Source organism: Bos mutus, chromosome 10 (genome assembly GCF_027580195.1).
Source record: "Bos mutus isolate GX-2022 chromosome 10, NWIPB_WYAK_1.1, whole genome shotgun sequence".
Taxonomy (NCBI): Eukaryota; Metazoa; Chordata; class Mammalia; order Artiodactyla; family Bovidae; genus Bos; species Bos mutus.
The window spans coordinates 66,008,724-66,585,439 of record NC_091626.1 but is presented as its reverse complement, the minus strand read 5'-3'; the positions used below and the strand labels follow the sequence as shown (position 1 = coordinate 66,585,439).

At 37.8% G+C, this 576,716-nt stretch overlaps 1 long non-coding RNA gene across 1 annotated transcript; it reads right to left on the bottom strand.

The window, feature by feature from the left end:
* Positions 1-178,242: 178,242 nt before the first annotated feature.
* LOC138989530 (uncharacterized) lies at positions 178,243-529,137 on the bottom strand. The gene is made up of 4 exons (XR_011465821.1): positions 528,965-529,137; positions 527,226-527,400; positions 225,515-225,707; positions 178,243-178,728 (listed from the first exon to the last, which is right to left on the bottom strand). It is a non-coding gene; the product is annotated as an uncharacterized lncRNA (long non-coding RNA).
* Positions 529,138-576,716: the final 47,579 nt, after the last annotated feature.

Here is a 576,716-nt window from a genome sequence, read left to right as displayed (position 1 = left end):
AGTTTATCATGCTACTTACCCCTTTGAGAACCTACAGACTAATCTCACTGGAGAACGCTGAGAGCCAGTGTAAAACACAATTGGTCCTCCATATTCATGGGTTCTCTACATCCATGGATTCAACCAACTGTGGGCTGAAAACATTTTTAAAAATTCTCAGTATGTTCCAAGAAGCAAAATTTGGATTTTCCTTGTATTAGTTGTTCAGTAATGTCCAACTCTTTGCGATCCCATGAACTGTAGCCCCCCAGGCTCCTCTGTCCATGAGATTCTCCAGGCAAGAATACTGGAGTGGGTAATCAATCCCTCTTCCAGGGGATCATCCTGACCCAGGGATCGAACCCAGGTCTTCTGCATTACAGGCCGATTCTTTGCCATCTGAGCCACCAGGGAAGCCCAGCAAATAGTCACATAGCATTGACTTTGTATTTACAACTATTTGAATGGCATTTATATTGTTTTAGGTTTTATGAGTAAGCTAAAGATGATTTAATGTGTTTGGAAGGATGTGCATAGGTTTTATGTAAATACCATGCCATTTTATGTAATAAACTTCAGCATCACAGATTTTGGTATCTGCAGGGGGTCCTGGAACCAATTCAATTCCCCTGTATACCAAAGGATGACTGCATGCATTTAAGAATTCTTCCAACCAGAGGATACAAAATTATGGCTTCCTGAACAGATAACAAAGTGGGCTCTTCTGGCCAGAAAAACAAAACCCAGAGCAATTACATGTGAGCACTGGAAGGTAGATGGATATCACTGAGGTGGTAAGGAGCAAAAGGCCTGCCCTTACCCACTAAATGTCATCCACTAAAGGGAGTATTCTGAGGATTCATTGACATGGAAAAAAATACTGCTTATATTTTTACAAATCCATCACGACAACTAGAAAACAATTTTTAACTCTGTTATGTATGAGAGGGTTATTAGCTTTGAATTTCATGCTGCTCTACATACTCCACTACACTGCTGAGCTCATACTATATTCAAGGATTTTTCACTAGTTTTAATTTTATTTGATTCTCCTATGACCTCTGGACTTGTATAAAGCTGATAGAATCAGTCTCCTATTACAAATAAAGAAAGCAAGTTCAGAGGAATTAAAACACTTTGTCATATGGCTATAGGAAAAACCAGATCTTCTGCTTTATACTGTTTTTTTTCCTTTTTTCCATTTGACTACAGTAAAAAGAACATTTAGTTTGTTCGTATCTTTCTCAAGATATGAGAAAGATATGAAAGATATGAACAAACTAAATGTTCTTATAGTGATTCATTTAAAAATTAAAATTATTTTCATTTTTATTTTGGAAACAATTCAAATATTTTTCATTTCCCAATTATTTTTCTATTAAGATGATACCACGCAGGGAATTTGTATCTATATCTGTATCTTGTATCCAATTTCTGACTGGATAAAAGCTGGTTTTAGAAAAGGCAGAGGAACCAGAGATCAAATTGCCAGCATCCACTGGATCATTGCAAAAGCAAGAGAGTTCCAGACAAACATATATTTCTGCTTTATTGACTATGCCAAATCCTTTGACTGTGTGGATCACAATAAACTGTGGAAAATTCTGAAAGATACAGGAATACCAGACCACCTGACCTGCCTCTTGAGAAACCTGTCTGCAGGTTAGGAAGCAACAGTTAGAACTGGACATGGAACAACAGACTGGTTCCAAATAGGAAAAGGAATACATCAAGGCTGTATATTGTCACCCTGCTTATTGAACTTATATGCAGAGTACACCATGAGAAACACTGGGCTGGAGGAACCACAAGCTGGAATCAAGATTGCTGAGAGAAATATCAATAACCTCATATATGCAGATGACACGACCCTTATTTCAGAAAGTGAAGAAGAACTAAAGAGCCTCTTGATGAAAGTGAAAGAGGAGAGTGAAAATGTTGGCTTAAAGCTCAACATTCAGAAAACTAAGATCATGGCATCCGGTCCCATCACTTCATGGGAAATAGATGGGGAAACAGTGGAAACAGTGGCTGACTTTTTTTCTGGGCTCCAAAATCACTGCAGATGGTGATTACAGCCATGAAATTAAAATATGCTTACTCCTTAGAAGGAAAGTTATGACCAACCTAGACAGCATATTAAAAAGCAGAAACATTACTTTGTCAACAAAGGTCCATCTAGTCAAGGATATGGTTTATTCAGTGGTAATGAATGGATGGGAGAGTTGGACTATAAAGAAAGCTAAGCAGTGAAGAATTGATGCTTTTGAATTGTGGTGTTGGAGAAGACTCTTGAGAGTCCCTTGGACTGCAAGGAGATCCAACCAGTCCATCCTGAAGGAGATCAGTCCTGGGTGTTCATTGAAAGGACTGATGTTGAAGCTGAAACTCCAATCCTTTGGCCACCTGATGCAGAGAGCTGACTAATTGGAAAAGACCCTGATGCTGGGAAAGATTGAGGGCATGAGGACAAAGGGACAACAGAGGATGAGATGGTTGGATGGCATCACCAACTCAGTGGACATGGGTTTAGGTGGACTCCAGAAGTTGGTGATGAACAGGGAGGCCCGGCATGCTGCAGTTCATGGGGTTGCAAAGAGTCGGACAAGACTGAGAGACTGAACTGACTGACTGACTGAACAACATGTGGGCCATAGATATTGGACAGAGAATACACTTGAAGATTAGAGTTGGAAAATTTGGATATTGGGCAGGGTCACTAACTTAAGAGAGGAATCATGCCATAGGAGAGAAAGGTGATACAATGGAGACCAGAGTTGGATATCACTTGGTACTCTGTGTGCTAAAGTGTTATTGAGTGGATCAGGGTAGAATGTAGCCAGTCAGAAACATTGGAGAGATGAGTTAAATAATCAGTGGGTCAGAAACTAAGTAGACAAATGAGCAAAAGAGAAAAATTGCGAAGACAAGATAGGTAATCAAAGGTTTTGTAACATGAGAAGTAAATAAAATATATCAAAATGTCTGACAAACTAGAAAGTCAGTCATTTAGATATTTGGTCTGAAGTGTTAGTTGCTCAGTCATGTCCAACTCTTTGCAGCTCCATGGACTGTACTTCGGGTAAGAATACTGGGATGCATGAAATTCTCCAGGCAAGAATACTGGAGTGAGTAGCCATTCCCTTTTCCAGGGGATCTTCCCAAGTCAGGGATCGAACCCATGTCTCCCACATAGGGAACCTACAGGCAGATTCATTACCATCTGAGCCACCAGGGAAACACATAGATACATGGTCTGAGCATCAGTAAATAGGATTTCATTGTAGGAAAGATGGAACTTGGACAGGTCATTGGCTGTTAAACATGATTTAAGTTCCTGATAACCTTTGGGAAACTTCTTAAAAATCTTCCTGTTCTAGAGGATCTTGGGAAAAACTTATTTTAATCATCTAAATTATATATTTTTTTCATTAAAAATTAGGTCACATATAAAGGGTCATATAAAAATAAATAGATTTAAAATAATTTCTGTCAAATGCAAACATGCACTGCACTTTTAATAAGGAGAGGATATTGGCAATGTTTTTCAAAGCCATTATGAGCAAAGACACTCAGGGCAGACCTGAGCTCTAATAAGTGGCCTTTATCTGTGATTCTCACAGACAGTTGAAGGTCTTGCTAGGTAAGCATTCTAAGCCAGGTATTACTAACTTGGTCCATCCCTTCTGAACACTCTGAAACAGTTATTGGCTGCTACATCCTTTGAATCACTTCAGCTCAACTTTTTTTTAATACTGGAAGGAATGAATCTTGAATTTAGGAGTTGAAAATGGCAACAAAAGGATTACTCAAAAATTATTTCACCCAACTTTAAAATGAATTACTCATAGTTCATCTAACAGCTGAAGCATGAATAAGCAGTGAATTATAAAGAATATGTAATTTGATTGTGATGCCAGTCTGAAATCTGTCTCCATCAAAGAACTGGTGTAAGCCTTAGGAAATTTGTAGCAAATGTTGTCTCTTTCTTGGTCTAGTTTGACTGTCAACACTTGCTTTCTTTGGTCTGATTGGCTCCACACCAATTCTTTATGCTCCATATAGTCTGTCATCCAAGTTAGAATACTCATGTCATTTTGAAATTGAGTTTTCAAATAAACTGCCGAGAGTTCTTTGACCCTGTCTGCACAGTTTTCAAAGATCAGCATCAGATATCTTTCCATCTCTATGTTTGACTTTGCTTTTCTCTCTTTGCTTCTTTCAGTTTAGTTTCACTGCTCCCCTCCCTTCTTCTTCTTGCCTTATACCCACCTCTGCTTCTGATACTGGTAGAGATGTGAGACCTAAGAGGTTCACAGAAGAAAAGTTTCACCTACTGTATTTTTAAGCTACTAGTATCTTTCTTCTGATCGTATAACTTTTAGGATTATTTCTCTCTCATAATATTACCTACTTTTTAAAAATGTTTTTGCTATGTAAATATAAGACATATTCTTCAATGTACATTGCAGAAATCTCTCTCTCTGACTTGCATAGCAGTGTTGGAAAAGAAAGTTAGTGCTTTATTTTTGGTTCATAAATAACATTCTCTAATTAAATATGATCTTATAATTTCCCTCCATTGCTCATAAAGCATGGCAATTTCTAAGGAATAATAAAAAAGATCTTTCAGTTAACTCATGATTCTATTCTTTGTCCTAATTTGTATATCTCTAAAGTTTTCATGGTTTGAACGTAAATTGGTACACAATGTGGAGTATGACTCCATCCTCATTTGATTTTCAAATTCTTTTGGTTACAGGAGATGGCTCATGTTAAAAAAAAAAAAAAGTACCATTTTAGGGAAAAATTCAAGCTGAGTTTATTTGAAACCAACAAAACAGTTCATCTTCACTTAGGCCATTACTTGAAAAGACAAACCTAAATTTATAGCTAAGCAAAGGATTTTGTCTTCATGTGGCAGCTTTTAGGTTGAGCCTTGATGGTATAGATCTACTGAAATTGACACAAGGGTCACTGAATAGGATCAATGTTTTCAGAAGATATATGCTTTGATTAAGAGGTTATAGTGTAGCGGTTCTCTCACACTATTCCTGAGAAAATCGTATGCTGGTTTTCAGTCAGAGCACTTATGTGTTAGCTATGAAATGAACAGATTGTTATACTGACTTTGAATCCTATTTGAGGTTATCGTACTAAAGAGTAGGTGTTTCTGGATTTTAAGTTACTGTTTTTCTCTTCACAGACCTGGAATCAGGCCTAATGAAGTTGAGTACGTTTATTCTTAGTAATTTCTTTCTAAGATTATCTCTGGCTTCCAGATTTATCCTAGATGTAGATCTCATCTTTCCTACTTGCAGGCCAAACTCGGTATAAACCCTTCTGTGAGGTTTCCCTGTGATGGACATGACACAAAAATAAATGACCTGTTCACTTTTATTTCCTTTCTCGGCTTTGTTCATCTTAACTCCATTATCTCACTCTTCTGTGTATTAGTGGTGGCAGAGTTAGATGTGAAAGAAAGGGCTTTGGCTATTGAAAGGCTCTCTTTCATGTGTCCAGAAATGCATTTGAGCTTGACAATTCAAGTTCTGTAATGTTTTGACACTGAATAACACATTAGGAAAAAGTTATAACATAAAAAAATTTCTAGTGCAAATATGCGTGTATTTTGGAGGTATAAAACTCTGAGCGCATGCACAAGTCAAGGCTGAAGCTGAAGCTGCTGATATGAATGAGAACCGAATTTTTCTTTTGAATACAGCTAAAGGAACAACTGACAATAAAGACTAAAGAAAACCTATAATGAAGAGATACACTTGAACTAGTTGATCAAAAATCCAGCAAGCAGCTCGGATGCCTTCCAGAGGTCTCAAAAAAAATAGTCTATAATAGGAAAATTTTCTGGCCTAGTATCTTTATAAAAATGTCTTTTTAATATTTTTAATACTTTAAATAAATTTCTATTTAAATATATTGTTATTTATTTTATTCATATTTTATATTTAGATATATTTAATATTTTATTTATATCAAGATATTTTGATACTTAAAAATAACATAAAATAACACTGAGGTAAAAGATAAAAGAACGCCATTATGTTGTATTTTATTAAATAGTGTCTGAACATTTAATGTGCTGTTGAATTCAATATGCTAGCATTTTGTGGGGAATTTTTGCATGCATATTCATCAGGGATATTGACCTATAGTTTTTCTTTGTTTTTTCTTATTGTATCTTTTATTTGGCTTTGGTATTAGAGCAATGCCTGTGCTGAGTTGGTGGCTTGCCATTGGCTGGACTCTGTGGTAATTCATGTGGGCCTGCCAGCAGGCTCTATGTTAGATGGGACCACTAGATGGACTCTGATGTCCCCTCTCATTGAGTGGGGTTGTAGGCTATGTTGCCACTCTAGAGTCTGGTTGGGCAGGGCTGCTCCCTGATTGGATGGTGCTCCTAATTCAATTCTTTGCTCAGGTAGGGCTACAGGCAGGGCTTGGCAGTCCCATAGAGCCTTAGGGTGTGTGCTCTGTAGATCAGGTGGAACCACAGGCCATGTCCAAAAATAATTAGGGTGATCAAGTTGTCTTGTGACTGTACTCATTTTTGGAAAGGTTGCTGGCCATGCTCTCTCACTGGGCAGGGTCTCTACCTGGATCTCACAGATCAGGGAACCTGGAGACCATCCTTTGCAGCTGGGCAGAACTACTGCCTAGGCTTTCTCATCAAGTGGTGGCCACAAGTTGTGCTGGATCAGGTCACACTGGCTGTCTTTAGCAGTCAGGTAGGGCTGTTGACTGGACTCTACAGCTGAGTAGTACAATAGGCAGGACTCTGAGGCTTCCCAGGATCACTGTTCAAGCTCTCTGGTTATGCAATGCCATTGGCCATGCTCACAGATGGAGTTGGATGCTGGTTTGTCTCCCTGTCAGAGGAAGACTGTAGGAGGGCCTTGGTGATATCTGGGATCTCTGGCCAGCTCTTGGTCAGGTTAGACTGACAGCTAAACTCAGCAGTTGGGTATGGTTGTGAATTTTCTTCTCTGCTTGGACACACTAGGATATGCTACAAGGCTGCTGAGCATGGTTACATGCTTCTCAGCAGGGGCAGGATTGTAGATTATGCTCAGCCATTGGGCAGGGCTTTGAACTATCTTCCTTGCCTATGCAGGTCCATAGAACATACTTCATGGCAAATAGGGCCTGTTGGCTGGGAACTCATTTCAGGCCAGACTGCCAAAACCAAGGTCCCTGAACAGAATGGGATACCAGCTTGCTTTCAGATGGTGCAGAGCAGCTGGTGGGGGTCTCTGCTAGAACACTGCACCTTGCTACAGGCAGCCACCTGGGCTTCCATAAACTGAGCACTGGTGGCTATAAGCTCCGCCCACTTCTCCATCTCTATGTGATTCCCAGTGGTTCAGCCCTGAAGCTTCTCCCAGTGACCCCTGACCTCAGTGTGCCTCAGTGTGCCTCAGTGTGAGGTGACACCTGAGTGTGCCTCCCTAGCTGTGTCCCATAATAGAGGGGAATCTGGATGTCCATCTTGGATTCTCTTTTCCCACTGGAAAAACTGAGACGCCAGGAGATCCTCTTGGCACAACACTGTGCCCACTTTATGGAGGGGCCAATGCAGTCAAGATGAATTGCTCCTCTTACCCATATAATACTTCTTGATTTCTATGATTTCAAGGGTGCTTCAGCCTTCCTCTCAGGTTCTGGGACTTTTCACAATGGTTTCTTGTCTATGAATTGGTGCTAATTCTTGTGAGGAGGACTGAAGTCAAGAACTACCTATGTTGCCATCTTGATGATGCCATCATAGTAAATATATTCTATAAGGCTGATTACTAGGTTGTGCTAATTAGTTTACATATACCATTCTCATAATTAATTTAAGCAGATTAAATGTGATTTTAATTGTTATTTTTATGTTCAACACCTTTATTATTATCTCATTCTTATATGGTCAAGTCCAACCCCATGAAGCTTTATACTGCTTACACCTAAAGGATATGTTCAAAATGCAGCCAGTAAAAGCCCAACCATAAATCATTCCCAGTGAGTACATGCATCCAGAAGTTTAAAGGCAATTAAACAAGAGCAGGTAAATAAGTACATTTTTGTAGAAGGGATGGTGTAGTGGAAAAGGTCAGATTCTGACTACCTCCATACTAATTGCTCATAAAATTTAAATGTTGAAGATATGTTTGTTAGTAGAATCTTGAAAGCAGCAATGAATATTCATAGAAATCAATAAATTAATAAACCAATGGAGGGAAATACCCAGGTATCTTCTGTTGCCCCTCCACATCCTCTTTCTGCCCTTCTCTTCTCTGCTATTCATAGAGGCTGACTGCTTAGCCTCATTAAATTTCCTGTATGGCTGCTCTTTTGTGGCCAGATTAACTGTGGAACATTGGGAGGAGCTCAGTGGGACGAAGGAGAGGGAATCAGCGTTCTTAGTCCACAGCCCCCTTTCAGGAGAGTGGACACTGGTTGGCTGTTTTTCATAACAGAAGGTTTCAATTCCTGCCAGCCTGTCTATATGGACATAGTGGGGAAAGGACAGTTTCTTCAATAAGTGGTAGTGGGAAAACTGGGCATCAATGTATAAAAACATCAAATTATAACCTTACTTTACACTGTACACAAAAATAATATCAAAGTGGATTAAAGACTTAAGTGTGAGATCTAAAACTATAAAACTCCTTGGAGAAAACATAGAGGAGATATTTATGACACAGGTCTTGGCAATGATTTCTTCAATGTGATACAAAAAGCACAGTCCACAAAAGAAAAAATAGACAAGGAGGACTATATCAAACTCCAAAGCATCTGCACAGCAAAGGAAACAACAGAATTAAAAGGTATCTATGGAGTTAGAGAAAATCTTTGCAAAGTCTATATCTGATTTATAAGGAACTACTATATTTCAGTAGCAAAAAATAATAATTCAATTAAAAAATGGGCAAAGGACTTGAGCAGATATTTCTCTAAAGAAGATACACAAATGGTTAACAGGGTATGAAAAGATGCTCAACATCCTTAATTATCAGGGAAATCTAAATCTAAACCACAACGTACTATCTCCTTACACCCATCGTATGCTATGCTAAGTCACTTCAGTCGTGTCCGACTCTGTGTGACCCCATAGACGGCAGCCCACCAGGCTCCCCCGTCCCTGGGATTCTCCAGGCAAGAGCACTGGAGTGGGTTGCCATTTCCTTCTCCAATGCATGAAAGTGAAAAGTGAAAGTGAAGTCGCTCAGTCATGTCTGACTCTTAGCAACCCCATGGACTGCAGCCTACCAGGCTCCTCCGTCCATGGGATTTTCCAGGCAAGAGTACTGGAGTCAGGTGCCATTGCCTTCTCCATTAGGATGACAATTATTTTTAAAAAAAGATAGCAAAGGTTGTACAGAAGTTGGACCTTTGCATATTGTTGTGGAAACATAAACTATAAAATGGTGCAATTGCTATGGGAAATATTAGTATTTTAGTAGTGTTTACTAATATTAGAAAATAATAGTATGAAGATTCCTCAAAGCATTGAAAACATAGATTTCATATGATCTGGCAACCTCATTTCTGGATATATATTCAAAATAATTGAAATCAGGATATTTAAGATATATCTGCACTCCCATTTCATTGCATAGACAATTTACAATAGTCTATCTATGGAAACAACCTAAGTGCCCATCCACAGATAATGGATTAAGAAAATATGAGATGTGTATCTATAAAATTATTTATGTGTGTACATGTAATTCAGCCTTAAAAAAGGAAGAAATGTGTGACAACATGGGTGAACCTGGAAAACGTTATTCTAAGTTAAATAAAATAATCCTTTAATTTAAAAAATTATAAAATAAATAAATAAAAATAATTCTTTAATTAAACTCTCCTTAAATCACACAGTTTGAATATGCCATTTCTTTCCTGCCAAAATTCTGAAGGATACAGAAAATAATGGGCAAAATGAGTAGGAACAATCCCAATATTTCAATTTATCAGCTGTGTAAAGTTAGGCAAGTGGTTCAGCTTCTTTAAATCTCACTTATCTTATGTGTTAATGAGGATGTGTATACATGCTCAGTCACTTCAGTCATGTCCAACTCTGTGACCCTATGGACTATAGCCCGCCATGCTCCTCTGTCCATAGGATTCTCCAGGCAAGAACACCGGAGTGTTCTCCAGGGGAGATTCCCTTCTCTCGGGGATCTTCTCAACCAGGGGATTGACTCCACATCTCATGTCTCCTGCATAGGCAGGTGGGCTCTTTACCACTAGCATCATCTGGGAAGCCTACTAATGAGGATAATCATCCCTATTTTTGGTGGGCAAAATAACTGACCCTGAAAAATATCCATTTTCTAATCCCCACAAACTATGAACTCATGGGCAGGGTGAATTAAGGTTTCAATTGGGAGTAAAGCTGCTGATCAGGTGTAATTAAGTAAGGAGATTAGCTTGACTCATCCAGGTGGACCCAATGTAATTACAAGGATACTTAAATGTAGAAGATGGAGGCAGAAGGGTTAGTATCAAAGTGAGGTGCTTCCTGAGAGATTTGAGTTGCCGTTTCTGGCTTTCAGGTTGGGAGAAGAAGCCACAAGACAAAAACAATGGGTAGCAAGGAAGCAGATTCTCCTCAGAACCTCCAAAAGAAGTGCCTTAATACTTCTGACTTCAGAAAGGTAAGATAATGGATTTTTCTTGTTTTGAACTGTAATGTCTTAAGCTGTTATAATTTGTGCTCATTCGTTAGAGCATCAATAGAAAACTCCTCCTATATGGGTTTGTTTTGAGAACTGGATGAAACAATGTAAAACCTAGTGTTTTTATATATGAGTGCTGGAGTTAGTTAAAACTGTGTTTTGAGCCTCTTTTTCAAACTAGTAACCATCACCTTGATTGGATTACTTAACAACTCTGTTTTTTCATCTATATTTAAGAAGATAATGTTTAGAAATGCAAAACTTTTGTCAGTTCCTTCTTTATACTTTCTTAAACTTGATAAGTTTCTTAGTTGGACAGAACTAGATACACTGTTTTGAGCATTAGTAAGGAAATTTGTAAAAGAAAAAAAAACTTTATAATTGATTAGGAAGGATTAATGGAAGCAAGGAAGAGAATTCATGCTAAAAGAATAATGTTGATACAGCTAAACAACATTGCCTCCAGTCCTAAAGAGTTTAGAAGAGGACCACTGGGAGGAGATGGTAGAGGGACAGGGGAACAGGTAAGCATAAATGCTACAGGGAGTTGTGGGGAAACTATCATCTCTAGCAGCTCTTTCTTCACCATTCTGTGTAGGACTGTGGCTCAACAGAGCAGAAAAAATGAGTCGACTGTTGTTTTTTCTTCTGTGAGATAAAAGTCTCCCATTGAAAACTAACTGTACATGGTTGTCTAGCTGAATAGCCCTTTTAGTGACCATGGTCTTCACAGATTCTTATGTAGATTGTGTGGACAATTGTTCCTCACCTCTGATTTCATTGGCTCAAAATAAGCGTCTTGTTATCCCCAAATAGAGTGAAGTATCAATGACAGCTGAAGGAATGGAAGCTAATAGGAAAACACTGGTTCCTATCTTATTGTTGAACAGCAATGGTTGAGCACAACCTATGCTTGATAACCCCCTCACCATGTAAATAGAGGGTGTAATAATCCAAATGTTTTAGGATTGAATGAGGCAATGCATACCAGGTTCTTCTCTAAGACCCTGGTGATAACAACCAGTGAAACTAAATTTCCTAAAGTTCATAGCATTCACAAGTCAAATTTATTGTTTCTTTTTGCTTTTTTTTTTTTATTTTTTTTCCATAAAGTTATTTAATGAGAAAGCGTTGAGAATATTTCTTCTAAAGTTGAACATGAAAAAGGTGACCTGAATCAAAATTATTCTTAAGATTATTCTGGAGCACTTGGATTATATAAATCAATGAAAGGAATGAAAATCAAAAAGGAGGAGTAAAACTTATTATTTGAAGATTACATTTTTTTCTGGACATCCAGGTAAATTAATAATAAGCTAATTCTAAAACTTTTGCAATAGCAAAAAACCTAGAATAACCCCCCCAAAAAAAAAACTTTAAAATAAAGAGACATAGAACATACATTATCTGATTTCAAGACTAATTGATTTCAACACTAATGGTTTAGTAAATAAACCATTAAATTTTGAAATTTTGCTTTTCTAAAAACATCAAGAAATGAAAAGATATACCACAAACTAGGAAAAATTATATATATGACAAAACTATACATATCATATAAATGATAAAATTATATGCATATATCATATATATATATACGACAAAATCTTGCTTTTATAGAGAAAACATAAAGGATGAAATTCAACAAGTTCCAAAGAATGGAGCATAAAGAAGTCTCCCTCCTCCCTCTGCTCTCAGTTAGGTAATTTCACTTTCAAGGGGCAACTATTTTATAGATTCTTGTACCATATCAAAAATATTTTACATATTTATAACTACTTCCTATCGTTTCCTTGTCAATGACAGTACATCAGTTTTTGCCCTTGCCTTTGCCACATCAGTAAATAGAGTCCTACTTAACTACAGTTATGAAAGTGATTTGGCAACTGTGAAGTGTTTATAGTAGGAATTTTTATGAAGTCAATAGTGATTTTGGGGGAGGTAAACTGGACTCTAAAAATGATTTTTATTTCCAGTAGAGTTGTCTAATATCCCAGAATAACATTAAGATTTATTTTACTTTTGGGCTGATGAAGGTATACTCCAAAAGATAGTTTGTATATTTTGATAAGAAATACCTTGTGCAGTTTTGACCAGTTCTCTGTGCTGTTTTTAGACTCAGAAATATCCCCTTCACTGTAGAGTTGGCAACAAGTAAAAGCAGACAAAGCCTGTTGAATGTGCACACTTGTGATAATTGCCACACTTCAAATTATTTACATAAGACCATGTTCATTCAAATGGACTCTAATTGCCAAGCAATGAATGTAGGCTAGAGGACCCATTTTAACCAATGGCCGTAGATAGATGTTCACTCCAGGACTGGGTTGATGAGTGCTCATTTCTTCCACAGTAAGCAGATGAGCAGACATGTAGGAGGTCTAAACAGCTGTCATAAATGTGGTCCCTCAGGGCCTGATTACAGAAGCTGGATGGACTTGCCTACTGCATGCAGGTCCAACTCCTGCTTGGCTTCCCTCATTGAAATCACTATCTTTTAGGCTGGCATCCACATTTGACATCATTTATCTACATGAACAGGTGCTCCCATAAAATGAACTGCAGAAAAAGCAAATGCTATGGCAGGGCTCAGTGATTTCCGACTTGATGTTTCTGTAGAGGGTATGTTAGGAGATAGGCAAGGTTTCTCTACAGTCTCAAGAAGCTGAACAGAGAAAACACAGAGAACAATGTTTTCCACTGCAGAATAGCTTTTTAAAAATCTAGAAGGTTTTATTTTATATCACTTATTTAAAAACATACCAATTCCCCCAAATTCCTTTAATACCCTATATTTCATGGTGTCTGAATTTGTGTCAGCATGATATTTGTTATAGCATTAAAACAAACAATTGGTGGACTGTATTTCAATAAGATTATGGTGTGGCAAAGAGGATGAAGGCGAGAGTGGAGCAGGGATAAAATGAGATTTTTCCCAATGAAAAGCAACATATTTAATTCAGATCAAATGTTTTTGGAGCTCACACTATTGCCAAAGTACTGGGGTGACTACTGAAGACAAAAATCTTTGGAAAAGTCCAGGAAGTTGGGACATAAGTTTAAAAAAGAATTGTAGAATTTACCTAATAATACAGAATGGCAATAATTTAAATGTCTGACCATCAGGACTTCAGACTAGTCCAACTCTCACTTGGTTTTCAATCCAGGAAGACTTCTATATTTTAATTTTTACACAGGTGAAATCACTTTAAACTTTTTGTTCAAAACTTCATGAATTTGAGGACTGAATAACCTGTGTAGAGGTGAAGACTTGTCCAATCCAAGGCAAATCCTGTTCATCTCATCAACTTAAAAGCCCATATCACATCAAACTCTTATGAAAATAAGACAACGCCATACTTTAGGGGTAAGGGCACTTAGAAAGTCAGTGTGATAATTTTGTATCAGCACATCCTCACTGTCAGTTATCACAAAATTGAAATATCATCTCTCAGCAGGGGGAAAATAAAAAAGAATTAACAGATTCTTTACAAACAAATCCCACATTTAAAATTTATAGTTTTTAGATTAAAGAAAATAAAAATCATAAAATGAAACTTTTAAAAATTGGGAAAAAATATATATCTCTATATTATCCAGATAAATAGTCATCATGTAAGTAAATCCTGTACCATAAAGGTTGGCTTTATTTTAAATTTTATATTTGAGGTTGGATGTTTTAATGAATGTATATTCTTAGCTACTTGAGGCACCAAGTGGTTGAATTCTACTTTATTTTTACTAAAGAAACTGATTTTTAAAAAATACTTTGTATAATTCAAATATATAGATATAACCACCCCCTCCCAACATTTTTCAAAGGCAATTGGCATGATAAGTTACATAATACAAATCTTCGTTTGTTTCAGAATTTTTATCTTGTGGTATGGTTATACATTCCTTAAATTCATCCTTTCTCCTAAAGAAGTATTCACTAAATCTCTCTTTACAATACCTGTCCCTACTTAGAGATTAAACTTGTTGTATACAGCACAGTTATGTTATTTTACAATAAAAGAATTTTTGATGAAAAGCAAAATAATTTCATAGCGTTAATATCTGATCTTAGTATGTAAATACCCTTAGAATGAGAGTAAGTAAATGGACACCCGGAAGCATGGAGTCACAAGAATGGAACTACTTCTTCAGTTATCTACTAATGATAATATTTCGGTCTTAAAAATCACATACTGTCCTGTTGAATCAGCCTCAACTGGGACAGTATATTTTATACTCATGCATTTATGGGGGGAGAGAGATGATGAAAAAGGTGAGATACAGTTTAATGTCTGCTCTCTGGAAGGTGAAAATAGAATCTGCTTTAAAGATTTATCCCAGAGTGCAGCCTGTTCCCATTTTCTCTGTGAATTCTTCCTGATAATATATATCCTCTTTTGATTCGGAGAAGAACTGACAAGCTTGTATTTATTTTCATGTCTCTGAGCAAGCTCAGTTAGTGGCCTCTTATGGGTACAAACTAAAAGCAATTTAGTATGTTTAGGTGACTTGTTATATAGTTGATCAGGAGAAGTCATCACTAGGAAAGGAAAAGCTGTATATTCAGTGAACATCTTTTCATCATAGTCACTCTTTTTATGGACTAAAATAACAATGGGATTGCTTTACACTGGAGATCTGTCTCTGGTATATTATGATCTTAATGTCATCACAGACCTGAAACTTTATATATCTAACTATATTTTCTTCTTCTTCCAACTCTGTAGTATTTTCATGGGAACAAAAAATGATTAAAATTCTGATTATTAATATGAACAAAACAAAAAAGTACATCTTCAAAATTAAAATTCAGAGAGAAATTGAATCCCATAACAGAGTATTCATTTATATTCAAAGAATGCTAATAATCTTCAGTCTTTGTGCGTGAGATCTAAAATTCAATCAGTATATCACCTTAACAGCAGAATTGAAAACTGAAGAGGCAAAATAGATTTGTTTCCCCAAGATAACCACTTGCTGCTATTGATCAAAGCTTGATCTAGGTTGATATACTATTGACAAGCTGCAGATGGGATTTTATAGATTTATCAATGTAAATGTAATTTGCCAAATGTTTTGGTAATGTTTTCTGTTAGCTATCACTCTTGCTTATAACATGATCAAGCACAGCAACTGTTCTTTCTTCTGCTGTGATAATCACCCTCCAAAGAATGAGCAGCTTTAGGCAAGGAGGTGATTCACTTCTTTATTTGCCAGACAAATGCAACTCATTTGCTAGTATGAAGTATATAGGTACTTCCCACCCTGCTGCTTACCTAAATTCAGCTTCATGGCCATCCATGTTTAATATTATTAGTTTCAGGTTTGGGATTTTAAGACATTTCAGATACAAAAGTATCAAAACTATAGTGATGCCAGAAAATATTACTTTTATTTGTGCTGTGGACATAAAAAAACTGTATGAAAAACTTGATTTATAGTTCTTTACTTCTGAATTTAGGACCTCTGTGTTGAGGAAGTCAGTGACCTTAGGGGCCAAATCAGAGTCACAGAAATGCAAGGGGTGTTTGAGGCCAGGGTGAGAAAACCTTCCACATGATATAAGATGTCCTGCAAAACAGAAAGAGAGGCCGGGGCAATGTTCTCTTACTGAGTAATTAAACCTTGCCATTGTTCCTCTGGAGTAAGCTGGAGAAATCTTTTCAGTGAGGTACACAGCACATTAAAAACCACATCCCATCATTTGTGAGCCTGTCCTCATATCTGATGCCCAGCCACATTGCTGTTTTCCTGCTGGCCCTGGCTCTTGTGGTGTGTCTTTGCAGGAAAGCCTTCACACAGACCTCTCCCTTAGACCTTTCTGCTGATTGCCCTGGGAGATAACTGCTGATCTCTTTAGTTCTAAAGTCTCCCCAAAGTGTATCCTGAATACATACATCACCCACATTTTAAGACTTATCATGCCAGACATAAAAGTCCCACATTTGTTTAAAATCCATCCATGGTTTTCTCATGATAGATGATACAATAGATTCATATACATGATTACATTTATCATGTAAAAATTTGAACTTCTTTTTTTAAAAGATCTCAGTATGCATGTGTGTGTGCTCAGTCATGTCCAACTCTTTGCAACCCCATGGATTGTAGCCTGCCAGGCTTCTCTGTCCATGGGATTCTTCAGGCAAGAATACTGGAGTGGTTTGCCATTTCCTCCTCCAGGGGATCTTCCCTATCCAGAGATTGAACCTATATCTCCTGCATTAGCAGGTGGATTCTTTACCACTGCCACCAGGGAAGCCCTGAAAGAGCTCAATATATGTATGTGTATGTATGTATATATATACATACACACACACACACATATAATACATGAACCTACTTACATTCTTTGGTGTGTTGCAGAGGCCATGAGTTCAGGGATGAGAAAGTAAATGAGATTAGGGCTTGGTTTGTGTTTGGAAGAGATGGTTAATGAAGTCTAGGATTGTCAAGAGGCACATGGATGGGTTTAGTCATATTGATTGAATTGTTTGTTCTTTCTTCCCATATAACCAGAAGTCCCTATTGGTGTTGGAGGTTTAGTTTTATCTCTGATATCTAGTATCAAATGTTATGATTTATATTTGAACAATGGCCCCATAAATACTTGCTAGAAGAATGATGATGTCCTTAAGTTGCCATACTTCTTTTCATTTTAAATTTATCCCTGAAAATCATATGGTAAAAGAATGTTAGTGTTAGATTTCTCACATTTCATACCTACAAGTGGGGCTTTCCTGGTGACTCAAATGGCAGAAAATCCACCTGCGAGACAGAAGACCTGGGTTTGATCCCTAGGTTGGGTAAATCCCCTAAGAAGGTAATGAAAACCCACTCCACTATGCTTGCCTGGAGAACTCCATGGACAGAGGAGCCCGGTGAGCTATAGTCCATCAGGTCCCAAAGAGTCAGACACAACTGGGTGACTGACACTTTCATACCTATAAAGTAGCAGATGAAAGAAAAATTTTGGCTTAAGTAGCATTAAATTTACCTTTTTGCCTCTTATATAGGAAACCATGAGTAAGATACATTCTGCCTAAGCAATCTTAAGCTTTACTTAGGTCTCAGTTCCAAATTATATCAATTTGGACCAAAAACCTAAGCAAAACTTTTCAAACAAAGAGAACCTACTTTAATATTTAGGGTCACTTATAAAGTTTGAGATATAGTCAAGTAATAGTGAATTTGTGAATGAGGATATAGAATGTCTCAGTATTGTTGTTTGTTCAGCTGCTAAGTCATGTCCAACTCTTTGAGACCCCATGGTCTATAGCATGCCAGGCTTCCCTATCCATCACCAACTTCCAGAGCTTGCTCAAACTCATATCCGTTGAGTCAGTGAGGTCAGCCAACCATCTCATCCTCTGTTATCCCCTTCTCCTTCTGCCTTCAATCTTACCCAGGATTAGGATCTTTTTCCAATGAGTCAGGTCTTTGTATCAGGTGGCCAAAGTAATAGAGCTTCAGCTTTAGTATCAGTCCTTCCAATGAATATTGAGGGTTAATTCCCCTTAGGATGGACTGGTTTGATATCCTTGCAGTCCTAGGGATTCTCAAGAGTCTTCTCTATTCTCTAGCACCACAATTTGAAATCATCAGTTCTTGGGTACTCAGCCTTCTTAATGATCAAACTCTCACATTTGTACCTGACTACTGGAAAACCATAGCTTTGACTATACAGACCTAAATTTAATGAAATATATTATCTTTATTATCAAAAGTAGCTATATTAGAAGCAGTCTAGGAAGGACATAATTTTTTACATGTAGGTTTTATAGTTAATAATTGTTCTCTAATCATTACAGATAAATGCAAGCTAAAACCATCCCCACCCCCAAGGAAACATTAGATGGTTTTAATTAATATAGAAAATATGAAAAGTAAGATGTTATGTGCTATAACTCATGACCTGTAAATGTAGATTCATAGGGATGAATGACATCTGCCTTTGAGACAAATTACTGAGAACATGGATCTGAGCTTGGAAAATATGAAACTTGATATATTAGTAATCAAATCATTTAAAATTATTTAATATTAATGAGAAAATTTTTCCTTTTTCCAATTTAGCAAGAAATTTTAATACAGGACGCAATTATGATAGTTAATATAACATTCCCTTCTAGCTGGAATGGAATCAGTTGGAAAAACTTTATGATTCTTATCAACCTAATTTATTAGCTTATTTCATATGGCACAATTTTGAAATGATTCTTAAAAGGTTAAGTGCTTATATATGTGATTTTTAATGATTAAGATTGCTATAGCCATATGAAGGAGACTGTAGTTGAGGGAGATTCTTTCTCTGCCACTACACTAGAAGAAAAGAGCATTTTATGAGAAATTGTATCAGGTTTCCAGTCCATTAATTAATGTAATCCTCAGTTTCAATATTAGACATTGTTGCATTGTTGTGTATTGCTCTAGTATTCCATAGAAGGGTTTGGGGTTTACCACGAAAGTTCCAGGGCAGGATCAATCAAGCATCTACCTTTTGGGTAGTAAACTTTTAAGTAAACTAAGACTATATATATGTACATATATATATATATATATACACACACACATACATATATATTCCCATCCTATCGAGAATCTCAAAGTCTGGCATTACTACAGTGTCTTCAGAATTTTTGTGAAACACCACGAGCAGATTTCATACTGATAAAGCATGGCAACTGTGGGTAATTGATCAAATCCCATGGTGTGATAGTTTCCTTATAAAATTCCTTCACTAACTAAACTGATTATAAAGGTAGATTTTATTTTCTGCTTTTGAGTGATTTAATTATTTAAAACATTTAAAGAAGGTGCAATATTGATAAGTCAGTTTCAAACAAACAAACAAAAAAAAAAAAACCCAGAAACTAAAAAACTAAGTACATTCTCTTTGAGTACTGGTCATTTTCAGTGTTAAATGCCAGTTCAACCTTGGGTATTCTAAATTCTGAGAATTTACATAGAGAATGAGAACAAAAATCTCATTTCTCTTATCAAATATGTGTAACTTGATTTTCCAGTCAATTAGTATTAATTTTTAAGGGCATTTAAAAACAGACCTGGAAATAATAAAGTCATGTTTGACAGTACAACTCATTACAAAGAAACTGAGAAAGTATGCCTTAAGCATCTTTATCATGAGCATAAGCAACATATCTTGGTAATTTCATTTGAATATAGTTTATAAAAGCAAGCCAGTATTCAAAAGTTTGAAAAATAAAGTTGGAATTTTGAATAGTTCTTGCTGAGTTGCCTTTAAAGTTCAGTATTTAACATATGTTTTTTTCTTGATCTTATGTTATCATCTAGGAAACACATTTTCCCAAAGGGTGGAGGATAGAAGACCCTCCCCAGCATCCCCATTGTTGCAGCACCCCTCACTGGAGTGTGCACATGTTGATTTCTAGAACACAGTTGTATGATTTCTATATGAATGTTGTTTCTCACTTTTCTGCAGGCAGCATACAGAAGTATCATATATGCCCAGGCACTTGGTAACTACCATCTAGATGCATAGGTTGTATCTTTTATAGTAAATAACAGAAACAGAAGCCATGAAGTTGCTTCCCGTGCTTTGACACCTGGAATAAATATTATTTATAATTTTGAGAGAAGAAATGCATCTTAGTGTAGAAATACAAATAGCAGAGGGCCACACATACTGTTTGGACAGTGATCCAAGCGTTTAGGGTGTGAACTAAAAAGTCGTGTTTAATCTGGGTCTGACCCTTCATCCTGCAGTTGCACAATCCTACTAAGGGCCTCTTAGGAGGAAAAATGTGGAATCATCTCATCTCATTTCTTCAAGGATAGAACAGTTAGAAGCAAAAGGGATTTTGCTGATTGCTCTAAGGGTGTGGGTTTCATCTAGTCGAGGGGCTTACTCAGCTTGAGTCCAAACACACGTATGATCCACGAGGTAAATGTTCATGTTTACAAAGCAAAGTTAAATACACCCAGTCCGAAATTTGAGCAGTTAGGTATTTAGGAACTGTAATCCCAAGTAAGTAAACTTCAAATAGGATTGGATAACAGATCTGAGGTCATCCCAGACTGCAGATTGTAATATGGGTCAGTGAATCAGAACCTTTTTGAGGCTAAAAGTGTCCAATTGCCACCTGTTTAAGTTCACTTCACGAAGCCATGAAAGGGGCTGCCTATCCGTGAAGGACTGGATATGCTCATAGGGAACCATAGTTGCAAGCTTTTTGTTAGATTCTGCCTAATTCCTTATCTTGGCAAACGTTTTTCACTGATAGGTAGAGATACTTTGCTCCCATTAGCAGGTTCAGACCAGTTTTGTCTCTGAAAAGAATCCTGAATTTTGACAGTAAACAGGAAAGCTACCTAAGACTTAAAATTAAGTTATCCATACCCCAAGTCAATCTTCCGTATTTAAAACTATATTGGACTTGTGATTTATGTAGCAGATCTCCTTTTCATGTTGTCTCCAGCTTTCAGAGGGCTGTGTTTTTCCTAGTGACAAAATTTGTCTTGACTTTTGACCAATATTTCATCCTCTATAGGACCAAGCCCTTGTCTAAATTAGAAATCAAGACCCATATCTTTAAACTTCAGTGCAGTGGTGAGAAGATTTTAACAGAGCTTAAAGATGCAGGTATTGTTAAATATCATCAGTTGGCATCAAACTTTCCATATGAGGAATGTTGGTCAGTGCATTACCTTGGTGTGTGTTTGGATGTTGTATATGGTCTATCAGTGTGGAGCTTCTCTTGGTTTCTGTACCACCCTCAGCAACAATGTTCCATTTCATGGCTTGTCCCATTGGCTACAGACCATTGTGATGAACCAGGCATTTAATCATAATATTATGTGATATTATTTCCTTTTTATATAAAGCTGAGGATGGTCCTCTCTGAAATAACAAGAGACCAATATTTGTATGGCCTAATGAAAAATGGAATTTTGTTCTATTCATAAAATATTCTCTTGTTTAGTCAACAAATGCATATTGAAAACCAATTGTATTATAGATGAAAGGGATTGAAAAGTGAGTTTGGACACATTACTATTTGTAAGCAATTTACGTTATTGTGGAAGAAGCTTGGAAATAATTATGTTATAATATGACAAGTGTTTATAAAATTTGTAAATACATGCTATGTAGTGGCAAAGGAGGTTACCAGTTTATGCTGGAGGGGCTGGTGCTAACAAATGTTAATTATTTTGCCACTTCTGCTCAGTGTGGCTTGCTATTCAGGATAACAAATGAATTAAAGAACTCCTCCATGACAGGACACATTTCTTTCTATATCTAAAACCTATTATCTTGCCACATTCTAAAAGGCATTTCAAATTTTCTAAAATTACATGCAAGGTTCTTGCTATGCTTGTGATATTCTAATAATCCTCTCAATTTTAAATATACCTTTATCAAATGTAATTTCCATGCTGTCTGATATTTTTGAGACTATAGTCAACTCTAGTAAGATATTTATAGAAAACAACCTGATGAACTTTTGCATATTTTAGTCACTCTGTTCAACTTTAAACAATATTTCCATGACACCCTGAAGACATTTATCAGCACAGTATATTCTGAATCAAGTTGATACAGCAGTTTTCTCCTAACCTTTTCAAAATTGCCTTATTTCTTTAAAAAAGTTTTCTTGCACTTCAAGAGATAGCCAACTATGTGAAGTCATCTTGGAAGCAGACCGAAAGCCCCATTCTAAGCAAGGAGCCAGGTAACCTGAGTTAATTGGATGCCCATTCTGAGAACTCTGTATAGTGAGATGTGTTAATTGCCTTGCCTTATCACAGTATAATGATGCAATTAACTTGTATCGCCACTATGGGCTGTTTGTTAGCACATATTTTATTTCAAACATATCAATACCGACAAAGACCAGCACGCATTCTGTCTAGAAAGTATTGACATATAATTGTGCTGAAATATGCTTTTTAGTGGATATTCAACCTCTACTGACCATGATCTTTTAAAAATAAAATGTTCTCAGCATGAAGAGAAAGAAAGGAAAATGACTCTCTTGAAAAATTTAACTCATTTTACTTTTTCCTTGCTCAGCAAATTTACATTTATGATCCTAGTTCAGCAAGCATTTTTCCCCCCTCTTTTGGCATGCTTGTCTTCAAGCTCCTGCACAACTTTCCTTCTTTACAAGTTAGTGGTATCCAGGTAATTAGTTAGGGAGCTTATAATTTTTTTTAGTAGAAACTGTAGAGAAAATTAACAGCAGTATCTTGCATTTATGTGGGTAGTAAATTTGTTATAATCCCAGTGTCCTGAATATCACATCTCTGAAAAAAACACAGAGAAAATAAGTCTACCCTGTACTTGTTCCTTCATATGGGGAGAAAATGTCTGTATATTCACTACAACCAATGAAATCTGCCATAATTGTCATGGAAGCAAGAAGGATAAGGGCCAAAAGGATTGTTACCATAATGTTCTTTTTGTTTTGAAAAATGTGGGGTTGATAGCAGCGCTAAGGATAGTAACAGCATATTTGAAGTTAGCGTTTTCTTGATGCTCCAGATGTGAAGGGAGACTCTGCATGCATACATGCACACTCTTGTATCTTCATGGTTCTGCAAAAAGCAATTAAATTTAAGCAAGTGCATTATGCACTTCCTTCTCCTGGCAAAATCACTATGATTTAATATAATTATGTTGCTATCCACAAGTGAGCACCTCCATCTGTTTTCCACAATGGATTCAGCAAATAGTCTTGGATGGGTAAAGCATCTCAAGAACTGCTCCACAGATAAGCCTTTCCTGATGTCTGCAAACATCCAGGTGTAAGGCACTTGCTATCTCCTTTCATCAGCAATAAATTCACAAATCCTTAACTTTCAGGCAATTTAAATTCAACTTTTAGGGACCCATAATTTTTTGAAGTTATTTGGTCAACTTTTCTTGGTTTACAAAGAAATGTTAAATTGTGCTTTTTCTGTGATTTCCTGGCTGCTCTTCCCAGTGTAAGTTTTGTCTTCTGTGTTGTACTGGAAAGGCATGTGTTAGATTAATTCTTCCATTTCATCCTTATCTGTGCTACATTCCATAACATGGAGCCCTGAGAAGTGCGTTGCTTTATGGATGATGGTAGAATAAAAGACTTCCTTCGAAAGTAGATAAGTTCATTAAATATGAATTCTGAAAGCCAGCATGTAATTTTATCCTGATATAAATAAATGTAAGGAAGAGAAATAATTTCCCCACTATCATACTTACTCACAAAGAGTACATAATTTCATGCTGAGTTGTATTTGTATTTGCCCATAAGTACTTGTGCCAGTAAAATACTCCATTTTTCAGTAACAACCTCACTACCAATCAGAACTGTAATGGTGTGTGTAATTAATGAACTTGAGATGATATTAGGTGGTTTTGGAATAAAATGAATTAATTATGGTGAATAATTCATTTTTCCCAATACAACAGTGGTATCTTTTGTGCAAGAAATTCACAAAAGATATGCCTATTTCTATGTTAAAGGATTCCTGTTAGGAAATAAAATTTTCCTCTCAAGAGTAAGTGGCTTCTGCCAACTCTTTCCTTGGTTTTTCCAGGAGGCAGAGAAACAAGCCAATGAGAGGTGAAGAAAATTACTGAGCTTTTGATCTGTAAAATGTGGACACTGTCCATATTTATTAATGCCACACACTACATCTGTTTTTGTCTTTTTCAATAATGGTTGACAATTAGAGGATTTTGATTTCTTGGAATCTCTAACACTAAGGTCAAGAGATTTAAGATGGATGTAGATAACGTTTTATAATTTATAATAAAATATTATATGTTACATAATATATACATTATATACATATAGCCTGTAATATATTTATATACATATGTATTTATATGGTCTCATGGCTGAGAAATGTTAAATGACTGAATAGCATCTTGATCTATCAAACATGTTGGACTGAATATATGGTACACAGTATATTTGTATGGTCTCAGAAGTGGGCTGAAAAGCCGAATATTTATTTCCCTTTCACTGATGTACAAGCCTTCTGCAGTCAGTTTCCTACTTGTAGCACAAATTGCATTGAGTATGCTTAAGAAGCAGCTTCCTCAGATGCATGCCCACTTATGATAAAATATTCTGTGGGAGAAAAGAGATGTTACATAGAAAATTTGTGTATATTAATGTCCTACCTTAGTCAATACAAGTTAATAGATGTCAGCCTACTAAGTAAACCCCTGGAGGAAGGAATGGCAACCCACGCCAGGATTCTTGCCTGGAGAATTCTATGGACGGAGGAACCTGGCAGGCTATAGCCCATGGGGTTACACATGCTTAATATACAGGCAGTTTATTTTTGATAATTTTTAACATTGTCTCCTTTGATTTTTCTTTTCAATTCACATTATTTTGCTTTGCAATTGAACATCTCTTTGTTAGATTCGCAACCCCTGCCTTTTTTTTCATTTTACCCTAGTAAAAAACATTAATCTTTCCAAAATAATTAATAATGTACTACAATACCAGAATCATATGTATTAAATTCACAGAGATTCTTTAAAAGTATGTTGTTGTTTGCCATTAAACAAAAAGACAAGAAATAAACAGAAATAGCATAAAGGATAATCAGAATTTTAGCATGTAATACTCATTTGGCTCATGAGATAATTGTTTATACATGCTTTTGGTGCATAGACCTGTGTTTACTTTAGAATGTGTAGCTGCATAGTTTTGTTATCCAAATTAATATCTTTTCAATATATTCAACGTGTAATTAAATAAAAAACCGACACCCAAGTTACCATCTTTTAACGTTTTCTTGGCCTAAGATGGAGTTCTTTGCTATAGTATTTGATTCCTTTAAATTTCCTTTTAATGCATTCAACTCTTTATCTTTTTTATTCTAAAATATTTCTTTTAAAACTTACTTTTTTGCCTCCTTCTAAAGAAAATATCCTCTTTAGTATATAATTTTTCTTAACTTGTTTGAAAGATATTGGCAAAGGAATTCTCTATATATTTTTTTCTCCCTGGAAACCCTGATCATCTACTTTTCTTCATTAAGGCAAAGTCTATTTTTCATCTCCGCTGTGGGTCCTTGAAAAAGGTGGAGTGTTTGCTGAAGGTTGATGCCTACATGTTCTATTGATTCCGCTCTGTAATATCTCTCATCTGTCTCCTACTTTCCATTTCCAAAGCTTGTTCTCTAAACTATCACACAAATTAAGATGTCAGCTTTCCAGACTCTTATCTCCCACTTCCATATCATTACATTCTGACATACAAATAATCTTTTGAAAATACATATAGTTTTCATCAATTTTTTTAAAATTGCATTTTCAGAATAAAATCAAAACTCTTAATGTCACATGTAGTAATCTTTATTATTTTGCACTTGGTTTATTTTTTCAAAATTAATTAGAATTATTCATTTCTTCTATCAGTTTTAACTCTGCACTCATTCCTGTGGATTCTTTGCACTTTCCTGCAGCGATTTCAGCAGCCATCTTTTGTGTGGTGTGGTCTCATTTCGACATCCTCCTGCCCTTCACGTGCACCCCCAGCACATGGGGAGCCTTTAACCATGAGTCTCTTAACTGCGTATGGCTTTCCCAGGTGTATTATAATTATATATACTTGAATTATTCTTCTTCTTAAGCAGCAAGCCTTATAGAGACAGAATCTGCACATGAATCATCTTTGTATATTGCTGGTATGGTGCTTTGCACTTAATGAGCCCTTAATAATGACTCAATGAATAAAAATGAAATGGTTAATTAGGTGATACATAATGTTCTGGAGTGATCTATACCTAGAGTGGCCAATAGGTCAGAAGCAAAATACCTTATATTGGGCTTCCTGCGGTAACTTTTTCAGAAAAATTTACCATAGGAAGGATTGCTAATAAGTTTCCTCAAGGAGATTAGTCTCATTGAGAAGACTAGGTAAAGTGTGATTTAGGAACAAATAATAAAATGCAATATAGTAGGGTTCAGTAAAGATGTAGAACATAAATGACACACACATATGGAGGAAGAGGGAATATTCTGAGGAAGAGTTAAGGCCACACACAGTTGAATGTTGAATCATGTAGAACTGATAGAATTTGAATAGGCAGAGGAGAAATGAGAATGACCTTTTGAATTGAGTTCTGTTTAGTAATGTCTTCAGTGAAGGAAAAAAAAGAGGCCAAACCAAAAATGCATAATGTGTAGTAGGCTGAATGTGCTCTTCCATAGATTTCTAGATTTTTATCCCAGAAATAGAAATTATTCAAGGGTGTTGCTGGATTTGAATAAATATCAAAGCAACTCTGTATACTTCCATCTGCTAAAGCTGCTTTCAAGACTCTAGAAGTTCCACGTAGGGGAGATGTTCACTCTTTTTGATAGTAAAATCAAAATTCTAGAATTAGCATTTTTATGTCACTTCGTTTTACAAACAATTCAAACTAGGCGTTGACTAATCTTTGTAGAAGAGTCAATAGAAACAACCACCTTTAGCAAAAATAGACTATTGTTCTTTTACCCAACAAGCTTAGGAATTATTCTAGCAATTCGTTACCTTTGTGACTGGCCCATACTTTTAAAACATTAGTGCTGTATAATTTCTAAATGGTATTAATAACACAGCACAGGAATAATTGGTTACATTTACTATATTTACTGCTGTCTGTGGGGTCACACAGAGTCGGACATGACTGAAGCGACTTAGCAGCAGTAGCAGCAGCACTTAATATTTTAAGCAAATATTCATGATCCTCAAGGAGACTACATACTGAAAGAGCTAAAGAAAATAAGTGAAGTTTCTGTGATTTGATTAACTGACACCTCTAAGGACCTGACCTGTTCACCTGATGAAATGCTAACTATGCAGAGGTGAAAACATGTAAGAGAATAATTATAATTACCTGGAATTAGTCCAAGAAAAAGTTCACTATATAATTTAAAGGTAAATTCAACAGTTTGCCAAAGGATCCAAGTTAAAGGTTTTCTTTTAATTCCCTGATGGCTCAGAAGGTAAAGAATCCACCTGCAGTGTAGGAGACCTGGGTTCTATCCCTGAGTCAGGAAGATCCCCTGGAGAAGAGAAAGGCTACCTACTTCAGTACTCTTGCCTGAAGAATTCCATGGACAGAGGAGCCTGGCAGACAACAGTCCATGGGGTCACAAAGAGTCTGACACGACTGAGTAACAAACACTTTAATTATTAATTTTAATATATTCCAGTTAATAATTGTAGTTCCTCTAATGACATAACAGCAAAATTATTACATCGAGAAGTCATTGAAAGAGACTAGAGAAATCTTGTCTGTTTACAAATTTTCATAGGGTGCATACTTCCACAGCTTTATTTACTCTTAAATTTTGCCTTTTATATTGTTCTTTTATTATTACTTTTTTTTTTTTTAATTTAAGGAATGTTCCTTTGCTCCACTGTTTATGTCCAGATCTAGAAACCTTCCAGGTCCCAGCGGAAGTTTCACTCAGCCCTAAACACTTTAGTATTCTTCTTGGTTGGAAGTAATCTCTCTCCTTCCAAAGTCTTCATACTTGACGTTTCCTCTTAGGTTCTCTATACTTATCATTTGCCATCATTTTTGACTATACTAATTGCATTTTTTAATTATAAAAATTATAATATCTAATGTGAAAATTACTCTTTGCTTTTGATGAATGTCCTATGATTATGTAACAAATATAAGAAAAAGCTGGGTGAAGAGTACATAGGAACTTTCTATTCTATTTTTGCAACTCTTCTTTGAGTTCAGCTTTTAAAAACCTTTTTAATAGAACACATGGTTAGTTATACTTGAGCAGAATGTTGGAGGTCAACCAAGTGATGGTGTTATGTAATTATAGGTCTGTGAAAATGCAGAAACAAGATAAATAATAGATCTCAGACCAGAGCCTTTGTCAGCTTTCCCTGAACCTGTAAAATAAAGGTGGAGCTGATAAAAACTTCTAAAACTTTACAAAAGATAGAGATCCCTCATTTCAATATTTTTGTCAATCCACAACATTTTTGAGGTCGCTTACTGACCAACAGTCCTTTCCCAAGTATATTTTTTTCTTTCAGACCAAATTTAGGCTACTGAAATATTTGAGAGAAGATGAATATATATGAATAAATTGTTACGGAGAGCAAAAAAGAATTTTGTTTTAATGAAACTCCATATCTTTGCCTTAACTTTTCTTTGTAATAAATGTCTATATAAAGGGAAAAGATAGTTTTTTAAATGATTAACTAATTCAGAGCCTAAAAAATAAAGAAATTTACTACTTCCACATACAGTGACCAAAAAAAATCTGACATCTGTGGTTGATCCATTCATTAAAAGAAGACAATCTGTGCAGCCCATTTCTGTAACTCTTTTGCAGACTGGCTAAACTTTTCATTCTCATAAAATTGGAGATGGGCTGTTTGGTTTATTGGTAATTGCTCCACAAGCAGCATGGTCCTATGTTTGCCAGTCCACAAACTCCATAGATGTTTATCCACTCACTGCAGTGCCAGCCTGCTGCATTATTTCAGCAAGAAACATTTCCTTGATGAAAAAAGAGCAGCTGCTCACTCAAAATAAACTTGCTTCTGTTTATGCTGTCAGCAGAAAGCTGTTTTAAAAAATCATTAGATGTGTCATGCTGTTGCAGTATGTTAAATTGTGAAACTAAAGAAACATTCCTGAAAGATAAGCACCACGTTACCTCCATGCCTTCATCAGAGTGTTTCTATCTTCCTTCTGAATTATTCAAATACAGAGAAGATGGGTGATATCAGGCATTAAGACACAATGTTAATGATGCCAAGATGATGGCTTGAAGCTTCTTCAAGGTTAGTGAGCTATAGACAAAGGACAATATGTAGAAAATACTACAATAAAATCAGGTGGCCTTACTGATGCTGGCTCTGCCAACGATAATCTCTATGACCTGGGATATGTCTCTGGATTCATCTGAGCTGCATTTTTAATGTAATCTAGATGGTCTCTTAAGGACATCACATGTTATCATGTGATGTTGCTTGTTAACATTTTTATCAGTTTTGAAAATATGCATGACTGATATAAATTTTTTCTGACCTTTTTTAAATTACCAAAAGCTCTGTTTTACTAGAACAGCCAATAAAGATATCTTTAAGAGTGACGCATTTACTTTGTCAAGCTAAAACATCTAGAAGAAGACTTTGAATTTTTTCTACCAGTTATCATTGGTAAAATATGGTGATGTTTGTTGTTGTTTAGTTGCCAAGTCACGGCCCACTCTTTGCGACCCTATGTACGGTAACCCACCAGGCTCATCTGTCCATGGGATTACTCAGGCAAGAATACTGGAGTAGCTTGCCATTTCCTTCACCAGAGGATCTTCCCAACCCAGTGATTGAACCCATGTCTTCTGCTTGACAGGTGGATTCTTCACCACTAAGCCATCACCAAACTGGGCTTCCCAGTTGGCACTAGTGGTAAACAATCCACCTTCAATGCAAGAGATGAAGGAGATGCAAGAGATGCAGTTTCAATCCCTGGATTGGGAAGATCCCCTGGAGGAGGGCATGGCAACCCACTCCAGTATTCTTGCCAGGAAATCCCATGAACAAAAGAGCCTGGCAGGCTACAGTCCATAGGGTTGCAAAGAGTTGGACACAACTGGAGCAACTGAGCACACACACATCACCATACTGCTAGTGTGGTATTCATTAGAATATTGGATTTTTTTCATTAGGATGCTATATGACATAATAGCATCAAAAATAATCATCTACAACAAAACAAGTAGAAAAGTGGCTTATGTGTTTCTTTCCCAACTTTTGTGAAATAAAAATATGTTTATTATATATATAAACATATATACATACATGCACAAAAATGTAGAGTAAGATATTACCAAACTATATGCTACGCTAAGTCACTTCAGTCGTGTCCGACTCTGTGAGACCCCGTAGACGGCAGCGCAACAGGCTCCCCCATCCCTGGGATTCTCCAGGCAAGAACACCGGAATGGGCTGCCATTGCCTTCTCCAATGCATGAAAGTGAAAAGTGGAAGTGAAGTCGCTCAGTCGTGTCCGACCCTCAGCGACCCCATGGACTGCAGCCCTCCAGGCTCCTCCATCCATGGGATTCTCCAGGCAAGAGTACTGGAGTGGGGTGCCATTGCCTTCTCCAACCAAACTATATAAAAGCTGTTTTACTTTGGAAGAGATAATTATATGGGAGATCTCCATTTTATGTTTTATACTTTCATAATATTTGAAGATTTACAGTTCTTTTTCATAGCCTTTACTTTATTAAGACCTCTTAATAGCCCCAAGAACTTAAAACACTACACTAAGGACAAAAAGATCTTAAGGTGAAGCCAATGTAGGCTGTTAATCCAAATATAGTATTGGGTTAGGATTCTGGAGATGAGGTACTGAATATGTTGCCTATACAAACCATGAACAAGCATTCTGGAGATAATTCCTCATTTGTCCCCATGAACACCTGAGCAACACATCGATCAGGACCTCCTGGTGGTTGTACTTCAAGACATTCCATGGTAAAGCTGTGACATCTCATCATTGGATCACCACCACCATCTGTGTTTTCAGAGTCATTGAAATTCCACTTAAACTTGACTCTCAAAAAGGACTCCTTCTCCTGTAATTTCTCCAACTCTGCTCTCACTATAGAGGATAAGTCTTTTTCTTTTTTTTTTTTAATTAATTTTATTTTATTTTTAAACCTTACATAATTGTATTAGTTTTGCCAAATATCAAAATGAATCCACCACAGGTATACATGTGTTCCCCATCCTGAACCCTCCTCCCTCCTCCCTCCCCATACCATCCCTCTGGGTCATCCCAGTGCACCAGATAAGTCTTTCTAAGCCAAGTTTCCATAGTTTGCACACCGATTTTTTTCAAGGATGCCTACATTGTGTTGACTCCATCCAGCCCCAGGTCATTTCCTAAAAGGTTCAGATTAACCAGGCTTTAACTGCTTCTGTGAACTGAAATGGTATGCTGGCAGCAATCAGGCATCAAATCGCATTTCTCCAACCTACGTGTCTCCACACAATGTGGACATTTTTGAACCCTGCACTGCTCTTCCAGTATCCTGAACATCATTTTCCCCATGATCCAGAATTTTCACATGATTGCACTTGAGGGAACGAGCAAACTCCTGACAGCACTTTGTTGTGAAAGAACAGTCTGGCAAGTCCGGGTTCTGCAGGTTGTGATCTGGATGGCTCAGTGTCTCTCACAGAAACTTAACTCCCTCATATCCCAGGTTATTCTTCCACAGATTCAGTTTTATAAAGCTCTTGTTCTGGAGGAGAACATCTGACAAAAACCTACACCTAGGATGCACCAAGCTGGCAGAACCAGTGTAGCAGTCTCTCTAAGACACACTTGGGGTGAGTCACAGCAGCTTTACATCATCATCTGGGAGCTGAGGAAATTCCAAGTATACTTGAGTCATTCCCTGGGTGCTGGTGAGAAGCACAGCCAGTCCTGATTGCTGGCTGCCAACAAGTTGCATTTCTCTAGCGGCAGCTGTTTCGGGGGACACTTGGACATCTTAATGGGCCCCCAAAGTCTTTTAAGCTCAACATTAGAGAGATCATTGGCCCCCAGCCTGAGGAAACTCAGGCTTGAGTTCTTGCTGAGTTCTATAAAGAGCTGATGACAAACCAAGAGGTGAGGCCACACAATTCCAACCACTGACACTTGAAGTTGCAGGTTGAGTGCCTCAGAGTTCTAAAAAAATCATCATAGACACAGTAATCCCTAAGTTGTTAGGGCTCAGGTCCAGCTGGGTCAGCTTGTGGTTACCATGGAGCATGGGACAGGCTCTTTCAGAATCCTCACAGAAGACATGAGCTTGCACACCAGTGTTTGAGAAATGTGTGCCATCATCTCCCTAAAGAAAGCATGTTAGAATCTTCATAATCTATCTTCCCATCCTTGCAAACCTTGGCCCCAGAAAAACAATGATCGTATTTTTCAACTTATTTATTTTTAGCTGTAAATGGAATCATGTAGTATCCTCTTCATCTTTCTCTTCATTCAATCAATATATTGATTTTTAGATTCAACCATGCTATAGTGTATTCACATAGAAGTTAGCTCCTTGGCATTGCTGATGGCATTACACAAATATGCCACAATTTGGTTTTCATTTCTCTCTAGATGAATATCTACATTATTTTCAGGTTTTTCCTATTATCAATAATTTGATAAACATTCATGTACAAGTATTTTATAGGCAAATGCTGTATTTTTCTTGGGTACATTCCCAACACTAACACTGTTGGATCATAGGATAGAAATATGTTTAACCTTACAAGAAACTCCTGAAGAGTTTTCCAGTATGATTGTACAGAAAGAGCTGTAGTTTCTTACAGGAATGTATGAGAGTTTCAGTGGTTCCTTATACTTGTCAACACTTGATGTCATTAGCTGTTTAAATGTTAGCTATTCTTATGGGTACCCACTGGTATTTCTTTATAGTTTACATTTTATTTCCCTGGTAATAAAAAAAATACTGGCCATCTTTTCCCATGCTGATTTATATATCTTCTTTTTTGAACTGTCTGTTCAAAGATTTTGCCCATTTAAAAAATGTTGCACTGCTTGTCCTTTTATTATTGAGTTCTAAGAGCTCTTGGAAACACATTGTCAGCTGCATGTGTTACATTTTCTCCTAAGATGTAGCTCATCTTTTTATTTTCTTAAGAGTAAGTTGAAAAGTTGAAAATGTTTGATGTTTGATAAACTTCAGCTGATCATTTTTTAAGACATTTTGTGTTCTGGAAATCTTTGCCAACCTAAAAGTTGCCAAGATTATCTCCTACATTTTCTTCTAGAGGTTTTATCATTTTACCCTTTGTGTTAGGTCTTTTTATTTTTTTACTTATAATCAGAAAATATATGACAACATTTTTAGTGAAAATATGGTAATTTTAACATAAATGTAGGCTTTTAGAAACCAATTTCAAATTATTCTCTCAATAGTATTTATATTAATAAAAGGTCTGATTTATAAAAATATCTTTCACCTTAGGGAAGAAAGCTACATTGTAAATCATATCCTCAGTCTACCTGTGGAGGAGAGAATTTTTCTTCTCACTCCATCTTATATTTTTATACAAAAACATCCTTCAGTGTAAGAAGTTTCCTATAGTGCTTGACACAATCCATCTAGTTAACATTAATAGAAATGTTTTCTGAATTGTCACCATCTGTCCCACAATTTGCTAGCTGTTAAAAAATAATACATTACTTCTGTATGATTTAGTCTGTGTCATGAAAAAGTGGGGTCAAACATAAATAAACGTGTAATTATAATAAACGTTATAAAAGAAAGGTCAGAAAAATAAAAAGAGGGTGTTATTGGCACTCATAGGGTTTGTAACCAGAGTAAGGCTGTGGCTGGGAGCTTCCTGGGACAGGCTGTAGCACCCAAACAGTAACTGGTATTGGATATACCACGTACTCCTGGACAGACCATATTATTTGGGAAAAAAGTATGAGAAAATGATTTTTCTTAGGATGGTCTCAACTTTTTTTTCCTCCAGCTTTGGTTGAGAGAGAGATCACTGCGGGTACACTAAATCAGTCTCTCTCTACCCCAGTACTTGTGATACTATTTTCTTTCTGAGTCTTGAACAGACAGATCTGTTATAGACTGTTAGCAAAAAGGCAAGGCTTCTCTTTGAATGGTTCTTTTCCCCTTGGGGTTGTATTTACCCACCTTCTCTCCACTTTTATTTTATCTTAAGTCTTGGGGTCCAGGTAAGGAATGCTGTTCATATTCAGTGAACTGGTGTCTGGCTGCTGCCATTTCTTTATGTGACTGGTCTTCTTAACAGAATCAGGATATGGTTGGAAATTTTGTTCTTCTCATATGTGGAGCCTAGAAGTAAATACAACATCTGCAGGAATAAAATTTCAGAAGTCTTTTTATTGACTTATGACTTTCATTGTAATTTATTTTTACATACGTTTATGTAGCATGTACTGTATGCCAAGAACTAGGCTCAGTCCTGGGATATAAATGAAATAAGACAGACATACCTGCTTTCTTCCAAAGCTGAAATGAAATGGGAATGAGTAACACTGAACAGAGATGTGATGAGTAGTGTAAGGATATATAGCACATGTAACACAGGACTGAGGAAGTGACATTTCAGCTGAGGCTTGAGTAGGCGATAGAGCAGGAACAGGAGAATTCCAGGAAAAAAGACAAGACATGAAACAACTTTGAGGTGGAGCATGGCACATTTCAATGTATTGGCCGAAATAGAGCCAATATAGTTGTCACCTAGAGACGAGTGAGGACACCAGGAGCCACGGAGGCTAAAGAGTATTTAGGGCCAGATCTCCATGGGTCTTTGAGCATACCCAGCATTTTATCATTCAGTTAGGATACTATGGATTTGGGAGCAGACATCAGAAAATCTTAACAGCGACTGGCTTCAAAACTGGGGATTTTTTTTTTTTTTTGCCTATATTAAAATAAGTCATAAGCTAAGAAAACTTTGGTTAATTCAGTAAGTTATGTTATCAATTTATTTCTGTTTTTTGAATGACAATCTCAGGTTGTTAGTAGTTCCCTCTCATGTTTGCAAGATGCCTGCATTGGTTTCATGTATTACATTCTCACATGCCAATATCCAGAGCTATAAACATATTTACTTTGTATTCCTTTTTCAAAATGAATGATTCCCATAAGTACCCTGAAAACTTCTCTTTTATCTCATTGGACAGAATGGGTCACAGGACCGTTAGCTTTCTACACCAGTCACTGGTAATGTGGAATGTGACGACCATAACTGCAGTCACTCACAGAATGCATGGGGGATGAGAAAATGGAGGCACTGAATACATACAACTCTTTACACTAATAGTCTGTGTGTAGGGAGAAGGTTGGGAGATAAAATGGCAGATGAAGTTTAATCTCAACTAGCCATAATGTTCGGAGAAGGCAATGGCACCCCACTCCAGTACTCTTGCCTGGAAAATCCCAAAGATGGAGGAGCCTGGTAGGCTGCAGTCCATGGGGTCGCTGAGGGTCGGACACAACTGAGCGACTTCACTTTCACTTTTCACTTTCATGCATTGGAGAAGGAAATGGCAACCCACTCCAGTGTTCTTGCCTGGAGAATCCCAGGGATGGGGGAGCCTGGTGGGCTACCATCTATGGGGTCACACAGAGTCAGACACGACTGAAGTGACTTAGCATAGCATAGCATAGCCATAATGTTGGAGAAGGCAATGGCACCCCACTCCAGTACTCTTGCCTGGAAAATCCCATGGACAGAGGAGCCTGGTAAGCTGCAGTCCATGGGGTCGAGAAGAGTCGGACATGACTGAAGCCACTTAGCAGCAGCAGCAGCAGCAGCAGCCATAATGTCTCTAACTCTTTGGCAACTTGTCAAACTGAAGTGTTTCCATCTTGGTCAGAGGGCGAAAACGGCTGTTGGTTGGGCCACCAGTTGTGGTGTTTTCCTAAGAAAGATTTAAACTGTATCAAAACTGAGATGAGACCAATTGAAAGGATTTAAGCATGGAAAAAATGTAATACCATTTTTGTTAAAATTGAGATTTTTCCCAATATGAAAAAAAAAAATAGAACTTTTAGTTAGTAGTATAATCATTCAACATGGAAAAAAAAGAGTAAGAGATAACACAGGAAAAACATCTAGGTTATAACAACAATGCACAGGAGATGTGACAGCAGCCTGTCTAATTAGAGAAGAGAAAAATGGTTATTTTATAACGTAAATACACTTAGTAACTAACATCAATAAGAACTGGCAGTGTAGTGGCAGACAAAGGAAGGGGAAAGGTCAGTCTTGAAACTCAGGATTCACTGTGTTGGAAACACTGAAGAGATAGCAGAGGAGTGGGTTTGGGGTATGTTACATTTGAGTTGTTAATAAGATGTTTAAATAGAGATATCTGGTGGTCAGTATAGCTCAGGGGAGAGGCTTAACTCTAAATATAATTTTTCTGGTATTCAGTATAAAATTGAAATCAGACATGAGTAGATGAGATGAGCTAAAAGAATATAGATCAAGAACAGAATGATTAATATGGTACTGAAAGATGCCAAGCTTTAGAAATTGGGAGAGGAAGAGTCTCTGACAGTGAAGTTAAAGTCACTCTGTTGTGACTGACTCTTTGCAACCCCATGGACTATACAGTCCATGGAATCCTCCAGGCCAGAATACTGGAGTGGGTTCCCTTCTCCAGCAGATGTTCCCAACCCAGAAATCGAGCCGGGGTATCCTGCATTGCAGACAGAATTTTTACCAACTGAGCTATCAGAGAAGCCCTGGAATTGGCTCTGAGAAGTTTGAGAAAAACTAGTGGAATATTATGTCATGAAAATAAAGTTTTTCCATAAAGAGGAAATATACACCTCTATCAAATATTTCTGATAATTCCAGTAACATAAACAAAGAATTATAACATTGGATTTGGTGATTAAAAAGTGGTACTCTTAACAAGAGTAACTTGGGTAGAATGACATCACAATTCAGGCTGGAGTGAATTGAATAGTCAATGGATAAGTAGGAAAAGGAATTTCCAGTAAGAAAAAGTACTGGGCATGAATATTGGTTACTTTGTTTATAATAAGGAAAAGTTTTCTTTACCATTAAATTTTCATACTTGGTACAGCACATATTTTATACCAGGAAAAATCTTTCTTTGTTCTTAAATTTTCATGCTTGAAATGGCAAGGTGTTAATCAATCCCCAAAAGAGTAGAGCATGCAAAAATTGAGATGAAAATATGGCATCTATTGTGGATAACACTCAATAACTTACAGCTTTTCTTCCATACATTATTTATTTATGCCATGAAATCATAATCTAAAAAGTTGTTTGATAAAACCTAACTATGAGAATAATCTGCCACAGAGTTTGGGAACAAATGATACCACATAGCAAAGAAAGCTAGAACATTTTACCATTACTGTACTGCTTTAGAATCTTTAGCCTTCTTGGATTTCTAAATTGATATTTTAACAGAAGATGATTAAGGAGACTCCTTCAACCATCAGAAAGTACATCTGATAGCACCACACAATAGGTTCTGACATCAGACTAGATCACTGGAGTATGGACTATGAATGGAAGAGAACAGAGGTGAAAGCATCATCATTAATCCAGGTGCTCCATAGATGACTGGTTATTGGACACACAATCCATATGCTCCTTCATTCAGTTTCATATGAGAAAATATCTGTCACTTGATAAGGTAGATTAGCTTACTAGAAATGAGAATAATTGTTCCCTATATTGAGAACTAATTCCAATAAAACTATTTGTGAATTTATGGATGATTGAAAATATCATTTTTAAAATAATGTATGTTAGCTTCCCTGGTGGCTCGGCTCAGCTGGTAAAGAATCTGCCTGCAATGTGGGAGACCTGAGTTTGATTCCTGGGTTGGGAAGATCTCCTGGAGAAGGGAAAGGCTACCCCCTCCAGTATTCTGGCCTGGAGAATTCCATGGACTCGCAAAGAGTCAGACACGATTGAGCGACTTACACTTTCATGTTAGCTTAGGAAAGTATTATGTTTTTCTATTCTTTACTAAAATAATTTTACTAAATTGAAAATATGTTGGATTAGGCCTTATTTTGTAATGAAGGCTTCTAAATGGAATATATATAATCATCTATATTAGGTGGATTGACCTTGATTAAGAAACTGAGTCAATTCTAAATATTCCAATGACTTCAACTGAACAATAGTATATTATTTTTTACTGTTGTACTCTGCTTTATTTCCTAATTTACCAGATTGATGAATGGTTTACCTTGCATCTACAAATTAGCCCTAATGAGTCAGGCCTATAAAAATTTATCTAAAATTCTCACATTTTAAAATATCATCTGGAAAAAGATTACCCTAATGGTTTGTCTTAGATGAGTTTCATCCTTGTTCTTTCTTTGGAGAGTGCTAATTGAATCTTTAACTTATTATCTGTGGTAATTTCTATGCTTTGAACATCTGCATATATGCCCAGGAATGTATTCTGTGTTGTCCCAAGTGAGAACTGTAATGCATTTATGAAACACTCCAGTCAGAATCTATCCCAATAATAAATGCAAGATCTAGTCAGCAGTTCTATCTTTGATGGATTGTGTTGTCAAGGCTTTCAATGAATTGGTAATTTCTACTTTTAAGCAGTTTTCTAAGAAAGATGAAAGTATTGAATATGAATAAGGACTTGAAGTGAAGTGAAAGTTGTTCAGTCGTGTCCGACTCTTTGTGACCCCATGGACTATGCAGTCCATGGAATTCTCCAGGCCAGAATAATGGAGAGGGTAGCCTTTCCCTTTTCCAGGGTATCTTTCCAACCCAGGGATCAAACCCAGGTCTCCCACGTTGCAGGCATATTCTTTACCAGCTGAGCCTTAAATAAGTACCTAATCATCAAATTATGTTGTATTCACTATCTTGATTTGATTAGAATAAAGCCACACAATTTAAAGTACAAGTGTCAGGTTATAATCTATTTCAATATAATTGAAAAAATATCACTTAGATGATTTCATGTTTGTATTTATCATTTCCATAAATGTTCCTAAATGCTCCTAAAGAGTGGTTGCAATGATCCTCAGGCTTTTTTCAAGGAATAAATACAGAAACTCTGATTTCATGATTATATTTTTCTATGTAGATAGTCATTGAATTTTAAGTAGCTGTTTCATGCTGGACATTGTGCTGTGTCCTATTATATTTTATAATACAAAACTCCATGGTTCTCAACCTACCCCTTTTTTTTTTAATCCTATTTCACTTTGCCTTTCAGGCATCCCTTCATCTCTCTGTCTTCCTTACGTGTTGATTTTCTTTATATAATGTCTAGGTTTCTCTCTTTCAACTCACCCAACTCTCCAGAGGTGATTGTAACTCTCACTTTCTTTTTGGGGAGGAGGCAACATGACACAGTAGATAAGCCTTAAGATTTGGCATGACTTGCACCTAGAAAAATAGGCTATAACTAGGAATTCAAACTTAAGAGCCACAAAAACATCTTTAGCACTGAAATAAGATGAGGAAAATGTTACAGTCAGTGTAGAGGTGATGGCAAGAGAATCCTTATGCCTAACCACAATGTCCAGTCTTAGATGGATGCTTATTCTACTTCAAGAGTGAGATCCAGTCTTCAGTAGAGAATTAATTAAGGAAAGACAGATAAGTGATCTTAACTTTTTAACTTAGGTGAATTAGAAAAGAGCTTTTCCCGACCTCACATTAAAATCAGTTTCACTGATGGAAGCTCTGGGGTTCATAAGCTCCAACCTTAATTACCTAGGAAAGGATTTATCTTGTCAGAAAGCATAATATGTAGCAGGCTGGAAGGTAAGAAACAGGGGAGGTTGAATAAACTCAGTGATGCATAATGACTGTACTTGTAGCTATCTTGTGAATGAATGAACTTTGCCCTCCTCCCCCTTTCCTCTTCTGAGGGCAGTTTTTCATCAATATATAAAAATTCATAAAATTTTCAAAATAATTACATTGCTTCATTTCAATAGCTCTAGTTATTTATTGGGCAGCTCTTAGTTTTGCTTGCTTTCCTTATCCTTTTTTGTAGCAGTACCTTGATTTTCTTTGCAGAACTCTCTACTCTTATTTAAAATGGTCCTGGTGAAATTATCAAGGTGCCAAGCCTCTTATGGGCATGGGACCTAAGTTCAGCCAATCAAAATTCAGCCAATCAGACTCTTCTTATAATTTGGATATTGGTGAAGTGTTAGAAGAAGAAGAAATTATCCAATCATGGGGCCCTGAAAAGTCCCTTGTGTTCCTGCTCCCTTTATTGAACCAACTGCTTTGATACCTGAACTTCCCAAGGTTTGTTCTTTCTGGTCTCCTTTCAGTTTTGTGAGTTATTTCATCTACATGCTTTTCTAAAGTTATCTATATTATAACCAAGAATGGTTTTTCTTGAATAGCAAACACATACCACTAATTGGTTTTTGCTAGAGATTGTTCAAAACTCTAAACAAAACAAAGCAATATATCTCAAATCTTGCTTTTAACAAAGCATCAAATGATTTTATTTTCAAAATACTTCTTTTCTAATAAGTACATATGATATTCATATGAATACATAGATTGCTAAGTGACAGAGACTCAGGGAGGTTTTGAGCTTTCAGCAGTTAGTGGTTACAACTACAGCCACTCCAATTATATTGTTGCAAGTAAATTCCTAGCTCCACCATTAGCAGCAATATAATCTTGGGTAATTTTCTTAGCTTCTAAATTCCTCCATTTCTTCAACTATAAAATGGGGAGAATATAACCCACAGATATGCTTAGAAAAGCACCTAGCACATAGTAAGAATTCAATAAACATTAGGTCCATGCTCAAGCTATCCTGCTATTAAATGTTGAGCTCCTTTTAAGCAGAGGCCTTGTTTAAGCCATCTTTGTATTCCTATTTCTAAGCCTAGATTGTGGTTTTTTTTTTTTTTTCCAGTGGCTATGCTATGGTGATAAAACTGTGGTTTGTTTTTATGTGGGTTGTAGTATTATTCATAATCACACAGAAACATGATATCAACTATAACTTTATTGAGAACTTAAATAAATCCCCAGCCTACTATCCTTCTCCCATGAGGTACCCTGGCTTTAAATGGTTATATACATGTGTAATAATTTCCATTGTTTATTTCCTTCCTACTTAATTGTATTAGAATACTTCTGTTGAACAACTAAGACACCACCAACGGTTCAACCTTGGCTACATATTAGAAGCACCTGGAGAGTTTTTGAAAATACTAATTCCAGGCCAGTACCCCCAGATTAACAAAACCACTCTCTGGGGTGGTAACCTGGATATAAGAATTTTTCTCAGGTCTCTAGGTGATCCTAATGTGCATCCAGAACAAAACCACTGCTTCTTGAACTCTGTGAGACCATCCTAGTAAGACACCAGTAGGCCTGAAAACTACAGAGAGCTGTTTTTTCCTATTAATTGTATACAATTTTAGAACTCAGGAATTTTGAATTTTGCTTAAGTTGCCTGAATGTGGTTAGCTTGTAACACTAAAGAACAGGGTAACAAAGTTCAAGAAAAGGTTGTTTATTTGTTTTTTTCTATTTCTCCTTCCTAGTCTTTCATCATCAGACTATAAGAATTTACATTATTTCATTGAGGGAAGATGATATTAGGGGAAAGATACTTGAATATATGTATTTTTGGAGGTCACATGTCTATGTGAACAACTCTGTCTCTTAAGAGGCCATATCTGTACATTATCTGACTCCATTTTTTAACTATTTACTCTGTAAAAGTACAGATTAAATCCCACCATCCAAATAACTTTTGTCCAAATTTATATTGCCTCAAGACCCTTGGGGGCATCACTTTTGGTTGGAATCAGAGATATGATTAGTGTGTGTGTGTTTAGATTTATATATACATATATATATTTTTTTTCATATATAGTATATATATATATATATATATATATATATATATGGGCTTCCCAGGTGGCTGAGCAGCAGTAAAGAATTGTAGTGATAAAGAATCCACTGCAATGCAGGAGATGTTTGTTCAATCCCTGGGCTGGAAAGATCCCCTGGAGGGGGAAATGGGAACTCACCCCAGTATTCTTGCCTGTAAAATTCCATAGTGAGAGGAGCCTGGAGGGCTACACTTCAAAGGGTCACAGAGAGTCAGACATGACTTAGCACACAACATAGCATAGTATTTATATAAAACATGTGCCTGTTGGCATTATTTTTCTTCTCTCATACATATACAGTAGTCTTCTTATCCATAGGGGTATGTTTCTAGATCCCCAGTGGATGCCTAAAACTGCAGATAGTTCTGATGCCTACGTATATTATTTTTATATATACACACCTATGACATCACAAAGAGACACGATTGAAGTGACTGAGCATTCACGTCCATGATAAAGTTTAATCTATCAATTAGACACAGTAATAGATTAACAGAAACTAAGGATAAAGTAGAACCATTATAACAATACACTGTAAGAAAACTTTATGTGGCCCCTCTTTCTCTAATCTTATTGTACAAATTTAATGCCTTTTCCATTTTGTATGTTAGTCGCTCAGTCATGTCCAACTGTTTGCAACCCTATGGACTGTAGCCCACCAGATTTCTCTGTCCATGGGATTCTCCAGGCAAGAATACTGGGGAGGGTAGCCATTCCCTTCTCTAGGGAATCTTTTTGACCCAGGGATTGAACCCGAGTCTCCTGCATTGCAGGAGACTGCATTGCAGGAGACTCAGATTCTTTACCATCGGAGCCACCAGGGAAGCCACTTTTCCATTTTAACTATGCACTTATCTCTCACTGTGGCTGTATCTTTTGCAGTTTGAGTGCAACAGCAAGGCTAGCATGATTATATTTCTCCTTCACAGTTTCAGGGATAGACTATTTGTTCTTCACTGTAGATCTTAGCAACATCAGTGTGAGATTTTTTTTTTTCTTATTAAATCAAGAACTTTCACCTTTTCAGTTAAAGGAAGCACTTTATGACTTCTTTCTTTGGCATATTAGAATTACCAGTATCCATTCTTTTGCACTTCAGGGCCATTATTAAGTAAAATTATGAGTACTGAACACAAGCACTGTGATACCACAGTACTCATCTAGTGATGGAAATACTTATTCAGTGACTTAAGGTGGGATTTGCTGGACAAAAGGATGATCCACATCCCTGGGCACGATAGACTGGGACTGTGTAAGATTTCGTTAAGCTACTTAGAACAGAGTGAAAATCAAATGGTATTAACTGTTTGTTTCTGGAATTTTCCATTTAATATTTTCTGAAACTGCAGAAATCAAAACTGCAGATGACCAGGGGCCACTATGTTAAGTTTAAAGTCTTAACCATTCAACAATACCTCGGCCATTGTGGCTCAGCTGGTGAAGAATCCACCTGCAATGCAGAAGACCTGGGTTCAATTCCTGCGTAAGGAAGATCCCCTGGAGAAGGGAAAGACTACCCACTCCAGTATTCTGGCCTAGAGAATTCCATGGACTGTATAGTCCATGGGGTCACAAAGAGTCGGATAGGACTGAGTGACTTTCACTTTCAGCCATTTAAGGACAACTAACACCTCACCTTCAAAGTTTTCTCGAGTATAAACATGGGTAGTTTCATATATGCCATGTTTTCATGAACATTCAGTATGCCCACTGTCTATCCTGTTTAATCATAGTAGTTGACACTAACCAGACATCTGCTAGGTGTCAGGTACTAAGTGCTTATTGTGTATTAAATCATTTAGTTCTCACAGCAACCCTATGGGAGAGTAGCTAAATTTTTCTTTTTAGCAGTTGAGGAAACAGACATGTAAGGCATGTTTAGAAATCTTCCCTATGTTGCAATTACAATTCTGGCAATTCTGTGTCTACAGTATAAGTCACTACATTATAATTATTTATATTCTATGAGGTAATATATAATTGATTAAAGATACAACAAAGCTACAATTCATTGGAAAGTGTAGGTGAGGAAAGGGAAATTTTTCTTAAATTAGTTTAAAAAGAACTTTTCAGTTTTGGGTCTACTTCATAAAGCAAGAATTTGTATAGATCTTTTTTCTCCTGAACAATTCATGGAACTCTTTGCTACTGTTATGCATTGATTATAATGCCTATAGCTATTAAATAAATAAAAAGTCTACAAACTCTACTTGGTTTATGGTATGATGTCATATTCACACAAATTTTAATCCTCTAGAAAATGGTTAACAACTTATGGAGCACAAATTCCATTTTGATCTGGCTTGTGTATGCACCATCTTTGAAAGTTAATGCTTTAAGAAGTGACATCTAATATAAGAGTCCCCAGTGTTCATCATACCTGCAGGTTAATCTTTTCTTTAATGCTTTCGGTTCCCACAGGCAATGAGGCAGAATAAATATATCAATCATAGCACATTTGAAGGAACAGGCAGAGGAAGTCTGTGCTCAGTGGTGTGATGTGTCAGGAAAGAAGCTAAGCCTACCAGAATGTGCACCACTGAATTTGGGCAGCTAGCCAATGTTTAACAGCACCAGAGAAGTGCAGTTTTATTTTAATCATCTATTCTTATGTCAAGGCCAAGAGCAGCATTTCCACCAGCTTCTACTTCCCCACCAGTTACAATAAGATGTATTCCAGGACTCTCAATGCAGGAAGCATGAATTTGCATATTAGTAGAGCAGCAAAATATATGTATTCCTTTCATCTCTGTGAGGTGGGACACAGATAATCATGGAAGCAACGACTAGCTGCTTCTAAGCTTTTCAGTTCTAAAATATATATATTCAAATATATATAGCATTTGAATCATGATGTCAAAATACACAAAACAATGCAGTATTTTAGAATTAGCAGCATAGAGGAGTAGAAAAATTATCCAACAGCTTTTTTTTTTGCATGATGTTAATACTTGGATACATCCTACACTATTAAGACTGGAACATATAGATTTACCACAAACCCAAATGAAATAATTAACAATAGAAGCGTCTTAAGTAAAAACAGAACCTGAAACTACCAAATCTACTGCTTTGATGGAAGTAATCTATCTTGTCTGTTCACAACCTTTTGAAATCTTTTTTTTTCTTTCAATGAATTGTCTAGATTAAATGTTACTTGCACTTTGCGTATCAGTTCAGTCACTCACTCATGTCTGACTCATTGAAACCCCATGGACTGCAACATGCCAGGCTTTTCTGTACGTCACCAACTCCCTGAGCTTGCTCAAACTCATGTCCATCAAGTCAATGATGCCATCCATCTCATCCTCTGTTGTCCTCTTCTCTTCCTGCCTTCAATCTTTTCCAGGATCAGGGTCTTTTCCAATGAGTCGGGTCTTTGCTTTAGGTGGCCAAAGTAATGGAGCTTCAGCTTTAGCATCAGTCCTTCCAATAAATATTCAGGATTGATTTCCTTTAGGATGGACTGGTTTGATCTCCTTGCAGTCCAAGGGACTCTCAAGAGTCTTCAACACCACAGTTCAAAAGCATCAGTTCTTCTGCGCTCAACTTTCTTTATGGTCCAACTTTCACATTGATACATAATTACTGGAAAAACCATGGCTTTGACTATATGGTCTTTTGTCAGCATATGCAGCCATAATTAGGGGTGACAAAGAATAACTTCATCTACAACTTATAAAATCATGAGGGGAATGAGGGCAAATAAAAACAGACATTTTCTTTTGATTCCATCACATTTTTTGCATGATTCTCTCTTCTCCCCACTGATATTCTACAATATATCCCATGCATAGTTCATATCTTCATCTGAAGTCAGCTTGACTTTCCTGCTCTGCATTCTCCAGTTCTGATAGAACTTCACAGATGCTTAGCCAGCAATGCTGTCTCTCCTTTAATCTCTTCTGAAATTCAGAAACCTTACTGTAATTTTGGGATGTATATCTTTTTACTGTGCTTCCCAGGTGACTCAGTGGTAAAAGAATCCACCTATCAAGCAGGAGACATGGGTTTAATCCCTGGGTCAGGAATATCCCCTGGAGAAGAGAATGGTAACCCACTCCAGTATTCTTGCCTGGGAAATCCCATGGACAGAGGAGCCAGGCAGGCTATACTTGTCCTCACCAATGTACATGACACATAATCTATTTACATTTTCATTTTAAAGTTTCTTGACCAGTGGAACCTAAAAATTAGTGACTATTAGACCTGATATTAGCCATGATGTCAGTAGCCTGGTCTTCTCTCTGTTGTTTAAATCTTCTCTGTAGTATTCCACGGAAGTGGTTACCAAGGTTTGCCTGGATGCCTTCAAGTGGGGAGACTACCACCTCACAATTGTAACCTATCTAATAATAACATTGTTCACTATATTGTGGTTATATATATGCCTTCATAAGTTGGTCCTACTTTTCTTCAATGATAAGTAACATTTATAACCTCACCTATCTTCCAACTTTTCAAATATTTAAAAACACTCTAATGTTTTTCCTCTCCAGGATAGACATGAAGAATTCAATATATAACAGCTTCATGAATATTTGACATAATCACTATCCTAGTTACTCACTTCTGAATATGCTCCAATTTTTTCATACGTGTTATAGACATGAAAATCTTCTACTCAGATCCCTCTTCAACCTTTTTCTCTGGGAAGGAGAATGAGGTCAGAAAACAGCCATTCATTCCTTCAGGATCAGAGTCAGGTGCAGAGAAGAGCCTTAACAAAAGCTATGAACTTCCCAGAGCAGCTCACATCCTTTTAATGAGGGAGGCAAAGGTATAAAGACCCAACATTTCTGTCCAAAGAAGGATGCCTGGGCAATACTTGTTTCACAACTCCCCAGTGGATTGGCCAAGGCTTTATCTCACTTTTTCCTCTGCCCATTACTTCTTCATCCCCTCCCAACCCTGTCTTTTCTCATAAATTGATCCTTAATAAGCATCTTGTATATCAAACTTAGTCTAATTTTCTGCTTCCAGAGAACCTAATCTGAGACTGTTTATTTCTGCCTGTACTGCTCTTTGTCCAGAGTAGTTTAAAATATATGTTGAACCAAGTGCAGACCCTCTGTTTATATTAAATGTAATTTTAGAAATTAACTGTGCAGTATTAAATCTGTCAGGATTATTTCAGGCGTAATTTTAGCCTCCTACAAATTTATTTCACCCAAGTTTGTCATCTTAACAATGACTACCACCATTTCTTAAATGTGTTGATAAAATGTTAACCAAGTCATTTTGTAGATTCACAAGCCTAGATTAACACACATCAGTTAATTAGTGTGTATTGGTTATGGAATCTGCTTTATTCTATTTTTGTATAGCTAGAAAAACATTAAAGAACTTATCTTCTAATTTTTAATTACTGTATATAACACATATTGAAAAGTACACAGAACTTAAGTCTAAAATTATGTATAGGCAAACTGCTGCCAACCATGATATAGAATATTGCCAACAGCTCAAAACCCTTCAAGTCACTAGCTCTACCCTCTTCTCTAAGGGTAACTGTTTTCCTAACTTTAATGTCAGAGGTTAATTTTTATTTCATTCGAGTACTTTTATATAAAGTGAGTGTTATACTTCATATTCATTTGTGTGTCTGGCATCACTCATGGATTGTTATGTTTGTGAGATTAATAAATGTTATTGTACATAGTAGAACTATAGAGAATTTTATTGCTATGTAGAATCCCATTTTATGGACATAGCTGAATTTGTTAATCCATTCTATTGTAGATGAACAATTTTCCAATTTTTGATTATTTGAAAAATGTTGGATATTTTTATACTTTTGGTGTCCACAGTATGGGTTTCTGTTGGTTGTATACCTAAGGATACAACTGGTAGGTAGTAGGATATATCCATGACAGATATCAACAGTTTTCTGAAGAAGTTGTACCATTTGTACTTCTACCTGTAGTGTATGAGAGTTTCAGTTGTTCCATGTTCTAACACTTGTTACTCTCAGTTTTTTTCACTTTAGCCATTCTAGCAATGGGAATATAGGTGCATGTCATAATTTATTTCATCTGCCTTTCATTGCCACCTAGTAGAAAAGAGCACTTGGGTGTTGACTATTTGGATTTCTTCTTCTGTGACGTTCTTATAAATATCTTTTATGATCCTTTTAAACTGAATTTTCTACCTCTCCCTATTGATTTTACATGGCTTGGATACAAGTAAGTTGGTTATATGTATTAAAAATATATTCTTCTACTATGTGGCTTGCTTTGTAACTTTTCTTAAAGTTGTCTAAAGACAGAGACTTTAAAAAATACTTTAGTCCAAAAGCCATCATTTTCCTTTACAGTTAGTGTTGCTTGTACCCTGATAAGAAATCTTAGCCTACCCCAAAGTCTTAAAAATGTCTTTATTATTTTCTAGAAACTTTATTGTTTTACCTGTCACATTTAGATAAATAATCCTCCTGAAACTGATTTGGTATATGGTTTAAGGTAAGGGATCGATGTTCTTTTTATTGTAGAGATATGCAATCTTCTGAAAAGAGTTTGTTTGCTACCTATTTGAAGTGCCAACTTCTATTTTTCTGAGGATTTTATTTTCCTAATGGTAGTTATCTAATTTTATCAAATGCCTTCTCTGTTTTAATGAAATAATCATACAGCTTTTCTCCTTTATTTTGTAAAAGTGGTGAATTCCATTGATTTATTTTAATGTCAAGCCCACTTTGGATTACTGGTATTAACTCCATTTATTTAATATTATCCTTTTTTATATCACTAGATTTGATTGTTACCTTTTTCTTTCCACTTGGTGTCCAGAGTTATGAGAAACTTTTCTATCGTGTATGGAAATCCAAGCCATACACTGATGCTTTGTGTCTCTGTTTAATCTCTTATTACAGTATATTTACTGGAGAAGGAAATGGCAACCCACTCCAGTATTCTTGCCTGGAGAATCCTGTGGACAGAGGAGCCTGACAGTCTAGAGTCCATGGGGTCACAAGAGTCAGACATGACTTAGCATCTAAACCACAGTATATTTACATCAAGTAATCATCCCCCTGGATTCTGAGGAAAGACTTCACCTTACATATTTGGATATTTCCAATGAATATAAACACAATAAAGCCTGGTGTTTATTTTTAAAAAAAAACTGAGTTTTTAAGAAACATTTTGAAAAACCTTTATTTTTGCCTGAAAACTTATAAATATCCCACAGAACACTAATACTCTAAGGAACACATTTTGAGAAGCTTGACAGAGGGTACTATCTACCTCCTAGTCTACTGTCATTTCTTTTTTCTTTCATGCACTTTTCCTGTCATTTCTTAATATTTGGTTTTAACACTCTGGAAGCGTTGTGTTTAAAGTGCATAAAAACGTCTGAATCCCTTTGACTTACTGAAAATTCCCATAGTGGTTTGTATTATATTTAGATATAAACTCTGTTGTCATGATGAAGGAAGGAGAAGTTTAGACAACTGTATTAGTTCCTCTTGGCTACTGAAATAAATTACCACACACAAAGTGGCTTAAACAACACAAATTCATATCTTACAGTTGTGGTTATTGGAAGTCTGACTATTCTAAAGACTGAGGTAAAATCATGGTGTTTAAATGGCTGCATTTCATTCTGGAGGCTCTGAAAGAGTGTGATAGGTAGAATAATGGACCCTCAAATATATCAACATTCTAATCTCTGGAATTTGTATGTTTTATTATGTGGCAAAAGGTAACTGAAATTGAAGATATAATTCAAGGAGCTAATTGGCTAGCCTTGAAATATAGAGTTTATTCTGGCTTATTTTGGTGGTCCCGATGCTCCATAAAGTGGAAGCAGGAGGCAGAAGAAGAGTCAATGTCTAGTAAATGCAGCATGAGAAAGACGACCAGCCATTGGTTGGCTCTGGGGATGGAAGAGGGCCACAAACCAAAAAATGTGGGCAGCCTGGAAAAGGCAAGAATGCAGATTCTCCTCGAGAGCCTTCAGAAGAAATGCAGCACTTTGGCACCTTGCGAGACCAAGGTCAGATTTCAGACCTCCGAAACATACAATCATTGTGACGGCAAATTTTATGTCTCTGCTTGACTAGGCCATGGGGTTTAGATATTTGGTCACATGCCAATCTAGATGTTACTGTGAAGGTGTTTTCTAGGTGAGACTAACACTTAGATCAGTAAAATTTTAGTAAAGGCAATGATCTACCTCAAGGTGGGTGAGTCTCATCCAATCAGCTGAAGACCTTAAGATAAAGACTGACACCACCAAGGGAAATGGAATTCTGCCAGTGGACCGTCTTCCACTCCAGCTGCAACCCTTTCCTATATCTCCTGCCTCCTGGCTGCCTTGCAGGTTTCAGACTTGCCAGTCCCCTCAATAGTATGAGCAAATCCTAAAAAACAGTCTCTTTATGTATACACACATATACATGTATGCACACAAGTGCTGTTGTTTCTCTGGAGAACACTGATTAAAACAGTAATAAGTTTGTGTTGTTTTAAGCCAAGTTTACAGTAGTTTGTTACAGCAACAATAAGAAACAAACACAAGAACAATCCATTTCTTTGCCTTTATAAATAATCCAAGATAATCTTTAAGGTCAATTGATTAGTAACTTTACTTCTATTAATATCTGTAATCTTAATTCCTCTTTGGGGCTTCCCTGGTGGCTCAGACAGCAAAGAATCTGCCTGTAAAGCTGGAGACCCCAGTACTATCCCTGGTTGGGAAGATCCCCTGAAGATAAGTGTTGCAAACTACTTCAGTATTCTTGTCAGAAGAATCCCATGGACAGAGGAGTCTGGTGGGCTACAGTCCATGGGGTTGCAAAGTGTAGGACACAACTAGGTGACTAACACTTTCACAATTCCTCTTTACCTTGTATCATAATATATTCATTATGATATATGGACATCTATGGGGGTAGGAGAGGACATTGTTCCACCTACTGCCACAACCAGTATATCTATATATGAAATTAGTAACTTTGGTATTTGAAAGAAAATGGATTACATGTTGATTTTGATGATTTGCTTAATCCATGGAATTCTTGTTCTTAAATTATTCTTGATTTTCAAACACTGAATATTTCCTCAGTGATTCCTATCTCTAGTATTTTGAAATTCTGATTCAAAATGAATGAGAGAAGGGCTATATTGCTTCATATTTTCCAAGGCTAAATTCATTGAAGTCATTATAAAGAGAAAACGCTGGATCCAAGGCTCTGATCACAATCAGCTAAATTAATTAAGCTCATTTTTTTATCCACTCACATTGCCTCTATATAAAATGTTATGCAACTATTCTTTTAGTAAATCTTAGAATCCATTGTGTTTTTAAATGTAAATATGTTAATTCACACATTATATAAGAATAGCATTTTAATAGTAAACCTATTGTAAGGACATTTGTTGTTAAGAGAAGAAATAACAAATATAACGTTTTGTTTTTAAATAAACATGTCCTTAGCATCATCTTAGTTTGTTCTTTGTCACTAATCCAAGAAACATAATATTTTAATATTCAAGACATTTAGTATGCACTTTGGCTTTGGAATGCACAAAAAATGTTTTAATTCAGCTTACTGTTTAATTTGAATAGTTTTTAAAAACTAATTTACAAGGACAATACAGCATATTTTTCTTTCCCAAGGCCAAAGTAGTGAAGTGTTGACTGTCCCTCTGTAGCTTCAGGCTTTAACAGAGAAAGTTTTGGCTACATCAAAACCAAAGTGAGTTTGTGCTCAAGAGCAGAACAGTGTTGAAGTCATGGAGATTGCTGGAAGATATGTTTCTGAACAAACATTAGTCAGTCCTCAGCCTTTTAAGAACAACTAGGCAAATGGATTTCACTTGCCACCAGTTTTCTCAACCAATAAATCCCAGGAAAACAAGTATTATATTGATATATGATTTACTCTGGAATATTGAACAAAAAGCTATACAAGTATTGAACCAATGTAGGCTTTATGCTTATACTAGCAGGAAATACTTGAATTGCCATTCTAATATATAAGAATAAAAATAATTTTGGTTAATTAATTTTAATTTTGATTAAAAAGTAGAAGCAGTGACAGATTTCATTTTCTTGGGCTCCAATGTCACTGTGGATGGTGACTGCAGCCATGAAATTAAAAGACGCTTGCTCCTTGGAAGGAAAGCTATGACAAAGCTACACAACATATTAAAAAACAGAGAACTTTGCCAACAAATGTCCATAGAGTCAAAGCTATGGTTTTTCCTGTTGTCATGTATGGATGTGAGAGCTGGACCATAAAAAAGGCTGAGCATCAAAGAATTTATGTTTTTGAATTGTGGTGCTGAAGAAGACCCTTGAGAGGAGTCCCTTGGATTGCAAGGAGATCAAACCAGTCAATCCTAAGGAAACAACCCTGAATATTCATCGGAAGGACTGTTGCTGAAACTCAATACTTTGGTCACCTAATAGGAAGCACTGACTCATTGGGAAAGACCCTGATGCTGAGAAAGATTAGAAGCAAAAGGAAAAGAGGGCAGCAGAGGATGAGATGGTTAGGTAACCTCACCAACTCAATGCACAGGAATTTGAGCAAACTTTGGGAGATAGAGAAGGACAGAGGAGCCTGGCATGCTGCAGTCCATGGGGTTGCAAAGAGTCAGACATGACCTAGCTACTGAACAGCAAGAATAACAGTGCTATATTAGAAACAGCCATCATGTAGGAGTCAATACAGATATTTAGATCTACTATGGCACTCAATTGAGTCATTTAGCAAATCACTTAATATTCTTTTCTGCCTTGGCAAAATGATGGGCCTTGAATAGATAATTCCTATGGTTTCTGCAGCTCTCTCATCCCATAAGTCTAAGAAATTTCTCTAATTCCTAAAAATTAAACCTACCTCTGTCTTAACTTGATGGAAAATGGACTGTTTTGTATTTTAATTTAATCTTTCCTAAATGTTAGTCCCATGTCACTGGCTAACATATAAACTTTTTAGTACAGGATCTATGTCTCACATATGCTTGTATTCACTATGACAATTTAAAAAGTACTTGGAAGAATAGTTATTTAATACTCATTAAATTGAAATAAACTAATTTCCTAATATCTCTCTTGCATGACTATTTTTATATTTGAGTTGCTTTAAGATATGTTTTGATATTTTAGATTATAACTTTTAATTGTCTATGCGGCGTGCTTTAGAGACCTAGAAATATTCATCATTTTGATTGCCTATAATTAGCTAATAAAGCCATAGCAATCTATAATGCTCCTAGCAACTAATAGGAACCATAAGCTCTACAACAATTTCTCAATGTTTACCTTTTACTGTAAATGCTATTGGACCTGGGGACCATTTGAGATGTGAGGACAATCTCAAGGGGCTGGGCAAGTAGGTCATTAGACTGTTAACACCAGTGATGTGTACTCAGCCTGAAAGATCAGTGATCACTATAGCCCGAAGGAGGGGAGACCAAAGAAGAAAGGAAAGAATGGTCATGCTGTGGCAGAAGAGTTGCAAGTGAGCAAATCATATTGATGGGTCAGGATGGACACACAGATGTTTGTCAGCTTTTTGTAAAATGAACTGATCATGGAAAATTATTTTGCAGTTGATATATTGTGGTGCCATTTCTACCCAAAAGCAGCCTCGCTTCTATGTTCCTGGCTAATTTAATTAACAGGAAAAAAGTATGGAAAAAAGAGTATGGTCAGCTTACAGACCATAAATTTCTTGAAGAAACAGGAATCTAAAACTGAATAAAACTTAGTAGCAAAAGAGAAAAGAAATTGATCTGTGCTAATTTTTTCCTCAGTAGAGGAAGACTGTTATCAGAATATATCCACATTACTCTTTCAATAAACTAGAAAACAGAATCTAGACCAAAAGAATAGCTAGGATGAAATGTTCTACTTAAGTAATATTCAGAGAAAATAGAAAAATGCTGAATGCAGACATTTTCCATCAGAAGGTGACATGGAACATTTTAAAAAGAATTAAAATGCTACACTGCAGCTAAAATCAAGGAAGGCTTCCCCATATTCTATTTTTGGTTGTTGAGAGGCTATTAATAGGAGAAAATCTTCTGATGAAATGAGAATGGCTCTTGAAATATTTCAAAGGGAAACAAAACACCAGAAAAACATCTACATGCATCATGCAAATTTGTGAAAGGTCAAGGATTTTTAAGAAGGAACATTAGTGAGGAAAATGTCTTATGTTTAAAAAAAAAAATCATTCCCCTCACCTCATTGCTAACAAATCCACAGAATGCTGCATATATTTCCACCATATTTTCTGAACTTAGATAAAGGGACAAAGGAAAGTGAAAATTTTAATTCCCTGTTAGCAGTGAAAAACAAGACTTCAAGTACGTAGGGTCTTTTATACTTACTAAATAATCTGTCATTTTATTGTCTAGTTGCATTTTAAACCTGATATACCTGGGCTGTCTGCTATCAAATAAGACACATACTTATCAAGCAACAATAGACTGAATAGGCCATATTAAGATAAAAATAAACATAAAAGAAAATTAAAAGCTAGATCAAAGCTAGCAGTTAATACTGTATTTTCCTTGTGCCTTTTTCAATTCATTGTTTTAGATAAATAATTTTAATATGTTGTCATTAACATTAAAAAGTGCTGATACTTACATGAAAATAGTTTTTTACAGTGCATTTTTAATAATACAGAGTCACTAATTTTGTTTTACATTTATGCTGATAACTGCTGTGTGACCATTTTCTTTTGTATTTTTATTTTATGAAAGTAAATGAGTTTATACCTTTTTCAGCATTTAAACAGACAACATAAATATATGTATTCAAGTAAATATTCTCATAATTTGAACAGTTTAAATATCTAATAAATTAGAATTTAAAGTTTTTTTAATTTTTTTTCTCTGATTCTGGAGATAAAAGGAATTCTAAATCTATCACTGTGGATACAGAAAGTAAAATATTAAATGTAGACCTAAAATAGCACTTTCTTGGGAATTATTTTCAAAGATTATACCATGACATATCATATAAATTAAAGTCAGACTCTTTTCTCTTAATATATGCTTAAATTGGATGAATTAATACATTAGTGAACAGATAGGTCTATTTTCAAAAGAACCCACAGGTACATTCATGGACAATCATTCATTGACTGCCTAAAACAGGATACTTAATTATTGCTTGTTGTTTAGTTTTTTGTGTGTGTGTGTGACCACATTCTTTTGCAACCCCATGGACTATAGCCCATCAGGTCCTCTGTCCATGGGAATTTTTAGTTATTGCCTGTGAAGTGAAAGTCGCTCTGTCATGTCCAACTCTTTGCAACCCCATGGACTATACAGTCCATGGAACGCTCCAGGCCAGACCGCATTGTGGGCAGATTCTTTACCAACTGAGCTATTAGGGAAGCCTTTGTTATTGTTTAGTGGAGTTAATGAAGTCTTACCAATGAAGACAATTTTTTATAATCACTTATATAGAAGTTTGCAGGGGTTTTTTTGTTTTGTTTTGTTTTGTTTTTAGTGCTTGTCATCCTTAAATTCCTAAATATGGGTGACAAATTAGAAAATATGATTTTGGTAGAAAAATATCATCATACTAATGGTGAACTAATCATTAGTTATTTCAATATTAATTGTACTAATATTGAAGTAGTAAAATCCTATGCTTATAAATCTGCCCTACTGAAGGACATTTTAAAAAGACAATCGATCAGTTGAGAGTAACCTGATTGTTTTCCCTCCCCTTTTCAATTACCTTTTTCATTTTTGTATTGCTCATGCTTTCATACTATTTCATTTTCAAGAATAAAAGATGCCACCTAATCCAGAAAGGGTAGATGCTAAACAGATTGTTGCAGGCTAACATTTGGGGTTAATTGACATGTGAACACTGTGGAATTATTGGCCCTATGAGAAATATTAATAAATTGACTGTGAAGTCTGCACTAATCCATTTGTCTCATCACAGTTCTATGAGGGTGGACTAGATTCTCCATTAGACTGTCAGTTAAAATTATGAGGAACATTTTGTATGATATCTGTGTCATATTCAATTCTTTTTAGGCTCAACTATAAAGTAGGACAAAATTGAGAGAGTGTGAGAGCAAGAGCACTATTAGAATCCAAGGATAAGGAAAAATGAAGTCTGAGGCAGATAAAGATGATGTTTGCAATTAGTACTTACAATGAATTTTATTTGGATAAAAAATCATTTTTCTAGTCATTTCAGCACTCTGAAGTGGGGTGGTTACATTTTTAGGTATTTACAGCAAAATCAGTTTGTTGAGAAACATGGGGTCATATAACTAGAAATATTTAAATTATCTTCTTTATACAGTATCTGTACACTTTAATGGATATTTTTAAATTCATTTTTTAATTTTAACTTTATTTATTTTTAAATTGGGGCTTCCCTTGTGGCTCAGCTGGTAAAGAATCCAACTGCAACACTGGAGACCTGGGTTCGATCCCTGGGTTGGGAAGATCCACTGGAGAAGGGGATACTCCAGTATCCTGAAAGAAAATACTCCATTATTCTGGCCTGGATAATTCCATGGACTGTATAGTCCATGAGGTTACAAAGAGTTGGACACGACTGAATGACTTTCACTCATTTTTTTTAATTAAAGGATAATTGCTTTAGAGAATTATGTTAGTTTCTGCCAAACATCACCATGAATCAGCCATAGGAATACATATATCCCCTCCCTCTTAAACCTGCCTTCCATCTCCCTTCCCATCCCACCCCTCTAAGTTGTTACAGAGCCCAATTTTGAGTTCCTGAGTCATACAGCAAATTCCCACTGGCTATCTATTTTACTGGTAATGTAAGTTTCCAGGTTATTCTCTCCATACATCCCACCCTCTCCTTCCTCTCCCTCCATGTCCATAAGTCTGTTCTCTATGTCTCTGTCTCCATTGCTCCCCTGCAAATAATTTCATCAGTACCATCTTTCTAGATTCCATATATATGCATTAGTATACAATATTTGTTTTTCTCTTTCTGATTTACTTCACTCTGTATAATAGACTCTAGGTTCATCCACCTATTAGAACTGACTCAAATGCATTCCTAAATTCACTGTTTTTCAATGGACTCATATTTACCATTAGCTTATATTAGAATTTAATGGACATTTTCATTTATCATCTATTATTCAGTAAACTTCAGCTTCTTCAGCGTTACTGGTTGGGGCATAGACTTGGATTACTGTGATATTGAATGGTTTGCCTTGGAAACGAACAGAGATCATTCTGTCGTTTTTGAGATTGCATCCAAGTACTGCATTTCGGACTCTTGTTGACCATGATGGCTACTCCATTTCTTCTGAGGGATTCTTGCCCACAGTAGTAGATATAATGGTCATCTAAATTAAATTCACCCATTCCAGTCCATTTCAGTTTGCTGATTCCTAGAATGTCGACATTCACTCTTGCCATCTCTTGTTTGACCACTTCCAATTTTCCTTGATTCATGGACCTGACATTCCAGGTTCCTATGCAATATTGCTCTTTACAGCATCAGACCTTGCTTCTATCACCAGTCACATCCACAGCTGGGTATTCTTTTTCTTTGGCTCCATCCCTTCATTCTTGAGTTATTTCTCCACTGATCTCCAGTAGCATATAGGGCACCTACTGACCTGGGGAGTTCCTCTTTCAGTATCCTATCATTTTGCCTTTTCATACTGTTCATGGGGTTCTCAAGGCAAGAATACTGAAGTGGTTTGCCATTGCTTTCTCCAGTGGACCACATTCTGTCAGATCTCTCCACCATGACCCGCCCATCTTGGGTTGCCCCATGGGCATGGCTTAGTTTCATTGAGTTAGACAAGGCTGTGGTCCTAGTGTGATTAGATTGACTAGTTTTCTGTGAGTATGGTTTCAGTGTGTCTGCCCTCTGATGCCCTCTTGCAACACCTACTGTCTGTCTTGGATTTCTCTTACTTTGGGCGTGGGGTATCTCTTCACGTCTGTTCCAGCAAAGCGCAGCCATTGCTCCTTACCTTGGATGAGGGGTATCTCCTCACTGCCATCCTTCCTGACCTTCAACATGGGATAGCTCCTCTAGGCCCTCCTGTGCCCGCACAGCCACGGCTCCTTGGACATGGGGTTGGTCCTCCCGGCCACCGCCCCTGGCCTCGGGCGTGGGGTTGCTCCTCCCAGCCGCCGCCCTTGGCCTCGGGCATGGGTGCGAGGGTTAGCTCCTCCTGCCCACCGCCCCTGGCCTTGGGCTTGGGGCATGGGGTATCTCCTCCCGGCCACCGCCCCTGACCTCGGATGCCAGGTAACTTCTGTCCTCACTGCCCCCGACCTCGGACGTGGGGCAACCCCTTTCGTCGCCCCCCCCCTCCCCCGACCTCAGACGTGGGGTAGCTCCTCTTGGCTGTTCCTGCGCCATCCTAGTCTGGTACTCTCAGCCGCTGCCCCTGACCTCAGACATAGGGTAACTCCTCTTGGCCACTGCCCTTCGGGCATAGGGTCCTCCTAGCTTCTGCCCCCGACCTCGGACGTGGGGTAGCTCCTCTCAGCCGCGCTTTAGCACACCCGTTGCAGCCGCCTGCGCTTTAGCGTGCCCGAGGCAGCCGCCTGTGCTTTAGCGTGAAATGTAAAAGTAGGAAGTCAAGAAATACCTGGAGTAACAGGCAAATTTGGCCTTGGAATATGGAATGAAGCAGGGCAAAGACTAATAGAGTTTTGCCAAGAAAATGCACTGGTCATAACAAACACCCTCTTCCAACAACACAAGAGAAGACTCTACACATGGACATCACCAGATGGTCAACACCAAAATCAGATTGATTATATTCTTTGCAGCCAAAGATGGAGAAGCTCTATACAGTCAGGAAAAACAAGACCAGGAGCTGACTGTGGCTCAGACCATGAACTCCTTATTGCCAAATTCAGACTTAAATTGAAGAAAGTAGGGAAAACCACTAGACCATTCAGGTATGATCTAAATCAAATCCCTTATGATTATACAGTGGAAGTGAGAAATAGATTTAAGGGCCTAGATCTGATAGATAGAGTGCCTGATGAACTATAGAATGAGGTTCATGACATTGTACAGGAGACACGGATCAAGACCATTCCCATGGAAAAGAAATGCAAAAAAGCAAAATGGCTGTCTGGGGAGCCCTTACAAATAGCTGTGAAAAGAAGAGAAGCGAAAAGCAAAGGAGAAAAGGAAAGATATAAGCATCTGAATGCAGAGTTCCAAAGAATAGCAAGAAGAGATAAGACAGCCTTCTTAAGCAATCAATGCAAAGAAATAGAGGAAAACAACAGAATGGGAAAGACTAGGGATCGCTTCAAGAAAATCAGAGATATCAAAGGAACATTTCATGCAAAGATGGGCTCAATAAAGGACAGAAATGGTATGGACTTAACAGAAGCAGAAGATATTAAGAAGAGATGGCAAAAATACACAGAAGAACTGTACAAAAAAGATCTTCACGACCCAGATAATCACGATGGTGAGATCACTGACCTAGAGCCAGACATCCTGGAATGTGAAGTCAAGTGGGCCTTAGAAAGCATCACTATGAACAAAGCTAGTGGAGGTGATGGAATTCCAGTTGAGCTATTCCAAATCCTGAAAGATGATGCTGTGAAAGTCCTGCACTCAATATGCCAGCAAATTTGGAAAACTCAGCCGTGGCCACAGGACTGGAAAAGGTCAGTTTTCATTCCAATCCCAAAGAAAGGCAATGCCAAAGAATGCTCAAACTACCGCACAATTGCACTCATCTCACACGCTAGTAAAGTAATGTTCAAAATTCTCCAAGCCAGGTTTCAGCAATATGTGAACCGTGAACTTCCTGATGTTCAAGCTGGTTTTAGAAAAGGCAGAAGAACCAGAGATCAAATTGCCAACATCCACTGGATCATGGAAAAAGCAAGAGAGTTCCAGAAAAACATCTATTTCTGCTTTATTGACTATGCCAAAGCCTTTGACTATGTAGATCACAATAAACTGTGGAAAATTCTGAAAGATACAGGAATACCAGACCACCTGATCTGCGTCTTGGGAAATTTGTATGCAGGTCAGGAAGCAACAGTTAGAACTGGACATGGAACAACAGACTGGTTCCAAATAGGAAAAGGAGTTCGTCAAGGCTGTATATTGTCACCCTGCTTGTTTAACTTATATGCAGAGTACATCATGAGAAATGCTTGGCTGGAAGAAGAACAAGCTGGAATCAAGATTGCTGGGAGAAATATCAATAACCTCAGATATGCAGATGACACCACCTTTATGGCAGAAAGTGAAGAGGAACTAAAAAGCCTCTTGATGAAAGTAAAAGAGGAGAGTGAGAAAGTTGGCTTAAAGCTCAACATTCAGAAAACGAAGACCATGGCATCCGGTCCCATCACTTCCTGGTAAATAGATGGAGAAACAGTGGAAACACTGTCAGACTTTATTTTTCTGGGCTCCAAAATCACTGCAGATGGTGACTGCAGCCATGAAATTAAAAGACACTTACTCCTTGGAACGAAAGTTATGACCAACCTAGATAGCATATTCAAAAGCAGAGACATTACTTTGCCAACAAAGGTTCATCTAGTCAAGGCTATACTTTTTCCTGTGGTCATGTATGGATGTGAGAGTTGGACTGTGAAGAAGGCTGAGTGCCAAAGAATTGATGCTTTTGAACTGTGGTGTTAGAGAAGACTCTTGAGAGTCCCTTGGACTGCAAGGAGATCCAACCAGTCCATTCTGAAGGAGATCAGCCCTGGGATTTCTTTGGAAGGAATGATGCTAAAGCTGAAAGTCCAGTACTTTGGCCACCTCATGCGAAGAGTTGACTCATTGGAAAAGACTCTGATGCTGGGAGGGATTGGGGGCAAGAGGAGAAGGGGAAGACAGAGGATGAGATGGCTGGATGGCATCACTGACTCGATGGACATGAGTCTGAGTGAATTTCGGGAGTTGGTGATGGGCAGGGAGGCCTGGCGTGCTGCAATTCATGGGATCGCAAACAGTCGGACAGGACTGAGTGACTGATTTGATCTGATCTGATTCAGTCAACAATACTGATTAAATTGTCTTTAATCTCTAACTCTGAAAGTGCTATTTCTCCAGACCTTCTGACAAGTACTCAGTGACTTTTCAATCAAATACTTTATTACACAGCTTTCTACAAAAATGAATATTTTTGTAAACAATTAAATGAATGTTAACTACCTAAATTTATCTTGTTATTCTGGAATTATGCATATCATCTCTTCCTTTGGCAAAACTATGCATTTGTAACTAAGCACAAGAGATTAATGAAAGTTCTTCCTTATGACTAGTTAAATATGTCCTGAAAATATAAGGACACTTTAGTGTGATAAATACAAAAGATTGGCAACTGTTATGAAATTATAAAACAATTTATTGGAGCATATAAAAGCCATCCTAGCAATACAAATGCACTCTTGATACTAAAGAGTATGGTTAACTATAATTTTACCTTATGGTATTATTTTCCGAGCATAAGCTATGTATATTCAGTGTTCCACCAATACTTAAACTAGTACAATATAGAAATGCACTCTGGAGTCTGTACAGTATTAACTGTGTAGTGTGGTTAAAAACCTTCAATCAGTAGCAAATTTTAAGATACCAAGATTATTGGAAGTCATCAAATTAGACATTGAACATGAAAGTATTGGACACGACTGAACAACAATAATTTATTGATTCACTGAGAATCTATACTCATTTCCTGTTGCTTCTGTAACAAGTCTGTGATTACAAACTTAGTGGCTTTAAGCAACGCTTAATTGTTATTTTACAGATTTGGAAGTCAGAAGTCCAAAGTAGGTCTAATGTGCTTAAATTAAGTTACTGACAGAACTGTGTTCCTCCTGGATTCCCTAGGGAGAAATCTGTCCCTATTTTTTTCCAGCTTCTAGAGGAAACTGCATTCCTGCTTTCTTAACCGTTTCCTACATTTTCAAAGAACATCACTTAAACCTTTGTTTCTGTTATCACATCTCTAACTCTGACCCTCCTACCTTCTGCTTATATTACTGAGTATCTGTGAATGCCAGAATTTATACTAACTGCTGAGTATATAATGTTGATGAAGAAGACTTAGTTCATACCAGTGGTGCCTAGGTTTTGGTTAGAAAGCTAGAATAAAAAGTGTGGGGATGAACACATTTATACCACTGCACATGGATACCATTGTCTCTGATTTATCTAAACTTCACGAATTCATCTTCATGAGCTGTGGTGAAGGTAAAGTGGCAAATTTATCTCTGCAAAATTTCAGTAGTTTATTTCCAAATTTCTTCCTCCTCTCTCTCTTCTTAAGAAGGTGACTGGGGTAGAGGATGGGAATTCTTGATCTCCCAGAAGTAGACAAGGGAGCCTTGGATCAGAAATCCACTGCCTCTTCACTAGTCCTGTTGTGATGACCTGATGTGGTAGGATTCCTACACCCATTGAATTGATTTCTGGGGAGTGAACTTGGGTTCTCTGTTGTTATTCAGCCACCCGGTTGTGTTCCACTATTTTGCGACCCACAGACTGCATCATGTCAGGCTCCTCTGTCCTTCACCATCTCCTGGAGTTTGCCCAAACTTATGTTCATTGAGTTAGTGATGCCATCCAACCATCTCATCCTCTGTCATTTCCTTCTCCTTCTGCCTTCAATCCTTCCCAACATCAGGGTCTTTTCCAATGAGTCAGTTCTTCGCATCAGGTGGCCAAAGTATTGGAGCTTCAGCTTCAACATCAGTCCTTCCAATGAATGTTCAAGGTTGATTTTCTTTAGGGTTGATTGGTTCGATCTCCTTGCTGCCCAAGGGCCTCTTAAGAGTCTTCTCCAGCACCACAGTTTGAAGGAACATCGATTCTTCAGCACTCAGCATTTTTTATTGTACATCTCTCACATACATACAAGACTACTGGAAAAATCATAGCTTTGACTATACTGACTTATGTAGGCCAAGTAATGTCTCTGCTTTTCAATACACTGTCTAGGGGTTCTTTGAGAGAATTTCAAAGCTTAATGGTTCTCTTTGGCTGATTCAATTAACAATATTTTGGTTCTTAAGATGCTGTTAGTATATACTCTTCAGCCTCATATTGTACCCCAGACATCCTTACCTCTTTCCCAATGTGGATTAGATGGAATCCTTTTGACTTCTAATATTATCATGTTACCATATCCACAAGGGCTGGCTCTTGATATGTTTCAGGATTGAAACAGTAAGCATCTTTTCCTCTGGTTACTTTAATGACTATTTTTTTCTTATGAATTTAAAAACAAATTATCTTTGAAGTTTAAAGTTGAGATATGAATGCTGTGTTCTCAGTAGCATCAGCTCTTCGCTTGATTCCCATCCATTGATTTGAAAATGTCAAACTGTATGGAGAAAAGATTTTCAGGACTTGCAAATACCTTGGAATCATCACAGATTGTCCCTAATTGTTATGTATAATATTTTCAGATTGTTATGAGTTAATGAGGAAATGATATCAGTTCAGTTCAGTCGACTCAGTCATATCCGACTCTTTATGACCCCATGAATCGCAGCACACCAGGCCTCCCTGTCCATCACCAACTCCAGGAGTTCACTCAAACTCACATCCATCGAGTCGGTGATGCCATCCAGCCATCTCATCCTCTGTCGTCCCCTTTTCCTCCTGCCCCCAATCCCTCCCAGCATAGAAGGAATCATAAAAGATTATTTATGTTGAGCAGCCAAAGGATACTTTTCCAAAATGTAACAGTGAGCTGAGACTAAAAAGAAGGAAATAAGCTGCCACTTGATCATGAGGGAAAGTGTATTTTTTGTTGGCTTTTTAAATACTTTTATCTATTTATTTTTGGCTGTGCTAAGTTTTCATTGCTGCGTGTGCTTTTCTTTAGTTGTGGAGAGCGGGAGCTGCTCTCTAGTTGTGGTCCATTGGCTTCTTTTTTAATATAAATTTATTTATTTTAATTGGAGGCTAATTACTTTACAATCTTATATTGGTTATTCCACACATCAACATGAATCCGCCACAGGTGTACACGTGTTCCCCCATCCTGAACACCCCCTCCTACCTCCCTCCCCATCCCATCCCTCTGAGTCATCCCAGTGCACCAGCCCCAAGCATACTATTTCATGCATTGAACCTGGACTGGCAATTTGTTTCACATATGATAATATACATGTTTCAATGCCATTCTCCCAAATCATCCCACCCTCTCCCTCTCCCACAGAGTCCAAAAGACTGTTCTATATATCTGTGTCTCTTTTGCTCTCTCACATACAGGGTTATCATTACCATCTTTCTAAATTCCATATATATGTATTATTATACTGTATTGGTGTTTTTCTTTATGGCTTACTTCACTCTGTATAATAGGCTCCAGTTTCATCCACCTCATTAGAACTGATTCAAATGTATTCTTTTAATGGCTGAGTAATACTCCATTGTGTATATGTACCACCACTTTCTTAGCCATTCGTCTGCTGATGGACATCTAGGTTGCTTCCATGTCCTGGCTATTATAAACAGTGCTGCGATGAACACTGGGGTACACGTGTCTTTTTCAATTCTGGTTTCCTCGGTGTGTATGCCCAGCAGTGGGATTGCTGGGTCGTATGGCAGTTCTATTTCCAGTTTTTTAAGGAATCTCCACACTGTTCTCCATAGTGGCTGTACTAGTCTGCATTCCCACCAACAGTGTAAGAAGTTCCCTTTTATCCACACTCTCTCCAGCATTTATTACTTGTAGACTTTTGGATAGCAGCCATTCTGACTGGCATGAAATGGTACCTCATGGTGGTTTTGATTTGCATTTCTCTGATAATGAGTGATGTTGAGCATCTTTTCATGTGTTTGTTAGCCATCTGTATGTCTTCTTTGGAGAAATGTCTATTTAGTTCTTTGGCCCATTTTTTGATTGGGTCATTTATTTTTCTGGAATTGAGCTGCAGGAATTGGTTGTATATTTTTGAGATTAGTTGTCTGTCAGTTGCTTCATTTGCTATTATTTTCTCCCATTCTGAAGGCTATCTTTTCACCTTGCTTATAGCTTCCTTTGTTGTGCAGAAGCTTTTAATTTTAATTAGGTCCCATTTGTTTATTTTTGCTTTTATTTCCAATATTCTGGGAGGTGGGTCATAGAGGATCCTGCTGTGATATATGTCAGAGAGTGTTTTGCCTCTGTTCTCCTCTAGGAGTTTTATAGTTTCTGGTCTTACGTTTAAATCTTTAATCCATTTTGAGTTTATTTTTGTGTATGGTGTTAGAAAGTGTTCTAGTTTCATTCTTTTACAAGTGGTTGACCAGTTTTCCCAGCACCACTTGTTAAAGAGATTGTCTTTAATCCATTGTATATTCTTGCCTCCTTTGTCAAAGATAAGGTGTCCGTAGGTGTGTGGATTTATATCTGGGCTTTCTATTTTGTTCCATTGATCTATATTTCTGTCTTTGTGCCAGTACCACACTGTCTTGATGACTGTGGCTTTGTAGTAGAGCCTGAAGTCAGGGAGGTTGACTCCTCCAGTTCCATTCTTCTTTCTCAAGATTGCTTTGGGTATTCGAGGTTTTTTGTATTTCCATACAAATTGTGAAATTATTTGTTCTAGCTCTGTGAAAAATACCGTTGGTAGCTTGATAAGGATTGCACTGAATCTATAGATTGCTTTGGGTAGTATACTCGTTTTCACTATATCGATTCTTCTGACCCATTAACACGGTATATTTCTCCATCTATTAGTGTCTTCTTTGATTTCTTTCACCAGTGTTTTATAGTTTTCTATATATTGGTCTTTAGTTTCTTTAGGTAGATATATTCCTAAGTATTTTATTCGTTTCGTTGCAATGGTGAATGGAATTGTTTCCTTAATTTCTCTATTTTCTCATTATTAGTGTATAGGAATGCAAGGGATTTCTGTGTGTTGATTTTATATCCTGCAACTTTACTATATTCATTGATTAGCTCTATTAATTTTCTGGTGGAGCCTTTGGGGTTTCCTATGTAGAGGATCATGTCATCTGCAAACAGTGAGAGTTTTACTTCTTCTTTCCCAATTTGGATTCCTTTTATTTCTTTTTCTGCTCTGATTGCTGTGGCCAAAACTTCTAAAACTATGTTGACTAGTAATGGTGAAAGTGGGCACCCTTGTCTTGTTCCTGACTTTCAGGGAAATGCTTTCAATTTTTCTCCATTGAGGATAATGTTTGCTGTGGGTTTGTCATATATAGCTTTTATTATGTTGAGGTATTTTCCTTCCATTCCTGCTTTCTGGAGGGTTTTTTTTATCATAAATGGATGTTGAATCTTGTCAAAGGCTTTCTCTAAATCTATTGAGATAATCATATGGCTTTTATTTTTCAATTTGTCAATGTGGTATATTACGTTGATTGATTTGTGGATATTGAGGAATCCTTGCATCCCTGGGATAAAGCCCACTTGGTCATGATGTATGATCTTTTTAATGTGTTGGGTTCTGTTTGCTAGAATTTTGTTAAGAATTTTTGCATCTATGTCCATCAGTGATATTGGCCTGTAGTTTTCTTTTTTTGTGGCATCTTTTTCAGGTTTTGGTATTAGGGTGATGGTGGCCCATAGAATGAGTTTGGAAGTTTACCTTCCTCTGCAATATTCTGGAAGACTTTGAATAGGATAGGTTTTAGCTCTTCTCTAAATTTTTAGTAGAATTCAGCTGTGAAGCCATCTGTACCTGGGCTTTTGTTTGCTGGAAGATTTCTGATTACAATTTCAATTTCTGTGCTTGTGATGTTTCTGTTAAGATGTTCTATTTCTTCCTAGTTCAGTTTTGGAAAGTTGTATTTTTCTAAGAATTTGTCCATTTCTTCCAAGTTGTCCATTTTATTGGCATATAATTGCTGATAGTAGTCTCTTATGATCCTTTGTATTTCTGTGTTGTCTGTTGTGATCTTTCCATTTTCATTTCTAATTTTATTGATTTGATTTTTCTCCCTTTGTTTCTTGATGAGTCTGGCTAATGGTTTGTCAATTTTATTTATCCTCTCATAGAACCCGCTTTTGGCTTTGTTGATTTTTGCTATGGTCTCTTTTGTTTCTTTAGCATTTATTTCTGCCCTAATTTTTAAGATTTCTTTCCTTCTACTAACCCTGGGGTTCTTCATTTCTTCCTTTTCTAGTTGCTTTAGGTGTAGAGTTAGGTTATTTATTTGACTTTTTTCTTGTTTCTTGAGGTATGCCTGTATTGCTATGAACCTTCCCCTTAGCACTGCTTTTACAGTGTCCCACTGTAAAAGGTTTTGGGTTGTTGTGTTTTCATTTTCATTCGTTTCTATGCATATTTTGATTTCTTTTTTGATTTCTTCTGTGATTTGTTGGTTATTCAGCAGTGTGTTGTTCAGCTTCCATATGTAGGAATTTTGAATAGTTTTTCTCCTGTAATTGAGATCTAATCTTACTGCATTGTGCTTAGAAAAGATGCTTGGATTGATTTCAATTTTTTTGAATTTACCAAGGGTATATTTATGGCCCAGGATGTGATCTATCCTGGAGAAGGTTCCATGTGTGCTTGAGAAAAAGGTGAAATTCATTGTTTTGGGGTGAACTGTCCTATAGATATCAGTTAGGTCTAACTGGTCTATTGTATCATTTAAAGTTTGTGTTTTCTTGTTAATTTTCTGTTTAGTGGATCTATCCATAGGTGTGAGTGGGGTATTAAAGTCTCCCACTATTATTGTGTTATTGTTAATTTCCCCTTTCATACTTGTTAGCATTTGTCTTACATATTGCAGTGCTCCCCTGTTGGGTGCATATATATTTATAATTGTTATATCTTCTTCTTGGATTGATCCTTTGATCATTATATAGTGCCCTTCTTTGTCTCTTTTCACAGCCTTTGTTTTAAAGTCTATTTTATCTGATATGAGTATTGCTACTCCTGCTTTCTTTTGGTCTCTCTTTGCATGGAATGTCTTTTTCCAGCCCTTCACTTTCAGTCTGTATGTGTCCATTGTTTCGAAGTGGATCTCTTGTAGACAACATGTGTAGGGGTCTTGTTCTTGTATCCATTCAGCCAGTCTTTGTCTTTTGTTTGGGGCATTCAACCCATTTACATTTAAGGTAATTATTAATAAGTATGATCCTGTTGCCATTTGCTTTATTGTTTTGGGTTTGAGTTTATACACCCTTTCTGTGTTTCCTGTCTAGAGAAGATCCTTTAGCATTTGTTGGAGAGCTGGTTTGGTGGTGCTGAATTCTCTCAGCTTTTGCTTGTCTGTAAAGCTTTTGATTTCTCCTTCATATTTGAATGAGATCCTTGCTGGGTACAGTAATCTGGGCTGTAGGTTATTTTCTTTCATCACTTTAAGTATGTCTTGCCATTCCCTCCTGGCCTGAAGAGTTTCTATTGAAAGATCAGCTGGTATCCTTATGGGAATCCCCTTGTGTGTTATTTGTTGTTTCTCCTTTGCTGCTTTTAATATTTGTTCTTTGTTAATTTGATTAATATGTGTCTTGGGATATTTTGCCTTGGGTTTATCCTGTTTGGGACTGTCTGGGTTTCTTGGACTTGGGTGATTATTTCCTTCCCCATTTTAGGGAAGTTTTCAACTATTATCTCCTCAAGTATTTTCTCATGGTCTTTCCTTTTGTCTTCTGGGACTCCTATGATTCGAATGTTGGGGCATTCTCAACATTGTCCCAGAGGTCTCTGAGATTATCCTCATTTCTTTTAATTCGTTTTTATTTTTTCCCCTCTGTTTCATTTATTTCTACCGTGCTACCTTCTACCTCACTTATCCTATCTTCTGCCTCCGTTATATCACTGTTGGTTTCCTCCAGAGTGTTTTTGATCTCATTTATTGCATTATTCATTATATGTTGACTCTCTTTTTATTTCTTCTAGGTCCTTGTTAAAACTTTCTTGCATCTTGTCTCCAGGCTATTTATCTGTAACTCCATTTTGTTTTCAAGATTATGGATCATTTTCACTATCATTATTTGGAATTCTTTATCAGGTAAATTCCCTATTTCTTCCTCTTTTGTTTGGTTTGGTGAGCATTTATCCTGTTCCTTTACCTGCTGGGTATTTCTCTGCCTCTTCAACTTGTTTATATTGCTGTGTTTATGGTTGCCTTTCCATATTCTGGCAATTTGTGGAGTTCTCTTTATTGTGGAGTTTTCTTGCTGTGGGTGGGGTTGGACAGGTGGCTTGTCAAGGTTTCCTGGTTAGGGAAGTTTGTGTCCGTGTTCTTGTGGGTGGAGCTGGATTTCTTCTCTCTGGAGTGCAATGAAGTATCCAGTAATGAGTTATGAGATGTCAGTGGGCTTGGTGTGACTTTGGGCAGCCTGTATATTGAAGCTCAGGGCTATGTTCCTGTGTTGCTGGAGAATTTTCATGGTATGTCTTGCTCTGGAACTTGTTGGCCCTTGGGTGGTGCCTGGTTTCAGTGTAGGTATGGAGGCATTTGATGAGCTCCTATCGATTAATGTTCCCTGGAGTCAGGAGTTCTCTGGTGTTCTCAGGATTTGGACTTAAGCCTCCTGCCTCTGGTTTTCAGTCTTATTCTTACAGTAGCCTCAAGACTTCTCCATCTATACAGCACCAATGGTAAAACATCTAGGTTAAAGATGAAAAGTTTCTCCACAGTGAGGGACACCCAGAGAGGTTCACAGACTTACATGGAGAAGAGAAAAGGGAGGAAGGAGATAGAGGTGACACAAGTGAGATGAGGTGGAACCAAAAGAAGAGAGAGCAAGCCAGCCAGTAATAACTTCCTTATGTGCTCTCCACAGTCTGGACCACTCAGAGATGTTCACGGAGTTATACAGAGAAGAGAAGAGGAAGGAAGGAGACAGAGGTGGCCAGGAGGATAAAGGGGGGAATCAAAAGGAGAGAGACAGATCCAGCCAGTAATCAGTAGTTCCTTAAGTGTTCTCCACAGTCCGGAACACACAAAGAGATTCACAGGGTTGGGTAGAGAAGAGAAGTGGGATGGAGGAGATAGAGGCAACCTGGTGGAGAAAAAGGAGAGTCCAAAGTAGAAGAGAGCAGTAAAGCCAGTAATCTCGCTCCCAAGTAAAAATGGGTACTGAAGATTGGGTTCTTAAAGGTACAAAATTGATAACAAATACCAAAAAGCAAATATTAAAAATCTAGAGTAGAGGTTGGATTCTCAAAAATACAATATTAAAGAAAAAAAAAACAAAGTCACAAAGATTACAAAATATATATATATATGAAGCTTGCTTTTAAAAAAATAGGGTCTTTTTTTCTTTGCAAAGTAATAGTAGGTTATAAAAATGAAAATTAAAGGAGTAATACAGGACTTAAAAATAAAAAACAAATTTTTTTTTTTTTTAATTTAAAGAATGATAATAGTAAAAATATATCTAGGACTTTCTCTGATGTTGTTGTGGACAGTGTGGGGTCAGTTCATTTTCAGATAGTTCCTTGATCCGGCTTATACTTCTCAAGATCTATAGGCCCCTTCCTATGTAGTTGGTGCTAACTACAGGGTTTTAATCTATTGCACCTGTCACTTCCAAGGAGGTTCCCTCTGTTTTAGCTTCTTCTGTGTGCTGGTCTCCTCAGTGTCTAATTTCCTCCCTGACACAAGGGGGCAGTGGTGGACACATTTTTAGGCTCACTTGTGCTGTGGGGAGGGAGGAACACTGCAAACAAATAGCACTGGCGTGTGCTCGCAGTGTCTTGGCCACACTAGTTTGCCCCCTCTCACAGCATGTGTGCTTTCCCTGTCTACACTGCTTAGGCTCTAGGTTGCTCTGCCGGGAACTGTCTGAGGCCAGCCCTGGGTTGTATGCACTTTCCAGGTCTAAGCCGCTCAGGTTCAGGTACTTGGGTACTCCACAAAGGTGCAGACTTGGTTGGGCCTGCGTTTTGTGCCCTTCCCAGGTCGGAGCAGCTCAGGTGACCAGGTGCTTGGCAAGCGCAGTCGCTGCGACTTGTCATCTCGCCGTCCCTGCCGCGGTTTTCTGGGTATACAACCAGTGCACCTTCTCAGGTGTGCCATGTGTCTCTTCTGGGGAGCTAATCTCTGGCTGTGACCCTCCCGGTGGATGTCGACTGTCCAGAATACCAAGAAGTCTTAGTTAGCAATGAAGCCTGCTTCCAGTTTGGTAGAGGATGCCTCTCTGGGGCCGCCATTGCCCCTTCCGGCTCTGGCTGCCCTCCCCTGCCTGTCTTAGGCAGGGGATGGGCCGGTTCACAGTCCACTAGCTCTGCTTAGTCCTTTGTTCTGTGAGCGGGCCTGGCAGTGTCTTAGATTAGGGATTTTCACAGGATAGCTATCCCACAGTCTGGTTCGCTATCTCAAGTTACTTTCCTCAGATTGCCCTTGGGGCATTCAGGCCTGGTCCTTACTCCAAGCAATGCAGCCCGTGCCTCCCTGACCAGCCCCTGCTTGCTAGTGGAGGATGCAGGCATCTGCGCTGCTTCTCTGCTGGGAGTTATCTTTGGGCACGTAATCTGTGGGTTTTAATTATTGATTTGTTTTTCCTCCCAATTATGTTGCCCTCTGAGGTTCCGAGGCTCACCACAGACTCACCAGTGAGAGTGTTTTCTGGTGTTTGGAAACTAATTTTGGATTCCCTACCTCTTTTTTTTTTTTTAATTTTATTTTAAACTTTACAATATTGTATTAGTTTTGCCAAATATCGAAATGAATCCGTCACAGGTATACCTGTGTTCCCCATCCTGAACCCTCCTCCCTCCTCCCTCCCCCTACCCTCCCTCTGGGTCATCCCAGTGCACCAGCTCCAAGCATCCAGTATCGTGCATCGACATACAGATGGCTAACAAACACATGAAAAGATGCTCAACATCACTCATTATCAGAGAAATGCAAATCAAAACCACCATGAGGTACCATTTCACACCAGTCAGAATGGCTGCGATCCATAAGTCTACAAGCAATAAATGCTGGAAAGGGTGTGGAGAAAAGGGAACTCTCTTACACTGTTGGTGGGAATGCAAACTAGTGCAGCCACTATGGAGAACAGTGTGGAGATTCCTTAAAAAACTGGAAATAGAACTGCCTTATGATCCAGAAATCCCACTGCTGGGCATACACACTGAGGAAACCAGAAGGGAAAGAGACACGTGTACCCCAATGTTCATCGCAGCACTGTTTATAATAGCCAGGACATGGAAGCAGCCTAGATGCCCATCAGCAGATGAATGGATAAGAAAGCTGTGGTACATCCCTACCTCTTTTGTCTCTCTCTTTATCATTTATATTTTTTCCTACCTCCTTTCGAAGACAATGGGCTTCTTTTCTGGGTGCCTGATGTCCTCTGCCAGCATTCAGAAGTTGTTTTGTGGAATTTACTCAGCATTCAAATGTGCTTTTGATGAATTTGTGGGGGAGAAAGTGGTCTCCCCATCCTATTCCTCCGCCATCTTCTCCACGGGCTTTTAATTGCAGCAGCTTCTCTTGTTGCAGAGCGTGGGAACTAGGGCTTGTGAGTTTCAGTAGTTGTAGTTCCTGGCCTCTAGAGAACAGGCTCAATTGTTGTGACACATGGGCTTAGTTGCTGTATGGCATGGCACATGAGATCTTCCTGTATCAGGGACAGAACCTGTGTCTCTGCATGGGCAGGTGGATTCTTTATTACTTACCCACCAGGGAAGCCCAGGAAATGTGGTTTAATAAGAAAGAAAAGCATATGCCAAGTCCTGAGATAACAAAGGATTTTGTGTGTTCAAAAAATGAAATGAAGACTAACATGACAAAAGTTACAAATGGGAAGGTACTTGGGTCAAGGTAGAATTAGACAGACAGGCAGAGATAAAGTAATGAAATATATTCTAAGTAATGATCAGAAGTTTAGATTAGATTTCAAGTATAAAAGTCTTCTGAGAGTTTTAGTTTCCTTTGTGACATGCTCTTACATTTCAACGAGGTTATTTTTGTTACTGTATTAAGCACTGGTATTCAATAAAGTATATCATGAGCCAAAATAACCATATATGTTGTTTAAAAAGTAGCTCCATTTAAAAAAAAAAGTAAAAATTAATTTTTATAAACCTTAATATAGCTAACATGTTATCATTTCAATATATAATCAATATAAAGTTTTTTATTATTTTATATATTTTATACTAAATATTCAAAATCACATGTGATTTTGTGCAGATAAGCTATGTTTCCAGTGGTCTTATAGCCACCTGTGGCTATTGTCTATTACTGTGGGAAGAAGAAAGGTAGAAAGTAGTTTGGGCAAAAGTGAGAGCTGGAGCAGGGAAACTTGTTATGGTGTGGTTAGTATGATCAGGGTAAGACATGTCTGTGGATGGGGCAAGATGCTGGCAGCAGAAATTGAGGTGATATGGGAAGACCTGAGAGAAATGAAATTAGAAAAGGAGAAAATCATAGACACTTAAGAAAAGTAGATTGGATATACACATTGGTGTCCTTGAAGGGAAGAAAGATACTTAAAGAAGTAATAAACAATTGAAGAAGTAATAAACAATTTTGAAGAAGTTTATACATTGAAGAAGTAATAAACAATTCTGTATTTGAAAGGCCACAATATGTTCCACAATATGTTTTTAATTAGATTAAAAAGTTAAAAAGTATATATCTCCCATAACCTTAAATTCTTTAGGGCTTCCCTGGTGGTCCAGACAGTAATCCACAATGGCTAAAATGCTAGGAAAAATTATATTCAAATCATTAATAAAATAGAGATGTCCATTATCACTGTTATGTTAACATTGTTAATATCATGTTTAACAATATGACATATCTTACTAAAACTTGCAAATTTCAAAATTAACACACAAAACTTCATTAGGCAAGCAAAAAGATTGCTACAATTGAGTATAAAAAACATCAATTTTTTTCTTATAGTCCTCTATCACTATGTTTAGTATTAGAAGTTTTTGAACAATGCTTAGGGAGTCTTGAAGAAAAATTGTATCTTCAACTGGAAAGTTGTTCAAAGGCAAAGGCATAAAACAAAAATGTTTTGAACATGCAAGAACACATGAACATTTGAAAAAAAAAAAAATATATAGTACAAATATTAGACCAGAAGCGTTAAAGAGAACCTATATCCAAAGAAATAACAATGAACATAATTTTTATTTAACTGAAGGACTGGAATATAATTAAATGTGGAAAATTCCAAAGACACATATACATCTTTCAAATCTTCATAATGAATGATTTAAGTAGCAAAAGTTGGAAGAAAATCTTCTAAATAAGGTGAGAAGTGATGAAGTATGCTTATTTCCTCATCTTTTAATGTTAGTTGTTAAAAAAATTATTCAAATCTAATAAAGAGAATAATGGAGGTATAAAAGTAGTAAAAGATAAAGTACTAAGAAAAATGACATAATCAACAAAAACTGGATTGTAGATGGGTCAAGGAAAAGAAAGAAGAAATATAAACATGCTAATTTAGATGAAAATTATAGGCCAATCTCACTTACAAACAGGTTGCCAATATGTTAAATATAACACTAGCTAACCAAATCAAGCAACATATTAAAATTTCCTAAATGGGGCATATTCACTTAATGTTAAAATGGTTCAATATCTATGAAGATAATAATATAATTCATCATCTTAAGAAACCAAAAAAGTAAAATCACATTTGCAACTCCAAAGTGATCCAAAGGTACTCAATAAAATTAAATATCCATTCTTAATAAAAACTTATTAATGTGTGAATTAGATTAAAAAGTTAAAAAGTATATATCTATCATAACCTTAAATTCTTTAGGGCTTCCCTGGTGGTCCAGACAGTAATCCACAATGGATAAAATGCTAGGAAAAATTGTATTCAAATTATTAACGAAATAGAGATGTCCATTATCACCATTATTATTTAGCACAAATATGGAAGTGCCAGCCAATACTATTACAGAGAAGGAAAAAAGAAAATGGACATATATCTACCTTTATGTTATTATAGCATATAATTATTTGTTTTTACTGTGCATACACACACACATATATGCTAACCAAAATATTACAAAAAATAAGTCTGACAATTCACAATTTCAGTAGGATTTCTAGACACTTCTAAGGTGTTTCATAAGAACACATCCATACAATCTGTTGTTTGCACAACAGTTTGTTTAATCACGGGGAGGACAAAAGATTATAGCCAAAATGTAGGAAGATAATATGTAAAATTGTCATGTAGTTTTAAAATATAACAATGTGTTACATAAAGTTTGGTGTCATATAATGAAAATTACTTATATGTTTAAAATTCTTAGTTTAAATGGAGTAAACATTTTTATAGTTGGTATCCTCCTGTCTTAACATGGGAAATAAAAATGCATTTCTTAATGTAGATTGGAATATGACTAACTATACGTCTGAGTCATTGAGAGTTTCGAATAAATGTCCCTTCAAGTATAAACATTTATACAAAATATTTAGAGAACATAGTTGGCTCAAATACTAAGAAAATATATTATTATTCTTGTATGCAACTTTGACCTCAAACTCTAAGAAATGTTTCCAGTTTTTAAGTGTGAAGAAAGTAATTCCTTTATTTGAAAGTCTACTGAATATGGATTCTCACCTTTCTTGTGGCAATGCTAATGCCTATTCATGATATTTAGATTATAATTGTCAGGAATTGGCTAATACTCATTATTAATCTTAGAGGTTGTCATGCACATCAAAACATCAGGAAATATTCACCTCTGGTATGTACAGTTTGAAAGGTAAGGTTTACAAGGAAAAAAGGCACATTTGTGATGCTGAAATTGCACCTTTCATTCTAATAACCTTGAAAACTAAACTTTTCACACCTCAGGTAGGAACTTTCTAGTGATTGAATATTCATGTACTATTCAATAGACCATCAAACAAATGTAGCAGTTTTCTGATTTCAACAGTTTGAATAGTAATGGTAAAATGTGGAATAAAATGTAATCATATCCTTTCCTTATTCTTAGAACATGAATTTTATAATTTTCTCATTATATCAGTAACTGTAAATACCAACAAATATATTATCAAAATCAAATTATAAAATGGCTACATTCAAGATTTTTAAATAATACTTCCAACTTCCCCTCCCTTGCTTTAACTTACCTTTGATAATCCACATGCCTGAATCTTTTTTAAAAAAATTACAAAACCCTCAAACGCTAATTCATCAGTTTATAACTTCCAGTCTCAACTAGTGCTTTAGTATAATGATTTGACTTTTTTTAAACTTACTCAACTCTCTCTCTTAGCCAGTTATTTCAGGAAATTTATCACTACCCCATTCCCACTCCATTTATTTTCAGCAGACAGAAGGTCTTTAATTGAGTGGGGAGAATCTATCAATACTTCTCATTCTCTCCATGGCAGTCTGTAATGTGTGGTCAGTGGACAGAGTGGTCACTGAGGTCAAAGTTATTTCCATAATAGTAAGAGATCCTCTGTCTTTTCACTGTGTTGATATTTGCAGTCATGATGGAAAAGCTGCGGCAGGTGACACTTATGTACATTAGTACAAGTCATGGCATAGGTGTAGGACTATTAACACTAGTCTTTCTACTTTTCATTGCCCTGCACTTGGAGAAAACAAAATGCCAGCTTAATGTAGGAATGTCCTTGATAAAGCAGTAAAACATTTTGAGTATATTAAATCTCAACTCTTGACTATATGTATTTTTTTTAATATCTTGAATGATGACAGTGGCAAATATACATAGAACACTTCTGCTGCATACAAAGATATGGTATTTTTCCTTGAGGAAAAGAATTTATCTGAATGTGTGGTTTAGGAATTGAACTGGTCACTTTTTTCATGAAATACCATTTTTACAATACTTGAAAGAAAAACTCATAAAGTAAAGTTATTTTGATTGGGTATTTGACAGATATTGTCACAAAATTAAATATAGTAGGCTTTTTATTTCAGGGAAAGAGCTGACATTTGTTATCAATGAAAAAATTGTGAACTTTTAAGTGAAAATTAGGTGTAGGCAACTTATCTACTTTGGGCTGACAACTTCCCAATACCTAAATATTTTTTGATAAATTGATAATGATATTCAGTTCAGTTCAGTCACTCAGTTGTGTCCGACTCTTTGCGACCCCATGAATCACAGCATGCCAGGCCTCCCTGCCCATCACCAACTCCCAGAGATCACTCAAGCTCACATCCATCGAGTCGGTGATGCCATCCAGCCATCTCATCCTCTGTCATCCCCTTCTCCTCCTGCCCTCAATCCCTCCCAGCATCAGGGTCTTTTCCAATAAGTCAATTCTTCACATGAGGTGGCCAAAATATTGGAGTTTCAGCTTCAGCATCAGTCCTTCCAATGAGCACCCAGGGCTGATCTCCTTTAGGATGGACTGGTTGGATCTCCTTGCAGTCCAAGGGACTCTCAAGAGTCACAGTTGCACTCATCTCACGCACTAGTAAAGTAATGCTCAAAATTCTCCAAGCCAGGCTTCAGCAATACGTGAAGGTGATAATGATATTAGAGAATACATATATTTTACATTGTATAGTTAACCAATATTCTTCAAATGATCAAACATAACATGCCACAGTCCATGAAGTTGCAGAGGCGGATATGACTTAGCAACTGAAAAACAACAACCATGTTACAAAATCATACATAGATAAAATGTTCCACTCAAAGTACAGATACACTGAATGAATTTATTATTTAAAAAGTATTAAAGATTCATTGATATAGTTTCAGATTTCACACTGTGGTGAACCTCTTAAAAAAACTACCACTTGATGAGTTTTAATGTAATATTAAGGAAGACCACTCACAAATATCTGAAAAAGTCTATTAAAATACTCTTCTGTGTGAGATGTGTTTGCCTTATATACTTAAAATACAGCAGCATATCACACCAGGGAGACTATGATCTCCTAGATATTTGCTTACATTTTAGAATACAACACTGAACCAGACTGATAAGATACTTGCTCTCATTAAGCACATATAATTGCTCCTTGCTACATCTCTGGAGCCTGGGACAAATAGGTATATAATGATTACTGATTAAATTTTGTAATTAGTCCTGTCCTTTGACCTCATCTACTCAGCTACTTCAGTTGGTGTCTCTGACTATTTTATACATTTTCCTTTCAAAAGTACATATTCTTCAGGATACTGCTTTTATTGTCTGTATACTTTCTTTTTTAGATACTTGTTCATTAAATATATTTACCTGGCACCTATATCTATTGACTCTTAAATATATATTGGTTATTTGGCCACTATTGTAAATTTCACAAACTTCAATGAATTTCCAGTTACCTGCATTACTCGTTTACATAAAAATATCAAAAACCATTCAAACCAACACTTCTCAAAACAAAACCACCCCTCTATTTCCACTCCTTCATGACAAAGACTTCTCTTCTACTAGAAAGAACATCTGAGTAGATTAGCCAATTGTTTCACAGCAACATATCATGACCATATTTTTTCATGTTAAACCTGAGTAACACAATCTAATTTGTGTGTCTGTGTGTTATTTATTTCATTAATGTCCTACTTTTATGTAGTGTTTCATTTATTCTGTTTTAATCTCTAACATGCTTTTATTTTTAAATACTTTTTATTGAGATGAAATTCATAATAAAGAGAGACACACTTAAAGTGAAAAATTCTGTGGAATGTACTACATTAACAATATTGTGCAATTATGACCTCCAATTCAAAATATTTCCATCACCTCAAAATAAAACCTTGTACCTATCAAACAGTTTTTTCCCATTCCTTCCTTTCCCAGCCCCTGGCAACTACTCCAGCACTACTCTGCTTCCTATCTACATAGATTTATTCTGGATATTTCATATGAATATGAAACAGCTTCTTTCACTTAGCATAGTATTTCTGAGGCTTATGCATGTATTAATAGTATATATACCATTATTTTATATTTTATTTCTATTTTTCAGAATGAGCTTTTCTGATAAAAGCCAAGAAGCATGATAGAACTTCAGAAGCTTCAATCAGTATGTAGAATCATAAACTAGCATTAGGGTTTGGAGATAAGGTTATATATACACTTAGAATAAAAGTAGTAAAAAGCAACCACATTGTTGTTCAGCTGCTAAGTCATGCTCAACTCTTTGTGACCCCATGCACTGTAGCATGCCAGGCTTCCCTGTCCTTCACCATCTCCCAGAGTTTGCTCAAATTCATGTGCATTGAGTCAGTGATGCCATCCAACTATTTCATCCTCTGTCATCCACTTCTCCTCCTGCCTTCAGTCTTTTCCAGCATCAGGGTCTTTTCCAGTGAGTCAACTCTTAAGTGGCCAACGTATTGGAACTTCAGCATCAGTCCTTCCAAAGAATGTTCAGGATTGATTTCCTTTAGGGTTGACTAGTTTGAGCTCCTTGCAGTAAGTGACTCTCAGGAGTGTCCTCCAGCACCACAATTGGAAAACATCAATTTTCCCGCATTCAGTTTTCTTTATGGTCCAACTCTCACATTCGAACATGACTACTAGAAAAACCATAGCTTGACTATACGGACCTTTGTTACCAAAATGATGGCTCTGCTTTTTAGTACACTCTCTAGGTTTGTCACAGTTTTCCTACCAGGGAGCAAGTGTCTTTTAATTTCTTGGCTGCAGTCACCATCTGCAGTTGTTTTGGAGTTCAAGAAAATAAAATCATTCACTGCTTGCACTTTTCCCTCTTCTATTCGCCTTGAAGTGATGGGACCAAATGTCATGATCTTAGTTTTGTTAATGTTGAGTTTCAAATCAGCTTTTTCACTTTCCTCTTTCACCCTCATCAAGCCATTATAAAATGGACAACTTAGGGTTGTCAGGTATACATTTAGAGAAGATGTCTTGATAAGTGCTGACGTTGGAGACTTGAGTGATATCATGTCTGATCTGAAGGATCTGAATGTATCTCCAGATTAAGGAAAGATGGAACTCATGTAGTTCTGCTATAATCTTGCTTTCAGAAATAATGATGTGGTCAACATTCCTAGATAATAGAAAAGTAGATTAAAAATTTGTAAGCATTTAGCAAACACATTCTAAGGGAAAGGGAAAATGTATCTGGCAGACACAGTTATTTAATTCACAAGGGAAATCTATTCTGTTGTGAGGCAGAAATATGTCATCAGGCTTCATGGTAGACAGGATGAAATATTCAAAACATTCAAATTCTTTGCTGTGATTCTATGCACATCAAGAGACACTGAGGTTATTTGTTTAGAAATTTTATACTTATAAGAACAGCCAAGGATAATAGACATGAGTTTTCCCTTTTGTAAATAAATACACTGGATTTCTGGTATACAAGGAGTCTGTTTTGCATTAATCACTCTACTAGCACAGTACTTGACACAAGCCACACTCAGTAAACAGGAGCTGGATGAACTAGTAAGTGAACATAGCATCTATAATACTTCGTTGTGCTTAACCTTGATGTGGATATAATACAGTGAAGAAAAATATACTTGGTTAGTCATTTTGCCATTTTCTGTGTAGCAGAAATAATTTGGAAAGTTGAGCTATTGAATGTTTAGTCATGCATTACATACTGAGTAAAAAAGAAAAAAATAATTAACAATCAGCCCAGGATAATTAAGGAAATAATTTTATTGGAAAAATTAAAATAATTAATATAGATATTAAAATGGTAAACATCTAGTAGAAATCAGGATGATATTTTGTCAAATATTATTATTCAGAAATAGGATACACAGGGATATTGTTCAGCAGATAAACTGGTTTCTTAAGAATCATTCAGATTCTCAGGATATACAAGAGCTCTCAAGATTCCACTCTGGAAAATACTTTCCAGTTGGAGAAATTGCTGATACTATTAAGTCTGGAAAACATAAGATCCCCATGGACTTCCTCTGTGGTAAGAAATTCCAGGGATAATTACTGAGCTATTTTGAATAAGACAGAGTTAGATTGCAGATTGTTTTTTTCAAGTTACAATTTTGTAATTTTTTTATCTGAACACATTTCTACTGTATTTCATCAATGTTGTAACTTGTCCAAGATTCAACAGGTTTTGTTCTCCAAAGATCCTAGCTGTCTTAGTATATCATTCCTATTATTAAATCTGCCATTTGTGGTAAATCTATTCTAAATGATTATACATTTACTGAAAGTCTTTTTTTCCTTTTTACCTTGTAATGATTTTTCAATAAAGACTATGATTTTCAAGTCAAGAGTTTATAAAAATATTTTTCTAACCATATTGCCTAGTGAGGGTTATGGTAGCTTGCAGAAGCATTTTATGTGAATGTCTTAGTCAATCACAATGAATGCTGCTTGCAGTGAACCCAAGGGGGTTGGGGAGGAAAAAATGGGTAAGCATGGCATTGTCTACTTGCACAAAGTACTTGATTGCATTCTCCAAACTCCAATAAGTATTCCAAAGTTTTCTAACTTTATGATCTTATATTTTGTGGTTATCTACAACTTTAGCAGAACTTTCCCCAAAGTAAGTAAAAAAAAAAAATCACTATCTCAAAATGTTAGGTTAGAGCTAGTCAAAAACTAAGAAATCATTATTACCTATATTTATGTGAGTTTTTTTTCAAAAGTATGAAAATTTTAGGGCTATTATATATTTTCTTAGAAGAGAAAGATGATTGACTTCAAAATTATATATGCAATCTCTCACTGAATTTAGGTGGTTACTTATTCCGCATATAACTAGATAAATAGCTCCTGTGTTCACATGGTAGAGTGAAGTGGGAAGATTTCCTCTTGTCAGAGAAAGTGGCATCAATTGATGTATTACAGAGGGCTAGGTTACTTTCTAAAATGTAGACATGTTAAGTCTTAACACTAAAATTTTAATAACTTTGGAGTGATTGGATGAATTGAGAAATTCTTGAAGACTTGAGGACTGTTGTGGACATTTAATACATTTCCTGGGTGTTCTCTATTTATTTATTGGACATTTTTACAAATTTGGTGTATATGTTTATACATTGGAACACATAATTTGGTCTTACTATTTTTCAAACTCAGCAAAGTGTCTTTGCTCTCCATGGCTAGATAACTTCATCAAGTTTTCCTTATGCTTATATTAGAGTCACTGATAACGTGTAACCAAAATAGGCCTGTAGCAAATGGAAACTGTTTATTAAGGACAATTCCATTTGTGGAGTCAGCAAATTTATATAGATCATCTACCATTAGCTAGAACATGGAAATACACAAATACATCTTTCCTGCTCTTAGTCTTACAATGAAAGATACATAAGAAGTTGATGTCAGAGAGGGATAGATCTGGGAGGGTCTGGGAAATTCTCAGACAGGAGGAAATGCTTGAGGAGGTATTTAAGAGAGAGTAGATACCATAAAGAGCAGGGAATGTGAATTATTTTGGGGTTGGAGTGTGCGCATGTGTGTTAGGGAGAGGCAGAAGAGTCTACGGAAGCTTGAAAAAACACAGATGGGAACTCAGGAAGGTGAAGAAGAGAATAGCTCGCATTTTAGAGTGAGAGAGAAACAAGAGAAACAGGGAGAAAGGGTATATATTTGAGGGATTTATAGGCTGTGTAAAGGACTTGGGGCTTTATCTTTCAGAAGATGAGCAAGCATCACAAGGTTTTAAGTAGGCAATTTATGTGTTTAAATTGACATTCCCTAGGCATATAAAGGATGGGTTAGTATAGCAATCCAGGAAGCATAGAGATTAGTTTGGAAACTTATGATATTGTCCAGACAAGAGATGAATCAGGAATGAAAGTGGCATGGATAGAAGGGCAAGATGCACTCAGGGTGATGTGTCCAGCTCAAAGCTAAATGTATAATGAATACAGAGTGAATTCCTGAGCTGGGTTTTCACTATCTTCCATAACTTGAAATAGGTCCCTCATGCTTGGTCAACCTTAGTGCCACACACCAATTCTCTGCTTCAATTAAATCATTATCCTCCCTGGCCTCTTCCACACACCATATCAGTTCCTACCACTATACATGTTTGCCTCCTAGTAAAAACCTGTTTAACTTTCCCTTTAAGCCACTTCCATCCTTTAATATTCATTTCCTTCTCCTAAGCGATTACCTTATCTGGAAAATAATGATTTTTATTTCTATTGTAGGAAGACATTGAAGAAAATTCAGACCAAAGGGGAGGCTGGAAAAATCTAGAAATACATTTTGTAGGCACTTAGCCATATCTTCAACATACAGATTTATTAATTACTGAGGTATTAAAATTACCAAGAAGTATAGATACATCTTTCATCAAACCATGGGGCTTCCCCGGTGGCTCAGATGGTAAAGAATCTACCTGCCATGCTGGAGACCCAGGTTCAATCCTGCCGATAATGATCTGTATGGTCAAGGTCTTCCCAGTGGTCACATGTGGCTGTGAGACCTGGACATTCAGTATGCTTGAACACAATTATATATATAAAGGTTATATAATTATATAATATACTAGTTATTTTTGAGCTGGGCATCAGAGGATGAGAACATGAACTTGGGCAAACTTCAGGAGATGGTGAGGGATAGAGAGGCCTGGCATGCTGCAGTCCATGGAGTTGCAAAGAGTTGGACATGACTATGTGACTGAACAACAACATAATGTAGGAAGTCAATAAACAACTTCACTGAAATGAATGAATGGCCACAGCATAATGACGTATCAGTTCAGTTCAGTCACTCAGTCGTGTCCGACTCTTTGCAACCCCCTGAATAGCAGCATGCCAGGCCTCCCTGTCCATCACCAACTCCCGGAGTTCACCCAGACTCACGTCCATCAAGTCAGTGATGCCATCCAGCCATCTCATCCTCTGTCGTCCCCTTCTCCTCCTGACCCCAACCCCTCCCAGCATGAGTCTTTTCCAATGAGTCAACTCTTCACATGAAGTGGCCAAAGTACTGGAGTTTCAGCTTTAGCATCATTCCTTCCAAAGAAATCCCAGAGCTGATCTCCTTCACAATGGACTGGTTGGATCTCCTTGCAGTCCAAGGGACTCTCAAGAGTCTTCTCCAAGACCACAGTTCAAAAGCATCAATTCTTGGGCGCTCAGCCTTCTTCACAGTCCAACTCTCAAGTCTAGGTAATTATGGCATCCATGGGTAAAGAGAATTTTACTTCTTCCTTTCTAATATGAATATCTTTATCTTGCTTTACTGCTTAGACTAAATAATACTACCTGTACAATGTTAATAGAACTGGTAAGAATAAATATTCTTACTGCATTATTATTATTGAAACATAGTCTTTAACTGTGATGTTACTTGTAAATTTTCCATAGCTGAAATTTATCAAACTGAGAAAGTATCATTTTATTTTAGCTCAGTGAAATACTTATGTATTATTACCTTGGTACTTTCTCTTTGTCCTAAGCCTGGAAATTTGCCTTCCAAACTGGAAGGCAAAGTAATTATATTGCTCATTTTCTTTGTTTCTATCTCTCAGGAATAATTGATGTCCAAAATTTTGAAAACAATTTTATATATTTTTCCAATTTTTGAAAATTGTTTCTAGGAAGAAGAAAAAATATGGTCCCTGTTTTTACCTCTTGGCTGAAAGCAGAACAAAGTGTAAAGTTTTACACTGCTTTTTATAAATGCATAGCAGATTAATTTAAACATATTAAAGTGAGGGATATATTTTAGGATCAGAGATCAAGGATGAGTGTCTCTAAGTTTGCTTCAGATTCTTTTGCTTTCATTTTATATTCCTAAATCTTCCTTCCTCTTTCCTTCCTTTCACTGCTGCTGCTAAGTCGCTTCAGTCGTGTCCGACTCTGTGCGACCTCATAGACGGCAGCCCACCGGGCTCCCCCGTCCCTGGGATTCTCTCCAGGCAAGAACACTGGAGTGGGTTGTCATTTCCTTCTCCAATGCATGAAAGTGAAAAGTGAAAGTGAAGTTGCTCAGTTGTGTCCGACCCTCAGCGACCCCATGGGCTGCAGCCTACCATGCTCCTCCGTCCATGGGATTTTCCAGGCAAGAGTATTGGAATGGGGTGTCATTGCCTTCTCCTTTCCTTTCACTAGTATATGGCAAATGTATGAGAAACATTGTATGCATGGCAAAGAGACAGAGATTCTAAGAAGAATCCAGTGAATCAAGTCAGTATTAACAAACACTTACTTTGTTTAATCAAGAATTTTATTTAATTATTTTCATCTAGCTATATTTCTCAGGAAACTGATGATTACTAAATTACAATCGTGCCAAACTTGAAAACCCCGGTAAACCTGTACATTTTTGATTAATGGCTCGATCATTCACTCTGAGCCAGGATTCTTAAGGCATTAATTTCAGCAGGAACAGCTGGTTTTAGAATATAGGTGCAGGCTGTTCCTGCCACATAATTTACCTGTGAAATATTAATTAAAGAATGAAGGCTTAACTCTTTTTAATATTGTAAAAAATTGAATGTTTTCTTGAAATAGAATAAATAAGTCATAATTTTGTTTGTGTTTATTATTTTTTACCTCAGAATCCTCATACTATCAACACACCATTATTTCATTTGGTGACTGGAAAAATAGAGACAGGTAAATTGACTTTAGTGGAAAAAATCATATTTTCAAATAAAGGAGACAAAGTAGTAATTATTTAGGTCTAGGAGTAAAAATTTCCATCTGAGTAAAGTGCAAATAATGTTTCAGTAGTTCTTAATAGAAAAGTGAAAGTGTTTGTCTTTCAGTGGTGTCCAACTCTTTGCAGCCCCGTGGACTGAAGCCCACTAGTCTCCTCTGTGCATTGAATTCTCCAGATAAGAATACTGGGTAGCCATTCCCTTCTCCAGGGGATCTTCCGACCCAGGGATTGAACTTGGGTGTTCTGCATTGCAGGCAGATTCTTTACCATCTGAGTCACTAGGGAAGCCCATCACTTTATATTTTCAAATCAAGAACTTGCTTTTTTCCCTTTGTAATTCAAAAGTCATTAATGATGTGTATCTTTATTTTTCATCATTTGCTTAGAAAATTTACTCAATATCACAATATGGGAATGAAACTGGAGAAATCAAATATTAATAAACATTTCCAGTCTTAAAATTATTAATAAGACATCAAATGTAGAACTGAAAAGTAAGAAAAATGCAAATTTGAAAATGAAAATTGGACAGGAGTTTTGCATTCATTATATTTATGAAGAAATTATGGTGATGGTCAGAAATGTTTGGCAGAAAATTTAAGGTAGAGGAAACTTTACGCTTCAGGCAGCAGGCGATAGGAGAAAGCACAAAGCCATTGGAGTTCAGTAGACTGGAGTTCAATGCCCAGATCTACTATTTACCACATAGTAGGATAGTAATTATTTAGCACTGAAAATCCTTATAATTTTTATCTTACATTGACTTGATATTGACTCTGATTTATAGGGTTGTTTTGATGAATAATGAGAGAATATGTGTACAGTACTTTTTTTTAATTTAAATTTATTTTAATTAGAGGCTAATTACTTTACAAAGTACAGTGCTTCTTAAATAGCTTTTATCTAAAAAATATTACCTTCTTTCACTACAGAGTATATGACTGAAAATGCCTTGCTTTCCATTATCATATAGACAAGCATCCTTACAATGGATTTTTTTCTTTTCTTTTTTTAAAATTGATGTAGTTCATGCACTGGAGAAGGAAATGGCAACCCACTCCAGTGTTCTTGCCTGGAAAATCCCAGGGACAGGGGAGCCTGGTGGGCTGCCGTCTATGGGGTCGCACAGAGGTGGACACGACTGAAGCGACTTAGCAGCAGCAGAGTTGATTTACAATTCTGCATTAGTTTCAATCTTACAGCAAAGTGATCTAGTTATATCTATGTATTACATGCTTTCTTTTTCATATTCTTTTCCATTATAGGTTATTATAGAGAAAGTGGAAGTCCTCAGTCGTGTCCGACTATTTGTGACCCCATGGACTATACAGTCTATGGAATTCTCCAGGCCAGAATACTGGAGTGGGTAGCCTTTCCCTTCTCTAGGTGATCTTCCCAACCCAGGGATCAAACCCAGGTAAAGAATTGCAGGCAGATTCTTTACCAGCTGAGCCACACGGGAAGCCCAGGGTATTATAAAATATTGAGAATATTTCCTTGGGCTTTACTATAGGTCTTTTTTTGTTTATCTATTTTATATACAGATGTGTGTACATGTTCATCCTAAACTCCTAACTTAACCCTCCATCTCTTCCCCTTTTAATAAGTGTTTTCTATGTCCGTGAATCTATTTGTCTTGTGAATAAGATCATTGTATTAGTTTTTCAGATTTGTCTTTTATTATGTGATTTATTTCACTTAATACGATAATCTCTAGGTCCATCCATATTGCCTCAAATGTCATTATTTCATTATTGTTATGGCTGGGTAATATTCCATTATATGTATGTATATATACATGCATATATATATATATATGTATATAGTTCAGCTGGTAAAGAATCCATCTGCATTGTGGGAGCCCTGGATTCAATCCCTGGTTGGAAAGATCCCCTGAAAAAGGGAAAAGCTACCCATTCCAGTATTCTGGTCTAGAGAATTCCATGGACTGTATAGTCCATGGGGTCGCCAAGAGTTGGACATGACTAAGCAACTTCCACTCTCACTTCACTTTCCACTTTCTTTTAAATAGTGCTGCTATGAACATTGGGATGTGGTTATCTTTTCAAATTAGTGTTTCTTCCAGACAATATGTCCAGGAGTGGAATTGTGGGATCATATAGTAATTCTATATTTAGTTTTTTAAGGAAACTCCATGCTGTTCTCCATAGTGGTTGTACTAGTTTAAGTTCCCACCAAGAGGGTAGGAAGCTTTTTCTCCACACCTTCTCCAGCATTTATTGTTGTTGTTCAGTCGCTAAGTCATGTCTGACACTTTGCAACCCCATGGACTGTAGCACGCTAGGTTCCTCTGTCCTTCACTATCTCCCAGAGTGTGCTCAGATTTATGTCCATTGAGTCGGTGATGCTATCTAACTGTCTCATCCTTTGCTGCCCTCTTTTCGTTTCACCTTCAACCTTTCCCTGTATCAGGGTCTTTTCCAATGAGTCATCTCTTCCCGTTAGGTGGCCAAAGTATTCTTCAGCTTCAGCTGAAGGAACTTCAACATCAGTCCTTTCAATGAATAGTCAGGGTTGATTTCTTTAAGATTTACTGTTTTGATCTCCTTGCTGTCCAAGGGACTCTCAAGAGTCCTCTCTAGCACCACAATTTGAAAGCATCAATTTGCCTTCCTTATGGTTCAACTGTCACATCTGTACATGATTACTGGAAAAACCATAGCATTGACTATACTGAATGGAAATGAGTTTGAGCAGACTCCAGGAGATACAGGGAAGGACAGGGAAGCCTGCGCCCATGGGGTCACAAAGAGTCAGACATGACTCAGTGACTAAACAACAATAATTAACATATTAATTTACAGTTTGCGGAAAATGTTAAATGTTGTATATATTTCTGCTATAAAATACTTTCTCTAAGTTTTTAGTTATAGCACACTAGGTAGTGCCTGTCTGTCTGTATGTATATACTACCTCATCAACAGTGTTTTGCTTTATGAAGTTTACTAGTTATTTTCACATGGGCTAGAGAAGTTGTTTCCATAACTTCTAGCAAAAATGTCCAATTCATAAAAATTTATTCTAAGCATGAACAACTGTTCCTTTGCCTTGAAAAAACTTGTTGGTATGTAAATAAGATGACTCTAGAAACATACGAGTTGAAATGGCAATAGCAATTAGAATAGGTATAACTCTTGAGAGGTTTTTTCCTTCCCCCTCTCTCCTTACTTGCAGATAGAGCTTTGCTGTTACTTTAAACCTTTTTCTTCATAGGAAGAGCTAAACTTAATTGCTATATTAGATCCAGAATGAGAGGAGGGGAGCTTTCCAACAGACTTCTGCTAGCAAGTAGCACTTAGGCTAATTTATCTTTCCATGGCAATTACTCTGAAATCCCTGACTCTTCATGCCTTGCCATGCTGAAGATACCTGCCGGCCTACACCTGTAGACACCTGCTGGCTGAAGCAGGAATAATTTGAAGTCAGCCTGTGGAAATGAGCCTATAAATTCTATTAGTCGTTTAACTTGTTTTTATTCCATTCCAGTTTCTATGTCTTGACCTATTTCTTATGCTGCATTTTCTATCTACTGAGAAAATGTAAACAAAGCAAACATTAAGGGATCAGTAAGAAGCACCCTGTAGCATCTCATCCCAAGTTAGAGGATTTTTTTTAGTAGTGCTGGAAATTGGCAGTGTTAACAGGATCACTTGCCTTCCCAGATGATGTGTAGCTGAGCAAAAAATAAAGCTTTACTTGTAGGTTACATGATTAAGTGGAAATGGTAAACATGCTGATGAGAAGCCATAGGTATGGGCCACTTGCTAGAGTTCTTAACTAATGATAGAAAACACTGCTATTCTTTGGAAATGGAAGTGGTTCATACCAATGGTTTATAAGTACAATTTCAAGTATAACTTGAGTTCAGTGACTTATAAACTTTGTCCACTTGAAATTCACTGTTTAATCTATTTCATAGATCAAGAGAGAAAAATCAGAATTTAAGGGTCTTTAAGTGGAATGGTGCTATGATTTAACTTCATTGGAACCTGAACACTATTTTAAATCTGATAAGAGTATGGTTAATTCCAGCAATCAATAAAAGGACGTAATGCAAAAACATTTGCTTCTATTTAACTTTTGTCTCTCTTTGCCTCAACTTTAATCACTTGCTCCACCAGATTATGAGTGAATAAATTACTTTAATGAGAAGAGGAGCATTACAATGGAAAATTTTCTACCTCTCCAAAAACAATGAAATGGTTCTTTAAATATAATAATAGGGTTTTATTTCTTGAAATCACATTATGAAAACAAAACAAAAAGAAAAGAAACTTTCCATTTTATTTGTCTCTAAAAAAATCCCCAGCAATCGCATCTTGCTTTTTGAGGAGTTAATATTCCATATAACTTCAAAAGAGGAATGTGGCACATGTAATTCAATGCCAGAACTGACAAGAACTAGTCAAGTCTAACATCTTAGGCGTGAAACATGACATGAGGGGCTGAGAAAACTGCTTCCTTTTCTATTTTTCTGCTGAAATTGTGTAATGCTAAAATCCAAGACTTTGTCTTAGCCTATTTGGATTGAAATTCCATCTCAGCCACATGTTAGGACTATCATCTTGAACAAGTTACTAAAACTGTGCCTCAGTGTTTTCATCTGTAAAATGGGGAAGTTGAAAGAGTTAAATCAGTTAATAAGCAAAAAGTCTTAGAACAGGGCTTGTCGCACGCTACCCATTAGTATAACTCCTACCACTGCTATTTTCTTGAAACAATGAATTCCAAGGTATAGTCAGAGGCCAGTGAGCAGGGTGACCCTGGGGGCTGCTTCAGAGGCCATATATATTCATGAAAAAACAAAACTCAAAATTAAGACTAGTGATGAAAATATTTTTGTTCCTTTTAAAAATTAAGGCATGAGGGAAAAAAGAATAAGTTGAAACTATAAAAATATCTTTGCTTGAATTTACACTGGGCTTGGCGTGGGGAAGTGAGGAAGAGCATCTGAGATTGGCATGAATTCAGTTTAAAATCTGATCCATGGATTATGAGTTCTGCTTAACAGGGCTCTCTCTGACACACCAGGCTAGCTCAGAAACTGGGAATATCTCTAAGGTAGAAATGCCTTTACTTGTAATAGTTAGTATTGCTGCATTTAGCTGGGATATGGCAGCCAAGGTCTATTCTATAAAACTTTCATCTATTTTGATATTCTCTACTACTCTTCTTGGAGAAGGAAATGGCAACCCACTCCAGTACTCTTCCCTGGAAAATCCCATGGACAGAGGAGCCTGGTAGGCTGCAGTCTATGGGGTCGCTAAAAGTCGGACACGACCGAGCGACTTCACTTTCGCTTTTCACTTTCATGCATTGGAGAAGGAAATGGCAACCCACTCCAGTGTTCTTGCCTGGAGAGTCCCAGAGATGGAAGAGCCTGGTGGGCTGCCATCTATGGGGTTGCACAGAGTTGGACACAACTGAAGCGACTTAGCAGCAGCAGCTACTCTTCTAGGACGCATCACTATCCTTCTTACTGACACATTTCTACAAATTTCTATCAATATATTTTTACTTATTCCACAGAACAAAGGTAGTATCCTTTGGGAGATAAATCCTTAGTCTTTGCTGGAATACATGGAATTCAGTATAGTGTGGTTAGGTAGCCATCAAGATCTTGAGCTTCTAGTTTGCTTTTGAGTAACAAACTGTGTAGGTGAAACATTGTCTTTTACCCCTCTTTTTTCAGTGTTGAATAAATAAAATTTTACTAAGTAAATATACAATGAAGACTGAGTGTGGTACTGTTAGTAACCAGGTCAGAATGATATTTCTTTTCATTGTTAGTTCTCGGAGAGTCTGATAAAAGCTTTTTCATCAACTCAAAATACTTGGTTCTTTACAAGAAAAATCTCCTTTAGCACAATGAACTTGATACTCTGTTTCAAAAAAAGGGCCCATGTGTATATAGATTCCTAATGGAGAATAGAGTGATTTAATCCTATCTGTTGCCATTATGTATATTCCTTCAAATTATTTAACATTCATATTTTACATTTGATATGTCCTAAAAGTGTACAGAAAGCACTTATTTGATAGAAGTCGAAATTCTGCACATGCCCTTGGTTTAAGTAGTGAGAAACAACCAACTTGAGGAGAAAAGAAAGGCACATAAAATTACAATTAACATTTTTAAAAATGACCTATTTTGCCTTATGGATCGTATTATCTTTTTGGTTTAAAGGAGTGTAGTCATCTGATGTTAAATTAGGTTTCATTTAAATTTTTTTATCATTTATGCTACAAACAATGTAACTTTTTTAATAGAATGGAATACCAAAAAGGAAGGGCATGTGATACTTTAAAGTAGTCCAAGTTGGTTGGATTGTGGGTAAAGCATCACAGGTGAAAATAATTCATAAGGATAAAGATTCTTGGGTTTGTTGTCGCTGCTAAATATGGTGGATTTCAATTCAGCTCCATTTTTACCAGTGTGCCTCTGTTGTGCAGACTAGAAAGCTCGCAGTGAGACTATCTTGCTACATGATATTGATTCTCCTTTGCTTCCTTATGAGATTGGTCTTAATGTTCTATAAGGCCCGGTAATTATCTTACCTGAGGTATGCTTTGCAAGGTGATGTGATGGTATATCCCTTGCTTTCTTTATTACCATATTACTTATAACTAGACATACAATCCTGGGAAAACATGGACCAAGCATCATCTAGAGAATAAAAGATTGCAAGACTTGTTATTGTAAATACTTGAGAATATATGTAGGAATGGATCCTTAGTGTGATACAACACAGTGTAAGGGACATATTTTTAAGTTGAGTGAAATTCATTGCCGGGGCTAGACCAAAGGAAGGCTTGGACTTCATTTTCAGCTCAAGAAAATGAGAATAGCCCCAATTGTTTGCTTGGTTAGTTGCTTGAAGTATGAACTCAGAACTAGGATGCTAAACGAAGTTGAAATGGCAGACATTTCCAGGTAACCTGCAAAGTAAGGAATCAAAATACTTAGGAGGTAATATAATTGTAAGTTTTTCATGTAAGTTTCTTATATGAAACTTGTTTCCCAAGATAATATGTAGGAAGTGGGCAATAAGAAGGGTCAGGAATATACTTTCTTTAATAAAATATTTTAAAATGCAGTATTATCTGGATCATGCATTCAGTTAAAAATTGGGATATAAAAATTTGTTCTTGGAACCTGTATTATTTTTTAAAAACTAAAAATGAGATTCATTAAAAAGGGAACTTAGTTAGTTTGTATGTTTGACCTGTGGACCTTCCTTTACTTAAAAAATAAGATTGAAAAAAATTTTAATTCATTCTCCTGTTAGTGGAAGATAAGGGATCCTTTTAAAAGATGAATATGAACCACTTTTGAACATGATTAATATTTTGCATTTTTGTTTTTATCATTATTGAAACTGTTTCACTGTATCTGCAGGGCATTTGGGGGCTGATGGATATTTTGTCATTATAGTAAGAAAAAAGCTTGAGTTGGCACATTTATTTGGCACAAATAAACTGCAGTATAGAAAAGATAAAGTTTTAGAATCAGCCAATAAATAAAAATCTTAACTCTGCTTCTGTAAAGCACTTCTTTTAATGGTTTCAACTAAACATAGTCCAAAGTTACTAAGTATTAAAATTGTAGAAGACTATAATACAGAAAAAGCAAACTCTAGGTTGGCTGACTTTTTATTGAGGTTTAATTCATGCACAATACAATTGACCGATTTTAAGTGTACAATTTGATGTAATTGGACAAATTTGCAGACAAATAACTATCACCAAATGACATACAAATGCTCACCCTAAAAAGCTGCCTCATGTCACTTTTGTGTTTGATCTACTTCCCCTTTGTCTGGACCCTGGCAACTATATAGCAGCTTTCTATTACCATAATTTTTCTAGAATTTTACATCAAAGTATTATAATTATTTAATGTTTGTGTCTGGATTCTTACACTTTATATATTCTTACACTTTATTTTTACATAAAGTTATGTAAATAACTTTATAATTCATAATAACACCTGTTTTAGTTTTTGTTCAAGCAAGTATATGTGCCTACTTTTCTGAGGATGTTTTGTGAATGTCAGTGGGTGGTTTTTTTTTTTTTTTTTTTTTTTAAAAATTATTGGTATCTCTCTCCTTTAGATAGTCTTTAATTCCTTTTAGTAATAGATTATAGTTTCAGTGTAAATATCTTGTATTTTTAAAATTTATCCCTAAAGTTTTCATATTTCTTGATGCTAATGTAAATTTTATGTTTTAATTTAATTGTTTATTGTCTGTTGGTAATACACAGACATGGAATTGGATTTTGCATATTGTCCTTGTATTCTGTGATTCTACTAAATTAATTTACTAGTTATCATTGCTTGTGCATGCATGCTCAGCCGTGTCTGACTCTTTGTGACCCCTTGAACTGATGTCTGCCAGGCTCCTCTGTCCATGGGATTTTTCAGGCAAGAATAATGCAGTGGGTTGCCATTTCCTTCTCCAGGGGACCTTCTCACCCAAGGATGGAACCTGCGTCTCCTGTGTCTCCTATATTGCAGACAGATTCTTTACCCACTAAGCCATTGGGGAAGCCCCAGTTTTGGGTATATTTGATAGTTTTATTTATATAGGAAATCATATCAGCTGATGATAATAGATACAGTTTTGTTTCTTCCTTTCAAATTGTTGTTTGTTTTCCTATCCTCTTGCTTTATTCCTTTTCTTCGCATTTTATATTTATGTCTTTGACACTAACCAACAACCTCTAATAATATGTGATGAAGCAGGCACTCTTGTCCTGTTCTCTACTATTGTGGAAAATATTCAATTTTCATTTTAGCCATAGGGTTTTTAAGATGTTATTTGTCAAGATTTTATTTATTTTCCTAGTTTGCCGAGAGTTTTGTTTTCACATGTGATTCTTGAAATTTATCAAAATATTTTTCTGAATTTATTGGATGATCACCGGCTTTTCTTTTTAGTTCACTGGTATGGCAATTTATATTTGGCTTTTGAATATGAATCCAATCTTTTGCTTGTACCCCTGATATAAACCACATATGATCCTGAAATATTAATCTTTTTGTGAATGGCTTAATTAATTTTGCTAATTTTTGTTAAAGGCTCTTGTATCTATATTCATGAGAAACATTAGAATCTATTTTAAAGTCTCTGATTTTGGTATCATGGTAATGCTGGCCTCTCCTTGTATGGAGAAGTGGACTCTCCTTTTCTATTGTCTGAAAGAGTTTGTGGCAGATGGTCCAGTGAAGCCATCTGGGTGCAGATGTTCTCAGTAGCTATGTTTTTTAACTACAAATTATATTTGTTTAACCCATGCAGGTTACTTATGATATTTATTTCTTCTTAATCAGGATTTAGTGGCATATATCATTCAAGGAGTCTGTTCATTTCATCTAAGATGTGTCTATTGGTATAAAATTCCTAACAATATTTGCCAAGAATATGAAAATATGTTTGGGCGATAGTGATGGACAGAGAAACCCAGCATGCTGAAGTTCATGGGGTCACAAAGATTTGGACATAACGACTGAACAACAGCAACATGCATCCATAGGATCTGTAGTAATGCCCTCTCTTCTCATTTCTTATATTTATCATTTTTGTCTTCAGCGATATTTTTTCCCCAGTCTGAATAGAGGTTTATTGTTAATAATTTCATTGTCTTTATAAAAAACAGATTTGTGTCTATTAATTTTTCTATTATTATATTTTCTATTTTATTACTTTCTTTTTACTTTATTTTATCCTTTCTTTAGCTTATCTGGAATTAATTTGATCTCCTTTTTCCAGTTTGTTTTCTTAAACTTCAGGAGCTTAATTATTAAATTGAAACTTTTCTTCTTTCTTAAAATATGTGTTTAGTTCTACCAAGTTTCCTCTTTTGCTTTGGATATATCCCATAATCTTTGAAATGTTTTGTTTTCACTTTAATTGGTCAAAAATATTTATCATTTTTTAATTTTTTTCTATTACCCATGGATTATTTAGAAGATTGTCATTTAATTTCCACATACTTAGAACTTTTTGAATTGCATAAATATTTTTTTAATATTGTTAGTGATTCCTGGTTTAATTTAGTTGTCATTAGAGAACATGTTTTTTATTTCAATGCTTTTCAATTTATTTTTCTATTGTACAATCTATTTTCATCAGTGGGCACTTGAAAAGAATGTGTGTTCCTGTATTTTTAGGTGGAGTGTTCTATTGGTCAATTTGGTCAATTTGGTTGATAGTGTTTTTCTTCTGGGGCTTCCCAGGTGGCGCTAGTGGTACAGAACAGATGAGACTTCCATCCCTGGATGGGGAACATCCCCTGGAGAAGATCATGGCAATCCACTCCAGTATTCTTGCCTAGAGAATCCCATGGACAGAGGAGCTTAGGGGGCTACAGTCCATAGGGTCACAAAGAGTTGGAAATGACTAAAGTGACAGCATGTGTGCCTGCAAACACAGGTTTTTCTTCTATGCTCTTATTGATTTTTGTTCACATATCCTGTCAGTGTTTGAAATAGAGAGATATCAATATAATCACTAAAACTGACTACAGCTGTGGGCATTTTGCCTTCAGCAATTCAAAGAAAATATTAATATAATTAGTAATTTATGGATAATAACAATAGAAATTCACTTTATTATCAAACCTATTAACTTTAAATTATACTACTGATAATTCACAGATTTTCCAGTAGTACTTTATGATGCCCTCAAATCAAAAAGTGATTTATAGTTATTTAAATTCTGAGAAACTCAAATAGAATATTGTAAATAAACATTGTAAAAAATCTTGAAATTTGCTATTGGTCCATTAGAACACCCATATATTCCTGCATTTTAGAATAGTATAACATCAAATAATTTTTATAGTATATTTACAGAATCATATGCATGATGAATTTAAACTATCCTTTCATTATCTTAGGAGTAACTCTGCCAAATAAAAACATGAAAAGATACCATATTATGTAGGGCCATGGGCTTCCCTGGTGGCTCAGACAGTAAAGAATCTGCCTGCAATTCAGGAGACCTGGGTTCAATCCCTGGTTGGGAAGATCCCCTGGAGGAGGGCATGGTAACCCACTCAAGTATACTTGTCTGGAGAATCCCCATGGACAGAGGAGCCTGGTGGGCTATAGTCCATGCAGCTGCAAAGAGTTGGACATGACTAGTGACTGAGCACACATATAGGCTGTAGTAAAGATCTGGAGTTCTATTCTAAATATGACAGGAAACCATATTGTGTTGGGAATAGGGCAGTAATGTTATTTACATTTAAGAAGAAACATTCAAGCTGCTGTGTGAAGAAAAGGCTAAAGGTGAAAATGTTTCCTTGTTATAGTAGTAGAGACACAGCGTAGGGAGTGTGAAGTGGTTGTATGAACCATATGATTTCAAAGGCATTTTTAAGAAATTCTGCTGCCGTACTGAAGAGAATTCAAGAGAAAGAAGTGAACAGTGTCTTTCTTAGTAAACATTAAAGATATCAATTTGGACAATGTATTTGTGAGATTTTTGTTTAGGCTAGACATATATTTTGTAATAACGTATGTATAAATAATTTTTGGAGACATGGTAGGGCAATAAGAGTTCCTAGAGATTAAGAGTAGATAGGTCTGAGATGATGATGTTGTTGCTGTTGTTCAGTAGCTCCGTCATGTCTAGCTCTATGACCTCATGGACGGCAGCACACCAGGTTTCCCTGCTGCTGCTGCTGCTAACTCACTTCAGTCGTGTCCAACTCTGTGCAACCCCATAGATGGCAGCCCACAAGGCTCCCCCATCCCTGGGATTCTCCAGGCAAGAATACTGGCGTGGGTTGCCATTTCCTTCTCCAATGCATGAAAGTGAAAAGTGAAAGTGAAGTCGCTCAGTCGACTCCCAGCGACCCCATGGACTGCAGGCTACCAGGCTCCTCTGTCCATGGGACTTACCAGGCAAGAGTACTGGAGTGGATTGCCATTGCCATCACCAACTCCTGGAGCTTGCTCAAAATCACATCCATGTCAGTGATTCCATCCAACCGTCTCATCCTCTGTCATCCCCTTCTCCTCCCACCTTCGATCTTTCCCAGCATCAGGGTCTTTTCTAATGAGTTGGCTCTTTGCATCAGGTGGCCAAAGAATTAGAGCTTCAGCTTCAGCATCAGCCCTTCCAATGAATATTCAGGATTGATTTCCTGTAGGATTGACTGGTTTGATCTCCTTGCAGTCCTTGGGACTCTCAAGAGTTTTCTCCAACACAACAGTACAAAAGCATCAATTCTTCAGCCTTCTTTATGGTCCAACTCTCACATCCATACATAACTACTGGAAAAACCATAACTTTGACTAGACAGACTGTTGTTGGCAAAGTAATATCTCTGATTTTTAATATGCTATCTAGGTTTGTCACAGCTTTTCTTCCAAGGAGCAAGCATCTGTTGATTTCATGGCTGCAGTCACCATCTGCAGTGATTTTGGAGCCCCCCAAAATAAAGTCTGTCACTGTTTCCATTTTTCCCAATATTTGCCTTGAAGTGATGGGACCAAATGCCATGATCTTCAGTTTTTGAATGTTGAGTTCAGCCAGTTTTTTCACTCTCCTCTTTCACCTTCATCAAGAGGCTCCTTTGGTTCCTCTTCCTGCCATAAGGATGGTGTCATCTGCATCAGTGAATCAGTGAAAGTCACTCAGTGTGCCCAACTCTTTGCAACCCCGTGGACTATACAGTCCATGGAATTCTCCAGGCCAGAATACTGGAGTGAGTAGCCTTTTCCTCCTCCAGGGGATCTTCCCAATCCAGGGATCAAACCCAGGTCTCCCACATTGCTGGAGGATTCTTTACCAGCTGAGCAACAAGGTAAGTCATCTGCATATCTGAAGTTATTGATATTTCTCATGGCAATCTTGATTCTAGTTTGAGCTTCATCCAGCCCAGCATTTCCCATGATGCACTCTGCATGTAAGTTAAGTAAGCAGGGTGACAACATACAGTCTTGACGTATTCCTTTTCCAATTTGGAATCAGTCTGTTCTATGGCTGGTTCTAACAGTTTCTTCTTGACCTGCATACGGGTTTCTCAGGAGGCAGGTAAGGTGGTATGCTATTCCCATCTCTTTAAGATTTTTCCATAGTTTTTTTGTGATCCACACAGTCAAAGGCTTTAGCATAGTCAATGAAGCAGAAGTAGGGGTTTTTTGGAATTCCCTTGCTTTTTCTATGATCCAATGAATGATGGAGGGCTCTAAAATTAGACTTTGGTGAAGAGGAAGATTTATTTTAAAAGCTAAGAAGAAAAAGTCAACGAAACATGATGAAAAGGAAGATAATGTCCCAGAAGCAAGTGAAAAATATTTTTTAAGAAAAGAGATATCTTTTGTTTTAAATGATGCTAGTGTGTTTTATTGGAGAAGGCAATGGCAACCCACTCCAGTACTCTTGCCTGGAAAACCCTATGGACGGAGGAGCCTGGTAGGCTGCAGTCCATGAAGTCGCTAAGAGTCGGACACGACTGAGTGACTTCACTTTCACTTTTCACTTTCATGCATTGGAGAAGGAAATGGCAGCCCACTCCAGTGTTCTTGCCTGGAGAACCCTAGGGATGAGGGAGCCTGGTGGGCTGCCATCCATGGGGTCACACAGAGTCGGACACGACTGAAGTGACTTAGCAGCAGCAGCAGGGTGTTTTTTATGATGAGTGCTGAGAATTAACCCATGTTTCTATGGACAAGTCTTTGGTAACCTTTGCAAAAGTGGGCTCAAAAGAAAGTATATTCAAAGTGAGATTAAGGTGGAAAAGTAGAGAAGAATTATAAACAGGTCTTTAAAAATTCTCTAAAGTGTGGCACTTATTAAATATAACTGTAGCTGAAGAAAATTGTCTAAATATCTTTGTTTGGATTGCACATCTGGGTTGATAACCCTTATCTTTGTAAATACTCTTGTTAGTAGAGAGCAACAAAGCTATGTTGAGATAAGGGTTTTGTAAAGTCCAATAGTCCCACCTGTCTGGTAGTTCCCATGTCACTTCATAGCAGTTTTTTGTGCACAAGATTCAACCATTTGCCTCAGCAAAAGTATAAGTTTTTATATGCCATGGACATTTGCATCTGTTTATGAATGGCTAGAAACTTCACTTTTAAAATCAAAAGACTACTGGAAATCTCTCTTAATTAGTAGCACCAGTGAAATTCTGGGAGTTGAAAACATCATGATTAACATGATGTCTATCTTCAGTCCCTCAAGGACTTTTTAATTTTGCTTTGAGTCACCATGAGAAAAAGGCACACACAAATCACCTAAAGTTTAGTTTTGAGATGTGCTTGAATCAAATATCGAGCAGAGGTATACCTTGGTGTTTTATGTAGTAAATGTATTCTGCTCTCTATTGACTCCTCATTTTTAGTAAATACATTCAACTTAAAATATTTATCGGGGTGGAGTGTAGAATCAACTATAAGGTAACAAACAATAGATGACCAGGGCATCTTTTTTCATCCCAAACTTTCCTTTACAGGAAACTAATAAAGGCATACTCTATTTCCTCTAAACATTTAGGAAATTTAATAACAATTGATACTTTAAAAAAAATTCTAGACACTCCTCATTTAGAGTTTCTGCATGCATGTGTACGTGCATATGTCAGCATGAGTGACATATTTTGTTCTAAAGACAAGACTCTCCAAGAGGACTAGGAAGCATGAGTGTACATCAAGCAACAACATGTGCATAAAGAGATAAGCCAGGGAAGCATGATAGCACAGCAGTGAAAACAAAAGGAACAAGAAACAAAACTGATACTGTTGACGATAATTATTAATATATACCACTCAGGGGGTTAAGAAATCTAACAGGGTCTGTGTTACAGATTCGACTCATTGACTGCATTGCTTTTAGGGTATTGTTCTCCTACATTAGAGATTAATTGGTGGAAATAATGATAAGGATAAAAAGTAAATTGGTGTGAATTCCACTCAAGGAGCATACATTCTCAGGGAAAAAATAAGACCAATACTTTGTTTTGTTATGTATGTGTATATGCATGTGTGTGTCTGTACATGTGTGTGTGATATATCAGTCTGGCACAGCAGCAAACGAAAGTGGTGACCAGACCTCTCTAGACAACTGTTAGCAGTGTTATTTTGCTAAAAGCAGAAAATTCACTAAATGCATTCTCAATGTCTCTCCCTGAGAATTTTCTTCCGATTGAAATATAGAAAGGGTGACGGGAGAGAGCTTCCCTGGTCCTTATCCTGAGCAGCAAATGTGTGCTTAGTTGCTCAGTCGTGTCCGACTCTTTGCGACCCCAGGGGCTGTAGCCCACCAAGCTCCTCTGTCCTTGGGGATTCTCCAGGCAAGAGCATTTCTAAAAATGCAACATACTTATCGAACACTGTATTCTAGGCACTAGTCTCAGTCATGTCCACACAGAACTGTGCTTGAGAAGTGCATGACAGGAGGATGACAGGTGAGGCACCCTTGGAGTGGCACATAGCATTTGAGGAAGCCTTTCTGGATGTGAAGATGCTCAAAGTCTTAGATCATTAAGTTGGTCACATGAATAGAGAATGATTTTAACAGCTTTATTAAGATGTGAAAATCAAGGCTATTAAAACGGATGATTTTAACCTTTAAGAAATGAAAATCTATTAAGGATGTTTAAGTAAGGTAGTCATATGATCAGTACAGTATCTTAGCTATGTCATATTGGCTACCTTATATATGATAGATACAAGGGGGCAAGACTAAATTTAAAAAAAAAAAAAAAGTGTAAGGAGAAGGGGCTTTTTCCTGGTTATGTAGCACTATTAAGAGAGTAAGCACCTGCAACAGAAGCCTGCCGATAGCCTTCCTTCACATCTCATTGAACAGGATGTAATTGTATGCTTGTAATCAGACCTATCATTGTGAAAAGAAATTGGGTGCCAATGATTGATATAGAGAGTTTGGAACTCAACCTCAAACCTGGAAAAAGAGCCACTTCTCCTCCTTGAGTCCCTGAGGGAAATGGTTGAGCCTTGAGCAAAGCTGTGGAGAAGGAAATGGCAACCCACTCCAGTATTCTTGCCCAGAGAATCCCGTGGACAGAGGAGCCTGGTGGGCTGCTGTCCATAGGGTTGCACAGAGCTGGACACGACTGAAGCGACTTAGCATGCATGAGCAAAGCTGGGTTTCTACCAGTAAGAAAGTATAGTGAAATGTCTAGTTGTATGGTCCGCCTTTATCCATCCATTCATCCATATATCCTTCTGTCTTAAACAGTCTTATATCTCTTCTGTATAGTGAATGTAATTATGCCCATTTAATAGAGAGCGATGGAAAGTCAGATATTTTTGGATGGCTCACGGAAATCAATAGTGAGCAAAGCTGCAGTCCATAATTTTTACTCTGTCTAGCATATGGCAACCTGGGTTTGATCCCGGGGTCAGGAAGATCCCGTGGAGAAGGGAATGGCAACCCACTCCAGTATTCTTGCCTGGAGAATTTCATGGACAATGGAGCCTGGTGGACTACATAACAGTCCATGGGATTGCAAAGAGTCAGACATGACTGAGTGACAGTTTATTACTTAATTACTTACAACAAAGTTCTACAGCATATGGCAAGTAGCAATAAAAAATCAGGCAAAACCTTTAGGAAATTTGACACAAGTAAAAATTGTTACATGGAAAGAGATTTCAGAAGAAAGTGCAAAAGAGACTGAAGCCTTTCAAAGATTCTGACAGTAAAACTGCAAATGGCAAAGATAAAGATGGAAGGTACCCAAATGATGATGGTAAATACAAAGAACATTACTGAATGGGCTCTGGATTAAAAGTATCTGAATAAAATGTAAAAAATGAAGAATGACAGGAGTATAGAGGCAGGAGAATTCTGGGAACTAAGGAACTTGCAGGCAGATTCTTACCATTCCTCTTTTAGTAACAATCTCTTTGCTGAGACCTAAGAGGAATAAGGGGCTTCCCAATAGGCAACGGTAAAGAATTTGCCTGCCAACGCAGGAGAAACAAGAGAAGTGGGTTTGATCCCTGGATCAGGAAGATCCCCTGGAGCAGGAAATGGCAACCCACTCCAATGTTCTTGCCTGGAAAATCCAAAGGACAGAGGGGCCTGGTGGGCTACAAGCCATGGCGTTGCAAAGAGTTGGACCCCACTGAGCATGCCGCGTGCATGTGTGCATACACACACACACACACACACACACGGAATATAAAGGACAGTTGAGGGCTCGGGGTCTATAGGAGTCCTGCTGAAAGCTGGTATGGGGACCTGCCTTTCATAGGTTGAATGAATTCACCTTTTTTTCCCCTTAATATGTATTGGAACTATTATGATCTGAAGTCTCTCATCACCTACTTCTGCTCACGTTCTTATTTCCTTCATAGGCGTTTTCCCCCAATAAATATCTTGCAGTTCTGAATTGTCTTTGGGACTGCTTCTTAGAGAATCAGAAATGAAACAACCTCCCTTTATATCAGATGTAAAAACATCCTGAAGTGACATGAGGTAAAAATAAGAATTTTTGGCAAGAAAATTTGAATTCTTTGTGTACAACGTGGGGCAGGAAGCAGCCCATTAATCAAGACTGAAAATACTGGAGAAACAGAAATGTGAAAAGAGGGATTTAACTGTCTACATTATTAACTACTATAGTAAAATATACACATCAAAACAAATTTTATAGACTTTGAGACATTATAAAGCACATGAAAATCAAAAGGCTTTACTTTTCTTTCATTGGAATTGCTTTGTATTAGAAGCAACTTATTATAAAACTAGAAATATTATACACAAATACACACATACAAGCATACAGAAAGAGGAGAGACAGAGAATGAATATATTCACAGAAACATCTAGACTGGTGTTTGAACATACAACTGGACATCATAGCTTAGCCAAATTGATAAATAAAATGAATTATCATATGCCCTTATAAATTAAGCAGACAACAATATATAGCAGTTTATAAAAGATATAAATTTGCAAATCCAAGTGCCAAATAATTGTTTGTCCATATATTTTATATATATATATATATATCACATACACACACTATATAGATATAGTCCATCTATCCATCTGTCTGTCTGTTCATCTGCCTGTCTATCTGCATATCTAACTATATACTTTTTCATCCATCTTGCCAAATATAAAATTAGGAACACCTACTGACAGCTACAATGCATGAGGAGACTACAGTTAATTATTTTGTTTCCCAGTTTTATTGAGATATAATTGATACAATTAAAATACATTTTAAGATGTACGTGATGATTTGATATATGGATACATTTTGAAATGTTTACCAAAATCAAATTAATAAACACATCCATTACTGATAGCTCAGCAGGTAAAGAATCCAGCTGCAGTGCAGGAGCCGTAGGAGACATAGGTTCAGTCCCTGGGTAAGAAAGATTGCCGGGAGGAGGAAATGACAAGCCACTCCAGTATTGTCTGGAGAATCCCATGGACAGAAAAGCCTGGTGGGCTACAGTCCATGGGGTCACAAAGAATCAGACACAACTGAGCAACTAACATTTTTCATCACCTCACAACTGTCTTTTCTCTTTTCATTTAGTTATCTATTTTTGATGAGAAAGTTTAAGATCTACTCAGCAAACTTCAAGTACACAATGCTTCCTTGCACTTGTGCTCAGTCGTGTCTGCCTCTGTAATCCCATGGACTATAGCCTTCCAAGTTCCTCTGTCCATGGAATTCTCCAGGCTAGAATACTAGAGTGGGTTGCAATTTCCTACTTCAGGGGATCTTCTTGACCCAGGAATCAAACCCATGTTTCTTGTGTCTCCTGCATTGGCAGCAGATTTTTTTTTAACCACTGAGCCACCTGGGAAGCCCCAAGTATACAATACATTGTTGTTAAGTCATGTCCAACTCTTTGCAACCCCACGAACTGCAGCGTATCAGGCTTTCCTGACCTTCACTATCTCCCAGACTATTAACTATATCATCATGCTGTATATTAGATCCTTGGACCTATTTATCTTGTAACTTAAATCTTGTACTCTTTGACCAACATCACCCCATCCCCCAGATTCTGGCAACTACCATTCTATTTACTCTTTCTGAGTCTGATTTTTCTTTTTTTTTAAGAGTCCACATTTAGGTGACACAAATAGTATCTTTCTGTCTTATTTTAGTTATGATAATGTTCTCTAGGTACATCCATGTTATAACAGATGGCAAAATTTCCTTCTTATTATGGCCAAATAATATTCCTCCAAGTGTGTGTGTTGTATTTTTTAATCCATTTATCCTTCAGTAAACACATAGGTTGTTTCCATATCATAGCTATTGTGAATAACGCTGCAATAAAATCAGAAGTACAGATATCTCTAAGACATTGATTTCATTTCTCACTCCAATGATCCAGGAGTGTGATTGCTGGATCATATGGTAGTTCTATATATAATTTTTTAAGGAACACCCATACTGTTCCATGTGACTATAACAATTTACATTCTGACCAAGAGTGTGTGAGGATTTCATTTTCTCTACATCTTCATTACCACTTGATGTTATCTTTTTGATAATAGAAATGCTAAGAAATTAGAGGTGATATCTCATTGTAATCTTTATTTGCTTTGCTCTGATGGTTTGTGATGTTGAGTTTCTTTTCATCTGTCTGTTGGTCATTTGTCAGCCTTCTTTGGAGTTTCTGTTTAGGTCCTTTATCCCCTTTGTTGCATCAGTTTATTTGGTTATTTTGCTACTGAGTTGTAAGAATTCCTTACATGCCTTTGATACTAACCTATCATTAGATATATGATTAGCAAGTATTTTCTCCCATTTCATAGGTTACCTTTTCATTTTGTTGATTGATTTTTCCTATGAAAAAAAGTTTTCAATTTGATGCAGTCCCACTTATTTTTGCTTTTGTTGCCTGTACATTTGTCAATAAACCCCAAAAATCATCACCAAGACCAGTGTCAAGGAAACTTACCCCGTTTTCTTATATGAGTTTTATGATTTTAGTTCTTAAAATTTAAGACATCAATCCATTTGGGGAAGTTTTTGTATATAATATAGGATAAAGGGCCAATTTCATTCTTTTGTATGTGGATATTCACTGTTCCCATCACCATTTATTGAAAAGACTATCCATTCCTAGTTGTGTATTCTCAGCACTTTCATGGAAAATTAGTTGACCATAAATGCATGGGTTGATTTCTGGGCTCTCTTTTCTGTTCATTGATCTTTCTGTCTGTTTTTATGGCAATTTTGTTTTGATTACCTTTGAAATGTGATCCCTCCAGCGTTGGTCTTTTTGCTCAAGATTACTTTAAGCTATAAAGGGTCTTTTGAGGTTCCATATGAATTTTAGGATTGCTTTTTCTATCTTTGTGAAAAATGCCATCAGAATTTTGATAGGTATTGCACTGAATCTGTAGATAGATTTGGATAATATGGACATTTTAACAATATTAATTAATTTTAATACTGGTTTTAACAATATTAATTTTTCTGATTCATGAACACAGGATATCTTTCCATTATGTTATATATCTTCTTCAATTATTTTCATTAATGTTTATAGCTTTCAATGTACTGATCTTTTACCTCATAGGTTAAATTTATCCCTAATTATTTTATTCTTTTGATGCTATTGTAAATGGGATCTATTTTGTGTAATTTCTTTTTTGGATGTTCATTGTTACTATATAGGAATACAACTGATTTTTGCATGTTGATATTATATCCTCCTGATTTACCAATTTTGTTTATTAACTCTAGCAGTTCTTGGATAGAGTCTTTAGGATTTGCTATATATAATATTGAGTCATATCCAAACAGAGACAACTTTAGTTTTTCCTTTCTGATTTGAATGCTTTTTCTTTATTTTCCTTGCCTAATTACTCTAATTAGAATCTTCAGTGCTGTGTTGAATTGAAAAGGCAAGAATGTGCATTCATGACTTGTATGTGATCTTAGAGGAAATGCTTTAAGTTTAACACTGATGAGTATGATTTTTGGCTGTGGGCCTGTCATACATGGCCTTTATTCTGCTGAGATACAATCATTTTGTACCTAATTTTTTAGATTTCTATTATGAAATTATGTTGAACTTTGTCAAATATTTTATCTACAAATACTGATGATTTTCATCCTTCTTTATTTTAATGTAGCATATCACAGTTATTAAATCATGTATGTTGAAACATTTTTTTATCCCAAGGATAAATCCCACATTTTCATGATGTGTGTTCCTTTTAATGTGTTGGTGAATTTACTTTACTAGCATTTTGTTGAGGGTTTTTGCATCTATGTTTATCAAGAATATTGGCCTGTATTTTTATTTTATTATGATGTCTTTGTCTGGCTTTGGTATCAAGTTAATAATGGCCTAATAAATACTTTGAAAGTGTTTCTCCTCTGAAATATTGAAGAGAATTAGTTTTAATTCTTTCTTACATATTTGGTAAAATTCGCCGGTGAAGCCATTCTGGTTCTGGACTTCACTAGGTTGGCCAAGAAGTTCATTCAATTTTACCACACCAGCTAGGGAAAAATCCAAATGAAGACTTGACCAACCCAATTCTAAGAATCTTTGGGTAAAAGAATTTTTGATGAACCTCACGATATTTCAGGGCTAGTTTGCTGAAAAGTATACTGCTGAAATTATCTGTGAAACTGGTTAAACCTAAGAACCTATAAACAAAAATTTTACTTAAAAACCAACAATTTGTAGATAAAATATAGTTTTCAAATTCCATATTTAATTTTAATTTTTCTTCTTTAATCTTTTATTATTTTTCAGAAGATTTAAATTTTATTTTATTTTAAATTAAAGGAAATTCAGAATTCCTAAACTGTATCCGTTCTCTACAGTATGAGAAAACAGGTAGGACTTGGCTCTCCATTCTAGCAGACTTATTCATTTTTAAAATAAATATATTCACATAGTCTAAGTGTGTGCCTCAAAGACACACACATATGTGTGTGTGTGTGTGTATATATATATATATAGTAACATTAATATCAGAGAAGGCAATGGCAGCCCACTCCAGTAGTCTTGCCTGGAAAATCCCATGGACAGAGGAACCTGGTGTGCTGCAGTCCATGGGGTCGCTAAGAGTCAGACACGATTGAGCGACTTCACTTTCACTTTTGACTTTCATGCATTGGAGAAGGAAATGGCAACCCACTCCAGTGTTCTTGCCTGGAGAATCCCAGGGATGGGGGAGCCTGCTGGGCTGCTGTCTATGGGGTCACACAGAGTCGGACACGACTGAAGCGACTAGGCAGCAGCAGCAGCATTAATATAATCCTTATATATCACAATAGTTCATTTCAGTCTCTCCGTGACCTGCATGGACTGCAGCATGCCAGGCCTTTCTGTATCACCAACTCCTAGAGTTTACTCAAACTCACGTCCATTGAGTTGGTGATGCCATCCAACCATCTCATCCTCTGTCATCCCCTTCTCCTCCCACCTTCAATCTTTCCCAGCATCAGAGTCTTTTCCAATGAGTCTGTTCTTCTCATCAGGTGGCCAAAGTATTGGAGTTTCAGCTTCAGCATCAGTCCTTCCAGTGAATATTCAGGACTGATTTCCTTAAGGATGGACTGGTTGGATCTCCTTGCAGTCCAAGGGACTCTCAAGGGTCATCTTCAACACTACAGTTCAAAAATATCAACTCTTTGGCACTCAGCTTTCTTTATAGTCCGACTCTCACATCCATTCATGACTATTGGAGAAACCAAAGCTTTGACTAGTTGGACCTTCATTGACAAAGTAATGTCTCTGCTTTCTAATATGCTGTCTAGATTGGTCATAACTTTCCTTCCAAGGAGCAAGCGTGTTTTAATTTCATACCTGAATACCAATTTCAACTTGCATTGTTACAGTCCATTTTATTAGGTAGTATACTATTTAACTGTTTTGTTGAATTTAAAAATCTAATGACTTTCTTGTAAGTCAAGTTTTTCACTTAATATATAGTCATTAAATCTATGATTTTTACTTGATAGAATTTTAGTTTTCTACTCAAATACTTTATAAAATAATATGTTTAAGCTTCAATTTCTGAAATTATATATGATTTAGTTGTGGATCAAATACTACAGTGATTTTTTTTCTGACAGTGGATAAATAGAGTGTTACACATGGATATAAGTTGATATATATAAAAGCTATTTACAAGCTGCAAATAGTGTAGGAAATTGATATGTGCAGATCTATAATCTTTTAAAATTACATCTATAAGAAACAGAAATGAAAATTAAGAGGGAACAAATTCTAGCATTTCCCTCAAAGTCATTACTTCAAAAGAATATCCATCACCACACTATTATTCATCATTGTACAAAATGTGTGCATTCAAACACATAGAAAAAAGAAAATGAGGTAAACATACTAGAATGGAAGGAACAATATTATGCTTTTCTCTGGGCGATAGAAATCTCTTTCTATAAAACAAGTCCAAAAATATAAGCCAGAAAAATAGTAAAATATTAGAATGAAAAGGTGAATAAACTCAATTAAGTTGCTGAATACTATTGAACATTTTTAAGATGGCCAATTAGGAAAATGAGTCCATCTAAAAGTAACAATAAGGACTTTTACTCACGTAATGTAACAGTGCACACAAGAGACAAAAAGAGGCAGGCTCCTCAGTGTTCCATTTTCCTTCACAGAATGGCACTGGGTGAGAGTCAGGAAGATACAACTCACTAGGGAGAACTGTCTCCCTGCCAAGGAGCCTGAATGAAAGACTGCTACCTATTATGGACTCATGAACCCAGGCAGAAGGGAGAGAAGAAAGGGCTAAAAGTGGAAAGGGACTGAGTCAAGGTGGAGAAAAATGCCTCATAAGTGACATTATCCATGCCAGCTACTACATAACAAAAAACACTGTTTCAAAAAAATATTGTATCATTTAATGAATTCATATTTTCATTATGAAATAGTTAAAATACAATGAAAAGAAGGTGAATGCTAAAATGAATTCATGAACTTAATGTTAGGAATTATCAACATGCTTTATTTCTTGATTCACATTTTAAAGTAATATAACCTTTATTACATAAACATGTGGACATAGATACTGTAGAAAGAAAATATATATAAATGAAAATAACAGAATGAAAAATCATGGTTATATTATTCTAAGATAATTTGATGTTGTTCAGTTGTTCAGCTGTATCTGACTCTGAGACCCTGTGGACTGCAGCATGGCCAGGCTTCCCTATCCTTCACCATCTCCTGGAGTTTGCTTAAACTCATGTCCATTGAGTCAGTGATGCATCCAGCCATCCCATCCTCTGTCATCCCCTTCTCCTCCCACCTTCAATCTTTCCCAGAATCAGAGTCTTTTCTAATGAGTCAGCTCTTATCAGGTGGCCAAAGTACTGGAGCTTCAGCTTCAGTATCAGTCCTTCAAATGAATATTCAGGACTGATTTTCTTGAGGATTGACTGGTTTGATCTCCTTGCAGTCCAAGGGACTCTCAAGAGTCTTCTCCAACAACACAGCTCGAAAGCATCAGTTCTTTGGTGCTCAGCCTTCTTTATGGTCCAACTCTCACATCCATACATGACTAATGGAAAAACCATAGCATTGACTAGACAGAGCTTTGTTGGCAAAGTAATGCCTCTGCTTCGTAATACACTGTCTAGTTTGTCATAGCTCTTCTTCCAAGGAGCAAACGTCTTTTAACTTCACAGCTGAGATCACCATCTGCAGTGATTTTGGAGCCTCAAAGAATGAAGTCTCTCACTGTTTCCATTCTTTCCCCATCTATTTGCCATGAAGTGATGGGAACAGATGCCTTGGGCTTCATTTTTTTTTTTAATATTGAGTTTTAAGACAGTATTTTCACTCTTCTCTTTAACTTTCATCAAGATGATCTTTAGTTCCTCTTCGATTTCTGCCATAAGTGTGGTTTCATCTAAATACTGAGATTATTGATATTTCTCCTAGCAATCTTGATTCCAGCTTGTGCTTCATTCAGCCCAGCATTTTGCATGGTGTTCTCTGCATGTTAAATAAGCAGGGTGAAAATATACCGCTTTGATGTACTCCTTTCCTAATTTTGAATGAGTTCGTTGTTTCATGTCTGGTTCTAACTGTTGCTCTTGGCCTGCATACAGGTTTCTCAGGAGTCAGGTAAGGTGGTCTGGTATTCCCATCTCTTGAAGAATTTTCAGTTTGTTTGATCCACACAATCAAAGCTTTAGTGTAGTCAATGAAGTAGATGTTTTTCTGGAACTCTCTTGGTTTTTCTATGATCCAAAAATTGTTGGCAATTTGCCATTCTGAGAACCTTATTGTAGATGTTTACTTTTCCTTTAGTTTGTGTGTTTATGTATATATATTTTTTATTTTTACTAAAATGTGATCATATAGTATATGCTCTTTTGTACCCTATTTTTCCTAGTAATGATTTCCATTTGTTCTTGAACTCAAGTTTGTCTTAATAATAGTTTGCTTAAACCAGTATGCAATGACAACCATTACTTTCATGCCATTGAAATCACCTCTAATCTAGCACAGATCCTTTTTTATTATTTATACAAAAGTGATCAATGCAAAGAAATAGAGGAAAACAATAGAATGGGAAATACTAGAGATCTCTTCAAGAAAATTAGAGGTACCAAGGGAATATTTCATGCAAAGATGGGCTCGATAAAGTACAGAAATGGTATGGACCTAACAGAAGCAGAAGATATTAAGAAGAGGTGGCAAGAATACACAGAAGAACTGTAGAAAAAGATCTTCACAACCCAGATAATCACGATGGTGTGATCACTCAACTAGAGCCAGACAACCTGGAATATGAAGTCAAGTGTGCCTTAGGAAGCATTAGCATGAACAAAGTTAGTGGAAGTGATGGAATTCCAGTTGAGCTATTTCAAATCCTGAAAGATGATGCTGTGAAAGTGCTGCACTCAATATGTCAGCAAATTTGGAAAACTCAGCAGTGGCCACAGGACTGGGAAAGGTCAGTTTTCATTCCAATCCCAAAGAAAGGCAATGCCAAAGAATGCTTCAACTACTGCACAATTGTACTCATCTCACATGCTAGTAATGTTCAAAATTCTCCAAGCCAGGTTTCAGCAATACGTGAATTATGAACTTCCAGATGTTCAAGCTGGTTTTAGAAAAGGCAGAGGAACCAGAGATCAAGTTGCAAACATCCGTTGGATCATAGAAAAAGCAAGAGAGTTCCAGAAAAGCATCTATTTCTACTTTATTGACTATGCCAAAGCCTTTGAGTGGATCACAGCAAACTCTGGAAAATTCTGCAAGAGATGGGAACACCAAACCACCTGACCTGCCTCTTGAGAAATCTATATGCAGGTCAGGAAGCAACAGTTCGAACTGGACAAGGAACAGACTGGTTCCAAATAGGAAAAGGAGTACGTCAAGGCTGTATATTGTCACCCTGCTTATTTAACTTATATGCAGAGTACATCATGAGAAACCCTGGACTGGAAGAAGCACAAGCTGGAATCAAGATTGCCGGGAAAAATATCAATAACCTCAGATATGCAGATGACACAACCCTTATGGCAGAAAGTGAAGAAGAACTAAAGAACCTCTTGATGAAAGTAAAAGAGGAGAGAGAAAAAGTTGGCTTAAAGCTCAACATTCAGAAAATGAAGATCATGGCATCTGGTCCCCTCACTTCATGGCAAATAGGTGGGGAAACAGTGAAAACCATGACAGAGTTTATTTGGGGGGGCTCCAAAATCACTGCAGATGGTGACTGCAGCCATGAAGACACTTACTCTTTGGAAGGAAAGTTATGACCAACCTAGACAGCATATTAAAAAGCAGAGACATTACTTTGTCAATAAAAGTCCATGTAGTCAAGGCTATGGTTTTTCCAGTAGTCATGTATGGATGTAAGAGTTGGACTATAAAGAAAGCTAAGCACCAAAGAATTGATGCCTTTGAACTGTGGTGTTGGGTAAGACTCTTGAGAATCCCTTAGACTGCAAGGAGATCCAACCAGTCCATCCTAAAGGATATCAGTCCTGGGTGTTCATTGGAAGGACTGATGTTGAAGCTGAAACTCCAATAATTTGGCCACCTGATGCGAAGAGCTGACTCATTGGAAAATACCCTGATGCTGGGAAAGATTGAGGGCAGGAGGAGAAGGGGATGACAGAGGATGAGATGGTTGGATGGCATCACCAATTCAATGGACATGAGTTTGGGTAAACTCTGGGAGTTGGTGATGGACAGGAAGGCCTGGAGTGCTGTGGTTCATGGGGTCGCAAAGGTCGGACTTGACTGAATAACTGAACTGAATTAATGGGTAAGTTAATTAAATAAGTATAAAATTAATGTACCAATTGAAGGAATAAGCACAGTGAAGAAAAACAATGCACAATCTGGAGAGTGTGGTGTGGTGCACTATTAAGATATGATCATCGCCCTCCTTTCTAAAGAGATAGCACTTCAGCAGACATTTCAATTATGTGAACGCCATGTATATTGAACTTAAATATTTGAGACTTCATAGTTATAGGTTATTCATATTCTGTTATCTTCCAACCTTGTCCTTTAGAGGACTTAAAAATGCGGTATTTAATCTAATGTCTTAATAATAATAATTAAGGTTATAAGATGGACTTCCCTGGTGGCTCAATGGTAAAGAATCTGCCTGCCAATTTGGGATTCAAGGGTTTAATTCGTGGGTCAAGAAGATCCCCTGGAGAAGGAAATGGCAACCCACTCCAATATTCTTGCCTGGGAAATCCCATAGACAGAAAAATCTGAAAGTCTACAATCCATAGGTTTGCAAAGAGTCAGACATGACTTGGTGATTAAATACAAAAATGTCATGAGACACTATTTCTAAAAGCAGATATTAACACTTACAAGAGAAAGGATAAATATTAGCCTCTGAGGACTTACCTATAGGAACAGAGATTAGATTTTTCCTTGATTTTTCTTTTATAAGAGCTCACTTTATTATTTTAAACATGTTATTTGTATAATTTTGTGATTAAAGAATGAAAAGATACTACATGAGAAATTTTTTTTTATTTTAAGGACACTAAAATGTGAATTTCAAAGAGTATTTTAAACATAAAGAAAGCTAAAGACTTTAAATTGTAATGCCTCACTGTTCTAGGTGCCAAAAACCAAATGCTCTTTTGCTTTATATAACAGTTCATTCATAGAATTAGCCCAATTCCTTGGAGTTAAAATGAACTGGTAGTTGTATTCTCAATATCTGATTGCCTTTACCATCTTGTCCTGAAGAAACTGGAACAACTGAAATAACATATATTTTTTTTCTAAGAAGCATTGCAAGACCTTTCCTTGGTCCTAACCATTTTGACATCTATTTTCATCAGGAAAAGAAATGGAAGTGAGCTATCAGCCACTAGCATTTGAGACTGGGTTAACATACCCTGCAGGCATAGAGTCCTGTTTCCATAGAAATAAAGTTTGGATTGTTGAAAATAGAAGATTTTAAAACCAGTGTGTGTTCTTCTACTAGTGAAAAATCGTGCAGATGTGTTTTCACATTTGTAAGACAGGGGTGGTAGAATAATTCTATCTGAGCTTTCCAATGTGATCTGAAAGTCTATGGGGGAGAAATGAAACTTCCATAAATTTTGAGTTGAGAAGTACAGGCATATTAGTTTATTAACAATGACATAAGAGCACCATAATGCTTCCTAAGAGATCAAAAACATCAAAGCTTTCTGTTTATTGTAGTCTGAAAGCTTTAATGTACTTAGTCTGCATTCGTGATTTAGTCACTTGAGAGAACACAGAAAGCTGGCATTTTAAAGCTTGAATTTAATAATTGGAAATAAGAGTAGAAATACTTTTATCCCTTCTAAGATGAAGCCAAACACTGAATGTGTATCTTCATTATTTGATTGCTGATGTGGACATATTGAAATCAAAGAATACAACTGCAAATAATTTCTATCAAGGTGGTTTGGGATATTTAACATCATCTTCTCTTTTACATGTACCTGTATTTTTGAAATGGAATCTTATCAAAGTTTGTTATTAGAGGATCAGTGTAGGAATTTTTAATAGCCTAGGAATATTGGATAATGGGAGAAGTAAATTATAGGTATCAAATTTTCAGATGACTACTCATTGGACAAGACCCTGACACTGGGAAAGATTGAAGGCAGGAAGAGAGGGGATGACAGATGATGAAATGTTTGGATGGCGTCACTGACACAATGGACATGAGTTTGAGCAAACTCTGGGAATTGGTGATGGACAGGGAACCCTCAGTTCAGTTCAGTTCAGACACTCAGCTGTGTCCAACTCTTTGCGACCCCGTGAATCGCAGCACACCAGGCTTCCCTGTCCATCACCAACTCCTGGAGTTCACTCAGACTCACGTCCATCGAGTCAGTGATGCCATCCAGCCATCTCATCCCCTGTCGTCCCCTTCTCCTCCTGCCCTCAATCCCTCCCAGCATCAGAGTCTTTTCCAATGAGTCGACTCTTCGCATGAGGTGGTCAAAGTACTGGAGTTTCAGCTTTAGCGTCAATCCTTCCAAAGAAATCCCAGGGCTGATCTCCTTCAGAATGGACTGGTTGGATCTCCTTGCAGTCCAAGGGACTCTCAAGAGTCTTCTCCAACACCACAGTTCAAAAGTGTCAATTCTTTGGCACTCAGCCTTCTTCACAGTCCAACTCTCACATCCATACATGACCACAGGAAAAACCATAGCCTTGACTAGATGGACCTTTGTTGGCAAAGTAATGTCTTTGCTTTTGACTGTGCTATCTAGGTTGGTCATAACTTTCCTTCCAAGGAGTAAGCGTCTTTTAATTTCATGGCTGCAGTCACACCCCACTCCAGTACTCTTGCCTGGAGAATCCCATGGATGGAGGAGCCTGGTAGGCTGCAGTCCATGGGTTTGCTAAGAGTCAGACATGACTGAGCAACTTCACTTTCACTTTTTACTTTCATGCATTGGAGAAGGAAATGGCAACCCACTCCAGTGTTCTTGCCTGGAGAATCCCAGGGATGGGAGAGCCTGGTAGGCTGCTGTCCATGGGGTCACACAGAGTCGGACATGACTGAAGTGACTTAGCAGCAGCAGCAGTCACCATCTGCAGTGATTTTGGAGCCCCAAAAAATAAAGTGTGACACTGTTTCCACTGTTTTCCCATCTATTTCCCAGGAGGTGATAGGACTGGATGCCATGATCTTTGTTTTCTGAATGTCGAGCTTTAAGCCAATTTTTTCACTCTCCACTTTCACTTTCATCAAGAGGCTTTTTAGTTCCTCTTCACTTTCTGCCATAAGGGTGGTGTCATCTGCATATCTGAGGTTATTTATATTTCTCCCAGCAATCTTGATTCCAGCTTGTGCTTCATCCAGCCCAGCATTTCTCATGATGTCCTCTGCATATAAGTTAAATAAGCAGGGTGACAATATACAGCCTTGACGTACTCCTTTTCCTATTTGGAACCAGTCTGTTGTTCCATGTCCAGTTCTAACTGTTGCTTCCTCACCTGCATACAGATTTCTCAAGAGGCAGATCAGGTGGTCTGGTATTCCCATCTCTTTCAGAATTTTCCACAGTTTATTGTGATCCACACAGTCAAAGGCTTTGGCATAGTCAATAAAGCAGAAATAGATGTTTTTCTGGAACACTCTTGCTTTTTCCATGATCCAGTGAATGTTGGCAATTTGATCTCTGGTTCCTCTGCCTTTCCTAAAATCAGCTTGTTCATGGGGTTGCAAAGACATGACTGAGCAACTGAACTGAACTGAGCCTGATAAAGTGAGAGCAATAGAGATAATATGTTAAGACTTGGATTTTTTTTTATACATATCCTGCTTTAAATTATTTCTTTGATATCTAAAATTATCGATTTATCCATGGTTCTCCTTTGCCTCATTTCACACAACTAGGGGAATTACTGGTTTGATGCTTCCCAGAAGTTTTAATGAAGAAAAAACATTTCCATGATAACGCTGGATTTATCTTGCACTAATTTCTCTTAAAAAATAGTAGCCCAACTACTGTACTATATTTACTGCAAACCTATATTTCATATACTCTGAAAACATAGAAATCGATCAGTCATGAATATGTGACATTTTCTTTGACAGGAGACCAAGGAAAGCAGATCAGAGTAGAGTCAGATTAAAGTAAAATTATAACATAAGCATTAGCCAGTTAAATTGTCTATCCACAGTTGGAACCATTCTGAACTTGATTTAAAGTAATTATGACTCCTATTACATGTTGGCTCAGAACAAGCCAGCACTAGCTGATTATTGAGGTTCCAACTCTTGGACCTGAAAAATTCTTAGTAATTCTAATTTCCCAAGAGGATATCTTGAACAGTAGATTCAGCTGATGTTAATAGGGAGAAAATCTGTAGCCATAAAGTTTTAGGAACCTCGATGTTTAGGATTCTTTGACCATAGGGATTTGATGATGATATGACCTCCCATTATATTTCACACTGCTAACCCAACCCCAAATTATTAGGCTTTGAGGAAGGTTGAGGAACATACTGTAAGCCTATAGTTCTAGGATTTAGAAGTTACAGAGAAGCATGGAAGAGTGGTTTATGGTTGAAGTCTGTGTAACACTTCTGCATCTACAACTGGAGCTATTACAAAGAAATATCTCTTATACTCATAGGGAAAATACTGAAAGGAAGGTTCCACCCCCTTTTCTACACTGAAATGTTTCTGGATCTTTTCCAAATAGTGCTTATCAACCTCATACAATCTGCTAAAATTTAGGTGATTAACAATGCCAAATGAAAGAGATAGCCATGATCAAGGAGGAGAAATGGAAATAGATCTAGAAGTAATATTCTCCTCATTACACTTTATTGGATGAGTCTTAGTGTTTGATTCAAAGCCCTAAATGAACTAATTTCTGCCTAGCTCATGGAAATTGTCTTCTGTTAATAATCCTTAGATATGTTAAATTTTCCCATTTAGTCACTTATTCTCAGTGTCTACAAAAACATGCAGTGTTCAATATTGAACAAAGCAAAGTCCTTGTCCTAGGCATTTACTTTCTAGTCTGGGGAGTAGGATGGGTCAAGATAAAAGATAAAATATAAATGATTGAATAAGATAATTTCAGATAGTGATGAATGCTAATCAGAAAATAAGTAAAGGATAATTAATGAGTTACTGAATTGAAGAATGGTCCCCAGGATTTGGGTCTTTCAAGGAGATGACCTTTGAATAAAACCTGAATAATGAAAAAGAGGCAATCTCAGGGTGTTTGAGGAGACTCTGAGGAAAGAGAATGAAAGAAAAACATCCTGAGATTGAAATGATGTTGCTACCTTCAAGATAGAAAAAATAAGCTCATATGGCCAAAGTATAGTTGGGTCTGGAGAGTTTGGAAAGACACATTTCATGTAGATACTGTATATAGTCAATGGATATTATCAGCAGCATTGTCTGAGAGCTTATTCTTGGTCCCCATTCCAGACCTACCAAATTAGAATCGGTAGGGCTGGTTCTTGGTAATCTGTACGCATCGTGAAATTTGAATTAGCACTAGTATATGTACAATTCTAGTAGTGTTGTTTAGGTAGTGGTATTAGTCTTGATGAAGGTAAAAGAGGAGAGTGAAAAATTCAACATTCAGTAAACTAAGATCATGGCATCTCATCCCATCACTTCATGGCAAATAGATGGGAAACAATGGAAACAGTGACAGACTTTATTTTCTTGGGCTCCAAAATCACTGCAGATGGTGACTGCTCCTTGGAAGAAAAGCTATGACAACCTAACAGCATACTAAAAAGCAGAGAGATTACTTTGCCAACAAAGGTCCATATAGTCAAAGCTACAATTTTTATAGTAGTCATGTATGGACGTGAGAGTTGGGCCATAAAGAAAGCTGAGCACTGAAGAAAAGATGCTTTTGAACTGTGGTGTTGGAGAAGACTTTTGAGAGTCCCTTGGACTGCAAGGAGATCCAACCAGTCTATCCTAAAAGAAAACAGCCTTGAACATTCATTCAAAGGACTGATGCTGAACCTGAAGCTCCAATACTTTTGGCCACCTGATGTGAAGAGCCAACTCATTAGAAAAGGCCCTGATGCTCAGAAAGATTGAAAACAGGAGGAGAAGGGGATGACAGAGGATGAGAGGGTTGGACAGCATCACCGACTCAATGGACATGAGTTTGGGCAAGCTCCGGGAGACGGTGAAGGACAGGGAAGTGTGGCATTGCTACAGTCCATGGGGTCGCAAGGAGTTAGACATGACTGAGTGACTGAACAACAACAAATTAATGTTGAAATTTAGGTTAATTTAAATTTGATATCTTTAAATAAGAGTTACTTCAAAAACATTGTGTGACTTCAAAAAACACACAAAACACTGGTTTCTTTAGAGACGGAAAACTGGAAGAGGAGAGACTACTTCAGAGGAAATTACAGTATGGTAATTGAGAAATGGACAGGAAATTGAGAGATGGACAGGGAAGCCTGGCGTGCTGCAGTCCATGGGGTCACAAAGAGTCAGACACAACGGATGAACTGAACTGAATTGAATTGAGAAATAATTTTGACTTGGAGTAGGTTGGATTCAGTGATCATATCAAAAACATTTTTCCCCAAAAGGTTGTAGGACAAATTGGATGTTGGGTTAAAAAAATAATAATAGTAACAAGAAATGTTTAAGCAGTTGTGGCTAATTGGATTCTTTTCTGAAATGGAAATAATTAAAGTCAAAAAGGTTTGGTAGGGGAAAAAATGCATATAATGAAGAGTTCAATTATGGAACTGTTGGGTTTGAGAGGACCAGTATAGTATGTGAAAAATGCTTACCATTCAATAACAAGAACCCAGAAACCAACCTGATATTTAAAAGAGCAAAAGATCTGAATAGACATCTTACCAAAAACATATATGCATGGCATAAATACATAGGAAAAGATGTTTTAAATCATTAGTCATTAGGTAAGTTTAAGTATAAACCAAAATTATATGTTACTGCTGCTGCTGCTGCTAAGTCACTTCAGTCGTATTCGACTCTGTGTGACCCCATAGACCGCAGCCCACCAGGCTCCCCCATCCCTGGGATTCTCCAGGCAAGAACACTGGAGTGGGTTGCCATTTCCTTCTCCAATGCATGAAAGTGAAAAGTGAAAGTGAAGCCGCTCAGTCGTGTCCGACTCTTAGCGACCCCATGGACTGCAGCCCACCAGGCTCCTCTGTCCATGGGATTTTCCAGGCAAGAGTACTGGAGTGGGGTGCCTTTGCCTTCTCCCTACTACCTACTCACTAAAAAAGAATAAGAATTCTTAGAGTGGCAGTGCTTATATTTGGTGAAAATATGAAGCAACAGGAACCCATGAATTTTTGATATGAATACAAAACTTCTGAAAAGAAAGATGCAATTACCTTCAAAGAGGAAAAAAGAATGTCATTAGACTGCTGACAAAACAAAAAAAAATACTAGAATAATTTGAAAAAAGCCTTTCAAGATTGAGTCAAAATTATTTAAACATAAAACTTTATTATATTTAATGAAATTGCCAATTAAAAATTATAACCATCACTAAAAGATACTTTTTAAATATACAGGATTCAAAAAACCTAATGTGCACAGTCCTCTGGAAAAGAAAAGTATTCATAGTTGAGTAAAACAACAAGAAAAGGGACTGCAAAAAAGAGGAGGGTAGAACATCTAAGAATACATAGGAAAGACTAAGAATGACTCAGATCAGCAGTAAGATCAAATCCTATGGTGACAGACATGCTGTAGGCTAGAATAAAATTAGTCCAAATTATGTAAACAAGTCAGAAGGGCTCCATAAAAATGTCCTTAAGAAGAAGACCAGTATCCTCAGAAGCCTGCATTATATTAGCACAGAGATTCTGTACAAAGTGAGGTGAGGTAAAACAAGTACTTTCCATTGTGATTAAGAGAAAATGAACAAGTTGGGAACTTAAAAACCAGAAAAATCAGTTTTGTGGCATTATCAGTGCATGGAAATTTTCCCCTTGACAGTCATTGGTAAATTAATATAATAAATTACAAAATAATTATGTTGTCCTTCCTAACATTTTCTCCTTACATTTTCTAGTAATGGTCTCTTTGAGCAACATATATTTAATGCCATAAAATAACATCTTACTCTTTTGGTGTCAAATCCCAGTAGTAATTTCACAAGAGATCGTATGTAATAGCAATGTTTTTAATTTTTGAGTGAATTTATACAGAAAACTAGGAAGTCAGTTATTATAGAATAAAATGCTATAGTAACATGAGGATAAAGATGATGTTAGTCAAGACTCAGCCAGAGAAGCAATAGGAGACATACACACACATGAATGTGGGTATATGAATATGTTATGTAAGTATTTTATAAAATATTTTAAGGAACTAGCTAGGCGAATCAGAAGTTCATGGGGTAAGGGAGGCAGAGAGGGAAGACTTTATGCGCATGTGCTGAAGTTTGGAGTCTTTTTACTGCATGTTGATTACAGCCTTATATATACCTATCATAATGTAACCACTGCAGTATCATTGCATCGTTTTGTCAATGTATTGATTAAAAAAGAAGCATGATTGCGAGACAGTTTTTGAAAGTGAAACAGTCAGTTGAATATAAAGTCATTTAAAAATATTCTTTTTACTCCATAAAGAGATTTCTCTATTTTGGAAACCCTGAACTGTATCTCTTTGGTTTAAAGCAAAGAAAGAGGTGGTTAAGTGATGGAAACTACCAGGACAATTACTGATAATGAAAAATAACACCATAAAAATGTAGAAATTTAATTTGGCTATCAGAACAGCTCCTTAGCAGCTATTCACTCCTAATCAGCCTCAAGTTGTAATGAATAGAATAATAAGCACCATTAGAATAATTCACTATTCATCAAGAATAATAAACCACTTAGAATAACAAGGCTAAAATAATAAGCCAGTGCTTAAATCATGGGGAAAGATTAGGAGGAAGAAAAGGAGATTCTCAGAGGAGTTGAGATTATTGTTGTTGTGAATTACTGAGCTCCCCTAATGTATTGAATTCAGTATTGACCTTCTCCATCCCCTACTTCTGCATCCTACTCAGTATCACTCAGTGTGCTCCATAGACCACCTACATCGGACTCACCTAGAGACAGAAAGAGATGGGGGAGCAGGGAGAGGAGGAGATTGATTTCTAAGACTCCACTCTAACTGAGATCGTTCTTATTTATAAACCTATCTGCTATTTTCCCTCAATGCATTTGCTTCTGCCATCCCTTCTACCTAGAATGAGCTTGATTTCTAAATTTAGCTGTTAAAAATCTACCCATCATTTAAGGTCAGATCAATAGCTATTTCCTTCTTTATCCTTTTTGAATCCAATACCCCACCCACTTACCCAGCCTATGCAAAGTGGAAGTAGAATTCAGATAACCTCAGGAACAAGAAAAACTAAAAATTACTTAAATCCCTTGCATATGAGAAATATAGAAGAGAAAATCTTAAGATGTTCACTTGAAAATAGTTTCATTTCTTAGTAATACTAAGTTTCTCTTAACAAAGAAACTTAATAGATCTATGTAAAACAGTGATTAAATTACTGTTACAAAGATAGAATAAAGTAGATTTTTTAAAGTTGATAGAATATCAGTTCAGTTCAGTCACTCAGTCATGTCCGACTCTTTGCGACCCCATGAATCACAGCACACCAGGCCTCCCTGTCCATCACCAACTCCCAGAGTTCACTCAGACTCATGTCCATCGAGTTGGCAATAAAGGCAAATACTGATCTCTTTTTATATACAGAATGTAAAACAAACAAGTTCATAGGTACAAAAATACAGAAAACAGGTTTGTGGTTGTCAGAGAATGAGGGGTGGGAGAATGGGTTGCTTTTTTTTTTTAATAAATTGAATTTTTAAAAATAGATGTGACTTTCAGTAAGAGACATACAGATATAAAATATAATTATATTTGGTTTATAATAATTATATTTACCTTTATTTCTATGTTTTAAGAAAAATGAACACTTGAAAGTGCTAGAAATAGAGGAGGGAATTTTAGGTCTTTTCCAACGCTGATACTCTCTAGATCAATATTTTTCAGTTTTAGGACTGTCTTCCTTTTCAGCAACTATGTCAGTCAATTGACTGCTCTGTGATTCTCTAAGTTTAATACTAAATACACACACACACACACTACATATATATGTTTGTGATGCCTGAATGAGAAATTGCATACATTAATGAGGTGATTTCAGCAAAGCGCTTTGAATAATGTAGTCTGAAGGAATATGTACACATATGAAATAGTAGTAAAATTAGCCCTACTTCTCTTTCTCCAATATTTGACTTTCTGCAAGCATAACACCTGTAGTGAAAACACCAATATTGATTTGGTCAAGAATTTTTAGCTCTTTTTAACTATACTGTGTTTGTATTCCTGAAGAGAGAAATGATTTAGAATTCATTTAAATATTTATATGATATTTGATAACTCTATTTTATAATACATGATAACTGATGATATCTTCCTTTAGAGGGAACATGTAGATAATTGTATTCAATGAAAAGCCTGACACTCTGAGAAGCAGGAAGCTCTTTCAGTACTTTTCATATGGTTCATTATGTGGTGAAGAAGTGCATTTACCAAACTGTCTGTCCTTTGGCTGCGGCTTTGATAGGAAAAGCAAACAAGTTCTTTGATATGCATGTTTAATTTTGCATGTGCTCAGTTGCTCAGTTGTTTCTGACTCTGAAACCCCATGGACTATAGCCCACCAGGCTCCTCTCCTCATGGATTTCTCCAGGCAAAAATACTGGAGTGGGGTGCCATTTCCTACTCCAGAGGATCTTCCCAAACCAGGGACTGAGCCTATGTCTCCTGCATTGGCAGGCAGATTCCTTATCACTAGTGCCAGCAGGGTAGCTGGACTTAATGAATTAAGCTGGACTTAATAAATCCATACAATCAGTGTATAAATCAGAAATCAGTACTAAAGTCTGCACAGTTTAACACAACATGGACTACATAAAAATGCTGGCAAAGGATGAACTCCTTTTTTAGTGGTTTAAATTAGGAAAATATTTCCTATGCTTGAAACTGTTTTAACTACCAGTCTTATTGCAAATTCTTATCTGTTCCTTTTCTCTGTTCTTAGCACACTCATGTAGGAGAGAATTAGAAAGAAAACATATGTTGCCAATAATTGTAGTGAATGCATGGGTTCCACAAAGCTGTGAAAAGCCCTTGGTAATGAAAACTTTTTTTCAAATGATGCCATTAGATAGCAACTAACAAATAATGTTATCATTAGAGGTTAATATCTGATATGACCTAAAAAAGAGAAGCAAATATACTTTTATGGAAAATAGACTGAGCTTTAAGTTTATTCTCAACAAAAGTATGTTTTATTTTTTAAGTTCATTGGCTAAAGCCCTAAGAAATATTCCTGTGAAGTTCTGCTCATAGCCAATGTAAAAAATTATGTCTACCCCCCAGCTTCTTATTGTTTGAATCCATGTTTAGCTAACCAAGTCATTGTCAGGATGAAAACTGCACACTGGGTGCTTTATCAAGGTGCTCAGTTGCTCGGTCATGTCCAAATCTTTGTGCCCCATGGACTGTAGCCCACCAGGCTCCTCTGCCTATGGAATTTTCCAGGCAAGAACACTGTAGTGGGGTGTCATTTCCTACTCCACGGAAGCTTCCCGACCCAGGGATTGAACTCATGTGTCTTAGGTCTCCTACACTGGCAGGTGGATTCTTTACCACTAGCACTACAGCAGACTCCTGCAAAGTGCCTTTCATCACTATTGACTTGTATGGAAAATTTATAAGATGATGATTCTGGAAATTAAAACACCCAAAGTATTTGGCCATATCTACAAATAGAGACAAACAAAAATAGGTGCTCATCCTTTTTTCCTTCCTTCCCTCCCTTCCTCCCGCCCCCCCGCTCCCCCCACCTCACTTTTAGAAAATTAGATGCTATTGGAGGAAACCATTTTCCTCTGCCCTTCTAGGTTCTTCTGGCTGGTCTAATAATTAAACTGATATGGGAGAGACTAACAGGAGAAAATCAAACAAAAGTTTAATAACATACATGCATGGGAAAGACTGAGGAAAACTGAGGAATTCACCAAATGGTTGAAACCTTCACTTTAAATGCTGTCTTCAGCTTAAAACAAAAGAGAATGTTAGGATAGTGCCTTGGGACTTGAAAGAAGAGGAAGGCAATTGACATGGAGATGGGAGAGAAAATGGTAAAGAAATATTTGCTGAGCTGTGCAAAGACAGTGGGACACAGAGAGGAATTTTAACACATTTGGCTCGTTACCCCCATCTACATACCTAGTTCACACTATAGTCATCTATAGTGATAGCTCCCTTCCTGGAACAGGTCCTCTAACTTCATTCTTTAGACATTTAGGTGGAGGTCATAGCTTCTTCCTGAGTCTTTTGAACCTTTATTGCCAGCAGCTTGAGATATTCTGTGTGCCAAAGAGATAGTCAAGGGTGCAAATTTTGCTCCCTTGACAGTCTATTCTAAATACAGTCAGAAGGGAAGGGTAGAGCTCCAAGGAATAGGAGCAGGACATCTAGCTAACCAGTACCTTGGGAATAAAAAATAGTTTGAAGGCCACTGACTATGAAACAGTGCCTTCTAGATTGTCTGCTAATCTAATAGGCTCAACTTCTTTGAGAACTGTTTTGCCCATTCAAAGACAAAACAAGGTGGATAAATAAGCTAACTGCAATGAGTTCCCTGGGAAAGGAATTTGAGCTAGATCCAGGGATCAGTAGGAATTTGATAAAAAGGAAAAGGTAGGCAATCTTATATAAAAGAAACATATTTGCAAATACAAGGAAAAACAGAACATTCTATGTAAATTCCAGTGTGGTTAAACTCTTGAATGTGTGGTGCTGAGGGTGGAAAGTGAGATGGCATTCAATCAAGAAAGGTGTATTTGGGATTAGCAAAGAATTGCAATTCAGGTTTAGCAACAATGGCAAGCTATATGCAAGTCCTTGCACAGGAAGGGAAAGAGAACTCTTATGGAGAGGAAAAGGAAGTTGGGAGGGCTATAGTACATTGAGACTATGGCTTTTATTGGCTGAGTTGTTTCCAGGAAAGAAGAGGTCTTTATTTTGGTGGGGCTCTTTTGGGCTTCCCAGGTGGCATAGCAGAAAAGAATCTGCCTATCTATCCAAAAGATGCAGGTTCTATCCCTGGCCCAGAAAGAATCCCTGGAGGAAGAAACAACAGCCCACTCCAGTATTCTTGCCTGGAGAATTCCATGGACAGAGGATCCTGGCGCCTCAGTCCATGGGTCACAAAAGAGTCAGACATAAAGCAAGGAAACAACACACACTATTATTGCAGGGCATGAGAGCTCCCCTTACTGGTTCCTTGACTTTAATTGGGGTTGCTGTTTATTAATTTTTCCCCCCTTTGATAAATATCTTTCTCTGAAAGCATTGCTGATCAAGACTCAGATTTTCTGATTTCATTGGCTTTTTCCACTTGATACCTGGAAGGAATTTCCCTGGATGCAGTGTTTCAAGTTGTAGGGAAAGTGTACAGACTGAAGACTTATTGAGGCCACATGACAGGTAGGAAGGAGAACTCTGAGGCCCTTTGAATCTCAAGTCTGTATGTTACTAAGATCATAGACACTGGAGATCAGCTGAAAGTTTATGTTACCATCAAAGTTTTGGAAGCAAACTTCCAAGAGGCCTGGTCTGGATATCTTGGGAAATCTGCCCCATTAGATGTTGTCTACTTCAATTCTGGAAAATCTTTTTCAGTTGATGTGCAGTTTCAGTCAGTGTCCAGTGCTATCTGTAGGTGTGTCTTGTGAATTCAAAAACTGTTCCCCGGAGTCTGGCAGCACAAGGATTTATTACAGGGGCCTCTCCAACTACGATGGAGAGAGACCTTCTGGGGGTGTCTTTTCTAATAGGTGAAACCTCTAGGTTGCAAGGTGTGATGCTTAAAGTCTTTGTTTCCTGAGAGCACAGTGTGAACAGATTGCTCTACCAAGCATCTTTTAGCAACTAGGCCTTTGCAATATAGGAGTATCTCTCCTTTTACCAGTTGTGAGTCAAAAGAGGAAGGAGCCAGGTGCAATGAGTGTCTAATGGCTGTCTCCAAGAGTGTGAGTTGAGTTCCAAAAAGGTAGATCTGAGATTTAGAAGGACCAACAGCAATGCTTTTGGCCAAGGTATTAGGGAGGTCTCCATATTTTGCCTATTGAGTCTTAATAATGCCACTAAATGCAGTCATCTAACCCAGAGAATTGAAGGTGGTAATTGGAGTGAAACTTGTAAATCCAGCCAAACAGCACACACTTGTCAAATAACCTGACCAGTAAAATGGGTTCCTGAATTACTGAAGCTCAAGGGAGTTTCCCAAGTAGGGATAGTCTTTTCTAAAAGGACTTTAGTCACATAAGAAGCAGTGACCTGACTGCAGGGCAGGCTTCAGTCCAGTGTGAATGTACAGACAATGAATAAAACATATTTATACCCATGAAACATAGGAAGTTGCATGAAATCCATTTGCCAGACCATGAATGGTCCATTAGGCAGTTGAAAATGTTCAGAAACAGTATGAACAGGCTTCCCTGGGTTGTATTTCAGATAAATGGGACAAGGGAAGTAGGCACTTTTTGTGACCTCCTTCATGTTTCCCCACCAATATTGATTCATGAAGACTATCATTTTGTCGGTAGACCGATAGTTTACTGCATGTACAGTAATAAAGGGGGAAATCTTAGAGTCTCTAGGAGGACTGTGTTGTTATTTGTTCAGAATCAGAGCTCTCTCTTTTTTATCCAACCAATAATTGTTGAATTTCCAATTTTGTTTTCCTTTTCTAAGGCCAATTGTTGGGCTTCTTTAGCTAGTTTTTCTAAGATTTGACTGATTTTGATTCCTTTAAGAGCAGCATTCTTTACGGAAATGTCAGCAAGGTGACACCTCTTAGTTTTCAGAGTCAAGTTTAGAATGCCCCAGAATCTTAATAATACCTGAAGCAGCAGGTAGTAAAAGCATTGGATCTAATCATTCCTAAGCACAGCGGCCATTTCTACTGTATTTCCACTGGAAGTAAGAGGCCACATTGCCTCCACAGCACTCCAAAGTCTTGAGTTACTCTGAAAGCATATCTATTCTCAGTATAAATATTGATAATTTTGTCCTTGGCTAAAATACAAACCTGAGTTAGAGCTCAGACACAAACCTGTTGCACTGGAGTAACTATAGGAAAAGGTGCTGCCTCAATAACATCAGAGGAGTAGTTGTAACGTATTCAGCACAATGTTGAACATCACCACGTTTTAAATAAGAACCCTCAGTAAACCATGAGAAGTCAGTGTTACTCAAAGAATTTCCTGTAGAGCATCGTGAGTCAGGATCTTATCTGTCAGTGCTAAGCAGTTGTGAGGGACTTTGTCAGTGATAGGAGGGATATAGCAGGGTTAGGGTTATTACAACGTAAAATAGTTATGTGAGGAGCAGTTAATAAAAGGTCTTCATAGGAGTTGAGACAGCTGACTAAGAAATGTTGAGTGTGACAAGAATTCAGGAAAGCTTCTGTGCATGAGGTACAAAAATGGTTAAAGGAGATTCCACAACAATTTTTCCAGTGGCTTTAACCAAAAGGCCAGTGGTTAAAATGATTCTAAGGCAAAGAGAGAATAATACTGTATGTGTCAATAACAGTTTCCATGTTTTTGGTTGAGTACCCCAAGGGCATCCCCTTCCTTTTCATATACAGAAAGGGAAAAGGATATCTGATCTTTGGGAGGCCCAAGGGCAAGTGGATTCATCAACTCTCATTTAAGGCCTTAAAGTCTATGTCACTTGGGTCTCTCACATAGAACTGGGTTGGAGTTGTTACTGTTTAGTAAAACATACAGAGGTTTGCCATAAGAGAGATACTTGGAATCCAGTTTTAGTAACAATTGGGCTTCCCTGGTGACTCAGACGGTAAAGGATCTGCCTGCAATGCAGGAGACTCAGGGGTTCAATCCCTCGGTCAGGAAGATCCCCTGGAGAAGGAAATGACAATCCACTCTAGTATTCTTGCCTGGAGAATCCCATGGACAGAGGAGCCTGGTGAGCTATACAGTCCATGGAATTGCAAAGAGTTGGACACGACTCAGTGACTAACACTTGACTAAACCAAGATAATCTCTCAGTTGGCTCTTAGTCTGGGGCTTTGGGGGAATTTAGGGCACCATAAAACCTACCTTGGTCTAGACATAGACCTTGTTCTGATGCCTGAAATATTGAAACTGGGTTTGGGCAAACTACAGTTTTTCTTTGGTGACCTAATGTTTCTTTAAGGCTAAAAGCTTTAATACTGGATACTGTCTGTGAGGAAACCTGAGAAAGAGAACAAAGAAGGAATTCATCTACATATTGCAACAAAATAGAAGCCCTAGGAAACTTCCTGTCATCTGGATCAGCTTTCAGTATTTGTGAGAAATAAGAAGGACTCTCAATAAAACCCTGAGGCATTGCTGTCCAGGTGAAATTTTTTTCTCCCCAAATGATAGCAAACTGAAATACTAAAAATTCACAACATAAATCAATTATAGTAAAGAATTTGCTTCCAGTGGGAATGAAGGTTAGTAATATATAAGGGTCTGAAACAACAATGTCTGAGAACAGTGATAATAATAAATGAATAATAATAACAGGGCATCAGAAGTACTGAATAAACCTCCACCCTCAGCCCTCAGGATTTCTCACCAGGAAAATGGGAGATTTACAGAGACTAGTACAAGAGATAGTGAGGCCTTGAGCTCAATAATCTTCTATTACCGGGTTGATGCCCTGAAAGGCTTCTTAACTAATAGGATATTGATTGATTCTGGAAAGGGATTTTAAGGGATCTATTTGAATCCTGATATGAAGTGCTCTGTGAATTTTGCCAATATCAGTTAAGAGAATTTGCCCGTATATAGTGTGGTAGCTGACTCAAAAAGAACTACGTTTCTAGAATCAGCTCTAGCACAGCCAGAGATGGAGCCAATAAAAGATGTTAAAGGGTCATTTAATTAATCTTGCTGGTTACTTTGATTACTATCAAATTCTAGAATTATTTCTCCCTTTTGCGAAAAAGAAATCCCAGCATGATACTTCTCTAAGAAATCTTGGACTAATAAATGGATAGAGGCAGTGGAACTAAGGAGAAAAGGGTGTTTATTTCTCAAAGGGCATTCAGAAACAGGAACATTTTGAGGTTCATTAGAGAGCCCCACTATTTGAACTGCTTTAGTACTCCAAAGTGGGAACTGCTTTATATAATAGTAGTGGAATTGAGCACACAGAGTGCCAGTGTCAATTAGGACTGGAAGCAATTCATCCCCAATCTGCAGAAATGTTTCTCTATGGCAGTCAAGAGGGAGAATTGGGAAGAGCCCCTGTTGTTTCTTAGAGCCCCACCACTGATAATTGGGAAGGTATCAGAAAGGCTGCTTAGAGAGCTAAAAGTTCCCAAAGCACTTAAATTTATAACAATCTATTTTCCAATGTCCTGGCTCTTTGCAATAATAGCAGAAATGAGGAGGGCTTTGGTTTCATTGCTAGAGTTGAAGATCAAGAATTTTAGTGGTTTTCCTTAAGGTGACTCATCTAGAGTGCAAGAAAGATAGTTTACCAGATGGACTAAATCTGAGGTGGGCATAGTTTCTCATTCCTTCCTGATTCTTTTTGCTAGAAGGGAAAATCCTGGTTCAGCCCATTAATAAACATAGAGTTAAAATCTCTACATTAATGAAGTACACTGAAAGTCATTCAGTCATGTCTGACTCTGCGACCCCCATGGATAGTAGCCTGCCAGGCTCTTCTGTCCATGGAATTCTCCAGGCAAGAATACTGGAGTGGGTAGCCATTCCCTTCTGCAGGAGATCTTCCCAACCCAGGGTTCAAACCTGTTCTCCTGCATTGTAGGCAAATTCTTTACCATCTGAGCCACTGTATACCCAAGTGAAATTGACATCTGAAGGAAGACCCGAATTTTCTTTGAAAGTAATATGAAGTCAATTCTAATAGTTATGAATAGAGTTATCAGATTTTTCTGTTCAAGCCTAAACACAAACTAGACAAGCCCTAGAAACTGCCCAATGAAATCACTTAATAATTACTCAAATCTGATCATATAGTAAGTTAGCAGGCTAGTCTTCCAGATGCAATTCTGGAGGTCTTTTAGGATTTTCCCTATTAGTGGTTTTAATCTATTTCTGGGCCTGGCCTTCCCTAACAAGCATATGAACTAGCTGATTCATATGAGAAAGAGAAAGAGAAATCAGGCTGATCTATGAGGATCTTTGGTTACTTTGGGGAAAAGTTTGACTATGGCTCACAGTTCAGCTTTAGTCCAGGGAATATAAGAAATTAAGAATTTAGCCTCTGGACCCTGGAAGACTTAATTTTAAAGGAATAGGTTCCGATAAGTTCAGCGGAAAGGAAAGTTCACCAGAGAATTGATATGAAGGAACTGAGAGTTTAGAGGGAGTACAGAAGTGAAGAAGGAAGATGGTGCCACAGCCAGGGTGAGAGCAGGAGGAACCAAGGGAAACAGACAAGACGGCATGAGAAGTATGGCCTGAGAAAAAGTAGCCAAGGAAGAGGAGCAGGATGACTTAGAAGCTACTGTGTCTTTTTAAAATTGTTTTCCTTAGTTAACTTTAAAAAGAGGTAATTTTAGGAGCTTCCCTGGTGGCTCAGTGGTAAAGAATCCTGCCAATGCAGGAGACACAGGTTCTATTCCTGATCCAAGAGGATCCCACATGCCGTGGGGCAGCTAAGTCCATGTCCTACAAGTACTGAAGCCTGCATGCCCTAGAGCCCATGCTCCACAACAGGAGAAGCCACCATAGTGAGAAGCCTACGCATTGCAACTAGAGAGGAGCCCCTGCTCGCACAACTGGAGACAAGCCCACACATCAGCAAAGACCCGGTACAGCCAAAATTACATAAACAATCTTTTAAGAGGCAATTTTAGACTCCTAATAACATTTGGAATCCTTTAAATACCATTCAAAATAGATATTCCATTTAGTTCCTGAAATTTTAGAGCTGTGATAGTCCAATTCATTTTTTAAAATTTATTTTTAATTGAAGTATAATTGCTTTACAGTATTGTGTTGGTTTCTACCAAGCATCAACATGAATCAGCCATAGGGCTACCCATGTCCCCTCCCACTTGAACATCCCTCCCACCTCCCCCCTCCATCCTACCCCTCTAGGTTGTCATCTAGCCCCAGCTTGAATTCCCTGGGTCATACAGCAAACTCCCATTGGCTTGTGATAGTCATGTTAAGAAACTTAAGTCTGGGAATTTCAAAACTTCCGTAACAGTCATTGATATTCTAAATTGCCTTTGGTCAGGTTGGTCCATTTAGTTAGAAACACACATAAGGAAGGACCATGGATTTTTAAACATAAAATCAACCAGAGTGCCGGTGGAGGTAAGGAGAGCACCATCAAAATATTGACAACTGTGATCCTATTTCTCAAAAGTTATTGTCTAAAGTAAAAGAATAATTTTCAGATAGTCTAAACAGCTTACGTCCACAACAATTTGAACACTTCAGATAGCTCAAGCAACTTGCAATTCACACACATCAAGTAGCTCAACCAACCTACAGGCTTAATACTAACCAGTTCTAAGGGAGCAGCTTGGTCCCAGAGGAGCTAAGTTGAAGACTTCTCAGCTCCATCTCCATAGAACAGCCTCTATTCTACAGTGATGGGCCAAAGGCTGCACTGGCTAAGTACCAATAAAACAGGCCCTGTTCCCAAAGGAATAGACCAAAGGCACGGACAGTCTAGTTGGAAGAGGCTCATTTCAAGTCAGACCAAAGTGCCAAATGTGTACTTGCATACAGAACAAGGCCTTAAGTAGGAAAGATAAAACCATAGTATAGATTCTGTATAAAGCCTAGAGTTTCAAAATGCAAAAAAATAAAATAAAATTTAAGCTTGGACCCAGGATAAAGCTGTACCTACACACTCCAGGGTTAGCAAGAGAAGCAGTAACACAGTAACTCAGTGTGGGTAACACATCTGCTTCCTCACTAGTCCCTGATTTGTAGGGGGTCTTCTCTGTATCTGTGTACTACTACTACTACTACTAAGTCGCTTTAGTCGTGTCCGACTCTGTGCGACCCCATAGACAACAGCTCACCAGGCTCCGCCATCCCTGGGATTCTCCAGGCAAGAACACTGGAGTGGGTTGCCATTTCCTTCTCCAATGCATGAAAGTGAAAAGTGAGAGTGAAGTGACTTAGTCGTGTCCGACTCTTCGCAACCCCATGGACTGCAGCCTACCAGGCTCCCCCATCCATGGGATTTTCCAGACAAGAGTACTGGAGTGGGGTGCCATTGCCTTCTTTGGTATCTGTGTACAGGTCACTATAATGTTAACCTAAAATAGACTGCCAATAATATCTCCAGCAAAGAGATATTAAGAATTAAGGTTTATTAAGAATTAAGGTTTATTAAGAATTGACACACAATTGCAGTTCAGGGTCAGCAAGCACAATGAGTCACAGACCATGATAAGTCATGCGCAAGTCCCCACTACAGCACAGGAAGGAGAACTTCTTTACAGAGGGGGAAAGGAAATTGGGGTGAGGGGCTATAGTAAAAAAAGTGTCCATAGATTTTCATTGACCGAGTTGTTGCCAGGAAGAAGAGAAGTCTTCTTCCTCTTGGGCTCTGCTGTCATTGGTGGGCATGAGAGCTCCCCCTTTGGTCCCTGTATTCTATTTAATTGAAGTTTCTATTTATTAATTTTTTTGCAAAAGAAATACCCAGGATTTTCTCTCTTACAACCCTCACATCTCTTGTGGAAGTGGCTCTTTTTGCTGAGTCCATCAGGAACCCAGCCCACCAAAGAGCCCAGAGGGCACAATTTGCATTGTCACTCTCCCAACAATCTGGATGGTGCTTCCCTGGTGGCTCAGACAGTAAAGCCTCTGCCTGCAATGCGGGAGACCCAGGTTTGATCTCTGGGTCAGGAAAATCCCCTAGAGAAGGAAATGGCAACCCACTCCAGTACCCTTGCCTGGAAAATCCCATGGATGGAGGAGCCTGGTGGGCTACAATTCTTGGGGTCACAAAGAGTCGGACACGACTGAGTGACTTCACTTTCTTTGGGTTTTCCAAGAAGTTGCTGTGTATGCTTCAGCTTCTGGGCCATTTCTACAAATGATTTAGTACAGATCTCCAGATAAGTCTTCTTTGAACTACACACCTGTACACAGTAGAAGGGCTTCCCTGGTGGCTCAGATGGTAAAGAATACACCTGCAATGCAGGAAACGTGGGTTCAATCCCTGGGTTGGGAAGATCCCCTGGAGTAAGGCATGGCAACCCACTCCAGCATTCTTGCCTGGAGAATCCCTATGGGCAGAAGAGCCTGGCAGGCTACAGTCCATGGGGTCACAGAGTCTGATACAACTGAGCAACTAAACTCAGCTAGTACTTAGCAACGGAGAAAGGACAAATATTCAGGCTGCAAGTATAGAACTCCTGAAAGAATTGAGTATCAGCTACAGTTAGCTAATAAGGTGGCTCTTCAGGGCATTATGCCTGAGAAGTATAGAATGAGCTCAGTTATGGGAAGAATAGAATAGGACATAAAATGAAAGAAGAAGTGAGATAAAGATATATCCAAAATATGCTTTTATGATTGATAATAAAGGTGCTAGAACAGTAATTTACCTTGCAAATTAATTTGCTTTACCTTGTATAATGAAATAGTTCACCAGGTTACATCTAGAGCTTTCTTTTCTCTCTAGGTTTTTTTTCTTTCTTTTCATGCAATCATATTTTTTTTAAGTATATGGTAGTATATCCGAAAAACCAGAAATATATCAAAAGTTCTAAAATGAGAATTAAGAAATTAAATAATTGTTTTAAAATATTTTTACATACTATTTTGATTTTTAGTCTTTGTAGCTCTCATAAAATTGAGCCACTACATGCAACGACAATAGCGTTCTTCAACTACAGAGAGATAAATCTGGGATTGGATTAATATACTGCACCAGAGTTTATTTATTTGGCAGTAATGAAAACAGTAGGCATGAGGTTGTTGAGTTATACCACATAGTGATTAAAGAGACACTGGTACCCATAAAAAAAGAAAACAAGCATATTTTCTACTTCCTATAGGTAAAACCCAATAGCAGATGATTTACTGCTAACGGACCTCTTTCCCTAAGCCTTGTTAGATACTCAGTAATTCACAACTGTATATTTTGAGTAACAGGGAACAGGACTAACACAGCAAGTGTTTCATTTGTTTCTTAGCCTGAGTCAAAACTAAACAGCTCCATGCTGGCACAGCTTTGTGAAGAAACCTATAACTTGTGTTGCTTTCCAAAGCGTTTGAAACTCCCTACAGATTACTGAGGTTTTGCCATATAAAGAGAAAGACCTCATCATCTAAGCTGGAGAGTCAGGCCTCCATTTTATAAATCAAATAAACATTTGAGAGTTTTCTTGGAATATACATAAAATGCTTGACATTTTCAAAATATACTATGATTTTATTTCGATAACTATGATGTTTTCTGTAATAGTCCACATTATTCTTTGCAGGCAGTCTTACAGGATGTGTGTGTGCATAGGTGTGTAATAGTTATAAATAAACATTAAATACGTGTGGGTGGTGGGCGAATGGATAGATGGATGATAGGAAGGCTCACACAAGCTTTGGGGTTTGAGTCCATGTGGTGATGGTGGGTGTTAACAGCCCACATGGGGTCTTTGATACCTGTGCCCATGTTGTTGGATCTCAGATTCCCAGTGCCATTTGAGCTGCCCAGGGGCACAGGTCTATATTGGAGCAGGCAATTCAGGAGATGAGGCTCCACGGAATCATGAAAAAATATTTCAAACGTGGTAGATATAGATTTCCTTTGAGCTTCATCCTATCTGTGTGATCTTGGGCAAGATGCATAACCTTATTCGCTTCTGTTTCTTCAGCCTCCAGGTTAAATGCATATGCCCCTGGGAGAGAGACAATAATGTGACTACACAAAAGACTTTGGTGGTGGCTGACAGCAAATATTTCCTGTGGAATACTCATTCCAAAGTTTTCAGAGAGACCAGAGTCTCAAAACTGCCAGACACTACACCTTTTTATGTATAGTTGGAATTCTAAAACCAAATAGAGAGTAATTAAATTTTTCATTCTAGAAAATCCTGAGATAGCATTTTCTGAACACCTCCCATCATTCTGCCCAAGATTCTTGCAGCCAGGTCTAAAGTGACCATAGGGATGAAGCAATTAACACATTTCCCATGAGGCTAAGGGCTGACATCTTATTTCCTTTCTGAGAATGTACTTTTTAGTATCAGGTCTATTTATTACTGTCCTTTCCTCCAAATAAGACTCAGAATTAGCCTCTGTTCAAATAGATGAAGTCTCAATAATGCAATAAAAGTTACTTATTGCCTCATTCTCCAATTCTTTTATTAAATTCTTTTCTCTCTTGACCTTTGGCTACTTCCTTGTGACCACCTCACTGATAGCCAGGTTGCCATGCAGAGTTGTAGCAGTTTGTGCTCTGCTCAAAGAGACCTGACCAATAAAATAGCTGAATACTGAAATCCAGCCTGCCTTCTGCTTACCAAGCAATGTTCCCAGAAGGATGCATGCTTTTCTAAATTACACAGTTGAGTAGAAATGGGTCAATCTAAATATCTTTTTATTAATATATCATGGTGGGAAAGGATGACCAACAAAATTTCAAAATGAAAATTTAAAAGAAATCCTAAAGTTCCAGAGGATAAAAAGGCCTAATTTGTGTATGTTTGTGTGTGCAAGAGTATGTATATCATATATTATTCCATTTTCTTTTTCATAAAGAATGAAGTGAAGTCCAGGGAAAGACCAAAACTCACAGGCTCATTTTAGCTAAAACCCACTCTCCTGTGGCCTCTACAAAATGTTACATCTTATGCATGTCTGGAGTTTGCACACCAGCAATGCTTTTGCAAAGCTTCCTGGCAGACCTATGTATATGCTATAATCAAAGTAAAATATTTAAACCTTTAGCTGTATGGTGAACTCTCTTCTTGAATTAAGTGGTAGGAATCCATAACGATATTTCACATATCCATAAAAAGATGAAAATTAGATTTGAGCTATTAGGTATTCTGAACTGTGCTGTTTTGCTTGCAGATAAGATCCTTTTAATTCAAGCCATGAAAACTCTTGCATAGAATCAAAGACTAATACCTGAAATTTCTTATCTTTGGCTGCATTTTCAGATTTCTGTAGCAGCACTGGGAAAAGCATTTCAAGACTAATAGCTCTAGCAAACAGGATTCATCATTTCTCCATCACCTCTTGGTTTACAAGGCACTTTCTTCCAGCTGCAAGTAGAAAAGCGAAATTTAACCATAAAACACTGAAGGTCAGACTCAAATGCTTAGATTCTTGACAATTCAATAAAGACTTTTCATGCATTGTTGCCACCTCCATGGTTTTGACGCAGTTTCAGAAAGAATGGGTTACACAGATGGGGGAAACACACGGGCCGAATTCCACGGGTCCCTTTCCTCTTTATTTCATAATTACTGATTAATTTGTAATGTATTCAAAGCAGAAACTGGCCTTTGGCTCCAAAGCTTTCTTTTTTGTGCTTTGTGATATAAGTATGACAGAAATGGGTTTTGGCATTGTTATCTGCCATTTAATGTAGCATTGTAAGACCTAAAAATATCAGAGACTTAGACACTGATTAGAGCATAATGCTAGACTCTTCATATCTGAATGATGTGCACTTATCCACATACCTTCAAAAATTGAGACAACTAAATAGGTAATGCAACAAAATATCCTTTTGAATAAAAGTTGTCTTGTTTTTGAAAGATGGGAGGAAGTAATTCATTAATCATCTGCATCAAACTTTGTATTGTTATTGTGTAAAACCTTATATCCATTTACATTTGTACTATTAATCACAAATTTTCCTGCTAGTTGAGCATCCATATGTAGACCATGGATGCAAACAGGAATGTTTTCACTTTTTCCTGATATATTCCTAAAATTTGAAAAGTCTAGAATGGCTTTGATTTTTTTTCATTTATGTTCCAAAGGAAGATAATGGATGCTTTTGAAGAAGCATTTACATGTATACTATTTCATAACGTGCACATATTTTTTTTTTTTTTTTTTGAAGAATGATCCTGCTTTCTTTCAGTTGGAATTTTACATTTCTTAAGGAAACTCAAAAGGCAATTGAACTTGTCAAATAATCGATGTAGGGTTTGACCCAAAATTATTTCATGAGAGAAATAAATGCTTTATATTTTTACAAAACATGTCAATATTAGTATTTATATTGATTTAAAACCATTGCAGCATTAATAGAAACTGTGGACCAAGTGACCATGTTTAGCTATAAACATGGTATAACAGAGTAGCTATAACAGAGTAGCTCCTTTAGTAGTGTCTGTTCAGCAGTTCATTTTTCCCCAGAAATCTGCTCTCATCCAAGATAAAAAATATCTTGAATTGTGAGCAAATTTGGAAGAGTTGATAAAGATACATGGTACAGAATAAAAAGGGGAATAAAGCCATCAGAGTAGCCAAGGTCCATAGAACTATATAAAATATATTGAACTTATTTTATTGCTATCAATTATGTACATAGCTCTCTTATTAAAAGACGCTCTGTAAAACTTCCTCTTCTCTCTATAAATTGTAAAAAATCAATGAGTCTGTACTAAATTTTCAAAATTTTATGCAAGATACCTTTTTCCAGTTATTAGATGAGTAAATTTCAAACACAGCTTCTGAGAAGTAAGCAATTCAACTGTACAAAGAACAGTGCCTAATAAACCCTATCATGCCCTGAAATCAGAACATGGAATGTGTAACTTGTGAACTTCCTTCTAAACAAAATTGAAACCATCACATAATTTTGACTTAAGTATATAACATTCTTTGCTTCTGGGGCTTCCCTAGTGGCTCAAATTGTAAAGAATCTGCCTGCAATGCAGGAGACCCAGGTTCAATTCCTGAGTTGGGAAGATTCCCCTGAAGAAGTGAATGGCAACCCACTCGAGTATCCTTACCTGGAGAATTTCAAGGACAGAGGAGCCTGGCAGACTATGGTCCAAGGAGTTGCAAAAAGTTGGACATGACTGATGAACTAACACTTCACTCTTCATAACACTCTTTACATGGAAGTGTTACATATTCCTTATCTTTTTTTATTGGAGTATAGTTGCTTTATAATGCTGTGTTAGTTTCTGCTGTACAGCAAAATGAATCAGTTATACATGTACATATATCCCTTCTTTTTTGGATTTCTTTCCCATTTAGGTCACCACAGAGCACTGAGTAGAGTTCCCTGTGCTATAAACTAGTTACCTATTTTATACATCAGTTCAGTTCAGTCACTCAGTCATGTCCGACTCTTTGCGACCCCATGAACTGCAGCACGCCAGGCCTCCCTGACCATCACCAATTCCCAGAGTTCACCCAAACTCACATCCATTGGGTCGGTGATGCCATCCAGCCATCTCATCCTCTGTCATCCCCTTCTCCTCCTGCCCCCAATCCCTCTCAGCATCAGAGTCTTTTCCAGTGAGTCAACTCTTCGCATCAGGTGGCCCAAGTATTGGAGTTTCAGCTTTAGCATCAGTCCTTCCAAAGAACACCCAGGACAGATCTCCTTTAGAATGGACTGGTTGGATCTCCTTGCAGTCCAAGGGACTCTCAAGAGTCTTCTCCAACACCACAGTTCAAAAGCATCAATTCTTCAGTGCTCAGCTTTCTTCACAGTCCAACTCTCACATCCATGCATGACCACTGGAAAAACCATAGCCTTGACTAGCCGGACCGTTGTTGGCAAAGTAATGTCTCTGCTTTTGAATATGCTATCTAGGTTGGTCATAACTTTCCTTCCAAGGAGTAAGCGTCCTTTAATTTCATGGCTGCAGTCACCATCTGCAGTGATTTTGGAGCCCCAAAAAATAAAGTCTGACACTGTTTCCACTGTTTCCCCATATATTTGCCATGAAGTGATGGAATCAGATGCCATGATCTTCGTTTTCTGAATGTTGAGCTTTAAGCCAACTTTTTCACTCTCCACTTTCACTTTCATCAAGAGGCTTTTTAGTTCCTCTTCACTTTCTGCCATAAGGGTGGTGTTATCTGCATATCTGAGGTTATTTCTCCCAGCAATCTTGATTCCAGCTTGTGCTTCCTCCAGCCCAGAATTTCACATGATGTACTCTGCATAAAAGTTAAATAAGCAGCGTGACCATATACAGCCTTGACGCACTCCCTTTCCTATTTGGAACCAGTCTGTTGTTCCATGTCCTGTTCTAACTGTTGCTTCCTGAACTGCATATAGGTTTCTCAAGAGGCAGGTCAGGTGGTCGGTCTGGTATGCCCATGTCTTTCAGTGTTTTCCACAGTTTATTGTGATCCACACAGTCAAAGGCTTTGGCATAGTCAATAAAGCAGAAATACATGTTTTTTCTGGAACTGTCTTGCTTTTTCCATGATCCAGCAGATGTTAACAATTTGATCTCTGGTTCCTCTGCCTTTTCTAAAACCAGCTTGAACATCTGGAAGTTCACGGTTCACATACTGCTGAAGCCTGGCTTGGAGAATTTTGAGCATTACTTTACTAGCGTGTGAGATCAGTGCAATTGTGCAGTAGTTTGAGTATTCTTTGGCACTGCCTTTCTTTGGGATTGGAATGAAAACTGACCTTTTCCAGTCCTGTGGCCACTGCTGAGTTAGTAATGTATATATGTCAATCCCAATCTCCCAGTTCATCCCACCCCCTCTCCCTTGGTATCTATGTTTATTCTCTATTTCTGCTATGCAAACAGATTAATCTGTACCATTTTCTAGATTCCACTTATATACATTAACATATGATATGTTTTTTTTTTCCTTTCTGACTTATTTCACTTGGTTTGACAGTCTCTAGGTACATCCATGTTTCTGCAAATAACACAATTTCATTCTTCTTTATTGCTGAGTAATATTCCATTGTATATATGTACCATTTAGCCATTCTTTATGCATTCTTCTGTTGATGGACATTTAGGTTGCTTCCATGTCCTGGCTATTGTAAACAGTACTGCAATAAACATTGGGGTGTATGTAATTTTTGAATTACGGTTTTCTCAGGGTCTATGCCCAGGAGTGATATTGGTTGATCATATGGTAGTTCTATTTTTAATTTTTTAAGGAACTTCAATAGTATCTATAGTGACTGTATACATCCCCCCCCACCCACCCCCAGAGAAGGCCCTGGCACCCCAGTCCAGTACTCTTGCCTGGAAACTCCCATGGACGGAGGAGCCTGGTAGGCTGCAGTCCATGGGGTCACAAAGAGTCGGACACGACTAAGTGAGTTCACTTTCACTTTTCACTTTCATGCATTGGAGAAGGAAACAGCAACCCACTCCAGTGTTCTTGCCTGGAGAATCCCAGGGACGGGGGAGCCTGGTGGGCTGCCATCTATGGGGTTGCGCAGAGTCGGACATGACTGAAGTGACTTAGCAGCAGCAGTAGCAGCAGCAGCATACATTCCCCCCAACAGTATAAGAGAATTCCCTTTTCTCCACAGAAACTCTCCAGTGTTTATTATTTGTAGATTTTGTGATGATGGCCATTCTTTCTGGTGTGAGGTTATAACTCATTATAGTTTTGATTTGCATTTCTCTAATAATTAGTGATGCTGAGCAACTTTTCATGTTCCTCTTGGTCATCTGTATGTTTTCTTTGGAGAAATATCTTTTAGGTCTTAGCCCATTTTTTCCTTGGGTTGTCTGGTTTTTGTTTTTTGGGTTTTTTTTTTTTTTTATTGGGCTGCATGAGTTTTTATATATTTTGGAGATTAATTCTTTGTTGCTTCACTTGCAAATATTGTCTCCCATTATGGTTGTATTTTTGTCTTGGTTATGATTTCCTTTACTGTACAAAAGCTTTTAAGTTTACTTAGGTCTCATTTGTTTATTTTTGTTTTCATTTTTATTACCCTAGGAGGTGGGTCAAAAAAGATCTTGCTGTGATTTATGTCAAAGAGCATTTTGCCTGTGTTTTCCTCTGAGTTTTATAATGTCTGGCCTTATATTTAGGTCTTTAACCAATTTTGATTTTATGTTTGTGTGTGGTATTAGGATGACAATCAACAAATGAGAAAATCTTTGTGTTAATGCCTTGAAAACGGGCAAGTACCATACTCTTATTCAGTATAATTAATTTGTTGTGATTATTCCTTTGTAGCATAGGTTGTATTTATGATGTATAAAATACATTTCAAGTTGATATTTAAAACAATGAATACTCATTATATTATAGTCATTTGCTGCGCTTAACAGTCTCCTCTAGGATGACTTCCTTTATTAGTTTCCTAGGAAACTAATTTATCACTGCATTCAGTAATCACTGGTAACTAGCAAATAGTAATCACTTGCATTAAGATATGAAAATAGAGTTGCTACAGTTTGATTCAGAATTTGATGGATATATGCTACCTAGAGCACTGGGGCAGCTGCCTATGTAAGAAACAATACCTAAGGTTCAGTTCAGTCGCTCAGTTGTGTCCAACTCCGCAACCCCATGGACTGCAGCACACCAAGCCTCCCTGTCCATCACCAACTCCCAGAGCCTACTCAAACCCATGTCCATCGTGTTGGTGATGCCATTCAATCATCTCATCCTCTGCCATCCCCTTCTCCTCCTGCCTTCAATCTTTCTCAGTATCAGGGTATTTTCCAAAGAGTCAGCTCTTCGCATCAGGTGGTCAAAGTATTGGAGTTTCAGCTTCAGCATCGGTCCTTCCAATGAATATTCAGGACTGATTTCCTTTAAGATGGACTGGCTGGATCTCCTTGCAGTACAGGGGACTCTCAAGAGTCTTCTCCAACACCACAGTTCAAAAGCATCAATTCTTCAGCACTCAGCTTTCTTTATAGTCCAACTCTCACATCCATACATGACTACTGGAAAAACCAGAGCTTTGACTAGACAAAACTTTGTTGGCAAAGTAATGTCTCTGCTTTTTAATATACTATCTAGGTTACTCATAGCTTTTCTTCCAAAGAGCAAGCGTCTTTTAATTTCATGGCTGCAGCCACCATCTGCAGTGATTTTGTAGCCCCCCAAAATAAAGTCTCTCTGTAAAAATAACCTAGGAACTTAAGTGCTATAAATGATATACAGACTGCAAAGGCTTGTTAATAACTATGTGGTGATTTAAATAACTGGGAACTCTTCCTGCTTAAACAGAACTTTTGCTGGTTCAGGAATACTTGAGTCTTCTGTCTCTGAAATAGCAAAATTCTCTGAGAGAGTACCATATATAGACTGAGATTTGCTTCTTGGCTTTGCTGTAGATTCAAAGGGTCAGATCTGGGTTTGAACCTGTATTCTTCAAATCAAAACAAAGAATAGTTATGTAAACATTGACAACTAAGTCATTAAACATGGGGACTATTTCCAGATGTGATGGACCACAGCAAGTATTATTTTAAGAAATATTTTAAAAATTGAAACCTTTAAAAGCAAATCCATTATTACTAGAGAAATTTATAGGAAGCACATGCTGCAGTCAGTCCTCCTTGTAGAAGGACTACACTTGTAGTCCTTGTAGAAGGCAGTGTACTTTAACTCATCCTCCTGATCTAAGAGGAGCTAATTTTTCAGGAATTTCATGAGTCAGCAGTAAAATAGTTTGTAGCCTGAAATTTGCCATGAAGGCTATAATTACACCATAGAATCTGGAAAACTACCAATCAGAGCTTCTCTCTCTCGCCCTCTCCCTCTCTCTCTAGCTATCTCTATCTGTTTCTGTTGTGGGGGTAAGAGAGTTGTTTCTTCTTGCTTTCTTTGTGTCTAGAAATTTGCTCTTTAAACATTTACCAGTATACTACTGGGCTTCAGTCACCTCTTCAGTAATACTTTCTTGAAGAGTAAAATCAATTTCTACCCAAAACAAATATTCATTGGTTGTCTTCTAAATGTTTGACATGACCAATTGCCCTTGATCTCATTCTACTGCTGTATCTGTATTCATATAAATAAAAATAAACATGACTTGTTTTATAAAAAGAGTGAAAGAAAAAGATCAGCTTTCAGGGGCCTGGGCAAGGTAGGATGGACATTTATAGGTAATAGCTACTTTAAGAGTTGTATGTCTGTGCTGCTCAATGAGAATAGCACTCGCTTACTGGAAATCATATGGTTATATCCCTCAATTTTCTCTTTTCAAGGACACTTTGTTATCCTTACTTTTTATTGTTCCTGAATTTTTCAGTATAATTTATTGTGCTTCTAAGCACTATATTGTATTAAAATATGACATAATCCCTGCCCCAAATAAACTCATAATCTAGTGGAGACAACAAGTGCAATCACAATTATTTACATGTTAGTGTGTATGCTTTATGCAAATATATATATATATATATATATTCATGACTTTACTTCACCATGTACTAAAGACTGAGTTGGTTGTTTAAGGGGACTGTACAAACAGGTGAGAGATATTCAGAGGTACAAACTTACAGTTGCAAAATGAATGTGTCAAAGGAATGAAATGTACAATGTGGAGAGTACAGTCAATACCTATGTAATACCTTTGTATGGTGACATAGCAACACTAGGCTCATTGTGGTGATCATTTTGAAGTGTATGGAAATACCAAATCACTATGTTATATAACAGAAACTAATATAGTGTTGTAGGTCAATTATACTTTGAAAACAAACACATTTGTAAAAAAAAGAGATCAAATTTGTGGTTACCAGAGGCTGAGGGATCAGGGAAGGGAGAATTGAATAAAAGGCAGCCAAAAGGTATAAACTTCCAGTTTTGTAAGATACTTAAGTAAGATGGATGTAAGGTGTGTGTGTGTGCATGCGTGCATGCTAATCCTTTGGTCATATCTGACTCTGTGTGACGCTAAGAGCTGTAGCCTACCAAGCTCCTCTGTCCATGGGATTCTCCAAGCAAGAATGACATAATAAATAAATACTGCCATATGTTACATGAAAGTTGGTTAGAGAGTAAATCCTGAGTCGTCTTCACAAGAAAAAACTTTTTCTATTTAATTTTTATCTATATAAAATGATAAATGTTCATTAAATTCATTTTGATAATCATTTTATGATATATATAAGTCAAATCATCATGCTGTCCACCTTAAGATAATGGTGTATGTGAATTATATTGGGTTGACCAGGAAGGTCATTCAGGTTTTTCTGTAACATCTTTTGGAAAAACCCTAAGGAACTTTGGGGCCAACCCAATATCTTAAAAAAAAAAAAAAACTGGAACAAAAAGAGGGTTAACTATACATATTCACCATTATAATACAGAGAGGCTACTATAAGGCATTTAATTTTGTTATTGGTGGTGGTAGGATGATAAGAGTCATTCTAATAATTTTTTTAAAGGGCATAAACAACTGTTTCTGGTCTAGGTCCCTATCACAGCTAAAGGTCCACTTTCCTCAGATATTTTCATTTTTAAAGGCTTAAGATGATTGGTTGCTTAAACTCTACACTTCATGTCTTCATTCTGCTCCATATGAAGGAGGGTGGGGACGAAAGTATATGTGTCCTCTCCATTATAGGGAGACTTCTCCCACATTCTTCTGCATATATCTCATTGATAAGAACGGAATCACATGGTCATGCTTAGAAGGAAGTCAGAGAAGGATAGTATTCTAACTGGTGGCAATGTATACAGTGATTTAAAAGTAGCTTTTTGTTATGAAAGGAGGAGAGAATGACTACATAGTGGTTTTAGGGGGTCGGCTTTATGTGGGGATCCTGCACGTGGACATTTAGGCATGGAGCATCCTACACTAAAAGGAATACTGAAGAAAGGAAAGTTTTCTGCCAGGTCCTGAGGAAACACAGTTCTCTGAAACAGTTCACCAGAGCCTGAACTGGTGGTTGTACAAACAATGGTTTTGGGAATAGCTAGAGGAAGTGGCACAATAAAGGCTGCATTTCAGCAGATTCTTGGGCTTCAGCCAGAGCAACACAGAGCCTCCTGGAGGCAGTAAGTGGGTCACAGGATCAAGAAAAGTAGTCTAAATAATTGCAAATGCAACTAGAGAAAGCAGTGAACAGTGGTCCTCTTCCAGAATGGTCCATCCTGAAAAGAGCACTCGAGAACTCTTGGGTGAGAGGAACAGATCCAGACCTGGTTCACCTGCAGACGGGCAGTACAGGCAGATCAGAATCTGAGGCAGGTGTCTGGAGGCTGCACACGCTGCATGCACAGGGAGGCCTGTTAGGGCTAAGTGATCCTTTCTTTATTTGGCAGATAAGAGCTCAGAGTAAGATAACTTGCTTTATCAAAGTTAAGTGTGGCTTTACTTGTGCCTTTAATTGTAGTAGACCAGAAACTCCAAACTCTTGACTTACTGGAGAGTATCAAAGGAAAATGGTCTTTTTTTTTTTTTCCCCTCCTACCCTCTCTTATAAATGGAAAGCATTGTCAGTTGAAATTGAGAGATGAATCAGGTCCCTGTTTAAACATCAATAGAAATATAAGGATTCCAGATTATATCATTTATCTTCTCATTTAATAAGATGTTAATCAAATACTATGAACTTCAGAAAAAGATTTAATTAAAAATTCCTGTTTTTTTTTCCTCAAATGAAAAATTTTGTGCAATAATCATTTGCCTGGTCTGAGTGTAAAATCAGTCTTCCATATACTGCTGCACTGATATTCAAAACACAGTAAAAATACACCATGATATTTTATATAGATATACAGGTATAACCTAGTGGTTAGCTTTGAGGGAAGGCAGCCCTAATTTTGAATTCTAACCTTCACATTCACTGGCAGTGTGATTAGAGACAAGTTAGCATGTGTTCTGTTTCTCGGCTTATAAAATCAGTTATATTAGTAGTAGTCTGGTAATTTTTCACATGGATTCATTCATTTGCTTATTTAGAAATACTTATTGAGACCCTACTATATTCAAGACACTGTTCTGGGTGTTAGAGATGCAAACAGGAGAGCAGCAAAAGCCTGCCCTTGTGGAGCCTACTATCTGGGTGGAGATTAGCTGAGCACTTTGCAAGTATGTGGTATAGTTTCTGGAATAGGATAAACATCCTCTCAGAAGAGAAACTGCCATTATTTCTGTCACTTGTGAAATAACTGGATGACCAAGAGAGTTACTTCCCCAGAATCATGAAGTAATCATAACTCTTCATTTGCTTTGGAGCAACTGCTGCTCTCCAACTAGCTCCAGCCATAACTTAATTCACTCAAAGTTCATTACTTTTTGTTCCCTATTTTTTTAATAAATGCAAATATGCGGTAGGATGGGATGTTTTAACTTTTCAGCCAAAGGTACTATTGAAAGACTGAGTAGCATGTATGTTTCCCCCATCAGAACAACTTTGTTCTAAACACTTAAAGCTCAAATGCCACACTTTTAATGATTTTGACTGAGGAGAGATTATGTTTCTAGTAGCAGAAGTTATTACTTCTACACAACTTTTAGATTGTATTTTGTCAAAACAAGTAATTTTATATTAACTTAATGACCTAAATATAGAGTATATTATAAAATTGTAAATACTGTATCACCCAATCTACCCTGATTTCCCTGTTTAATGATTAAATACTGCCAATGTTTATCTTTTGACATTTAGGAAGTAATATTTATTTTCCATGGATGTGATTCCTAATTTTATTTCACATATTAAAAATGATAAATCTAGTTTATAACAAATCTATGTAACAAATCCTGGTAAAGTTCTTGGGAGAAAACAAAAATAGACATATTTGTACATGCTTTATTACCTGTTGTTTAGAATAATGTTTCATCAGAAAACAATTGACAATACCCTTGTAATACAGTGATCGCACAAAGTTATCATGGTGTATAGCTCTCATCTTGAGTGTGGAAAAATATAGATGAAATAATTATTATCATTTGTGGAATTCTTTATAATTATGATAGCTCTACTTTAAATGGAAGATAGGGATAACAATTATATTTTTTACTAAAATTTCTGAAATATCTGATTGGAAAAAGTGAAATGAAACTGTCTTTTTCCTCTTTATGTAGCAGTATGAGTAATCTGTAGCTAAGTCTCCAGTGTCTAGCATAGAGCCATTAATGCTAGAAAGAGCCACCACATTCAGGAGCATTGTAGGTTGGCACTTTTCATTCTGGACTTTAAAGCAAAGAATTATTTGAAAATATCTGAGTACAATATGAATAAAATTTAATCACATATCACATAAAATACTGTTTGTTTCATTTACCCACCATTAATCTTAACTACAGAAATGTTCATGGCTTGTGAGCTGTTGAAAGTGAGTCATTCAGTCATTCAGTCGTGTCTGACTCTTTGTGACACTATGGACTATACAGTCCATGGAATTCTCCAGGCCAGAATACTGGAGTTGGCAGCATTTCCTTTCTCCAGGGGATCTTCCCAGCCCATGGATCAAACCCAGGTTTCCCGCATTGCAGGCAGATTCCTTACCAGCTGAGCCACCAGGGAAACCCAAGAATACTGGAGTGGGTAGCTGTTAAAAACGTAACTTAAATGTGTCACTTTTTGGTAATTCTCACAATATGCTCAACATTTTAATTATTATATTTATTTTGGAGATCTGTGATCTTTGATGTTACTATTGTAATTGTTTTGCTATACCATGAACCACATACATCCAAGATGACAAATGTAATTGATAAATGTTGTGCGTGTTCTGACTATTCCACCAATAAGCCATTACCTCCACCTCACTCCCTCTCTTTAGGCCTTCCCTGTTCCCTGATACACAACTCTACTGAAGTAGACCAATTAATGATCCTAAGCCTCTAAGTGTTTAAGTGAAAGGAAGAGTTGCAATTCTCTCACTTTAAATGAAAAGCTAGAAATGATTAAGCTTAGTGAGGAAGAATTGTTGAAAGTTGAGATAGACCGAAAACTAGACCTTTTACCAAACAGCCAAGTTTTGAATGCAAGTGAAAACTTCTTGTAGGAAATTAAAAGCACTACTCTAGTGAACATAGGAGTGATGTGAAAGTAAAACAGTCTTATTGCTGATAAGGAGAAAGTCTGAGTGATCTGATTTAAAGATCAGACCAGCCACACCATTACCTTAAACCCTAGCCTTATTGTGAGCAAGACCCTAACTCTCAAGTCAATGAGGGCTGAAAGAAATGAAGAAGCTGCAGAAGAAAAGTAGGAGGTTAACAGAGGTTCTCTCATGAGCTATAAGGAAAGAAGCTGTCTCTTTAACACAAAAGTGCAAGGTGAAGCAGGAAGTCTTGCTTGTATTAATAGAAACTGTAATAAGTCATACAGAAAACCTCGCTAAGATCATTAATGAAGGTGGCTACACTAAGCAATCGATTTTCAGTGTAGACAGAAAAGCCTTATATGGGAAGAAGATGTCATCTATGATTTTAATAGCTAGACAGGAAAAGTCAGTGACTGGCTGCAAATCTTCAAAAGATCTACTGGCTCTCTTGTTAAGGACTAATGCAGTTGGTGACTTTAAAGTTGAAGCCAGTGATTATTTACCACTCAAAAAATCTAGAGCCTTTAAGAACTATGCTAAACTACTCTGTTTGTGTTCTATAAATGCAACAACAAAGCCTGGATGACGGCACTCCTGTCTGTAACATGGTTCACTGAATATATTAAGTCAACTATTGAGACTTACTGTTCAAGGAAAAAGAAAAATACCTTTCAAAATATTAGCAATCATTGACAAGTCACCTAATCTGTTAATTGCCATAAGCAAAAGCTCTGATGGAGATAGATGTACAATGAGATTCATGTTGTTTTCATGCCTGCAACACAGTATCCTCCTTCAGCCCATGGAGCAAAGGGTAATTTCAAGTCCTATTATTTAAAAAATATATTTTCAAAGCTATAGCTTCCACAGACAGTCATTCCTCTGATGGATCTGGGCAAAATAAATTGAAAACCCCTGGAAAAGATTCACCATTCTATATGCCATTAAGAATATTTATTATTCATGGTTATAGGTCAGAAGATCATCAGGATTTGGAAGAAGTTGATTCCAACCCTGATGGGTGACTTGGAGGGGTTCAAGACTTCAGTGGGGGTAGTAACTACAGATATGGTGGAAATGGCATGAAAACTAGAATTTTAAGTAGAGTCTGAAGATGTGACTGAATTGCTTCAATTTCATGATAAAATTTTAACAGATGATGAGTTGCTTCTTACGAATGGGTAAAGAAAGCGGTTTCTTGAGACGGAACCTAGTTCTGGTGAAGATGCTGTGAAGAATGCTGAAATGACAACAAAAGATTTAGGATAATACATAAACTCAGTTGATAAAGGAGTGGCAGAGTTTGAGAAAATTGACTCCAATTTTCAAAGAAATTCTACTGTAGGTAAACGATTGTCAAACATCACCGCATGCTAAGAGGAATCATTTGTGAAAGGAAGAGTCAATTGATGCGGTAAACTTCGTTTTTGTCATATTTTAAGAAATTGCCACAGCCACCTGAATCTTCAGCAACCACCACCCTGATCAGTCAGCAGCCATCAATATCCATGCAACACCCTCTACCAGCAAAAAGATTATCATTTGTCGAAGGCTCAGATGGTTAGCATTTTTTAGCAATAAAATAAATTTTTTTAAATAAGGTACACACATTTTTTTTAGGTGTAACACTATTGCACATTTAATAGACTACACTGGAATGTAAACATAAACTTTATAGGCACTGAGAGACTAAAAATGTGTGTGACTCACTTTATTATGATATTTGGTTTATTCTTGTGGTCTGAAACTGAACATGCAATATCTCCACGGTATGACTGTAATGTTTTGGAGAATCTTTAATTGACACCCAAGCAGCAGTTGCTATTTCACTTTAGGTGATTTCAAAGTAACACCTGAATGGAATTCTTTTATTACAAAAGTAGAAACAAAGGAACTGAATGAAAAAAAATAGGTATAATATTTATAGTACTTACTGATGTGTTGAACTATTTGGTAGATGTAAAACTAATTATAATGTTTGTAATTATATGAAGCCTTTGTTTAATAACCAATATTCCCTTATTAAAGGACCAGAAAACTCATTAGAGCCATGAGCAAATGAAAAGATTAATCAGAAACCTAACCTTGGTCACAAATAGCTCTTCTTTCTTATAGTCTTCTGAGTTTCACCTTTGTCCTTTGCTATGCAGTTATCTTCTTTCTAGTGAATTAAATTTCTATACTAGATACAAAAATTCTCTCAGAGACTAGCTGCATTTACTTAAGTAATTTGATAGTACAGATGATTTTCTGGATATACTGCTCTAAAATTGTATTTCTATTACTCTCATCCATTAATGTCTTTGGAAGCAAACTTTTCTTTGCCTGTGACATTTATTCTAACTACTTTTAGACATGATAACATCAGTGACCCATAGATAATCCAAGTTCAAAGGTCACATTTAAATAGGTTTTTTTTTTTTTAATAAGATTTTAAATCTACTTGTCTTTTTAAAATATAGCATTAGTAACAAGAAAATCAATTGTAACATATTGGAACCAAAGCACATTTTATTGTGCAAGTGAGAATAAAAGTTCAAGATTTAAGAAGAACTTTAATGACAGTTGAGGATACATTTTTTTTTTTTTGTCATAAATAGAGGTCAAGAGTCACTAGGCTTGTTACAGGAAATATTTAGTTTACATCAACTAATTAAACACTAGAGCCATAGACATAGCTATGCCTAACTTACTTGAAAATATCCAGTGGTGTACAGTAGAAGATTCCAATGGATTTGCAAGAACCTATTCAAGTTTCTTGTGGAATTCACTTGAATTCCACATTCAGTGACCTTACCTTAGTTGCTTGAAATCAACCATGGTGGGAATATTTGCACCTCAGAAATCAGCAGATACCTCAAATAAGAGCTTTCTCTCCCCTGGAGAGCTTGAAGTAAAGATTGAAATGTCTGACTTTTAAAGGCACAATTTAAAGTAAGTGCATTGTGCTTGGTGAGAGTCCAAAGTCTACTTTTTTTCTGTGTTTAAAAATTGTGGATGATGACATTTCTGAGTCCTACTTCCAATCTGCCATCACTTTAACATTTCCATTTTTCCTCACCTGATGCCAAGATGCTCTGGAAGCCAGGATACCTAAGTTTGAGGAGCTAGTATCCACTCAGGCCTACAAGGATCAAAACTTAGTAGTAGAAGTCCATTTCTGCCTGAAATTGCCTCAAATCCTTTTTAGATGGTTGGGTGAGAATCTTAAGAAAATTAAAGATCCACTAAACCATCAAAACCAAGAGTGCCTTGACCCTTGTGAATGCTGTCTCTTAATACCAACAATTCTGAAAGAGATGGGAACACCAGACCACCTGACCTGCCTCCTGAGAAACCTGTATGCAGGTCAGGAAGCAACAGTTAGAACTGGACATGGAACAACAGACTGGTTCCAAATAGGAAAAGGAGTATGTCAAGGCTGTATATTGTCACCTGCTTATTTAACTTATGTGTAGAGTACATCATGAGAAATGCTGGACTGGAAGAAACACAAGCTGGAATCAAGATTGCCGGGAGAAATATCAATAACCTCAGATATGCAGATGACACCACCCTTATAGCAGACAGTGAAAAGGAACTAAAAAGCCTCTTGATGAAAGTGAAAGTGGAGAGTGAAAAAGTTGGCTTAAAGCTCAACATTCAGAAAATGAAGATCATGGCATCCGTCCCATCACTTCATGTGAAATAGATGGGGAAACAGTGGAAACAGTGTCAGACTTTATTTTTCTGGGCTCCAAAATCACTGTAGATGGTGACTGCAGCCAGGAAATTAAAAGACGCTTACTCCTTGGAAGAAAAGTTATGACCAAACTAGATAGCATATTCAAAAGCAGAGACATTACTTTGCCAACAAAGGTCCGTCTAGGCAAGGCTATGGTTTTTCCTGTGGTCATGTATGGATGTGAGAGCTGGACTGTGAAAAAGGCTGAGCGCTGAAGAATTGATGCTTTTGAACTGTGGTGTTGGAGAAGACTCTTGAGAGTCCCTTGGACTGCAAGGAGATCCAACCAGTCCATTCTGAAGGAGATCAGCCCTGGGATTTCTTTGGAGGGAATGATGCTGAAGCTGAAACTCCAGTACTTTGGCCACCTCATGCGAAGAGTTGACTCATTGGAAAAGACTCTGATGCTGGGAGGGATTGGGGGCAGGAGGAGAAGGGGATGGCAGAGGATGAGATGGCTGGGTGGCATCACTGACTTGATGGACGTGAGTCTGGGTGAACTCCGGGAGTTGGTGATGGACAGGGAGGCCTGGCGTGCTGTGATTCATGGGGTCGCAAAGAGTCGGACACGACTGAGTGACTGAAATGAACTGAACTGAATACCAACAATATAGTTAGGAGGTATGAAAGAAAGAATTAACTCAGAAGGGTTTGGGTGCACACTATGTAGTAAAGGATTAACTCAGTGGAATTAGGTAGCTTAAACTTTGAATATTCTAAGTGAAGTGAAGTGAAGTCACTCAGTCGTGTCCAACTCTTTGCGACCCCATGGACTGTAGCCTATCAGGCTCCTCTGTCCATGGGATTTTCCAGGCAAGAGTGCTGGAGTGGATTGCCATTGAAAGGATTAACTCTTGACCAGGTCCTGAGAGATTATCTCAAAATCCTTGGAATATTCTGCATGATGAGAGTACATTTGTATAGCAGAGCCATGATCCATGCCTGAGAGTTTATATTAACATCAAGCTTTATGATGGGGGCCTTGGGCTGTATTACTTTGATCTTGGAGGGGTTATAGATTGAGTAACTCAGATGAGTCATGCTGGTGCTCCATGCCGGTAGTCCTTCATGACTAACCCTCCCAATCCCTGTGAAAAATCTCTGTCACAGCTCAAGTGAGCTTTCCTTCTTGGCAGGACTTCACATATGTTGTCATAGGTCATTGTTGGGAGAATTAAACATTGTCCATGTTACTCCACTGGGTGAGGACAACTGTACGCTTATGGCTGGTTTCTCCTGAGCTGTGTCCTATTTACCTTTTGCCTTTGTTGACTTTAACCTCTATCCTTTCACTGTAATAAATGGGAACTGTGAACTTCTGAGTTTTACAGGTCCAAATCTGAAGAATCAAATCTGAGCGGGAGTCTTGGGAAATCTTAATACAAGTGATCTTCAAGGGAAAGCGCTGACCCAGAAGCCAGGAGTCCTTAAGTCTATTTCAGCCCTGTTAAAAATATAACTCTATGATTGGAGGTCATCTGCTCCCTTTGATAGATTCCAGTTTATCTACATATTTTTAACCTTTGTGACTTCTAAGTTAAGTTCTATATCTGATATTCTGTGATTCTAAATATGCAATTTACCTATTATTTCTGTCTAGGACTTCAAAGTCAGTAACACATTCAAGTCCTGGGTCTTAAAAAAGATCCAGTAAAAAAGCATGTAAGAATACTTTATTGCTAATAGTAAATCTAGTTTATCTTTGATTTTTTTTTTTTGGGGGGTGGTCTCCCTCTGACCATCTACTATAAAGGTGGCACTACTTAAGAAATCAACAAAACCACAAAAAATAAACTCATATACATATCCCTGGACTCCCCCAGCAGCTCAGTGGTAAAGAATCTGCTCTGCCAATGCAGATGTGAGTTTGATTCCTGGGTTAGGAAGATCCTCTGGCGAAGGAAATGGCAGCCCACTCTGGTATTCTTGCCTGGGAAATCCCATGGACAGAGGAGCCTGGCAGGCTATAGTCCGTGGGGTTAAGAAAGAGTCAGACATGCCTTAGTGACTAAAAATGACAGCAATATATGTTTTGGGCACTGTGGACAATAGATCCTTTTACATGAAATTATATTCTTCATTGTAATTACTGGGAACCATAAATTTAAAAATATTATGTTATTTGTCTAAACAGGAAGTATATAAAGTTGTCAATGGATTGGAAAATGGCTTCCAGCAAAACTTCAAAAATCTCAAAACACATTTATTAACATCAGAAGCTAAACCATGTGAAATTAATTCTACTCATTGTTCTTATGATAAAATCATACATTTCAAGTTAGGATTTCTTGGAGCTTCACTGATTTAACTATATTTTTGAGTAATTTAAGAAAGATAGCAGTCTAGTTTGGACTTTTTTTTATTTTCCTCCTAAATTAATAATTCTAGGGATAGTCCTAATCATAATTAACAATTTGAATTTTAAGTCAAGGAGGAGTATGGAATGAGTTGAAGCCTAGTGTAGACTATATTATTCAGCCTTTAAATGTATCTCACCCATCTTGTGAGGGACTTCTGATAGGGATCAAGAAAGATATCCAGGTGCCCTTCTCTTTTTTTAAGATAAATAGCGAAATGCATCTTTGCTTTACAGATACCAGAAGAAGAAACAGGGAGTTTCCCATATTATTTTATTTGGAAAAAATATAACATGAAACCTATCCTCTTAAAATATTTGAGTGTGCGTGCATGCACGCTCAGTCACTTCAGTTGTGTCTGACTCTGTGCAATGCTATGCTCTGTAGCCTGCCAGGCTCCTCTGTCCATGGGATTCTCTAAGGCAAGAACACTGGAATGGGTTGCCATGCCCTCCTCCAGGGGATCTTCCGGACCCAGGGAATGAACCCACAGTGTCTCCTGCATCTTCTGCATCACAGACAGATTCTTTACCACTGCACCACTTGTGAAGCCCATATTTAAGTATACAATATGTCATTGCAGACTTATAGGTACAATGTTTTACAACAGATCCCTAGAGCTTGTTCATCTTGCTTGACTAAACTGCATATACCTTGGTTAGGAACTGTTTCTCCTCAACCTCCAGCCACTGGCAGCCACCATCCCACTATACGATTCTATAAATATGACTCTTTTAGATATCTCATAAAAATGGGATCATGCAGTATTTATTTTTCTACAATTGGCTTATTTCTCTTAGCATAATGCCTTCAGTTTTCATGCATGCAGTTGAATTTTGTAGAATTCTCTTTTTTTAAAGACCAAATATTATTTCATTGTTTGTACAGATGAAACTTGAGCAACTTAGGGGTTGGGGCACTAACCACCTGTGCAATTGAAAACCTGAGTATAACTTTACAGTTAGTTACAGTTAGTATACTGTTTACAGTTAGTATACTGTTTACAGTTAGTATAACTTCCCCGCATCTGCAATGCGGTTCTGTAGCTAAGGATTCAACCAATCACCGACAATTTAGTACTGCAGTAAGTATCTACTGAAAAAAAAAAATTCTTGTTTAAGTGGACCTGTATAGTTTAAACAAGTGTATATACAGCAATTTCTTTATCCATCATCCTTCAATGGACGTTTAAGTTGTCTTCATATGTTGGCTAGTGTAAACTGCTGCAATGAACATGGGAGTATGGCTATCTTTTTGAGATCCTGATTTCAATTCTTTTGGGTAAATATCCCAAAGTGGGATTGCTGGATCATGTGGTAGTTCTTGAGATGATCTGAGATCATATGGTAGTTCTTGTAATTTCTTGAGAAGCTGCCATACTGTTTTCCATAGTGGCTATACCATTTACATTCCCACCAACAGTGTAAAAGGGTTCCAATTTCTTCTTACTCAAATATTTGTGGTGTTTGGGGATTTTTTCACTTTTATTGATATACAATTTACATATATTACTGTAAGTTTAAGGTGTATATTGTAATGATTTGACTTATATACATTGTGAAATAACTGTAGACAACATCCATCATCTCATAAATACAACAAAAAGAAAAAGGAAATCTCCTTGTGATAAGAACTCTTAGGATTTACCCTTAACTTGCATGCATATTATACAGCAGTGTTAACTATAGTCATCATGTTGTACATTACATACCTAGTATTTATATACCTTAAACCTAGAAGGCTGTACCTTTTTATATTGAAGTATAATTGCTTTGTGATGTTGTGTTAGTTTCTGGTACACAACAGTGAATCAGTTAATATGTATACATGTATCCTCTCCCTCTTGAGCCGCCCTCACACCCCCACCTCCTATCCCACTGCTCATCACAGAGTCCCAAACTGAGCTTCCCATGCTATACAGCAGCTTCACACTAGCTATCTGTTTTACACATGGTAGTGTATGTATGTCAATCTTGCTCCCCCAGTTCATCCCACCCTCCACTTCCCCTTCACCCCACCATGTCCACATGTCCATTCTTTACATCTGTGTCTCTATTCCTACCCTGCAAATAGGTTCTATATGTACCATTTTTCTACATTCCATATATATGCATTACCATATGATATTTGTTTTTCTCTTCCTGACCTACTTCACTCTGTATAACAGACTCTAGTGCATCCACATCACTCCAAACGACCAATTTCACTTCATTTTAGCCTGAGTAATTGTCCATTGAATATATGTATCACATCTTTATCCATTCATCTGTTGATGGACATTTGGGTTGCTTCCATGTCCTGGCTATTGTAAATAATCTGCAATGAACATCTGTCATTTTGAATTATGGTTTTCTCAGGGTATATATTCCAGTAGTGGGATTGCTGGATCATATAGCAGTTCTATCTTTACTTTTTTAAGGAATCGCCATACTGTTCTCCATAGTGGCTGTAACAATTTACATTCCCACCAACAGTGAAGAGGTTTCTGTTTTCTCCACACCCTGTCCAGTATTCATTGTTTGAAGATTTTGTGATGATGGCCATTCTCACAGATGTGAGGTGGAGGTGGTACCTCATTGTGTGGAAGGTTGTGGTGGCTCAGTGGTAAAGAATCCACCTGCTAATGCAAGAGAAACAGATTTGATCCCTGGGTCAGGAAGAGCCCCTGGAGAAGCAAATGGCAACCCACTCAAGTATTCTTGCCTAGAGGATCACATGAACAGAGGAGTCTGGCAGGCTAGTATCCATGGGGTTTCAAAGAGCCAGACATGACTGAATGACTGAGCATGCACGTTCATGGAAGACTGTAACTTTTGATTACCTTCTTCCATTCCCATCCCCATCCTCTGGTAAGCCCAAGTCTAATCTTTTTTTTTTTTTCCCCCTAAAGACTCCACATATAACTGAGATCATACTGTGTGTGTCTTTCTCTGTATGACTTGTTTCACTTAGTATAATGGTTTTTAGGTTGATATATATTGTCACAAATGGTAGGATTTCCTCATTTTTAAGGTTAAATAATAGTCTTGTGTCTGTGTGTGCATGTCTGTGTATCTTAATTCATTCATCTGTTGCTGGGCACAGGTTGCTTCCATATCTTGGCTATGGAAATTATGCTGCAATGAACAAAGGAGTGCCTATATCTCATTGAATCTGTGTTTTCATTTCTTCTGATATACATCCAGGAGGGGAATATATGATCCATATGCTGGATCATATGGTGGTTCTATTTTTAATTTTTTGATATTTTTTCCATAGTGACTGTACCAATGAATAATCTCATCAACAATGCAAAATATGTCCTTTTATCCACATCCATACCAGCATTTGGTATCTTTTGTCTTTTTGATCGTGGCCACTGTAACAGGTGTAAAATTATATCTCATTTTGGCTTTGATTTGCATTTCTGTAATGACTAGTGCAAAATTCAGACTTAAATTGAACAAAGGAGGGAAAACCACTAGATCATTCAGGTATGGCCTAAATCAAATCCCTTATGATTATACAGTGGAAGTGACAAATAGATTCAATGGATTATCTTATACAGTGCCTGAAGAACTATGGACAGAGGTTCATGATACTGTATAGGAGGCAGTGATCAAGACCATCCCCAAGAAAAAGCAATGCAAAAAGGCAAAATGCTTGCCTGACAAAGCCTTACAAATAGCTGAGAAAAGAGAGGTGAAAAGCAAAGGAAAAAAGGAAAGATATATCTATTTGAATGCACAGTTTCAAAGAATAGCAATGAGACGTAAGAAAACCTTCCTCAATGATCAATGCAAAGAAATAGAGGAAAACAATATAACAGGAAAGACTAGAGATCACTTCAAGAAAATTAGAGATACCAAGGGAACATTTCATGCAAACATGGGCACAATAAAGGGCAGAAATGGTATGGACCTAACAGAAGCAGAAGATATTAAGAAGAGGTGACAATAATACACAGAAGAACTATACAAAAAAGATCTTCATGACCCAGATAATAATGATTGTGTGATCCCTCACCTAAAGCCAGACATCCTGGAATGTGAAGTCAAGTGGGCCTTAGAAAGCAGCACTACAAACAAAGTTAGTGGAGGTGGTGGAATTCCAGTTGAGCTATTTCAGATCCTAAAAGATGATGCTGTGAAAGTGCTGCACTCAATATGCCAGCAAATTTGGAAAACTCAGCAGTGGCCACAGGACTGGAAAAGGTCAGTTTTTATTTCCAGTCCCAAAGAAAGGCAATGCCAAAGAATGCAAATTACCACACAATTGCACTTATCTCACACTAGCATAATAATACTCAAAATTCTCGAAGCCAGGCTTCAACAGTGTGTGAACCATGAACTTCCAGATGTTCAAGCTGGATTTAGAAAAGGCAGAGGAACCAGGGATCAAATCGCCAACATCCGCTTGATCATCAAAAAAGCAAGAGAGTTCCAGAAAAACATCTACTTCTGCTTTATTGACAACACCAAAGCCTTTGACTGTGTGGATCACAACAAACTGTGGAAAATTCTGAAAGAGATGGGAATACCATACCACCTGATCTGCCTCTTGAGAAATTTGCATGCAGGTCAGGAAGCAACAGTTAGAACTGGACATGGAACAACAGACTGGTTCCAAATAGGAAAAGGAGTACGTCAAGGCTGTATATTGTCACCCTGCTTATTTAACTTATATGCAGAATGAAGGAAAGCTACAGGGCTCAAAACAGCCTAGAGTTAAAACTCCCCCCCAGGTCCTCCCTACCATTCTATACAGAAAAAAATAACCTTTCCCCCCCCCCCAAAAAAGGGATGAACATTAAGATTGATTACGTTCAGCTCCCAGCCAGTCCTAGTCTCTGGCTGGTCTCAAGAATTCCTTGCCCCAGTTGTTAGAAGCTAACTAATCAAAATGATCTTGAGGAAAAACAGACCCCTTCAAAACAATGTATCTCCACATATATATGTTTTCTATATATACCTACTTTTTTCTTGACTTAGGGCAGCAGCTCACTGGTCTGACTGCTACCCCTTCTCACCTCAATAAAGGTGATCTGTTCATGTAGAGTATCAGTCTCATTATTTCTCCAAACTGAACCTTCTCTAGTTCCTTTACCTTACACAGAGTACACCATGCGAAATGTAAGGCTGGATGAAGCACATGCTGGAAATAAGATTGCTGGGAGAAATATCAATAACCTCAGATACACAGATGACACCACCCTTATGGCACAAAGTGAAGAAGAACTAAAGAGCCTCTTGATGAAAGTGAAAGAGGAGAGTGAAAAGTTGGCTTAAAACTCAACATTCAGAAAACTAAGATCATGGCATCTGGTCCCATCACTTCATGGCAAATAGATGGAGAAACAATGGAAAGAGCTATAGACTTTTTTTTTTTGAGGCTCCAAAATCACTGCAGATGGTGACTGCAGCCATGCAATTGAAAGACGCTTGCTCCTTGGAAGAAAAGCTATAACAAACCTAGACGGTGTATTAAAAAGCAGAGACATTACTCTGCAACTAAGGTCCGTCTAGTCAAGGCTATGGTTTTTCCATTAGTCATGTATGAATGTGAGAGTTGGACTATAAAGAAAACTGAGCACCGAAGAATTGATGCTTTTAAACTGTGGTGTTGGAGAAGACTCTTTTGAGAGTCCCTTGGACAGCAAGGAGATCCAACCAGTCCATCGTAAAGGAAATCAGTCCTGAATGTTCATTGGAAGGACTGATTCTGAAGCTGAAACTCCAATACTTTAGCTACCTGATTCGAAGAACTGATTCATTGGAAAAGACCCTGATGCTGGGAAAGATTGAAGGCAGGAGAAGAAGGGGACAACAGAGGAAGAGATGGTTGGATGGCATCACTGACTTCATGGACATGAGTTTGAGCAAGCTCTGGGAGTTGGTAATGGACAGGGAGGCCTGGCATGCTGCAGCCCATGAGGTTGCAAAGAGTTGGACATGACTGAGTAACTGAACTGAACAGAATGACTAGTGAGGCTGAGCCTCTTTCAAGTACCAACTGATCGTTTATTTCCTTTTTTAGGAAAACAGTTTGGATACTCTGAGTAGAAAAATGTTATTCAGGTCCATTGTTCATTTTCACCAAATATCTAGGTAAAATTCCATGAGTTCTTGCTGGTTTATATATTTGAGGAGGATTGGCATTAATTCCTCTTTAAATGTTTGGTAAAATTCACCAATGAAGCATTTTGGTTCTAGATAATCTTTGCTGGGAAATATTTGATTACTGAATCAATCTCTCTTCTAGTAACTGGTCTATTCAGATTTTCTATTTATTCCTTATTTAGTCTTGGTAATTCATATGTTTCTAAGAGATTTTCCATTTTCTAGCTTTCCCAGAGAACAAACTTAGTTCATTTAAACTTTTCTGTTGTTTTCCTGATTTCTATTTCATTTATTCTGTCCTAATTTTTATTATTTCCTTCCTTCTGTTGACTTTGGTTTCAGCTTGTTCTTTGGTCTTTTAATTTTTGATAATAACTATATTGATAGGTAAGGTGATAGCTCATTATAGATGTGATTTGTATTTTCCTGATGATTAGTGACATTGAGCATTTTTTATATAGGTTTGCCATTTTTAACTTTTCTTTGCAGAAAATTTATATTTGTCCTTATGCTGTTTTTAAATTGGGTTATCAGGGATTTTTAAAACTATTCAGTTATAGGAATTCCTTATATATTTTAGACCTTAACCCCTCATAAGATATATGGTTTGCAGTAGTTTTTCCCATTCTGCAGGTTGCCTTTGTGCTAATTTCCTTTTCTGTGCAGGGGCTCTAATTTGATGTAGTCCCACTTTTCTTTTTATTGCCTGAGTTTTTTGTGCTACATCCATCCAATCTTTTCAAGACCTGTATCATTAAACTTTTTTTTTCCTATGCATTCTTCTATGAGGTTTAAAGTTCTAGGTCTTATATTTTAAATCTTAAATCAACTTTGATTTGATTTTTGTGTAAAATGTTAAGACAAGGGTCCAATTTCTCTATCTTTCTTTATTTGCATATTGTTATCCATTTTTCCAGCACCATTTGCTGAAGATTGCCCTTTCCCCGTTGTGTTCCTGGGAAAGATCAGTTGATTTTATATGCACTGGATATATGTGTTTATTTCTGAATTCTCTAATCTGTTCTATTGGTCTATACGTTTGATTTTATGGCAGTTCCATACTCTTCTGGTTATTGTAACCTCTCTTTTTGATTTTAATATTTTTTTCAACTTCTATAAAACTGTCACTGGGTTTTTGATAGGGATTGCACTGAATCTGTAAATTGCTTTGGATAGTATGGACATCATAAGAACATCAGGTTTTAGGGACTTCTCAGGTGGTCCGGTGGTTAAGACTCCATGCTTCCACTGCAGGAGGCATGGGTTTGATCTCTGGTCAGGGAAGTTCTACATGCCAAAAAAAGAATATCAGGTCTTCCAATCCATGAATATGAGAAATCTTTACATTTGTGTCTAGTTAATTTCTTTCACCAGTAATTTGTAGTGTTCAGTAAGTCTTTTCACCTCCTTAGTTGAGTTTATTCCTAAGTATTTTATTCATTTTAGTGTTATTGTAGATGAAATTGTCTGCTAATTTCTTTTTGCATAGTTTATTTTTAGTGTGTAGAAATGCAACTGATTTTTGTATGTTGATTTTTTTTATCCTGAAATGTCACTGAATTTATTTATTTATTCTAGTAGCTTTACAGAGCCTTTGCTGCTGCTGCTGCTGCTAAGTCGCTTCAGTCGTGTCCGACTCTGTGCGACCCCAGAGACAGCAGCCCACCAGGCTCCCCCGTTCCTGGATTCTCCAGGCAAGAACACCGGAGTGGGTTGCCATTTCTTTCTCCTTTAGGGTTTCCTCTATATAAGATCATATCATTTAAAAACAGTAGCAATTTACTACTACCTTTATGATTTGTGTGCCCTTTATTCTTTGGACATGCTCAGTGACTCGGTGATATCTGACTCTGCAACCCTATGAAGTGTACTCTGCCAAGCTCCTCTGTCCATGGAATTTTCACAGCAAGAATACTGGAGTGGGTTGCCATTTCCTACTCCAGGGGATCTTCCTGACCCAGGGATCAAACCCACATCTGCTGCATCTCCTACATTGGCAAGTGGATTCTTTACCACCGGCCCTCCTTATCTTGCCTAATTGCTCTGAAGAGGGCTTCCAGTACTACTTGAATAAAAGTGGTGACACTGTACATCATTTCCTTGTTCCTAGTTTTACAGGAAAAGATTTCAGTTATTCCCTGCTGAATATGATGTTACCTGTGGGTTTTTTAAATTTGGTCTTTATCAAATTGGGAAAATAGTCTTCTATTTCTGGTTGTTGAGTTTTTATAATGAAAGGGGGTTGACTTTTGCTAAATAGGGTGGTTTTTTTTGCGTTTACTAAGACAATCATGTGATTTTTACTCATCAGTCTATTAATGTAGTGTATCACATTACTGCTGCTAAGTCACTTCAGTCGTGTCCAACTCTGTGTGACCCCATAGACGGCAGCCCACCAGGCTCCCCCATTCCTGAGTTTCTCCAGGCAAGAATACTGGAGTGGGTTGCCGTTTCCTTCTCCAATGCATGAAAGTGAAAAGTAAAGTGAAGTCGCTCAGTCGTGTTCGACTCTTAGCGACCCCATGGACTGCAGCCCACCAGGCTCCTCCGTCCATGGGATTTTCCAGGCAAGAGTACTGGAGTGGGTGGCCATTGCCTTCTCCATCACATTACTAGATATTCCTATATTCAACTATTCTTGTCTCCCAGCTATAAGTCCCACTTGGTTAAGGTGTATGATCCTTTTAACATGCTATTGGATTCTGGTTCCTGAATTTTTTGAACATTTTTTTCATCTATATTCATCAGGAATAGGGTATCACTTTTCTTTTTTTGTGGTGTTTTTTCTGGCTTCAGTATCAGGATTATGTAAGTCACATAAGTTTATCAGTGTTCTCTTCTCTTTAATTCCTTCAGAGTAGTTTTGAAGGACTTATGTTCATTATTCTTTAAATGTTTTATACAATTCACCAATTAATTCATCCAGTTCTCAGCTTTACTTTGAGTGGTTTTGGTAACTTATTTAATCTCCATACTACCTATGAGTTTTTCAGACTTTCTATTTCTCCCCAGGTTAGACTTAGTAGTTTTTATGTTTTTAGGAATGTATCCATTTCATCTAGGCTTTGTTTTGTTGGTATATAATTGTTCACAGCAGTCTTTTATGACTTTTATTTTCATAGCATCACTGTATTTTTATTTCTGACTTAAGTCTCCTTTGTATTTTTTGCCTAAGTGTTGGCCAGTTTTGTTTATCTTTGAAAAAAACTTTTTTTAGATTATTTTTATTTCTGCTCTAATATTATTTTCTTCTTTCTGCTAATTTTGCATTTAGTTTTTCTTTTCCTCTAGTTCCTGAGATATAATGTTAGGTTGTTGCTTTGAGATGTTTCTTCTTTTTTTAGTGTAGATGTTTATCACTATGAACTTTCTTCTTAGTTCTGCTTTTGCTACATACTCTAAGTTTTGGTGTATTTTTTGTCATTGTTTTGTATATCTTAAGGTATTTTCTAGTTTTTTTCTTTTTTTTTTTTTTTAATTTTTTAATCTCTTCTTTGGCCCAGTGGCTGTTTTAAGAGTGTATTATTTAAGTTCCACACCTATGTGAATTCCACACATTTTCACTTCTGCTTTGATTTCTAAATTTCATTCCATTATGATCAGAAAAAGTGTTATAATTTCAATTTTCTTAAATGTTTAAAACTTGTTTTATGATCTAACTTGTGATCTGTTCTAGAGAAAGATATGTGTGCTTAAGTAGAGTTGTGAACTCTCATGCTATTGAATGGAACTTTCTATAAATATCTTATAGGTACATTTGGTCTATAATGTTATCAAGTCCTTTGTTTCTTTATTGATAATCTGTCTGGATCTTCTCTTCATTATTGAAAGGAGTACTGAAGTCTACTGTTATTTTATTGCTATATATCTCTTCCTTCGTATCTATTTTTGCCTGACATATATTTACGTGCTAATTATATTGGTTGCATATAAATTATAATTGCTTTATCTTCCTGGAGAATTGACTCCTTTATTTCTATATAATGTCCTACTTTTTCTCTTGTTTCAGTTTTGAACTCTAAACTCTATTTTGTATGGTATACATACAGCCATCGCTTCATTCTTTAGGGTACCGTTTGCATGGGAAATCTTTTCCATTTCTTCACTTTCAGTTATTTGTGTTCTTTAATGTAAGTTTCTTGCAGAAAGCATAGTTGGGTCTCATTTTCCTTGTTTGATTGATTTCTTTAATCCATTAATCCACTCTCTGTCTTCATAGACCAACCTTATATAAAGTTCCTTACCAGTCATTCCAGCCTGAGATTCTGAGGGCCTCTGCTTACTCTTTCACACACTATAGAGAAGTAGGCAACTGTTGTATGGTCCACTTATTGTGTGCTGAGGCAGGGGACAGGATCAATGGCATCTGCTAGCCTAAGCTGCTGCCTTTCCCCTGGGCAGCTAGAATGTGCTGGATATGTCAGAACTCCAAGACTGGCAATTCAGATGCCAGACCTCTGAAGAGCCCCCTCAGAAATGTTTGGGGGCACTGAACATGTGAGCCAATCCTTCCGTCCCTTAGGTGATGCTGGGAGCTACGAAGGGTCTCTCCTTGATCATATGGCACTGTGTCAGAGCAAGTGTCACCAATAGGGTGTCTCAAATCTCCCTACCAGATTCAGCAAGTCTAGTTTTGCAGTCTTCCAGGATTTGGAGCCTTTCAATTATTTTTCTTATATATCAGGAAAGGAATTTGTTCACGAATAATTGCTATATCAGTATGATTATGGGGGGAAAAAATGGTGCTTCCTACTCCATCATCTTGCTGACATTACTCCTGATGATATTTCAAAATATGGTAAAATATTGATAACATTCCACAGCAGGACAGACCTCCTCAAAATTTACATTTTAAAGTGGCTATCAACAAAGCATATTTATAATTATTTAGTAGAGTCAACTTCTTTAAAAAAGATGAAATAGGAGACTAGAATTTGTTATGGTAGGGATTTAATTGATTTTAAGTAAGTAATTTTACAAGGATATTTAAAGTTAAGCCATAATCTAAAAGATGAAAAACAGTAAAGAAAGCAAAAAATATGGTATATTATTGTCTGCCAGGTTTGAGCATTGACTCTTGGGGTTTCCTATGTAAGTAGAACCACTTGTATGAAGGGCGATGTCATTCTTGCTATCTTGCTTCATTCTTGCTATCTCTCCAAGGAAAACAAAAACACCTCTGTGTTGTTTCTGTAGAAAAAAACGCCTCAAAAGGACCTTATGTCATGACCTGATGTGACCTACCCTATTTCACACAAGTCTTGTGTCCTTTAGACAGAAAATACAAAAAATGCTTGGCAGATCAAGACAGTAATTTATTTCTGACAGACGAAAATTAAATATTTCTACAAATTGTTATTGCTAATCTAATGAGTCCTCACTCATGATGTATAAGAAGTCAGGTGGGTGATGTACTCACCCAAAATGTCTGGGGCTTTGTGAAGTTCATTGGAACAGGTCAGTAATCTGTGCTTGTGTTTCTACATTAGAACTGAGAGGCCATCAGGGAATTTAGAACAAGGATAAAATGTGGAAACTACACTGCTTCACTATTCACTTCTCAGTAAGATCTCAAGAGGTTTTCTTTTCTTTATCACTCTGATAGGTATGATTTCCAATCTAGTCAGGCTTATGTGCAAAGTTGTGGTTGCTGGCCTAGAGAGCAGATGGCTTGCTGACCACTTTCTCATGACTTCTCCTAGGTTGTAACATATAGTTGGCTCATAGAAGCCACCCAAAAAATAATTTCAGCACCTCTCTGCTTCAAATAATATTTCTACTACTTGAATTAAATCATTTGAAAATAGCTTACCACTGATAACTAAGTCACCATCCCAAGGATTCATCTTACGTTACAGTAATGGAAACACACACTTAAATTACTTCATCAACTGTGATTTTGCTTTTGTAACAATTGGAGTTTTTAATCCCCCCCAATTTTTAAAATATTCAATCTCTGTATATACTTACAAATCCATTTATGCCACGGAACAAAAGAATAAAAATCATTAACCTCACCTCCTATTGTACTGGGATATGAGAGTAGTAGAGAGAATTAATCTTTCAATGAGTAAGTATTAGAGCAAGCCCAGGAAAAATATACTTCTAATACCTTGATAATATAGGAAAAGGTAACCTAGTTACATGTGAATTTTGCAAAGATAGGAAATTAGGAAAGAATGCAAGGAATGAAATGAAAATTCTGATTATAAACAATAGGTATGCTTGGAGTAGTATCTGAGATTCTACATGTCTTTTTTTTTTTTTTTTTTTTTTGAGATTCTACATTTCTAATGAGCTCTCAAATCAGTCTGATGCTGCTAATCCTCAAACACACACACACACACACACACACCGATGCCTGTTTCCTACTTCCAGAGATTCCGATTTAATTGGCATGAAGTGGGGTCTCAATATTTGGACTTTTAATCCCCCAGGACAAAGTTTGAGGAGTACTGCTTTAGAGGAAGACATTTCAAAACTTTCTGATCAAAAGACTTGTTAAAATGCCAATTCTCAGGCCCCATCCCATACTACTTAGATCTGAAACTCCAGGAGAAAAGCCTGGAAAGCAGTATCTTTAACAGGTGACTTCTTAGAATCAGCAAAGTTTGGTAAACACTGTTCTAGAGCAATCACAGAGGCCACAATATGATGTATGTTACTGGTCCAGTGGGCCATTAATCCACTTCAAGACCAATCACTGTACTTGAGAAAAAGAATCATGCAACAGATTCCTTTAGATGTCCTTGAGGAAGGTCAATAGAAAGGAAAACTGGTTCTTCAAAAGGATGGAGGAGTGTGAATCATCAACACGGGAATTATCAGGAGTGAGAGAGTCTGCCTCTTAATTTGTACTTATTAGAGTTACCTCCCAAAGCAGGATTTTTAATGTCTACACATCACATTTTTAGTTAGTTGTGTAAGCATACGCTATCTGTGATACTGATTTTTGTTTTCTCTCTCTTCTTTGGCCCGTAAATTGTCTATAGCAGGGTTTAATATCAAGTTATTTTTCAAGACACTAGTGACGGCTATATGTAACCTACAAATGTTATTTCTTAACAAATTTGTTGTTGTTGTCCAGTCACTCAAACATGTCTGACACTTTGTGACACCATGGACTGCAGCACACCAGGCTTCCCTGTCCTTCACCATCTCCCAGAACTTACTCAATCTCATGTCTATTGAGTTGGTGATGCCATCCAATCATCTCATCCTCTGTCGTCACCTTCTCCTCCTGCTTTCAGTCTTTCCCAGCATCAGGGTCTTTTCTAATGAGTTGGTTCTTCGCATCAGGTGGTCAAAGTATTGGAGCTCCAGCTTCAACATCAGTCCTTCCAATGAATATTCAGGACTGATCTCCTTTAGGATGGACTGGTTGATCTCCTTGCAGTCCTAGGGACTCTCAAGAGTCTTCTCCAACACCACAGTTCAAAAGCATCAATCCTTCAGCGTTCAACCTTCTTTAAGGTCCAGCTTTCACATCCATACATGACTACTGGAAAACTCTAGATTTGACTATATGGACCTTTGTTGGCAAAATAATGTCTCTGCTTTTTAATGTTATCTAGGTTTGTCATAGCTTTTCTTCCAAGGAATGTCTTTTAATTGCATGGGCTGCAGTCACCACCTGCAGCAATTGCAGAGCCCAAGGAAATAGTCTGTCACTGTTTCATTTGTTTCCCCACCTATTTGCCATGAAGTGATGGGACCAAATGCCATGATCTTCATTTTTGAATGTTGAGTTTTTCGCCAGTTTTTTCACTCTCCTCTTACACTTTCATCAAGAGGCTCTTTAGTTCTTCTTCACTTTCTGCCACAAGGGTTGTGTCATCTGCATGTCTGAGGTCATTGATACTTCTCCTGGCAACCTTGATTCCAGCTTTTGCTTCATCCAGTATTTCACATGATGTACTCTGCATGCAATTTAAATAAGCAGGGTGACAATATACAGCCTAAACATATGCCTTTCCCAAATGGAGCCAGTTCATTGTTCCATGTCTGGTTCTAACTGTTGCTTCTTGACCTGCATACAGGTTTCTCAGGGGACAGGTAAAGTGGTCTGGTATGCCTATCTCTTAGAGAAATTCCCAGTTTGTTGTAATCCACACAGTTAAAGGCTTTAGCATAGTATGAAGCAGATGTTTTTCTGGAATTGTTTTGCTTTTTCAATGATCTAACAGATGTTGGCAATTTGATCTCTGGTTCCTCTGCTTTGGTAAATCCAGCTTGAAAATCTGGAAGTTCTCAGTTCATGTACTATTGAAGCCTGTCTCAGAGAATTTTCAGCATTACTTTGCTGGAGTGTGAGATGAGTGCAATTGTGCAGTAGTTTGAACATTCTTTGGTATTGCCTTTCTTTGGGATTGGAAGGAAGACTAACTTTTGCCAGTTCTGTGGTCACTGCTAAGTTTTCCAAATTTGCTGGCATATGGAGTGCAGCACTTTCACGGCATCATCTTTAGGATTTGAAATAGCTCAACTGGAATTCCATCCCCTCCACTAGCTTTGTTCGTGGTGATGCTTCCTAAGGCCCACCTGACTTCACATTCCAGAAAGTCTGGCTCTAGGTGAGTGATCACACCATCATGGTTTTATGGGTCATGAAGATCTTTTTTGTATAGTTCTGTGTATTCTTCGGAGAAGGCAATGGCACCCCACTCCAGTACTCTTGCCTGGAAAATCCCATAGACAGAGGAGCCTGGTAGGCTGCAGTCCATGGGGTCACTAAGAGTCAGACACGACTGAGCGACTTCACTTTCACCTTTCACTTTCATGCATTGGAGAAGGAAATGGCAACCCACTCCGGTGTTCTTGCCTGGAGAATCCCAGGGACGGGGGAGCCTGGTGGGCTGCCATCTATGGGGTCGCACAGAGTCAGACACGACTGAAGCGACTTAGCAGCAGCAGCAGCAGTGTATTCTTCCCACCTCTTCTTAATATCTTCTGCTTCTGTTAGGTCCATACCATTTCTGTCCTTTGTTGTGCCTATCTTTGCATGAAATGTTCCCTTGGTATGTCTAATTTTCTTGAAGTGATCTCTAGTCTTTCCTGTTCTGTTGTTTTCCTCTATTTCTTTATACTGTTCACTTAGAAAGGCTTTCTTATCTCTTCTTGCTATTCTTTGAAACTCTGCATTCAAATGGGTATATCTTTCCTTTGCTCCTTTGCCTTTCTTAACAAATATCCTGGGACATTTTCAGTTAGAATAATAAAAATATTCTGGACTGCTGGAACTAGAATGACTTTTTGTGTTTACATGTTTTAACATGAGTAGATATGTTTTAACTCATACAAAATGCCAGGCAATGTTCTAAGGCTCAAAATGTTTCTAAACCACCAAAATAAATGAACTTGTCCCAAAGGTACTTGATACATCGTGTAGATTGTATAGCACCCATAATTTTCCCTTTCAAGTGATATAGATTCTTTTTAAAAATTTTTTTAATTTATTAGAATATTGTTAATTTACAGCATTGTTTTAGATTCTGCTGTATAACAAACTGATCAATAATATATATATTTAACATATCTTTTTTTCCATATTGTTATTGTTGTTCGGTCACTCAGTCATGTCCAACTCTTTGTGATGCCATAGACTGCAGCATACCAAGCTTCCCTGTCCTTCACCATCTCCCAGAGCTTGCTCAAAATCATGTCCATCGCGTTGTTGATACCATCCAACCATCTTGTCCTCTGTCATCCCTTTCTCCTCCTGCCCTCCATCTTTCCCAGCATCAGGGTCTTTTCAACAAGTCAGCTCTCCGCAGCAGGTGGCCAAAGTATTGGAGCTTCAGCTTCAGCACCTGTCCTTCCAATGAGTATTCAGTGTTGATTTCCTTTAGGACAACTGGTTTGGTCTCCCTGCTGTCCGAAGGACTCTCAAGAGTCTTCTCCAGCACCACAGCTTAAAAGCATCAAATTTTTGGTGCTCAGCTTTCTTTGTGGTCCAACTCTCACATCCATACATGACTACTGCAAAAACCATAGCTTTGACTAGATGGATCTTTGTCAGCAAAGTGATGTCTCTGCTTTTTAACACACTGTCTAGGTTTGTCATAGCTTTTTCCCCAAGGAGCAAGTGTCTTTTAATTCCATGGTTGTAGTCACTGTCCACAGTGATTTTGGAGCCAAGAAGACAAAGTCTGTCACTGTTTCATTTGTTTATCCATATATTTGCCATGAAGTGGTAAGACTGAATGCCATGATCTTAGTTTTTTGAATATTGAGTTTTAAGCCAGCTTTTTCACTCCGCTCTTTCACTTTCATCAAGAAGTTCTTTAGTTCCTCTTCATTTTCTGCCATTAAAGTGGGGGCATCTCCATATCTGAGGTTATTGATATTTCTCCAAGCAATCTTGATTCCAGCTTGTGCTTCATCCAGTCTGGCATTTCCCATGATGTATTCTGCATATAAATTAAATAAGCATGGAGAAGATATACAGCCTTTCCGTACTCCTTTCCCAATTTGAACTTTAAAGGTCATTACACAGTATTGAGCAGAGTTCCCTGTGCTGTACAGTGGTCCTTATTATTTATCTGTGTATAGTAGTGTGTATATGTTAATCCTAATCTCCCAACTTATCCCTCCCCCATAATGCTAAATATGTATTTTACGTATGTGACTCAATTTCTGTTTTATAAATAAGTTCTTTTGTACCATTGTTTTAGCTTCCACATATGAGCAATATCATATGATATTTGTCTTTCTCTGTCTGACTTATTTAACTTGGTATAATGCCCTCAAGGTCCATACACGTTGTCACAATAGGCAAGAGTTTCTCCTTTAGTGGCTAAATAATATTCCATTTACACACACACACAGACTGTGCCACAGCTTCCCAGGTGGCACTAGTGGTAAAGAACCCACCTGTCAATGCAGGAGACATAAGATACGTGGGTTTGATTTCTGGGTTGGGAGGATCCCCTTGAGGAGGACATGGCAACCCACCCCAGCATTCTTGCCTGGAGAATCCCATGGACAGTAGAGCCCAACAGAGTACATCCCATAGGATTGCGAACAGTGGGACACAACTGAAGCACTTAGCGGCAGTATCAGCATACCATGTCACATTTTTTTTTAAATCTATTCATCTCCTTAGGTTGTTTCTGTGTCTGGCTATTGTAAATAATGCTGTAATGAATATGGGTATACAGCTATTTTTTCAAGTTAGTATTTTCATTTTCTCTGGATATTACAGCAGGGACACTCATCTTCCTGAGAAAGACTAGTGACCGTGGTGTGGAAGAGTTGACATCCTCTCCCACCTCTGTGATATTGGACTTAGCCTGGCCATCATGGTGTCCCTGACTCTGGCTACCATTGTCCTCGTCTCCCCAGAAGGTGTTGGGTTACTTCCACACTGTGTGCCCTCTATCTGTTACCAATGTAAGAAAAAAGTTGAAAAAAAAAAAAAAAAAAAAAAACAGGTGGAATTACTAGATCATATGGTACTTAGATTTTTAATTTTTGAGGACTGTCTATACTGTTTTCAATAGCAGCTGTACCAATTTACATCCCCAGTCAAAGTATGAAAATGTTCCCTTTTCTCTACATCTTGTTTTTTCTCCAACACTTGTTATTCCTTGTTTTTTCTTATAACAGCTGTTCTAACAGGCGTGAGGTGGTATCTTATTCTAGTTTTGATTTGCATTTCCCTGATGATGAGGGATTCCCAACAACAATGTAGGAGGGTTCTCTTTTCTCCACACACTCTCAAGCATTTATTATTGTGATCACAATATTTTTTAACACAAGCACATTGTTAATCAGTTATAACTCTTTTTTGAGACTTGAATCTATGAGGCAACAAGCTCAGATCGGGGCATATAAAGTCAATGTTTTACTCAGTTAATGTTTTAAAAGAACATATAAAACAAGTAACTCTTATTTTGTAAAACAAGTAACTCTTATTTTGTAAAACAAGTAACTCTTATTGATGTGTGTATTAGGGTTCTCTAGGGAAACAGAATGGTTTATGTATTATAGGGCTTCCCTGGTGATTCAGACAGTAAAGAATCTGCCTGCAATGTATCAGTTCAGTTCAGTTCAGTCACTCAGTCATGTCCGACTCTGCGACCCCATGAATCACAGCACGCCAGGCCTCCCTGTCCATCACCAACTCCTGGAGTTCACTCAAACTCACGTCCATTGAGTCGGTGATGCCATCCAGCCATCTCATCCTCTGTCGTCCCCTTCTCCTCCTGCCCCCAATCCCTCCCAGCATCAGAGTCTTTTCCAATGAGTCAACTCTTTGCATGAGGTGGCCAAAGTACTGGAGTTTCAGCTTTAGCATCATTCCCTCCAAAGAACACCCAGGACCGATCTCCTTTAGAACAGACTGGTTGGATCTCCACACACACATAAACACACACACAAGAAAGAGAGAGGGAGGGAGGGAGGAAGAGAGAGACTGATTTTATAGAATAAGTTCATACAATTATGGAGGCAGACAAGCCCAAACTCTGCAGGCTGGGCCAGCAGGCTGGACACTAAGGGAAGAGCCATTGTTCTTGGACTCTAGCATCAAACTCTTGGGCTTAAAGAGTTCAAGTCCAAAGACCATCAGGCTGAAGACCCAGGGAAGGACTTATGTTGCAGTTCCATTTTCAAGGTTTTCTGCTGGCAAAGTTCCCTCTCACTTAGAGGGAGGTCAGTCTGTTGTTCTATTCAACCCTTCAATTTACTTGATCAGGCCTACTCACATTATGAAAGATAACATGCTTTGCTCAGAGCCTACTGATTTAAATGTTAATCTCATACAGATATACTTCACAGAAACATCCAGACTGATGTTTGAGCACACATTTGGGCATTTGGTGACCTAGTCAAGTTGCCTTAACCATCACAATGCGTCACAAATTTTATGATTCACTCTCGTACATCCTGTTGAAATGGAAATTTCAATTAGCTTTAGTTAGGATTAATTTTAATATATCTATATCCATCTCCTATTTACAAATTTCAATTTATCAAATTTGGAGTGTGAAAAAGGCAATCATCATAGTTAAAATTACTACATTTAGAAGGAAGGTTGACTTTATCTTGTCTCAAGTACTTACTGATAATATATAAATAAAAGTGGCAAAATAAGAATATCATTAGAATTTACATTAGAACATAGATAGAAAACATTGGCTAAATTTCTCTACATTAGCTCACACTCTTTCTGACATACTTCTATAATGAAACAAAACATTTTAAATCTATACAGGTGTATCATAGGGGAGATAAATTTCTAGATAATATCCAAAAAGGAACAGATATTAATTACAAATACTCCTCAACATTCAGAAAGTGAAGATCATGGCATCTGGTCCCATTGCTTCTTGGGAAATAGATGGGGAAACAGTGGAAACAGTGTCAGACTTTATTTTTCTGCGCTCCAAAATCACTGCAGATGGTGACTACAGCCAGGAAATTAAAAGACGCTTACTCCTTGGAAGGAAAGTTATGGCCAACCTAGATAGCATATTCAAAAGCAGAGACATTACTTTGCCAACAAAGGTTCGTCTAGTCAAGACTATGGTTTTTCCAGTGGTCATGGATGGATGTGAGAGTTGGACTGTGAAGAAGGCTGAGTGCCGAAGAATTGATGCTTTTGAAGTGTGGTGTTGGAGAAGACTCTTGAGCGTCCCTTGGACTACAAGGAGATCCAACCAGTCCATTCTGAAGGAGACCAGCCCTGGGATTTCTTTGGAAGGAATGATGCTAAAGCTGAAACTCTAGTACTTTGGCCACCTCATGAGAAGAGTTGACTCATTGGAAAAGACTCTGATGCTGGGAGGGATTGGGGGCAGGAGGAAAAGGGGGACGACAGAGGATGAGATGGCTGGATGACATCACTGACTCGATGGATGTGAGTCTGGGTGAACTCCGGGAGTTGGTGATGGACAGGGAGGCCTGGCGTGCTGTGATTCATGGGGTCGCAAAGAGTCGGACACGACTGAGGGATTGATCTGATCTGATCTGATTCCTTATATCTATATCCTCAGTATCTGAGTCTGTTCAGTCAAATCAACACAAATTAAATGTACATTGTAATATAAATTAGCTGGTTTACATATATACAGCTGACCCTTGAAAAAGTATTAATTAGGGCATATTTTAAAATGTTTTCTTAAAATAGTTGTGTATTACTATAATTCAGAAATATGGATTTTTAATGATCTACAAAGTAAGACATTTGTCAGGTGTGAGAACAGTAAAAGGTTGGTCTCTACTGACTTCACTTACATCAGAGTTGACTGGGAATTTGAGATTTCTCAGTTATAAAATACTCTTTTAACATCTTGATATAGAATGAGAGAAACATGTTTGTTTTTAAATACATTTTTTAATGTGAAAAAAATCATTGCAATGGACCTAATTCTTTAATAGTTATTGTTTCTTTTACACTAACCATGTATTACAATCATTCCAGAAACCCATTATATTCTCCCAAAATATCACATGTACAAAGAAAATAATAAAAGAAAACTTTGTGGAATTCTAAAGGATCAAGAGGAAAAATGTATATTTAGAATTTAAAAATTAATATAGCATATTTTTATCTCTTAGAATTGATCATATGGAATGCCACTTTACAAATCTTTTACATATATTTGACTTTTCATATAGAGAGCAAGATACTGATTGTCTCAGGTTTTCTTTCCTTTACTTTTTTTTTTAATGTAGGAATTTTATGTGGAAAGAATATACCTTTTTACAAGTATTAGCCAATGGAAGATTAGAACCCTAGTCACTTAATGAGGCATAAAAGATCAAGAAATTACATACTTGATTTTTACCTTTCAATAAAATCTCTGTCAAATATGAAAAGCATAGAAGAGTCAATTTACGGCTATGATTATCTATATACATATGCAATTGACAGGCCTCATATAGAATAAATTTTAGAGTGCAATTAGATTGAAATACTCCTTCACCATGCTTGTATTCTAAGCATATAATTATGAGATTGAGGCAAATTGACATATGGATAACAGTCCCTCAGTGAAGTGAGAAATTGCAAATGTCAGAAATTCAGTATGTTAATGTTAATTTCAATGAGTATGTCTAGTATTCATACTATATTTAGTATAAATATACTGTAGTATTTATACTCTATTAAGTATAGTATTTATAATACATTTAGCCATCTCCCTTTCTTTACTACCCACTCTCTTTTTTAAAATAAACTGTAAAGAAACGAAACATTTTCTTCCAAATAATGGGACTCAAATTATAGCTTTAATGGTTTGCTATACAAGTCAGATGAGTTAATAACAAAGGTATGCATTTTTTAGTGACATGGAACAGATAAATATGGTTAGAACCAAGGTGTTTTTCAGACTGTGAATACCCAATCTGCCAAGTAATATTTCCAATGACATATTAGATAACTCTTGAGAGAAAAAAATCAGAACAGTAACAAGACAACAGTAATTTTACACTTTGTAAAAATTGTATGTGACTTACTAAGTGTAAAGTATAGGACAACCATAGCTTTAAGTTTTCTATGAATGATGGTCTCTGCAATAAAGTAACTTGGATCTTAGGGAAGAAAATAATTAAAACAGAAAAAATGTAGTATGTTAGAGGTAATTTTCCTTAGTTAAATTTCACACATTAAATAGAAGAACCTGCCATTAGAGGTCAGTAGCTGGAATATGTTACTTTTTGTTATTGTTATTTTGAATATTGATGTTGTCTATTTGTTTTGCATCCCTGTAGCTACTTTTACTCTACTACCTGAATGATACAATCAAAAACACTCATCTGTATGTTTCTTAAATAGATTATGCCAGTTGCATTTTGAACTCTAGTTATGGAATTTAATAACTCATATAAGAATTGTAAAAATTTATCTTAAGAAAAGCTACTTGAGTGTTATGTGATAAAAAACCTGATATGGGTAATTGTCTTAGTTCAGTTGACTCCATAGACTGCAGCATGTCAGGCCTCCCTGTCCACCAGCTCCCAGAGTTTACCCAAACTCATATCCATTGAGTCAGTGATGACATCCAACCATCTAATCCTCTGTTTTCCCCTTCTCCTCCTGCCTTCAATCTTTCCCAGCATCAGGGTCTTTTCAAATGAGTCAGTTCTTTCTATCAGGTGGCCAAAGTTTAGAGTTTCAGCTTCAGCATCAGTCCTTCTAATGAATATTCTGGGCTGATTTCCTTTAGAAAGGACTAGTTGGATCTCCTTCAAGTCCTAGGGACTCTTAAGAGTCTTCTCCAACACCACAGTTCAAAAGCATCACTTCTTTGTCACTCAGCTTTCTTTATAGTCCAACTCTCACATCCATACATGACTACTGGAAAAAACCATAGCTTTGACTAGATGGACCTTTGTTGGCAAAGTAATGTCTCTGCTGTTTAATATGCTGTCTAGGTTTGTCATAACTTTTCTTCTAAGAAGCAAGTGTCTTTTAATTTCCTGGCTGCAGTCACCATCTGCAGTAATTTTGGAGCCCAAGAAAATAAAGTCTCTCACTGTTTCCATTGTTTCCCCATCTGTTGCCATTAAGTGATGGGACCAGATGCCATGATCTTAGTTTTCTTAATGTTAAGTTTTCAGTCAACTTTTTCACTCTCTTTCACTTTCATCAAGAGGCTCTTTAGTTCTTCTTCACTTTCTGCCATAAGGGTGGTGTCATCTGCGTATCTGAGGTTATTTCCCGGCAATCTTGATTCCAGCTTGTGCTTCATCCAGTCCAGCATTTCTCATGCTATAATTACTATAAGCTGGATGACTTAATAGAAATTTGGGTCTCACCATTCTGTAGGCTAGGAAGTTGAAGATTAAGGCTCTGACAGATCTGATATCTAGTCAGTACACTCTTCCAGGTCAGCAGCCAGCCAATTTCTCCATGTACCTTCACATGAGAATGGGCAAGGTTGGGGGGAACATGGATAGCAAGATAGACATAGGGAACTAGCCAGTGCTCTATCCCATTCATGAGAGCTCCACTCTAATAAACTAAATATCTCCCAAAGGCCCCACCTGCTAAAACAATCACTGAAAATTAGGATTTGAACATATGAAATTTGGGGGACATAAACATTTATTCCACAGCAGAAAATTTTACTAATGAGTGGCTGAGACTAGTTATCAATATGTGGCATTCTTGGTTGCTCAGTCATGTCCAACTCTCTGTGACCTCATGGACTGTCCCCTCTGTCCATGGGATTTTCTAGGCAAGAATATACTGGAGTGGGTTGCTATTTCCTACTCCAGAGAATCTTCCCAAGCCAAGGATCGGACTCCTGTCTCTAGCAGGCTGATTCTTTACCACCTGGGAAACTTAATTATCAATATAACTGTCTGCAAATACTTGTTAATCTCTACAAGGATTCTGCCCACCATTTTCATAGTAAATATATTTTCTATATTTATAAAAGAAAATAAAATATAATTAATGCCAACCAAATTTTATATATTACTTGTATAAGATACATATGATACATTAATATACATTAGGTTTTACATTAAAATGTTTAGATTATGTAGCTATACATTTTTTATGATTCTCTACTTTACCTGGGTTTTAAATGGATTGACCAACAGAATTTCTGTTCTCTATATATTTTCATTTCATGACTAAAAATGCCCTTGTGTGTGGAGAAGATACTTATTGAAGATAGCTAGAAATGTATGTTTAAGATGATATATTCTTGTCATTTTTACTTTCTAAACTAAAAAACTATCATAATGTTGTGGAAATCCTGGCCTCTGTTCTCTGGTGCTGAATACAAAAACAGACAGCGTTTTGGGTGAAGTAGAAAAGAGTAGCTTTAATTGCTTTGCCAGGAAAAGGGGGCCACAGTGGGCTCATGTCCTGAAGACTATGTGACGCACCCTGAAAGGGGGGTAGTAAGGAGTTTTTTCATGTCCAAGGAGAAGGGTGCAATCAGCTCACGGACAGCTCTTGGATTGAGTGTTGTCAAGGTGAAGTTTCAAGTATCATCAACCTTCTGCTTTCAACTAGTTTAGGGTCTATGTTCCTGTGGTCAGCAGTTTTCACCTGGAGAGGGGGTCCACTTCCTGTAAAAACAACATAGGAAAGTGTGTCAGGCCTTTATATCTTTCAAGAAACTGGGAGTTTGATTTTGTTACATTGCAGAATTATAGTCTAAATTGTTACCAGTTCTTTAGCCCAACGGCTATTCTCTTTTTCTACATCTTCATGTTTCCCAATCATTAACTTTTGAGTCAGCATTTTACTTCAAAAGACAAGGACACAGAGGCTTGTACATGGTTTCAATAGGTGTAATTAATTTTTTAGTCCCTCATCAAATGTGTGTTAGAATGACAAATCGTTTCTTGACCACAGAAGTATATTCTGGCCTTATTAACTAACTAAAAATCATTTCTCATTTTTCACTGTCATTTCAAAGGCTGATAATAATAATAATAATAAACCAATTTTAGTTGGTCCATTTATCTACAAATGTATTTGTAAGTTTCCCAAATAGCATATGCAGGAGACCATCTTAAATATAAGAAGTTAAATTTAGTTCTAGGTACAGGACCTTTGGCAAGTACAATGAAAGCTCTGTCTACGTTATACCTGAAGGCAACAGAGGAAATACTTCACCATGAGAGGAGCCAGCCTCTAAGGCTGGTGTCCTGATAAAGGTACTAGACTAACAAGATGAGTGTTGCAGAACCATAGTCCTGGTTCAGTATTCTTGCCTTGAGAACCCCATGAACAGTATAGAAAAGGCAAAAAGATAGGACACTGAAAGATGAGCTTCCCAGGTTGGTAGGTGCCTAATACGCTACTGGAGAAGAGTAGAGAAACAACTCCAGAAAGAATGGAGACAGAGCCAAAGCAAAAACAACACTCAGTTGTGGATGTGACGGGTGATGGGAAGTACAGTCTGATGCTGTAAAGAACAATATTGCATAGGAACCTGGAATGTTAAGTCCATGAATCAAGGCAAACTGAAAGTGGTCAAACAGGAGATGGCAAGAGAGAACATCAACATTTTAGGAATTAGTGAACTAAAATGGACTAGAATGAGTGAATTTAACTCAGATGACCATTATATCTACTACTGTGGGCAACAATCCCTTAGAAGAAATGGAGTAGCCATCATAGTCAACAAAAGAGTCCAAAATGCAGTCTCATTATTTTTGATCAATCTAATTTTTTGCATGCAATCTCAAAAAGGACAGAATGATCTTTTCATTTCCAAGGCAAACCATTCAATATCACAGTAATCCAAGTCTATGCCCTGACTAGTAATGCTGAAGAAGCTGAAGTTTAATAGTTCTACGAAGACCTAAAAGAAAGTCTAGAACTAATACCCAAAGAAGATGTCCTTTTCATTATAGGGGACTGGAATGCAAAACTAGGAAGTCAAGAGAGACCTGGAGTAACAGGCAAATTTGGCCTTGGAGTACAAATGAAGCAGGTCGAAGGCTAACATAGTTTTGCCAAGAGAAAGCACTGGTCATGGCAAACACCCACTTCCAACAACACAAGAGAAGACTCTACACATGGACATCACCAGATAGTCAATTCTGAAGTCAAATTGATTATATTCTGTGCAGCCAAAGATGGAGAAGCTCTGTACAATCAGCAAAAACAAGACTGGGAGCAGACTGTGGCTCAGATCATGAACTCCTTATTGCCAAATTCAGACTTAAATTGAAGAAAGTAGGGAAAAGTACTAGACCATTCAGGTATGACCTAAATCAAATCCCTTACAATTACACAATGGAAGTGACAAATAGATTCAGGGATTAGATCTGATAGAGTGCCTGAAGAACTATGGATGGAGGTTTGTGACATTGTACAGGAGACAGGGATCAAGACCATCCCTTAGAAAAAGAAATGCAAAAGGGCAATATGGTTGTCTGATGAGGCCTTACAAATAGCTGAGAAAAGACGAGAAACTAAAGGCAAAGAAGAAAAGGAAAGATATACCCATTTGAATGCAGAGTTCCAAATAATGGGACAGAAAAGAAAGCCTTCCTCAGCAATCAGCAAAGAAATAGAGGAAAACAATTGAATGGGAAAGACTAGAGATCACTTCAAGAAAATTAAAGACACCAAGGGAACATTTAATGTGAAGTTGGGTACAATAAAGGACAGAAATGGTATGGACCTAACAGAAGCAGAAGATATTAAGAGGTGGCAGGAATACACAGAACTATACAAAAAAAGATTTTCATGACCCAGATAACCACAATGGTGTCACCTAGAGCCAGATATCCTGGAATGCGCAGTCAAGTGGGCCTTTAAGAAGCATCACTCTGAACAAAGCTAGTGGAGGTGATGGAATACCAGTTGAGCTATTTCAAATCCTAAAAGATGATACTGTGAAAGTGCTGCACTCAATATGCCAGCAAATCTGGAAAATGCAGCAGTAGCCACAGGACTGGAAAAGGTCAGTTTTCATTCCAATCCCAAAGAAAGGCAATGCCAAAGAATGCTCAAACTCTGCACAATTGCACTCATCTCACACGCTAGCAAAAAACATTCAAAATTCTCAAGCCAGGCTTCAACAGTATGTGAACCATGAAATTCCAGATGTTCAAGCTGGATTTAGAAAAGGCAGAGGAACCAGAGATAAAATTGCCAACATCCACTGGATCATTGAAAAAGCAAGAGAGTTCCAGAAAAACATCTACTTTTGCTTTATTGACTACGACACAGCCATTGACTGTGTGAGTCACAACAAACTGTGGAAAATTGTTAAAGGGATGGGAATATCAGACCACCTGACCTGCCTCCTGATAAATCTATATGCAGGTCAAGAAGCAACAAGTTAGAACTGGACATGGAACAAGAGACTTATTCCAAATAGGGAAAGGAGTATGTCAAGGCTGTATATTGTCACCCTGCTTACTTAACTTATATGCAGAGTACATCATGTGAAATGCCAGGCTGGATGAAGCACAAGCTGGTATCAAGATTGCCAGGAGAAATATCAATAACCTTAGATACGCAAATGACACCACTCTTATGGCAGAAAGTGAAGTTCTAAAGAGCCTCTTGAAGAAAGTGATGAGAGTGAAAAAGTTGACTTAAAACTTAACATTAAGAAAACTAAGATCATGGCATCTGGTCCCATCACTTCATGGCAAACAGATGGGGAAATAATGGAAAGAGTGAGAGACTTTATTTTGGGGGGCTCCAGAATCATTGCAGATGGTGACTGCAGCCATGAAATTAAAAGGTGCTTGCTCCTTGGAAGAAAAGTTATGATCAACCTAGACAGCATATTAAACAGCAGAGGCATTACTTTGTCAACAAAGATCCAAGCAGTCAAAGCTATGGTTTTTTCCAGTAGTCATGTATGGATGTGAGAGCTGGACCTTAAAGAAGGTTGAACACTGAAGGAGTGATGGTTTTGAACTATGGTGTTGGAGAAGACTCCTAAGAGTCCCTTGGACTGCAAGGAGATCCAACCAGTCCTTTCTAAAGGAAATCAGTCCTGAATATTCATTGGAAGGACTTATGCTGAAGCTGAAACTCCAATACTTTGGCCACCTGATACAAAGAACCAACTCCTTGGAAAGACCCTGATGCTGGGAAAGATTGAAGGCAGGAGAAGTTGACAAGAGGATGAGATGGTTGGATGGCATCACCAACACAATGGACATGAGTTTGAGTAGGCTCCGGGAGTTGTTGATGGACAGGGAAGCCTGGCTTGCTGCAGTCCATCAAGTCGCAAAGAGTCGGACACAACTGAGTGACAATTGACTCATTGACTCCTTGTTCCTGTGCTTAATCTACCCAAAGGAAGGAAATTATTTTTCCTCATAATTCTCACAGAGGAAATTGATGAGTTAGCATTGTCCCTGTAGAAGGCAACGATTCCAGTATTTCTTGGAAACTGGAATCTTGTGTGGACTAATTACAGTATTCTAAGTAATATGATCATTTGACAGTGAAACAGGTGTGTTTTGTTCTTCAGCCATGTGCCTACGACTACTACTATTGCTCATGTGCCCTGGTAATAACAATATCATTTAAAAGTTGTATTAATTACTGATAAATTCCAGGAGAGTAGGTGTAGAAGTTTATTTTTCATTGTATTTATTTTCTATGCTTTTATACCAAAGTACTCTTAGAACTGGCTTATTGGTTTGAAAATAGAACTGCTCCTCAGCATCTGCCCTCATAACACTTACTTGTATAGAGAAATACTTTTTAAGTACACCTGTATTTAACTCTCAGATAGTTGCAATATCTAATCCTCAATTTTTCCTGAACTGGGAATAGATCAGATGAGCAGATTACTTTAGCCATCTTAGCTTTTCCAAACTTATATTCTTTGGCTCTTATTTATTGTTTTACTGTGTATAAGTTTGATCATTACTTGAAAGTCTTAGCTCTGAACTGCCTACTTTTTAATGTAGTCAAACAGAAAAATAACAATCATGCTAGAGTGGCAAAATTTCTGCAAGGATCATAAAAGAGAATATATATTTTTAACATATCAATATTCAAGTAGAAATATATGTGCTAATGATCTTTGTTCTGATGATTTGTTCTGCCAGGACCTGGCTTAATTGTCCCTTAGAAGGTCATTTTTTTCCTTAATCTTTTAGCTTTCTGGTTTTCATTTTTAGTCTTGTCCTTTAAAGTTTCTAAAATTTGTGCTTGACAGCTCTTAATCTCCTGATATTCCAACCTGACCAATCACTGAAGAAAGATTAAAAACCACACACACACTGAAATGCAAACAGATCCATTGAGAAGGTTTACACCTTTATAGTCCGTCTTCACTTCCAGAAGGCTCTTTCTCAGAGCCCAGCTGCTTCATGCCACCCCTGAAACCTCAGCATCTCAATATTCTTCCCAAATCAGTACAAATCTAAGCTTAGAAGCTAACTTAGCAAGTCTGTCAAGTTATTATTACCCTTGCTAAAATCTTTGAAATTTAATTATCTCTGTCACGGGGACTATTGAGGCCTATCACAAACCAGTTAGGGGTAATAGCTTTTTATTTTGACTCTTTACACCTTTCATTACCATTGAGTTTTTAACTAACTGTATATTGTGGAGGACTGTCCATTCTAAGGGAGAAGGCAATGGCACCCCACTCCAGTACTCTTGCCTGGAGAATCACATGACAGAGGAGCCTGGTAGGCTGCAGTCCATGGGGTCGCTAAGTGTCAGACCCAAGTGGGCAACTTCACTTTCACTTTTCACTTTCACGCATTGGAGAAGGAAATGGCAACCCACTCCAGTGTTCTTGCCTGGAGAATCCCAGGGATGGGGGAGCCTAGTGGGCTGCCATCTATGGGGTCGCACAGAGTCGGACACGACTGAAGCGACTTAGCAGCAGCAGTCCATTCTAAATCACTCTTTGACTGAGGTTTTTATTGAGAACACTGATGGTTTTCTGAATGGTTTCTTTAAAGATTTTTGTGCACCTGCCTTTCTGTATGTACAGCGTGAAAACAATTTGGAGTTCTGGTTCTAGAGAAATGTTGATTAGAAAACAATGAACAGAGAGACCTCTCATTTTCAGGAATTTTATGTCAATAGTAATTCTACTGAAGATGGTGCTTTTTTTTAATCCCTTCAGAGTTACATAGACACCAACTGGAGATTCAGTATTCTTTAGGAGAGACATCTCATTCTATGAAATAATTAAATTTATTTATCCAGCAAATGTTTACTGAGCATCTACTTTGTATTATTTTCTGTGGAAACACTGGAAAGATAATGGGGAGAAAACTTTGAGTTGCTGCCTTTTCTGAGATGACAATAGTTCATTGCAATGTCTGATCAATGTTTCAAAGAACTCAACGATTTCTGTCGAGGAGGGTATGCTGACAGACTGTGGTCAGGAAAGACTTCCTAAGGAATTAGGGGGAGAAGGAATTTACAGTTAGTGGGGTGAGATAACCATTCTAGGACCAGCAAAGAGCATATGCAAAGGTTCTGAAAGGAAGAAAGTGGCCCCTTATGAGACACACATGCACAAAAGAAAAACAATGATAAAATTCAAAAGTAGCCCAAACTGTTTTTTTCTGACTTAAATACCATTTTTAATAGAAAAAAAAATCATGCAAGGAAGAAACCTGTTTATTTTCATAAACTTTCAGTTATAGGATCAGATATTCATTCTTGAAAGCCTTGTAAATTCTTATTTAGTTAAAATGCTGAATCAGCTTGATTTAGTAAACTCTTTCTTATTTCAACATACTTTGTTGCTTTGACTTACCTTGTTGTTAAAAGTGTATTTCAACTTCCACACTCAGCAGTCTGAAGTTGTTACTCTTAACAGCTTGTCATATAGTTCAATCTATGGCAAACTAAAAGCTAAATCAATTTTACCTCTTTGTCCAAGAATCTGCCATCAAAATAAGGTGGGAAAATTCCAACTCCATATCCTCTCCTGTTCTATTTTCTTCTCTTTCATTATTTCCCACTAACAGTTTTGTCTGCCAGCATTGTTTTTAGTTTTCACATGATGTTTCTGCTATTGACTCTTTAGTTGCCTAGTTTGCTACTTATGATTATGCTCTAATCAGTTCAGTTCAGCCGCTCAGTCGTGTCCAGCTCTTTGTGACCCCAAGAATCACAGCACACCAGGCCTCCCTGTCCATCACCAACTCCTGGAGTTCACTTAGACACATGTCCTTCGAGTCGGTGATGCCATCCAGCCATCTCATCCTCTGTCGTCCCCTTCTTCTCCTGCGCCCAATTCCCTCCCAGCATCAGAGTCTTTTCCAATGGGTCAACCCTTTGCATGAGGTGGCCAAAGTACTGGAGCTTCAGCTTTAATATCATTCCTTCCAAAGAAATCCCAGGGCTGATCTCCTTTAGAATGGACTGGTTGGATCTCCTTGCAGTCCAAGGGATGCTCAAGAGTCTTCTCCAACACCACAGTTCAAAAACATCAATTCTTCGGTGCTCAGCCTTCTTCACAGTCCAACTCTCACATCCATACATGACCACAGGAAAAACCATAGCCTTGACTAGCCGGACCTTTGTTGGCAAAGTAATGTCTCTGCTTTTGAATATGCTATCTAGGTTGGTCATAACTTTCCTTCCAAGGAGTAAGCGTCTTTTAATTTCATGGCTGCAGTCACCATCTGCAGTGATTTTGGAGCCCAGAAAAATAAAGTCGGGCACTGTTTCCACTGTTTCCCCATCTATTTCCCATGAAGTGATGGGACTGGATGCCATGATCTTCATTTTCTGAATGTTGAGCTTTAAGCCAACTTTTTCACTCTCCTCTTTCACTTTTTTCAAGAGGCTTTTGAGTTCCTCTTCACTTTCTGCCATAAGGGTGGTGTCATCTGCATATTTGAGATTATTGATATTTCTCCTGGCAATCTTGATTCCATCTTGTGTTTCTTTCAGTCCAACATTTCTCATGATGTACTCTGCATATAAGTTAAATAAGCAGGATGACAATATACAGCCTTGACGAACTCCATTTCCTATTTGGAACCAGTCTGTTATTCCATGTCCAGTTCTAACCGTTACTTCCTGACCTGAATACAGATTTCTCAAGAGGCAGGTCAGGTGGTCTGGTATTCCCATCTCTTTCAGAATTTTCCACAGTTTATTGTGATCCACACAGTCAAAGGCTTTGGCATGGTCAATAAAGCAGAAATAGATGTTTTTCTGGAACTCTCTTGCTTTTTCCATGATCCAGTGGATGTTGGCAATTTGATCTCTGGTTCCTCTGCCTTTTCTAAAACCAGCTTGAACATCAGGAAGTTCATGGTTCACATATTGCTGAAGTCTGGCTTGGAGAATTTTGAGCATTACTTTACTAGCATGTGAGATGAGTGCAATTGTGCGGTAGTTTGAGCATTCTTTGCATTGCCTTTCTTTGGGATTGGAATGAAAACTGACCTTTTCCAGTCCTGTGGCCACTGCTGAGTTTTCCAAATTTGCTGGCATATTGAGTGCAGGACTTTCACAGCATCATCTTTCAGGATTTGAAATAGCTCAACTAGAATTCCATCACCTCCACTAGCTTTGTTCGTAGTGATGCTTTCTAAGGCCCACTTGACTTCACATTCCAGGATGTTTGGCTCTAGGTCAGTGATCACACCGTCATGATTATCTGGGTCGTGAAGATCTTTTTTGTAGAGTTCTTCTATGTATTCTTGCCACCTCTTCTTAATATCTTCTGCTTCTGTTAGGTCCATACCATTTCTGTCCTTTATCAAGCCCATCTTTGCATGAAATATTCCCTTGGTATCTCTAATTTTCTTGAAGAGATCTCCAGTCTTTCCCATTCTGTTGTTTTCTCTATTTCTTTGCATTGATCGCTGAGGAAGGCTTTCTTATCTCTTCTTGCTATTCTTTGGAACTCTGCATTCAGATGCTTATCTTTCCTTTTCTCCTTTGCTTTTCACTTCTCTTCTTTTCACAGCTATTTGTAAGGGCTCCCCAGACAGCCATTTTGCTTTTTTGCATTTCTTTTCCATGAGGATGGTCTTGATCCCTCTTGTACAATGTCTCTACCTATCAGATCTAGGCCCTTAAATCTATTTCTCACTTCCACTGTATAATCATAAGGGATTTGATTTAGGCCATACCTGAATGTTCTAGTGGTTTTCCCTAGCTTCTCATAATATTCTGGAGGGAAGGAATGTCTCCAATTTCTTTTGTTTTCCCTGCTACTTGGCACAGTGCCTAGAACATGTTGGATATTTAATAGATACACTCATACTTGTTTTTCAGAAATGTCAATTAGAACTCTTCCTTCTTCCCATTTTCTTTTGGGAGGGTTATTTAAAGGAGGCTCTGTGAAAGTAGGGATTTTTGTTTAATCTCTGCTTCATACCTACTCCTCAGAATAGTATCTGGCATATAAAATAGGCATTAAATAAATATTCAGTGGATTAACATAATGTTCATATTTTCTAAAAAACTGTATATGAATTCAGAAAACTTGGATATTGACTGTAGGGCAGTAAAATTTAATCCCAAATTTAAGGGCAAAGCTAGAATGACATGTAGTTTACTCTCAGATACTACTTTCCTGTTGTTTAGTTAACTCCATGTACAGTATAGTTTTTCAGACTTACTGTACATACCTTATATAGTCAAGATTACTTTTGAAAAATGAAAATATACCTTAATAAATAATATTTTAATTCAAGATCAGAATGCTATGTGATCCTTAAGTAAATACTACGTTTACTGATGATGTTGGCTGTGGTCCAAATGCAAAATATCATGGTTATTAAATATACTTGTTGGCATTTGATCTGCTAATTATTGTTTAAAGAAAAAGTCCTTGACATTTCAAGAGTTATTTCCAATCATTGCTGTTACAGTGTGTTATATTTCTTTTCATTGCAGAAAAAAAAATCACATAAGGCTATGGTAGCAGAAAATGAATAAATATTAACATCTAAATATAATAACTTCCTATTGAAAAACAATCCTGCTGATAAAAAGGCAGCCCACGAATCTCTATGACATGAGAATCACACCCTTTTTTACACTGGGGCGGGGGCTATGAATGCTTAGAGTAACACAAGGAGGATGACCATTACAGTACATGACAGAGTGATCGATTAGCAAGAAGTTCGAGGCTGCTTAGCTCAAGCTCTCATCCTCAAGTCAGTGAAGCAGGAATAATTTCTTACAGAAGTCACATTCCGATATCTCAATTTTCTTCCTAGTTTTATAGTTGATATCAAATATGTTCTCCAGGCTAAGCTTAGACAAAAAATTTTTACAATTAAAAGGAATAAATTTCTAGTTTTAGAGCCTTAACATGAGTCAATAAAAAATACTTCTGAGGGAGATATTAATCAATTGCAAATATAAAGAACTTTTTAATATTTTGATTCAAGCAAAATATACTATCAAAAATAAGACAACTGGACAATACGGATACTCAGTAAATCTTGATGATTTTAAGAAATTGTTGTTTCTGTTATACAAGTGTTATAATAACACTGTTGCTATGTTTTGAAACAGTCCATTTGTTTTGGGATTCACACTGACATATTTACAGATAAAATGATGTGGTATTTGGAGTTGGCTACACAATGGTAAAGGAAGGAGATGGGAGGAGTTAAATACAGATATGAATGAAACAAGATTGGTGTTGAGGCAATAATTATTGGAACTAAGTGATGGGTCCCTTATGGTTCACTATAGTATTTTTTCTTTTTTGTAAATGTTTTTAATTCTCTGTAATAATAATTTAATATAAAAAAATGGAAGGAAAATTCTCTTGTGTATGAAAGAGAAGACGGAGTAAGGAGAAGAGTACAACCTTTACTGCAAAGGTAAAGAGAAGTTAAATCAACCTACACCAAGCTTTCTCTTTTCAACCTGTGTTGCATATAACAACAGAACTACCATTCTGAAGTATATGTTCTTGCATTTCTTCTGTAATTTTTTTTCTGCCCAACTAGATATTTAGTTTATTGAAGAAAGCTACTTTTTCTTAAAATGCTTTTGTATCTTCTACAGTATATATAAACAACAACCATATACTTAGCATTGAAAATGTGCTGTTTAATATTTTTAACTAGGAAAAGTAAAATGAAAATTTCTCTGTGCAGTACCCACAATATTCATATTAAAATGCAAGACAGTATCAGTAGATGAATCCATAAAGCAGATGAAAACTCAGGAAGGATTGTAGCAAATTACCCCAAGCCAGAAAGTGGTAAACAAAACAGAACAAATTTAAGCAGAGAAAGAGAATATTAAGTGCAGGCCACCTAGAGATGATGACAAAATACAACTGGGGAAATGGAAAAATGAATACTAATTTCTACCATGTGCTGGGCACTATTACCAAAAGTAGGTCTTAAGCAGCAAATAAAACAATTCCTGTTTTCATAGAACCTTTTTTCCAGCTTTATCAAGGTATAATTCACAAAGTTGTAATGTATTTAAAGAATAAAAAGTGACAATCTGATATACGTACACACTGTGGAAGGATTCTCCCCATCATGTTAACACATCCATCACCTCACATATATATATCTCCTCCCATGGGGTGAGAGCCCTTATGTTTTACTTTCTTAGCAAATTTCAATGCTACAACCTAGTGTTATCACCTATAGTCACCACATTATACATTAGATCCTCATACCTTACTCAACCTATAACATAGCTTGTACCCATTTGATAACTTCCTATTTTCCCTACCTCTCCCCAGTCCCTGGCAATCACTTTTCGACTTTCAACTTCTATAAATTTGACTTCTAAAAAATATTCCACACGTAAGTGATGCCATGTTTATCATTCTTTAATTTATTGCACTTATCATAATGCCCTTCAGGTTTACCATGTTACCACAAATGACAGGATTTTCTTCTATTTTAAGACTGAATAATATTCTGTGTGTGTGTGTGTGCATGGAATATCACAGTTTCTTGATCCTTTCATCCTAAGTGAAAACATTTAGGTAGTTTTCAGATGTTGGCTATTGTGAATAAATGCTTCAAGGAACATTGGAGTGCAAATACCTCTTTGAGATAATTGCCTTGCTTTGATATATACCCAGAATGGGACTGCTGGATAATATTTTAGTTCTGTTTTTAATTTCTTGAGGAACCTATATACTGTTTTTCATAGTAGCTGCACCAAATTACATTCCTTTCTTTATATCTTCATATCTTCAGCAGCATTTATCTCTTGTCTTTTTGATAAACACTATCCTAATAGGTATAAGGTACTATCTGATTGTGATTTTTGACTTGCATTGCCCTGGTGATTAGTGATGGTGAGCAATTTTCATGTACCTATTGACCATTTGTATGTCTTCTTGGGAAAAAATGTCTACCCAGATCCTAGCTCATTTTTCAATTACGTTATTTTGGTTTTTTATTGTTGTATGCGTTCTTCATATATTTCAGATAGTAACATCTTATCAGATATGTGGTTTGAAAATATTTCTTCTCTTTCCATAGTTTGCCTCCTCATTTTTAATTTCCCTGGCTGAGCATAAGATTTTTAGTTTGATGGTGTCCTACTTCTTTATTTTTGCTTTTTCTACCAAATTTAAAAACTCATTGCAAAAATTGATGTTAAGGAACTTATTGCCTATGTTTCCTTCTAGGAGTTTTACAATTTCAGGTCATACATTCAAGCCTTTAATCCACTGTGAGTTGATTTTTGTCTATTGTGTAAGATAGGGGTCGATTTCTTTCTTTTGTATGTGGCTGCCCAGCTTTCCCAACACCATTTATTGGAGAGACTATCCTTTTCACACTCTATATTCTTAGATCCTTTACAGAAACCACTGACCATTTAGGCGTGGGTTGTTTCTGGACAGTCTGTTCGGCTCTATTGATTGATGTGTTTTTATACCAATGCCACGTTGTGTTGATCACTGTAGCTTTGTGGTTTAGTTTCAATCAGGAAGTATTTTACCTCTAGCTTTGTTCTTGCTCAAGACTGATTATCGTCAAGTGTCACATAACTAATAAGTACAGGAGTAAGAATCAGTGGGGTACTCATGATACCAATGACTTTCTCATTTCTGCTTTTCAGTTATTTCTCTTTGAGGGTGGCTTATTTGTCCATCTGCTTTCTTCTATATGAGCCTTGGGTGAGAGGGGCAAGAGGAGCAAGGCTGAAAAAGTAGATCCAACCATAGAGGGGTCACACAAGCAAAAACTTTTTTTTTTTTTTTTCTATAACGGTGGTGCCGTATTACTAGTGGAAGTATTTTTATTCATTTATGTAGCCGCCCATTCACTGCACGTTTTTTTTTTTTTAACTTATCTGTGAGATTAGTTAGCTTTCAGTTTCTGATTCTTTGATTCCGCACTATTTTCCACAATCCCCCATGTCAGGTCTTCTCACATAATTCCAATTCTGTGCTTGGTCTGTCTCTTACCTCTCAGATTTTGCAAAGCACAGATTAGCTTTCTGTTTATAAAGTGGTGATAATGATCAATCCAGCAAATTCCTGGAAAACGTACATTACCACAATGAAATTTCCTTCAGCAGACGGACCTCCTGATGGGGACCAGGTAGTATATGAAGAGTATATAGTTTTCTGTGGTAACAGTTTATACTTTTCTAAAACAGCTTGGCTGTTTTAGAGATAGCATCATGCAAAATCAATGAGATGTATCAGGTAATCTCTCTCCCTCTCTTTGAAATACAGCCTAATAAGTCTCTGCATTACCTAAGGCAGTTGGTCAGTTTATTGCAGAGGGAAATGATGATAAAGAAAGAGGAGATGGAGGACAAGGAGGGGATAGAATAAGGGCCAATTTTTGAAACTGTAAAACTTGACTGTACCTTAGAGTCATCTGAGAAGCTTTCAAAAATCTTGATGCCCTGGAATTACCCCAGCTCAATTATATTATAATTTCTTAGGGGGGAACTCAGGCAGCTTGTACAGTCAAGTTAAGAACAAATGATGTAGTAAATAGCCCATTCATTAACTGGAGTTTCACTTTTCAGTTAAGTTCTGAGTAGTGTATCAGAATCAACTGAAATAACATGCTTGTCATTTGTTCTCTTATCACCACTTACTGTGTGTATGAACTCGGTCAATTCAGTCCCCATTTTGAGTACCGGGTTCCCAGCACGGAAACTTGAGATGATGCCATTTCCCCTCAGGTGGCTTTGAGTAGTAAATGAACCAACACACAGTGCATGGTACACTATGCAGAACACACCAATCACTAATGAGGAGGAGCTAATGAATGAACTTCTCTTGGGAAAATTGAGAAAGTGGCCACTCAATTTTTTCCTTATATTCTGTGGTTGATAATGAACCCAGGTTCAGAAATACTGTTGTTACAGATGATTTTTACAGGCTTTTGAAATCAGACAGTCCTAAATTTATTCTGATCCACTCATTTACTAGCTTTGTGCCCTTAGAAAAGTTATTTAATCTTTCTGAGCTTCAGTTAGTTCATTTATAAGCTGGAGATAATAAGACTTTTAAAATTGTAAGAAATAAATGTCTAAGTGCATAATATAGCACATGATATATATTAAGTGTTTATGACATGTTAGCTATTACTATTTTTAACTATCATTATTTGTATACTTTTAGACTTTTTTTGGCCAATGAAATTAATGAAGCTAGTATTGCAGTTCTGAAGAAAATTTGACAAATGGATTACAAGAAATGAAAGATAGTACACATTTTAGCTTTTGTCTTTCTTTGACACCCATTATTTTGCTTTTCCTATAATTTTAGTAAGTAGAGACAGTCTGAATTACAAGATAAACTAGACAAAAAGAAATATCCAGCATTATAGGGGTGAGGAATACACAACATATAAGAGATTCTGTTCAGTTCAGTTCATTTGCTCAGTCATGTCTGACTCTTTGAAACCCCATGGACTGCAGCATGCCAGGCCTCCCTGTCCATCACCAACTCCCGGAGTTTACTCAAACTCATGCCTATTGATTCAGTGATGCCATTCAACCATCTCATCCTCTGTCATCCCCTTCTCCTCCTGTCTTCAATCTTTTCCAGCATCAGGGTCTTTTCAAATGAGTCAGTTCTTCACATCAGGTAGTGAAAGTATTGGAGTTTCAGCTTCAGCATCAGTCCTTCCAATGAATATTCAGGACTGATTTCCTTTAGGATGGACTGGTCGGATCTCCTTGCAGTCCAAGGGACTCTCAAGAGTTTTCTCCAACACCACAGTTCAAAAGCATCAATTCTTCAGCACTCAGCTTTCTTTATAGTCCAACTCTCACATCCATACATGACTACTGGAAAAACCATAGCCTTGACTAGACAGACCTTTGTTGGCAAAGAAATGTCTCTGCTTTTTAATAAACTGTCTAGGTTGCTCATAACTTTTCTTCCAAAGACTAAGTGTCTTTTAATTTCATGGCTGCAGTCACCATCTGCAGTGATTTTGGAGCTCAAGAAAATAAAGTCTCTCACTGTTTCCATTGTTTCCTCATCTATTTCCCATGAAGTGATGGGACCAGATGCTATGATCTTCGTTTTCTGAATGTTGAGCTTTATGCCAACTTTTTGACTCTTCTCTTTCACTTTCTTCAAGAGTCTCTTTAGATCTTCTTCACTTTCTGCCATAAGGGTGGTGTCATCTGCATATTTGAGGTTATTGATATTTCTCCTGGCAATCTTGATTCCAGCTTGTGCTTCTTCCAACCCAGAATTTCTCATGTTGTACTCTGCATAATAAGTTAAATAAGCAGGGTGACAATATACAGCCTTGACGTACTCCTTTCCCTATTTGGAACCAGTCAGTTGGTCCATGTCCAGTTCTAACTGTTGCTTCCTGACTTGTATACAGATTTCTCAAGGGGCAGGTCAGGTGGTCTGGTATTCCCATCTCTTTCAGAATTTCCCACAGTTTATTGTGATCCACACAGCCAAAGGCTTTGGCATAGTCAATAAAGCAGAAATAGATGTTTTACTGGAACTCTCTTGCTTTTTCAGTGATCCAACAGATATTGGCTATTTGATCTCTGGTTCCTCTGCCTTTTCTAAAACCAGCTTATCTATCTCATAATACCGTGGGCACATAAACTTGAAACAGAGAATTTATAACTGACATAGAGAAAGATATGGAAATAAATGTTTCTAGTAGACACAGATATGAGCAGTTGCTTTTTAACTTTTTTATGATTTACTGAGGCATTTTCTTTTTTGATAGTTCAACACTACAGCTTCTCCTATTGAAGCTCACAGTCTTTTTTTTCTTGATAGCAAAAGGCTAATTATAAGCTATCAAGAGCTTCTCTAATTTTATGGCACAGTTGATTTCTCCTCGTATATATTATAATTTTGTTGTTTACTAAAGTGACTGACAAATATGTTTTGCCTTCAGAAATAACAGATTTGCTGATTTTGCTAAATATTCACTGCATAATACATTTCCAAATTTGCAAATCAAATATAACTTCTCAGTCATATTTGGAAATTTAATTGCATATTGAATTGTCACAAACTTGAGAAAATGTTTCCTATTATAGTGCTAGGAGCTCAGAGTTACATAGTTCTGAAAAGTTCCTAAGTGATAAGCTGATGAGGTGGGTAAATTTGTTGTAAGTCAGGCTTGAGATATCATTAGTGGTGACTAGTGGGACAAAACTCTGAAAGAGGTACCAAAAGCTCTGGATTTCCTGAATAAAACTAACCCAAGTTGGTGAGTTTAATGGTCAGCATTTTTTTCTGTATCCTCACACTATTTACTCTGTTTTATTCTTTCCTTTTACCTTTTTATTTTCACTTAATTTCAGACTGATTGAAGAGGAGAAAGAACAGTACAAAGAATTCCTTGTAATCTGTATCCAAATTCCCCAAATGTTAATACTATCACATTTACTTTTCTTTCCCTCTCCCTCTGTCTTAGGAGGTTGCCTAGACAGAAAGAAAAAAAAATCACCCTTTTATATATCCTAGATATATAATACAATAGATACAATTGTATTATATATCTATAGATACAATCCATTTGCCACCTGGAATGAGGGACTAATTCAAATCAGGCTCCTAGCCTCCTACAGAGAACTGGAGCCCTGGCACTGTCTTCCTACAAGATCATAGTGTAAAGAACTGGGTCCTAGGTCTTAAAGCTAACAAGTGGCTTATTTAGCATCTAAAAGGTCTGTCCCTGCCTTCCACATAGAGGAGACTGTTTGCAACTTCACCCTGGAAGCTCCTGGGGTTGTGAACCAACAAAAAGTCAGAACTGCACAAAAGGTATTAGAGAAGTGTCTTCACACCTTGTAACATTGTTCATACTCCATATGTAACTGTGTGTTTCTTTTTAGAAAAATGAGCACATAATCTGTATATTTTCCTATCTCCTTTTATTTTTCACAAAAAGAGAGCATACTAAAAATACACTTTATTCCTTTGCTTTTTCACCTAATACTTATATCCTAAACATCAGTTTATACTGGTTTATAGAATCTTTCTCATTCTGTTTTTTTTTAAGACAGATATGTAATACTCTATTGTGTCTGTACCACTGTCTTCAACCTCTCTCCAATATAAGGTAATACAGGAGATTGCAAACAATTACATATAGTGCTGTAATGTATTTTTATATTGTTGGGCATATCCTTAAGGTAAATTCCTAGAAATGGGGTTGCTATATAAAGGAGTAAATACATATGTATTAATAGTTCATTGAAGGTGAAGTTGTTATGTTGTTATGGACTCAGTCATGTCCATCTTTTTGCGATCCCATGGACTATATCCTGTCAGGCTCCTCTGTCCATGGGATTCTCCAGGCAAGAATACTGGAGTGGGTTGTCATTCCCTTCTCCAGGGGATCTTCCAGACCCAGGGATCAAACCCAGGTCTCCACTGCAGGGAGATTCTTTACTGGCTGAGCCAGCAGGGAAGTCCAACAGTTAGATATTGCCAAATTTCCCTCCATAGAGATTGTACAAATCTGAATCTTTTCCAGCAATATAAGAAAGTGCGTGCTTCCTTATTTTGTTGTTGTCCAGTCACTCAGTTGTGTCTGACTCTTTGAGACCCCATGGACTGCAGCACGCCAGGCTTCGCCATCCTTCACCACCTCCTGGAGTTTGCTCAAACTCATGTCCGTTGAATCAGTGATGCCAACCAACCATCTCATCCTCTGTCATCCCCTTCTCCCCCTGCCTTCAATCTTTCCCAGCATCAGGGTCTTTTCTAATGAATCAGCTCTTCGCATCAGGTGGCCAAAGCCAGGCGTCAACAATATGTGTTTCCCTATATTCTCTCCAAAATGTGTACTTTCAAAGGTTGAGCTGATTTAAAATTTTGCCAACCTAATTAGTGAAAATAAAGGGAAAATTTTTATTAGGGTAGTTTCAATTTTTATTTCTCTGGTATCGGGTTACAGGAATTCAAAGTACTTTCAAGCATTAGGTGTCTAAAGTATAATTTGATGAATGAAATAGTTAAAAGTAACCTTATCAGCAATTATGTATTATTTTCTACACTAAAAAGCAAAACACATGCTATTGTTTTGTCCTACAAACCTTTATCTGGATAGTATCTCATTCCCTGTATACTGTGTCTTCTTTGAGTTTGCTAATGGTTTTTTTCTTCCTTTGTGAACATTATGTTAGGGAATTTCCCAGGTTGCTCAGTGGTAAAGAATCCACTTGCCAACACAGGGGACACACGAGATGCGCATCCGATCCCTGGGTAGGGAAGATCCTCTGGACTAGGAACTAGCAACCCACTCCAGTACTTTTGCCTGGAAAATTCCATGGACAGAGGAACCTGGCAGGGGCTACAGTCCATGGGGGTCACAAAGAGTTGGACACGACTGAGCATGCACTGGCTGTTATTTTTCTCTTCATTTATGAACATTTTACTCTATGTTAAAAGTGTTTCTGGTTTCCTCAGTGTGTATGCCCAGCAGTGGGATTGCTGGATCATAAGGCAGTTCTATTTCCAGTTTTTTAAGGTATCTCCACACTGTTCTCCATAGTGGCTGTACTAGTTTGCATTCCCACCAACAGTGTAAGAGGGTTCCCTTTTCTCCACACCCTCTCCAGCATTTATTATTTGTAGACTTTGGGATCGCAGCCATTCTGACTGGTGTGAAATGGTACCTCATAGTGGTTTTGATTTGCATTTCTCTGATAATGAGTGATGTTGAGCATCTTTTCATGTGTTTGTTAGCCATCTGTATGTCTTCTTTGGAGAAATGTCTATTTAGTTCTTTGGCCCATTTTTTGATTGGGTCATTTATTTTTCTGGAATTGAGCTGTAGGAGTTGCTTGTATATTTTTGAGATTAGTTGTTTGTCAGTTGCTTCATTTGCTATTATTTTCTCCCATTCTGAAGGCTGTCTTTTCACCTTGCTAATAGGTTCCTTTGATGTGCAGAAGCTTTTAAGGTTAATTAGGTCCCATTTGTTTATTTTTGCTTTTATTTCCAATATTCTGGGAGGTGGGTCATAGAGGATCCTGCTGTGATGTATGTCAGAGAGTGTTTTGCCTATGTTCTCCTCTAGGAGTTTTTTAGTTTCTGGTCTTACATTTAGATCTTTAATCCATTTTGAGTTTACCAGAAGGGAAAGAGACACGTGTACCCCAATGTTCATCGCAGCACTGTTTATAATAGCCAGGACATGGAAGCAACCCAGATGCCCATCAGCAGATGAATGGATAAGAAAGCTATGGTACATATACACAATGGAGTATTACTCAGCCATTCAAAAGAATACATTTGAATCAGTTCTAATGAGGTGGATGAAACTGGAGCCTATTATACAGAGTGAAGTAAGCCAGAAAGAAAAACACCAATACAGTATACTAATGCATATATATGGAATTTAGAAAGATGGTAACAATAACCCTGTGTACAAGACAGCAAAAGAGACAGTGTTGTATAGAACAGTCTTATGGACTCTGTGGGAGAGGGAGAGGGTGGGAAGATTTGAGAGAATGGCATTGAAACATGTAAAATATCATGTATGAAACGAGATTCCAGTCCAGGTTCGATGCACGATACTGGATGCTTGGGGCTAGTGCACTGGGACGACCCAGAGGGATGGTATGGGGAGGGAGGAGGGTTCAGGATGGGGAACACATGTATACCTGTGGTGGATTCATTTTGATATTTGGCAAAACTAATACAATTATGTAAAGTTTAAAAATTAAATAAAATAAAATTTAAAAAAAGTGTTTCTGGCAATCCATTCTTAGTTCCATAGAACACTTTTAGGACCACATTGAGAAAAGCCACCACTTGTGGTTTTGATGTGTTATTTGAATCATAACTATAATATTGTCCTAGCCCTTTTCCAGGTTGAGGAGTTAATGGGAGAACCAGAATTTTTCCTGTTTGTTACCTGTTCTTTTGTCTAAAATTTTTAAACTACATTTAGAAAAAACAATTTCAATAGTTAACTTTTAATACTTCACTGCTAGGCATCTTGTTAAATACTTTATATTTATGATCTTATATAAATCCTCACCATACCTCTCTAGTTTACTTTTAACATAGTATATTTATTTATCAGGGATAAGGAAAGTTAAAATAACCATACACAGCCTTTGAGAATCAAAGCTGAGATACCAGCAGAATGTTTCCAACCTGGAAATGAAGGATTAACCACTGACTATAACATTAAGCCGTCTTATAAACCTATAGTATTTGATTGAGAGTAGTTTATCTATTTTTTTTTCTGTTTTTTTTCTGTTTTTTTTTTTCTTTAATAGAAAATTATTTAATTAGTATACATGTGTTCCCCATCCTGAACCCTTCTCCCTCCTCCCTCCCCACACCATCCCTCTGGGTCGTCCCAGTGCACCAGCCCCAAGCATCCAGCATCGTGCATTGAACCTGGACTGGCATCTCGTTTCATACATGACGTTTCACATGTTTCAATGCCATTCTCCCAAATCTTCCCACCCTCTACCTCTCCCACAGAGTCCATAAGACTGTTCTATACATCAGTGTCTCTTTTGCTGTCTCGTATACAGGGTTATCGTTACCATCTTTCTAAATTCCATATATATGCGTTAGTATACTGTATTGGTGTTTTTCCTTCTGGCTTACTTCACTCTGTATAATAGGCTCCAGTTTCATCCACCTCATTAGAACTGATTCAAATGTATTCTTTTGAATGGCTGAGTAATACTCCATTGTGTATATGTACCACTGCTTTCTTATCCATTCATCTGCTGATGGACATCGACGTTGCTTCCATGTCCTGGCTATTATAAACAGTGCTGCGATGAACATTGGGGTACACGTGTCTCTTTCCCTTCTGGTTTCCTCAGTGTGTATGCCCAGCAGTGGGATTGCTGGATCATAAGGCAGTTCTATTTCCAGTTTTTTAAGGAATCTCCACACTGTTCTCCATGGTGGATGTACTAGTTTGTTTATCTATTTAAAAAAGCAATAAACTCTAAGTTAGCTGAAAGTAAACCTTTGTTTAAAAATCACATCAACAGCAGTAAGCTCTTAGGATGAGAAGTCAGTAAACTCTAATCTTGCATGGTTGAGTGACAGAGGTAAACTTATAGGAAGTAAAAACTAAACCAAGAAAAGCTCAAAAGAATTCTCTAGTACAAACCTTCTCACCAAAGCACATGGGGAACCCAACACACAGAACTCTTCACCTATATTAGACTTCATATTTATAGACAGATCATAAAAAAGCATAATGCAAATATTACAGGAGTTAACTTATAAACTTTAGGAATAATTTTATTAGCAAATAAATGGCACATGGGTGGTGATAATATTTAGTAAAATAAATGGATCTCTGAATGCATCTCCACGACTGCTTCTGCTACTTTTCAGTGGATCAGAAACCAGAGCGGGCTATTTTAATCTTTCACATGGTTGCTTTCCAAGGCATGTCAAGTACTCACAAATTTTAAATTCATCAGTCCAAATCTCTTTTGCAGTAGTTGTTCATTTTAGGCCGTATAAGCTAACAGAGATATACCTGCCACAAGTATGAACAGCTGCACCTTTTTCTTTCTATCTCTCATTGCAGCTATAATTTCTAGAACCTTGGTATATTCAGAATAGATATTGCCTCCTACTTAAGCTGGTTTCATGTATGAAAAAGCAAAAGTCTTTAAAATATTGTAAATGGGTTGAACTTACTGTAAGTGCTAAATGTTTTCATTATAGATAAAGTATATATACCTGTCTTGAATCTCAAAAAAAAGATTCCTAATCTTCTCTTTTTGTCTTTAAACAATGTGAATTGCTCATGAAACACGAAAGATAGGAGAAAAATGCAATCTCACTTCACAAAACAAAATTAAATAGATAATATTTTTATAGTGGATTTTACACCCACACAGATCACCAAAAGCCATCTCTTTGGGGTGTTTAATTTAAATTTTCATTGTCATTGTTTTTAAGCCTCTGTATGTAGAAAATGATAACCTTGCAAATCCTATAATAAGAGAAAGATTACTAACATTGATGTAAGGAAATTCAGTGACTATTACTCTCAAGTACAGCCAGAATTCTGTGTTATCTAAACATTTAATACTACAAAATTTATGTGACTGTGAATCAACTAACTGAATTTGTATAATATCAACAAAGATTTATTGAAGATATAACCTAGTATAAGAAACTGTAGCATAATGATTTGTATATTTACACACTTGTTTTATATAAACATTATTTTAGAAACAAAGTCTTCTTAAAGAGATACTTCATCTTGTCCTAGATAAGCAAGAAGATACAGATTTCTGATTTTCCCCCCATGGTTGAAATGTCAGTGGGAAGATTTCCCTGAATGTATGGCTTGGTTGGTGAGTAAAATGTTGATATGGGAAGGCACCGTGGATAGGGCATCTCCTGGATTGAAGCACGCCAAAGGTCACATGTTCTCACCCCCGCCCCCATACTAATCTGGGTATTTCCAAAGTGTCCCTACCAACTTGAGGTTCAGATCCTAGAGAGATCGGTGCCTTACCTGTTTGATCTCCTTCCTCTTTTCTATCCTGTTTACTTTTTCCTACAAACCCCTAGAGATGGAAGGGTCAAGCTTTAGGTTTTTATATCCTCAGCATTATTCCTTTCTTTTATCTAATACAACAAATTTAGTTTTAACAAACAAAAAGATATCCTCTCAACATTCTGAAGAATTCAAATTACAGTTTCATTTTTTTAATTTATTTATTTTAATTGGAGGCTAATTACTTTACAATATTGTAGTGGTTTTTGCCATACATTTACATGAATCAGTCATGAGTGTACGTGTGTTCCCCATCCTGAACCCCCCTCCCACCTCCCTCCCCATCCCATCCCTGAGCACCCTCATGCATTGAACCTGGACTGGCGATCTGTTTCACATATGATAATATACATGTTTCAATGCTATTCTCTCAAATCATCCCACCCTCTACTTAAGATTTGTGAGATAGTAAAAGAAATCTAAGAGAATTCAGGAAAGCCTATTTTGTTTTGTTTTGTTTTGTTTTTTCATTTTGGGCTTCAAGATGTGTTTCTTACTGCAAAATTCTGCTTTAAATAACAAAACTGGATATCTTTCTCTTTATTTTTGCATTTACCCATAATGACTGTTTTCTCAACCTTTAACATCCAGCCAATTCCAAGGCAGATAAAAATTCTAGGTGAAATAAAGAAAAGGATTATCACATAAAATGCCAAAAGAGAAAAGCCCTTGGGTGTAGTTTAGAACATTATCACTATTACAAGTGGATGAGATCATATTCACTTTTAATAATTATGTATCATAGCTTCTTAGAGAAGCCTCTTGTCAAATTCAGAAATGGGATTTTATAAAACTATTATGGAGCAATTAGTCAGTAACAGAATAAATATGCAAAGTCTTCATCCTAGGGAAAGATATCAGAAGCTGTAAACTACCAACCTTTGGGATTCAGCAGTGCAATGAAAATTTAAAGCAGGAGTTTGATGTTATTTTCTCTGGTCATGACCATCAAACAGTTCCAGTGAAGACAGAGTGTAGTACCATACCCTAGATATAGTAACTGCTCAAAAACATTTTTTAAATGAGAGAACTATAAAATGTCTTTAACCCTAAGAGAACTATTGTTGGAAACACTTGAACATTTAATGGAACAAAATGTTCATGTTACACCATCCTGGTGAGCTCCAGTCATTGTTCTGGTTTTAACAGCAAGTGCTGCTCAGAGTGACACTGAGACATTGATTTTGATGAATGAATTATTTCTTTATGGATGAAAGTTCCTCACAAAACTTGAATTTGATCAAATTCATCACCACTGGTAATTAGCACTGGTCATTCTCAAATCATCTCATCTAAGGTGATCAAAAATAGTTTTAATTGAAAATTGCTGTTGTTCTTTTTTTTTTGTATGGAGACCCATTATGAGAATTCCAGAGGTGACACATTACTGAATTATCTGTGCATAAATGGTGCATTTTCATTGAAAATAGATTTCTATTCCTGGAGACAGTGCTTGGAGTACACATAGGAAATTAACTGTTCCTGGAAGATATTAGCTAAAACTATGATTGATTGTTATATATAAAACGTAACAAAAACTGTACTTAGGAATGATTAATGTCTTTACCATATTAAAGTCGTCAACCTTTTAATGAGTAAGTAACCTTACTCAAAGTATTAAAATTGCAAAACTGTTTTAAAACCTTTTAATGAGTAAGTAACCTCACTCAAAGTATTAAAATTGCAAAACTCTTCTTAACATGTTGGTAGGCTTTTCAAAATATTTTTAAGATGCTTCTACTTCAACTGCATTCAATCTTAAACTATTCTATACCAGTTATGTTTCCACAAGAAAGCTTCAGATGAATGTGTTTAACTCAATGTGCAGAATTTTCACCATACTGAAGCAAATATTTATATTGAAAGGTTTGTGCAGATTATTAAGGATATCTTGCAATCAAATATCAGGGAATAACCAATAGGGCTTTTGCGTTTGCCTACTGTTCAACCTGCCACATGTTATATAATAGTAATGTTGAATTTTTTCAGAAGGATGTGTCTATTCAAACTTAACTGAAGACTTAAATAAACAAGAATTCATTATATATTGTTATATTTTACATCTTCATGTTATTTTTCTCCTAAAATGTTAACTATTTCCTGGGTTCTGTGCAACAAGATACCTAGATTATAAAAGTACAAAAAGGTTCAAACGGAAAATAACCTAGCATGGTCTCACTACATTTATTTATGAGGAGAAATATTTCTTTGAAACATCTAGTATCAAATTAACAGAATAAATTTTCATTTACACCTTTTTGAGGACTAAAAGAACCATAATAGCATTGTTGTTAAAGATATAGCTGATATGTTGTACCGATTACAAAAAAAAAAAAAAAACCCAGCCTCACAGTCTTTTTTATCTCCAGATATCTGTAGGATCACACAGATGAAGAGTGGCTGACCTAGAAACTGAATCAGGATTTCTAGCTCCAAATTTGGCAAACCATCACACTCTTCTACCTCTCCTCCTAAGTTCCATTGTTTCCATTCCCCTGAAGGAAATAAATAAACTTGTATACAATTTTGTCAGGACATTCCTAATATATGCTGGTATATTATCATATTCCATCTATTTTAATTGCTACTTATACATAAAAATGATCTCTCCTAGCAAACAGTCATACTTTATGTAAAGTCTTTTTCCCTCTGTATCACTCCTAATACCTGCTGTATGCTTTATATGTATATAAAATACAAAAACATATTTGATGAATAGATCATTTACTGAATATCTTGACATATTAACTCTAAGTGTGTTATAACACAACCATGGTTACTTTCTGACACATGCTACTACTATACACACAAGTATTTCTTTGGTATAATTTTGGGCAGTGGTCACATATTAAGCCTATGCACTGGTGAGGCTTATTTACTTTCATGAAAAGATACAAGCACTCTTCTCTGTTGAGTTACACATTCAGTACCTTACTTGGCAATGTAGCATAACTGCACTGCATTTTCTTGATACAAAATATAACTCTGATCTCTCAGATGACCATTTCTCCAAAAATCTTGACTGCAATAAATGATATATATGACAGACACCGCTGGTTGCCAACAAATATCCGTTCTTTCCATCTCCCTTATGAATAGAAATCCACTTTTTCTTTTGAACAGCAACATTTCTTTAAAATGTACAGCGTCTCAGTCTCTTTTTGCTTCTAGCAGTAGTCAGTGAATGACTAGTTCACTTAGTTCAAATGAATGAGATGGAAAAGGAATTATGACAATATAACAAGGTAAGACTTCTTGGAAAAATTTTTTTCAAAAGGACAGAAAAAGTCTGCATCTTCCTTTACTCCTTTGCATTTCTCATTTTTGCTGCTTGAATCTGACACATCGAAGGTAACAGGGAAATTTTTGTGATCAAGAGGGCAAAAGCTACATGCTAAAGCTTGCAAAGCAAGAAGACAGAATGGCTTAGGCCCTTGGTGACATGGACGAAGAGTGTCTTCCCTCTTAACGTGTTTGTTACTAGAGTGACACTCCTTGCTTAAATCTGTGATGTTAGGTTTTTCACACTTTCAGCTGAATATACTCTGAACTCATAGAATACATATTAAAGTTTGCCTTAAGTCATGTTTGAGGTGATCTGTGGTTCACAGAACATATTTAATGTCCTGGGATCTGCAAGTTAACAAGTACTTATGTGACTGAAGGACAGATAACCCTGAGCTAAGGGACTGCTGCTAAGTCACTTCAGTCGTGTCCGACTCTCTGCGACCCCATAGATGGCAGCCCACCAGGCTCCCCCATCCCTGGGATTCTCCAGGCAAGAATACTGGAGTGGGTTGCCATTTCCTTCTCCAATGCATGAAAGTGAAAAGTGAAAGTAAAGTCGCTCAGTCGTGTCCGACCCTCAGGGACCCTATGGACTACAGCCCACCAGGCTCCTCCGTCCATGGGGTTTTCCGGGCAAGAGTACTGGAGTGGGGTGCCATTGCCTTCTCTGGAGCTAAGGGACAGGCTTTTATTATTATTATTATTATTTTATCCTTAGATCAGCCCAGATAATCAGAAAGTTGCTTAGATAGGTAACATTGTTTTCTTGCCTTTTAAATTTTATTTACTGATTTACCTGGCATATGGCTTGCATTTCAGGTCAATGTAAGAATCACTCAGTTGAAACTTGATACCACCTTTATTAGAGACCTATTAATGACATCCTTCATTGGCTGCTTACTCTCAGTTTCCAATTTCAATAGCAGTGATGCTTATTCTGATGAACGGTGTGGTTTTTACTCCTTGGACACTGTAATTTTCTTTCCTTTTTTCACCACTAAGAAGTACAGCACCAATCTATTACTCACCTCTAGCAACTATGAACTCTAGGGCTTGATAAGGTATATTTGTGTACTAATCCTACCTCTGGCTTTATAGTATTAAGTTTATTTTTGGTCATATTTTCTCAGCTTTTATATAGGTATATTGTTACATAGTTTTATATATGGGTTCGTTTTTAAAGTTGGTTATTCAAAACAAAGTCCCCTCCCTACCACAGGCCATCATGAATATGTGAGCAGAGGGCTGGTCCCTGGATGGTAAAACTAGTCTCTTGCGCTATTCACACAAATTCCACATATCTTCCATGTTCTCTCTCTGGTCTCTTAATTTTCTCCACAAATATTTTTTCTATTGATAAAAAACAAGGGTTTATTCTTTTCCCCTTTCCCATCCTCCTTAAAATTGGCTATAAATTCCTTCAATTGCACAAAGTGACCTTTATTATAATTTGGGATATTAAAGTTATTTCTGCTTTATTGACTATACCAAAGCCTTTGACTGTGTGGATCACAATAAACTGTGGAAAATTCTGAAAGAGATGGGAATACCAGACCACCTGACCTGCCTCTTGAGAAACCTGTATGCAGGTCAGGAAGCAACAGTTAGAACTGGACATGGAACAGCGGACTGGTTCCAAATAAGAAAAGGAGTACGTCAAGGCTGTATATTGTCACCCTGCTTATTTAACTTATATGCAGAGTATGTCATGAAAAATGCTGGGCTGGAAGAAGCACAAGCTGGAATCAAGATTGCTGGGAGAAATATTAATAACTTCAGATATGCAGATGACACCACCCTTATGGCAGAAAGTGAAGAGGAACTTAAAAGCCTCTTGATGAAAGTGAAAGAGGAGCGTGAAAAAGTTGGCTTGAAGCTCAATATTCAGAAAACTAAGATCATGGCATTTGGTCCCAACACTTCATGGGAAATAGATGGGGAAACAGTGGAAACAGTGTCAGACTTATTTTTTTAGACTCCAAAATCACTGTAGTTGGTGATTGCAGCCATGAAATTCAAAGTCGCTTACTCCTTGGAAGGAAAGTTATGACCAACCTAGATAGCATATTCAAAAGCAGAGACATTACTTTGCCAACAAAGGTCCATTTAGTCAAGGCTATGGTTTTTCCAGTAGTTATGTATGGATGTGAGAGTTGGACTGTGAAGAAAGCTGAGTGCCGAAGAATGGATGCTTTTGAACTGTGGTGTTGGAGAAGACTCTTGAGAGTCCCTTGGACTGCAAGGAGATCCTACCAGTCCTTTCTAAAGGAGATCAGTCCTGGGTGTTCTTTGGAAGGACTGATGCTAAAGCTGAAACTCCAATACTTTGGCCACCTCATGTGAAGAATCGACTCATTGGAAAAGACTCTGATGCTGGGAGGGATGGGGGGCAGGAGGAGAAGGGGACGACAGAGGATGACATGGCTGGATGGCATCACTGACTCGATAGACATGAGTTTGGGTGAACTCCGGGAGATGGTGATGGATAGGGAAGCCTGGCATGCTGCGATTCATGGGGTCGCAAAGAGTCGGACACGACTGAGCTACTGAACAGAACTGAAAGTTATTTTCAGACAAGCTGCTATTGATCAAAGAGACTCTTGCCATGTACCTCTGTCTAGATCATTTTTCTAACTAGCTTTCAGTAAACCTGTAGGAGAAACCGAACAATAACAAACAAACACTGAAGCACACATTGTCCAATGATTAGCTAAAGAAACGGTGTTTGGTTTTGAGAACTCCCTCACCCATGTTAAAGACCATAATACTATCTCAGAAAAGTATTCATTTCCCTCCCCATTCAGTGTCCTAATAATTGTCCAGGCATCTTAAGGAGCCCCGATTAACACTTCCTTTTACTCTTAAGCCACCTTCTGAATTGCCTAGACAACACTCTCCCGCAGTTTCAGGCATAATTCCATGGCTGAACTAAAAATAACCAAACCAAGGCCTTCCCTATTGGCTCAGTGGTAAAGAATCTGCTGGCCAGTGCGGGAGACATGAGTTCAATCACTGGTCCGGTAAGACCCCACGTTGTTGTCTAGTCACTGAGTCGTGTCCGACCCTTTCACAACCCCATGGCCTGCCATCTGCCAGGCTCCTCTGTCCATGGGATTTCCCAGGCACGAATACTGGAGTGGGTTATTTCCTTCTCTGGGGATCTTCCCAACCTAGGGATCAAGCTGGTTGAGCCACCAGGGAAGCCCCACATGCCATGAAGCAGCTAATCCCGTGCACCACCACTATTGAGCCAGTGCTCCATGACAAGAGAAGCCACCATAATGAGAAGCCTGTACTGCAACTCCAGAGCAGCCCCTGCCCACAGCAGCTAGAGAAAAGCCCTTAAGCAATGAAGACCCAGCACAGCCAAATAAATAAATAAATAAAATTACATATATACAAAATAACCAAGCCATCAAGATATAGTACTGAAAAGGATAGGCCACACATGATCCATGAGTTACTTGAAAATATTATAGTAATAGGATTCTTAACACCCTTGAATTACTTCAAACTTTTCCAGAATATACTGGTTTATAGTCTACATATGAAATAGACTTTGTGAAAAAATGCTCATCTACTTTTTTCTTCAAAATGCAAATATTATAATAAAAGATATTTCATTATTAAAATGTTCCATTAGAGTCAAAACAATAAATTTGCATTTTAAAGTACCCAAATATGTGAATTTATTTTTTCAAGAAATATTCAGAAACAAGTATATTAGCTTTTAACATTTTTAAAAGTAATATTTCAAAATAAAATCAATTAAAGTGTCTGAATAATTATGAACATGTAGGTAGTTACTTTTCTTCTAAGTAAATGCTATAAAAATTATCATAAATTTATAGTTCATTATCAGTTTCTAGAATACTTCCTTTTTGGAAAATGACATAAAATACCAGCTAAATGTAAATATCTAGAGGGAATATCCAATGAAAATGTCTGTGGCAAATCCTAATAGTTGTGAGATTTCAAAGGTTTATCATTTATTTCACCTCATGATAGACTAGTTAGGCCTTCTAACAAGTAATTTTTTGTTCTCCAGTTATTTTATTAATTTTAGTGCCACTTTCATAAGTTAATAAAAAATACATATATAGCCCCAGCTTTTCTATTCTCAGCATAGGAATGATGTTAGCTTTAGAAACAGTGTTTATTTTCCTATAATCTTTTCAGGACATCTGAACTCAGCAGCTGAGGAGGAACCCGTAGAGTAATGAATAAAGGAGTCACTCCCAGCCACAGAAGTGGTTCTCTTGGAGCAGTTAACTGAGTTCCCCATGGTAAGCACGGTGCTGTGAGGCTGCTCGCGCCCAGTTCTACGTGGTGGCAGCCACATGTCACTTGCCTTGCTTTCACATACTTCGTCTCTCATGACCTCTCTGTTTCCTAGCATTCTGAACTCACCTAGGTCATTCTGGGGCATCTAATTCAAATCCAGTTTCTGGGAGACGGAAGAAGATGGCAGAAGAATAAGACAGGGAGATCACCAGCCTCCCCACAAATACATCAAAAACTCATCCACTTTCTGATCATTTAAGGCAAGGGATGTTTTAGAGAAGGGTTTTACTGGCACATAGTTTTCCATCAAGTGTCAGAAAACTTGAGAGAGGTTCATTTATATTATAGAGCAGAAATGTCACCTGCTGCCTTTAACCTTTGAAGTCCTTTGTTGTGTGAGGGCTCAGTCGTGTCCAGCTGTTTGTGACCCCCTGGATGGTAGCCTGACAGGCTCCTCTGTTCATGGGATTTCCTGGGCAAGAATACTGGAGTGAGTTGCCATTTTCTTCTCCATGGGATCTTCCTGAGCTGCATCTATTTTGTCTCCTTCCTGCATTGGCAAGTAGGTTCTTTACCACTGGGCCACCTGGGAAGCCCCTTGAAGCCCTTTTGTTTAATATAATAGAAAAATTAATTAGGTTTATTTCTCATGTTTTTCCATTATACAAAGTGAAGAAAACAGTGTTTCATAAAATTCAAAGACTAGTCATTTTTGTCCACAGCATGATGGCACCCTGCATCATTTGCCTTTCTTCCTCTCTCTTTAGATTTGTAACTAATTGGACATCCATAACCAAACCTAAGTCCTCTGCTTGTTTTAACAGAACAGCCGGGGTGTTCTACCCACCTGTGCTTCCAAAGCTGGGCAGATAAGACCTCAGTGGGGTGATAGATCCTGCGAAACAGTGAGCCTGCCCTATCTCCACTCTTGTCCATCAAGAAAAAAAAGAGAACAGGGAGAGAGCAAAACTGTGTGGATAGCCACAGATGAGAGAAAATTGGTCTCAGGCCCAGCCTGCCAGACAGGGGGATGTGGCCTGCCATTTGAGAGGAATAAAGACAAGTTTTCAAGCAGAGGACAGAGGAACTCAGCAAGTCAGCACCTCTACATCAGAGGCCACCTCCTTGGCAGAGTAGGTGGAAAGTCAGTGTTGAGTAACCACCTAGCTCTCCCAGTTGTTCCGGATACAGATGGAGGGATCCTTTTCCCTCCACGAGGGGGCGCTCAGTGACTGCGGGGAGGGAGAAGAAAAGGAAGGAATCCGAGACGACCTTTAATTAAGGCACTAAAGGAATATTCTCTCTCCCTTGAGATTTCAGCAGGGGATCTGCCCATGGACCTCTAGGCATGTCCTGCTGGAAGATCTCTCTACTAGTGAGAGTCACTCAGTTGTGCCTGACTCTTTGCCACCCCGTGAACCGCAGCCTGCCAGGCTCCTCTGTCCATGGAATTCTCCAGGCAAGAACACTGGATTGGATAGCCGTTCCCTTCTCCAGGAGATCTTCCCTACCGGGAATGGAACCTAGGTCTCCACTGCAGGGCCCTCTACTAAATTTGTGGGCAATCCTCAAAGCCTCAGGTGCCAAGCCCATACCTCCATTCACTCTGCTGCCAGTTCTGTGTGCCCCTTCCACCCAGGAACACCCAGGACTGATCTTTAGGATGGACTGGTTGGATCTCCTTGCAGTCCAAGGGAATCTCAAGAGTCTTCTCCAACACCACAGTTCAAAAGCATCAATTCTTTGGCGCTCAGGTTTCTTCACAGTCCAGCTCTCACATCCATACATGACCACTGGAAAAACCATAGCCTTGACTAGATGGACCTTTGTGGGATCACAAACACAGAATACTGTAATCTAATAAAAAAAGTCAAAATCGCTGTTATGAAGAAATTTACTGAACTATAAGAAAACTCGGGAATAAGATTAATGAACAGAAGGAGTTCTTTACCAAAGAGATTAAAATTATAAAAAAAAAAAAATTCTGGAGCTAAAGAATTCAATAAATGAAGAGTGCATGAAGAGCATAAGTAACAAGGCAGGCAGATAGAGGAAAGAAGAATGACTTGAAGGATAGAAATACAGAAATAATGCAGTTCCAAAGGTGAACTTTACACTTTTAAAAAGTGAACAAATCCCATAAGAGCTATCAGATTTGACCAAGAAGGCAAATATAAGAATAAGTGGTGTACCAGAAGAAAAAAAAAAAAAAAAAGGAAAGGGGGCAGAGAGTTTATTTAAAGAAATAATAGCTGAGAACTTCCCTAACCGTGGACAGAATTGGAATATACAAGTTCACGAAGCTAATAGAACTGGTATTTCAATGCAAAAAGATCATTTCCTGGACACATTATAATGAAATTGTCAAAAACCAATGATAAAGAATTTTAAAAGCAGGTAGGGAAAAAACAGACCTCTACAAAGGAACCCCCATTAGGCTCATATCAGACTTCCAAGCAGAAACTCTACAGAAAAAGAGAGAATGGAATGACATATTCAAAGTGTGGAAATATAAAAATTGCCATAAAAAATACTTTATTTGGCAGTGTTATTCTTATAATATTAGGGAGAAATAGAGGTTGAGAGAATTCCCTACCTCTCAACATTTCTTGCCAGAGAAGGCAATGGCAAACCACTCCAGTACTCTTGACTGGACAATCCCATAGACAGAGGAGTCTGGTAGGCTGCAGTCCATGGGGTTGCTAGGAGTCGGACATGACTGAAGGACTTCACTTTCACTTTTCACTTTCATGCATTGGAGAAGGAAATGGCAACCCACTCCAGTGTTCTTGCCTGGAGAATCCCAGGGACGGAGGAGCCTGGTGGGCTGCAATCTATGGGGTCGCACAGAGTTGGACACGACTGAAATGACTTAACAGCAGCAGCAACATTTCTTGGAAGAAATTCTAAAAGGAGTTCTTCAAGCTGAACTGAAAAGAAGCTAATCAGAGACATAAAAACATATGAAAGTACACACTGCTGGTGAAGATGAAAAATAAACACTTAGAATGGTGTATTAACCCATTTACTACACTATAAAGCTTAAGGAGAAGAGCATTAAAAATAACTATACTACTATAATTTTTTAATGAATTCACAACATTAAAAAAATCATGACACTGAAAATATAAAAAAGGAGAAGTAAGGGGCTGGAATCTTTATTGAAGAATGAAAGTAAGTTGCTACCAGCATAAGATGGACTTTTATCTATGTGAGGTTTTAAGCCTTTTATCATGTAAGCCTCATAATAACCAGAAGGCAATAGAAAGTGCTTATTGCTGTTGGTTGTTGTTTGGTGGTTAAGTCGTCTCCAACTCTTTGCGACCCCATGGACTGCAGCGTGCCAAGCCTCCCTGTACCATGGATTAAGTTCACCAATCTAAAGGTGTGCCTGGATGAATAACAAAAATAAAACCCAACTATGTTGTCTACAAAGCATTGATTTCATCCATATAGACAGACATAAGTTCAAAGTTGAGAGGGAAGAAGATAGTCCATCTAAGTGGAAACCAAAAGAACGTGTAAGACAAAACAGACTTCAAGCCAAAAATGGTAACAAGAGACAGAGAATGTAATTATATAATTATAAAGAGGTCAATACATCAAGAAGATAGTATAATCATAAATATATAAACATCCATATTAGAGTACCTAAGTATATTAAGCAATTGTTAACATACCTAATCTATTTCTGCTTTATTGACTATACCAAAGCCTTTGACTGTGTGGATCACAATAAACTGTGGGAAATTCTGAAAGAGATGGGAATACCAGACCACCTGACCTGCCTCTTGAGAAACCTGTATGCAGGTCAGGAAGCAACAGTTAGAACTGGACATGGAACAACAGACTGGTTCCAAATAGGAAAAGAAGTATGTCAATGCGGTATATTGTCACGCTGCTTATTTAACTTATATGCAGAGTACATCATGAGAAATGCTGGGCTGGAAGAAGCACAAGCTGGAATCAAGATTGCTGGGAGAAATGTCAATAACCTGAGATATGCAGATGACACCACCCTTATGGCAGAAAGTGAAGAAGAACTAAAGAGCCTCTGGATGAAAGTGAAAGAGGAGAGTGAAAAAGTTGGCTTAAAGCTCAACATTCAGAAAACTAAGATCATAGCATATGGTCTCATCACTTCATGGCAAATAGATGGGGAAACAGTGGCTGACTTTATTTTTCTGGGCTCCAAAATCACTGCAGATGGTGATTGCAGCCATGAAATTAAAAGACACTTACTTCTTGGAAGGAAAGTTATGACCAACCTAGACAGCATATTAAAAAGCAGAGACATTACTTTGCCAACAAAGGTCCATCTAGTCAAGGCTATGGTTTTTCCAGTGGTCATGTATGGATGTGAGAGTTGGACTATAAAGAAAGCTGAGAGCCAAAGAATTGATGCTTTTGAAGTGTGGTGTTGGAGAAGACCCTTTAGAGTCCTTGGACTGCAAGGAGATCCAACCAGTCCATCCTAAAGATCAGTCCTGGGTGTTCATTGGAAGGACTGATGTTGAAGCTGAAACTCCAATACTTTGGCCACCTGATGCGAAGAGTTGACTCATTCGAAAAGACCCTGATGCTGGGAGGGATTGGGGGCAGGAGGAGAAGGGGACAACAGAGGATGAGATGGTTTGATGGCATCACTGACTCGATGGACATGGGTTTGGGGGGACTCCGGGAGTTGGTGATGGACAGGAAGTCCTGGCATGCTGCAGTTCATGGGGTCGCAAAGAGTCAGACATGACTGAGCGACTGAACTGAACTGAACTGAACATACCTAAGGGGCTTCCCAGGTATCTGGTATTAGTGGTAAAGAATTTGCCTGCCAGTGCAGGAGACACAAGAGATATGGGTTCAATCTCTTAGTCTGGAAGATCCTCTGGAGTAGGAAATGGCAACCCACTCTAGTACTCTTGCCTGGAAAATCCTATGGATAGAGGAGTCTGATGGGTTACAGTTCGTAGGTTGCAAAGAGTTGGACAAAACTGAGCACACACACACACACACACACACACACACACATACACAACTTACCTAAAGGGAAAAACAGAAAACAATACAATAAGGGTAGAGAACTTCTATACCCCACTGTTAGCAATGGATGGATCATCCAGATAGAAAATCAGTAGATTTCCTAGAGAAAAGATCAAGATGGCAGAGTGGGGACTCAGAGCTCACCTTCCCCCATGCACACATCAAAACTACATCTACCTGTGGGGTAATTCTCATTGAAAACAAACTGGAGACTAACAGAAAGACTTACACAACCAGGACTGTAAGAAAGTTCCACATGGAGTCAGGAAGAAAGGGAAGAGAGGTGATCAGGTCAAGACCTATATCCCCAGGACAGGGCACAAAAGAGAAGGGAAATTACACAGGTCAGTGTTCTTCCCTGGGGGTGAGTGGTTTGAGCCACATAACTCGGCACTGCAGCCCTACAGTCTGGCACAAGGAAGTTGAGTCCCCTTAGCTGGTCTGAGAAATCAATGAGACTAACAGCTATAAGAAACCTTGACTCTGCTTGAGAAGAACACACATATGCTTGCTTATTTCCAAAACAAGGCAGAGAAGCAGAATTGAAGGATTCTGACCAGGTTGTGTGGGTTCCTATGACTGCCCTTGTGCATGTCCCAGCCCAGGCTAAGCACCTGCCCTGGCCTCTCTTGCTCTGCAGTGCAGCCACAGTAGGACAAGGCTTTTGCCAAGGAGGTATATAGCTGTGAGGATTGGAGCCAGCTTGGACCCTTCATTGACATCTGAATAGGGTGAAAGCAGCCATGACTGGTGATCATGGGAGTGGCAGACTGGCAGTGGTTTGGAACTCTGCTGTGCTGGGACTGCCCCAGTGTGTGGCCCAGACCACACCTGGAACCAACTATGGCTCCTCTTGCTCCAGCTCTTCTTCCTTCTGGGACCAAGATGCCAGTGCTAGGAGGAAGGAGAGCACACACTTAGAGGGAATGGAGTGAGCTTAGACGAGACCCTCAGGGCTTCTGCTCCAGCAACTTAGGACTTGCCCCTGCCCCTTAGAAGATGGTGCTGGCCTTTGAGAAGAGAGGAAGCAACAGTTCACTTCTGACTCTGACTCTAGTCCTTCTACCTCAGGCCACACCTCCCACTAATTTGATAGCAGCCAGCACACCCTGGGAGAATAACATGACTTGTGCTCACTTTAAATCTCTCCCACTAAAGCCTCTGGGGAAACGACAACTGTATAGGGAGGCTCCCACATAACGACACACCTTCAAGACTTGGATAGGCAACTGTTTCATCTAATTTCACAGAGACAGAGGCTTACACAAAACGTCCCATAGATAAAAATCCATTTTATTCTGATCGCAACAAAGAGCCAAGAACACCGATGAAGAAAGAATAGTTTCACCTCTTCACCAAATGGTAATGGGAAAACTGGATAAATACATGCAGAAGAATGAAACTTGCCCCTATATTCCACCACAAACAGAAACTAATTTAAATGGATTAAAGACTTAAACATAAGACCTGATACCATAAGTCCTAAAAGAAAATATAAGAAAGCATTACCTTGACGCTGGTCTTGGCAGTGTTTTTCTGAGTGCAATGCCAAAAGCACAAATAACAAAAGAAAAAAGAAACAAATAAGCTGACATCAAACTTGAAGCTCCTGCACAAGAAAACAAACACTACACAAAATAAAACGTCAACCTACAGAACAGGAGAAATTTTTGCAAACCACATATCAGATAAGGAGCTAATATATAGAATACTTATGAATTTATACAGCTCAATAAAAACCACAAACAATCCAATTTAAAAATAGGCAGAGAAACTAAATAGACATTATCCCAAAGAAACATCACTAATTCATCAGGAAAATGCAAATCAAAACCACAATAAGATATAGCCCCACAACTACTAGAATAGCTATCATCAAGAAGACAAGAGATAATGGTGAAAATATGGATAATAGAGCAGCCTTCTACACTGTTAGTGGGAATGTAAATTGGTTCAACAAATATGGAAAACAATATGGAGATACTTTAAAAAATTAAAAATAAAGCTTCCATATGATCCAGAAATTCCATTTCAAGGTATATATCCAAATGATATGAAAACAGGACATTGAAAAGACATATGCATGCATGTGTTTACTGAAGCTTTATTCCAAATTGCCAAGTTCTGGAAAAGAAAAGATGTCCTTTTCATCATAGGAGACTGGAATGCAAAAGAAGGAAGTCAAGAGATACCTGGAGTAATAGGCAAGTTTGGCCTTGGAGTACAAAATGAAGCAGGGCAAAGGCTAATAGAGTTTTGCCAAGAGAACGCACTGGTCATAGTAAACACCCTCTTTCAACAATACAAGAGATGATTCTACACATGGACATCACCAGATGGCCAATACCAAAATCAGATTGATTATATTCTGTGCAGCCAAAGATGGAGAATCTCTATACAGTCAGGAAAAACAAACTGAGAGCTAACTGTGGCTCAGGTCATGAACACCTTATTGCAAAATTCAGACTTAAATTTAAGAAAGTAGGGAAAACTACTAGGCCATTCATGTATGACCTAAATCAAATCCCTTGATTATCCAGAGGAAGTGACAAATAGATTCAAGGAATTAGGTCTGCTAGAGTGCCTGAAGAACTACGGACAGAGGTCCATGAAATTGTACGGGAGACAGCAATCAAAACCATCCTTAAGAAAAAGAAAGGCAAAAAGGCAAAATAGTTATCTGAGGAAGACTTACAAATAGTTGAGAAAAGAAGAGAAGTGAAAGGCAAAGGAGAAAAGGAAAGCTATACCCATCTGAATGCAGAGTTCCAAAGAAGATCAAGGAGAGATAAGAAAACAGCCTTCTTAAGTGAATAATGCAAAGAAATAGAGGGGAAAAATAGAATGGGAAAGACTAGAGAATACTTCAAGAAAACTAGAGACACCAAGGGAACATTTCATGCAAAAATAGGCACAATACAGGACAGAAATGGTATGGACTTAACAGAAGCAGAAGATATTAAGAAATGGCAAGAATACACAGAAGAACTGTACAGAAAATATCTTAATGACCTGGATAACCATGATGGTGTGATCACTCACCTAGAGCCAGACATCCTGGGGTGTGAAGACAAATGGGCCTTAGGAAGCATCACTATGAATATGAACAAAGCTAGTGGAGGTGATGGAATTCCATCTAGGCTATTTCAAATCTTAAAAGATGATGCTGTGAAAGTGCTGCACTCAAAATGTCAGTAAATGTGGAAAACTCAGCGGTGGCCACAGGACTGGAAAAGGTCAATTTTCATTCAAGTCCCAAAGAAGGCCAATACCAAAGAATGTTAAAACTACTGCATAGCTGCATTCATTTCATATGAGAGCAGAGTCATGCTCCAAATCCTCCAAGCTAGGCTTCAGCAGTACGTGAACTGAGAACTTCCAGATGTAAAAGCTCAAGATGTAAAATTCTCAAGAGAATTCCAGAAAAACGTCTGCTTCATTCACTATTCTAAAGCCTTTCTCTGTGTGGATCACAACTAACTGTGGAAAATTCTTAATGTGATGGGAATACCAGGCCACTTTACCTGCCTCCTGAGAAACCAGTATGCAGGTCAAGAAGCAATAGTTAGAACTGGACATAGAAAAAGAGGCTGGTTCAAAATTGGGAAAGGAGTATGTCAAGGCTGTATATTATCACCCTGTTTATTTAACTTCTATGCAGAGAACATCATGCAAAATGCCAGGCTGGATGAATCACATACTGGAATCAAGATTGCCAGGAGAAATATAAATAACCTTAGATACACAGATGACACCACCCTTATGGCAGAAAGTGAAGAACTAAAGAGCCTCTTTGGAAAGTGAAAGAGGAGATTGAAAAAGTTGGCTTAAAACTCAACACTCAGAAAACTAAGATCATGGCATCTGGTCCCATCACTTCATGCCAAATAGATGGGGAAACAATGGAAACAGTGACAGACTTTATTTTCTTGGGCTCCAAAATCACTACAGATGGTGACAGCAGCCATGAAATTAATAGACACTTGCTCCTTCTATGAAAAGCTATGACAAACCTAAACAGCATATAAAAAGCAGAGACTTACTTTTGTGAACCAAGGTCTGTACAGTCAAAGCAATGGGTTTTCCAGTAATCATGTATGGGTGTGAGAATTGGACCATAAAGAAGGCTGAGTGCCAAAGAATTGATGCTTTTGAACTGTGGTATTGGAGAAGACTCTTGAGAGTCCCTTGAACTGCAAGGAGATCAAACCAATCAGTCCTAAAGGTAATCAACCCTGAATATTCATGAAAGGCCTGATGCTAAAGCTCTGATACTTTGACTACTTGATGCAAAGAGCCAAATTATTGGAAAAGACCCTGATGCTAGGAAAGATTGAAGGCAGGAGGAGAAGGGGATGACAGAGGATGAGATGGTTGTATGGCATCGTTGAGTCAATGGACATGATTTTGAGCAAGTTCTGGGAGATGGTGAAGGACAGAGAAGCCTGGTATCCTGCTGCTCATGGTGTCATGAAGAGTCGGACATGACTGACTGACTGAACAACAACAAGAAAAGTTCTTGAAACATCCTAAGTGCCCATCAATGGATGAGTGGATAAAGAAGATGTGGTAGAATTATGCAATGGAATATTTTTCAGTCATGAAAAAGAAGGACATCCTTCCACTTGTGATAACACTGATGGATCTTGAGCATTGTATGCTGAGAGAGATAGAAAGGGGCAAGTGCTATATGACTTCACCTATATGTGGACTATAAAAAAGCCAAACTCTTAAAAACAGAAAGTAAAATGATTGCTATGAGGAATAAGAGTGGGAGGATAGCGCACACATTTAAGTTACAAACTTGCATTGAGTCAAAAATAAGTCCTACAGATCTAATGCAGAGTATAATGAATATAGTCAACAATACTGTATTTAGTCATCAAGCTTGCTAAGAGACTAGATCTTAATGATTCTAACCACCAAATGAAACAATACTTATGTAAAGTGATAGAGGTGTCAATGCTCTCTATAATGACAGTCATATTGCAATATATAAATGTATCAAATTAACGCTGTACATCTTAAGTTTACACAATGTTATATGTCAAATATATTTCAAAAATAAAGTACTTACGTCTTATGTGACGTTTCTTTAAAAAGTTTTAGTTCTGAATTTGCATGTGTAAATGTAACTATTTTTAATTTTTAACAAAGTCTGAATGGATAAAAACTTTTCACACAACATTATTGTATCCAACAGATTTTGTAGTAGAATATACAGGGTGCATGATTAGAATAATATTTATTCATAATGTAGCCAAGTCTTTATAGTAAAATTTATGGCCTTAGAATTTTTAATTTTAGAGAGTAAAACAATTTCAGGCTAATCTTTTACTTTACATACAAGAACTTTAAGGATAATTAAAATCATTTTTCCTCCTTTAAGGAAGGACTGAAAATAACATTGCAATATCTTGTTGTCCTTCAACACACTGAAATACCTCAGTACTACACTGGATAAATATATCATAACTTATGATTCAAAGCCATTATTTAAATTCAATGATTAACTATTAATTTTGGAGGTAATAAGTGATTGCAAATTACTTGTGTAAGTCATTACTAATATAACCAGGTTAAAGTTCATCATTTTGTTATTTGTTTTCTATTTGTGCCCTCTGTTTATTTTTACTTGCTTTTCCTCTATTCTCCCTTTCTCTAGTATAGTATATTATCCATTCTATCTTTTCTATTATTTCACTTTATCTTTTCTATTGACTTTCTAGTTATACTTTTTAAATAATTATTAACTGGTTAATCTATGAGATTTGGTTAATCTGTGAGATTTCTGGTTAATATATGAGATTTCATCATATATCCTTTATTTAATGTAGTACAACTTGTTAATATTTAACCAATTAATAATTTCATATAGCCAACATAAAATTGTATACTTCTAATTTTTCACCCACTGCTCTTTGTATGGTTATTGTCAGCCATTTTGCTTCTCCAGGTTATAAATTTCATAATATTATTGTCATCAATTTCAGCAAAATGGAAACGCTACCTATAGATATAGCATGGTGCACAAGTACCAGATTTTTGAGTTGGATGTATATCACATCCCTAAAAGATCAGGTCTTTGTGCAACTAGAGATGAGGACCGCATTACTGCAAGAGAACAAAGAGGCCATAGCTTCCTCACCTCCATTCACTGCAATTCCTGAGCCAAGGCACACAGCACCTGGAATTTCCCAGGCAAGAATACTGGAGAGGGTTGCCATTTTCTCCTCCAGGAGAGCCTCCCGACCCAGGAATAGAAACCCATGTCTCATGTCTCCTGCATTGGCAGGCGGGTTCTATACAACTAGCTCTACTGGGGAAGCCCATGAACCACAATATATGGTGCCAAATGCTACTTGGGGTCAGTGGCAAACTCAACAGCACCAACCACTGGTTCCACAAGAAGCTGCAGTTCATTTTGGCAGTTTTCTTGGGCTTACTTATAACCATGCAGCAGTGGAGAGCTCCCCCATTTATTGCTTTTGCGGACCACATCATCGAGTTCACAGAGAAGCCTGAGTCGATGAGGTCTCCCAGGGTTCCCTTGACCATGCCCAAAAGCTGTAATTTAACATCACCCCCCGATAAAGAGTGACACTGAGATGACCAAACAGAATCTCATCATGACAGAATCATGACCTGGATATCACAGTGATGGTGATAACAAAACATTGTTATATAAAAGCAGAAGTCTTTCAAACATTTAAAAATCAGTCTATTTATGTCTTACACTTTTCAGTACTACTCACTTATTCCTGCAGTTCACAGTGCCTATTTAGGGGTCTTTGCCTTTCTTTAGTATTTTGTAGTGTGAATCTCCTCATGACAAATTGCTTTTTATTTTTTTTATTTTTTGCCTGAAAATAGCTTTATTTGTCTGTGTTTTGGGAACATACCTTTGCAGGATACAGAATTCTACTTTTGTTATTGTTTTTCTTCAGGGATGTTGTTTTATTGTTTTCTGGTTTCATTTTTATTCAAGGTCAGCCATTACTCTTACTGTTAAATGTAACATGTACTTTTTATCTGGATACTTTTTTGATTTTCTCAGTTTGCTTACTCTTGTCCTTTTTATTCAACATTATATTGAAAGTCCTATCCAGAGAATTTAGGCAAGAAAAAGAAATAAAAGGCATCCGAATCAGAGAAGAAGTAGTACAACAGTAGCCATTTGCAGATTACATGATATTACATAGGAAAAAAAAAAAATCGCTGAAGACTCTTAAAAATGTGGCAGAACCAATAAACAAAATCCATAAAGTTGCAGGATATAAAACCTATATACAAAAACCAGTCACAATTCTATATACTATTTAATAATATACTATCAGAAAAAGAAATTAAGAAAACAATCCCATTTTTATTTGTATCAAAAATAATAAAATATCTAGGCATAAATTTAACCAATTAAGTGAAAGACACCAAAAACTGTAAGGCACTAATGAAAGAAACTGAAGAAAAAACAAATATATGGAAAGATATTCCATTATAATTGATTGGAATAATTAGTATTATTAAAGTGCCCATGCTGCCCAAAGGAATCTACAGATTCAATGTAATCCCTATCAACATTCAAATGGCATTTTTCACAGAAAGAGAACAAAATAATCCTAGAATTTGTTGAGACCACAAACTACCCTCAACAGCCAAAGCGATCTTGAGAGAGAAGAACAAAGCTGGAGGCATCACACTCCCTGATTTCAAACTATACTATTAAGCCATAGTAATCAAAACAATATGATAATATTACCATAAAAACATACATGAATCAATGGAACAGAACAAAAACTCATACATATATGGTGAATTAATTTATGACAAAGAAGTCAAGAATATACAATGGGGAAAGGACAGTCTGTTCAATAATTTGTATTGGGAAAAATGGACAACCACACGCAAAATAATAAGACTAAACCCCTATCTTAAACCATACAGAGAGTAATTCAAAATGGATCAAAGACTTCAAAGACAGACCTCTAACCATAAAACTCCTTAAAGAAAACATAGGTTGCAAGCCCTTTGACATTGGTTTTGATGATGATTTTTTTGAATTTGACACCAAAAACAAAGGCAAGAAAATGCAAAATAAACAAGTGGGATTACTTCAAACTAAAAAGCTTCTTCACAGCAAAGGAAACTATCAGCAAAAATTAAAAGGCAACATACTAGATGGGAGAAATTATTTACAAACCATATATCTGATAAGGGTTTGATATCAAAATATATAAAGAACAAATTCAACTCAACAGCAAAAAATAAATAACAATCCAATTAAAGCAGGACAGAGGATATGAATGGATATGTTTCCAAAGAAGACATACAGATAGCCAACAGCAATATCAAAAGGCACACGCCATCACTAATCATCAGGGAAACATAAACCAAAACTACACAGAAATCACTTCACGCCTGTTGGAAGGGGTATAAGCAAAGGCGAGAAATGACAAGTGTTGGTGAGGATGCAGAAGAAACTCTTGCACTGTTGGTAGCAATATGAACTGGTACAGCCACTATGAAAAATAGTGTGGGGTTTTCCCAAAAAATTAAAAACAGAACTAGCATAAAATCCAAATTCCACTTCTGGGTGTTTATCTGAACAAAACAAAATCAGTAACTTGAAAAGCTATCTGCACCCCCACGTTCACTGCAGCAGTGTTTACACTAGCCAGGACTGAAAGTAACCTAAGTGTCCATTGATGCATGGATGGATAAGTAATAGGATACATATACACAATGGAACATTGTTCAGCCATAAATAAGCTGGAAATCTTACCATTTGTGACAATGTGGATGAACCTTGAGGGCATTAAGTGAAAGAAATCAGACAGTAAAAGACAAATATTGAATGATCTCACTTATAGGTGGAATTTTTTAAAATACTTATTGAATTTACATTCTCTGAATAGGTACAGAGAACAGATTGGTAATTGCCAAAAGGAAGGGTAGGAGGCGGAGAAAATGAATGAGGCTGTCAAAAGATCCAAATCTCACATTGTAAAATAAATAAGTTATGTAAATGTAATATACAGATGGCATGGTGACTATAATTAATAATACTGTATCATATATTTATTGTATACTTGAAAGTTGCTAAAACAGAGCATCCTAAAATTCTTATCACCAGAAAAAAATATAGCAACCTTATATATCAATAGATGTTAACTAGACTTATTGAGGTAATCATTTCCTAATATACAAATATCAAATCATTATGTTGAATACCTAAAACTAATATAATATTATATGTCAATTGTACCTCAGTAAAAAATTGGAAGTTTTTGGGTAACTTTCCCAATTGACTTTAATGTTTATCTGAAATAACAAAACATGCCTTGACACAAATATATGAAGAAATAATAAAGAAAACATGTTGAGGATATTAAATGTCACAAACTAGATACTGTTAACTGCACTGAAGATAAGTAGGAAACCTGTACACACACATTCAACTATCAAAGTAGTGAATATATGCAAATTGAGAAGAAGGGAATTCAGAAAGATGAACCTGGTCCACAGAGCAGCTATTTCTCTAGAGATCACTGTAAATTTTGGAAAAGGTCACTTAGTCTGAGAAGCTGTGCCCTCATGATAATGTAATGTCAGGGTCAGACTTCATGACAAGTGTCATGTTACTAGAGGAGAGAAAGTTGCAGTTCAGAGCTGCTAACAAGCCAAGTCCTGATAAACCCTTCATGCTTTAGGGACCACATTCAAGGAGTAAGTGTGCATAGGGGATATTCTCATTCTCAATACTATTAATTCCTTAGAATTGTTTAAAGCGATTCCAAGATTGCTCATGTCCTAGCTGTCTGCTAGAAGTTTATGCACATCCTCTCTGAATGAACATAATATTATCCTAGGTACCATATTATTAAAATATTATAAGCAGCCTGTATCAACCAATAAAAAATCATCAGGACAATGAGGAAAGTAAGGAAAGTAAATACAACAAAGGGAAAAATATACAATAGAAATAGATGCACAAAGGAACTGGATAATAGAGTTATCAGATACAGGCTTTAAAAATAACTGTTAAATAAGTTAACGAGTAATGAGACAAAATCTAGAATTTTAATATAAAGCAGAAAATATAAATGAATAGAGAAAAAATAACCAAATTAAGATGTCTGAAGATGGGTTTAATAGCGTATTAGGCAATGCTAATCAGCGAACTGGTAACCAGGATATACGCCAAAAAAATAAAATAAAATAAACAGAAGGAAATGTAGTGTTTTAAAAAGAATGGAAATTTTAAAAACTAATAAAGGTGACATGGTGACAAGACTAATTTACATGTAATTAGTGTTCCAGAAAAGAGGAGAGAAAGGATACTTTGACCTTGCCACTCATTGTGATTTTTGTCCATGCAGCTTCTGATAATTAATAATCTTTCTGACTAACCCAGTTGCTATCAGTGAACCCATTTCTGCAATGTCATCTCCTATCATAAGTCTTCCTATAAAAGAGATACCCCCACTGAATTTCTTAGTGATCCTAACATCCTTTACACTAATTCATTCATTTTTGCCTTAGTAAACTATGTATCCTCTGGGTTGTATGTAAAACATAATCATTGAGTGGAGTTTTTGCCTTACACTGTATATTCATTCCAGCATTCCTACTTATCCAAGCCTTTTAATCCCTTCCTGCACTATCTGTCATGGCAATTTTACCACACTAAATGTTAGTGATTGCTTTTATCATACTCCTAGAAGTCATCTCTGGAGAAGGCAATGGAACCCCACTCCAGTACTCTTGCCTGGAAGCTCCCATGGACAGGGGAGCCTGGTGGGATGCTGTCCATGGGGTCGCTAAGAGTTGGACATGACTAAGCGACTTCACTTTCACTTTTTACTTTCATGCATTGGAGAAGACTGGCAACCCACTCCAGTGTTCTTGCCTGGAGAATCCCAGGGATGATGGAGCCTAGTGGGCTGCCGTCTATGGGGTCGCACAGAGTCGGACACGACTGAGCGACTTAGCAGCAGCAGCGGAAGTCATCTCACTAGCATGTTTGTATTATCTCTGGGGGTCCTTGTCCAGATGTTGAATCCTATGTCCCATAATGGTCCTCCTAAATGAATAATCCCTCCCTTATCCAATTTTGTTTCTCAGCCCCTTGATCAAGAATCATTAGAATCTAATCCCGTGCTTAATCTCTCAGCTCCTGCCAGAACACACAGGCTAAGTTTTGCTGCCCCCTGTTTTGAGCATAGGCTCTTTCCTCTTTTATCAGATGCAGGCGTCCCCAGCTGAGTTATAATTTAACCCTAGTTACTCTCCTAGTAACCCAGAGGGGTAGTACAGGCAGATCCTGAGTGGACCTGCCTCTGAGCTTTCTACTTGTGAAGACTCAGAAATTTCAGGGTAATCCAAGGATTCACAATTTGAGGGTTCCTATTCTTCCCCAATCAGGTTCCCAATCTTGACATAGACGACTTATCTTGACCGTAAATTTAATACGCAGATCTTGGCTACTTTTACAATGACTTCCTGAGCCTGGTCCTCAGCTTTCTCTGCTCTCCACACTGCAGGAGAGGAGAGCTGTTGGTACACAACCAAGGAGTTCTCTTTGCTTGCTCGATTTAGCTTTTAACTGATGAATTACTCCCTAAAAAAATTACTTTGTAAAAACAATTTTTTTTTCTAAATATCAACTGAGTCCAATAGTGACTTCCCAATTTCATTGCCCTTGTAAATTTTTTTCCATCTTTCTCAGAGGTCTGATCTATGTTGTCAGTGAAGGCATTCCTTTCTATAAGGTTACCATTGCAGTCCAATCCAATGCTTGTAGAAGTCTAATAATTGGACACCTACCTTGTATAGGTATCTGGTCTTCACCTACCTTCTACACCAAGGATGGCAGTCCTCACTGTTAGCTGTGTGGCAAATGATCCACCTCAAAAATTCCACCTTCGTATATACTTTCTTGGGCCATTCCTGGCATCAACTGCTACAAGTTGGGTTCCCCAGAAGAAGATACTTAGCTGCAGATTATCATGTTATAGATGTGTTGAGGATGTTCCTGGGATCAGCAGCTATAAAAGAAAGAGGAAAGAGACAAAACTGGTCAGAAGGAAAAGTTGAGATCTAATGCTGTCTCTGCAAAAGTCTTAGCCTACCCTAAGGGGAGTTCTGAAGATGAGAGGATTCTTTGAATTTTTCCAAACTGGATACATCCCTATACTGATCAGTTATTGGGTGTAGAAAACTCCACAAAGGTCTCTGAAGGGTGTTGTCTGGTAAAAGCTGTCTACTTTAGCCCTCTCAACAGACATGGTACTAAATCTTCATTTCTGAGTGGCATATTAGAGCCACTACCAAAATGGAATATTATAACAAATATATTTAAAAGACTGATGAAACAAGCAAAAACCAAAATCAATAGGATATAAATGATTGAAACAACATGATTAAACACTATTGACTTCTTTTTAAATTGGAGTATAGTTGATCTACAAAGCTGTGTTAGTTTCCAGTATACAGCACAGTGATTCAGTTATTATAGTACCCTTATTGTTTATCTATTTTATATTTAGTAAAAACACCATTGACTTGAAGTGGTATCAGTAGATCACTGTACCTAACAACTGCAAAACACTTTTTTTTTCAAATGCTATCTGAACATTTACCCATATTGACTTAACTATATCATTTAAATACTAGCACATGATTAAGCACATTTCTACGAAGTTCAAAGGACTGAAATTATAGATTGTGTTCTATAACCATAGAGGAATAAGCTAGAAATTAAAAACAAAACTATAACCACAAAAAATCCCCATATGTTAGGCTATTAAGTGTATACATCTGAATAACTCAAGTCAAAGAATGAGTTAGATAAAAAATGGAAATTTATCATGCTTTTAATTGAATATAATGAAAATATGACATTTTCCAACTAGTAGGATGCAGATAATACCATTCTTGTTGGCAGTCTTAAATGTAAATATCAGAAGTCTGATAAAACTCACCTCAAGAAGTTAGAAAAAGAAGAGCAAATTAAACTCATTTTTAGATATGAGAACATTGTGCTTATATTAAAAGTAGCATTGGTCTATTTTATTTAAAATTTTTTCATAATGTAAAGGTTTGAAAATAGTACAAATTCAGTTCCTAAATTCCATAAAGGAAAATATATACATACATAAATAGAAAAATTGAAAAAGGGCATAAGTGTGTAGTTTAATTACATGAAAGAGTAATGGGCAATAAAAATCAGATTTAAAGTGAAATATTTTTAAATTGGTCAGGTTATAAATGAAAAGAATTTGTCAGAAACTAGCCATGACTTAATTTTACCAGACCTTACTGAACAGGGACTTTAGTAAGTAGTTGACAGTACACTGCATTTTTGCTTTGAAAAATACAAGCTCATGGCCCCTAAAAGTACTAATGCCAGTGCTTTTTTATGGAAATACATTCTGAAGCTGATCACATTGCTCCTGCTTGTGAGCATGTGTGAGAATCCATGTGGCCTGACTCAAGTGCATGCAGATTTGAAACAGTGTAGACCACCCATGACAATAGCACCTGTCCAGCTTCTTTTAATCCTACACTAGAATTCCTGTCCAGAACAACACATGGGAAAAGCTGAAGAAAGTTCCAGGGAAGAACTAAATAAATCATTATTCACAAATGACATGTTGGTGTTCATAGAAAATCCAAAATATCTACAACTTACTACTATTTAACAAGCTCCATAGACACATGATCAACATATAAAAATCAACTGTATTTAAATATAAAAACCCTGAAAGTTAGATGAACAAAATTCATTCACAACTTTTATGATATATCAAAGTAACATTAAGTATTCAGGTAAAAATCTAATACAAGATTTATAAGTCCTCTTCACAGAAACTACAAAATATTGAAAGAAATCAAAGGGCAAAATAAATAGAAGAAATAACATTCAAGAACTTGAAGTTTCAGTACCATAAAATGGAAAATTCCTCCCAAAATTGTTCTAGATTCAGTACAATACAATCCCAATCTAAAGCCCAGCAAGTATTTGGAGACGGGGGTTGGGCATGAAGTTCTGGGGAGAGAAACTGATAAACTGTGCCAAAAATGTCAAAGAAAAGACAATCCTGAGGAGAAATAACAGAGAATATATACCATGTATAAAGACTTACATTAGCCTTACAAGAAATTAAGACAGAATTCTATTGATGCAAAGGAAGACAAATAGCCAATGGAAGCCATGGAAATTTCAGACAGAGCCATACATGTATAAACCTTTAATTCATGACAGAGATGGTACTGATATTATATTTTAGGAAGTACTAATATGGAAAAACCTTGTATCCTTCCTGTACCTCCCACCCTAACATACACACACACACACACACACACACACACACACCCCCACACACATACACACACATCAATTCCAGATAGGCTCCAAATGGAAATGTGAACCTTTCTTGCATCTTCTCAATCCTTGTCTCCAGGCTATTTATCTGCATATATATGGAATTTAGAAAGATGGTAACAATAACCCGGTGTATGAGACAGCAAAAGAGACACTGATGTATAGAACAGTCTTATGGACTCTGTGGGAGAGGGAGAGGGTGGGAAGATTTGGGAGAATGGCAATGAAACATGTAAAATATCGTGTGGGAAACGAGTTGCCAGTCCAGGTTCGATGCACGATGCTGGATGCTTGGGGCTGGTGCACTGGGACGGCCCAGGGGATGGTATGGGGAGGGAGGAGGGAGGAGGGTTCGGGATGGGGAACACATGTATACCTGTGGCGGATTCATTTTGATATTTGGCAAAACTAATACAATTATGTAAAGTTTAAAAATAAAATAAAATTAGAAAAAAAAAAAAGAAATGTGAACCATGAAGGGTCTGGATAATATAATAGGAGAAGATCTTGATTAGCTTGGTATAGTAGGCTAAATTAATGGCCTCCTAATCTCTGAATAAAGATGTCCCTTTCATTATAGGGGACTGGAATGCAAAAGTAGGAAGTCAAGAAACACCTGGAGAAACAGGCAAATTTGGCCTTGGAATACGGAATGAAGCAGGGCAAAGGCTAATAGAGTTTTGCCAAGAGAATGCACTGGTCATAGCAAACACCCTCTTCCAACAACACAAGAGAAGACTCTACACATGGACATCACCAGATGGTCAACACCGAAATCAGATTGATTATATTCTTTGCAGCCAAAGATGGAGAAGCGCTATGCAGTCAGCAAAAACATGACCGGGAGATGACTGTGGCTCAGATCATGAACTCCTGATTGCCAAACTCAGACTTAAATTGAAGAAAGTAGGGAAAACCACTAGATCACTCAGGTATGACGTATATCAAATCCCTTATGATTATACAGTGGAAGTGAGAAATAGATTGAAGGGCCTAGATCTGATAGATAGAGTGCCTGATGAACTATGGACTGAGGTTCGTGACATTGTACAGGAGACAGGGATCAAGACCATCCTCATGGAAAAGAAATGCAAAAAAGCAAAATGGCTGTCTGGGGAGCCCTTACAAATAGCTGTGAAAAGAAGAGAAGCAAAAACCAAAGGAGAAAAGGGAAGATATAAGCATCTGAAAGCAGAGTTCCAAAGAATAGCAAGAAGAGGTAAGAAAGCCTTCTTAAGCAATCAATGCAAAGAAATAGAGGAAAACAACAGAATGGGAAAGACTAGAGATCTCTTCAAGAAACTTAGAGATACCAAGGGAACATTTCATACAAAGATGGGCTCTATAAAGGACAGAAATTTTATGGACCTAACAGAAGCAGAAGATATTAAGAAGAGTTGACAGGAATACACAAAAGAACTGTACCAAAAGATCTTCACGACCCAGATAATCACAATGGTGTGATCACTCACCCAGAGCCAGACATTCTGGAATGTGAAGTCAAGTGGCCCTTAGAAAGCATCACTACAAACAAATCTAGTGGAGGTGATAGAATTCCAGTTGAGCTATTTCAAATCCTGAAAGATGATACTGTGAAAGTGCTGTACTCAATATGCCAGCAAATATGGAAAACTCAGCAGTGGCCACAGGACTGGAAAAGGTCAGTTTTCATTCCAATCCCAAAGAAAGGCAATGCCAAAGACTGCTCAAACTACCGCACAATTGCACTCATCTCACACGCTAGTAAAGTAATGCTCAAAATTCTCCAAGCCAGGCTTCAGCAATACATGAACCGTGAACTTTCAGATGTTCAAGCTGGTTTTGGAAAAGGCAGAGGAACCAGAGATCAAATTGTCAACATCTGCTGGATCATCGAAAAAGCAAGAGAGTTCCAGAAAAACATCTATTTCTGCTTTATTGACTATGCCAAAGCCTTTGACTGCATGGATCACAATAAACTGTGGAAAATTCTAAAAGAGATGTGAATACCAGACCACCTGACCTGCCTCTTGAGAAATCTATATGCAAGTCAGGAAGCAACAGTTAGAACTGGACATGGAACAACAGACTGGTTCCAAATAGGAAAAAGAGTACGTCAAGGCTGTATATTGTCACCCTGCTTATTTAACTTCTATGCAGAGTAAATCATGAGAAATGCTGGGCTGGAAGAGGCACAAGCTGGAATCAGGATTGCTAGGAAAAATATCAATAACCTCAGATATGCAGATGACACCACCCTTATGGCAGAAAGTGAAGAGGAACTCAAAAGCCTCTTGATGAAAGTGAAAGTGGAGAGTGAAAAAGTTGGCTGAAAGCTCAACTTTCAGAAAACGAAGATCATGGCATCCGGTCCCATCACTTCATGGGAAATAGATGGGGAAACAGTGGAAACAGTGTCAGACTTGATATTTTTGGGCTCCAAAATCACTGCAGATGGTGACTGCAGCCATGAAATTAAAAGACGCTTACTCTTTAGAAGGAAAGTTATGACCAACCTAGATAGCATATTGAAAAGCAAGAGGCATTACTTTGTCAACAAAGGTCCATCTAGTCAAGGCTATGATTTTTCCAGAGGTCATGTATGGATGTGAGAGTTGGACTGTGAAGAAAGCTGAGCACCGAAGAATTGATGCTTTTGAACTGTGGTGTTGGAGAAGACTCTTGAGAGTCCCTTGGACTGCAAGGAGATCCAACCAGTCCATCCTGAAGGAGATCAGCCCTGGGTGTTCTTTGGAAGGAATGATGCTAAAGCTGAAACTCCAGTACTTTGGCCACCTCATGCGAAGAGTTGACTCATTGGAAAAGACTCTGATGCTGGGAGGGACTGGGGGCAGGAGGAGAAGGGGATGACAGAGGATGAGATGGCTGGATGGCATCACTGACTCAATGGACGTGAGTTTGAGTGAACTCCAGGAGTTGGTGATGGACAGGGAGGCCTGGCGTGCTGCAACTCATGGGGTCGCAAAGAGTCGGACACGACTGAGCGACTGAACTGAACTGAAAGATATGCAAATCAGAAAGATACAAAAACAGGCAACCTGAAAGAAAATAAACAAAAAGATTTGGAGAGGCACTCAATAAAACAGCCTATCAATATAGTTAATAAATAAAAAGTTAGCAACTCTACTATTCATCAAAAAATACAAAGTAAACCTTAATGATCTACAATTACAGCTCCTCCAGAACACCTTTGGTTAAAGGGACTGACATATCAAGTGCTGGGATGATTGTGAACAATGGAAACGCTGCAGCTGGGAATATAATTTGGTAACTACCTTGGCTATATTTTGGCAGTACCTACTGAAGCTGAACGTACAACATCTTATGACCCTAAAATCCCATCATATCCTTGGATATGTTCACAAAACATGCATGTGCACACCAAAGACAAGCACTAAATCATTTACAGTATTATTATTTGTAATAACCCCAAACAGGAAACAACACACATACCTTAGCAGTAAAATAGGTAAATTGTGGTATACTAACAAAAAGTAAATAGAATAAAAACAAAAAATAAATAAAAGGAAACTATACACTATATAGCATTGAAAATAAACAAAGTATTATACCTAAAGAAATGGGTGAATTTTACAGACACAATGTTGAGGAAAGAAGCCAAATATATAATAATACATTGTTTACTATGCCATTTAAATAGTTCAAAAAAAGGCAGTCAAAACTAAAATGTGATATTAGAAGTTAGAAAGTGGTTACCTCTGGGAGATGTTACTCACAGAGTAGGAGAATGTGAAGGTGGTTAATGATGTGCAAATAATGTTTCATCTGTTAATCTGTGTAGTAATTTCATGAGGTAGTGCATTTAGTGGGATTGCATCAAACTTTAATAATTTGTACATATTAGTATATTTTATTTTGATTTTAAGTCTATTTAAAAATTTCAGTTTGGCTCTTTTAAACCATTTTAGTCTTCCAATTATAAATTACCAGAAATGACTCTGTTGGAATTTTTAATGAAATTGCTTTGGACATTTTAACACAAATTGAATATGTGTTACTATGAGAAAAATGGACGTTTTTAAATATTACATCCCCTATATACACAAGGACGAGATATGTTTTCACTTATTTTGTATTTCTTTATGTCCTTCAGTGATTATATACACTTTTTTTTTGTCCTATACAAACCTTACACTTTGTATACAGCTTTATGGGATTAGTTGCTACTGTGAAAAGTATTTTTAACTAGCTGTTGGTACATAGAAAATTGTCCTTTCTACTATTAATGTTGATGCTTATAAATTTTTTCACATCAGCAATTATTTCATCAGCAAACAATGAAGTTTTATTTTTCCTTTGCTAGAATTTTATATCTTCTTTTTAAAAAAACGTACTTTATTGAACCCCTTGAGTGAAATATTAGGTAGAAGCCATTACAGCTGGATTCCCTGCTTGTTCTTGACTTTAAATTGAAAGCGTCTAGTATTTATACCTTAATTATCATTTGTTTGGGGATTTGAGAAATTAAAATATTTTTTCAACTAGTCGACAAGTCTTACATTTGGGGGTTAAATTCTGTTTTACTCTGATGTATTTTAACTGTGTATTACTTTATATATTTTGCTAATTATTTTTAGAATTCTGCCTCTATGTTTCTAGATATTGATCTTTTCCTTTTCTTGCTGTTCTTATCTGGTTTGGTGGTAGCTCTTCAGAGAGTGATTTGGAAGACCTATTGCTCTGAGTCTTTAGAGTAATATATTAGATTAACATTATCTTTTTTTAAGATTTTGTGAAATGTCCTTGTAAGTGCTTATAAATTTAGGATTTTGAGAAAGTGTCTGAAAGTGAAAGCCACTCAGTCATGTCTGACTCTTTGCTACTCTCTGGACTGTAGCCTGCCAGGCTCCTCTCTCCATACTAGAATAGGTAGCATTCCCTTCAGGGGATTTTCCCAACCCAAGGATTGAACCCAGGTCTCCCACATTGAAGGCAGATTCTTTACTGTCTGAGCCACTAGGGAAGCAGGACTTTGAGAAGTGGGGGGGTGGGTGGGGGGGCAAAAGAACAGAACACCAATTCAATTTCTTTAGTAATTATAGGTCTCTTCAGATTTTTACTTCTTGAGACCATTTTAATACTTTAAGTGTTTTTCAATAAATTATCTATTTCATTTAACTTTTCAAATTCATTGACATTCATTTTTGTTGCTTTTTAAGATCTACTGGGGAGAAGGCAATGGCACCCCACTCCAGTACTCTTGCCTGGAAAATCCCATGGGTGGAGGAGCCTGGTAGGCTGCAGTCCATGGGGTCGCATAGAGTCGGATACGACTGAGCGACTTCACTTTCACTTTTCACTTTCATGCATTGGAGAAGGCAATGGCAACCCACTCCAGTGTTCTTGCCTGGAGAATCCCAGGGACGGGGGAGCCTGGTGGGCTGCCGTCTATGGGGTCGCACAGAGTCGGACACAAGGGAAGCGACTTAGCAGGAGCAGGAAGATCTATTGAGCTCTACTGATATCCAAAAAAAAAAATTGCACAGATTTAATACTGTGATAAGATTGGCATATGCACATCACTGCAATCAAGATGCTAAATATATCCATCGTCCAAAAATTTCCTTGTGTGATTTTGTGTCTTAAACTTAAAATGAGATCTATCTTTTAACAAACTTTAAAGTGACAATAATGTGTTATTAACTATATATAGCGGAGAAGGCCATGGCAACCCACTCCAGTACTCTTGCCTGGAAAATCCCATGGATGGAGGAGCCTGGTAGGCTGCAGTCCATGGGGTCGATGAGGGTCGGACACAACTGAGCGACTTCACTTTCACTTTTCACTTTCATGCATTGGAGAAGGCAATGGCAACCCACTCCAGTGTTCTTGCCTGGAGAATCCCAGGGACGGGGGAGCCTGGTGGGCTGCCGTCTATGGGGTCGCACAGAGTCGGACACGACTGATGTGACTTAGCAGCAGCACCAGCACTATCCTGAACTTGCCAACACAATGGTACACAATTCAAGGAAGAATCTGATCACAGAGCTTCCATTCATCTGTGAGGAAACTCAAAAAATAGACAAGTAAACAAAGACAATATTAAAAAGTGATCAGGAATTTTTTTCTTAAATTCCACTGTGATAGAATTAAGTGTAATTAAACAGGTACAGGGAGGAGGCACACACTATACAAAATGAAATGATCAACAAATTCTCCTTGAAAAGTATTTACAAGACCATAACTATGAAAACGAACCAGCCATGAAAAACTTATTGTGAATTCAATGAAGGAAAAGGGTGTAACAAATGCAAAGACCACAAGAGAAGAAAGACTTTGGCATGCTTGAGTAAGAGAAAGAAAACTCTTGTAGCTGGAACCTAGAAAAAGAAGTGATAAGTAGAAAACAAAATAGGTGAAACGCAGATCATGTGATATCTTGTAGGCCAAAGGAAGCATTTGGTTTTGATTCTAAATACAACAATAAGTCATTAAAGACTTATTGTTGTTTTATTTTTGGTTTAAGTTTTAACAGAGAGCCATGACCTGATTTCAGTTTTTAAAAGAGCTTAATTACAACCTACAAAGAATGGCTTGTAAGCAACAAGAGTAAGAGTAGAAATAAAGTTATTACAGTTTAAAGATGACATGGATTTGGACCATCACGATAAGAGTGGAGATGGAAAGAAGTGAACCAATTCAAGACACAAATTAAAGACAAATCAGTCAGGATCCATTGATGAATTAAATATGAGGGATGGGCATGAAGGAAAGGGAGAAATAAAGGAAAATCCAGGGTTGGTGGCTTGAGAAGATGAGCACTAGTATAATGGTATATTACAGTACAGTTGTCAGGATGCCAAATTTTTTTCCACTAATTATATTGCAAAGATATTTTTCTAATAGTATAGAAACAGTAAAATACAATGTGAGGAGAAATTAATTATGGGGTCAGAGGACTTTGATATGTTACTTGCTGTACAAGGCTTTCTCGAAAACCAAACTATAAATATAACTACCAAATGATTGTGCACATTAAATGAGATAGCACAGGCAAAAGTAATCAGCACAATGTCTAACACACAGTATTTACTCGGTATGTATTGGTTAAATGTAAATATAGATACATTTTGATCACCTTGATGACTGATGGAAGACATACTGGTACCAATGGATTTGTTTGTTTGTTTTTTTACCTTTTTTTTTAAATCTCATAGAGATTAATAAACACCCTATTCTAAAATGTCATACATATATCTATCATTTCTTCAAGAAGGTGATTTCTTTAGATGTTAATCTTGTCAAGTTTATTATAGATTTAGCTTTACTTAAAAAAGTTAATTTGTAGATGCTATCAGTATATTTTCTAAAATATGTCAAACAATAAACTTTCAAAACAGGAATAAAAGGAAGGCATTAAATAATTTGACATTAGGTTGTTTAGGGGTAAATTCCATCTCAGTTCTTTCTTATAGTCTGTGCAAATCAATTAAATCTCTCTAAAAAGAGGTTTTAATTATGGTAGCAGAGGAGTAGAATAGATGATCTTTTAAACCATATTTATGTCAGGCCTCTAGGATGGGAGGAAATATACTGCATTCCTTGCTGATAATAGTTAATCAGATAATGAGTTTATATACATAAAAAATCCTCTGTCAGTTCTAAAGTATAATTAATTCTTTCTGCAAATGTTTACTGAGTATATTCTATGTCCCTGACCAAGCACATATATTCTTAGAGCTAACAGTCCAGTTGCAGGAAAATAAGGAATAATTAAATGAATAAATTGATCACTCCATAAAAAACGTAAGATAATTATTAAGGCCAAGAAATAAACAGGAAGATGTAGGAAACGGAAAGTAACTTAACGGGGTGGGTTTCTTTACTCAATGTAGGCCCTATGCAGGAACTATCATTTCAACTGGAGGTTGAAAGATGAAAGTAATCCAGCCTCATGATCCAATGAAAACAAAGTTCTTGAGATAAAAACAAATATAAATGTCTAAGCTGGGAATAAGTTTTACTGTTGAAGCAAAATGAGAAAACTAAATGGACAAAGAAGAAGAAACAGGAGAGAGCACAGTATGAGAAGAGGTGTGAGAGTAGGCAGAGGCCAGATTACTGATGAGTACATAGGCCACGGAAAGTAATTTGAATTTCTTTTAGCATAATGGAAAATATATATAATATTTAAACAGAGCTACATACTTCAAAATAACCAATTGACAAGATTAGAGACAAATAGATCATTTAGCAGGCTAATAATCATGGAGGCAGTAATTATGGAAAAGATGAAAAGTGATAAGGTTTGGGAAATATATTTAACATAGGGTTAAATTGCTGGTGGATTGGATGTACAGAACAGGGAAGACAATAGTGACTCCTATATATACTTTTTATATATAGGCAGCATCACTTACTGAGATGTAGAAGGCTAGAACAGGAGCAGGATGATGGAAACTGAGGAGTGGAACCAAAAGTGAGGGTTTTCTTGGAAACAAATGAAGTTTAGAATACCAACTACACATCTATATGAAGCTTTTGTAAAGGTAAGAGAAGTGTATCATTCTTAAGGTCAGAGATTGGGGCTGAATAGGTAAACGTAATAGTCATGAACATAAGATGCTATTAGAAGTCACAGGACTACATTAGATCATATAAGGACAGAGTGTGGACCTGAAAATAATTCTGAGATTTCTAAGTTGAGAAACAAGGATTGACCACTGGACTTATCAAGACGGAAGGCACTGGTGACTTTGACAAAAGCAGTTTCAGTAGATCATGGGAAAAATGTTTAACTGAAGTAGACTGAAAAGTAGAGGTGGGGAGAGAATAGTAGAAATAGTGTGTCTAGAATACATGTGTGAAAAAGAGCAAATAAGGTAGGCACTAGAGGAATATTGTGAAGACTAGAATTTATTAAGAATAAGAATTTATTGAGGAAGATACTGTAATTTTTTTAAATTTTTCATGGCAATTTTCAGATAGAAGAAATTAAATTGATTGTGAAAAGAAATAAGCTACACCTGCAGAAGCAAAATCCTTGAGTAGATCACAAGCAAAGAATCTACCAACCAAGTTGACCAAGTGGAAAAAAACTGGCTTTCCATTGGCATGGAGAGGTTTCACTAATTTCAACAGGAAAGCAGCGAAGGTCCATGGGTACAATAGTAAATCAGTCCATCTCCACTGCAATCTCTTCCCTCCACAAGAATTAGTTCCATATAGTGTAAAAGTGTAGGATGTGGAGTCCAATTGTGGTTTAGTCTCTCAGTCGTGTCCAACTCTTTGTGACCCCATAGACTATATCCCATCAGGTTCCTCTGTCTGTGGGATTTCCCAGGCAAGAATACTTGAGTGCATTGCCATTTCCTAATCCAGGGGAGTCCCGTTGACTTGGTTCAAATATCAGCTCACTGTGACCATGAAAAAATCTGCTTGTGTCTCAGTCTTTCATCTGTAAGATGGGGGTAATAATAGTATCTACCTCAGAGGTACTTTTGAGATAAGGCAAATGAAACTTTAAGACCCACAGTAGACAAGGAGTACCAAACAAATGTGGTTGCTGTTGTTGCCATTACTATTATTATAGCACTGTTATGTTACCATGTGCTGAGCTGTGCTTAGTTGTTCGGTCATGTCCCACTCTTTGAGATCCCATGCACTATAGCCCTCCTGGATGCTCTATCCATGGAATTCTCCAGGCAAGAGTACTAGAGTGGGTACCCATTCCCTTCTCCAGGAGATCTTCCCTACCCAGGGACGGAACCTGCATCCCCAGTGTCTCCTGCATTGCAGGCAGACTCTGTACCACTGAGCCACCAGGGAAATACATAATAACCCTTATCAGCAATTAATAACTTGGAACCAAAATGGACATATAAAAGAATCAAACCTTGTAATGAAATGCTCCTTGGGGAGAATACTAGGAAAATGTTCCTGGAGCTTATTAGAGTCAGTATTTAATTGGGTAGTTTCTGTTGCACATAAATTTATATTCTTTCAAAAAACTGCTAGAGAAGTAGTTTCCCTGTATTTGTCTCCCTCTTTTAGTAAAAAAAAAAAAAGAAAGAAAATAGCAAATAGAATCAAATGGTTTGTGCACAATAAATATGCTCGGCCTTGAACTGTGTATTACATAGAATCCCAAAACAAAGGTTTCACTAATGTTTATTACTGAGTATTATACTGAATCTTGGAAACAGAAGGTGCTCCAAATATATTCAACCCAGAATATTTTCATATATTCAGAGCACTAAAAGATAGCAGAAATTCGCTCTCTCCCTGTATCATTGATATAAACTCTTCTTTATATAATAAACTTTTCTGGAAATGAAGCAAAAAAATTTTTAAATTCTCATAAGGATACTGATGAAACATACTGTCTAATACCCTTTGTACTGTCAGGAAGGACATATGTTTCACAAAACAAGATGAGAGAGTAGAAACAAATATACTAGGTTGAACCATATGCAACTCCCAAAATTTGTTGGCAAAAATATTTTCATGATTCAGCTTAATAGATGAGAACAAGAGTAGAAAATTACATTAACCAGTCATATGCTTGAGATACCTATAAGCAGACAGTTTCCCAAGTGAGATTAAATAATAGATAGAATCTAAATTTTGTAAATAATTCAAACTTTAAACAGATGAAAGCTATATATGTCCTGAACTTTTAACTTAATTAACTTTTAGGAAATCATGTGGAAAAAATAATAAATTTTTATACTAAGATGAAGAATATGAGCATTCAATTTTGTTCTATTATATAAGAAATGACAGTCTATAGCTATTTAAAGTTTTCATGCCTATTTTAAAGGGCATTTTTCCCCTACTTTCATTTTACCACATCCTCAGAACTTTCCAAGATCCAAGAGCCACCCCAGAAGCTTCACATTAAATGTCAGATCATCTGTTGTCTACTACATTGGCTTTTTAATACAAGCTTGATATTATCTAATTAGGGAGAACTTTAACTTTTGGGGAATGAAATTATGTGAAAGCTCAATTCTTTATTTCAGAGCTTCTGCCAAAGCTGTCCTCAGCCTCAAGGAACTGGTTAAGGAGTCCACTATCCCACTGCTTGATCATACCATCTAGCATCACCCAGTGTCCCCTCGATAGTCACAGGAAGCCAGAAAATGCTCTGGCGAGACCAGCAATTGTGGTTCAATAAGAATCAGTAAAAGGTCAGCAGCTTCAGTTTGATCTTTCTCCTTCTAGATTCACATACATTAAATACAAAAGTCTCCAAAGAGTCAATGCTTAAGGCTAAGCAGTAAAAAAGAACGGGGGATGTATTTAACAATGGTACTTCCACAAATTTTATATATATGTGTGTATGTGTGTGTGTATATATATATATATATGTGTGTGTGTGTGTGTGTGTGTGTGTGCATACTTCAATAGCTTAGGGCAGGTCTCACCTGTTTTATCACATACAGGTGGAACACTTTTGACCCAAAATTTATAAGAAACATGCCAATTCACAAGTGGCAGGTTGTTTTTTTGTTCACTAAAATTAAATCAGAAAAAAATTTTGAGAGTATAATTTGATAACTAATGTATGCCTGAGTTAGCTCATCTTATTATGAAAGCAAAACAGGACCTCTTCAGCAGAAGATAATGCTTTTCTGTTTATAAAAGGCTGTTACAAATGATTTCACTTAATCATTAGTAGGTAACATTGAAGGTATATAAAATCCCACTTGACTGTTGAGGAAAAGGAAGTCTAAATTGAGCAGATTTGCACAAGTTGATATAGCAAGTAGTGAAATAACTAAAATTCTTATTACCTGACTACATACACACCTCTCTTTCTTAGGACATACTAAATATATCATGGCGTATATGAAGAGATGCTCAGTAAGCCTTAAACATTATGCTGTCCTTTATTCCCTATTCCTTTTAGAGACTTGGCCATCATCAGTTCTTGTCATTATGTGGTTTTATTGCTTATCGTCATGGTCAGTGAAAAATCAATGACTTCCCTGAACTCACAATATCAGTCTAGGTACTCTTAGTTGTATTTAAGTCCTAAAAGAGGCCCTGAGAGAGGACTCTGAGTCAAGCAAAACAAAATAGTCCAAAGAACGAACAAACAAAACAGAAATAACCAAAATAAAACAAAAAAAAGAGACAAACAACAAAATACAAATAAGCAAAACAAAACTGCTCAAGAAACCCAGTTTTTGCAGTAACTATTCTAAACTCTATTTAAAATATATATATTTTTTTCTGCATTCTTTTGTGTATCATGCTATTCCAATGAACAGAGTACTGACTTGTAGAAAAAAGATAACATTAAGATAATTTTTTTCTTTATGTGGTTCTCTTACTATTGTAAGAATGAATAGTTCTTTAGCTTTCAAGGTTATTATAAATTCTGGTGATAATTTTAGGAAAGAATATAAAAGTTAAAAATCTTGAGTATTTTGTATTTCCACATACTATTGTATTGCCTTCTTATATATGATACATGGGCTTCCCTGGTGGCTCAGATGATAAAGAATCTGCCTGCAATTCAGGAGACCCGGGTTCAATCCTTGGGTCTGGAAGATCCCCTGGAGGAGGGAATGGCTACCCACTCCAGTATTCTTGCCTAGAGAATTCCATGAACAGATGAGGCCTGGAGGGCTACAGTCCATGGGGTCTCGAAGAGTCAGACAAAACTGAGTGACTCACACTTTTACTTTCACATATGATAATTAGAAAACTAAGCTCTTGGAACATATTTTTTGATGATTTCTTTACAGCTTTATCAATACTTACTATGCTGTCTAAGCATGATTTGAGAAAACTATTACCATTGATATCTTAACTAATTTTGCTGTTTTTTTATTCTTTATAGCAACAATAGTGTTAATATTAGGAATTCAAATCATTTGAGGGTAGAGAAAAACAGACGTAAATTGCAATCAAACAAATTCTTGTTGCTGTTGTATGTGTGGAACAATATTACAAATAAAGATGTTAGTCCATGCATGGAATAAATAGAAAAATTGCTCAGCCATAAGGTGTAGGATCAATTAACTTAGTCTTCCTAACTGTGAATACATTTGTAGGCAATTCCAAGAATGTTAAAACTTTAGATCTTGAGGGAAAAATGTTATGCTAAAGTCGTAAAATTTGATACTCCTGAAACAATATACCGTTTAGCCTTCATTGGGAAGATAAGAATATTGTGCAGTGGGCTGCAGGGAACTTGAATTAGCTCAGTCAATTAAGTCATGATTAATTTATGTTAGATGCTGCTCTCCTGAGTCTGTAAAAGACAAGATTTTAGTTAACCAGCAGTATTTAGTTTAAAAAGTAAAGTCTTTAAAAATGAATTCTAGAGAGAGAAAAATTGACTATTGACACAATCAATGGGCAGCAAGAGTCCTGTTTTAATTTGTGTCAATGGAAGTTAAAATAAATTTAGAAACTAATAAGAACAGGGTTGCTCCCTTCAAATGGATGACCAAATTTCCCAGATAGTTATTAGCATTAGCATGGCTTATACAGCAGTGCTGCCTGGACGTGTGACAAATCATAAGTATGCACAAGAGCAAAGCCTTTCTTTCTTTGCAGCAATTGCTGCCGCTAGTGATAAGTTCATGTTCTCTCTGGGTCTAACAAGAAACATTCAATTTTCTAGCGCCTTCGGTCAAAAATGATTCTGCAGAGGCTGTGAGTAGATTTTGATTACTCTAATTATCCATCTGAACATAATACATGAGCCTAATGGGCCTTTGTGTATTTAGGGTACATTGAGGGACCATGTGGTTGTAGACCTAGCTGGGTTCCTAAACCTCAGAGTAAATAATAGAGGGCTCATGCAATCTGTTCAAGGGAAAAAGCAAAAATGAATCTTAAAGAAAATGCTGCAGCCGCATTCATACAGTAGCTCACGTAAGCTAAATATTGTGGAAAACATTTCATTGAAGACAAGAGTAGCACTTAGGATTGATCTTTCTTTAAAAGAAACCAATGAGGGCAGTATGCACTTTTAGAAATATCTTTTTGGCTGATAAAGAGAAGTTATGTGGCTGATTTGATTCATCTCATTTGTCTGAAAACATTTGAATTAACACTCACTGCCTGTGTAACTTGAGTTCTAGAAAAGTTATGAATAATGTCATCATATAGGATTAACTTTGATAGGGCAATTACTCTCTATGAGGCAATGAATAGATACTACTACAAGTTCAAATATTATGCTTCCAAGAATACCGTGTGTGAATTTTGCTAGGCCTAATAAAATGTTTGAGAACATAGGATCTGTAGTTCAGATTGCAGACTGCCTGGGTTTAAATTCGGAATGTATCAAATAGTTGTGCAATCTTGAACAATTTATTTGACTTCAATTTTCTTCATATGTACCACAAGGATGATAAAATAATAGTCTATACTATAAAGGTTATCATTAGGAATGATGTGTATGTACATACACACACACACACACACACACACACTATACCTGTAGCACTTTGACATTTAGTCAAAGCTCAGGAAATACTAGCTCTAATTATTGTTTTTAGCATTTCTATCACTTGTCCCCTTACTTGAATGGTATGGGAGGTAGTATTGGGCTGGGGGGTCATTATCGGTTTCTAGATTAAAACACACAGTTCCATGATTCTAAGACCTTTGCCTTGTAGTCAAAAAGAAGAAAGAGCAGAAAGGGATGAATTAGAGCCTGTTTACCTAACCAAGAGCCATCTGAGGCTCATCTCTCTTCTGAGGCATAGTCTAGGGCAAAGTAGAACATCTCATGTAAAATAATGGTAGTTAAATACAGAAGGCTTTCTAAATATGTTCTTATATTCCTTCTAAATTAAACTTTAGCTTCTATCATTATTTTTTAAATATATCAACATAATGCCATTACACCTAATTAAAATCACAGCTAGTGTGTTACATAAAATATCTGAGATTGTAACAATTAATTTCCTATTTATTTATTTCTTACACTTTTGATTTTGAAACATATGCTTACAAAGGAAAGGAGGCAAGGACTCTATTTGAATTTTGTTTGTTTGTTTTTGCATATACTGAATATTTTTTATGTGTTACTAAGAATTCTGGCTAAGGTCATCAGTGTCAGATATGAAGTAACTGTTCACAAAAATATGACAGAGACAGACACATTCTCCATGATTGCAAATGCCTAAGTGCTCACATTATTCTTCATGAACCACATGCTTCAAGTAGTGATCAAGCCTAGCCATCGTCCTTCTCACAGGCAATGTGGCATGAAGAAGAGGCCCATCTTTGTGACATGCCATGTTTCACTGCCAGCATGAGAGGATCTGGGTTTTTTTTTTTCTCTTTTTTGGCCAGTCATTTGGTAAGTAATGATATGGTAGCTCAAATATGTCATTTTTCAGCAGTAACTATCATAATTTCTATTGGTGCAGAAAATCAACAATGGTTGTTCACACTGACTGAAGACTCACTGCACAATGAAAGACAGGTGTTTTCACAACAGTGGCACTTGTACTAGGGCCTCGAAAACCAAACAAGGGTATGAAAAGTGTTGCGTGTGTGTGCATTTTTTGTTTGTTTGTTTGTTTTTAGTGAATGTGAAGGTGCCCTTGTGTAATGATAGACTGGTGTCTCCAAAAAGGAAAATTAAAAACTGAACTGTTTATGAGGTCTGACAAAGGATTGACCACTAGAAATAATTTTAGAGAATTGGTTTAAAAAAAAAAAAAACAGAGAAACATGGAGATGTTACGTGTCTGTATAAAATTTAAGCCCTTTTGAAGACTCGGGGAAATGGTAAATACAATAACAATCTCATGTGCTTAATTGTTACCCAAATCCTTTGTTTAAAATACTGCTGCTGCTAAGTCAATTCAGTCGTGTCTGACCCTGTGCAACCCCATAGACGGCAGCCCACCAGGCTCCCCCATCCCTGGGATTCTCCAGGCAAGAACACTGGAGTAGGTTGCCATTTCCTTCTCCAAGGCATGAAAGTGGAAAGTGGAAAGTGAAAGTGAAGCCGCTCAGTCATGTCCGACTCTCAATGACCCCATGGACTGCAGCCTACCAGGCTCCTCCATCCATGGGATTTTCCAGGCAAGAGTACTGGAGTGGGGTGCCATTGCCTTCTCCAGTTTAAAATACTAGCAAGTTTATTTTCTTATTAAGGAATACAGTCCATCATAAGCAACTTGGAAAATACAGCTAGACAGAGTATCATTTAAATAATCCATTATCCCACTAACTACCTTTGCATGAGTTCATTTTACACAAAGCAACTGCTGTGATTTTTGTAAATTGTTCATCTGCTCAGAACCCTCTAATGGATCCCTGGCACACCTCAAAGTCTAAATGACTTTCCCTGCCTACACAGCCCCAAATGACCCGGCCCCAGGCTTTCTCTGTTTCTCCCTAATTTGCCATCACTTTTGCCTTACCTCATTCTGCTCCAGTCCAGAATATTGAGCTAGGATTTCTCAAACATTCCAAGCTCATTCCTACTACAGGGCATTTCCAGCTGTTCCTTGACTAGAACTTTCTTTATCCAGGTACTCATGACATTGGCTGTGGATTCATTCAGGTCTCTACTCAGCGTCAGCCCTCAAATAGGCCCTCCTGAACACCCCATCTGAAGGAACACCCTTCCCATAACCCCCTCTTCTGAATCCTACCACTTCTTAACCTCCTTTTGGCACATTATATAACTTTGGATTGCATATTAATTTTTTTAATCTCTATGTCATGTATATTCACTAAAATGTAAGCTTCCTGAGGATGTTTTTGTTCATCGGTGCATCCCCAGTGCTGATCAAAACTCTTCACCTACAACATGCTCTCAAAAAATATCTGTTGAATAAATGAATATCCACTGTTAACATTCTGATTATAAAAATTAAAAGCAATGTCTTGGGCTGCTAATTCAGGGCATTCTTCTAAATGCTTTACATGTGCAAACATATTGAATCCTCCTAACAATCAGATAAGAAAGGTGTCATTATTTTTCCCAATATTATGAGTGAGGAAACTGAGACAACAGAAATACTTGCCCAAGATAGAGTTAGTAACTGCCAGAATCAGAATATGAAACCAGGCAGGCTGGCCTCATACCAAACTCAATCACTAGTCAACCGTGTCCTTTCTTTCTCACTGTTATACAAACACACATACACACTTACATGCACAAATGTGCACAGAAGGGCAGAGCTAACAGTATTTGGAGAATATTTTCCACATAATTAAATATGCTCTGGCAAGATTACTTTATGCCTGTACCATATTTCATTCTATGAGTTTGTCAGAAGGATTTTTAAACCATTCTCATATGATGAACATTTATAGATATTATTCTCTTACTATTGTTATTAATGTAATTAATATTATTTTCTATAAATTAAATTAGTAGGTAAACAAGTGCATTTTTTCTCAGGGTTTTAAATTTTATATTACCAAATTGTTCTCCAGAAAAAAATAACATAATATCCATTTCTTCATACCTTTACAAACCTGCTGCTAAGTCACATCAGTCGTGTCCGACTCTGTGTGACCCCATAGACGGCAGCCCACCAGGCTCCCCCCGCCCTAGGATTCTCCAGGCAAGAACACTGGAGTGGGTTGCCATTGCCTTCTCCAATGCTTGAAAGTGAAAAGTGAAAGTGAAATCACTCAGTCCTGTCCAACTCTTAGCAACCCCATGGACTGCAGCCTACCAGGCTCCTCCGTCCATGGGATTTTCCAGGCAAGAGTACTGGAGTGGGGTGTCATTGCCTTTTCCGTACAAACCTGAGTATATATATTTAAAATTTTATTCATTTTGATAAGAAAATTTTATTAAATATGTGCCTGCTTTTTAAGAGGGGTTGAACCAAGAAAATTAGAAATATCAAGGGAACATTTCATGCAAAGATGAGCAAAATAAAGGACAGAAATGGTATGGACCTAACATAAGCAGATAGTAAGACGAGGTGGCAAGAATACACACAAGAACTATACAAAAAAGATCTTCATGACCCAGATAATCACAATGGTGTGATCACTGACCTAGAGCCAGACATCCTGGAATGTGAAGTCAAGTGGGCCTTAGAAAGCATCACTATGAACAAAGCTAGTGGAGGTGATGGAATTCCAGTTGAGCTATTTCAAATCCTGTAAGATGATGCTGTGAAAGTGCTTCACTCAATATTCCAACAAATTTGGAAAACTCAGAAGTGGCCACAGGACTAGAAAAGGTCAGTTGTCATTCCAATCCCAAAGAAAGGTACTGCCAAAGAATGCTCAAACTACCACACAATTGCCCTCATCTCACACGCTAGTAAAGTAATGCTCAAAATTCTCCAAGCCAGTCTTCAAGAATATGTGAACCGTGAACATCCAGATGTTCAAGCTGGTTTTAGAATAGGCAGAGGAACCAGAGATAAAATTGCCAACATCCACTGGATCATCGAAAAAGCAAGAGAGTTTCAGAAAAAATCTACTTCTGCTTTATCGACTATACCAAAGCCTTTGACTGTGTAGATCACCACAAACTGTGGAAAATTCTGAAAGAGATGGGAATACCAGACCACCTGACCTGCCTCTTAAGAAATCTGTATGCAGGTCAGGAAGCAACAGTTAGAACTGGACATGGAACAACAGACTGGTTCCAAATAGGGAAAGGAATACGTCAAGACTATATTGTCACCCTGCTTATTTAACTTATATGCAGAGCACATCATGAGAAACGCTGGACTGGATGAAGCGCAAGCTGGAATCCAGATTGCCAGGAGAAATATCAATAACCTCAGATATGCAGATGACAGCACTCTTATGGTTATGGCAGAATATGAAGAAGAACTAAAGAGCCTCTGATGAAAGTGAAAGAGGAGAGGGAAAAAGTTGGCTTAAAACTTAACATTCAGAAAACTAAGATCATGGCATCCAGTCCCATCATTTCATGGCAAATAGATGGAGAAACAGTGGAAACAGTGGTGACTTTATTTTGGGGGGCTCCAAAATCACTGCAGATAGTGACTGCAGCCATGAAATTAAAAGACATTTGCTCCTTGGAAGAAAAGCTATGACCAACCTAGACAGCATATTAAAAAGCAAAGATATTACTTTGCCAACAAAGGTCCGTCTAGTCAAGGCTATGGTTTTTCCAGTAGTCATTTATGGATGTGAGAGTTGAACTATAAAGAAAGCTGAGTGCAAAAAAATTGATGCTTTTGAACTGTGGTGTTGGAGAAAACTCTTGAGAGTCCCTTGGACTGCAAGGAGATCCAACCAGTCCATCGTAAAGGAAATAAGTCCGGAATATTCATTGGAAGGACTGATGTTGAAGCTGAAACTCCAGTACTTGGCCACCTGATGCAAAGAACTGACTCATTTGAAAAGACCCTGATGCTGGGAAAGATTGAAGGCAGGAGGAGAAGGGGATGACAGAGGATGAGATGGTTGGATGGCATCACCGACTCAATGGACATGGGTTTGAGTAAACTCTGGGAGTTGGTGATGGACAGGGAGGCTGGAGTGCTGCAGTCCATGGTGTCTCAAAGAGTCTGACATGACTATGCAACTGAACTGAACTGAACATTCTTTATAAATTTATTTCTTCATTTTTGGACTTACCCTTTTTAACTGAGTAAAATTTTAAAATTTTGTTTTATAGAATTATTCATATATTAAGTTTAGTAATACTTAGTCATATGTTTTTGAAATATTTTTCAAGTTTATAACTGCCTTAAAATTTTTCTTATGTTGTTTTATGCATAAAAGAAATTTTGGTTATATAATTATGTGTGTGTGTCTTTTATCCTGTGATTACCAACACTAGTTATATATATTATTAAGCAAATGCCATAATGCTTACTATATTTAAGCTATTTCCAAGTCCTAGGTTTTATTCACATGCTGCCGCTACTGCTGCTAACTCGCTCCAGTCGTGTACAACTCTGTGCGACCCCATAGATGGCAGCCCACCAGGCTCCCCCATCCCTGGGATTCTCCAGGCAAGAACACTGGAGTGGGTTGCCATTTCCTTCTCCAATGCATGAAAGTGAAAAGTGAAAGTGAAGTCACTCAGTCGTGTCTGACTTCTAGTGACCCCATGGACTGCAGCCCACCAGGCCCTTCCGTCCATGGGATTTTCCAGGCAAGAGTACTGGAGTGGGGTGCCATTGCCTTCTCCATTTATTCACATGCTTTTATTCTAAAACTGAAACCACATTTGCAAGGCGCTGTGTTCTGACATTCATCTTTTATACCAGATGAGTCATTGGGCACACCTGGTATTTCCTCTAAAACTGAAGTGCTAGCTAAAAGGCAGCAAATAAAAAGAAGCTAATACTCTCATCTGCATTTTATCTGCCTGTTGACTGGGTCTCCTGTCTATTTGAGCCTATCAAATGGAAACAAAGATGCAGATGAAGGCATGTGCATAAAAAGGGAAAGGTGCAGAGTTATTTCATAAAATTATGTTTGAGCTTTACCTGTCAGGCTACTGAGTAATTTATTGCAAAACCCCATCAGGCCAAAAAAGAGGAGGCATTTACTTTTTCACAGAGGGATGGTGAATTCAGTTGGTTAACTTTTTATCAAGCCCTATGCCAAGTTATTACATACACTTACATTTGTACAAATACACTTACACACATATATCATATATAAATTATATATCTGCCTACCTATTATGCATTTATGTTTATACACATACATATTATGCATATTACCTTTATACACATATATACATATACAATAAAAATATAATGACAGATACATAGTTCAATCAGTCAATCTCAAAGTTATTCTTTCTCATCTAAATTTGTGGAGATCTTTGTATAACCCTCCCGCCTCTGGCAGATATTTTGATAAGAAGAATGCACAGACAATGTTTTTGTGCATTTCACAAGTGCCCAACAGTAAGTAAGAAATGACTTAGGAACAGATATTTTATTGAATATTTGAAGGACTGAACCCTGAATAATTTGTAAGAGATGTAGACCTCTTGGCATCTACAGCAACATAGAGAATTCAGCAAGGCATGAACCAATGCATCACGGACTATCATGGGTCAATGAATCAGTCTAGTGAAAGACACAGAATCAGATGACAGAAGGAGAGGATGCCTAGACCAGCCCAAGGATAGAGTCTTTCAAGAGCTCCTCCTGAAGAAAGGGATCCCCAGTTTCCTAGAGAAAAGAGATATAGAGCCTTAACTTTACAAAATAGGCAATTATACTGTACTGTGGATAAGCATCTTTTAAATAACCTTTTGTTGAAATATGAGCAATTTGTTCCAAGCAGTTCTTTAACTCTTTTCAATAAATAATGATATTTTATTAAATCTTAAGGTAAAAGAACCACTTTAGAAGCTGAAACTACCAAGCTCAGTTGACACTAGAATAAATCCCATTGCTTCCAGGTTGACTAGTACGGCTAAGTTCCAACCCTTCTAGAATGTCACTAGTACTGAAGCCTGAGTCACCATCGTCTCTGACTTGGAACACTCTACTGGCCTCCTAATGAGCTTCCCTAAGTTCACACTTAATGCCCTCCCCACCCCAGTCCCATACACTTTACTGTCCACACAATAGCCACAGTTTAAGTAGGGCTTCTATCTATCAAAAAGTTACTGTTACTATCAAAAAGTGCTGTTACTATTTATGCTAATGCGTTTATAATGAATGATTCCCTCAGAGGAAAGAATTTATTGTTTTCAATGCAAAACAAAGAAATAAACACCATCCCTTCTCCACGTCTCTCCATGAACCCGGAACACAATGTCCAGAAGCACAAAGTGTATCTTTTGCTTTTGTGAGCAAAGTACCTTTCCCTGTGCCTCAGAAAGAGATTAGGAAGAGGGTATTACTCCAACCAGTAGTCATCATTTCATATCAAGTTAAAAAGTACTAAACTTTATTTTCCTTATCACGCTGGCCGGTCCCAAATTTCCACTGAGGATTTCTACTCTGTTTCCCAATTTTGGAGTGGTTCTGTTTACCATCCTTTTCTCTGCTGTTCTGAAATTATATTTGCTGAAGTCACCCATTCCCATAGCTTTGTATAGCACTGTACACTGCTGAACTGGAAATGTTCATTTCACCTTGGTCTCTTCTTGAGTGATCATTTTATAGTTGTAGCCACATTCAACATCTCTTTTTCGATGTCTAATGGATAATTCAAACTTAAGTCCGAAACAGAACTCTTGAATCATTCCTCTGAGCCCTGACATGTCCCCATTTCAGAAACCCTGGAACAAAACCCATTGTATTGTTCTGCTTTAAACTAGGGAACAATTCTTAACTCTTGCTTTTTCCCTAATCTACTCACCCACTGCCATAGCTATTAGCAAATTCTATCATCCCCACTATCAAAGCACCTCAAAATAGAATTAAGAACCCATCTAGAAAAATGGTACTGAAGAATTTATTTATAGGGTAACAGTGGAGAAACAGACATAGAGAATAGACTTATGGACATGGGGAGAGGTGAGGAGAGGGTAAGATATATGGAAAGAGTAACATGGAAACTTACATTACCATATATAAAATAGACAGCCAATGGGAATTTGCTGTATGGCTCAGGAAACTCAAACAGGGGCTCTGTATCAACCTAGAGGGGTGGGATGGGGAGGGAGATGGGAGAGAGTTTCAAAAGGGAGGGGATATATGCATACCTATGGCTGATTCATGTTGAGGTTTGATAGAAAACAGCAAAATTTTGTAAAGCAATTATCCTTCAATAAAAAAATACATTAATTTTAAAAAATAATTAAGAACCCAATCATTTCTCACCACTGCTACCACACTGGACCAAATACCAGCTACTCTTCTTAAGACTACTGCTACCATCTCCCATCTTGTCTTGCTGTTTCCATCTTTGCTCCACATACCCTGTGTTTGTCACACTGCACCTAGTGTGGTGTGTTTAAAATGCAAATCTGATCACTTCATTCTCCTGCTCTGTCAAATGTATTTAGAATAAAATCGATTTTCCTTTTTCTTGCTTGTCCATGCCCTGACCCCATGCTCTGATCCCTGACCTTAATCTCATCACTCTTCATTTGTTCTGTTCTAGCCTTTCTATCTTCTTTGTAACCTCTCCAATAAGCCAGGAACATTCTCAACTCACGGCCTTTGCCCTTTATCACTATGACTCAAAGCCTCCTCCTCACTCCCTCCACCTTCCCCAGCACACACACAAACTCAGCACATTCACCCAACTTTCACACAGCTCAGTACATTCAGACTCTGCTCAACCATTGACCTCTCAAAGAGGAGGGTCCACACCACTGTTCTCACCCATCTCCCATTATTCCAGGTCCTCTTGTGCTGTTTCATCTTTCTAGTCTTTTGTATGTGTTCATTTGCATATTGCCTATCTTCCTCCCTAGAACGTAAACTCCATGATGTCAGGAATTCTGTTGCTTTCATTCACAACTATATTCCCAGAGTCTAGGATGGTCCTCAGCACATAGTGTTTCTGGAAGTATTTCAGATGAATTATTATATTAGCTAGCATTCAAAATTGTGATCAAACTTGGCTTTGCTTTACAATGAACCTGGAACTGATTAAAACATATAGCAGTACTAATGCAAACATTATCAAAGTGATTCTTTGAAGAGAAATTGATACATATGAGATCTTACACCTGTATTTCACTAAAAAAAAAGAGAGTGTCATAAACCAAAATTTTAAACAGATAACACCATTGTTAATACACTCCCACCACGCCACCAATATTTTCTAGCTATGAAATTTTTCATTTACTCTGCAGATTACCATTATGTTCATTTTATCTGCAAACATGAAGATAGACTACTTACTCCCAATATGCCATTGCTTAAATTATATTTTAAATTCTATCTGTCCTGTGTTTATTTTGTATCCCCTCTATTTACTAAATAGTAGACTATATTGATTAATGACATATGTATATCTTGGGAATATGCCTGGAAATCTCTAGATCCTCACTAGCTTATCATACAGATTTGATTTTGAGGACTCTCCTTCGTCTGCAACAACTCCATAACCAAGGGAATTTTTTAAAATGTACAAAATTTAAAAAATCTCCTAAATATAAATAACTCATTGTAAAGCAACTATACTCCAATAAATTTTTAAAAAGTAATGTCTAAAATTTCATTTAAACTCTCAATATTAAAATGTCTTAAATTATTCTTTTATTAAGTTTTTGAGGATGCTCAAGGATTTAAAAAATAACAATTAAAATGACTTAACTTCATTTAACATTTCAGATTGTTTATCCTCCATACTTGCATGTATTTATTGTCTTTTTTAATATCTACTAAGATAAAGTCACCTGTTTAAAAGATCATGTTTATAATTGGTCACATATATTTTCCAGGATTCTTTTTTTCAGTGTCAAGTTGCCTTAATGTTCCAGAAAGATAAGCCTACTCTTTATCAGGACAATATTATTTTTAATTTAAAATATTTTCTGAGGATTATTTATTGGGGAATTTATCTCTAAAATTTACCTGAATTTGCTTTTTCTGTGAATTTCTAAGATGTACTGCTGCTACTGCTAAGTCACTTCATACATATGGCTAAAGACCAAAGGTATAGTAACCACACTCCCCCTTGACCCAAGCTAGAAGTTCTATAATAACATAGAGTCATTCTAAATTAGATGTAAAAGTTGATGCCCAAGGGAAATGTTTGCTATTAACTAGCAATGTATACAATTAAACTTAAAGCACGGTCATAGTGTTTTAATGAGGGAAGCTAAGAGTCATTTCTGTCCTGTGGGGTAATAAATGAAGGCAAAAGCAATTGAACATGCTTTCTGATGTGCTAAGTGATATATGGGCTCTCTGGAGTCACCAAATTGGAAGGGCCACATGCTTAGTTAATCAACACTGCACAGTCATATTGGGGGAGAGGTGATAAATTTAACAGATGTTATACTCGCAGGGGTCAGGGTAAAATGGACTTGATCCACCACCTCTGTAATTAAAGGGATGTCTTTAAATGCCTATTATCAAATGCCTGACTATAAAAGAGAATGAATTTTTTATTCTCAGTCATTCACTCTGAGTGGATTTAGTAATACTATCAACCACAGTGGTCAAAGCTGGCCACTGACTAATATGTTGACAGGAAGAAAATCAGATCCTGGGAGAGGAGTTAATGTACTTCCTTCCAGAATTTTCAAAGCTGATTACAACAAAACCACATCCAGAAAAAACCATTAAGACAACACTCAGGTGATAAATTGCTATTTCTGCAGACTGTCCTCCTTCAAGAATAAGCCATGTATTCTCTGCTGACAAACACTATTTCTTGCACACAATCTAAGTACAAAAGGACAAAAGGAATTCTCAGCTCAGTCACCTTCCGTTTCAAGTTATGCATACCACAACTTCTTGTCTTTGCAAATGTGTTTGAATGGGCAAATGGTATTTCTGGGATTATAAATTTGATGCCTATTTTCTGACGATGGCGTATTTTCTGTTCTGAAACTTCAGTTATTGCTTAAAATTCTTAAAGGATAGAAGTTGACTTAAATGGCATATATTGATTTTTCCTATTTGTTGTTATTAAGTCTATAAGTTGTGTCTGATTCTTTGTGACTCCATGGATTGCAGTATGCCAGGCTTCCTTGTCCTTCACTATATCCAAGCGTTTGCTCAGATTCATGTCCATTGAGTCAGTGATACTATCTAATCATCTCATCCTCTGCGCCCCCTTCTCCTTTTACCTTCAATCTTTCCCAGCATCACAGTCTTTTCCTTTATACTGGGTGGCCAAAGTATTGCAGCTTCAGCATCAGTCCTTCCAATGAATATTCAGGGTTGATTTCCTTTAGGATTGACTGGTTTGATCTCCTTGCAGTTTAAGGGACTCTCAAGAATCTTCTCCAGCACCACAATTCAAAAGCATGTTTTCAGTCCTTAGTCATGTCTGTGGTTTAACTGTCACATCCATACATGACTACTGGAAAAATCATAGCTTTAACTATATAGACCTTTGTCAGCAAAGTGATGTATCTGCTGTTTAGTATGCTGCCTGGATTTGTCATAGCTTCCCTTCCAGGGAGCAAATATCTTTTAATTTCATGTATGCAGTCACTGTCTACAGTGATTTTGGAGGCCAAGAAAATAAAATCTGTCACTGCTTCCACTTTTCCCCCTTCTATTTGCCATGAAATGATAGGACTGGATGCCATGATCTTAGTTGTTTTAATGTTGAGTTTTAAGCCAGTTTTTTCACTCTCCTCTTTCACCCTCATAAAGAGGTTCTTTAGTTCCTCTTCACTTTCTACCATTAGAGTGGCATCATCTGCCTATCTGAGGTTGTTGATATTTCTTCCAGCAATCTTGACTTCAGCATGTGATTCGTCTTGCCCAGCATTTCACATGATGTACTCTGCACAAAAGTTAAATAAACAAGATAACAATATACAGCCTTGACATACTCCTTTTCCAATTTTGAACCAGTCCGTTGTTTCATGTCCAGTTCAAACTGTTGCTTCTTGACCTGCACACAGGTTTCTCAGGAGACAAGTAAGGTGGTCTGGTATTCCCATCTCTTTAAGAATTTTCCATAGTTTTTTCTTGAGAGATCTTTACAGTTCAACAAATTTGAATTCTTTTTCAATTTCCATCATCCCTGTCTACTACCTTCAGGTCTATGAGATGTAATGCTGCTATTTGATTAGTTGATTGTAGTTTAGCCATGAAAGAACAGTGTCTTGGAAAATGACCATTTCCCTTTCTTTCATAACTCTTTAGGACTACAGAAGAGAGCCCACCATCTTTCCTCTCCCTTCTGCGTCCTCAGTATTGGCTGGAAAAATATACTCTTAAGTAAGCCTAAGGAGAGGAAAGAAGGAAACATCTCCTTTCTCATCTAATGCTATGTCCTGGGTACTCTTTCCAATTGTAAAGCTGCATATGACCAACAACCTTTGGGCTGAACTTCAAGAGTGATTGGAATTAAAAATTGGGGCTCCACTGTACTGACAACAAGGTTCACAAAGTAAATTATTCCTGCCACAAATCAGTTTGAAAATATTATTTTTAATATCCCCATCCACTCATCTTACCTGACCTCTTTTCTGTCACTATCTCACATAGGTCAGCCTAATCCTTTGAGACTGTTTACTCAACAGTAAAACAAAGATTAAAATTATTCCCAGTCTATATCTTTTCATGTGTTCTTCTTAATTTAATAATAATCAATGTCCCATATCAAAAAAAAACTGAGCATGTATAAAGTGTTAAAACCTTGTCTTTACCCTAAACATTCTCTCTCAGAAACCCAATTCCTCTGAGTTTATCTTCTGTAAACTGATATCTGTCCTAAAAAAGAAGCAAACCATGACTGAGTCATAACGGTGGAAAAGAATAAAGCATAGGAAATCTTGGAGTAATAGTCCATGTTGGTGAAAATGGAAAGAAACATGTGCTATAGTGTCAATGCACCATTCTACACTGTAGTCCTTGCTTTTTTATTTAGTTCTATATCTATGGTATGCTGCTGCTGCTGCTAAGTCGCTTCAGTCGTGTCTGACTCTGTGCGACCCCACAGATGGCAGCCCACCAGGTGCTGCCATACAACAGTCTTATTTCAGTATCTCACTATATGACATACCTGCCAGAAACTCCATTGTATGAATGTATCAAAATTTATTTAACTTCCTATTGATGGACATCAGGGTAGTTTTACAATTTGATAGATAGTATTAAAAACCTCCCATAACCTTCCATAAAGATGTTAATCTATACTTTTACTCAAGACCACCTTAGAGGTGGAGTCCTAGGCAACCAGGACTCCTGTGCTAAGCCATATTTTACAGGGTTCCTTTGGTCTTGCTCTAAGCATGGCTCTGCCAGAAATGAGAGGAAATCCTGGAACTATGAGGACATGCCCACCAAGAACCTATATTCTCTATTTCAGATCACAATCTGAGAGCATGGGGCTGGAAAATTTCCTGTCCAAACATACCAGGGTCTGTTTCCAGGGACTGGAAGGGTCTCTTCTCTGGATCTGTTCCTCTTGGGATGGATTGTAAATGACATGCTGAGGTTTGACAGGTCAGCAAGGATTTGGAACATGGATGTGGGTTATGGAGCTTGATGGCCCCATACATGTTGTCGGGCCCCTTCTGATGAATGATTGCATGAAGCTGGGACATGAACAAGGACAGACTGAAAGCTGACAGCTTATATTCCATTCTTAAATAAATTTAAGAACTCATCTGCTTTCACTAACAGGACCTAACAGTTTTTGTTTCCACAACACTTCCTGTCATTTAGTATTATAATTTTTGTTTCATTTTTGCCAGTCCGAGAGTTTTTAAAAATCATGTTTTATTGTCTTTAAACTGTACTTATTTAGTTCATATTTTCACATACTAATAGCCAATTTCAACTTTTTTCCAATATACTGTTTATTTTACTGTTTCCTCATTTTAAAAATCAAAATCAAATTATTAGGCTGTGGTTCAAGATGGCAATGTACAAAAAAGATCCTGAACTCATCTTCTCTTATAGACACATCAAATCCACAGATTTTTTTTTTTTTTACAGATTTTTATAAAAGAATCCAGCACCCCACCCCCAGAAAAAAAAAAACTCGATAAGCAACTCCTACACATCAGTCAAATAAGAAAAATCCCACATCCATGTTGAAGTGGGTGGGAGAAGTTGAGATACAATCTCACCATAAACCCCACCCTCAGCTCAGCAACCCACAATTGGGAGGAAGCACGACTCACACTTCTCCCTGCAGAGCAAAGGGTTTGAACCCCACATTTGGCACTCCACTTTTTAAGACTTGCACTTCAGAGATGAACTTCCCACACACACAGCTTTGAAAGTCAGTAAGACTTGCACCCATGAGTTCCACAGTTTGTAGCAAACTGAGAGACAGTTCATAAAAGGTTCCTACAGGCAGACTTACCTATCCCAGGGCCTGCCAATGCTAAGCAGCCAGAAGTTCTGTGAAAAAAGCTTATTAGATTATTTGAAACACGTGGCCCAAGGGACAAACATCTAACTTAGCACACATCTAGAGGTCTGTGGAAATACTGTCCAAAGGTGGAGGCCAGTGGGCACCATCTTTGCTCTCTCACTCCAGCTAGCATGGATCTCCTGGACAGAGCTTGCACCACTGTTTGGTGCTCCACCTTATGTGGCTGCCACCCAGGCGATCCCTCTAGGACTCCTTGATCTGGTGGTCAGCAGGACTTACACTCTTGTGTCCCCCAGGACTGTAACAAACAGAAAATGTTCTTAACAGGCTACCACCCCAAGGGCACAGCAGAGAGGAAACAACTAAGGAGCCAGTTTTTCTGTGAGATCTGTTAGCTTATCTTCATAGCTGCAGCCTAGGGGCAGCCTTCTAACTACACACATCTAAGGGTCAGCTGAAATCCTCTCCAGAGACCTTGGAGGGTAGACAATATCTTCATGCTTTCCCTCTGCCATGCTCCAGAGTGCAAGTTTCTCCACAAAAAAGGCCTTATACACATTTGATGTGCCAGTTTTTATGGATGCTTTCCAGGGTGTGACCCTTGACTGACTAGCTCTTGTGGCCAGTAAGGCTAGGGTTTCTGGGTCCCCTGTCACTGTAAGAGATGGAGAGACAGTTTCTGATCAGGTGCCATCTCCAGGAAACAGTCAGACTGCTGACTGAAACACATTACCACTCTTTCTGTGAAAGAAGACTATTCAATTGTCCTGGAACTGTAGCCTGAAGGCCAGACTTCTAGTTTGGCACAATTTAGGGACTTGCAGAGCTGCTCTTAGGGGATGGAGGCCAGTGGACACCATCTTTATTTTTCCCTTCTTCCTTGCTCCAGGTTACTGGTATCTCTTAGAAAGAAGCGTGTCCCACTAATCCGGCACCATGAATTTTGAGGGTGCCACCCAGGGGATGCCCCAGGATCACCTGGCTCTCATATCCAGTTGGGCTTATGCTCCCGATCCCACAGGATCATATACATTTGCATACTTTAGAAGCTGCTGCCTGAGGGTCTGGCTTCCAATGAGCTTAAATCTAGACGCTGTCTGAGATCCTCCCCTTTGGGACTGACAGGTCTTGGCACAACTGTAACTAAAAACAAGGGGCACTAAAAACAAATAAAGCCACTTGGAAAATGACAGAGGTTTGAGGGACAACCAAAAGCTAGAGCAGGGTTGAATGATAACATTCATCTCCTACCCAGAGCAATTACTTCTAGATTGAAATCATATCAAGCATATTTTCTGACCACAATAGTATGAAGCTAGATATAAATTACAAGAAGAAAACTAGAAAATTCACAAATATGTGGAGATTAAACACATGCTGTTAAACAATCAAAGGGCCAAAGAAAATACCTGTGACTAAAGAAGATAGAAGATAAATCAAAACTTATAGGATTCAGTAAAAGCAGTACTGAGAGGTAAATCTGTAGCAATAAAGGCCAATATCAAGAAACAAGAAAAACCTCAAACAAATTTATACAAGTAACTAGAAAAAGAAGAACAAATAGAGTCCAAAGTTAGTAAAAGAAAAGAAAGATCAGAGGAGAAATAAATAAAAATCTAAAAAGAGATGAGAAAAGACTAATGAAATTAAGAGTTGCTTTTCTGACAAAACTGACATACTTTTAGCTAGACTCACCAAGAAAAAGAGATAACTCAAACAAAACCAGAGGGTGGAAACATTAGAAATGATACCAAAAAATAAATAAAAATAAAAATTAAATACTATAAGTCACTAGTATGATTGCTTTTAGCTAAGATAAAGGAAATTATGCTAACATTAGACAGCTTTGAATATATGGATCAATTTCTAGAAGTATACAACCTATTAAGAATGAATCTTTTTTTTAATTTTATTTTATTTTTAAACTTTACAATATTGTAAGAATGAATCTTAAAGAAACAGAAAACCTGAACAAATTGATTATCAGTGATGTGACTTAATCAGGAATAAATCAAACTTTTCAACAAACAAAAGTCCAGAACCACATGGCTTCACTGGTAAATTTGACCAAATATTTAAAGAGGATTGAATATCAATTCTTCTCAAATGTTTCCAAAAAGAAAAAAGAACAGGAGGGAATACTTCAGAATTTAATTTATGGGGCCAGCATCACCCTTATTCAAAACCATTGAGGGATACCCCAAGAAAAGAAAATTACAGGCCAATATCCCTGGTAAACATAGATGAAAAATTCCTCAACAAAATATTAGCAAACCAAATTCAACAAAAGATTAAAATGATCATATATCATGATCAAGTGAGATTTATTCCAGGATGCAGGGATGGTTCAATATCCACAAGATAAATCAATCAACATGATTACATCACATTAATTAAATGAAGGATAAAAATCATGTGATCATCTCAATAGACAGAAAAGCATTTGACAAAATTCAATGTCCATTTATGATAAAAACTCACAACAAAGTGGGTAGAGAGGGCAGGTAATCGACATAATCAAGCTGTATATGACAAACCCACAACTAGCATCATACTCAATGGTGAAAACCTGAAAGGTTTTCTTTTAAGATCAGGAACAAGACCACGATGCTCATTCTTGCCACTTTTATTCAACATAGTATTTTAAGTCCTAGCCAAAACAATTATGAAAGAAAAATAAATAAATGGCATCAATATTGAAAATAAAGAAGTAAAACTGTCACTTTTTAGAGTTGATATACATTGAAAATTCTAAAGACTCCATTTATAAACTGTTAGGACTAATAAACAAAATTAGCAAAGTTAATACAAAGACACAAAGTCCATATACAAAAATCAGTTTCATTTTTATATATTTGCAACAAATATTCAGAAAATGAAATTAAGAAAACAATCTCTTTTACAATTGTGTCAAAAAGAATAAATATAATCATGTAGTGAAAGACCTTTACACTGAAAACTGTAAGACATTGAAAAAAGTTAAAGAAGACATAAATTAATGGAAAGATTTGCCATGCTCATGGATTTGAAGAATTAATATTGTTAAAATGTCTATTCAACCCAAAGCCATCTACAGATGCAATGCAATTTCTATCAAAATTGTAATGGTGTTCTCTCAGCCATAGAAGAAAGAATCCTAAAATTTGTATGAAACTACAAAAGATCCTGATTAGCCAAAGCAATTTTGAGAAAGAATAACAAAGCCAAAGGCATCATACGTCCTAATTTCAAGTTGTATTACAAAGCTAGTATAAGCCAAACACTGTGGCATTTGCATAAAAACACATAGATCAATGAAACAGAATAGAAAGCCCAGAAATAAACTCACACACACAGTATCAATTAATTTGACAAAGGAGCCAAAAACGTAAAATGGGAAAAGGACAGTCTCTTAAATAAATAGTGTTGGGAAAACTGGACAGCAACCTGTAAAAGATATGAAACTGGACCACTGTCTTACACCAAATACAAAAGTTAACTCCAAATGGATTAAAGACTTGAATGTAAGATCCAAAGCCAAAAAACTCCTAAAGGAAAATATAAGCTCTTTGACTTTGGTTGATAATGATTTTTTTGTTTGCTTGTTTTGTTTTGATACCAAAAACAAAGGCTACAAGAGCAAAATGAACAAGTGGCATTTTATCAAACTAAAAACTTCTACATAGCAAAGGAAACTAACAACAAAATGAGAAGGCAACCTACTGAGTGGGAGAAAATAATTTCAAATTGTATATCTAAAAGGGGTTAATTTCCAATACATAAAGAACTCAAACACCAAAAAAAAAAAAAGATTAAAAAGTTGGCAGAGGATTTGGATAGACATTTTTCTAAAGAAGACATAGAAATGGCTGGTAGGTACAAGAAAAGGTATTTAACATCACTAATCATCAGGGTGATGCAAATAATGAACCACAATGAGGTATCACCTCACATCTGTTAGAACGGCTAGACTCAGAAAGACAAGCAATAACAAATTGGAAAGATGTGGAGAAAGGGAACCCTGATACACTGGGAATCTGAATTGTTTTTTTCACTGTGGAAAACAGGATGGAGGTTCTTCAAAAAAAATTAAAAATAAAACTGCCATGTGATCCAGCTCTTTCGCTACTGAGTATTTAACCAAAGAAAATTAAAACACCAACTCAAAAAGATGTTTGCACCCCCATGTTCATTGCAATATTGTTTATTATAGCCAAGACATGAAACAACCCAAGTGTCCATCAACAGATGAATGAATAAACAAGTGGTATATGTATGTATACATATATACAATGGAATATTATTCAGCCAAAAGTAAGAAAGAAATCTTACCATTTGCAAAAACGTGGATGGATTTTGATGGGATTATGTGAAGCAAAATAATTCAGAAAGAGAAAGACAAATAAATAGTTTCACTTATGTGTGGAATCTGAACCAAAACAAAACACCAAACTCATAAATACACAGAACGGATTGGTGGTTGCCAGAGATGAGGGGTTTGGCAGGGGTAAAATGAATGAAGGTACAAAATAAATATTTACAAAATAATAGATCATAGAGATATAATGTACAGCACAATGAATATAGTTATTAATATTATATTGTATACTTGAATGTTGCTCAGAGAGTAAATCTTAAAAATTCTCATCACAAGAAAAAAATGTGTGTAACTATGTGTGGTAATGGATGGTAACTAGACTTATTGTGGTGACATTTTACAATATATACAGATACTGAATCACTATTTTGTGATCCCAAAACTATTATAATGTTACATGTCAACTACATAGCAATACAAGATCAAAGTGATAGCTATTCATCTGTTATCTTATATAATTTATTTCTGCTATATAATTTATTCATTTTGAGAATGTTATAAATGTTTGATTCTTTTATGTAGGATATAACTGAGTTTTCATTACTTTATTAAATCCCATAGCCTTTCACCTTTTAATCAGTGTCTTTATCTCATTTATATGTATGTGACAATGAAAATATTTGACCTGAAGTCTACATACTTTGTTTTCTTTTCAGATTTTTAATCACTCACTTGTTTTATTGTTATCCCATCTTGCAGTGATATGTGTATATTCTTTCTCTTCTCCTAGTAATTGTAGTGATATTAAAATCTATTTTTAATTTTCAACTGCTTTTCCTTCTTTATTTTATTTGATCTTTTGTTTTTTTCAGTTGTGCTGCATGGCTTGCAGGATCTTAGTTCCCCAACCCAGAACTGAACCCTGGCTACAGCAGTGAAAGCGTGGAGTTCTAACCACTGTACCTCCAGGGAATTCCACATAATTTTAAATCATATGCTTAAAATGCAGGTCTCTACGTTATAAAGTTTAGAAAGCATCTATTATTTCCACACTATGAAAGTTTAGATATACTTCCTTTAATGATATATCACTTACTTTATTTTAGTACTTTTATATTTTGATCTGGGTTTATATTCTAATTTCTAAATGTAATATGCCTACAAATCGTTGTCCTTACTTTTACATTTATATGAGTTCAGAATGCATAGATAGTTTTTGATACTATTCCTTCCCCATTTCCAAGGGTTGTTTTGTTTTAAATTTTAACTTTTCAGTTGTATGACAGATGTCAAAACTGACCTTAACACTTTTCAATTTCTCCTAAAAGAGATGGATCTATGTCTTTATTCCTTGCAAAATGCTTTGGCCAGTGGAATACTACAGAGCAATACCATGTGGATTCTGACCCAAGATTGCAAGAGGCATTGCAATTCCCACTCTTGTGGTACTTTTGCTTTTAGGATCTCTGCCACCTCCACCTGCTAATAAATCTAGGGCAGTCTTGTGTGTGATGAGAGACGCAACCCAACTACCCTCATTGGCTCAGCCAACAGATTGCCAACCATGGACATCTGAGAGAGGCTATCCTGGATCGTTCAACTGCCAGGAGATATGTAGCTAAAAGCAGATGCATGAGAGCCCAGAGACACTGACCAAGTTGCCCAGATCAGAAAGACTGCTCAGCCTATACACAGAACCATAAGCAAAGTGAGAGCTCTGGTTTAAAGTGACAACATTTGGGGTGATGGCTTTCTTAGAAAAGCAATCTGATACAGGTTGGTTAACAGAATTCATAACTAAGATGCTTTCCTTCACAGTATCTCATGGGTACTATACTCTCTGAATCCTTTTTTATTTAAGAAAGGACTGTTGCCTTTATGAATGGATTAAAATAGCTGGTTATTAAATTTTAGAATCATAAGTTTTAACTTCAGAATTCTGCATACATGCTCTGCCATCTCTTGACATGGCATCCTGCTGTGAAGAATCTGAGTTCAGCCTAGTCTTCCCTTTTGAAGGTAACTACTTTTTCTGATGGATGACTATAGTATTCGTTATTTAATCTTGAACATTAATATTTATGCCATATGACCCTTCAGGGTTGATAATTCTACTTTTTTTGGAACATAGTGTTCCAAGTTTAGATTTGTAAATTCAGTTCTTTCCATATATGGAAAGTTTTATTGCTATTTTGATATTCACTTCAGCCTCTAATTCATTGACAACTATGCAAAAGTTTCATCTCTATTCTCTCATCTTTATAGCTAATTGCTTTCATTGTTTTGTCTACAGAATTGCCTCAAATGTGTTCTTGCTTCCACATTATCTAGCAGTAATGATACAAAGCTGAAAAGACTTTGCACGTATGTGTAATTTAATTTTATACAGCCTGGACTCTGTCTCGTATACAGGGTTATTGTTACCATCTTTCTAAATTCCATATATATGCGTTAGTATACTGTGTTGGTGTTTTTCTTTCTGGCTTACTTCACTCTGTATAATAGGCCCCAGTTTCATCCACCTCATTAGAACTGATTCAAATGTATTCTTTTTAATGGCTGAGTAATACTCCATTGTGTATATGTATCACAGCTTTCTTATCCATTCATCTGCTGATGGACATCTAGGTTGCTTCCATGTCCTGGCTATTATAAACAGTGCTGCGATGAACATTGGGGTACACGTGTCTCTTTCAATTCTGGTTTCCTCAGTGTGTATGCCCAGCAGTGGGATTGCTGGATCATAAGGCAGTTCTATTTCCAGTTTTTTAAGGAATCTCCATACTGTTCTCCATAGTGGCTGTACTAGTTTGCATTCCCACCAGCAGTGTAAGAGGGTTCCCTTTTCTCCATACCCTCTCCAGCATTTATTACTTGTAGACTTTTGGATCACAGCCATTCTGACTAGCGTGAAATGGTACCTCATAATGGTTTTGATTTGCATTTCTCTGATAATGAGTGATGTTGAGCATCTTTTCATGTGTTTGTTAGCCATCTGTATGTCTTCTTTAGTATATGTGCTGCCGTAGCAAGCACCATCCTTCTGCATTTAGTCTCAACTCCTTTTTAGATGTGTTAAGAGCCTATTCATCTCTTGCAAGTGCTGTTTGGAAGAATAGGGCAGGAGGACCCTTGAATCCACCTTTAAGCAGTAAGAGACAGGACCCCGTAGACAAACATTCTGCCTCCTCCAACTGGAAAATTCTGAGATATGCTGTACACTTCTCCATGGTCTCAGTAGAATCCAATGTGCATCACTCACCATAGCATCTTTGATAACATCCTGATGTGCTGACTTTCCCTCCATCCTTATCTCTCCCTCCCCAATCCTAACTCCAGTATCAGGAATCACTCTCTAATCAATCTCTGCACCAAAATCCTGGCCTCAGGCTCTGCTCTGAAGAAACCCAAACTAAGACATATATCTACAAAATCTCTCTTTAAGACCTCCCCGCCATTTCTCTGCAATATGGAACTTTACCCAAGTAATATCCCCAGACTTTCTATAGCCTATTTCTATCCCAAGTTCTTGTGATTTACACTGAGGTATTGTTCCTTTGGCAACTCAGAATCAAATCAATTGCAAACAGTCAAGTAAATATGCATCCTGATTGAGATTTACAGATGAACTTGTCTCATACAAACAGAGGACTTTCTCCTTGTCAAAATTTTCATGGTTTCCATTCAACTGGGAGGATTTTTGTTGAGCAGATTTAAATAAATTCTATATCCCTAAAGATAAGAGATTATTTTATCTATTATCATAGAGCTTCCAAACATAATATATGATTCTTCTGCAAAATAAAGGGGTTGTACTCAGCATTAACTTCTCTTTGAAATATATAATTTGTGCTTGGTGCTAAGCCACAGTTCCATGGTATCATTTAGAAAATTCAAAAAGCTTCCTTTGTCTGAAAAGTTTAGAAAACTTTAGTAATTGAAGCAGAAAACGTAGATGGTCCAAATGTAAGATAACCAAATGCAAAGGGGATTTAACCTTTGTTTCTCATTACCTGAACTGTATAATCAGGGAGAAGGGTTGTATGAATAGCAACTACTACAAATAGGAAAAAAACCCATTTTAATAATTAGTTTTAAACTTCATTTCCATTCAATTTAAACTAGAATTATAAACAAATACAACCAGCTGCAAATTTATCTACTTTCCTTTCCTTTGAAAATGCTTTTATTATTAATATTTGCATACTTCATAAAAAGTGTGCTAGGAAGAAACATTACAATAACAATTTTGCAATATGCTAATTAGAGATAGTGACTTAGAGAGCAAAGTATTCTGACAAAACATCTGTTTTGAGTATTAGTATCACATAATGTTGAAAATGTTTCATTCCCTGACCACAAAAAAAAGATCTTAAAAAATTATAGTTGGTTTACCTACTAAGATTAGATTTAGTTGTATAATGTTTAAACAAGTAAGATCACTAAAATTCTAAATGACTTACTGATTTAATACCCTTCATAGAAACGAGTTACTAAAAACAAGATTTAAAACAGCATGTCTTAAAGTAACTCATTTCATAGTAGCATTTTTGGAATGTCTTCTGTCTTCCACACAGTGCTAAGGAACAGAAAGGAGATGAGACTCTTGACTGCACAGAGCTGACAGTCCAGAGATCATCAACATGTATACAGGCAATCCCAACACAGAATGAGCAATGTCATGATCAGCAAAAAACAGAGACCTGTGGGAGCACCCAGAACTGTCTAATCCAGATGTATAAGAGTGATTTCTCAAAAGCAATCCTTATCTAATTGCCTAATAACTGAAATAAAAGGTTTTTTCTATTACAAAGTTGGTTCCCAAAATGAGATTAAAAGAAACTATTTACCTGATAAATTCCATGCAAGTTAGGATTATTTCACATTTGCAGATTTTTAAATAGACAGAGAAAGAGAATGCTTTCAGTATAAATCTGTCTTTGAACAGATTTCTTCTGAAAGTGATTTATTGGCTATGATTAGTTCTCTGTAAACATCCTAAAAGAACAAAGTTTTAATACTTGAAATATTAAGAAGAAAATAATCCAAACACCTTTATTAAATGCACTTTGATAAAAACAAAATACTGTTGTTAATCCTATTTACAGTTCTCTGTTGCTGCTGCTGCTAAGTCGCTTCAGTCGTGTCCGACTCTGTGCGACCCCATAGACGGCAGCCCACCAGGCTCCCCCGTCCCTGGGATTCTCCAGGCAAGAACACTGGAGTGGGTTGCCATTTCCTTCTCCAATGCGTGAAAGTGAAAAGTGAAAGTGAAGTGTCCGACCCAGGCTCCTCCATCCATGGGACCCTCCAGGCAAGAGTATTGGAATGGGGTTCCATTGCCTTCTCTGTTACAGTTCTCTGTAATATTACAAATGACAAAGAACAGATGATAATGACCTAAAAGAGGGACACTCATTACTTCAAAGCATCATTCCGTTTCTTTAGAAGACAAATGTTATATGAAGGTAAATCAATATTTAGAAGAAGAGTTTTATCCCATCTAACTGTACTAATATTTAATATTTACTGAGCATTAACAATATATAGGGGATTGTTTAAAATTTCAAGTTAGTCATGGTCTCTGGCAAGAATTGGTTATTTTATTTCTAACTGCATTTTGGTCCCAGCCATAACTCTTATAATACTATGCACTCTCTGATGGAGATCTAAATGTTAATTGTTATGGCATGTAGCATGTTAGTCGCTCGGTCATGTCTGATTCTCCGCAACCCCACACTGTAACCTTCCAGACTATGGTGTCCAAGGAATTCTCCAGGCAAGAGTGCTATAGTGAGCAGCCATTCCCTTTTTCAGGGGATCTTCCAGACCCAGAAATAGAACCCAGGTCTCTCACATTGTAGGCAGATTATTTACCATCTGAACTACCACGGAAACCCAATTGTTATAGAACTGTTAAATTCTTCATGGGTGACTTAAAACAAACCAACTACTACGTGTTCACAGCCCCTAAACATCAAACACAGTGACATATAAAACAACTAGTATAAAATTATTTAAATATATATAAAACTTAATATAATCTATTTTTAAAAAACTAATAGCAAGTGTGCAGGATAAAAATCAACATGCAAAAATCAATTTTGTTTCTATATAACAGTAAAAAGCAATCGCAAATGAAAATTTTATAAAAAACACAATACTATATGCAAATAATTAGGTGTATAGCTGACAAAATACTATGTGATCTAAACACTACAAAACAATGCCAAGAGAAATGAAAGAATAAATAAATGGAGAGTTATTCCATACTCATTAGTCAGAGGATGGGATACTGTTAAGATGTTGATTCTTTCAAATTGATCTATAGATTTAAATACAATCTCAATTTAAATCCTATTAGACATTTTGGTAGAAATTGATTCTAAAATCTTTAAGGAAATGCAAAGGATGTAGAATAGCCAAAACAACCTAGCAAAGGACAAAGTTGGGGAACTAGTATCACATGGTTTCAAAGCTTTTTGTAAATCTAGAGCAATCAAGACAGTGGGCACTGTTGTAAAGATAGAAAAATAACCCAATGGAACAGAATAGACTCAAGAAATATACCCATACACATAGAAAAACTAATTTTCAACTAAGTTGCAAAGACAGTTCAGTAGGAAAAGGACAGTCTTTTCAACAAGTAGTGCTGGAAAAACTGGATGTCAATATACAAAAAAATCAGCTGCAATATATACCTCACATCTTATACAAAAATTAACTGATCATGGACAAAAAAGTTAAAAGTAAGTATAGGAGAAACATCTTTGTGACCTTGGGACAAGCAAAAGTTTCTTAGAGACAGCACCAAAAGGGTAATCCATAGAAGAAAAACTGATACACTGGAATTCATAAAAATTAAAATGAGTTATCGCTGAAGTATACACTGTTAAGAAAAGATAAAAAAACATAAATGGAAGAAAACATTTGCAAATCATGTATCTGATAAAGTAATTGTAGCTAAAAATACATGTATATTGTCTTGAAATTGTATCCTTTAAACATGTACAATCTATTATGTGTCAGTTATACCTCAGTAAAACTGTTTTGAACGTTTACTGAAATATTATTTTTCCTTAGCTAAAGTGCATTCTGTAATGTCACCTTCTGTTTTTTTGGCATGAACTCTTCCCATTATTTCTCAGAATAAAATAAAAAGCAGCTTGTAAAATTCATTCTGAGCAGTTTTCAGGCCATTTTCTGGAGTCTGAGAAATTTTTGCAAAGAGGAATGAAAAAGTGTGCTGCTGCCTTTTCATAAGTCTCTTTAAAGGAGTACTTATCCTCAAATGGGTATTAACCTGGGAAAGTACAATAATCAGACCTAGTTTTTAACAAACTTTCAGAACAGCTTTCCTCCACTCGTTTTCTCATCTCAGTGTGACCCACTATGCCTTTAGGTGGAAATAGTTTCCACCTATTCAGCCTTTCTCGTATCAATACTACATTTTAAAGACTAGCTTTTCCTAGACTATTTGGCCAATGAACAGAGAATTTCATTACTAAGTGTGTGAACTTCCCTTGTGTCAGCAAGGACATCCTGCAATATAAATAAAGACTATACTTCTGATCCATCACTTTATCTGAACTCCAGCATCAGCAAAAATGAAACAACATAATTGTGTACTAAAAACTTTCCTTTAGCCAATCATGAGGAATAGTAATGTGTCCACTGAGTACCAGGGAATTACAGAGCAGATATATGTGCATGTAAATCATGGATACACTTATAAATTTAACTAAACCAAGCAACAAATCATACGATGAAACTGGGAGTCATACCAGGTGGGAAATGACTTTAAGTGTCTAAGGACAGAAAGAATTATTGAGAGAAAAAGTTCTAATGCGAGTGTAGAGTATACTGACCATCTGAGGACAAATATTTATTAAACCTATTCTTATATGAGAGAGATAGAGACAGACAGGCAGAGAGACAGAGAGACAGAGAGAGAGAGAAGAAGGAGAGAACATGAAAGTTAGCTTCCTTTCAAGATAAATATGATTGAACCATTCCACTTGCCAAGCATGGCACAAACTCTGAATGTGTTTACCCAGTATGACTTGCAATACACTTGTAATATTAGTATTGTCACTTAACTTCTGTATCCAGAAATAACAGTAGTCAAGGAAAAAGGATCAAGACAGGGAAATTTATTGAGTTTGGTTATCTAAATGTAGCTAAACTTTCATTCAAAATAAAAACCCATAAAATCTACACTGTATATCTTGAAAAGCAGATAAAAACACAAAAGACTTGTGTTTTTCCTTTTTCAAAGCATATAAGTTTTTACTTTCATGCAATTTAGGGATCCTGTAGGACCCATCTTCTTTCAATGAATCAAGACATCTTCTAATCTATTTAAACTAGCAAGGCATTTTCAGCACCAGGCCAGAGGGTTAACGTCATGGTAGGAAAAGCCATAATAACTCAAGTACAATTTTTATGTGATACAGTCAAAGAAATTATCATAATGAATGAGATACTTCTGTAGTACCAGGGGGCAATTTCAAATGAAAAATGGTTGAACATGAAAACATAATTAAATTTCAGATAAAATGGGTCAAAAATAATTTAGCAGCATTATTAATATATAGTTAGTTGATTTCATTCCATTTATCACAGTCCACATGGTAAAATAAATAAATAAGTCTAAGGCAATGGCAGCCTTATGATAAGCACAGCTATTCTGATTACCCCAAGCTTAGAGCATTTTTTCCCATGGAGAAAATGACCCCAAGACATTCAAATTGTACTAGTTATTGATTAATACAAAAACAAGGTCTTTTGTATGAAAAAAGCATTAACTTGAAAAACCCAGTCATAGATACAACCACAGTTAAGTCAGAGCTTTCTGAATTTGTTTTTCTTTACATAAAACGGAGATCAGGTAAAAACATAAAATCTAAAATTCTGCATTTGCACGTTCCTCAGGAAATACCAACCAAGAAAACAAATGGCACGGGGGAGAAAGAAAGAACATGTTAACTCTTATATGAAAAACATAGAATTTAAAAATTACATGTAATAAATCCTATATTTTTCTACACACTATTTCACGATCCTCTGTTTTACTACCTGATCAAATGTACAACTGCAGTGACACCAGGTAAAACATTATCATCTAAAGGACCACAGGTGATATCTTTAAACCAAAATATGATTCTTCAAAGTTTTGTTCTAACCCTCCATAGTATCTCTGAAAGGGGCTTCCTACTGCCTACAAATAAAGTCCAATGTCCTTTGTTCAAAGCCCTCACACATTTGTAGTCAACTCCCCTCCTACTTGCACTTCTAGGTTTCCCCAGCAGCCCCTGACTGGACTTTGCAGGAGTTGAGTTTATCCTTAAATAAACCATATGTGTTCATGCTTTTTCTTCTTTTCCACTTGGCAAGTTTTTATCTTTCCACTCAGCTGTACTGTCACCTCTGCTGTGAAGAGTTTCCCGAACCTTTCCTGAAGAGGTAGTTGCCCCCTCTCTGCTTGTGGTGCAGTGCCAAGAACAGAGTATTCAGAGTCCAGCATGAATCCAAAATTGCCAGCAGCCACTATGATCATCTGATCCTGAGGAATTTACCAAATCCCTCTAATCTTGGTTTTCTCATCTTTTTTTTTTTTTTTTTTTTTGAGAAATATATTTTTATTATGAGGCAGTATATAAATGTAGGTTTATATTAGGGAGATGCACTTTTCCAGACCAAACATAAGTAATTTTGAAATTGACAGATTGTAATTGTAAAAAAATCACTCAGTAAATCTACAAAATAGTAATAGTTAAAAGTCAGTTCAGTTCAGTTGCTCAGTCATGTCTGACTCTCATCTTTAAAGTACTTTAGTCCAGCAATTGCTTTATTATGTAATATGAGGGCCAAATATTGTAATGCATATAAATCAGGTAAACCAGAACCTAGCATAGAATAGATTCCTAACAAAGAACAGCTATCTCTACTTGTATGCCACATTACCCTATATGAGTTCACTGTCATTATTTCGTTTGTGTCTGTCCCCCACTCTAGACCACCAGTGGAAGGGGTCATATTTAATCTTTGGATTCTTAACAACTAGCACAATACTGGCAAGAGGTGGTCAATAACTGAAGAATGAACAGATGGATGAGTAAGTCATAGAGCACAACACCTTGTTTTATAGTGGAAGAAACCAAAGTCCAGCCTATTTACGAGACTTGCCATAGACTACACTTCTAGTTAGTGAAAGAAAGAATGGGATAGAATGCAAGCAGAGATAATTTAGTTATCGGTATCTTTCTAATTATGAACTGCTCTTCCTCTACTCAATGCTTTTTGGATATTATATATTAGGTAGGCCTCCTTTTCTCCAATATCCAGGTCATGTGACCAAGGCTGACCAATCAAACCACCCTTCCTCCCCTCTGAGCTACTGTGATTAGTTCAGGGCAGAATTATGGCTCAAACAAGGTCATGAGAGTTCTTTAAAAGTCACTACTATCCTTAGACTGATGCTGCTCTGAGACCAAAACTTAGCTAATGATACTGTGAAAGGGGAATAGGGTAAATATTGGTATCATTGGAAACTGTCTCAGACTGCAGCTGAAGCTCCTTGAACTTCCACTGTGTGTTTAACCAGTACACGTTGAGTTTCTAGCATTTGCAATGGTAAGGATCCCAATACAATTTGTTCCTATCTTCTCCCTATATATCTTCAGTTCAGTTCAGTTCAGTCACTCAGTCGTGTCCGACTCTTTGCGACCCCATGAATCGCAGCACGCCAGGCCTCCCTGTCCATCACCAACTCCCAGAGTTCACTCAGACTCACGTCCATCGAGTCGGTGATGCCATCCAGCCATCTCATCCTCTGTTGTCCCCTTTTCCTCCTGCCCCCAATCCCTCTCATCATCAGAGTCTTTTCCAATGAGTCAACTCTTTGCATGAGGTGGCCAAAGTATCTTACTATCTGCTAAATAACTAACACATAATGTAAAATACCAACAAAGACAATAGCAGTACACTAAGCCAAGTGTTTCATTTCTAATGACAAATCTGATGGATTTAACCTCAGCTTACCCAGAACTGTACTGTGTGGGGAATCACTTCTGTATTGTCAAGGGCTTTGTAGTTAATAGATATTGTTTAATGATCATTAGGACCAAGTTTCCTCTATGCTGTTAGTTCCCAAACAATGATGAGGACCTTCCCTGATGTGTTCCTGGCACCTATGAGACTAGTTATCCATTCATAAATCTTGACTTAGGAGCACACTTCATTTTCCCAAACACCTAACCCCATACCCAAAGCTAACCATGATCTTGTTCCAGTGACCCTTTGGCAGTACACAGTACAGCTGTAAATGCTTCCAGATCATTGTCTGCCCAATCCCACCCTGTAATTTAGTGCTCAGACGCTCAGCAGTATCTGACTCTTTGCAACCCCATGGACTGTAGCTTGCCAGGCTCCTCTCTCCATGGGATTCCCCCAGAAAGAATACTGGAGTGGGTTGCCATTATCTCTTCCAGGGGATCTTCCCAACCCAGGGATCAAACCCACATCTATTATGTCTCCTGCCTTGGCAGGCAGGCTCTATTACCACTAGCACCACCTTAGAATCCCCATGCTGTAATAAACTGATCCACTGATTATATGGAGCTGCCTGCCTCTTTTGGATCTCAAGATACCTTCTCAGTTCAACCATCACTTTTTGTTCCTTCTGCCCTCCTCCAAGAACAGACCAGTCTCAGCTCTTAGAGCCTGCCTGCATTCCTTGCCCCATCTTTCATGCCATCAATCTTAGAATTCTGCTTTCACATAGGGGAAAAGAGAATTTACCTAGGAAATCTGGAATTGACTTAAAAACCTCTAATTGCATGTGTTTATGTTGAACTGACTAGGATAAAGTTTCTCATTTCTAGTGAAATATAGGTCAGGAAAGAAATTAATGAATCTTGGAAAATTTCTTTGAAAGGGTCTTCTAATTTCTTTAAAAATGGTTCTATACACCAGAGTCTGTAACCCATGTTATGTGTACCTACTTATATTACACCTTGTTTTACTATATTTCACTTTACTGCATTTTACTGATACTGTGTTTTTCCCAAATTGAAGATTTGTAGCAACTCTGCATTAAGCCAATTTATCAGCACCATTTTCCCAACAGTATTTGCTCATTTGTATCTTTGTGTCAGCTTTTGGTAATTCCCATAATATTTCAATTTTACTATTATTATATTTGTTATTATGATCTATGTTCAGTGATCTTTGATATTACTACACTGACATGCTGTAGGCTCAGATCACAATTTTATTAAATAAAGTATTTTAAATTATGTAGATTTCTTTAGCCATAATGCTACTTTAATAGACAACAGTAATAGTGTAAAAATAACTTATATACACTGGGAAACAAAAAGTCCATGCAACTTGCTTTGTTAAAGTGGTCCTGCAACTGAAACCCACCTGTCTCCTAGGTGTTCCTATAAAATTTAAGCTGGTATGTAAACTTGGTAACATGATGGGAAATTGTGTCAGATCGTTTGAAAATTTTATGTGCATCCCCATATTACCAGAGTGAACATAGGTACTTGAAATTATAATCCTTGGCCACCAGTCTGGCACCATTTTCTATCGTTAGCTGAGTCTACTCTAAGCCTTTCCGACGTTGTTTATATCCTACAAGTCCTTTCACCTAAATCTGTAGCTATCCAATTTTATCTTTTTTTTTTTTTTAGGTCATGTCTAAGATCATTGAGGAACAGGCTGGAATATCAGAAAATGTCCCTGTACATAAATCAGAGTCAAAGAAGGGCTAGGATATTGGGGTTTTCTCCCTGACTAATTTCTTTACCCTCTGGGTGACAGAATCCAGGTGAGACCCAAGTCTCCACGTCAGAAGTGTACCTGGGGAAAATTAAAAGAAACAGCAGGATTCTTAGCATACTTCAAAAGCTAAGAATGGATAAGGAAAGACCAGAAGGTGCTTTGAAGAGTACTCTTGAATTCCACTTCCTGTGAGAGTACTCTGATCCTTATAGCCCAAAAGGGTTTCACTGGGAAATTGCTGCTTGAAAAAACCCTCCATTTTGACAGGCAGCTGAGAGCCAGAGTTTCCTGAGAATTAGTCCTCCCTGTGAAAATAAAGCAGAAAAACACTGATGCCCTCTGCACTGAGATCCTTTCCTCAGCACCACAAACACACAGTTAATTTACACTAGAGTTGGATTCTTAAGTGTTAACGTTGTAAGGTACAATTTGTCTGGTATACGGGTGTTGTTTTTACCTCATGAAACAGAGTAAATCAGATTTTCAGTAATGCCTTGACTCAGCTATAGTTTCTGTCCAACTATTACTCGTAATTATTCTGGCCCTAACGTTGATGCTAAGAGCTCTCTCCATGAAGCAAAATAAATAACCAGTCTCCTTCGGAAATAAAGGGAAACAGAATAAATTGAAGAAAGACACTCTTCCATCAGCATCAGGAGCGCCAAGCAGCCTCTAAATTTATTCAATTCGCACTTTGTTTTTAAAGAAGACTGAGCTATTTATTTCTGTCCTGTGGGCAAACTCAGAATATAACGGACACAATGTCAGAGAGAATGAAGAAAAATGATGATATTCCCCAGCAGGATAAATACATCTTTTGCAAAAATAAAGTTACCACAGTCACTCTAGCCCCAAGTGATCAGCTGCTAGGAGACACAGAAGTGAACTGAGATTATTGCACAGAAAACTTGAGTAAATGAGGATTTATATTTATAATGAAACAGCATCCATAAAGACTGATAACATTTTAAGACTGGAGGCTCTGTTTCTCAAATTCATAGATGCAATCTGGATCTTCCTAAAAGGAATTTGTATCTTTGTGCCACGTTTCACTCTTGGGATCTCAGACAGCCCCTTAGTGATGGTGCATGTTTTGAGCTCTAAGACAGGGAGACAAATGGCCTTTTTCATATGCATCAGTTTCAGTTCAGTCGCTCAGACGTGTCCAACTCTTTATGACCCCATGGACTGCAGCATGCCAGGCCTCCCTGTCCATCACCAACTCCCAGAGTTTACTCAAACTCATGTCCATCTCATAGGTAATGCCATCCAACCATCTCATCCTCTGTTGTCCCCTTCTTCTCCTGCCCTCAATCTTTCCCAGCATCAGGGTCTTTTCAAATGAGTCGGTTCTTTGCATCAGGTGGCCAAAGTATTGGAGTTTCAGCTTCAGCATCAGTCCTCCCAATGAATACTCAGGACTGATCTCCTTTAGGATGGACTGGTTGGATCTCCTTGCAGTCCAAGGCACTCTCAAGAGTCTTCTCCAACACTACAGTTCAAAAGCATCAATTCTTCGGCACTCAGCTTTCTTTATACTCCAACTCTCATCTCCATACATGACTACTGGAAAAACTATAGCTTTGACTAGATGGATCTTTGCTGGTAAAGTAATGTCTCTGCTTTTTAATAAGCTGTCTAGGTTTGTCATAGCTTTTCTTCCAAGGAGCAAGCATCTTTTAATTTCATGGCTGCAGTCACCATCTGCAGTGATTTTGGAGCCCAGAAAAATAAAGTCAGCCACTGTTTCCATTGTTTTCCCATCTATTTGCCATGAAGTGATGGGGCCAGATGCCATGGTCTTAGTTTTCTGAATGTTGAGTTTTAAGCAAAGTTTTTCACTCTCCTCTTTCACTTTCATCAAGGGTTTCTGTAGTTCTTTTTCGCTTTCTTCCATAAGGGTAGTGTTATCTGCATATCTGAGCTTATTGATATTTTTCCTGGCAATCTTGATTCCAGCTTGTGCTTCATCCAGCCAAGCGTGTCTGATGTACTCTGCATATAAGTTAAATAAGCAGGATGACAATATACAGCCTTGACATACTCCTTTCCTAATTTTGAACCCGGCAATTTTCCACGTCCAGTTCTAACTGTTGCTTTCTGACCTGCATACAGATTTCTCAGAAGGCTGGTCAGGTGGTCTGGTATTTCCATCTCTTTAAGGATTTTCCACAGTTTGTTGTGATCCCCATGTGCATATGGAAGCCCATTTGGGATTTTTGAGGTGCTACTTTAACATCTGTCAGAGCATGGAATTTTATTGGAGAATGTTGCCTCCCACTTAGCAAGGCATGCATGGCCAGTTTTTTTTTTTTTTAATAATTCTGTGATATTAATCACTTAACAACATTGCCTCTGCTGAGTAATATTTACCAGATTCTCCTCATCACCTCAAAAATTCACCTTATAAATTCCCAGCTGCAGGTCTCTGCTTATTCCTTCACTGCAAAACTCTTAATAGTCTTCCTAATACAAGCTCAGATCGTACTTTCCTAAAGGCTCTCCCAAAATCTGAGTCCAAATGACTCCCCTCTTTTCAATTCTTTTAACAATTTTTATTGGCACTAATTGGATTAATGTGTTCTTGCTTCTCCCCTCAAAGCCTGTACCTCTGTAGCTCCCTCTTGAGAAATCCCTGTAATAATCTGAATAATGGCCACTCAAAGATATCAAGTCCAAATCCCTGGAACTTCTATTTTTACCTTCTTTGGGTAAAGGGTCTTTGAAGATGCAATGCAGCTAAGGATTTTGAGATGAGACTGCCCTGGATTATCCAGAAGGTCTAAATGCCATCACAAGTGCTCTTATAAAAGAGAAGCAAAGGAGAGAGCACATACACACAGACAAGAAGGCCATGTGAAGACACAGGCAGAGTTTGGAGAGAGATAGCTACAAACCAAGGAATGCCAATAGCTATCAGACACTGGATGAAGCGAGGAATCAATTCTCCCCTAGAGTCTTGGGAGGGAACACAGCCCTGCTCATTATGATTTTAGACTTCTGACCTTCAGAACTATGGGAGAATGTGCTTCTGTTGCTTAGGTCACTAGTACGTGGTGACTGATTACAACAGTCACAGGAAACTAACACGGTCCACCAAATTAATTTGTTGACTGACCCACTGCTTCTCACAGAGGGAGTATAAGGCAGCAAGTAGCTAATCTTATGCTGTCTTGATCAGACACATGGACTTCTATAGCTCCACATTTACATCTGCTTGGACAGGTTAAAAATTTATTATCCCCCAATCATAAGAAAAATTTAATCCTTTCTTTGCAAGGTTATTCAGGTTCTATTATTTCCAGGTAAGATAGGTGTTTGGTTCATGAATTTTTAAAATAAGACCTATTGGTTACAATCTTAGCCCTGAAACTTGCTAAATTTGTAGGTTAGGCAATTAATTGAACCCCAAGTTTCCATTTTCTCATTTATAAAATGATGATACCTTTATAGGATTTCTGAGTGGATAAAATAATTCATGTAAAGCACCGTGGCTAGCACACTGTAAATGCTTAATAAATGGCAGCTATTTTTATCACTGGGTTTCCTATAGTTTATTTGTTCAACAAATATTCACCAAAGGTCGCTTTATGAGCTAGGTCTCTACTAAGGGCTGAGATTACAAATCTAAAGAAACACATCACCTCAAAAAATTAAGAATAGAACTACTACTACATGATGCAGCAATTTCACTCTTGGGAAGATGTGCAAAGAGAAAAAAATAACTCAAAAATATTTCTGCACCCCATATTCTTAGCTGCATTATTTACAATAGCAAAAACATGGGGACGATCTAAGTGTCTATCAACAAAAGGATGAATAAGGAAATTGTGGTGTATATATATATATATATACACATGGGCTTCCCTGATAGCTCAGTTGGTAAAGAATCCACCTGCAATGTAGGTGACCCCAGGTTAGGCTACCCACTCCAGTATTCTTGGGCTTCCCTGGTGACTCAGCTGGTAAAGAATCTGCCTGCAATGTAGGAAACCTAGGTTCAATCTCTGGGTTGGGAAGATCCCCTGGAGAAGGAAAAGGCTCCCCACTCCAGTATTCTGGCCTAGAGAATTCCATGTACTATATAGTCTATGGGGTCACAAAGTCAGACTGAGTGGCTTTCACTTTCACTTTTCATTTTCATACGTATTCATATACATGTACATATGTGTATGTGTATATATATATATAAAGAAATATTATTCAGCTATTAAAAAACAAGGGAAATCCTGCCATTTGTGACAATATGGATAGCCCATGAGGGCATTATGCTAAGTGAAAGTAGTCAGACAGAGAAAGGCAAATTCTGTATAATCTCATTTATATGTGGTATCTTAAAAAATCAAACTCACAGAAAAAGATATCAGATTTGTGGTTACCAGAGGTGGGAGAGTGGGGGCGGGGAGGAGGAATTTCAGGAAGGTGGTCAAAAGTTATAAACTTCTAGTTATGAAATTAACAAGTACTAAGAATGTATGACTATAGTGAAAACTGTTGTATGACATATAAGAAAGTTAAGACAGTAAATTGCAAGAGTTCCTGCCACCAGGAAATTTTTTGCTTTTTTTTTTTCTTTTTCTTTTTTATCTATATGATACTGTGTACCTCAATAACTAAACTTATTGCATGTAATCTTTTCACAATATGTGTAAGTTAAACCATTATGTTTTACACCTAAAACTTACACAGTGATGTATGTCAATGATATTTTAATAAAACTTTGTCGGAGGGAAAAACAGACTAAATCCCATAGCCATGGAACTTATAAGATTTATATTCCTAGCCAGTGAACTTTTAAAAATTCTTAAGATGAGCACTTGATTTCTCTCATTTATTGTCTCTCCTCTTTAATAAGAGAATATTTAAGGCTATAAAATATCCCTTAACTTTAGCTTTTTATACATTCTATACATATGAAGTATTCTCCTTTCCACTGTGTTTTGCATGGTTGATTTCTTAAATTTCTTCACTGATACAAGAGTTTTATAGGTATGTGTTTTCTAAATTTAAGTAGCTAAAATATTTTTTCAATTTCTTTTTATGTTTTGTTTTTTAATTTTTACAAAGTTGTACTGGTTTCTGCCTTACAATAATGCAAATCAACCACAATTATACATATATCCGCTCCCTCTTTTTTTTTTAATTTAATTTTATTTAACTTTACAATATTGTATTGGTTTTGCCATATATCAAAATGAATCTGTCACAGGTATACATGTGTTCCCCATCCTGAACCCTCCTCCCTCCTCCCTCCCCATACCATCCCTCTGGATGGTAACAATAACCCTGTATACGAGACAGCAAAAGAGACACTGATGTATAGAACAGTCTTTTGGACTCTGTGGGAGAGGGAGAGGGTGGAATGATTTGGGAGAATGGCATTGAAATATGTATAATATCATATATGAAACAAGTCGCCAGTCCAGGTTCGATGCACGATTCTGGATACTTGGGGCTGGTGCACTGGGATATCCCTCCCTCTTTAGCCTCCCTTCCCTTTCCCATCCCACCCCTCTAGGTCATCACAGACTGTGCTCCCTGTGTTACACAGCAGCTTCTTACCAGTTATCCATTTTACACGATAGTATATATATATATATATATAAGCTACTTTCTCCATTCATCTCACTCTCCCTCAATTGTATTGACTTATGAGCAGATAGTAATACAGTTGACATTTTTTTAATTGCAAGTTTTCTTTGTTATCATATGCATTTCATGTAGTTTTATTACTAATGTAACATCTTTAAAAATATGCATTTTATATTATACACTGTCCTTTTTTATCTTGTTCGGTGCTCTAAATTTTTTAAATGACCTTATTATTAACATTGCCACCTCTTTCTCTAGGCTTATATTTACCTAGAACTATTTATCTTTGCCAGGATCTCTTAGACTGTCAGTCTGTCTGCATCATTTTTGTAGCTTATTTCTTATAAATTACATACAGCTGGGTTTGGTTTTCTAACTCTATCCAATAGTTTGCCTTTTAGTGGAAATCAGTCTGTTCATACTTAGAATATATTTATTATATCTACTTTATGCTGATTTCTTATTTAACATCATTTTTGCTCTAAATATTATTCCTTAATATTTTCATTATTTTTAGTTACTCTTTTATTCTTCCTCTGTTCACTTTTAAATTTAGCTTCACTTTCTCGTACTGTTAATTATCACCTCCTATATTCATTAGGGTACTACTTGCTGCTGTAATAGATAAACTCTAACATTTTAGTAGCTTAATATACAAGAATTTATTCCTAACATTCCAAAGTAGTTCCAGGCAAGTAGGGTTCTGGTCTACTCAATTATTCTGGAACTCATGATGACAGAAACTCTGCAGTGAAGTCTATACCATCGACTAGATGTTTTAACAGCATCAAGCTAAAAGGGAAAAAAACATGGAGAGTCATTCCTATCCCTGGGACCCATTTGTGCTCACAATCCAGTCACACGCAGGGGAAACTGGAAAATGCATTCTATCATGTCCTAGCATCATTAGACACATAGGACTCTATTACTTAACAAGCTAACTACATACACTGCCAAATTTCCCATGTTTCTATCATAAAGCCACCCATCAGTCATATATATTTTTTAACATTCTAAAGTATCAATACATGCAGAAGAAAAAATAAAATGAAAATCTGTAAATATACTTATACAGTTATAACATGTATAATTTTATTCTCTTAAAGTAATCTAAAGTATAATGTTATATGTTCACCAATTTGGTTCTCCAGAATGCACATGTCCCTCAGAGACTAGCCACTTCCTCTAATTAGTTTTGGCTCCTTCCTCAAGCACTATTCACTCCATGAAGTACGATATGGTTAAGAAGGCTTAACTGGTTACAATGATACTGTTGAACATGCATTCATACAGTATTAATCTGTGTGATCTTAAAATGCCTTCCAAATACTCTATTTAATCCTTTCTGAAAATTTTTTCATCAAAATAATGATAAAGTTACTGAGTTTTCTGGTAGATATTCACCCAAAAATGTGCACTATTTTATCTGGGGAAAGGGAAGTATTTCAGGAAGAGAAGTTGAAATGTACAGCACATCAGGATCACCAAATTTCTTCATGATTCATTTCACTCCACAGTGGCAGAATGAAGAAAAGGCCTGGAATTTGTAAACTTGCTTCATTCAATTCAGTGACCCAATGCTGAATAGGATCATAATTCTGTAACAGTTTAGCTATTATTGAGGATTAAGCTGAGGACTGGGTTACTAAGGTTAATTAAAGTACCCAAAGAAGGATCCAGAAGACAATTAGAAAGCATCACAAAGCATCAGCATTCCCTTGGGTTTTATGAGATATTTATTGTAGCTAGTTTTTGCTAAATAGGCAGCTATTTTTATGTCACTCTAAATTTCATTTAAGTTTTTGTTGCATCATTTACTATATCCTTGTCTCCTTAAGATTTCTGATTTACCCCTACATTTGAAAACATGTTTCCTTTCACTAGCCATTCCTTTTCCCACTGCAGTCCTACTTTATCTAGGTAGTGGGAATTTTCTTGTTTGTCCATACTTCTGTGATCCTCTCTGAGTCAACTTCATCTTGCACCTATCTTACTTCTAAACCTAAGTTTGTCCATGTGATAGTCAACATATCCTACTTTAAGGCAACTCACAGACAGCTAAAATAAGTCCTTATCTGGGAAAACCTACTATTAGTTTAAAATACTTCATGGCCTTACTTTAGTAAAGCTCCATTTTGCGTGAAATAGAGTTCAAGACAAGTTTATCCTGAACACCATCTATAAATTTAATTATTAAAAGTGCTGGAAGAAACTCATGAAAGCAGCTTTATCTTAACAGTTTCATGACATGAATCAAGAGCCCCAGTGTCGCCGTTAGCACCAGAGGAAATTAAACTTTATCAGAATGCCACACAGATACAAATTGTATCTAATGTTAAACAGGCAATCTCATAAGTAGGTTTTAAGATTTTTAAATAACCTGAATGAGATTAAAATAATATAACCTATATAGGGAAATCAAAAACAAGACCAAGCGCTGACTGTGGCTCAGATCATGAAATCCTTCCTGCAAAATTCAGACTTAAATTGAATAAAGTAGGGAAAACCACTGGACCATTCAGGTATGACCCAAATCAAATCCCTTATGATACAGTGGAAGTCAAAAATAATTCAAGGGATTAGATCTGACAGACAGAGTGCCTGAAGAACTATGGACAGAGGTTCATAACATCAGACAGGAGGCTGTAATCAAAACCATCCCCAAGAAAAAGAAATACAAAAGGCAAAATGGTTGTCTGACAAGGCCTTATGAATTGTTGAGAACAAAACAGAAGCAAAAGGCAAAGGAGAAAAGGAAAGATACACCCATCTGAATGCAGAGTTCCAACAAAAAGCAAAGAGAGGTAAGAAGCCTTCCTAAGTGATCAACGCAAAGAAATAGAGGAAAACAACAGGATGGGAAAGACTAGAGCTTGCTTCAAGAAAATTAGAGATGCCAAGGAAATATTTCATGCAAAGATGGACATGATAAAGGACAGAAATGGTACGAACCTAACAGAACCAGAAGACATTAAGAAGAGGGGGCAAGAATACACAGAAGAACTATACAGAGAAAGATCTTAGAGACTCAGATAACCACAATGGTGTGATCACCCACCTAGAGCCAGACATCCTGCACTGCGAAGGAAAGTGGGCCTTAGGAAGCATCACTATAAACAAAACTAGTGGAAGTGATGGAATTCTAGCTAAGCCAATTCAAATCCTAAAAGATGATGCTGTGAAAGTGCTGCACTCAATATGCCAGGAAATTTGGAAAATTCAGTAGTGTCCATAGGACTGGAAAAGGTCAGCTTTCATTCCCATTCCAAAGAAAGGAATGTCAAAGAATGTTCAAACTACCACAAAATTGCACTCATCTCACACGCTAGTAAAAGTAGTGCTCAAAATTCTCCAAGTTAGGCTTCAACAGTACATAAACCATGAACTTCCAGATGTTCAAGCTGGATTTAGAAAAAGAGGAACAAGGGATCAAATTGCCAACATCCGCTGGATCATAGAAAAAGCAAGAGAATTCCAGAAAAACATCTACTTCTGCTTCATTTACTATGTTAAAGCCTTTGTGTAGATCACAACAAACTGTGGAAAATTCCTCAAGACATGGGAATACCAGATCACCTTACCTGCCTCTGAGAGAAATTTGTATGCAGGTCAAGAAGCAAGAGTTAGAACTGGACATGGAACAACGGACTGGTTCCAAATTGGGAAAGGAGTATATCAAGGCTGTATATTGTCACCCTGCTTATTTAACTTATATGTAGAGTACATCATACGAAATGCTGGGCTGGATGAAGCACAAGCTGGAATCAAGATTGCCAGGAGAAAAATCAATAATCTCAAATATGCAGATGACAGAAAGCATCTGCCTTATGGCAGAAAGCAAAGAACTAAAGAGTCTCTTGATGAAGGTGAAAGAGGAGAGTGAAAAAGCCGGCTTAAAACTCAACATTCTAAAAACTAAAATCGTGGCATCCAGTCTTATCACTTCATGGCAAATAGATGGGAAAAAATGGAGACAGTGACAGAATATATTTTTTGAGGCTCCAAAATCACTGCAGATGGTAACTACAGCCATGAAATTAAAAGATGCTTGCTCCTTGGAAGAAAAGCTATGACAAACCTAGGCAGCATATTAAAAAGCAGAGACATTACTTTGCTGAAAAATGTCCTTCTAGTCAAAGCTATGGTTTTTCCAGTAGTCATGTATGGATATGAGAGTTCGACCCTAAAAAAAGCTGAGCACCATAGAATTGATTCTTTTGTACTGTGGTGTTGGAGAAGACTCTTGAGAGTCTCTTGGACTGCAAGATCAAACCAGTCAATCCTAAAGGAAATCAGTCCTGAATGTTCATTGGAAGGACTGATGTTGAAGCTGAAGCTCCAATACTTTGGCCACCTGATGCAAAGAGCTGACTCAGAAAAGACCCTGATGCTGGAAAAGACTGAAGGCAGGAGGAGAAGGGAACAACAGAGGATGAGATGGTTGAATGGCATCACCGACTCGATGGACATAAGTTTGATAAGCTCCAGGAGTTGGTTTTGAACAGGGAAGCCTCACATGCTGCAGTCCATGTGTCGCAAAGAGTGGGACATGACTGAGTAACTGAACTGAACTCAACTATAGGGAAATCAAATACATAAATAAAACACATTTAAGTAACTTCTTCTTATGAGAATTGTCTAAATTAAGCCATAGGTTTCTTGGTCATGCTTTTATTTATAATGAAGGAACAGCAGGGGATCAAAATGCCAGTCTGATCTCCCTTGAATGCCCTGGCCTTTAGGCAAAATGCAGCCCATATTAGAAATTTTAGCAAAAGTATAATTGAAAATATTTTTGTTCTATTAGAGAACTATAGAGTGCTCTTCACACAACTGAACATATACATCACTAAGTAAAGGACTGATAGAAAAATACAGTTAAAGGAAATCAACATTTTAAAAACATTTTTGTTGAAATAATTTAAGACTTATAGAAATTTATAACAATAGAAGAATTCTCATACACTTGCCAAAGTCACCAAATGTTAATAATTTAACATACTGACTTCCCCTTCCTCTCTCTCCCTTCCCTGTTTTCCTACCTGCTCTGACTCTTGCACATATATATTTATAAACATGTTTATATACATATTATTTGGTAAATAATTTGCCTGCATTGCAAGAGATCTGGCTTTGATATTTGGGTCAGGAGTATTCCCTGGAGAATGGAATAGCCACCCACTCCAGGATTCTTGCCTAGAGAATTCCATGGACTGAGCAGACTGGCAGGCTACAGTCCACTGGGTTGCAAAGAGTGAAACACAACTGAGTGACTAACACTACTACTATACATATTATTTACCTTTTTCTGAACCATTGGAGAGCAAGCAATATCCCTTATCATTAAAGGATTTAAGATATACTTCCTAAAAAATATAAGGGCAGTCTCTTACATTGTATGTTGTAACTGAATGTGCAATGTAAGAGAATTATACATTTGGTTTCAACTGTCAATCAGAAAATGACCTGCAATCTAAGGTAGAAGCTCTATTCAAATTTTTCCAGTATCCCACCTGGGTCCTTTATAGCAAAAGAAAGATAATTCTTTCTTTCTGATCTAGGATCTAATTCAAGATCAAATATTGCATTTAGTTTCATGTCTCTTCAAGTGAAGTCTAAATGACACAACAACAGATGGTTTCTTCAGACTTTGTATGTCTCAGGACTTGACATTTTTCAAGAGTGCATGCCAATTAATATCTACAGTGTCTCACAGTTTGGATTTGTGTGATGTTTCCTTGTGGTTGGACGCAATTTGCATCTTTAGAGAAGGATTATCACCAAGTGTGTGTATGCTTTTCAGTGCATTATATCAAGAGATACAGGAATGTATTTGTCTTACTACTTGTAATTTTAATTTTAATGATTAACCTAATAGTTTAGATAGAGGCATCAGGTTTATCCACTTTAAAATATCTCATTTTCCCTTTTTAATTGTAAGTATTTTGTGGGAGATACTGTGAGTCTATGTCAGCATTCTGTGTCCCATCACTTTCCAGTGTGATGTTACCAGTTTAACATTCATTCATGATTCTGCCTAAAGCAATCATTACTAACAATTGCCAAATGGCAGTTTTTCAATTTCCTTCACTCTTCTACATCTTACTCTGTCAGAAAGCAAAACTGTGCTGAAAAAATGAGACCAAATATCAGTATAATACAAATAAAGTGAAGTCGCTCAGTTGTGTCCGACTCTTTGCAACCCCATGGACTGTAGCCTACCAGGCTCCTCCCTCCATGGGATTCTCCAGGCAAGAGTACTGGAGTGGGTTGCCATTTCCTTCTCCAGGGGATCTTCCCGACCCAGGGATCACCAGCATTAAAAGAACCTCACTGGTCAATCGAGGACAATTTAATCACAGCAAATGATTATAGCACATAGGAAAATGTAAGATTCCATGAGTTCAGACTGATATAGATAAACAGATAATAGACAGATGTATAGATAAACGGGTCGATGAAAGAAAAACTCTTTCTTACAATAGAAGGCAGGTTTCCCCCACGGTTCAGCAGTAAAGAATCTGCCAGCAAGGCAGGAGATCCGGGTTCAATCCCTGGGTCAGGAAGATCCCCTGGAGGAGGAAATGGCAATCCTCTCCAGTATTCTTGCTGGGAAAATCACATAAACAGAAGAGCCTGGTAGGCTACAGGACACACAGTTGCAGAGTTGGACATGACTGAAGCGACTGAGCACAGCACAGAGAACTAAGGCAATGCACTTTTGCAGATATTTAATAAATGAATATTAAAAATCTAAAATATGATGAAAAAAGCTTCATTTATGACAAAAGAAATACAAAGTGAAAAAATAACATGCCTCCCTACCAATAGTTTATCAAACAGCTTTCATGAATCTTTTGTTTTTTTTTTTTTTTTAGTGCAATTTGTAATACCAAGTGTTGATAAAAGAGTGGGGGAAATGAGGGCTCCTATACATAATTGATTTGGGTGTACCTTGCTAAAATCTTGTAGAAGTGGTCAAACAGGAGATGACAAGAGTGAACATCGACATTCTAGGAATCAGTGAACTAAGATGGCCTGGAATGGGTGAATTTAACCCAGATGACCATTATATCTACTACTGTGCACAGGAATCCCTTAGGAGAAATGGAGTAGCCATCATAGTCAGCAAGAGAGTCTGAAATGCAGTACTTGGAGGCAATCTCAAAAATGACAGAATGATCTCTGTTCGTTTCCAAGGCAAACCATTCAATAACATGGTAATCCAAGTCTATGCCCTGACCAGTAACACTGAAAAGCTGAAGTTGAACAGTTCCATAAAGACCTACAAGAACTTCTAGAACAAACACCCAAAAAAGATGTCCTTTTCATTATAGGGGACTGGAATGCAAAAGTAGGAAGTCAAGAAACACCTGGAGTAACAGGCAAATTTAGCCTTGGAGTACAGAATGAAGCAGGGCAAAAGCTAATAGAGTTCTGCCAAGACAATGCACTGGTCATAGCAAACACCCTCTTCCAAAAACACAAGAGAAGACTCTACACATGGACATCACCAGATGGTCGACACCGAAAACAGATTGATTATATTCTTTACAGCCAAAGATGGAGAAGTTCTATACAGTCAGCAAAAACAAGACCAGGGAACTGACTGTGGCTGGGATCATAAACTCCTTATTCCCAAATTAAGACAGAAATTGAAGAAAATGGAGAAAAGCAGTAGACCATTCAGGTATGACCTAAATCAAATCCCTTATGACTATACAGTGGAACTGAGAAATAGATTGAAGGGACTAGACCTGATAGAGTGCCTGATGAACTATGGACGGGGGTTCATGACACTGTACAGGAGACAGGAATTAAGACCATCCCCAAGAAAAAGAAATGCAAAAAAGCAAAATGGCTGTCTGGGGAGGCCTTACAAATAGCTGTGAAAAGAAGGGAAGCAAAAAGCAAAGGAGAAAAGGAAAGATATACCCATTCGAAGCAGAGTTTCAAAGAATAGCCAGGAGAGATAAGAAAGCCTTCCTCAGTGATCAATCAAAGAAAGAGGAAAACAACAGAATGGGAAAGGCTGGAGAGCTCTTCAAGAAATTTAGAGATATGAAGGGAATATTTCATGCAAAGATGGGCTCGATAAAGGACAGAAATGGTAGGGACCTAACAGAAGCAGAAGATATTAAGAAGAGATGGCAAGAATACATAGAAGAACTATACAAAAAAGATCTTCACGACCCAGATAATCATGATGATGTGATCACTGACCTAGAGCCAAACATCCTGGAATGTGAAGTCAAGTGGGCCTTAGGAAGCATTACTATGAACAAAGCTAGTGGAGGTGATGGAATTCCAGTTGAACTATTTCAAATCATAAAAGATGACACTGTGAAAGTGCTGCACTCATGTCAGCAAATTTGGAAAACTCAGCAGTGGCCACAAGACTGGAAAAAGTTAGTTTTCATTCCAATCCCAAAGAAAGGCAATGCCAAAGAATGCTCAAACTACCACACAATTGCACTCATCTCACACACTAGTAAAGTAATGCTCAAAATTCTCCAAGCCAGGATTCAGCAATATGTGAACTGTGAACTTCCAGATGTTCAAGCTGGATTTAGAAAAGGCAGAGGAACCAGAGATCATTTGCCAACATCTGCTGGATCATCAAAAAAGCAAGAGAGTTCAAGAACAACATCTATTTCTGCTTTATTGACTATGCCAAAGCCTTTGACTGTGTGGATCACAATTTATGGTAAATTCTGAAAGAGGTGGGAATAACAGTCCACCTGACCTGCCCCTTGAGAAATTTGTATGCAGGTCAGGAAGCAACAGTTAGAACTGGACATGGAACAACAGACTGGTTCCAAATTGGGAAAGGAGTACATCAAGGCTGTATATTGTCACCCTGCTTATTTCACTTATACACAGAGTACGTCATGAGAAACGCTGGGCTGGAAGAAGCACGAGCTGGAATCAAGATTGCCGGGAGAAACACCAATGACCTCAGATAAGCAGATGACACCACCCTTATGGCAGAAAGTGAAGAAGAACTAAAGGACCTCTTGATGAAAGTGAAAGAGGAGAGTGAAAAGGTTGGCTTAAGGCTCAATATTCAGAAAACTAAGATCATGGCATCTGGTCCCATCATTTCATGGCAAATAGATGGGGAAACAGTGGAAACAGTGGCTGACTTTATTTTTCTGGGCTACAAAATCACTGCAGATGGTGATTGCAGCCATGAAATTAAAAGACACTTACTCCTTGGAAGGAAAGTTATGACCAACCTAGACAGCATATCAAAAAGCAGAGACATTACTTTGCCAACAAAGGTCCATCTAGTCAAGGCTATGGTTTTTCCAGTGGTCATGTATGGATGTGAGGTTTGGACTATAAAGAAAGCTGAGCACAAAAGAATTGATGCTTTTGAACTGTGATGTTGGATAAGACTCTTGAGAGTCCCTTGGACTGCAAGAAGATCCAACCAGTCCATCCTAAAGGAGATCAGTCCTGAGTGTTCATTGGAAGGACTGATTTGAAGCTGAAATTCCAATACTTTGGCCACCTGATCCAAACAGCTGACTCATTTGAAAAGACCCTGATTCTGGGAAAGATTGAGGGCAGGAGGAGAAGGGGACGCCAGAGGATTAGACAGTTGGATGGCATCACCGACTCGATGGACATGGGTTTGGGTGAACTCATGAGTTGGTGATAGACAGGGAGGCCTGGCATGATGCGGTTCACGGGGTCGCAAAAAGCTGGACACGACTGAGCGGATAAACTGAACTGGTAAAATCTTTCTGCACAGTGTTATATTCAGTTCAGTTCAGTTCAGTCAGTCAGTCAGTCATGTCTGACTCTTTGCGACCCCATGAATTGCAGCACGCCAGGCCTCCCTGTCCATCACCAACTCCAGGAGTTCACTCAGACTCACGTCCATTGAGTCAGTGATGCCATCCAGCCATCTCATCCTCTGTCGTCCCCTTCTCCTCCTGCCCCAATCCCTCCCAGCATCAAAGTCTTTTCCAGTGAGTCAACTGTTCGCATGAAGTGGCCAAAGTACTGGACTTTCAGCTTTAGCATCATTCCTTCGAAGGAAATCCCAGGGCTGATTTCCTTCAGAATGGACTGGTTGGATCTCCTGGCAGTCCAAGGGACTCTCAAGAGTCTTCTCCAACACCACACTTCAAAAGCATCAACTCTTTGGCAATCAGCTTTCTTCACAGTCCAACTCTCACATCCATACATGACTACATGAAAAACCATAGCCTTGACTAGACAGACCTTTGTTGGCAAAGTAATGTCCCTGCTTTTGAATATGCTATCTAGGTTGGTCATAACTTTCCATCCAAGGAATAAGCGTCTTTTAATTTCCTGGCTGCAGTCACCATCTGCAGTGATTTTGGAGCCCCCAAAAATAAAGTCTGACACTATTTCCACTATTTCCCCATCTATTTCCCATGAAGTGATGGGACCAGATGCCATGATATTCGTTTTCTGTATCACAATATTTATTTACATAACATTTATTACATAAATGTTTTTTATTTATTTTATTTTTTTATTTTTTTATTTTTAAACTTTACAATATTGTATTAGTTTTGCCCAACATCGAAATGAATCCGCCACAGGTATACCCGTGCTCCCCATCCTGAACCCTCCTCCCTCCTCCCTCCCCATACCCTCCCTCTGGGCCATCCCAGTACACCAGCCCCAAGCATCCAGCATCGTGCATCGAACCTGGACTGGTGACTCGTCTCATACATGATATTACACATGTTTCAATGCCATTCTCCCAAATCTCCCCACCCTCTCCCTCTCCTACAGAGTCCACAAGACTGATCTATACATCAGTGTCTCTTTTGCTGTCTCGTACACAGGGTTATTGTTACCATCTTTCTAAATTCCATATATATGCATTAGTATACTGTATTGGTGTTTTTCTTTCTGGCTTACTTCACTCTGTATAATAGGTTCCAGTTTCATCCACCTCATTAGAACTGATTCAAATGTATTCTTTTTAATGGCTGAGTAATACTCCATCGTGTATATGTACCACAGCCCTCTTATCCATTAATCTGCTGATGGACATCTAGGTTGCTTCCATGTCCTGGCTATTATAAACAGTGCTGTGATGAACAATGGGGTACACGTGTCTCTTTCAATTCTGGTTTCCTCAGTGTGTATGCCCAGCAGTGGGATTGCTGGATCATAAGGCAGTTCTATTTCCAGTTTTTTAAGGTATCTCCACACTGTTCTCCATAGTGGCTGTACTAGTTTGTATTCCCACCAACAGTGTAAGAGGGTTCCCTTTTCTCCACACCCTCTCCAGCATTTATGGCTTGTAGACTTTTGGATCGCAGCCATTCTGACTGGCGTGAAATGGTACCTCATAGTGGTTTTGATTTGCATTTCTCTGATAATGAGTGATGTTGAGCATCTTTTCATGTGTTTGTTAGCCATCTGTATGTCTTCTTTGGAGAAATGTCTGTTTAGTTCTTTGGGCCATTTTTTGATTGGGTCATTTATTTTTCTGGAGTTTAGCTGTAGGAGTTGCTTGTATATTTTTGAGATTAGTTGTTTGTCCGTTGCTTCATTTGCTATTATTTTCTCCCATTCTGAAGGCTGCCTTTTCACCTTGCTAATAGTTTCCTTTGTTGTGCAGAAGCTTTTAAGTTTAATTAGGTCTCATTTGTTTATTTTTGCTTTTATTTCCAATATTCTGGGAGGTGGGTCATAGAGGATCCTGCTGTGATGTATGTCGGAGAGTATTTTGCTTGTGTTCTCCTCTAGGAGTTTTATAGTTTCTGGTCTTACGTTGAGATCTTTAATCCATTCTGAGTTTATTTTTGTGTATGGTGTTAGAAAGTGTTCTAGTTTCATTCTTTTACAAGTGGTTGACCAGTTTTCCCAGCACCACTTGTTAAAGAGATTGTCTTTAATCCATTGTATATTCTTGCCTCCTTTGTCAAAGATAAGGTGTCCATATGTGCGTGGATTTATCTCTGGGCTTTCTATTTTGTTCCATTGATCTATATTTCTGTCTTTGTGCCACTACCATACTGTCTTGATAACTGTGGCTTTGTAGTAGAGCCTGAAGTCAGGTAGGTTGATTCCTCCAGTTCCATTCTTCTTTCTCAAGATACCTTTGGTTATTCGAGGTTTTTTGTATTTCCATACAAATTGTGAAGTTATTTGTTCTAGCTCTGTGAAGAATACCGTTGGTAGCTTGATAGGGATTACATTGAATCTATAAATTGCTTTGGGTAGTATACTCATTTTCACTATATTGATTCTTCCAATCCATGAACATGGTATATTTCTCCATCTATTAGTGTCCTCTTTGATTTCTTTCACCAGTTTTATAGTTTTCTATATATAGGTCTTTAGTTTCTTTAGGTAGATATATTCCTAAGTATTTTATTCTTTCCGTTGCAATGGTGAATGGAATTGTTTCCTTAATTTCTCTTTCTCTTTTCTCATAATTAGTGTATAGGAATGCAAGGGATTTCTGTGTGTTGATTTTATATCCTGCAACTTTACTATATTCATTGATTAGCTCTAGTAATTTTCTGGTGGAGTCTTTAGGGTTTTCTATGTAGAGGATCATGTCATCTGCAAACAGTGAGAGTTTTACTTCTTCTTTTCCAATTTGGATTCCTTTTATTTCTTTTTCTGCTCTGATTGTTGTGGCCAAAACTTCCAAAACTATGCTGAATAGTAATGGTGAAAGTGGGCACCTTTGTATTGTTCCTGACTTTAGAGGAAATGCTTTCAATTTTTCACCATTGAGGATAATGTTTGCTGTGGGTTTGTCATATATAGCTTTTATTATGTTGAGGTATGTTCCTTCTATTCCTGCTTTCTGGAGAGTTTTTATCATAAATGGATGTTGAATTTTGTCAAAGGCTTTCTCTGCATCTATTGAGATAATCATATGGTTTTTATTTTTCAATTTGTTAATGTGGTGTATTACATTGATTGATTTGCGGATATTGAAGAATCCTTGCATCCCTGGGATAAAGCCCACTTGGTCATGGTGTATGATCTTTTGAATGTGTTGTTGGATTCTGATTGCTAGAATTTTGTTAAGGATTTTTGCATCTATGTTCATCAGTGATATTGGCCTGTAATTTTCTTTTTTTGCGGGATCTTTGTCAGGTTTTGGTATTAGGGTGATGGTGGCCTCATAGAATGAGTTTGGAAGTTTACCTTCCTCTGCAATTTTCTGGGAGAGTTTGAGTAGCATAGGTGTTAGCTCTTCTCTAAATTTTTGGTAGAATTCAGCTGTGAAGCCGTCTGGACCGGGGCTTTTGTGTTCTGGAAGATTTTTGATTACAGTTTCAATTTCCGTGCTTGTGATGGGTCTGTTAAGATTTTCTATTTCTTCCTGGTCCAGTTTTGGAAAGTTGTACTTTTCTAAGAATTTGTCCATTTCTTCCACGTTGTCCATTTTATTGGCATATAATTGTTGATAGTAGTCTCTTATGATCCTTTGTATTTCTGTGTTGTCTGTTGTGATCTCTACAGTTTCATTTCTAATTTCATTGATTTGATTTTTCTCCCTTTGTTTCTTGATGAGTCTGGCTAATGGTTTGTCGATTTTATTTATCCTGTCATAGAACCAGCTTCTGGCTTTGTTGATTTTTGCTATGGTCTCTTTTGTTTCTTTTGCATTTATTTCTGCCCTAATTTTTAAGATTTCTTTCCTTCTACTAACCCTGGGGTTCTTCATTTCTTTCTTTTCTAGTTGCTTCAGGTGTAGGGTTAGGTTATTTATTTGACTTTTTTCTTGTTTCTTGAGGTATGCCTGTATTGCTATGAACTTTCCCCTTAGGACTGCTTTTACAGTGTCCCATAGGTTTTGGGTTGTTGTGTTTTCATTTTCATTAGTTTCTATGCAAATTTTGATTTCTTTTTTGATTTCTTCTGTGATTTGTTGGTTATTCAGCAGCGTATTGTTCAGCCTCCATATGTTGGAATTTTTAATAGTTTTTCTCCTATGATTGAGATCTAATCTTTACTGCATTGTGGTCAGAAAAGATGCTTGGAATGATTTCTATTTTTTTGAATTTACCAAGGCTAGATTTATGGCCCAGGATGTGATCTATCCTGGAGAAGGTTCCATGTGCGCTTGAGAAAAAGGTGAAATTCATTGTTTTGGGATGAAATGTCCTATAGATATCAATTAGGTCTAACTGTTCTATTGTATCATTTAAAGTTTGTGTTTCCTTGTTAATTTTCTGTTTAGTTGATCTATCCATAGGTGTGAGTGGGGTATTAAAGTCTCCCACTATTATTGTGTTATTGTTAATTTCTCCTTTCATATTTGTTAGCATTTGTCCTACATATTGTGGCACTCCCATGTTGGGTGCATATATATTTATAATTGTTATATCTTCTTCTTGGATTGATCCTTTGATCATTATGTAGTGACCATCTTTGTCTCTTTTCACAGCCTTTGTTTTAAAGTCTATTTTATCTGATATAAGTATTGCTACTCCTGCTTTATTTTGGTCCCTATTTGCTTGGAAAATCTTTTTCCAGCCCTTCACTTTCAGTCTGTATGTGTCCCCTATTTTGAGGTGGGTCTCTTGTAGACAACACACAGCCCTGAGCTCCAAGATACAGGCAGCCCAAGTCACCCCAAAACCATAGACATCCCATAACTCATTACTGGACATTTCATTGTACTCCAGAGAGAAGAAATACAGCTCCACCTACCAGAACACTGACACAAGCTTCCCTAACCAAGAAACCTTGACAAGCCACCTGTACAAACCCACACAGAGTGAGGAAATGCCACAATAAAGAGAACTCCACAAACTGACAGAATACAGAAAGGACACCCCAAACTCAGCAACTTAAACAAGATGAAGAGACAGAGGAATACCCAGCAGATAAAGGAACAGGATAAATGCCCACCAAACCAAACAAAAGAGGAAGAGATAGGGAATCTACCTGATAAAGAATTCCAAATAATGATAGTGAAATTGATCCAAAATCTTGAAATCAAAATGGAATCACAGATAAATAGCCTGGAGACAAAGATTGAGAAGATGCAAGAAAGGTTTAACAAGGACCTAGAAGAAATAAAAGAGAGTCAATATAAAATGAATAATGCAATAAATGAAATTAAAAACACTCTGGAGGCAACAAATAGTAGAATAACAGAGGCAGAAGATAGGATTAGTGAATTAGAAGATAGAATGGTAGAAATAAATGAATCAGAGAGGATAAAAGAAAAACGAATTAAAAGAAATGAGGACAATCTCAGAGACCCCCAGGACAATATTAAACGCTACAATGTTCAAATAATAGGGGTCCCAGAAGAAGACAAAAAGAAAGACCATGAGAAAATACTTGAGGAGATAATAGTTGAAAACTTCCCTAAAATGGGGAAGGAAATAATCACCCAAGTCCAAGAAACCCAGAGAGTCCCCAACAGGATAAACCCAAGGCGAAATACCCCAAGACACATATTAATCAAATTAACAAAAATCAAACACAAAGAACAAATATTAAAAGCAGCAAGGGAAAAACAACAAATAACACACAAGGGAATTCCCATAAGGATAACAGCTGATCTTTCAATAGAAACTCTTCAAGCCAGGAGGGAATGGCAAGACATACTTAAAGTGATGAAAGAAAATAACCTACAGCCCAGATTATTGTACCCAGCAAGGATCTCATTCAAATATGAGGGAGAAATCAAAAGCTTTTCAGACAAGCAAAAGCTGAGAGAATTCAGCACCATCAAACCAGCTCTCCAACAAATACTAAAGGATATTCTCTAGACAGGAAACACAAAAATGGTGTATAAAATCGAACCCAAAACAATAAAGTAAATGGCAACGGGATCATACTTATCAGTAATTACCTTAAACGTAAATGGGTTGAATGCCCCAACCAAAAGACAAAGACTGGCTGAATGGATACAAAAACAAGACCCCTACATATGTTGTCTACAAGAGACCCATCTCAAAACAGGGAACACATACAGACTGAAAGTGAAGGGCTGGAAAAAGATTTTCCATGCAAATAGGGACCATAAAAAAGCAGGTGTATCACAATATTTAAATGAATGGAACTCTCTGTCCTAGTGATTCCACTTCAAATAACATAAAGATAGTAACCCTGAATATTCACTGGAAGGACCAATGCTAAAACTAAACTCCAATACTTTGGCCACCTGATGTGAAAAGCCCACTCATTGGAAAAGACCCTGATGCTGGGAAAGACTGAATACAAAAGGAGAAGGGGACAGCAGAATATAAAATGGTTAGATAACATCACTGAGTCAATGGACATGAATTTGAGCAAACTCCAGGAGATAGTGAAAGACAGGGAAGCTTGACATGCTACAGTCCATGGGGTAACAAAGAATTGGATGTGACTTAGCAACAGAACAATAACAAAATGTGTATAAGTATTTTTATTTGAGCATCGTCAATGATAGAAAAAATTTTAGCAATCTAAATATCTGCTAATAAAATCAGAATGTTAGGCAGCCATAAATGTAATGATTTAACTCTACTAATTTGGAGTGATTTGCCTAACATACTTCTAGATGAATAGTTTAGATTGTAAAATATATGTGTGATTATTCCTTCGTGTGCCTGTGTATACATATACAGCCTTCCCTGGTAGCTCAGCTGGTAAACAATCCACCTGCAAAGCAGGAGACCCAAGTTCAATTCCTGGGTCAGGAAGATCACCTGGAGAAGGGATAGGCTACCCACTCCAATATTATTGGACTTCCCTGATGGCTCAGAGAGTAAAGAATCCACCTGCATGTGGGAGACCTGGGTTCAGTCTCCCATATGATTTGGGAAGATCCTCTGGAGGAGGGCATGGCAACCCACTCTAGTATTCTTGCCTGGAGAAACCCCATTGACAGAGGAGCCTGGCGGGCTACAGTCCATGAGGTCTAAAAGAGTCAGACACAACCGAGCAACTAAACACAGTACAGCACACATATACATATACATTTGAATGCATACACTCATAAATACACACACTATCCTGATCTCATGATGTACAAAATAGGAATAAGAACAGTAACTACCTCACAGAGCTGTTAAGAGGATAAATGAAGATTTCAGTCTGAGCACAGTGTCTGACATATGTGCTTAGCAAAAAATAACTACTATTTTTAACAATATTATTAACAATTTTGTATTATGATTGTTTTTCTAAACTAGAAGATGGTTTGGAGTATTACATTATAACCTATCTCCTTCTCTTAAAAAGGAACCCCCTTTTAGCCCTCTATACCAAACGTATAATTGATTTAAAAAAATTTTTTTTTTGATTGATAGATTCAGGGATAGAAATTAAATTCTCATCTATGCTTTGAAAAACATCCTCAGTACTGAGCAGCTATCTTTTCCAAAGAATAAGTAGAACAGAAATCAAGTGGAACAGCACAGAGATGCAGAGAAGAGTAATCAGAAATGTCGCTTAATGAACACTTTGATAATCTGGCCCAAGAACAAATATATTTAATATTTATATATATCAAAGTTTCCAAAAAGAACTACTTATGGATGATTTCATTAATAACACATGCACATAAAAGCTGCATCAAATTATACTAATTATACTATTATCTTTTTCTGTTTGACTTGTTTTAATGTCCTCATGATTGCCACAGATCAACTGTGATCATATGAGCCAAATTCTTTAGACAAGTGTAAATCAAAGAATATATTTGATTCATCCCAAAATTTGATTAGAAAAGTGTATTTTATGACCTTACTGTTAGTTTGAGTTGAATGTTTTTCTTAACAAATGTCCCCAGGCAAGAAATAATTACCATAAAAATGTAAGAATAATACACTAAGGTACATAGCAATGAGATTATTTATCAGCTAATAGGGTATTTCACTGTTTGATATCATGCAAAATTTATCATTATGGAAATTTAATTTGCACCTTTGATTTTTTTTGTGTGCTTTCCTTTAACCCAGTTAGGCTGTTAAGAGTTACCTTTTATCATAATAATTGTAACTCTGATTTATTCCTCTTTTTTAAACAGACAAAATAGTCATGGAGATATCCCATTAAGTGATTTGGAGAACACAGAGTAGTTCAAGATTCCTTTAGTACTCAAAGGCAATTTAATTGTGCTTAACAACTGTGGTCAGAATAATTCGTGGGCACTTGGCTTGATACTCAGCATAGGAACTTTCTGAGAAGTGGTACAGCTGCTAAAACATTCCAATTGCTCATTCTGATCGTCTAAGCAATCTTTCAGTTGAATAGTACATGTGAATTATAACATCCTATGGCCAAACCATAAAATCAAGAACCAGTGGCTCTGTTAATCAGTTTAATTTAGGATATGAGCCAGATATATATTAGAGTGATTGCCTGGACTGGCCAATAGCCTCAGATCAGATCAGATCAGAATAGTCGCTCAGTTGTGTCCGACTCTTTGCGACCCCATGAATCACAGCACAGGCCTCCCTGTCCATCACCAACTCCTGGAGTTCACTGAGACTCACGTCCATCGAATCAGTGATGCCATCCAGCCATCTCATCCTCTGTTGTCCCCTTCTCCTCTTGCCCCCAATCCCTCCCAGCATCAGAGACTTTTCCAATGAGTCAACTCTTCGCATGAGGTGGCCAAAGTACTGGAGTTTCAGCTTTAGCATCATTCCTTCCAAAGAAATCCTGGGCTGATCTCCTTCAGAATGGACTGGTTGGATCTCCTTGCAGTCCAAGGGACTCTCAAGAGTCTTCTCCAACACCACACTTCAAAAGCATCAATTCTTCGGCGCTCAGCCTTCTTCACAGTCCAACTCTCACATCCATACGTGACTACATGAAAAACCATAGCCTTGACTAGATGGACCTTTGTTGGCAAAGTAATGTCTCTGCTTTTCAATATGCTATCTAGGTTGGTCATAACTTTCCTTTCAAGGAGTAAGCGTCTTTTAATTTCCTGGCTGCAGTCACCATCTGCAGTGATTTTGGAGCCCAGAAAAAAAGTCTGACACTGTTTCCACTGTTTCCCCATCTATTTCCCATGAAGTGATGGGACCAGATGCCATGATCTTTGTTTTCTGAATGTTGAGCTTTACGCCAACTTTTTCACTCTCCACTTTCACTTTCATCAAGAGGCTTTTTAGTTCCTCTTTACTTTCTGCCATAAGGGTGGTGTCATCTGCATATCTGAGGTTATTGATATTTCAGTAACAAATTTCACTTTCATTCATTTTCTATCATTAACTATTGAACAACATTACTTTTGCACCCTCACTTACCTCCTTACTGAGATACCTAATTTCTTAAAATCATTCTGACTTACTTCACTCTGTATAAGAGGCTCTACGTTCATCCACCTCACTACAATTAACTCAAATCTGTTCCTTTTTATGGCTTAATAATATTTAATTGTATAAGTGCACAATAACGTTTTATCCATTCATCTGATGATGGACATCTAGGTTGCTTCCTTGTCCTGGCTATTGTAAATATTACCGCAGTGAACATTAGGGTACATGTGTCTTTTAGAATTATGGTTTTCTCAGGATAAATGACAAGTAGTGGAATTGCTGGGTCATAGTTGAATGAACCTTGAGCCTCTTATACAGAGTGAAGTAATTCAAAAAGAAAAAAACAAGTATCATATATTAACACATATATAATATACGGAATCTAGAAAAATGGTACTGATGACCCTAGTAGGGAACAGATTTATGGACACAGCATGGAAAGGTGATGGTGGGACAAACTGATAAAGCAGCATTGACATGTACACACTTCTGTTGTTGTTTAGTCACTAAGTCGTGTCCAGTTCTTTTGAGACCCCATGGACCCGCCAGGCTCCTCTTTTTCCCAGGCAGGAAGACTGGAGTATGTTGCCATTTTCTTCTCCAGGGGATCTTCCCAATCCAGGGATCAAACCTGCAGCTCTTGCTGCATCTCTGCATTGCAGGAGGATTCTTTACTGCTGAGCCATTGGGCTATCAAGTATAAAACAGATAGTTGTAGGAAGTTGCTAAATAAAACAGGGAGGCCAGCCTGGCACTCTGTGATGGCCTAAAGTGATGGGTGGCCCAGGAAGGAAGGGATACACACACATATACACACACACATAATTATGACTATTTCAAGTTGCTGTATGGCAGAAACCAACACAAAATTGTAAAGCACTTTTCTACCAATTAAAAAGTAAATAAAATTTTTTAAAAATCATGCTACACTAAACTGCCAAACTTTGATGACCTAGAAAAGAATAGTAAAAGTGCTGGATAGTATAGTATAAGGAAAAACACAGTAGAAAAGTTGTAGATAGTATTTTATCAAAAGGAAAACACTGTGGATAAGATGAACCTTGAAAATCCATGGTGTTGATGAGTCAGATTAAGGTGGTAGAATATGAGTATGCAGAGCACACCTCCCCTTATGAATACATCAAAAATACAACTATATGTGGAATAATTCTCACTGAAAACTAACTGGAGACTGGGACTGGCAGGAAGACTCTTGTATAACCAAGTCTACAAGAAAATTTCACATGCAGCTGGGGAGGCAGGGAAGAGAAGCGATCAGATCAGGACCTGTGACCCTGGGAGGAGACACAGAAGATGGAGATTATACCACTGGAGATCCTCCATGGGGAGTGAGCAGTTTAAGCCAAACATTGGGTGCTTGGCCCTGGGGTACAACATTGTGAAGACGAGTCCCCTTAGCTTCAGAGAACTAGTGAGACTAACAGGAGGGCTATAAACCTAGACTTTGCTCATGAAGAACCTGCAAACATTTCCTTACTGTTGAAACCAGGTGGAGAAAGCAGATTGAGACTGCACAGGATTTTGTCTGGTTTCCCTCAACTGCCCTAGCCAAACCCAAGCACTTGCTCCAGCCCCACTTGCCTTGCAACACAGCTCCGCGTGAGGACAAGAGCTGCAGCAGCCAAAAGGCATGCTTAGTTGTGAGGAACAGAACCAGCTCAGACCCAGAGTGGCATCACAAAGGGTGGGAACAGTCAATACAGGTGCTTAAGGAGGTGGCACATCAGAAGCAGTATGTGACTTTGACCTGTGTCAGGACTGCCACAGCCACACCCTGGCTGACACTGAAGATGCACGACAGAACCTCTTACCCTAGCGCTGCTCTCTTGGGGCTGAGGGTGGTGGTGAGGGGAAAAGGTGAGCACACACTTAAGAGGGAATAGAACAAGCTCAGACCCGACCCCCAGGACTTCTGCTTCAGCAACTTGGGACCTGCTCCCACTGTGGAAAGTGAGGTGTTGGCCACTGATCAGAGGAGAAGCAATGGCTCACATCCGGCTCTGATCCTAGCTCCCCTCCCTGACTCCATCTTCAGCCCCACCTCTTCCCAAGGCGAGAGCAGACTGTATAGGGACTCTACCACACAAAGATAACTACTTCAAGACGACAACAGGTACCTTTTACCTAATTTCATAGAGACAGAGAAAGCTAAGCAAAACCTTTAGACAGAGGAATTTGTTTCAATTGAAAGAACAAGATAAAACTCCTGATAAAAACTAATTAAATAGAAATAACTTTAAAAAAAAAGAGTTAAAAAAATTTTTTAAAGTCAACCTTAATGAGCTCTTACTGCATACCTGTCAGAATGTCTATAAATCAAAAAGTCTACAAACAATAAATGTTTATGAGGGTAAGCAGAAAAAGGAACCCTTGAACACTGTTGGTAGGTGTAAAATGGTGCAGTCACTATGAAAAATAGTATGTAGGTTTCACAAAATACTAAAAATAAAACTATCATGTAATCCAAAAATTCCACTGCTGGGCATATATCCATGCAAGGAAAACAAAAACACTAAACTGAAAACATACATGCAGCCTAATGTTCATGGCAGCGTTATTTACAATAGCCAAGATACAGAAGCAACATAAGTGTCCTTCACCAAATAACTAGATAAAGAAACTATGGTATACACACACAACAGGAATGTTACTCAGTCACAAAAAAATACTAAAATTCTGCCATTTGCAGCAACATGGATAGACTTAGCAAATATCATGCTTAGTGAAATAAGTTGGAAAGAGAAAGTTGAATACTCTGTTATCATTTACATACTGAACCTAAAGAATAAAGCAAATGGATAAATACAACAAGACAAATACAGTCACAGATACAGAGAATAAACTAGCAGTTTCCAGTGGAGAGAGAGAAAGTTGAAGGGGCAAGATAGGAGTAGGGAATTAACAGATACACACTACTGCATATAAAATAAATATATGACAAGAACATATTGAACAGCCACTATTTTATAATAATTTTAAATGGACGTATAATATTTAAAATATTCAATCATTATGTTCTACACTTGAAACTAATATTTTATTGTAAATCAACTATACTTCAATAAAAAAAAAAAAAAAGAATTAGAGGTTAAAATAAAAGCCTTGTTATTGGCAAGTCTTAGGGTGATAGGTATGATCATGTCTCAACTGAAACTTTATAATGGAGGGCAGTCATAAACCATTCTAGTCATCCCAACCACCTGTGCATATTCAAAGTCATGAATCAGTAACCTATTAGAAGACTTATAGAGGCTTAGTTTAACTGTCTTCACTTCTTAATAGTAATGGTAAACAAATAACAGGTAGGTGATCATTTCATTACTTTCTACTTCATTCACAGAAACACACACCACTCAAAAGAATGCAGGTATTAGATAATTTTAGAATGAAAGAGAGGGGTTCTTAGTTTAAGTTTCCTAATTTACAAAAAGAGGGAAATAGTTACTCATAGAGTTTAAGTGACTCATTGTCACAAGCTAAAGTGGGCAGAGCTAATAATTGACTTTTTTGGTATCTATACACTACGACTTTTGTCTTTTGCTGATCATTGTTTCTAATCATTCAATACCCATTTTGCCTCAAATCAAGTCCAGTTAGTAGTGATTTAAGAATGCATCTTTGTGTACTTTAATATTTTAGGTTGAGAACATGTAGAATATATTTTAGTTTAGAGCTCTTAAAGGTTTGTGGTTCCAGCTAAAAAAAAAATTCATTGTGCAGGATCACTTAGTTTAGTTTGAAATTTTAGTTTCCAAGACTTAAAGACATAAACTGTGATTGTCCACTCCTTTTAAATACCAAAGGAGAAACATAACAGGGGAATGTGGGTCTATTATATAGCTGACCATCCGGTATGAATTTTATCATCTTCAACAACCCAGGCAACACAGAGTAGAAAAAGTAGATGATCATGTCTACAAATTGCCACACTACAAAAGGCATTCTTCATGAGAACAATCCCAGAAATCAAGAGCATTTGCAAAAGCTCTAAAGACAAAATTGTCAAAAGAATTGCTACATGTCTCCAAATTCAAAACTGACATAAGCATACAGTAGAGAACCATCTGTTATGCTTTATGATAGTGTGTTGAGAAAAAAATAATATTACAATAGGCTTTTCCCAATATTCCTCTCAGCAATATTTTAACAACAATAAGCAAAAAAGACTATATAGTGTGTATTGAGGGATCGAAGAGCAGGAAAAGATTGTATAGGGTGACTCTCTGATTCTTTAGAAAATGTGAAGAATTTGAATGGGTAGCAACACAAATTGAAGAATATCTCAGGCAGGAAAAATATCATCAGCAAAGGCCTGTACACCCTCCTAAATTAAAGCACTTTGTAGTGTCATTCTTAGGAATTTAATCATATACTTCTTTTCAAACCAGTGTCTAAAATATAGCTCATCTATCCCAGTAGGTTGGTTAATATTTCATACTGGAAGTTATTCTTTATGTCTTTTGTCACATAATGATACCCTGTTGCAGATGTACAATAAATATTATATTAAGGATAACTATTTCATCTTTGCACATAAACTTTCTGACCATCTCTTGGGCATATTACCCAATGAAAAAATCCTACATTACATACAGAGGTGACTAAATTTATTAGTAATATGAAGGAAAACAATGTTGGAAGAAAGCCTAATCTGCAGACAAAAATATAATTATGTTAAGCCTTAACCCAGGAGTTTCAATTTACACAATGCAGTACAATGTGCTGTGAGACTAATATCTAAAGTACCAGATAAAATATGAAGTTGCAAAATCACATTATCAATCTGTTTCTAAAGTATGCTTTGATTAACTTTTTTTAAAAAAATCACAGTTATTAAACTATGTGAGTTAAATTAAACTGGACAATATTTAATTCTATAAAATAGCAAGGAATCATTTCCAGGGAAATTTTGACAATTATCAACAACCTGTCCCCATTCATCAGAGAGCAGACAGAATGAAAACCACAATCACAGAAAACTAACCAAAATGATTACATGGATTACAGCTTGGTGTAACTTAATGAAACTATGAGCCATGCCATGTAGGGCCACCCGAAATGGACGGGTCATGGTGGAGAGTTCTGACAAAACGTGGTCCACTGGAGAAGGGAATGGCAAACCACTTCAGCATTCTAGACATGAGAACCTGAATGGTATGAAAAGGCAAAAAGATATGATACTGAAAGACAAACCCCCAGGTCAGTAGGTGTCCAATATACTAGTAGAGAAGAGTGGAGAAATAATTTCACAAGGAATGAAGACACTGAGCCAAAGCAGAAATGACACACAATTGTGAATGTGTCTGGTGGTGACAGTAAAGTCCAATGCTGTAAAGAACGATACCTCATAAGAATTTGGAATGTTAGGTGCATGAATCAAGGTAAATTAGACCTGGTCAAACAGGAGATGGCAAGAGTGAACACTGACATTTTAGGAATCGGTGAACTAAAACACATAGGAATAGGTAAATTTAATTCAGACTAGAGTGAAAAAGTTGGCTTAAAGCTCAACATTCAGAAAACAAAGATCATGGCATCCAGTCCCACCACTTCATGGGAAATAGATGGGAAAACAGTGGAAACAGTGTCAGACTTTATTTTGGGGGGCTCCAAAATCACTGCAGATGGTGACTGCAGCCATGAAATTAAAAGATGCTTACTCCTTGGAAGGAAAGTTATGACCAACCTAGACAGTATATTGAAAAGCAGAGACATTACTTTGCCAACAAAGGTCTGTCTAGTCAAGGCTATGGTTTTTCCAGTGGTCATGTATGGATGTGAGAGTTGTACTGTGAAGAAAGCTGATCACCGAAGAATTGATGCTTTTGAACTGTGGTGTTGGAGAAGACTCGAGAGTCCCTTGGACTACAAGGAGATCCAACCTGTCCATTCTAAAGGAGATCAGCCCTGGGATTTCTTTGGAAGGAATGATATTAAAGCTGAAGCTCCAGTACTTTGGCCACCTCATGTGAAGAGTTGACTCATTGGAAAAGACTCTGATGCTGGGAGGGATTGGGGGCAGGAGGAGAAGGGGACGACAGAGGGTGAGATGGCTGGATGGCATCACCGACTCGATGGACGTGAGTTTGAGTGAACTCTGGGAGATGGTGATGGACAGGGAGGCCTGGCATGCTGCGATTCATGGGGTTGCAAAGAGTCAGACATGACTGAGCGACTGAACTGAACTGACCTGACCATTATATCTACTACTATGGGCAAAAATACCTTAGAAGAAATGGAGTAGCCCTCATAGTCAAAATTCAGTACTTGGGGACAATCTCAAAAATGACAGAATGATCTCTGTTCATTTCCAAGGAAACCCATTCAATACCATAATAATCTAAGTCTACACCCAACTGCTGATGCCGAAGAAGCTGAAGTAGAATCGTTCTATGAAGACCTACAAGATCTTCTACAACTAATACCAAAAAAAAAAAGTTCTTTCATCACAGGGGACTGAAATACAGAAGAAGGAAGTCATGAAATACCTAGAGTAACAGGCAAGTTTGATCCTGGAGTAAAAAATGAAACAGGGCAAAGGCTAACAGAGTTTTGCCAAGAAATAGCAAACACCCTCTTCCAACAACACAAAAGACGACTTGGACATGGTCATCTCCAGATGGTCAATACTGAAATCAGATTGATTATATTCTTTGTAGCTAAAGATGGAGAAGCTCTATACAGTAAGCAAAAACAAGACTCGTAGTTGACTGTGGGTTAGATCATGAACTCCTTATGGCAAAATTCAGCATAAAATTAAAGAAAGTAGGGAAAACCAATAGGCTGTTCAGGTATGACCTAAATTAAACCCCTTAAAATTAATGGGGGAAGTGACAAATAGATTCAAGGGATTATATCTGATATACAGAATGCCTGAAGAACTATGGACAGAGTTCATAAAATTGTACAAGAGATCAAAACCATGCACAAGAACAAGAAATGCAGGAAGGCAAAATGATTGTCTGAGGAGGCATTGCAAATATCTGAGAAAAGAAGAGAAGCAAAAGGCAAAGGAGAAAAGGAAAGATATATCCATCTCAGTGCAGAGTTCCAAAGAATGGGAAGGAGAGATATGAAAGTCTCCTTGGTGAACAAGGCAAAGATATAAAGGAAAAAAATAGAATGGGAAATACTAGAGATCTCTTCAAGAAAATTATAGATACCAAGGGAACATTTCATACAAATAGGCACAATAAAGGACAGAAACAGTATGGACCTAACAGAAACAGAAGATATTAAGAAGAAATGATAAGAATACACAGAAGAACTATACAAAAAAGGTCTTAATGACCCGGATAACCACAACAATGTGATCACTCACCTAGAACCAGATATCCTGGAATGTGACGTCAAGCGGGCCTTAAGCACTGTGGTTTTGTTGACTCACTCTGTCCTGTCTGACGCTTTGCAACCCCATAGACTGTAGCATGCCAGGCTTCCCTGTCCTTCACCATCTCCCAGGGTTTGTTAAAACTTATGTCCACTGAGTCAGTGATTCCATCCGAGCATCTCATCCTCTGTTGTCCCTTATCCTCCTGCCTTCAAACTTTCCTTCCACCTGCTTTTGATCTTCAATGTAGAAAGCATTACTACAAACAAAGCTAGTGGAGGTGATGGAATTCCAGCTGAGCTATTTCAAAGCCTAAAAGATGATGCTGTGAAAGTGCTGCACTCAATATGTCAGCAAATTTGGAAAACTCAGCAGTGGCCACAGGACTGGAAAAGGTGTTTTCATTCCAATCCCAAAGAAGGGCAAGGCTAAACAATGTTTAAACTACCACCCAATTATGCTCATTTCACATGCTAGCAAGGTAAGGCTCAAAATCCTTCAAGCTAGGCTTCAACTGTATAAGAACTGAGAACTTCCAGATGTTCAAGGTGGATTTAGAAAAGGCAGAGGAACCAGATATCAAATTGCTAATAGCTGGATCATAGAAAAAACAAGAGAATTTCAGAAAAAAAGCATCATTGAAGAATGACTATGCTAAAGCCTTTGACTGTGTATATCACAACAAACTGTGGAAAATTCTTCAAGAGATAGGAATACCAGACCACCTTATCTGTCTGCTGAAAAACCTGTATGCAGGTCAAGAAGAAACAGTTAGAACAAGATGTCAAACAACAGACTGGTTCCAACTTGGGAAAGGAGTACATCAAGGCTCTGTATTGTCACCCTGTTTATTTAACTTTTATGCAGAGTAAGTCATGAAAAATGCCAGGCTGGATGAAGCACAAGCTGGAATCAAGATTGCCAGGAAAAATATCAGTAACCTCAGATATGCAGATGGCACCACCCTAATGGCAGAAAGTGAAGAAGAACTAAGGAGATTCTTGATGAAGGTGAAAGAGGAGAAAGAAAAAGCTGGCTTAAAACTCAACATTCTTAAAACTAAGATCATGAAAAATAAATTTAAAAAAAACAAAAACTAAGATCATGGCATCTGGTCCCATCACTTCATGGCAAATAGATGGGAAACAATGGAAACAGTGAGATACTTTATTTTGGGGGGCTCCAAAATCACTGCAGATGGTGACCACAGCCATGAAATTAAAAGACACTTGCCCCTTGGAAGAAAAACTATGACAAACCTAGGCAGCATATTTAAAAGCAGAGACATTACTTTACCAACAAAGGTCCATCTAGTCAAAGCTATGGTTTTTCCAGTAGTCATGTATGGATGTGAGAGTTGGACTATAAAGAAAGCTGAGCACCGAAGAATTGATGCTTTTGAACTGTGGTGCTGGAGAAGACTCTTGAGAGTACCTTGGACTGCATGGAGTTCAAACCAGTCAATCCTAAAGGAAATCAACTGTGAATATTCACTGGAAGGACTGATGCTAAAACTGAAGCTCCAATTCTTTGGTCACCTGATGCAAAGGGCTGACTCATTGGAAAATACCATGATGCTGGGAAAGATTGAAGGCAGGAGGAGAAGGGGACGACAGAGGATGAGATGGTTGGATAGTATCATTGACTCAATGGACAGGAGTTTAAGCAAATTCAGGGAGATAGCAAAGGACAGGGAAGCCTGGTGTGCTGCAGTCCATCTGGTCGCAAAGAATTGGACACAACTGAGCAACTGAACAACAACAAATCAACAACCTGAGAGTGGGGAGGGAATATATTCTTAGGTTGGGGGGTGAGAAGGGGTCAGAACCTCTGAACAAATAAATTGAAAACAAATGCCAAGATTATTAATTATTTCTGGAGCACACACAAATAATAATTCATATCTCTAAGCAGTGTCACCAGAGATTCTATGATGCTTAGAATAAGCAGAATTAGAAAAGCCACAAATTGAATTTTATAATATTTCTCACATCCAGGTTTACACTAAATTCACTAGGAATTACCTTAGTCTAAATATAACACCATTTAAAATATAAAGACCCCAACATGAAAAAGCAAATTCTAACTGCCATTTTATCTTTAAGGATGTATTTTCACACTGCAGCCCAAGTTTCAACAATAATCCCCACTAGAGTTCAGGAAACTAGATATGTAATGAATTATTCTTTTTGAAATGCTGAGTAAACCAATACATGTACAAAACTTCATTCATTACTTACCTATCAAAGAATATAAACATAGGTCATTTTTCAACTAATTTTTACATAGTCATTAAGAGATTTGACTATGTAGCAGTCAAATATTTGATAAAAATCTACAATTAAAATTAGTTCTATAAATAAGGTGGTATCATCTGGGAAAAATACTAACAGTGTGAATCACTACCCAAAAAAGTTCTTACTTTCTATACAACTTTAATGAACTCCTGCCTTTATAAGATAATATTAACTAGATAGACATTTTTCAAGCCTTAGAAGAGAAGCAGAATAATGCAAAGAAACAAGATGAGGCATTGAGTAAACAATGTTTTCATATGTACAAAATCATTTAAATCAGATTCTTTATTTTAATTCATAAAAGCAGACATTGAAGCATAATTCATAGTTGAATAAAAATAAACCAAAGCATTTTGAAAATGTAGATGTTTTCTCAGGTAATGCACCTTGTGTGATAAATAAGTAGTTACAGTTGACCCTTAAATAATGTGGGTTTGAACTATGTTGGTCTGCTTATACGATTTTTTTTTCAATAATTATGTGAGAAAAATCTTTACAATTTTGCAACAATTTAAAAACTTGCAGATGAACCATGTAACCTAGAAATATGTAAAAAAAAAATTAAGAAAATAGGTAAGTTGTGAATGCACAAAATATATGTGGATAGACATATAGCATACAAATATGTGTTAATCAGTTGTCTATGTTATCCATAAAGCTTCCTGTCAACAACAGGCTATTAGTCAAGTTTCGGAGAAGTCAAAGTTTACATGTGGATTTTCAAGTGATCTAGGGGTTGATGACCCTGACCTCTGTGTGGTTCAAGGGTCAACTGTACTCTCTCTTGTCACAAAAATGCATTGCAATTCACTCATCTTGTAAGTTTGAACCAAAATTTCTAATAGATATATTGAGTTAGTGATGTTACATGATACGAATTAAATTTAACTATTTTTAGATTTAATCTTTTTTTTTATCACTGATAGGTAGCCTATGTCGTTGATATGATAAAATTTTTCAGTTGAAAGTAAATAATTATGGAAGCTCTTTAGGGCAGTAATTGTGTCTCTTTATTAGCAGCATCTTCCCTACTCCTCACACAGTGTCTGGTGTGTGGAAGGCAGTAGGTAAATATTTGCTAAATTAAGCAATTCATTTAAAAGTTGGATCATAGTAAGAAAAGTACATAAAAAGCAATGAAGATAACTGTGTAAAGCAGACGAAAAGGAGAATCTAGGTAATAGAAAACAAACTTCCCTCTGCTAGCTGAACAAATATATGGTTTGCAAATATTAAAGAAATTTAAAAAGCCTTCATAGTCATTAATACAGATTTTGTATTCCTTACATGAATATTTATAATACTACCTTGGCTTCTCTATCAAAGCAAAATTTGCTTTGCATTATATTTTAAATGATACTTCATAAATGTTAAATGGTGGTTTTTGTTGTGGCTAAGGTAGAATATCGTGACGACACAGTAAGACACAATGATCAACAGATTCCAGGACACATACTTTGGAGAACATAACAGCCTCTTGCTCTGAGGGAAGAGCTTAATGCATTTCTATAGCATATACCACAGTGATTCTAGAAAGTAAACTTTTTCAAAGCTACATCTTATTGAAAAATTCCTCATTATTTCCCCAAATGACCAAAGAAGGACATGCGGGCAAATATACATGTCCATCATTAGCCATCCTATAACTGCTGCACAGATGTCCTGACCATATTACTATCCAAATAGCTTCGATATTGCCACAGCATCCTAATAAGGCATAAAATGTCCCTTTTTATAATACAGACATGTACATATCTTAATAATGATACAACAGAATGATATCTTAAATATGGTATCTGCCAGCCTTCTATTAAATCTCTTGTCCAATTCTCCTTATTTTAAGAAAAACTATCTTCACATATGCATTAAATATAGGATTTAACTCAATGCTATGGGGATAGCATTGTACCAATGGCAATGGAGAGCCCAAAAGAAGTTTACGCCATGATTCTTGCCTCTAAAAATCTTAAATTCTAACCAGAGAAATAAGATTAATACACATAAAATGTCCATCTTGTCAAATGTACAGAAATAATAACATGCATAAAAACATGACAATGTATTGAGTTTTTAATGGGAAATGCTTTACCAAGCATTTTTCTTGCCTTTTCTCATTTAATTCTCACAAAAATCCAGTAATTCTTTTTTTATTATCTCCACTGTACCAATGAAGAAAACCTAAGCCCCAGAAAGCTAAATATATTATCCAAGTTCACACCTCTGGAGGAGACAATATTCTATCACAGTTCCAATCTTGAAAGATGGTGCTGGGAAACACTATATCTCCTAAGACTTTGTGGATTGAAGCAGGCAGCAGGAGGTGCCTACTAGGGGGCTCAAGACAAGACTTAGATAGGTATGGATGATGCATTAATGAAAGACCTTGATCACTGCCCTGATGAATTTGATTGACTAACATGGGAAATGGAGGCATACAAGTTCTAGAGAAGAAATAGAAATATAAAAATATATCTAAAATATTAAAATTATCACTAAGTGATAATTTCAAAATGTTGAGATTTATGGAAATCAAAAGACATGAAGAGAAGGAAGTGACTTATATGAGTAATCGTAGTGGACACAGACCAAAGAAAGAGATAAAAATCCAAGAAATATTAGACATAAGTCAAAAGGCTTTACTGCCTGGTAAAATCTGGACACTTTATTGACTGTGAGTTCCTGGAAGGCAAATAGTAACAACATTAAGACAATAATTTATACGGTATTCATGCGAAAAAAAAAATGTAATATGCCAACTGGATCACTCCAAAGCATAGAATTAACTTCTTGGCAGGCAAGAAGACAATCTTACCCTTTAGAATTCACTACTGAAAAGAAATTCAGAGGAGCTTTTAAAATGGGAAATAGGTACAGAATCACAGTTTTGCAAGATGAAAAAAAAAAGTTCTTGCAAACTTCTTTGAAATTGATTCTAAAACAGTATTATATACTTAACACTACTGTACAGTTTAAATTAGTTAAGATAGTAGATAGTAGATTTTATATATTTATTAATCACAGTTTTAAAATAGGAAGAAAAATAATTTTAAATGGAATGTACGACTCTGTATAGGTAGTGATTGCTCATTTTTGTAAGTACTTTTCTAGGAAACATTATATAGTTTACATTAAGAAGCACTGCACTAAACAGAAGGTTGAATCAGAGACCTTGCAAGGTCCTTTCCAAATTCAAGGCTTTAAGATTTAATCACTAAATTCTTCTTCTAGATTGTTTACAAATCAATTCTCATAGGAGTAAATGACCAAAGGAGACAGAGAAGCAATTTCTCCAAAGAGGTAATAATTTAATAAAAATATCAAATCCCTATTTTATGAGTTTCCCAAAGCTGCCATACAAAGTAACACAAACTGGGTGGCTCACACACTAGACATTTATTATCTCACATTTCTGAATGCTATCAGTCTGACATCAAGGTGTCCGTGGAGCCATGGTCCCTCTGACACCTATAGGGAGCCCTTCCTTGCCTCTTCGCAGCTTCTGATGGTTTGCTAGCCGTCTTTAGTGTTCCTTGGCTTGAAGTTACATAACGCAGCTACAAACTCCAATCTCTGCCTTCGTCATCATGCTGTCCCCCATATATCTGTGACTTCATATGGTCTTTTTTTTAATATAAGAACAACAGTCATACTGGTTTGGGGGCCCACCCTAATCCAATAAGATCTCATCTTAATATTTTTCAAGGACCCTATGTCCAAATAAGGTTATATTCAGATATACTGGGAGTTAAGACTTCAATATTGTGAGGACTGCAATTCAACTCATTTTCAAGATCTTTAGCACTATCTTGATGTCACTTTCTATGGAAAGATAAGATGAGCTGTAACGAGTTTCTAGAAACTCATACCCCAGTCCAGCAACAAAGAGTTCAGGCAATACTATACAACTACTCCAAGATGTGATCAAGAATTTCAAAGAAAAACAGGATAGTCTAACAGTTGTGTAAGCAAACCAAGTGAGATCATCACAAAAAAGGGAGACTGAAGACAGGTCTTCAATGAGCCACTGATTAACATTTTCAAGCAACTTGATATAATTGTGTAAAACTGACAGACAAATTAAAATGATACCCAGCTATACAGGAAATTCTTTAGCCACAGCTCACAATAAACTGTAACACAATATTCAAATTGCTGCTACCAAAATAAAGCAAATACTAAATGCTAGGTGTACACAGTAGAGAAGTGATAGGTAGTTCTATATTGTCTTTTCAGCCTCATCCACACAGAGAAATACTATCGTTACCATAGTAGATTGTCTACAAAAGAATAATAACATGCTCAGAAAAGTATTCCTCAGACATGTCTACACTGTGCAAATCTTAAAGAAGTGTTAGGCACTTCTACATGTGCCTAACAAATTGTGGGAACTCACTCAACTTAACAGAATTTGATAGCCCAGTTTCTTAAAATAAAATTCATACTACATTTAAGTTTCAGGCAACATTTGATACAAATAAAATTAAAATGACAGGGAAAATAACAGTTTCCTCAGCCATCAGGGAAGAGTGGAATATTCCACTTTTTTTTTTTTTCAAAAAAAAGCAAGAGAGTTCCAGAAAAACATCTACTTTTGCTTTATTGACTATGCTGAAGCCTTTGACTGTGTGGATCACAATAAACTCTGAAAGATTATAAAAGAGATGGGAATAGCAGACCACCTGACCTGCCTCCTGAGAAATCTGTATGCAGGTCAAGAAGCAACAGTTAGAACTGGACATGGAACAACAGACTGCTTCCAAATAGGGAAAAGAAAATGTTACCCTGCTTATTTAACTTATATGCAGAGTACATCATGAGAAATGCTGGGCTGGATGAAGCACAAGCTGGAATAAAGGTGCCAGGAGAAATATCAATAACCTCAGATACACAGATGACACCACCCTTAAGACAGAAAACAAATAAGAACTAAAGAGCCTCTTGATGAAAAAGTTGGCTTAAAGCTCAACATTTAGAAAACTAAGATCATGGCATCTGGTCCCATCACTTAATGGAAAATAGATGGGGAAACAATGGAAGCAGTGAGAAACTTTGGGCTCCAAAATCACTGCAGATGATGACTGCAGACATGAAATTAAAAGACCCTTGCTCCTTGAAAGAAAATGAGACAGACCAACCTAGACAGCATATTAAAAAGCAGAGACATTACTTTACCAACAAAGTTCCATCTAGTCAAAGCTATGGTTTTTCCAGTAGTCATATATGAATGTGAGAGTTGGACCATAAAGAAAGCTGAGAACTGAAGAATTGATGCTAAATGTGTTAGTCACTGAGTGACTAACACACAGTCCATCCTAAAGGAAATCAGTCCTGAATATTCATTGGAAGGACTTATGCTGAAGCTGAAACTCCAATATTTTGGCTATATGATGCAAAGAAACAACTCATTGGAAAAGACTGATTCTGGGAAAGACTGAAGGCTGGGGGAGAAGGGGATGACAGAGGAAGAGATGGTTGGATGGCATTACCTATGAGATGGACATGAGTTTGAGTAAACTCTGGGAGTTGGTGATGGACAGGGAAGCCTGGCATGCTGTAGTCCATGGGGTCACAAAGAGTCAGACTTGACTGAGCGACTGAACTGAACTGAAGCTGGTATCTCAAGAAGAGTCCAGAGATGCCCATCTTAACAATGCCCCAGATGCCTGACCTGGAACAGAGGGTTGAGAGTTTCAGTCCTAAATGAGGGACAATAGCAAGCTAATCAGTGTCTCATCCTGGTTATGTGCAGAATCAAAATTCCTGTGCTAGATTTGTCAGTTTATAAACACCTCTGATGTTGTTGTTCTTCAGTCTCTAAGCCCTGCCTGACTTTTTGCAACCCGTGGACTGCAGCATGCCAGGCTTTCTGTCCTTCACCATCTCCCGGAGTTTACTCAAACTCATGTCCATTGAGTGAGTGATGCCATCCAACCATCTCATCCTTTGTTGCCCCTTTTTCCTGATGCCCTCATGAGAAATACTCTATTCTTTTCTGGGTATTGTGGACAACAAATATTCTTCATATTTTGCCAACCAGGAACCTGAATATAATTTTCCCTCTCCCACATGGTACATAAGGCCTGGAGAAATCCATGGTATACATGGTCCACACAGCCTGGAGAATTCCATGGACAGAGGAGCCTGGGGTCCCAAAGAGTTGCACAGGATTGAGTGACTAACACACAGATGATACATATTCACCAAGCACAAAAACATCCCAGGAATAACTATAACTCATGCATAATATTAATGACTTGCAAATACTTGTCTAGGATGTGTTCACATTTAAAACATTTTTAAATTAAAATAAAGAAATGTCAATTTAAAGTACAAATAGCAATTTATTTCTATTTGTTATTACACATCTGAAAGATGGATGTGTCCTCACATCACTTTATCCATTATATCAGATTGCAAACTAAGTCTTCAAAATTGCTTGCTTTATAGATGAGTTTAGTGTTACTTGTTATAAAATGATTCCTTACATAATTAGACACAACATAAGATCACATACAAGTGATAATTACTGACTAGTAATTAAAATAAATCCCCAGAGGAAATACTCAATAAAAATTAAGGAATATAACTCTTTTTTAGCATTTTGTATACTACCACACAATTGCACTCATTTCACATGCTAGCAAAGTAATGCTCAAAATTCTGCAAGCCAGGCTTCAACAGTACGTGAACCGAGAACTTCCAGATGCTCAACCTGGATTTAGAAAAGGCAGAGGAATCAGAGATCAAATTACCAACATTCACTGCATCATAGAAAAAGCAAAGGAATTGCAGAAAACATCTACTCCTGCTTTACTGACTACTCTAAAGCCTTTGACTGCGTGTATCACTACAAACTATGGAAAAATCTTAAAGAAATGGGAGCACCAGATCACCTTACCTGCCTCCTGAGAAACCTGTATGCATGTCAAGAAGCAACAGTTAAAACTGGATATGGAATAACCAACTGGTTCAAAATTGGGAAAAGAGTACATCAAGTCTGTTTATTGTTACCCAGGTTATTTAACTTATATGCAAGAGTAGATCACGCACAATGCCAGGCTGGATGAAGTACAAGCTGGAATCAAGATTGCCAGGAGAAATATCAATAACCTCAGATATGCAGATGGCACCATCCTTATGGCAGAAAGCAAAGAGGAACTAGAGAGCCTCTTGATGAAAGTGAAAGGAGAGCAAAAAAGCCGGCTTAAAATTCAACACTCTAAAAACTAAGATCAAAAAATAAAAATAAAAACTAAGATCATGGCATCCGGTCCCATAATTCATGGGAAATAGATGGGGAAACAATGGAAACAGTGACAGACTTTATTTTCTTTGGCTCCAAAATCACTGCAGATGGTCACTGCAGCCACAAAATTAAAAGATCCTTGCTCCTTGAAAGAAAAAATAAAACAAACCTAGACAGCATATTAAAAAGCAGAGACATTGCCAACAAAGGTCCATATAGTCAAAGCTATGGTTTATCCAGTAGTCATGTGTGGATGTGAGAATTGGACCATAAAGAAGGCTGAGCACCGAAAAACTGATGCTTTTGAACTGCAGTGCTGGAGAGGACTCTCGAGAGTCCCTTGGACAGCAAGGAGATCAAACCAGTCAATCCTAAAGGAAATCAACCCTGAATATTCACTGGAAGGACTAATGCTGAAGTTGAAGCTCCAATACTTTGGTCACCTGATGCGAAGAGCCGATTCATTAGAAAAGACCCTAATGCTGAGAAAGACTGAGCCAAGAGGAGAAGGGGATGACAGAGGGTGAGATGGTTGGGCAAGCTCCGGGAGATGGTGAAGAACAGGGAAGCCTAGCATGCTGCAGTCCAAGGGGTCACAAAGAGTTAGACACACTGAACAACTAAACAACAAATTGAAGTATAATCAACATGTTGACAAAAATCAGCACATATTTAAAGTGTAACAAAAGTTTTGACATATTGTATATTCATAAAACCACCACTGCTTTTGTTTCATCACTAAGTCATGTCTGACTCTTTGCCACACCATGGACTGTAGCCTGCCAGGCTACTCTGTCCATGGAATTCTCCAGGCAAGAACACTGGAATGGGTTGCCATTTCCTTCTCCAGGGGATCTTCCCCATCCAGGGATGGAACCAGAGTCTCCTGCATTGGTATGCAAATTTTTTTTTTTTTTTTTTCACCACTGAGCCACCTCGGAAGCTCAAAACCATCCCTGTAATCAAGATAATGAACATATCCTTCACCCTCAAGACTTTCTTCCTGCTCCTTTGTAATCCTTCCTCTATTCCTGCCTCCTCCCTTCCCCAGGCAAACACTGATTTGCTTTTCACAATAAATTAGTTTGCATTTTCTCAAATTGTATATGAATGAAACTATACAGTATGTACTTTTTTTCTGGCCTTTCTCTCAACATAATTACTTTGATGATCATCTGTTTTGTTGATATAAGCATATACATTATCTGTATTCACTAGTATACAGTGAACAGTCTATATAATGATTTCATTTTTTAAAATATATATAGTAATGAAAGCTCTGAAACACATATGGCAATAAAAGAAACAAAGTAGATGTATTAACACATTAAAAGTGGTAATCTTAATATTTGAATTGTGGATCCTTTTTGTTTGTCATTATATTGTATCATCACTCTCAAATTTTAATATAATGAATATGTATTTATTTTATAAACAGATAAGAAGTATCATTCATAAAAAAAATCTAAGACTTTCATTTTTATTGATTGTTTTATCAAACATTTATCGGTAAATGACTTGATGTGCATCATTCATTCTATGGCAGTGTGAGATATGGCTTCTGCCTTCAAGATACTATCCTAACAGATTGTGGTTCAGGAAAAATGAACTGACATTTAAAACAAACTAAAATAGTAAAAACTGAAATTAAAGTCCCTTTCTGATTATTTCACATGAGACTGCACCCAGCTGCTTTCAAAATATCAAAGCTAGTTCACCCATTAGCAAACCTTATACATCAAACTATGCCTTTTAGAATTTTGCATGTTTTTTTTTGCCAAGTGATATATTAAACAAGATTATTGCAGTAGCTGTCATCATTCTGGTTTTCCCATAGGCAGTCCATTGAAATGTTACAGCCTATATGATCTTAAAGTCTGAAAAGCAAACATATAGACGTGACGTATCACCAATCCTGGATGGGATACATATATATAATGGAGTTATGCATATTTATCTAGTCCTTTAATTGGCAAAAGTAATTGTCTCTGATTTTTTAATAGTTATGCATATATGTAGGTTATTCCCCCAAAATAAAAGTCATATGTTTTCACCTTTCACACACACACTTTTCACTCTATATATATGTATACATATCTTATATATATTAGAGAGAGAGAGAAAGGGAAGCAGAAGGAGTCAGGGAGGAGCCAGAAGAGGAAGGGAGAGTGGCGGTAGAGGAGGAGGAGAAGTTGTTTGATACTTTGATTAAGGATTTGTGTGAACCACTGCTAGCTGTTGCTGGAATTACAAATATGAGTCAGAAAATGACTAAATTGCCAATGAATTTTGAATCTTGGGATAACGATAAAGCTTTTCATAGTATGAATTACAAGTCACATACTGCAGGCTACATACACAGTTATAAGTAATGAGTTTCCAAATTTGAGATTCAGAAGCAGATAGAGTACTACATGTATTCCTTGATGGCTGGAAAACTCCAGTACTTTGGCCACCTCATGTCAGAAAAGTTGACTCATTGGAAAACTCTGATGCTGGGAGGGACTGAACTTACATCACTGAGTGTGTGAGATGACAGTGGAGTGCTGCAATTCATAGGGTTGCATTCTGAAGGAGTCAGCCCTGGGATTTCTTTGGAAGGAATGATGTTAAAGCTGACTGAACTGAACTGAACACTAGTGTTGAGACATTCAATTTGCGGCAGTTTGAACATTCTTTGGCATTGCCTTTCTTTGGATTGGAATGAAAACTGACCTTTTCCAGTCCTGTGGTCACTGCTGTGTTTTCCAGATTTGCTGACATATTGAGTGCAGAACTTTCACAGCATCATCTTTCAGGATTTGAAATAGCTCATTTGGAATTCCATCACTTCCACTAGCTTTGTTCGTAGTGATGCTTCCTAAGGCCCACTTGCCTTCACATTCCATGATGTCTTGCTCTAGGTGAGTATTGAGTATTCACACAATTGTGGTTATCTGGGTTGTGAAGATCTTTTTTGTATCATTCTTCTTGTATTCTTGCCACCTCTTCTTAATATCATCTGCTTCTGTTAGCTCCATACCATTTCTGTCCTTTATTGTGCTCATCTTTGCATGAAATGTTCCTTTGGTATCTCTAATTGTCTTAAAGAGATCTCTAGTCTTTCCCATTCTACTGTTTTCCTCTATTTCTTTGCACTGATCTCTGAGGAAAGCCTTCTTATCTCTCCTTGCTATTCTTTGGAACTCTGCATCCAAATGGGTATATCTTTCCTTTTCTCCTTTACCTTTAGCTTCTCTTCTTTTCTTAGCTATTTGTAAGACCTTGTCAGACAACCATTTTCCTTTTAGCATTTCTTTTTCTTGGGGATGGTCGTGTTCACTGCCTTGTGTACAATGTCACGAACATAGTTGCGTATGTTCACGAACATAGTTCCGTCCATAGTTCTTCAGGCACTCTGTCTATCAGATTGAATCCCTTGAATCTATTTGTCACTTTCACTTATAATCATAAGGGATTTGATTTAGATCATATCTGAATGGCCTAGTGGTTTTCCCTACTTTCTTCAATTTAAGTTTGAATTTGGCAATAAGAAGTTCATGATCTAGTTTATAGAGTGAAAGTTTATAGAACATAGTATCTTTGCCAAGAAGCCTCAGGAGCATGAACCATGAGCAAAGTTTATATGGTCTCCCTTCTAAAATGCATAAACTTTCAAATGCCCTGGAACATGTTGTTAGGGCTTAGATATTTAACAAGAAGCCAGTACCACTCTGGAAGTGGAAATATAATTTTGAAGTGGGATAAATATGAAGCAAAGTGTAGGATGTTCCTAATTACAAGAGACTCTAGTGGATTCAAACTCTGAATAGTTTTTAGAATCCTAAGAATCCCTAAATGTTTGGAGAGGTCTCAGGGCATAAATCTGGAGAAGGAAATGGGAACCCACTCCAGTGTTCTTGCCTGGAGAATCCCATAGACAGAGGAGGCTGGAGGGCTACAGTCCACGGGACCGCAAAGAGTCAGACACCACTAAAGTGACTTAGAACAGCACAGTACAGCACAGCGGATCCAAACTGTGAACAGTTTTGAGAATCCTAAGAATCCCTAAATGTTTGGAGAGGTCACAGGGCATAATCCTGGAGAAGGAAATGGTAACCCACTCCAGTATTTTTGCCTGGCATATCCCATGGACAATGGAGCCTGGCGGGCTACATTCCATGGGGTCACCAAGAGTTGGACACAGCTGAGTGACTAACACACAGGGCATATTACATAAGAGTCTGTGCTCTGAAGGCAGACAGCCCTGGGCTTGACTTTCAACTTGTTCTGCCATTTACTGTGGGATGTTGGAAAGTGACTTATTTCTTAGGCTGCTTTTTTTCCAATTCAAAATGGACATGATAATGCCTTCTACATAGTGCTCTGAAAGGATTTATTAAAATAATGCAAAAAGCACCCATTGCAGCATTTCACAAATGTTAGCTGTTATCATAATGATAATGACAGCTATGGGACAATGTTGTTTTATGGCCAACTTGGAGTCCAGGCAACCAAAGGCCTTATTTAGAGGACATTAAAACAAGAAACCTGGTATTTGGGTTTCATATGGCACCCCACCCCAGTACTCTTGCCTGGAAAATCCCATGGATGGAGAAGCCTGGTGGGCTGCAGTCCATGGGGTTGCTAAGAGTCGGACACGACTGAGCAACTTCCCTTTCACTTTTCACTTTCATGCATTGGAGAAGGAAATGGCAACCCACTCCGGTGTTCTTGCCTAGAGAATCCCAGGGACAGAGGAGCCTAGTGGGCTGCCATCACACAGAGTTGGACACGACTGAAGCGACAGCAGCAGCAGCATGTCATAAAAATGACATATGAAATTTATTCATTATTTAATTACAACTTTATTTTTCACTGAATTTAGTCAAAATAGGCTCTATGTGAAAATGCATCCCAAGTCAGATTTCTTGAATTATTTTTACATGTCAGTTACCTGAAACCAAGGTTTATGTGGTCATTAATAAGGACTCAAACTTTCAGTTTACTCTAAGGAAAACTTAGAGAATTTCACAAAGAAATATATTAAAGAATAGTCACACTCATACTTTTCAGTATTTTAAAACAATGAAAATATACACAATATAGGATCTACTAAGTTTTGGACTATACAAATATATGGACACATATTTGAAGTTATTAGCCTCATAGTCTTAAAAAATTATATTCATGTTCAGCATATAAAAGTTTTTTAAAATTATATATAGACAGACTGAGCTATGTTTATTTATTTTTAACCATATATATGCATATATACATGTTATATATATGTTATGTATAACATACATACACATATATGGATATACATCAAGAATTTAGTGCTTGTTTCTTATCTATGGCTATTGTGAATAGTGGTTTTTATTTTCTTCTTTAAACTTCCTAAATTTGGAAATGAGAAAGCATTACCTTGAGTTAAGTGTTGTCCCACTGTATTTTTTGCATATACAAAGTAAAATGTCCTGGGACAGAAAGAAAAATACCTTATGAGTGGAACTTTCTAGGCTGGAAATGTTTGATTTGGTGAACACACTCTTCAGTCTGGGTCAGCACTGTATTATATTGTAAATAAATTAACATATTTATTTAACAGTTAAATCACTTTACTTACAAAGCTATAAATTCCATCCATCCATAAATTGCCTGGGAAGTTTCATAATGATACATCCATAACCCTCTTCTAGCCATCAACTCAAACAAGTTGCCAGGTTCTCATATACTAGTATAATGGAGAATAAAAGCAAAAATAAAATCAGTTTTGCTCTCTTTCTGTAGAGGAATCACTGTAGACTTAACACTAACTGATGGATAATAATAAGTACAAACAAGAGTTTTCATTTACTGAGTGCTTCCATAGTACCAAACACTGTTTTAAGGTGTTTTCTGTTTTCAGATATTATCTCTTTGTACCGGAACTGGGCTTCCCAGGCGGCTCTAGCAGTAAGAACCTACCTGCCAATGCAGAGACATAAGAGATGTGGGTTCGATCTCTGGGTCAAGAAGATCCCCTAGAGAAGGACATGGCAACCCACTCTAGTAGTCTTGCCTGGATAAATGAGGGACAGAGGAGCCTGACGGATTACAGTCCATAGGGTTGCAAAGAGTCAGACACAACTGAAGCGACTTAGCACGCACACAGGCACTTACCTCAACTATATAAGATATACATTTACTACCATTACCGCTCAACAGATGAGAATACAAAGGCTAAGAAAAATTAATGTACTGTAGGTGACATAAATAATAAGCAGTGGACCTAAATTTAGGATCCAGATCTTTCTAGAGCTAAAGTTCATTTTGGCTTCCCAGGTGGTAAAGAATCTGCCTGCAGTGCAAGAGACCTGGGTTTGATCCATGGGTTCGAAAGATCCCCTGGAGAAATGGCTACCCACTCTAGTACTCTTGCCTGGAGAATTCCACGGACAGAGGAACCTGGTGGATTACAGTCCATGGGGTCACAAAGAATAGGACACAACTGAGCAACTAACACTTTCTTTCACTTTTATTGTTTTTTTAACCATTAACTTACTTCCCAATTATCCTTTCACTTTTAGAATAGTTCTAGGCAACTATATCTTAATGTATCTGTAAGTTACTTACATGCAATAATAATCTAGAGGCCTAATCAAGTATTTTGGAAAAAATTATCTTCCTTCCCCACTGTATTAGTTTGCTAAGGCTGCCATAACACAGTGTAACACACTGAGTTGCTTAAATAATAGAAATTTGTCGTCTCACTCTTTTCAAAACGAGAAGTCTGAGATCAAGGTGTCAGCAGAGCTATGCTCTATCTGAAAGTGCTAAGGAAAAATCTGTTGCAGGCCTACTAAGTAGTTCTTTAGTTTGTGGCAGCATAACTCAGTCTTCAATGGTGTTCTACCTGTGTGTATGTCCTTTACTAAAAGGATTCCAGTCATGATGGACAGGAATCCGCTTTGCTTCAGAGTGACTTTATCTTAACTACAGTTGGCCCTTCAACAACATGGGTTGAACTGTGTGTATGTGTGTAGTTGCTAAGTTGTGCCCAACTCTTTCATGACCCCATGGACTGTAGACCACCAGGCCCAGTCCACTTATATGCACATTTTTTTAAATGGTAAATACTACAACACTATATGATCCTCCGTTGGCTGAAACCACAGAGAACCATGAATACAAAGGAGCTGAGGATACAGAGGAACCACAATACAGAGGGCCAACTATAAGCCATATGCAGATTTTCTACAGTACAGATCAGAGCCTCTAACTCCCATGCTGTTCAAGGGTCAACTGTAATAACATTGAAAGCATCCCTAGTCCTAAATAAGGTCACTTATTAGCAGTGGGAGTTAGGGCTTCAAAATATGACTTTTGAGGAAAAACACACTTCAACTCAAAACACTCACCATACTGTGTTCCACTTCTGCTCCTAATATTTAATGAGCATACATCTGTATAGGCTTTGTAAACTGCCAAAGGATATATGCCATCACAAAAAATTAAGGACATACAACAAATATAATGTATAATGTGACATACAATAAAATATAAAAGTTCAAGATTAATGTCTGCATAGTTCTCAAAATGTAGTGAGCCTAAGAATCATCTGGGAAGCTGTATACAACTCCAGCAAGTACTTTATGAAGGTGTGATTACTCTGTGTTGTATATTTTGGGGCCTATGAAACCATCTTATCTATATTATCAGTATGATTATCCCAACCTTAAAGCAAAATTTCAGTAATACCCTAAAGCACTTACATTTGTTCATACTTAAAATGTCATTTTTAAATAGGGGTCATGGGGAAAGGAGTCATATTTTATATTTTGTATTTTTCATAGTCTTTAGCATTGTAACTTACAGATATTATGTGATAAAGCATTTCATGAATACTTACTAAGTTAATAGATTGATGGATGAATGGATGTGTATTCAAAGTTGCTCCATTTGATACCATCTTTAACCTCTACCAGGTTTCACTTGTAGGTATCCCCCTTGAAAGGATACGCTTGGAAAGCAATGGAATCTATGGTTGTTGATACTGTTTGCCACATTCTACTTCATATGTTAGTTTACCACACTCAGATTATTCGTTCCATCTCAAACTGAAAACTTCTCATTAGCCTAATAATGGAAATATTTATATTTAACTTCATAACATCAAAAGCATAGTGGTTAAGTGCTCACACTTTTAAGCCAGTCCACATAGGCACAAGTGGCAAATCTATTACCTACTAGTTATGTTAACCTGATATAAATTAAATGATCCCCCTGGAACTTATATGCTTACTTCATAAGGTTTCTGTGAGAACTGTATGAGTTAATTCATGAAACACACTTAAGACAGTATCTTATAGTACATGAAAGATTTTTTATGATTTGCAATTCTTTATAATTAAAAAAATATTTGTAGTGAGAATATATCTACCATATGAAAGCAATTCTAAATACCTGAATTACCTCTCTTCATCCAAATGATGTAGAAAATATTAACTGAATTTTAAAGAGTATAATTGAAATATATTTTTATAAAAAAAAGATGTTAAGGTTTCAACAATTTTAAGCCTATTTTTTAAAAAATTTATATGAAGAAACTTAACAATGCTTGTGTGAGTTATTTCCTTATAGAATAATACACTGTTGGGTGTATATGCCAATACATATGTTTGATGGTATAACAGCCATTTTTCATACAAGAGGAGGCATTTTCTAACAGTAACAAATATACTACTGTTTTGAAGCCATCTGGATTTCTTCAGGAAAAAATGTATCTGGAACATATGAAGAATTAATTAAGACCTTCTATTTTTAAAAAGGTAATTCCTATTAATTCCTTAAGAGCAAGTATTCTTATAACAATGCAATAGCACTGCTAAGGGAGCATGGTATGCTCACCCCACAGGTTCAAAGCCAAGCAAGACAAACACTGTCTGGGGCAGCGGAAGTTGAGAATGAAAACACGCAAAACTGACAAGTCCTAAAGCTTCTATAATTGATCCACCCAGAATTAAAGTTTATACCTTAAATTTATTTTTGTTCTGATCTGACCAATTATTTTTGTGAATACAGAAGATCTGAGTACTGGCAACTTTTTAATTCAACAAACCAATTCAGCATATACTTCCTAGAGGGGCTCATTATAGACTAAGTACTGGGCGTATGCATGCGTGTGCTCATATGTGCGCACATGGAGTGTGCTTCTTCCTTATAACTGTCTATTGCGTGCTCTAGGCAAAGTGAATAGAGCAGTTAGTTCCCCTAGTGTAAGGAATGTCCCTTACTCATCATCCCAACTTAAGACTCCCATGCTGTAGACTGAGGTCCACTCTGTCGTCACAACCTGGATGACAACTCAAGCCCTCATTCTGAGGACTGTCAGAGCTCTGGACCTTCACTAGCTCTGAGCTCTAGGTGCACCCTGAATCTAGAGTGTGACTGAGTCACCCCAAGTCATCATGTCAGCACTATTCTGACAACACAAACTCACATTATCTCCCCAAATAAACATGACACAGGCCAGAAAGAGAGAACAGCTCAAGGAGCTGCCCTCCTAGAACTTGGGCCCAGGTGCAGAGCTCCTGGACAGCTCTCAAGGCACAATCCTCAGGTCTGCTGCTCAACCGTGGGTCTAGTACAGAGGATCAGAGAAGCGGATCTGCGGGTCTAAGATTCAGTCCAGCCTGAGGCATCCTGTCCAGATGGCATCACTGCTGCTGCTGCTGCTAAGTCACTTCTTAGCATCACTAGCCCTAGCCAATACCAGGCACACAAAAAAGAGGTCTTTGGAATGATTTCTTGGAATTTTCTAGTACAATAACACTCTGAGACATGGGGCTCTGAGCAGCCTACTAGTCCAGGTCAAAGGGCCCAAGGCCAAAAAGGGAAACTTCTAAAAAGGGGCAAGCAGGAAGCAGGGTTCCAAGAGTCCACGGCAAAAGCTGTCACACTCCTTCTGACCCAGCAGAGAAACCCTGCAGCATGACTTCAGAATCACTTTACTGGAAACAAGAATATCACTATGGCCAGACCAGAATCAGGAGAAGGGGAATTAGACTCCACCTCTTGATGGTGGAGGTCAAGGTCACATTGAAGAGCATGGAGTGTGGATGCTGGTCTTGCAACCATATTCGGAAAATACCACCTGCCACAACCATCTTAACTGTAATTCTTCTCTGTAGCACTTAGTGTTACTAGAGTTGTTTGTTCACTTTTTTATATTCTTCACCACATTGTCAAAAAATCAAATGACTGATTACCAAAACTTGAGCCCTTCACTTCCCTGGAGTCTGTTGATAGAGGCAGTTAATATGGGAAAATGAAAACAGACGTCTGAAAACTAAGAAGGGAGAGCAATAAACAAGTTCTCTGGATTGACATACAACTAATCACATATTTATTTGATGACTAAAAAGTGACATAGCACATCTTTTTATACTCTGTCATGGGAAAAGTCAACTTCTGTGAAGAACAGTACCAAATTCATCAAATAACTATTCAGTCCTTTGCCATAAAGATTTTACTAATATGTAAAAACTCTTCTATGCTTAGTTCAATGCAACATGATAAGGAAAACACAGAAGATAAGCCTTTGAGCAGGGCCATTTATATGCCATAGATGGTATTGCTTCCCAAAGACCATGGAACAGATGTGAAGGCATCCTGAGAGTAAAGGATTGAGCTGCTTCAATAACAAAGATGAAATTAATAGCTTTAGTCTGTTTATCTATTCTCATTCCAGTCTGCTCCAGCTTACAATGTCTCGAAGTTTTCATCCTCAGAAAAAGTATGGCACTTTATGAGTCTGTCGTCTTTTGCTAATCTTCAGATGCTGAAACTCATTTTAAATCCATTCCTGTCATTTTGGATTTGCATAAGTGTCTTTCAAGAAAAATCTAAAAAGCAAAGGCTGATTTAGTGTGAATGAACATGCCATAAAACATTTCAAACCTTACGTCATTCATGTAAATCTTTCATGATTTAAAAATTTTCAACTTGCCTATAACAAGTATTCCCAGTGTTGGGCTAGATGCAATAGCTAAGGCTGAGATGGTGATTTCATTAAAACCTTTCTCTTGGGACACTTAAAGTTTGGAGGAGTGGGAGGAAAAAAAAGAATCCACTTTGTCCTATAATTTGCAATCTTAGTCATGTGTTTACATGAAACACTAGGTAAGGGAGGAGAAAAATTCTTCAGAGCTTCCTTAAGATAACAAGGCCAAATATATTATTCCCCAAAGAGATGAGACATATTTTTGGTATTCAAATATTGTCTATATTCAAATCAGTTTGGTTAAAAATATTTAATTTAGTCAAATAATTGAAGAATCACTTACATATATGGAACTTGGTTTTAATAAATCAGCCTTATTGTATTTCAAATTGGGCACTTTTGTACACTATCACTCAGAAAGTAGCTTTCACTCACGAAAAGGAGATCTGACAAATCCTTGCCTTAAAAAAACATTGCACAAAAAATGCACCTGTGCTGAGCATCAATTTTTCTCAAACACAAGTCAGGTGTTTATGAATTAATATAATTCAGTTCAGTTCAGTCACTCACTTGTGTCCGACTCTTTGCGACCCCATGAACCACATCACGCCAGGCCTCCCTGTCCATCACCAACTCCTGGAGTCCACCCAAACCCATGTCCATTGAGTTGGTAATGCCATCCAACCATCTCATCCTCTGTCATCCCCCTCTCCTGCCCTCAATCTTTCCCAGAATCAGGGTCTTTTCAAATGAGTCAGCTCTTCACATCAGGTGGCCAAAGGATTAGAGTTTCAGCTTCAGCATCAGTCCTTCCAATGAATATTTAAGACTGATTTCCTTTAGGATGGACTGGTTGGATCTCCTTGCAGTCCAAGTGACTCTCAAGAGTATTCTCCAACACCACAGTTCAAAAGCATCAATTTTTCAGCACTCAGCTTTCTTCACAGTCCAACTTTCACATCCATACATGACCACTGGAAAAACCATAGCCTTGACTAGACAGACCTTTGTGAACAAAGTAATGTTTTTGCTTTTCAGTGTGCTGTCTAGGTTGGTCATAACTTTCCTTCCAAGGAGTAAGTGTCTTTTAATTTCATGGCTGCAATCACCATCTGCAGTGATTTTGGAGCCCAGAAAAATAAAGTCAGCCACTGTTTCCACTGTTTCCCCATCTATTTGCCATGAAGTGATGGGACCGGATGCCATGATCTAAGTTTTCTGAATGTTGACCCTTTCAAAATCCTCACTTTAATTTCCACCATAAAAAACAGCCATTAGAATTTCAACTGCATTTTTGAAAATCCCAAACTTGGCAATGACTTAAAGGCATCACTCTGTGACTTTTCTGACTATATTGATCCAACCCATCTGTTGTTCCAACTTTAAAAAGAGAAATTCCATGAAAAGAAATAACTAAAAAGAATACTCAAAGAAATTTGGCAAATACTAAGAAGCAAATAATCCTTAAATACATATATGTAAATAACATTCTTAGACTTCTATTATAAATAAAAACTAATATTATTGAGGGTCAAGGGGGAGAATTTCACTTTTAATGCTTGTGACTTAAAACATTATGCTTTTGCTTTCAGAGTTCTTATTAATGAAAGTTTTTCAGCTTTATTTGGTGAAGAGGCCATTAGCTAGTATCATACACCTGACTACAGGGAAAGTGGATAGCACTTGAGAGGCTGAGCCTAATAAGGCCCATTCTCACCTGTGACGATGTGAACAGCTGTCTTCTACACAGTTTGTATTAAGGGTTGGAAGAAGGGAAGTGTCCAAAGCAGCTCTTCAGCCTGAGAGTCACAGGGACTTACCATCAGATGTACTGTTTTACATGGACCATTCTTTTATGTTTTACTATATAAATGCCACAAACATATACTACATAAATACTACATGGAGTAAGGACTCACCTTTTCAATTTGGAACAATACTTATCCTCACCCCCACCCCCAGCGCCACCATGCACTATTTCTGCAGAGATACTTTAAATGTTACTATTGAAAGTGATGAAACCACACAATATCTAATGTAAGCATCTGTAACACTTAACAATACATCTAAATCTTTTAATACATTTCTGTTTGACTCTCCCACATAACTGAATTCTCCACAGTACTTGCCTCCAACCTCTTCCAGATAATATTGATAGTCATAAAACCTTCTGAGTATGCTAAAAAACCACTGAATTACAAACTCTAAAAAGGTTAGCGTTATTGTTTGTAAATTGTATCTTTAAAAAAAAAAAAAAGAGGAACGAATCCAAGATATAGACAAAGAGCCATCACAATAGGTCAGTGATTACTTAGAAAGTTTAAAATGTTTCAGTGTATATTTCACAATATTGCCCTAGGATTCTCTGTTACAATAAGCCTGATAAATGCTCTAGTAGTTTGCATTTTAGCAGGCACCCGAGGTCATTCCTGATGTAGGTGACTTCCAGGGCATCCTTGGAAAATAATAATATTTTTGCAGGAGTGAAAAAGAATGTTCAAGTATAAACATTGGTGTGGAAAGAAAGAAGGACCAAAGATGGAATTCTATGGGGCATCATTCTCATTTTTAAGCTTATCTATTATTATGAGTTCATCCATGCTTGTTGATTAATAAGATTTCACCATCAGGGCTTGAATGTTTATATTAAAACAGAGTCTATTGAAAGAGGTTATTTTAATTCAAAATAAGTGAAATTGATGAGAAATCTTAGACATCAGCTTAGATTAATGGGGAAGATAAGTGGTGACAGATAAAGTGGTAAAATTTTATTTTTTCCCTGAAAACATACCAAATAAGTGGCTTCCTAATTGTCCATGTATACAACCAGCTTTATTCTCATGCCTTTTGACATCTAAAAGATACAATCTGACAATCAGAGTGATGTAAAATACTGACTCTAAAATCTTCATCAAGTAACCAAGAAAGTCATCACATGCATACTAGACTTTGGTGTGGTCTTCAGTCCTGGAAGAAAGAGTAAAATAATCTATACAGATTAAAGTAAACCAGATCTGGAAGATTTGAAGCCATTAACAAGACTTTCACTGAAGACATGGTTTGAATAAATGGGGTTACCTGAATTTGTCTTAAGAGACATTTAAACAAGTTATATACTGCTTTCTTCATATTCTTTTGCCATGTAGGTGAATTTCCACTTACTCTTTTAATATAATTAAAAAACAATGGAGAACAATACATATTCCTGCTAATATTGTGAGCACCATTATTAATTACATACCTAGAGTATATTTAAATGGTTGCTGGCTTGCTTATGTAAAGATATAATTCTATCTAAAATAGCCAGTGATACTTTAAATTTGAAATATAATTTATAAACACCCTGAATACACTATCATTATAAAACACAGTCCATCATGATCATTTGTCCTTTGATGTCTTAATTATGAAAAACAAAAGTAGGAACCAATTTCAGGAAGAAGACAAAGCTTGTGCCTTTTGAAAAGCACTAGAACCTAACTCTGAATCAGGAAGACCAGTATCTAAAAACAAACTTTTGTTCATTGTAAAATAGTTTTTCACTGTTTTTAAAAACTGTATATAGTTATTTATTGGAATTAATTTGGGATGGAAATCTTTAATATTGTTGTCAACTTAAACTCCTTGCAGTGTCTTTTCCCTTAACTGCCCCACTGAATATCCACAGTTTGCACCCACACAGTTAACCTGACCTACTTCCTTAGCTTTACTGTAGCACTGAGTTGTGTTAATTATCACCTTTTCAGAATAAGTGCAAAATCTATAAAATTCCTAATATCATCACTGTGGACCAGAATTTAAGGTCTTGGCAATCACAGTAAAAAGACACACTCCTATCAAGACAAAAATACAAACTCCTAAAATGCATATGGTACATGATAGTTTTCAGAGTTATTCGTTCAACAATTAATCATCAAGTGGCCACTAAGAAGTCAGCAATGTAGCTGGTGTTACAAATACCAAGACAAATAAGACATAAGCCTTCTCCTCAAGGGCAGAGTCTAATAAAGATTACTGATACTTTACCTAACAAGATGCAATAAAGTATTGTAAGCGATGTGATAGATACATATAAGAAACAAGAAAACAACAAAGGTAAGAGTAGTTATTCTTACTCAGATGTGGAAAGAAGTGTTCCTAAAAATCATACCAAAAAAACCACTTAATATGAAAAATAATAAGCAATCTTTTGTTTGATGAACAAAGATGATGTATCAGTCAGGATTCAAAAAGGAAACTGATGGCATACTTCAAGTAAATTATCTTGTGGAGGATTTCTTTAGAAAGATTATTTATTTCTGAATAACTTAATATCTGTACTAGAATAAAAACTTGACAACTTTCACAGGCAAATACTACTTGTATACTTAATAAGAAAAAACGCCATCATTTAAGCATCTACCCAGAGTCAAGTGCTTCACTTATTCAGTTCAGATGCTCAGTCATGTCAGACTCTGTGAACCCATGGACTGCAGCATGCCAGGCCTCCCTGTCCATCACCAACTCCCAGACTTTACTCAAACTCATGTCCATCACGTCAGTGATGCCATCCAACCATCTCTTCCTCTGTCACCCCCTTCTCCTCCCACCTTCAATCTTTCCCAGCATCAGGGTCTTTTCAAATGAGTCAGCTCTTTGCATCAGGTGGTCAAAATATTGGAGTTTCAGCTTCAACATCAGTCCTCCCAATGAATATTCAGGACTGATTTCCTTTAAGATGGACTAATTGGATCTCCTTGCAGTCCAAGGGACTCTCAAGAGTCTTCTTCAACACCACAGTTCAAAAGCATCAATTCTTTGGCACTCAGCTTTCTTTATACTCCAACTCTCACATCCATACATGACCACAGGAAAAACCACAGCTTTGACTAGACGGACCTTTGTTGGCAAAGTAATGTTTCTGCTTTTTAATATGCTGTCTAGCTTGGTCATAACTTTCCTTCCAAGGAGTAAGTGTCTTTTAATTTCATGGCTGCAGTCACCATCTGCAATGATTTTGGAGATCAAAAAAATAAAGTCAGCCACTGTTTCCACTGTTTCCCCATCTATTTGCCATGAAGTGATGGGACCGGATGCCAAGATCTTAGTTTTCTGAATGTTGAGCTTTAAGTCAACTTTTTCACTCTCCTCTTTCACTTCATCAAGAGGCTCTTTAGTTCTTCTTCACTTTCTGCCATAAGGGTGGTGTCATCTGCATATCTGAGGTTATTATTGATATTTCTCCCAGCAATCATGATTCCAGCTTGTGCTTCATCTAGCCTAGCTTTTCTCATGATGTACTCTGCATATAAGCTAAATAAGCAGGGTGATAATATACAGCCTTGACATACTCCTTTTCCTATTTGGAAGCAGTTTGTTGTTCCATGTCCAGTTCTAACTGTTGCTTCTTGACCTGCATACAGATTTATCAGGAGGCAGGTCAAGTGGTCTGCTATCCCATCTCTTGAAGAATTTTCCACAGTTTGTTGTTATCTACACAGTTAAAGGCTTTAACACAGTCAATAAAGCAGAAATAGATGTTTTTCTGGAATTCTCTTGCTTTTTCAATGATCCAGCAGATGTTGGAAATTTGTTTTCTGGTTCCTCTGCCTTTTCCAAAACCAGCTTGAAAATCTGGAAATTCATGGTTTGCGTATTATTGAAGCCTAGCTTGGAGAATTTTGAGCATTACTTTACTAATGTGTAAGATGAGTGCAATTGAGTGGTATTTTGAGCATTCTTTGGCATTGCCTTTCTTTGGGATTGAAATGAAAACTAACATTTTCCAGTCCTATGGCCACTGCTGAGTTTTCCAAATTTGCTGGTGTATTGAATGCAGCACTTTCACAGCATCATGTTTTAGGATTTGAAATAGCTCAACTAGAATCCCATCACCTCCACTAGCTGTGTTTGTAGTGATGCTTCCTAAGGCCCACTTGACTTCACATTCCAGGATGTCTGGCTCTAGGTGAGTGATCACACCATCATGATTATCTGAGTCATGAAGATCTTTTTGTGCAGTTCTTCTGTGTATTCTTGCCACCTCTTCTTAATATCTTCTGCTTCTGTTAGGTCCATACCATTTCTGTTCCCATCTTTGTATGAAATGTCCCCTTGGTATCTCTAATTTTCTTGAAGAGATCTCTAGTCTTTCCCATTCTATTGTTTTCCTCTATCTTTGCACTTCACTTTTAATATCCCTGTAAAAACCAATATATATTCATTCATTCATTCAGTAAACATTCAGTGTGCCCCTACCATTTGTCAGGTGTTGGTTGAGCATTGGAGACAAAGCTGTAAAGAAAGCAATGAAGGTCCTTCCCTTCATGGAAAATTTCATGGGAAGAAGAAGACAAGACACAAGTTAAAGAGATAATTTTGGCTAGTGATGAGTATTATAAAGAAAAAAAGCAGACTTAAGGTGTGGAGGATGTGAGAGGCTAATTTAGAAAAAAATCTCTCTTAAAAGAAACTATTTGAGATCAGATATAAGTGATGAGAAAGAACCCAGCTTGGAGGACCCAAAAGGAAGGTTTTGGACAGAGGGAGGGTCAAAAGCAAAGCCAGCTGAATTAACTTGACATGTTCAAGAAACAGGCTTCAGTGAGGTACATGGAATAAGCAAGGGAGTTCTGGGGGTGGGGGTACCATCAGACAAGGTGTGAGAAGCCAGTAAAAGCCAGGTTATGTAGGACCATACAAGCTATGGGTTTGTTTTGTCTCCTTTAGAGTACAGAGTTCAGTAAAGTTTTCACATACTCTTTTCACAAGTTGGTAAGTGGCAAAATCCACATTCAAACCATGCCTGTCTCATTCAACCTATTTCACCAGATCAAAATAAAAAGATTCTGTCATTTTATTGACTGTCACTCCCACAAAGTAGGTTAGAGGGGGTAGGCCAAAAATTTTTAAGAAGGTGGTAAAAGTGAAAAATCACCTAGTCTAGTGATTTTTGTACTGGCATATATAATGGTTGTATCATACCCTTGATGCTCAAATTCGACAAATGGAAAAGACATTTCCTGCTTTTATGAAATAGTAAGAGATTATGCCCAAGGAAGTTCAAATCATATTCCAAAGTAAATAAGGAAGTTTTCAAATATGATATATGAACATCTGGTTCACAACAGAGCTCAGTTAAATTTTCTGTGACCAAAACATTAAAACCCTAAAGTATCACTCCAGTTATGAGAATTTCCTCTGGTTAACCCATTCGAAGCTGAAGTTTCTAAAATGTACTCATCTGCTTGCTGAATGTCAACACTCTATCTGAATCCAGTGATTGCTTTGAGAAAAACTGTGATTGCTACATTTTTAAGCTAAGAAACATGTTGGAGGATGGATTGGAACAGGATAGACATGGAATGAAAAGATGTGAAAGGTAGGAAATTAGGGTGTATTAAGCAACTGAAACTCATCTGAGTAAAAGCAGAAGCAGTTTTAGTGCCATGTGAATCGTTAAGTCAGCCCTGAATGTCACTGGTTACTATAGGAACCTGGGTAATGGAAAATGAAAACAGCTGGATTTATGACGCCCATAAATGTGTTGAACAGCTGCCTATTCACTGCCAATGAATACTGTTGAGTGGTAAATGGTGAGACCTTTACATATAAGTATGTGGGAAGGAAAATGAATAAGTTGCTAAATCTTCAAACTTGAAGATATAAATTAAATATTTTTAAATATCTGGGTCATTCCCTTATAAACCACTGGTTTATCCCAAGAGTTAAAAATCATAAAGCTTCTACATATAATTTTTAAAAATTGTTGTATTGAGTTGAATTTGGTCTTCCACAAAAGAAGCCTGTAAAGTTTACTGTCAGCTATTTCAAAATTGTCTCTAATAGTTATAAGAATTCAAAAGTGATGGTTGTATGTAACATTAATTATAATTTAGGAAAGCAAAAGTATTCATTCTAAATCACAGTAAACTGCATACATTAGTGTAATATTACAGCAAACAGAGTGTTTATCTCGAGTTTGTTTTTTCTGATTTCCTCTTTTCTATCCCCAGGATCACTTTATTTCAGGATCTAATTTACTGATATATACACAATTACAATAACCACCTAAACTATTTTTTTTCAAGCTTTCTCCTCCACTGCATTCTCCACATTGCCAGCAGAGCCACCTTTCTAATACAACTTCCTACTGACACCCAGGATTCCCAAAACCTGTGGGCAACAGGTCAAATCACTTACCTAGGGATACATGGGTTTTGGTAACCTGGATCCAGATAATATTTTTAGTCTCAGTCTTTAAGAGTAGGATGACCTAATGACTGTGTCATGCATATCAGGGTACTTTTGATTGTGAAAGAGGGAGCTATTAATATTCACCCTGGGAAAGGAATCATAAATGACGAACAACAGGCAAATCAGAAAATACAAGTACCTTATGTAAGAGCTTCCCAGGTGGTGCTAGTGGTAAAGAATCCACCTTTCAATGCAGGAGGCATTAGAGACACAGGTTTGACCCCTGGTTTGGGAAGATCCCCTGGAGGAGAAAATGGCAACCCACTCCAGTATTCTTGCCTGGGAAAGCCCATTGACAGAGAAGCCTGGCAGGCTACAGTCCATAGAGTCACAAAGAGTTGGACACGACTGAGTGACTGAGCACACACACCTATTTGAGAGCCAATAGAGAAGACTGTAATAATTCCTTTGTTTTCCAAGATAAATCAGTTGCTCCCTCCTCTGTACTACCTTTACTACCAGAAATGTACCTTTATTTAGCAATTTCACATTGTAGTGTGGGTATTCTTATCTTTGGACTTCCCAGGTGGCTCAGTGGTAAAGAATCTGCCTGCCAAGCAGGGTACCTGGGCTGGATCCCTGGGTTGGGAAGATCCCCTGAGGAAGGGAATAGCTGGCTACCCACTCCAATACTCTTGCCTGGGATAATGCCTTGGACAGAGAAGCCGTCACAAAAGAGTCAGGCATGACTTGGTGATTAAATAACAACAACAATTTTTATATTATTTCCCTTTCTAGGTTTGTATGTCTAAGAAATAAAAGATGTATCTTTGCATCCTGAGAACCAAGTTCTGGGTTGGCCAAAAAGTTCATTTGGGTTTTTCTGTACCATCTTATTGGCCAACCCAATACAAACCATGTGTTTAAAAGATGTTTAATACATGCTTTTTGATCGTGCACTGGGATGACCCAGAAGGATGGTATGGGGATGGAGGTGGGAGGGGGGTTCAGGATGGGGAACACGTGTACACCCATGGCAGATGCATGTTGATGTATGGCAAAACCAATACAATATTGTAAAGTAAAAAAATAATAATAATAATAATAAAATTTAAAAAAAAATAATGAAGCAGAAGACTAATAGACTTAGTTGGAATAAATATCCAAGAAATAGGACAAAGGTAGATAGAGATCTGATCACTCAGGACAATCAATAAAATTATGTTGCATAGGAATTACATGTGAGTATTCACCCCAAAGGAGAAGGATTTCATATATAAATACTCTACATTGCCTATCCAAAAATATTACATAGTATTTGACCTGTGCATTTATTCTTTCAGATGAAAATATATCCTTGCATTCTTCCCTTAGCTAATGATATACAAGATAAAATACAAAGTTTTTAAATCCTGGTTTTAAAATACTTTGCAACATGTTAAATAGTATTCGAGCATTCATTATGGTTCCAAAGGCATCTCTTTCCAACCACTCAGGATGTTAGCATTCCTTTTCAAATTCTCAGTATGTTATGATCCAGCAATTATTCTGCTTAACTTATTAGATCATTCTCACTTTACGTCTTACAAATGTTCCTCACTTGAGTGATGTTTCACACACAGGAACATCACAGCTAAATCTGCGTAGTCACCACAGCAGAAGTAAGTGAACCAATGATGTAACTCTCATCAAAAAAATCTATGACCCCAAATAATACATCATCACAGATCCTGATTTTTAAAAATACTCAGATTTTTAAGTCTATTTTCTTATTTTGCAGAAGCAAACATTTGATTTTGAAAACATCTGATTGAGAATGATATAAAATAAAATTTTAAAATGGGAATGTATGTATACGGGCAAGGCTTTGTTTTATTAGTTTTAGTTGACTTCAACAATCTTCATGAGACAAATAATCTTTATTAGTAAAGTATAAGAAGGCCCTCCTCCAAAATCCTGCAAGTCCTCACCCTAAGCAAACCCCAGGTCACTTTTTAGGAATCCCAATACAGTTTCATCAGCCCCCAAACCCAATCACCTGGGATCCTCAATCCAGTATTCACAAACAAATTTTATCAAACATACTTGATGCTGATTATTTCTAATACATCTTCACCCCCCAACCTTCTTTTCCTTCTCTGCACTTTCTCCTATACTCTCCCACTAATTTTCTTTTGATAAAATTTTATTAGAAAAAATAATATGCTTTTATTTCATATGATTTAGAAAAGATTTTAAATGCAAAATAATAAGTTATTCATAGGAATACCAACATCCAGATACACACTGATTACGTATACAGGATGTTCATTGCCTGCATCATTTGGAATCATACCTTCTAGAAACTTCCCCTGCCCACAGCCCCAGGCCATGGGACAGAATCAGAGGCCTTGCTTTACCACATGACCTCATACTCCTGGCCACAGCAGAGTAAGAAGCCAGTTCCTGACTAGCTAGAAGTCAATTTCATTCACAATTTGTCTCAAAAATTTGAGTTAACATTCAAGGAGACTGATGGTGATCGTGGTAGTTATCACTGACATTTATGTGCCATATAAGCAGATTAAGAGGGGTGGTGGAAATAGGAAGAAGCACAGAAACCAGAAATAAGAGAGACCATGCAATCCTTGAGAGGCAGAGAGATTGGGACATCAATTCTCAATGGTTCTTTGGAGCTGGTTCCCAGAGGTACAGCAACAATTCAGTGCCTGCATCTGTAAAACTTCATTTTATCTTTACAATAATTCCCCACCACCTTTATTCTGCCATTTTTACTGTGTTATATGCACAGTTACACATATAAATTTCTTTATTATGAAATGATGCCATGGCACGCTCTAAGGTTAGATACTAACATGAGAAATTAATTGGACCATAAAGAAAGCTGAGCACCACAGAACTAATGCTTTTGGGTTTTTTTGTTTTTTTTGTTTTTTTAAATTTTATTTTATTTTTAAATTTTACATAATTGTATTAGTTTTGCCAAATACCAAAATGAACCCACCACAGGCATACATGTGTTCCCCATCCTGAACCCCCCTCCCTCCTCCCTCCCCATACCATCCCTCTGGGTCATCCCAGTGCACTAGCCCCAAGCATCCAGTATCGTGCATCGAACCTGGACTGGCAACTCGTTTCTTACATGATATTTTACATGTTTCAATGTCATTCTCCCAAATCTTCCCACCCTCTCCCTCTCCCACAGAGTCCATAAGACTGTTCTATATATCAGTGTCTCTTTTGCTGTCTCGTACACAGGGTTATTGTTACCATCTTTCTAAATTCCATATATATGCGTTAGTATACTGTATTTATGTTTTTCCTTCTGGCTTACTTCACTCTGTATAATAGGCTCCAGTTTCATCCACCTCATTAGAACTGATTCAAATGTATTCTTTTTAATGGCTGAGTAATACTCCATTGTGTATATGTACCACAGCTTTCTTATCCATTCATCTGCTGATGGACATCTAGGTTGCTTCCATGTCCTGGCTATTATAAACAGTGCTGCGATAAGTTATCAAGACAGTATGGTACTGGCACAAAGACAGAAATATTGATCAATGGAATAAAATAGAAAGCCCAGAGATTAATCCATGCACATATGGACACCTTATCTTTGACAAAGGAGGCAAGAATATACAATGGATTAAAGACAATCTCTTTAACAAGTGGTGCTGGGAAATTTGGTCAACCACTTGTAAAAGAATGAAACTAGAACACTTTCTAACACCATACACAAAAATAAACTCAAAATGGATTAAAGATCTAAACGTAAGACCAGAAACTATAAAACTCCTAGAGGAGAACACAGGCAAAACACTCTCTGACATACATCACAGCAGGATCCTCTATGACCCACCTCCCAGAATATTGGAAATAAAAGCAAAAATAAACAAATGGGACCTAATTAACCTTAAAAGCTTCTGCACATCAAAGGAACCTATTAGCAAGGTGAAAAGACAGCCTTCAGAATGGGAGAAAATAATAGCAAATGAAGCAACTGACAAACAGCTAATCTCAAAAATATACAAGCAACTCCTACAGCTCAATTCCAGAAAAATAAACGACCCAATCAAAAAATGGGCCAAAGAACTAAATAGACATTTCTCCAAAGAAGACATACAGATGGCTAACAAACACATGAAAAGATGCTCAACATCACTCATTATCAGAGAAATGCAAATCAAAACCACTATGAGGTACCATTTCACACCAGTCAGAATGGCTGTGATCCAAAAGTCTACAAATAATAAATGCTGGAGAGGGTGTGGAGAAAAGGGAACCCTCTTACACTGTTGGTGGGAATGCAAACTAGTACAGCCACTATGGAGAACAGTGTGGAGATTCCTTAAAAAAATGGAAATAGAATTGCCTTATGATCCAGCAATCCCACTGCTGGGCATACACACTGAGGAAACCAGAAGGGAAAGAGACACGTGTACCCCAATGTTCATCACAGAACTAATGTTTTTGAACAGTGGTATTAGAGAAAGCCTCCTAAGAATCCCTTGGACTGCAAGGGGATCCAGCCAGTCATTCCTAAAGGAAATCAATTCTAAATTTTCACTGGAAGGACTGATGCTGAAGCTGAAACTCCAATACTTTGGCCACCTGTTGCGAAGAACTGACTCATTGGAAAAGACCCTGATGCTGGGAAAGATTGAAGGCAGGAGGAGAAGGGGACGACAGGGGATGAGATGGTTGGAAGGCATCACCAACTCAGTGGACATAGGTTTGGGTGGACTCCGGGAGTTGGTGATGGACAGGGAGGACTGGCATGCTGCAGTGCATGGGGTCTCAAATAGTCAGACAGGACTTAGTGACCAAACTGAACTAAACTCATTATCCTCAACAACTCTTCTCATTCCTTCACCATGAATTTTATTTTTTAAACACATCTCAAATCCATCCCCTCCTATTAATCCCTGCTATAATCTCTTGCCTCTATCATTACAACAGCTTCTTAAATCAGTGTCTATGAGTCTCCCTTCACACAGCTGTCAAATATCTAACTAAAATCAATTTAATTGTCCCTCCACAGCTTAAAGCCCTTCAAATGCTCCAGACAGTTCAGAGATAAGGGCAGGCTGCTTACAAGCACATGTTCACAACCAGGTCCTGATCCATCTCTACAGCCTGATATATGCCCTGTGCATACCATGCTGTCCTCCTCTCCAATCCTTAGCTCATGTTTTGTTTTGTTTTTTTTCCACCTATTTTATTCCCATTCCCCTAACAAACCAAATCCAACTGCTCCAGTATGATCAACCTAACTGTCACTTTCTCCAGAAGTCCCTGAGCCCTTTGAGTACCATGCCTGCTATAATGCTGCATAGATAACACCCAGTGCTTATTCATAAATATCCATGTGTTTGTGTATTCTGAGTAATCAAAAACTCTTCATGAGGGCTTCATCTTTTCCATGCTTATATCCCCTAGAAAAAGTACAATGTCTGGTACATAGTAGATGTCTAATGTTTGTTGTTTGTTGAAGTATTAAATGAATATTGAGAACTGGAATATTTATCTCTATCTATAAATAGGGATGTCATAGCCACCTGTGACTCCACCCCTCACAATATGAATTTCTGAGCCTGGAGGGCATCCAGAAAGAACAATGCCTGTTATTCAGCAGCCATGAGCCCTCACCTTGGTGAGCACTGAGGAGCTGGGGATCCGGGTGAGTAGAGTAGGGGTGGGGGGGCTGTGCATGTGTGCTTGCCCAATCCTGTCTGACTCTTTGCAACCCCATGGACTATAGCCCACCTTGCTCCTCTGTCCATGGGATTTTCCAGGCAAGAATACTGAGGTGGGTTGCCATTTCCTACTCCAGGGGATCTTCCCAACCCAGGGATCAAACTCAAGTCTCCTGTGCCTCCTGCATTGCAGGCAGATTCTTTACTGTTTGAGTTATCAGGGAAGTCAGGGAGGGATTTTAAAAATGCAGGAGGATACTGGCCCCAGATAACTGAGATGCATATGAAAGGAATGATTTCAGTAAGTCCAAACTCTTGCACCTTCCCATACATAGAAAAGCCCTAAATTCCTCACTGGATCTATCTGGTTTTCCTTAATTAGCAATAATCTTTCGGTATTCACACTACCTGCTCCTTGTTGCAAACTTCTATATAACCTGGCTCCTCCTTCCATCTCCTCATAACAATTTTCTCAGGGTTACTTGAGATGCTGTCTATGGGGCTTGAAGTCCTAAAACTTCCCACCAAATAAAACATAACTCTCAACTTCTGGGTTGTGACTATTTTTGAAGTCAACAATATATGTGTGAACAGGTAAATTTGCAAGTGGAACAATGGGGGACTGAGACATCTCTCTTATGCTCACAACCAGATCATAAAGAAAGCAAATATTTTCATAGAGTGGCGTACACTTATCATGATCTTAAAACTGATACTGTAAGTTTAATAAAATTGCAGCTCTCTGATTTTGTAAGTACTTTAACCATACATTGTACAAAAACTTCTCTTGGATGGAGGGGGCAGGAACATATTCTAGAGGCAGAATTCAGTTAACCTGATGATGAGACTCAGGCAGTCAGAACCCTCCAAAGCCACAACAGCACACCGGACCATTTAGGCAGTAAGACTCAGGTGCCTTCCTTAAAGATGAAGAACAGACAGATCACTACAATATTATATCCTACTGAGGCAATGTGAGAAATGCTTCTAAAATATTTAAGCCAATCTATTACTTTAAACTATTATTTCACCCCCATAATTTATATCAACCATTATGCTAATTATCAAGCTATTAATTCTGCCAATGAAAACCCATTGCTAATGTGCTAATTGACTAATCTTCAGTGCTAGGGATAAAGAAAGCTAAAGCACTTGTAATAATGCCTCTGGAATGTGGCCTTGCTAATTAAATGTTAGTGGACCACCCCTGGAGTGTGAATACTGAATTAAGGCAACTGACTGCCCCTCTGGTGGAGATTAAAGCTAACTAATGCACATTTACATCATACTGTTTACTGAAGTATTATAAAGTAGACTACAGACATCTTAATGGCGATCAACAACATGAATATAAACCCCAACTAGGAATAAAAGAACTCCCACACTCTGGTCTAGCTCTTCCACAGGGTGAGAAAACTGATTTATTTTCTAAGTGATTCTGCATGCACTTAACAAATGTCGTCTCTGCAATCAATATTTAAGACAAGAGAAAAGGAAATGTATCAGATGTACCTGTCTAAATGTTTAGCACTACACCTCAGAGGAAAATGTTTCCTCATGTTTTTATTATGTCATCAGTGTATGACCTGAGGTATAAATATATATTTCCCCAAGGTGCTTTTTATGAACAAGAGAGAAAATAAATAAGAACTTTCAGCATTCTAAGATACAATGCTTTCTTCTTTAATATTTTCATACTAATCTTTACCTCTGTAATGGTGATGAAATACCTCTGGTATTATTGTTGTTCAGTTTTGAATAAGACATATTAGCAAAGTTAATCCAAGGGAGATGCATTGTAGCATGCCCCTGAAACCTGCAGTATGAATATAGTTCTTAAACCTGCAGAAAAAAGATATAATTTTCTTTTGGAAGTCAAAACATCATAGATCAACACATGGTGCAGCTTATGGAAATACATTTTGATATATTTCCTTTCATTTATCTAAGATATGAATAGTAGTCAATTTCATATCTCAAATATGGTTTTCTGTGTCATATGCTTGAAATACTATAGGTGACAAGGAAAGACTCCTGAATGTTAAATAGTAAATCTTTGCTCAATTCTTATAAAGAATGACAAGAATTGGCTCAAGAACAAGGGTAAGTGTTGATATACTGAGGCAATTCTAATTCTCCATGTCAGCATATTGGTGAAGCAATGCACACACACACACAGCACAGATGTTGTAATATTTCCTCTTTTACAAAATAGATGGATTATATGTATTATGTTTTATAAATTAGTTAGTTCATCTCAACTCTGAATAACTTAAATAGAGTTTTGTCAAAAACACTGAGTTCTGTTTTCATGTTACCTAAGATCCACTCTACTCTGTGGAATCCATTCGATCTGGAACAAAATATTTATGTCACTCTGTAAGTTCATCAAGCTGATAAGTAGGGTCTTTCTATTTTGTGTTATCATTAATCTCTGTTCAAAAGAACAATGCCAAAAAAGCAGCTAATCTATTCAGAAGAAAACTATGATGAGAGAAATTCTTTTATGTAGGATTTACCCTAAGCAAACTTCTGGGGAAAAACAAGGTTTTTTGTGTTTTTCTTTGTTGTTGTTTTTTTGCAGATTCTAGAAATCCTACTTTTAGTACTGTTAGGTAGGTAGAACAGGAAACAGGAATCTAGAATGGCAGTGGCTAAAAGACAAGGAAGGGAAAAGCCCGCGAAAATAGAAGGAAGGTCCGAGGACTAGAGTGAGGCCCTTAGGTAGAACAACAGCACTTCTGGCTAGCCCAACTTACATAGGGCAGCCCCGGGGGAGGAAAAAACATACAAAAAAGAGGAGCCAAAGGGCCAGGAGTCTCTCTCTCTTATGCATGCTCTTTCTCTGTCTCTCTTCTCTTCGCATCTTTTGGGTTGGCATGCCCTCACTCCTTAAGGATGTATTTTCCTTTATTTTCTAAATAAAACTGAGGGAGCTATAACACTGTCTGAGAGCTGTGATGCACCAAGGGCTTTAACGCCCTTGCTTCAAAGCTCTGTTGTGACGAGACAGAACCGAGGAGACTACACTGCCCTGACAGTACCACCTTTTCTTCCTACTTCCCCACTGCCATATTTTGCAACTATCCATGGTCCACTCAAGGATTGCCATAGGAGCACCCTTTCCTGGGCTGATCCCTTCCCAACACAAGACTATATCCAAACCTGCCTTTTTCTCATTCCATTGAAATGTACTGCCCTTATCTCATTTCCTCTGGTCCTAGATGTCTACTGGAAAAGCAAATGAACTAATTTACACTATGATATTTGCTCTAATCCGGATGTTTGTGTCCTTGAGAAATTCCTATGTTGAAATCCTAAACCCCAAAGGTGACAGGAGGTGAGGTTTAGGGGAGATGGTTAGATATGGGGCAAAGTCCTCATGAATGATATAAATGCTCTTATAAAAGAGACCCTGAAGAGCTGCCTGACCTCCTTCCACCATGTGAGAACACAGTGAAAAGAACGACCTAGAAAGTGAGCCCTCACCAAATACCAAATTGACTTGATCTGCAAATTTGAACTTCCCAGCCTCCAGGACTGTGAGAAAGAAATTTCTGTTGTTTAAAAGCCACCAATCTATGACTATGATATCAGCCTGAGAAGACTAAGACATTATTAATATAAGACAGTGGCTTAATAGGAAATCCCTTGAGGAATATATTTGAATATTAATACATTCATTAGTCAACAAATATTCATGGAGTGTCTCCAATGCACTAACCACTGTTCTATTCAATGCTGTTAGGTATACATCAATGAAAAATACCAATGGAGAAAGCAAACAACCATCCCTAGTGAAGTTACATTCTAGCAAGAAGAGAGACAGAAGTATATTCTTATTGTTATTCATTGTTCACTCACTAAGTCATGTCTAACTCTTTGCAACCTCATGGACTATAGTCTACCAGGCTCCCCTGTTCTCCACTATCTCCTAGAATTTGCTCAGATTCATGTCCATTGAACAGGTGATGCTATCTAACCATCTTATCCTCTGCTACCCCCTTCTCCTTTTGCCTTCAATGCCAGGATTAAGAAGCTTCCCCATGGCTCAGAGGGTAAAGAATCTGCCCCAATGTAGGAGACACAGGAAATATGGGTTCAATCCCTGGGTTGGGAATATCCCCTGGAGGAGAAAATGGCAACCCACTCCAGTATTCTTGCCTGAAAAAATCCCATGGACAGAGGAGTCTGGAAGGCCACAGTCCATAGGGTCACTAAAGAGTTGGACATGAATTGAGCAATTAAGCACACATGTGGGATTAAAAGACAATTCATTCCATGGAGAGAATAATAAAACATAACAGGGCAAGAGGGTTACAGTGCAGGGAGGGGAAGGGGACTGCCATCAATGAGAAGGTGACACATGTCCAGAGACCTGAAGGAAGTGGCAAACAAGCTATTGAGATATCTGAGCAAAGTGCCTTCCTGGCAGAGAACAGCCTTCACAAAGGCCTAAAGGCAGGAGCATGTCTGGTTTGTTAGAGGAAGAGCAAAGACAACAGTGAGCAGAGTGAGTCAGGAGCAGAGTAGTGAGAGGAGATCAGAAAGGAGGTGGGGACAGGGACAGACAAGAAACACCAGCTTATCTAGGGTCCTGTTAATAAAAGCCTTATGAACTTAACCTTCATTGGTCCAGGGTGATATAGAAATTCCAGTTACAACTGCATATTTATTTCCTTTATTCATTCAATAATTCTTGAGTGGCCAATGAATGTCAAACATTCCCTGAAGTGCTGAGGGTTCAAAAATGGAAAGACTACCTCTGAAGAGTTGATAATTGAGCAGGAATACAAAGCAGGCAATTACAGTTAAAGTGAAAAGTTCTATAATGGGAATATCCATAAGGCACACTCAGAATATAGGAGAAATAGCTCAATATGGGGCAACAGATAAGACAAAAAGTGGAGAGTCAGGAAGGAGTAGGCTCAACTTGAGCTGAGCTGAGCAGAACTGTAGGTGTCTCTCCTATATGGGAAGGGCAGTCTAGGCAAATGAAATAGATAAGCAAACTCAGAAAGTAATTTTTTTAAAAGCAATATATTTTCTGGGTATTATAAATAGCTCAGTAGCTTCACAGCAAGAAAATGTGTTGTCTTGTAAGCATCAGAGTAGAATGAGCTGTGCACCCTGTCACAGTGCCCTTCTTGATGGATAGATTGGTTTAGGGTCCTTAATTGGGAAAATGGCAGAACTAGCCACTCATGACCTTTTCCATTCCAGTTCAAGATCAGAAATCTACATGGTCATTTATAAAAGTGAAAGTGAGTGTTTCTCAGTTGTGTCTGATTCTTTGCAACCCCATGAACTATACAGTCCATGGAATTCTCCAGGCCAGAATACTGGAGTGAGTAGCCTTTCCCTTCTCCAGGGGATCTTCCCAACCCAGGGATCGACCCCAGGACTCCCACATTGCAGGCAGATTCTTTACCGGCTGAGTCACGACGGAAGGGGTGCTTGCAACTACAAAGGCATCTCTATTGAAGAAGACAACTGCACAAGGCATGTCAGAGCCTCCTCTGAATCCACAATCCCAGAATGTGCAATTCCAGAGCTGGCAGAAATAGCAGCTCCACTTTAAATCCCATCCTCCTCCTCAAGTTACTGTTACATAACTTTCAATCCTCACAACAATTCTTCTAGATAGGCATTATCTGTTTCTTCTTTATGTAATATTAGTGGGAAAATGCTTTTAAAATGACTGAAATGGCTTGCTTCTTTGATTTAGGTGATCTCTGAATTCATCTCTGCAGTAGATAGAGATCTAGTTTAAGTAATTTCAATAATGGGTCATTTTTAGTATTCATCAGAGGCAGCTGACAGAGGCTAGTCTAGAATGGGGGCCATTGAGATGAGAACCACCTGAAAATGTTAGCAGGTGGAGCCTCAGGGGAAGGACATCAGCAAGGGAGCCCTCATGACTAAACCAAAGACCTCTAAGAACTGTGATGTCTAATATCCAACTTTAAGTGGTTTTCTTAAAATTACAGTGATCCTTTCCCTTCCCACTTCTATCATGCCCCAGATAAAGAAAAGAGTAGTATTGATACCCATTTACAGGGCAAAGTTGTGAGGAGAGAGAAAAATTGACAGAAGAGGTAAAATAGCAAATAGAGTTTCAAGAATAGAGAAGAAAGAATTTCCTGAATATGTCTGCCATCATTTTGGTTCCAGAAATGGTCATCCTTGGCCTAACCTCTGGACGAAACCTTCCCCAAATTTTGAGACTTACTCCTTCCCCAGCATCCATCCTCAATCCACCCAGCCATCTTCTTAAGATGTTGACCATCTCCTCTCTTCAGTCATCTGCACTAAGATGTCTGCACTCAGACTGAAATCAACCACCCCCCGCCCATGGCCTCCACTGCTGGCCCTGATTGGACACCTGTTGATATCTCCAATTCCATCTCCCACCTCTCTTAAGAGGCTTTGCACCTTTTAACTAAACAGAAGGCTGTGGGTTTTGTATCTGCTGTTCTTTCTTCTGGGAGGGCAAAGACCACTATTCTACCTAGTACCTACTCACTATTCATATATCAGTTGAAGTTCTACCTTTCAGAACAGTTTTAAGTCCACTCCTCACCCACAACATTACCTCCATCAGAAATTTATCACAATTTGCAATTGTGTTTTTCTGTTGTTGTTTGTATCCTGTTCTCCTAACCCACTAGATGTAAATTCTGTAGTTTCCAACTGCATCAAGAGCTTAGCAGAAGGCCTGTTACACAGTAAGTGTTCTGTTGTTTAGTTGCTAAATCATATCCAACTCTGTGATCCCATGGACTATAGCCCACCAGACTCCTCTATTCATGGGATTCCCCAGGCAAAAATACTGGAGGGAGTTGCTGTGCCCTCCTCCAGGGGATCTTCCCAACGCAGGGATCAAACCTGTGTCTCCTGCACTGGCAGGAAGATTCTTTACCACTAAGTCGCCAGAGACGCTCCATACACAAGATTTTAAATCCATTATTATCAACAAGAAACTTGAAGTCAGGGGAACTAGAGCCAAGTGGGCATCTAGGAAGGCTTCTAGAAGAGATATGGTCTCCACACTAATTTTAGTGAGGTAGACAAACTCTGTCTGAGAAGCAGAAAACAAAGAAGTATTCCTAAGGATGGAAAATAGTGAGATGGCTAAAAAGCAAAAGAGCCAGGAGACAGAGCAGATTTGTTAGGCTAATAAAGAGAAGCATGAAGGTATATTATAGAAGAAAGAGCTATATTTTACATTACCCATTTCCACTTTCTACAAAGTGCCCAAGGACAGAGAACTTGACTTACTACCTCCAAAAATAAATTATTACTTCCAAAGATTTGATAGATTTTCTTGCCATGGCCAGTCATGCCAGTGCACTTTCCTTCCTTTATGTGACTCATGATGCTTTCTGTGTTCTTTCCAAGGTAAGAAATCAGAAAGTGTCTGTTTGACAATATATCTTTTCCACTGCTTTCCAATTTTACAATCATAACTGGAAATAGATTCTTCCATAGTTTATAGCCCTTTTGCCGAAGATAGTAGAAATTCACACTCTGATCACCTCTGCTTCTTTCCCATTAAAGGGCAGAAGTGCTGCTGCCTGTGTATGAAAGAAGAATAAGTAGGATGGTAAGACGAAAGTTTAGAGTTTAAACAGAAAAAGAAATCCCAGGCTTCAGGTCTGCTTTATAGACAGTGTTCACAATATCCTTTAGAAAACATACTATGGGTAAATACTATGCTGCTCAAAATCATTGGCAACTGCCCTGGGCATTCTCCATACACCGAAGAGCATTTATTAAATAATTAACAGGCAGACCCTGAAGAACAAGTAGGTAAGGACCCAACACCGCATGGGTTAGTGTTTTCAATAGGGACTAATTGTTTACAGTCTACAACCAAATACAAACATACAATCAAGATTATTTGCTTCACAATATTTATAATTAAATTAAAAACAATCTTCAACTTCTGATTCCAATTATAATGGTATACAAGGGATGGTATTGACAACCACACAACTAGACAACAGGCAGTGAAAGTCTCTGATTCCTAAAGAATAAAAGGGGAAAGTTTCAGGAGCCCCAGCACTCCAGTCAACTGCCTGGAGTCAGTTTCTAGGCCGTAGTGCAAGGAAGAAGAACCCAACTAGAGTTCAGAGTTCCACTAAGTATAAGAAAGAAAGACTGGAGTTTGAGGCCAAGACGGCTAGAATGTGCCATCTGTGGAATGTGCCACTGTGCTGGGAAAAGGGACGTGCCCTGGGAGAACTCTGGAACATCTTTGGCTAACTACTGATCTGCTCATGTATGAGAGGAAACTACCCAAGACCTAGGGAAATAACCACTGAGAAGTGATAGGCAGAGTTGACCCAGGGCTAGAAATGGATCATATTTTATCAGAGTGGAAATGCCTTGTAGTACAAAGAGCTTTAAATAAAGTTCTAAGATACCTCCTTAGTATTGGGGCTAAATTAGCTCTAGATTAAAAGCTGCTCTGGACCCATCCTAAAAAAGTTGAAAGTAAAGCTTCAAATAATCCAATTGATTTCAAGTAATATAACTTTATGCTAGAATAAAGTCTAACACAATTTAAAAGAATATAACAGAATATAGGAACTAAGAGCATACAATTTATAATGACCATTATCCAATAAAAACATTACTAGGTATGTGGAGAAAAAGGAACACATGACTCATGACCTAAGAGAAATATCAATAGAACCAGAACCAGAAATAACAGAGATGGTACAATTAGCAGTAAAGTTCATTTAAATGGCTATTATAAGTATTTCCCATAGTTCACCAAAGTAGAGAAAAATCTGAACATGATGAAGAGAGAAGTAGATGATATGATATAAAAGATGCATATTGAACTTCTAGAGATAAGGTAACAATCTCATCTAGGAAATGACATTAGAATAAATCATTCAAATAAAATAGTTGAGTGAACTTGAAAGAAGCAATAGTAGCTATTCAAAATAAAGAAAAGAGAGAAAAAATATGGAGGAAAAAGTGATCAGGCCATCAGTAATTTGTGGATAATATCAAATAATCTAACATACTTGTAGTTAAAGTCCCAGAAGAACAGAAAGGAACACTATATATATATATATATTTGAAGAAATAATGCCTGAAAAAAAGCCTCTAAATCTGATGAATACCAGCAAACTTGAAGTAAAAGAAAACTTAAACGCCACACAAGGCCACATCATAATAAAATTGTTAAATACCAGAGGTAAGAGAAAAATCTTAAAAGCAACTTGAGAAAGAGATAGATTATGAAAGATAATGGGATGCTGCAAAATGTTTAACAACATGCTATCTGGGGAAGAAAACATGGCTTGGAGTATTTGCGGATTCTATAGTATAAATACTCCCATTTGGCCTATTTCAGTCTGTCAGTCTGATATTCCTGAATGCTGAGTTTGGGACAGAGGCTCACAATCAATTCTCACAAGGTGGTATAAGCTGGCCCAGCACACCACTGCACACAGGAGAACAACTTGAAAAATGGTAGCGGATTTCTTTTGAGAAGCAGGGCAAGTAAGAGGACAAAAGCACAGTTAACGTTAGTTATAGAAAAGAGAGATGTCAACTTGGAATTTTTTAATGAAGCAAAATATCTTTCAAAAATAAACAAAAGACTTTCTTACTTAAACAAGAGCTTAACTTAAATGAAAAAGAACTACCTACCAGCAAACCTACACTACAATAAAGTTCTTAATGCAAAAGGAAAATGATGTCAGATAGAAATTTAAAGGAAGACAGGAGTGGTGGATTCATCAGTATACATGAAAGGCATATATCTCATTTTTAATCTTTTAAAATGATAACTAACTAGTCAAAGAAGAAATAATAATAGATGTAGACATTAATTTCATATGTAGAAGTGAAATGCATCACAGTAGCACAAAGGATAAGAAAAGAAATGGAGCTCTACAGAACTTACATTGTAGATGAAGAGGTATAATATTATTTGACATAGACTGTAATAATCTAAACCTATAGATTATAAATAATAAAAATACAACAAAATAAAATGGTATAGATTTTTAAACAAATGTAGAAATAAAAATTGAATGCTAATGCAAAAAGGGAAAAGAAAACAACAAAAAATACAGATAAGTGGTAAACAACTATCAAGATAGTAAATTAAGCCTACATTTGTAGAAATTGTATTTAATGTAAATTACATACACAATTCAATTAAAAGGCAGATGGAAAAACTGGATTAAAAAGAAGAGCCTAATATATGCTTTCAAAAAGAAACCTACTTTAAATATAAAACATGAAAACAAGTTAATAATGAAAGGGTGAAAAAAACTTTTCACATGAACAGTAATTTTTGTAAAAGTTCAAGTGATTATATTAATATTAGACAAACTAAATTTTAGGATGAAAAGCAGGAATTGTCAAAGGAAAAAATCAATACAAGTGAACTTCATCAAAATTTAAATTTTTTGCTCTTCAAAAGACTTTCTTTAGAAACTTTTAAAATAAGTAAGTCATGTTTATTATAATATATTTATAAAATAAATATTAAAGGATTTGTAACCAGAACATAAATGTTAAAACCAACTCAGTTTTCTAAAAAATGAGTAAATGATTTGGATAGGCACTTAACCATAGAAGATATACAAATGATGGAGAAATACAGAAAAAGAAACTGAATATCTACAGTCGTTAGAGAAATGCAAATTAAAGTCTCAGTGTGATACCATTAAACACTCAGGAAACACCATTTTAAAATTTTAAAGATTGACAATAGTCAATCAAGTGTTAGTATAAATCATGAAGCATTATAATGCTTACACATTTCTGGTGGGAAAGTAAAAAGGTACAGCAACTTTAGAAAGTAGTTTGACAATGTCTTATAACATTTAACACACTTTTATACAATCTAGACACCTCTGTTGCTGCTAAGTCGCTTCAGTTGTGTCCAACTCTGTGTGAGCCCACAGACGGCAGCCCACCAGGCTCCCCCGTCCCTGGGATTCTCCAGGCAAGAACACTGGAGTGGGTTGCCATTTCCTTCTCCAATGCATGAAAGTGAAAAGTGAAAGTGAAGTTGCTCAGTCGTGTCTGACTCTTAGCGACCCCATGGAATGTAGCCCACCAGGATCCTCCATCCATGGGATTTTCCAGGCAAGAGTACTGGAGTGGAGTGCCATTGCCTTCTAGCTATTTGTCCAAGAGAAATTAAAAAATTTGTCTACACAAGGCTTCTACTGGAATATACAAGGAAGTTTTATTTGTATTAGGTAAAATATTAAAAACAATCCCATTGTCTATTGTTTGACTGTATAAACAAATCAGATCAGATCAGATTAGCTCAGTCGCTCAGTCCTGTCCGACTCTTTGTGACCCCATGAAGCGCAGCACGCCAGGCCTCCCTGTCCATCACCAACTCCCGGAGTTCACTCAGACTCACGTCCATCGAGTCAGTGATGCCATCCAGCCATCTCATCCTCTGTCGTCCCCTTCTCCTCTTGCCCCCAATCCCTCCCAGCATCAGAGTCTTTTCCATTGAGTCAACTCTTCGCATGAGGTGGCCAAAGTACTGGAATTTCAGCTTAAGCGTCATTCCTTCCAAAGAAATTCCAGGGCTGATCTCCTTCAGAATGGACAGGTTGGATCTCCTTGCAGTCCAAGGGACTCTCAAGAGTCTTCTCCAACACCACACTTCAAAAGCATCAATTCTTCGGCGATCAGCTTTCTTCACAGTCCAACTCTCACATCCATACATGACCACAGGAAAAACCATAGCCTTGACGAGACGAACCTTTGTTGACAAACTAATGTCTCTGCTTTTGAATATGCTATCTAGGTTGGTCATAACTTTCCTTCCAAGGAATAAGCGTCTTTTAGTTTCATGGCTGCAGTCACCGCCTGTAGTGATTTTGGAGCCCAAAAAAATAAAGTCTGACACTGTTTCCACTGTTTCCCCATCTATTTCCCATGAAGTGATGGGACTGGATGCCATGATCTTCGTTTTCTGAATGTTGAGCTTCAAGCCAACTTTTTCACTCTCCACTTTCACTTTCATCAAGAGGCTTTTTAGTTCCTCTTCACTTTCTGCCATAAGGGTGGTGTCATCTGCATATCTGAGGTTATAGATATTTCTCCCGGCAATCTGGATTCCAGCTTGTGTTTCTTCCAGCCCAGCATTTCTCATGATGTACTCTGCATATAAGTTAAATAAGCAGGGTGACAATATACGGCCTTGACGTACTCCTTTTCCTATTTGGAACCAGTCTGTTGTTCCATGTCCAGTTCTGACTGTTGCTTCCTGACCTGCATACAAATTTCTCAAGAGGCAGATCAGGTGGTCTGGGATTCCCATCTCTTTCAGAATTTTCCATAGTTTATTGTGATCCACACAGTCAAAGGCTTTAGCATAGTCAATAAAGCAGAAATAGATGCTTTTCTGGAAATCTCTTGCTTTTTCCTGATCCAGCAGATGTTGGCAATTTGATCTCTGGTTCCTCTGCCTTTTCTAAATCCAGCTTGAATATCAGGAAGTTCACGGTTCACATATTGCTGAAGCCTGGCTTGGAGAATTTTGAGCATTACTTTACTAGCGTGTGAGATGAGTGCAATTGTGCAGTAGTTTGAGCATTCTTTAGCATTGCCTTTCTTTGGGATTGGAATGAAAACTGACCTTTTCCAGTCCTGTGGCCACTGCTGAGTTTTCCAAATTTGCTGGCATATTGAGCGCAGCATTTTCACAGCATCGTCTTTCAGGATTTGGAATAGCTCAACTGGAATTCCATCACCTCCACTAGCTTTGTTCGTAGTGATGCTTTCTAAGGCCCACTTGACTTCACATTCCAGGATGTCTGGCTCTAGGTCAGCGACCACACCATCATGATTATCTGGGTCGTGGAGATCTTTTTTGTACAGTTCTTCTGTGTATTCTTGCCATCTCTTCTTAATATCTTTTGCTTCTGTTAGGTCCATACCATTTCTGTCCTTTATCGAGCCCATCTTTGCATGAAACATTCCTTTGGTATCTCTGATTTTCTTGAAGAGATCCCTAGTCTTTCCCATTCTGTTGTTTTCTTCTATTTCTTTGCATTGATTGCTGAAGAAGGCTTTCTTATCTCTTCTTGCTACTCTTTGGAACTCTGCATTCAGATGTTTATATCTTTCCTTTTCTCCTTTGCTTTTCACTTCTCTTCTTTTCACAGCTATTTGTAAGGGCTCCCCAGACAGCCATTTTACTTTTTTGCATTTCTTTTCCATGGGGATGGTCTTGATCCCTGTCTCCTGTACAATGTCACGAACCTCATTCCATAGTTCATCAGGCACTCTATCTATCATATCTAGGCCCTTAAATCTATTTCTCACTTCCACTGCATAATCATAAGGGATTTGATTTAGGTCATACCTGAATGGTCCACATTGAAGGTCAGGAAGGGTGGCGGTGAGGAGATACCCCTTGTCCAAGGTAAGGAGCAATGGCTGTGCTTTGCTGGAGTAGCCGTGAAGAGATACCCCACGCCCAAGGTAAGAGAAACCCAAGTAAGACGGTAGGTGTTGCAAGAGGGCAGCAGAGGACAAACACACTGAAACCATACTCACAGAAAACTAGTCCATCTAATCACACTAGGACCACAGCCTTGTCTAACTCAATGAAACTAAGCCATGCCCGTGGGGCAACCCAAGATGGGCGGGTCATGGTGGAGAGATCTGACAGAACGTGGTCCACTGGAGAAGGGAATGGCAAACCACTTCAGTATTCTTGCCTTGAGAACCCCATGAACAGTATGAAAAGGCAAAATGATAGGATACTGAAAGAGAAACTCCCCAGGTCAGTAGGTGCCCAATATGCTGCTGGAGATCAGTGGAGAAATAACTCCAGAAAGAATGAAGGGATGGAGCCAAAGCAAAAAGAATACCCAGCTGTGGATATGACTGGTGATAGAAGCAAGGTCCGATGCTGTAAAGAGCAATATTGCATAGGAACCTGGAATGTCAGGTCCATGAATCAAGGCAAATTGGAAGTGGTCAAACAAGAGATAGCAAGAGTGAACATCGACATTCTAGGAATCAGCAAACGGAAATGGACTGGAATGGGTGAATTTAACTCAGATGACCATTATATCTACTACTGCGGGCAGGAATCCCTCAGATGAAATGGAGTGGCCATCATGGTCAACAAAAGAGCCCGAAATGCAGTAGTTGGATGCAATCTCAAAAACGACAGAATGATCTCTGTTCGTTTTCAAGGCAAACCATTCAGTATCACAGTAATCCAAGTCTATGCCCCAACCAGTAACGCCGAAGAAGCTGAAGTTGAATGGTCCTATGAAGACCTACAAGACCTTTTAGAACTAACACCCAAAAAATATGTCCTTTTCATTATAGGGGACTGGAATGCAAAAGTAGGAAGTCAAGAAACACCTGGAGTAACAGGCAAATTTGGCCTTGGAATATGGAATGAAGCAGGGCAAAGACTAATAGAGTTTTGCCAAGAAAATGCACTGATCATAACAAACACCCTCTACCAACAACATAAGAGAAGACTCTATACATTCTTTGCAGCCAAAGATGGAGAAGCTCTATACAGTCAGCAAAAACAAGACCAGGAGCTGACTGTGGCTCAGACCATGAACTCCTTATTGCCAAATTCAGACTTAAATTGAAGAAAGTATAAACAAATTGTGTTATGTAAATATGATGGAATACTATTCAATAATAAAAAGGTGTTTTATATTGGTGTTTCCTGAGTGTTTAATGGTATCACACTGAGACTTCAATATGCAACAATGTAGATGAATTTTTAAAGCATTATGCTATGGAAAAGAAACCAGACACAAATGGCTACCTACTTTCTTATTCCTTTCAAATTGAGTTCTACAAAAGGCAAAACTATGGTTACTGAAAATAAATCGGGGTTCCCAGGCCAAGAATAGGATTAGCATTGACTACAAAGGTGCACAGAGAAAATTATGGGTGACAGAAATGTTCTAAGTCATTTTGGTAGTTAGACAACTGTATACATCTGTTAAAACTCACTGAGCCTTTATCAAGCGTAGTAGAAAAGCTTTTCTATACACACACACACACATATACATATAATTTATATAACATATTTTAGAAAATGTATGAATTTTTGCCTAGCTAAAAAAGTTATGACATTTTAATTCCACTTTTTTGACTTAGTATGAGTAGAATCTTAGATTTCTAATTTATATTGACTCAAAACTTTGATATAGTTCCATGTATTTTGTCATCTAGTATTACTGCTAAAAGTCCAGAAAATTTATTATCCTAGTGAATTTCAAAAAATTTGAATGAGGCTTGAAACTTCTAATCCAATTTTTAGAATATAAAGAAATACCATGTTGTAAAAAAGAAAGACAGGAAATTAACAAATGATATAGTATTATTAACTAAAGTACAGATCTTGTTCAAATTTCACAAAATTGTATGCTAGTGTCCATTATTTGTTTTCACATCTTATCTTATTCAAGGCTCCACACCATATTTAATTGCATTGAGCAGCTTCAGCTGCATGCAACAAATTCTGATAAATTCTCTTTTCATTTTTATTGTACTACAAATATATTCTAATTTTCTATGTTATGACTTCTTAGATGTCTGTGTTTAGGCTTCTTAGTGTTATGTACACCCTCATTTAAAGGTGGACATTTAATATCCAAATACATGGGATTTTGTTTAAAATATCTTTAATACTAATTTCTCATTTTGATACTCATTTCTCATTTAAATACTTTGTTCTCTGAAATCATCCTCTGTGTTTTTTTTTTTTTCATTCTAACTTTATTGAGGCTTTCGATAGCTAAGTATAAGATCTCTCTTGGTAAATATCACACTGCACTTGAAAATATGTGTTATTTCCCAATATCTTTTGATATTGATTTCTAACATAATTCCACAATGATAAGAGAACAGACTGTATGATTTCAATACCTTTACACCATGAAATTTTTGTACCTTGCTTTATGTTTCTGGATATGTTCCCATGTCTCCTAGTTTACAGTCTGTGGGAACTTGAATAGAATTTGTATTCTAGTGTTGTGTGAAAATTGCATAAATCTAACCATGATAAATTGGTTCATAGTGCTTTTCAGGTCTACTATATCCTTCTACTTCTCTGTCTATTCATTAGTTTCTGAGAGTTTGAATATGGAACTCCAATTAAAAATCTTATCTACTTAAAAATAATTTAATATATACATCTTAATTTGCCTGGACATTCCTGATTTATGCCTATTTTTCTGATGGCATAATTCTTAATGGCAGCCTCTTTTACTTCCAAAAATATCCCAGTTGATATGATGAATTCTAGGTCTACCTATCAGTTCAGTTTAGTTCAGTCACTCAGTCGTGTCCAACTCTTTGTGACCCCATGGACTGCAGCATCCCAGGCTTCCATGTCCATCACCAACTCCTGGAGCCTACTCAAACTTATGTCCATTGAGTTGGTGATGCCATCCAACCATCTCATCCTCTGTCATCCCCTTCTCCTCCCACCTTTAATCATTCCCAGCATCAGGGTCTTTTCCAATGAATCAGTTCTTCAAATCAGGTGGCCAAAGTATTGGGGTTTCAGCTTCAGCATCAGTCCTTCCAATGAATATTCAGGCCTGACTTGCTTTAGGATGGACTGGTTGGATCTCCTTGCAGTCCAAGGGACTCTCAAGAGTTCTCTCCCACACCACAGTTCAAAAGCATCAATTCTTTAGTGCTCAGCTTTCTTTATAGTCCATCTCTCACATCCATACATGACTACTGGAAAAACCAAAGCTTTGACTAGACAAAGTAATTTTTTCTAATTACTAATTTTGTCCAATGTTGCTTTGTTGGCAAAGTAATGTCTCTGCATTTTAATACCATTCAGCAAATTAGCAATACTGCAAAATCTCAAACTTACTCCCAACCAGCACTTCCTATTTAATCATACTGTCATCAGTCTGTACAGAAGGAAACAAAACATTGCCATCTGGAAATCATCTTGTCAGACAGATTTCATAAATAGGTAAACAGATTTTGCCTTACCACCTTTATACTTAGATAAGCTTACACTGACATATATATATGATGCTTACACATACAAAATTACATACAGGAGTTTACACTTAGAGCCTCCCCATTTCCCAGAATTCAATGGATACTGACATACATTTTGTCCCAAGGAAGAACGCAACTCTCTGTGAGCATCTTATCTGCATTTAAGAGGTTACCTGGCCATGCCTATTCACTTTAGTTCTCTGTATCTCAGTTAAACCTCTGTAAAAGTTAGATTACTTCTATTAAATTAATATAGCTAAAAATCTGTGACCCTGTATTTGAGAACCAACTTAACATATGCTATGGGTTGAATTGTATCCTCCCCAAAAGGTATGAAATCCTAACCTCTGATATCACAGAATGTGACTAGACACAATTAGTTAAGATAAAGTCATATTGAACAGGGGGAACCCTTAATCCAATATGACTGGTGTCCTTATAAAAAGAGAAGAGACACAGACAAAGGCACCATGGAGAAGATAGCCATGTGATGGAGTCAGAGGTTGGAGTGATGCCCTTAAAGCCAAGGAATGTTAAGGAATGCCAGCAAACACCAGAAGCTACTAATAAAAGAGGCACAGAAGGATTCTCCCCTACAGGTTTCAGAGGGAGTCTAGCCCTGCCAACTCCAACTCCATGATTTTGGACTTATAGACTCCAGGACTGTGAGACAATAAATTTCTGTTGTTCTAATCCACCCAGTTTGTACTAATTTCTTATGGTAGTCCTAAGAAACTAATACAGGAGTGACCTACTTCGTAAACACTCAAATACCAGTATTACAATTTTTTACTAAAATTGATACCTTTACTTTATAATTCTAGCTGGCTGAATCTTACGATGTTTTATCAACTTTCTCTCTCTCACCAGTATTACCAATTTAGGTGAAGTCATATCTCATATCTAGCTTTTATAGAAACTTACATAGCTCAAAACACTGTTAAATACCAATATTTCCTGTTATTATCCCATCACCATGACAACACATGCCTCTTCTATGTTTTCAAAAATCAGAGAGACTCAGAAACTTATGAAACTGTGTACAAGCCCCTGTGTCCTTGTCTTTTGAAGTAAAATGTTGACTCAAGAATTAATGATTGGAAAATGTAAAGGTTAGAAACAAAGAATAGCTGCTGGACTAAAGAACTGGTAACAATTTAGACTATAATTCTGCCACATAACAGCATCACTGAGCTCCCAGTTCCCTCCAAAATATAGATAAAGGCCTGACATACATTCCTAATTTTTTTTATAGAAAGATGAAAACTGCTGAACACTAGAACATAGGCCCTAGACTGGCTGAAACCAGAAGGTTGATCAGGCTTGAAACTTCACCATGCCAACCAATGCAAGAACTGTCCACAAGCTGATCATGCCCTGCTCCTTTCACATTATAAAAGTCCTCACTACCTCCTCTAGGGTGGGTCACACGGTCTTCAGGGCATTAGCCCACTGTGGCACCCCTTGCTTAGCAAAACAATCAAAGCTACTCTTTTCTACTTCACCCAAAACTTCGTCTCCATGTTTCTGTTCGGCACCAGAGAACAGAGACTGAGTTTCAGCAACACTTAACTCTCTATATGGGGATGTCTCAGTCCATTCAGGCTGCTACAACAAAACCAAAAACTTGATGACTTACAAACAGCAAGCATTTATTTCTGACAGTTCTGAGGCTGGGAAGTCCAAGATCATGGTGTTAGCAGATTCAGCATCTGGTGAGAACATGCTTCTTGCTTCATAGATGGTATCTTTCTGCTGTATCTTTACAAGATGACAGAAGATAGGAAACTCTGACCTCTTAAGTGAACACTAATCCCATTCATGAAGGCGTTGCCCTTATGACCTAATTACCTCCCGAAATTCCTACCAATACCATCACCTTGAGGGTTAGAATTTCAACTCATGAATTTGGGAGAAAATGAACATTTAGGCCATAGCTGTGAATCAGTTAAATAAGAGGCAGCAGAGTGTTATCAGAATAGATGGAAATAGAATCCTGGTTTCTTTCCCCTCAACCTGTGTATATCTTTCCATGAGAAAGCCTTTCTATCCAGTGGTTACTCCTACACTTTTCTGGCATTTCACTGTATGCAGCACCAGCCAAGCAATATTAAATAATCTACATGGGATAGTGTATTATTACTTAAAACCTTACGTTTCCCCCAAGTTCAGGAAAAGATCACATGGAACATGGAAATAATCAAAATAATAAATGGTCTATCCTAAGTGAATATCATAGACAAGTGACTCTCAACTAAGATGGCCCTATCAGAATCACTAATGCGGGGGCTCCAACACCACCACCCACCTTCTCCTGACCACATGAAAACCATGACTTAATGGAAGCACTCTTTTCAAATCACTGCAAAATCCTCAAGTATGTTAGAGGGAATGGAGAAAATGATAATGATTCCCATAGATTCTTATCTATCTTGTCCACTTAGTGACCTTAGAATGGGTTAAAAATGTGTTCATTTTTTAGAAAATATATGTTTCCAAATGCTTTGTATCATAGGGTCCTTTGATAAAAAAATTCTTTTTTAGTATTTTTTGTGTTAAAATAGCTATAAACCATTTTAGTCATTTTTAAGTATTCAATTCAGTGGCATTAAGTACATCCATAATGTTATACAATCCATTTCCAGAATTTTTCCATCATCCTAAATGTAAACTTTGCTTCCATTAAATAGCTCACTACTCCTCCCTTTCCCAGTGTGATCCCACTTTTGTAATCAAAGTCTGGAGCATATACACCAACTGTCTTAAAGTGTTGGTTTTATTTGACCAATATTCACTAAGTATTTGTTCAGCATCTATCCTGTACTTCCCCTCAAATGGGTAAAGGAACTAAAAGTCTTTGGAAACTACTTTGAACTTTGTAGAATGATTCAGAATATTATAGCCTTTAGAAATAATACCTGGCACCATAGTAAACAGTATATTGGTGTTCATTATTACTATCTTTTATCTTCATTTTTATTTTCTATTTTTTCTAGAGTGAATTATTATTTTTCAAATCAAAATAAAGCCTACTACAATTTTTTTAAAAAACAGAAGGTCCATAAAGTCACTACAAAATAAGTAAAGAGTTTCTATCCAAATCATAAAATGGTTATTTTAAAAATGCAAAAATAAAACTATATGAAGAGAGAGAACCATAGATATAGGCAAACCTATTAACGACAGTGTCCCAAAATACAATACTAAACAAGGATCAACCCAGAGAGTAATTATTGCTATTTAGTTGTGTCCATTTCTTTTGCGATCCCATGGACTGTAGCCCACCAGGCTCCTCCATCCATGGGATTCTCCAGGCAAGAGTACTGGAGTGGGGTGCCATTTCCTTTTCCAGGGGATTTTCCTGACCCAGGGATCGAAACTGAGTCAGGAAAGCCCACCCAAAGAGTAGAACACAGGCCAAACCATGGAGGAAAGGTTTGACATGCTGTGTGCCATTTTCAGACTTTTCAAGTCTGTTTTTGAACAGATAGGGTCCCATGGTCTCTCTAGGGTCTACCTAGTACTGTGCTTCTGTCTCATCCAAGGCTCTGATTTCTTTTAGCTGTGACTCATTTCACTTCAATCCTGGGAGCAAGGCTAATTCATTCAGATATACAGAGGAATATTGGCACAAATCCCAATTAGGAACTTCTGAAAATGCAGGATTTCGTCTGTGCACAGACCAGCAGGGTTTAGTTCTCCCAGGAACATAGGTCTCTATCTTCTCTTTCTTTTGTTCTCCACACATTTTCTGTCTTGATACCTGTATAGTACCACGAACATTACTGTTATTTATTGCTTCTCTGAACATGAGGGTTTGATAGTCAGTGGTGCAAAGCTTATATCCTCTAATAGATTCCTCTTTCAATACGTGTAAATGACTCCAACTCTTTAAAATGTAGCTCTTTACATTCACAGTTGAACACAGCCATTTGTATTATCTATGCTAGTTAAATTATACAGTCTCAGCTTTATCACTAAATTTCAAGACTACTCAGAAAGTCACTAAATGATGTGTTCTGCTTACCAGAGGAAAAAGACATGTCATCAGGGTCTGATGCTTTAACGTTTTGGGGCCTAATGTCTTATTCAGTCCTTTTTAGTGACTAATCCAGACCACATTTGCATTAATAGTTGTAACCCCAGTCACAGGTTTAATTTGTTTTAAACTATATTTAGTCCTTTGGGAGCCTCTATAATGAATTTCATTAAACAGAAAGATTATATAATGTACTCTTTTATGATTAATTAACTCTGTATAAAGATGATAATTATAATTAAACTCATAATTTGACTCAAGTGTCATTATCATAATAATTGATCAAGTCATTTTATCACATAAGTGTTCAAAAACTGCAATGCATGTGAAGTAGAAACAAACCTAAATCATGCACAAAATGTAATTTTTACATATATTCCAGAAACTCTCATCTTTTTTCAGTCCTTTCAGCTAACTGCCACTTCCTGATTCCTCTCCAAATACTTTTTAATCACTCCAAAGATGACAATACTTTTAACTATAAATTTGCAATTCAAATCAGAATGACTGCATAGCACAGACATATGATATTTTTGTTCTTATTTTTAAATTAATTTATTTATTTTAATTGAAAGCTAATCACTTTACAATATTTTAGTGGTTTTTGCCATACACTGACATGAATCAGCAATGGGTGTACATGTGTCCCCCAACCCAAACCCCACTCCCACCACCCTCCCCATCCCATCCCTCTGGGTTGTCCCAGTGCACCGCTTTGAGTGCCCTGTTTCATGCATCAAACTTGGACTTTTCATCTATTTCACATATGGTAATATACATGTTTCAATGCTATTCTCTCAAATCATCACACCCTTGCATTCTCCCACAGAGTCCAAAGGTCTGTTGTTTATATCTGTTTCTCTTTTGCTGTCTGGCATATAAGGTCATCGTTACTATCTTTCTAAATTCCATATATATGTGTTAATATACTGTATTGGTGTTTTTCTTTCTGGCTTACTTCACTCTGTATAATAGGCTCCAGTTTCATCCACCTCATTAGAACTGATTCAAATGCAGTCTTTTTAAGAGCTGAGTAATATTCCATTGTGTATATGTACCACAGCTTTCTTATCCATTTGTCTGCCAATGAACATCTAGGTTGCTTCCATGTCCTAGCTATTGTAAACAGTGCTGCAATGAACATTGGGGGATACATGTCTCTTTCAATTCTGGTTTCATCGATGTGTATGCCCAGAAGTGGGGTTGCTGAGTAGAATGGCAGTTCTATTTCCAGTTTTTTAAGGAATCTCACACTGTTCTCCATAGTGGCTATACTAGTTTGCATTCCCACCAACAGTGTAAGAGGGTTCCCTTTTCTCCACACCCTCTCCAGCATTTATTGCTTGTAGACTTTTGGATAGCAGCCATTCTGACCAGCATGAGATGGTACCTCATTGTGGTTTTGATTTGCATTTCTCTGATAATGAGTGATGTTGAGCATCTTTTCATGTGTTTGTTAGCCATCTGTATGTCTTCTTTGGAGAAATGTCTGTTTAGTTCTTTGGCCCATTTTTTGATTGGGTGATTTATTTTTCTGGAATTGAGCTGCATGAGCTGCTTGTATATTCTGGAGGTTAATTCTTTGTCAGTTGCTCCATTTGCTATTATTCTCTCCCATTCTGAAGGCTCTTTTTCCCTTGCTTATAGTTTCCTTCATTGTGCAAAAGCTTTTAAGTTTAATTAGGTCCCATTTGTTTATTTTTGCTTTTATTTCCACTACTCTGGGAGGTGGGTCATAGAGGATCCTGCTGTGATTTATGTCAGTGAGTGTTCTGCCTATGTTTTCTTTCAGGAGTCTTATAGTTTCTGGTCCTACATTTACAACTTTATCCATTTTGAGTTTATTTTTGTGTATGGTATTAGAAAGTGTTCTAGTTTGATTCCTTTACAGGTGGTTGACCAGTTTTCCCAGCACCACTTGTTAAAGAGATTGTCTTTAACCCATTGTATAGTCTTGCCTCCTTTGTCAAAGATAAGGTGTCCATAGGTGTGTGGATTTATCTCTGGGCTTTCTATTTTGTCCCATTGATCTATATTTCTGTCTTTGTGCCAGTACCAAACTGTCTTAATGACTGTAGCTTTGTAGTATAGTCTGAAGTCAGGCAGCTTGATTCCTGCCATTTCATTTTTCTTTCTCAAGATTGCCTTGGCTATACGAGGTTTTTTGTATTTCCATACAAACTGTGAAATTATTTGTTTTAGTTCTCTGAAAATTACCATAGGTAGTTTGATGGGGATTGCATTGAATCTTGCCTGGAAACTCCCATGGACAGAGGAGCCTGGTAGGCTGCAGTCCATGGGGTCACAAAGAGTCGGACACGACTGAGCGACTTCACTTTCACTTTTCACTTTCATGCATTGGAGAAGAAAATGGCAACCCACTCCAGTGTTCTTGTCTGGAGAATCCCAGGGACGGCGGAGCCTGGTGGGCTGCCGTCTATGGGGTCACACAGAGTCAGACACGACTGAAGCGACTTAGCAGCAGCAGCACTGAATCTATAGATTGCTTTGAGTAGTATACTCATTTTCACTATATTGATTCTCCGATCTATGACCATGGTATATATTTCTCCACCTATTTGTGTCATCTTTGATTTCTTTCATCAGTGTTTTATAGTTTTCTATATATAAGTCTTTTGTTTCTTTAGGTTGATTTATTCCTAAGCATTTTATTCTTTTGGTCACAATGATGAATGAGATTGTTTCCTTAATTTCTCTTTCTGTTTTCTCATTGTTAGTGTATAGGAATGCAAGGGATTTCTGTGTGTTAATTTTATATCCTGCAACTTTACTATATTCATTGATTAGCTCTAGTAATTTTCTGGTGGTGTCTTGAGGGTTTTCTATGTAGAGGATCATGTTATATGCAAACAGTCAGAGTTTTACTTCTTCTTTTCCAACCTGGATTCTTTTTATTTCTTTTTCTTCTCCGATTGCTGTGGCTAAAACTTCCAAAACTATGTTGAATAGTAGTGGTAAGAGTGGGCACCCTTGTCTTGTTCCTGACTTTAAGGGAAATGCTTTCAATTTTTTGCCATTGAGGATAATGTTTACTGTGGGTTTATCATATATGGCTCTTATTGAGGTATGTTCTTTCTATGCCTGCTTTCTGGAGAGTTTTTATCATAAATGGGTGTTGAGTTTTGTCAAAGATTTCCTCTGCATTATTGAGATAATCATATGGTTTTTATATTTCAATTTGTTAATGTGGTGTATTACATTGATTGATTTGCAGATATTGAAGAATCCTTGCATCCCTGGGATAAAGCCCACTTGGTCATGATGTATAATCTTTTTAATATGTTGTTTGGGTTCTGTTTGCTAGAAATTTGTTGAGGACTTTTGCATCTATGTTCATCAGTGATATTTGCCTGTAGTTTTCTTTTTTTGTGGCATCTTTGTCTGGTCTTGGTATTAGGGTGATGGTGGCCTCATAAAATGAGTTTGGGAGTTTACCATCGTCTTCAATTTTCTAGAAGAGTTTGAGTCGGATAGATGTTAGCTCTTCTCTAAATTTTTGGTAGAATTCACCTGTGAAGCCATCTGGTCCTGGGCTTTTATTTGTTAGAAGATTTTTTTATTGCAGTTTCAATTTCCATGCTTGTGATGATTCTGTTAAGATTTCCTATTTCTTCCTGGCTCAGTTTTGGAAGGTTATACTTTTCTAAGAATTTGTCCATTTCTTCCAAGTTGTCCATTTCATTGGCATATAGTTGCTGATAGTAGTCTCATGATCCTTTGTATTTCTGTGTTGTCTGTTGTGATTTCTCCATTTTTATTTTTAATTTTGTTAATTTGATTCTTCTCCCTTTTTTTTTTCTTGATGAGTCTGGCTAATGGTTTGTCTATTTTATTTATCTTCTCAAAGAACCAGCTTTTAGTTTTGTTGATTTTTACTACAGTCACCTTTGTTTCTTTTTCATTTATTTCTGCCCTAATTTTTATGATTTCTTCCCCTACTAACCCTGGGGTTCTTCATTTCTTCTTTTTCTAGTCACTTTAGGTGTAAAGTTAGGTTACTTATTTAATTTTTCTCTATTTCTTGAGGTAAGCTTGTGTTGCTACCAGTCTTCCCCTTAGCACTGCTTTTACTCAACCACATAGGTTTTGGATTGTCATGTTTTCATTTTCATTTCTTTCTATGCATATTTTTATTTCCTTTTTATTTCTCTCGTGACTTGTTGGTTATTCAGAAGCGTGTTGTTTAGCCTCTATTTGTTTGTATTTTTAATAGTTTGTTTCCTGTAGTTGACATCTAATATTACCGCATTGTAATCAGAAAAGATGCTTGAAATGATTTCAGTTTTTTTGAAAATACCAAAGCTAGATTTATGGGCCAGGATGTGATCTATCGTGGAGAATGTTCCATGTGCACTTGAGGAAAAGGTGAAATGTTCTATACATATCAATTAGGTCTAACTGGTAAAGTGTATTATTTCAAGTTTGTGTTTCCTTGCTAATTTTCTGTTTGGTTGACATATCCATAGGTGTGAGTCAGGTATTAAAGTCTCCCACTATTGTGTTACTGTTAACTTCCCTTTTCATACTTGTTAGCATTTGCCTTACATATTGAGGTGCTCCTATGTTGGGTGCATATATATTTATAATTGTTATATCTTCTTCTTGGATTGATCCTTTGATCATTTTGTAGTGTCCTTCTTTGTTTTTTTTGTTGTTGTTGTTGTTTGTTTGTTTTTTAATGGCCTTTATTTCAAAGTCTATTTTATCTGAGTATTGCTACTCCTGCTTTATTTTGATCTCCATTTGTCTGAAATATCTTTTTCCAGCCCTTCACTTTCAGTCTGCATGTGTCCCTTGGTTTGGGTGAGTCTCTTGTAGACAGCATATATAGGTCTTGTTTTGTATCCGTTCAGCCAGTCTTTGTCTTTTGGTTGGGGCATTCAACCCATTTACATATAGGTAATTATTGATAAGTATGATCCTGTTGCCATTTACTTTGTTGTTTTGGATTCAATTTTATAAACCTTTTCAGTGTTTCCTGTCTAGAGAAGATCCTTTAACATTTGTTGATGAGCTGCTTTGGTGGTGCTGAATTCTCTCAGCTTTTGCTTGTCTGTAAAGCTTTTGATTTCTCCTTCATATTTGAATGAGATCCTTGCTGGGTACAGTAATTTGGGTTGTAGGTTTTTCTCTTTCATCACTTTAAATATGTCCTGCCATTGCCTTCTGGCCTGAAGAGTTTCTATTGAAAAATCAGCTGTTATCCTTATGGGGATCCCCTTGAGTGTTATGTGTTGCTTTTCCCTTGCTGCTTTTAATACTTTCCCTGTGTGTTTGATCTTCTTTAGTTTGATTAATATGTGTCTTGGGGTGTTTTGCCTTGGGATTATCCTGTTTGGGACTCTCTGGGTTTTGTGGACTTGAGTGACTATTTCCTTCCCCATTTTAAGGAAGTTTTCAACTATTATCTCCTCAAGTATTTTCTCATGGCCTTTCTTTTTGTCTTCTTCTTCTGGGACTCCTGTGATTCGAATGTTGGGGCATTTAACATTGTCCCAGAAGTCTCTGATGTTGTCCTCATTTTTTTAAATTCTTTTTTCCTCTCTCCTTCATTTATTTACAAAATTCTATCTTCCACCTCACTTATCCTATCTTCTGCCTCAGTTATTCTACTGTTGGTTTCCTCCAGAGTACTTTTGATCTCAGTTATTGCATTATTCATTACTGATTGACTCTTATTTATTTCTTCTATGTCCTTGTTAAACATTTTTTACATATTCTCAATCCTTGTCTCCAGGCTATTTATCTGTAACTCCATTTTGTTTTCAAGATTTTGGATCATCTTTACTATCATTATTCCGACTTATTTTTCAGGTAGACTCCCTATGTCTTCCTTTTTGGTTTGGTTTGGAGGACATTTATCATGTTTTTTTACCTGCTGACTATTTCTCTGCCTTTTCATTTTGTTTAGATTGCTCTGTTTGGGGTGGCCTTTTTTGTAGACTGGAAGTTGGTGGTTCCTCTTTATTGTGGAGCATGCTCCCTGTGGGTGGGGTTGGACTAGTGGCTTGTCAAGGTTTCCTGGTTAGGGGAGCTTGCATCTGTGTTTTGGTGAGTGGAGCTGGATCTCTTCTCTCTGGAGTGCAATGAAGTGTCCAGTAGTGAGTTTTGGGTGTCTATGAGTTTGGCATTGCTTTGGGTAGCCTGTATTTTAATGCTCATTGCTGTGTTCCTTGGTTTCTGGAGAATTAGCATGGTATGTGTTGCTCTGGAATTTGTTGGCTCTTGGGTGGAGCTTGGTTTCAATGTAGCTATGGAGACTTTTGGATGAGCTCCTATCAATTAATGTTCCCTGGAATCAGGAGTTCTCCGGTGCCCTCAAATTTTGGATTTAAGCCTCCTGCCTCTGGCTTTCAGTCTTATTCTTATAGTAGCCCCAAGACTTCTCCATCCATACAGCACAGATGATAAAACATTTAGGTTAATGGTAAAAATAAGTCTCCACAGTGAGGGACACCCAGAGAGGTTCACAGAGTTACATGGAGAAGAGAAGACGGAGGAGGGAGATAGATGTGATCAGGAAGAGAAGACGGGGTGTCAAAATGGGAGAGAGCGATCTAGCCAGTAATCAATTCCCTATGTGCTCTCCACAGTCTGGAACACCCATAGAGGTTCACAGAGTTACACAGAGAAGAGAAGAGGGAGGAGGGAACTATTGGTGACTAGGAGGAGAAAAGGGGGAGTCAAAAGGGGAGAGACCAATCAGGCCAGTAATCAGTTTGCTAAATGTTCTCCATAGCCCAGAACACCTTGAGAGATTCACAGATTTAAGTAGAAAAGACTAGGGGGAGGGAGGAGATAGAGGTGACCTGGGGGAGAAAAGGTAGAGTCAAAAGGGGAGAGAGCAATCAAGCCAGTAATCACACCCATAAGTGAAAATGGATACTGAAGATTAGATTCTTAAAGGTACAAAATCTATAACAAATACCAAAAAGCAAAGATTAAAAATCTAGAGTGGAGGTTAGACTCTCAGAAATACAATATTTAAAACACAAAACAAAGTCAATCACAAAAAGTATAATATATATGTATATATATGAAATTTGCTTTTAAAATAGGTCCTTTTTTTGCAAGGTAAGAGTATGTTATAAAAATGAAAATTAAATGAGTAATAAAGAACTTAAAAAATTAAAAATGATAATAGTAAAAATATATCTAGAAATTTCTCTGGAGCTGTTGAGGGCAGTGTGGGGTCAGTCCAGTTTCAGATAGTTCCTTGTTCTAGTTTGTACTTCTTCTCAAGGTCTACAGGTCCCTTCCTATGCTTAATCAATGTTAACTACAGGGTTTTCATCTGTTGCACCTGTCACCTGCTGAGCAGATTCCCTCTTCTTTATTTTGACTTCCTCTGTTTGCAAGTCTCTTCAGTGTCTAACCTCCGCCCTGATACAAGGGGGTGAAAGTGGTCACATATTTAGGCTCACTTCTTCGGTTGGGTTGTGGGGAGGGAGGAACACTGCAAACAAATATCACTGGTGTGTGGGGAGGGCGCACAGTGTATGAACCACACTAGGTTTGCCTCAGCTCATGGCGGTGGCGTGTGCTTTCCCGGTCTGCACTGCTCAGGCTCCAGGTTGCTCTGCAGGGGTACTGTTTGGACCTTGCGTTCATGCACTTCCCAGGTCTAAGCTGCTCAGGTTCAGGTTCTCGGGTACTCTGCATGGGCACAGACTAGGTTGGGCGTGTGTTCTGTGCTCTTCCCAGGTCCAAGCAGCTCAGGTGACCAGGTGCTTGCCAAGGACACTGTCCCAGGTGGGCCATGTCCCAGGTGTGCCAGGAGAGCACCATCTCAGGTATGCTGTGTGTCTCCTCTGGGGAGCTGCTCTCAGGTTGTGACCCTCCTGGCAGATGTCAACCGTCCAGGATCCCAGGAAGACATAGTCAGCAACAAGGAGCCTGCTCAGTTTGGTAGAGGATGCCCATCTCTGGGCCAAAATTGCCCCTTGCCTTCCAGCTCTGACTGTCGCATGCCTGACTCTCTGCCTCCAGTGGGGGTGGGGAGGGGGGCCGCGGGGAGGGAGCCTGTACGAAGCCACCTAACTCTCATTTGATATTCACTCAATCCTTTGTTCTGTGAGCCGGCCAGGCTGCACATTGGAGCCTTTCACAGGAAAGTTCTCTTTTTTTTCCTCTCTGGAAATCCCACAGTTTGGGTTACTATATCAAGTTAGCTCCCTCAGATTGTCTTCAGGGCATTCAGAGCCAGTCCTTACCCTAAGCACCGATGATGCAGCCCAGGCCTCCCTGTCCAGCCCCCGCTCACTGATGCTGGACATGAGTGTCTGGGCTATTTCTCTGCTAGCAGTTGCAGTTAGGCATGTCACCTGTAGGGTTTTTTTTTTTTTTTTTCTATCTTTTTTCCCTCCTGGTTATGTTGCCTTCTGAGATTCCAAAACTCCCCACAGACCCGGCTGTGAGAGGGTTTCCTACTGGTTGGAAACTTCTCCTCCTTCATGACTCCCTCCCCAGGATGGGTCTCCATCCCTAACTCTTTTCTGTCTCTTTTTGTCTTTTATATTTCATCCTACCTCCTTTTAAGAGAATGCTCTGCCAGCATTTAGAAATTGTTTTGTGGAAATAATTCAGCATTCAAATGTTCTTTTGATGAATTTGTGGGGGAGAAAGTGGTCTCCCTATCCTATTCCTCCACCATCTTGGGACTGCCTGGATACTTTTGTTTTTAAAATACAGGATTTGCTACTTCCCTCAGGTTACTCAGGTGTGTGTATGGGTTTTGGCCATGATATGAAATCGATGGATGGCATTAATCAGAACCTGGATGAAATACACTCTCAGAAGTATGACTGGGCCACCTGGTGAAAGTACTGGCAGTAGATAATACAGGATATTCCCATTTCAGACTACGAAGGAAGACTCGGGACTCTGGTTACTCACAGCAGCTCAGAAAAGCCCACAGAAATGCTCACCAGGAAGTATAATTAACCTCAATGAACTGCCACAGTCTAGGCTTTCGAAGGATTTATCCTGAAACATCACTGATCTTCACAGTGCATCCCTGTATCTAGAAGAGTGGAAAGTAACAGCTGTGAGGAAATGCTGCAGGCAAAACAAACAGCAGCATCATTATGACTATTTTTAAACCACTGGATGGAGTCAGCCCAAGGCTGCTGACTGGGCGCACACAACCATCTACCCACGCTTCAGCATTTCATGGCACACAGGAGCAGGATCATTTCAGTAACAAGTAAGAATCCTTCAGGAAAATCCTGACTGTGCACTGAGTTCTCTCAGAAATTACTATACTCACGAAAATGTCTTAAGGAAATAGTGCAAGACAGTGTGGATTTTATGGTACAGGATGTTTTCTCATGCAAAAGCACAGTCCTTGGGGGCAAGGGAGTGGTGTGAATATATAATGACATCTTGGCCTTTTTTTCTTTTCCCAAGTTTCTAATCTTAATTATCTTTCAAATTTTAGTGAACACTTCTGTAAGAAGACTTTCAGGCTCACCTGTATCAAGCATTTATCCTGCTGCACAGCAATCCGTGATTTTTAAACGCCTTGCAAGTAAGAAACCATCTTTCATTCACCTCCATAGCCCCAGTACCTAGGACATATTTGACAGTAGGGCTTCTCTGATAGCTCAGTTGGTAAAGAATCCACCTGCAATGCAGGAGACCTTGGTTCGATTCCTGGGTAGGGAAGATCCACTAGAGAAAGGATAGGCTATCCACTCCAGTATTCTTGGGCTTCCCTTGTGGCTCAGCTGGTAAAGAATCTGCCTGCAATGTGGGAGACCTGGGTTCAATCCCTGGGTTCAGAAGATACCCTCAAGAAGTGAAAAGCTAACTACCCCAGTATTCTTGCCTGAAGAATTCCATGGACTGTAAAGTCCATGGGGTCACAAAGGGTTGGACACAACTGAGTGACTTTCACTTCACTATTTGACAGTATGACCTAAAAAAAAATTGTGTTGATTTAATGAGTAAATAGATGTCCATTCCAACTCTGATATTCAGTAAGACAGAGAGGCTAGTCAGATACCACCACAGACTTCAGAAATGAGGCAAAGTGCAGCTGACTACAGTGGGATGTGGGAAGGCTTTGGGAAGTAGAGCAAGAAAAAGAGACACTTGGCTCTAGAGCAAAGACCTGAGATGAGCACTTATTAATACAAGGAAAGCACAAAAGGTTTCACTTGCTAATTTAGCCTAGGACCAACCTGGTACCCAGTAAATAGCAAATTAAACATGATGAAGCTTGGTCTTTATGGAAAAAACAAGCAGAATGACCTGACATCAACCAAGATGTCTAAATATCTTGTATACAATCTAGGAAGCAATAGAAGGGGCATCAAATCTCAAAGATATTTTAAAAATACTTAGACTTACAGCTTCTCTCAGTCATATGGTTCTTCAATGTCCTAAATGGGACACTGGGGTTCCCAGGTGGCACTAGTGGTAAAGAACCCACCTGCCAAAGCAGGAGAAATAAGAGATGCATATTTGATCCCTGGGTCAGGACAATCTCCTGGAGGAGGCATGGCAACTTACTTCACCATTCTTGCCTGGAGAATCCACATGGACAGAGGAGCCTGGCAGGCTACTGTCCATGGGGTCAAAAACAGTCAGACATGACTGAATTTATTTAGTTCAGTTCAGTCACTCTATCATGTCCGGCTCTTTGCAACCCCATAGACTGCAGCATGCCAGGCCTCCCTGTCCATCACCAACTTCCGGAGTTTACTCAAACACATGTCCATAGCATCAGTGATGCCATCCAACCATCTCATCCTCTGTTGTCCTCTTCTCCTCCTGCCTTCAATCTTTTCCCAGCATCAGGGTCTTTTGAAATGAGTCAGTTCTTCGTATCAGGTGGCCAAAATTTGGACTTTCACTTACAGTATCAATCCTTCCAATGAATATTCAGGACTGATTTCCTTTAGGATTCACTGGTTGGATCTCTTTGCTTTCCAAGGGTCTTCTCCAACCCCACAGTCCAAAAGCATCAAATCTTTGGTGCTCAGCTTTCTTTATAGTCCAACTCTCACATCTATACATGACTACTGGAAAAACCATAGCTTTGACTAGACAGACATTTATTGACAAAATAATGTCTCTACTTTTCAATATGCTGTCTAGGTTGGTCATAACTTTCCTTCCAAGGAGCAAGCATCTTTTAATTTCATGGCTGCAGTCACCATCTGCAGTGATTTTGGAGCCCCCAAAAATAAAGTCTGATGCTGTTTCCCCATCTATTTCCCATGAAGTGATGGGACCAGATGTCACGATCTTAGTTTTCTGAATGTTGAGCTTTAAGCCAACTTTTTCACTCTCCACTTTCACTTTCCTCAAGAAACTGTTTAGTTCTTCTTCACTTTCTGCCATAAGCGTGGTGCCATTTTTATATCTGAGGTTATTGATACTTCTCCCGGCAATCTTGATTTCAGCTTGTGCTTTATCCCATCCAGCATTATTCATGATGTACTCTGTATATAAGTTAAATAAGCAGGGTGACAATATATAGCTTTGATGAACTCCTTTCTTGATTTGGAACCAGTCTGTTGTTCCATGTCCAGTTCTAACTGTTGCTTCTTGACCTGCAAACAGATTTCTCAGGAGGCAGGTCAGGTGGTCTGCTATTCCCATCTCTTGAAGAATTTTCTACAGTTTGTTGTAATCCACACAGTCAAAGGCTTTGCCATAGTCAATAAAGCAGAAGGAAATGTTCTTCTGGAACTCTCTTGCTTTTTTGATGATCCAACAGATGTTGGCAATTTAATCTCTGGTTCCTCTGCCTTTTCTAAATCCAGCTTAAACATCTAGAAGTGCACGGTTCAAATACTATTGAAGTCTGGCTTGGACAATTTTGAGCATTTATTTACCAGCATGTGAGATGAGTGCTTTTGTGCATTCTTTGGCAGTTTGAGCATTCTTTGGCATTGCCTTCCTTTGGGATTGGAATGAAAACCAACCTTTTCCAGTCCTGTGGCCACTGCTGAGTTTTCTAAATTTGCTGGCATGTTGAGTCAACAGGTTCACAGCATCATCTTTTAGGATTTGAAATAGCTCAACTGGAATTTCATCACCTCCACTAGCTTTGTTCATAGTGATGCTTCCTAAGACCACTTGACTTCACATTCCAGGGTGTCTGACTGTAGGTGGGTGATCACATCATCATGGTTATCTGGGTCATGAAGATCTTTTTTGTATAGTTCTTCTGTGTATTCTTGCTATTTCTTCTTAATATCTTCTGCTTCTGTTAGGTCCATACTATTTCTGTCCTTTATTGTGCCCATCTTTGCATGAAATGTTCCCTTGGTATCTCTAATTTTCTTGAGAACTCTAGTCTCTCCCATTCTGTTGTTTTCCTCTATTTCTTTGCATTGATCACTGAGGAAGGCTTTTTTTTACTCTCCTTGCTATTCTTTGGAACTCTGCATTCAAATGGATATATCTTTCCTTTTCTCCTTTGCCTTTAGCTTCTCTTCTTTTCATAGTTGTTTGTAAGTCCTCATCAGACAACCATTTTTCCTTTTTTGCATTTCTTTCCCTTGGGGTTGGTCTTGATCCCTATCTCCTATACAGTGTCACAAATCTCCATCCATAGTTATTCAGGCACTCTCTCTATCTTATCTAACCCCTTAAATCTAGTTGTCACTTCCACTGTATAGTTGTAAGGAATTTGATTTAGGTCATACCTGAATGATCTAGTGGTTTTCCCTACTTTCTTCAATTTCAGCCTGAATTTGGCAATAAGGAGTTCATGATCTGAGCCACAATCTGCTCCAAGTCTTGTTTTGTTGATTGTATAAAACTTCTCCATCTTTGGCTGCAAAGAATATCATCAATCTGATTTTGGTATTGACCACCTAGTGATGTCCATGTGTAGAGTCTCCTCTTGTGCTGTTGAAAGCAGGTTTTTGCTATGGCCAGTGCATTCTCTTGGCAAAACCCTGTTAGCCTTTGCCTTGCTTCATTCTGTACTCCAAGGCCAAATCTGCCTGTACTCCAGGTATTTCTTGACTTCCTACTTTTGCATTCCCCTATAATGAAAAGGACATTTTTGGGGGGTGTTAGTTCTAGAAGGTCTTGTAGATCTTCATAGAACCATTCAACTTTAGCTTCTTCAGCATTATTGGTCAGGGCATAGACTTGGATTACTGTGATATTGAATGGTGTGTCTTGGAAACAAACAGAGATCATTCTGTCGTTTTTGAGGTTGCATCCAGGTACTGCATTTTGGACTCTTTTGTTGACTAGCATGGCTACTCCTTTTCTTCTAAGGGATTCTTGCCCACAGTAGTAGATATAATGGTCATCTGAGTTAAATTCACCCATTCCAGTCCATTTTGTTTCACTGATTCCTAAAATGCCGGTGTTCACTCTTGCCATCTCCTGCCACCACTTCCAATTTGCCTTGATTCATGGACCTAACATTTCAGGTTTCTATGCAATGTTGCTCTTTATAGCATCGGACTTTACTTCTATCACCAGTCACATCCACAACTGGGTGTTATTTTTCGCTTTGGCCCCATCCCTTCATTCTTTCTGGAGTTAGTTCTCCACTGATCTCCAGTAGCATATTGGACACCTACATACCTGGGGAGTTCATCTTTCAGTATTCTATCTTTTTGCCTTTTCATACTGTTCATGGGGTTCTCAAGGCAAGAATACTGAAGTGGTTTGCCATTGCCTTCTCCAGTGGACCATGTTTGTCAGAACTCTCCACCATGACGGTTTGCCCTACATGGCATGGCTCATAGTTTCATTGAGTTAGACAAGGCTGTGGTCTGAGTGATCAGATTGGTTAGTTTTCTGTGATTGTGGTTTTCAGTCTGTCTGCCCTCTGATGGAGAAGGATAAGAGGTTAATGGAAGCTTCCTGATGGGAAAGACTGACTGAGGGGGAAACTTGGTCTTGTTCTGATGGGGGGTGGGGCATGCTCAGTAAATCTTTAATCTAATTTTTTGTTGAAGGGTGGGGTTGTGTTCCCTCCCCGTTATTTGACCTGAGGCCTAACTATGGTGGAGGTAATGAAGATAATGGCAACCTCCTTCATGCATTGCTAATGATGCATTGCTCCATGCATTGTCCCATGCATTGTCCCATGCATGCATTGCTATACTCAGTTCCCCCAACTCTGCAGCAGGCCAACGCCAACCCACGCCTCTGCCAGAGACTCCTGGACACTAATGGGCAAGTCTGGTTCAATCTCTTGTGGGGTCATTGCTCCTTTCTCCAGGTTCCTGATGCACACAAGGTTCTGTTTGTGCCCTCCCAGAGTCTGTTTCCCCAGACCTGCTCTATGGTGGGTTAATGGTGACCTCTCCAAAAGGGCTTATGCCATACCCAGGTCTACTGCACCCAGAGCCCCTGCCCCTGCAGCAGTCCACTGCTGACCCTTACCTCCTCAGGAGATGCCCAAATACAGTTCTGTCTTAGTCTCTGTGGGGTGTCCGGGTCCTGGTGCACACAAGGGATGCTTGAGCCCTCTGTCTGGCAGGTACGGGGTTTGATTCTAAACATGATTTTGCCCCTCCTACCATCTTGCTGGGGCTTCTCCTTTTCCCTTGGACATGGGATATCTGAATTGACTTAGCACACACACAACAACATTAATGTCCCACCATAAGAACATTTCAGAAATTCATGATTTTCTTCATTTTTTTGACCTTCCAGTATAACTATTCCTATGTGTTATATAGTGAAATGTCAGTCAGTCACTTCAATCGCTCAGTCATGTCCAACTCTTTGTGACCCTATAAACTGCAGCACGCCAGGCCTCCCTGTCCACCACCAACTCCCGGAGTACACCCAAACCCATGTCCAATTTGTCAGTGATGCCATCCAACCAACTCATCCTCTGTCGTCCCCTTCTCCTCCTGCCCTCAAGCTTTCCCAGCATCGGGGTCTTTTCAAATGAGTCAGCTCTTCGCATCACGTGGCCAAAGTATTGGAGTTTCAGCTTCAATATCAGTCCCTCCAATGAACACCCAAGACTGATGTCCTTTAGGATGGACTGGTTGGATCTCGTTGCAGTCCAAGGGACTCTCAAGAGTCTTCTCCAACACCACAGTTCAAAAGCATCAATTCTTCAGTGCTCAGCTTGTAGTGAAATGTATAGTATTTTATTTTAACTTACTTTCATTTTATATTTCTCTTAAATTCCAGTTTAGTTCCTGCTTTTAAAAAAAAAAAAAAAGTTGTACATAGGTTTTATTATCCATAATTTTGTTTAATAAAAGTAAAGGATTACAGAATATTTGCTATTAAAAAGCTCAGTCTCACCTCCAGGCATCCCAAAGAAGAGATTAGAAAAATGGGGAATGCATAAATGCACACTCTACTCAGCTTTCTTTCAGTCTTCATTGTAGCATACCCTACAGATACAAGGATCCACCACCCGAGACTCCACCTAGACGTCTCAGACAAGGATGCTGAGCCTCAACATTTGAAGCAGATGCTGATGCCTGTCATGCTGTCAGATCTGCTACCTCTGTCCATGAGGCTTCTCCAGGCAAAAATACTGGAGTGGGTTTCCATACCTCCTCTTTGGAGGTACAGAATGGTTTATTTCACTGGAAATCAAGACAAGTTCAGAGGACATGCTTAAATTTGGCCTTGAAAGAAAAATATAAGGGTTGGTGCTTTTCTCCTTTTCTTTCTGTTCGTTTAAAAAAAAAAATGAAGGTGCAAGATAATAGGATCCATCATAATCCTTTGTTCATAACACAACATTCTCACTGGTCTACACCAAAAGATCCAAAGTTCCTTGATCAAGATGAGGTATAGAAAAACAGAAACTTATTCCAGGGTTATATTACAAAGTCGGTGTACAAAGCCAAAGTCATAGGAATTGAATTACCCTAGAATTTCTTTATATCAAGCATAAAGTACAGTGTACATGATTTTGGTCAACAAATCTGAATAGTAATTACTACTCATATCAAAGTTTAAGAATCATCTAACCAGAATAATGAAATGAATTTTAAAAAATCATCCATGCAGACTTCTGATTATTTAGAATTTTCTGCTTCTATGATAACTCTCAAATCTTGACAGCCAATGGGGGTTAGGTAGAGAATTTCAAAGTATTTTCACCTTCCTGGAAGATTTAATTTTTTTTTCTTTTCCTTTTAGGAGTTTTCAAGGTTCTTCTTTTTTTCTTAATTTTAGAATAGTTTTAGATTTACAGAAAATATACAGAAATTATACAGTGAGTCCCCATGTATCTCACACCCAATTTCTCCAACTAATAACACCTTATATTAGTAAGGCACATTGATCACAACTCATGAACCAATACTGATACACTATTATTTACTACAGTTCATAATTTGTGCCTATTTCCTTAATTTTTACCTAGTGCCCTTTTCCTGTTTGAGGAGCTTACCCAGGATTTCAAATTATACTTAATTGTCTATCATATCTCCTTATGCTCCTCCTGTTTGTTAGCAGTTTCTCATATTTTCCTTGACAGTTTTGAGGAGTACTGGTCAGGAATTTAGTAGAATGTCCCTTCCTTGGGATTTGTCTGATGTTTTTCTCAAGATTAACTGGAGTTATAGAGTTTCAGGAAAAAAAAAAAAAAAAGCTACAGAGAGAAAGTACCATTCTCATCCGATCATATCAAGAATACATACAGCCCACATGATTTTTGACTGTTGACATTAACGTAGCCCATTGAATGGAGGGTGTGTGAGGTTTCTCCACTGTCAAGCTGTTTCACCCCCAGCCCCAAACATACTGCAGGCATTGTTTGGAAGAAAGTCATTATGCACACCACAGCTAAGAAGGGCTGAATGATGAGCAAGAGCCTCCTCCCTGATAATATAGCATCTACACAAATGACTGAGATTTCTTCTGCCCAGATCTGTCTATTCTCCCAGTGTATTTATTCAAGCATTTATTCATATCACTATAGATTCATGGATAGTTATTTCATACTCTGAGTTATTATCTAATCTACTTTATTGTGTTGCGTAAATCATTCCAGTTTTGGCCAGCAGGAGCTCCTTCAGTTGGCACTGGTGTCATTCTAACATCCTTCCATCATTCAGGGGCTTTTTGGTTTGTTTTCTCTTAGCCTTTCTTTACCTTCCAGCACTGTAAGATTCAAGGCTCATCTGATTCAATATTTCATGGATCATTCTAGCTTTCTCCCCTTGCTTGTCTATAACCTCTAACTCCAACAGTGGGAAAAAAAAAAAACACCTTGTTTCCAACATCTGCCATTGTTCAATTTCAGTGTACATGCCTAGTGATTTCAGCATTTTTCACCCTTTCACCCATGCCTCAGAGGTAAATGAGTTTATCAACTAGAGTACGTGTATACTTCCATTTGCGATTAGTCTTAGTCTCTACTCTTCCAAAGTTACTTAGGTCAGCAGCTTTCTTCCCACTCCCATCTGTGAGGTTACTTTATACATTTTTAATAGAGTTAGATTCCTTCATCATACTCTGCATTCCATCCTGGGATCCCTCAACCTCTCAAATAATTTTTAATTTACACAAAGTTCATTCATTGTGCTGTAAAGTTCCATGATATTAAGACCCCAAATGTTATGTATCATACAAAATAATTTCATCACCTTAAAAAACTCCTTATAATTCACTACTTAATCCTCCTCTACTTCCCAAATTGCCAGCAACCACTGATCTGTCTACTAGCTCCAAAGTTTCATTTTTTCCAGAATGTCAGCATACAATGGAATCATACAACATAAAGTCTTTCCAGATAGGCTTCTATCTACTAAACAATATACAGTAAAGATTTATTCATGCTTTTGCATAACTTGATAATTGTTTCATTTTATCACTGAATACTAATTCACAGTATCAATGTATCAAAGTTTATCTAATTATCTATGGAAAACCCTCCTGGTTGCTTGTGGGTTTTGGTGATTCAAAATAAAGTTGTTACACAATGGAGACACAGATATAAAGAAGAGACTTAACAGACACAGGGGTGGGGGTGGGAAGGAGTTCAGTTCTGTTCAGTTCTATCACTCAGTCATGTCCAACTCTTTGCGACCCCATGGACTGCAGCACGCCAGGCTTCCCTGTCCATCACCAACTCCCAGAACTTTCTCAATCTCATGTCCATAGAGTCAGTGATGCCATCCAACCATCTCATCCTCTGTCATAACCTTCTCCTCTCACCTTCAATCTTTCCCAGCACCAGGGTCTTTTCAAATGAGTCAGTTCTTCACATCAGATGACCAAAGTATTAGAATTTCAGCTTCAGCATCAGTCCTTCCAATGAATATTCAGGACTGATTTCCTTTAGGATTCACTGGTTGGATCTTCTTGCTGTCCAACTGACTCTCAAGAGTCTTCTCCAGCACCACAGTTCAAAAGGCATCAATTCTTTGGCACTCAGCTTTCTTTATAGTCCAACTCTCACTTCTATATGTGACCACTGGAAAAACCATAGCTTTGACTAAACAGACCTTTGTTGTCAAAGTGATGTCTGTGCTTTTTAATAAGCTGTCTAGGTTGGTCTTAGACTTTCTTCCAAGGAGCAAGCATCTTTTAATTTCATGGCTGCAAGCACCATCTTCAGTGATTTTGGAGACCCTCCTTGCCCCCCCCAAAAAATAAATAAATAAAGGGAGCTGACTTTGGCTCAGATCATGAACTCCTTATTGCCAAACTCAGATTTAAATTGAAGTAGGGAAAACCACTAGACCATTCAGGTATGACCTAGATCAAATCCCTTACGATTATATAGTAGAAGTGGCAAATAGATTCAAGGGATTAGATCTGATAGACAGAATGCCTGAAGAACTATGGATGGAGGTTCATGACATTGTACAGGAGGCAGTGATCAAGACCATCCCCAAGAAAAAGGAAGGCAAAATGGTTGTCTGAGGAGGCCCTACAAACAGCTATGAAAAGAAGAGAAGCTAAAGGCAAAGGAGAAAAGGAAAGATATATCCATTTGAATGCAGAGTTCCAAAGAATAGCACAGAGAGTTAAGAAAGCCTTCCTCAGGGATCAATGCAAAGAAATAGAGGAAAACAACAGAATGGGAAATACTAGAGATCTCTTCAAAAAAATTAGAGATACCAAGGGAACATTTCATGCAAATATGGGCTCGATAAAGGACAGAAATGGTATGGACCTAACAGAAGCAGAAGATATTAAGAAGAGATGGCAAGAATACACAGAACTATACAAAAAACATCTTCATGACCCAGACAACCATGATGATGTGATCACCCACCTAGAGTCAGTCATCCTGGAAGGAGGAGAGGATGGGACAAATGGAGAGAGTAACATGGAAACCCATACACTATCTTATGTAAAATAGATAGGCCATGGGAATTTGCTCTATGATTCAGGGAACTCAAACCAGGGCTCTGTAACAACCTCAAAGGGTGGGATGGGGTAGGAGGTGGGAGGGAGGCTCAAGAGGGAGGGGATGTATGTATACCTATGTGATTTATGTTGACGTATGGCAGATACCAATATAATATTGTAAAGCAATATTATTCAATTAAAAATAAATAAATTTAACTGTTAAATTTTAAAGCAAACAAAAAAAGACAAAATAAAGCTACTACAAACACTCACAATGCAAATTTTTATGTGGACATAAAATTTCAGATCAACTAGGTAAACACTTAAGATCCCAACTGCTAGATGATGTGCCAAGACCAAGTTTGGCTTTGTAAGAAATTGCCAAATCATATTCCAAAATGGCTATATCATTTTGTATTCCTACCAACAATGAACATGAGTTCCTGCTGCTCTGCATATTTACCAATAATTGATATTATTGGCTTTTGGATATTAACACTCTAATATATGTGTAGTGTTATCTCCTGCTCTTTAAACACACAAATAACATAAGGCATCTTTTCACACATTTATTTGCCACCTGTATATCTTCTTTGGTGAGGTGTATATTCACCTCTCATATCAATTTTAATTGGGCTTTTTTGTTTTCTTACTGTTGAATTTAGGAGTTTTGTATGTTTTGACTATAAATCTTTGATCGGATATGTGGTTTGTAAATATTTTCTCCTAGTCATTGACATCTTTTTATTCTCTCCTAGTCACTGACTTATCTTTTCATTCTCTTGACAGTGTCTTTCACAGAGCAAAGTTTTAATTCTAATAATGTCTAATAAATCAAATTTTGATTTCATGGAACAAATGTTTGGTGTTCCATCTAAAAACTCATTTGCAAACCCCAAATCACATAGATATTTTATCCCATATTTTCTTCTAGAAGTTGCATAATTTTTCATTTTATATTTATGTCTATGATCCATTTTGGTTGAATATGGTGTGTCTAGGTTTGGGGGGTTTAGAGGGTTGTTTTGTTTTTGCATATGGATGCCCAACTGTTCCACATGCCATGCTGTTTTAAGTGTGTGTGTCAGAGTGATGTGGTGGGGAGAACGATGGTTGAAGTAAGAAAATAAAGCCAGTATCTGAAATAAAGGACTAAGTGATGTGGCCCTACTGTGTTCACCATGAGAGCATTTTAGCTTTCTCTTTCATAGCTCCTCCAGGGAAGCGAGTAAACAAGCTTCAGAAAGCCTACTTTGGTGTTTCAGAGTTCTCTTTCCACGTCTGAGAAAAACACCTGCCTTTTCCTTACTTCACAGAGCTGTTTTACAGGACAAATGGGGATTATGAAAAATAAAAGCACTTTGGAAAATCCAAAGGCCAGTTCAAATGTGATTTAACAAGCATCACTCTATAATGAAAAATCTTCCCTTAAGTTCCCTTCCTACACTGTGCCTAGGAGGAAGAATCATTCTCTTACTTATTGGAGAACTTTTCCTCATATAAACATTCAATCTAGAGAGCATTTTCTTGTGAAGCTGAGGCCTGATGTGCTCTGATTGTCATTCTCTGCAGAGCAATTGTATAAGATTAAGAGCCCCCCAACCCTACATTTTCCTCTTTTCCCCTCTCCCCTTCCCTTTTCTGCAAATGGCTGAGAGAAGCCTTAGGGAAACAATACATTTTGTTAAAAGATAAAATTTTAATATGTTTCAGTTTAAGAGTTTGATTAGAGCAAAAATCAATTTGAATAGGGCAGCACCAAAACCAGAAGTAGTTGAAAGCTCTCCACCAACAGGAGTTCTGGGAAAGACTTTTATAGAGAAAAGGCAGAAGCAAAGCAAGGAAACCTTTGGTGAGCCATAGCGTGTTCCTTATTCTCAGGTTTAATTTCTTAACCTTGAGGATTTTCAGGCTTAGGTTTTGGTTTGCTGACCTACACTGCTAAGGTATTAGAACCACCTGTTTAACAGCCCCCTTGTTTAATTTAACAATTTACACACCTATTTAGCAAAGAGCCTGGCCACCTGTGCTTGAGAGTGAACAAGATCCTATTCTGAGCCCTCTTCAAAAAATCATGCTCTACCTGGAGGAAGCTGAAATCACCCTTTGTGTCCATCTAGATACTGTAAGTTGATTGTCAGCCATAACCCCCAGTCACAGAGCTGCGCAGCAAGTAGACCTGAGTACTAGAGCATCCAAACCATCTGCCAAGACATGCATCAGGGGTCTGGTGGCAAGAAGGAGCATTAGTCTTCGAGAGACTGGAGTTTGGCAGCGGTAAACTAATCACTAAGTGAAAAGCTAGCCAATTTGTGAGTTTTTGTTTTCTTTCTGAGTTTCATTCAGCCCCAAATAAGAAGGGGAAACTTGAGATCCTGTTTCATCTGTGTCTTCAGTAGATTGCCAAATCATTCTAGCTCTGAAATGAATTACCTAATGCCTTCAACACGTGAAGTCTTTCTATGCCTTCACAAATTGAAATGGAAAGAAAGATATTTCAAACTGAAGATTTCACATGCAAGATCGAAATAATGTCAGCTCTCTTCTTCCTTTCCACAAACTGCAAGTCTTCAAATATAAAATATTCCTTAATGAGAAAAAGAAATGATGCTTTTGAGGGGAGAAAGCAAGTATGTAGTGAAACAATCAATACTGATATTTCCATTACTCTAAAATCCCATTAGAGACATTTGTAATTAATTGCAAATATATTTTGAGCACAGAAGATTTAACAAGAATACCATATTCAAGTTGTATTCTAATTCTGTTGATCTGGGTCTTTCTATCTCTGGAAACAACTTATGTAATGAATAGCTAACCTTTGCTATGTGAAATGAGGAACTAAATGAAGCTCACATTTAAATGTAACTGAAAATGTGTCAAATGAGTTGTAAGTGAATAAAGCATGTCAGAATGATTATTTTCTAAAGGTGACAGACACTTTAGCTGTATTTACAGGTTTGTGGAGAAGCTATTAAAATTCTAGCAAGGCCTATCAGGTTCAGAGAATGACACTGGAAATTTATTACAGGTGCCAAATTCAGTCATACTCTGAAGCGTGTTAATGTTTTCCACTGCAGACTCCTATAAAATTCATTTCAAGATCTTTGCAGGAAAAGTGTGTTTATGAAAATCACAGCGCCTCCAAAGAGGAAAGAGAAGAGCAAGTGGTGTGTGTATGTGTGTATGTGTGTGTGTGAATTGCTGTATTTTCAAACTATATAAACAAAAAATCCAAAATAGCTATTTCTATGTTCCTCACTTTCCAAAAGGTCATATATCCAATGTACTCAGCAAACCTTCAACAAACTACTGTAGCATTGGTTTTTCTTACATTCATGTCTATCACCAGGGCCTTATCTACTCCCCAAATCACCAGACTTCCAAACAAACCTCTTCTTAATTAAATGTATTCCAAATAATCCCTAAACATACAAACCTTCTACCATCAAATCTGTGCTGATCAGAAAAGAGTTATGGGTGAAAATAATTTTCTTTCAGCTTCTTTCTCTAATTTCTTTCCATTTTTCTCACTGTCTTTTGTTTGTTGGCTGGTTTATTTGGTTAGTTAAGTAGCTGGATTTGGTTGGTTAGTTTGCTTTCTTATGGCAAACTAGGGCATTCATGTTCAAGACTTATTTAAAGTGCTATACTTTAAGTTGTGTTTAAAGTAATTAACCTTATCCAGCATTTAAGAAATATTCCTCACAGTAGCACACTTGTCTCCTTAGATATAGGGAACTGATTCTGCACTAACTTAGCGGAAATATGCTGGGAAGAAACCACTGAAATTCCATTCGTTTTGTTGAAGACTTTCGTTGCAATGGGGAGGGTGAACTCTGATGCAAAAGATGCACAGGGCATGTATGGTTGTGAAGGAATCGAAGTCAGATACCCACATGTATATATCTGTCCACTGATGCAAGAAGATGTTATGGAAAACAAACATACCACCCAGAAAGCACAGAATTAACCCCCTAAGAAGCAGAAGAATCTAGAACAGGGAAACATGAGCAACTTCTCAAACCCTCAGACGTTTCCTTCCTAGTTTGTTGAGTAATTACAGTCTGAAAGGTAGTGATAATTGATGGTGATGAGCTGATAAGAGCCATCTGAATGTACTTGTATCTGAATGGCTAACACCTACCCCCTGCCTCCACTTCTGGCACATCTTGTCTCTGTCCCAGTTCTGTGACCTATGTAAGGAACACGCCAACACATCCCTGGATCATTTACCCCAGGGGGCTCTCACATACAACCACAACAGCATTGCTTTGTCACCCTCTCCTTTTCAGCCTCACTCACGTACTTCTTAGTGTGCCACCTACAAATGTAAGTTTCTCCAATGAAAGAAACCCAGCCACAAAGGAGGAGTCTACCTCCTGTTTGAAACTGATGGTGTATTGTAGATAGAGAACAAAAAGAAAACTGAACTCCTCGACTCTTGTTTTGCTTTTGTACTCACTGTAAAGGAAAAGACATTTAGACTAAAATGAGTAGAACAAACAATTGGTTACCTGGGAAATGAAGGTCAAAATGAGGGAAGGGCTTGTAAGGGGATATCTATAGGCTGTAAATAAGTAAATCTCTTGACCTGAGAATTATATTTCAGGTTACTGAGCAGACTTTCATTTCAGGGTGATAGACTGCTTTAGGTAATCTTTAGAGAACTGAGGAAACATGAAAGTCCCAGAGCATTGAAGACAGTGAATGTGATTCTAATTTTCAAAGGGGGCAAGGTACACTCAGCACGAACTTAAATTCCAGGCAGGACCCAACTGTGAAAGAAAAGTGTGTGAGCACCACTCGCTCCAAGGTTGATAACCTTTCCTGAATGATAAGAGATCCTTTCAGAAATCTGATTCAAGCTATGGATACATTTGCCCCCAAAACATTAGATGCATAACTGAAATATAGGATAGATAGCTATCTTCCCAAAATATGTACATGCAAACAAACAAAATTTTGCAAACAATTTCAGGGAGTTTATAAACTCCCTTAATTTTACTTAAAACTTGACTCATAACCCACTAAGAAAGATCATGTCCAATTCAAATTATTTCTTCCTTAGCAAGATTTCTATTATATATTAAAAGGGCCAATAATATTCACAACGATTTGAACAAGATATTGTGATAAAATTATATTCCTATGGAAAAGATGACAAAAACAGGTATGGCTGTAAGTAAAATTAGTTTCTTATTCCTTTAATAAGTATTTGTGTGTGTGCTAAGTCACTTCAGTCATGTCCAACTCTGTGCAACCCTATGGACTGTAGCCCATCAGGTTCCTCTGTCCATGGGATTCTCCAAGCAAGATACTGGAGTGGATTGCCATGCCATCCTCCAGAGAATCTTCCCAACCTAGAGATTGAACTCGCATCTCTTATGTGTCCTATATTGTCTGGTGGGTTCTTTACCATGAGAGCCACCATTTACTAAGCACCTATTATGTGCCATTTTTTATAGGCACTTGGGAAAAAGTGATACACAAAATAGATAAGGTCCCAGTATTTGAAGACCTTGTCACCTAGAGGAATAGAGTTTGGAAGGTGTAGTTAGTAGAGCATGAAAAAAAAAAAAAAAAAGACATTGGGTTAAGTCAACTATGAATTCAAATCCTGAGATATTGCATACAATGTGCCTGGCATATTGATTGGTGAAGCAGTCCACCTGCTGCTTGAGGACAGGACAAATTCCATTGCTAAGTTTCAAATGTAACAGCTCTGATCATGGGGAAAGTTGTATATCAAATCAATGGCATTTTTTGTTGTCACTATTATTTTCATTTTTATCATTGTTTTAGAAGTTCAAGTAAATGCATAATGTGTATGTCAAATAAACCAGTGCAGTTGTAGGATGAATGAACAGAAATGGAGATCTACAATTTAGGAAGTAATAAACTCAAAGTATTCTATACTGATGAAGCACAATGGGTCATTATGTTTAATTTTGTAATGCTTATAGACATGATTCCCTTGGGGGCCAACCAAGATAGTAAAGGGACTAACAACACATCATGTGAAGAATGTGGAGATGAGGATGCTTGGCCAAGAATACAGAGGGGACATATAAAAGATTTCCACATAATAAGAAAGTACACTTTTGTTCCATGTGTCCAGGAGATAGAAAAAGGACAGAAGTAATAACGAGACAAATTTTGACTCACTGAAGGAACTTCCTAGTATTTTGGACTTTCCAATGAAAGACTACTTTGGCCAATACTTTGGCCACCTGAGGCAAAGAACTGACTCATTGGAAAAGAACCTGATGCTGGCAAAGATTAAAGGCAGGAGGAGAAGGGGATGACAGAGGATGAGATGGTTGGATGGCATCACCAAGTCAATGGACATGAGTTTGAGCAAGCTCCAGGAGTTGGTGATGAACAGGGAGGCCTGGTGTGCTACAGTCCATGGGGTTACAAAGAGTTGGACACAACTGAGGAACTGAATTGAACTGAATGAATCAAGAAACAGAAAGATAGTCATGATAGATACACACCCTGCAGGTCTTTTAAAGCCCAGTGATTTAAAGCATGTATAAACCCTTGTTTTATACATGCACAGGTGTAACATTATACTGTCCCAAGTTGATTTTTTTTTTAATTTTTGATAGAAAACAACAAATCACAAATTATCAGTGGTCTGTTTTTTAGTTTGAGAATGTCAAAGACAATGGACATGCACACAGGCTCAGTATATACCATTTATTTGCCAAAATGGTATGTGGAACATTCTCACCATGATAAGAGCTAGTACATATGAAACTTGACAACAGAGTTTGTCATGGCCTCAAATGCCTGCTAAGATATAGCCATTCAGTGACTTGACCTTGCTTACATACACAGCATAGACCCTGCTCTCACATTTCTAGTTAATTAATCACTGCTAACTCCAGTACTCTTGCCTGGAATATCTCATGGACAGAGGAGCCTGGTAGGCTGCAGTCCATGGGGTCACTAAAAGTCGGACACGACTGAATGACTTCACTTTGACTTTTCACTTTCATGCATTGGAGAAGGAAATGGCAGCCCACTCCAGTGGGCTGGAGAATCTTCTTGCCTGGAGAATCCCAGGGACAGAGGAGCCTGGTAGGAGACCATCTATGGGGTCGCACAGAGTCGGACATGACTGAAGTGACTTAGCAGCAGCAGCAGCAGCAAGATATAAGTACAGAATTTTATTTGACTCATGGAAAAATATTAAGAAATCAAGATCTTCCCTGAACTCATTATTGAAACAAAGAATGTACTTTACAAATGGATTGTAGCCACAAACCAAACCTTATTAAATTTGGTTTGTGGTTCAAAAACCACTTATCAACTGCCAAGTCCTCAGCAGAATGCAGAACTCAGCAGTTGTACAAATTCCCTCTAAGTTTTAGATTTGCATATCCAATAACATAACATCTGCACTTGGATATGTCAGAGTCCCCAAATTTAACATACCCCAAATCAGCTCTTGATTCATATCTCAAAGCTTTCCATACCTCCAATCTCCACACATTTTTTAATTATACCTCTAGCCACCAAGCTGCTCAAGCCAAAACCCTAGAAGTCATCCTCAAGAACTCTTTTTCCCTCTCTCTCCTCTTTAAGACTGGTCGATTCCTTCTTCACAATATATATGGAACCATTTCCTTTCTTGCAGTCTCCTTGGCCATTTTCCTAGTCAAAATTACCATCATATTTTCCTGATCTGTTATGCCAGCCACCTCCCAGTTGCCATTGTAACTCATTTCTATACATTCTTTTCAGAAATCTGCCAGGGAAATGCAAAGCAGATTGTGTCACTTCCCTAGCTAAATTTCTGCAATGATTTCCCACAATCACTCAAAGTATTAACTTCTTACCATGGCTCTCAAAGCTTCAGTAGATACAGTGTCTACCTATATCTCCATCTTTATCTCTTGCTTCTCATTCCTTCTCTTATTCTCCAGTATTCTTTCAGGTCTTCAAAACTACCAAGCTCTTCCCCATCGTAAATCCTTAAGGTATTCTTTCTTCTGCCTAGAATATTCTGTCCCCAGCTTTTCTCTTGGTTGGCTCCTTCTACTGATTTTCTTTCTAACATTTACCATAATTTTTACTTATTTTACTTATATGCATTTTTTGTTGTTGTTTTCTGCCCACACTATAAGCTCCAAAGGGCATAGACCATATCAGTTTTGTTAACTATGTGTTGGGCAGGGATATACAACATAAAAGTTAAGGGCACAGGCTCTGAAGCCAGACCGCTTGCATTCCAGCCATGGTTTGCTAATTTGTAACTTTCTGACCTTGACTTTTCTGACTTCAATAATTTCTTATGTGAAATAAGGAAAGAAAATAGTATTTACCTCAAAGGTTTTTAGGAGGATTAAATAACAGATTCAAACTGCTTTAGCATATAGCAAACACACAATAAAAGTCAGCTATTGTTGATGTCATGCCTAGCATACAGAAGGTAGTGCATGAGTACTGATGGCCTCAAGCTCTGGTCTTTGCAAGAGACGTCAAAACGAACTGGGGAAATCTATCAGATTAAGAAATAACCCTTACCTGGGAGAAATTTATAACCTCCAGCAAACTCATTGCTATTCTCTTTTCATTCATTCTGAGTTGACATGCCAAATGGTTTATCTAAACAGTCATCACCTTCTTCATGTCCTCCAAGAATCATCCCACACTCATTTTATAATATATCAAAACAATTTTTTAAAATTTCCACCTAATTTTTCTCTCTTCTACCTCTAAATGTAAGTCCTCCTTTAATTACCTCCTTTCCTAGCAACTAAGCTAAGGGCCCTTCCTTTTATTTCCATGGCAAATTGTTTTCTTATTTTGTAAATAAGCCCTAAATTTTGTACTCTCCTAACTCCCCTGAATATAATTTGATTTCTTTCTGCCTCCCCATTCAACCTCTACCTCTCTGTTGACTACTTGTTCTCAGTCTACAAGTATACCAATGTCTTCACCCAACATTATATATTTTTTTCTTTCTGTGTACACAATGGCCTTTCTCGTCTCTGAAATTCTCTATCAAAAACTTGAATTAGTTTTCAAAATCTGTTGTGAATATCACTTCCTTTGTTTAACCTGCTCTATTTATTTTCTCCCTAGGCAAAATCAATCACCTTTTCCTCTGTTTCTAATAGCACTTCATTTGTATTTCCAATAGATTTAATTCTTTTTTAGAATGATGTATATAGATGGATGGATAGAAAGATATTAATAGATAGGAAGATATTCACTCCACTAGCTTTTGGAGCCTCAAGGGTAAAGCATGTGTCATTCATTTTTTAACATTTCTTTTAATAAGTCAGCACTTACAGTGTTTCTTTTAGCTATCACAACATTTTGGTCACTGTGCTATGCTCTTTAACTTTAAGAATATTAATAGGGAAACTGCATTATCTCCATTCACAGAGGAAGAAATTGAATCTTCAAATGGTCAGTTTATTTGCCAGCTATCATTCTTCATCATCACATTGTATTTCCTGCCAGAAAAATCGGGAAGTCGAGAGCAGAGGCGAGAAGGAATGGGGTAAAATAACTAAGATGAAACGAACAGTGTAAACACAATCTCCAAAAACCCTTCACCAACAGTTGTGCTTCTTTATTACCTATTTCCAGCCTCCAATACATTTTTTCAATGATAAATAAAAGCTAAATGCTACTAAGGTAAGAGCAACAGGTAAGATTTTATTCTATTGCTATTCAACTATCAGACTTTTCTTGGTTTACTTTATTTTGTAACTTTCTCAGACCACTGTTACTAGACTCTTTATTTTGGGAGGATAGTACAAAGAAAACTCAAGTCACATTCTTGGTTTTAGAAATGTTGAAAGGAGCTTCTTGGAGAGGACTACAAACATTAATATTCAATCAATATAAAATAATATAAAAACCTGAAGGAACTAAATATAACTTTCTCTTAATATATTAAGCCTTTCAGAACTTAGGGATTCCTGACTCTTGTTCAATCTAAATGAACAGCAGCAAATGAGATTAGAAAGATAGATAAAAAGAGAGTTAGAATACATAAATTAGAAGGATCACAAAAGTGGAAAGAGAAATAAAAGAAGTTAATTGGGTGGAGAGAGAAGGCTGAAGGAAGTAATTTATTCAACTCTTACCTAAGTAGCAATATTTTAATCCTCTGTCTTCAGTAGCATTGACACTAAATCTACCAGACTTGAAAAATGTATTTGAAATTTATAAAGCACACAGTTAAGACTGGAAACAACCCAAATAAGCACCCAGAGAAAAATGCTTAAATGAATTGTAGAATAACCATATAATGAAAGGAGTTATCAGTTAACCACTAAATTACACAAGAAAAGTTAAGATTCAAACTCCATCTTTAGATAAAAAAATAACCCTAAAGGGTAAAGTGACTTACCCAGAGTCTCATAGATAATTTAGCATTAGATATAGAAGGAATTGGTAAAGAAAAAGGAAGTTCCTTAAATAAGTTAACTGAATGAAGAGTTTGAAAATCTGTGATGAGATGCTCATAAGTGGAAGAATTAAGAAGATAAGAGCTCATTCATTTTTTACTCCAAAGAAATTGTTTCTGGGTCTGGGTCTCATGGTACTTGATGATAGGAGCCAGACAACCTTAATGGCTACAGAAAACTTAAAGAAAGAGAAAAATGAAGCATCTGGTTCCAACAGGAAGTCCAAGAGCTATTCATTTCCAACAATATGTATTGCTTTCCTACAGTGTGCCAGGCTGAACACTCTAACAATGTCAATAGGAACAAGAAGAATAAACAAAGGATGTACAATGTCACACAAAACTTCCAGTCATAACACAAACACACTAAACCAAGTTATAAATTTAAAAAATAGATAATGCCATATACCACAGAGCAAAAATAATCTGAACACACCTTAAAAAATGAAAACCAAAATATTTTAAATGAATGACTAATACTATAGTAAATAAACCATCCCATAAATGCTATCAAAGAGTGCTTCTCAGTTACCCTTCTTAATTGAAGTAAACTTAGCCTAAGGAATAAAGGGATAGGCTCCTACAATTTTGGCTGGTTTGATCAGGATCAAATCAGGGAAGACTTACTGGCAGTTCTTTCTGAGTGATTCCGCAGTGGATTATTTGAGGTTACAACATACTCTATATGCAGCTTGCTTCAAGAAAATAAGAATCAGTTTGTGCTTTTGAGGTAGGAGATAGATGGATGAACAGCTGGTGTTTGTCAAGTGGAGTGAAATTGAAGCTTTTTTTTTCCCCCAGACACTCCAAGGACAAGGCTCGTGGCAAAAGCTGAGCTCTTCCGGAATACCAAGACAAGATGACCACTCCTGAGGTCAAGGAACTTCCCCTGACTGCACAGGCCCAGAAACACTACTTAGGGGTCTAGAAGGAGGGGGGTGCCACCCCATAATAGGTGACAACAAAACCCCGCAGAAGCCTTTGCAGTGGAATCCATCTTAGCAAAAAGTAGCCCACACATGTAGGGGAGGGTCCTAAAACTAGTCAGTTGTGGAAAAAGAAACAAGATAATTGGCCAAAGGTAAACAAAGACCAGGAAGAACTGCTCTGTGTAAGTGATCTAAATCACCTCTTTACTGCATTAGGGAGGCCACCCACACACTCTCTCTTTGGATGTGTATTTCTGCCTTGCTTCTGTCTTAAATAAACACTGTTTCTCTATGTACTCTCCAACCTGTTGTACTGTATCTCTAATGATTTTGTACCTGTTTTTACAGTTCTGGCCTCCCTGAAACATTCTTGCCGTTAAATGGGGCAAGAGGCAGGGGAACTTTACTTGCAGTCTCTACCCTGTGGTGGTCTAGCAGCTAGGATTCCTGGCTTCCATCCAAGCTGAAAGAAAATGTTAATTGCTCAGTCCAGTCCGACTCTGAAATCCCATGGACTGTAGCCTGCCAGGTTCCTCTGTCCATGGGATTCTCCAGGCAAGAATACTGGAGTGGGTTGCCATTCCCTCCTCCAGCGGATCTTCTCAATCTACGGATTGAACCCAGGTCTCCCGTATTGCAGGCAGATACTTTATCATCTGAGCCACCTGGTTCAGACTTCATCCAGGCCACCCAGCTTCAATTCCTGGGCAGGGAACTATTAATAAGATCTCTCTTTAAGACCACTCACTGTTATTTCTCCAAGATCACTTTTGCCATTTTACAGAAGATGTGATTTTTAGGTTTAAAAGCTCTAGATCTAGACCATCTGAAGAATTACAATAAAGTCATAAAAATTTCCTGAGAAAACCTTCATACACGTGTAACTGATGAGGTCTGACAAAGCTCTATTGATTGTACCAACGCCAGCTTCTTAGTTTGGCTATTGCCCTATAGTTGTGCAAGATGTTAACATATGGGGAAGTCAGGTGAAAGATGCATGGGACTTCTCTGTGTACTTTATTTAAAACTTCTGTGAATCATAATTATTTTAAAATAAGAAGTGTTAAAAAAATCTTGAAGTCATACTTCTCCTAACTGAAATTTAAAATGTGGGTTAAATTATAAATCAAGTGGTCAGTCCTTTGGTTTAAGCATGAATAATTGGGTTACCTCTGAGGGTTAATTTCCATATACTGCCAATCATACTAACCTCCTTTCAAAGGGTTTTCCATTAAACAAGCATTCAAACAGCATTCCAAGGCTAAGAAAAATCTCACTGTTGGCAGCTGTAAGACACGTGAACCACACTTCATCTTGTTAATAGAATTTCAATGAAGATTTGTCTGTGTTCCTATTTCACGGCAGCACTCATTTTTTTTTTTCATTTGTTCTTCATAAAGTGCTTTTATCATCAGAAAAATGATTCTATAACAGGTACTAAAGAATTCCTCAAAATCATATTTTCTTGATCACATGTATCCTTCTGGTAAAATACTAATTTTATTTTGTATCACAAGAGTCAATCTAATTTGCTCCAATGTTAGAACAGAAAAATTTACTCTTTGTCTTTACATGGTACTTTCAAATTTCCAAGTAGTTTTTCTCATGAAATCATTACTTATTCCTCTTATAGAATGGAGGCATCTTGGAGTAACTTCTGTGAATCACACTGGAGCATGATCACTAACCTAAATAACATAAATGTGTTCTGGACTATCTACCATCCTGCAGGCAGTGGAAACCTGACGACACCCATGTTTATGTTTTGCCAATCAACAGTGAAAAGATGAAAGCAGCCAGACGATACACACCATAGACTGAATGTTTGTGTTACCGCAAAATGCATATGTGAAATCCTAACTCTCAAAGTGAAAATCCTAACTCTCAAAGTGATGCTACTTGGAGGCAGGGCCTTTGTAGAGCCCTCAACACTGGGCCTAGTACCCTTATATAAAAGACTCCAGAGAGCTCTCTTGTACCTTCTGCCCTGTGAGAACCTGGCAAAAAGACAACCTTCTCTAAACCAAGAAGTGGGCCCTTACCAGGCACTGAATCTATAGCACACTGGTTTTGGACTTCATCCTCCAGAGTCATAAGAAAGTTAGTTCTGTTGTTTTTATGTCACCCACTCTATAGACTTCATTTTAGGAGCTCAGATGGATTAGATAACAATAAAATTATAAAGAAGAGTTATGATGGCAACAGAAGCTTAGTGATTGAGGCCAGAATGATAATGATTTAGACAAGGAAGGGCACAGCTCAATTAAAGATATATTTTCTAAAGAAAGTTAAGAGTTATAGGACCAATATGAATTATTTTCTGTGGCCAACTTCAAAAACAAACAGAAGTTCCAAGGTTTGATATACAGTTGACTGTGGCAATATCAATGTTTTAGCTATTAATGGAACCTCCAAACCTAAATTAAGCCCCCTTATTGATGCTTGACTATGAACTACTTATATAGACTCATTTTGTTGCACACTTGTCACACAACAGGACTACTGACCAAGTTGTTGGACATGCCTTAATTATATGCAAGGATAACTAGAAGGTTTTATTTCATCCTCAGAACTTTTAACTGTTTTTGTGGGCAAATGATGATTCACAGAAAACAGGAATCCTGGCTCTCACATCAGTCAAGCAGTGAGTGGAAGCAACATTGCTAAACAGGCAGGTGATAAAGGGGGAGCCAGAGGTGTTGCTGTGTGTGCTTTTCCTTGAGGCGAATGGCTATACCAGCTGTTCCTCCCTCCCTCCTGAGATTAGAGAGAAAAATGGATGGCTGTGTTTGTAATTGCTTTGCATTTAAATCTGTTTGTAAGGGATTTCTTTATATCCTACAGTCAATACATTTAGTAAACTGAGCAAAAGCCTGCTTGCAATGACAACTTCTTACACTGCATTAAGCAGCTCTGTTTGCAGCTCTAGTCAATAGATGGACAACATGCAACTCCCCTGTGATTTCTGGACTATTTGCTTTCCCAATTAATTGACTTTGGAAGAGGCTCTTCCCTTCATTGAATTTTGTTGCCATATACAGAAAGTAACAAGAAAGTGTTACAGCTTAGAGATATATTAGTTACAGTCTTCTGACCCAACCCTTAACCAACAATGGTACCCTCAGCAAAAATAATGTCCCATCTTGACGAATAGCCAAAGAATGACCTTCCAAGGATCTTATAGAATTCACCCCTGATAAACTCACTCTCATTGAGGAAAAGTAAAGACATACTGCCAAAATGGTGAGAAAATATCAGGCCACATGGGTCTGGAAGCTTAGCATATTGTCTGTCTCTCTCAGTCAATAGGCAAATATGATTTTAGAGTCAGTAATACGATTGTCCCACTTTAAAAGAAGGAATAAAGCCACCTGCCAGAAAAGTAAAAATAGCCAAATAGAACTACAGCAAATTTAGAAACTTCTGCTCAGGAAAGGAAATATCAACAGAGTGAAAAACAAATTATAGAATGGGAAACATATTTGCAAACTCTGTATATGATAAGGGATTAATATTCAGAATACATAAATAACTCCTACAACTCAACAATAAAAAAAAAAACAACTCGAAGAATGGGCAAAGGACTTAAATAGACATTTCTCCAAAGAAGATATACAAATGGCTGACAAGCATATGAAAAGATGATTAACATCAATAAATATCAGGGAAATGAAAATCAAAACCACAGTGAGTTATCATCTCAGATCCATTAGGATGTGCATATGTGCTCAGTCATGTCCGACTCTTTGTAACCCCATGGACTATAGCCTGCCAGGCTCCTCTGTCCATGGAATTTTCCAGGCAAGAATACTGGAGTGGGTTGCCATGCCCTCCTCCAGGGGATCTTCCCAACCCAGGGATCAAATCCATGTCTCTTGCATCTCCTGCATTGGCACGTGGATTCTTTACCACTGCACCAACTGGGAAGCCCTCATTAGGGTGTCCTATCATAAAAACAGAAAATAAGTATTGGTGAGGATGTGGAGAAATTGGAACCCTTGTGTACTATTGGTGAGAAGGTAAAATGGTGTAATGCAAATGGTGTAAAAGCAATCTCACTTTTGGGTATCTATGTGAAAGAACTATAAACAGAATCCCAGTGAGATATTTGCATGTTTACATTCATTGAAGCATTATTTACAATAGCCAACAAGTAAAAAACCTAAATGTTAACTGATGTATGTGTGGGTAAACAAAATGTGGTATGTATGTGCAATGGAATATTATTTAGCCTTAAAAAAAGAAGGAAAATTTGTAATATTTGATATCAAAGATGAATTTTGAGGACATTGCTAAATGAAGTCAGTCAGTCACCAAAAAAGACAAATACTGCATGATTCATCTCACATGAGGTATCTAAAGTAGTCAAACTCTTAGAAACAGAAAAAAGAATGATGGTTACTAAGTCCTGGGGGGAAGAGAGTAGGCAAGCTGTTATTCAATGGGTAGAGAGTTTCTGTTTCACAAGATGAAAAGTTCTAGAGATCTGTTACAAAAAAGTGCAATATAGTTAGCACTAAATTAGACTTAGAAATTATTAAGCTAATATTTGTATGTTTATGTGCACTTTGCCTCAATTCATTAATAAAAAAATGAAGAAGGCAACTCACTACACTATATTCAAAACAGCGATTTCTTACTGATACGAACATCAGAGGGGCTTAAAGAACATTTAGGTTATTTTTTTGCACATGGAAGTGGAAAAGAGTAAGAGAAAGACTACATCCATCACATAGAGCAGCAGTCCCCAACCTTTTTGGCACCAGAGATTGGTTTCCTGGAAAACAATTTTTCCATGGACCAGGGTGGGGAGGGATGGTTTGGGGATAATTCAAGCATATTATAATTATTGTGCACGTTATTTCTGTTATATCAGCTCCACCTTGGCTCATCAGGCATTAGATCCTAGAGGCTGGGGACCCCTGACATAAAACGTTGGGGATCCCTGACATAAAACGTTAGAGACTCAAAACTCCAGAATTAGAGGTCCAAACCCAGAAGAACAATTTGCAAAAAAGGAGGAAGGGAAGGAAGACAAATAATCCTTGGGTAAAACAACTTAAATCAAGCATAATTTTATTTGGAATTTTTAGTAGGGAGGTTTCTTTTCTGAGTAACAAAAAACACTAAGTCTTATACTAATGCAGATTTCAACACTTTACCCCATTGATGCAATCAGCATAATGAACAAATTCATTCACATCCTGAAACTCTATCACTTCCTTCTTGAAATCAATCCCTGTTTTCTGAACAAAGCTTCTCTCCTTTAATAAGAGAACTTCTTATCTCCAAATAGTTGCTCAGAATTCTCTAGCTTCTCCCCTCCGGTGGATCTCATATACTACACACCTTCAGCTACAACTTCAATGCAGACAACACAAACCTATGGCTGTGGCACTGCAGGTGATACTCCCCTGAGCCACAAAATCTACCTGCAAGACATGTTCACTATGCTGTCCCTGCAACTTAAATTCCATGTATAGGAAATAAATGTGTTTTCTACTCTTTTTGATAACTACTTCCCCCAATTTCCTTGGTCTGTTAGTGACAATATCCATGCAAACATCCTTGCATAAAAACTCAAAATCACATCTTTTCCTGTCCTCATATTCTGTAAATTCTCAAGCTTTATAGATTCTTCCTCTGCATTTTTTTCACTTTTCTTACCTTTCCTTTTCTTTCTCACCAATGTAATTCAAGAGCTTATTATTTTTGTCTCCCTTTACCAATCTTCCCCATTAGATTTCCACACAATATATAAGATTAACCATTCCAATCCCAATGCCACCTGTTTCTATATTTGTAGAATTTCATGAAATGTTAAGCTCTTTAATTTGTTCCTTTTCATCTTAAAATAACTTTTCACTGAATTTTGAAGTTTCAGACAAGAGAATCTATGTCATTAAAAATAAATTAATTTAAAAAAAGAGAATCTGTGTCTTCTCTCCTATAGAGAAGAATCTAGCAGATGCCTATATCATTAAAAATAAATTAATTTAAAAAAAGAGAATCTGTGTCTTCTCTCCTATAGAGAAGAATCTAGCAGATGCCTATGTTATGCTCTACTATGCTAAATCACTTTCAGATCAGATCAGTCTCTCAGTCGTGTCCGACTCTTTGCGACCCCATGAATCGCAGCATGCCAGGCCTCCCTGTCCATCACCAACTCCCGGAGTTCACTCAGACTCACGTCCATCGAGTCAGTGATGCCATCCAACCATCTCATCCTCTGTCGTCCCCTTCTACTCCTGCCCCCAATCCCTCCCAGCATCAGAGTCTTTGCCAATGAGTCAACTCTTTGCATGAGGTGGCCAAAGTACTGGAGTTTCAGCTTTAGCATCATTCCTTCCAAATAAATCCCAGGGCTCATCTCCTTTAGAATGGACTGGTTGGATCTCCTTGCAGTCCAAGGGACTCTCAAGAGTCTTCTCCAACACCACAGTTCAAAAGCATCAATTCTTCGGCACTCAGCCTTCTTCACAATCCAACTCTCGCATCCATACATGACTACTGGAAAAATCATAGCCTTGACTAGACGAACCTTTGTTGGCAAAGCAATGTCTCTGCTTTTCAATATGCTATCTAGGTTGGTCATAACTTTCCTTCCAAGGAGTAAGCGTCTTTTAATTTCATGGCTGCAGTCACCATCTGTAGTGATTTTGGAGCCCAGAAAAATAAAGTCTGACACTGTTTCCACTGTTTCCCCATCTAGTTCCCATGAAGTGATGGGAACAGATGCCATGATCTTCGTTTTCTGAATATTGAGCTTCAAGCCAACTTTTTCACTCTCCACTTTCACTTTGATCAAGAGGCTTTTTAGTTCCTCTTCACTTTCTGCCATAAGGGTGGTGTCATCTGCATATCTGAGGTTATTGATATTTCTCCTGGCAATCTTGATTCCAGCTTGTGTTTCTTCCAGTCCAGCGTTTCTCATGATGTACTCTGCATAGAAGTTAAATAAACAGGGTGACAATATACAGCCTTGACGAACTCCTTTTCCTATTTGGAACCAGTCTGTTGTTCCATGTCCAGTTCTGACTGTTGCTTCCTGACCTGCATATAAGTTTCTCAAGAGGCAGATCAAGTGGTCTTGTATTCCCATCTCTTTCAGAATTTTCCACAGTTTATTGTGATCCACACAGTCAAAGGCTTTGGCATAGTCAATAAAGCAGAAATAGATGTTTTTCTGGAACTCTCTTGCTTTTTCTATGATCCAGCGGATGTTGGCAATTTGATCTCTGGTTCCTCTGCCTTTTCTAAAACCAGCTTGAACATCAGGAAGTTCACGGTTCACATATTGCTGAAGCCTGGCTTGGAGAATTTTGAGCATTACTTTACTAGCGTGTGAGATGAGTGCAATTGTGCGGTAGTTTGAGCATTCTTTGGCATTGCCTTTCTTTGGGATTGGAATGAAAACTGACCTTTTCCAGTCCTGTGGTCATGCCCAACTCTTTATGACCCTATGGGCTATAACCATCAGGCTCCTCTGTCTGTGGGATTTCTCAGGCAAGAATGCTGGAGTGGGTTGCCGTACCCTCCTCCCAGGGATCTTCCTGACACAGGGATTGAACCCTAGTCTCTTAGATCTCCGGCATTGGCAGGCAGGTTCTTTACCACTAGGGCCATTTACGAAGCCCTATCTAAACCAATGCCCCATGGGAAAGGGATATTAAGGACAGCTGTGGCTGAGTCTCCTTGGGTACAGAATAACATGCCTGGGTTGGACCAAGCAGGGAGGAACTTTGCTGGTGTTTTGAACTACATGCTTAGACAAATCATTAAATATTGCTTTTTGGACTTAGCATCTTTCTCAACCTGGTCTTCACTTTGCTTGTGATGTCCTGTCATGGTCACTGAGGAGCTGCAGTTATTCATTATGGATTATGTGTACACATTTGAGCAAGTCAGTATCCATCTCTGTCCTATCAGACATCACAAGGTTAATGTGGAAAATGCTATCTGGATGTTAATCACATATGAAAACTGCTGCTGAGCAGAAGAGCACTGAGAGGACTAGGAATATCTAAAAAAATGCATTCCCTTGCTATAATATGCACATGTAGGGATGATGCATAGGATGTATATATCATCTAGATGCCTCTACAGATGAAAACAGGTGACAACACACCTCCTTTCTTGAATACAAACAATATTCTTAGTATTTGCACCATATACATTATGGTGCTTCAGGTGCATTTAACCACTCGTGGCCTGCAAGCTTTTCTGTTCTCAAAAAAACAGCATCTCCCAGGGCAATGTACTTTGGACTTTACCACAAAAAATAAGGGTGAGCTGCTGTTAAAAATACTTTTACTATATTATACGTGGAGGATTTGTTTGTTTGGCTTTTTTTTTTTTTTTGAGAGACACTGTGAGGAGATGAGATACTATAAAGGTAAAATGCCAAAACCCTTTTTCTTTTCCATCTTAACTATTTTAAGTGAAGATCTTTTTAAATCTTTTAGAATATATTCTTGATGTACAAAAATTTATAACATTCTTTGCTTCTCAATAACTAAATTTACCTTATTCCTTATGAGTGTCTGTTTTCTCATCTTTGCCAGTTAAAGGTAACTCAGTCTTTTCAGTTTGAAATTCAGTCTCTTCAGTTCTCCACGGCTCTCCCCTCACATCCTCCCCTTCCTTCTCATTGGATATCTGTTGGGCTCAAGTCAAAGAGGAGGGGGCTGGGGAGAGGAGGGCACCACCACCCTTACTGACTGCCCTTTCTTGAGCCAGCCTCATCTCTCTGGCCTCTCCCTTCAGCAGCCAGGTTTACACACATGACCCCCGACACCGTGACATGTACCAGGGGTGCAGGCTCATCTCACTGCCCTCAGGGGATCTCGGGAGAGCATTGGGCCATGAGCTTTTTTGATGGATCCTCACACTACATTAGAGAACTCTGGAAGATTATGTCCTAAAAAATCCACTGACATACAGCTACTTTATCATACTGGACACATGGTTTAATTTACCTGAATCTCACAGAGTTCCTACTCTACACCCTAAAGCAAAAGACACTACTCTCAGACCTCCTACATCTATATGAGATTTTAATCACTACCACCTTCCCCAAGACTCACCAAAGCAGAAGGGGGCACCAGGCCCTTCGCAGGGACCCAAAGTGTATCTAAGCTGAAGTCACATACTCCCTCCAATTCTCTTATCCTCTCTGGCCAGGAAAATGGTGCTTACCTCATCAAACATGCTTCCCCTTCTAGCAGTTATAGTTCAAATTCTATGCATTGAATCTTCCAAGATTCTGGGCTTACTATTTAAAGCCAAGTTTTTGGAATTCATAAAACTTATTTTTCTGACGTGAGTCCCTGGCTCTTTCAAGCGAAAGCTGTGACTTTTAAGACTTTTTATCTCTGTTATAGATATATAAAAGTATGCACAAGAGCTCAAAAGCCAGGAATTTGACTCTTCTCTTTCTGTACCATCTCTTGCCTGCACAGCATAGCAACACAGATAACTGTCATGCTATTTCAATGATAAGAAGAAGGAAAGAAGTAGAAGGAATTGAAAAATACAATTTCCTATCAAAGTGTTACACAGCTACGCATGACTTCTTTACTTCTTAAACAGGGGATGCTGAACATCATTATGCATTTTCTGGATAATGTACAGTCCGTATTGGTCAGGGTGGCAAATCTCAGCTGTTTCTGCCTTTTAGCTTCAGTCTCTGCCTTTCCTGCCAGACTATGAGTCACCACGGGCTATTTTGATGGCCAACTCCAACACTTTCTTCTCTGCCTCCTTTCTAGTTTGTCTTTTCTTGTCTTCTGTGAGTTAGGAAGCCAGATAACCAAGCTTGTTAAAAAACTATGTGTTAAAGGGAGGCCAATAAGGCCCTGCCCCTAGGAGTGAAGTATATGCCTTTGTAACCACTGTCAGCCTTCAAGGCTGATTTTTCTTCCTTCTAAGCTTGGGCTGAGTTCCCAAGGGTAGAGGTTGTCAGAAATTCAACCTCTGAATAAGCAGGTCATTACTATAATTTAAAGCATAGTATGTATCATTCTCCTTCATAAAAATGACACAATAAAAGCTTTGTAATTTATACCACGGGCATCATGTTTGAACTTCAAATGGGAGTCAAAGCCCAGCAGGTTGTTTTTAGACATCTCTACAAAAGGCACACACACACCATTAGGAAGAAATGGGTTTTTTCTCTCTCTCTGTTTTCATGGACTAAAGTGCATTTCTATTTCCCATGAGAGCAATGACTTCAGATATTCAGAGTTCAGACTTTTGACCCTGCTGCCACTGCAGAGGTTTCAACCTAACATTTTAGTTGTGAAAGATCAGTACACAAATTGGGCTGTAAACCAAGACATTTCCTTATAATTTCTTGAAAATGTCTCATACTAGAAACAAAGTCAAAGATAACAGTATATAAGGCACTTAGGCTAATCCTCAGGAAATTCTTAATCATCTAAACAAATATATTAAGTAGCAATTACTTTCACCCAGCCTTCTGACCTTTTGAGAGGAACAAAACTTCCTAACCTCAAAGCTCAGATCTTTCAACTCTGAGGATGCTCAATTTTTCTCAAGGATCAATAACAAAGATGCTCCTGGTGAACAGGTGAGCATGGTGCCAAGGATCAATCATATAAGAGCTATTTCACAGCTCTCATGAAACTCCAGGAATATGTAAGTTTCAGTTTCTGCAACTAAAGACATTCAATGCCAGATCACTGGAAATAAAGCCCTCTGTCTACTTGCATTTCTCTGTTACTCTGCGTCTCACTTGGTAATAAAAATGTGTTATACTATCGAGTGAAACATCCAAACTTACTCCCATTTTACAACAAGCACCTAATTAACTCCACTATTTATATCTGCCTGCTCCACATTTCCCTGTATTCTCATAGCATCAGCTTCATTGTTGATCTCCTGTACTTCTTAGTATAAAAGGAGTTTTGTCTTGTTGGACAAAAGGAGTTTTGTTTGTGGTGGACATTCTTAAAGTAATTCTTGATCCTTGGTGGTGCATAATAAACATTTGATGAATTCATTTTTTTTTCTGTAGGACATATTTATTTGCACACTAAATGCTAGATGAACAAATTAACATAGACTCTCCCCTCATTCATTATCCAGTGCTGCATTTAAATATCACCACAAATTTAGCAGCTTAAAATAACGCACATTTATTATCTCACATTTTCTGCGGGTCATGGATCTGAGCATTGGCCTCATAGGCTTTATAGCCCAGTGAGGCATCCAGTCAAATTTTGTTCCATTGCATTCTGATAGGCAGTACCTACACCTTTAGATGCAAGAAGAGGAAGTTCGTATGAACAGGTGTAGGTGTGTGGACTACACACACATGCCTGGGCAGCCCCCAGGGTGAAAAATGAGGGGAGGGGATGGTGAAAGAAGTGGGGCAGGATGAAAGATAGCTCTCTCCCTGTGCTCCCATGTTTCAGTTGGAAACTCTGGAGACATCTGAGAATTGTACGTTTGGATCAGCCTTTTCAAGTTATCATGAACATGCATTCGTCAACCACCAGTATGATAAGTAGGACACCATCTGTATTCTTATAACAGGTTCCTCGAATTTTAGGGGTGGAACACGTGATAATACTATGATAAATAGATGTTTTGTGGCCTGATTCAGGTCAGAAAGGAAGAAGACTGGTTCTTATATTCTTTGGCATGAATGTGTAAGCAGCAGCAGTAGAGGCAATGTGGGAGGGTCTCAGGAGTCCATGCAGTAGATAAAAGGAATGGCAGAACATGACCAAAACCTAATCTAGAATGGGAAAGACAGAGTCAGGGACCTATGAGTTTATCAGTAAAAAGTGTCAAGTGCCCCAGTCACCTGACCTTGGTGCCCCTCAGTACAGAAGAGGCAGAAGGAAAGAATACACACTTTTAGGCAAGAGGACTGTATTTCAAGCATAAAAAATACCTCTCTCTCTTGGAGGGACTGGCAACAGGACTGGGATTCCCATAATATTGACACAGGGGGTCAGAGATAGAGAGACTATGACTTGTTATAGTAGTTTTGTCTATAAGGCTGGGCTAGGGCTTCCCAGATGCAGTGGTAAAGAACCCACCTGCAATGTAGGATACAGGGATTCAATCCCTGGTCTGGAAAGATCCCCTGGAGAAGGAAATAGTAAACCACTCCAATATTCTTGCCTGGAGAATCCACATAGACAGAGGAGCCTGGGGGACTACAGTCCATGGGGTTGCAAAGAGTCAGACATGACTGAGTACGCTCACAAAGCTGGGCTGGAGAAACACAGGAGCTTAATCTCACAAATGTCTACATTCTATTTCTACCTGGCCCAAAGTTTTCCTTATGGTCTGAAACACATTTTTGAGAAATGTGCAAATATCATTGTCTGTTTGCTTTCAGGTATGTTCCCAGCCTTTCTCTTACTAATTTCATTGTCAGGCTCTCTTCTCACTTGGGCTCTATTGGAGAGAGAGAAGAAGGGAAAAACAGATAATTTTCTCATTCTTCCTGCCTTAGAAGCATCACCTGGAATGGCCACATCTCTACAACTCCAAATCCTGCAGAAACAGCTCTGAAAACCTTTGTTTTAGCTCCCTCCAAACAACCCATTGTCTGCCCAGCTTTATGGGTTTTAGCATCTTCCTGCTATTGCTAGCCTCTGAGTTATTCCACTGTTCTCTATTAGGTCCAAGCAAATCATTGTGTATCACACATCCCAATACTAAATTCCCTCTGGCTGAAATGTCCTAAAGTGGTTTCTACTTTCCTAAATCAACCCAGACTGAGAAGCCTTTCTCATCAAGTCTATCAGTACAAGGAAATCTCAGCAACTGACTGCTAGGACTTCCTGTGATATCCTTATATTTATAGGGTTTTATATGGCACACTAATGATGACCAGCCCTTTTAAGGCAATTAACTGTGTGTTTTTCAGCAGCTAATAAAAAGAAGCAGGAACACCTCAAGCTTGACCAATCACAAGATTATTCTTCCTTCAGCTTACTATAGGAGCTAGCAGTACTAATAGTAAGAATAACACTACAGTTATATCATTTGAAGCCAGCCAAAGTCTCATCACTGAATCTGTTTCAGTTCAGTTTGATGTGCAAAGTGATCTCAAACTTTCAGCAGGTCTGTCGCCTTAAATAAATGCATGCCCTCTCTTTCTGTCCTTTATTCTTTTGTCTCCAGATGAAATTTTCCCTCTTCTGTGCTTAGCAGAATCCGTTTGTTTATTGCCAACGCAGGCATTTCACTTTGGACTGTATCCTCAAGTATTTTCTAAGTTCCTGCTATCTTATGGTTCAGCTTCCTTTTCTTGATCTCTCCTTTCTTCCTCCTGCATCCTCCTTTCAAATTTCATACAAGATTCTACCTAATCACATGGCAAAATAAGCTATGGCATGTCTAGTTTGGAACAATCCCTCACATCACACGTAGCCAAGATCTCAACAACATGTCACAGAGCAGAGTCAGAAAAGAAGAGAACTAGTAGCCTACAATAGGAGCTGGTGCTATCCAGGGACACGGCAGGAGTTCACGTGCCAATATCTCACATACCAGTGAGCTGTCTGCCACTGGGAAAATATTCAGCCTTCATACCTAAATTTTCCCAACTGCAAAATGTAGATAACTGTATCTACCTTATAAGGTTGTAGAGAGGATTAAAGGAGTTCATTCCTGTAAACATTTAAGACTAGTGCAAAGCTCCATAGGAAGTACTCAATAAATACACGATATTCAGAGAATGGAAGGTGGATCTCTAAGTTACACAAATCCTCTTAACAATCTTGAAATTCTGGGCACCTAAGACAAAGCTACATTCCCCTCTAATTTGCAATGGAGAAGTTTTACAGAAATGTGAACAAATTACTACAGGTATTTTACATAAATATTTACATTTTACAATAAAATTGATTTTTAAAATGTACATTTCAGAGAGACCACAATTCTATGGTTACATTTGAAGATTATAAAAATATTGCCACCTGAAAGGTTATAATCATCTTATCTTTTAGGATTTTTTGGTTCTTTTTCTTTTTTGGCAGAAGAACTGTCCTTGAGACAAAGGCATCAGCAGATTCCTTGTTAAATGTCAAAAATTTATAGAAATCATATTATTATAAGGTAGAATGGATGGTGTCAGATACACTGGCTTCCTTAAGCACTTGTTTAATCTACTTCAATAACCTTTTTAAGGATTAAGATGAAAATTGGTATTTTAGTGTAAGTCTTAAGTGTCAAGACATTTAGACAGTTTAGAGCTGGCATGTCATTCTGTTAAAGGTTAAATCCCACCAAACATTAAGAAAATTATCATTACAGCCTAATAAACTTTAATGTCTAAAATCAGACCTTTGCAACTCCTAAAATACTGAATTTTGTCTCCTGCAATATTGCAGCTCAGAACTGTGCTGTTCTGAAATGTATTGTCTGATTTAAAAAAGTACTATAGGACCAAATGAAACGCATCCTTGTGCACAGTCACCCCCTGTGATAGGAAAATCTCACTTAGAAGTCTGCTTTAGGTAAGTATCCCAAATTTAACCACTTTCAAAGTTGTCAGTGCCTCTTGCACGTATCAGCAAGTCACATGCCTTTGATTTCACCTTTATATTAACTAGTAGTTTGACTAGAGAATGATCAGTATAAACAGAAACTGATTTGTTGACTTGATGATCTATGTTAGTCACCTTATAAAGCATCTATTTTACAGGTATCTATGTGCACTTACACTCATATTTACATGTTAAATGTGTGGTTAATTTGTATTATTAACCATAAACTTGAAAGAATTTTTAAAAAAAAGTGAGCCAGAACCACACAGAGCACAGACATTCTTTAAACAATTCTAGCCATCTTTTGTTAGACATTACCTGTTACAACCACTTGTGTTTATGATTATTACTTATAATAATTATTTATGGGTACGTGTTGTATCTTTCAAATTGCCAAAGGAGAGTCATTATCGAAAGTAAACTATTATTTATTTTTAAACAATTTTTAAACATTACACTCCACTTAGAGTTATTACAAAATATTGGTTATTCCCCATGTTGTACAATACATCCTTCTAGCCTATCTTACACTCAATAGATGTATGCCTTCCACTCCTCCACTCCTACTTTGCTCCTTCCCCCTTCCATCTCCCCACTGGTAATCACTAGTTTGTTCTTTTTATCTGTGAGTCTGCTTACTTTTTGTTATGTTCACTAGTCTGTAGCATTTTTTGGATTCCACACTTAAGTGAGATCACACAGTATAGAAGTTTCTCAAAAAACTAAAACTAGAACTATCACAGAACCCAGCAATTCTACTCCTGAGTACATATCCAAAATAAAAACAAAAACACTAATTACAAAAGATGCATTACCCCAATGTTGGTAGCGGCATTATTTACAAAATCCAAGATATGGAAGCAACCTAAGTGCCCATCAACAGATGAACGGATAAAGAAGACATGGTGTATATACACAATGGAATACTACTCAGCCATAAAAAAGAATAAAATTTTGTCATTTGCAGCAACATGTGTTGATTTGGAGGGCATTATACTAAGTAAAATAATACAGAGAAATACAAAAGTAAAATAGTATTTTAAAATGTGCTTTTGTTTTTATTGAAAGATAATGTGATATAGGGTTTTGAAATCTAAGAGTCCTGGTTTCAAAACATTGGTCACCCCTTGCTAGCTATGTGGCTATGAATAAATTACTTAATATCTCTGAGCTTTGACTTCCTCATCTGCCAAAGGACAGTGTTGTCAAAATTATGTGAAACATAGTATAGAAATCTTTTGGAAGAATGTCTGACTCACAGAGACATTCATTAGATATTAGTTCCCTTCTGTTTGCCTTCATAAAAAACAAACTTGAAATGGGAAGATTTGTGATTGAGTGATGTGTTTCAGTCAATCCTAAAGAAAAACCAACCCTGAATACTCATTGGAATTACTGATGCTAAAACTGAAGCTCTAGTACTTTGACCACCTTATGTGAAGAGCTGAGTCATTGGAAAAATCCCTGATGCTGGGAAAGATTAGCAGGAGGGGAAGAGAGCAACAGAAGATGAGATGGTTGGGTGGCATCATCGACTCACTGGACGTAAGTTTGAGCAAAGTCAGGGATATAGTGAAGGACAGGGAAGCCTGACGTGCTGCAGTCCATGGGGTCACAAAGAATTGGACATGACTGAGCAACTGAACAACGTGTTTCATCCACATACAGTAACAAATGAAAATTATCCAGTCTTAAAAGCACATATTAGTGGCTTTAGTTATAGTTCCTTCATAGACATTCATTTTTCTCCCCAATATGACTGCAACCCAAGAAAAACTCCTGAGATAATAATAAACAATTTAATAAAATTTTATCTGCTATAATTATCTTCTGGCATGATCAAACTATAAGTTAATCTACTGAGAATAGTCACAGGTGTTAGTACCTACACAAAGTTGGAAATATTCTGTTTTGCATGTATGTGGGGGCCCAAAGAAGAGATCGATGTGAAAAGCAATATACTAAGTAGAAATTTTTCACAAGGAAGAGCAGTTTTAAGTTTCTAATAATCATATTTTGAGAAGTCTTCATTACCCTACTACTAAACTTACAGTTTAACTCTAGTCCAGGTTGATTCCAAAGTTGGATTTCTGCCAAAATTTATGTTTTGTTTTGTTTTTTACACATAATTCTGAGTGCCTCCCAAATGCTTATCTCCCTCATCCCTATTCTCAGGGCGACCTCTCTGTATTGCCATACAAATTGGGATCTGTCTCACCTTTCTAACACAAGACCCTTGAGCTTTCTAGAAAAACCCACTGAGATTGGAGTTGAACCAAAAATTGACAAGTCTTGGTCCTCAGGAGCTCAAGAAGCTACTTTAAGAGATTCTCAGATATTGTAATATTTATTGCTTGGTTTTGAGAGGTTTCTTGACAATTAGACAACAATGAATAGAAGCATGTTTTTGATAACTTTACTCACATAGACTGGAGATCTAATCACTACGGCCACCAAGATGACCAAGTTAAAGGGATTCTTAGAAGGTGTTTTCCAGGTAAAGAAAACATCTTGGGGAAAAGCATGAAGATATGAAAGGAAAAAAAGCATTTGAAGGAGTATCAAGTACACAGATATCTTATTTAGTGATGGTTCCACAAGTACTGGTTTTTATAAAGTTATTTGTCCCTTAGTCCCTTAGTATTCTCTATTAAAAGAGGGAAAATCAAACACACACTCGTGTGTGCAGGTGCTTAATCACTCAGTCATGTCCGACTCTTTGCGGCCCCATGGATTGTAGCACACCAGGCTCCTTCGTCATGGGGATTCTCCAGGAAAGAATACTGGAGTGGGTTGCCACACCCCCCTGCAGGGGAACTTCCCAACTCAGGGATTGAACCCAGGTCTTCCGCATTGCAGGTGGATTCTTTACCATCTGAGCCACCAGGGAAGCTCTAACACATATTTATACACCTGTATATATTGCTGTATGTATTTTTCACATTTTCAGAGCACTATGACATTCTCTCCCAATGAAAGCGCTTGTAGTTTTTACTTTCAGTGAGGGTGAATGACCATCATGCAACAACTCTCAGGTGATGAGCTCTCTATTGAATAATACCAAGCTGAGTGCATCTGTAACATAAATTATCCACTTTCTGGCGCTCTCTTTCTGCAATTAATATTATATTCTGACCAATAGCATTGACCCATCACGTATCAGGAGATGATTCTGCTGGACCCTCAACTAAAAAATCAAGGGAGAACTGGCACAAATATTGAAATGCCAAAGGAAATGGTCAAGGAAATGGGATAAAATTATGAGGTAATATGAAAGAGTATAAGCATCACTCTGAACTGAAACTGACCAACAACTATAATAATGTTAAGTGAAAGAAATGACAGAGTTATGGCATGGAAGTAAAGGGATTTGAATTAAATATAAGAATGAAGAGCTGCTGCCGAGGTGAAAAGGAACTGGAAAGGAACTCTGGCTCTGACTTAGCACAAAACTCGACTCTTAATCAAGTGTGCTTATGGATCATTGTGGCTGGAGCACAGAGTATGCTGGGAGAAGTAACAGGAAGAAGAAGGTAAGTTAGGCCTGATCAGAAGAAAAAAATTAAATAAATCTCATGTTAGAGACCTAAAGAGCTTGAACTTATTTTCTCAGATAGATACTAGGAAATAGTAAATGGCTTTAACCAAAAAAATAACAGAAAAATGAAGATCTGTGTTTCAAAAATAAGTGGTGATGGAGAACCACTATTTTTTAGTACCATAGAATGACATTATCAGGAAAATAAACTGGGAGACTTACACTGCCATAGAATAATAGATTTTTAAAAAACAATGTAATAAAGAAGCATAAACACCAAATTCTCCACCCGGGTTTGTCAAATCTGGGGAAGAGATCGTAGCAGGTAAGAAAAAGAAAGCCTGCCTGGCCTGTCTCCAGCTGCCACTTGATCCATCATCTACTCTTACCTCTTCTTTCCATCCATGTCTATTCTCCATTTTTTTTCTATCAGATTCTACCTCTACTCTGAAAATAGGATAGTAACAAAGATTCTACACTTCTGGGGAGAGGATGGAACAAGAAATGCTTAAAATGTCAGGTCATAGGTAAAGGTAACTCAGCAGGGACATATCTTACTCCAGTATGCCCCCCCTAGCTTGACAGAGGAATTGAAAAGGTTGTCAATGCCTGCTAGACAATCTTACTGGAAAGAAAAGGTCCTTTTATTTCTTTTAACCAAAGGATCACAGGAAACTGAAGGTCAGGCCTTTCAATAGAAGATGAAGGTCTACTTCATCTTGAGTTTCAAACATGGATGATCATAGCCCCACAACAGGAACAAGAGAACTGCAGAACAAAGCAAACCATCGCATTTCCTACAGGGAGTTTTTCAAGCATAATTGTTAGTTTCACAGTCCTCGAGGCTTTGAGATGCTCACTCATATATTCATGGGGATATTTTCGTTGAAAATGTAACTCCTAGTCCTTTATCATTTAAGGACAGAAGTGCTGAACACATTTATGTAGCCAAAACAGAGGCATTCAGGAATATCCTGTTAGTGATATGGATAAAATTGGTTGAACTTTCTGCAGTAATAGAGATCAGCCATCATGATTATGGCACTGCACTGGAAAGATGACACAACTTATGAGATTTTGTTACAGTGAATGCCCTCAAAAAGGGCTCCATGTCATTCATTTTCAACATCCTTGTGGGAAGAGTGACTTCAGTGGTCCTCTGATGTAACTTCTGTGCTAATGAGACTGGTGAGACTGCCCATTCAGAACAGCCAGTGAATTTATCAAGTTTATCCGTCTCTAAGACTTTAGGAGGCCTTGTTACTAATCTGAGTAATGGTTTTAGTATCTTAATGGTCCTTTACATGAATAATCACTTTAGAGAACAAGGAAAAGTTGGTGGTGGTGGCGATCAAAGATTACCTTTCAACCAGGGAGTATCTACAATCTACTTACTTCTCTAGTAAAGCAGGAAAATTCTGTGTGCTGAAGACTAGAAGGACGATATCAACTAGGATTTGTGAAAAGTCAGAGCACTTTCTAAATAATGTTTAAGAATAAAGAGTCACAATAAATATTTTGCTTTCGTCACTTTAAAACTAATGACTCTCTAGCAATCACAAGGATAAAAATAATGAGAAAATTAATTCAGAGATAAAGCTTAAATTAAAATGTCCATATAGACTTTTGCATCCTAAAATAGATTTTAAGAACTTGGAGCATAACTAGCATAGCCAATTGAATATAGAAATGTATAATTTATATACAGTAAACTACAGTATATCTCATAGCAAATATTTCCATTTGTCATGTGAGACCTTATTATGAGTCTGTAAACAAAAGTGTCAGCTACCACATGGAAATTGGAAATTAATTAATTAACCTCATAAATAGCATTTTTCTTAGAGTACTCCAAGCAACATAAAAACATAATGGTTTCTGTAGAGATGCTGATTTGCAGCTGACACTAAATTACTTTTTAAGTGTCCTATGGAGGAAGATATATAAAAGGTTTGTGGGAAAAAAAAAGCCTCATTATAGACTGATTTGTTTAATGGCTCTAGTGAATTCAGAATTAGCCAAGAGCCAGTCACATCCAAAGCATTCATAGTGACGAGAGCTGCAGATCAGAAAGTGCCTCGACAATAAGAAAACTACTGGACCATAATGTTCACAACAAAAAGAAATAAAAAGTAAAGGCCAACCCAAACTAATTATACCAATTGGTTCCCTACCTTTTGTGCTCTTTTCAATTGGGTGACACACTGAACCAGCTGAATCTTAAAATCCAAAGCATTCTCTTTGTAAGCATCAGTCCTGAATACTCATTGGAAGGACTGATGCTGAAGCTGATTCCAGTACTTTGGGCACCTGATGCGGAGAACCAACTCATTTGAAAAGACCCTGATGCTGGGAAAGACTGAAGGTAGGAAGAGAAGGGAACAACGGAGGATGAGATGGTTGGATGGCATGACTGACACGATGGACATGAGTTTGAGTAGGCTCCAGGAGTTGGTGATGGACATGCAAACCTGGTGTGCTGCGGTTCATGGGGTCGCAAAGAATCAGACACAACTGAGTGACTGAACTGAACTGAACTTGTAAGCATCATCCGCACCCCAAGAGAAAAACATCTACATACACTTAGGATATATCCTTTTCTTAGTGCAAATATGTACTCATTTTTTGGGAAATGTTTTATTCTACCACAAGTGAAATACATCCTTCACTTTCCTAGTTTCTACATATGCACCCACAGAAATACGATTGAACTGTCTTTTAAAAGATGTCAAATTCTTCAGTCTTTGGCTATTTTCAAATACTTCATGAAAAAATTAAATTTTTAATTTTTTAAAAAATCTGCCTTATGTCATATGGTATTTGTTATGTTTAGAGACACTTACTGGTGCTACATTAAAGAATAAGTTTAGGTCCCACACCTTTGAAGTTATATTAGCTTAGACTTGGTATAATTTTATACAAAGATGTAGCAACTAAAGGCTGGTTTTATAGTTAAAACAACCCCTGGCAAGTAAGACACATACTGAGCACTGGGCAGAGCACTTAGTATGATGAACCTTATCAGCAGTAGATGATGACATGGTTCCTGTCCTAGAATGCTTAAAATCTAATGCCCTTATCCAAGGTTGTTTCTACATACAATTTTGAGGAATGAGTGAAAATGGTGAAACCCAGAAACTGATTTTTTCATCAATTCTATGTGTTTACCTGATAATTTATAAACTATACATTATATTACTTTATTTCCAACCTCTTGTAAATAGTTTCAGTCAGTCAGTTTAGTCGCTCAGTCATGTCTGACTCTTTGTAACCCCATGGACTGCAGCACGCCAGGTTTCCATGTCCATCACCAACTCCCGGAGCCTACTCAAATTCATGTCAATCATGTCAGTGATGCCATCCAACCATCTCATCCTCTGTCATCCCCTTCTCCTGCCTTCAATCTTTCCCAGCATCAGGGTCTTTTCCAGTGAGTCAGTTCTTCACATCAGGTGGCCAAAGTATTGGAGTTTCAGCTTCAGCAGCAGTCCTTCCAATGAATATTCAGGACTGATTTCCTTTAAGATTGACTGGTTGGATCTCCTTGCAGTCCAAGGGACTCTCAAGAGTCTTCTCCAACACCACAGTTCAAAAGCATCAATTCTTCAGTGCTCAGCTTTCTTTATAGTTCAACTCTCACATCTATACATGAGGGAAAAACATAGCTTTCACTAGACGGAACTTTGTTGGAAAAGTAATGTCTCTGCCTTTTTAACATGCTGGCTAGGTTGGTCATCGCTTTTCTTCCGAGGAACAAGTGTCTTTTAATTTCATGGCTGCAGTCACCATCTGCAGTGATGTTGGAGCCCAAAATAATAAAGTCTGTCACTGTTTCCATTGTTTCCCCGTCTATTTCCCATGAAGTGATGAGACCAGATGCCATGATCTTAGTTTTCTAAATGTTGCGTTTTAAGCCAACTTTTTCACTCTCCTCTTTCACTTTCATCAAGAGGCTCTTTAGTGCTTCACTTTCTGCCATAATCATAAGGGTGGTGTCATCTGCATATCTGAGGTTATTGATATTTCACCCAGCAATCTTGATTCCACCTTGTGCTTCATCTAGCCCAGCATTTCACATGATGTACTTTGCATGTAAGTTAAATAAGCAGGGTGACAATATACAGCTTTGATATACGCCTTTCCCGATTTGGAATCAGTCTGTTGTTCCATGTCCTGTTCTAACTGCTGCTTCTTGACCTGCATACAGGTTTCTTAGGAGGCAGATAAAGTGGTCCGGTACTCTCATCTCTTGAAGCCTGCAGTGCAGGAGACCCGGGTTCAACCTCTGGGTTGGGAAGATCCCCTGGAGAAGGGAAACGCTCCCTACTCTATTATTCTGACCTGGAGAATTCCAAGGACTATATAGTCCATGGGGTCACAAAGAGTGGGACACAACTGAGCGACTTTCACTTTCACTTCACTTCACTTTTAAAAACAGACCTAACCTCAATCAAAATTACAGAAAATCTCTAAGAGTCAGAAAAAACTAAATTGAAATTATGGACTCAGAACTCTGCTGACTTGTAACAAAGACGGTACCTAACAACTGCTCCAAGAACAAGAAATTAGGCTTTGGCATCACCAACATGACATATAGACTAAAACCACTGCAGAAGGAACAGGCCCTCAAGTGGGCTTTACCCTCAGTGAAATGTTTAGTGGTAAAAATTTCACTCACATGCAAGGGAACTACAAGGAAACATGTTTATTTATGTTTTTCCTCTTAAGGAGGGTGTTTGAGTGGACAGTACTTAAGAATGATACTCCTGGGTGGTTTTAGTAAATATCATTCACTGTATTTATTCATAGTTTCATAAGAAATTTCTATCATTATTGATACTAAATTTTTTCAAACATGTTCGTTGCATCTATTTATATATATGAATTGTCTCCTTTAATCTATCCTTGATTTAATTGTTCATTAACCTTGAGTTCTTAGACTAAACCCAACCTGATGGCTAGATATTTTTATTTAATATTCCACTAAAATTGAATTGCCAAATGTTTAATTTAGGAATCTTACATTTAGATTAGTAAATTTTGCTTATAAATTAATTGCCTTTTCATTTCTGGACTACATATAATATTGTCATTTAAAAAATCACTTTCACAAGATTTTTGAAGGTAAGAAATCTTCTAAAGTAATTTATTAACATACACTTAAATCTAGAGGGGAAAGAGACAAAAAATTCCTGAACGTACATGTAGAGTTAGATACCCTAGGTTGGATGCCATCTTTCATGAGAAATAACTGGTTTATAAGGACTTCAGATTAAAGTTTATATTCTTTGAAAGATAACATTATACCTTTGAAAACAATGTTTCACAAAGGACTTTCTACAGATAAGTACACAAGGGCAACTAAATGGTTGTATGATAACAGGATAGCTACCAATATGAATTATTATAAAAATGTCCATTCCAAACAAGTGGCAAATACATATATTTTTGTGTGTGGTCTTGCATACACATTCTTATCTAATAGCCTCTTTGAAAATACCTTTAAAAAAAAGAGTTCTATCTACTTGCATGTCATAAACAGTTCTCAGTTGTCTAGAAATTCTTATTCTACTAATTGGTAAGTAGAACAGCTAAAAGTCTCAGGATTACATACAGAATTTCAAAGCCTAACTATACACCTAAAATTAAATTTAAAAGCATATGTAGTATGATATATACGTATTTTTTAAAGATTAACAATGATCTTCTTCCATAGCATTGGACTGAGAGTACCTGTTTCTTGAATGTTTACCAGAGTTCACCAATAAAGTCAAGTAGGCTTGGTGTTTGGGTTTGGAGACAGAAGAGCACATTTTTATTTTTAATATGTCTAATAAGGCTTTCCATTTCTTCTTGAGACAGTTTGGTATGTTTTTCTAGAAAATAGTTCATCCCATATAAGTTTTCAAATTTATTGGTATAACATTTTCCATAGAATTTTAACTTTCTCTTTTATTTTACCTAGAGTTATGGTGTCTTTGCTTCCCTAGTGGCTCAAATGGTAAAGAATCTGCCTGCAATGAGGGAGACCTGGTTTGATCCCTGAGTTGGGAAGATCCCCTGGAAGAGGGCATGGCAACTCACTCCAGTATTTTTGCTGGAGAATCCCCATGGACAGAGAAGCCTGGCTAAAGGAGAGGGTTACAGTCCATGGGTCTCAAAGAGTCAGACATGACTGAGCGACTAAGCACAGCATGGTGTCTTTATCATTTCTACTACTGTTTATGTGTGCCTTCTTCCCTTATCCTTGATCAACCACATCAAATAATTAGATTATTATTATTTCCAGAATACCAGCTCTTAGTCTTATTGACCTTCTCTTTTGTTTCTTTGCTTTCTATTATAATAATTTCTGCTGTTGTGTTTATCAGAGATTGTCTTCTACTTCATTTCCAGAGTTAGATGCTTACCTAATTCTCAGCCTTTCTTCTTCCTAAGAATTATAGTCTATACATTTCCATTACATTCTACTTTTGCTACATTTCTCAAATTTGTAGTATTTTCATTATCTGATAGCAACTGCTATCAAATCATTTGCAATACCTAGTATTTTCTAACATTTATTAACTATAAATGTCACCCCATGAGGTATTTGTTGTTGCTGTTTAGTTGCTAAGTTGTGTCCGATCTTTTGTGACCCCATGGACTGTAGCCTGTCAGATTCTGTCCATTGGATTTCCCAGGCAAGCCTACTGGAGTAAGTTGCCATCTCCTTCTCCAGGGGATCTTTCTGACCCAGAGATTGGGGTTGAACCCACATCTCCTGCATTGGCAAGTGGGTTCTTTACCACTGAGCCACCAGGAAAGCCCTATGAGGTATTTAGGACTTGTTAATTTCCAGAAATCTGGGGGTTTTAACTTATCCCTTTGCAATTACTAGTTGCACAGTGATCAGAGAACATGACTGGCATGATACCAAAGTTTTAGTGTTTTTGAGACTTAGTTTATGGCATAAAAGATCAGTATTGTTCACTGTGATATACAAATCCTTTATAACCTAACCAAATATTTGGTCTGATTCATCTAATTACTGAGAGAAGTTTATTAAGTTCTCCATGCTTATTGACTTTTTAGACTTTCTGTATATTTTCATCAATTCTTCTCTATATGCATATTTCAAGATGGTATTAGGAGCATGAGATGTCATTTTATGTATTTCTGAGAACCATTCTCTTTATCATCATATACCAACCCTTTTATCCTTAAAGTGTGGTTTTTTTTTGGTAAAAATAATATAGCTTCACCAGTATTCCTCTGGCTAATATTTACCCAGCATGGTTTTTTCATGCTTTTACTTTTCCCCTTTATGTGTTTTATGTTTTAAGGCTCTCTTAAGAATTTAACAGCAGTTTTGGTTTTTCCGAACAGGCAAGCTCTGTCTTTTACCAGTGAATTTAGTCCCTTTGGATATATTTTGATACTGATACATTTATGGTTTTACCATCATGCTCTGTGCTTTTAATTTAAATTGCACCTTATGTGATTCTATGATTCTCCAGTTCTCCTTTAATACATTTCATTAAACATTTTGATACTTTTCCATCATCTTTATTAAAATTCTGTTATATCAAACCACAGGAAGTTGCTAATATTTGACCATTTTTAACTTACAAGAATGGTAATGTCATATAGTTCAGTAGTCAGACAACATACCTACCCATTTGGCTTAATGATATCAAAATTAGTCAATCTTTCTACCTCCTCTGAACCATATGGAAACTTCACACCCTCCATCTCTTGCCTAGACTATTACAGTAGTGTCCTAACGCTTCCTCCCATCTATCTTTCTTCTCCTGTGTTTGCTTGTCAACACAGGATCCAGACAAATCTTTGTAAAATGTAATTCTTGTCCTGTCATTCTTCTCCAAAGCCTGTGTTTTTTTCTCATCCCAACACCCAATTTAACTCTCTGCACCTTCTACCCTGCTATTCCTCTTCACCTTCACCTCCCACGACTCCCTAGCTTATTCTGAGTCAGCTTTTCCTCAAACATACCAGGCAAGCTCCTTCCTTGGGACATTTGCATCTACTCTGTTCCCAGAATCTCTTTCAACCTTCAGATTTGCTCAAGAATCACCCTCTCAATGAAGTCCACTCTGATCTCCTATTTGAAATTGCAACCCATCCAATTTAGGATTTATTTCTGCTCTTATTTATTTTATTTATTAATTTTCTGCTTTTATTTATTTTAAAAATAAAAATTTTTTTAAATTTTATTTAACTATATCCTCACCAGGAATACTATATAATTTTACTCTGATAGTTGACTGCCTCTCCCCTCTAGAATGAAATCTCCACAAGGGTCATGACTCTTGCCATTTTGCTCACTGCTCCATCTCTTGCACCCAAAGTGTTTGTCTGACCCATAAATATATTAAATGAATGAACTGATAGCCTCCTGTAGGCCTTATTTGTTATTGTTCATAAGTATTCTAGTTCCATCTTGATTTATAACCCCCAAATAAGCACTTATTACTACTATTGCTTTACACAACTGTAATGTGTATTTTGATTTACTCTATGTTTAATACTTTGCTTGCTCAGCACTCCATTTTGCTTCTCATGCCTCCTTTCTGGAGATGACTTTTTTCTTCCTTTACTACATTCTTTGTTTTTTAGTGTCTATTAGTAGGAAACTCTCAGTGTTAGTCTGAACACGATTATTTTGCCTACATTCTTAAATTGTAGTTTACCTATGTATAGAATTCCAGATTAATAACTTCTAAAGTCATTCTACTATTTAAAGATTTCTATTAAAACTGTTGATAAATTAGCTGATCATCTATTAGCCTCTTTGTATGTTATCAGCATTTACTCTGGTATTTTTAAAGTCTTCTGTTAAAAAAAAAATAATAAAGTCTTCTGTTATCTTCAACTTAATTTTAATATTCCAAATGTGAATTTAATTGATATTGTGTTTGGATTTATTGTAATTATTGAATCCATAGAAGTCATGTCTGTGAAAAATCTGAGAGAATCTGGAAAATTCTCAACTATTTTCTATTTCAATTATATCCCCCCTATTTTCCCAATTTTCTCTGGGCTTCCCTGGTGGCTCAGATGATAAAGAATATACCTGCAATGCAGGAGACCTGGGTTCAGGTTTATCCCTGTGCCAGGAAGATTCCCTGGAGAAAGGAACAGCAACCCACTCCAGTTTCTTGCATGGAGAAGCTCCACGGACAGAGGAGCCTGGCAAGTTACTGTCTATGGGGTCGCAAAGAGTTGGACACGACTGAGTGACTATCACTTTATTTTTCCAGTTTTCTCTGTCTGGAACCCATTTGTAGATGTATGTGTTCACCTAACATTTAGTGATCCATGTTTCACAATATTTTCTATCTTTTTACCTCTCAGGCTGCATCCTGGATAACTGCCCCTACTATGCTTTATTGGTCATGAAATTCCTCTTGGGTTGGTTGGTTGGTTTAGTCACTAAGTCATGTCTGACTCTTGCGACCCCATGGGCTGGGGTCCATAGAATTTCCCAAGCATGCATACTAGAGTGGTTTGCCATTTCCTTCTCCAGGGGATCTTCCTGAACCAGGGATTGAACCCAAGTCTTTCGCATCACAGGCAGATTCTTCACCAACTGAGCCATCAGGGAAGCCCAAAATTCTTCTTAAACTCTGTCTAGTTTTATCTGTAAGTTCTTCTATTGAACAATATTTTTAAATTTCTAGCAACAAATCATGTCATGTCAAAAAATTATCCTGGTAATATTTTATCTTGTTTTATACATCTAATTTTTTCCTTCTTCATTAACTTGCTAATCTTAATACTTATATTACGGTTTATGACTGATAGGTCTACATTTTTAGGGGTTATTCCCTGTATTTGTTATATCTGCTAAGTTATTCTCAATTTTTTTCTTGAAACTTTGGTAATTTTGGATCATTACCAAAATAGCCAGGGCTTTATCTATTTCTGTACAAACAATAGGCATCTCTTTTGTTTACACCAAAGAAAATTTTTGTTAATATCCTGAGGTTACATATTTGGCAAATGTGAAAGGAAGTCCTGACTACAAGTTTTTACAAAACAGGTATATCTTCATGTTCTACCCAGTGTCAAAAACCAAGTTTTAACAACTTGTTTTGTCATATTCCCTAGCCAACTAGCATTTTTCCCCTACTCCATAATATTATGATGTATAGGTTTCTGAAGGTATTGGCTTTTTTTTTTTAATTTAATTTTTTTTAAACTTTACAATATTGTATTGGTTTTGCCAAATATTGAAATGAATCCGCCACAGGTCTGTTCCAACATCCTCTCTTTATCCAAAGCCCCTTCTCCTCTCATCATTTAAGTCTTAAAATTCTAAGCTCCTCATTAAACTGCTGTTTCAGGCCTCTGCTTCCTGAATTGGTTTCCCAGTACATTTTTTAGGAGCTGGAAGTGTTCTTTACTTTTTAGGTCCCTAGCTCTGGAACTTAAAAGATATTTTTTATTTTATACACTCATAAATGTTTTATAATGGGAGTATTTTCAGGTTGTCTACTACCATATTCCTGGAGACCAAAGTCCTTTTGGATGGTTTCAAACATGGAGTGGATTTCAAGGAAACCTACATCAAAGACGTTTGCCTTAAGCAAGAAGTAGCCATCAGGGCCAAGGCTCCTACAGCATATGGGAAATAATAAGGAGAAAAAGCCTTGCAATACTTCAATATCATGTGCTCCAGTGTGAAGAAACCATAAGAACAGGCCAGAGGAAAAGATACTCATTTATAAACCTAAGTTAAGAATTCTACACATTCCATGTCCATAGTCTTATGCAGAAAGCACTGACTTTGAAAAGCATTTTCTTGCATCTCCAATTCATTTTATCATATATCAAACTTCTTGAGTATTTGTCCCATTATCCCTTTCTTTGAGAGTCTTAAATTTTAAGCATTCATAAGGGAACACAGTAAGAATTGAAGGTATTATTACACATGGTCAGAGTGACATTGTTCTGAAACTGTGTCAAGTTCTGAACATATATATTTACTATTAATTAAAATAGACACTAATAATACTTTCATTCTCAGACTGTATATATCCAATTATAGTTTGTAAACATCTTGTGTTATAAATTCTATCCTTTCTACAAGTGTTTTCATTTTGCAGGGTGTATTTTCCCTGTTAACTGTGAAAATTGGTTGCAACTGCTTATTAATTGGGACACTTATTTATATAGTCTGGCATAACTTGGAATGTTAATTAAAGCAGTGTGTGTTTCAAATGTACATGCCCTTTCCAATAATTACTGAACTGACTGTGAGAGGGCTGCATATCTGTGTGGTATAGTAACATTTATATACTCTATTGCTTTTTTTTTTCATGATACAACATGACTCCAGAGACATGGGGCATTATGCTTAGTAAAGGGACATGAATATCTCATCTACAATTTCAAAATTCACAAAGGCTCTAAAATCTGAAAGCCTTGTTTTGCAATTTATTTGGCAACAACACCCAACCCAAATTATTTTAGGTAAAATATGATCTCAACTGATATAAAGCACATTTAACCCACTTAATGTGACTATTTACATATTTTATTGAATGCAGCACAATGCCCCAGACCTTGTTGAGGTATTACACAATACACACATATGCAAAGTTGGCATGACATTGTTGTTGTTGTTTAGTTGCTAAGTTATGTCTGACTCTTTTGTGACCCCATGGACTATAGCCCACAAGGCTCCTTTGTCCATGGAATTTTCCAGGCAAGAATACTGGAGTGGGTTGCCATTTCCTCCTTCAGGGGATCTTCCTGACCCAGGCATTGAACCTGTACCTCCAGTGTCTCTGCATTGGCAGGTGGATTCTTTACCACTGAGGCACCTGTCTGAAATCCAAAAAGATCCTGAATGCTGGAACACATTTGGTTTAATATTTTCAAATAATGGATGATGGACTTATAATAAACTAATATAAAAACTATCAAATGTTTTTTAAAAGACTAAAGTATTTGTGAATTCAGGAATCCTACAAATTAACTCAAGAGAACTTTCATAATTATAATTCCTTATATAAAGCTTAACAGAAAGGTGAACATATGTGGTAATATAATAAAAATGTAAGGCAAAATGTAAGTTGTAGTGCTGTAGTGAATACTATTAAGTATATTTGGAATGAAAATGTAAATTAAGTAATCGATATGGCATTTAAAGGATGATTGGAAAACTAGGAGAGTAAGCTCCTTAGAGTTATATATAAGTTTGGGTTTTTAAATTTTAACCCAGCATTTCTCAACAGCCATTACTGATATCTGCAGGAGGCTGTCGTGTGTGGAGTGTAGGACCCCTGGCCTCTGCCCACTAGATGCCAACAGCGCATCTCCTGCCCAAGTTCTGACAAGCAAAACTGTCTCCTCACAATGCCAGCAATGTTGCCTGGGGCAACTCAGTTGAGACACAGTCTTGCCCCAACTTTTGTATAAGACTTCATCGTCTGTAAATGTAGTTTCACATATATGTTGTTATTTTAAACATATCACAAACAACTCTTGGAAATAGATATTATTGTACCCAATTCACCATGAGGAAACTAAGGTCCACAGAGGTTAAGGACTTTGCCCCAACTACACAGCTACTAAGTGATCAGCTGGGACTCCTCAGTCAGCTCAACCGTTGCCTCAGCCATGTTCTTCCTCCAGCATCATCTTCAAGAGGCTATTGGGTCAATGAAACTTGATGCAGATTGTCTTTAATTTTTTTCTTTTAAGTAGAACAATGCATCTTGGAACATGCATTAAATCATTTCAGCCCAAATTATTAGAGAAATGTAAATCAAAACTACAATGAAATATCGCCTCACACCAGTCAGAATGGCCATCATTTAAACGTCTTTAAATAAATGTTGGAGAATGTATGGAAAAAAGGGAACTCTCTTATGCCATTGGTGGGGATGAAAATTAATGCAGATATTGTGAAAAACAGTATGAAGATTTCCAAAACAAAAAATAGAGTTACCATATGATCCAAAAACCCCATTCCTTGGCATATATCTGGACAAAATATAATTCAAAAAGATACATGCAAGACTATGTTCACAGCAGCACTGTTTACAATAGCCAAAACATAGAATGGTTCAAAAGTGGGAAAGAGTATGTCAAAGCTGTATATTGTCACTCTGCTTACTTAACTTATTTGCAGAGTACATCTTGTGAAATGTCGGGCTGGATGACTCACAAACTGGAATTAAGATTGCCAGGAGAAATATCAACAACCTGAGATATGCAGATGATATCACTCTAATAGCAGAAAGCAAAGAGGAACTAAAGAGCCTCTTGATGAGGGTGAAAGAGGAGAGTGAAAAAGCTGACTTAAAACTCAGCATTCAAAAAACTAAGATCACGGCATCCAGTCCCATCACTTCATGCCAAATAGATGGAGAACCAGTGAGATACTTTTATTTTCTTGGGCTCCGAAATCACAGCAGATGTGACTGCAGCCACAAAATTAAAAGATGCTTGTTCCTTGAAAGGAAAGCTATGGCCAACCTAGATAGGGTATTAAAAAGCAGAGATATCACTTTGCTGACAAAGGTTCATATAGTCCAAGCTATGTTTTTTCCAGTAGTCATGTACAGATGTGGGAGTTGGGCCATAAATAAACCTGAGCACTGAAGAACTGATGCTTTTGAATTGTGCTGGAGAAGACTCTGAGTCCCTTGGACTGCAAGGAGATCAAACCAGTCAATTCTAAAGGAAAATAACCCTGAATATTTACTAGAAAGATTGATGCTGAAGCGGAAGCTTCAATACTTTGGCCACCTAATGTGAAGAGCTGACTCATTGGAAAAGACCATGACACTGGGAAAGACTGAGGGCATGAGGAGAAGAGGACAACAGAGGATGAAATTATTGGATGGCATGATCAACTCAATGGATGTGAGTTTGAGCAAACTCCGAGAGATAGTGAAGGACAGGGATGCCTGGCATGCTGCAGTCCATGGGGTAGAAGAGAGTCAGATATGATTTAGGGACTGAACAACAAGACATGGAAACAACCTAAATGTCCACTGACAGATGAATGAATAAAGATGTGGACCATGCATACATACATACATACATACAATGGAATACTACTCAGCCATAAAAAGAATGAAAGAATGCCACTTGCAGCAACATGGATTGACCCAGAAATGATCATACTACATGAAGTCAGAAAGAGAAAGACAAATATCATATCATACCATTTATGTGGAATTTAAAGTAAGACACAAATGAACATATCTATGAAACAGGACTGATTTACAGACACAGAGAGCTTGTCTAACCAAGGGAGAAAGGGGTGGGGGAGGAATTGATTGAGAGTTTGGGGTTAGAAGATGCAAGTTATTATACATAGTCGTATATAGAATGGGTAAACAACAAGGTCCTACTCTATAGGACAGGAAACTATAGTCAATATCCTGTAATAAACCACAATGGAAAACACTGTGAAAAAGAACATGTGTGTGTGTGTGTGTGTGTATATAAAGCTGAATCACATTGCTATACAGCAGAAATTAACACAACATTGTAAATCAAATATCAGTTCAGTTCAGTCGCTCAGTCGTGTCTGACTCTTTGCAACCCTATGGACTGCAGCACACCAGGCCTCCCTGTCCATACCAACTCCTGGAATTTACTCAAACTCATGTCCATTGAGTCAGTGATCTCATCCAACCATCTCATCCCATCATCCCCTTCTCCTCCCGCTTTCATTCTTTCCCAGCATCAGGGTCTTTTCAAATGAGTCAGTTCATCACATCAGGTGGCCAAAGTATTGGAATTTCATATTCAGTATCAGTCCTTCCAATGAATATTCAGGACTGATTTGCTTTAGGATGAATGGGTTGGATCTCCTTGCAGTCCAAGGGACTCTCAAGAGTTTTCTCCAACACCAACAATTCAAAAGCATCAATTCTTCAGAACTCAGCTTTCTTTATAGTCCAACTCTCACATCCACACATGACTACTGGAAAAACCATAACTTTGACTACACAGACCTTTGTTGGAAAAGCAATGTCTCTGCTTTTTAATATGCTGTCTAGGTTGGTCATAACTTTTCTTCCAAGGAGCAAATGTCTTTTAATTTCATGGCTGCAGTCACCATCTGCAGTGATTTTGGAGCCCAGAAAAATAAAGTCTGACACTGTTTCCCCATCTATTTCCCATGAAGTGATGGGACAGGATGCCATGATCTTACTTTTCTGAATGCTGAGTTTTAAGCCAGCTTTTTCACTCTCCTCTTTTACTTTCATCAAGAGACTCTTCAGTTCTTCTTCGCTCCCTGACGTAAGTGTGCTATCATCTGCATATCTGAGGTCATCAATATTTCTCCTGGCAACCATACTTCAGTGAAATAAATTTTTTTTAAAAATCATCATTTCAGGGCACACAGCAGATGACTGCTTACAAAAGTCACTTGTCTCTGGGTCTAAGCCATAAGCAGATCACAGGCATGCCAAATGGAATCATGTGTTTTCATACTTATAATTCTTGCTAGGCAACAACTCTTATGGGTAAGGAAAACCAGCAACATAAGCTGATTTTAATAAGCTTGTGCCATAGAAATCACTTTGTATCTTCTTACCAATAATCCCAAACTATAAAATCACTTAAAATAATTCTAAATATTTTTAAATGGAATATTACAATGAACTGTAATAAGAATGATCCCTGAAAATCAGCATTCAACCCAGAAAATTAGTTCCCAATGGTTCCAGTCATTTAAAATTCCATTTAGAGACCAGGTAGGATCACATTGCCTTAAATGCATAATAGGAGAGCATTTTCAATTGCATGCTTATCTCTAAGGCTTTAAATCTTCATGAAGTTTATTTGACACTGAGCCTGATAAGGAGCAGCACAGATACTGCAGCGGGTGCAAAGTTAGTCCCAGCTCTTTTCCAATTTACTATCGACAATTCCAGTGAAACCTGGCAGAATCATCACACTATTAATGCAAGTTCATTTTCAAATGTCACATTTGTGTCAAATAGTTTATTCCCAAGAGATCTTGTAATTCACAGTTCAGAGGCATAATTTTCTTATCCATCAAATGAAAATGATTAAGCACATTTTTTTTTTATGACAGCTGCATTCTACATGGTTATTTCTTACAACCGGTGCATAAGCACACACACGTCACGTTCAGTAATAGTCATCAAAATTACAGTATGTTATTTAAAAGTCAAAAAGGTCATGTGATTGGACCCTTGTCTGCCACAAATGAATCCCCAGCTGAAAAAATAATGCTTTTCACCTATTTAAAATTTAAATAAACCAGTTTATATAAAATACAACTGCATTCCTTAAAATACTTTTGCTAGTCACCTGGAATCTGGCATTCCCTGCATTTCTGTGCTAGTTTTATTTGTTCTTTATTAAGACATTATTTTTTAGACTACTTGCAGGCTTACAGCAAAATTGAAAGCACAGAAGTTTCCTATATGCCCCTGTCCCCACAGATACATGGTCTTCCCCATTATCCATATGCCCTATCAGAGTGGTATATTTGTTACACTTGATGAACCAGATTGACACATCATCTCCCAAACCCATAGTTTACATTATGGTTCAATTCGTGATATTTTATATTCTATAGGTTTAGAGAAACGAACAATGACATGCATCCATGATTATGGTATCATACAGAGTATTTTCTCTGCCCTAAAAATCCTCTGTGCTTGACCTACCATCCTTTTCACCCTGAAAACCACTGATCTTTTCGTTGTCTCCATGCCTTTTCCTAGGGGCTCAGGTGATAAAGAATCCTTCTGTGATGTGGGAGACCTGGGTTCAATCCCTGGGTTGGGAAGATTCCATAGAGGAGGGCATGGCAACCCACTCCAGTATTCTTGCCTGGAGAATCCCCATGGACACAGGAGCCTGGAGGGCTACATACAGTCCATGGGGTCCCAAAGAGTCAGACACAATGTAGCAACTAAGCATAGCACAGCACATGCCTTTTCCAGAATCTAATATATATTGTTGGAATCATATTGCATGTAGCCTTTTCAGACTGACTTTCACTTAATCATATGTATATATGGTTCCTTTATGCCTTTTCATGGCTTGGCAGCTCATTCCTTTTTAGTGCTAAAATATCATTGTTTGGCTGTACCACAGTTTATTTATTCAATCACCTACTGAATTACTTTCACCACCAGTACTATGGTGAAAGTAAAGTCTGATACTGTAAAGAACAATATTGCATAGGAACCTGGAATATATGGCCCATGAATCAAGGTAAATTGGATGTGGTCAAGCAGGAAATGGCAAGATTGATGTCGACTAAACATCGACATCTTAGGAATCAGTGAACTAAAATGAACGGCCTTCTATGGACAAGAACCCCTTAGAAGAAATGGAGTGGCCCTCATAGTTAATAAAAGAGTCCAAAATGCAGTACCTTGGTGCAACCTTAAAAACAACAGCTCATTTCCAAGGCAAACCATTCAACACCACAGTAATCCACATCTATGCCCCCACCACCCGATGCCAGAGAAGCTGAAGTTCAATGGTTCTATGAAGACCTACAACATCTTCTAGAACTAACACACACACACACACACACACACAAAGAGATATCCTTTTCATCATAGGGGACTGGAATGCAAAAGCAGGAAGTCGAGAGATACCAGGGATAACAGACAAGTTTGGCCTTGGAGTACAAAATGAAGCAAGGCAAAGGCTCACAGAGTTTTGTGAAGAGAACAAGCTAGTCATAGCAAACACCATTTTTCCAACAACCCAAGAGACAACTCTACACATGGACATCACCCAGATGGTCAATAACAAAATCAGATTGATTATGTTCTTTGCAGCTGAAGATGGAGAAACTCTATATAGTCAGCAAAAACAAGACCTGGAGCTGACTGAGGCTTAGATAATGAGCTACTTATTGCTCATTATTTCAAAATTCAGGCTTAAAATGAAGAAAGTAGGAAAACCACTAGGCCGTTCATGTATAACTTAAAGCAGATCCCCTATGATTATACAGTGGAGGTGATGAATAGATTCAAGGGATTAGATCTGGTAGAGTGCCTGAAAAACTGTGGAAAGAGGTTTATAACATTGTACAGGAGACAATGATCAAAATCATTCCAAAGAAAAAGAAATGCAAGAAGGCAAAGTGGTTGTCTGAGGAGGCTTTACAAATAGTTGAGGGGAGAAGAGAAGCAAAAGACAAGGAAAAAAGATATACCCAACTGAATGCAGAGTTCCAAAAGATAACAAGGAGAGATAAGAAGGCCTTCAAGGAACAATGCAAAGAAACAGAGGAAAACAATAGAATGGGAAAGACTAGAAATCTCTTCAAGAAACTGGAGATATGAAGGGAATATTTCATGCAAGGATGGGCATGTTAAGGACAGAAACCGTGAGGACCTAATAGAAGCAGAAGAGACTAAGAAGAGGGGGCAATACTACACAGAAGAACAATTCAAAAAAGGTTTTAATGACCTGGATAACTTCAATGATATGGTCACTCACCTAGAACCAACATCCTGGAGTGTGACATCAAATGGGCTTTAGGAAGCATTACTATGAACAAAGCTAGTGGAGGTGATGGAATTTCAGCTAAGCTATTTCAAATCCTAAAAGATGCTGTTAAAGTGCTGCATTCAATATGTCAGCAAATTTGGAAATTATGTCAACAATGGCCACAAGACTGGAAAAGGTCAGTTTTTATTCCAACCCAAAGAAGGGTAATGCCAAAGAGTGTTCAAACTACCATCAGTTGCATTCATTTCACATGCTAGTAATATTATGCTCAAAGTTCTTCAAGCTAGGCTTCAGTATTACATGAACCAAGAACTTCCAGATGTACAAGCTGGGTTTCAAAAAGGCAAAGGAATCAGAGATCAAGTTGTCAACATACATTGGATCATGGAGAAAGCAAAGGAATTCCATAAAAACATCTACTTCTGCTTCCTTGACTACACTAAAGCCTTTGGCAGTGTGGATCACAACAAACTGTGGAAAATTCTCAAAGAGATGTAAGTACCAGACCACCTCATCTGTATCCTCAGAAACCTATGTGTGGGTCAAGAAGCAACAGTTAGAACCAGACATGGGACAGCAACCTGGTTCAAAATTGGGGAATGAGTATGACAAGGCTATATATTGCTACTCTGCTTACTTGACTTACAGGTAGAGTACATGTGTAAAATGCTGGGCTGGATAAATCACAAACTGAAATTAAGATTTCCAGAAAAAATATCAACCACCTCAGATATGTAGATGATACCACTCTAATGGCAGAAAGTGAAGAAGAACTAAGGAGCCTCTTGATAAGGGTGAAAAAGAGGAAGTGAAAAAGTTGGCTTGAAACTCAACATTCAAAAAACTAAGATCATGGCATCAAGAGGGGAAAAGAGGGTAAAAGAGGAAGCAGTGACAGACCATTTTTTTGGGCTCCAAAATCACCACGAATGGTGTCTGAGCCATGAAATTAAAAGACTCCTACTCCTTGGAAGGAAAGCTATGACAAACCTAGACAGCATATCATTGTATTAAGAAGCAGAGATATGACTTTGCCAACTAAAGTCCAGATGGTAAAAGTTTTGGTTTTTCCAGTAGCCATGTACAGATGTCAGAGTTGGACCATCAAGAAAGTTGAGAACTAAAGAACTGATGTTTTAGAACTGTGATGCTGAAGAAGACTCTCGAGAATCCCTTGAACAGCAAGGAGATCAAACCAGTCAATCCTACAGGAAATCAACCCTGAATATTTACTGGAAGGACTGATGCTGAAACTGAAGCTCCAGTACTTCAGCCACTTAATGCAAAGAGTCAACTCATGGGAAGAGACCCTGATACTGGTAAAGATTGATGTCAAAAGGAGATGGGGGTGGCAGAGAATGAGATCATTCAATAGCATCACCAACTCAGTAGATATGAATTTGAGCAAGTAGAAGACAGGAGCCTGGTGTTCTGCATTCCATGGTGTCGCAAAGAGTTGGAAAATGCTTAGCAACTGAACAACAACAAAGCTGAAGTGCACTGTGGCTGACTTCAGGTTTTGGCAATTATACATACAGCTGCAATAAACACTTATGTACAGGTTTCTGCATGGACATAAATTTTCAACTACTTTGGGCAATTACCAAGGAACACAGCTGCCAGATCTTATGGTAACATTATGTTTGGTTTTTAAGAAGCTGTCTTCCAAAGTGGCTGTATTATTTTACATTCCCAAAAGCAATGAATGAGAATTTTCTGACCACTTGCTCTTCCTAAACCAGGGGGAAAGGGATATGGCAACTCCCAACCCAAATCTCCAGCTCCGTTCTCACTGATCCCCAGGCAGCTAGGTTATGCCAGGTGCCATCAGCACTCTGGGACAGGAAAGTCAGAAGCAAAGCCTTTGACCAGCTCCCAGAAGAGTTGTAATATTAGATGCCTGAATAAACGCTTTCCTTCCCCAGGGAGAAGTAGGCAGCCACGGTTTTTGTCCACTTGCCCTTTACTGAGCTGAGTGGAGGTGCTATGTCTTCTATCAAAGCAAGCTGCCTTCTCCACTCTCCCCAAGGCAGCTAGCCTGTGCCATATCCCTGAAACCTGCAAGACTGGGGAGACAGCAGCCTGTCCTCTGGGGAGCACCCTTAGAAAAGTTAAGATGCTGGATCTGTGAACCAAATCTTTCATTTCCTTGAGGAAAGCTAGGAGCTGGTGCCTGTAATTCCCAGTTTCTGATAATATTTTCAACATTTCTTCTATTATCAAGATAACAACAGATAGATGGCTCAATATAGCAAAATGTAATGTCGTTTAACATTATTCAACATTCTTCTCCTGTCACTTGAGCCACTGAAACTATTCAACCAGTTTCAGTGGCATAGCTTGTATGTAACTGGTAAGAGTTCAGGAAGGAAAAGAGAAAAACCTATCAAGTTTAATGTTTCAAATAAACGTTTGCTGGAAGCCAATAAAATCATCTAAAGATGCCAGTTCTCAAATTTTAAAATCTATAGTCCTCTTTAATATGTTTATATAAGATTAATTTTTTCTAATTTCCAATCACTGTGTGCATACTGCTTAATTTTTAAAATTTCTTTTTCTGTAATAAAACTTACTGATATTCTAATGTAACTCTCTTCTTCATTCCATTCTGAAGAATTACATTTTTGTGCACTCTGTTCCTCGGTATGCCATGTGAGCCCCATCAGTCACTGAAAAGTGAAAATGAAAGTGGAGAGTTGTGTCTGATTCTTCGCAACCCCATGGACTGTAGCCTGCCAGGCTCCTCTGTCCATGGAATTTCCAGGCAAGATTACTGGAGTGGGTAGCCATTCCCTTCTCCAGAGGATCTTCTCAACTCAGGCATAAAACTTGGGTCTCTTACACTGCAGGCAGATTCTTTACCATCTGAGTCACCAGCGAAGTCCCCTGTCTGTCACTACAACCCCACAACTTCCCTCACAACTTCCAGTTACAACTACTCAGTCACTTATGAGCTGGTCCTGCTCCTGCCCTGCTCCCCCAACAAAGGAAACAGAGCTCTCAATTTGGCTGCAATTCACTTCCAACCACTGTCTAAATTGTGCTCAGCTTCTGGACCAAGTTAACCTATTTCACTTTTATAGTCTGTTAGATGGTTATTTTTCTGCTACAGTGAAAACTTATTTCAAAAAAAGTGTTATAAACTTCAGTTCCTAAATGAAAAGATTTTCTAGGCTCTTTTAATTCATTGTGAATTGATAATATTTAACAATACAAACAAAAAGTAAGAGGGGTCTGCTTTCCTCACTTCTCAGGATTTTTCTTACTCATGTGAGTACCCTCCTGGAATATCTTCAGAAATGTATTCTTACAAGCATAAAAAATAAAAATTTCCATTATATTTACATAATAACATTCTCAGATCTCTACTTACAACCAAGAATGTTTCAATATCCACTGGTGTTTTTAACTAAACATGAGTTTTCTGCAATGCTTGTATCTCAAAACTTATTTGGAAATAAATGTGCTAAATTTGAATAATTTTATGTGAACAGGGAGTCTTACAATATAGAAATTGGTAAAAAAAAAAAAAAAAAAAACTTTCTATGTTACTTAGAAAAGATGAGAAAAGGGACACAGTGAGTACAGAAAAACAAGACAAAAAAAAAAAAACTGAACCATTCTTTGGGACTCCAGCTTCCCTCAGATTAACCCATTAAGTAATTTACACACTGATTGGAGACTAGTATACAGTCACCTCCTTGTCCACGGGTTCACTTTCTACAGTTTCAGCTAAACTCTCAACCAAATTAAAAAAACATTAAATGGAAAATCTCAGAAATAAGCAATTCATATATTTAAATTGTGTCCCATTCTGAGCAGTGCGTTGAAATCTCTGTGGTTCTGCCCATCCTGCCAGGAATGTGGATCAACCCTTTATTGCCCAATAGGCAATGACTAGCTGTCTGGGGTTTCACAGGCGGCTCAGTGTTAAAGAATCCACCCGCAGTGCAGGAGATGCGGGTTCAATTTCTGGGTCAGGAAGATCCCCTGGAGGAGGAAAAGGAAACCCTCTCCAGTGTTCTTGCCTGGAAAATCCCACGGGCAGAGAGGAATCTGGCAGGCTATAGTTCATCAGGTTGCAAAAGAGTCAGACATGACTGAGCAACTAAACAAGAAGAAGCTGTGTTGCTTATCCGATGACTGTCAAGGTACCACAGTGCTTCTGTTCAAGCAGTCCTTATTTTACTTAATAATGGCCTCAAAGTGAAAGAGTTGTAATACTGGCAATTCAGCCAAAGAGAAGCTGTTACTTTAGTAGAAAGAAAGAGAGAGAGAAGTCATAATGCACTTCCCTTTAAGTGAAAAGGTAAAAGTTCTCAACTTAATAAGGAAAAAAATATCATATGGTGAGGTTGCTAATATCTACAATAAGAATGAATCTTCAGTCCATAAAGTTGTGAAAAGGAAAAAGAAGTTCGTGATTGTTTTACTGTTGCACCTCAAACTTCAAAAGTCATAGCCATAGGACATAAGTGCTTAGTTCAGATGGAAAAGGCATTAAACGTGTACAATAAGACATTTCGAGAGAGACACTGCATTCATGTAACTTATTACAGTGTATTGCTACAATTGTTCTGTTTTATTATTGGCTACTCTCTTATTGTGTTTATTTATTTAATAATTATTTATTATTACTGTTAATCTCTTTTGGATCCCTGGGTCAGGAAGATAACTGTGTCTAATTTATAAATTAAACTATCATGAATATGTATGTATAGAAAAAAAACACAGTATATATAGGGTTAGATACTATCTCGGCATGCACTGGGGGGTCTTGGAATATACCCACTGTGGATAAGGGAGACTACTGTACAGAATGTTTTCAAACTAAGAGTTTACCAAGCTGAGGCAAAGATTCCTACTTGCCTACATCCCCAGATGTGGTAGGATGTAAAAATATGTAAACTTAAGATCTCTGAACCTAGGTTCAGACCCCTGACCTATCACGTACAGTCTTATGGCCTTTGGCTAATCACTTAACATCCCTGAAGTTCAGTTCCTAGTTATAAAATGGGAAGAATAACTACCTTCACTGCAGACATGAGAAAATAAGTTAAATTTATGTAACAATCTAAGCACACAGTACACCTGAAAAAGCATTAGCTCTTTTCAACTAGAAAAAGAACTCCCCAAGTTGTACCCTGAAGGTACTAAAGTACTTCACTTGGGTTTACTTGAAAAATGCTATTTCTCTTGAATAATCAGATCAAGTATATCAATTTGATAGGTCCTACTCTAATCAACAAAAATTATTCAACAATTTTTAACAAAAAAGCCAGCATCCCTAATAATAAATGACTTAAAAAAAACCCCACTGAATTATTCAACAAGGACTTAGTAAGCACTTTTTAATGTTTCTATTCAGGTTCTTATCCTCTCCATCCTTTGAGAAGGGCTCAATCTTGCCAGAATAGGCCTCTGGGCTTTTTCAGTACAAAAGAATGAGGAAAGGAAAAAGGAGCAGAATGAGTCTCAGGCTGGGGAAAGTGTAAGCGAAGAAAGGTATGTGAGCAGACTTTAAGAAATGTGAGGGAAGTGAATGGGGGAGGAAATAGTGAATTAGTAATTAACACTGTGATTATGTAAACCCTAGCATAGAGTTCAAGAAAAGCAAGTAAAACTCATAAATTGGTATTCATTTCAGTCTTAGGATTGTGTTTTTTCAACCACAAAATGGCGCGTGTATGCACACACACACACACACACACACTTATACATGCCACTTAGTGTTATGTATAAGTGTTATGAAGCAGAAGTAGTGATTAGGGCATGTGAGAAAGGACTTACTCTGATGTCGGTGGAGCTGATGAAGAACACATAATACTTCCCTGAGGGAGGTACAAAGCTAAAGGTAAGAACAAAAATGTTTGTTCTCACTCTGCTTAAAGTAATTAGCCTCTAATTAAAATAAATAAATTTACATTAAAAAAAAACAATAGCAAGCATGTTTATAAGGCTTACAATACACCATGCTCTACTCCAAGCAGTTCTTATGTATGTCTTAACTCTCTTTATCCTCCCAACCACCCAATGAAGTAGGTAAAATTATTTTACTACTATTATTTACTACTACCAAAATCACTGTGGACAGGACTGCAGCCATGAAATTAAAAGACGCTTGCTCCTTGGAAGAAAAGCTATGACAAATCTAGACAGCGTGTTAAAAAGTAGAGACGTTACTTTGTCAACAAAGATCTGTATAGACAAGGATATGGTTTTTCCAGTAGTCATGTATGGATTTGAGAGTTGGATCATAAAGAAGGCTGAGCACTGAAGAATTGATGTTTTTGAATTGTGGTGCTAGTGAAGACTCTTAAGAGTCCCTTGGACAGCAAGGAGATTAAACCAGTCAATCCTAAAGGAAATCAACCCTAAATATTCACTGGAATGTCTGATGCTGAAGCTGCAATATTTCAATACCACCTGATGCAAAGAGCTGACTCATTGGGAAAGACCTGATGCTGGGAAAGATTGAGGGCAGGAGGAGAAGGGGCTGACAGAGGATGAAATGGTTGGATTGCGTTAGTGACTCAATAGACATGAGTTTGAGCCAACTCTGGGAGACAGTAGAGGAAGGGAAGCCCGGTGTGCTGCAATTCATGGGGTCACAAAGAGTTGGACACGATTAAGCAAACTGAACAACAAATTTCCTTTAACAAATGAGGAAACTGAGTCAAAAGGTGGTGAAGTAAATTGTACAAAATCAATACCCCCGAAATTTGAATCCATACAGTCTGACTCCTTATTTTTGAAAACTGTTTCATTAACACAAATCAAGCAAATTAACTCTCCTAAGCAATCTATGGTCTTCCCTGGTGGCTCCACCTGCAATTCGGGAGACCCGAGTTTGACCCCTGGGTTGGGAAGATGCCCTGGAGGAGGGCATGGCAACCCACTCCAGTGTTCTTGCCTAGATAATCCCTATGGACAGAGGAGCCTGGTGGGCTACAGTCCATGGAGTCACAAAGAGTCAGACACCACTGAGTGACTAAGCACACACACACACAAGCAATCTATTCCTAACTTAGATTAATTCCTTTCAATATTTCAAGCTGGGTTTATACATTTAATATATTTGATTTGTGAGTACTTCACCTCCCTGATAAGTACTTACTTAAGTGCATAATGCATAATTCTTTATTAAATCAAATGAATTAAACACTATATATGTACTTTGATATGACATTGCCTTATATATTACAAACATTTAAAATACAAATGATCATCCTGAAGTCAACACAAAAGCATCCAGATGAGTTTTTTTGTTCTTTCTTTGTGCTCAATTTATTTTTTATTTTTCTAGGATTGCATAGTCCAAATATAGGGCACTGGGAGAGGTACAATACCAGATTAGGAGGGCTCAGATTTCTGGGCCAAAAATTCTGTCAAACTGTAGTGGTTAAAGATTTAAGACTGGACAAAGCTTCCAAGGGCTAGCAGCTCCCAGCAGAATTCTACTGAAGCCCATCTGTACAGCTGCTATATTAATAGGGCCCTTGGGTCAATGGTTATCAGAGGAGATGGGTCTGATTCCCTGCACATCCTGAATTCAATCGTTACCTCCATAAGCAAGTCTTTTTAAGCTTCTATTTGTATTGTCTAATTTGTGTAGGTAGAATTCTCATCCACCACATAGGTTCCTTCTAATTTCCTTCATGTCAACATTCTTCTCATACTTTTTTTCTTCTTGGAATTCCAACCACAACTCAATAGATGATTGCTGCTACTGCTACTGCTGCTAAGTCGCGGCAGTCGTGTCCAACTCTGTGCAATCCCATAGACGGCAGCCCAACAGGCTCCCCCATCCCTGGGATTCTCCAGGCAAGAACACTGGGTGGGTTGCCATTTCCTTCTCCAATGCATGAAAGTGAAAAGTGAAAGTGAAGTTGTTCAGTTGTGTCCGACTCTTAGCGACCCCATGGACTGTAGCCCACCAGGCTCCTCCATCCATGGGATTTTCCAGGCAAGAGTACTGGAGTGGGGTGCCATTGCCTTCTCCGCAATAGATGATTACAAGACATATTTGTTGAAATTTTCACTTTTTATTCCATTATAAATAGGGGGTACTGGTGTGCTTCCACGTGGTATTGACAAGAGGACCTGAAATCTGCCCCCAGATCACAGCCATTCTTCCCTATGTGGACCCCAGGAAGGTAGGTTTACAGAATAATGATAAGTAAATGGAAGTGAAGTCCTACTTTATTAATCAGCTGGAAAACACTCTAAAGCCACCTCCTACTTAAGGGCATAGAAGGAATAAGTGGAAAAATGTGTAAACCATGCCCACATATGCCACACTTCCACCCCTTTGAAAGCCCCTCTTCCAGAAATTGAGCTGAAGCAGTAAAATGAACTATGATGACAAGTCAGATCACTGTTTCTCATTTTATGGCAGAACCAGAGAGAGGTATAAAAAATGGCAGAGAGAGATTCCTTGAAATGATTCCCCTTGAGGCCTTAACTATACTTGGTTGTACTCTTTTTACAGATCAACTTAAAAGAACACAATGAACATTGCCATCTTTTTCATAAACATTCATGTATACCTCATCATTCATGAAAGGCACCAACACATTTCAGAGACCAACGGACTAGTATCTGAGTCCCTCTTTTGACTAGCTCCTACTTCTGTGAACTTGGGCAAATGGTTTAAACTTTCCGGGCCTCAAGTTCACACATTTGCAAAATGCATTCAATTCCAACTACTTACTGAAGCTATGATGATGATGAAGTGAGATTATAGATTTAAAATATAGGACATATAGCACTCACAGATATTAGTTCCCTCATTCAGAAACTACCTCATCTCTTCAACTGAAATAAATTGCTCTCCTTTGCTGAAGAATACAGCTTACTGCAATTTGGTTCATCCAAGTTTATAATATAAAACAATATATCATCTGCCTATGAATAGTGACTGTGTCACTATCACTTGCTTCTTTGAATTTCAAAGTTATAACAATTACCCAAGGCTAGTTCATTACTCTCATTTTAAAATAAATAAGACTATTTACGTTCAAGGAGAAATGATACGTCCTCAGAATTGTAGGTATAATTCATGTTAGCTATTGTATGACCTGGTAGTTAGTGCTCTAGATCTTTGCCAAATGTGATTCCATATTTACTAATCACAACTCACTGAATGGAATAGCTTCATAATAACCTACTACAGCTACATGACCTACTTGTAGACGGCATTTTTCTTAGGCTCTTTGCTAATTTTTCTCAAAATTAAACAAAGGGTTTAGTTTCATGAGAAAATAAAAGATATCCACCCATTTTATGATACAGGAGTTTTTAAAAAACAAAATTATATCAGACCAAAAGAGGGCTTATTTATGACAGAATCATTGGAAGTAGGGCATGAATTGCTCATAATTTTAAATTACAGCCCCATTTCAATTTACTTCCATGTCTTACCACAGGAATACTCAATTACCATTGAGCAGGATCGTGCTTAAGCCACGATTTGCTGCAAACATGCATTCCTATGGCTTCACTTCTTGGCTGGATGCCTTCGGAAAGGAACAAAACTTAACCACATCACCTTCATCTTTTAAGCCAAAAGCCAGTTGCTGCAGGAGAACAAAAAACATCAATAAGATAAATAGAAAATGTTCTGGTTTACTTTGAAGACTCTTGAATTCACAGTTCTGCACTCCCATGTATAATTAATAATTATTCTTAAGTGCAAATGTCCATAAATACAGAATGGTCAGTCCATATTTCTGGGTGCCTTACTTTTGCTGCTAAAAAGTTGAGCATGAGTACAATTCATTCTACTTGGAAAGAAAGAAAAAAGCAAGCACACAATTAGCTACAGAAAGCCAGGTTACCATAGCAACATGGCAAGGCAAAATGATCTTTCAAACTTTTGCGGCACTGTGTGTCAAAGGAAAGTTTGAGCTCTTTCATCCTTCTTCCTGGGATGGAAAAGGCACACTTTGTTTTCATCCAAAAGGAGCACCTGCTTCTTTATGATCCTCTCCAAGTATCTAGTAGCTGCTGAAATGAAGGTATATAGGAGTAAAAAGACTGGAATATTCTGAGTACTGTGGGTACCAAGCTTACATTTTAAACAGCCTATCCTGACCCAGCCTCACCCAGAATGACCTTCCTATTCCCACAGACCCCCAAATCCTACTGTGATGCAATACTATCAGAATTGAGACAGAAAATTCCAGTGCTTTATGAACTTTTTCAGAGCACAGAACACATAAAGCCTCCAAAATGGTATTTACAAAACTAGCATAACCATGGTGTTAAAATTTAAAAAAAAAAAAACATAGTTCAAGAAAAAAAAGAACACTAGGTCAATCTCACCTATTGACTATAGATGTAATATATTAATACTAACTAAAATGCTCACAAATCAATCTGCATGTTAAAAAATACAAAAACCAGGAAAATCAATGATTCTTTAATATTATGAGTCTATGAGTGGAGAATACAACATTGATTCAAGTTAGAAATTATTAGAAACATTGACCTATAGTCAGTAATTATTCAAATTAAAAAGCAGTGGTCCTCTCAATAAGTCCTGGAAAATTATTTGACAAGTTTGGTACCATACCTGTATACAAATGGAAAAAAGTCTTTGAAACCAGGAAAAGAAGAGCTACTCCATAAACACAATGTTAAACAGAACTTTGCTGCAGTTTCATAGCTATTTCTGAAGTCCAAATCTGAAAAAGAATGTTATAGTCACACATTTCTAAAGAGGGGTGCCAGGATTCCTCTCTCCTTACCATGGGCCCTTCAAACTCAAGCCTGGTGAAGGTGGAGAGGGCCTCAGATCATATGACTAGTTACCAGAGTCTGATTCAGGAATCAGGAGGTCTAAGGTGAAGCCCAGAAAACTGAATTTTTAATAGCACTCCAAAGTATGGGAAATATTGTACTAAAGAAAGAGAAAGATAATAATGAGTTCCAGAATTTTAGCAGTTATTTCTAAGTAATGAATGAGGAAATGCAGGCTGGAGAATAGAACAAAAATTGTCCATAAAGAACATCATATCTGAAATGCTTATTTCCAGAGCCCAGAGGACTTCCCAAGCCCAATGCCTCACAATAGTGGGCAAAAGCACATGATTATAAGTCACAGAGATGATGCCACCACATTAGTAAATCATGCTGTGGACACCAAGTGACATCAGAATAGCTCTTGGAAACAAAAGTTCTGAGTACGATCTTACATCAAGGTCAGCTCATAACAGAAATCTCACCTATAGCCAAACAAAATTCAAAATAAATTCCGATACAGAACGCTTGTGTTCTTATCTATCTAATCCATCTTTGAGCCTCCTTCATGTCTTACAACCAGAAACTAAATAGTTAGAACAAGTAGAAATAGGTTTCCCCTTGTAGAGTTACAAAGTATGTGCCCATACCTGACAGACACTCGTGACTTGCTGCTTTAATTCTAAAAGTTCAACTTTGTAAAAGATGTCCAAAATTTCATCTAGAAGAATAAAAGAAATGTATACTTTTTCCTTTTGCCCATGAATTTTTCACTTTTTCCTCCAAAACAGGAATAGCAACCTTCTAAGATGTGGCCATTATAGCTTTCTGACCAGGATGCCTTCAGACAGGCTGCTCTCATGCGATCTACATTTCTAAAAAGCTATTGACCTTGGACTGCTTGATACAAATAAAATTAAGAGCCTGCTTTTATTCTATCATCTACCTTCTAGAGCAAGGGGAGAGATTGGTAGAAAATAATAAAACCATCTTAATCATTATTCTTCTTATGAAAGGAGTATTAGGAGGGGAAAGTGCTATTTTTTGGATCACAATTTCTGATAGTTCTTTCCAAAGGAAGTCTTTTTGTTTTGAACACCTTAATGAGTTTTGTGATTAGAAGCTGAGCAAAAGCACTTTGCTTTACAAAAGAAAAAACAGTAAGAAGAGTATGGAGTTTCCTGTGCTATCCAGGGACAAAAAGAGAAGAACTGGAAAGGGGGAAAGAGAAAGGCAGTCAGGATGGTGTATGGCCAGAATCTATAAGTGGTGATACCACTGATGAAGAAACCTCGGGTTACAGAGGATGAAAAAAAATTTCCTAATTTGAAATGGCACTTCTGTAGAATAAATCTGTCCATAACCCACTGTAGATTATCAGTAGAGTCTATCACATACATCTGCCCTAAGACAATAGCTTTTATGAATACTGTGCTGAAGGTTCATATTTGGGATTCCACATGGTAGAGTAAAAGAAGCAAGCAAAGAAGGGTGATTCAATTCCTGAATTAATTCTGAGGAAATAGTTTCACATCAGATGTGAGCATAATATAAACCCTTCAAGAGATCTTTGAAAAACACATTGTATGGAATGGGAAGCTCTAAGCAATCTTATCCAGATATTAGTAGAAGGAAGACATGCCACCATCTCATTTCCAAGAAATACAATTAGAACAAATAGGGAAGAAAAATATTTAAAATTTCTCACACTCAGAATAAGGCCACATCCGACAAACAAGCCTTTACATTTGAGTATCTATCCTTTAAGCAATAATTTTTCCTCTTCTCTGTATCTCTATGCACAGACACATACACATACCCACTGGTTTTATTTAAATAGACTCATGCAATTCTTTAATCAGACATTTTAAACTTCCATTCCCCACAAAATCCATTCTCAGTTTTTCTCCAAATGCCACAGAATTTCACAAAAGATTAAAAATTCACTACAATGTCAGAAATAGAGAGTGACATTATCATGCCACAATCTGAGAGTACAGTAATTTGAAGCTTTTTGGAACTGGATTTAGATAAAACTATTTGGATGTCAACATATGATATAATCTGAGTTTTTGCTTCACAAATGAAGAGTTACCTAAAAGAGATACAAAGATGACCTCCCCCACCAACTGCCCTCAAAATCAAGAATGAAGAGCCTAGCCCCATCAGAGAAATGGGCAGCCAACACTCTGTAACCCTTTGACTCTGCCATTTATTTGTAAGTTTTCCATCCTCTTTATTGTATTAAAATATTTATTTTTAATAACATACAATAAACATGTATTTATTGTTAAAAAAAAAACCTTGCAATATAAAAGTGTATACAATATGATGAGTTAACATTGTGAAAAGATTCCCCACCATCATTCATACCTAAAAAGGAATGAAATTGTGTCATCCAGTTACTTTGAGACTGATTAGCAAATTTCAATTATACAGCAGTATTATCAACTACAGTCATTATGCTATACATCAAACCCTGAGAACTTAATCATCTTATAAGTGAAAAATTTATATGCTTTACCAATCTCTCCCCATTTCTTCTAACTCCCAGCCCCCGGCAGCCACTATTCTACATTGTTTCTAGAAATTGAATTTTTTCCCTAGGAATTCATATACAAGTGATACCATTTGTCTTTCTCTATATGGCTCACATAATGCCCTCAAGGTCTATTATCTGAAATGGCAGGATTTCCTATCATGGCTGAATATCCCATCGTGTGTGTGTGTGCGCGCGCGCGCGCGTGCATGCGCGCACATCACATCTTCTTTATCCACTTTTCCATGGATGGACACTTAGATTGTTTCCATATCTTGGCTACTATGAATAATACTACACTGAATTCAATGAATGTATAGATATCTCTTTGGTATCATGCTTTCATTTTCTTTGAATATACATCCAGAAGTGCAATTGCTAGACCATATGGTAGTTCTATCCTTAATTTCTTGAGGAACATACATATTGTTTTCCCTAGAGATTGTACCAGTTTACACTCCCACCAACAGTGTAGGAGGGATCCCTTCTCTCCACATTTTCACCAGCATTTGCTATCTCTTGTTTTTTTGATAATAGATGTCCCAACAGGTGTGAGGTGATAAATTATTGTAGTCTAGTTTGTATTTCCTTGGTTAGTGATGTTGAGCACCTTTCCCTGTACCTATTGGCCATTTATATGTTTTCTTTGGGAAAATGTCTATTCAGATCCTTAGCCCAATTTTTAAACTTAGTATTTATTTTGCTGTTGAGTTGTACCAATATATTTTGTTATCAACCCCTGATCTCATGTATGGTTTGCAAATATTTTCTTCCATTCCACAGATTGTCTCTTCATTTTGTTGGTTCTTTGGCTCTGTAGAATTTTTAGTTTGATTCAGTCCCATGTGTTTATTCTTGATTTTACTGCCTTTGCACTCAGTGTCAAATCCAAAAAATGACTGCTAAAATCAATAGCAAGGAACTAAGTCTCCTGTTTTCCCCTAGGAATTTTACAGTTTCAGGTCTTACTTTCAAGTCACTAATCTGTGATAAGTTGATTTTTTGTGTATGGTATAAAACAGGGACTCCATTTTATTCTTTTGCATGTGGCTGTCCCGTTTTCCCAACACCATTTGTTAAAGAAAGTACAATTTCTCCATTATCTACTCTTGGTGTCTTTGTCAAAAATTAATTGACCATATATGCATGGTCATATATATGTCATTATTTCTGGGCTCTTTATTTTGCTCCATTGATCTATGAGTCTGTATTATGCCAATATTATATCACTTGACTGTACCATCTTGAGCCAGCATTTGATTATTCCCTCACCTCCTGGCACATGAGTGTGGTTTCCCATTTGACACTTAGGATTTCAGAGGGTCATTCTCTTCCTGAAGCTTCTTAGGGAACTCTGTTCTCAAGCAGGGACAGTTCTCTCCTTAAGAGGAATATCTGTGTCAGATGTACAGACAGTAAATTGCTCATTATATTACCAACATCTAACAGCAAGAACTCTAAGGAAAGAAGTAAGAAGAATTCTGAGATGGTAAGGATGAGAAAATATTTTCTGAAGTATGTGTTATGCTAAATACTTTACTGGGCAAAGGGGGAAATACATAATAAAGTGTCTTGATTCTTTAAGTGGAAGGTTAATCCTAGTGTTTGAAAAGTTATCTAACCTGTTAATGACTTTTAAGTAGCATAAATATCTAAGCACTTTGGAAAACAAAGTACTCTACAAAGAGTTTCATTTACTGCCTTTTTGGAGAACAGAAGGTTTAGGTAGAAATTTTTTTAAAAGATTTACCAAATGTGTATTAATCATCTTCTATGGGATTTTTGAAGAAATCAGAATAAGAAAAACATACCTTTCTTCTGACTTTTAGGATTTTGTTTCCTAAAGGGACAGGTCACTAAGAGTCAAACACAACTTCATGACTAAACAACAACAACAGAAATACAGATACATTAACTTATAGTTAGAAATTCAAATATCATATACATAAAAATTAATAGTAAGAAAAAGTGAGTGGAAGTCAAAGGAGCAGACTAAAGTTCAATGACAATTAAAATCAGGTAACTGATTTAAGCAACAGTAAGAACTGGATATGGAACAATGGACTGGTTCAAATTGGGAAAGGAATATGTCAAGCTTGGATGACTCACAAGCTGGAATTAGACATGGAGATGACACCACTTTAATGGCAGAAAGTGAAGAGGAACTAAAGAGCCTCTTAATGAAGGTAAAAGAGGAGAGTGAAAAAACTGCCTGAAATCTCAACATTCAAAAACTAACATCATGGCATCAGGTCCCATCACTTCACAGCAAATAGAAGGGGAAAAAAGTGGAAAAGGTATCAGATTTCATTTTCTTGGACTCCAAAATCACTGCAGATGATGACTGCAGCCACAAAATTAAAAGACGTTTGCTCCTTGGAAGAAAAGCTATGACAAATCTAAACAGTGCATAAAAAAGCAGAGACACTACTTTGCCGACAAAAGTCTGTATAGTCAAAGCTATGTTTTTTCCCGTAGTCATGTACGGATGTGAGAGTTGGACCATAAAGAAGGCTGAGCACTGAAGAATTGATGCTTTCAAACTGTGGTGTTGGAAAAGACTTGATAATCCCTTAGATAGCAAGGAGATCAAAGCAGTCAATCCTAAAGGAAATCAACCCTGAATATTCATTGGAAGGACTGGTGCTGAAGATGAAGCCCCAATACTTTGACCACCTGATGCAAAGAGCAGACTCGTTAGAAAAGACCCTGATGCTGGGAAAGATTGAGGACAAGAGGAGAAGAGGGCGACAGAGGATGAGATGGTTGGATGGCATCATTGACTCAACGGGCATAAGTTTGAGCAAACTCAGGGAGACAGTGAAGGACAGGGAAACCTGGCATACTGCAGTTCATGAGGTTGCAGAGAGTCAGACACAACTTAGCGACTGAACAACGACTGGATGATGAAGACCATTACCAAACCAAACCCTTTACCATCTCATATTCCTGTTTCTTTCAGAGGGGCAGGTAATACCAGATTTTATTAATGTTCGGTCAAATCTCAAGTGTCATACTTCAGGGTTATCTTCATTCAATTCATCTTTCCTTTCTTCCTCTTCTCTTCACTGGTACCCAACATGGGTTCAAAAATAGTTGCAAAAATGAAACCCATAAATTAGCATCCAATGTTAATATGGAGAATCTGAAGCTCAACACATTTTTAGTACCTCACTGCAGCTTTGTGAAATACCTTAAAACAAATTATATACTCCAAGGACATGAGTTTAACTGCAAGAGACATCCATCCACTATATTTTCACTATGTGCATCAGACTGGGTTTGGGTTTTGGTTGTTTTGTTTTAGTTTGGTTTTTTTAGATATTTTTCTCTAGAATCAAAAGACATACATATTATACTGCTTTCAGATAAGAATTAACTGATATCACACATTCTGTTTTTAACACTCACATACATTTTCACAGCATTTTCTTCTCATATCACTCTAAGTTGTTTTGTTAATTACACACACTTAGTCATTATGATTACAAAATCATAATTATATCTAAGTGATTTGACAGTGGCACATCCCCATTACGAGAGTGTGAATTCTGAGCTTGTTTTCTGAGCTATTAACTATCATTAGATATGAGAAATTGCAGTCAATTTTCACTATGTTATCCAACATGTCACTCAAGGTTTTAACAAATGCTTAGAAATGTGCTTAGATCATAATCTGAACACCAATTTCTCTGTGAAACTTCATTATATCAAAACAAATACAAGCCTGTGTGTAAAATACTTACATTTATAAGTATGCAAGGTTTTGACGCTATAATTAAAGTCTCTTTCATTGCATATTTAACACACAATCTGTGTTTACGTAAAGTTAAGGTCTTGCAAAGAATTACTGGTTTATTCACTAAGGAAATGAAATATGCCAGCTGGCTTGTGAAATTAGACGATTTTGTTTATACCTCGGTAATCTCCAAAACCAGAAAAATACAGAACATATACTTCTGTGTAATAAAAGTTTATTTATATATGCAAGCTTCATGAGAGTATCAAAAATACATCATACACAGGTGTAGCCCTTTTAAGAAAAACAATAAACCAATATTTACTGAAAAAATTAAGCATGGCAGCTAGCATTTTAAAGACATTCTGTGCTATTCCAACAGACTGTGCTGTGATGTTAAGTTAAAAAAGTAGATAGGACTAGTAGCACAATGTGATCTCGGTATTTTTTGATAAAGGTTATTACTCAGGTCAACTCTTGAGTGCAATAATACTTTGTTCAAATGAAAGCACTTATAGATGTCTAATATTTCAAAGACAGGTGAATAAATAGTGGCCACAGAAACTCATTTTGCCTTCTCCATCCCTACTCTCCTCTCTGAACTCAGCCCAAGATAATTTCCAAAACCATATTCAGAAAAACTATAGTAAAAAGTACTTAATATTTTATATCATGTTGAGGTGGGGGGGTATCACTTTAAATAGCACACTTGTTAACTAAAAAGAGGGACAGGCTTTCAGGGCTGCAAATCCAGGATGACTTTCAGAAATTGGGTATGTGGCACCATTTGCCATTTATTTTTTGTCTGGATGGGCAATAGTCCTATTCTCAGACTATGCTGTAATATTTAACATTATCTCCAGTGAATCTTTGGATGCTGGGTTAGTGATAGAGAGCTACTAAGAAATTATCTGTCGCTCCTCCATGGACAGCACATAAAAATTAATAGCAGCTCACAAGTTTATTTATCCGAGTAGTTGAGTTTTTGTTTCATTTTGTGTTTAATGTCACAGTTGGAAAAAACTGAAGCAATACATTTCCATCAGACTTAAGAGTGAGTAGGTTGGTTTCAAACTCAAAGTGAAACCACTTTATTGCTCTCTGACACGGCTATAAAGTCCGTAGAAAAACAGACCACTATACTGCTGTCCATTATGGGATATATAATAAAAGAACCCCAAATCCAATTTAAGGCTGCACCAATATCAGTAAATTTGTGGAGTCAAATAAAGTTATTTTAGTGGGTTAAAAAAAAAAAAATCAGCCAAAATACTTGTTTTCTGAGTGGACCAGATGTTTGTAAAATGGTCCTGGAAATAGACCTCCTGTCAGCACTCCCTGAGAGGGGAAGGGCAAACTGGACAATGAAAGGATTCACATAACTCAGATTTCATTGAACAAAGCTCAACTCTCACAACTAGGGGGGAAATAATAAACTGTCTTTTACTCAACAAATATATATTGAGACTTAATACAATGTCATTGTTTTAGACACCCGGGACCAAACAAAGAACCAGAAAGAAATACTTTCCCTTGCAGAGTTTACATTCTTACATTCTGTCTGAGAGGAAAGTAGACATTTTAAAAGCTAATTTCTATAATAATAGGCGTTAAATGCCATAGGACCAGAAAACAAAGCAGGGTAGGAATGAGATGTGTGTGAGATGGGGTAGGCTTTGCAATTTTAAATAAGGTGGTCAAGGTGGTCAAGGTGGCCCTGACCCAAGACTTAGGAGAAGGTTGGAGAGCAAACCAGACAGACACCTGGGAAAAGAACATTCCAGGCAGAAGGAACAGCCAATGCAGAGACCCTATGATCGCAACCTCATTTGCCTGTTCATAGAGAAATGAGGAAGCTCTAGTGGCAGGACCAGCAGTGACAAGAGAACAGCAGAAAATAAGATCTGAAGCCTGGCTTTATATGAGGTGGTCTCCCAGCCAAGCTCCTGCTCCAGGCAAGGCCAAGTCTTGGTCCACAGTTTCCTCCCCTGACCCCTAGCATCGCTTAGGTAGGAAAGATCTAAATCTCACCTTTGGACACCTTCAGGGGATATAGCAGTTTTAAGTCTCCTTTATCTCAAATATGCATATTCTCACTTCTTTACTGCCCATTTAGTATTTTTCTTTAGGATAATGAAATTATAAGTACAAAAGTTTTTGTTTGTTCGCTTGTTTTTAAATTATTTCTTCTAGTACTTTGGATGTTTTGTAGCCAGTTTAGAGAACTTAGGCCTGCCAACTTACCAGAAATATTTAGCTAAACCATATAAAATTGTCACATTTATAAGTTAAAAAGCATCAAATATTGGAACGTCCAAATAGCCTTATCACACCTCTTGCAGTATTTTTTCATTACTTTCAATACCTTAGTAGCCAGAAATACATGTGGCACATATTTTGAAATACATGTGGCAAAGACTGTTGGTTGCCTATACAGTGGCCACTTCCTCCATCTTTTTGGTAACAGATCTTGAATTTTATTCAAGATGACACTGACCCCAGCGAACAGCACCTTTTCCCAATCTCCTTTGCAGGTAGGTATGGTCTTTGCCTAAGATCTGTCCAGTGACATATAAGCAGATGTATTATTAATATGTAGAACTTTCAGAAAATTTTCTTAGAGAGGAATTTACTTGACAGGGAGGTTCTTGGTGCTTTTTCTCTTTCCTCCCTTTTTCTCCTTCCTGCTTCCTTGAATGTTATTGTGATGGCAGGAGCTCCAGCAGTCATAATAAACCATGAGCTATCACTGAATATAGTAGCCACAAGCAAAAGTGACAGAAAAAAGATAACAGGGTATCAGAATCACTTATGACCTTGTGAAGCTTTCAATAGTAGCCCTGGAGTAATAATATGCAGACATTTTTAATGGAATAGATCAAACCTTATATTTAGGCCTCATTTCTATGGTATTTTTTTTTAATATGTGATTTATTTAACACCTAACTTTAGATAAATAAATACAATAGAAATTATTTTTAAAAATTAATGTATTTAAAAGTGGTAAGAGAAATCATTTTAGGTTTTTTCGCCCACTGATTAATTCAACAACCAGTTATGTATGTAGGAAAAACACCATCTAATCAGCTAGAAATGTATAGACCAAATGAGTTTTTAAATTTTTGTTTTCCTTTGGAAAATAAATTTGTGCTCATGGTATATTAAGTTTGTGATGGCACTGTTGATCATCATCTTAAGAATGTTAAAGCAGGTATGACAATTTATGAGTACATAGATGAAAATCTTTAGGAGTTCAACTTATTCCACATGAAACTATTTGAATTTTATTTTTTTCTCTCTGAAAAACGAATCTGCTATTTCCTTTCATTTGCTTCACCAGATTTAATTTTTATTAGGTTTTACAGCATTGCATCTTAATACTAGTTTCTGAGTAAATTTTCTTAATACTAGTAATTCTGAGTAAAATTAATACAAAGCATGTGGTTACTAAAACTAGAAAAACCATTACTGCAAAATTCTAATATTCTGAGAACTGTTTACTATTAAGATAGTCTAATCTTTAGTTAAACTATTCTTAAGTGTAAGCTGATGTGGAGAAAGTTAATGTACATTTTAGTGCTTCTAATGAATATTTTAAAAGTCAGTAAAGGAGTAATAAAAATACAGATTTGAGAACACTTATCAACATTTATACCTCAATAAGGCAAAGAATAATTATAAAATTTGAAATAATTTTGAAATATATAATATGCTTGTAAGTTTTAAAATAAAAGAGTACAATGGTCCTCATGAATTAAACTAATAAGAATTTTAAATCTCACATTAAGTTGGTCATTGTCTAATTATTTGAATCAGTGGCTCTTAATTCTATTCTGGGAAACGATGCCATTCATTGCAGTTTCCACTGGTCAACAGTCAAATAATAAGAATAAAGACAATGCAGGGTTTAATAAAACTGACCTAATTCAATTTATAAGGACTGGAATGCTCTTCATAGAGAATAGACTGGTGGTGGCCAAGGGGAAGGGAAATAGGAGAGAGATGGACTGGGAGTTTGGGTTTAGCAGATGGAAACTTGTATATGTAGAATGGATAAACGACAAGGTCCTCCTGTATAGCACAGTGAACTGTACTCAATATCCTGTGATAAACCATAATGGAGAAGAATATAAAAAGAATATATGTATGCATGCGTGTGTGTGTGTGTGTGTATGTCCTAACTGAGTCACTTTACTGTACAGATATTTAATAGAATGTTTCTTGCTGTGTCTTTGGGGTGACCCAAAGCACAGTGCTGCAGGCCTAGCAATGTCATCCACAAGAGATAGCTCTCTATACTCAACAAATTCTAAAAACCAAGACACAAGCTTCCCATATATAGCTTATTAAATGGGGAAAAAATTTTTTAAATAACTATTCAGTGAATAAGCCAAACAAAAATTGGATCAGGTAATCACATTAACATCCCCCTTGAGGGACAGAAGGTACCACTTCAAATATGGTACTTGAGAAAGACATGTTATCACTTTTGTGGTATTCAGAGCAGGAATGTATATCCTACATATAATCATGAGGAAACATTATACAAAAATTAAGAACATTTGACAAAGAAACTAGACTGTATTCTTCAAAACTATCAATGTCATGAAAGACAAAACATAGTTAAGGAACTGTCCTAAATGAAAGGAGACCAGATGTGATGTGTAATCTCAGACTGGGAGGGGGAAATTTCAGTGAAGGGTATTATAAGAACAAGTAACAGAGTTGGAATATGAATGATATATTAAAGTATTGCATCATGTTAAATTCTGTGAATTTGATAACCTTAAATGATTATGTAAAAATATTCTTGATTTAAGAAAACTAGAGTATTAAGAGGTAAAGAAGTATGGTGTATGTAATATACTTTTTCTGGGGAAAAAACAGAAAAACTATGTGTGTGTGTGTGTGTGTGTACGATGCTGCTTCTGCTTAGTCACTTCAGTCATGTCAAACTCTATAAGACCCTATAGACTGCAGCCTGCCAGGCTCCTCTCTCCATGGGATTCTCTAGGAGAAGTACTGGAGTGGGTTGCTATACCCTCCTCCAGGGGATCTTCCTGACCCAGGAATCGAACCCCTGTCTCCTGCATTGCAGGCAGATTCTTTACAGCTGAGGCACCAGAGAAGCCTACACACACACACACACACACACACACACACACACACACACACACACATATTCTGCTGCTGCTGCTAAGTCGCTTCAGTCGTGTTCGACTCTGTGAGACCCCACAGACGGCAGCCCACCAGGCTCCTCCGTCCCTGGGATTCTCCAGGCAAGAACACTGGAGTGGGTTGCCATTTCCTTCTCCAATGCACGAAAGGGAAAAGGGAAAGTGACACGACTCTTAGTGACCCCATGGACTGCAGCCTACTAGACTCCTCTGTCCATGGGATTTTCCAGGCAAGAGTACTGGAGTGGGGTGCCAGTGCCTTCTCCATATACACACATATATACATACATATGTATGTATGTATATATGGGGAGAGAGAGAAAGAGAACAATGGAACAAATGCAGTGAACTGTTCCAATTTGGTGAGTCTGGATAAATGTTATACAGAAATTTCTGTTACCTCTGTTTCTCTGGGAAACCCTGATACAGAACATAGACAGAAAACCATTCTGGTCATAACTCTTGGTGGAACAAATCATTTGTAACAGACCAATATCTTCACAGAAATGACAAGGCTACTGCTGATTCGTCCAAAATAAAGTTACAATGTAAAGAGCTCATGATCTTTCAGCTATTGTGCTCAGGGAAAGAATTAAACTAGAGAATCTAAGAAATTACTGAAAAAAATATATCCTAAAATTCTGCTTGCAAAGGAAATATCAAGTTCTTGGGTTTTTTGTTTGGTTTGCTTTACGTTTTTGTTTTTCTTTTTTTTTCTTTTCTTTCTTTCTTTCTTTTTTGAGTTTCCTTGCCCTTTTCTCTTCTTGGATGGAGAATGGCCCTACTGAGAACAAACAGGAATGAAAGATACCCACTCCTTTTCTCTAGTAGCTATTCTTCCTTTTGGTAATGAAAACCCCAGTGCTATATCTGGGCACATGGTTCCCCATCTCCAGATTCTATCTCTGAGACAGTTTGGTGTTGCTAACAGCCCAGTATGGGCCGATGGGATGTGAAGGAAGTGATGTACTTGATGTCTAGATTGTCTTCTTTAAGAGATACTTGTCCTAGAGGGAGGAGCTAAGATGGCGGAGGAGTAGGACAGGGAGAACACTTTCTCCCCCACAAATTCATCAAAAGAACATTTAAACGCTGAGTAAATTCCACAAAACAACTTCTGAAAGCCGGCAGAGGACATCAGGCACCCAGAAAAGCAACCCAAGTCTTCGAAAGGAGAGAGAAGAAATACAGCTCCACTCACCAGAACACCGACACAAGCTTCCCTAACCAAGAAACCTTGACAAGCCACCTGTACAAACCCACACACAGCGAGGAAATGCCACAATAAAGAGAACTCCACAAACTGCCAGAATACAGAAAGGACACCCCAAACTCAGCAATTTAAACAAGATGAAGAGACAGAGGAATACCCAGCAGATAAAGGAACAGGATAAAAGCCCACCAAACCAAACAAAAGAGGAAGAGATAGGGAATCTACCTGATAAAGAATTCCAAATAATGATAGTGAAATTGATCCAAAATCTTGAAATCAAAATGGAATCACAGATAAATAGCGTGGAGACAAAGATTGAGAAGATGCAATAAAGGTTTAACAAGGACCTAGAAGAAATAAAAGAGAGTCAATATAAAATGAATAATGCAATAAATGAAATTAAAAACACTCTGGAGGCAACAAATAGTAGAATAACAGAGGCAGAAGATAGGATTAGTGAATTAGAAGATAGAATGGTAGAAATAAATGAATCAGAGAGGATAAAAGAAAAACGAATTAAAAGAAATGAGGACAATCTCAGAGACCTCCAGGACAATAGTAAACGCTACAACATTCGAATCATAGGGGTCCCAGAAGAAGAAGACAAAAAGAAAGACCATGAGAAAATACTTGAGGAGATAATAGTTGAAAACTTCCCTAAAATGGGGAAGGAAATAATCACCCAAGTCCAAGAAACCCAGAGAGTCCCAAACAGGATAAACCCAAGGCAAAACACCCCAAGACACATATTAATCAAATTAACAAAGATCAAACACAAAGAACAAATATTAAAAGCAGCAAGGGAAAAACAACAAATAACACACAAGGGAATTCCCATTAGGATAACAGCTGATCTTTGAATAGAAACTCTTCAAGCCAGGAGGGAATGGCAAGACATACTTAAAGTGATGAAAGAAAATAACCTACAGCCCAGATTATTGTACCCAGCAAGGATCTCATTCAAATATGAAGGAGAAATCAAAAGCTTCTCAGACAAGCAAAAGCTGAGAGGATTCAGCACCACCAAACCAGCTCTCCAACAAATACTAAAGGATATTCTCTAGACAGGAAACACAAAAACGGTGTATAAACTCGAACCCAAATCAATAAAGTAAATGGCAACGGGATCATACTTATCAGTAATTACCTTAAACATAAATGGGTTGAATGCCCCAACCAAAAGACAAAGACTGGCTGAATGGATACAAAAACAAGACCCCTACATATGTTATCTACAAGAGACCCACCTCAAAACAGGGGACACATACAGACTGAAAGTGAAGGGCTGGAAAAAGATTTTCCATGCAAATAGGGACCAAAAGAAAGCAGGAGTAGCAATACTTATATCAGATAAAATAGACTTTAAAACAAAGGCTGTGAAAAGAGACAAAGATGGTCACTACATAATGATAAAGGATCAATCCAAGAAGAAGATATAACAATTATAAATATATATGCACCCAACACGGGAGTGCCACAATATGTAAGACAAATGCTAACAAGTATGAAAGGAGAAATTAACAATAACACAATAATAGTGGGAGACTTTAATACCCCACTCACACCTATGGATAGATCAACTAAACAGAAAATTAACAAGGAAACACAAACTTTAAACGATACAATAGACCAGTTAGACCTAATTGATATCTATAGGACATTTCATCCCAAAACAATGAATTTCACCTTTTTCTCAAGCGCACATGGAACCTTCTCCAGGATAGATCACATCCTGGGCCATAAATCTAGCCTTGGTAAATTCAAAAAAACAGAAATCATTCCAAGAATCTTTTCTGACCACAATGCAGTAAGATTAGATCTCAATTACAGGAGAAAAACTATTAAAAATTCCAACATATGGAGGCTGAACAACACGCTGCTGAATAACCAACAAATCACAGAAGAAATCAAAAAGAAATCAAAATTTGCATAGAAACTAATGAAAATGAAAACACAACAACTCAAAACCTGTGGGACACTTTAAAGGCAGTCCTAAGGGAAAGTTCATAGCAATACAGGCATACCTAAAGAAACAAGAAAAAGTCAAATAAATAACCTAACCCTACACCTAAAGCAACTAGAAAAGGAAGAAATGAAGAACCCCAGGGTTAGTAGAAGGAAAGAAATCTTAAAAATTAGGGCAGAAATAAATGCAAAAGAAACAAAAGAGACCATAGCAAAAATCAACAAAGCCAAAAGCTGGTTCTTTGAAAGGATAAATAAAATTGACAAACCACTAGCCAGACTCATCAAGAAACAAAGGGAGAAAAATCAAATCAATAAAATTAGAAATGAAAATGGAGAGATCACAACAGACAACAGAAATACAAAGAATCATAAGAGACTACTATCAACAATTATATGCCAATAAAATGGACAACGTGGAAGAAATGGACAAATTCTTAGAAAAGTACAACTTTCCAAAACTGGACCAGGAAGAAATAGAAAATCTTAACAGACCCATCACAAGCATGGAAATTGAAACTGTAATCAAAAATCTTCCAACAAACAAAAGCCCAGGTCCAGACGGCTTCACAGCTGAATTCTACCAAAAATTTAGAGAAGAGCTAACACCTATCCTGCTCAAACTCTTCCAGAAAATTGCAGAGGAAGGTAAACTTCCAAACTCATTCTATGAGGCCACCATCACCCTAATACCAAAACCTGACAAAGATCCCACAAAAAAAGAAAACTACAGGCCAATATCACTGATGAACATAGATGCAAAAATCCTTAACAAAATTCTAGCAATCAGAATCCAACAATACATTAAAAAGATCATACACCATGACCAAGTGGGCTTTATCCCAAGGATGCAAGGATTCTTCAATATCCACAAATCAATCAATGTTACACACCACATAAACAAATTGAAAAACAAAAACCATATGATTATCTCAATAGATGCAGAGAAAGCCTTTGACAAAATTCAACATCCATTTATGATGAGAACTCTCCAGAAAGCAGGAATAGAAGGAACATACCTCAACATAATAAAAGCTATATATGACAAACCCACAGCAAACATTATCCTCAATTGTGAAAAATTGAAAGCATTTCCCCTAAAGTCAGGAACAAGACAAGGGTGCCCACTTTCACCATTACTATTCAACAGAGTTTTGGAAGTTTTGGCCACAGCAATCAGAGCAGAAAAAGAAATAAAAGGATTCCAAATTGGAAAAGAAGAAGTAAAACTCTCACTATTTGCAGATGACATAATCCTTTACATAGAAAACCCTAAAGACTCCACCAGAAAATTACTAGAACTAATCAATGATTATAGTAAAGTTGCAGGATATAAAATCAACACACAGAAATCCCTTGCATTCCTATACACTAATAATGAGAAAACAGAAAGAGAAATTAAGGAAACAATTCCATTCACCATTGCAACGGAAAGAATAAAATACTTAGGAATATATCTACCTAAAGAAACTAAAGACCTATATATAGAAAACTATACAACACTGGTGAAAGAAATCAAAGAGGACACTAATAAATGGAGAAATATACCATGTTCATGGATTGGAAGAATCAATATAGTGAAAAAATGAGTATACTACCCAAAGCAATTTATAGATTCAATGCAATCCCTATCAAGCTACCAACGGTATTCTTCACAGAGCTAGAACAAATAAGTTCACAATTTGTATGGAAATACAAAAAACCTCGAATAGCCAAAGCTATCTTGAGAAAGAAGAATGGAACTGGAGGAATCAACCTACCTGACTTCAGGCTCTATTACAAAGCCACAGTTATCAAGACAGTATGGTACTGGCACAAAGACAGAAATATAGATCAATGGAACAAAATAGAAAGCCCAGAGATAAATCCACACACATATGGACACCTTATCTTTGACAAAGGAGGCAAGAATATACAATGGATTAAAGACAATCTCTTTAACAAGTGGTGCTGGGAAAACTGGTCAACTACTAGTAAAAGAATGAAACTAGAACACTTTCTAACACCTTACACAAAAATAAACTCAAAATGGATTAAAGATCTCAATGTAAGACCAGAAACTATAAAACTCCTACAGGAGAACATAGGCAAAACACTCTCCGACATACATCACAGCAGGATCCTCTATGACCCACCTCCCAGAATATTGGAAATAAAAGCAAAAATAAACAAATGGGACCTACTTAAACTTAAAAGCTTCTGCACAACAAAGGAAACTATTAGCAAGGTGAAAAGGCAGCCTTCAGAATGGGAGAAAATAATAGCAAATGAAGCAACGGACAAACAACTAATCTCAAAATATACAAGCAACTCCTACAGCTCAACTCCAGAAAATAAATGACCCAATCAAAAATGGGCCAAAGAACTAAATAGACATTTCTCCAAAGAAGACATACAGATGGCTAACAAACACATGAAAAGATGCTCAACATCACTCATTATCAGAGAAATGCAAATCAAAACCACTATGAGGTACCATTTCACGCCAGTCAGAATGGTTATGATCCAAGAGTCTACAAGCAATAAATGCTGGAGAGGGTGTGGAGAAAAGGGAACTCTCTTACACTGTTGGTGGGAATGCAAACTAGTACAGCCACTATGGAGAACAGTGTGGAGATTCCTTAAAAAACTGGAAATAGAACTGCCTTATGATCCAGCAGTCCCACTGCTGGGCATACACACTGAGGAAACCAGAAGGGAAAGAGACACGTGTACCCCAATGTTCATCGCAGCACTGTTTATAATAGCCAGGACATGGAAGCCACCTAGATGCCCATCAGCAGATGAATGGATAAGAAAGTGGTGGTACATATACACAATGGAGTATTACTCAGCCATTAAAAAGAATACATTTGAATCAGTTCTAATGAGGTGGATGAAACTGGAACCTATTATACAGAGTGAAGTAAGCCAGAAAGAAAAACACCAATACAGTATACTAACGCATAAATATGGAATTTAGAAAGATGGTAACAATAACCCTGTGTACGAGACAGCAAAAGAGACACCGATGTATAGATCAGTCTTATGGTCTCTGTGGGAGAGGAAGAGTGTGGGGAGATTTGGGAGAATAGCATTGAAACATGTATAATATCATGTATGAAACGAGTCGCCAGTCCACGTTCGATGCACGGTACTGGATGCTTGGGGCTGGTGCACTGGGACGACCCAGAGGGAGGGGAGGGGAGGGAGGAGGGAGGAGGGTTCAGGATGGGGAACGCGGGTATACCTGTGGCAGATTCATTTCGATATTTGGCAAAACTAATACAATATTGTAAAGTTTAAAAATAAAATAAAATTTAAAAATAAAAAAAAATAATAAAAAACAAAACAAAAAAAATAAATAAATAAAATGACCAAAGTATAAATAATTCAAAAAAAAAAGAGAGAGATACTTGTCCTAGATATAGTCTGCCCTGAACCCCTCCCACTATACAGGATGTGACAATGATGGGGACAACCATGGAAGCCATACATGTTGAGGACAGTAAAGACACCCCCCAGTTCAGGGACCACTCACCTCTAAACTGTTATGTGAGAGAAATAAACTTTTGTCTTATTTACGCCACTGCATTTTCAGGTCTCTATGGTATAAAACCACCCTAATGAACATACAAATTATTACTGAGAGTAGCACCCAGGAAAACATGCTCTCCAACACCTTCTTCAAAGTTGGCCAAAGAAGGGAAGAACTCTCCAGAGGTCACAGCCAATGGCAAAAGGAACAACTCTATGGGCAGAGGCAGCAAGATGGGTCCTCCAAGGAACTCACCCTCCTACTAGAGGAGAGACCTCACAATTTCTACTCAATAGGATTTGATAACTATGCTAACACTAACTGTTGTATATCCCCACTCTCCCTCTAGAATACAAAATGTATTTTCCTATTGCTACTCCACCATTGTACATCAGGTATGATGACAGGATGGATGATATCTTGCCTTTTATTTTATAGATTAGTGAACCTAGAAGAGCTGCAACAAAACCCAGCAAAGAGGACAGGCACCACTCAGAGATCCTAGACTTTGATGTAGAGGTAGCATGGGTGCCTCTCTCTCACAGAAAGGGTACCTGTTCTATTTAGGGGAGAAGAGTCAACAAGGATACACATTGAGACAGGTATGCATGAATGAGCGGAGAAACATGGGAGGTCAGAGAGGTAGACCATGGAGAAGTCACCAAACTGTGCTCCCTTCTTCCTCAGAGTGAGCGAGTCCCCAGATTTTCAGCTGTTCATATATGGCCATACACCTGGAGACTATGATTTCTAATCTTTCTTGCACTAAAGTATGGTGATACAGCTAAATTTAAATCAATAGGCTATGAAAAGAAGTGTTAGATATAATTTCCAGTCATGTCCTTAATAATTTCTGCCAGAACTTTCTTTTCCCTCCTTCTCAAGAGCTGGGAGACGCCACTACAGAGGTGACCACTGAAGTTTTATATAAGGGTGACACAGCTACTGCTCCAGCCCGAATTCCTTAGCTCTGGGCTATTATGTGAAATGGAAATAATCTACCTATTTCTAGTCTCTTTGTTGTAACATCTCAGCCAATCATTAGATAATATAAGTTTAATTTAGCTTTGGGGAGCTTGACTCTAAAATAATATTTGACACTCCAAGAAAAGCAATAGGAAAATGCATATATTAGAAGAATATGAAAACTGAATAGTCATAGCTACTTTAAGAACTAGAAGTTGTAAGAAAAAAAAAAAAAAAGAAAGAAAGAAAAAGACGAAAGCATAGCCAAAAGCATACCTGATCACTTATTTTTTTAATTCTCAGGAAAATAAAATTTGGCTTGTTAAGTTGAAGTTGCATTTAAGACAAAATACATATACATAATGTTGCATGCCTGCCGGACAAGAGAACATAGCTGCTTAAAATGAATAAACTTTGCTAACAGATAGAAGATCAGATTTTCACTGTGTAAGAATTTAAAATGATATGAATTTCAGACGATAAGAATTTCACAATGTAATATATATACAATATTGCAGCTATGCTTCAATTTCCTAAATATGACGGTCTGCCACCTGGAATTGTTATTCTGGGTGTGGCAGATCACTGTGATACAATGTTACTCTAATCCCACTTAACAAAGCACACCAAACTAATGATAAAAGTGGTAAGGAACTAAAAAGCCTCTTGATGAAAGTGTTAGTGGAGAGTGAAAAAGTTGGCTTAAAGCTCAACATTCAGAAAACAAAGATCATGGCATCCGGTCCCATCACTTCATGGGAAATAGATGGGGAAACAGTGGAAACAGTGTCAGATTTTATTTTGGGGGGCTTCAAAATCACTGCAGATGGTGACTGCAGCCATGAAATTAAAAGACACTTATTCCTTGGAAGGAAAGTTATGACCAACCTAGATAGCATATTCAAAAGCAGAGACATTACTTTGTCAACAAAGGTCCGTCTAGTCAAGGCTATGGTTTTTCCTGTGGTCATGTATGGATGTGAAAGTTGGACTGTGAAGAGGGCTGAGTGTCGAAGAATTGATGCTTTTGAACTGTGGTGTTGGAGAAGACTCTTGAGAGTCCCTTGGACTGCAAGGAGATCCAACCAGTCCATTCTGAAGGAGATTAGCCCTGGGATTTCTTTGGAGGGAATGATGCTCAAGCTGAAACTCCAGTACTTTGGCCACCTCATATGAAGAGTTGACTCCTTGGAAAAGACTCTGATGCTGGGAGAGATTGGGGGCAGGAGGAGAAGGGGACGACAGAGGATGAGGTGGCTGGATGGCATCACTGACTCGATGGACATGAGTCTGAGTGAACTCCGGGAGTTGGTGATAGACAGGGAGGCCTGGTGTGCTGCGATTCATGGGGTCGCAAAGAGTCGGACACAACCGAGCAACTGAACTGAACTGAACTGAATATATTTGAAGAATAAAATTTACTTTGCTCCAGTTTATACAGTGAGAGGTAAGGCTGTAATCAGCATCTTACATATATCACCCTAAATTCCTGGAGATAAAAGATTATGCTGAAAGCACCTCTGTACCTTAACAGAGCTTCTTTGAAGATGCTAGAAAACCTTTTAAAAATTAATTTTTCTTATTCACTTTTACGATGGCACACAAATCTACCATCATAAAATCAGTGAAAATACTATTCTTCTCTTTGAATACACTGCATAAAGCAAAGAAATCCAGTAATAATAAAAAACATTTGAGGTTATATAAATGTGTGTGTGTGTGTTGTGAGTGTATACCCTGTCACAAGACAAAGAAGCTGATGAGATTTGAGGGTTTAGACTTAGACAACCAAAGGATATACGGGAACATTACTGAGGGAATATGACAAGGTTATTTTTTACAGAAATGTCAATAGATTAAATTTGGAGTCACTCTGCCCTTAATATAATAGTTGTCATAAACAAGGAAGCTTGAGTTATCAGCTGTTCACATAAGCAGCTTTAGAGAATCAGGGAAAAAAAGATTAAATGGATATAATTTATAATCTGGGCTCACTGTAATCCTAGGGCTTTCAGTACCGGACTTTCTCTGAGCCTCTGGTTGGGTCTCATTCCTGACCTTCATCACAACACTGGTTGTCATTGGACTGTGTTGGTGTCAACCTATCATTCCTCAGAAGAATAATACCAATAATGCAAATACAACCTATTGGACTTCCAATCCCTAAGATTTTCACAACAATCAATTTTTTAAAAAGTACCCAATTTTCTACTTAATTCTGTAGGCAGACAAAACACAAACCTACCAGACTTGGACACTGCACTGACCTTTTTAATATTCAGTATCCAATTTTTGTTGTGTGTATGTACTATGTATAAATATACACAAAAATACAAAACATTTATTTATAACAGGTTCTCTTTCATGTCTGAAGTGAAGTGAAGTGAACTAAACGTCGCTCAGTCATGTCCGACTCTTTGCGACCCCATGGACTATATGGTCCATGGAATTCCCCAGGCCAGAATACTGGAGTGGGTAGCCTTTTTCCTTCTCCAGGGGATCTTCCCAACCCAGGGATCAAACCCAGGTGTCCCTCATTGTGGGCAGATTCTTTACCAGCTGAGCCACAAGGGAAGCCCATTTAAACCATAAGTGAATCCCAAATTAGTCTGACACTAAATGGAATTTCTTTTTGTGGTATCACCTATTTCTTGTCTGCTGCTGTTGCTGCTAAGTCGCTTCAGTCGTGTCCGACTCTGTGCGACCCCATAGACGGCAGCCCACCAGGCTCCCCCGTCCCTGAGATTCTCCAGGCAAGAACACTGGAGTGGTTTGCCATTTCCTTCTCCAATGCATGAAAGTGAAAAGTGAAAGTGAAGTCGCTCAGTCGTGTCCGACTCTTAGCAACCCCATGGACTGCAGCCTACCAGGCTCCTCCATCCATGGGATTTTCCAGGCAAGAGTACTGGAGTGGGGTGCCATTGCTTATCTACTATATAACAAACCAAGCTTTATAAACAACTCCTTGGAAAATACTAGCATCAATGTTTAGAAATAATTTTTATCTTCTCCAGATAACTTATTAAATCAAATTACAGATGATGAGCTTTTTATTAAAGTTATCTCTTCTAGAATATGGTATACTATTTTAATTTCCTAAGGGTGAATTTTTTCACTTACTTTATGAAATAAGTTTACTTATATATGTGAACAGTGCATGAATAGTAGAAACTGTATTAGTACAAATATGAATTCCTACTCCCTTGAAACAGTTATCTTAAAGAAGATAACAACAAAGACTAACAGTTTTAAAGGTAGGCTTCCTGGATTTGAATCCCAACTCTCCCATATACTAGTTGCTTAACTCTGGTCAAGATTAAGAAACCAAGTTTTATTTTCCTTATCTTATTATTTCTACACATAAAAATGAAAGTCTACTGTTAGAGTCAGTCAAAAAGAGTTATGTACCTATCTACAATGGACTAAATGTGTCTCTTCAAAATTCATTAGGCTTCCCTGGTGGCTCAGACAGTAAAGAATCTGCCTGCAATGAAGGAGACCCTGGTTTGATCCTTGGGTTGAGAAGATCCCCTGGAGAAGGGGATGGCACCCACTCCAGTATTCTCGCCTAGAGAATTCCATGGACAGAGGAGCCTGGTGGGCTACAGTCCATGGGGTGGCAAAGAGTCGGACACGACTGAGTGACTAACATTTTTAAAATTCGTATGTTGAGATCCTAATCCCAATGTTGATGATATCAGAAGGTGGAGCTTTACAAAGCTAATTAGGTCATGAGGTGGAGAACTCATGAATGAGATTAGTTTAAAAGAAGAGGCCAGAGAACTAGTTAGGTCTCTACTCTGCCATGTGAGCATACTATGGGAAAAGAGCTATCTAAAGCCAGGAAGCAAGCCTTCACCAGACACTGGATATGCCAGCCCCTTGATCTTGGATTTCTCAGCCTCCAGAACTATGAGAAATAAATGTTTGTTGTTTAAACCACAGGGCCTATAGTAATTTGCTATAGCAGCCCAAACAGACTAAGACACCATCCCACAGTGACGAAAAGAGGGATGTCTCCTTTATTACCACTGAGCAGAACCAAAAGAAATCAATTAATATAAATGTAATTACTGTGTAAGATAAAATATGTTTTAAAACATCCAATTTGTCCTCAAGGTGTTATGCAACTTAAAATGTGCATATTAATGTATACCTTTCTTTTGGGACCATTTTAAGCATAACCCTGGATCCTCAAGAGCAAAGTAAAACCCCCTTTCTGTGGTTGTGCATGATCACACTTTGTCCCTTCTAAAAGCCTTTGCATTTGGAATATTCTCTGTTCCTATCATACCCTTTCTTTAATATTCTACTTTTTTTTTCTCATTCTATCTCATACCTTTATTTTTTTTCCTTTTTTTTTTTCGTTTCATACATGCTATTATACATGTTTCAATGCCATTCTCCCAAATCTCCCCACCCTCTCCCTCTCCCACAGAGTCCATAAGACTGATCTATACATCAGTGTCTCTTTTGCTGTCTCGTATACAGGGTTATTGTTACCATCTTTCTAAATTCCATATTTATGCGTTAGTATACTGTATTGGTGTTTTTCGTTCTGGCTTACTTCAGTCTGTATAACAGGCTCCAGTTTCATCCATCTCATTAGAACTGATTCAAATGTATTCTTTTTAATGGCTGAGTAATACTCCATTGTGTATATGTACCACCACTTTCTTATCCATTCATCTGCTGATGGGCATCTAGGTGGCTTCCATGTCCTGGCTATTATAAACAGTGCTGCGATGAACATTGGGGTACACGTGTCTCTTTCCCTTCTGGTTTCCTCAGTGTGTATGCCCAGCAGTGGGACTGCTGGATCATAAGGCAGTTCTATTTCCAGTTTTTTAAGGAATCTCCACACTGTTCTCCATAGTGGCTGTACTAGTTTGCATTCCCACCAACAGTGTAAGAGAGTTCCCTTTTCTCCACACCCTCTCCAGCATTTATTGCTTGTAGACTTTTGGATCGCAGCCATTCTGACTGGCGTGAAATGGTACCTCAGAGTGGTTTTGATTTGCATTTCTCTGATAATGAGTGATGTTGAGCATCTTTTCATGTGTTTGTTAGCCATCTGTATGTCTTCTTTGGAGAAATGTCTATTTAGTTCTTTGGCCCATTTTTTGATTGGGTCATTTATTTTTCTGGAGTTGAGCTGTAGGAGTTGCTTGTATATTTTTGAGATTAGTTGTTTGTCCGTTGCTTCATTTGCTATTATTTTCTCCCATTCTGAAGGCTGCCTTTTCACCTTGCTAATAGTTTCCTTTGTTGTGCAGAAGCTTTTAAGTTTAATTAGGTCCCATTTGTTTATTTTTGCTTTTATTTCCAATATTCTGGGAGGTGGGTCATAGAGGATCCTGCTGTGATGTATGTCAGAGAGTGTTTTGCCTATGTTCTCCTCTAGGAGTTTTATAGTTTCTGGTCTTATGTTGAGATCTTTAATCCATTTTGAGTTTATTTTTGTGTAAGGTGTTAGAAAGTGTTCTAGTTGCATTCTTTTACAAGTGGTTGACCAGTTTTCCCAGCACCACTTGTTAAAGAGATTGTCTTTTCTCCATTGTATATTCTTGCCTCCTTTGTCAAAGATAAGGTGTCCATATGTGTGTGGATTTATCTCTGGGCTTTCTATTTTGTTCCATTGATCTATATTTCTGTCTTTGTGCCAGTACCATACTGTCTTGATAACTGTGGCTTTGTAATAGAGCCTGAAGTCAGGTAGGTTGATTCCTCCAGTTCCATTCTTCTTTCTCAAGATCGCTTTGGCTATTCGAGGTTTTTTGTATTTCCATACAAATTGTGAAATTATTTGTTCTAGCTCTGTGAAGAATGCTGTTGGTAGCTTGATAGGGATTGCATTGAATCTATAAATTGCTTTGGGTAGTATACTCATTTTCACTATATTGATTCTTCCAATCCATGAACATGGTATATTTCTCCATCTATTAGTGTCCTCTTTGATTTCTTTCACCAGTGTTGTATAGTTTTCTATATATAGGTCTTTAGTTTCTTTAGGTGGATATATTCCTAAGTATTTTATTCTTTCCGTTGCAATGGTGAATGGAATTGTTTCCTTAATTTCTCTTTCTGTTTTCTCATTATTAGTGTATAGGAATGCAAGAGATTTCTGTGTGTTGATTTTATATCCTGCAACTTTACTATAATCATTGATTAGTTCTAGTAATTTTCCTGACAAAGATCCCACAAAAAAAGAAAACTACAGGCCAATATCACTGATGAACATAGATGCAAAAATCCTTAACAAAATTCTAGCAATCAGAATCCAACAACACATTCAAAAGATCATACACCATGACACTCCAAGTGGGCTTTATCCCAGGGATGCAAGGATTCTTCAATATCCACAAATCAATCAATGTAATACACCACATTAACAAATTGAAAAATAAAAACCATATGATTATCTCAATAGATGCAGAGAAAGCCTTTGACAAAATTCAACATCCATTTATGATAAGAACTCTCCAGAAAGCAGGAATAGAAGGAACATACCTCAACATAATAAAAGCTATATATGACAAACCCACAGCAAACATTATCCTCAATGGTGAACAATTGAAAGCATTTCCTCTAAAGTCAGGAACAAGACAAGGGTGCCCACTTTCACCATTACTATTCAACATAGTTTTGGAAGTTTTGGCCACAGCAATCAGAGCAGAAAAAGAAATAAAAGGAATCCAAATTGGAAAAGAAGAAGTAAAACTCTCACTATTTGCAGATGACATGATCCTCTACATAGAAAACCCTAAAGACTCCACCAGAAAATATTCTACTTTAAAATCACTCTAAAAGTCTTTCAAAAATAATGTCATTTGACTTCCATCACTGTGCAAACCTTACCCGCCTACACTCAGGACAACTCCTCAACTCTCTTTTCCTATGTCTTTTCACAGAAGGATTATCTTCTCACTCACCCAAATTGCAAAATTTAGAGTCATTTTTTTATTTTTCCTTTTCCCTCACCTCAGCGCACTCACTCCACAAGCTCATTCTAGTCCATTATCAAAGTATTTGTTAGTGTAAGCAACATCCACTCCCTCCACCTCACCCCCAGACAAACTATTACTAATTAATGTACTTTAAGTGGCTATTCTTTCTTCCTTGAAATAATGTAATATTTTCTCATTTTCCTATCTTTCAACATACCCCCCATTTCTTTTATGTCTTTCCCATTGTTTCCAAATATTCGATATTAAGTATATACATCCACAGTCTCAAGTACAGGATTGAATTTAGAAGCTTCTAATTTGTATTTCAATCACATCACTTAAGATGCTTGAGGAAAATGGTTAAAATTATGTATTTAATAACACAGTAGCCTCTGATGCTTAATCCTTCTTATATACAAGAGCTGTTATGGGTCAGCTCTCAAATGTACATTAGCAAGGAATGAGCCTGCCCTCAAAGCACATTACAATATGCCCTTTCTTAATAACTCACTAGTAATACCACACACAAAACTGCTTAATAGTCAACTTTCCATTTGGACTTTGATTTTAAAAAGAGATAGGATACTCAATATATCTCATGCTTTAGAAAACGCAAAATTTAACGGCCAAGAATATTTCTGTTTATGTATAGACAGAGGCTGTTAACACAACATGAGAGTAAAATAATCGAAAACTACCTAAAGGTCAACCTCCTGTTAAAAAAATACTGAGAGCTATTTTTAAAAATCAAACACTTTATCCTACATGAAGGTAGTATATTCTTTGGTGAAACTTCTGCTTCAAAGAGGTGATTAATTCTCAATTGGATGCAGAAATTCAGCAAAGTTAACATTTTATAAATGACATGAAAAGTGGTGGTGGTGTTTTACCCCAGGTTGATCATCTTAGAGCTATTCTCCTGAATATAGTCCTTCTTCTCTCACATTAGTATCATTTATAGCATCCAAATGCATTTGAATTCAGCAGATTTCTGGGAACCCCAGAAGGGATTCACTATAGATCTTTTCAAAAGTCAATGTCTTTTTATTTGCATAAAAATACAATCCCATCATGGCTTCCAATCAGAGCCAATAGGAGAGCATTGTAAATGTCTAGTCTAAAGACATTCATAGATTTGAATAGATTGTGAGGATGGAGCTTCACATTCATTGTTGACCTTTTGCCTTTTATCGCTGAATTATATATACTACAAAAAAATACACAAGTTTAGAAAAATTATCTCTCACAAAGATGCAGGAGCTTATCTGAAGGATAGACCTTGTCGTGTGTTTCATAGCAAAATGTCATCAACCTTTTATTCAAAGTCATGGAGACACCTCTACACAGATTCCAAGGACAGAAAGTGTTTGAAAACATGATCTTTTAAATCTGTGTTCTACGTAAGTACTAGAATCCTCCGTTTTAGGAAACTGTATAAGGTTGGAGCCATAACACTTTGATCTTCCCATTGTTCCCTACTTGGAAGAAGATGCAAAGTGCTTAAACTGATGAGATTCTGGATGAGCCAAACATTCTCAGGACCCAGAGCTAGACTTGTTTGAATTTCCTAAACTTCAACACAGTACATTAACAGGGAATGAAGGAAGGGCATTTTAGTCATTTATTCACTCAGCAGTCCTTCATTAATGGGGTGTGCTGGTTGGCTTGTAATATAGTGCCTGCTTACACCTATTGTCCTGGTATAATTATTAATAGTGTCCCCTCAAAAGGGCCCTTGGACTACAGATTATGTGGTAAGCCTATGAACTTAAGGTGACATGTATGCCAGATCTATTTCAGGTTTCAGGTAATGAACAAAGTCTTCTGGTCAAGGAATGAAATCCTTTCCTTACCTAACATCACAGTCAATCAATCACATAGGAGTATTATACTGTGAGGTAGAATCTGACGTGCCAAGGCCTTGTCAGTAAGGAAAAAACCTCTGAGCACCAGGACAGAAAAACAGCTAGGCTAATGTGGGTTAAGAAACCAGAGGACTTGGAGGCAAACTTGGATGGCAAGATTGAGATTATGTAGGAAATTTTACTTATCTAGTTACTCAGAGATCAAAGGGTGTTATCTTGCAAATACCCCTAGAGATAATGGGTTAGTATTTAAGAAAAGAATCACACTGTAATTATACCTACATATTATTAACACTTCATATAGTGTGTATATGCACCTCAATGAAATATTAGCCAATGTACACCTAATCTGGTTCACCTATGATGTTTAATTAGTTCAACCCAAGGCTTCTTTCCCCACTAAAGTTATTAAGCTCCTAAATCTTTAAATATAAGTCCATTTTAAGCTCAAATCAGTAAAATAATTGCAACTGCCATAACAACAAGCCAAGTATGCAGCCCTCTAAAGGCAAAAATGATCATGAAATCTGAGAACATGTGAGTTCCAGAATCATGGGAAGAGGGGCTAATCTCTTAGGGGATCTAAAATTATGATATTACCCCCCACATGCTTGAAATGAGGAGCTATTGCACAATAGAGCAGAAAACACATGGGCTTTGCAATCCAAAAATTTGGACTTTGGTCATACATTCTAACTACCTGAGTTTACTTCAATTTCTTACCTCTCTGAGCATCCCATTTTCATACAGAAAATGCAGAGGATAATCATACTGATTTCACAGGGTTATTTTTAAGATCAAAGGAATTAAAATATAAGCATGGGGTAAAAGATGCTGGCAATAAACTTAGGATGTCTAGAACACCCTCATTTTCTTCATCCCTTTTCTAAGAGTTATTTCAAAGTGGCCAGACTTCAACTGTATCAAATATATTTCTTTCTTCCCTTGCTCATTTATTTTCTTTATCATTACTGGCATATGGGTAAAAAGAAAAGTGAGCATGTCAGTACATACACATATTTTTTTTTTTACCACAGCCAATTCTTTTTTTGTTGAATCCAGTTAACTCTGTTCTCCGGTTTATTAATAATATAATTAATGACATTTGTCTAAATACTTCATTGCTTAGCTATTTGTCTTATTGCCATGAAGAAAGAACCATAGTTTATTTTTATCTCCTTCCAAAAAGCAAAGATTTTTCAAATAATCAAACAAGCTGGTACAACTCTGCAGTCTAAGGAAATCACATGTTTTCCCTGAGAAATAGTGTGTAATTAGTGAGTGTTTTTAGAGTTCCTGGGACTGAGTGCATTGGTTCATATTTTTCATGATTATCTGGCCAATATTTCACTTAAAACGACATCTTTAGCTGCAAATAAATAGCCCCAGGATCCTTTCATGCTCTACTCTAGAAACCTTTTTTCATCCAATACTTCAAAGTATTCATAGTTGCCAATGTGAATTTTTTAAATACAAAATTAGAAATGAGAATTGGAATTAGAATTAAAAACTCAGTTCAATATCTGAGGAGAAAAGAATTCCAAGTCACTGATCTTTAGAAGGCAAAAATTAAACATTTCACAAGCATTCTTCTTACATTGTTATCTAACCAACCATTAGTGCTCACTGCCTACATTTTTACAGTGGTTGGCAATCTGTGCTCAGCCACTGTAATGCCAATCTTTCAGAATTAGTTCTTGATTATGTTCCTGAAAGGCTCGAGATTTTAATACATACTGTCTGGTTCATCTTCAGCATTTCTGTAGAAAATTGGTGACAGATGTCAATGTTAACATTTCACAAATTTTATAAAATCGTTAGGATGATGACACAATTAACATAATCACTAGTGATTACATCCTAACCAGACCATGGGGAATTCCCCATGTTGCTTTATGCCTCAGTAACCTTTAATATAATAAATTATGTTTAAAGTTATCAATTATAGTTAATCAAAGGATTGTAGAATAAGCAACCAGGGCATAAATGACCATAAGGAGATTCTGAGATAAATTTCAAACCAGAGTTAACAAAGAAACACTCATGCTATATACTTTGGTTTTATTCATTTATATATCAGTCACTCATTTATTCAACAAATATTTATTAAATACCTTCTCTATGCCAAGCATCGTTTTAAATTATCTGTATATATCAGTTAACAAAATTCCTACCTTCAAAGAGCCCACATTCCACTAGAGACTGACAATAAACCACACATATAAGTAAAGCATATAGTACTTCTTAAGTCTCTAAGTGCAACGAAAATAAAAATGAAGAGTATCAAGACTGCAGAACAGTAAGAAGGAAGAATATCTGTATATTTTATTACATTTTTTTTTTACCAGAAAATAGCTAATGCTTGAAAATCACTAGTACAAAAGTGTTTGCTTCTCTTACATGAGATTTTCCAATACAATATTTTCCATTTTTCCTCACATCCCTTAAATGTATTCATAACTAGAGTTAATAAAATATGTAGCTAAAACAGAAGAGAGATAAATATATGGTCATCTTAAATCTGATATTATCTATTTACTTCCAAAGGTGGTGTCGTGTCAGTTATATCAATCAAATCGTGTTCTGACACTGTACACTAAAAAGAGTATCTGTAATTACACCAGATATCTCCAGGGGGGGAAAAAAAAAAGATGCTGCCTGAGAACAGGTGTCAATCGAGTATAGAACTAATTTATTCCAGTGGATGTCATAACTATGATAGGTCCAATAACTTTCCAATACAGCTATATGACCATGTTTATTTTGTAAGTCACTGTTACTTTCACTGTAGAATTACATTTTGTTTTCTGTGTCTCTAATGACTTCACTGTTATCAAAAACTGGGTATTAGTAACATCAAGATGTCAGCCACTAATGCAATAATCAAAACAACATGTATATTCTCAGTCTCTCTGCAAAACTGCCTTTGTTTCTCCTTTAGAACTCAATTCAAGAAACATTAATTGAATGCTAGCAATTTCAGGATTCTTGCAAAGTACTATAAGGAATGTGATGTTGAACAAATCGTGTGCCTTATCCTCCAATAGCCATCTCTTAAAAGGGTTTGCAAAGTGCATAAAGAGCTATAAAGTTTAAGGCGGTCAGGAATTTAATACACATGAGATATTTTGAACTGTATTCTGATTTAGCCATTGTTATTAATACTTAGCATTTTCTAGCTCTTGGAGATTATATCACACCAATGTCTTGGACCCATATTTTGTTTTTTTTTAATTTTTCCTATTTCAAATAACATTTGCAAATTTGAAATTTCCAAAGTGAATCATAACTTCAGGGGAAGTGAGCTCTCATGCAGGGCAGGAAGGCAAGGCACATCTTTGAAAAAACATCCTTGACAGTACTGAAGAGTAAGGAAAAGAAAGAGATTAGAGAAAAGAAGCTGTTTGTGGTCTGGCTACAACCAGGGCATCTATCAAAGGAGAGACTCTTAACCTTTACTGCTGGGGACCTGTTGTCAAAATATGCTTTAAATGCATGAAATAAAATAGTAAAGAAAAACCAGTGGAATAGAAATATCACAGTTTTTATTGTCATACAGTAACACTTGTGCTTCTTTATTAGCACATTAAATTACAAGGGGTAGCAGTGTATCTAATAACACCAATAATTTCAAAGTAGTGTTGACTGTAAATGATTTTGAAATATCTGCAACAGTATGGCATAAAAACACCCGTGATTTCTATTAATGACAAAGTCACAGGTGCTGCTAATAGAGTGTCTGTTGCCTTCAACATATAATTGAAGGACATACTAAATTTCACAGGTTATATTTTACTGATCATAAAATATACTGCTCTTCTTCCTACCCTCTGTCACTGGCCTGTGGTACAGACCTAAGTCCTACCAATGCTCAGTGTCATTCAGCAATTTAATTTCCCAGTGCCTCACAAAAGCAACATCTTATCAACCTCACACATTTTGCATAGAAGCATAAATCTCATTATGCCCTTCAAACGTCCCTGTCACTGGTACAACTGGGCTCATAATAATCTGAACTCGGATAAATAGTTCTATTTACCCAGTCTTGGGTCTGATAAAAGGACCACCATTACCTGTCACTAAAAAAAAAAAAAAAAAAAAAAAAAAACAACAACAAAAATCCTAAAATACTAAACATTATTGCAGTCTGTCAGGAACACACAAAATACAGGACAGAGCACCTAGACAACTCTATAAAGACACACAATCAAGCTTAGATGTTTGCAGTCAAGACATTATCAAGAAATCAATTGGTTAACAACTGACAGCAACAAGAAAAACAAGTTGAGGAAACTCCCTGAGTTCTGTTATTCTAGGAGTAGGCTGTCAAAGCTGGTGCTAAAAGGAAAATTATCTTGAAAACTGTGTCAACATAGGCAGAACATCTGTTGGGATGCAGGTAGAGGCCTGGCTTCATCAGGGTTCAAATAAAAGCAAGGCATGCCATTTGATTCACGTGCTAGCGTAGAATCACGTGCCATTCGATTTCTGGAGCAGTTTCGTCTATGATACCTACGAGATGTATCTATCAAATAACAAAGCAGAACCATTCACTCATTGAAAGGAGAAGAACCAAATATACAATTCACTTTGGAGACATCGCCCATCCACTCGGGGATGTTAGCACCTTCAGACCCTGGAACACAGCAGCTTCAATGCCAATTGCTTTGCTGCTATGCAGAAAATAGCGCCCTTGAGGGCAAAAAAAAAAAAAAAAACGGCAATCTCTTTTAAGCAACTAGAAGAAACAGCAATTTCCACAAAACTGAGTAAAGATGTGGAAGAAAAGAGTAGGAAAGGCAAGAGAGAGAGTTGGTCTCAGACACTAGGTAAGTGCCCTCAGGGAGGGGACAGTAAGACATCAGAAGGTACTCAAGGGCATGGCATCCTTTACTGGGTGGTTCTAGATATTGCAAAGCTCCCTGTACCCTATGTGTTGCTTACAAACAAAAAGCTATCAAACTACAAAACCTCACTATGGGGGGGGAGGAGCTAAGATGGCGGAGGAGTAGGACGGGGAGAACACTTTCTCCCCCACAAATTCATCAAAAGAACATTTAAACACCGAGTAAATTCCATAAAACAACTTCTGAATGCTGGCAGAGGACATCAGGCACCCAGAAAAGCAACCCAAGTCTTCGAAAGGAGGTAGGAAAAAATATAAAAGACAAAAAAAGGGACAAAAGAGGGAGGGACGGAGTTCCGTCCCGGGAAGGGAGTCTTAAAAAGAGAGAAGTTTCCAAACACCAGGAAACCTTCTCACTGCCGAATCTGTGCCAAGCCTTGGAAGCACAGAGGGCAACATAACAGGGAGGAAAAATAATTAATTAAAACCCGCACATTGCAAGCCCTACAGTAACTCCCCCAGCGGAGAAGCAGCGCAGATGCCTGCATCCGCCATTAGCAAGCGGGGGGCTGGGCAGGGAGGTGTGGCGCAGGCTGCATTGCAAGAATCTGGCCTGAATACCCTGAGCGCTATCTGAGCGAAATAATTTGGGCTAGCAAACCAGACTGTGGGATATCTACCACGCAAAAAGCCAGCCCTAACCTATGACACCGCCAGGCCCACGCACAGAACAAAGGACTGAACAGAGATAGCCAGCGGCAGACCATCCCCCTCCGGTGATAGGCAGCCAGAGCTGGAAGGGGACAATCACAGCCCCAGAGAGACATTATCTATAAAACTATAAGCAGGCTTCTTTGCTAACTAAAACTTCTTGGGGATCTGGACGGTCAACATCTGCCTGAGAAGGTGTGCCGGTGCACAACTAGATAACCGAGCAGCGGGAAGGCGATAAGTCGCAGAAATCGCGCACGCCAAACACCTCATCACCTGAGCTGCTCGGATCTGGGAAGGGCACAAAACGCAGGCCCAACCGAGAGTCAGCGCCTCTGAGGACTACCCGAGGGCCTGAACCTGAGCGGCTTGGACCTGGGAAGTACAGGCAGCCCAGGGCCGGCCGTGGATGGTTCCAGGCGGAGCAACCTAGAGCCTGAGCAGCGTGGGCAGAGAGGCTACATGCGCCGTGAACAGGGGGCAGACCCAGTGTGGCTGAGGCACTACGAGCACACGACAGTGTTATTTGTTTGCAGCATCCCTCCCTCCCTCCCCTCGGCACGACTGAACAAGTGAGCCTTAAAAAAAAAAAAAAAAAAGTGTCCTCCACCATCCCTTTTGTGTCAGGGCGGAAACCAGACACTGAAGAGACCAGCAAACAGAAGAAGCTATAACAGAGGGAACCACCATGGAAGCTACAGGCAATTAGATTAAAACGCTGTGGTTACTACCATCTACATAGGAAGGGGCCTATAGATCTTGAGAAATATAAGTCGGACCAAGGAACTAGCCAAAAATGAACTGAACCCACAATACTCACAACAAAACTGGAGGAAGTCCTAGATATATTTTTACTATTTGTATGATCATTCTTTCTTTCTTTCTTTTTAATTGTTTTTTTTTTAGTTTTTAAAAAAAAGTTTTTTAAGTCCTCTATTATTCCTTTAATTTCCACTTTTATAACCGATTACTTTGCAAAAAAAAAAAAAAGAAGACCCCATTTTTTAAAGCAAACTTCATATATTTTTTTTTAATAATTTTTTGACTTTTTTTTCCTTTTTTTTTTAACATTGTATTTTTTGAAATTCCAAACTCTACTCTAGATTTTTAATTTTAGCTTTTTAGTATTTGTTATCAATTTTGTACCTATAGTTTTTTTATATATATATATAATTTCTGTGACCCTTTTTACTTTTTCTTTTTCTTTTTCTCTGTTTCTTTCTTCTCTTTTTTAAATAACATTGTATATCTGAAATTCCAAACTCTACTGTACATTTTTAATTTATGCTTTTTGGTATTTGTTATCAATTTTGTACCTGTATTTTTTTTTTTATAATTTATGTGACTTTGTTCTTTTTTTCTCTCTCTCTTTCTTTTTCTTCTTCTTTTTTTAACAGTGTATTTTTGAAATTCCAAACTCAACTCTAGATTTTTAACTTTTGCTTTTTGGTATTAGTTATCAACTTTGTACCTATATTTTCTTTATAATTTTTGCGACATTGTTTGTTTTTGTTTGTTCGTTTTTCTCTCTCTCTTTTCCTTCTTCTTTTCTTTAACATCGTACTTTTGAAATTCCAAACTCTACTCTAGATTTTTAATTTTTGCTTTTATGTATTTGTTACCAATTTTGTACCTTTAAGAACCCAATCTTTGGTACCCATTTTTCACTAGGGAGCGAGATTACTGGCTTAACTACTCTCTCCCTTCGGACTCTCCTTTTTCTCCACCAGGTCGCCTGTGTCTCCTCCCTAACCTCTCTCTACTCTACCCAACTCTGTGAATTTCTGTGTGTTCCAGACGGTGGAGAACACTTAGGGAACTGATTACTGGCTTGATCTGTCTCCCTCCTTTTCATTCCCCTCATTTATCCTCCTGGCCACCTCTGCCACCTTCCTCTTTCTTCTCTTCTCTGTATAACTCTGTGAACAACTCTGAGCGGTCCAGTTGTGGAGTGCACATAAGGAAGAGATTACTGAATAGCCCACTCTCTCCTCTATTGATTTCACCTCATCTCATTCGGGTCACCTCTAACTCCCTCCTCACTCTTCTCTTCTCCATATAACGTTGTAAACCTCTCTGGGTGAAACAAGTTTCAGGGCAAGACATACCAAGCAAATTCTCCAGCAGCAATGAACACAGCCCTGAGCTCCAAGATACAGGCAGCCCAAAGTCACCCCAAAACCATTGACATTCCATAACTCATTACTGGACATTTCATTGCACTCCAGAGAGAAGAAATACAGCTCCACCTACCAGAACACTGACACAAGCTTCCCTAACCAGGAAAACTTGTCAAGCCATCTGTACAAACCCACACACAGCGAGGAAACGCCACAATAAAGAGAACTCCACAAACTGCCAGAATACAGAAAGGACACCCCAAACTCAGCAATTTAAACAAGATGAAGAGACAGAGGAATACCCAGCAGATAAAGGAACAGGATAAATGCCCACCAAACCAAACAAAAGAGGAAGAGATAGGGAATCTACCTGATAAGGAATTCCGAATAATGATAGTGAAATTGATCCAAAATCTTGAAATCAAAATGGAATCACAGACAAATACCTTGGAGACAAAGATTGAGAAGATGCAATAAAGGTTTAGCAAGGACCTAGAAGAAATAAAAGAGGGTCAATATAAAATGAATAATGCAATAAATGAAATTAAAAACACTCTGGAGGCAACAAATAGTAGAATAACAGAGGCAGAAGATAGGATTAGTGAATTAGAAGATAGAATGGTAGAAATAAATGAATCAGAGAGGATAAAAGAAAAACGAATTAAAGAAATGAGGACAATCTCAGAGACCTCCAGGACAATAGTAAACGCTACAACATTCGAATCATAGGGGTCCCAGAAGAAGAAGACAAAAAGAAAGACCATGAGAAAATACTTGAAGAGACAATAGTTGAAAACTTCCCTAAAATGGGGAAGGAAATAATCACCCAAGTCCAAGAAACCCAGAGAGTCCCAAACAGGATAAACCCAAGGCAAAACACCCCAAGACACATATTAATCAAATTAACAAAGATCAAACACAAAGAACAAATATTAAAAGCAGCAAGGGAAAAACAACAAATAACACACAAGAGAATTCCCATAAGGATAACAGCTGATCTTTGAATAGAAACTCTTCAAGCCAGGAGGGAATGGCAAGACATACTTAAAGTGATGAAAGAAAATAACCTACAGCCCAGATTATTGTACCCAGCAAGGATCTCATTCAAATATGAAGGAGAAATCAAAAGCTTCTCAGACAAGCAAAAGCTGAGAGGATTCAGCACCACCAAACCAGCTCTCCAACAAATACTAAAGGATATTCTCTAGACAGGAAACACAAAAACGGTGTATAAACTCGAACCCAAATCAATAAAGTAAATGGCAACGGGATCATACTTATCAGTAATTACCTTAAACATAAATGGGTTGAATGCCCCAACCAAAAGACAAAGACTGGCTGAATGGATACAAAAACAAGACCCCTACATATGTTATCTACAAGAGACCCACCTCAAAACAGGGGACACATACAGACTGAAAGTGAAGGGCTGGAAAAAGATTTTCCATGCAAATAGGGACCAAAAGAAAGCAGGAGTAGCAATACTTATATCAGATAAAATAGACTTTAAAACAAAGGCTGTGAAAAGAGACAAAGATGGTCACTACATAATGATAAAGGATCAATCCAAGAAGAAGATATAACAATTATAAATATATATGCACCCAACACGGGAGTGCCACAATATGTAAGACAAATGCTAACAAGTGTGAAAGGAGAAATTAACAATAACACAATAATAGTGGGAGACTTTAATACCCCACTCACACCTATGGATAGAACAACTAAACAGAAAATTAACAAGGAAACACAAACCTTAAACGATACAATAGACCAGTTAGACCTAATTGATATCTATAGGACATTTCATCCCAAAACAATGAATTTCACCTTTTTCTCAAGTGCACATGGAACCTTCTCCAGGATAGATCACATCCTGGGCCATAAATCTAGCCTTGGTAAATTCAAAAAAACAGAAATCATTCCAAGAATCTTTTCTGACCACAATACAGTAAGATTAGATCTCAATTACAGGAGAAAAACTATTAAAAAATTCCAACATATGGAGGCTGAACAACACGCTGCTGAATAACCAACAAATCACAGAAGAAATCAAAAAAGAAATCAAAATTTGCATAGAAACTAATGAAAATGAAAACACAACAACTCAAAACCTGTGGGACACTTTAAAGGCAGTCCTAAGGGGAAAGTTCATAGCAATACAGGCATACCTAAAAAAACAAGAAAAAAGTCAAATAAATAACCTAACCCTACATCTAAAGCAACTAGAAAAGGAAGAAATGAAGAACCCCAGGGTTAGTAGAAGGAAAGAAATCTTAAAAATTAGGGCAGAAATAAATGCAAAAGAAACAAAAGAGACCATAGCAAAAATCAACAAAGCCAAAAGCTGGTTCTTTGAAAGGTTAAATAAAATTGACAAACCATTAGCCAGACTCATCAAGAAACAAAGGGAGAAAAGTCAAATCAATGAAATTAGAAATGAAAATGGAGAGATCACAACAGACAACACAGAAATACAAAGGATCATAAGAGACTACTATCAACAATTATATGCCAATAAAATGGACAAATTCTTAGAAAAGTACAACTTTCCAAAACTCGACCAGGAAGAAATAGAAAATCTTAACAGACCTATCACAAGCACGGAAATTGAAACTGTAATCAAAAATCTTCCAGCAAGCAAAAGCCCAGGTCCAGACGGCTTCACAGCTGAATTCTACCAAAAATTTAGAGAAGAGCTAACACCTATCCTGCTCAAACTCTTCCAGAAAATTGCAGAGGAAGGTAAACTTCCAAACTCATTCTATGAGGCCACCATCACCCTAATACCAAAACCTGACAAAGATCCCACAAAAAAAGAAAACTACAGGCCAATATCACTGATGAACATAGACGCAAAATCATTAACAAAATTCTAGCAATCAGAATCCAACAATACATTAAAAAGATCATACACCATGACCAAGTGGGCTTTATCCCAGGGATGCAAGGATTCTTCAATATCCACAAATCAATCAATGTAATACACCACATTAACAAATTGAAAAATAAAAACCATATGATTATCTCAATAGATGCAGAGAAAGCCTTTGACAAAATTCAACATCCATTTATGATAAGAACTCTCCAGAAAGCAGGAATAGAAGGAACATACCTCAACATAATAAAAGCTATATATGACAAACCCACAGCAAACATTATCTTCAATTGTGAAAAATTGAAAGCATTTCCCCTAAAGTCAGGAACAAGACAAGGGTGCCCAGTTTCACCATTATTATTCAACATAGTTTTGGAAGTTTTGGCCACAGCAATCAGAGCAGAAAAAGAAATAAAAGGAATCCAAATTGGAAAAGAAGAAGTAAAACTCTCACTATTTGCAGATGACATGATCCTTTACATAGAAAACCCTAAAGACTCCACCAGAAAATTACTAGAACTAATCAATGATTATAGTAAAGTTGCAGGATATAAAATCAACACACAGAAATCCCTTGCATTCCTATACACTAATAATGAGAAAACAGAAAGAGAAATTAAGGAAACAATTCCATTCACCATTGCAATGGAAAGAATAAAATACTTAGGAATATATCTACCTAAAGAAACTAAAGACCTATATATAGAAAACTATACAACACTGGTGAAAGAAATCAAAGAGGACACTAATAGATGGAGAAATATACCATGTTCATGGATTGGAAGAATCAATATAGTGAAAATGAGTATACTACCCAAAGCAATTTATAGATTCAATGCAATCCCTATCAAGCTACCAACGGTATTCTTCACAGAGCTAGAACAAATAATTTCACAATTTGTATGGAAATACAAAAAAACCTCGAATAGCCAAAGCTATCTTGAGAAAGAAAAATGGAACTGGAGGAATCAACCTGCCTGACTTCAGGCTCTATTACAAAGCCACTGTTATCAAGACAGTATGGTACTGGCACAAAGACAGAAATATAGATCAATGGAACAAAATAGAGAGCCCAGAGATAAATCCACGCACATATGGACACCTTATCTTTGACAAAGGAGGCAAGAATATACAATGGATTAAAGACAATCTCTTTAACAAGTGGTGCTGGGAAAACTGGTCAACTACTAGTAAAAGAATGAAACTAGAACACTTTCTAACACCATACACAAAAATAAACTCAAAATGGATTAAAGATCTCAATGTAAGACCAGAAACTATAAAACTCCTACAGGAGAACATAGGCAAAACACTCTCCGACATACATCACAGCAGGATCCTCTATGACCCACCTCCCAGAATATTGGAAATAAAAGCAAAAATAAACAAATGGGACCTAATTAAACTTAAAAGCTTCTGCACAACAAAGGAAACTATTAGCAAGGTGAAAGGGCAGCCTTCAGAATGGGAGAAAATAATAGCAAATGAAGCAATGGACAAACAACTAATCTCAAAAATATACAAGCAACTCCTACAGCTCAACTCCAGAAAAATAAATGACCCAATCAAAAAATGGGCCAAAGAACTAAATAGACATTTCTCCAAAGAAGACATACAGATGGCTAACAAACACATGAAAAGATGCTCAACATCACTCATTATCAGAGAAATGCAAATCAAAACCACTCTGAGGTACCATTTCACGCCAGTCAGAATGGCTGCGATCCAAGAGTCTACAAGCAATAAATGCTGGAGAGGGTGTGGAGAAAAGGGAACCCTCTTACACTGTTGGTGGGAATGCAAACTAGTACAGCCACTATGGAGAACAGTGTGGAGATTCCTTAAAAAACTGGAAATAGAACTGCCTTATGATCCAGCAATCCCACTGCTGGGCATACACACTGAGGAAACCAGAAGGGAAAGAGACACGTGTACCCCAATGTTCATCGCAGCACTGTTTATAATAGCCAGGACATGGAAGCCACCTAGATGCCCATCAGCAGATGAATGGATAAGAAAGTGGTGGTACATATACACAATGGAGTATTACTCAGCCATTAAAAAGAATACATTTGAATCAGTTCTAATGAGATGGATGAAACTGGAACCTATTATACAGAGTGAAGTAAGCCAGAAAAAAAAACACCAGTACAGTATACTAACGCATATATATGGAATTTAGAAAGATGGTAACAATAACCATGTATGAGACAGCAAAAGAGACACTGATGTATAGATCAGTCTTATGGACTCTGTGGGAGAGGGAGAGGGTGGGGAGATTTGGGAGAATGGCATCGAAACATGTATAATATCATGTATGAAACGAGTCGTCAGTCCAGGTTCAATGCACGATACTGGATGCTTGGGGCTGGTGCACTGGGACGACCCAGAGGGAGGTTATGGGGAGGGAGTAGGGAGGAGGGTTCAGAATGGGGAACATAGGTATACCTGTGGCGGATTCATTTCGATATTTGGCTAAACTAATACAATATTGTAAATTAAAAAAAAAAAAATCCTCACTATGGGCTTGGAAAATGTGAACTTCATCTCCCCCCTACACCATTTTTTTTTTTTCCACTAACTTTGGAAGGAATGATGCTAAAGCTGAAACTCCAGTATTTTGGCCACCTCATGCAAAGAGTTGACTCATTGGAAAAGACTCTGATGCTGGAGGGATTTGGGGCAGGAGGAGAAGGGGATGACAGAGGATGAGATGGCTGGATGGCATCACTGACTCGATGGCCGTGAGTCTGAGTGAACTCCGGGAGTTGGTGATGGACAGGGAGGCCTGGCGTGCTGCGATTCATGGGGTTGCAAAGAGTCAGACACGACTGAGCGACTGAACTGAACTTAGCCTCTCAGATTCTGGTACTACCTCATAAGGTGGGAATCTCTGACCAAATTTTCTACTTAAAGAAAATAAATAACATCAAACATTTCCTGTTCATCCAATTTTGATAGATATTTTTGCATGGGATTTTTTGAAGTTCACTACACTGATGTCTGCCTTTTGAAACTGCTTGAACAATTTAGTCAGCCATTTCAATGAAAACAAATGTCAGAAGTCACATGAAATGTGTGTGACAAGACTTGCACACTTGAATAGAGACTATGTACAGTAAACAGACTTTGAATAAACCTCAAATAAACCTTCAAGTTTTTATCTGGTGATTTTTGATAAATAATATACACAAAGTTCTTCTGTCTCTAAAATTATGTGATTGGCTCCTTTTTTTTTTTAAATTTCAAACCTGTATGTCTCCTGTGTCTCTTCATATCCGTTCCCTGAACATTTCAGAGCTGTAATAACTCTTTTCTAAGCTCAACTTCCCCTCAGACGTGTGAATTTATTGTGTATTTCGAGATTTCTGAGTTGAAATTAATTTTTAATGCATGTGCAATTATGTGAATCATTAAGATTGCCGAGACACTATAAACAAAGTAAAACAAAAAGAATGATGACGTTATGAGATCATTAACCCCAACAGGGACCAATGATCTCTGTCTTAATCTCCTTATCTCACAGAGCCCCTGTTCATGCTGGTTACTTAATAAGCTGTGAACAGAGACCGACATGAGCCAGAGCTGCCAGCTACTGCAGTCTTTGGCTCATCACCAGCATCCTATTCCAGACAACATCAGGATAATTGATATCTTCCAGAAATATCCAAGAAAGTCAGAGAGAAAGAAACTGGCATAACCCAGAAACACTTTGTCATGTTTTTAAATCCATCCAGCTAGTAAAGACAGACAAATTTCTAACATAATATCTGATATAAGTTAGGGGAAAAAACTTGAGAAGATAGAAAATGCGAGATAATGTTTTTGTTTTGAAGGAAGTTTGTGATAGATCCTATTATGTTTTTCAAAATAAATATCCTTCTTCATGTGATAGGATTATATATTACTACCCTTTGGATGTCAGCCTTAATTCTGTATCTTATATGGCCAATGATACGGAATCAATGAGATGGACCCCTTCCAAAAAGAAGCTTCAAGAATCATGCTCTCTAGGGATCCTGCCATGAGGTCAGCATCCCAGATAGAAGCTGCTTCTTCAATCTGTATCCCACAATAAAGCTGGCACAGAGTCACAATGATTAAGGATAAACAGATAGTAGGGGCAAGAAATATAAACTTTTTTTACAATTTTTTTAAACAAGCTTTTTTATAAGCCATCAATATTTGGGGGCAGTTTGTTACTGTAGCATAACGTAGCCTAATCTACTATAGGACTGACAAGATTCCACAGACCAAGAGTAGGACTGGTGAACACATTTCAGTAAATACAAATGTACAGCACATGTTTGTTATCTCTAGCCCATAATCCCAGTACATATAGGCACCCCGTGTTCATCTTTGATCATCTAATAGTTTCATTCTCCTGGAGGTAGTGCTAGTGTTTACAAACAATAAGCGTTTCCATTTTCTATGTCACCAAGATTAGGAGAAGGTGAAGGGGGAAACTATGAAAAGAGAAGCAAGGTAGTAAGAATCACAACCCAAATACCCAGAAACATGAGAAGAACAACCTTATCCTCTGAAGCAATTTAATTTGCCACTATTGTTGTTCAGTTGCTCAGTCGTGTCCAACTGTGCGACCCCATAGACTGAAGCCCACCAGGCTTCCCTGTCCTTCACTATCTCCTAGAGCTTGCTCAAACTCATGTCTGTTGAGTTGATGATGCCATCCAACTATTTCATCCTTTGTTAGCCCCCTTCTTTCCCTCAGTCTTTCCCAGAATCAGGGTCTTTTCCCATGAGTCAGCTCTTTGCCTCAGGTGGCCAAAGTACTGGAGCTTCAGCTTCAGCATTAGTCCTTCCAATGAATATTCAAGGTTGATTTCCTTTAGGACTGACTGATTTGATCTCCTTGCTGTCCAAGAGACTCTCAAGAGTTTTCTCCAGCACCACAGTTCAAAAGCATCAATTCTTTGGTGCTCAGCTTTCTTTATGGTCCAACTGTCATATCTGTACATGACTAATAGAAAAGCCATAGCTTTGACTATATGGACCTTGGCTGGCAAAGTGATGTCTCTGCTTTTTAATATGCTATCTATGCTTGCCATAGCTTTTCTTCCAAGGAGCCTCTATATTAAACCTGTATTTCTGAGCTCCTCTAGTGACTCAGTGGTAAAGAATCCAACTGCAAGGCAGGAGACTCGGGTTCAATCCCTGGGTCAGGAAGGTCCCCTGGAGGACGAAATGGCAATCCACTCCAGTATTCTTGCCTGGGAAATCCCATCGACTGAGGAGCCTGGTGGGCTACAGTCCATGGGGTCAAACAATAGTCAGACATGACTTAGTCACTAAACAGCAACAAATCACTAGGTCAAGTCACAGTTCTGGAATCTGATATAGGTGAAGCAGGGGAGTTTCTAAGGAAAATAGGACAGGATGTCCTATATCATCTCAGCAGTCCACACAAATTGTCGCTGAGATACTTACCATACTACCCTTAAAGCTTCTTGCCATTGGTGACTAGCAGATGCTCCTGGCACACGTGGGATAGTCCTTCATGAGGCTGACTATAAACCTCTTTGCCCAGTTAGTTCTTACAGCAGTTTAGCTGCAGGATCTTGCTGCCTCCCAACTGCTCTCCCTGGGAAACACCTCTCTGCTTTGAACAAGCTTTCCTCTTCCTCAATTGGGAATCTCTAGCATAAAGGGATATCTTTCTGCCTTTGTATTTGGGAACAAAAAAATTATCTATAGCCAGGCAACTTCTACCATCCCTTGGCTTAAGTTTTCAAAACGTAAGCCAGGAAGAATCAGAGTTGATTTCTGCTTTTCAGTCAGCCATACTTCTATTCCAAGACAACAGGAAGAAGGCAGAGAACTTGATTGAATTGGGAGAAAAGGAAAACAGGAAAGATAGGAAGGTAAATTTTTAAATTAACTGTTCTTCCTCCCTCAAAATTGCAAAACCATTGTGGTACACAGAATTTCTAGAAATGGAAGATTTCAGTCTAATTATTGAAGCCTGTGAATGTGATGAAGCACCACTTCAGTGGTTGTGTTATATTACATGCCACAGTTTACTCTTAAAAAGATGACCTTTAAAAACTACCATCAAGGACAAAAAATGTCATTTGCAGCAACATGGATGGACCTAGAGATTGTCATACCAAGTGAAGTAAGTCTGACAAAGACAAGTATCATATAAGATCACTTATATGTGGAATCTAAAAAACGGTACAAATAAAGTTATTTACAAACAGAAATAGAATCACAGATGTAGAAAACAAACTTTTGGTTATCAGGGGGGAAAGGTATAAATGGAGACTGCAGCTGACACATTACTATATATAAAATAGATAACTAATAAGAACCTACTGTATAGCACAGGGAACTCTTCTCAATATTCTGTAATGACCTATATAGGAGAAGAATCTAAAAAGGAGTGGATATATGAATATGTTATGTGTATAACTGATTCACTTGCTATACAGCAGAAACTAACACATCTCAAATCACTTATACTCCAATAAATTTTAAAAGAACACATTCAAGTTGTTCTGATCTATTACTTCAGCTTTTAAAAATAAAGAGATGTCTCATGCTGGTGACAAAGAGGAAGGCATAAGAGAGAATCAGAAGATATTGGAAGTATGAGAAGGATTTGAAGAGTAGTTGCTATTTTAAAGATGAAGGAACCTCCAGGAGATGAAGGTACCCCTAACTGATATCCAACAAGGAAACAGGGACCTCAGAACTACAGTCACAAGTGACTGGATGCTGTCAACAATTTGAATGAACTTGAAAGCACATTCTTCCCTAGAACATTTGGATAAGGGGTCAGCCCAGCCCAACGCACATCTTGATTTTGACCTCATAAGCAGAGAGCCAAGAGAGCCTGCCTGAACTTATGACACATAGAACTCTGAACTAACACATTCCTGTTGCTTTCATCAGCTGAGGTAATTTGTTGCATAGCAATAGAAAACTAATACAACCATATTCCCTGTATCCAATTTCATTCCTACAAAATAAGGATTACAAATTCCATAAGCAGTATCAATGGTCCTTCAAGGACCATTTCTCTCGTAGTCAAATTCTTTAGTAAGGAAGTGGTTACCTTCCTTACCCCTCTTAGAGCATTAAAATCATGTTTAATAAACCTATAAGGTGATTGCAATTTTTCCTCTTTTAAACTTTCCATATATTTTGTCATTTGTTTTCTAGCCTTGCTTGGGCTAAAAAAAAAAAGTTTTTAGGTTAACCATATAAAACTACTAATCTCAACCAGAACATATTTTCTCCATATAAGAATATAGTTCCCCATCGTATTTAATAGAGTCAGGATTACAAAAAGTGAAAAAGTAACTTTAACCAATGGGTACCTTTAGGCTAGATGCACTGTGGTCTAAATTGCCCTTGATTTTTAGAATCCAACTTTAAATATTCTTTGTTTCCTCCATAGTTTAAATCTTTAAATCAAAAATATCAAATACTATATACCTCAACTCTGAATATAAATAAGGTTATCTCATCTCACTTTATATGTTCATTTACTTCATTTTTATTAAATGATCTGAAAAAAATTAACCTTTTTTTTCCAAAACACTTAACAGTAAAAGCTTATTACTGTTGCTATTTCTGATTTTTTTAACCAACTGAAAATAGAAAGGTCAAAATAGCTATTTCCATCTTAAGTCACCATTATACACTTAGAGTTCTTAAGCACCTCATCAGACAGGATTTTCAGCTTTCATCTCCTAAAAACAACAAGCATTTGGAAGGAAGTACCTCTTTTAAAGGAAGTTTGAAAAGCTCCAGAACTTGTATTCTATAACTCAGAACATAACAAAGCCCTAATGTGCTGTAAAGGTGCCTTTTGATTTTTGAAATGCTGCTTCCATATAATTCTGAGTCCCTCCAGTCAGTTTGTCAGCAATAAAAGCATCATTGCCTTGTATTCACTGAAGTTTTGATCTTCAAGACACAAAGCTCAGCCAGTACAACTCTTAATGACTTCACACCTGGACACTAGCTAACACCCTCTGAAGGCAGTTTTAACTGCCCTTGCTGAATGGCTGGAAATGAATTGGTTAATACACAAAAACCATTGTAGGGTAGGTGTTTGAATATGTGATTTGGGGTGAACAAGGCAAACTTCTTTCCCCTAACCAGATTATCAACCCCTTCCTACAAAAGTGTTCATGGCCAAAATTTACAAGCCAATACTCTTTTGGGAATTGCTATTCCTGGAAACAGAAGTAGTACGTATGAGAGGATGAGACAGGAAAGGAGGGAGAACAAGTAATGGGGAGAGGGTACCCCAGTTAGACTCAGCTTCCCTTCCACCAAATGCAGATGAGTGCCTTGTCTCATGAGATGTCTTCACAAAGGAAGTATGAACTATTCCTCTTTATAGTCCACAGGGATGTGAAAGGGACAAGAATATACCTAAGGACTTGTTTGCCCCATGGAACATGAAGTCCTTGGCACTTTCAGGTTGTACCACACCAGCCAATCTGGCAAAGCTTAGAAAGCCAGATCCCAAGATGGCACTGGCAGCACCTGCAAGTTCGTAGAGGAAAGTCAGGGGCAGGTGCACACTCAGGCACTGCCCTCCCTCCACATTCCCACCAGCAGACCCAATGGAATCTTGTGCCTCAACAGTGATGGTGAAGTCTCTGGGAGAGAGGTGAGAAGCTCTTAAGGTGCTTGAGGAAAGACAAAGCAAGATCATGACCACGAGCAATGTGGGGGCCTGAGAACAGCTGCCCCAATAGAAGACAAAAACAGCATTCACGGGACCTCCCTCTCCTGAATACTGAAACCACTCCTTTAAGGTCTGCAAGGATACACTTAGTTTCAGGCAACATTCCTAGAGACTCTTCTACAATATCAAGCAAAAAATCTTGACTAAGCAAACCCAGGGATGTGCTTAAACTAGCCCAACACAGTGAACACCCTGGGACATGGAGATTCTCTTTTGTCCTCTTCTGAGAAAAAAAAGATCTAAATTCTCCCCTCAAGGAGAAGTGACTCCTTCCAAAGGCTGGCTAATTTCAGTCACCAAAAATGACTTATAGATGGTTAGGAAACTAAGTTCTAGGGAATTCTCTGGTGGTCCAGTGGTTAGAATTCTGTGCTTTCACTGCATGGGTTCAATTTCTGGTCAGGAAACTAAGATTCCTCAAGCCATGCAATGCAGTCAAGAGAAAAAAGAAGAAGAAAAAGAAAAACTAAGTTCTAGTTTCTATTGGTAAAGCTGGTCATCATGTTATAATTGAAACTCATTACTTCTCTTCTCCAATTGCCATTCTATAGTTCCCTTATCTTCAGCCAACATGTTAGCTGGCCTGGATTATTTATCTAGTGAGATAATCTAGACTTCTAATACTAAGGGATCTGAGCCTTCAGCTGCCTTGTCCTGTCAGACTATGATTGTTCTAACTGTCCATTTACAGCTATTACTGGGCATGGAAGCACAAAAATACACAGCCATGATTACAAATATTTTTCTTCTTGTTTCTATTATATATCAGGAAGAACACACATACAGAGGAGAGGTGGAAAACCACGAAAAGACAAATTTATTATTTACCATTTTGCTTAATGCCCATCATCAACAATAAGGGAAAGAACAAAATTGCATTGCTAAAATCAAGAAACCCTAAAATATCCAACAGAAAGTCTCCATAGAAAAAAATCAAATTCAAATACATACACTTGCTTAACCATAGACAAATTTATTGTAATAATATAGTGAATTTATATAAATAGGCATAGCCTGTTTATAGAAGGAAAGATATTATTTGGGATATTTACATTTTTACATCAGTTTACTTATTGATGCTGAAGCTCCAATACTTTGGCCACCTCATGCGAAGAGCTGACTCATTGGAAAAGACCCTGATGCTGAGAAAGACTGAAGGCAAACAGAGAAGCGGCAGCAGAGGGTGAGATGGTCAGAGAGCATCAATGATTCATTGGACATAAATTTGAGCAAACTCTGGGAGATAGTGAAGCACAGGCAAGCCTGGTATCCTATAGTCCATGGGGTTGCAAAGAGTCAGACAGGACTTAGTGACTGAACAACACCAACTTACTAGATTTATAAATACTATACTAAAGCATCACTCTGACACTATCTATTGAGTCATTATTAGAGAATTAGTGAAGCAATGCCATGCTAATATCTTCATGTTTCTTCAAAAATAAAAATCTTTATTTAAGACATACCTCAAATTCTACAGCAAGGCAATGATTCAGCTTTGGCGTACCTGAACACAGGAAATAATGACTACAGTTTTATAGAATTCCAGAATGTTTCCCTGTAAACCATTATGGACAGTGAGAATGTACTTGCATTGTTTTGCTTGTATTGCATTAAGTAGTAGAATAAAATTACAGCCACACTAATAAACTTAAATTTCTGAAACACTCAGTAGCTCCCTTGGACATACATGAACTGCACTCTGATACCCTGATTGGTACAGAATGTATTAAAGGAAAGGGTGCACAGGGGTAAAAGAAATAAAAGCATGTTTCAGCAAATTAGGATAAATTGTTCAGAAACAGCTAAGAATCATTATACTAGTAGCTAGAGTCCCTAATTAGATTTCTAATCCAAAACCAACATGTCTTTCTTCTTTAACATAGAGATGCAAATGCATATATATATATATATATATGCATATGTAAAAGTCCAACAAATTTGCATCCAACAATTCAATGTTCTAAGTGGAACAATCTTCTAATCCACTGTGTTATTGGCTTGTTTCCTTGTCTTACCATGTTATCAACTGCAAGTTTACACAAAACATCTAGAAAATCCAAAATCATTTAAGAAAAATAATTTCAAAGGGAGCCATTACCAAACACAACATTTTATTTGTGATGAGAGTACATGATAGGCCATTAGAGAAGAAAGAAAAAACAACTGGAACAGCTAAAACAATTATACCGTGTAATGGTTTCATCATCATCATTTCACTGGCTCACATCTGTGACTATATTGAATCTGCTGCTAATTAAATAGGGACATCATAGGAAATAAAACATCTGGACCAAAATCATGGCTAGGGTACTCATCACAAACATTTATCTATCCCTCAGATTTTCACTTGAGAAGGCTTCATGAAGGCAAGGATATTTTTCTTCGTTAAATTCTGAAACAGAGTTCATTCCCAAAAATATCTAGTTACCTATCTCCTCCTATAATAATACAGACAAATGTTTCAAATTAGTTCTGTTAAAATATTTTTTCCTCTGATAATTTAGAAAATGAATCTCATTTCACATCTGCCTCTGGGGACAACATGTGAGCTTTTTTCATATTTGTAATTCCTTTAGTTCTAATCACTGTAGTTTTTAAGAAGGTTTTTCCCAGGTAATTTTTTGGCATCCTGGTGACACAAATACCTTAGAGTATCCTCCTTAAGAGTTTTGAAATCTATACCCAGCATCAGCAACATAGAACATTGCTAAGGTCTACATTAATGTTGAACAATAAAACACAAACACACACACAAAAAGCCAAATTGTTCAATGTAAGAAAAACAAAATAGCACAGTTCCTAATTTTGTACTGAGAGTATTCAAGAATGGAGAAGAGCTTAAGACATCTCATGATGGGGAGGAGTGCTATAGGATTCCGACCTTTCAAGCCAATCATTCAATTGTTGTTGCTGTTGCTGTTTAGTGGTTAAGTCACATCCAACTCTTTTGTGACTCCATGGACTGTAGCCCACCAGGCTTTTCTGTGGATGGGTTTTCCCAGGCAAGAATACTGGAGTGGGTTGCCATTTCCTTCTCTAGGGGATCTTCCCAGCCCAGGGATCAAACCCACATCTCCTGCATTGACAGGTATTCTTTACCACTGAGCCACCAGGGAAGCCCAAATCATTCAATACAACTATGAAATGTCAAACTCCTCAAAAAAAAAAAGTTTATTTCTTCCCCTCCCTGCCCCATTTATACAAAGGGACAATTTCACAGTTACCTTCAACTGCAGTCAGTTACCTTCAATCAGAATTTTCAAGATATGAGTTTCATCTGCATTAACTAAATGTAAGATTTTATCTGGTCACCAAAAAATCATGGGATACATAAATCCTGGCACTGACTTGAATGTACCGCTGAACACAAGTTTGCCCTACACCTGACATAAGCAGAGAGCCAACATGTGTGGAGTTTGGTTGTTGGGTCTTCCTACTTGAAACAGAAAAAGTTCATAGGTGGATATAATAAAGTGCCTAAACTTACGGAGTTTTTATTCTACCTGACAAGAGGACAGATTCATAAATAAAAAAATTAAGCTGCAAATGTGATCCAGTGAGAAAGGGAATTTGTGTGTGTGTGTTATTTTTCCAAGATTTGTGATTAATATTGAATCTCAGTAATAATTACACACTCATTTATTTTGTTTACAATTACTAAAATAAATATTTAGAAGGAATGAACAAACAATATGTTTGTTACCCTTTGAGGTGCTACCTTTGGTTTCTACCCACAATGTAAAAGATTTTTTTGTTTTATTTTGTTTGCCCTGGAAACATAAAATTCAAATATCTTATTTGAGTATGCCATATACTAGACCAGAAAAAATCAAATTTTCAAGGGTAAAGCAGACAAAATACCAGTATAGAGTGGGCAAATAAATAACTTAACATTTTATAGGGGAATCATAGTAACTCCAGATGAACTTGAGCCTTTTCTTGGGGCAAATGATATCTACTTCAGTTTCTATCAGATTTTTTAACACATAATATTAACAATAAAAGTTTATCAGAAATATGAAGGCATGAAAACATGACTCCAAATAAGAGGGAAAACAATCAACAGAAGCATACCAAGAGAAAACCCAGATACTGAAATTAGCAGACAATGTTTAAGATAAGTATTATGAATGTGTTAAATATGTTAATGTGGATAAAATAAACAACATGTGTGAACAGATAGAAAATCTTAACAGGAAAACAGAAACTCTAAGGATAATCCAAAAGAAATTCTAGAACTAAAAAATGTGATCTTAGAAATAAATAAATCATTAGATAAGTTTAAGAGTTAATAAAGGGTCAGTGAATTAAAATGCATTCAGAAAATAGTACAAAGATAAAGAATAGGAAAAAACTGTACAAAGCTTCTGATACTGGTAGGATACTATCAAATCATGCATAACTAATATGTAATTGGAGTCACTAAAAAAGAATAAAAGCAATCTTACACAAACTCTTTCATAAATAAAAGAGGAAACAATTTCCAATTTATTTTACAAAGCCAGCATAATTCTGATACCAAAACTTGATAAAGATATTATAAGAAATAAAATAATAGAGTAATATTTCTGTAAGTTATTTAAAAATATTAGCAAATCAAACTCAATGACCCATAAGAGAAATAAGAAAATGGAAAACAAACAGAAAAAAATTTTTAAACATGTGACCATCTTAATAAAGGCATTAAAAACATTTGACAAAATTAAACAACCATCTGCTAACTTTAAAAAAAATTAACACTCTCAGCAAAGTAGGAATTGAAACCTCCTTAAATATAAAAAAGGGCACCTGGAAATAATATCAAATCCTTTATGATTATACAGTGGAAGTGATAAATAGATTCAAGGGATTAGATCTGATAGACAGAGTTCCTGAAGAACTATGGATGGAGGTTCGTGACATTGTACAGGAGGCAGGTACTAAGACCGTACCCAAGAAAAAGAAATGCAAAAAGGCAAAATGGTTGTCTGATGAGACCTTAAAAATAGCTGTGAAAAGAAAAGAAGCAAAAGGAAAAGGAGAAAAGCAAGAATGCAGAGTTCCAAAGAATAGCAAGGAGAGATAAGAAAGCCTTCCTCAGTGATCAATGCAAAGAAATAGAGGAAAAAAATAGAAGGGGAAAGACTAGAGATCTCTTCAAGAAAAGTAGAGATACCAAGGGAACATTTCATGCAAAGATGGGCTCAAAAAAGGACAGAAATGGTATGGACCTAACAGAAGCAGAAGATCTTAAGAAGAGGTGGCAAGAAGACACAGAAGAACTATACAAAAAATATCGTCATGACCCAGATAATCATAACGGTATGATCACTCACATAGAGCCAAACATCTGGAATGCGAAGTCAAGTGGGCCTTAGGAAGCGTCACTATGAGCAAAGCTAGTGGAGGTGATGGAATTCCAGTTGAGCTATTTCATATCCTAAAAGATGATGCTGTGAAAGTGCTGCACTCAATATGTCAGCAAATTTGGAAAACTCAGCAGTGGCCACAAGACTGGAAAAGGTCAGTTTTCATTCCAATCCCAAAGAAAGGCAATGCCAAAGAATGTTCAAACTACCGCACAATTGCACTCATCTCACACGCTAATAAAGTAATACTCAAAATTCTCCAAGCCAGGCTTCAACAGTATGTGAACCATGAACTCCCAGATGTTAAAGCTGGCTTTAGAAAAGGCAGAGGAACCAGAGATCAAATCGCCAACATCTGCTGGATTATTGAAAAAGCAAGACAGTTTCAGAAAAACATCTACTGTGACTGTGTGGATCACCATAAACTGTGGAAAATTCTTCAAGAGATGGGAACACCAGACCACCTGACCTGCCTCTTGAGAAATGTGTATGCAGGTCAGGAAGCAACAGTTAGAACTGGACATGGAACAGCAGACTGGTTCCAAATCAGGAAAGGAGTATGTCAAGACTGTATATTATCACCCTGTTTATTTAACTTATATGCAGAGTACATCATGAGAAACACTGGGCTGGATGAAGCACAAGCTGGAATCAAGATTGCTGGGAGAAATATCAATAACCTCAGATATGCAGATGACACCACCCTTATGGCAGAAAGTGAAGAAGTACTAAAGAGCCTTTTGATGAAAGTGAAAGAGGAGAGTGGGAAAAGTTGGCTTAAAGCTCAACATTCAGAAAACTAAGATCATGGCATCTGATCCCATCACTTCATGGGAAATATATGGGGAAACAGTGGAAACAGTGACAGACTTTATCTTTTTGGGCTCCAAAATCACTGCAGATGATGACTACAGCCATGAAATTAAAAGACGCTTACTCCTTGGAAGAAAAATTATGACCAACCTAGACAGCATATCCAGAGAAGGCAATGGCACCCCACTCCAGTACACTTGCCTGGAAAATCCCATGGACGGAAGAGCCTGGTAGGCTGCAGTCTATGTGGTTGCTCAGAGTCGGACACGACTGAGTGACTTCACTTTCATTTTTCACTTTCATGCATTAGAGAAGGAAATGGCAACCCACTCCAGTATTCTTGCCTGGAGAATCCCAGGGATGGGGGAGCCTGGTGAGCTGCCATCTCAGGGGTCGCACAGAGTCGGACATGATGAAGCAGCTTAGCAGCAGTAGCAGTAGCAGACAGCATATCAAAAAGTAGATACATTACTTTGTCAACGAAGGTCCATCTAGTCAAGGCTATGGTTTCTTAAGTAGTCATGTATGGATGTGAGAGTCGGACTATAAAGAAAGCTGAGCACCACAGAATTGATCCTTTTAAACTGTGGTGTTGGAGAAGATTCATGAGAGTCCCTTGGACTGCAAGGAAATCCAACCAGTTCACCCTAAAGGAAATCAGTCTTGAATATTCACTGGAAGGACTGATGTTGAAGCTGAAACTCCAATACTTTGCCCACCTGATGAGAGGAACTGACTCATTTGAAAAGACCCTGATGCTGGGAAAGATTGAAGGGGGGAGCAGAAGAGGACAACAGATGATGAGATGGTTGGATGGCATCTCTGACTCACTGGACGTGAGTTTGAGTAAATTTCAGAAGTTGGTGATGGACAGGGAAGCCTGGCGTGCTGCAGTCCATGGGGTGGCAAAGGGTAGGACACAACTGAGCAACTGAACTGCCTGTATGAATTTGAGAGTTATAAAGAAAGCTGAGCACCAAAGAATTGATGCTTTTGAACTGTGGTGTTGGAGAAGACTCTTGAGAGTCTCTTGGACTGCAAGATCCCGTCAGTCCTAAAGGAAATCAGTCCTGAATATTCATTGGAGGGACTGATGCTGAAGCTGAAACTCTAGTACTTTGGCCACCTGATGCAAAGAACTGACTCATTGGAAAAGACCCTGCTGCTGGCAAAGATTGAAGGCAGGAGGAGAAAGGGATGACAGAGGATGAGATGGTTGGATGCCATCACCGACTCAATGGACATGAGTTTGAGTAAGCTCCAGGAGTTGGTGATGAACAGGGAAGCCTGGCGTGCTGTAGTCCACGGGGTCGAAAAGAGTCAGACACAACTGAGTGACTGAACTGAACTGAGAAATAATATTATCCTCAATGCTGTAAGACTAAATGATTTTCACCTAAGATCAGAAACAAGACAAAATAGTCACTCTCATCACTTGTATTTGACACTATAATAGAAGTTCCTGCCAGTAGATGACACAAGAAAAGAAAGTAGAAACTATGAGACAGGAAAGTGTAAAGCAAAAAAAAAAATTGTATTCATAGTTGACATGATTGTACACTTAGAAAATCCTAAGAAGTCTTTTTAAAGGTACTAACATAATTAATTTAACATGTTTTTGAAAGTCATTTGTATTTCCACTAACAATAAATAATACAAAAATTAAAATCTTAAAACAAGTTTAAAATATTACCATAAAATGTCAAATATCTATGTAAAAAATCTATCAAGAGATATAAAAGACTTCTTGTCAAAACTAAATGGATCATGAAAATATAAGTCACAGTTTTCTACAAGAAAATAAGAATTATTTCTGTGACCTTGGTAAAGGCAAATATATCATAGGCAGAATAATATAAAAACTACTAATCATAAAATTTTAAGTTTAATAATCAGACTTCATAAAAACTAAGACATTCTGCTTTTCAAAAAAAAAAAAACTATTAACAAGACAAGCAAATTACAGACAGGAGAATATAGTACATATATGTTACATATTATATATATTATTTTTGTCATAAATATGATGAAATATATTTTTAAACCCTATGATTCAATAATAAAAAAGACCAACCACATAATTAAAATGGGTAAAATATTTGAACAAACACTTCATGAAAAATGATAAAGGAATAACCACAAAACATATGTAAAGGCATTCAACAGCATTAATCATCAAGAAGATGCAATTTAAGGCCACAATGAGATACCATATTCATCTGCTAGAAAGACTGGACTAGTAGGCAACATTAAATGCTGACAAGGACGTGAGGCGATTAGATGGGAATGTGAAATAGCACAACTACTTTGGAAATACCATATGACCCAGCAATATCAATTCTAGATATTTACCCACCATGTTTAAATGCCCACAAAACAAATAAAGACCTGTGAAAGAAAGATGATAAATATCGCATTCATAATACCTCCACACTAGAAACAGCTCAACGGTTTACGGACAGTAGCATGCGTTAACTAATTGTGATATAGTCACACAATGTATTACTATTCGGCAGTGAAAAGTAGCAAACCATCAATACATGCAAAATGAATATCTTAAAACCTTAAACAGTATTAGATAAAAGAAACTGGACCCAAATGAGCACATGATAAATTATTTTATTCATACCCAGTACAAGAACAGGCAAAACTAACCCATGGGGATTGAAATAAGGCACTAGTTTTCCTGGGGGTAGGGGAACTGACTGGAAAGAGTTACAGAGCAACTTTATGGGATGATGGACTGTTCTATAGCTTACTTTGAGTGGATGTTACCTACATGTAGAGAATTGTCAAAATTCATCAAACCATACCTTAAGATCTGTGAATTTTATTAAAGTAAATGGTGTTCCCATGAGAGTTAAAAAGATGAGACATGCATAAGAAAGCAGTGTCAGGAAAGACCACTGGATCTGAAAGTATACTGGATACAGAACAAGAATCATCATGCAAGGTTTAACAGGGGTTCCCTACCCCCAGGAAAACTTGAATTATAATGGAGGTTCACGATTGGCACTGAGTGCCAAATGCAAAACACTCATGAGTGGTAGAAAGTAAAACAGTTGCTAATATTAAAAACTTGGCCATTCGGGAAGGAGAGGAGCCAGTGAGACGGAGACACTGGGGCAGAAGAGAAGATGGCGGTGGTGGCAGCTTCTTACCTGTGATGCCCAGTGCAGGCTCAGTTCCCTCCCCACCTCCCAGTCCGACCCAGTCTGCCACCTGGACCACCCTGCCCCCTGCAGCCCACAGCCCACCCAAGACATAAAAATTAAATGTAAAAACTTGAATTATAATGGAGGTTCACAATTGGCACTGTTCTATATTTATATATCGATGAAAGAGCCGCTTCAATTAAAAATATCACCGTCAAGCACCATTTGCCTGATTCCATTAAGGCGACTCAGTCAAGAGGAGGACAAAAACAGCAGTCACCTATGTCATGAGAAGAAGGAACCAGTCCAGAAAAAGACGTGGAGCTTACCGTGTTGGGTAAAGGGTCCACATAAGGAGGTGGATTTCTCCCTGACATGTGGGAGAGAAATTAGAGGTCTTCTGAGTAGGATGAGAGTAGGGAAGTGCCAGGGCTTCCCTGGTAGCACAGACGATAAAGCATTCTCCTGCAATGCAGGAGACCTGGGTTCGATCCCTGGATCAGAAAGATTCCCTGGAGAAGGAAATGGCAACCCACCCCAGTATTCTTGCCTGGAGAATCCCATGCACAGAAAAGCCTGGTGGGTTATAATCCATTGGGTTGTAGAGTCGGACACAACTGAATGACTAACACACACACAAGGAAGTGCCAAGAAAGGAGAGGACTGCTTATCAAAAAGCTGCTACCCCGTGTTAAGTTGGAGTCTCCTTTGTCAGGGCCAACGTACACACCTGATTCCACTCAGCTTCCATTATATCCAGGAGGGTGAGACCCCAGATGCATCTGATAAGTCCGTACCAGCTCTGACTTGCCATTTGGAATTTCAAGACTTCTCCAGTCATTGCCTCTATTTTCCTTATTCTGTCTCCAGTGGGCTGTTTCCTCAATGTTCTTCCTGACTCCAAACCTCTGTACAACTTTCTGGATTCTTTTTGATTTCTCCGACCTTGCACATAACCTGTCTAAATCATAGCTCCCCCACAGCAAAGGGGCTTTTCCACACAGGTGCTGAGGCTCTGCCATGATTGACCACACCTCTGCCTCCCCCACCAGGGAGTAGTTCCTCAGCACTAGTGTGTCCTCAGCAGGGCCTGCCTCCCCCAATATTCTAGGCTCTATATTTTCCAAGCATTTTTAAAAATCATAGTTTGGGGGCCTTAACTGAGTTTGCCATAACTGTTTTTTTTTTAATTTTATTTTATTTTTAAACTTTACAATATTGTATAGTTTTATCTAAGTGAATCCACCACAGGTATACCCGTGCTCCCCATCTTGAACCCTCCTCCCTCTTCCCTCCCCATACCCTCCCTCTGGGTCGTCCCAGTTTACCAGAGAAATCTACTCTTACATTTATCAACCACCAGTATTGAAAAATTAAATATTCACAGCCTTGTGCTAATGTTATCCTTATGCACAGATGCTCAGTCAAGTCCAATCCTTTGCAACCCCGTGGATTCGCCAGGCAGAATGCTGGATGGGCTGCCATGCCCTTCTCCATTTTTATCCTTCCTTTCCCTCAATTTTTGTTTTCATAAAGAAATTTCCTTATTGACCACCTTCAGTGAGAGGCAAAATGGCATCTGTAGGGATTACGGCGGTGAGATTTTTCAGGAAAAATCTTAGCCGATGACAAGTTTTCCAATGCTAGAGATAGGCTTTGGCAATAATAGAAGCTTCCTGAGAAGAACTTTCACCCAGCAATCCTCAACCTGTACCTCAGATCAGCCTGGGACCACACACAAGATGTCCTAACTGGAACAGGCTATTATTTTGTAAGCTCAGTAACAACTCTTAGCTGTTGTCTATTCTACAAAATTAAGCTTACCTCTCATAAATAAATGCCTATGTGTTTTTTTTTTTAAGACTTTTTATGTGGACCGTTTTTAAAGTCTGTATTGAATTTGTTACAATATTGCTTCTACTTTATGGTTTGTTTTGTTTTGTTTTTTGGCCACAAGGTATGTGGGATCTTAGCTCCCCAATAAAGGATCGAGCTTGCATCCCATGCATTGGAAGGTGAAGTCTTAACCACTAGACCACTCGGGAAGTCCTTCTTTGTTCGTTCTCAAATGGATTAAAAGGCTTCAGGTCTTTTTCAGAGTTCTTTGCACCAATGTGTGCAATGGCCTGGCCCCCACAGCAATGCAGAATTCACCCTGTCTCAGTACCCATCAGTGTGATTCTTTGGCCCTTCTGTCTCACATAACTTCTTGTCACTGGCTTTATTTCTTGATGATTCATCTCCCTCCCCACTTAAAAATGGGCATCAAGTCTTCCAATTACACCATCAAAAAAAAAAAATTGAGAGAACTAAAAGGAAGCGAGAGAGAGAAAATGTTTAAAAAAGACTTCCAACACAAATGACCTTAAAAAGAAGATGGTAGGCCACCTGGAAAAATATACTTTTATTAGCCCAGTAATGAAGTCAGTATGAATCTAAGCCTACAAGTGCAAGTATGCAAGAGAGATTACTCTATGTTTAAGTAATTTAAGGGAATTTCTTTTTCCAAGAATAAGACAAAGATAATCTTCATCAACATGAGGTCCCACACTCTCCTCCGAGGTTTTCAGATGTATTCAGGGTATTCAGACACTGAGGATGAATACCCACCTTATTCTTGAGTCAATCTGGGTCTTGTCCAGGGAGTATCTGTTGAGGCCTCCAATTCAGGTCTTGCCCATCTTTCAGTGGTTCTTCACTTCATCCTAACAGTCCTATGGCTTCCTTTACTAAATGTGAGCCACCATGGGGCACAAATAACTCTTCTGCTTCCCAGTCAGGCTGGAGGCCATGCCTGTGAGAAAACATTCTCTTCCAGGGAATTTGTCCTACCCAGAATCCCCCCACATAAGAAGCACACAGGACACCTCTGCTCTCTGAGCCATGACTTCTTTGGCACTCCTCATCTGTTCTACCACTCTGCTTAAGGCAGACATTGCCAAAGAGGAGGAGGGAGACAGACATACTATTAAAGGAGAAAAACCTGAACAGCTTTCAGTTCTTACTGTCATAGTGAGCCAGACTCCAGAACATATGCTAACTTAGAAAATGTCTCATTTACAAACTGCACTACATAAGAAAGGCTTAAGAAAAACTTTCTGCTGTCCAGAAAAATGTTCAAACTACTGCACGATCGCACTCATTTCACATGCTAGCAAAGTAATGCTCAAAATTCTCTAAGCTAGGCTTCAACAGTACATGAACCAAGAACTCACAAATGTTCAAGCTGAATTTAGAAAAGGCCGAGGAAGCAGAGATCAAATTGTCAACTACCGTTGGATCACAGAAAAAGCAAAGAATTCCATAAAAACATCTACTTCTGCTTCACTGACTATACCAAAGCCTTTGACTGTGTGGATCACAACAAACTGGAAAATTCTTAAAGAGATGGGAATACCAGACCACCAAACCTGCCGCCTAAGAAACCTGTATGCACGTCAAGAAGCAACAGTTAGAACTGGACATGGAACAACAGACCAGTTCCAAATCCGGACAGGAGTACGTCAAGGCTGCTTATATTGTCACTCTGCTTATTTAACTTATATGCAGAGTACATCATGCTAAATGCCAGGCTGGATAAAGCACAAGCTGGAATCAAGATTGCCAGGAGAAATAACAACCTCAGATAGGCAGATGACACCACCCTTATGGCAGAAAGTGAAGAAGAACTATAAAGCCTCTTGATAAAAGTGAAAGAGGAGAGTGGAAACATTTGCTTAAAACTCAACATTCAAAAAACAAAGATCATGGCATCCAGTTCCATCACTTCATGGCAAACAGATGGGGAAATAATGGAAACAGTGACAGACTTTATTTTCTAGGGGGCTCCAAAATCACTGCAGATGGTAACTGCAGCCATGAAATTAAAAGACGTTTGCTCCGTGGAAGAAAAGCTATGACCAAAGCTATGACCAACCTAGACAGCATATTAAAAAGCAGAGACATTACTTTGCCTACAAGGTCCATCTATTCAAAGCTATTGTTTTTCCAGTAGTCAAGTCTTGATGTGAGAGTTGGACCATAAAACAGGCTGGGCACCAGAGAATTGATGCTTTGAACTGTAGTGTTGGACAAGACTCTTGAGAGTCCCTCAGACTGCAAAGATCAAAACAGTCAATTCTAGAGGAAATCAACCCTAAATATTCATTGGAAGGACTGATGCTGAAGCTGAAGCTCCAATACTTTGGCCACCTGATGTGAAGAACTGACTGATTAGAAAAGACCCTAATGCTGGGAAAGATTGAAGACAGGAGGAGAAGGGGATAACAGAGGATGAAATGGTTAGAAGGCATCATCAACTCAACGGACATGAGTTTGAGTGAGCTCCAGGAGATGATGAAGGACAGGGAAGCCTGGTGTGCTGCAGTCCCTGGAGTCGCAAAGAGTTGGACAGGATTGAACAGCTGAACAACAACTGCTATTCAAAGTAAAATTTTATATTGATCAGTTGGCTTTATAATTATATACTCAAGAATCACTTGAAAACAACATAGGTTGGTCTAACGCTTGGAAATAACAAGTGCGAGAAACAGGAACTCATTAAGGGCACAGCTGTGGAAAGAAAATAAAAGTGGAGGGAGAGAGAGAGAGAAGCAGGACCCCCAAGAATCTCATCAGGGAAAATGCCCCCCTCCCCAGGGAGGACAAATTGGCTAGAATCATGCACAGAGGATTGATCCTCTGGATTGCTGAGTCCCAGGACTTGTATGTGTTTCCTTCTGCTTTCACAGCCTTAGAGACAGGCAAAATGAAAAGCCACAGGGATTAAACTTATCAGAAAGAGTAATTTGCTAACTGATATAATGTTTTTGGAAACACAGTGAGAAAGGTGATTTGTATTTGATAGTTTCAATAGAATATTCCTGGTGCCTTCACTCACTGAAAACCATGAAGGGGATTATACAGTAATACATACATCCTACTTATCAGACTTCTAAGACATGAATATACACACATAAACTTGGTAACAAAGTGTCAGCAACATTTTTCCTGCCAACTATTTGCCACAGTGTGTGACTGCCATGGGAGAAGGAAATGGCACCCACTCCAGTACTGTTGCCTGGAAAATTCCATGGACAGAGGAGCCTGGTAGGCTACAGTCCTTGGGGTTGCACTCAGTCGGACATGACTGAGTGACTTCACTTCACTCACTTCATACTTTATGACTGGAGAAGGAAATGGCAACCCACTGCAGTACTCTTGCCTGGAGAATCCCATGGACAGAGGAGCCTGGCGGGCCATGGTCCAGAAGGTCGCAGAGAGTTGGACATGACTGAAGTGACTGAGCACGCGTGCACGTGATTGTCATAAAACCAGGTATTCTAACACCTGCACACACACACACACACAGTTCCAGATAGGCCTGATAAAAGACCAATCAAAGGCTGAGAGGCTCTTGCTTTCCACCAGTTAATAATTACTTCTCTTTGTTCATTGATCATTTCAGAGTTTGATCCACTTACTGCACAATTTCTGTTCTCATTCAGGAAATTTACAACACCCATATAATCTCAGACTGACAGGAGGTAGGATGACTGTGCTCTGCAAAGTGCTAACAGGTCTTTAATTCTTTTCAAGCAGACCATTTTCTGATTAAAAACTTGAATCTCCAGTTAAATACTCAGCAGGTATCTTCAGAGAAGGACTCTGAAATGTATCCAGTGCCACTACTGTAGCTGCAGATCAGTTCATTGTGGATAGAGTTCCTTGGGGCTCAGTTAGAAGCTTTTCTTATTTTCTATACAAATACTCAAGGCCTACATTTGCACACAGTTAATTTGCATTTTTATGGGGATGAACCCATTTTGTATGCCAGAGAGTTGTCTGTGGATTTTGCACAGGATACTTTTTTAGAATGCATTAAACATAATGAAGGATAGATTGCTAGATATTAAAGTATAGAGGTTAGTACAAAATATTTGAAAATGTGTTTCATCTAGACATATTAAACTGAGAAATATTTCATCCTTCTTGAAAACTGAAATCTATGCAATTTGGACAGAGTATATATTTATCTAAATGAGAGAGAGAGAGAGAAAGTGTATATGACCCAAATACTTGATTAGTTCTTTTATAAAAGAATAGCTGTTTATAAAATTCAATAAAAAGTAATGAAGTTATACAAAATACAGGAAAAGAAATACTGAAGTTGCCAGAATTCTACAACTGCTGTAGAAACTCCCTGGTGAAAGATATTTAAAATTAACCAGAAACCATCACAAGCAGCAATAATACAGAGGAAATTAGTGTGAATTCTCTCCCAAAAGGAATAGAAAGAACTGGAAAGTACAAGCATGGTTGCCATGAGGGAGCTAAGTTTTTTTTTCAGTAGCATTACAGGATTAATTGTAAGGAATAATTCATTCATTTAGTCAATGTACAGAGTCTCTATCCATACAAAGCACTGTCAATTCACTATAAGAACTCAAGGATGAATAAGACACACTCCCCGTACTAAGCCTATGGAAAACGGAAAATAATCATGAAGAACAGCCAAGGCTTTTCTTAAATTGTGGTTCTTGTGTTTGAGCTCAGTTTCCCATAAAAGTAACTCTGTGAGTAGAAGCACCTTGATATTCAAGGATCGGCAACATCAGAATCACTGAGAAATTTCTTAGAAATGCAGTCTAAAGCCCCACCCTAGACTTACTGAATCAAATCTATACGTTAACAAGATCCCCAGGTTCTTTGTAGGCACAGTGAAGTCTGAGAAGTGCTGATTTAGTGCTGTCTGCCATCATCTTTAATTCTGCCAAAGCTCTATTTCAAAGCAATTAATTTCCAAATTATAAATAATATCCCTTAAACACACACACACACACTTTGATCATGCTATTCCTTGCTAAAAATCCTTCAGTAGTTTCCCAACATTCTCACTTTGGTCCTCGTGGCATTCCACAGTCTATCTCCTGCTTTTCTTTTGACATGACACTTTTCATGTCAAACACACACGAACATCCCTCAGGAACCTGGCATCACCATCCCCAGCTGCTCTTTGCACTCACTTTTACTGGGCATATTTGCTCATTAGATCACCTCTACCTCAAACAATGCTTCTCAATTTTACCTATCCATTAGAAACCCTTGGGAAGGATTTAAAAATCCCAATAGTCAGGCTTCACCCCAGACTGAGTTAAACAATATTGCTGGAGGTGCAGCCCAGAGCCCACATATTATTTTTAGAATTTCCCAGAGTGATTCCAAAATACAACCAATGTTGTGAACCACTGGCCTAGAAAATCTCCCATCCTCCCCAATTCATATTCTGAAATCCTACCCATTCTTCAACACAGAGATCTAGTGCCCCATGAGCAGCCCCTGATCATCCCATCTTGTGGTTGGGATCTCTTCCTTACAACTCACTAACACCTATTTCTCAGGGCTTTTTCTTTGTAATATGCAACATAGCAGGTACCACACAGGTGCTTACACATACTAGGTGTCTCTTTTTCTATTTAAATAACAGGTTGTTCAAACTTAATTTGCCACTGAATACTGGAGAAGGACTGAAAACAAAATGTGACTCTCATCTCCCAATAAATAAACTTGCATGATACAACAGAGTATAGCAGGGAACGGGGCACTAAAAGCACATAGGAATATGGTAATTGAGGAGGGATAAGGGAGCAAGAGGAGGTGGGAGGCAGGAGGGCTCCTTCCAGACTCACATTCCCCTCACGTGGTCCAGGCTGTGTCACCACACAACATATTTGCCAAAGTCGAGGAGACTCCTGTTCTTCACTCTCGTTTTCTTTATTGTTTGTCTCCCTCTACTATGTAAGGTGAAGGAAGGCAGTGAATTTTGTTTTATTCACTGATGTAATCCCCCATTGTCTGGAGAAGTGTGTAGCACAACAAACGTGACGTGGATAATTTTATGTGTCAATATGGCTGGGCCATGGGTGTCCAGATATTTGCTGGAACATTGTTCTGATGTTGTCTGAGAGTATTTCTGGATTATATTAGCTTTTGAATGAGTAGATTGACTAAAGACCACTCACCGCCCCAATGTGAGTGTCCTGAACAGAATAAAAAGGCTGACTAAGGATTGACATGTTCTATATACGTGTCTCCAAGCTGACCAGTAGCCTTCTCCTGCTTTTATACTCTGACTTGAACTAGTAACTTATACCATCAGCTCTCCTGGTTCTCAGGCCTTCAGACTCAGACTGGAACTACATCATTGGCTCTCCTGGGTCTCCAGCTTCCTAACTTCCAATCTTGAGACTTCTCAGTCTCTATAATCAGGTGAGCCAGTTCCTTATAGTAAACCTCGTTATATATGTGTAACATATATACACAACCTTTTGGCTATGTTTCCCTGGAAAATCCTAATGCACATTTTGGTAATGAGAGTGATTCCAGAAGAATAGAATGTTGAGTTTATGCTTTGGAACTGTGGTGTTGGAGAAGACTCTTAAGATTCCCTTGGACTGCAAGGAAATCAAATCAGTCAATCCAGAAAGAAATCAGTCCTGAATATTCATTTGAAGGACTAATGCTGAACTTGAAACTCCAATACTTTGGCCAACTGATGCAAAAAACTGACTCACTGGAAAAGACCCTGATGCTAGGAAAGATTGAAGGCAGGAGGAGAAGGGGATAACAGAGGATGATATGGTTGGATGGCATCACTGACTCGATGGACATGAGTTTGAGAAAGCACCAGGAGTTGGTGATGGACAGGGAAGCCTGGCGTGCTGCAGTCCATAGAGCTGCAGTCACAAAGAGCTGGACACAACTGAGTGACTGAACTGAACTGACCCTGGTATGCAACTACTGATCTAGCAAATACTTTTTTCTCTGTACCTGTTAATAAAGGCCACCAAAAGCTGTTTGCTCTTAGCTAGCAAGACCAGTCCTTCAGTGTCCAACATAAGGGTATGTCAACTCTCCAGCCCTATGTCATAATTTAGTTTACAGGGAATCTATTGCATTTTCCTTCCACACAATATCTCACTGGTTCATTACATTGATGATGCTACGCTAATTTGACCCAGTGAGCAATAAGCAGAAACTGCTCCAGACTTATTGATAAGACATATGTATGCTAGAGGGTAGGAAATCCAACAAAAGCTCAGGGATCTTCTACCTCAGTGAAATTTCTAGGCGTACAGTAATGTGAGGTGACTGACTCTTTCTGCCTGTCTTCAAGCTAGGCATTGCTCTTCTCCTGCCTTTGGACTTGGACTGCAGGGCTGAGAAGCCAGAGAGATAGCTGAAGATATAAGTTCCAATCTAAGTCCAAGTCTCGTGCTTGCCAGCTGCAAGTCTTGGGACTTCTCAGCTTCTATAATCACATTAGCCAGTTCTCTGTAATAAATCTCTTTGTACATAAATATATATCCTATCAGCTCTGTTTCTCTGGGGAACACTAATACGGAGGTGTTCAGTATAAAATTGTTGAGTGAATGAATGAGTAGATGAACTACTCCTCACTGTTAACTTAGTTCAAGCTTCCATTGTCTCCCACATGAATGGCCTAAATTTCTTCTTAGCTTTGATAAACACACACACACACACACACACACACACAACAATGCTTTGAAGAATTGATCTTTTTAAACACCAGATATGACCATGTGACCACAATTTCTCTCCAGCCTAAAATTAAATGCTCCTCATTGTCTGTTCCCAGAATTAAATAAAATTGTTTGTTTAAACAGAATAAAGTTTAGTTTCATAAACGTATTACGTAAAGCTTTATATAACCTAACCTTGAGATGCATTCAGTCTCACCTTTAGTACTTTTCACCCTGCCCTTTACACTTCAAGACTAACAAATGGCTTTACTGTCACTTTCTCAAACACTCAAGGCCCATGCTCATCTCTGTTCTTACACATAATGTCCTGACTGCTTAGAATGACTTCCTGCCCTTCATCCATCTGGAAAATTCCTTTCATTGTTCAAAACAAAGTTCAGTGACAACTCTTCCAAAAGTATTTATCTTCTGAAAGAAGGTAAACCACTGTCTTCTTGATACAGGCCCTGTAGATTTAGCTTATTTCCACATTCTCCTTAATTCCAACTTTTTTATACTTTTATTGGTTTATGTGAGTTGCAATCCTTTAAACTACAAAAACCAGACTGTCATTACTGTCTTAAACCAGTCATGATTCATCACCTGGGACTAGCAAATTAAACAAAATTGGGATTCTATAAACTGAAGAAGGGAGAGTGACTATAGAATAACTAACCAACACATTGGTCCCTATGTCTTTCTCTCCAGTGAAAGATGATTGGTTTGAAAGCAAAAGCCATATCATTTCACCTTCTGGCCAAAGTGCATAGAATAATGCTGACTACTGAATGTGTAGAACTAAATTCTAAAGCTCACATAGGAAAACCACAATTAAAACAATTACATAAGCAGCTTGAGCAAAGGCTTTTCATTTCCTTTTGCCTCAGTTTTCCTATCTGTAAAGTAGAGATAATACCTGTAAACAAAGAGTGTCACCTGCCATTTCAGTAAACAAAGAATGTTGCAGCCACAAAGCCATCAGCCACTGCAACTGCCCTTAATGGTGAACCCTGAGGAAATTCAGGATAGGTAAAAATAGGACACTGGCCCTAGATAGTTAAGTTGCCTACCAAAGAAGGGTTTCAAGAGGCCAAAACTCTTTTACCTTATCATATATATAAAAGCACTAAAATCATTAACTTGAGATGTCTATTTTTGTGATTAGCAGTAAATCTTTTGATATTTGACTACATGTGTTTTTCCTTTCAGCAAAAACACCTATATATCTTGACCCTCCTTTACCTCTTTGCAACAGTCCCTCAGAGCTTTCTGAGATAGTGTATCCCAGGCTATAGTCCTTAGTAAGTCTGCCAAATAAAACATAATTCTCAACTTTTAGACTGTGCAGTCTTTTTTAGTCAACATACCTCTTCACTCCATAAAATTCTTTGGAAAAGTATATATTTAAATCTAGTCATTGTTAGGATACATGAGAAAACAAAGCATAAAGATACATGACAAATATCTAAACCACCATTTTATAAACAAAAAGAAATTGTCATCATATGCTTAATACACCAGTATTTATGGAGCACTCACATGTGGCCTACTACTCATGGGGTTCAGTATGCCATATGTAAGTGCTCCATAAATATGGTGCATTAATGTTTCTGTTTTATTCATTACACCAAAGTCTTTGACTGTGTGGATCACAGCAAACTGTGGAAAATTCTTCAAGAGATGGGAATACCAGACCACCTTACAAGCCTCCTGAGAAATCTGTATGCAGGTCAAGAAGCAACAGTTAGAACTGGACATGGAACAACAGACTGGTTCCAAATCAAGAAAGGAGTACATCAGGGCTGTATATTGTCACCCTACTTATTTAACTTATATAAAGAGTACATCATCCAAAATGCCAGGCTGGAGCACAAGCTGGATTCAAGATTGCCGGGAAAAATACCAATAACCTCAGATATGCAAATGACACCACCCTTATGGCAGAAAGTGAAGAAGAACTAAAGAGCCTTTGATGAAAGTGAAAGAGGAGAGTGAAAAAGTTGGCTTAAAGCTCAACATTCAGAAAACTAAGATCATAGCATTCAGTCCCATCACTTCATAGTAAATAGGTGGGGAAACAATGAAAACAGTGACATACTTTCTTTTGGGGGGCTCCAAAATCACTGCAGGTGGTGACTGCAACCATGAAATTAAAAGACATTTGCTCCTTGGAAGAAAAGCTATGACCAACCTAGACAGTATATTAAAAAGCTAAGACATTACTTTGCCAACAAAGGTCCATCTAGTCAAAGCTGTGTTTTTCCAGTAGTCATTTATGGAAGTGAGAGTTGGACTACAAAGAAAGCTGAGTGCCAAAGAATTCATGCTTTTGAACTGTGGTGTTGGAGAAGACTCGTAAGAGTCTCTTGGACTGCAAGGAAATCAAACCAGTCAATCCAAAAAGAAATCAGTCCTGAATATTCATTTGAAGGACTAATACTGAACCTGAAACTCCAATACTTTGGCCACCTGATGCAAATAACTGACTCACTGGAAAAAACTGTAATGCTGGGAAAGATTGAAGGCAGGAGGAGACTGGGATGACAGAGGATAATTTGGTTGGATGGCATCACTGACTCGATGGACATAAGTTTGAGCAAGCTCTGGGAGTTGGTGATGGACAAAGAAGCCTGGTGTGCTGCAGTCCGTGGGGCTGCAAAGAGTCAGACATGACTGAGCGACTGAAGTGAACTGAACTGAACTACATGTGGCAAAGAACTTATTGCTGTATTATTTACTAGGGCTGCCATAACTAAGTATCACAGATTACATGGTTTAAACAACAGGAGTTTATTGTCCTACAATTCTGAAGGTTAGAAAACCAACATCAAGATTTTGGCCGAGTTGCTTTTTTAGGTATGTGAGGGAAGGATCTTTTCTAAGTCCCTCCCCTTGGCTTGTAGAAAACCATATTCTTCCCCTATCTCTCTTTACGTAGTCTCCCTCAGTCTAGGTCTTATGTCTGAATTTCCCTTTTTTATATAGATACCAGTCATACTGAATTAGAGCCCACACTAATGACCTCATTTTAGCTTCATTATCTCTGTAGTCTATCTTCAGATAAGGTCATATTCAGAGGTATTTGGGGGGGGATAGGGAGGGCCCCACATCAGCCCATAAAACATGCATTGTCTGTTTTTATCTTCACAATAACCCTCAGAGGCACACACTATTATCCTCATTTCATAGAGAGGGACATAGTAAATTAATGAGGTCAAATACATTCTCCAATGATACACAGGGAATGGTGGTATAGACTCATTCATGAACTGAGTAAATTAGTTCATGAATTAGGACTATTTATAAATTATACACAGGTTTCCCCGTTGGCTCAGCAGCAAAGAATCCACCTGCAATGGAGGAGACACAGATTTGATGCCTGAGTTGCAAAGATACCCTGGACAAGGAAATCGCCCACTCCAGTATTCTTGCCAGGATAATCCCATGGACAGAGAAGCCTGGTGGGTTGTTACAGTCCCTGGGGGAGTCGAACATGAATTATTGACTAAACCACCACCACAACCAGCATAAAGTATATATACACTAATTTTGAAATATTTGCTAACAATACCTAAAATAGCAATTTTGGTTACAAGTTGGAGGAAAATGGCATTATACTCAGAAAGGATAAAACTATAGAGTTGGTAGTTTCCTTGGTATTCATTGAGTCCTATTAGTTTATTTCACACATGTGGAAACTGAGGCCCAGATAGGTAAACTTACTTATCTAAGGTCATGTAGTATGTTCATGGCAGGACTTAACTAGAATGCAGGTCTCTCAGGCTAGCATACTTACTACATTGTTCCTCTGACTTATAAAGTAGGACAGTCTTTAAGAAAGCTTCATTGGACTGAGAATGCAGATACTCAGGGGCCTGTGTAAACTTTAATACTAATGAATACATCACACTAATTATATTGCTGTTCATTCCCCAAATATTTTTGAGAATCTACCATCTACAAAAGAGAAAGAACATTTCATGGTTAAAAACATGGGTCTTGGGACCATACCATTCAGACTCTGATTCTGTCACCTACTAAGTGACCTTGGGAAATGGGTCACAGTTCTTATCATTCTGACTCTTCATCTGTACAATGCTGATCATGCTAGCCCTTGAATCACAGGTTAATACTGAAAATTAAATAAGTTAATACAATGCAAAAGACTTGATCAGGTGGCTGGCATATAGTAACATTCAGCCAAATGTTAGTTCTTATATATTATTCTATGCCAAAGATGGTGCTAGGCACTGGAGATACACATGTTAAAAACAAATATAAGGGTGGACAAACCAGTACTTAGAAATTTCACTAGAGATTGATCAATGTAACATTACAGGCATGTATAGGATGCTGTGACAGTCCTTTTGAGACAGGCTGGGACCTGGTACCCTTTGCTGCAATAAATAATGCTTGCACCTGAACAAACATCTCCTCAAGCAATAAAATACAAACAAACTGTTAAGAGACTAAAAACAACCATGTGCATGCACAGTTGGGGCAAATTATGGAGAAGATACAAAAAAAAAAAAAAAAAACAGAAAGCGTAACTGCCAGTTCTGAAGAGCCAGGAGCAAAAGCAGGAACTTGGGAGCAAAAGCAGTGTACTGTGTGTGCCCCCTCCATTCAACACCACCAAAGGGGAGGGCAAATCACCTCAGCCATCCCTCTACCCCAACCCCTGGACACATCCTTACCTTCATCCCATAGAAGGAATCAGCTTGCCCCTCCTTTGGGAGCAAGCATGGGAAACTGTTACTTGTTTTTACTCCCCACTGCTACAACAGGGCCCCCAATAAAACCTTGCCTAAATTTCCTTTCTAGCTCCTCATCAATTTCTTTTGACTGGGGAAGGCCAAGAGCCCTGGTCAGTATCACTTTAACTAATCTGGATAAACTCTAGTATATCATATCACATACTGGGTTTAATTGATTAATTTGATAAGACATGAGAAAAGTATCTCTTGTTAAAATTTTGCTTTCTTCAATTAATTTTTCTGGGCTGGTGAAGGAATGCTGCCCAAAGGAGTTATCACTTGAGCTCTGTCTATAAATTAGGTAGATAAAGAAAAGATAGGAGCATTCCAGGGAAAGAAGAGAAAGATTTTAAGGAATCTTGTGGGGGAGAGGTAGGAGGAAGAGCGGAAGACAAAGATGGGCAAGCAAACCACCCTTAGGTAACAGAGGCTGTGCCAAGATATTGGGGATTTAGCTTGACAAAATGAAAAGCCTATATAGGATTTTAAACAGGAAACTAAGGTGATCAAATTGTGGTTTAAGATCTATTAGCCTCACTTTCCACTGGTCTCACTACTACACTCCCAGTCAAACAACCCAGTTAGATGTTTTAGATATTAGATATTGAAGGGATTTGTCCTTTCTAGTTCCAAAATTTCCTTTACCCATAACAAATCTCTGTAGATCTCAACACAAAGAAACTTCATATTCATTTGGAGTTAATGCAAGTGGAATGGTTAATGGTACATTCTATGACAATCTGTTACCAAGACAGCTTAATGTAGTAAAGAAAACCCATGTTAATATCAGACACCCAAATTGAAAACTCCTGTCCTCATTATAAAACATGGCCTGAGCGATATACACCAGTGTTACACATCATTGTCAACAGCACTAGCCTGGTGCTTTTGAAAATGAAGTGGTAGCAACAAAGCTTGCACAGCACAGTAATGGATAACAAGATGCTATACCATTCATAAAATACTGTTCTGCAACACGATTTGCAAAGCCAGGATTAACTTTTTGAGGCATGAGACATCAAGGATTAGTACGCCTTAAAACTTAAACTAGTTTTCCCAATGCATGACTGATGGCTCATCCATTAGTGTCTGTGTGGCTATATTTCTTTGAAAGGAGGACTTCTGTCTGAATGTGAGACATGTTCCTATTTGAAAAAAAAAAAAATGCCAATTGCACTAATCACTACAATGATTCTCCGAGGAATTTTAAAAAAACTTTTTAATAAATATTCTGAAATAGTGATCTAACAGCAACTTCTCTAACTCATTTCAACATTGAATGTACCTGTCATTCTTAGTACAACTTAATTTCAATTATATATGTAGGTCATAAATCTTCACAGTTAAAAGAATATTTAAATTGAGACCAGTACTGTTTTCTAAATTGCTTCTTTAATCAATATTTTATGGATGATAAGTAGTGTATTCAATACACAAAATTATACTCTATAAATATAACTCGGTGGAATATTAGAAAAGGTAATACCACCCATATTCCTAAGTCAGAGACCAATAAAAGGATGAAATGAGTAATCCCAGGCAAACTTTAGAAAAGTGAGTTAAATTTTAACATTATGGCAAAGACACAGACTGACAGGTTTCCAATCCTGCGAGCCTTTCTTAGTGATTTTGTGTGTCTGCTCTGTCACTCAGTCATGTCCAGCTCTTTGCAAACCTCTTGGACTGTAGCCTGCCAGACTCCTCTGTCCATGGGATTAACCAAAGATACATCAACTATGTAAAAGGTACATTCAAACAACTAAAATGAAAAATCTTTGAGGGCAGATAAAATAGTTGTCAGTATATCCACATCCTAGCACAGCCTACAACAGTACAGAAAATGGGTGCCAAGTTGTTGATAAGAGGTTGACTGAAGAACCAACCAATTATTTACATTTGGCAGTGTCTTTTCTCAGTGGAAAGCAAAGCCTAGAGGAATCACTGGAATATTTCCTCTAACTGAAGTGTTGATATAATATTTTGTTAGTTTCAGCTATACAGTAAAGTGATTTGGATATATATTTTTTTTCTTTTTCAGATTCTTTTCTATTATAGGTCATGAAAAGATACTGAATATAGTCCTTGTTTTGGAATATTTTTTAAAGTGAGTATCACTTACCTCCCTCTCCATGAAGTTTCTCATATATTTACTGTTTATTACCCACCATGATAAAGCCTTGTAAGTTCACGCCAGAAACTCCAAATCTACTACAATTTATGTATTGATATCTTTGTCTTACTGGATTATACTGTCTTACTGGCAGGGGCCATGTTTTTATATTGTTGTTGTTCAGTCACTAAGTCATATCTGACTCTGCGACCCCATGGATGGCAGCTCACCAGGCTTCCCTGTCCTTCACTATCTCCTGGAGTTTGCTCAAATTCATGTCCATTGAGTCGGTGATGCTATCTAACTATCTCATCCTCTGTCTCCGTCTTTTCCTCCTACCCTCAATCTTTCCCAGCATCAGGGTCTTTTGCAATGAGTTGGCTCTTTGCATGAAATGGCCAACATATTGGAGTTTCAGCTTCAGCATCAGTCTTTTCAATGAATATTCAGAGTTGATTTCCTTTAGGATTGACTGGTTTGATCTCTTACTGTCCAAGGGACTCTCAAGAGTCTTCTCCAATATAACAACTCAAAAGCATCATTCTTCAGCATCCAGCCTTCTTTATAGTCCAACTCACCATACATGACAACTGGAAAAATGATAACTTTGACTAGATGGACCTTTGTTGGCAAAATAATGTCTCTGCTTTTTAATATGCTGTCTAGGTTGGTCATAGCTTTCCTTCCAGGGAGCAAGCATCTTTTAATTTCATGGCTGCAGTCACCATCCACAGTGATTTTGGAGCCCCCCAAAAATAAAACCTTTCACTGTTTCCATTGATTCCCCATCTATTTGCCATGAAGTGATGGGACTGGATGCCATGATCTTAGTTTTTTGAATGTTGAGCTTTAAGCCAACTTTTTCACTCTCCTTTCACTCTCATCAAGAGGTTTTTTAGTTCCTCTTCACTTTCTGCCATGACAGTGTTATCATCTGTATAACTGAGGTTGTTGATATTTCTCCTGCCAATCTTGATTCCAGCTTGTGAATCATCCAGCCTGTCATTTCACATGATGTACTCTGCATCTAAGTTAATAAACAGAGTGACAATATATAGCCTTGATGTACTCCTTTTCCAATTTTGAACCAGACAGTTGTTCCATGTAAGGTTCTAATTGTTGCTTCTTGACCCGCATACAGGTTGCTCAGGAGACAGGTAAGGTGGTCTGGTATTCCCATCCCTTTAAGAATTTTCCACAGTTTGGTGTTGATCTACACAGTCAAAGCCTTTCCTGTAGTCAATGAAGCACAAATAGATATTTTTCTGGAATCCCCTTGCTTTCTCTATGATCCAATGAATGCTGATAATTTGATCTCTGGTTCCCCTGCCTTTTCTAAACCCAGCTTGTACATTTGGATGGTGTCTGTACACATAATGCTGAAGCCTGGCTTGAAGAATTTTAAGCATAACCTTACTAGCATCCAAAATTAGTGCAATTGTTCAGTAGTTTGAACATTCCTTGGCATTGCCCTTCTTTGAGACTGGAATGAAAATTTATCTTTTCCAGTCCTCTGGCCACTGCTGAATTTTCCAAATTTGCTGGCATATTGGCTGCAGCACTTTAACAGAATCATCTTTTAGGATTTGAAATAACTCAAATGAAATTACATCACCTCCACCAGCTTTGTTTGTTGTAATGCTTCCTAAGGCCCACTTGACTTTATACTCCAGGATGCCTGGCTCTAGGTGAGTGGTTTTAATATACATCTTTTTTAGTCACCCACATAGTAGCTAACAGTGATTTAAACATAACAGACAAGGCAGGAAAATGTTGGACAAATGAAATAAACGAAATCAAACAATCAAAGTCATGCCTTCCTCCTTCCTGCATACTTTAAGCTTGTCATTTTACACATAAGGAGATTGCAGCTTTGAGAAAGTAACTTAATTGTTCAGGGAGACACAACCAATTACTGGCAAAGTTTCCAAACTATGCTGCCTTCCTTGTGCTGCTATTTCTGGATGAGAAAATTGTAAAAGAAATACCGAGAGAGAAAAGCTTATTGATACTTAAAGTTGTAAGTACTGTAACTACAAGGGAAAAGGCAAGCCATTACAAATGTAGCAACAACACTGTAATTTGCTCAAGGCATAGAAATAGACAACCTGCTATAGCCTTGAATGCCTGGCCCCAGTTTCAATTTCTTACAGAGTTAATATTTTCTGACTGCTTAGTACATGCCAAGCCCTGTGGTGCAAAATAAACGCTTTACATAGATTATTTCATTTACTTTCCAAAGCAATGCTTCACAAAGGACATCATTATCTACATTTTTCTGGATGAAAATACAAAGGCTCTGAAGGGTGGTATGATGCATTCAAGACCACAAAGCTAAGATGAAGGAGATCAGGAGTCAAACCCAGGTGTGTCAACTCCAAAGACCACTTTCTTTCCACTATACATGTTTCCTTCCTGCCAGTAAAAATTAATGAGAAATTTTCCAATGCTATTTGAAATTTGCTGCTGAATATGAAACTTTTGTCACTGAAATTATATACTCTACTTTTCACATTAGTGTTCCTCTTCTGGCTTGCTCTGCATTGGAAACGGAAAGCCAGAAACAGCATTCCCCAAATTCCCTTTCTCCTCTGATTTTGGGCTACAGCTGCCAATGTGGAACCCTTGGTGTGAGAGCTAGAGGGTGGGAGATGGAAGGAAGCCATTGTTGCCTGGAGGCAGGTACAGGCAGACATATGTGGACATACAGGCAGCTTCCAAGCTATGGAAGCTAGCTAAGGTCATGGGCCTAGGTCCCTGGAGACTACTTGCCTTAGTGCTAAAGGCTGAGAAGGTAGCAATAGCTGTCTAGAATCCTTGAGATTCACATAAATTTCCAGGGGACACCTTGAAAGCAATTACTATTGGGTTGGCCAAAAATTCTTTTGGGTTTTCTCATTGTTGTTGTTCAGTCACTAATGGACTGAACATGGACAACCTCATGGACTGCAGCCTACCAGGCTCCTCTTCCTTCACTAACTCCAGAATTGGCTCAAACTCATCTCCATTGATTCGGTGATACCATCCAACCATCTCATTCTCTGTCACCCCCTTCACTCCCTGCCCTCAATCTTTTCAGCATCAGGGTCTTTTCCAATGATTCTGCTCTTCACATTAGGTGGCCAAAGTATTGAAGCTTTAGCTTCAGTTTTAGCCCTTCCAATGAATATTTAGGGTTGATTTCCTTTAGGATTGACTGGTTTGATCTCCCTACAGTCCAAGGGACTCTCAAGAGTCTTCTCCAGCATCACAATTAGAAAGCATGAATTCTTTGGAGCTCAGCCTTTTTGATGGTCAAACTTCAGTTTTTCCATAAAATGGTGCAAAAACCTGAACAAACTTTTTGGCCAAGCCAATAACTATATCATTGTTGGTGGCTTCCCAGAATTTTGTCTCTCCAGACTTTCCAACTTCTGTAAGCCTGCAATTCCCTGGATAAAAGTTTCCATACTTGGAAGACATGAATTGCTTCCATTTTCCTGGCTGAACACTGGCTAATACAAGTACCTAGGTCAATTTCAAATTTCTAAGTCAAAAGCAAATGAAATATAATAAGTGCACAACCTACTTATCAAAGCACTAACCTTTCCCCTTCGTCTCACCTGCATAAAAAATGTTTATGTAAGACATCTCTCTCTTTAGAAATTTCAGTTGCTCTTTGTGGATCCTAGTATGAGTTGGCAAATCCATCTGTGGACTCTCTTTCCTCTAGATTTCTTTAGATTAAGAGAATCATCTATCTGTTTTGGTATCTCAGGGTATTTTTTTCCTTGAATCAGAGTCTGTACAAGAGTTTGTTAAAATGTCTACTATTATTACCATTTTATAATTTCCTCTGGCTGGTAACATAAAAACAACAATGCCACAGAATAATGGATCTTAAAATATATACATATATATTTTATGTATCTATATATTTTAATTGCTGAGAGTGTTCCCCAGGGAAGACATCTGTTATGCCAATATAAAACATTTTAAATGAACACAATCTGGCTGTTTTAATTCCAAAATTAAAGCTGCCAAATTTGTAATTTGATGGTGAACTGCCTTTGAATTCTTAATTATTCCTATACTCTTCCAAGGCCACTAGGTGGTGGCTGTGCTATGGAAACTCTCATATTCATGGAAACTTTTTCCATCTCTATTACAGCATTTTTGGAGTATATACTGTGAAGGAAAAATCTATTTCTAAAAGAAACAAAGACACAGTAAAAAGAGCTAAGGAAAAGCTAGAGAAAACAAGTTATTTGGAAACTTCCAGTGTGATCATGGAGAAGGAAATGGCAACCCACTCCAGGATTCTTGCCTGGAGAATCCCATGGACAGAGGAGCCTGGCAGGCTACAGTCCATGGGGTTGCAAGAGTTGGACACAACTTAGCAACTAAAGAGAGCAAGAGAGTGCTTTCACTGACATGCCTTCAGGATCCTGGACTAATTTATACATCACCTCCCTACTGTGTACCAAACCCTTCTGAATGTACAAAACTAAAAATTCACATGGAGTGACTTTTCCGGTAAAGGACAAAGCTGGGTCTCTCTCTTCTAGGTAGCGTTTCAAGTTACTAGATGCTGATGTTGAAGGAGATAAAATTAAAAGCCTCTTGTGACTTTTAGAATTTGAATGACTAATGATGTCATTAAGACAGAAAACAAAGCAGGAGAAGCTGGGGAGAGAAAAATATTGAACTAAATACTTGATATGGTACATAAGGGGCCAGTGGGCATTCAGTGTTTGGCAGGAAGGATGCCAGAGAAAGGTAAGGAAAAGCCAAAACAATAAGGAATTATGAACACACATAAAGGAGTTTAAATTTTACATCATGAATACCAGTGAGCCACCAGAGGTTTTTAAAGAGAATAGCCTGATCCAACTTGAATTTCAAAAATTTCATTTGGTGCCACTAAGGAAATAGAATGAAGAGAAACGAAGGGAGACTTAGTAATCTACTTCACTGTTTCTTTAAAGCCTTACTCGCTAATGCATTTTCTTTTGCCCAGCCCTTATATCTTCACCTTATGTAGGACTCCGGTCTCAGAGCTCTTTTTGGCAGATGACTTTCACTGCTTCTGAGAGTTTGTACAATTGAGATTGCAATAGTTAAAATGAAAAATAGCTAAGGTAGTTGAGGAAGGGTAGGAGATGATTTAGTGCCTATTTCTGTAAGGTAAATGAGCTCTGTATTCTCAAGGACCTGTGGAAAACAGATGGCTCATTCAGAATGGCTTAACTGAAGGAATTTCCAATGGAGGCACTATTTACAGAGTCATGGGCATGTTTACGGAAACAAACAAGAGAATGCTGAAACATCCAGGGGCTAGCAACAGCAAGAAGGAATAAACTATGTTATTATAGCCCACTGAAAACTGAAGTCATGGGAGAAGGCCCACCTAGTATAACTTCTGGCCACGAAGGAGTATAGCCACTACCAGTCCTACTGCCAGGCAGGGAGAGAATGAGGGCAAGAGAGGCCCCCACCTCTCTTCTCCTGTCCCCAAGCTCTAATCAATACCTCTGACTGGCCAAAGAACTAGGTGATACATACCACAGAAGTCAGCCTTCCGGAGCATGGAGCAAGGAACAAGTGGAGAATAGACCTAGATCAAATGGAAAGTAACCAACATGAGTGCACATACTACAAGTACATGCGGAATGGTGTCAGCACAACACAGGAATCACGCTGGATGGACAATTTTTCCCAGCACATTTATGTTTTGAACCATCCAGTACTGGAATATACAGTAAATATGGAATGATCAAACTCTCAGGCACAAGAGAGTTTATTTAATAAAAAGGAAATTATCTGAGATCAGTGCTCTCCATAATACTAATACTTATGGGATGGGCGAAAGGAAAGGAATCTATCCTGAAGAGTTGGAAGCAACAGAGATCAAGGAATCCAAAGCCCAAGGGGAGAAAGGGTGTTAAAGATGGAGTGAGTGATGGTAAGGTAGGCTCAGGCCTTCGTAGTTTTAACTTTCTTAGTTTCAGTTGTCTGAGCAATCCCAATTTTCATGACAAGTAGCAGTCTGAAATCTTAGTGAGGGCACCCACATGAGTTCTCAGCTACTAAGGACAGCACATCACTTAGCAGGAAATATCCACTTCTCTAAGCAGCTGTATTTTCTTCTACTTATTGTCAAGGACACATTAACTCTCATTAAGAATCAAAATCAGCAAAATTCTTTAGTTGCAATCTAGTGCAAGTTATGATGATGTTATAGGCAAGAGTGATACTCAAGAATCTAGAGTACATAATGTTCTTGGGACATATTTCACCCAAGTGTCAAGGGTTTACTACACCACAGAGGTAGCAAGTACAATGAATATTAAAGCTCCATTCACTGTATTTGGCAATTAGAAATCACTGGAGACTCTGACAGAGGAATTTCATGAAATATTGGAGTGAAGGCCAATGGAAGGTGGGCTGGGGAGATGAGGAGCAGAAGCCAGAATGCAGATGGTTATGAAATGAATGAGAGGTGCTGATGTCAGGTGGAGAATGTAATATATCCTATCAAACTGTCAGAATATGGAGAGGAGTAACTTGGCTGTCATTTCCAGGCACAGAGGGTTTCATCAGAGTCTGATTAATGAGAAAAGAAAATGTGGAGAACAGAAGTATCTTACTAGAGATATCGCCCTCATAAACCTTGGAGACCTTGATAATTAGAGAACTGGAAAATTGAAATGTGACATGGAGTAAAAAATGTGAGGGGCCAATAGTGGTTATGCTTAGATGTTGCTGTTGTCTCCGTGTGAGTTAGAACCCTGACTGTTTTAGTTAACTATTGCATCAGCAGAGACTAACACAGCACCTGTAGAACAGGCACTTTGTTCTTTTGCTAAATGTCAGGGAGGGAAGTGGGATGATCTGAAGTAGAGTCCAGCTCATTCCATGAACTGGATCCACCCACGGCAGAAATGGAGCTGAAGCCCAGGCAGCCCCAGCCACTTGGATTTGGTCATCTTCATGGTCCACTCTCCTTGACCGAAAGCAGCAGGAAGACTTAGCATAGCTCGGTCCTCTAAATGTGTTCATTTTCTCTACATCACTGTAAGAGCTGTGTCACCACACAAGACCCTGTGGGGCCTTTCTGGGATAGACCTCTCTCCCATGTCCTCTGCTGTAGCTCTTCTTTGCAGTATCAATACCTAGATAATTGTATCTTGTGCATATTTCCAGCATTTTTCAGATGCTAAAACCACCACCAAATGGAAGAAATTAACTACCTGATAAACATGAGCACATAGCCCCCAGATCTTCTGGCACCTGAGGACTGGTAATGTTACCCACTGTGTTACCTCGACATCAACCAGTCAGAGAACTGTGCACAAGCTGATCACATACCCTGTGGCCTTCCCTTCCCTCACCTGGCCTTTAAAAATGCTTTGCTGAAACCATCTGGGGAGTTCAGGGTTTAGGGACATGAGCCATCCGCTCTTCTGGCTTGGCCCTGCACTAAACCTTTCTCTGCTCAAAACTCAGATGTTTCAGTATGACTTGACATCACTGAAACTTGCATTTGGTAACAGTTGTAAAGTAGGTCATGGAATAACAGTAAACTTGAAACTAGGAAACCTGGGTCTTAGCCCTAGTTTTTCACTAACTGGTGCCATGGCCTTGGACAATTTTAAATCATATTTCTTATATATCAAATGCAAGTCAGACACCCTATGAAGCTCTGGGTTTGGGACAACGAACAAGAGTCATTGTGGAACTGACGAGACAAACAAGTAAACAACAACTATAATCTGGTGAATCCTTTCAAACAAGGTGCCTATTAGCCCTGTGGCATCAGGAGAGGCTTCACAGAGGAGGTGACAATTAATCTGAGAGGTAAAGAACAAGTCAGATCCAGGCAGTCCCTTCCCCTTTCTGAACCATAAAGCAAAGCAGGTTGCTAAAGGATCCCTACAAACTCTTTTGGCTGTGATAGTGTGTGATCCAATTTTTTTATGACAGAACAGAGCTGGAAAAAAACCTTGAAATGCTATTCATAAGAAAAGATAAATGCGTGCTTAAATTGCAGAGGTGGGTGGGGAATGAGAAAAAGAAACGGTAGTGCTCAAAAAGCACAAGAGAAAGAGTCAGAGACAGCATGCTCAAGTGAGAGCATATTTTCTAGGGCATAAAGGATTTCTGTTTATTTTTAACATAATACACCAAAAAATAAATACAATTATCCCAATTTCTGCCCCCAGTTTTCAGCATTGTGCAGCCTTTATTTAATGATACATCAAAACACATTCTCTGCCAATCCTTCCGTTGCTAAGGAACAGGCAGTCAAGAGCCTAAGCTCAGAGACCAAAGCCATCATTAAAAGGCTTTGTGCATTGCTATCAGTAAAATGTTAATTTTATAAGCCTGACTGATACCCTCCTGTTAGCAAGTTCCAGGAATGAGAACCCAGATCCTGCTAATTTGGCTAGTTCTCCTTTATTGGGCTCAGTGTGGCTTACATCAAAATAAATAAATAAAATACTGTGAGCCAATAACTAGGCTGAAAAGCTAGTTTTATCCTGAAAAGCTTGTCCTTTCTCCACACAGTCCATGTCCTTGTCAAACCAGGATAGGAAAACGATTGACCTACTGCCTGTATTCACTTAGAGTTTTCAACCACACAAGTCAAACTATTTCTCTTTATATAATTGCTCCATATCCTCTTTAGTCACCATTTGGTTTCATCATCCTTGACATGCACTTAAAGAGAAAAGAGAGAGAAAGCGCTTCCTTAGTTGGCATACACATGAAGGACAGGTGCCCACCATAACATGAGGAACGCCAGTGGCCTCTGTGTGACTGTTTGAACCCTGAGCTCCCAACCACTCTGTTCCCTGACTCACATCCATAGATAACAGCTCTCATCAACACCGCTTATGACTCTCCTTGACTCGACCTTGGATCAAGGCTGTTTCCCCACATTTCTGGTCACTACAGAATCACAATATCTCACTGTCACACACAAGTCAGCTCTTTCAGCCACCATCTCCTCCACCGTGATCCCATTGCTACAAGCTGGCCCCATGCTGACTGTGTGGCCTCTCTCTGCTGGCCATGTGCTAGGCACTGCGAGAAAGCTCCTCCTCCTACAGAGATCTCCTCAGCTCTTTTCCGTTTCCTGGAGGTCACCATCTGCTTCTTCTTATCTCCTACTCTCAATGCAGAAACTTCAGGAGATGAGCCTGCCTTCTCTTTCACTGGAGGGAATAGGTCCTCCTTTCACTGCGCTCAGACCCACGCTCTCTCTTCTCCACTTGGGCAGGGATAACTCTGTTTATGTTCCCAGGCAGCCTCATGCATGACCTTCATGGAGTCCTTTATGGCAGTGACAGAGAGAATGCTTCTCTCAAACTGCTACCAATAGGGAACATAATTAGGCCAGAGTCCCAGCTGCTACACTTTGATCCACCACTATGCCTACAGCAAAACCACTTCTCGTGGGCTCTTCGCAGGTATTAAGGTAAATCCACTTCTGGGAGACACAGGACCTCTCTCCCAGGAAATCTTGGTTCCAGAATTTCCCCAAAGGCCTTGTCAAGCCTTAGAGCACATAACTGTCTGCAAGGCTGCCACCCGACTTTCTTTCCCATGGTCCAACATAGCCCACTAGCTGGTCCTGAGTGCTGTGGATCTGAGTAGCCTATTCCAGTTCTAAACTGTTCCAGAAGGACTTGTCCCAACCCCTCCAGTCCTCCTCTGCCACAAAATGCTAGGTTTCCTCTAAAGCTCATCCACGTTTAAGAGACCCTAAAGCAGGTTGGAGAGTGCTCGAAGAGACCACAGATCAAACAACCTCTGAGAGTTCTGCCTTAGAGGCGCTGAAACCCTAAGTGCCTTCAATCAATACAGCTTTGAACAGCACTCTTTAGCCCAACGGGTTTTAGGAACAAACTAGGTCTTACAGGCACGTGATTGCTTAGCTGTAAACCAAGCCTGCTTCAAGGGTTGAACATAGGGAGGCTGAAGAACACAGGAGATGCAGGAGTGGCTACAGCCACTTCTATCAATATAGAGGTTCCACACCATGTGCGTGTCTGTGTGTGTCTGTCTTTGGCAGGAAATCTCAGATCCCAAAGAGATTTGGAACATAGAGGCCTATGCCTCTGAATTGGGAACTATTCCATTCCCAGCAAGCAGAAGATGCATAGCTACTGAGTTGCTTCTTGAAGCCTCAGAAATTGGGATTCTCTGCCTTGGGACAGCTCATCAGTTTCACACCAGGTTCACATACAGGAGCCCAGAGACAGTACAAAATATAGAAAGGAAAAATTTATTTCCCTCCTCTGACCAATGAGGAAAGCAATAGTAATGGACAAATTTATGCAGAACACATGGCAGTGGCTGAAGACTGAAGTGTCAAAGGCATCGAAGAGGAATGTGAGGCGACACCGATAATGGAAAGAAGACACACTGTTGACTCTGACAGCTTCCCTCTCCATTCCAGTGTGAAAGCACAGAGCAGCGGGACTGCAGAGCAGAGAGGATGCTCTTATTTGAGGAGCCAAGGCCAAATACCTCCATGGAGAAGAGAAGGCTCACCCTTTGGACAGGAGCTGAGCAGATACAGCCTTGATGCCTGTACTGCACTAGAACTTCAGTGTAAATCTGATGACCTCATCTCCCTGAAGCCTGTGATTAATTCCATTTATAAAATACAGCTCATCAGATCAAAGTTAATCCCTCCCATACTAAGCAGGTTGTACACAGTGATGGGTGACTCTGTCAAAGGGTATGAAACTAAATCAGGCTGCTATTCTTCATAAGGGATTAGTAGTACATTGGGCTTTTACCTTAAAGAGAAGAGATGTAAAGACTCGGATTGAAGAATTTATAACACCCATTTGTAGATACTCATATTCTATTTTAACTTTTTAACTTTCTTCAAAAATGTAAAATTCCTTCAAAAATTATAAAATATCATTGACTAGTATCTGTATTTACTGTCTTCACACATTTCTCAACACTTGCCAAGACACACACACACACACACACACACAAAACACACACACCCTGTTTATAGATTCTATGCTATTGAAATACCCCTACCAAAAGGTGAATGTTACCACTAAGCATCTGGGCAGAATCTTGCTTAAAAGAAAGACTTCTGGAGCTAGATGCCTAGATTTATATTCAGTTCTGCACTTATCAGCCAAGAGATCTTGGGCAAGTTATTTAAGCTCCCTGTGTCTCAGTTTCCTCATCATTAAAATGGAGTGAAACTAATGTCTGATACACAAGGTTAGAGTGAAAATTAAACGAGCTGTTAATAAAGTAGTTACAACAATGCCTGGAACTTAATAAGTCTATGTGTTTCAGCTTTGGCCTGATCCTATGGCAAGTTCAAGGCCATGACTTGTACCCTAGAGTATTCCAGCTTGAGTCAAGCAGGCTGGTCTTCTGTATCCCTATGTCAGCTAGTTAAAAATGTAGGCACCCCCACCATCACCAGAAAACCACATTACATAGGCAAATTGCCATTCAACTTAGGGCAGAAATGTCATATTTCCTGTGCATATACATTGAAGAGAAAGAACCAAGTTCACACATTTTCTGCTTTTCAGCACAATTATGTTTGACTAGTTCCCCTAACTTTCTTACACAGTTAGGTCTCAGTATGGTTAATTTTAGGTCTCTACAGCATTAGGCCTTTGCAAGATTAATACTCTTTAACTAAATGATTCTCATGAATACCTTGTGAACACTGATTTGAGGATTCAATTTCCTAGTGTGTGAATGAGGTCATATTAACAGAAGTGGCATGAATTTCACTGGCTCATGATTCTGCTTGTCCTCAACACTTGCACCCCTACCCACTCTTACCACCAAGTATTCCAGGAGACTGTAGGGAGGGGCAAAGTCACACTTATTCACAGTAAACCTGGCCCTTTTGAGCATGGGACCTCTGCCGAGGTCCCGCCCCGGCTGATCCAGGGAGTTCGAAGCGGGGATGGCGTCGGCGAGGATCAGGATACAATAGCTTCAATTAGATATTAATTAGAGATGTAAAGAGTAATAGAATGAGGATAGCTCAGGAGGAAAATTCAGTGGAGAAAAGAGACTGAGTAGCTTGGTTTACACAGGAGACCAATAAACCTTCAAGACAAGAAGTTTGCACCACTTACATAGGCCGCAGGCGTCCTTCCGTTCTCCCGAAGGAGAGGAGACACTGAGGCCTCCCTGGTCGGATCTTAGAAGCCCAGGCATAATTAGTAAGCATGGCGGGCTCCGCGCTCCAGATGGAAACTCAGCCAGAGTTTGAGAGAGAGAACGACATGGGGAGACCAGTATTTCAAGAAACTGATCCCAATTCTTTATTTTCCATGGTCTACTTTTATACACTGAGATGTTATGCAAAAGTCACCTGGGGTCAGCAGTCCTGACTTTTATCAAAGTCAGGTGCTTCATACAAATGTATACAGAAGTCTTAGGGGTGTTACATCATCTTCTGGTCAGGGGGCCTGCTGACAATTTATGACCCTCTCCTTGTGACAGCAGTCAGTCAACCAGGACACTTATTTCTCCAGGGGTGATTATTCTTAAAAAAGACTCCACCTTCCAAAGGTACAAGATAAAGTTACATTCCTATAGGGTGAGGGTGTAGTGGGTTTTAGTTAAGGAAAGAATTTACTTAGCCTAAGGTCTAATGTGATTAATATCAAAGGTTAATACTTATTTCTTCTATACATTCATTAATGTGTATAAGGGCAGGAGATGTGGAGACTTAGCAACAAACATTGGCTCAACAAATGAAAAACCCTTCACCAATACAGTTTCTAATCAGCCCACTATACTTAGACTAATGGTTTTCTAACTTTCCTTTTTTTTTTTTTTTTAATTGGGCGACTTAAAAAAATTTTTTTAATTTTATTTTATTTTTAAACTTTACATAATTGTATTAGTTTTGCCAAATATCAAAATGAATCCGCCACAGGTATACATGTGTTCCCCATCCTGAACCCTCCTGTTTTTAGAAGGTTTAAAGCATCTTGTGCCTCTCACGATTAGGAGGCTGTGAGCAATCACATGTGGCCGGACAAGCCTGTCAGGCAGGCCAGAGAACCTTCAGAGGAGTTTGTAGGTTAAAACACTCTTGTCACGCCCAGGAGTTTTCATTAACTGGAGCTCTAAGTTAACTCCTTCTCCGAAAGAGGTGGTGGGGGACAGCCCCGTAAAGTCAGAGGTGTAGGTGAGAGCACAAAGTAGTAAAGTAGGCAGACTCTGGTTTTGGGGGTAGATGCTCGAGAATTTCCAGGGGGACTCCTGAGGCTCGATCCCGCCTTTGCGTATGTCGAGCCTCCTTCCTCGTGACCTTTGCCACGGGTGGAGGTCCTCACGCCAGCTCCCCGCAGACCTCCACTGCCACTTGCCTCAAGACACCACAATGATGTCGCCCCAGTGCTCTGCCCACATTCTGGGGTTACACTTTAATGTGGGATTCCCAATCTGAGCTTCCACTGAAGCTCTAAAGGTTTAAAAGTATCTCTTTAAGGATTAAAATAGCTTTCTTAGTTTCACTCACAGTACTTATGCCTTGACAGGATCCAGACAAAGGGCAAGCACAATTCTGTACTCACAACTGCCTCTGTTCTGGAATGACTAAGGTTTTCAAACTGAGTGCTTGAGACACATTATCCCAGAGGCACCTGAGTTCTCATGTCAGTGGCTGACCAACTGAGACCAGCATCTATAAACTAAGTCCAATCTAAGCCAGAATCTTGAATCTGCAAGAGTGAAAATCAGTGATCCACACACTGGGCCATAAATACAATTAGGTATCTATTTCTCTTTGAGGAAAATCAGAGTGAATTATTGTAGTAGGGCTCTCCAGAGAAACAAAACCTTCAGGGGTAGGGGAGAGATGGATTGATTAAGAGGAATTGGTTCATGTAAATATGGAAGTTGAGGAGTCCCATTATCTGCTATCTACAAGCTGGAGACCCAGAAAAGCCAGCGGTGTAATTCAAACCAAACCCAAAGGCATGGAAACCAGGAGAGTAGATGGTGTGAATTTCAGTCTAAGGGCAGGAAAAGATGAGATGAGATGTTCTAGCTCAAGAAGCTAACAGAAAAAAGTGAGGAGGAAGGAAAAATCCTCATGACTCTGCCTTTTGTTCTGTTTAGGTTCTCAACGGATTGAATAATAGTCATTCACATAGAGGATGGCAATTTGCTCTACTGAGTCCACTAATTCAACTGCTAATTTCATCTGGAAAAACCCTGGCAGACACACCCAGAAATAGTGTTTAATCTGAGCACCTGTCTCAAGTTGATACATAAAACGCCCTGTCACAAGTATTACATTCTTACGAGTTAAAGAATATAACACTTTGTAGGAATCCTGGCCAAGTTTTGGCTCTCAAACTCTTTCTGGTTGCTTGTTATGAAATCATTCATCTTATCCTCTTCATTAGAAAGCAACAAGGAATACTTGAAATTTTTACTGCCCTTCAGACATCATCCAACCATTTTCATATCTTTTCTTTCTAATAAATGAGCTACAAAGCAAGTTCAAAGTAAGAAGAATGCCAGGAGGGATTTTGGTTTGTTACCAATGAGAAGCTTTACAAATATAACAGCCTGGAATCTTCTCTGCTACCACCAACAGATGGGACACAATATCCACCAAAGAGCCATTATGGCCTTTGGTTGTTATTTTTCCTACAGTTCAGCTGGTACACATTCCAAAAAATAATACACATTTCTGGGGCAGGTTCGCATTATAATTTTGGAGACTTTTTTCTTACCTTGTAGACTTCCCACTGCACTGAAAACCGAACCTCCTCCTCATTCAATTTGGACTTCACTGGGAGGATTCGACTTGGCAAAACAGTTACATGATGCTGCAAGTGGGTTGTAAAAACGTCAATGGTCCCACACAGGAGTTAGTACATCTACCATTCGAACTCGATTGTGCCGACTCTGTTGGCAGTAATATGGGAGCATGTATGCAGTTATCACTAAAAGGCTTTTCATACTGTGACAATCAGATCCCCTGGTGCTCAGACATTGCATTCATTTTCTAACTCATTCATCATGTGAATGAAATGAGGGAATAATGGGAACTGTTCCTCATAGTTACCCATCATTTAGTGAGGACATCACGTTCGGGTTTTTTGGATGGAAAAAGAAAGATAAATAAGAGGCTTATCAGTCTTAACATCTGACAGTCCTAGCAACTCATGAGCCCTAATGTCACTCAGAAAGCACATCATGACAGCCCCTGAGGAAACGGAAGCGTGAATCTGGCAAAGCCCACCTGGCAAGTCTGGCAGGCACACCTCCACAATCCTCCTCATTTTGTCACTTTCTGGAAACACTGTTTTAGCTAAATTCAAATATTCTTAACTAAATTAGAGTAAAATTTCAACCCTTGGACCTTATAAATAGACTTTTAAGAATTTATTTTGAAAAAAATGAGAGAGGCACATAAGTATAAATATTCAAGGATAGTCATTACCATAATATCTAAAATAACAATATATTGGAAACAATCTAAATTTTCAGCAAGTGCAGATTACTCAGATTATCATATAGCACCATTATAAATAATGTTTGTGAAGAACATTTAAATATATGGAGAAATGCTCAAATATATCAAGTGAAGAATCAGACTATAAGATATGTATACTGCATTGCCAATTATATAAGAAAAAATATCAGTAATTATTCTCTTTAGGCAGTGAAATTATAAAATGATTTTTTTCTTTTCCACATTTTCTGTATATTTTAATATTTCAACAATAAACATATATAAGAAAACTAAAATAAATGACATTTTTAAGAACTCAAGAGTAATAAAACAGTTATGACCTACAGTTATGTCAATTTTCTTTGCCATATAAGAAAATAACCAAGCAATTTTAGACTGGAAAAAATGGCCACTATTTGGGAAGTACACAGAATCCAAAACCACAAAACCACTAACGCGAAATGGAGAGAGACTAAAGAACATTACACACCTGCTTAAACATTCCCTGCTTAGCTTTCTCCTTCAATTAGAATATACTGCCTTTCCCCAAGACAATAGAGAGAGTTCGCATTTAGTCTGCCACATGAAAGGTCCATTCATTCAATATACAACTGTTAGAAACCACTATTAGGTCCCTATTACTGCTCTGGACAACAGAAAGATAGGGACAATCAAGCTGGAAATATTCCTGCTTTGGTAGCATATACATTTTCTTTTAATTTTTGCAACCATACCATGAGGTAAGTGTGCTTATTCCCTGGTTATAGGTTAGAAAACTGAGATTCAGAGAGACCATATTGCTTGCTAAAACTAGTCAGGTGAAGCAGTACTCAACCCAGGTCCTCCGATTTTCTCAAGACTGAGGTTCCTCTGACAACACTAGAGGTTTTCAAATACTTTCAAACAGCGGAACCCATTTTTCGAGTAAAATTATATTTGCTCTATTTCACCAATTCTGATGAATGCTTTTTCATATTTTAACTTCTCTTAAAATGAGAACATAAAGTGACTTACAATTGCTGTTGGCCATGAAGCAGTAGAGATGAAATCTGGTTGACTGCACACGTGCACCCAGTCTTGCAAAATTGGTATCAGCAGCTTGCAAGAAAATTCCAGAGGTGGTAGTGGAGCATACTTTCAGGAAATCCTGCCTGACCAATACGCTTGATGGCAGAGAGGATGATGCTGTCTGGAAAACATAAACATTGGTGATTCAGACTCTAGATACAAAGAAGTTCTAGCATACTTTAACCAGCTAATATTGTTTATGTGTATGAATAAGACTAAAAGAGCTCTTCCATCAAGTATAAAATTTAAAAATTCAAGTGACCAAAAACATTGTGCCATGATCATTTCAGTGGTTTTCTCTTTCTCACTGATATAATGAAGATGGTACATCTGGTGATTCACAGTGTGAGTTAAGGGTGACATGTATAAACGCAACACTTTGGACTTGATCAAAAGAGATGGAATTCTAAGTTCTACCTCCTCCACACTGAGCTTCAATAAAAATAATTCCTGAAGGGGTATAGTTCCTCTCTTCCTCCTCCAAAGGCAGAGATTAGCAGCATCGAGGCCTGATTGCAAACTTGATCATTGGAATCATGTTTGGCAATCCCTGAAACTCTTCTAAGGGACCTAATATTTCATTGAGATAGATTCTTGAAACTTGCACCTGCATATCCTTTCCTAACTAGTCCAGATGAGATGGGGCAAGGGAGCATGTGCAAACATTAAGGCACAGGTTTCAGAATTAGACTCCCTTGGTTTCAAATCTAAGCTACCCATTTATTGGCAGGATGATCTTAGATGGGTGATTTAAACTTTTTGTGCCTCTGTTTCACCATCCATAAATAATAATAGCACTAACCATATAGGGTTTGGAAGATTAAAAGAGAAAATTCATATCAACTACCAAGTCTAAGCCTGCAACAAATGCTCCCTTTTTTTTATTATGAGGGAGGGGATAAACCTAAAATTACAGCTTTACTTCTGAGACTTTGCCTCCACTCCTCCAACAAAATATGATCTATCATCTGTTCTCATCAATGACAGATATTTACTGAGTGCACTTTCTGTGGGAGGAACCCTCTGGGAGTTTATCATCTATTAGAGGAATTAGACACAGACAGCAGAAAAAATAACTACAAAATAGGACAGTAAATTCTAAGCGGTGTGGAAAATAGTACTTTAAATTTCTAGATGAGAGGGTATTGCCTGTATTAAGGAAGGGCAGGAAGACTTCACAGAGGAAGTAAGATTTGGAAACTCAGGCTAGATGCTAGCCTAGCCAGAATTAATGGGCTTAATCTAGAAAAGCAAATGAGTCACTAGAGTTTTGTGAACATAAGTGACCTAGTCAAGGGCACGTTTTAGCAAACATTCTTTATGGGTCAACAGGGATATAGATCAGTTCCTCTTTGGAGGAGGGCAGCAGGGGAGGATTCAATTTTCCTGAGCACTTGTCAAGTGTATTTGGTAAGAGGTCAGCTCTGAAGGGAAGCAATATCTTCAACAAAGAAAATTAAAAGGCTGTTAAAGGTGTAAGTGAGGTGAGAGGAAATAGTTACCCAGAGTAAGACTAATGAACTCAGACTGCAACAAAAATAGAGATTTAGGCTAGAGTTACTTGTGGAATGGTGAGGGTTGCACAGATTAGATTAATCTAGGCTACATAAGAATTTGCTAAATTTAAAATACTCTATTTCAAGTTAGGTCAATGGCTCTATGACAAGCATGGGAGTAATTAATTTGTGACTCCAGGCTAAAAGGAGAAATTGAAAAGCTGAATTAAATCAAATGCACCAATAGTGAGATTCAAAAGAGCCACCATGGCCATTGACTCCATGGTTACCAAAGACCCCAAACAATGAAATCTCATAATAAAGAATGCATTCATCACAGAGTGGGAGAGAAATTATTCCAGGAACCTGCCTTGATTTTTATTACTACTATCATAAAACTGTTAAAGGATTATTAATACTGATGTTTGTCCAGGGATTTTACATCACCATTTCATGCAAGTGGCTTAAAATCTGCCTTCCATGAAGCCCACCAAGCCATTTATAGAACCCTAAATGCATGGCAAGAGTTCAACTGGTGATTGTGATTTCAGATGTAGTTTGTATTAGTCACTCTCCCAAAGTCTAATCACAACCATTCATGGGAAACAATAGAGACAGGCAAGTGTTTTCAGCCAACAGTTCCCTGAAATGATATACTTGGGCATTCAATTTCACAGATCAAATAGGTTATTATAAACATACACACAAGGGCTTGATTGAGCCCATTAAACAACTAAAATCATACAGCTGAGGGTTCCAAAATATGTTTGTTTAAATACTTATTTGGAGATAGAAAAATGAGGTCAGACACAGACGGGAATTATTTAGGTTTACTTTTAAACCTTCTAAAAACCATCACTGTCTGTCTTGGCTGCCTCCCACCCCTTCCTATTTCTAGCCCAGGACACATCTGTTGTCATTTTCCTCATATTAATGTTTCTACATTTGGGGTCAGCACTTCTCGCAACAGGAAGACAAGCAAAATAGTTTTTATGGGGAAACTGGTTAAACAGCTAACCAGAAATCTGGGCAGCTCCTACCTGAACCTGAAGCCAGCTACGTAAGCTAAGGCAGAACAGCCACGGCGAGCAGAGAGAAACCTACAGCTCCAACCTCCAGGGGATGGGTTAAATAGGAGATGGTTGTACAGTTCATGGGAAAAATTCCAAGATCCAAGAAAACAGGCTTCAGGGATAATATTTCATGTTTATCCACAGTGAAGCTCTGTCAATTCAGAGTGTATATTCAGAAGCAGACAAGGACCTGGTGATGTCCAGCCTCCATCAGACAGTGAGGACTTCATTACTACACAGGAACAGGATATGAGCCAGAAGGTCACATGAAGCAAAGAGGTTTTTCTAGAAGTCAGGATCATAGGACCACCTTTCCCAAATGGTATCCATTGCCTTCAGGGGCTACACAGTTCACATAAAAAAATGGAACAGACCCCAAATGGTTCTCAGCCTCTACTATGCACTGGAACTTGAAGAGCTTTAAATAATCCTGATGCCTGGCTCCAACCCTGAAGGATTCTTACATGGTTGGTCTGAAATGCAGCCTAGACATATAGATATTTAAAAGTGATGATTCTGATGGGCAGTTAAGAGCTACAGTTGTAGATGTAGGATAATATCAACATAATAAGAATATTGGGCATGTGACTAACTTAGGGATACAAGTTATGCTTAAAGTACTCAAATTCTTTTGTTTTTTATCATTTCTTTTTTTTTTAATGTTTAAATTTTTATTTATTTTTATTTTTTTTTACTTTACAATACTGTATTGGTTTTTCCATACATCAGCATGCATCCGCCACATGTGTACACATCTTCCCCATCCTGAACCCCCCTCCCACCTCGCTCCCCATACCATCCCTCTGGGTCATCCCAGTGCACCAGCCCTAAACTTCCTGTATCCTGCATTGAACCTTTTGTTTTTTAAACACTGACTAGGACAAACAACTCCACTGTCTGGAGCCCAGAGTTTACAAAAGGATCAAGAAAAACCCAATATAAACCAGTTCTTCTCTAGCAGATGATGCTGATAAAGTAAAACTGAATTTTCAAGTGAATTAAGGGGATGATGATGGAGACAATCAATCACCAGTTACTGAACACAACTTTTGTGCCATGCAGCATCTCCTTTAACCTTTTAATACTTAAAATAGCACCTCAAGAAGCATGCCTAGAACATAGGAAGTGATCAAAAAATATTGATGAATACACATTGTTCCATTTTACAGATGAGAAAAAAAAGGCTCGGAGAGGTTAAATATTGCATCCAAAGTAACAGTTAGTAAAGGATCCAATATTTCTACCCAAGTCTGTCTGACTCTCTCCACATGGCCATGCTGCCTTAATCTTTGAGAAGTCTGAATTATCCAAAATCTTAAGGTGAAATATAGTTTTCCAAGATGGAGTAGAGGATTTGTCCTAGATACAAGTTGTATTTCAGATACATAGCAAAATATCTCACTTTCCATAAACAAGACCTTCTTACTAATCTGAAAAAACACAATGAGCTCTACACCCAAATTACTATTTGAGTCATTTTAACAATTTTGAAATATTTATATATGGCCAAAACATGGAAGTAACCTAAGTGACCACTGACAGATGAATGAACAAAGACGTGGTACTTATACACAATGGAATGTTACTCAGCCACAAGAAAAGAATGAAATAATGCCATTTGCAGCAATATGGATGGATCTAGAGATTATTATTCCAAGTGAAGTAAGTCAGAGAGAGAAAGACAAATATCATGATATCACTTATATGTGGAATTCAAAATATGATATGGACTTATTTACAAAATAGACTCACAGACATAGAGAGCAAATTTATGATTATGAAAGATGAAAGGAGGAGGGGAAGGATAAATTAGAAGTATGAGATTAAATATATACTTATCATATATAAAATACTACTATACATAAACTAGATAACCAACAAAGACCTACTATATAGCAAGGAAAATATAACAATATTCACTATAACAACCTATAATGGAAAAGAATCCAGAAAAGAATATATATCACTGAATCACTTTGCTGTACACCTAAAATGAACACAACATTGTAAATGAACTATATTGCAATAAAACTAAAATTATATATATATATATTTTATATATAATATCCAAACAAATTCCAAGAATTAACCAATTCAAAATTAGTAAATAGAACTTCTACTATATAAAATATAGTAGCATAGCAGGTTTAAAACACCAAAAATCTCCTAATAACATAAATAACTTAATAAAAGAGTTACGTAAATGTTTAAAAGACTAGCCATAATGAATAGGAAGGAAAAAAGAAAACAGTCAATGTAGAGTGTCAGCTCCCAAGTCATATACAAAAAAACTGGAAAGAAAAAGGATGATAAACACGGCCAGCAGCAGAAACACAAACTGAATATAAATAGGTAGCCTTGAACAGCTAAGGACCTTGAACTTCATTCAGTACATGCTGTTTTCACTGCCCAGAATCCCTCCCACTTGTTACTAGTTGGGAAAATGTCTATTCAGATTTATCTTTAAAATATCTATTCAATTCCTCTGCCCATTTTTAATAAAAAATATTATTGGGTTGTATGCATTCTTTACATATTTCGGATATTAACCAAATTTCCAACATAGGATTTTCAAATATTTCCTCCTATTCCCTAATTTACCTCTTCATTTTGTTGACTGTTTATTTTCCTTTATTGTGCATAGACTTTAGTTTGATATAGTCCCCTTTATTGATTCTTGCTTTTGATGATTGATTTATGGTGCCATATCTAAAAATTGTTGCCAAGATCCCTGTCAAGGAGCCTTTTCTCTGTTTTCTTCTAAAACTTTGAATGTTTCAGATCTTATCTTTAAGTCTTTAATCCATTTCAAGATAATTTTTGCGAGTAGTGTAAGATAGCAGTCCAATTTTTCTGCAGGTGGTTATCCAACTTTCCCAAAACCATTGACTGACTTCACCCACTGAATGTTGTTGGCCCCCTTGTCAAATATTAGTTGACTGCATATGTGGGGATTTATTTGGGGGCTCTCAATTCTGTTCCATTGGCCTATGTGCCCATTTTCATGACAATAACATACTGTTTTAATTACTATAGTTTTGTAGGATGGCACCCCACTCCAGTACTCTTGCCTGGAGAATCCCATGGGCGGAGGAGCCTGGTGGGCTGCAGTTCATGGGGTCACTAAGAGTCGGACACGACTGAGCGACTTCACTTTCACTTTTCACTTTCACGCATTGGAGAAGGAAATGGCAACCCACTTCAGTGTTCTTGCCTGGAGAATCCCAGGGACGGGGGAGCCTGGTGGGCTGCCATCTATGGGGTCACACAGAGTCGGACACGACTGAAGCGACTTAGCAGTATAGTGTGAAAGTATAGCAGAGAAGGCGATGGCACCCCACTCCAGTACTCTTGCCTGGAAAATCCCATGGATGGAGGAGCCTGGTAGGCTGCTGTCCATGGGGTCCCTAGGAGTCAGACACGACTGAGCGACTTCACTTTCACTTTTCACTTTCATGCATTGGAGAAGGAACTGGCAACCCACTTCAGTGTTCTTGCCTGGAGAATCCCAGGGACGGGGGAGCCTGGTGGGCTGCCATCTATGGGGTCGCACAGAGTCGGACACGACTGAAGCGACTTAGCAGCAGCAGCAGCAGCAGCAGTGAAAGTATAGTGCCACCTAGGGAGAGAAGCAGCAATGGAAAGTTCCTCTCGCCCTCTTCAATGAATCCAAACTCATTTTTGTTGTTGTTGTTTTGGTTCCAACAGAGTGCTAGAATCTCTCCTCAGGAAATCTAAAAACTGGTACGTGCTCAGTTGTGTCCTATTCTTTGCGACCCCAAGGACAATGGCCCACCAGGTTCCTCAGTTGATGGAATTTTCCATGCAAGAACACGGGAGTGGGTTGCCATTTCCTATTCCAGAGCATCTTTTTGACCCAGAGATGGAACCTGTGTCTCCTGCATTGGCTTCTTCACCACTGCGCTATCCAGGAAGTATAAACCGGAACTCCTGCAAATGCTCTCTCATCCATGGGTGCCTCTCCAAAACAACACTCTCCAGGATTTCACTGATAGAGGCTGAGAGGGGTTGGAGGTGGTTTACAGCTCAGACCCAGGTCTGTCTGCCCAGTGCCTGATGCACAGGTCCACGAGACTTCTGGGCCTCTTGGCAAATGATGGTGGGTCCCACACCTTCCACAGAGACACTGCTGTTCAGAGATGGATGCCAAACCATAATTGTGAAAAGGGGGCACAGAAAGGAAGAATATCTTCTGCTACCATGATACTGACCTCACACCTAGAAGACCAAGTTTTCTATAGTCACCTGGAATTATTAGCTAATGCTTACTCTGTAGCCAAAAGTAAATAGTTACGATCTATAAAAAGATAATTATATTTTTTAAAATCTCTTACAGAAACACCACTTTGAGTATTTCAGACCAAGTCAGTAGTATAGCACTACACAATAAATGTAAAATGATGTTCAAGAGGACTCTGAAGACTTGGCAAAATACATAACTCTGAGTCATGAGGTTACAAATTTAGACTCCATCCAGAAAAGAGTTAATGTCAATCACTTTCCTCCACCCCACCACTTCACCCAATCTCTAAGAAAACCTTGCAAAAGAGAAGATATATTTGCAAGAATTTACTCAGCCTTGAAGAGGCAACACTTTTAGCTAATAGAGCCAGGGTAAGGCTCACAGCGGAGAAGGCAATGGCACCCCCACTCCACTACTCTTGCCTGGAAAATCCCATGGACGGAGGAGCCTGGTAGGCTGCAGTCCATGGGGTCGCAAAGAGTTGGACACGACTGAGCGACTTCACTTTCACTTTTCACTTTCATGCATTGGAGAAGGAAATGGCAACCCACTCCAATGTTCTTGCCTGGAGAATCCCAGGGACGGTGGAGCCTGGTGGGCTGCCATCTATGGGATCACAGTCGGACACGACTGTAGTGACTTACCAGCAGCAGCAGCAGAAAGGCTCACAGACAAAATACTTGACCTATGAAATATCTCTTGTTACTTTTTTTTTATAATGACTATCTTCAACTCAGGAGTTTGTTATAATCATTCCCTCTTATTGATGTGATGGTAAGTTAATCTTTGTAGGGGAAAAAAATGAATGCACCCAAAAACTTGCTTAAAGTTATATTCTGAAAATCAATTTTTCTTGATGAAAGATAGCAGATCATTCTTTAAGAATTTATATATTCTCCAGTGTGAAATTTTACTTAAGATAGAAGATATATTTAAAGAATATCTTGATAGAAATAAATGAAACAATGTACAATAAAGCTTGGTCTATGTCCCATTATAGACATTCTTCACTTTAAATAAAGACCACTAAGGTGTCACTGTTACAGATGGATAGGTAAGTAGTTGAGGGTAGGTGTGTGGCCAAAGGAGAGTAGGAGAGAGGATGAGAGAGGGAATAGGCAAGAGATATAATTGAAAGAATAGTGAACCAACATCATTTTAGCCTCTAAGAATAACCTGAGGACATCTTTCCTTTAACTAGCCAATCTCCAACCCTGAATGAGGTTTAAGGAATTATAATACCTGTACTGGGCTATCACCCTATAGGGTGATAGTAAATGCTTCCTCCACCAACTCCTAAGTATTGTGGCAGAAAAAAGCAAAACAAAACCATGAGATATCAAAACACAATCTCTGAGTTCATATCTTGGCTCTTATGATCTCTCATTCATTGTTTCACTTCCTGTTCTTCAATTTCCTTAAATGTGAACTCATAATATGAGTAATATTATAATAATAATATCATTAGAACTTGCTCATAGATTTGCAAAGTATTTAACTCAGTACTTCATACAGGTTACTTATATTACATTATAGACTAAAGAAGCCCTAAATAATTTTGAAGCAGTGTTAGAGAGCCAAAGAAAGTTAACTCCTACTTATTAGGTCTTTCAAAGTTTAGACACAGTCCTAAAAGCTTAAAATGCATTGCTTCATTGAATCCTCACAACAGTCTTATGATATAGATACCTATCATTTTCCCCATTGTTACAGAGAAGGAACAGAGACTTTAAAAGTCAATGAGAATAATGAGCCTAATTTATATATTAAACTTTATCATTGCTATGTCTGTAGGTAGATGAAAAAAACAGTTTATATAGAGTCAGGTACCATCTTCGGTTTCAAGCATCCACTGGTGGTCTTTGAACCTATTCCAGTGGATAAGTGGGGACAACTCTATTCACAATTCCATCTTGATATTTATAACTTATGGACTAAAATGTAATAATATTGGGAGATGTTATTATATAAGTATATACATGACAATCAAAAACAAAAGTCAGTGAGAATTGCTTACAGTCAGACAACAGCAGAACTGGAAGTCAAAGACCTATTTTGACCAGAAACAGAGATTTAAACACCTTGCTTCTGCATGTACCTGATTTCCAAGGAAATACAGATGAAGAACGGTTCTGAAATTTTTCCCTCCATTTGTCTTCTTGGTTCTTCTGATCTTTTCTTTAAAGTAAACTCATGTTTTGCTACTCTGTGCCAAATATTAACCTGTTTCTATGCACCTAAAACAATTTTTTCTAAATGTTTGAACTAGTAAGAAGTGATAAACCAGTGATCAATCATAGTCATGTAGTTTTTCAATATTAAAAACATTTCTAATATTTGAGATGAATGGAATGTCAGTTCACTTTTTATTGAAAATATCAATCCATGCAGTTACACCCATTGATTTTAAAGAAACTTAAAACCAATCCTACTTAATTTTGTTGTAGAATGTAACTCAATTTCAAATAGCCATAAAGATTAAACAAGGGATTATCAAAACATGAGTTATAACCTGTAACTGGAGTCAGATGCAAGTCATCTTTTATCTAGCTATTTTTCATTATTTAAGCTCTTCAGAAGCATTCTCTCATTCTTCCTTTCAAACAGACTGATTTCTATTCTCAGATTTTGGGCATAGTTTAAAAAACTGAAACCACAATAAAATTGTTCAGACTACTATTTTGCAAATTTCAAGCTTTATGCCTCAGGTTTCTCTTTGTAACAACATAGTCTACTACTATTTATTGAGTATTTATTTAGTGCCAGACTGGTATTTAGAGTCTCTCTTATTTAACCAAACAGATCTATTTAACCATGTTACAGATTGAGAAATTGAGACTTAAAAATACAAATAAAGTACCCAAAGCCACCTACAGTGTTTATCCATCCATCTAAAAACCATGAAGACATGTAAAAACAGAATCATCTGTCTGAATATTTGGATAAATGTTGTAACAGATTAGAAAATGACAAGTTTCCATCATGTTTGTAGTTCACAAAACTTTAGTGTACATGAAAATCCTATGCGAATTTTGTTTAAAATCTTGTTTAAACACTCCTAGATACCATCACTATACCCCAAGAATCTAATCTAGTTCTGGGTAAGGCCAGAGGACCTAAATTTATAAAAAGTACCTCAGTTCAGTTCAGTTGCTCAGTCGTGTCCGACTCTTGGCGACCCCATGAATTGCAGCTTGCCAGGCCTCCCTGTCCATCACCAACTCCTGGAGTTCACTCAAACCCATGTCCATCGAGGTGGTGATGCCATCCAGCCATCTCATCCTCTGTCGTCCCCTTCTCCTCCTGCCTCCAATCCCTCCCAGCATCAGAGTCTTTTCCAATGAGTCAACTCTTCACATGAGGTGGCCAAAGTACTGGAGTTTCAGCTTTAGCATCATTCCTTCCAAAGAAATCCCAGGGCTGATCTTCAGAATGGACTGGTTGGATCTCCTTACAGTCCAAGGGACTCTCAAGAGTCTTCTCCAACACCACAGTTCAAAAGCATCAGTTCTTCAGTGCTCAACTTTCTTCACAGTCCAACTTTCACATCCATACATGACCACTGGAAAACCATAGCCTTGACTAGATGGACCTTTGTTGGCAAAGTAATGTCTCTGCTTTTGAACATGCTATCTAGGTTCTATGAAGACCTATAAGACCTTATCATTATAGGGGACTGGAATGCAAAAAAGTACCTCAAGTGATTGCAATACAAGTAGTTTTCAGATTCCACTTCAAAAACTAGTCTTCTAGATGCAAAAAATAAAAATGCCAATCACAGGATCAGATATACACATTTTGACACACCTCTGCTCTAAACCCATGGTAATGATTAATAAAATATAATGAGTTTAAAATAGCCAAGCTCCAAAGCAATATAACTACCTCAATAGAAACTGAATCTCTGTGGAGCAAAGCAGTGAGCATAAAGTAAAACCCAGGGCTCACTAGCTCCCAATCCAGAGGCAGGCATTAGTGACTGGGAGTTAAACCACTATAAGGAATGAAAATTGCTTCACCAGGCAAAAAGGTATATGACACAGAATTCATTAATAGCAGCACAAATAGACAGTATGTTATATAAATAGGAAAAATTCACTGACTATATAACAATCGTAAGTGTGTATAGTTAACGGTCCAATCTCAAAATATGCAAAGAAAAATCTGATAGAATTATGTGGAGAAACTGAAAGAGCCACAGTATAATGGGAGATTTTTAACATATCTCTATTAGAACCCATAGAGATGCAATGAACATGAACTTAGGCAAGCTCCAAGAGATGGTGAGGGACAGGGAGGCCTGGCCTGCTGCAGTCTATGGGGTCACAAAGAGTCAGACATGACTGGGTGACTGAACAATAATAACATTAGAAACCAATGATTCAAACAGCAAAATGGATATAAGTCAAAGATTTGACCACAAAATGAACAAGCTTATCTAATAGATATAACATCCCACAGAGAATAAAATTATATATTCACTTCACATATGGAAAATTGAGAACATTTATAAAAACTGACCATGGAATAAACCTACAAAGGCAGACTAAACAAAATTTCAATCAGTAGTATGCATATTTTATGACAATATCTAAAGTAACATTTAAAAGTGAAAATAAGATAATAAAAGCATAGACTTATAAATTTTAAAAGTACAGTCCATAGAATTCTCCAGGCCAGAATACTGGAGTGGGTAGCCATTCCCTCCTCCAAGGGATCTTTCCAGACCAGGAATAGAACCCAAGTCTCCCTCATTGCAGGCGGATACTTTACCAGCTGAGCCACCAGAGAAGCCCTAATATTAAAGAGGAAATAGCAATAAAATTATGAAACATTTAGAAGTGAATAATAATGAAAGTGCTATATGTAAGTAATGGTATATAGTTAAAGGAACAGCTAGAGGAAACTGCACAGCTTTAAATGAATTTATTTATAAAGAGAAGATTAGGAAAATTAGTTAAGTTTTAAATTAAGGAACTGTAAAGAGAAGGCAGAGGAACCAGAGATCAAATTGCCAACATCCGCTGGATCATCGAAAAAGCAAGAGAGTTCCAGAAAAACATCTATTTCTGCTTTATTGACTATGCCAAAGCCTTTGACTGTGTGGATCACAATAAACTGTGGAAAATTCTGAAAGAGATGGGAATACCAGACCACCTGACCTGCTTCTTGAGAAACTTATATGCAGGTCAGGAAGCAACAAGTTAGAACTGGACATGGAACAACACCCTGGTTCCAAATAGGAAAAGGAGTACATCAAAGCTGTATATTGTCACCCTGCTTATTTAACTTCTATGCAGAGTACATCATGAGAAATGCTGGGCTGGAAGAAGCACTAGCTGGAATCCAGATTGCTTGAAGAAATATCAATAACCTCAGATATGCAGATGACATCACCCTTATGGCAGAAAGTGAAGAGGAACTAAAAAGCCTCTTGATCAAAGTGAAAGAGGAGAGTGAAAAAGTTGGCTTGAAGCTCAATATTCAGAAAACGAAGATCATGGCATCTGTTCCCATCACTTCATGGGAAATAGATGGGGAAACAGTGGAAACAGTGTCAGACTTTATTTTGGGGGGCTCCAAAATCACTGCAGATGGTGCCTGCAACCATGAAATTAAAAGACGCTTACTCCTTGGAAGGAAGATTATGACCAACCTAGATAGCATATTGAAAAACAGAGACATTACTTTGCCAACAAAGGTCCGTCTAGTCAAGACTATGGTTTTTCCTGTGGTCATGTATGGATGTGAGAGTTGGACTGTGAAGAAGGCTGAGCACCGAAGAATTGATGCTTTTGAACTATGGTGTTGGAGAAGACTCCTGAGAGTCCCTTGGACTGCAAGGAGATCCAACCAGTCCATTCTGAAGGAGGTGAGCCCTGGGATTTCTTTGGAAGGAATGATGCTAAAGCTGAAACTCCAGTACTTTGGCCACCTCATGCGAAGAGTTGACTCACTGGAAAAGACTCTGATGCTGGGAAGGATTGGGGACAGGAGGAGAAGGGGACAACAGAGGATGAGATGGCTGGATGGCATCACTGACTCGATGGACGTGGGTTTGAATGAACTCCGGGAGTTGGTGATGGACAGGGAGGCCTGGCGTGCCGCGATTCATGGGGTCGCAAAGAGTCGGACACAACTGAGCGACTGAACTGAACTAAACTGAAAGAGAATAACAAACTAAACCCAAAATAAACTGCAAAATAAAAAGCTGAGAGAAAATTGGAGATTAACAGAAATTAATGATATAGAAAAGACAGCAACAAAGAGCAGCAAATCAAAAGCTGATACTTTGAAAAAAAGATTCTAATGAAAACAGATCTAAATAGAAAGAGGGAAGGAGGGAGGAAGGTAGAAAATGAGAGACAGAAAACACAAGTGAAATATTGGGAACAGAAGTAAAAGCAGTGTAATTAGAAATACAGTTTAGATGTGGAAATCACAGGTGAAATCTATGCATGAACAAACATACACCAGTAAACTTGAAAATGTATATGATGCAGATCTTTTTCTTAAAAATTTACTCAAGAGAAATTAGAAAAATGTATCAATAACTATTAATAACTAAACTATCTTTTAATAACTAAAACTATCAAACTATATAAATATCTAATAAGTAATCTGGGAAGTTAAAAGACTTGCAGGTGTAAGATGAATAGTCTTATAAGTTTTTCAAGCCTTAAAGAAATAACTATTTATTATGTACTTTTTTAAGGTAATATAATAAGAAGGAAGACCAACTCAGCATGTTTCATGAAAGTAGCATAGACTACCCAAATCAGATTAGGTAAGTACAAGAAAAAAGAAGGTTTAGATCATTCTCAGTTATGATTACAGAAAAAAAAATCCTAAATAAACTTAAGTATATCAAATTTAGTGTGTTTTTGTGATAACACTGTTTGCTCATGAGGCATCATCTCAAGGATTCAAGGATGATTCAGCATCACCAAAGCCATGCACCTCATACCCAACAGGAGTAGACTATCAGGGGAAATAGTAGCATTTCAATGGATACAGAAAACCATTTACTAATATTTTCTATCTATTCATGAAAATACTCTTAGCAACAAGAAATAGAAGGAAACTTCATTAACCTCATCCTCATAAAGAGTATTTAACAAACTAAGAGCAAACAGTATGCTTAATAAAGAACATTTTAGTAATAGTCTCCCCAGTCTTGGAATGTATATATCTCTATCACTCTTTGTCAGCAAAAATGAGGAACACTGACTCTATGTGAAGACAATTTTATAGTAACAGAAATTCAAGAAATACTATGGGCATAGTATTAGAAGTTTTGATACAGACTAGAAAGCTTTTTCCTTTTTTTTAAATTGAAGGATAAGTGCTTTACAATGCTGTGTTGGTTTCTGCCATACATCAACATAAATCAGCCATAGGTATACAGATGTCCCCTCCTTCTTGAACCTCCCTCCCACCTGCCGCCTAGTTGCTCTAGGTGGTCACAGAGCACCAGGCTGAGCTCCCTGCACTATACATTATGCATTAGCTATGCATGAGCTATTTTACACATGGTAATGTATATATTTCAATCAGACTAGCAAGGTTTTGAATACAAGATCAACTCCTCAAAACTGCTAGCATTCCCATATGTCAGTAACAACTAAGTAGAAAATATAATGGAAGAAAATACATCCTGTTCACTAGAGCAATGCAATACATAAGGTATTTAAAATGAATTTAACAAAAGATGGAAAACATTTTTATAAGAAAATATAAAATAATATTTAAAGATATGAAAGAAGAAATGAAAGAACTTAACCTCCAAAAAGAAACAGACTTTTATCAGTTTTGGTCACCACTGTATCTTCAACACCTAGTACAATAATATTCTCCCAGCATATTAGATATACAATAGACATTTCTTTAAAGAATAAATGCACAAATAGAGAACACAATTTTTAACAGCTAAAAAAAAAACTGAAAATGATTTAAATGTTTTTCAATGGAAGAATGAATAAATACAGTGTAATCTAATAACACGATGTCAGAAATACATTATCAAAGGGATGAGGAGGAAGGAATTGACACAGAGCATGGTGTCAGTTCTAAAGCTTGAAACCATGCAAAATAGTAGAGTTAACTAAAAAGTTCGTTTGGGTTTTTCCAAAAGATGTTACGGAAAACCTGAACAAATTTTTTGGCCAACCCAATACATACTTAACTTATGGCTAAGTACATACACAGCAATAGAATAAAATCATACATAGGTAGGGTAAACATAAAATTCAAGAGAATCTTAACTCTTCGACAGGAAAAACAGGGTGCAAAAATTAAACAAGGGATTTCATTTTTATCAGTAATTGTCTTCTTAAATATTCACACATAAACTTGCCATATTTAAAATATTTAAGAATAAGAAATATGTCCCTTGTTTGTCTAAAAACTATCTCTGTGTGTACTCCTTCATGTCAGTGTTTCTGAAATAATTAGCAAATTGGAGACCTTGTGTGAAAAGATTTTTCAGATAGACGCTCTAGGTTAAAATTCGATCTATGACTTTACTCAGTTCAGAACCTGCACTGATTGTACTTCAGCAGGTTGAGTGTAAAGCCACATCAAATGCGTTAAGGATATCAGATTTTGTTACAGTAGGACATTACTCAATCTGTAGTGATTCCTTGGCCAACTATCCTAGATTTTCACAGTGTCACAACCAACTCTTTTTATCCTATCAGCCACAGCCAGCTTGTGCTGTAATTTAACATAAAATTTCCATTCGTACCACCCTCCCTGCTGAGGACTCGATGTGTTTTCCACGTGTAGCTTTCCAAAGAGATAATTTTTAAAAATACACAACTCTGTCTCTGCAGCTTGAAAACTCAGTTTTTTCCTTTTTATTTTTTGTTGAAATATAACTGACACACAATTTAATATTAGCTTCAGGTGTTCAACATAGTGATTCAGCATTTATATACTTTAGGAATTGATCATGATAAGTCTAGTAACCATCTGTTATTATGACAGTATTACTGACTATATTCCCTATGCTGTATATTACATCCCTGTGACTCGTTTATTTTACAACTAGAAGTTTGTATCTCTTAATTCCCTTTACCTATTTTTCTCAACCTTCAGTCCCCTTCCCTCTGGCAACTACTCATTTGCTATGAGTCTGTTGTTCATGAGTCCATTTCTGTTTTGTCTGTTTTTTCCACATATAGGAGAAATCATATAGTATTTTTCTTTCTCTGACTTATTTTACTTAGCATAATACCCTCTAGGACCATCTATGTTGTCATAAATGGCAACATTTCATTATTTTATGGCTGAGTAATACAATCTATTGATATACCACATCATTTCTACCCATTCATCTATCAGATACTTAGGTTACCTCCATATCTTGGCTATCACAAATAATGCTGAAATAAACACTGAGGTGCATATAGCTTTCTGAAATAATGTTTTTGTTTTCTTTAGATAAATAATTCAAATTGAAGTTGCTGGATTGTATGATAGTTCTAGTTTTAATTTTTTGAGGACCATACTGTTTTCCATAGTGGCTATATCAATTTATAAATCCCACTAACAGTGCACAGTGAGTGAAGTGAAGTTGCTCAGTCGTGTCCGACTCTTTGCGACCCCATGGACTATAGCCTACCAAGCTCCTCTGTCCATGGGATTTTCCAGGCAATAGTACTGGAGTGGATTGCCATTTATTCTCACCAGTTTTGTTATTTGTTGTCTTCTTTGATGATAACCAATTCTCCAATTCTCCCAGATATGAAGTGATATCTCATTATGGTTTTGATTTGCATTTCCCTGATGATTAGTGATGCTCAGCATCTTTTCATGTGCCTGTTGGTCATCTGTGTGCCTTCCTTGGAAAAATTTCTATTTAGAGCATCTGTCCATTTTTAATCAAATTGTTTATTTTTTGATACTGTGTCATGTGAGTTCTTTATATATTTTGGACATTAATCCCTTATTAAATATATCATTTGCAAATATGTTCTGCCATTCAGTAGGCTGCCTTTTTGCTTTGTTAATAGCATTCTTTATTTGTGCAAAATTTCTTGGTTTAATGTCATCTCATATGTCTGTTTTTGTTTTTGTTTCCCTTGTCTGAGAAGACAAATCCAAGGAGGAAAGAATGTGCTAAGACCAATGTCCAAGAGCATGAAACCTATGTTTTCTTCTAGGAGTCATGATTTCAGGTCTTACTTCAGTCTGTAAACTCAAGTTTTAACATAATTATTAAAAATCCATAAAGTTGGATGTCTTGAACTATTTCATATTGGCTACAAAAATTATTAGAAAATGACAAAGCTTTTTTTCTTCTGGATAAAATAGAACTGCTGGTTTTTAGGCTCTTCATTAACTCTTCTTTTGATATTAAATCTTATATATATAATTAATAGTTTTCTCCTAAAAATTAAAATTTATCTTGAACTAATTTGTATATGTTATAAAGAAAGCTCACATTCTCTCTTTAAGGACATCTTTCACTCTACCTCTTTTACAAGGGTGCACTTAGAAGGTGCAAATGAATTAATTCAATCTTTACTGAGAAGCAAACTCTTAAATCAATAAATTTTTTCATAGGCTCAAGCATTATTAGGAATGAAAGCCTTCTTCCTTGCCTAGATAGAGGAAACTGTCATTCCAAATCAGTTTCCTTCATTCCTACCCATCACCGTCCTAAAATCTTGGTCCTACATTTAATTCACCTTTGCAGTTTCATCAATAAGAGCCTGATCAATTAATGAGCAAGGGTCCTTACCCTAAAGGGTCCTGGACTCATTTAAAGTGCCTAATGGAAATTAGTACTTGCAAGTTTGTTTTTTAAAATGGACAGCAGTTTAAAGAAAAATCCACCCTACCCACCCCACTTCCCTCAAAATTAATTAGTAGCTTCCCTAGCCCACCAGTGGACCTAAAGTAAGGAAACTTGTCCATGGCATTTATATGGTAACTTAAAGGTAGGGAGTCCATATCTAAAAGAGAAATACCCTAACGTCAGTAGACCACCTCACTAGCTCTCCTACTGCTTGTGTCAAATTCTGACACCAGGTTGACAGGTGGCTTATATGTCTGACTTTCTCTGCTCTTCAACTAGATGCAGAGATTACAGCTGCTTTTATGCATTTGCAGATGCAGATGTTAAAAACAAAAGAAAACTAATAGTATCTCTTATGATATTGCCATAGAATGATGAATGATGTAACTTGATCCATCTTCCTTAGGAGAGAACCCAAAAGAAATACTTCACTTTGGGGTTCTGGCCACCTACAGGCAACACATTAAGTATATTGCTGTCATTTATAGTTGTTAAAATGAGTTGAATTATGGTAGAAATTACTCCATACATAAACACCGTTGCCTTACTTTCATTCCTCACCCCACCCCTCCAAAACTATTATACATTGGTAGGGAGGTTTTGTTTAGGAGGGATTTTGAGATGAGTTCAACATGCTTCCAAGAGGTTACTAGAAGCAACTGCCAAGGGACTGCCAAAATCCCAAAGGTATTCACTACACATAATCTGCATTTCAGTTGAACAGTTATTGAGCATTGACTATTTATCAGGTATTTTGTCAGCCCTTGAGACAGTGAGATGAGATGAATAAAATGCTGACACTAGCCTCAGAGATGTCTAATCCAAGGATGTCTACTAAGGAGATGGGCAGTTCCAAGACAAATAATAAAAACCATAAGACAATGCTAAGAGAACTCTGGGCTTCCCTGCTGGCTTAGCACTAAACAAATCTGCCTGCCAATGCAGAAGAGGTGGGTTTGATCCCTGATCCAGGTAGATCCCATGGAGAAAGAAATGGCAACCCACTCCAGTATACTTGCCCAGGAAATCTCATTGACAGAGGAGCCTGGTGGGCTACAGTCCATGGGGCCACAAAGAGTTGGACACAACTTAATAACTAAACAACAACAAGAGAACCAAGTGCCTCTCAGCCCCAGAAAGGGCACCTAAATTTAGCTGAAACAATCACAGAAATTTTTCTAGAAGAATTCACACCACAGTAAGTCATGAGAAATAAAGGAGAATTTGAAGCATGTGGTTGAGATGGGTAAAGGCATATGAAGCAACACAACTGAATATTCAGAGAAGCGAAGACACATAGACTAACAGAGAGCATCCGGGGCAAATGTGGAACTTTATCCACAAGGCAGTGGAGTCCTTGGAAGCATTTTAAACAAGAAAGTGAACTGATCATACACATGCTCCATGAAAACCACTAGGGCAGCAGTGTGGAAAATGCATCAGAGGAGGGCCTTGGGAGAAGCAGGAAGAGAATTACGGAGCCAGAAATCTACAAAATGTATCAGATGTCCATGACATCAGGAAACATGTCAGACTAATTTTGCAGCAAGTTCTACTTGGCTGACAAGACGGAAATATTTCAAATGTTGTTGGAACATCGTTGTAACTATTCTCTGTGAAATAACAGTAAAATAATAAGGACATAATAACTCATGACCTTTTTATGTCTTTGATCCTCACAACCATCCTACATGGTCAATTTTATCCCCCTTTTTAGAGTTAAGCCAACAAAATCAGAAAAATTAAGTAAATTGTGGTCTCTTGGAAAATATTCCAGTAAAGTTACTATAGAATCATCTCAGTTGCTTTATTATTTTAGTATTTCATATATTAAAGTTTAAAACATTACTCAGAAAAAATATACTAGAAAGAAATTGGCCACTGTAGTGCTGATCCAGGCCACTGGAGTTATTCTCAAAGCTAATACAACTTCTCAGAAAGAAATACTAACACTAAATTATGCTAAAAGTATTTTTGGCTCTTACTAAATGATGCATATAGAAAGACCAGTTTAAAATAGTCCCAGATTTAAGAGGAGAGAGGAAAGATACCTCTGGCATCACCCTTGCTTAAATCGCCTAATTAGTCATGCAAAATGCAACCTATATGCAATGGATGAGTTAACATTGCTATCACAACCTTCACTTTTCCATTATCTGACTTTTATGAGTTGAAATTTGCAGTCTTAAAGGTTGATCCACTCTAGGATTTTTGCATTTAATTAAACAGCAATAGAGAAAAATCACATTTTTCAAAACAAGTGTTCATCACCTTAAATCTAGCAATAAAAAAAGATGAGTCATCAGGATTCTCAAAGGAAAACTCTCAACTTGCCTTGCTACTATACTATTACTTTCTTTTTATAGCCAATATGGGATCTGCCAGAAACACGTGGATATAACATCTACAGAAGACAATTATTGTACTTGTTTTCAAACTTGCCTATATGTTATTCTGTAGTGTGCAAAATCAGACACCCTAGCTAGAATTTATCATTTAAGCCTTTAATAGATATAGCTTTACTTTTCACTATTATTACAACATGTCAAAGTAATCTCTTTTTTTAAAATCCCAAGAACACAATATTCTCTACAAGTCTAGCTAGATATTTTCAAATCCTGTGAAGTACCCTAGACACCAATATCAAAACCCAAAGAAACAAAAGCATCTTTCTTCCTAAAACTGAGTGGGGAAAGAGATCCTTGGAGTCTGTTAGAAAGACTAAAAATTGCATGTATTATAACGGCAACTCATGGAAGCATTTAAATATTAATATATGATATATGCTTTTTGGCAGTTATTAAACCATCCACTGAATTCCAATGTGAATACTGTAGCCTTAATTTTAAAGGAGTCGACATTCAGATAAAAGTTTAAATTTCTAAACAGTGATCTGCCATTATTCAGTCAACAAATCTTCATAAGGTATCTTCTAAAACCAGCATTATCCTAGGCCCCATATTTTAACGAAGGTAACCTTAGGGCCCATGAAACAGAAATTTTTACGCTTCACTCATATCTGTGTTTTTTGTTTTTGTTTTTGTTTTTTTTTCAAAGAATCTCCTTAGCCCCACAAGATGCTCATTTTGATAATTCGTCTTTTTACTCACACATGGACCCTTAAAATTTCCCGTTTACTTCTCTCATAAGGCTACTCTGGTTACAGAGAAATGAGGTACCCATGTTCCCCACAGTAGGCAGTAATCAGCTGGTTACCTGCACTTCATGGAGTGACACTGCAGAGCTACAGTCACCACATCTCAGCATCTGCTCTCTTCCAGGAAGATTCACAGAGATTAGCAGTCTCACAGAGGATGAGTCATTCTTAAGAGTCAGATGAGAGACTGATAAATAAATTAGCATGCCAATTAAAAGCATTATGAAAATAAGCCTTCAAACTCTACTTGAAATCCCTTTTTCTAGATTCCATATATATGTGTTAATATACAATATTTGCTTTTCTCTGATTTGCTTCATGTTATTGCACAGGAGAAGCTAACACAACTCTGTAAAGCAATTATGAGTTGAGTCTGGGCTTCCCAGGTGGTGCTGCTGCTGCTGCTGCTAAGTCGCTTCAGTCGTGTTTGACTCTGTGCGACCCCATAGATGGCAGCCCATCCCTGGGATTCTTCAGGCAAGAACACTGGAGTGGGTTGCCATTTCCTTCTCCAATGCATGAAAGTGAAAAGTGAAAGTGAAGTCGCTCAGTCATGTCCGACTCTTAGCGACCCCATGGACTGCAGCCCACCAGGCTCCTCCATCCATGGGATTTTCCAGGCAAGAGTACTGGAGCGGGGTGCCATTGCCTTCTCTGCCCAGGTGGTGCTAGTGCTAAAGAATCTGCCTGCAAAGCAGGAGACACAGGAGACATGGGTTCTATCCCTGGGGTGGGAAGATCCCCTCGAGGAGGGCATGGCAACCCATTCCAGTATTCTTGCCTGAGGGATCCCATGGACTCAGAAGCCTGGCGAGCTACAGTCCAAAGGGTCACAAAAAGTAGGACACAACAGACTAAGCACACACACAGCATATACATAAGTAGTGTCCGATTCTTTGCAACTCCATGGAATGTAGCTCATCAGGCTCCTCTATCCATGGGATTTCCCAGGCAAGCATACTGCAGCAGATCATCATTTCCTTCACCAGGGGATCTTCCCAGACCAGGGATCAAATCCACATCTGTTATGTCTCCCGCCTTAGCAGGCAGGTACTTTACCACCTGAGCCACCAGGGAAGCCTAAAGTTATCATCCTCCAATTAAAAATAAATTTTTAAGAAAGAAAGAAATCCCTCAACCAATGAATTCTACCCTACAGGCAAACATACTTTAAAAATCAAATTAAAATCAGAAGCTGGTTTAGTAAATAAGAAATCTGGGCCAAAAGGGTGAGGATTAAAGATGATGTGGACTTGAGAAAGAAAAGGTACTGAGAAGGAAACTCAGAGAGAAAGCCAGTGCTATCTCTGAAGGCTTGAGAAAAAGGATTTTCAAGAAGATAGAGATTAGCATTGGTAGGCACTGTGACAGGTAAAGTATAAGCAAACAAACCAAAAATAAAAATACAAAGTCTTTGGGGTTTGTCTTTTAGAAAGAAATTTGTAACAGACTCAGTGGGACAGTAAGGCTGGAACCAGATTATAATGGGCTGCAGAGAAAGGTCCTTATAATAACAAGAGATCAATTATGTGACATCCTTTGAAAACCCTAGTAGTGAGGAAAATAACAACAAAGGGAGGGACAGGGTCTACGAGGGTCTCTCTGGATGAAGCACTCAGCCATATCTATACTTTGAAGTGTGGTAAACAGAGAATACAGAGAACAGTTGAACAAGAACCAGCACTGATGAAATCAAGACCACCAAGGAGATATTATTAATTTATCTTAGATATAAGAAGAGATATCTCAAGCTTTAAAGGAAAGTAGGTGGTAGAACAGAGACAGATACATTGGCATGGATGGAGATATAATTCAACAAGGGGTACACCTGTCTCGACAAGCACATTTTTTTTTTTTTCCTGTATGGAAAAGAAAGTATCTCCAGAGAAAAAGGGCAATAGTAGTGAGTGGGTATTTTGAAGAGGGTGATCAATGTTTATGAAAAGTGATCTGGAGACATAGAAGAGGAGCTGATTAAGGGCAGTATTGAGGTGGCAAGTCACAGTGGAGCCCATCAGCTTGGTGTCAGTTCCCTCGACTCTGATTTTATCCAGCATCTTTCAGCACCTAAAATACAGAAGTGAAAAAGGCTTGATCCAAGTCAGGGTTAACAGAATGGATCTGGTTAAGAGAGGAAACACAGGGAAACTCTATTAAGAGTGCTCATAAGAAAATGGTTGAAGTAATATATAACAAGCTTGTGGTAATATTTAGAAGAAATGAAGCCATGAGTGGACAGTGCACTAAGGAGAAAATTGAGGGATGCGTAACTAGGGAACTTGAGAAAAACTGTCATAGTGTGTGTTTCCTGGAAGCAGAACCTCAGACAAAGGTTTGTTGAGGGACAATTTGAGAAAGTCTAAGGAACCAGAATAAGGATCAGAGATTTAAACAAGAAAGGGAAGTCAATATAAGCATATGTTATCAAGTTAGTCATGGATACATGTAACTAGTATTTGATCTCTCATTTGGTCTTCTGAGAACTGTGAAATATGTCCATAACTGTTCACCTAGGGTACAAAAGAATAAAGTATTGGGACTTCCTTGGCAGTTGAGTGGTTAAGACTCTGTGCTTCCACAGTAGGGGGCAAAGGCTTGATCCCTGGTCAATGACCTAAGATCAGGCATGCTGTGTATCACAGCCAATTTTTTAAATTAATTTTAAAAAATAATAAAGTATTTTCCAAGCACTTTCAGACATCATTGGTGAAGGTGATTCCATTGGCATGAACTGCATCACATTTCCAATTTGCACATATGTGACTGCCAAATTTTCCTGAAGTATCCCATGCTGCAGCCTCAGAAAAGTCTCAGGAAAGGAAGCAGGACATATGATAAGATGTTGGCAGGTTGTACCTTCAGAAATTTTGCCAAATCCTAACCAAAATCTTACTATAGCCATGACTAGAGAGGTGAGTGTGAATGTTTATAAAGTGGTACAAGACCTAAGATCAAGTGTAAAGTAAGGAAGCAAGAGAGCTTGAAGAATGAAAGGTTAGTGACTCCAGATGTCTACATCAACATTTACTACCTTAGCACTAGAATTATCTAGAGATTCATAAACATCTGGATGTAGCCTTGAGAGTAAATTACTAGAATTGAGGTAATCTGGAATTCTGAGAAGGTACAGGTGTATTATACTGTGTAAACAAATGCCCCCAAATCTCTAATTTATAGCAATAATGCTATATTTCTTATTCAGATGACATGAGAAAGCTCTGTTCCATTACACTGTGATCCATGCTGACCAAGCAACCTCCATCTGGAACATTACCAGTCTTTATGACAGGAGGAAAAGAGCAAGCTAGATCTTGACTTGACTATCAACGTTTCTCCTCAGAAACCACACTCCTTAATTCTTTTCACACTTTCCTGGCCAAATCAAGCCATATGTCTGTGCCTCAGTTCCACAGATCAGTGACATGCAATTCTTCCCCAGTGAGGATCACCAGCAGGATCGGCACCAAATATGAGTGAATGGTAATATAATTGATCATCGAGGCTATGTTGTGACATGACTCATATGACCATGTGCTGATGTCAGGGTTGAGGTCTAAAAGAACAGTCTTTTCCATGAAAGATGGTCAGAAAGTAGCAACAATAAGGGTCTCTAGAAGGTGATCCAGCCAAAGAAGAAATCAGTCATGGAGCTCTTAAAGAATGTCCTGGAATCCGTGGTATGAGAAAGCATGGTGACAAAAAGCACAGGCCTGAAGGTTTTGCTGCTGCTGCTGCTGCTGCTGCTGCTAAGTCGCTTCAGTCGTGTCCGACTCTGTGCGACCCCATAGACGGCAGCCCACCAGGCTCCCCCGTCCCTGGGATTTTCCAGGCAAGAACACTGGAGTGTGTTGCCATTTCCTTCTCCAATGCATGAAAGTGAAAAGTGAAAGTGAAGTCGCTCAGTCGTGTCCAACTCCTAGCAACCCCATGGACTGCAGCCCACCAAGGCCCCTCCGTCCATGGGATTTTCCAGGCAAGAGTACTGGAGTGGGTTGCCATTGCCTTCTCCAGAAGGTTTTGCTGGAAAGCAGTATTCTTTGGGGACAGTTGACTTTTAATTAAGGTGAAAAAGAGGTTCTGTGAAGTGACTGAGAATGCAATGAGAGCTATCTACAAGCATTTTTTTTGTGGGGGGAGGATCTTTTGTTAGAGCTCAATGTTTATCTCAATGATAGCCTTTACCTCCATTATATCAACTACTTCCTATATCCAAATGGCTGTCAAATCTTTACCTTAAGCACAGACCCCTCCCCTAATATCAGATCCAGATAGTCAGCTGTTGCATGTCTTCAAAATGAATAAAACTAAACTCACCATCTACTCTTTAGTTTCCTCCTCCCATGGTCCCTAAGTAAACGGCACCATCAACCAAGGTCGTTGACAAACCTAGGAATGTATATATAGGGACGATAGTAGTTGTGTTACATACTTTTTATACATTATTTCAGGCAATAGTTAATATATCATGGAGTTCCTGGTCAAATAGATGGACACTAGACCAGGTCTGTAATATATCTTAACTTGTATAATACACAAGAAATTGAGAACTGGCTGGTAAAAGGATGACATCAACAACTACAACAAAGAGAAGAAAAATGTGGTTCCCTTGGGTAATTTCCAAATCTAAGTCAGTTCATAGAGACCCCTGATTGATGAGGAAGCCAGGTCCTCCAAGGAAGAATCCTTCAATGCTACTAAAATTATGGTCCTCTGTTTAGAGATGGAAGCTTATGGAAACCAAATGATCAATGAAGTTTTGCCTCAAGTGGATCTGGTATTTGGCCCAACAGGTCTTTGGACCCCACTTGCAGGATATGTGCTTACCACTCCTGCAATGATAGTCACTAACTGGTTAGAAGTCTTCATCCCAAAGTCTGGGTGTGTGTGTGAGTGTGTGTTCACATGCACATGTGTGGGAGGGTGAGTGTAGGGGTGGAATGTAGGGAGTTTCTGCCAAGGGCCACACCCATGCTCACCATCCTATCTCTTGTTGACTCATTGGAAAAGACCCTGATACTGGGAAATACTGAGGGCAGAAGGAGAAGGGGGCATCACAGGAAGAGATGTTCAGATAGCATCACCAACTCAATCGGTGCGAGTCTGAGCAAATTCTGGAAGATAGTGAGCGACAGGGAAGCCCTGGCGTGCTGAAGTCCATGGGGTCACAAAGAGTTGGATATGACTTAACAATTGAACAACAACCACAACATCTTATCTCCTGTCACTTTGGATTTTCCATTTCATGGAATTAGGAAGAAAATGGAGTGGTCATGCTGACAAAGATTACTGGCCTTGACTGCCAAGATGAGCTGATGTGTCCACTAAACAATGGGGCAGAAAGCTGCACACCTGGAACCCAGGGCATCTCAAGTGCTTCAATACCCAGTGATTACAGTAACCAGTTAATTGCAGCAACCACAGCTGAGTAAGGACAAAGCAACCAAGGACTCAGACTCCTTGGGAAAAGAGCCTAGATCATGGTACCAGACAAGCAATTCAGATCAGCCAAGGGTTGATAGAGAGTAAGGGAAACCAAGAATATCAGGTGAAGAAATTTAAAAATATTTAATAAACAAGGCATCAGGATCAGCTGCAGAATTTGGGACTATAATTTGTTTTCCTTTCCTTCTTGCCTCAGAGAATATAGCTAGCTACCACTCTGAAATACTGTAACTTGTACCTGCCCCCAGGGAGAAAGTAAGGGCATAGTGTTGTCACAAAACTAGAGGTCCCATGTTGTGCCAGGGGAAGAAGAGAGATCATGAAATGATGTGAGTGGTCCAAGGGGAGGATTGTATCAGATTTCTTGTACATCCATTTCAGACACTCTTGGCCTTCTCTGCCCATCATTTCAGCTGCTACCACAGCAAGCCCACTCCATAGGGGCTCTTACTGACCTCACACTGGTGCACCTCACAGCAAGCACATCACCACAGGCCTGAGCTAAGTGCCTTTCTTGCCCCTCTGCCCTTTGATACTGACTCAGGACCAAGGGAAATAGAAGCCAGTGGAGAAGTGAGCCCCATTTGAACTCAGGAATCAGAATTGGAGGCAAAAATCTATGTTCAAGTGATTTATGAAAGGAAAGCTCTCAGGAGAAGGTGAGTGAGGAAATCAGATCAAGATAGGAGAAGGCCAATCAAAGATTTGACCTCAGAAGATGACTAGCTTCTGTCTGAACATGCAGGCCACTCTGGAACATGAATTGAGGCAGAGAGAAAGTCCTTTGAACTTCCTATCAGTCAGCCAATGGCTGTGGGCTCAGGAGACATAACTCTATGCTACAGTGACTTTCTGGGTACTGGCCACTGGAGAGCAGACAGCAGCAATGAGCCAGCACAGCAGCTAAAGATGGATGAACAGGCCCAGTAAAGAGCATCTGGTGGGGCACCAACAGTGCCCCTTTCTGTCCTTTCCGTCCTCCAATGGAGAGTCCTGAGAAGCTGTTCACACAGTTGTTCAGGGAACAGCCCTGAACATCAAGCAATCATTTACATTTCATAGCAGCCAGTTCTGTGCCACAGCCTTGCCCTGGCTCTTCCTCCTTGTTCTCACTTCCCTTATCTTTCATTCCTGCTTCCTGGGATTGTAATCGCTAGTAACACATAAATCCACTGCCTCAGCCTTGCTTTCTGGGGAACCTAAACTAAGACCACCATGAAATGAAGAACCAAGCAACATGGGACCTGAGTGGATATGCACTGGCTCAAGATGGGACAGCCAAGGAGGGGAGAGGGATATGGGAGGGAGGGGGAAGAAAAGTCCTGAATTGACTGACAGCCCTGTACAGGGAGAAGTGTCATCTGTGCCACTGGAGGTCCGAGGAATGTGGCAGGACTGTTCCACACATGAGCAGTATTTTGCTGAGAAGTCTATATACAGAATCCCATACCCAACACAACTTAAGGCAAGCAAAACTCAGCTAGTCCAAGATTTTGGAGGGTAGAAATCTCTTAAAATATACAACATTTTAAAATTTATCTTTCAACCAAAATTTGTGACTACATAGTCCATAAAGTTTCATGACTTTATAATTACAAGTCAAATATGCTTATATGTTGATAGGTGACTGTGAAAGGATTATTTTACTTCCTGAATGCTTTCTCCTCAGAGGACTACAAAGCTTCCCTGGCAGGAGAGTAGAGACCTCAAGTTACCTGGGAAAACTAGGAGTTTAAATCAGTTCTCACAGAGAGTGTAAATTCCTATATGTTTACTACATGGGCCTTTGAGAAAGTCCTAGCTGTTGAAGTGTGAACAACTTTCAAAGAGCACAGAGAAATAAAATTTTCTTAAAGGCCCATTTGAATTGCTTTGCTAGCAGAAAGTTACAGAGGTTATTGTGCCTAGGTAATTGATTTACTTCACATCTATGACACATTCAATAAACACCCCATTATCAAAAGCCTCCTTAAGCCTCTTCGATGTGAAAAGCAAGAATTCACTTACCAGCATGGGAAATTGGATTATTGTTCCTGGCAATACTGTTATCATGAATAGTGTTTGTTAATTTTTCTCTATTTCACCAGGTTCACAATGCTTCCTAAATGTTAGATCAAATAAAACAATAAAGTTGAGTGATGAAAAATTACTGAGATTGTCACCAAAGGAAAAAGAATGAGCAGCCCAAGGCCATGCAGTAAAGATATCAGAAACTGAAAGTTGCAGTGCTCTATCCTTGCTAATAAGCAACCGCTAATCCATGCCTTCGGAGAAGGCAATGGCACCCCCACTCCAGTACTCTTGCCTGGAAAACCCCATGGATGGAGGAGCCTGGTAGGCTGCAGTCCATGGGGTCGCTAAGAGTCGGACACGACTGAGCGACTTCACTTTCACCTTTCACCTTCATGCATTGGAGAAGGAAATGGCAACCCACTCCTGTGTTCTTGCCTGGAGAATCCCAGGGATGGCGGAGCCTGGCAGGCTGCCATCTATGGCGTCTCACAGAGTCGGACACGACTGAAGAGACTTAGCAGCAGCAGCAGCAGCAGTCCATGCCTTGTATTACATTAACGGTATAAGAATATATCTGGACACATTATAAGTATTTACCATATAAACAAAAGATTTTATACATAATTTGCATCCTTTTAGTGAATTTGCAAGTTTTTTAAAATCATGAGAGAAGCTAGGCAGAATAAGCAAAGATAAACAACCACCAAGATAGACGGAAAATGCTCAAAATATGGGCAATTTTGGAAAGCTTATAACTTAATAAAATGTTAAGCACAACTTCTAATAAATGAATGCCCATGGGTAGATATATTAAAAGTTTAATCCCTTATTACTCAAAGTTCAAGCTACCCACATCTTAGGTGTTGGCATATTGTCATAAACGCCTATGAAAGAGGCATCTGTCTGAATAGGACATATGTTTTCTCACAGTTCTAAGGATAGTGAACAGGTATGTTGACTGACAACTCTAGAAGGAGTTATTAAATAGGATTTTACTATGAATTTCCCTGTCAAATTGGGAACTAAGTTTAAGGTTTTTTGCTTGTTTGTTTTTAGTGCATCCAAGCAAAACCTCTGTAATTAGAACATCAAAAAATTCTGTATATTTCTGAGACTCCTAATACCTATTTCAAATTTCAGCTCAGTATTCAATGACATCCTAATACTATTCATTCATTCACCCTGAGTCTTTGAGAGTCCACACCGTGCCAAGCACAGAACTAGGGCAGTGGGGGTGGAGGGGCGGGGAGTGGTGTGCTTCACAAGGCTGATTGCAAATACCTTGGAGTATAATACATCATGTCTCTCAGGCTTATAAGAGTATCAAGGTCCCTTAGGCAGGGAACATTGTTTAGATCTCCCATTGAAATTAACATAGTGCTCGGCTCATATTAGGGGCTCAAAACTCAGTTGTTTTTTTTTAAACATGACCATAATTGCTGACATATGAATGATTCTTCTACTCTAAAAAGCATCATTTAGTAGTGAAAACAAAAGGAAAACAGTAATTCTTACATATTATGGGACAAGATACCTATATATTGGTATGCAACATCCCTTCTCCACCAGAGAGTCATCCCATTCTTTAACTGTCACACTGCCTGGACTTTTGCCACAACTGGTTGCCCACGCTGTGAATATAAGTTCTACAATGTATTCCAAGGAACTCGTCTCCCCACATTTCTTGCAGAGCAACAATTTGAACTTACCAAATAGAATTACATTTTCCAAACATAGTTACATCTTTGTACATTATCCACTCTTGGGCGGCTTTCTTACTGCATTGCACTATTCCATTTAATATTTATATTCTACCTATTTCCCAAAAGGATTAGAAATGGCTTCAAATATTAAATTGTATGATAGACAAAACTATTAAAGGTAAAAAGAGAGATCAAAAACTGGTTCAGAGTAATGAATAAACATACTGAAAAATGAAACTGAGTTACTCTAACAGCCACTAAATTTAGCTTCAAGCATCCTCAAAGTCAAGAAAAAGGGAGTTTCTGATATAATGCAAACTGATTGTTCTCATTGGCAGAGCCAAGGAATTATATAAAATTATCTGTGGCAGAGGTTGCTAGGTAGCCACCAAATCTGTTGTCCTCCTCTTCTGTAGTGACGTGTTGTGGCTGGGTCACAGGCAGTAACTGCATTTTTCAGCTTCCCTTGCAATGGAGAGAGGCCATGTGGCCAAACTTTCATGAATGTGTGCGAAGTTGCTTTTGGTCATGTCTAACTCTTTGTGATCCCATGGACTGTAGTCCACCAGGCTCCTCTGTCCATGGGATTCTCCAGGCAAAAATACTGGAGTGGTTGCCATGCCCTCCTTTAGGGGATCTTCCCAACTCTGGGATCAAACCCAAGTCTCTTATATCTCCTGCATTTGCAGGTGGATTCTTTACCACACAACACCAACTGTGAGGTTAAGCTCTCACTAGTGGGATTTGAACAGAACTGATGTGTACAATTTCTGCATCTCATACTTGAGAGGAGTCCAGTGATTTTGAACTCCCAGGCTTTCTCCCCACTGCTGGTTAAAATATGAATGACCAGAATGACCCTGGAAGCCATGAGTTGAAAATGGTGGGGCCCAGATCTCTGAATAATCATAAGGAAACAGAGAAATACAGAATGCCTGATTGGAATAGTTTCCCAAAGTCATCAAAACACCTCAAAAGTAAGCCAAGGGGGGGTACCTTTGAGCTAAATAAAAAATGTTAAGGAATATCATGAGAAATGAAGCCTGAAGTCATAGCTGGTATTTAGGGTCAGAACAGACAAAGAATTAGGAAAATAGTATTGAGAAACATGATCCATTACAGGTGTCACCAGAGTCACAAATGGGCACCAGAAAAGCCTGCCCAGTGGGCTGGCACTGCCTACTGCAAAGCTCACCAAAGGACCATGCATTGGTCCCCTTAGGGTGGAGTATGTGATTGATCATCACACCACTAACGTCTGATCCTAGGGGAAGTTAGAAGTTAGTCAAGTCTCATCCTTCCATCTTCCTTTCGTCACATTCCCCTCCCCCAAAAGACTTTTTTTTCAGTAATACTTTTTTTGTCACTTTATTTATTTTTTAATTGAAGGATAATTCCTTTACAGAATTTTCTTGTTTTCTGTCAAACATCAACATGAATCAGCCATAGATACACCCATGTTCCCTCCCTCTCGAACCTCCCTCCCATCTCCCTCCCCATCCCACCCTTCTAGATTGTCACAGAGTGCCTGTTTGAGTTCCCTGAGGCATATGGCAAGTTCCCATTGGCTATCTATTTTACATATGGTAAAGTAAGTTTCCATGTTACCCTCACCATGCATCTCACCCTCTCCCTCCTCCCCTCCCACTGTGTTCATAGGTCTCTTCTCTATGTCTGTTTCTCCACTGCTGCTCTGCAAATAAATTAATCAGTACCATCTTTCTAGATTCCATTTATATGCATCAGTATACAATATTTACATTTATATTTCTTTTTCTGACTTACTTCATTCCTTTTTATGGCTGAGTAATATTGCATTGTATATATGTACCACGGCTTCTTTATCCATTCACCTGTCAGTGGACATCTAGGGTGCTTCCATGTTCTGCTGCTGCTGCTGCTAAATCGCTTCAGTTGTATCCAACTCTGTGCGACCCCATAGACGGCAGCCCACCAGGCTCCCCCATCCCTGGACCTAAACAGACACTTCTCCAGAGAAGACATACAGATGACTAACAAACACATGAAAAGATGCTCAATATTTCTCATTATTAGAGAAATGCAAATCAAAACTACAATGAGATACCACTTCACACAGTCAGAATGGCCATAATCAAAAAGTCTACAGACAATAAATTCTGGAGAGGGTGTGGAATCCCCCACACAACTTTAACAGCCCATGTCGATCCCTGGCTCTGCACAGAGTAATTCTCACATCAGCATCCCACACTCGAACCACTTTCTGATTCCTTTTCCCTATCAAATTTACTGTTCAAGAGCCTCATTCCTTCAGAGCCTCACTATGGAATGATTTTCCAAGCTGACTGCCAATACCAGAATATTGTATATAAAAACATGTGTTACGCCAACTCCTTGTTAATGTTTTCCCCTATTATATACTCTATTGAAATATAAATAGATTTCCAATGTTAAAGCACACTTACACACAACATAGAATTTAGAGCAGATTGGCCATTGGGACAGGAGTTTAGATTCCATGGAGAGACCAAGACCATTACTATTCGTGTCATGATCCTACTACAGCATTTTCAAATTACAGGACAACTTAAAAAGAGAATAAAAGTATTCATTTCCTGCACTCCCTGGGACACAGATACTATTTCTAAATGTGTATGAGAGCTTTTTCCTCAGCCCCAGTAAACAACACAAGAAGATTTTGCCCTCAGAGAAATGCACTGAGAACCAAGTCTCAGAATCAGAAAACAGCACCATAATATCATTTGCTTGGGGGGGGGGAGAGCATTATTTAATCAATTATTGAGAGTTGCATAATTTAATTACTGGTTATAAAACTCACAAGAATTCACTGATTAGCACTAGTAATTTTCTGATACTATCTTTAGGGTTTTCTATGTATAGTATGTAATCTGCAAACAGTGAGAGCTTTACTTCTTCTTTTCCAATCTGGATTCCTTTTATTTCTTTTTCTTCTCTGATTGCTGTAGCTAGGACTCCCAAAACTATGTTGAATAGCAGTGCTGAAAATGGACACCCTTGTCTTGTTCCTGATCTTAGGGGGAATGCTTTCAATTTTTAATCATTGAGAAAAATGTTTGCTGTGGGCTTATCATATACGGGCTTTACTGTGTTGAGGTAGGTTCCTTCTATGCACATTTTTTGAAGAGTTTTAATCATAAATGGGTGCTGAATTTTGTCAAAGGCTTTTTCTGCATCTACTGAAATTATCATATGGTTTCTATCTTTCAATTTGTTAATATGGTGCATCACATTGATTGATATGCATATATTGAAGAATCCTTGCATCCCTGTAATAAACCCAACTTGATCATGGTGTATGAGCTGCTCTAAATTCTATGTTGTGTATATGCATGCTTTAACATTGGATATCTGGCACACACACACAAAAAAAAACAGAAATATAGGCCGATGGAACAATATAGAAAGCCCAGAAATAAACCCATGCACCTATGGGTACCTTATTTTTGACAAAGGAGACAAGAATATACAATGGGGCAAAGGCAAAAGCTTCTTCAATAAGTGGTGCTAGGAAAACTGGAGAGCTACATATAAAAAAAATGAAATTAGAACACTTCCTAATGCCATACACAAAGATAAAATGGATTAAAGACCTAAATTTAAGACCAGAACTATAAAACTCATAGAGGAAAACATAGGCAGAACACTCAATGACATAAATTAAAGCAAGATTCTCTATGACCCACCTCCTGGAGTAATGGAAATAAAAATAAAAGTAAACAAGGGGGACCTGATTAAACTTAAAAGCGTTTGCACAGCAAATGAAATTATAAACAAGGTGAAAAGACAACCCTCAGAATGGGAATAATAGCAAATGAAACAACTGACAAATGATTAATTTCCAAAATATACAAGCAGTTAATACAACTCAATATCAGAAAAACAAACAACTCAATCAAAAAGTAGGAAAAAGACCTAAACAGATATTTCTCCAAAGAAGACAAACAGAGGGCTAACAAACACATGAAAAGGTGCTAAACATTGCTCATTGTTCAGATCAGATCAGATCAGTTGCTCAGTTGTGTCTGACTCTTTGCGACCCCATGAATCGCAGCACGCCAGGCCTCCCTGTCCATCACCAACTCCCGGAGTTCACTCAGACTCATGGCCATCAAGTCAGTTATGCCATCCAGCCATCTCATCCTCTGTCGTCCCCTTCTCCTCCTGCCCCCAATCCCTCCCAGCATCAGAGTCTTTTCCAACGAGTCAACTCTTCGCATGAGGTGGCCAAAGGACTGGAGTTTCAGCTTTAGCATCATTCCTTCCAAAGAAATCCCAGGGCTCACCTCCTTCAGAATGGACTGGTTGGATCTCCTTGCAGTCCAAGGGACTCTCAAGAGTCTTCTCCAACACCACAGTTCAAAAGCATCAAATCTTCAGCGCTCAGCCTTCTTCACAGTCCAACTCACATCCATACATGACCACAGGAAAAACCATTGCCTTGACTAGACAAACCTTTGTTGGCAAAGTAATGTCTCTGCTTTTGAATATGCTATCTAGGTTGATCATAACTTTCCTTCCAAGGAGTAAGTGCCTTTTAATTTCATGGCTGCAATCACCATCTGTAGTGATTTTGGAGCCCAGAAAAATAAAGTCTGACACTGTCTCCACTGTTTCCCCATCTATTTCCCATGAAGTGGTGGGACCGGATGCCATGATCTTCGTTTTCTGAATGTTGAGCTTTAAGCCAGCTTTTTCACTCTCTTCTTTCACTTTCATCAAGAGGCCCTTTAGTTCTTCTTCACTTTCTGCCATAAGGGTGGTTGTCATCTGCATATCTGAGGTTATTGATATTTCTCCCGGCAATCTTGATTCCAGTTTGTGTTTCTTCCAGTCCAGCATTTCTCATGATGTACTCTGCATATAAGTTAAATAAACAAGGTGACAATATACAGCCTTGACAAACTCCTTTTCCTAATTCGAACCAGTCTGTTTTTCCATGTCCAGTTCTAACTGTTGCTTCCTGACCTGCATACCAATTTCTCAAGAGGCAGATCAGGTGGTCTGGTATTCCCATCTCTTTCAGAATTTTCCACAGTTTACTGTGATCCGCACAAAGGCTTTGGCATAGTCAATAAAGCAGAAATAGATGTTTTTCTGGAACTCTCTTGCTTTTTCTATGATCCAGCAGATGTTGGTAATTTGATCTCTGGTTCCTCTGCCTTTTCTAAAACCAGCTTGAACATCAGGAAGTTCACGGTTCACATATTGCTGAAGCCTGGCTTGGAGAATTTTGAGCATTACTTTACTAGCGTGTGAGATGAGTGTAATTGTGCGGTAGTTTGAGCATTCTTTGGCATTGCCTTTCTTTGGGATTGGAATGAAAACTGACCTTTTCCAGTCCTGTGGCCATTGCTGAGTTTTCCAAATTTGCTGGCATATTGAGTGCAGCACTTTCACAGCATCATCTTTCAGGATTTAGAATAGCTCAACTGGAATTCCATCACCTCCACTAGCTTTGCTCGTAGTGATGCTTTCTAAGGCCCACTTGACTTCACATTCCAGGATGTCTGGCTCTAGGTCAGTGATCACACCATCGTGATTATCTGGGTCTTGAAGATTTTTTTTGTACAGTTCTGTGTATTATTGCTATCTCTTCTTATTGTTAGAGAAATACAAATCAAAACTACAATGAGGTACCACCTCACACCAGTCAGAATGGCCATAATCAAAAAGTCTACAAATAATAAATGCTGGAGAGGGCATGGAGAAAAAGGAATCCTCTTGCACTGTTGGTGGGAATATAAATTGATAAGCCATATGGAAGACGGTATGGAGATTCCTTTAAAATCTAGGAATAAAACCACCTTATGACCCAGCAATCCCACTCCTAGGCATATACTCTGAAGAAACCAAAATTGAAAAAGACACATGTATACCATTGTTCATTGCAGCACTATATACAATAGCTAGAACATGGAAGCACCCTAGATGTCCATTGACGGATGAATGGATAAAGAAGTTGTGGTACATATACACAATGGAATATTCCGTTCAATTCAGTTCAGTTCAGGTGCTCTGTTGTGTCTGATCCCATGAACTGCAGCTCGCCAGGCGTCCCTTACTCAGCCATAAAAAGGAACTCATTTGAGTCAGTTCTAATGAGGTGGATGAACCCAGAAACTATTATACAGAGTGAAGTAAGTCAGAAAGAGAAAGATAAATATCGTATACTAACACATATATATGGAATCTAAAAAGATGTTACCAACGAATTCATTTGCAGGGCAGCAATGGAGAAACAAACATAGAAAACAGACTTATCAACATGGGGAGAGGTGAGGAGAGAGTGTAATGTACGGAGAGAGTAACATGGAAACTTACATTACCATATGTAAAATAGATAGCCAACGGGAATTTGCTGTATGGCTCAGGAAACTCAAACATAGGCTCTGTATCAACCTAGAGGGATGGGATGGGGAGGGAGATGGGAGGGAAGTTCAAGAGGGAGGGGATATGTATACCTATGGCTGATTCATGTTGAGGTTTGACAGAAAACAACAAAATTCTGTGAAGCAATTATCCTTCAAATTAAAAATTAAAAAAAAATTTTTTTATAAAGTTACAAGAAGATATTAAAACATAAAAGCTTCCTCAAAAGTTCACAATACTCTTTCAATATAACCAGGAATTATTCAATGAAACAGTCCTGGTTCCTGACAAGTGAAGCCTAGATTTTAGTTTGAGAGCCAGATCTCCCTATCAGCCTGGTGATCCCTGTTGCTTCTCTACATCCCCATTTCTTCTCTACACTAGTGAGCTTCTGCTTCTCAAAAATGAGTGCCAAGGTGACTTTAATCAGGGTCTGTGTGGCCAAGCTCCCCTCTCATCCCCAACACACACACACACACACACACACACAAAAGCCTGCTTTCCATTACTGTAAAAGAGACATTTTTTGGTTTGTTTTTGTTTGTATTTTTCCTTTCAGAAGCTGTCATGTCTGAAACCATCACTGAGATATCTGGCTTAAGAAACATGTATTTTGCCAGTGAGTTAACAGCAGTTCTAATTCTAGTCAACAATGTCTGTTACACAAATTCAGCATAAACACCCCATTTTATACTACCCCTACTTGGAGGCAGTGAGCTGTCTTTATACTTCCAACTCATTTCTGTTATAACTTGTTAAGCTGTTACATTTAGGATAACTGTTTGGCAAAATTTCAATTTTCTTTATGCACAGTAAGTAAAAATTCTCGTTATATGTTATTATATTAGGAGCAGCCAAAAATGTTGTTCAGAAAAAGAAAAAAGGATGACATTCAGGCATTGAGAAACCTTCTCTAAGTATATGGCCAAGAATCACATTATTCTTTCCATGTTACCCCTGCCTTTCCCATGCAGAGGGAAAGCATTTCTAACTATATTATTTAAGTTACACTTACAAAACCTGAATAATGGAAAATAGGTATAAATATTATCTCTGTCTTCTCTTGGGTTATGACTAAAAGAAAGCCACCATTATTTCAGAGAACAAGAGCAGAACTAGGAAGAAAGACTGCCTTGATCTGAAGGAAGATGGGTCAGGATTGAAGGAAAAAGGGAAAGAAAATAATTAAGAACTGTGGTAGTGAGCATAAAAGTTGAACCTCCATTCTGTTGTGTTTGGCTTTGTGGTTAGTCTGTGAAACTAGCCTCTCAGGAATTATGAATTTGATGTTTTATGTGTCTGTCTGTGTGTGTGTGCGCACACACACGCTCATTCAGTTGCGTCTGACTTTTTGCAACTTCATGGGCTATAGCCCACCAGGCTTCTCTGTTCATGGAAATTTCCAGCAAGAATACTGGAGCAGTTTACCATTTCTTCCTCCAGAGGACCTTCCTGACCCAGGGATTGCACCCAAGTCTCCTGCATCTCCTACATTGGCAGGCGGATTCTTTAATGCTGAACCACCTGGGAAACCCTTGACGTTGTATAGTAAACAGTTAATTCATCAGGCACTGAGTGTTCAAACTGAAACCACACAACTCAGATGGGACTCAAACCAAGCCAAAACTGGGATGGGGACTCAAACCCACTCTTTTAATTGAATTGTGCACTTGGCCTTCAGGACTTAATGAAGCTCAGCACAGAAGGAATTCAGCAAGAGGAGAAGTGATAGGTAGGAAGTAGATTTATGTAGAGAGAGACACCTTCCATAGACAGAATGTAGTCCATCTCAAAAGATGAGAGTAACCCCCAAATATGGAGTGATCAGTTTTTATAGGCTGGGTAATTTAATAGGCTAATGAGTGGGAGGGTTATTCCAATTGCTTTGGGGCAATGGGGCAAGGATTTCCTGGAATTGGGACACCACCTATTTTTTGGCCTTTTTATGGTCAGCCTTGGAACTATCATGGCACCTGGGTGCATATATTGAGGCTCAAGTTCTGCTGAAAGTCAAAATTTCCACCATCTTAGATCTAGTTCCAAATGGGAAAAGGAGGATGTCAAGGCTGTATATTGTCACCCTGCTTATTTAACTTATATGCAGAGTACATCATGAGAAATGCTGGGCTAGAGGAAGCACAAGCTGGAATCAAGATGTCTGGGAGAAATATCAATAACCTCAGATATGCAGATGACAACCACCCTTATGGCAGAAAGTGAAGAAGAACTAAAGGGCCTCTTGATGAAAGTGAAAGAAGAGAGTGAAAAAGCTGGCTTAAAGCTCAACATTCAGAAAACTAAGATCATGGCATCTGGTCCCATCACTTCATGGCAAACAGATGGGGAAACAGTGGAAACAGCGGCTGACTTTATTTTTCAGGGCTCCAAAATCACTGCAGATGGTGACTATAGCCATGAAATTAAAAGACACTTACTCCTTGGAAGGAAAGTTATGACCAAGCTAGACAGCATATTAAAAAGCAGAGACATTACTTTGTCAACAAAGGTCCGTCTAGTCAAGGCTATGGTTTTTCCAGTGTTCATGTATGGACGTGAGTTGGACTATAAAGACAGCTGAGTGCCAAGGAATTGATGCTTTTGAACTGTGGTGTTGGAGAAGAGTCTTGAGAGTCCTTTGGACTGCAAGGAGATCCAACCAGTCCATCCTAAAGGAGATCAGTCCTCAATGTTCATTGGAAGGACTGATGTTGAAGCTGAAACTCCAATATTGTGGCCACCTGATGTGAAGAGCTGACTCATTTGAAAAGACGCTGATGCTGGGAAAGATTGAGGGCAGGAGGAGAAGGGGACAACAGAGGATGAGATGGTTTGATGGCATCACCGACTCAATGGACATGAGTTTGGGTGGACTCTGGGAGTTGGTGATGGACAGGGAGGCCTGGCGTGCTGTGGGTTCATGGGGTCACAAAGAGTTGGACATGACTGAGTGACTGAACTGAACTGAAGACCTAGTTGGTCTTCAGTTGGTTCTAAACAGTCTATCATATCCTCAATGGCTTTGTCTTTCTCTTAAAGCTTGTATTGGGTTAGCCAAAATTTAGTTTCAATTTTTCCATAACATCTTATGGATAAACCTGAACAAACTTGGCCAACCCAATACCTTGCTCCCTTCCCTCCTGTTTCAAAACCCTGAACATTCCAAAGAAAGGACTGACTTCAGGAAGACTGGCCCCTGACCAGGTCATGGGAGATAATCTCTGATTCCTAGGAATATCCTGCCTGAGACCATGTCTATATTTCTGAGTCCTCTGATCACCCTCTAGTCCTTTGACAAGATAGCTTAGGCTACCAATGTAACTTGTCATAAATGCCTGTTTTAGTATGCCTGAGACACTGGAATATCCCGTATTAGTTTGACCTCTGGGTGCTAGGGAGTGATCAAGACGTTGAATAACTACAGGGAGTCATGAAGATGCTCCATACCTACAGAGCAGACCTCAGATAAAAATCCTGGACACCATGGCTCCATATATCCTTCTCTGGTTGGCAGTGTTTCACACATGTCACACAGCACTGCTGGGAGAATTAGCAACAGCTCTGTACAACTCTACTTGGAGGGGACTTGTGGAAGCTTAAGTCTGGTTTCTCCTGGATTTCACCCAAGTGCCTTTTGGACCCATGTTGATTTTGATTCACATCCTTTCCTTAAAATAAACCACAACCATGAATATGACAGCATTTCTGAGTCCTGGAAAACCTTCTAGCAAAGCAGCAATCCTGAGCATGGCTTTAGAGCCCCTCAACACAGAAGTGACTGAAAGAGATGGCTGGAGGAGCTTGATCTCTAAACAGTTTGTGCTGTCCAAAAAGAAATAGAAAGGCTCAAAGGTCTTATCCTAACAGCTCCCTGAAACAAGTCCTGGAATCAAAACTTTCCCCTTTATGACTATTTCAGATACCAGACTATAGCAGGCTTTCTCACATTAGCCTAGTCCCAGAGAAACATTCTTACCATTGGGCTTCTCCCTTTCCTCTGCCCACTGCAGAATGAAGACATGTTCAAGACTTTCTAATGTAGGAGTCCACTAGCTCATAAGTAAAGAGAAGAACTATGACCTCTATAATACTTCACAATCCCTGGTCTTTTTTATAAAGTAAATAAGTTTTTTAATACCATCATAAAGTTTAAATGATTCAGAAGACACAATTTTTATATTCTATATTTTATTCTTAAGCAGAAGGTATTCAACTCTCCAAAATAGTGAAAAATCAGAAGAATATACAAAAGTAGATCATTTTCCTAGGTGCGGTAAAAGTTGCATATGTTATATTTCAAACAATAAATAAGGAAAGTGAAGAAAGGGAGAGATAAATCCCTTTAAAAACCAGAAAATGAACTCTCCTTCTGCACATTATAGTGACCCAACTGCCTCTATTTTCTATAAAAATCCCATTTTGAAACTGCAAATTTCTTTTAGCATTATACTAAATCTCCCTTCTATCCATCAGTTTCTCACTTTCCTCTCTTTGTTAGTCACAAAACTTCTTTGGATGGTTTTTTTCTATTACAAAATTTTAAAATCCCCAAGGTACCTTAGGACAGGAACAACAATCACCTCCCAATGAGTACAAAGCATGAAAATACCATTTGACCAGACAGATTCCATAAAATCTGTTACCTTAGCCTGAGCAACACAAGTCACCAGAGGAGTCTGCAGAAGACTGGGGAACTCAGACTTGCTAACCCAGGCTCAGCTCAGTCTCCACCTTGGCTTAATGCTAGCCAAATTTAAAACACATGTTTCATGCTAGAGATGGAAAACAACTGTTTCCTAACTGGAAAAGTATGTTTGGGTCTCTTTAACTGTCATGTATAAAGGATACAACAAACAATATCTCAAAACCTAAGTTTCCCTACCAAAGTACAATAATCTTAGAAAAATCATTATGAACCTTAAATTGCTGGGCAGCATTAAAAATCCTTCCACCCTAGCCTTGTATAAATGCAACAAACTACTTTGCGTTTGAGAAGACTATGAGTCTGTTTTATAGCCTCAATAGGAACAAGCAGCTAAACCAGTCTATAGACCTGTTACCACTTAATAAATCTGCATTTTAAAAGCACTAAACTTAATGCTGGAAAAAACTGCCTCTTCCTATGGTGCAGTTTCTAAAAAATCACAGCTGTAGAGTTCCATCAACTAATCTGCCTATAATCACTTCAAACAAGACTTTTCCTGAATAAAAACTAAAAAGCCAGAGGGCAGAGAAATACCCCCAAGTTCTTCTATGTTGGTAATGAAGTAAGTTTGGGTTTCAGAAGAATGAGAAAAGCACCCATCAACTGAGAGCTGCCTGATTAGAATGGAAATATTGAGGTCTATTAAAGAGTTAGAACTGTGGAAGTTTGATGTTCCTGGAACTCTTTGGAAACCATAGAAGAGATCAACATTCAAACAAGAACTGAGGTGGACAAGAAGTGCAAAAGATTTTTTAATCTGCTCACTCAGATCATTGGCTAGATATCTGACATCATGTCTTCAAGGCAGAATAGCTTCAATTGTTCATATGTTTGCATAATGACTTCCCTGGTTCCTTTTGTTCTTTCTCTACTCATTGCTTTAGAATATTTCTTCTTTTTTCAAAAATCCTCAAAGGGGAACTTAGCCCCCAAGGGATAAAATTTCAGTAACCAGAGACATTCAAAACACATCGTCTAATTACTGATAGTGTTAGAAATCTATGGAATATTAAGAGAAAGAAAAGTTTCTAGACCAGACAAATTCTTTTGCCTGTTGCCAAGACTGTGGGAATGGAGTAACTGGACAGATATCAGAGCATATAAAATAATATCGGAGCCCAGAAAAGTGTGGCAATTTCAATAAAAGGAGACTTAAACCATGTCCATAAATTAGAAATCTCAGTATGTTTAAGATGTCCACTCAGCCCCAAATTATCTATAGATTAAATCTTACATTGAGTTTTGGAGTGATGTCAGCATCACGGTGGCATTAGGTATCCTTCATTTCTGTCTCCCTTCTCAACAATAAAAATTCAGCAAAACATCCACAAACAAAAGCATCTCTGTGGGAGCTGTGGGAGCCAGCACCTACACCAAGGTATCTGGGAAGAGTCTTGCCCACCTGTGCATCAATTAAAAGTTCAGACAGACCTCAGTACCAACAATGGTTCCCATAGTAGCCTGTGAACCAGTTCCAGATCCTCTTGGCCACAGTTCAAGTATACCTAGAGGACGCTGACTTAGCCACCCACAGACAAGAGAACCTTTGTAAAAGTCAAGGTTTCCAGAAGAGAAGTTCCAGTTCTTCTCTGGAGAAAAATAAAAAATGATGCACTATAGAGGGTAAAGGGAATAACATGAGTGTGCCACATCAACCCTCCCCAAGGGCAGCACAGTTCAGAGCTAAGCGAGAACTTCCTAGCCTGTGATTTCTCCTGTGGGGGAAAGGGAGAGCAGCTGAGCGAGCACCCAGCTTCCCCAGGTGTACAGGATACAGCAAGAGAGACTCACTTCTCTCTTGTAGCATCCAGAGTACTAAATCAGAAGTTCCATGAGTAGGGGAAGGAAGCCAAAAATGGTAACTAGAGACAAAGGTCATTATATTATGATAAAGAGGTCAAGTCATCAAAAAGATATAATAATTATATTCACAACCAATATCAGAGCACCTAAATATATTAGACAAATACTTATACATCTGAAGGGAGAAGTAGAAAAAATATAAATAGTAGGGGACTTCAATATTCCATTTTCAACAATGATTAGATCATCCAGAAAATCAACAGAAAACCACTGAACTTAAACCGTGCTGCTGCTGCTGCTAAGTCGCTTCAGTCGTGTCCTACTCTGTGCGACCCCATAGACGGCAGCCCACCAGGCTCCCCAGTCCCTGGGATTCTCCAGGCAAGAATACTGGAGTGGGTTGCCATTTCCTTCTCCAATGCGTGAAAGTGAAAAGTGAAAGTGAAGTCGCTCAATCGTATCTGACTCTTAGCGACCCCATGGACTGCCACCTACCAGGCTCCTCCATCCATGGGATTTTCCAGGCAAGAGTACTGGGGTGGGGTGCCATTGCCTTCTCCAGAACTTAAACCATATCTTATACCAAATGGACTTAACAGACATCAAACATTTCATCCAACAACAGCAGCACATACATACTTCTTAAGCACACAGGGAACATTCTCCAGGATATATCATATGATAGGCTACAAAACAAGTCTTAGCAAACTTAAGAAGACTAAAATCATACCAAGTATCTTTTCCAGTAATACAAAACTAAAAATCAATAACAAGAGGAAAGCTGTAAATTTTACAAATATGAGGAAATTAAACAACACACTCCTAAACAATGAATGGTCAAAGAGGAAATAAAAAGGGAAATCAAAAATATCTTTAAACAAAAGAAAATGGGAATACAACATACCAACACCTATGGGATATCACAGAAGTAGTTCCAAGAAGGAAGTTTATAAAAATACAATGTTCATATTAAGAAAAAAGAAAGATCTTAACCTAGCTTGGTATCTCAAAGAACTAAAAATAGAACAAACTAAGCCCAGAGTTAGCAGAAGTTAGAATATAGAGAGGAAAAATAAAAGTCAATGAAACTAAAAGCTGTTTTTTAAAGATAAACAAAATTTACAAACCTTTAGCTTGATAACCTAAGGGAAAAAGAGGAGACACAAATAAAATCATAAATGAAAGAAGAGACATTAAGACAGATATGACCAAAAATATATAGATCATAAAACACTATTGTGAATAATTAAGCCAACTGGATAATCCAGAAGAAGTGAATAAATTCCTAGAAACATACAACTTATCAAGACTAAATCATAAACAAAAAAAAAAAACTTTGAATAAATCAATAATGAGTAAGAAGATTGAATTAATCAAAATCTTCCCAACAAGGAAAGGATGATTTCTCTGGTGAATTTTAACTAATATCCCTTGTGGCTCAGCTGGTAAAGAATCTACTTGCAATGCAGGAGACCTGGATTGGGAAGATCCCCTGGAGAAGGCTACCCACTCCAGTATTCTGGCCTGGAGAATTCCATGGACTGTATAGTTCATGGGGTTGCGAAGAGTGGGAAACGACTGAGCGACTTTCGCTTCACTTCAAAGAAAAATTAACAACAATCTTTCACAAAGTCTTGCAAAAAATCGACAATGAGAGAACACTTCCAAATTCATTTTATGGGACCAGTATTACCCTGGCACCAAAGCCAGATAAAGACACTACAAGAAAAAAGAATTAAATTGAAATAGAAAATTACAGACCAATTATATGAACAGAGATGCAAAAATTCTCAACAAAATACTAGCAAACTGAATTCAACAGCACATTGACAGTATCATACATGTTAATCAAGTGGTATTTATTCATGAGATGCAAACATTGTTCAACATACATAGATAAGTGTGATACATATGAATAGAATGAAAGATAAAAGTCACATAATAATCTCAATTGATCAAAAGAAAAGTTAGACAGAATACAACATCCTTTCATGATAAAAACCCTCAACAAATTGAGGATAAAAGGAACATACTTCAACACACTAAAGGCTATATATGACAAGCCCACAGTTTATATCATATTAATGGTGAAAGATTGAAAGTTTTCCTAGGAACAGTAAAAAAGACCTTAAAATTCACATAAGAGACGGCAGTTAAGAAGATGGCACCTGAAAATCTGGAGGATTTCAAGAAGCATGTTCATAAATAGGGAGGCCTGGCAGTGCTGAGCAGGATAAGGGTTTGGCGGGCCACATTCCTGGCAGAGGTTAGGGCATGGTCACACACCAAGTCCAGAAAAACCCAGTCCAGAGGTCTGGAGAGTAGCAACCAATAGAACTGGTTGAAGCCCAAGATTTCCTCATGGAATAGTGGGAGAGAAAGTGAGAAGAATAGGGAGGGACTTGACTGTGGACAGTTCTGAATGCCAGGGATGCGCTTTCCTTTAACCAGTAGTTCTCAACTCTGTCTGCACATTACAATCATCTGATGTGCTTCTTAAAAACTCCCACACTCAGTTCCCATCTGGACCATCAAAATTAGAATTCCCAGAAATGGGACCAGGTAATTCTGATTTACAGTCAGCTTATGAATGCCAGTTCCAGACAGTGGCTATGACAAGGCCAAATGCTAAATCCAACGCTTGCAATGTGAGACAAAGCTTTCCTTCTCTGATCTTCCAGAAAAGCCACCCTGATCCATACCACCATCATCACTCTCAACTGCGGGTTTGAATCTTGCAGTAGAGTTCCCTCTGGAATAGCCCCTTAAGTAGCTATTCTGCCTCTGATAAGATGCCATTCTGACAGCAAAAATCTCATTGTCTCTTAAGACATTTCATTCCAGTTTTGAGAGACCTAACTGTGAGAGTACCTCCTGGTATTCAGTTGAAATCTATATCCCAGAAATCTCTACTGTCTAATCCTGGTTTTCAACTCTGAGGCTAAATAAAACAAATTGAAACCATTTACCATACAAAAATTGTGCAATACCGAAAATAGCTAACAAGCCACACCACTAACTCTACTCAATATATTAAACATCTCCAAGTCTTTCAATTATTCCTCCTGTGATCTACTTTCTATTCTCCTCACCATAAGGAACATGCTATTTTGAGTACACACTAGTTTGATACTGTCTTTCCTAAACTGTGACACCCAGAACTAGAAAAAATATGCATATATAGTGAGACTGACATGTTAAGAAAAGCACAGGTTGCTCCTTTGATTTTCACATTATTTCAATACATCTGAAGTTGAGCTGGAGGTACTGCTGGGACATGCACACTGAGGAGATGGGCAAGACTGGAGGCAAGGTTCCCTTCCCTTTATGTGTTAAGTCCAACATTCTAAATCTGCATCTGTTCCAGGAGATCCTGATTTCTCTGCCTTTGGGAAATATCACACTTTGTGGGAAACTCCGGTGATGCAGTTTTTCCTCTGACTCCATCTCTTCCTCTCTTTCTCTTTTATTCCTAGCTCTGGTTCTCCCCTCTAGACTCAGAATCTTCAATTTCCTGGCTCCCTTTTTTTTTTTATAATTTCCTCAGGTATCCTCTTTATTCTAGATAATAATCCAGAAAACAGAGAACACATTATTGAACATTTTTACTTTCTCCTCAAGCCAGGAAACCAAAAGTTAGGTATGGTTTAGTACACTTCCCATACTGTCTGTTCCTCTTGCTTAGAGCTGGGGTTCTACATCCATCCAATTTGTAATTACAACCCTATCCGCAATGACCCTTATCCATCTTCCTTTATTTTTTTTAATAGAACTTATCTAAGCTATTGGATAGTTTACTTACATTACTTACTACTACTCCTACTTGAATGTAATCCCTGTGGGAGGGAAGGAGGGAATTTTCACTATCTTGTCAACTGCTGTATGGAGTATAGGGTCTAGAAGAATGCGTGGCCTATTCTAGGTACTCTGTATTTATTAAATGAATGAATGACCACTTCTTTGATAGCTCCTGCTGATGTCTGCCAGGTCAAACTATCTGTGTTTATTTCTTTGCGCTAGACTCTACTTTTGAATGCTTTCCAACTTTGCATTTAATATCAAGCCAGATAGGACGGACTGACAGTTGCTGGCAAAGCTTTCATCAGTTACCACTAGTGTGACAGTTTCTCCCAGCAGCCAGCAGACTGCAACTCCCTCTATCAAAGCATGCCATTTGATTACTGGAGAATTATTCCATTTTTCCTACCATTCCTTCTATTCAGCTGCTACAAGTTCAACTGCACTAATTTACCCAAAGCTCTGACCAGCCACGATCTCGCTACACATGGCCATGTTGAGTTGCAATACTTTGTCAACATTGCCAAGTTCCAAGGCCCATGGATTCTTATAATTAAGACATTAATTCTCCTAAATCTATGACATGGGCTCTTTATAATTTTGTAGCTTTTATTTTTGCTGGATCTTCTGAGATTTCCATCATTTCATTTCACAATACTTGAACTTAATCTGATCTCTTCCTTCATATTTCAACACTGTATTTGTCTTAGGTGATCATCTGTTGCAAAATGTGCTATAGGTATGAAAGGTATACACAGGGAAACAAGCTACATAAGACAAATCGAAAGCAATTCCCAGTCCTATATGTGTTGAAGTCCAATTTATCACCCTGATGCTTTACTCCAGGGAGCCAATTCAACATGCTCTTTTATCTACCCTGGCATATCCCCCTGACTCAACTTGTAGAAGTCAACAGGAGAAACACTTTTGAAGGACACACAGAAGATCCAAGACACTTTTCAAAATACAGTAGAAGGGAACAAGACAGAGTCAACAATATCAATTTCCCATCCCTCTTAAAATTCTGAGAATGACCTTAACACAGGGTCAGAG